This window comes from Kogia breviceps, chromosome 12, assembly GCF_026419965.1.
Source record: "Kogia breviceps isolate mKogBre1 chromosome 12, mKogBre1 haplotype 1, whole genome shotgun sequence".
Classification (NCBI taxonomy): domain Eukaryota; kingdom Metazoa; phylum Chordata; class Mammalia; order Artiodactyla; family Physeteridae; genus Kogia; species Kogia breviceps.
In genome coordinates, this window is record NC_081321.1 from 8,588,392 (window position 1) to 9,151,144 (window position 562,753).

Consider the following 562,753-nt stretch of genomic DNA (forward strand, 5'->3'; position numbering starts at 1 on the left):
TGTTAGTTTCTGCTGTACAGCAAAGTGAATACGTTACACATATATCCACTCTTTTTTAGATTCTTTTCCCATATAGGCCATTACAGAGTATTGAGTAGATTTCCCTGTGCTATACAGTAGGTCCTTATTAGTTATCTAGTTTATATATAGGAGTATGTATATGTCAACCCCAATCTCCCAATTTATCCCTCCCCCTCTTTCCCCTTGGTAACCGTAAGTTTGTTTTCTATACCTGTGACTCTATTTCTTTTTTGTAGATAAGTTCATTTGTACCCTTTCTTTAGATTCCACATATAAGCAATGTCATATGATATGTCTTTCTCTGACTTACTTCACTCAGTATGACAATCTCTAGGTCCATCCATGTTGCTGCAAATGGCATTATTTTGTTCTTTTTGATGGCTGAGTAATATTCCATTGTATATATGTACCACATCTTCTTTATCCATTCCTCTGCTGGTGGACATTTAGGTTGCTTCCATGTCTTGGCTATTGTAAACAGTGCTGCAATGAACATTGGGGTGCATGTATCTTTTCGAATTACGGTTTTCTCTGGATATATGCCCAGGAATGGGATTACAGGATCATATAATAGCTCTATTTTTAGTTTTCTAAGGAACCTCCATACTGTTCTCCATAGTGGCTGCACCAATTTACATTCCCACCAACAGTGTAGGAGGGTTCCCTTTTCTCCACACCCTCCAGGAGACCATTTTGACATAGAAGTTTGGACTCAGGAGAGGAAAGGAAAACACAGTCATCAGTGATGATTGCGGAGCTTCTACACCACACAATCCAGGGGACATACTCTAGAATATTAAATAGTGATTGAATAGTTATTAGCACAATTTTCTGGACGACTATAGTAAGGCATCTTCAGGAAGGGAAATCCTTTTTTCAATTCAGGTGAAGTCACCTTGGGATCACCTCATTGGCAGGCTGAGGGTAGAGATGATAGTTGAAACCATAACCTTGCCTAAGGAGAGAACAAAACATGTAGTGTGACTAGAAAAGTGAGCCATGGCAGAACCATGTGGTATACAAGAATCTAGGCACAAACAGAAGAAGAGAGGCTGGGGAAAGAGACAAAAAGAGGTGAGTGGAAAACTGGTTTCAAGTGCTGCCAGGAGAGAAGGTGCATCAATAATGGCAAATACAGGGACTTCCCTGGTGGTCCAGTGGTTAAGACTTCGCCTTCCAATGAAGGTGGTGCGGGTTGATCCCTTATCCGAGAGCTAAGATCCCACATGCCTCTCGCCCAAAAAACCAAAACATAGAACAGAAGCAATATTGTAACAAATTCAATCGAGACTTTTTAAATGGTCCACATCAAAAATAATATAATAGCAAAATGCAGTCGGCCTTCTGTATCTGCGGTTCCACACCCACAGATTCAAGGAGCCCCGAACAGGATGGAGGCTGCAGAACCCGCGGTCACGGAGGGCTGACAGTACGACACCACTTTATATAAGGGACTTGAGCAACCCCGTATTTTGGTAACCGAGAGATCCTAGAATCCACCCTCGAGGGCCGACTATACAGTGTACTGTGAAGTCTGCTAAGAGAAGCACTGAAAAGAGGCCATTGTGACATATAACTTCCCAAAAGGTCATTGATGGGAACATACATTATGCCAACATTTTAGGAAAGCAATCTGGGAGTAAAATACCCCTTTTAAACTAGAGTCCCACTTCTTGGAATTTATCGGCAGAAAGAAAAGTTTACAGAGGTATGCATATATAGATATTTACTATAACATTGTATGTAATAGAAAACAAACAAAACAAAAAAACAAGCCTACAAAAAATGGCAGTTTTATGTGATTCAACCTAGGCAAAAGAACCTAAATGCACTTCAGTAGGGAATAGTTGAATCAACAACAGTATATCCTTATTGTGGAATACTATACAACTGTCAAAACGGATTCTATAGGTTTATATCTATGGTTTGAAAGTGTAACTGTGATATATGGTTAACTGAAGAGCAGGTTAGAGAATAGAATGTTCAATGTGATGGAATTTTTGTTTAGAAGAAAAGAAGGAATGAAGAGAGGGTGAAAGAGAGAGAAGAGAAACAGAAACAGAAATCCTATGTAGTTGCATATGTGTTTGTTTTAGATTTGGATGGACAAAGCAAAAAGTATGGATGGTAACATGAAATTGTTAAGAGTGAACATTCAGGGACTTCCCTGGTGATCCAGTGGTTAAGGCTCTGCACTCCCAATGCAAGGGGGCCCAGGTTCGATCCCTGGTCAGGGAACTAGATCCCGCATGCCAGAGCTAAGACCCAGTGCAGCCAAATAAATAAATAATTTTTTTTTTTTTTTTTTTTTTTTAAAGAGTGGTGCTTCCCTGGTGGCGCAGTGGTTGAGAATACGCCTGCCGTTGCAGGGGACATGGGTTCGTGCCTCGGTCCGGGAAGATCCTACCTGCCGTGGAGCAGCTAGGCCCGTGAGCCATGGCTGCTGAGCCTGTGCGTCCGGAGCCTGTGCTCTGCAATGGGAGAGGCCACAACAGTGAGAGGCCCGCATACCACAAAAGAAAAATAAATAAAAAATAACAAAAATAAAAAAGAGTGGACATTCAGAGGTGTGTACTTAGCAGAGGTAATGGGAACTTAATTCTACTTTTGACACTTGACTATTTGAGATGCTTGAGGATCATTACTTTTTTAATTCAAATGCCTGTTTTTTAAAAAAATCACTAATAAACCTAAGTGAACAAAATAGTCATTGATGACTTTAGCCAAGGCAATTTCAGTGAGTTATGAGAGCCAAAGCAAGAGTGAAGTGAATTGAGAAATGAATAGGAAACAGGGAGGGAGGCCAGTGGTTTTCCCTGAATTTTGTTGTTAAAGGCAAGAGAGCAATTGGGTGGCTAGAAAGGAATTTGGAGATGGAGGAATTTAGGGGTTGACATGGTTAGGGTTGATTGGTTACTTTGTTTTTCAGTTTGAGAGGAACACAGTCACATTTATAACCTGAAGTGGGTGATCCAATAAAGAAGGAGGAAAAAGGAGTGAATTGGAGGCTTCCCAGAAGATCTGGAACCTGGCAGGGTGCATGAGTCTTGGATGGCGTAGGAGGAGGGAGGGAGAGGGAGACGGGAAGGGAGAGGAGGAGGAGCAGGGCTGCCATTTCTGGGCGAGAGGAGAATGAGAGTGCCTATCTAGGGCTGCTGAAGTTCCAGCTCCCTTTCTCCCACCCCCATTTTCTACAGGCTTCTTCCAGAGGCCCTAGGAGGGACCCTGGCAATGATTTAATGTGGTCATGTGTTTTTACAAAATTTGCAAAAGGAAGGTATTTTTTGTATTCATTTTTTTTTTAAGTTCCCCCTTCTCCAGTTGGATCTGCTCAGGCACCGCAAAACCAAATCTGCCCCTGATAGCGGTTAACAGGTTTGGGGGAGAGTGGATAGGGGAGGCCAAAACTGAAAGAAATTTATGTTTGTTTGCCTTTAATTTATTAGTAAACAAAAAGCAAAGTTAATCTGTTCAGAGTGAAGTAAGAAAGAATATAGTGGGGGCTTCAGGAGAGTGATGAAGATTTGGAAAAGCTGCTGGAGGAATGGTGCTGACAAAGAATTGACTGACAAAGAATTCCCCAACATCAGAGAGGGTCCTGCTGCAGCTGGTTACCACAAATTTGGTGGGTACCATGAATGGTGGCCTTCTTACCTCTATTTTCCCATCACAGAATGGAAATAATATTTGTTCCTAGCTCCAGCATGAGAGTATTGCAGGGGATGCATAAGAAGCATTCATTATAATTTGAAAAGAATTATACTTTGTTTCTAGTAATAGTTTTTCTTATTTCAACATCAGCTATGTAAACCCCCAATAAGACTAATAAAGTTAAAACATGAACACTAAATACTTAGCCCCTGCAGGAGGAGAGGACATCTGCAATAGAGGGTACCCTGCCATAGGGAACCAGAGCCAGAGCAGAGAAGAGGGTGTCCATGCCAGGGAGGGGATGATGGTGGAGTTGGAATATTGGTTACATACAGAGGAATTGATCAAGTAAGTAAACACATTAAGGATAGTGGATGGTGGCGTTCTAACTGTTGGAGGAGGAGTTACAAATACAAGGGAGCTGTAGTGGTGCCCAAGTCGATGAAAATGGTGGATTAGTTCTCTTAGAATCCTGCCTCTTCCCAGACACACTGAAAAAACCCGGCAGAAACCGTCAGAATCAACTTTATCAGAACTCTAGAAGATAGTCAAGGGTTTACAGCAACAAAGCAAATGCTGTATCAGGAGGAGGGCCACTGAAACATAGTAGAGGAGGTTTGTCACGTTTGACCTTACCCTTGCCCAGCCTTGCCTCCCTGGGGCAGAAGCATTCTAGAAAACAGCAGCCAGTGTTCCCAGAGTGGGTTCCTTGATCTGGAGAGAGCAGAGGGGACCTTGTTCCCAGGGAATTGTGTTTGTATGTTTTGGCCTGTTTGGGGGCTCCCTGAAGGACTGAAGCAAGGGATTTGCCTTTGTATCACCCAACTCAGGACCCTCTAAGAGTACAGAAGTGGCTTTCTGGAGGAGATTCTTCAAAAACGTGGAAAGGCAGTTGGGACAAACCACAGACATGTGGAAACCTGGGAGGAAAAGCTGAGGATTGATACACTTAGGAAATAAGGTTTTGAAAAGCTCCTGTGCATTCAGGGGAATTGAGAAAGCTCTGCACATGCTCAGGGCAGGACACATCCTCCGAAAAGACCTGAAAAGACTATACTCTTTCACCTCCGGCTGATCTCCAGGCTTAGCACAAGCAGGAGTGAAGGCTAAAGCCAAGTGATAAATGGCCTGACTAAGCACTGAAGCATTGGCGGCAGCACACAGAGAGACTACAGAGAGTTCAGAGACTACACAAGACAAAGAATATGATCTTCACAGAAGTAGTTTAGGAAAGTCACTAAACAAACAACTACAGCCCACAGCAACCAACAACAACAAATCCTGGGAAAGAGGAGAATTTGATTTCCAAAGTTACCTCATATTTTAAATGTCCGGTTTTCAACAAAAAAAATCATGAGGCATATAAAGAAACAAGAAAGCATGGCCTATTTACAGGGGAAAATAGAGAAATTAACAGAAACTTTCTTTGAGGAAGCATAGACACTGGACTTACTGGACAAAGACTTTAAATCAACTGTCTTAAATATATTCAAGAGCTAAAGGAAGCCATGGACAAAAGGCTAAAGGAAACCAGGAGAACAATGCCTCAACCAATACAGCATGTCAATAAAGAGAGAGAAATTATTTAAAAGGGAACCAAATAAAAATTCTGGAGCTAAAAGTACAACAACTGAAATGAAAATTTCACTAGGAGAATTCAGCAACAGATACGAGCAGGCAGAAGAATCACAGAATTTGAAGACAGGTCAATCGAAATGATCAAGTCTGAGGGGCAGAAAGAAAACAACATGAAGAGAAATGAACAGAGACTATGGGACCTGCGGGACACCATTAAGTGTACCAACATACACATAATATGAGTCCCAGGAGGAGAGGAGAGAGTGAGAAAGGGGCAAAATATTGAAAGAAATAATAATCCAAAGCTTCTTGTGTTTGTTCAAATATATAAATCTACACCTCCTAGAAGCTTAACAATTACCGAGTTACCAACACAGAAGCAGAGAAAACTAGAATGGACCCAGTGATGCTGTATTAGTATTGGATGTACTGTTATGAACTCATGGTTTTCAATATATCTGGATAGAGATAGAAATAAACATGGCTGTAAGTGTGTGTGCGCGTGTGTGTGTATTCCCTAGCTCTGTCCAACAAGCAGATGTATTAGTTCATGTCTACTGAGAAGCAGTCACCAAGACAGGATTAGATGCCTAAGAGATTTGTAGGGGAGATGGGAGAGACACAACTCAATGTCATGTGTGATTCGGAACCATATCTTGTGGCTAGAAAACATTTTATTGAGACAATGGGCAAAACTTGAGTGGAACCTGAGGATTAGACAGTCATGTATCAACGTTAATTTTCTGATTCTAATGGTTGCATTGTGATTAAGTAGGAAAGAGGTCTTAGTCATAGGAAATAACACTGAAAAGTATTTGGGGATGATGGGGCATCAGATCCATACTTTCTCTCAAACGGTTAAGGACAAAACGTTCTTGGCACTGTACTTAACTTTAAAAAAAAAAAAAAACTTTTTGAATGTTTCAAAATAAAAAAGAAATAAAAGTACTTGTGCTATTTGAAAGATAAATGTGTTATAAATATAAGGTTTTATTATTTAAATCCAAAGAGCCCTTTAACATTTTTTAATGTGATGAGTAACTACCTTTTTACTTTTCTCCTCATCCAAGATTACTGCAATTCATTTACAAGACTGAATGGAATCTCAACATTTAAATACCTAATCGCTTTCTTTCATCTTTGGCACAGATGAACTGGATTTCCCCACATGTATGAGTCACCAGATAATCAATTTTCCAGCTTAAATAGGTTTAAAATTGCACTATTAGTAAACCGGCATTATGAATTGTCTCAGATTCAAGGATTTATAGTAACAATATGTCTTTAGCATTCATGTTCTTTCTCAACATACACATTTTTCTTTCATGCTGTAAAAAGTTCTTCTGATGCTGAAAAGTCTTTTTCTCCACCTATTACAGGATGAAGCCCCTCTCCCAATTCTCACTCCCAGAAAATCATACCGCTTGATGTGTTTTTCGCTTTAATCTGAATTGTAAAACACTGCATTCTCTCAGTTTTCCCACCAAATGAAGAGAAAGAAATAGGTACTTGCTCTCTGTGGGGCACACGTCTAGGTAAATAAAACATGGTCCCAGCCTCCGTGCCACTTCTGAGAGTAAGAACGGGGAGGAATTCTGCCATCAGGGAAGAAGAAATTCTCCTTCACCATTGTTAGAATCTATTCAATTTGGAGGCATAGGAGCCAGATTTTTCCGTTGGAGATAAAGAGAAAAACAATCAGTCCTACCCAAATTTGCTGTATCTGAAACTGTTTAAGCAGATTCCTGAATTAGTGGTTCTCAATAGTGGGGAAAGGGGGTAGATTCTGTCCCCTCCCCCGAAGCTTTAGCACTGCCTAGTGACATTGTGGGTTGTCAAAACTAGGGGTGGGGGGCTTCCCTGGTGGCGCAGTGGTTGAGAGTCCGCCTGCAGATGCAGGGGACGCGGGTTCGTGCCCCGGTCCGGGAGGATCCCACGTACCGCGGAGCGGCTGGGCCCGTGAGCCGTGGCCACTGCGCCTGCGCGTCCGGAGCCTGTGCTCCGCAACGGGAGAGGCCACAACAGTGAGAGGCCCGCGTACCACAAAAAAAAAAAAAAAAAAAAAAAAAAAAAAAAAAAAACTAGGGGTGGGAGATGCTACTGGCATTTCGTGGGTGGAGGCCAGGGACATTGCTAAACATCCTACAATCACAGGACAGTCTCCGCAACAAAGAATTTGTTAGTGCCAGGATTGAGAAACCCTGCCCAAGATGAATACAGAAAAGACAAGGGAGGGAAAAAATACCAAGAAACACAAACACAGAACACAATTAAAAACTAATATTCAAACTATGAATTGCACACAGATTTACAAAGACACGGATTTTTTAGGGATTAAGTTCCTATTTTGTGACCTTTCAGGATATAGCTGAGAGGCAGTTAAAGCCCTTTTGAGTTTCCCCATGACTATCTTTTTATCAGTTCATTTGCCAAGCATTTCTTGAGCACCTAGAGTGTGTCAGATGCTGAGAACGCAAAGATGGGAGACTCCCTCTCTTCCCTGGAGGAGCTAAGAGATGTTAGTGGTTGAAATATCTTTAAGTAAAAAAAATTATAACACAAATGGCAAGAGCGAAAAGGGCAAGTAACAGATTTATCGAGTACCTTCTCTAAGCCAAGCACATCTGCTTATCTTGAGTAATTCTCATATCAGCTCTCTCCAGTGAGTATTATTCACATTTCACAAAGACACAAGCATGAAATTAATAACAAGAGCTAACAAGTATGTGTCAGGCGCTGTTCTTGGTGTCTTTGACACATGAGCTCACGTTATCCCCATGACTGCCCTATGATATGGGTATGGATATCATCGTCCCCATTTTACATATGTGGATACTGAGAGGCTGAGAGTTTGGTCCAAGGTCCTGCCACCAGGTCATCTGGCTCCGGAATCTGTGCTCTTTACGACCCACTCCGGGTCATCTCTTGTGCCTTAGCCCAAAGACGCAGGCGGCTGGTCGGGGTGTAAAAGCCAGAGTGCCTGCAAACTCAATGCTCTCATCTGCTCCCCAGCATTACATACCCTCCCCTGTCCTAGGAGATCACCCAAGGCCATAGAGGCTCACTGATTGACTTTGCCTGGGGAAACCAAGGTAGCATCTGAGCCCATATTGGAAGTCCAGGAGGAAAGTCAGGGAAAGGGATGGCACCAGCGAGAAGAGACCAGGACAGATTCCGCCATGGTTAGCAGGCGGCAGCATTTGAAATGCAGTACACGGGGAAAGGACCAAAGAGAACCTGGAGAGGTGAGTGGGGTCAGATCAAGAAGTGTGAGCTTCGGGCTTCCCTGGCGGTGCAGTGGTTGGGAGTCCGCCTGCCGATGCGGGGGACGCGGGTTCGCGCCCCGGTCTGGGAAGATCCCACGTGCCGCGGAGCAGCTGGGCCCGTGAGCCGTGGCCGCTGAGCCTGCGCGTCCGGAGCCTGTGCTCCGCAATGGGAGAGGCCACAGCGGTGAGAGGTCCGCGTACCGCAAAAAAAAAAAAAAAGAAGTGTGAGCTTCGTCCCATTGTCACAATTTTTAAAGGTTGTACTCCATTTATAGTTATTTTAAAATACTGGCTATATCCCCCATGTTGTACAATATATCCTTGTAGCTTATTGTACACCAAATAGTTTGTACGTCTTAATCCTCTACCCCTATGTGGCCCCTCCCACCTTCCCTCTCCCCACTGGTAACCAGTAGTTTGTTCTCTCTATCTGTGAGTCTGCTTTTTTGTTATATTCACTAGTTTGTTGTATTTTTTAGATTTCACATGTAAGCGTATCCTACAGTATTTGTCTTTCTCTGTCTGTCTTATTTCACTTAGCATAATAGCCTCCAAGTCCATCCATGTTGCTGCAAATGGCAAAATTTCATGCTTTTTTATGGCTGAGTAATATTTCATTGTGTATATATTTACCACATCTTCTTTATCCGTTCATCTGTTGATGGACACTTAGGATGCTTCCATGTCTTGGCTATTGTAAATAGCGCTGCTATGAACATTGGGGTACATGTATCTTTTAGAATTCCACTCTTGTTCTTTTATTTTATTTTATTTTTTTATTTATTTATTTTTTGCAGTACGCGGGCCTCTCACTGCTGTGGCCTCTCCCGTTGCGGAGCACAGGCTCCGGACGCGCAGGCTCAGCAGCCATGGCTCACGGGCCCAGCCGCTCCGCGGCACGTGGGATCTTCCCGGACCGGGGCACGAACCCGTGTCCCCTGCATCGGCAGGCAGATTCTCAACCACTGCGCCACCAGGGAAGCCCCACTCTTGTTCTTTTAATCTCACTGAACTGGGCTTGAGTGTTTATGGTTGGAGGAAGAATCTAGACTGCCTCTCCCTTAGCAATTCTCCCCAGCAACTCTCAACCCCCCTCAAACCAGCCGACATACAGGAGGTATGTTGATGGTGACTCAGTGCTGGTGAACAGCAGGAAGCAATGTGATGCAATTACAACCAAAATCACACTCTCAGAGTTGACGTGGTTGGGTACGTTTTGAGTGTGATAACAGTCCAATTACTAATACTCATGTAATGCTTTATAGCTTACCAAGCTTTTCCACACACACTCTCTTGTTTGATCATCAAAACAAACCAAGGAGGTAAGTACCATCCCATTTCACAGATGCGGAAGCTGAAGCTTACAAAGAACGTCTGAGTAAGTGGAAACGATGAACACGTCAACTCCAGACGTCAAGTCTTACGCTCCCTCCTTGCCTTCCTGCCTTTCCTTCCTCCCTCTTTAGCGATGTTGTTTGTATGTGTGTTGATCGTCCCACTTGTGTGGGACAGCAAAAGCCCGGAGACTTGACTCTGCCTTCCCTCCCCTGTGGAGGGTTAGCCCGCTTGGGCCCCTCTCTTGCCCACGCAGCCCAGTAAGATGTTGCCCAATGTCTCCTGCTGCCTCCAGGGCCTCTTCCATTCTGATGGTCAAGTGTGTACTCCTTTCCATGGCACATATGACCTTCTGCATTCTGGCTTCTGTCCTGGTTTGCCTAGAAGTGAGGGACAGGTGACTTTCAGTGCTAAAACTGGGATGGTTCTGGGGAAAGCCTGACAGTTGGTCACCCTTTATCTTCTCCAGCTCTCTGATCCGCTGCTCTCCACTCTGGCTTCAGGGAATCTCTGTGTCCAGCCTCTGCTCCCCTGTTTTTACACCCTATCTTTGATTATGCTGTTCCTTTCATCACAACACATACCTGTGCCTTTTTTTCTTAGCTACTTCCTACTTTTCCTTCAAGACTATATTCTGAAGTGTAGGTACCGATTTCTCCAGGAGACCTTCCTTGACTTAAACGTCCTGTCTTTGTGCTTCCACATCACCCCACGCAGACCTTTATCATAGCACCTAAATTTACTGTATTTAAATCATCTGCTTCTTTGGTCATCTCTTCCAGAATCTTTCATACTCCTTTGCAAAGCATCTTTTTATTCCTATCCCTAGTAGAGTTCCGAGCATTTAGTAGGCAGGTAATAAGTGTCTGTGAGCAGATCAGAGGATACCAAAACTCTGTAAGAATTTTTCTCAATTCCCTTCTACATACTTCTTGCCAAAGAGAAGAGGTCTCCCTCTGGGCAGCGAAGTAGATGGCTCAAGAAGTGGGCAGAGGTTAGACTACAGAAGCCTTGGCCCTCCATGCTCAGGGGTACAGCCTTTCATGGTTTAGCAACAGAGAGTCATTAAGGGAACTGAAACAAACATTAACATGATCAGTGGGCTTTTTTCTGTGAACTCAGGAAGAGCCTGAGCAGGAATAAAGGAAACGTGGGTAACCAGCCCAGCCAGAACAGAAACTGCACGGAAGACCTCCTAGTCTACCCGGAACTCTACACCCCCTCCTCAGGGCCAGAAGCACCACAGAGTGTGTCTACCTGAACCCACAGGTACACCTGGCTGGAGTGAGCAGTGAAGAAAGGAGGGAAACGTTTCCTGACAGGAAAATCTCCAATTTTTTCTCTGCAGAGGCATGCATACAGGCAGGTACTGTATAAACAATTCCCTGGCGTGGAGGTTCTCAAACTTGCGTCAGAATCACCCGCGGAGGAGCTTGTTAACATACAGATGGCTGAGGCCCCTCCCCAGAGATTCTGATTCAGTGGGTCTGAAGTGTGGCCAGAGAATTTGCACTTCTAAGTCCCCAGGAGGTGCTGTCAACCTGGAGACAATGCCATGAAGACCACCATCCGAGCGCCCACCCCACATCTCTCTCCTCAACAGAAGATCTTGCCTGTCCTTTCACCGAGGCCAGCAAGGTCCCCTGTGACCCAAGACTTACCTCTGTCTTTGCTAACAACCTCTCTCATTCTTCTTTTACAGACTCATTCTCCTCTTGGCATTCTCAGATCTGTGCTATGGGGGTTGAGGGAGCAGGGAAAAGACAAGAACCCTTTCCCTTGATAGAGTTACTTCTTCACCACCACTCTATTCCTCTTTCTTTTCCTTGAAAACTTTTCTTTTCTTTCTTTTTTTTTTTTTGGCCATGCTGTGCAAGTTGCAGGATCTCAGTTCCCTGAGCAGGGATTGAACCTGGGCCACAGCAGTGAAAGCCCAGAATCCTAACCACTTGGCCACCAGGGAACTCCCTCTTGCAAACTTTTTTTTTTTTTTTTTTTTTTTTTTTTTTTTTTTGCAAACTTTTAAAATTGTTTACATTGACTATTTTTATTCCCTCACCCTTCATTCTCTCTTTAATGTCCTGTAATCTTTCTCCTACCCCCATCCACCACTTTACTATTCATCAGGGTTGTTTGTAACTTTATGATCACCAGATTCAGTTGTTGTTTGTCAAACTTGTTATGTGACACAGATTTGATATTATTGACCACTTCTCAGTATCTATAAGAAAAAGTTCTATGTTTAGAACTTTTTCCCATAGGCCTCCCATCCCTTCAATAACTCATTTTGCTTCTCCCTACTAATGCTACTTGCTTCCATGTAATATAATTGGTTTGTACCTACCGGACAGAGATTAATGTGTCTTGATGATAGACCCTCAGTTTGGTTCAGGTGTCCAGGTGAGATAGGCTGCTCCTAATTCTGGGGGGGATAAACCATGATTGATTTAAGCCAACTTATTAATCCCTAGGCCTACTACCAGCGATTAGTTCTGTTCTGGCCAATGAAACAAAGGAGAAGTGTGGTGGGGGACTCCTAAGAAATATTTTTCTTCTTTAGAAAAAAAGAAGCACGAGGAGAGATTACTTTTCCTTGTTTGAATATAGTTTGATGAGGATGTGATGGAGCTTCAGCAACCCTTATATTACAATGAAAGGTTACATCCGAGGACGAAAGCCAACACATGGAAGATGTCAAAGCAGAAAGCTGGAAAGCACGTGGATTATCAACAACATCATTTTGCATGTGAATTAACAAACTCCAGGATGATCTATCTCCAGACGTCTGTTATGCGAAATAATAAACCCCTGTTTGGTCTGAGGTAGTGCTTCTCAAACTTTAATGTGCACATGAGTCACCTGGGGTTCTTGTTAAAATGCAGGGGGTATTTTTGTTTGTTTTTAGTTTTTTGCGGTACGCGGGCCTCTCACTGCTATGGCCTCTCCCGTTGCGGAGCACAGGCTCCGGACGCACAGGCTCAGCGGCCATGGCTCACGGGCCCAGCCGCTCCACGGCATGTGGGATCCTCCCGGACTGGGGCAAGAACCCGTGTCCCCTCCATCGGCAGGCGGATTCTCAACCACTGTGCCACCAGGGAAGCCCCAGGTTCTGATTTAGTAGAACTGGGGTGGAGCCTAGCTTCTGAAGTTCTATCAAATGCCCAAGTGACGCTCCAAGGACCCCATTTTGAGTAGCAAGGATCTAAGCTGTTACTTGCAGCGTAATGCATCCTGACCTCTAGGAAATCTAAGTATTTGCTTACAAATGCAATTGAAGTGTTCGTCACAGATTCATTTAAGAAAAAAAAAAAAAGCTTAAAGACCTAAGTCAAAGGAAAGGAAGAGAAAAAAGTATTTTGAAAGTCATAAGATCCAGGACACTTTGGGCCCTGGGTATATGTTAGGTAGAAATGGGTGACTGTTATCATTGTTTTTGGGGCGGCTGTGAATGAGGTTAAGGACTAATGTTTTTTTCTTTGCTTAGGTAGACTTCTGAGAAGCATTTCTCTTCCTGTTTTCACATAGAGAAACCTAATTTCTCCTAGCTTTTTTTTCCCATTGGAGTTAAAAATAGCATGGATCTATTTATTTGTGCCTATTTCCCTTAGGATGTCTGCAGATGTTGAGATACGTCAAAGCTGATAAAGGAACCTCAGATTTTCACCCAGAAGTGGGTGGAGAATGGAAGCCCTTGATCCCTATTAATTTTCTTGGGTATCACCGTCATTTTCACCACTAAGAAATTTTTTCTCTTATGAAAATATGAATATTTTAATTTTAATGGCAGTTTTATATCTACGGTAAACTTATAGGCATTAATTCATTCACTACCAAAATGTATATTTCTCAGAACCAAGGCACACAGGCCATTTAACAGGATACATTTAACGTAAGAATAAATTAGACAAGCAGGAAAAATGAAAATTATATCTATCTAGAACTGCAGAAAGGATTTCAAGTCACCAGATTGCATGTTATTACCAATTTTTTTTTTTTTTTTTTTTTTTTTTTGCGGTACGCGGGCCTCTCATTACTGTGGTCTCTCCTGTTGCAGAGCACAGGCTCCGGACGCGCAGGCTCAGTGGCCATGGCTCACGGGCCCAGCCGCTCCGCGGCATGTGGGATCTTCCCGGACCAGGGCACGAACCCGTGTCCCCTGCGTCGGCAGGCGGACTCTTAACCTAGCAATATTAGTGCAGTCAATTCATTTATTGATTCATTAAAATCCTAACTGAGCACCTCTTTGTACACAGCACTTAGGTAATATGGGTGAATACAAAAAACAGAGCTCAAAGTCTCATTTAAGAGAAATATAGTGTAGTTGAAAACATTTGACATATGCGTAGGAAAAGCTAATTAACAGTTCACAATGGAAAACGACCTTGAGAAGCAGAGAGTGCCGGCTGAGTGATAAGGACAGTAAGTGCTAGGAATTCATAGGCACTAGCTCTCTCACGATTTCATGAAGTAGGTAAGATTCCTTCATAGGAAATAGAAGCAAGAAGAGTATTCTATTCAAGGAAGATCCAAGGGCAAAAGCACATTCAGGGACTAGTGAATGGGCCAATCTGGCTGGAGAGATTTTCAGACGCTGAAAAGTAAGGAAGTCATATTTTAGCAGAATTAGAGAATATCTAAGATTTTATCAACCAGTTCCCGGGAAGAAGTTGAGACTGGAAGGTTAGTTTGATTGATCAGCATCTAGTAAAGTTGAAAATGCACATCTCATAGGTACTGGTCAGCATCTTGGCAAGAAAAATGTGCTCTCAGCCTGGGTCACTGAGGAAAGTTTAATAAAAGGACTATTTACAAAAACATGGGTAGGGTTCATTGAAACTTTAAAACGCAACGAGGGTAGCAATAGTGGGGAGTTTGGGGAACTTCATTGCAACCCTTAGGCCTGAAGAGGTAAAGAGAGGAGTGTCACCAGATCCCAGAACCCAAGGGGCAGCAGCCTTAGGTAGCCTTAGGGAGAGAAATGCAGCCAATCTACAGAGACCCAGCAGGAGGGGAGCCAGGAGGATAAATGCCCAGATCTCACTCTCCTCCTTTCCTGATGGTACCTCCCACTGGCCAACTATCCACCAGGAAGCCAGCAGGGAAAGGGAATTCATTGATGTAGTTCACAGAGGTCAGGTTTCTGTGGAGGAGAGAGTGGATCTGAGGGGCAAATGGAAAACACCCCTCATACCACATGACCAGCATTGCTACTTCCAGGTTTACACCCAACAGAAACTCTTCCAACATGTGTACAAAAGGACATGCACGGATATTGTCGTGCAGAACTGTTCACAGTAGATTGGGGGGGAACCTAATAAAGGGCTAGATAAATTGAGGTATTTTCATTTGTTAGAATACAGAGCATCCGTTAAAATGAATGAACTGTGTATCTATCTAAGTGTGTGTATCTATATCAGTGTGTGTGTGTATTGTAGAGAAATACACAACCGTATAAAAACGTTTAAAACAAACAGAAAAGACAATTGTTGTATTACATATATGCCTACATATATGTAATAGAAGTATAAAACATGAGTAGAAGTATAAAAACATGAGTAGAAGAATATATGAAGTCAGAGAGAACAGAGTTATGATAGTGGTTTCCTTTGGTAAAGGAGGAAAAGGGAATGATATTGGAGGAAGATGGAATAAAGGACCTTCAACTATATTCTTTATTTTAGAAAGATCCAAAGCAAACATGGCAAATACGATAACTGCTAGGAAGGAGGGGGGGAAAGGCAAAGAAGTGAGACAGGGAATGGCGGTGGATAATACTTAAAACATAGGTAGAATGATCACAAAATGCTCCTCTTGGGAGGTGACATTAGAGAGGAGACTGATGTGAAGGGAAGGTAAAGCAGATAAATACCCAGGGCACACATACTGCAGGCTGAGGGCACAGCAAGCGCTAACACCGAGAGGGCAGCAGGTGTGGCCTGTTCAAGCTCAAGGCCAGTGTCAACACAGGACGATAAGTAACGGGGAGGGTGGTAGGAAAGAGCTCAGAGGGTTAGACAGGGGCCAGGTCCCCCTGGGGCACTGTGGGCCCTGGTAGTGACAGTGTAAGAAGGATGGGGAATGGGGAGAAGGAAAAAAAGGTCAGTATCTACGGAAGGAGAGAAGAAGATCAGGTAAGTAGCCAGCCCCCTCCTCAGGGGAATAAAATTGGGGTCATGGTCTAGAGAGCAGCTACAGCGCTTGATGTCAAGAAAGAAGCAGGTATCAGTCATGATATCTGTATCTACACCTATAGATCTATTTATATAGTAAAATAATAATATATAATATATTTATACAGATATATACATACATATATAAATGTATATATATATACAGATTTTTTCATGTATTAAGATGAAATTCACATAACACATAATTCGTTATTTTAAGTGAACAACTGTATTAAGATGAAATTCACATAACACATAATTCGTTATTTTAAGTGAACAATTCAGTGGCATTTAGGACATTCACACGTTATGCAGTCACAACCTCTATCTAGTTCCAAAACATTTCCATCCCTCCAGAATAAAAGTCTGCATTCATTAAGCAATTTCTCCCCATTTCCTCTTCTCCCTCAGACTCTGGCAGCCATCAATCTGCATATGCTGTCTCTACGGATTTACCTATTCTGGACATTTCATAGAAGTGGAACCATACAACATGACCTTTCGCGTCTGGCTTCTTTCACTTAGCAGAACGTTTTCAGGTTCATCCATGTTGCAGCATGTGTCAGCGCTTATTCTTTTTTATGGCCCAATAATAGCCCACTGTGCATGTATTTGCAATCATGATTCAACATGTTTTACATTGTAGGAAAATACACACGACATAAAATTTACCATCCTGACTATTTTTTTAAGTGTGTGATTCAGTGGCATTGAGTACATTTACATTATTTCACAACACTCATCACCATCTGGGAACTTCTCCTCACACTGAAACTTGGTTCCCAGTAAACGGTGATTCCCAATTCTTCCTTCTTCCGGCCCCTAAAAACCTCCATTCCACTTTCTGTTTCTGTGAATTTGACTGCCCTGTGGCTCTCACATAAAGAAGGGAAGCATAGTTTGCCTTTTTGTCACTGGCTTATTTCACTCAGCACAACATCCTCAAGGCTCATTCACGTCGTAGCGTGTGTCAGATTTTCCTTCTTTTCTAAAGGCTGAATAATATTCTATTCCAAATGTATATACCACATTTCGTTTATCCGTTCATCTGTTGATGAGCACTTGGGTTGTTTCTACCTTTTGGTTACAGTGAATAACACTGCTATGAACGTCGGTGTACAAATATCTGTTTGAGCTCCTGCTTTCAGTTATTTTCTGTATTGTATTACGGTTCTCCAGAGAAACAATAGGAGATAGATAGATCCGTAGAGGGAGAGAGAGAGAGAGGGAGAGACTATTACAGGTATTGGCTCATGCAATTATTGAAGCTGAGAAGGCCTGTGACCTGCCGTCTGCAAGCTGAAGACCCAAGAAAGCTGGCAGTTCAGTTCTAGTCCAAGTCGGAAGGCCTGAGAACGGAGCGCCAGACTGTAAGCCCCATCCAGAGAGCAAAAGACAGATATATATCCCTGCTCAGTAGTCAGACAGAGAGAGAGAATTCTCTGTTCCTCCACCTTTTGTTCTGTTCAGGCCCTCAGCAGATTGGATGGTGCCATCCACACCGGGAAGGGTAATGTGCTTTATTCAGTTCACCTGTTCAAATGCTTATCTCTTCCAGAAACAGCCTCACTGATGCACCCAGCAGTAATGTTTAACCAGACATCTGGGCATCTTGTGACCCAGTCAAGTTGACACATAAAATTAACCATCACAGGTATATACTCAGAAGTAGAATCGTTGCATCTTACAGTGATTCTATTTTTAATTTTTTGAGGGACCATCGCACTGTTTTCTACAATGGTTATACCATATTACATTCCCAGCATCAGTGTGCAGTCGTGATATTTTAATGTTCCCCAACTCAGGATGTGTGGGGAGGACTGGAAGACTGGATTGTCGGGAGTAGACAGTCACCTGCATATTGCCTGATGGGCCTCTCATTGTCTCTACAGGACAAGACTTAGGGAGACAGGCTTAAGCCAGGTGCCCATTGTGACAGGAAAATACACAGGTTGGTAGTGCTAGAAGAGGTTTGGAATCCAGAACCAATGGGTCAGTTGAGGGCTTGGTGCCTCTATGGAAAAGAGATGAAAGCAAGAGACATTATGTAACAGAGAAGAATAAACGTGACTCCATATTGGATCTATTCTTTTAGCTCCAACCTTGTGCTCTGTTGCCTGTGCTTAGTCACGCTGGCTCTGCACCTTTTATAAAAGAATGTTGCCTAGAACCTGAAATATACATGATAGCCCAGTCTCAAGGCTCTGACCTTTAAACAGGTAACACTTTCCCTTTCATATAGAGATAAAAAGTTGCAGAACAGAAAATAACAATTGTCTTGTTGCAGGTTTATAGAAACATTGTGTCCAGACCTAAGTGGACAGCTGCAAGAACAAAGGATTCCTGCACCAAAAAGTCTGCAACAACCAGCCACACCCCCTCCCCTTTTAGTATAAAAGAAGCCTGAATTCTAACTTGGGTAAGATGATTCTTTGGGACTGTAGTCCACCATCTTCTCGGTCTGCTGGCTTTCCAAATAAGGTTGCTATTCCTTGCCCCAATAACTCATCTCTTGACCTAGTGGCCTGTCATGTGGCCAGCAGGTCACATATCGTGTTACCAGTTGACTTGGTAACAATTAGAAGATGGCTAAAATAAAAAAGTCAGGTAATAACAAGTGTTGGCAAAGATATGGAGAAATCAGAGCTCTCATACCCTGCTGGTGGGAATGTAAGATGGTGCATCTTCTTTGGAAAACAGTCTGGCAGTTCCTGAAATGTTTAAATGTAGAGTCACCATATGACCCAGCAATTCCACTCCCAAGTATAAACCCAAGAGAAATGAAAATATATGTCCAATTAAAAACTAGCACACAAATGTTTATAGTAACATTATTCATGATAGACAGAAAGTGGAAACAACCCAAATGTCTACCAACTGGCCAATGGATAAACAAAATGTGGTCTGTCCATAAATGAAATATTATTCAACCATAAAAAGGAATGAAGTACTGATACATGTTACATCATGGATGAATCTTGAAACCATTATGCAAAGTGAAAGAAGCCAGTCACAAAAGACTGTATTTCACAGGATTCCATTCATATGAAATGTCCAGAACAGGGAGATCTATAGAGATTGAAAGTAAATTAGTGGTTACTTAAGGCTGAAGGTGATGGGGGTATATGGAGGTGATAGCCAAGGGTATGGGATTTCATCCGGAGATGATGAAAATGTTTTAAAACTGTCTGTGGTAGGGACTTCCTTGGTGATCCAGTGGTTAAGAATCCGCCTTCCAATGCAGGGGACGCATGTTCGATCCCTGGTCGGGGAACTAAGATCCCACATGCTGTAACTAAGCCCCCAGGCTCTAGAGCCCGCGCGCTGCAACAAAGATCCCATGTGCCGCAACTAAGACCTGACGCAGCCAAATAAATAAATTTTTTTAAAAAAACTGACTGTGGTGATGGTTGCACAGATCTGTGAATATATGAAAAACCATAGAATTACCCACTTTAAATGGGTGAATTGTATGGCTTGTGAAATATATGTCAAAGTTGTTTTAAAAAAAGAGGGATGTTAGAGAGCAGAGCTTTGACTTTATGAGTGACTAGTTTGGGGGGCTAGAGAGATAAAGGAGGGAGGGAATGCCTAGTACCAATCCTTCATGACAGGGAGAGTGTGCTAGAAATAGGGCAGTGTGCAAATGGAGAGAAATAAAAATGCAGTTTGGAGGAAGAGATCTAATAAGGTTAAGGAAAAATATCAGGACACTCTAAGTTATTTTTAGGTTGATTTGAATTTTCCTAGCTTCTTTCCCAGAAGCTCCTAGAAAATGTCTGTTTCATATATTTTTATATCTCATGGGCCTATATCAAGTCATGGCCCTGGACCAAATACAAATCAATCTAGGTGTGACAGAGGGACTTCCCTGAAAGTCCAGTGGTTAAGACTTTGCGCTGCCACTTGCATGCCGAGTTGCATGGCCCCCCCCCCGAAAAAATCTGGGTGTGACAGAGACAATAATTATCCCTCAGTGTCCACACTTCCCTTTTTCATCTTAGCAGAACCACCACTTCCCCTAGTTTTAGCTGAGAACGTGGCCACTTCCCAGCTTCTCTTTTCCCTTGACGTGACCATATGACGGAGTTCACGTCAATGGGGTGGGAGGGAAAGTGATGTGTACAAGTTTTAGATCACCTCCTTAAGGACAAAAAAACTGCTGGCAGTGAACTCTCTCTTTGCTCTTCCTGCAGACTGGAATGTGGATGTCAGCTTCCCCCACAGCACGTGGTTTTATAGAGAAAAGGGAACATGAAAAAACAAGTTGCTTTTCCAAAAAAGAACAGGGGATGGACGTTCAGCAACCCAAAGCAGAAACTGTCCGCTACACCCTAGGTCAGGGTCTCTCAGCTTTGGCACTGTTGTCATTTTGGGCTTGATGGTTTTTTGTTTTTTTTTTTCTTGGTGGCACCACACTGCTTGCAGGATCTTAGTTCTCTGACCAGGGATTGAACCCAGGCCCTTGGCAGTGAAAGCTCAGCGTCCTAACCACTGGACCACCAGGGAATTCTCGGGATAATTCTTTACTGGGGTTGCAGGGGGCTGTCCTCTACATTGTAAGATGTTAGCAGCACCCTTGACCTCTACCCACCACTATATACCCCTGGTCGTGAAATAAAACATCTCTCCTGGCTGAGAATCACAGCTCTGGAGTCTTGAAGCTGACTTTTTTGCCTCTCACCCCTAGTCTTTTTCTTACACGCCTGGCAGATTTTCTTTTGTAACAAAAGCGTGCCATGCTTGGAAATAATGACTTTATTTTGTGCATTCATAGGGTAAAGTCTAAACTCTCAAGCTTACAAAATCCTTTTCCCAAAACTACCTTGCTAGTCTCACATACAATTTTATTCCCACATGCCCATTGCTCTAGTGATACTCAATTTCTCGCTATTCTCAAAGTTGCCCTGCTTTTTTTGGTTTTGTTTTGTTTTTTACTCCTATGCCTTTGTACATAGTATTATTTCTGCCCGGAGTACCATACTCCACTCTTCTCTTAGGGAAACTCCCCTATACTCTTCAAGACCCAACTTGAACGTAACTTCCCGTGTTTTGTTTCGTTTTTTTTAAAGGCCTTAAATTTTCTAAGAAAACTGTCTCTCTGTACACTTTGTTCATCCCTCTAGGGTTACGTGGGGCACACTTTGTTGTAATTGCTTTCACATTGTGTTTGAATCACCACAACGCCTGACACAGAGACATTGCTCAATCACTGCTTGATACGTGGATGAATGAGGTGAGGAAAACTGCCACAGAAGTCCCTTCAGATTTCACCAATACAAACTGTAGCTTGGCCAGAGAACCCAGACGGGGTTTATGACGGGTGTCCCTGTCGCTGAAGTAGAAAGCAGGTGGAAGGTGAGCCTCGGGACGTGGAATTAAATACTTTCTACCCCGTGTCTCAGTAGCCCATGGATCAGTGAGCATGAAGTGTGTAAGCAGTCATTTCTAGCTGCTGCTGCCAGGGAGATAGTGAATGATGTACCACAGAAAGCATCATGTTATAGTTTGTTACACAGGAACCTCTGTGAGGGTAAACTGGGCATGGTTTGCATCCCAGAGCATGGGCTCAAACAAATCCATTTGTCCGTTATATTTGTAAAGTCTTGATTTAAAGAATTTAAAATATGTGTTTTGGAGGCAGAGGTATAGCTAATACCGGGACCATAGGAATCCTACATCAGTATCTGAAGTAGAATTCTAGTGTCCAAGTAGCTCCCAAAGTCGAAGATTATGTCCTGTTGCACACTCACAAGGCTCGTTTTAATCTTATTGGGTCTCTTTCTACTTTAGGAGAGAGATTTCCCAGCAGAATGTGCCCACCTAGAAACAGCCTCCAAACTGCGTTTGCTGCTTCTCATCACTAGTCATCTCACAAAACTGGCAGAATAACCTTTCTGTTAACCCAAATATGTCATGCTTGGGAACTGTAGAGTCTGTTTAGGATGACACAAACCCTGCAGTCGGATCTGACAATAAAAATGTCACAAGTGATCCACCAACTCTGGTGATTTTTTTAAAACTAAAAATATTTGGGCTTCCCTGGTGGCGCAGTGGTTGAGAACCCGCCTGCCCATGCAGGGAACACGGGTTCGAGCCCTGGTCTGGGAGGATCCCACGTGCCGCGGAGCGGCTGGGCCCGTGAGCCACAACTGCTGAGCCCGCGCGTCCGGAGCCTGTGCTCCGCAACAAGAGAGGGCGCGATAGTGAGAGGCCCGCGCACCGCGATGAAGAGCGGCCCCCGCTCGCCGCAACTAGAGAAAGCCCTCGCGCAGCAACGAAGACCCAACACAGCAAAAAATAAATAAGTAAATAATTTTTTTAAAAAAACTAAAACTATTAATTCTGCACAACTCTGCACTTTGTAATATGGATAAACCAGATGGAAATTCATGAGGGAGAAGATGGAGAAAGGGCCGGCAGGAGGAGAGTCCCTTGAGTTGGTGAGAGATAGGAGATCTCAGGGCCCCCACCGTCATGGCTTCCTTGCCCTGGTCTAGTGGATCTCCACCTGTCTTCTGCACACTATGACCGCCTGGGAAACTCAAAAACTAATGATTCCCCTGCCCCCGTTGAATCAGAATCTCAGGACATGGTCGGTACAGCCACTGCTTAAACATCCAATCATGCATCTGGAGTCTGAAGAGGCTTCTGTTTCATAAGCAGAGCACGCTAGAGTTCCACCATGGCTACGTGGAGCCAAGGAGGCCTTGACCTCCCCTGCCCCCAGCCCTCCGATCCCCCGTGCCCACCAGAAAAAATAGGATAGTGTTACTAGAAGAAGCAGGAGGGGTGCTGGGCAGGGGGAAAAAAATGAAAAATAATTACTATAGTTTTTATAATTGTGCCAGGGCTTAACGTTCATACACTGGTCCCAAACAGCAATTACTAGCTGCCTGAGTCCTATTTTAGTTCTGGATTTGGATGGAGTTGAGCTTGAAGCTATAAGTAAACAAGGCTGGGAATGCAGGATCCTATATAGGTAACAGCAAAAGGTGTGGGCATATTTTCTTAACTTTGAGTGAAGGGCATAGAAGTCGGGAGCGGAAGCTCCCCTTTTATTCTTTGTTAAGGTTCTATCTTATAATGTTGGAAATTTGGAGGTAAACATTTATAACCCCCCCAAAAAGTTTCAAATGGTTTACACACATAAGGTATAGTCCAGTGGATTAAGGTATGATTCATAATCTATATGTGTAATTCTGTTTCTTAATCAAAAATTGCATAATGTTTGTCAACTTTACAACTTAAGGCTTAAGAGAAGAAAGTGAACACTGCTTTGGCTCCCTCCTATTCCAGAGACACACTAATAAAGGCAGTAAAGCTTCATTTTACAGGCTGTATATACAGGTGTGGTGCAGATAAGGCATTGACGCTCCAGGTGAGAAGATCAAATAATCAGCGTGTCACTATGAATTCCCCTTGACTTAGGCTCCTGCAGGTCTGGAGACCACCTGGGTGGTCTTTTTTTTTTTTTTTTTTTTTTTTTTGCAGTAAGCGGGCCTCTCACTGTTGTGGCCTCTCGCGTTGCGGAGCACGGGCTCCGGACGCGCAGGCTCAGCGGCCATGGCTCACGGGCCCAGCCGCTCCGCGGCATGTGGGATCTTCCCGGACCGGGGCACGAACCCATATCCCCTGCATCGGCAGGCGGACTCTCAACCACTGCGCCACCAGGGAAGCCCCTGGGTGGTCTTTAATGAAGAATGTCTAGGCTTGGTCCATTAGGCAAAGTGTTGCCTGAGGATCCCTGATTCTCACCCACATATGCCCAAACCCCATTTTATGAGAGTCAAGAAAGCAAGAACAACAACAATAATAAAATAAATGGTAAAGTGACTTGGATTTAGTTGTACTATGTAGGTTCTGTGCTGAATATTTCACCTAATCCCTACCATAACTCTGTGAAGTAGAAATTGGCACCATGTCACTTGGCTGCACTGGGTAAGTCTGAGCTAGGTCTTTCAGATGTATCTCTGAAACTGAGGTTTTCCCACTTTTACCCACAGCCCGTCGAACTGTGGAACTGCACCTCTGGCTCCTTAAATGCCTCAGATCACCCGCAAGTTCCAGCCCCTGGGATTGAGGCCCGAGGCCCTGCTGCCATATCTCCCAGTTGCCAATGTTCTCTTTGGCCTTCTTCCAATCACCTGCCACTGCCTGCCCCACCCCAGCTCAGGCTGACTCTCAGATTCTACAGGGACTTGCCTTATAAAAGTGAGAGTCCATCTGTCTTTTCCCCTTAGGCTTATCTTTTCGTCTTGGCATTTTCTCCAAAGCCTATGACCTTAGCCATGCACCTATATTGAGGTCAGTGGCCTCTGCCTGTTCCCACTGGTATGCCTGATTTCTGGCTTATCCGGTGGTAGATTACAAAAGAGGTGTTTTATGAAAGAGATGACTTTTTTAGACTCCAGGCACATGATTGGATATTTAAGCAGTGGTTACACATGTTTTCACGCTTATAAGCACTATTATAGCAAATGCTTCTTCTCCAAAAAATGTAAATTGTGGATCCCTGTCCTTTGGGAGGGTTAGAGGCTTCTCTATTAAAAATATAAATGTGGTGTTATAAGTGTTTTAAAAAATAACTTTTGTGTTTTTCTAATTATAAGCATAATATTTTAGTTTTTTATAGAAATTTGTAAAATACCAATAAATACAATGAAACAAAATCACCCAAAGTCCAATGACCCAAACTGTGAACAGTTTGGTGTATTTGGTAAATTTTCTTTAAGCCTTTTCACACATATAAACCCACATATATACAAAATCAGGATTATACCTAATACAGTTTCATATTTCATTTAATATTACCCTGCTAGCATATATGCACATCATTAAAATGATTTTTTCCTAGATTTATTGAGGGATATAACAAATAAAATTATAATATATTTAAAATACAGGACTTCCCTGGTGGTACAGTGGTTAAGAATCCGCCTGCCAATGCAGGGGACATGAGTTTGAGCCCTGATCCGGGAAGATCCCACATGCCGTGGAGCAACTAATCCATGCGCCACAACTACTGAGCCTGCGCTCTAGAGCCCAAGAGCCACAACTATTGAGCTCGCGTGCCACAACTACTGAAGCCCATGCACCTAGAGCCTGTGCTCTGCAACAAAAGAGGCCACCGCAGTGAGCAGCCTGTGCACCTCAATGAAGAGTAGCCCCCGCTTGCCATAACTAGAGAAAGCCCGCGCGCAGCAACGAAGACCCAATGCAGCCCAAAAATTAATAAATAAATTTTAAAAAATAAAATGTGCAATGTGATGATTTCATATAGATACGCATTGTGAAATTATTACTACAATCAAATTCATTTACACATCCATCACTTCACAGTTACCTTTTTGTATGTGTGTGAGAATGCTTAAGATCTACTGTCTTAGCAAATTTCAAGAGTACAAATATTATTAATTATAGTCACTGTGCTGTGCATTAGATCTTCAGAATGTATCCATCTTACAACTGAAATTTGTACCCCACTCCTTCTTTTTTGGCCACACCACATGGCTTTGTGGGATCTTAGTTCCTGGACCAGAGATCAAACCCATGCCCCCTGCAGTGGAAGCACAGAGTACTAACCACTGGATTGCCAGGGAATTCCTTCAAATTTGTACCCTTTGACCAACATCTCCCTGTTGTCCCAATTCCCCCAACTCCTGGCAACTAGCATTCTACCCTGTTTCTATGAGGTCAACCCCCTTTTTTTTTAAGGTTCCATATATAAATGATACTGTACAGTATTTGTCTTTCTCTATCTGGCTTATTTCACTAAGCCTAATATCCTCCAGTTTCATCCATGTTGTTGCAAATAGCAGGATTTCCTTCTTTTCTACGTCTATATAATACTTTATTGTAGGTAGAGAGATAGATAGAAAACACGTCTTCTTTATCCATCCATATGTTGATGGACATTTAAGTTGTTTCCATATCTTGGCTATTGGAAATAATGCTGTAATGAACGTGGGAGTACAGATATCTCTTCAAGACAGTGATTTCATTTCCTTTGGATAAACACCCAGAAGTAGAATTGCTAGATCATATGGTAGTTTTATTTTTAATTTTTTGAGGAACTTCCACACTGATTTCCATACTGGTTGCACCAGTTTACATTCCTACCAACAGTGTACAAGGCTTACCTTTTCTCTACATCCTCGCCAGCATCTATCTCTTGTCTTTTTGATAATAGACTTCCTAACTGGTGTGAGCTGATATCTCTTTGCAGTTTTTGTTTGTTTGTTTGTTTTGTTTTTTTCCGGTACGCGGGCCTCTCACCGCTGTGGCCTCTCCCATTGCGGAGCTCAGGCTCCGGACGCTCATGCTCAGCGGCCACGGCTCACGGGCCCAGCCGCTCCGCGCACGTGGGATCCTCCCGGACCGGGGCACGAACCCGCGTCCCCTGCATCGGCAGGCGGACTCTCAACCACTGCGCCACCAGGGAAGCCCCTCTTTGCAGTTTTGATTTGCATTTCCCTAGTTAGTGATATTGAGCATCTTTTCATGGGCCTGCTGGTCATCTGTATATCTTCTTGGGAAAAATGTCTGTTCAGGTTCTCTGCCCGATTTTCAGTCTAATCGTTTATTTTTTTAAATTTTGAGTCGTATGAGTTCTTTGAATATTTTGGATATTAACCCCGTATTGGATACATCATTTGCAAATATTATTTTCCCATTCAGTAGGCTGCCTGTGCATTTTGTTGATGGTGTCCTTTGCTGTGCAAAAGCTTTTTAGTTTGATGTAGTCCCACTTGTTTATTTTTGTTTTTGTTGCCCTTGCCTGAGGAGACAGATCTAAAAGGATATTGCTAAGAGTGACGTCAAAGAGTTTACTGCCTGTGTTTTCTTCTAGGAGTTTTATGGTTTCAGGTCTTAAGTTTAAGTCTTCAATCCCTTTTGTGTTGATTTTCATGTACAGTGTAAGATGAGGGTCCAATTTCATTCCTAGCATGTGGATATCCAGTTTTTCCAACACCACTTATTGAAGAGACAGCCCTTTTCCCATTGTATCTTCTTGGCACCTTTGTTGAAAATTAGTTATTTGTATCATTAAAATTCTTTGAAAGTATGTTCACTAGCTATATAATAGTCTACCTTACAAATGTACTATGAACTGTTTAACTAATCATATTCGGTCAATGTGCTGCAATGAACATACTGTGAATTAATTTTTATGTGCAATCTATGTCCTTAGAATGGAATCCTAGATGTAGAATCATTGGATGGAACAAATGGTAAGATTATCTAAAGCATTGGTTAATCAGTTTTTAGTCTCAGGACCCCTTTGTTCTCTTAACTATTGCTGAAGACCTACAGAGATTTTGTTTATATTGGTTACAACAATATTTACTATATTAGAAATTAGAAATGAGAAATTTAAAAAATAATTATTACTTCATTTAAAAATAATAATAAGAGGGCCTCCCTGGTGGCGCAGTGGTTGAGAGTCCGCCTGCCGATGCAGGGGACGTGGGTTCGTGCCCTGGTCCGGGAAGATCCCACGTGCCGTGGAGCGGCTGGGCCCGTGAGCCGTGGCCGCTGCGCCTGCGCGTCCGGAGCCCGTGCTCCGCAACGGGAGAGGCCACGACAATGAGAGGCCCGCGTACCGCAAATAAATAAATAAATAAATAACAATAAGAAACCTATTCTTTTCGGACCAATGGGTGAATCAATGAGAGGTACAAGGCAAGCATTCAACTTTCCTGCAGGGGACTAAAGAAATTCTCCTTTCTAGTGATCCTGTTCACAAAGATGGAAGATAGAGGTGCAGAGGTGTGAGAACGAGGGAGCCTTCCTGGAGGCAGAGGTGGGACAGGAGGGGAGTCCGAGGGAGAGTCAGCCTGTCTCCCCATGGGACACATGGAAAATTTTCAAGACTCCAGCCCACTGGGTGAAACTTCAGAGGCTTACGCCACAATCTTCCCTCTCAAACTTGTAAAATGCCTTATAAAATACCTCCTTCATAGAGTTTTAAATATCTGCTTTATAGGGTTCTTTTTACAAACATGAAGCCACTTACTCTCAAAACCCAACGATGAGACAGACTCCACGGATAGGAATTCTCCGCCTTTTCATGAGGAAACTGAAGCCCTGGGAGGTTGCGTGACTCGTCTCAGGCCCCTGGGGCATTTTGCGGGGAGGACTAGAGTCACCACCCGCCCGTCTGTCTGTCCGTCCGGACTGCTCGCCCAGCGGTGCGCTCATCGATTCCGCAGAGTGAAATTGTTGGTTCATCAGTCTATCTTCTAAATCTGCCGTTTCTAAAAGTGATTAAAAGGTACAAAAAGTCCAAGTTATTCCCTAGGCTACCAGGCAGGGGCCTAGTTTTGTTCTGGGGTGGTCGGACCCCTCTCATTTTTTATTTTCCACTGAGAGATTGAATGTACAAACAGACAACGCCAAACCATATATGACAGTGGATCTCTGACTCGCAGCTCCTGCCGCAACCAGCTGGGGAAGCCAGACCACTCGGCTTCCAACTCAGGAGCCCCTTTCCAGCCAGGACCAACCTGAGAAAGCCAGATATGCCCCCCCAAACCGATCACAGAGGACGCCCCGATTCTTGGTAGCCCGCCTCCGCCTTCCCCATGCGAACGACCCCCCGACCCGGGCGCACCCCAAGCCTTCGCTTTCGTTCATTATGAAGCTTCCTCTCTCCCCTCTCGGGGCCGAGTCTCTGCCCGATGCAAGTGACGGTGGCGGACGCCCTCACTGCAGCTCCGAATAAACAGCCTGTGTGCTCCTTTGACTCCGCGTTTGTTTCCACACCACCGAATGAATAATGAAGGATGTTACAGAGCCCCGTTATGAAAAAAGCATCAGTTATTAAACATTTGTAAAGTGCTTGACAATCATTTCAGTGTGCCTTGGAAACCCCTTGTGAAGTCCTGCTATCCCCATTTTAGAGCTGAGAAAATTGAGAAGGAACCAGGAGATTAAGCCATTTGCCCGTCCTGCCCGGAGCTGGGATGAGAACAGAAACACCCGTGTTGGAGGTCTGTTGTTTATCCACGGAGCTCGGCCTTCACTTTGGAATCATTACCATTTTAAAGCATTTTACTCTGGGTTGAGTGAATATTAAGAAGTAGATCACATTTCAGCCTGGCAGGCGCTAAAGTATTGTTTTTAGTTTGTTTTTCTAAGTTTTAGTAGACGCCATATGGGCTCCATTAACTTTACTATGTCGTGCAATTTTGAAGATCCTTTCTTTTCCAAAATATTTTTCACCGTCATTTAGCATTTTAAAGTTCAGCACACACATCAACCCTTGATACTTGTTTTTCTCAAAACTGTGGCCTTTTTCTCTCCCAGGCAAGGGGGGGAGAGAGGGAGGTCATAAATCCAGCCAGGGGTATGTTGTGTTACTGTGGCTGGGTGGGGTGACATGGTGGGGACAGTGTAACCTGCCCACGCTGGACAAAGTCCTCCTAAGGCAAGGGCTTTCCTTGTTTTTTTAAAGAGAGCAGATCTTGGTTTCCACCCTGCTTCAAGTCTGAAGATTGCTGATGATGCTGACTGAAGGGGATGAGAAGAAAGCCAAGATGAGCAGGACCTGACTTGAGTTACAAGGAGCCTTGTCTGGAAGGCAGAGGCAGGAGGGACTGGATGATTCTCTGTAGCTCCTTGTTGGCTGCAAAAATGCAGCTGCCGCTGTTGCTCTCCGTCCCAGGGCATTCGAAAAAGCAGCCTGTGCGGCAGCAGCGTTTGGCCTGTGCGCCACTGAACCTGGCCCACCCAGCGAGGAACACCCTAGTGATTTGTTAGGGACACTGGCTGAGGGCGCACCTACGTACCCTCACTCCCTCTCCCTCACTTCTAACCTTATATGCTGGCTCCAAACTCTATTTCTTTTACATTATCCTTTCAGACTTCTTCAGTTTGGGGTTTTCTTTTTTTCCAAGTTATTATGTGTAAACATGCATAAAGGGACTTCCTTGGTGGTCCAGTGGTTAGGACTCCACTGCAGGGGGCAGGGGTTCGATCTCTGGTCGGGGAACTGAGATCCCACATGCTGCGAGGTGCGGCCAAAAATAATAAACAAACAAACAAACATGCATAAAAGGTCTGCAAATGTGTGTGATCAGGTATGTGTTGTGATGTCTGGTAAGGGTTTTCTTTTTCCTCTGATGATGGGAGTGAGCTTTCAGTGATGTGAGAACAGGACGAGTCTCTGAGGAGACAGGCAGCTTGTCAGGGGCTGCCCATTCTGTGTTTCTCCCCATTTCTCACTGGAGCCAAGCCTCCGAAGGCATAGGGAAGGCTGGAGGGGAATGCAGGTCTCAGGGCCTGAGGGGCTGAGGGTGGTGTTGGAAAGAGAGGGGAGAGGAAGAGCCGCAGCGATGGCGCAGAGCATGGGCTGTACCCACACGAGGGCCCACCACTCCTAGCTTTTATAATTCTTGCCTGGCTCGTTCGGGCTTCTTTCATCCCGTGAAACAAAGGCAGGTCCCAAACCTTAGAGTTTAGAAGTCTAGAAAATGTTCCAACTAACACGTTTACTGATAACCTATTCAATGCGGGGCCAGCAGGAGTCGTCACAGACACAAAGCAAGGATGAAGAGGCAGAGTTAGAGGCTGGGCCAGACCTTCCATGCTCTGAGCTGTATCTTTCATATCCTTCCTGCACTGTAATTAGGACTAGGTGAGAAAAAAATTAGGCATGAGTGCCAGCCACAGGTGGCAAACAATAAATGATGCTAGCAGATAAAAAGAAGTATAAGATGGAGTACGGATCTTCCAGGCACTTTCAATATTGCTGGGAAGACAAACTGTCCATATGAAAAGGTGAACACAGGTATACTGTTACAGAGTAATGCTGTTGGCCCTTGATAAAGACAGTATTTGCATATAGTCATTGAAACAGAATTTAGCCTTTAACCAGTCCTATGTGTCCTCATTTTCAAATATTTAAATGTAAATGGATGGCTCTCATGGAGAACAGATGAAAAATAAATATTTACTAAAGATTATAAATTACATAATATACAATGAGATTAAACACCTCCCACCCCATGTCTGGGTGTGTATGTTATTAGATGCGTTATTTCCATAGAGACACTGCCCTGCTCACAGTAGGATGGCTTGGTGGAAAGAATATTGAATCAGAAGGTTTCGGTTTTGACTCTTTTGCTAACCAACATCATAATTGTGGGACAGATAACTTAGATTCTGGGCCTTATTTTGGCAATAAAAGTGCTCGAAAAGTTGCCTTAAAATTAACCAAAAATGCAGTCACTATGGAAAACAGTATGGAGGTTGCTTAAAAAGCTAAAAATAGAGCTGCTATACGATCCAGCAATCCCACCCCTGGGCATATATCTGGAGAAAACTATAATTCAAAAATATACATGCACCCTTACGTTCAGAGAAGCATTATTCACAATAGCCAAGACATGGAAGCATCCTAAATGTCCATCAACAGATGAATGGATAAAGAAGATGTGGTACATGTACATATACTACTCCGCCATAAAAAAAGAATGAAACGAGGCCCTCTGCAGCAACATGGATGGACCTGGAGATGACCATACTTAGTGAAGCAAGTCAGAGAGAGAAAGACAAATACCGTATGATATCGCTTATATGTGAAATTTAAAACAGGACACAAATGAACTTATCTATGAGACAGAAACAGACTCACAGACACAGAGAACAGACTCGTGGTTTCCACAACATTGTAAATCAACTATACTTGAATAAAATAATTTTTAAAAATTAACCGAAAATATAAGAGCACCAACAAAAACCCATTCTGTCAGCTCATCTTCCCATAGGCTAAGTAAACTGTACTACTTTAAGAAGAGAAATAAACAAAATCTAATTGCTTATCTACTGATTCCTCGGCACATGGTCTTCATTAAAATAACAGTATACAGGGGCTTCCCCGGGGCTTCCCCGGTGGCGCAGCGGTTGAGAGTCCGCCTGCCGACGCAGGGGACGCAGGGGACGCAGGGGACGCAGGGGACGCAGGGGACGCAGGGGACGCAGGGAACGCGGGTTCGTGCCCCGGTCCTGTAAGATCCCACGTGCCGCGGAGCGGCTGGGCCCGTGAGCCGTGGCCACTGCGCCTGCGCGTCCGGAGCCTGCGCTCCGCAACGGGAGAGGCCACAGCGGTGAGAGGTCCGCGCACCGCAAAAAAAAAAAAAAGAGTATATACTTCATCGTTGTGCACCTGGATTATATTCCATTTTCCTAAAAAAATGTATATAAGTGGGGTCTTGCCTGGATTTTCTCTTCATGATATAGAAGCTGTTACATATCCAGCTGATCACATTACTGCCTGTTGCTGAAAGGCATGAACTTCAACAAACAGGTTTTAAAATTCACTCGTGATCATTTATCGAGTGTGCTATGTGCCAGGCACACACTGAGTATGGGAGAATCAGAGGAGCATTGCTCTCAAACACAGTGGTGTAATATATAAACTGATACATGCAAAGAGACCATGGAAATGTCCCGCTGATGGTGTAAATCAAGAGCCGTGCCAGAAATCCAGGAGAAAGAATACCTCTCCTGGGAGACCCTGGGAAGACTGCAGTGGAGGTGATGTTTGAGCTGAGTCTTGAAAGATGAGTGGAAATTTGCCAGGTGAAGGAGGGCAATTTAGAAGGAGAGGGAACAGGATGGCTCATGAAAGTGCCTGGTACGTTTGAGAAAGAGTGCAAAGGTGTGCATAGCTGCGGCCCAGGTTTTGTGGGAGGGAAGGAAGCTGGGAGGACAGTTAGGTCAGGGCTAGAACACGGGAACCTTGTTAGCCTACACTTGGGGTGATCACCCCTGCAGGTAATGGGGGGCACAGAGGTGTATTGCATGTTGTATTGTGTGTGTTGTGCTTTTAAGGGGAGTGGAGGTCATACGGAGTGAATGTGTAACTTGGGAGTAGAGTAAGGAGAAATGGGTTAGGGAGACCAAAAGGGAGGTGGTAGTGGGAAGGGTTAACTTTGAGAAGCAGGGACTTCCCTGGTGGTCCAGTGGTAAAGAATCCGCCTTCCGATACAGGGGATGCGGGTTCGATCCCTGGTCAGAAACCAAGATCCCACATGCCACAGGCTAACTAAGCCTGCACGCCACAACTACTGAGCTCATGAGCCTCAACTAGACAGCCCTCATGCTGCAAACTACAGAGCCTACAGGCCCTGGAGCCCACGCATCACAACTAGAGAGAGAAAACCTGCACGCCACAACAAGAGAGAAGCCCGTGCACCACAATGAAGAGCCCCCATGCCTCAATGAAGAGCCTGCATGCCACAAGACCTGATGTAGCCAAAAAAATAATAATAAATAAATAAATAAAACTTTGAGAAGCATTATTGAAAGAGAATAGATAACACGTGGTGAACCCTGGCTGTGGAGGTGGAAGGAAAGGGCAAAGCAGAGTATGACTTTGAACTTGCTCAGTATAGGGGAGACTGGGTGGCTGGTGACACTATTAATCCAGATGCAAGAACATCGAACATGATGGGTTCTCTACTCGGGTGTGCCCCCACTAAAGGATGACCATTAACTTTGGCACAGGTGGCCAGTGACCGAACAAGAAGGCAGGATGACAGCGGCTGAGAAGCCTGCCCCAGAATGAGACCTCTGATCTCTTCATTTCCATGCCTCTGGCTCATGGTATCCATCGTGAAAGCTGTTATCTAGAAGATATCTGATCTACTGAAAACCTCTTTTTTGGGTTACTTCTTACCTGTCCTGTTATAAGAGTGTAAGTGTGGGAAGTCTGGAGCCAGATCATTCAGGCAAGTGACCTACAGCAAGTCGGTTAAAACTTTCTGTGCCTCAGTTTCCTCATCTGCAAAATAAGGATAAAAATTCTTCATGAGGTTGTTACAGGAATGAAATGAGTTAGTCTACGTAAAAGGGTGCCTGGCACACGGTGTAAGTACCTTGTGAGTGTCTGCTATCATTATTAATAAGTAATGGAATACTTGACTAAAAGTGGTACAAATATTAGAGATTTGGAACAAGATTGGAAGTGGGCAGTTCCAGGTTGGTGCAAGGACCAGACCCTTCCCATATCCTACTCTGCCATCTTCGGCTTGTTAGTGATTTCTCCCCTCATGGTGGCAGAAAGGCTGCAGTAGTCCCAAATATCAAGTCCTCACGTGACCGGGGTAATAAGCAGGGAGCTGTGTGAGAAGAGCTACTCTTTCTCCTTGAGAAGGACGCCACAAATCATCAGTTCCCCTACAATCTACATTCCCACAGTCATGGGCCCAGAGTTTGGGCGCATAGCATCTCTCATCTGGGCTCCCAATCAAATTTCTCCATCACAAGAAAGATGCAGACAGCAAGGTGGATGGAGAGCTCCAGAAGAACGCCTTCATAAACATCCACAGAAAGCCCTATTTCCAATATCCAATTCCATTAACAAAGAGAGGAGAAATTTTAAAATTCCAAGGTACTTAGTTACTAATCTGATTCTGGCCTACATGTGGATATTCAATAAATACTTGTTAAATTAAACTGAGTCAAGGTTTTATTTATTCAACCTACTTAAAGCTTATGTAAACCCCTTGGAGATTTGTGTCAAGCTGTTAAGTTGGAAAACATATGAAAAGTAGTATTTTCAATAGACCAGCTTTCCTCTTAATGAGCTTTATGAGCTTAGTGTAAACCAGGGGGGAGGGGGAGTGGTTCCAGGCGAGGGGACGAGAAGGAGGAGGGAAGGAGGAAAAAGGAGAAAAGCCTGTTTCTGTCTCCTCTACATTTGCCTTCGTTGCTCTACTTATTAACCAGTTACTGCCCTCTAGCGTTCACTGTATAAATTCTCACCTGAATCCCATTCCTGTCTTTAAAAACCCTGATTTCACCAGGGACCAAACCTCTTGATTTGCAAATAAGCAAATTGAAGTCCCGAGAGATGAGATGTCGAACTGACCCAGGCGGTCTCCCGGATTCCCAGTTACCCCACTGTAACTTGTCCGACAAACCCCCGTTATTCAAAACATTTCTCAGACACTGTAATAACTAATCAATAAAAATCACAGCATGCTATTCATTTAATAATACAGGCAGACCTCGGAGATATTGCGGGTTCGGTTCCAGACCACTGCAGTAAAGTGAATACGACAAGAAAGCTAGTCTCACGAATATTTTTGTTTCCCAGTACATATAAAAGTCATGTTTAGGGCTTCCCTGGTGGCTCAGTGGTTGGGAGTCCGCCTGCCGGTGCAGGAGACACGGGTTCGTGCCCTGGTCCGGGAGGATCCCACATGCCGCGGAGCGACTACGCCTGTGAGCCGTGGCCGCTGGGCCTGCGTGTCCGGAGCCTGTGCTCCGCAGCGGGAGAGGCCACAGCAGTGAGAGGCCCGCGTACCGCAAAAAAAAAAAAAAAAAAAAAAAAAAGTCATGTTTACACTGGACTGTAGTATTAAGTGCAATAGCATTGTCTAAAAAAAGTATATACCTTAATTTTAAAATATTGCTAAAAAATGTTAACCATCATCTGCGCCTTCAGCAATTCGTAGTAGTAATATCAAAGATCATTGATGACAGATCCCCAGAACAATATAATAATGAAAAAGTTTGAAATACTGCAAGAATTACCAAAATGTGACACAGAGACGTGAAGTGAGAAAATGCTATAGAAAAATGGCACCAATAGACCTGCTTGAGGCAGGGCTGCCATAAACCTTAAATCTGTAAAAAATGCTGTATCTGTGAAGCATGATAAAGTGAACCACAATAAAACGAGGTATGCCTGTAATTTTAAGTGCTATCTATTATTTCCAATGTTATTCCAAAAAAGCCAAAATTGACTATTGGTCAAGTTTAGATAAGGACTTATAAATAATATTGTTACATTTTAAATTTACTTAAGTTCGGAAAATGCCTGTTACTTTTTCTTTCTTTCTTTTTTTTTTTTTTTTTTTTTGGAAAAAATAGTTAACTAGAACAGACCCAAAGTAGATCTGGCCATTTATCAGAACTTATCATCATCTCCACGCAGGCTAATATTCTGCTAGAATTCTCCCAAAGGAACCTCTTTTGCTCATTGATGGGATAAGGGGGGTTTGTCATTTTAACTTAGAACACATATTTTCATCATTTAATCATTTTGCTGGTGGGAATAAATTTAAAGTTATCCAGCTGGACGTGTCACTTACAAGAACATTACTGAGTACCAAAAGATTTATTCAGATATTTAATTGGAAGGAAATACATCTGGAATAAGTTTTATTGGAATTCATATAAAAAGGAAAGTAAATCTATTAGAATTAATACCATAAACAGTCGACTTTATCTGGAACCAGAAATATTAATGAATTGGAGCCTAGGAGCCCTAACCCTTTTTCCTTGTAAAAAGCCAGTCGTTTTCCAATTGATGTGGCAATTATTCTTTATTGCTTTAGGTAGAGCTTTGTTTTCAGCTAATATTTTAGAGACAGATCCTTCAAATCACCCAGTTTGTTTCTTTCCCCCACTTCTTTTCAAAGGAGGCATCTTCGCCTGTCTTCAAAATACTTGAAAAATCCTGCAAAGATGAGCAAATCAGCAGAACCTTGCTGCATAGGGGCTATTAGTAACTACATGAATAAAGAGACATCTAGGGACCTCCTGGCAGCCCAGTGGTTAAGGCTCCCCACTTCCACTGCAGGGGGCACGGGTTCGATCCCTAGTCCTGGTCGGGGAACTAAGATCCCACATCCCACAGCCAAAAAAAAAAAAAAAGAGGCATCTAATGTCCTCCTTAGATGTCAACATAGATGCCATTGATCAAATAATCAAGCCTCGAGTAACGTCTCCTGCGGAGGGATTCTAAGAGTGTTCTGCCCAAGAGACCCAGGCCTATGGCAAAGAACAGAACTCCAAAGAGCATGGTCCCGACCAGGAGCCACTGTTCAAATGCGAGGCCCTGCTGTCTCTCTGGAGCACTGCTCAGGGAGGGCCCACCAGAGCTGGCCTTTCCGTCTTCCTGGGAAGCTGTTGTATCTGTAGTGGGAGAATTGACATTTGACAAAGGAAATGTAGCAGGGTCCAGGGCAGCCTCTGTGTTCAAAGTCAAGCTGGCAATGGCTCTAAAGGGCACCGTGTCTGGTGGGCCTTTCGAGTCTGTCGATGCCCCAAAGATGGAAGTCGGAGCCTCAGTTGTGGTCGTGTTAGTGACCGTGGTGGCTACAGGTGGGGCAGAGGTGGCCCCCTGAGGCTGAGAAGTCCCGGAAGGTATCCCTGCAGAGTTGGCGGCAGGGAGAGATGCAGGCTTTGGAGTGGCCAGGATGGCAGGCAGGGCAGCAAATGCCGCTGTACTGGGGAACACTGTCACGTTTTCAGGCAGCAGATGAGCTCCCGTTTGTTCTGAGGAAGATAGTGACTTCTGAGAGTGGCCTTTTTCTTTATAAACGGTCCACCGTGGAGTAGCCAGATCCATCTTGAGTCGTTTCTCCAAGTGATCTGAGGATCCAAACTTCTGAGAAAATGAATCTCTCCAGAAGACCGTGGGCTCTGAGTCACCTGTGGGAGGGGGGGGCGTGGGAGGGGTGGTGTGTGAAGACGTGCTGCGGAACAGAGACTCTTCTTGGGCTACCTCCCGGCTTGGCACATCAGTTCCCGCCAAAGATGGAAAATCTGAAGACGGAAAGAAAATGTAAAAAAGACTTCCATGTTTCCATGCGAAGGGAGGTTAACAAGGACAAACGTTATCAGCTTGTTCGATAAGACCTCAAAGTGTTGACTCTTGACATTTCATGGTGCAAAATGGAAAACTACGAATTGCTAAATCAGATCCCGATGACGCTGCCTCTCCCCCAGATGCTATGGTTTAGTTCTAGAGTGTTGGCCCAGAGGAGAAGAGAAATGTGCGGAGGAGGATCGGGCAAATGAAGGAAGAGGTGAGAGGGGACCATCAGAGATGCTAAGAGGAGCTTAGCAGGGGCAGCAAGAGGTTTAGGAAGATGGGGACCCTTCAGGAGCCAAGGCCAGGGAAGGCAGCTGGGCTGGGCTGACGCGGCAGGAAGAGGACAGGCAGAGAAAATGCTGGTGTGAGGCACAAGCTGTGCCAGCTGCGATTGCACTGACACGTGGGAAACAGGCAATCACTAGGGGAGACATCACGGGGGGGTGGGGGGTAGCCCACAGGACAACGAGGAGAGGAGACAAAATCCCAGGGACTTGCCTTCCACGAGGAGGAGGAGGAGGAAGCCGAAGGGTCCCTGAAGCCAAGGCAGCAGCACGAAGCTGATGACGGTTTTCAATGAAAAAAAAAAAGGGGTTTCAGGGACTTCCCTGGTGGTCCAGCAGTTAAGACTGCGTGCTCCCAATGCAGGGGGCCCGGGTTTGACCCCTGGTCAGGGAATTAGATCCTGCACGCCGCAACTAAGAGCCTGCATTTTTATATTTGTAATATTTATTTATTTATTTGGTTGCATCGGGTCTTGGTTGCGGCACGCGGGCTCTTCCTCGCGGCATGTGGAATCTTTCATTGTGGCACACAGGCTTCTTCCTAGCTGTGGCGCATGGGCTCAGTAGCTGTGGCACACGGGCTCAGTAGTTGTGGCACACGGGCTCAGTAGTTGTGGCATGTGGGCTCTAGAGCACGCGGGCTTAGTTGCCCTGCAGCATGCGGGATTTTAGTTCCCTGACCAAGGATCGAACCCGCATCCCCTGCATTGGAAGGTGGATTCTTAACCACTGGACCACCAGGTAAGTCCCAATAAATAAATATTAAAAAAAAAAAAAAAAACAAGCCACCAGCTTTCAGCACCGTACTCAGGGGAGGAAGGCTATCTGAGAGATTTTTCTTTTGACCCTTGAAGATTAAAATTTTAGAGCCAATATCTCAGGTTCTGAGGACCATGGACCAGTATTTGAAATCATTATGGCCACGGGGCTATAGCATAAAGAGCAGAAAATCACACAGTCCCAACTCCTGCTGAGGAGGAACCAGCCTCAGATCCTCCTCCTCCTGTGGGAGAAAAGTTTAGAGTTTTGCTCTTTGTCACACATGCCGTTTACCACAGCTCGAACTGAAATGGCTGGTTAAAGCAATCTGGGGCAGAGAAAGACCACTTGAATTGCTCTGTATCACTCTGCTACTTGGCTACTCATTTCACTTAAATTAGAACGGCAGAAACACAAGGAAGGAAGCAAAGGTGATTATCCCCTCTTCTCTTTTCCGTCTTCTATTTCGACTCCCCTCAATACCAGTTTCTGAACTAGACCTCACTCTCCTCTCTGCTAACAAATAGATCCAGAGGCAACTTCAGATTTGTGACATCTTTGACTACTCTCTAAGCTTCACACTACTCAGAGGTCCTTTAGAACTATCACTTATTAATCCATCTAGGACAGGGGTCAGCAAATTATGGCCACTTATCTTTATATGGCTTGCGAGCTAAGAATGGTATCTACATTCTTAAGTGATTGAAAAAAATCAAGAAGGATAATATTTTGTAACATGTGAAAATTATATGAAATTCACATTTCAGTGTCCATAAATAAAGTTTTACTGGCATACAAGCATGCCCATTTGTTTACATATTACTATGGCTGCTTCTACTACAAGGACAGAAGTGAGGAGGTCCAACAGATTGCATATGGCCCACTAAGCCTAAAAGACTTGCCTGAAAAGCCTAAAGTACTTATTATTTGGCCCTCGACAGAAAAAGTTTGTGGATACCTGCTCTAGGACACTCTAAAATAGAATTTAGATGCTTGAAATTCCTCCAACAATGCTGAAGAGTTTCTGCTGCAGGTGATATCACATTCATAGGTATAGTGTCACCACGAGATAAACAGCACCTGTATTTTTAGGTCATGTCAGATATTTTTTAAAAAGAGCAGGACTCATCATATTTCATTTTAAAGTTTAAAAAGAAGGCTAAATAAATGCTCTGTGATATGTGTGAACTCAAAACTTAAAATAAGGCCATTGACAAGAATGACCAAAACAGCTGTTTCCTTTCTCAAGAATACAAGGTCATAAATAAAGCAAAGCTAGGGCTAGTCCCATTTCTTGATAAGATTCATCTGTTGGCAAAGATCCTAGAACCACACAGGGATCCTCCACACCTGCTCCATTCACCTCACCCACTGATGTCTGCCTTTGGGGTGTGGTGTTTTCTCTCAAGTCACGTAGCCATGAGCTACAGAAGGAGGTGGGAAATGTGTCCTCAACCGCTCTTTTGAGTTTCATTTTCAAGTGACTTCACTAGATAAAAAATTTAGGGACTGACTATTCACTTGACAAGCAGCTGAGCAAATAGACTTTCGATTTCTTCTATTTCTGAATTCCCCTATTCTAGTCCTTGGAGGAATGACAGACCACCAAGCTCCAAAAACAAACAAGCATTAAATAATGCCAAGCTGCAATGGTTTTACAGAATGAACAGGGCACACTATTATCTTTCAAACTTTCAGTCTGTAACTATTAGTCAATTACAGGAAATAGAGTTCATCTGGAAACAAACCACCAGACATATATCTACTGAATTTCACTCTGACCAGGAGGCAGATATTTATTTTTATGGGGCAATCTCAATCCATTAACACGGGCAGATTCATAAATAGAATTACAAACACAATTTGTAAACATCTGTAGATACAGACAGCGCGCTGCACCCCAAGTCCGGGGTTGGTGCCACTTTGCCCCCAGATAGCCACCGGCTCCGGGCTGATGGTGCCCCCTGGTGGCTGAAACAGGAACTGTTCGATTCTAATTCCACTTCATTCACTACCTTCACACTTGCCCTTAAGAGGTTTAGGCACAAGCCAAGTTCTCTTTTCTCCCTCTTCCACTGGGGAAAATGGAATCTTTCCCACATACTCCCTCTTTTATACATGCATTATAAAATCAGTAACATGACAGAAGTATTATGAAAGTTATAAAGCAAATTCAATGATAATTTCTATCATGTTCCAGCAACGATTAACATTTATGCATACCTTAAAATTAAAATTTTTTTTCATGTAATTTCAAAACTGGGTGTCTTTCACCTGAAATTTAGGTGACATTTTATCTCGACATCTCAAACTTATTTTTTAACATCTGCATTGTATTCCTTCAGGTGGATCCATTATACTTTCTACCCAACCATTCCCTAGCATTTGGACATTTAAGCTGTAGAAACTTTTAAACTAATTTCCTTTAAACTAATTCAAAAAGTGCTGTTTTCACTTTTTAAACTAATTACGCGATAAACAGTTTCACAACAGCTTTTTCTTTGGTATCGATTTGTATGGAAGTCGAATGACTGGATTCAATTACTTATAATTTCTTAATTATAATATTCTGCTTTAATTGTGAAATAGCTGATAGACATAGGGAATACACACTGACAGTGGAAGAAAGGACACGATGAAGAAGAGGCAGTGAGAAGGGACCAGAAAGGCAGATGTGATGGTCCAACTTCCACCTGATGCGAGCTCTTGAAGGAGAAAAATAAACATTCCAATTAGTGTCTTGAGCCCTGACCTCACTGGAAACTCAGACTGCAATGTCCATTTCCTGCTGGATACCATTCCCGGGTGTCCAACAGGCTCTGCCACGTTCCAGGTGATGATAAAAAAAAGAGCACAGGCAAGAAGCCATATCCGCACAACACTGTAGGTTCCGGTGTTTTTAGCCAAGATTATATATAGACGTAAAGGAGGCGAACAGTCAGGGGCAACTGCCCTGGCCAGTGTGAAGCCCAGAAGGGGCAGGGAGACCACAAGATACTTTCCACCCAAGGTAAGATCCTGGGTGCTCTGAGAGGCCTAATTTGTTCTGTGCCGTAGTCTTTTTCAAAAATTATTCCTGGGCTTCCCTGGTGGTGCAGTGGTTGAGAGTCTGCCTGCCGATGCAGGGGACGCGGTTCGTGCCCCGGTCCGGGAAGATCCCACGTGCCGCGGAGCGGGTGGGCCCGTGAGCCATGGCCGCTGAGCCTGCGCGTCCGGAGCCTGTGCTCCGCAACGGGACAGGCCACGACAGTGAGAGGCCCGCATACCGGCAAAAATAAAAAATTATTCTTTTTAACAACTATGGTAAAATATACTACATACAATGTACCACTTTAACCCGTTTTTTTAAGAGTATAGTTCCGTGGCATTGAGTTTGTGCAACCCTCACCATCAACCATCTCCAGAATTTTTCATCAGGCAAAAGTGAAACTTTGTACCTTATCTGCCAATCTTTTTAGACTTGGGCTTCTACCACTGTGTAGGAAGAATTTAACACAAGCAATCTGCGCTTTACACTCCTGTTTAAGGGAACGTTTGACACATCAGGTTTTCCTGCTTCATGAGCGAAACTCAGACACAGCCTCACTCAGGGGACAAAGCAGAGTCAGGGTCCGGATGCCCCGGGCAGCATCATTCCCCAGAGAACCCGGCTTGCACTCTCCCTCCCAACCGCAAAGCCACTTCCCCGGCTCAGCAGACGGCACTGCCACCCATTCAGATGCTCAAGCCCAGGACTAGGACTCAGTTTCACTCTTTTCTTTTCCTCATTCCCCACATCCACACCACCAGCAAGCCCTGGCAATGCTATCACTGAAGTGGCTCGTGTTTACTTCCCTCCATCTCCTCCACCGTCTCCCCGATCCCCAAGGCCACGGCCTTTCACTCGGATCTCGCCCTGGCCTCCTACCCAGTCTTCTCACGCGCCCTCTTGCCGCTGCGTCATTACCCATTCCCAATGGAGCGGTCACAGTGAGCTTTGAGAAATCACCTTTAAAACAGCTCGTTACACATGCCTGGTGAAAACCTTCCAAATGGCTTTCCATCATGCACCGAAAATAAAAACTCCCCACCCCCTACAGAGCTTGACGGGATCGCCCCACTTTCCTTCCTTCTTTCATATCACTCTTTCCACGGTTCACTATGAGTCAGCTGCTGAGATTGGAGTGTTTGAACAAACACCCCCAAACCATTCTGCCTTAGGATATTAGAATAGGCTGATTCCTCGGCCTGGAAGGTCTCTCTACAATCTTCTCACCTCCGGCTCCTCCGTGTTCAGATCTCAGCTTAGGGGTTACATCTTCACAGACGCTTCCCCTGATAACCTACTCCAGCCGGTCCACTCAGTGATTATCTTTTTTTTTGGCTGTGCTGTGTGGCATGCGGGATCTTAGTTCCCCGAGCAGGGATCGAACCTGCGTTCCCTGCAATGGAAGCGAGGAGTCTTAACCACTGGACCGCCAGGGAAGTCTCTCCTTGATTATCTATTAAGTTGTCTTTGCTCAATTAGCTGCATAGCTCTTATGACTTTTTAAATGGGAATTTTATGTTTTAATTTTCTCTGCTTTGAAAATATATTCTTATATAAAGGCCATGTTTCATTTTATTATGATCACTGTTATTTTTTTATTTAAATTTTTTTATTGAAGTATAGTTGATTTACAATGCTGTGTTAATTTCTGCTGTATGGCAAAGTGATTCCGTTTATATATATACTTTTTTTTTTTTTTAAGGGTAACCACCTTTTTTAAAAATAAATAAATAAATTTATTTATTTATTTTTGCGGTACGCGGGCCTCTCACTGTTGTGGCCTCTCCTGTCGCGGAACACAGGCTCCGGACGCACAGGCTCAGCGGCATGTGGGATCCTCCCGGACCGGGGCACGAACCCACGTCCCCTGCATCGACTGTTGGCCTCTCAACCACTGCGCCACCAGGGAAGCCCTATTTATTTATTTATTTATTTATTTTTGGCTGTGTTGGGTCTTTGTTGCTGCCCGCGGGCTTTCTCTAGTTGTGGCGAGAGGGGGCTACTCTTCGCTGTGGTGCGCGGGCTTCTCATCGTAGTGGCTTCTTGTTGCGGAGCATGGGCTCTAGGCGCACAGGCTTCAGTAGCTAAGGCACGGAGGCTCAGTAGTTGTGGTTCACGGGCTCAGTTGCTCTGCGGCATCTGGGATCCCGCCCAACCAGGGCTCGAACCCGTGTCCCCTGCATTGGCAGGCGGATTCTTAACTACTGCACCAACAGGGAAGTCCTACTTTCTTTCTTTTATATTTTTCCATTACGGTTTTTCATAGGACTTTTTTTTTTTTTTGGCTTCAGTGGGTCTTCGTTGCTTCATGCCGACTTCCTCTAGTTGCGGCGAGCGGGGCCTACTCTCCGTTGCGGTGTGCGGGCTCCTCATTGCAGTGGCTTCTCTTGTTGCAGAGCACGGGCTCTAGGCGTGTGGGCTTCAGTAGTTGTGGCATGAGGGCTCAGTAGTTGTGGCTCACGGGCTCTAGAGCGCAGGCTCAGTAGTTGTGGCATGTGGGCTCAGTAGTTGTGGCTCACGGGCTGTAGAGTGCAGGCTCAGTAGTTGTGGCGCATGGGCTTAGTTGCTCCGCGGCAGGTGTGATCTTCCCAGAGCAGGGCTTGAATCCGTGTCCCCTGCATTGGCAGGCAGATTCTTAACCACTGTGCCACCAGGGAAGCCCTTTCATAGGATACTGAATATAGTTCCCTGTGCTTATACACTAGGACCTTGTTTATCCATTCTATATATAAAAGCTTACATCTGCTAACCCCAGCCTCCCACACTCCATTCCTCCTCAACCCCCTACCCCTGGGCAACCCAACCGCAAGTCTGTTCTCTATGTCCATTGTGATTATTTTTCTTGATTTATTTATTAAGGTTATTGTTTCTCTCCCCTAAAATATTAGTTCCATAAATGAGAAAGTTGTTTTTCATGTTTAGTGTCATATCTTTCTATCCTTAAGGCGTAAAAAGTGCTTGGCACATAGAAGATGCTAAATAAAATTTGTTTCTTATTGAATAAATGCAGGGAATATTATTAATACATAAGGGTGTAAGGACAAAAACTTTATAAAACTGAAATAAGAGTAAACTTCATACTTGAAAGCATTTCATCCTGAAAATTTAACAGGCCAAAATATCATCAAGGCATATCCAAATAATTATATTATTTTTACTTGTTTATTTTCTGTATTCTGAGCAAATATGTAATTTCCGAATGTGGAGACCCTATTTCCAATGCCTTGCACAGAATTTGGCATGCAGCTTTCTCTCAAAAACTTCTTAAATGAGCTTCCTTCCAGGTCTGGATAATAAAATCCAGTGAGTTTGATTTCAGAGAGTGATTACAAAATAACTGGAACCTAATGACAAATGTACTGGAATTTCATATACTGTATTTACATCGTCTGAACCCTTTCAAAATAGTCACCCCTGGAGACCTGTAGACTTATTCCAGTGTTGCTGACACAGTTCTAAAGACATATTTCAAAATGTTTACATGAAAGATCTGTGTGCCTTTTATCTTAAGAAGGTAAAAACAAAACAAAATACTATCATTCATAGGTATAAAATACTTAAACTGGAAAAAAGAAAGATGTTCGGTTGAATCAACTGACTTTTTTTTTTTTTTTTTTTTTTGCGGTATGCGGGCCTCTCACTGTTGTGGCCTCTCCCGTTGCGGGGCACAGGCTCCGGACGCACAGGCCTAGCGGCCATGGCTCACGGGCTTAGTTGCTCCGCGGCACGTGGGACCTTCCCGGACCAGGGCACGAACCCGTGTCTCCTGCATCGGCAGGCGGATTCTCAACCACTGCGCCACCAGGGAAGCCCGAATCAACTGACTTTTAAATCATGAGATTTTTTTCTGACGTGCCTCTATATTTGTGATCCTTTTTGGCAGTTTTTCTTAAACTCTTGCAGAAAACCTTTCTACATGAATCATATCCTTAAATAATTCCAATCACAAAAGACAAAGAACAATGTTTTTATTACCTCTAATTATTCTGTAACTCATGAGTCCCTTTGCTGGTTTCAGGGGACAGGCTTCCTCACTGGGACAGAAAAACAGGTAGCAGTTGGGTAGCTTAGTTGTTTTTCGTGTGTCGAAGATCATCAAGTTACATGCTTTGTCCCCTGCAATGAAAGGTTTCATAAGCATTATTCTGAAATAGGATCTTCCAAAGAATACGGTGAGCAGAAAAACATTTATTCTAGTGGCCAACACAAAAACCTTTGTTCATTGCCTGCTGGCCGCTGAGTCATTTCCCTTTCCTTAGTTTAGTCACTGAAAGCAATTTTTAAAGACCTTGGGTTTAAAAATCAGAATGAACGTAATTTTGGCAAAACATGTTTAATAGTACATTTCATTCTATAGAAAGAAGTCTTCCATTTGCTAAAATATTTATCAAAATATACACAGAAATGCTAAGTCTCTAACTCACTACTGAGTCTGACCTTAGGAAATGGATCTAACCCTTATGACTGTATGTACCTCTTGCATCCTGAAGGCATCTTAGATGCCTACGAAGCCATCAGTCTGGTTTTCTTGGTGTGGGGCGAGGGGAGGGTGGTGGTCAGTCAATTCAGCCTTATACATATCATGCCTCCTTCCACAACGGAGCTGCATAGCATATGGAATGCCAAGTCTATTTTTTACTTTTATCAGTACCATTCTTCTTTTGGTTCTTCAAATTTCTGCTCTTCCTTATCATTTTTGTTTGTCTCCCAATCAGGCAGTGGTCAGGGATCAGCCTTGACTCTCCCAGTGGGAAATAAGACTGAGTTCGTTTCTGCAGGGGTTTTATCCTATGACGTCTCCATTAGCCAGGTAACAAGAAAGGTACTCTGGTTACTTTGGCTTTTCCTTTCCCCACGATGTGATAATTCTACAAACCATTTTTGGGGGCACTTAGGTAAAGGGGAGGGTCCATAGGGTCCAAGTTGTACACAAAATTTTGTGTCCTTTGTATTTGTGGGCATTATTCTAGAGTCTGTGGCTATAGGCAAATTATCAAAGTGCTTTTCTTGGAACCCTAAACGGTCAAAAACCAACACTCAGTAAAAGAGGGGAAAGCCTGAGATCCATTAACTGAGACCGACAAGTACCTCTGCTTACAGTAAAGCAGTAACAGTACTTTTGCTTGTAGAATAAAGCCGCAAACCCTCATTTCTTACTAAACACCTATCACGGAACTGAAGAGAAATGCAAGGTTTCCTGTGTTGCCAGGATACGCCCACATGGCATTCAGTCCTATTTGCAGGTGATGTTTCTATTCCACATATATGTTGATATCAACATTTAAAGAAAAACTAGAAATTTAAATGAGATCTCTCTGACTTCCAGAAATTACTTCTCTATGAAGGGTGTCCCAAAGCACATAGCTCAATTTGAGAAGATCATTGGAGTATGTGTTTCCTCCTGACAGCAAATGCCTGGTGTGATTTCTACCCGAATTCTCTAGTTCTCTGATTCTCTAACACCAAATGGGGTGTCTTACGATTCAATTCGATTCTAATACTAACTGCCTGGGGTGAGTGTCAGACCCCACCGGTCTAGGGCTCAGTCCCATAAGACTGTCCCCACTCAGACGCCAGTCACAGTATCAGGTCCTCAGGTCACTCACACATATGGCAAACTTGGCTATCACCCCCCCACCCCAGGTTCAATAACTTGCTAGAACCACTCGCAGAACTCAAGAAAATGCAATACTTACCGTTATAGTTTATGACAAAGGATACAAATGAACAGCCAGATGAAGAGGTACATAGGGTGAGGTCTGGAAGGGTCCCAAGTGCAAGAGCCTCTGTCCCTGTGGAGTTGGGGTGCCTCCTGGCGCACGGATGTGCTCACCAACTTGGAAGCTCCCTGAACCCATCATTTAGGGGTTTTCATGGCAGTTTTATTACGTAGGCATAATTGATTAAGTCATTGGCCATCGGCGACTGAATTCAATCTCCACCCCCTTTCCCCCTACCTGGAGGTGGGTGGAGGAGACTGAAAGTTCCAAGCTTCTAAGCAAAGCGCTTGGTCTTTCTGGCAACTAGCAGCCATCCTAGCGCGATCCAGGGTCCCACCAAGAGTCACCTCGTTAGCATAAGCTCAGGTATGATTGAATGGGGCTCATTATGAATAACAGAAGAAGCTCCTATGCTCATAAAATTCCCAGGGTTTTAGGACCTCTGTGCCAGGAATCAGGGACAAAGACTATAAATAAATATAAATACACAAAAGTCTGTGTCCTTCAATTTCATGTCCATGTGTATTTATCTTATTATACCACAACCATTATAGAATGAAACAGAAATAAAGATCTAAGAGAAAACATACGACTTAGTCAGCTGATAAATCAAGTAAGGAGCACGAGACCAGTGTTCACTAGCTCTTCTCGGGTCCTTGATGACAAGGTCTTTTCCATCTTATTCATTGTTTCATCTCCAGCACCTACCAAGGCATTAGGTGCTCAATAAACTTATGTGGGTTTTTTTGTTGTTGTTTATTAGATATATACTTCTGTTTTCAGGTCATAGGTTTGGAGCCTGAAATATGCAAGGGCATGGTTCAAACCTGTGGGGCTCAGTTTCCTTCTGTGTCATGGAATGGGTCATTCTAAACCCCTTCCCATGCCTCTTAGATTCCTAGGAGCTGCAATTAGTGGCCAGTGGCTTCCTGACTCACCTGTACCAGCAGCTCCAGGGAAGGGAGATAAAATGGAAATTTTGTGCTTCTACTTACAACTCAAATGCTGATTCTCCTATGGGATGACTTTAGAATTTTATTTTTTGTCTCAACTCCCTTTCTGTTTAAACGTTCTTTCTAATATCACACTGTATTTCAATATTCCATGATGATGGAAGCCAAGCATTTAAATAGGACTTTTGTTTTCAATATCTCAGATGCCTGTTAGAACACAACACCAGTGGTTTTCAACCCTTTTACTACCCACACATCTGAGTGATATATATACACTCATCAGTAACTTTGGCTCAGCTTAAGGGAGGGGAGAACACACCATGGAACATTCCCTAGAGATTTTGCCACCCACTTTTCTACCCCATTGAGAATCACTAGTACAAACCATTCAGCATCATCAACCAGCTACTTACATCACAAAACACATGGAATAAAGACTTGCCAAGGCATTATTACTTACCTGATATGTCTTTTGTTGAGCAGCAAGAATTAATGCAGTCTTCTTGAGTTAATGTGTGTATGGGCTCATTGCCTCGGATTCCCTTGGAAAGGGATGACTGGATGTCAATGACCATATCTTCTAGACTCTTAGTGGGGCAATTCTGACTGGTGGACAGCCTTAGTGTCAGGAAACAAATTATTACACGAGTGTAAGTCAAGCTCCATCCCTCTCGGAAGAACATTTTAAATTTCAGTTTAGTCTTGGTCTCCAAAGGTCGGATAACTCTCCTTCTGGCCCGAGTTTGCTTCAAGAAGATTGGGCAGATGATGGAATTTCTCTCTAGCACAAAAACAGAAAATCATCAATGAGTTTTATTTCTTTGAACAAACCTAGAGAAGATACATTTCATTTCCTTCAAGTCAATGTAAACAACTCACAATTCATAGGACAGGAATAAACAAGTATTTTTAATTTGTTTCACTTTTAATAGATTTGAGACAACCTTTCATTAAAAACTTGGCAGAAAGCTAGTAAGCACACACATACACTCTCCCAGTAATGCTTAAAATCTGGCAGTATCTATGAAAGAAGAGGTAGTCTGCTTTTCAGTTCTAGAATCCTTCCTCTTCTTGCCTCTCCTAAGCAGGAGGGGAAAGGACACAAAATCTGTGGTCATTGATGAAGCAGTGATCATCGCTTTGTACATATTTTCTTTCTCAGTAATAACAATTAGCATTTTAAAATCACCTACTGAGTGGTAGGCAATGCGCTAAGAAAATTACATACGTTGTCCTTCTAGGAATTAGCCCATCAACAGGGGGAATATTCTGGCTCAGTTGAAGGAAACTGTAGGGGCAAGTGTTCTTTCTGACATCCCTAAAAACACAAAAGTCATAATACATATAATGCCAACTCCATTGGTGAGCTGGTTCTTCCAGAAAAAAAAAATGTGAAACTGGCAAGGCTACACCAGAAAAATCCTCACTTCCAGAACACAAATTGTTCACTAAATGATAGCCTAGATCAATCAGAATTACCGCTTTTTAAATTTTTTGTTTGTTTGTTTGTTTTGCTTATGAACCCTTTGGTACTCTGGTGATGCTTAGGCTCTCTTCTGACATGTTTTAAAATGTATAAAACACATGTTAAATGTATAAAATGAAATATATAGGATTACAAAGGAAGATAGTTATATTGAAATATAATTACTGAAACGTTTTAAAAATGTGCCTGTAAGTCTCTGATGAAAGATATCAAAGAAGATCTAAATAAATGGAGAGATATTCCATGTTCCTCAATAGGACTACTCAATATTTCTAAGATGTCAGTTCTTCCCAACTTGATCTACAGATTCAATGCAATTCCAATCAAAATCTCAGTAAGTTATTTTATAGACCTCAACAAACCAATTTTAAAGTTTACATGGAAATGCAAAGAGGCCTAGAATAGTCAACACAATACTGAAGAAGAACAAAACTGGAGGACTGACACTACCTGACTTCAATACTTCCCAGAAAGCACTGCTAATCAAGACAATGTAGTACTGGCAAAAGAAGAGACAAATAGATCAACGGAACAGAATAAGGAGCCCAGAAATAGACCCACACAAATACAGCCAACTTATCTTTGACAAAGGAGCAATGGCAATTCAATGGAGAAAGGATATTCTTCTCAAAAATGGTGGACAATGGAGATCCACATGCAAAAAAAATCTAGACACTGACCTTACATCTTTCACAAAAATTAACTCATAATGGATCATAGACCTAAATGTAAAATGCAAAACTATAAAACTCCTATGTAACATAGAATAAAGTCTCTGTGACCTTTACGTGAGTTTCTAGATAACAACACCAAAAGCACAATCCATGAAAGAAAAAATTGATAGGTTGGATTCCATTAAAATTTAAAACTTCTGCTCTGTGCAAGACACTGTTAAGAGAATGAATAACTAAGCCACAGACTGGGAGAAGGTATTTGCAAAACACATATTTGATAAATAACTGGTAGCTAATATATACAAAGAGCACTTAAAACTTACCAAAAAGAAAACAAACAACCCAATTTAAAGTGAGCAAAAGACCTGAACAGACACCTCACCAAAGAAGCATTATGAAAAGGTGCTCAATATCATTGTCATTAGGAAATTTCAAATTAAAACAACGAGATGCCACTACACACCTCTCAGAATGGCTAAAATCCAAAAAACGGACAATACTAAATCCTGACAAAAACCTGCACACAAATATTTATAGCACTTTATTCATAATTGCCAAAAAACTGGAAGCAACTAAGATGTCCCCCAGCAGGTGAAGGAGAAACAAACTGGTGCATCCCCACAACAGAGTATTTTTCAGCAGTGAAAAGAAATGGGCTATCAAGCCACAAAAGGAGTAACCTTAATTGCATATCGCTAAGTGAAAGAAGCCAGTGTGAAAGGTATGATCCCAACTCTATGACATTCTGGAAACAGCAAAACAACATCGACAGTAAAACATCAGTGGTTGTCTGGAGGAAAGGGAAGGGCTGAAGAGGTGGAGCGCAGGGGATTTTTAGGACAGTGAAACTATTCTATATGATACTATAATGATGTATATGTCATTACATTTGTCAAGACCTATAGAGCTGTAGACACAAGAGTGCATCCTAATATAAATAGGTAGACTTTGGTCAGTAAAAAAAAAAAAAAATTCTTAAGTTTTTTAAAAAAACAGTATATGGTAATACAGCACAAGTCTAATACCTTCCTTGCTAACTGTTATGTCCAACTTTCTAAAACAGTAAAATGAAAATAACGTTTATGGTTCTCTATGCTAAGCACTTTACATATATTATGTCATTTAATCCTTATAAGAATCCTATAGGCTAGATCCCATTACCTCCATTTTCAGTTAAAATAAAAACAACTGTGTGATAAATAACAAATGGTAGGTCTAATCATTGCCATAATTTTGAAGTAGTGTTGAATGTAATGATTTTGAGATATATACAGTAAGTAACATGACATGGAAATATCTATGATTTCTACCGGTGGCAAATCAGAGCTACCCTGCCACTAATACTACTGCGGCTTTTGCCTACATGCCTCTTAAAGGAAATACTACAGTACATTTAGATGTTAGCAAAATAAACTTTTCCACCCAAGTTCACAGAGTTTCTGAATACTGTCCATGGACTCCCCAGGTTAAGAATCCTGGCACTGGGGGGTGGGGAGGGGGAGAAAAAAAAAAAAAAAAAGAATCCTGGCACAGGGCTTCCCTGGTGGCGCAGTGGTTGAGAATCCGCCTGCCGATACAGGGGACACGGGTTCGTGCCCCGGTCCGGGAAGATCCCACATGCCGCGGAGCGGCTGGGCCCGTGAGCCACGGCCGCTGAGCCTGCGCGTCCGGAGCCTGTGCTCTGCAACGGGAAAGGCCACAACAGGGAGAGGCCCAAGTACAGCAAAAAAAAAAAAAGAATCCTGGCACAAGTTACTTTTTATGCTGCCACACTTTGCAAGTCACTGGAGAAAACAAAAACAGGAACAAAAAAAGAAAAACCAGGCCAACACTTCACTTTGAATGGATTCTAAGAATCTCTCCTCAAGCTGCTGCAAAGAAACCTGAACTGTGCCAGGGGATGCAGGGGAGGAGCTGTGCTTTCAGTACCAGCATCTTTATTGCTCCTGGATCACAAGCAATACTAAAGAGCTTATCTCATTAATGATACCAAACAATTATTAGGTAAATTAATTCTTCTAATACATTATTATTTAGGCCTTAAAGGTCCAAAGATGAATAGATTTTTAAAACGTGTCAAATACATGAAATGAAATATTATTCAGGTACAAAAAGGAATGAAATTCTCATACATGCTACAATCTTGAAATCATTATGCTAAGTGAAATAAACTGGATACAAGAGAACAAATATCGTAAGATTGCACTTATATAAAGTATCTAGAATAGGCAAATGCACAGAGATAAAAAGTAGAATTGAAGTTACTAGAGGTTGGCGGAGGAGGGAATGGGGAGTTACGGCTTGATGGGTACAGAGTTTTCCTATCGGGGACGCCAAAAATGTCCTGAAAATGGACAGTAGTGCTGGTTACCCAATACTGTGAACCCACTCAATGCCACTAAATTGTACACTTAAAATGATCAAAATAGGGCTTCCCTGGTGGCGCGGTGGTTGAGAATCCGCCTGCCGATGCAGGGGACACGGGTTCGTGCCCCGGTCCGGGAAGATCCCACGTGCCGCAGAGCGGCTGGGCCCGTGAGCCATGGCCGCTGGGCCTGTGCGTCCGGGGCCTGCGCTCCGCAATGGGAGAGGCCACAACAGTGAGAGGCCCACGTACCAAAAAAAAAAAAAAAAAGGTTCTAAGTGAAGTTGAATCCTGTTGAAATAGAGTGGGAAAAGGATACAGGTGGGAAGGAGAAGAAGCACCTGAGCTTTCATGCCTGCTGACTAGAGTTACCGGATCATACCTGCAATCAGTCAAATATTGGAAATCATTTTTCTCACAGCATAATCTAACTTAATTTATCGAGGTGTTTATAACTGTGTATAAACACACTCTACAGAGTATTAGACAATTAGCGGGTTCGATAAATACAGGATACAAATCAGACAAGAAAAAATGGGAAATCTGCCCTTTCTTTGAGGAAAGGTACGTGGCCTTCTTCTGACCCTGCTGCTGGCTTTGCCTGAAGACCCCCTCCGGATACGGGGGCCACCAGCATCCGGCTCAGCCAGCTCTCCGAGCTCCCGGAGGGGCGGAGGACGCTCGCCCCGGGCGAGGGCGGAGGACGCCGCTGCCCCCGCAGGTGGCGATACTGCGCGCGGGGGCTGGAGGGGAGGATGGAGAGCTTTTACCTGAAGACCGGAGGACCGGGCCCTGCTGCCCTCCCGGTGCAGGGCAGCCCCGCGCGCTCGGGGAAGCAGCGGCGGATCCGCGAGGGGCTCGGTGAGGATGCCCGGGAGGCTCCGCAGCTCCCGCCCAGCCCTGGGTTTGTGATTCACGAGTTCCTGCTTCCGTTGCGGCGGCCGAAAGTTTGCCGGAGGTGGGAGGGCACGTTCCAGCCCTGCAACCCGGAGCTGCTTCCCAGCAACCTGGAGCAGGCCCCCTGGGCACCGGGGAGAGCCGGGAGCCCCTCCCCGGCTCCCCACTCACCCACCCCCCCGCCCCGCACAGCCGCTGTGCGGGCTGCCGGAGCGGGGGCGCCACCCTCGTGGGTGCCTGAGGGTCTGCAGCTGCGCCTTCTCGCTTCCTGGAGACCAGAGAACAGGCAAAATACCCACGATGAAAAGTCAAACAGTACACAAATGTACACTGTACAGGCATACCTCCGTTTGCACTTAGCAGAGACTGCTTTTTCTTTTTTTTTTTTTTCCAACAAATTTAAGGTTTGTGGCAATCCTGCCTGGAGCAAGTCTACTGGTACTGATTTTGGAGAGGCAGCAGTGAGTGGTGGCATGAAGCGAGATTTTAATTCCCTGCCCAGGAATTGAACCTGGGCAGCCTGGATGAAAACTAGGAATCCTAGCCACCACACCCCCGGCTCTTGCCCCCAGTGAAAAATGCATTTCTCATGCAGGCAAAAACTGTAAAAACAGGTACAAAGTTTATTGTTGGAGACATAGCACAAGTGGGAGAGCAGACAGAAACATTTGTTTAGTTGAGGTGGAAGCAAGGCAAAGATGCACACCGGGAGAGAAAGGATGTTGGTGCCTGCGCAGTGAGGAGGAACACGATAAAGAGGCGGTTAAGTCATTTATATAGGGCAGTTCTTCCAGGTCTTTGTTTACCTTTGGCCAATTATCTGGTTTCTTTTTCCACCTGCCCTGCCCTAAGACCCTCCCCAACACGCATGCGCAACTTTTTCCAAGCTAGATTACAGCCCAGAGGCCCTATGGGACGGCCTTAGCATCACATATTATGGGGTGGTGCCCCCTCCTTTTTGACCCCCAAGGAGTCTTTCTGCGCATGTGCAATGTTTCCCTTGCCCCAAGGATGGGAAATGTATGTATGACCTCTTGATCTTTTAACAGGGTTTAGTCCCACTCTGTTCCTGCCATAAAAATGTCCAATGTCTGGTTATTTACTCCATTTCTGTTGCTGGTTTTTTACATCGAGGTGCAGATCCCAAAATATAGACAGGAGTCCGGTGATAAATATGCAGTCCTGGAGCCCGTTTGTCTCTTGCTTCAGGAAATGTAAACAGGGTGTTGGTAATGAATGTCCGGCCTGGAGCCCATCTCCTTCTCACCCCAGGAAGTGTGAACAGGATGCCAGTTGTCAATGTGTAGCCTAGAGCCCATCTATCTCCTACCTCCATGCCATGTCTCCAACAGCATTTGCTCGTTTTTTCATTATTATTATATTTATTATGATGGTGATTTGTGATCAATGATCTTTGATGTTACTACTATGACTTGCTAAAGGTTAGGATGATAGCTAGCATTTTTTAACAATATTTTAACATTAAGGTATGTACTTTGGGGGGCTTCCCTGGGGGGCTTCCCTGGTGGTGCAGTGGTTGGGAGTCCGCCTGCCGATGCGGAGGACGCGGGTTCGTGCCCCGGTCCGGGAGGATCCCGCGTGCCGCGGAGCGGCTGGGCCCGTGGGCCATGGCCGCTGAGCCTGCGCGTCCGGAGCCTGTGCTCCGCAACGGGAGAGAGGCCACAACAGTGAGAGGCCCGCGTACTACCAAAAAAAAAAAAAAAAAAAAAAAGAAGGTATGTACTTTGTTTTTTAGACATAATGCTATTGCACACTTAATAGACTACAGAACAGTGTAAACATAACTTTTATATGCACTGGAAAACCAAAAAATTTGTGTGACTTTCTTGCAATATTTGCTTTACCTGGAACTGAACCGTGGTATCTCCCACATATGCCTGTACAATGAAGACCCTGCCTCTCACCCCTGTTTCCCAATCTAGTTCTCCTCCCCAGAGGCAACCACTGATCACAGTTTTTTCACATTCAAGAGTTTAGAGTGCCTGGGCTTCCCTGGTGGCGCAGTGGTTAAGAATCCGCCTGCCAGTGCAGGGGACATGGGTTCGAGCCCTGGTCCGGGAAGATCCCACATGCCTCGAAGCAGCTAAGCCCGTGCGCCACAACTACTGAGCCTGCGCTCTAGAGCCCGCAAGCTACCACTACTGAGCGCGCGGGCAGCTAAGCCCGCGCGCCTAGAACCCGTGCTCCACAACAAGAGAAGCCGCCACAATGAGCAGCCCGCGCACCACAACAGAGTAGCCCCCTCTCGCCGCAACTAGAGAAAGCCCGCGTGCAGCAACAAAGACCCAACATAGCCAAAAATAAATAAATAAAAATTTTAAAAAAAGTTTACAGTGCCTTCTATCAGGGGCATAGTTAAAAGAATCCTATTTCAATCGTTCAAGGCATGGCAGGTCCTTAATTAGGTTGGCAATTCTTGAATTAAATGTGCAAGTCAAGACTCCAGGAAGGCATTGGGATTCTGCGTGATTCATTTTTAATAGGTATGGGTAATAATGATTAAAACAATGGTGTCTATTATTAAAATTTTATCCCTGATATTTAGCATAGTACCTGGTATGTAATAGGTATATAGTAAATATTTAACAAAAATGTATTTGTTGATTGTGTGGGTTTTACAAGCGTGTTTCTAAATTAGTGCCTGCTCCCCCCAGCCTCATTACAGGTGAATAAGTGCAACATTACTAAACCACTGACACAGCTTGCCAAGTGTTCTAACCTTCCACGGTATCTCTACCTTGGTCAGTGTGAAAGAGCTTTCAAAACTAAGGCACCATGCAGCTGTAGATTATTATTCTAGGCCTGAGAACCAACAGCTCTAGTTTTAGCCAGTAGCTACTGGAGGCATACGTTGCCAGAGATGCCTGTGAACAATGGTCCATTGTGTGAAACTAACTCTACTAGTTGTATCCAGAGGGTGACCTGCTCTTGAATTACAATAATGTTGCGAATATTTGTTTTGAAGAGTGACCAAAGTAAACTCCAGTGTGAATTCCCATTGGAGTAATTTTCCTGATGCAACCAGAGACTGAGGTGCTCAGTACATTTTATCTGTAGATGATATACACAAAGGTCCAGGGTATAGCGAGGTCACAATCTTTTTTTTTTGTTTGCGGTACGCGGGCCTCTCACTGTTGTGGCCTCTCCCGTTTTGGAGCACAGGCTCCGGACGCGCAGGCTCAGCGGCCATGGCTCACGGGCCCAGCCGCTCCGTGGCATGTGGGATCCTCCCGGACCGGGGCACGAACCCGCGTCCCCTGCATCGGCAGGCGGATTCTCAACCACTGCGCCACCAGGGAAGCCCGAGGTCACAATCTTTGAATCTCCTTTCACAGGTGGTCCATGCTGGGAGCTAAATAGACCTTTCCCCACTTAGGAACTTCAGATTCAAGGTTTTGGTTTTTTGGGTTGTTTTTTGTTTGTCTCTTTGTTTTTTACATTTCACTGAAAACTTTTTATTGGCCTTCTGGATTGAAACGGGAATTTATTTGCCAGGAAGGATGATCCCATCATACTTCTCCTGAAACCAGCACATGGCCTCCCCTTTGCTGATTAGGTGTTTGGCTCCAATGCAGCCTATCCTGCACTTCTTGTCTGTTATGCTGAAACCTGGCCTGCCCAGCACCACGTAGAAGTTTAGGCCGTAGATGCCAATGCTTGGGTCATATTTGATCCCCAGATTGATGTGTTCTCGGATCCCCAAACCAAAGTTTCCAGTACCTGAGAAGTTATTTTTTCTTAATTGGCACTCTCGCACCTTTAGATCTTCCTTCAGGATTTCTTCTGCGTTGGCCTCACAGACTGTGCAGTGGACGGCAATCTTTTCATTTCTCCTGATGCCAAAGGATCTGACAGTGTATCTAGCTTTGGAGAACACAGGGGTCTGGCCTGTGAGCTGCTCCAGCACCTTGGCTACCCCGTTGGTCTGTCTCCACTCTCCCCCCACACAGATGTTGAGGCAGAGCTTGCAGATGCGAAGTTCCCGCATGGGCTTCTCCTGTTCACCTTGACCCCGAACCATGATGGGAAACAGGAAGGGGGCCAGATGCAACGTTTTGATACAATGAACCTGGTTATGGTTGAAGTAATATATTTTTCAGTTATGACAGTGAAGAGGACATTGATGAAAATAATGATTAAAGAAACATTTTCTATTGATATGAACTAGGAGTTTAAATTAGAAATTATATTCATTGTCACCTTTTTGCCGAAGAGATTCTAAATCCTCTTCTCCTAATACTTAGAAGCACCCTTTACGTGGAGGCAGATTTTTTTAAAGTATTTTATTCAGAAAATATGCATTAAGCATCTGCATGGGAAATTAAAGACCGATAAGACACGAATCTGTTACTGAACACAAGTTCATGTGCCCTACGCACGGTGAAGCCAAACAAACTAAAATGTCAAAGAGTTTGGAGTTTGGAGCAGAGAAAGGTTTATTGCAGGGCCATGCTAGGAGAACCGACGGCTAGTGCCCAAAAAACTCCGGAACTCCCCGAAGCGTTTCAGCAAAGCCTTTTTAAAGGCCAGGTGATGGAGCTTCCGGCGTGTGTGATTAGCTCATGCATAATTCTCTGATTGGTTGATGGTGAGGTAACAGGGCAGTTGTTATCAATCCTTAGGTGCCAGAAGGTCTGGGGGCTACTTGCTCATTATCATCAAATAGTTAATTTCTTCCATGTGGTGGTGGTTTTTAAGCCTCTGAAAAACTCATGAAATATGCATGAGATGCTGAGACCAGCTGGGACCAGGGAACCTTTGCTGCAGTGCTTGCACCTGGACAAACCTCTCCTCAAGCAACAAAGAAACTATATGGGACTAAAATTAACTGCGTGCATGAGTTGGGGCAAATTATGGACAAAAAGATACAAAAGACCAAAACACTCAAAAGCTAGTTCTGAAGAGCCGGGAGCCAAAAGCAGGGTGTTGGGAGAAAAGCAGGGTACTGAGCGTGCACCCTGCACTCAACACCACCTAAGGGGTGGGCAACACCTATGCCACCCCTCCCATCCCATATTAGGAAAAAGCTTGTTCTTGCTCTCTCCTGCTGCAGCGGGCCCCAGTTAAGCCTTGCCTGAATTTCTTGTCTGGCCTCTAGTCAATTTCTATTGATTGGGGAAGGCCAAGAAGCCTGGTCGGTATGCATACTATATCTGGGTACTCCAGAGAAGAGCTACAGCAGAGGATATGGGGAAGGGTGTGTCCTGGGAAGGCCCCATAGGGTCTTGCTTGGTTATAAATCTATCTTCGAGATGCTTATTGTTCAGTGGGAAAGACACACAGGTAAATCAATGATTGTGTAAAGACTACATGTTATAATAGAAGATGCTATAAGTAAGGAAGCTCACAAAGGGGACATCTAATCTGCACTTCTGGGAGGAGGTGCATAAGTTCAAATTTTTTTTTTTTTTAAAGATATAGCCTTTTATTTATTTTTTTTTCGGTACGCGGGCCTCTCACTGTTGTGGCCTCTCCCATTGCGGAGCTCAGGCTCCGGACGCGCAGGCTCAGCGGCCATGGCTCACGGGCCCAGACGCTCCGTGGCACGTGGGATCTTCCCGCACCGGGGCACGAATCCGCGTCCCCTGCATCGGCAGGCGGACTCTCAACCACTGCGCCACCAGGGAAGCCCTCAAATTTTTTTAAAGACTATTTTTTAGAGCACCTTTAGGTTCACAGCAAAATTGAGAAGGAGGTACAGAGATTTCCCATATGTCCCTGCCCCCACTCATGCACAGCCTCCCCTTATCAACGTCCCACATAAGAGAGGGATATTTGTTACAACTGATGAACCTATACTGACCCATCAAAATCACCCAAAGTCCATGGTTGACCTTACACTCATTCTTAGTGCTGTACATTCTGTGGGCTTGGACAAATGCATAATGATATGTATCCACCATTACAGTATCATACAGAGTATTTTCACTGCCCTCCAAATCCTGTGTTCAGCCTATTTATGCCTCTCCCTTACCCCAAACCCTGGGAAGCATGGGTCTTTTTACTATCTTCATAGTTTTGTCTTTTCCAGAATGTCATGTACTTGGAATCATACAGTATGCAGCCTTTTCAGATGGGTTTCTTTCACTTTGTAATATGCATTTGAGGTTCCTCCATGTCTTTTCATTTTCCATTGTCTGGTCCAGAGTTTGTTTATACATCCACCGAAGGATACTTTGGTGGTGGCTTCCAAGTTTTGGCAGTTATGAATAAAGCTGCTATAAACACCTGTGTGCAGGGTTTTGTGTGGACATAAGTTTTCAACCTTAAGATAAACCCTGAAGGATGAAGTTCAGTTAACTAGATGGAGAGAGAAAAGCTGAATATTCCAGATAGAGAAAACAGGACTTTTCAGGGAATTTCATACTGACTGGCATGAACTTTGCCTCTATAAAAAGGGGGCTTCCCTGGTGGCGTAGTGGTTGAGAGTCCGCCTGCTGGTGCAGGGGACACGGGTTCGTGCCCTGGGCCGGGAAGATCCCACATGCCGCGGAGCGGCTGGGCCCCTGAGCCATGGCCGCTGAGCCTGCGCGTCCGGAGCCTGAGCTCCGCAACGGGAGAGGCCACAACAGTGAGAGGCCCGCGTACCAAAAAAAAAAAAAAAGGGGGGGGTATAGGGACTTGCCCGGCAGTCAGTGGTTAAAAATCAGCACTTCCACTGCAGGGGTGCGGGTTTAATCCTTGGTCTGGGAACTAAGATCCCGAATGCCATGCGGTGCAGCCAAAAAAACCAAAAAACAAACAAACAAAAACAAAGGGGGTAAAGAGAGGCTGGGGTCAGAGCAAGCATGTTCTCATATGCTAAATTTTAAACTTTATCTTGAAGCCATGGGGAATTATTGAAGGTTTTTAGCAGGGCAGTGAAAGGTTCAGAGACCTGATTAATATTCTAGAAAATTCTCCGTGCCAGCCACATGAAGGATGCATTGAAGGAGGTGAGGCCAGAGGCTTCTGTTCTCCAAGGAATGAGAGAAGTGAGGAGGCCCTGAACTGTACACGGAGTCAAGAGAGAAATTAAGGAGAGAGGCTCTCCAGACGTGGTGGTGGGGTGGATGTGGTGGTGAGGCTAACCAGGTTTCTGGCTTGGGAGACCAGGTGGATGGGGTGCCCGGTAAAATAAAGACACAGGAGGAGGAGCTAGTCTGGAGTAGACAGAGGCATAATGAGTTTTAGAAAACTTGAATCCCGGTTTTATCACTTACTAGCTGTGTGATCAGGAGTAAACCCCTTAACCTCTATGTAAAATTAGGAAAGTGTTATCTACTTTGTAGGCAGGTCATATAGGGACAGTAGATATGAAAGTGCTTTATAAACATGAAAAGGCTATTTAATTCTTACTTATTGTGTATATAAGCCACATACGTTGCTATTCATGTGGAAGTGATTTTAGGGGTGCTACAGGCATCAATCTCAAATGTATCCTACCTCTAAAGCCCCTCCAGAGGTGCCCTGAAAGGCTGGGGAAGCTGGGTCCTCACCCCACTCCTTTCTAGCAAGGGGAACTCTTTCTTTTTTTTCTTTTAAATTAGCTTTTATTGGAGTCTGGTTGATTTACAATGTTGTGTTAGTTTCTGCTGTACAGCAAAGTGAATCAGTTATACATATTCATATATCCACTCCTTTTAAGATTCTTTTCCCCTATAGGCCATTAAAGAGTATTGACTAGAGTTCCCTGTGCTATACAGTAGGTTCTTATTAGTTATCTATTTTGTGTATAGTAGTGAGTATATGTCAATCCCAATCTCCCAATCTATCCCTCCCGCCCCCCTTTCCCCTTGGTAACCATAAGTTGGTTTTCTACATCTGTAACTCTATTTCTGTTTTGTAAATCAGTTCATTTGTATCATCGTAAGGGGAATTCTTTCTTGCTGGCAAGTTCCCTCTTTGTGCTGAGTAGTGCTGCAACCATGATCACAATACATTTTAGCTTTCTTTTCTTTTCTTTTTTTTTTTTTTCCTTTGGCTGCACCACAGGTCATGCGAGATCTTAGCTCCCCGACCAGGGATCGAACCCGTGCCTCCTGCAGTGGAAGCACGGAGTCCTAACTACTGGACCACGAGGGAATTCCCACCACAGTAAATTTTCGAACATTTTCAACACTCCCAGAAAGAAATCCCCACACCCATTAACAGTCTATCCCCTCCGCACCCACCCTCCTTTTCAGCCTTAGACAACCACTTACTTATTTTTTGTCTCTATAGTGCCCCTTGTGGACATTTCATGTAAATGGAATCTACAATACGTGGTCTTTTGTGATGGGCTTGTTTCACATAACGTAATGTTTTCAAGGTTTATCCATGTTGCAGCATGTATTAGTACTTCATTCCCCCCCTTTTTTCCCCACCAAATAATACCCTCTGATACAGATATACCACGTTTTATTTATCCATTCATTGAAAACAAATGGCAACATAGGAGGCCCCAGCCTCTGTCTCCCAACAAAGATGAACAGTTAGACAACTATCTACAAACAAAAACAGGTCTGGGAGAGCTCTGGAGTCCACTTAAGAAACTATAGCAACGTGGCAGAACAAAAAACTTGAGAATAAGTACGCAAGGAAAGAAGGAATTTAACTTCATTTTGCCCACATCATCCCACCGCCCTAGCCAGCACTGCTCAGCACCAAGAGGGAATTTGCCAGCAAGAAAGAGTTCCCCTCGCTAGAAAGAAGGAGCAGAGTGAGGACCCAGCTTCCCCAGCCTTTCAGGGCACCCCACAATGGTCCACGTTTGGTTTCACCCCACCCAGACCTGCAAAGCTAAGACGTATAGACATGGCTAGGAACGAGGAAGAAAAGCAGGAACTTCTAACAGCAGTTACGCAGCAGAAGAGATCCCGGTTCCAGTGACCTGCTCTGCAAACAAACCCAGCAGCTTTCGCCACTGAAGAAACCAATGACCAGCGCAGCTACCTCAGACCCCGCCCCCCATAGATTTCACCCTACAGGTATTCACACCCACTGATGACAGCCGCCTGTGTCCCTCTCTGCTCCCTCCCCTGCCCCTATCCTCCCCTGGAGTCTGGAACAACACTGGCAGCCAGCCCAGGCCTCTGTGGTTGCATGAATGCAAGATGCCAGTCTGGACCCTCTGGACCCTTCCAGCTGCAACCTTGCACGCCAACCACCTGATGCCCGTCACTGGCCTCCGCCGCAGCGCACGTGCCTGGGGCAAACTGTGCGGCCACAGGCAGGCGTGCCAACAGCCAGGGCCCCCGCAGGGCCCAGATCAGGCCCTTCTGTCACTGGCCAGTACCCCTGTGCTCACCTGCAGCCAGTCCCTCCAGCTGTGCACCTGCAAGCCCCTGGCTGGACCCCTGTCACTGGCCTCCACTGCCGTGCACCCACGGTGAGACCTGGCAGCTAACGGAGTGCTAGCCAACAGCCAGGACCCCTGCAGGTGCCAATGAGCATTTGGTTGGCACTGACCCTTCCTGCCTGCCCAGTCCCCCACTGCTATGTGTGTGTTGGCAACCAGCTCCTGCTTCTCTGTAGTCACCTGCAGCTGCACCCCTGCAGCTCAGTGTATGCATCACTACTGCATCAGCAACCACTACTACCTGTCTGGTCTCTAGCCGCTGGATCTGGAGGGGCTGCTGAGGACCCCAACAGCCCTTAGAGCCTCTATAAACACACTGAAGTGCTTGCCAAGGGCCCCAGTTGTTGACACTGTGGATTCCAGTGGCCTGAGTTAAAAGATGTCATGTAACCCTGAACCCTGTGCCACCACATACCCTTGCACTTGGAGCCCTGCACCACTGGACTTGGAGTCACAGCATGCTCCAGCACGTCCCCACCCGCAAGTGAAAACCTTCCTTTACCAAAGTCAGCTCATAAAGCCTGGAGGAGGTGACTGCTTCTTCAAATGAGCAGACACTTATGCAAGGTTACAGAGATCACGAAGAATCAGGGAACCATGAGTCCACTAAAGGAATATAGTAAGCCTCCAGTAACTGGCCCCAAAGAAATGAAGATCCAAGAATTGCCCGATAAATAATTCAAAATAATTGTTCTAAAGATGCTCAGAGAGCTAGAAAAGAACACAAACAATCTAGCGCTATCAGGAAAACAATACAAGAACAAAATGAGTTCAACGAAGAGAGAACACATAAAAAAAGAACCAAACAATAATTTTGAAGCAGAAGAATATGACTGAACTGAAGAATTCAACAGGGAGCTTCAACAGCAGGTTTGACCAAGCAGAAGGAATCAGTGATCTAGAAGGCCACTAGATCAATTGAAATTACCCGATCAGGAGCAAAAAAGAAAAAGAATTAAAAAGAATGAAGAGGACTTCCTGGTAGTGCAGTGGTTAAGAATCCGCCTGCCAATGCAGGGGGCACGGGTTCGAGCCCTGGTCCGGGAAGATCCCACATGCCAGGGAGCAACGAAGCCTGTGCGCCACAACTACTGAGCCTGCGCTCTAGAGCCTGAAAGCCACAACTACTAAAGCCCGCGCGCCTAGAGCCCGTGCTCCACAACAAGAGAAGCCACTGTGATGAGAAGCCCGCGCACCGCAACGAAGAGTAGCCCCCACTCGCTGTAACTGGAGAAAGCCTGTGCCCAGCAACAAAGACCCAATACAGCCAAAAATAAATAAATTAGTTAATTTTTTAAAAAAGAAAAGGAATGAAGAAAACCTATGGGACTTATAGGACACCACAAGAGAGACGATGTACGTATCACTGGAGTCTCAGAAGGAGAAGAGCAAGAGATGGGGTAAAAAGCTTATTTAAAGAAATTATAGCTGAGAACTTACCAAACCTGGGGAGAGACTTGGACATACAACTTCATGAAGCTACTAGCTCACCCCAAAATCTCAATCCAAAACGTTCTTTTCCAAGACAAATTATAAAATTGTCTAAAATCAGAAACAAAGAGTGAATTTTTAAAGCATCAAGAAAAAAAAATTCTCTCATACATAGAGTTGTCAGCAGATTTCTCAGCAGAGACCTTGCTGGCCAGTAAAGAATGGGATGATATATTTATCTATTCATCAGTTGATGGACAGAATAATCCTTTTAGAATGAAACGTTTATCCTAAGGGAAGCATAAAAACCACCATCACATCAGTACAGATTAGGGTATGGAACACAAGATAAATATACTTTGGTGTGGAAGAGAGGGAACAAGAGTCAAAATATTACTTACTCTCCCTACTTTTACTTCTTCTCTCACCCATCCCCAAAGAGGGAATGTCTTGAGAGAGAGCCCCAAGAGGGAATGGGCACATTGCTTAGTAAGGCCTTCCCAGTCCCATCAGCCTGGTGGTTTATGTAAACTTCAAGACTATAGTCTTTTAGGAGACTCTTTTGATCTCTCAGGCAGTTTTTAGTTCTATCTTCACATTCCCGCACACTACTGAATTTACATTCATTTGCACTTTTCTCAAGGTACAGTTGGCCCTCCATACCCAAGTGTTCCTACCCTTCGAAATCGGAGGGGCCAGCTGTAAGGGATTTGAGGATCCATGGATTGGTGAGCAGAGAAAAGAGCATGAGATTTGTAACCAGAAAGTCCTAAATCCTAGTTTCACCACTTACCTAACCATGAGGAAGTTACCTGTTTATGGGCGTCAGAGTTGTTGTGAAAATCAAATGAGTGAAAACAGGAGAAATGTCTGTGATATGGTAGAGTAGAAGGGACTTGAAAATCATTTCATCAATTTGACACTCCCAGGGCATTTGCTGGAAATTTCATGAAACAAACAATATAAAATGAGTTGCAAAGTTCTGAGAACCCCAGAGCCACCCAATCCTCGGTGGGAATGCATTGCTAGGTGTAAGTCCTTGACCTGCCAAAGTTGGAAGTTTCTGTATTGCGTTACCTGTGGTACTTCTTTCTTGCCTTTGCTCGTTTCAGAATGCTTCGCGGATAATTGTCAAGGTGGCCAGAAAGTGACTAGACTTGGGGCATCCACTTTCCTTTGAAGATGCACAAACGCCCTAACACATGAATCAGCATTTTCTACTCATTTTTCTCTCATTTCCAGCTCCTTCTTTTACCATCTAGTATTTTTTGTACGGTCTTCCACTGCCAAACTTCCAGCTTTGGGAACTGAAACAGGAGCTTGGCATCCAGGCAGTTGTGGATTCCAATCCTAAATCTATCTAGCACCTCTCTTTCCGCATCTGTAGAACAGGGTTAAATTTTTTGCAGTATATTACAAATATCGTATCATTATGTTGCACACCTGAAACTCATACAATATTATGTCAATTATATGTCAATTAAAAAAACCCAAAAATAAATACCAAAAAACCACACACAAAAATAAACTCCCCAAAAGCCTATTAATAAAGTTTTAACGATGGGGATAAAGTGCCTAGTGTGTGGATGATACTTAAAGGTGACGCGCAACATTACAACAGGAAACGGGTAACCCTTTGGGGCGGTTCTGGCGTTGAGGTGATCGGGCCCTTTAAGGCTGCGCCCCGGGAGTCGCCAGCGCGAGTTTCCCCGCCCTCCCTCGGGCCCGGGGCGGTGGCGGGGGCGTGGGCCTTCTAACCCGGAACTGACGGCTGCGCGCTGCCGGCGCCGCCAATCCGCGTCCGAGAAGGAGCAAGCGTGCGGGGCCCGAGCGAGCGAGTGAGTGAAAGCGGTGCCGCCCGCCGGCCGCGGGCGCGGCGGGTGCTCGGCGTTTCCCCGCCTCCTTGTCTTGGGTTTCCTTAAATAAGGCAGGCGAGCGGGGTGTAGCTCCGCCGCACCTCCTTGCACGTCCTTCCCCGAATAAGGCCTCCCTGTTCCCCGCGCCCCCGCCTGGGCTGGGCGCCCCATCCCCACAGCGCAGCCTGTGTGGCCTCCGCATCCCGGTCCCCGGCCCCTTCCCTGTCGCCCCGCCGCTCGAGCGGTCGCCGCCCGTTCCGCCGTTCCTCCGCTGTCACCGCTGCCAGCACCATGGGCAGTGAGCAGAGCTCCGAGGCTGAGAGCCGACCCAACGATCTGAACTCCTCAGGTCGGTGCCCTCATCACCCTTCTCCAGCCAGCCCTGTTTGCTTGCGGGGCGGGCTGCCTTCCAGCCTGCTGGGGACTGGGACCGGCGGACAGGAACGCACAGAAAACCCTCACCATGCTTTTTCCTTAAAAAAGAAAAAGAAAAAAAACATTACCATCTGCCCTAGCCTTGATTCCCCTGATGGAAGCCGGTACCTGTGATTGCAGGCTAAGCCAGCGTGGGCGCCCGAGCCCATTATTTGTTTAGAGAACAGCTGTTCCTCTCAGCTGCAGCCTACTCTTTGAAGGAGGACCTAATTAATATTTGGCTTTAGGATTCATGACTGACAGTGAGATTTGGATCGCGCAGTGGGTGGCTCATAGAGCCTGAAAGAACAGATTCCTTCTTAAAAATGGGTTCTAGAGATTCTTTTTCAGAAGGGATGTGTGGCAGGTGAACAATCGCTGTGAACCCTTGGGTGAGAGCGAGTCCAGAAACTGCATCTTCCCATCGGAAGGTGTCTCGGCTCCCTTTCTGATAGAGAAGTTGGCCAGGAAGGCAAGATCTGGTGTTTTTCCCTAGTCTTCCCCCGCCCACGTTGTTTAGATTTCTCTCCGAGTTTGATGTAGGAATGGGAGGATTATTGTTCCTGTAGTATAGTGAGCACTCAAAACAGCTGATGCTTAATTGAGGATCATTTGCTCCTTTTTGTTGTTGTTACCCACCAAACTCTAGGACCACTGGGACTGTCCCAGATAAGCTCTGGAGTTGCTAATCCAAATTGGCTTATATCTGGGACCTAAAAAGAGCCCTGGTCATGGACTGCTCTGATCTTGGTAGGATATGTAGTTCAGAAATGTAGAAGCTAGCAGATCTATGGGTATTCCACACTGAAATGTAACCTTCAAGGCTAGTTCAGTCTACCATTCTGGGAGCTAGATTGAGACAGCTTTTAACGGTGAGCAGCATCTACTGCTACATTCATTATTTCTTTGAAAGGTCCAGAATGTAGTATCTGTTATAACAAATGCAGTAATAATTGTTACCCCTTACCTTCTTGCCTCTGTGTCGGGCCAGAAGCATATTTTGTGAGAAGCGTGTCATCTTTTTAATAGGCTTGCTCACCTACTAACCAACAGCATGGGCTCTAACCAGTACTAGAGCATCCTAAGCAATACTACCGAATAGCATAGGTTAGAATTTACCTGGTTCCCCGTGCTAAATGCTCCACATGTGTTCATGTTTAATCCTCACAGTAGCCCCATTTTACAGACAAGTAGTAGAGACTAGCTAGAATCTAGTAAACTCTGTTTTCTTCTGGAATCTGGGGAAGGAGGAATCACTGAATTTGTACTAGGAAAGATTTCTGGCTTGGGATTTTTAAAACATTAGGTAAATTACCAAAAGAGGCGAAGAGAGACTTCTTGAAGAGCAATGAAAGTAGCTGAGATTCGAAAAGAGTGAATGCCAAGCCTTAAGAGACGTTATTTAGCCTCCAGGAGGCAGGGAAGTTCTATGGCATACCTGGATCAACCTTTGAGACATGATAATGATGCAAATACTACCTTCTAGAGTGTAAAACAATAAAGATTCACTCTTGCCCCAACCAGAAGATGTTTGGGAGCAGAGGATGTCTTGGTCTGGGGAGTCCTTGATAGTTTGAATCAGTTCCCTCTAAATGAATTACATTCTCCTAGGTACCTGAAATTGACCTGCCTCTTTAGCAGTCCTTCAAGTTTCTTTATTTTGCCTCAGCCTACAGTGGACCTGCCGGTTCTTTCTGCCCTGTGCCTTTAAGGGTGAGGGGGCTGGTGCCATCATCTAGTGTTAAGAACCAGGATTTCTTTCCTGTGACTAGCATCTATTCATCATGCTGGGCTTGCTGTGATAGGGTGGCTACACAGCTTTGCAACCCCAGCATCACTGGGATGGGTCATGTACACCAACAATCCATTTACCTCCAATTCCCTTCTTAACTCTGTTTCTAGCACTGGTGACTTTGGGCAAGTCACAGCTAAATTTTGTATGCTTATTTCCTCATTGGGAAATAGGGACAAACGTCAGGAGGATCAAAGAAGTAAAAATTAAAAACAATCTGGTTATTATTTTGTGTTTTGAATAATAAACTTTTAATTACAAAAGCAGTCTCATAGATGGTCCTATAAAGTTTGAAGGTTTTTTTTAATACCATGGGAAATAGAGGTCCTCTGTAATTCATCTCCCCTACCCAGCCCCCAGTGCAGGATTACTGCGGTTAGCATCTTTTGTGTAAAAAATATCCTTTTTAACGACTGCAGTGAAAACAGCTTTGGTGAGATGGAGGTCGCTAAATAAGATGCAATTTCTGAGCAGTGTAACTTTATTTTCAGTGGCCCCTTCTCCAGCTAAGCATAGAGCCAAGATGGATGATATTGTGGTTGTAGCTCAGGGCTCCCAGGCCTCACGGAATGTCAGCAATGATCCCGATGTCATCAAGTTGCAAGAGATTCCAACCTTCCAGCCACTTTTGAAAGGTAAGGGATTGCATTTCTTAAAAAAAATTATTGAAGTACAGTTGATTTACAATGTTGTGTTAGTTTCAGGTGTATAGCAAAGTGATTTGGTTTTATATATGTGTGTATATATACACACACACACGTATATTCTTTTTCAGACTCTTTTCCATTAGAGGTTATTACAAGACATTGACTATAGTAGCATCCCACTGACATCTATAGGCACATCTTCCAGACAGAAAATCATTAAGGCAACAGAGATCCTAAATGACACAATAGAACAGTTGGACTTAATTGATACATACAGGACACTACATCCAAAAAAAACCAGAATACACATTCTTTTCAAGTGCACACAGAACATTCTTTAGGATAGACCACATACTAGGACCCAAGGCAAGCCTCAGTACAGTTAAGAGGATAGAAATTATTTCCAGGGATTGCATTTTATCTTACCTGGACTTGCTGGAAAAGTGTGCATAGCCCCACCATTCTCCCCTGATATCTCTGTGCCTTATGCATCTCCTTTAGGTCTTTGCTTAAATGGCATTTTCTTGGTGAAGCCTTCCTTGACTGCTGTATTTAGAGTTGCAGCCCTTTTCCCCAATTGTTTTTCTCTGGAGTACATAATCACCCTTGACTTACTGCCTAGTTTACTTATTTGTTTACTGTCTGTATTTCCCTGCTAGAATGTAAAGCTACATGATGGTAGGAACTTTCCATGTTTTGTTCACTGTTGAATCCTCAGCACTTGGAATAGAGTCAGGTGTAAAGTAGGGACTGAGTAAATGAATGAATGAATGATGATGATGAAGTTAGCTTACCTGTCATATTTCCACAAAAAGATTTTCATTCTCACTTGTGATCTGGACTATGGGTTGACTAGTTTACCTCCATAGAGAAAATCTCCATGATCACTGATACACTTATAATTAATCCTGGCAACTGTTTTTTGTTTGACAGGGAGTTTGTGTTTGAAAGGAGAGAATGTGTACAAACCATTATCCCTCTTAATATATGATTAGCATATATTGAGGTAGTTACCTTTTAATAGGAATTTTATTATTCATTTGATTATTTTATATTTTTATTAACTTGTTATTAATACATGCATTATTTTATTTTATTATTTTCATATCTTTATTAAGTAGTGGTAATGATTTTCTATTAACTGAATGGGGTGTCTGCTGTAAGAATCACTCTGTCTCCCCCTCACCACAAAAGATTAGGAAATGTAAATGATGTAGTTGAGCTACCCTGGTTTACTTAACCTGGTACAATATAATATGAAACATCTTACATTTATAGAGCTATTTGTGTTAAAAGGTTCCCTCCCCTACACACACATATACGTTATCCCTTTAGTTCTTATATCATTAAATATGTTTGAATGATTTGTGCCAGATTAGACAGCTAGAGGCTGAACTTGAACCTTTATCACTGATGTCAAATCCTGTACTAGTTAAACTATTCCACACTGTACTTAAAAAACAAAAATAAAACCAAATGGTGCTTTATAGATGATCCATGTACTTCTCATTCTTCTCAGTACTTCATCTGCTTTACAGATGAGGAAATACAAGTTTTCAATCTTCCCCCAGAGGCCTCAGTGTTAGACACTGGTAAACTTCTGATTCTTATGCAAAACAACACATTACATCCTGTTACCCATCTTCTCATTAGTTTCTATTATTTTGAGGAATAATGTGATTCTCCAAAGGAGCCAACATTAATGAAATTTCCATTTTCATATATCCTTGTGCAGTCAGGTTTAAAACACACACCTTCATCTTTAGGGACTTAGAGGCGGACACTTGTGTTCTGTCCTCCATCCCTCTGGAGTTGCATGTATTGCTTGCTCACAGTCACAACGTTCATGCCTCCACTTCCTGTTAACTATGTCCTCTCTCCTCCCAAAGTTGTCTAGTCCTGGGTGAGGCCTGTGAGATCGAGTTTTGTCCCCACTTCTGGGAAATGCTAAAAACAAACAAAAACTAAAAACTAAAAAAACAACCCCAGAGCTTTGAGATGTATTTAATAATTTTCTGGAATTAGTGTTTCTTCTTTAAGCATTTGAAATAATTGATGTTTTATGATAAGTTGACTAGTAGGGGAAACATCTGGGAGAAGGTTTGGTGTTAAGGGAAGCTAACCTCAGATTTAAAATAGTCACTGGGCACCCCAAGAGTGAATTATTAGTGTGGTGCAGTTAATTCGACACAGCTGGACTTGCTTGCATTGCTACCTGGATTTTATTTATTTATTTTTTATTGAAGCATATTTATTTACAATATTGTGTAGTCTCAGGTGTACAGCATAGTGATTCAGTATTTTGCAGATTATATTCCATTGTAGGTTATTCCAAGATAATGGGTTTAATTCCCTATGCTATGCAGCATATTCTTGTTGCTTATCTATTTTATTGATATATTCAGTAGTTTGTATCTGTTACTCCCATACCTCTGATTTGTTCCTACCCCTTTTCTCTCCCCTTTGGTAACCTCAGATTTGTTTTCTATATCTGTGATTCTGTTTCTCTTTTGCATATACCTTCATTTGTACTATTTTTTAGATAATAGTATACATGATATATTATTGCATATACATGATATCATATAGCATTTGTCTTTTTCTCTGTCTGACTTATATCACTAAGCATAATATTCTCCAGGTCCATCCACAATGCTGCAGATGGCAGTATTTCATTCTTTTCTAAGGCTGAGTAATATTCCATTGTATATATATATTACCACATCTTAATCCAGTAATCTGTTGATGGACACTTGGGTTGCATCCACATCTTGGCTATTGTAAATAGTGCTATTATGAACATTGGGGTGCATGTATCTTTTCGAGTTAGTGTTTCTGTTTTTTCTGGATGTATGCACAGGAGTGGAATTGCTGGATCGTATGGTAGTACTATTTTTAGTTTTTTAAGGAACCTTCATACTGTTTTTCACAGTGGCTGCACCAATTTATACTCCCACCAACAGTTTACAAGGGTTCTACTACCTGGATTTTAATTGTGACTTGGCTGCTAACTGGCTGTGTTGCCCTGACTTTGTTTTTCACCTCTTTGAACCTTGGTTGTTGAGTATGTTGAGAATAGGTGCAGGAGAGAGCAAAGCTCGCGAGAAGCAACCTGTAGTTAAGAGGAGTCCTAGGATTTGGCTAAGGAGGGTAGAGAAATCACCTGAGGAGAGTGATGTGAAAACAGAAATAGTAACAAGGGGCAGTGGCCAGACTGCACGGAACAAAATAAGCCAGTGAGCATTTAAGTTGATGCTTGCGTTTCACTTGTGAAGAAGAAGCATCTTGGACAGTGATTAGAAAAGGTAGGCAAAGGGGACAACTGGGTGAAAGTGATAAGTATAATCATGATAGTAATAGTAGCTAATCCTCACCTCCTGTGCTCTGCATACCTATTATTCTTTCCATTTTCTACATTAAAACATTGAGGCTCAGAGAGCTTCAATTCATTGCCTAGAGTCACGTAGCTATAAGTGATAGCCCATCTCAAGATGACATCAGGACATCGAGTTTTAACTATTTTGTACATAGAATAAGACTCAGTTTCAGACTCATAGATACAGAGAACAAACTGGTGGTTGCCAGAAGAGAGGGGAGTTGCAGATGAGGGAAATAGGCGAGGGAGATTAAGAGGTATAAACTTCCAGTTTTAAAATAGGTAAATCATAGGGATGTAAGGTACAGCGTCAGGAGTATAATCGGTAATATTGTAATAACTTTCTGTGGTGACAGCTGGTAACTAGATTTATCATGGAGATCTTTTCGTGATGTATAAAACTATCGAATCACGATGTTGTACACCTGAAACGAATATAGTATTATAAGTCAATTATACTTTGATTTAAAAAAGCAAGACTCAGTTTCCAATTCTAGCGAAGCCCATGGTAAAAATCACGAGGCTGTCATGGGAAATAGGATGATGGGCAGGAGCTGGCTTGGATTTTCAGGTGCCGCGTTTGTTACAGAGCCTCCTGCTTTGACATTGTTCTGCCTGGTAATTTAAAGCCCTGCATCTGCTTGCTGGCCTGGGCAGGGATCACTCATCTCTACTGCCTTTATACTCTAATCTCTTTCCCCCTTTACTGCTTTCAGGATGAGGCTGTTTCTCAAAGAAGTAAAAGGGTCACACAGTGAGGGCTACCCCCCAGGTTTGATTTCAGAAAGCTTTTATTCCAGTTAATGACAGTGTATTCTTTCAAAACAATACATTCAAGTACTACACAGAGTTCACGATTGTTCCATAATGTCATATGATGTAATGCTAATGCTGGTGGGTGATCTGCAGAGGCAGTGGCTGGGCGAGTTTGGGGCTATTCCTATGACTGAGGTAATGTGTGCATTTTTAATAAGCAGATTCTTTCTTTGGTCTCAACCCTTTTGGGTAACTATCCCAGGGTATAATTTATGCTCCATACGAATGCCAAGTAACATTACATTAGTAAAGTTCCTCTTTTATTTTAAGCCAAAAGAATTTCTTTTTTTCATAGCAGTCTCTGAAATACCAACTTACTTTGAAATGTAACACACAAGAGAAAATGAGAAATTAAAAAATTAGAAGGTAGCAATAAATGGCCGCGACAGAGCACAAAAGCAAGATGTAGATTTGATGCAAATTAGATTCCCAGATGTTAAACAAACCCTATAGATTTCTTACTTAAAATTCAACCATCCATATTTTCAAATTAATCACACTCTCTAATGTCTTTCTATAGAAATGAAATACTCACAAGTGAAATGCAATATTGATGTTTTATATAGAAAAGTTATAAAATAATTATTCTATTCACTCCTGGCAATGAATATATGTGCACTCATGAGAGGACATGGTGGTGCGTACATATATGACTTTCTTTGCAACTGACTGATCATTTTTGTTACTGACCCTGGATACAACAAGGCATAAGATTATAAGACTTCCCTGGTGGCACAGGGGTTAAGAATCCACCTGCCAATGCAGGCGACACAGGTTTGAGCCCTGGTCCGGGAAGATCCCACATGGCAAGGAGCAACTAAGCCCATGTGCCACAACTACTGAGCCCGCGAACCACAACTACTGAAGCCCGTGCTCCGAGAGCCCACACTCCGCAACAAGAGAAGCTACCATGATGAGAAGCCCGCACACTGCAGTGAAGAGTAGCCCTGGCTCGCTGCAACTAGAAAAAGCTCGCGTGCAGCAATGAAGACCCAATGCAACCAAAAATAAATAAATTACTTAAATTTTAAAAAAAGATTGTCTTGCTGCCTAAGGAGGGGACTGTCTTTGTTACCAACAAGGGAGATCAGACATATACAGTGTAAAAGCCTCAGTGATACTAAGCAGCTCTGTTGGGAGTTCTGTGCTTGGTTGTTAAGAATGTAAAGCATGTGTCCAAGTATATTCTTTTATTTACCTGTAGTTTGCTGTTGACAGTTCTGACAGTTTCCAGAGGTAACGATTGTGCAGATGCCAGTGGGATGGGTGCAGAGACAGGCAAGCCAGTCCCCATGCACTGCCCCCAGAGAGCAGGAGCCCCTCCTCTCTTCTGGGTCACAGCCACTGCTGCCCTGGCTGCTGCTTCTGCAGATCTGTATCCAGGTCCCGACTGAGTTTTACTCACAGAGTCCCAAGAATCCTGGACTGCCCCACACGTGCTAGTTATTGCCACATACATTTTCCTTGCCTGTAGACCTGCTCCATTGTTCCATAGGACTTCATTTAGAGACACAGGTCCTAAGATAAAATTATTAAGAATTTCAGAGGGCAGCACAAGAGCATTGAACCAAATGTGGAGGACCCCTTTTGAGAACGGGACCCTGTGGGACTGCACAGTTGCACGGCTGTGAAGCAGTTGTAATCCCACAGTTCGTTCAGGTTTAGGTGCTGTTTGATCCAAAGGTTTATAATGTCAGGGTCTGATTTTACTTTTCTGTAGTTTTCTGTCTTTTCACTCTGTCATCCGGCATGTATTGGTTCCATGCTTTGACTAGTTTTCTACATGAAAGCAAAATGGCTACAGGAGTTCCAGGTCTCTTATCCATATAATGCACACTCTATAGCAAAAGAGATTCTCATTAGTTAGTCAGGCGTGGGTCACATGGTCATATGCCTAGGTGACAGGCTACCTGATTGGCTTTGTCTAGCTCACATGCTTCACTACTAAAGTATAGTAAAGTTTTCTGGAACCATATGGCTCCTAGCATGGAAACTGAGGACCATTAGGCAGGAATTGCTACTGTGGGAGAAATCACAAATGTCCACTACAGACTGTTTCTTGAGTTAATGACTGACTGACAGATTGGAGTACTTCATCCTGGGAAAGGATTTGTAAATATGCCTCTTGTTTCCAAAATCTTAACTGAAATTGTAACTAATATTGTATAAACTGATATCTAGATAATTATAATATGGCAGTTGTTAAGAGAATTGTGATAAGAAAAAATCCTATTGCCTATTTAGAGATATTGAAAAAGAAGCACTTAGTACCAAAAATGTTGTCAATGTTTTTCCAGCACTGCTTGAGGAAGATGCCTCAAGGCTTCCAATGACCAATACTGATTATATTCTAGGTATATGTGTCTCTGAAGATATAAAGGCTAAAACACTAACGTCATGGGACTACCTTTCAAGCAATAGCAAAATTTCTTCTTATTCTGTGATTAACGGGCAGCATCTATTATATGCAGTAATTTGTTTTTTTAGATGAACCTACACACCAGGAGGAAATGTTGTATACAAATGTATAGTAGCTATTAATATCAATTTAGCTTAAAAAAACCCATGATGCATGTGAAGGAGATTTTGACAATTAAAAAGAGCCTGGGGCTTTCCTTGATGGAGCAAAATCTCACAAAACGGCAGTGAAGGCTCTCAAATCACGTGGAACGTTGAGAATTAGCGCTGGAGGTTGAAGCAGGGAAAGAACGAATCGATGGAAAAGGTTGATGTGAAGAACATGAGGGAGCTGGATTTCAAATGACCAGTTTATTCACATCTTTCTCACCAACCCACCTGTCAGCCAGACAGTATAAACGAAGAAGGTCCTGGCATTTATCAGACATCTGCCTGTGCCAGCTGTCAGGCCTTACCTCTGCCCTGGAAAGTGGAGTGACAGAGGAGGGGATGAGGGGGTGGGTCTTAATCAGAGCCACAGTCTTCTCTGAACCACTGAGCAATGACCTCCAGACCCAGGGATGATCCTCAGCGTGTATATTCCCCCAGTTGATAATTCATTCCCGATTACCTTGTAGGTTTATTTGTATGTGTAATAGCGCTTCAGTTAACCTTTTAAACGTGGCCGCTAACAGGCAAAGTGTGAGTCTTACTCAGAAGAGGGGGACCCACTAGGAGAATGGTCACTCGAAACCAGTGGAGAACGTTTGCGAGAGCAGCCTCACTTTGTTCCGCACTCCAGCAAATCTCTGTGCGTGCACCCATTCTTGTTTCTTTCTATGAAATCTCAGAGGAGGTGTGTCCGTGTCTTTTATTAAAGAATCATATATCTTCTAAAGAAATTAAGGGAAGAAAAATCTATATGTAGAATGTTTACTCCCATGTTTATCATTTCTGGAATTCTTAATCTCTTCCTATGGATTCACGTTTCCATTTGATGTCATTTATTCTTAGTCTGAAGAACTTCCTGTAGCATTTCTAGTGGTGCAGGTCAGCCAGAAACAAATTTTATTTTTATTTATATAAAAATGGCAGTTTTGCCCAGTTTTGTTATAAAGTTTTTTTCTTTTTTTTTGGGAACTACTGTATTTTTGAGGAGATATTGTGAGCCTTTATGTAATTTTGTTTTTCAGCACACTTTCTTTCACCAGTCATAATATCCATAGATATTTCTTGCTTGAATTAATTATACGGTGATGGTTGCCAAACAGTGATTTTTCTAACTTTATCATTCCTTTTACATTTATTAGTTCGCATTTTACTGTAGGGAAGACCTTTCTCTTATCCCCAGTTTTTATTCATTTATTTGTTTAAGTCAGTGTGGAACAGCGACTTCCTATTTTATTCAATGAGTTGTGATCTGTTAGAGTCATTACATTTGGCCCTCCATATTGGTGGGTTCTGCATCCACAGATTCACCCAAGGGCGGATTGAAAATAGGAAAAAAAAGTCCAGAAAGTTCCAAAAAACAAAACGTGAATTTGCTGAGCACTAGCAACTATTTACATAGCATTTACATCAATGTGCATAGTATTTGCATTGTATTAGATATTATAAGTAATCTAGAGATGATTTAAAGTATACAGGAGGATGTGCGTAGGTTATATGCAAATACATTTTATATAAAGGACTTGAGCATCCAGGGACTTTGGTATCCATGGGGGTCCTGGAATCATTCCCCTCATGGACACCAAGGAGCGACTGTTTATTTTTAATTGCAAAATGCTCCAAATTTGGCTAGTTGGAATACCATCAGTTCAGCTTCCTGTGTCCTTTTGACATATTCTCATTATTCTTTGAACATATTTTTATTTTATGGCACAATATAATGTTCCAGACTTACCTTGTTCTTCCCTGGCCTCAGCCCTAGAATCAAGCATTTCTCCAGGACCCCCAGTTCTTTTAGTGGAGGGTGGTGTTTAGAAACCACTCCCACACCCTCTTGGTGTGTTTAGCAAGGAAATATATATATGTGTATATTTATATATACAAACTCACACATTTATACCTGTATTTATTTTTATATTTAACCTATATATATTGAAAAGGATGAGTTCACACTAATGTGCACCATATGTTCTTTGATCTGTAGGGTTATAGTTATTATCAAGTAGTTTGGCCATTATTTCTTCCAGTATTTTTCTGGCCCCTCCCTTCCCAGTTTCTATGTTTGACCACCTGGTGTTTTCTTACAGGTCATTGATGCACCTTTTGGATTTTTTTTCCTTTCTGTCTTTTTCTTTTCTGTCCTACTCTGGGTAATTTTTAATGCTATGTTTCCAGGTTGAGTGGTCTCTCTTTTTTTTTTCTGTCATGTCTATGCTGCCATTAATCCCATCCAATGCATTTTTTAAAAACATTTTATTTTATATTGGAGCATAGTTGATTAACAATGTTGTGATAGTCTCAGGTGTACAACAAAGTGATTCAGTTATACATATACGTGTATCTATTGTTTTTCAAATTCTTTTCCCATTTAGATTGTTACATAATATTGAGCAGAGTTCCCTGTGTTATACGTTAGGTCCTTGCTGGTTATCCATTTAAAATATAGCAGTGTGTACATGTCAATCCAAAACTCTCTAGCTATCTCTTCCCCCAACCCTTGTATTTTTAATTCCAAATAACTGTGTTTTTCAGCTTTAGATATCCATTCCCCTCTTTAAAAAAAAAAAGTCATTTCTTTGCTTTATCATGCTTATGTTCTCCTCTACTTTTTGAACGTATAGAATATATTTATAATAACTCTTAACTCTTGTCTGCTAGTCCATCATTTCTGGATCTGTTTTTTTTTTTTTTAATTGAATGAGCTTTCTCAAGTCACATTTTCCTGCTATTTTCATGCCTGGAAGATTTTTATTGTATGCCAAACATTGTATATTTTATGTTTTGGGGTGCTGGATTTTGTTTGGTTCCTTTAAAGGAGATTGGACTTGGTTCTGGCAGAAGGTTAAGTTACTTGTAATCAGTTCTAGGCTTGCTTTTGAGTTTGGTTAGGGCTCATCCAGAGCAGCCTTAAGTCTGGTTTAATTAAACCTCCCTACTAAGGCAGTACCCTTCTGAGCACGCTACCCATTGCCCCGTATATTATGAGGTCTTTCCACTCTGGCTGGTGGGCACATGAACTGCTCTTAGCCCTATGTGAGTTTCAGAAATTGTTTGGCTTACTGCTTTCCTGGTTTTTTATCCAGCCTTGTGGAATTTTGGCTCATAAATTCACAAGTTACTGTGCAGGGGTTCAAGAGTGCCCTGTGTGATTTCCAGAGTGTGCTTGTGGAACGCCCTTCCCTCCCATCCTCTGTCATGTAAATTCTAGACACCTTAGTCTCTGCCAACTGCACTCTCTCTTCAACTCCGAGGACACTGTGCCTCCCTGGTCTGCATCCTGAGACCTGCCTTTCAGCAGTAAGCTGGGGAAATGATAGAACTCACTTGCTTTCCTTCTTGTGGGGCTCAAAGTCCTGCACTTCCTCTTATACAATATCTGAAAAGAGTGTTTCATATATTTTATCTGGTTTTCTAGCTGTTTATGACTGTCAGGCATAACAGCAGATAATCTTTCATGGGCAGAAATGGAAATCCTCCCCCAAAGATGCTTTTTAATCCATATTCTTCTCTCAGTTACCACTTCTTCATTTTACTTTTGTGCCTCATGCCAACAGCTTTTGATAACTACACTGGGCATTCATTTCTGCAAAATATTGGTAAACTCCTGCCCAGGTCCTGGTGGTGCTCCAGATAGCAGAGATACAAAGAATATACCACACCATTTCTTCCCTTTGGGAGCTCATAGTTTTGTGAGTGATTTAGACAGGTAAATAACTCGTAGTAATATAGTATGTGTAATACTGGCCAGATGCCCAAAAGACTAGGTAGGCATGGAGGAGAGAATCATTAATTTGACCTGGGAATTGGAGGTAGGCTTCACAGTGGAAGAAGTATTTGAGCTGGGCTTTCAGGGATGAATGGAAGGTGGCCACATTGAGAAGACAGGGTCGGGGGGGGGTGTCCATAGTTTAAAATCTTCCATATAAATAAAAAGATAAAAGTTGCTAAGAGAATTCTTGACCAGAATTACGTCTGGGATGAACTGCTTTAATTTTCTATTCTTAGTCAATGTATGCAGGTTACCCAAATGTATGCACGTTAAATTCTGATTTTAGTTTCAAGCCATATTAAATATCAACTTACTGGAATAATTAATTATCAGATAGTTTATGTACTGATTATTCATTCTTTTCTGTTTCTCTAAACTTTCAATTTGTGTTATATTATGACTTTAAATAAAATATACATGGTTTTCTATAGCTAGAACCCAAGGATATAACTTTCTAAATATCATTTTCTGCATGAGCTAGCCTTTTACGCCTGGAATATAACAGTAAAGATGGATGTACAGTATATATTTCCTTTCAAGGTTCTGGTTTGTCAGCAGTTTCTGCTAAGTGATAGCCTAGAAACAGCCTACAGTTGAATAGTATAAAATTTTGTTAGTCATTTTCAATTTTTCTACTTTTCCAAAATTTGCATATAAAAATTCTTCTATTTTAAAACACACTAGTGACCCACCACCAGTCCCTCCCATCAGGAAACTTGCACAAGCCTCTTAGATAGCCTCATCCACCAGAGGTCAGACAGCAGAAGGAAGAACTACAGTCCTGCAGCCTGTAGAACAAAATCCACACTCACAGAAAGATAGACAAGATGAAAAGGCAGAGGGCTATGTATCAGATAAAGGAACAAGATAAAACCCCAGAAAAACAACTAAATTAAGTGGAGATAGGCAACCTTCCAGAAAAAGAATTCAGAATAATAGTGAAGATGATCCAGGACCTCGGGAAAAGAATGGAGGCAAAGATTGAGAAGATGCAAGAAATGTTTAACAAAGACCTAGAAGAATTAAAGAACAAACAGAGATGAACAATACAATAACTGAAATGAAAACTACACTAGAAGGAATCAATAGCAGAATAACTGAGGCAGAAGAACGGATAAGTGACCTGGAAGACAGAATGGTGGAATTCACTGCTGCGGAACAGAATAAAGAAAAAAGGATGAAAAGAAATGAAGACAGCCTAAGAGACCTCTGTGACAACATTAAACGCAACAACATTTGCATTATAGGGGTCCCAGAAGGAGAAGAGAGAGAGTGGACCTAAGAAAGTATGTGAAGACATTATAGTCGAAAACTTCCCTAACATGGGAAAGGAAATAGTCATCCAAGTCCAGGAAGGGCAGAGAGTCCCATACAGGATAAACCCAAGGAGAAACACACCGAGACACATAGTAATCAAATTGGCAAAAATTAAAGACAAAGAAAAATTATTGAAAGCAGCAAGGGAAAAATGACAAATAACATACAAGGGAACTCCCATAAGGTTAACAGCTGATTTCTCAGCAGAAACTCTATAAGCCAGAAGGGAGTGGCATGATATACTTAAAGTGATGAAAGGGAAGAACCTATAACCAAGATTACTCTACATGGCAAAGATCTCATTCAGATTCGATGGAGAAATCAAAAGCTTTACAGACAAGCAAAAGCTAAGAGAATTCAGCACCACCAAACCAGCTCTACAACAAATGCTAAAGGAACTTCTCTAAGTGGGAAACACAAGGGAAGAAAAGGACCTGCAAAAACAAACCCAAAACAATTAAGAAAATGGTCATAGGCGCATACATATCAATAATTACCTTAAACGTGAATGGATTAAATGCTCCAATCAAAAGACACAGGCTTGCCGAATGGATAAAAAAACAAGACCCATATATATGCTGTCTACAAGAGACCCACTTCAGATCTAGGGACACATACAGACTGAAAGTGAGGGGATGAAAAAAGATATTCCATGCAAATGGAAATCAAAAGAAAGCTGGAGTAGCAATACTCATATCAGATAAACTAGACTTTAAAATAAAGAATGTTACAAGGGACAAGGAAGGACACTACATAATGATCAAGGGATCAGTCCAAGAAGAAGATATAACAATTATATATGCACCCAACATAGGAGCACCTCAATACATAAGGCAACTGCTAACAGCTATAAAAGAGGAAATTGACAGTAACAAAATAATAGTGGGGGACTTTAACACCTCACTTACACAAATGGACAGATTATCCAAAATGAAAATAAATAAGGAAACAGAAGCTTTAAATGACACAATAGACCAGATAGATTTAATTGATATTTATAGGACATTCCATGCAAAAACAGCAGATTAAACTTTCTTCTCAAGTGTGCATGGAACATTCTCCAGGATAGACCACATCTTGGGTCACAAATCAAGCCACAGTAAATTTAAGAAAACTGAAATCATATCAAGCATCTTTTCTGACCACAACGCTATGAGATTAGAAATGAATTACAGGGAAAAATACGTAAAAAACACAAACACATGGAGGCTAAACAATACACTACTTAATAATCAAGAGATCACTGAAGAAATCAAAGAGGAAATCAAAAAATACCAGGAGACAAATTACAACAAAAACACGACGATACAAAACCTATGGGATGCAGCAAAAGCAGTTCTAAGAGGGAAGTTTATAGCAATACAAGCCTACCTCAAGAAACAAGAAAAATTTCAAATAAACAATCTAACCTTACACCTAAAGGAACTAGAGAAAGAAGAACAAACAAAACCCAAAGTTAGCAGAAGGAAATAAATCATAAAGATCAGAGCAGAAATAAATGAAATAGAAAGAAAGAAAACAATGGCAAAGATCAATAAAACTAAAAGCTGGTTCTTTGAGAAGATAAACAAAATTGATAAACCATTAGCCAGACTCATCAATAAAAAGAGGGAGAGTACTCAAATCAATACAATTAGAAATGAAAAAGGAGAAGTTACAACAGACACCGCAGAAATTCAAAGCATCCTAAGAGACTACTACAAGCAACTCTATGCCAATAAAATGGACAACCTAGAAGAAATGGAAAAATTCTTAGAAAGGTATAACCTTCCAAGACTGAACTAGGAAGAAATAGAAAATATGAACAGACCAATCACAAGGAATGAAATTGAAACTGTGATTAAAAATCTTCCAACAAACAAAAGTCCAGGACCAGATGGCATCACAGGTGGATTCTATCAAACATTTAGAGAAGAGCTAACACCCATCCTTCTCAAACTCTTCCAAAAAATTGCAGAGGAAGGAACACTCCCAAACTCATTCTATGAGGCCACCATTACCCTGATACCAAAACCAGACAAAGATACTACAAAAAAAAGAAAATTACAGACCGATATCACTGATGAATATAGATGCAAAAATCCTCAACAAAATACTAGCAAACAGAATCCAACAACACATTAAAAGGATCATACACCAAGATCAAGTGGGATTTATCCCAGGGATGCAAGGATTCTTCAATATACATAAATCAATCAATGTGATAAACCATATTAACAAATTGAAGAATAAAAACCATATGATCATCTCAATAGATGCAGAAAAAGCTTTTGACAAAATTCAACACCCATTTATGTTAAAAGCTCTCCAGAAAGTGGGCACAGAGGGAACCTACCTCAACATAATAAAGGCCATATACGACAGACCCACAGCAAACATCATTCTCAATGGTGGAAAACTGAAAGCATTTCCCATAAGATCAGGAAAAAGACAAGGATGTCCACTGTCACCTTTAGTATTCAACATAGTTTTGGAAGTCCTAGCCACGGCAATCAGCGAAGAAAAAGAAATAAATACAAATTGGAAAAGAAGAAGTAAAACTGTCATTGTTTGCAGATGACATGATACTCTACATAAAGACTCTTAAAGATACCAGCAGAAAACTACTAGAGCTAATCAATGAGTTTGGTAAAGTTGCAGGATACAAAATTAATGCACAGAAATGATGAAAAAATCTGAAAGAGAAATTAAGGAAACACTCCCATTTACCACTACAACAAAAAGAGTGAAATACCTAGGAATAAACTTACCTAGGGAGACAAAAGACCTGTATGCAGAAAACTATAAGACACTGAAGAAAGAAATTAAAGATGATACCAACAGATGGAGAGCTATACCATGTTCTTGGATTGGAAGAATCAATATTGTGAAAATGACTATACTACCCAAAGCAATCTACAGATTCAATGCAATCCCTATCAAATTACCAATGGCATTTTTTGCAGAACTAGAAAAAAAAAATCTTAAAGTTTGTATGGAGACACAAAAGATCCCAAATAGCCAAAGCAGTCTTGAGGGAAAAAAACAGGAGGAATCAGACTCCCAGACTTCAGACTATACTACAAAGCTACAGTAATCAAGACAATATGGTACTGGCACAAAAACAGAAACATAGATCAATGAAACAAGATAGAAAGCCCAGAGATAAACCCACGCACCTATGGTCAAAGGAGGCAAGGATATACAATGGTGAAAAGACAGTCTCTTCAGTAAGTGGTGCTGGGAAAACTGGACAGCTACATGTAAAATAATAAATTAGAACCCTCCCTAACACCATACACAAAAATAAACTCAAAATGGATTAGAGACCTAAATGTAAGACCAGACACTACAAAACTCTTAGAGGAAAACATAGGAAGAACAGTCTTTGACATAAATCACAGCAGGATCTTTTTTGATCCACCTCCTAGAGTACTGAAAATAAAAACAAAAATAAATAAATGGGATCTAATGAAACTTCAAAGCTTTTGCACAGCAAAGGAAATCATAAACAAGACAAAAAGACAACCCTCAGAATGGGCGAAAATATTTGCAAATGAATCAACAGACAAAGGATTAATCTCCAAAATATATAAACAGTTCATACAGCTCAATATTAAGAAAACAAACAACCCAATCTAAAAATGGGCAGAAGACCTAAACAGACATTTCTCCAAAGAAGACATACAGATGGCCAAGAAGCACATGAAAAGCTGCTCAACATCACTAATTATTAGAGAAATGCAAATCAAAACTATAATGAGATATCACCTCACACCAGTTAGAATGGGCATCATCAGAAAATCTACAAACAACAAATGCTGGAGAGGGTGTGGAGAAAAGGGAACCCTCTTGCACTATTGGTGGGAATGTAAATTGATGCAGCCACTTTGAAGAACAGTATGGAGGTTCCTTCAAAAACTAAAAATAGAATTACCATATGACCCAGTAATCCCACTATTGGGCATGTACCCAGAGAAAACCATAATTCAAAAAGACACACACAGGGCTTCCCTGGTGGTGCAGTGGTTGAGAGTCCGCCTGCTGATGCAGGGGACATGGGTTCATGCCCCGGTCTGGGAAGATCCCACATGCTGCAGAGTGGCTAGGCCTGTGAGCCATGGCCGCTGAGCCTGCGCGTCTGGAGCCTGTGCTCCGCAACGGGAGAGGCCACAACAGTGAGAGAGGCCCGCGTACCACAAAAAACAAAAAAACCCACATGTACCCCAATGTTCATTGCAGCACTATTTACAATAGCCATGTCATGGAAGCAACCTAAATGCCCATCGACAGACGAATGAATAAAGATGTCGTACATATATACAATGGAATATTACTCAGCCATAAAAAGGAACGAAATTGGGTCATTTGTTGAGACGTGGATGGATCTAGAGACTGTCATATAGAGTGAAGTAAGTCAGAAAGAGAAAAACAAATATCGTATATTAACGTATATATGTGGAACCTAGAAAAATGGTACAGATGAACCGGTTTGCAGGGCAGAAATTGAGACACAGATGTAGAGAACAAATGTATGGACACCAAGGGGGGAAAACTGCGGTGGGGTGGGGATGGTGGTGTGTTGAATTTGGTGATTGGGATTGACATGTATATACTGATGTGTGTAAAATTGATGACTAATAAGGACCTGCTGTAGAAAAAAATAAAATTCAAAAAAAATTTTTTTTTAAACAAGAAATACCACACTAGCATTTGAGACTGAAATGTTTATTTAGGAAAGCCAGTGTTTTAAAGGTATTCTCAGAACTTAAAAAATTCCATTTTTCCCAGCACCCCAAACTGAACTGATTATTAGACATTAATTTGATGCTAATTTAATCATTTTTGGAACTGGTACCAAATAATATTTCCTCACTGTGAGCACAAGTGGAAGCCACATGCTTTTTTTTAGAACTGCGATATTTCATATATTTATTTATTCATTTAACCAAATTCATTAAGCTCTTGCTATTCATCTGATATTGTTAGGATAAAGACACAAAAGCAAAACACATTACTCCTTCCCATGAAGAGAGCTTACAGTCTAGTGAGGGAAACTATATTGTTAACAGATAAATTGTGACCCAATATGGTAAGTGCTGTAAATAAAGTGTAACCCATCAGAGAACCTAAAGGGTGGAACAACTTATTCTGTCTGAAAGAGGCAGGAAAGATTGACTAGAATTAGAACAACTTAGAAGAATTTATATTTGTGGTCTTGATAGTAATTATTTCCAAAACTTTATTGTGTGTAATAAAGCTGATTATAGGGCCCCAAACTCAGAGAGTCTGATTCAGTAGGTTCATTTGTAAGGTGTCATCTGTATGTTGAACTAGCATTCCAGGTGATTTTGAAATGGGTTCATGGACCACACTTTGGAAAACATGGAGCCAGAAGTTTATGAACTTGAATCTTACCTGAAATTACAGAACTGTTAGATCATTCAACTAAATGATTCTAGAAAATTTTTTTAAAGAGATGTTATCAAAAGTGTATCTTGGAATATGTTATTGGTTTCTACTATTTTGGATGAACTCAGTTATTAAAACTATGATTCACAGTTAATGCCTATACATTAAATTTTAGACTCATTGGGAATTCATTATTTGTAGAAGAATGTTAAAAGTCACAGGTTTTTGATAATGTTTAAGTGTGTTTCCCACCAAAATCCAGTTTCACAAAAAGCCAATGAAATGCAAAGTGATATTTTAAAGAATAAGTTTCGATAGGTAATTATTTGCATTATATGAACAGATGAAAATCATTAACAAAAGTTTACTGACATATGGAAGTGTCAGTAAACAAATATATGGAAACAAAAATGCAGTTTTGATTTGCCAGATTTTTGGATCAGACATACCACCATTGGGGGTTACTTGGTTCTTCTTTTTTTTTTCCGTACGCGGGCCTCTCACTGTTGTGGCCTCTCCCGTTGCGGAGCACAGGCTCCGGACGCGCAGGCTCAGCGGCCGTGGCTCACGGGCCCAGCCGCTCCATGGCATGTGGGATCTTCCCAGACCGGGGCACGAACCCGTGTACCCTGCATCGGCAGGCGGACTCTCAACCACTGTGCCACCAGGGAAGCCCTCAGTAAATCTTATATCAGGATTAATATTTACCAGCTACAAGAGAAGGAAATAATGATAAACCCCAGTGAGAGGGGTTAACAGTTATACAGGCCACAGAGACAGTAAAACATTTTCTAATGCTAGTAAATACCATAGTTCTTTCTCATATTTTGCCACTTGTGTTCATAAGATGGCCTCCCTTTAATGTAGTTTAATTTATAGCAGTGCGGTTTTTAACCCTTTTGCCACTAGATGTCACTAGACTAAAACAGTTGGTAAGCTAGTTGAAACTTGCTACAACTTGTGGCAATATTTGCAAAAGCCTTTGGTTAATTAAGTTTACTTTGTACCATCTGGATTTCTCATAAAACCAGGTCACAGCTTGCTTCAAGCGCAAGCTGGCTGGAAAATATACATGTTCTGTGACACATTAGCAATATATAATTATTTATTTTAGTGTTTATCAGGACAGAAAAAGAAAAAAATTACTACCACAGGAAACTTGCAGTGACCTTAATTTTTTGAAGAGAAACTCTGTTTTCAGTGTATCACTGTACTCAAATGTTTATCACATAAAAGATTGCTGAAGAATTGGGATTGTGTCTTAATTATCTCTAATTTCCCAGGGGCTACCACAGAGTTTGGCACTTGTAGGTATTCAGTAAATGTTATTAAGCATTAGGGTAGTATAGCAGATGTCAGAGGGAAAAAACGCCCCAAGTCCTCCTCTCAAAAAAGTCTCATTTGGGAGACACTTTACAAAAATATATGCCCACAGCTCAGGGTAGTGTGTATGTACCAGATGAGTACTGCAGTTGTTAAATTCTGTGGGATTCCAGAGGGTCAGTAGCTCTTGGGAGCTAGGGGCAGTGATTAAAGGTGTCTTCAAGAAAGGGTATTTAGAGATAAAAAAGGGAGGGCAGGTACAAATGAAGAAAGCAATGGCCAAGGTTCAAGGGTAGGGAAAACGTGGGCAGTAAAGATTCACAAGGATTAACAACTCAAGGGCTCTGAATTTAAGGCTTAATATTGGACTTAGTATTTTTTAGGGGGGACATTAAAGGATATATTGGAGTGGGGGAATAATAATCTGTTTGGCACTGCTTGTAATTTACAAAATACTAGCACGTGAAGAAAGGTGAGTTAGAGATGATTACTCTTTGATTTTAGAGATGATTACTCTTTACTAAAGTCTATTAAAAACATTTCTATTCTTAAAAGAGATAATCTAGATAGAGGGCTCAGCATTGTGCCTGGTACTTAGCAAACCCTCAATAAATGGTCCTTGTTAATAATAATATTATTAAATCAGAAAAAATGTTAGGGTAGTTCTACAGAGTAACTGACTGCTGTTCTTCATAAGAGTCAAAGTCATGAAGGACAAGGAGTGACTGAAGAATTGTCATAGATAGGAGGAGACTAAGGAGACCTGTAATGTGGGGTCCTGAAATAGATCCAGAACAGAAAAGGACAATAGCAAAAAAAAAAAAAAAAAAAAGAATTTGAATAAGGTGTGTAGTTTAGTTGATTGCATTGTACCAACGTTTTCCTGGTTTTGAGCATTGTACTATGGTTATGTACTATGTTAACATTAGGGAAAGCTGGTGAAGGGCATATAGGAATCCTATACTTCATGTAGTTTTTCTTAAAGTTATTTTAAAAATTAAAAGTTAAAAAATACAGTAATGGCTTAGAAAAGGTTGCAATTCCATATTTGAACTGGATGTTCTACTGAGGTCAGATGTTAGAAGAAAAGTTTTACGATCTCCTACCTTGTAGAATCTTTAGGATGGACAACTACTAGGATGGCTTAAGGCAAGAGTGAGTTCCCTTGAAGACAAGGGAGTAGAACTTCTGAAGACCCTCAGTCCATTTTAACACCTCTAGACATATTGTAGCTAATACATAAAATTTTCCAGTGTCTTGGCCTTTAAGGCCACTTGAATTTCGGCTCTTCAAACTGTAATTTAATACCCTCAGCCCCCTTTTCAGGATGTTCACAGTAATCTAATGAGGCTTCCCAGGGCTTTGCCATCAACCCATACACTGTATTTTAATAAGAAAGGATTTCTTACAGCATTTTACCTATGAGCTTTTCTATATATTTCATCATCTTTACTCAGATTACCTGTGGGCCAGAACAACAGTGGAGGAACATCTCATGTTTGTAGAGATGTTGGGTATAATTAAGTTCTAAAATCAGTGCAAGAATTTTATATTTACTTAAAACCCTGGAAAATGTTTAAAATTATCAATAAAGCATATTTTAAAATATTTATGCTCCTGTACTTTAAATGTTTAGGATAAAAGGAAAGTCTGCATGCACATATCTGGACATCAGACCTTTATGACCTATCATAAATAAGGGATTAGTTTGTAGGGTTTTTTTCTTTTTCTTTTTTTCCCTCTTGTGATTTCTTTGGTATGAGGGCATACTGGATTCATGAAATCAGTTGGGAAATATTTTCTCCTTTCTTTTCTGTAAGAGTTTGTGAAGGATTGGTATTGTTTTATCTTTAAATAATTGGTATAATTCACAGTGAAGCCACTGGGCCTGAGATTTTCTTTCCTTGGTATAGGTCTATTCAGATTTCTATTTCTTCTTGAGTAAGTTTTAGTAATTTTTGTCTTTCTAGGAATTTATTTCACTTATCTAATTTATTGGCATAAAGTTTTTTTTAATCCCTTTTAATCCTCTAAATTTCTGTAAGGTCAATAGTGATGTTTCTCTTCCATTCCTGATTTTGACAATTTGAGCCTTTTTTCCTTTTTCCTTGGTCATTCTGGCTACAGATTTGTCAGCTTTGTTGATCTCTTCAGTGAACTAATTCTTGTGTTATTGATTTTCTCTATTGTTTTCCTGTTTTTAATTGCTTTCTGCTCTAATCTTTATTATTTTCTTCTGCTTCGCTTGGTTTGGATTTCATTTTCACTTCTCTTTCTAGTTTGTTGAGGTACAAGTTTAGTTTATTGATTTGCCATCTTTCTTTTTTTCTGAAATAGGCATTTAAAAGCCATAAATTTTCTTCTGAGCACTGCTTTAGTCATCACTAAATGCAACAAAACCTAGAATTTCTCTTGTTATTGTCTAGGAGTTTTATAGTTTTGTGTTTTACATTTAGGTCTTTGATCCATTTTGAGTTAATTTTTGTGAAAGGCGTAAACCATGTGCACTTCTAAAGAGTGTGTCCTGTGCAGTCATTGGCTGAAGTTATGTCAAGTTGGTTGATTGTGTTCAAGTCTTCTATAAACTTATTGATTTTCTGTTTAGTTTTATCCGTTATTGACAGTAAGGTACTAAGTTAAATATCTGTTATTGTTGAATTGTCTATTGCTCCTTTGAATTCTGTCAGTTTCTCCTTCATTTGTTTTGAGGCTACACTGTTAGGTGTGAATACATTTATAATTATCTTACTGATGTAGTCACTTTATCATTATGAAATGTCCTTTTTCTCTAATAATACTTTTTGTCTGAAAGCCTATTTTTTTTTTGGTTGCGTTGGGTCTTGGTTGCTGCACGCGGGCTTTCTCTAGTTGCGGCGAGTGGGGGCTACTCTTCGTTGCGGTGTGGTGGCTTCTCATTGCAGTGGCTTCTCTCATTGTGGAGCACGGGCTGTAGGTGCGCAGGCTTCAATAGTTGTGGTGTCCGGGCTCAGTAGTTGTGACTTGTGGGCTCTAGAGCACAGGCTCAGTAGTTGTGGCATATGGGCTTAGTACAGGATGTGGAATCTTCCCGGACCAGGGCTCGAACCTGTGTCCCCTGCATTAGCAGGTGGATTCTTAACCACTGTGCCACCAGGGAAGCCCTTAAAACCTATTTTATCTAGTATTAATATAGCCACATTCTCTTATAGTATACTCTCTCTGTAGTATGTATCTTTTTTTATCCTTTTACTTTCAACTCATTTGTGTCTTTGAATCTAAGGTGTGTCTCTTATAGAAAGCATGCAGTTGGATCTTGCTGTTTTATCTAGTCTGACACTCTTTGCCTTTTGGACTTTGATTTGCCTTTTTGCCATTTCTTTTCCATACATTCTATTATTGTCTGTTTTGTCCCTTTGTTTCCTCCTTGACTGCCTTCTTTTCTATTAAATAAGTATTTTTAGTGTACTAGTATTTTAACTCTTCTGTTGATGTTTTTGAAACTGTATATTTCTTGGAGTTGTTTTCTTAGTGGTTGCTCTAGGGATTACAGTATGTATCTTAATTAATAAGACTCTACTTCAGATTAATACTAAATTCATTCTGGTAAAATATATAAGCCTTGCTCCAGTATAGCTCCATTCTTTATTTCTCCTTTCTGCTATTATATATAATATCTATCTATGATATAACATATTAAAACATAAATATATCTTTATGTATATCATGAACCCCAAAATATACTGTCATATTCGTTACTTTAAAAATGTTTACATCTTTCAAGGAAGTTAGAATAAATGAGTAAAAACATAGTTATAGAATCTTTTATGTTAACACACACATTTACTATTTTTGGTGTTCCTCATTTCTTGTGGCTTCAAGTCACCAACTGTTGTCATTTTTTTTTTCACCCTGAAGAGAGTTCCTTGGGTATTTCTTGTAATATAGGTCTACTAGCAATGAATTTTCTGTTTTTGTTTATCTGGGAATGTCTTTATTTTATTTTCGTTTTTGAAAGATAAATTTGCTTGTTGACAAAAATTCTACCTCATTAAATTTGGGGGTTTTGTTTTGTTTTTTGTATAATAGCTCCAAATTCATCTGTATTTGCCCCTCGTCCACATTTGTTCTTCAGGTAGCACAGAGGATTCACTGTTGAATAATTTAGCCTGTGTAGGTATGGTTCATTTTTAATGGTTCTTGGCCATTTTAATCCAAGAAGTGATCCAAGTAAGTCAATCACAGTAGCATCTTTTGCAAGCCTTAAATTTAAATTTCTTATAATTATAAAAAAAAAAATTGACAGAAATTTTTTTCCCCAGTACTTTGTGTATGTCATTCAACTCTCTTCTAACCTCCATTGTTTCAGATAAGTCACTTTTCTCTTGCTCTTTGACTCTGGCTTACAACAGTTTGTTATGTAACTATGTGTTGATCTCTTTGTATTTGTCTTACGTTGAGTTTATTAAGCTTCTTGAATGTGTGGATTAATATTTTAATCAAATTTGGTAACCTCCTTTCTCCTCTCCTTCTGGGATTTCCATTGTGTATGTGTTCGTATGCTTGATGTTGTTGCACATATCTCTGAATCTCTGTTCATCTTTCTTCAATCTTCTTTCTCTGTTACTAAGATTGGATAATTTCGAATTTTCAGGTTCACTGATTCTTTCTCCTGCCACCTCAAAACAGTTGTTGAACTGCTCTTGGGAATTTTTTATTTCAGCTATTGTACTTTTCAACTCCAGGATTTCTGTCTCCTTATGGGCATTTTCTGTTTGCATATTCATTGTTGCCATACTTTTTTTCTTTAATTTCCTTTAGTTTTGTAAACTTTTATATAGTAACTTCTTTGAAATATTTGTCTGCTATATCCAGTATCTGGGATACTCAGAGACAGTTTTTATTGGCTGCTGCTTTTCTTGAGTATGAGTCACACTTCCCTGTTTCTTCTATGTCTTGTAATTTTTTGTGAGAACTGGACATTTTCAATAAAATATTACAGTAGCTCTGGATTCTGAGCTCAAGATTTTTGGTTTTTTTTTAAAATTGAGGAGTATTTGACAATTAAATATTGTATATGTTTAAAGTGTACAATTTGGTTTGATATACATATTCATTGTGAAATAATCACCACTTCAAGCTAATTAGCATATCCCATTGTCACTTTTTGTTTGTTCGTTGTTTCTTTGCTTAGTAACATGCTTGCTAAACCTGTAAAATCTCTCTTCCCTGTGATTTGTGGCCATTGATGTCTCTGCTCCTTTTTAAACCACTGCTTTCCCAGTGGTTGTCCTTATGTTTCCATGGCTTGTTAGTCAGCCAGTGGTTGAACAGGGATTATACTCAACCACCCTGATCCAGTAAGGTTTTTGTCATCTCTCAGTGGATCTGCGTGTGGGTAAGTAGCACATTCAAAGTTCAAGCCATTTTCCAGTCTCTCCCATCTTTTTTTGTTTGTTTTGTTTTTGTGGTACGTGGGCCTCTTACTGCTGTGGCCTCTCCCGTTGCGGAGCCCAGGCTCCAGATGCGCAGGCCCAGTGGCCATGGCTCACGGGTCTAGTTGCTCCGTGGCATGTGGAATCTTCCCGGACCGGGGCACGAACCCGCGTCCCCTGCATCGGCAGGCGGGCTCTCAACAACTGTGCCACCAGGGAAGCCCATCTCCCATCTTTTGAATTCCACTGGGTCCTTTCACCTCTCCTCTTGGCATGCACACAGTCTCACTTTCAGCCAGGAGTGTGTGACTAGCTGGACCCTCTCGGGTCTTTGCTGTAAATGCATGCAGCCTCAGCCAGGAATAAACTTTCCCCAGCCATGACCACAGCCTTGTGTTAGTAGAGCTTTTAGCCCTTCCCACCTGCCATCTCTGAGATAGTCATTCCACCGACACTATCGTTGGGCCTGGGTGTTACCCACTGCTCAAAATCATGTGAACCTCTTTCTACTGCAACAGAAAAGTTGCGTATTCTCACAGCCTGCCCCATTCTGGCACAACATCTTCTTCAACTGAGGCAGGAGAGGTAGGAGAAGCCCCAGGTTAGAATGCCACAGATTGCCAGTGTTCTTATCCAAGTTCATCTGTTTTTTAAGCATAAATGCTTTTTAGATTATTGTATGCCTTTGGTTGATTTCTCAAGCTTCAAAATGCTTGTTTTTTTAAATTTGTCCAGCTTTATAGTTGCTTTTTATGGAGAGGATTTGTTGATCCCCTCATTTAGCTATAGTAAGAAGTCATACATGGCTCATTCATTTGCTGTTAATCTAACTCTGTGTTTATATTTAAAGTGGATTTCTTGTAACCAGAATACAGTTGAATCTTGCTTTTTTATTCATGTTGAAAAATCTGTCTTTTAAACAGTATCTTTAGCCTTCTTACATTCGATGTAATGTCAGCATTGTTGGATTAAACTCTTCCACCTTGCCATTTTCTGTTTTTTCCATCTGTTCTTCAGTCTTTTCTCCCTCTTTTTCTGTCTACTTTAGCATTAATCAAATCTTGTTATGATCCAATTTTTATCTCCCCTGTTGGCATATCATTTAAATGTTAAAAACTTTGTGTGGTTGCCCTAGGGTTTATAATGCATGTCTTTAATTAATCACCACTTCACATATAGTATAGAGTTTTTATCGCAGGAAGGTATTTATACTTCAGTTTCCTCTTCATATTTTGTGCTATTGTTGTTATATATTTTTCTTTTACATATGTTATAAACCCACAATACATTGCTATTTTTGTTTTAGATCAGGGTGGCAAACTTTTTCTGTAAAGGGCCTGATAGTAAGTATTTTAAGCGTTGTAGGCCATCTGGTCTTTGTCTCAACTACTCAACTCTGTCATGAAAGCAGCCATAGACAATACATAAAAGAATGGGTGTTACTGTGTTCCAATATAACTTTACTTACAAAAACAGGAAGTGGGTGCAATTTAGCCCCTGCACCATACTTTATTGACCCCCTGCTTTAGACAATCATTATTGAGAGCTATTACAATTAAGAAAAAAGGTAGTTCATATTTACCTTCATTTCAGCCATTTCTGGAGATCTTCATTTCTTCATATTGATCCAGGTTTCTGTTTGATATCATGTTCCTTTTGCCTGAAGAACTTCCTTTAGCCTGAAGAACTTCCTTTAGCATTTCTTGTAGTATGGATCTGTTGGAAATGTATTCTTTCAGTTTTTGTTTGGTTTGAAAAAGTCTTTATGCTTAATTTTTAAAAGATAATTCTTGTCATTCCTCTGTATGTAATGTATTTCTTTTCTCTGGCTGCCTTCCAGATTTTCTCTTTTTTTCTTTTTCTTAAAAATTAAGATGTAATTTAAATTCAGTAAAATTTACCCATCTTAATATACAGTTCTGTGAGTCTTGATATATCTGTACAGTTGTGTAACCACCCTAACAATCAAGAGATAAAATAGCTTTATCATTCTCCCAAACTCCTCCTTTTTCACTTTGCAGTCAGTTTTACCCTTCACCACAACCTTTGGCTACCATTGATCTGTCCCTGTGGTTTTGCCTTTTCCAGAATATTGTTTAAATGGAATCATATGGTATATGTAGCCTTTTGAGTCTGGCTTCTTTCACTTAATAATAATGCTTCTGAGAGTCATGCATCTGGTTGTATCAGTAGCTTGTTCCTTTTTGTTGTTGATCAATATTCCATTTTATGAATCTACCATAGTTTGCCTATAAAGCCACTAAAATAGCAGTTGCGCAGCTGTCACAACGTATGGCAGGATTGTTTTCCAAGAGATTTAATAAACCAATTTATAGTAAAACCAGCAGTATCTGAACGTGTTAGTTTCATAGTATCCTCTTTAACACCGGGCATTATTTACATAATTTTTTATCCAAAATGGAAATGTCTTTTAATCTGATCATAAAAGTCACGTGTGCTCATTTAAAAATTGTGGAACAGGCTCTTCTGTAGACAAAACAATTTCAGTTCCTCGTATAAAATGATTTTGCCCCCCTCAGCCCTCTGAACTGAAACCCAAACATACTCTGTTTTGGCCCTTTTAAAGTGTGACCCCAGCACTAAACAGAGTATTCCACGAGTGAGCTGGGTCTTCTGCCCTGCTCTTCATGCTGTACTTCTTTTAAGACAGCCCAAGTTTGAAGTTGCCTTTTTGGCAGCCACATGCGTTTGAGTCATATTGAATCATCTAAAACCTAAAGTCCTTTTCACATGTGCTGATGTTAATCCACACCTCCCTCATTCTGTATTTCTCCAGAGAGATTTTTGGACCTTCAGTGCAAGACTTTACAATCATCTGTAGTGCGGTGTCATGTGGCCTGTATCTCTTAACTTCTTGAGGCTCTTTTTGGACCTCCATGATTAACATACTTTGAGTGTCCTCATTCCAGTCATTGAAAAGTGCTTGATAGGACCCAGATCAGAGAGCCAGAGAAGAGCTCAGGCCATGTTACAGCCAACAGACACAGAACTCTTGCCATCTGTTTAGGATACTTTTTAAAATTTTCTAATTTCTGTTTAGTGTTCTTTGGGATAAGGAGATTGCCACCTTATATGTAATTAGTGAGGTAATGTTCAATATTGTAATATTTATTGAGATTCATTTTGGTATCTTTTTATTAGCACCATGTTTTATTATATATGTCATTGATGCAGTATTTATTATGATATCCTATGTATAACCCTATGTATATCATTACCATAGTTATTTAAAATGTTGAGGTGTTCTTCAGAGACTTTAAACCACATTGTGGACCACACTTTCCAAACATATAGTGGGAGTCACCAGAGAGGTAAAAATCACACCATTGATGGGAGAAAAAAAATCCTATTTTAAGACCTGCCCCCAACCTAAATAGGCTAGTAGTGTCATGGCTGATGCTAATTTAGTTTGCATGAAATCAACAAAGAGGAACTGCTAGCCAGGGATAGTTAATATTCAAAAGCAAAAGAAATATATCTGTAACTAAAGAAGTTAAAATAAATTTCATCATGACATCCACTGTTTTCTTTGGATGTGGTTATTGAGCAGTAGTAGATAAGCATATTAGTAAAACCACTGTAACAGGCAGTGTTCCATAGTAATGCAATAAGGAAAAATAGGACAAGGCATGAGTAATTATGGAAAGGAAACCAGACTCATAGGGGGCGCATATAAGAAAAGGTAAGAGTCATTTGGAAGTCTGGTCCGAGGACCAGAGGAAGGCTAACATTAACATTGTGGCCAGATGGGCTTTATCTTTCTGCTGTTCTTTCCATTTCCTGCCAATATACTAGAAGAGTTGGGAACATAATATCAAGGCAGCCCCACACATTGAAAGTGTGAGATGGAAATGAAAAAAATGTTCCCAGATATGAGCATAAAATAACTCCCTTTGGTTAGACAATTAAGCCATTCTTTTAGCAAGTGGAAGCCAGCCCTCCTCCGACTTGCAGTAAATCCTGGCAAGAAGCTGCAGTTCTGGGGCCTCTTTATTTTGGCTTTGTTTTATCCCTACTTTTGCTTTGGAGACATTCATTGACTCTTACTCCTTCCAACATGGGGACAGGACACAGGTTGCTGAGACAAATGTTATGGGTTCAAAGAGAAAGTATGCAGAAAGATACTGACTGTCCCTGGCCAGGGTTTTTGCCTCGGGCCATATAAATACATTTTACATGAACATTTTACATTCTTTTTAATTAATTTTGCGCACTTCTGCCAGAATCTTTCTTAAGCCTAACTCAAGTTATGTGATTCCTGCTTAGAGTGTTGGGTTGCTCCATACTGCCTGTCAGATTCAGGTCTGAGCTCCGCAGCTGGACGTGAAGATCTCAAGAAGTCATTATATCCCATCAACTACTGCTTGCATGTGTCTTGAGCTCTAGGCCAAAGTGGACTGCTCCCTTTGCTTTACCACCTCCCAGCCTTTGCTCATGCTGTTCTATCTGAAGGCTGTCTTCTCCATCGTGGCCTGCTCAAATCTGACTACCCTTTGAGATTTTTTTAAAAATTATTTATTTACTTTTGGCTGTGTTGGGTCTTCATTGCTGCGCGCAGGCTTTCTCTAGTTGCTGTGCGCGGGGGCTACTCTTCGTTGTGGTGCACGGGCCTCTCATTGCGTTGGCTTCTCTTGTTGTGGAGCACGGGCTCTAGGTGCATGGGCTTCAGTAGTTGTGGTACATGGGCTCTGTAGTCATGGCTCGCAGGCTCTAGAGCACAGGCTCAGTAGTTGTGGCGCATGGGCTTAGTTGCTCCGTGGCATGTGGGATCTTCCCGGACCAGGGCTCGAACCCATGTCCCCTGCATTGGCAGGTGGATTCTTAACCACTGCGCCACCAGGGAAATCCCATCCTTTGAGATTTTGATTGTTCATTTGCTCAGCAAATATTGGAGAGGCTACTATGAACTCTAGGCCCTGTTCTAGTAGGTGAGCCTCTAGCAAAATATAAATTCTTTGCTCTTGTGGAACTTACTTTCTTATAGACCACCCCACTAGAATGTCAGTTTGCCTTAAACCACCTCCACTTTTTAAAAAATTTTCTCTAAATTAATATGATACACCTTTACACAAATCATGATGACGAGAAAGAAAAAGGTAAGATATTTGAAGTGATCGCTGTGGCTGGGCAGAGAACATTCCAAGATGCTCTAATTTTTAAAGCTTGTGTCCTAAATGTAGAAAGAAGCAAATGTGACCAAAGACGTATAAAGGAGTGATAGGAACTAGGATGAATGGGGTCAGGATATATAAAAGTTAGGATAAACAGAGGCTTCTGAGGTGAGGGACATGAAGGATAAACAGAAATACAGAAAGTTATGTTCAGAGCAAAAGCAGTTATAAATAGATATAGTCAGCTTCTTGTGCCAGCTGAGGTCATGTTAATGTATGACACAGCAGAGCTATTTATTACCTCTTTTGCTTCCATATTTTTTGTTGAGAAGAAAGATAATGAACTGGAAATGATAGAACAAAGGAGTAGCTAAAACCCCGGATGGAAGGAAAACATTGTAGGTACCATTAGCTGATCAGAGTCCATTGTTTTCTGGTGCTTGTCTCCTCACCCCTGCTCTATCCCTCCATGGCCTCCACACCCCACTAGTCCAGGGAACTGAAAGAACTTGTAGATGAAATTACTGAACCCACCACCGTCTTTAATGAATAGTGGAGAACAGAAGTGGTGCCAGAAGCTTAGACATAGAAAAAAGTATTTTCATTAAAATGGGAAGGGATGAGGGAAGTTGGGGCAATTGAAAGAGGGAAGATAATTCCAAAAGGTGCGTCGCTGTAACATTCTGTCCATGGGTGTCAACTCTTTGTACCTGCAGAGCTTGCTGCCTTTTAAAACGTAGACTATTGTGCCTTCATCAGCCTTGCCTTTTGCAAACTAAATATTTTAAAGGTAAGCACAAAAGAAGGTCACAAGTAAGATGCCACAGGGTTATGACCTTGACTTCTTATTCAATATTGTATCAATTACTTAGCTCCAACCAAAGGATCCTGGATATACTTTATAACTCATTAAAGATTTGTTGATTGACTTTAAATAAAGAGGTAGAGGCATATTAATCAAATTTGCAGATGATACAATGTTAGGAGGAGTATCTAACATGATGCATGACAGATCCAGGGTTCAAAATGATCTCAACAGACTTGAAAGATGGGCTGAAACCACAGTGACATTTAAAAGCAATAAATGTCAAGTCCTGCATTTAGATTAAAAACAGTCAGTTACATAAGGACAGTGTGTGGGAAAACTGGCTCAGCAGCAGTTCACTGGGGGTTTTTAGTGACAGCAGGATTGGAACTGGAAGCAGTAGTCTCAGGCACTGGTCCCTCTATTCCTGCAAGAGTGCTCTGGGTGTCATGTTGAAGAAGGTATTTATAAACTAGGGTGTATCCTGAATAAATGACCAGAAGGTCGTTGTTTGGAAACCGTGTCATGTAAAGAAGTCTTGAAGCAGATAAAGAGTTTTTAGGCTGGAGAAGAGATGACTTAGGGGAACACATCTCTCCTAATATTTTTTTAAATTAAATTTAATTTTTTAAATGACTTAAAAATCTTTTCTTGACGTATAGTTGCTGTACTGTCTCTTCTAGTATTAAGCGGCTGCTGAATAGATACAGTATTAGATCTACTTTTGTGACGTCCCAGTGATAAGAACTGAGGTCAATGGGGAGAAGTTATTGGGAGGTAGAGTTTGGTTTGATATAAAGAACTTCCTATAATAATCACTTTAATGGTAATATGTATTGAGCAGTTGCAATATGTCAGGCAGTGAGCTAAGCACTTTTCATGCAGCCTCTCACATTTAATCCTCACAGCAACCTTGTCATATGGGTTGGGTACGTTTTAGTCCCATTTTATAGGTAAGGAAACTGTTGTTCAGAGAAATAGATTTGTTGAATGTCGTGCAGCTAGAAAGTAGCGAAACAGCTGTTCATAACCTAGATTTTGCTGGTCTCAAAAGCCTGTGCTCATAACCACAAAGCTGTCTTGCAAAGTAATGAACTGTTCCATTTCTAGATATGTTTAAGCAGAACTGAAAGGATCCTCTTTCATAACTTAGAATCAGTTCTTGCAATTCACAAGAGTGTGCAGGGGCAGTGTGGCATGATGGGAGAAGAGCGCAGACTTTGGAGTTAGTTCAGAAATGGAAAATGTCACACGTGGGCCATATGATCTTGGGCAAGTCACTTAACCTCTCTGAGCCCCGTTTAATATCTACCTTAGGGGGCTAGTAGGCAGATTAATTTATTATTTATTTATTTATTTATTTATTTACACATAAGCCTGGCTTATGTGTAATATGTATTTGGTACATAGCGGGGATTCAAAAAATAATTGCTTTAATCATGCAAAACGTTTTTCTTACTTTAACAATTATGATAGTTGGATTTAGACCACCATCATTTTAACTTTGTATGTTCCTCTCTGTATTTTTTTACCCTTAGGGCTACTTTATCTCTGAAAGGATACATGCTAAATACCCCAATTAGAACAGAAGCTTTGGTTGCTAGACTTGATTTTGTTTTTGTACAGGTCAGGTGTGTATGTTTACTTTTTGTGTTGTCACCCTTGCTGATAGCAAATAGCAGCCACCTCCTAATTGCTACTGTTGGCTTGAAGACCAAAATAAAAATCAACAGGCCCTTAGGGGCCATCTGAAGGGCTTCCTGTTAATAAAATACATAGGCATTAGTGTATGGAATTTATAATAACTATTTGGGTGACCTGTAAGCCATTTTATTTGTTTTTCCTTGTTTCTTGGCTTTTTAGGGCGTTGAAATTATTAAATAAGTGAGAAGCAACTGGATGTGACATGATTTTTGCTCTTGGGTAGTTTTACAACCTAGAAGACAAAAAAAAAAACCCCATCATGATTGACTTAAAGCCTAGACTCTTAGAAGCACAGTGCTCATATAATATCATATGATGTTATAATACCTACCATTTTTCGAGTGCCTGTTTACCATGTACCCAGCTATCCTAGTAGCTCTCCATGAGGAATCTTTTCTTTTTCATCTGCAAAACAGTCTTATGAAGGAGGTATTAATGTCCTCCTCATTTTGTAGGTAAGAAGGCTGAGCTATGAGAAAGAGAAATTAGACAACTTGTTCAGTTTCCACAGAGATTTGAACTCGGGTGTGTCATATTCCAAAGACCCCCTGGGCGAGGTGGACCATAGTCATAGGAAACAGCCACGCAGCGGAGTTATTAATTGAGCTGCACCTGAAAGAACAGGCAGGATTTTGGTGGGAAGTGTTGGCTTGGGCTGGGAGGGGTGGAGGGAGGAATTCCTGGGTGGGAGGGTAGTATGAGCAAAGTAGGCCTGCGCGTGCCGCTCTCAGGGAGCTGGGGCGGGCGGAGACCCTGAGGGAACTGCTTGACCAAAGAGAAGGGTGCATGCATCTTCAGGAGCAGCAAGAAGTAAGGTCAGAAAGTTAAACAGTGGCCAGATCATGGATGCCCTTGAAAGCCAGGGGAAGGTATTTCGAGCTGATGCTGTAAGAAGCAACTGGAGTTTTATGTTTGTTTGTTTGTTTTAAAGATCTTTTTGATGTGGACCATTTTTAAAGTCTCTATTGAATTTGTTACAATATTGCTTCTGTTTTACATTTTGGTTTTTTGGCCGTGAGCCATGTGGGATCTTAGCTCCCTGACCAGGGATCAAACCTGCACCCCCCTGCGTTGGAAGGCGAAGTCTTAACCACTGGACCTCCACGGAAATCCCAGAGTTTTATGTTTGTTACAATAGGGAGCAGGGTGTTGACAGGTTGAGAGCTGTGTTTTTTGGAAGACTGGTATGACAGTAGCCAGAGATGAACACACCAGTTAGGAGACTGTTGTAGTTTTCTAGTTTTGATGAGCTGATGAAAGTCTGGACTGGGGTGGGGACAGTGGGAGGAAGAACAAATTCGAGAGACATTTTCAAGGAAGGAATGACAGGACTTGACAGATTAGTTGTAGGAAATAAAGGGAAAACAGCTATAGGGTCGCTTGCCTGGGAGAGCAGAGTGACGGCAGAATTGGGGAGGGAAATGAGATGTTTAAATTGGCCCTGCAAAACCACAGCTAGTAGAAGTCATTTTGGTGCTGCACACAGAATGGTGCCTGGCTGAGAACCATTAGCACACCCCCTCTGAACCTGGAGGAGAACACTTAAGAAGGTGGCGATGGGGTGGGGTGGGGTGGGGTGAGGCATGTAGGAGGGGATGAGAGGGGCAGGTGTCTTTCAAAGTTTGCTCTGTTTTCCTGACTTGATTTGCTGTGGGTCCATTGGATGCAGTATTACAGTCATGGCAAATGCCTCCGTGCTGATGTGTGTAAACACAGATGGGATGTCTTATAAAGAGCAAGCTAAAAATCTTGGGTGGGAGTTGGGGGGGATTACGACTCTTTGTGTTATTATTTTACTCTTCATGCCAGGGACCAGTTCACCCTTCTGGGTCTGTATCTTCAAGCAGACTGAACGCTAATATGAATTTACAGTACTCAGGTTGGAAATTGCTACCCTTATTTAGAAGCCATTAACCTTTATGTTGATAAAATAATGTTCTTCACTGAGCATTGAAATCTGTGCTGAACAGCTGCAGCCTTTCCGGAGCACTAACTTTTAAAAAGCACTCGTCATACGTTTTGAAAATCAAAAGCATGTGGGTGGGATGAAGTCACCTGAGCAATTTTCTATAATTACAACTTTCAAGGCCTTTTCCTTTGTTTTTTTTTCAGGCTGACTTCACACACGCACACACACACAGCGCAAACCTATGATTTTCTTTTTCTTTATAGACTTTTTGCACGTATTTTTGTTAAATAGTTGCAGTTCTCCGGGAAGGTAAATGCTTTCCTGTTCCTCTCCTGTTTGATTTTCAACCTGGTATCTCTGAGGGCTTTGGAACCTCCCCAAACAGAGCTAGCTATCTACCTAGACTTCTGAGCTACAAGCGGCTCCTCTGAAAGTATGTGTGAGTGCTTGGAACCAATGCCTTGATATCCTAGACAATGAACCCGGAAAATGTGAGCATCATCACACGTTTTGTGTGTGGATTAGGTCCCTCAGCGCCATCCTAGTCAGCAAGTACTGGAATGCGACAGAATTGGCAGTTGTGCCGGGACCAATCCACAGTGGGAATTCACTTCTACCTTCTGATAATTAAGTGAGGTTAGCTGCTAATATTCTCTAAAAGAAGGAGAAGGAGGGAATCATATTGTTTCCAGTTGTGCCTTTTAATTAACCGAGGGATGGAATGGAAAGGGTTTTAAAGAAGACTTCATGAGGGAGGATTAGTACCTGCCATAGCTCAGTAGTTCCATCATAGTTGGACACATATTAAGAACAGCACCAATTTTTCCAGCAAACTAACTGAAAATAATTCTGAATTGTAGTTTATTTTATGTGTAGAGTAAAATTGTTGGCTTTTCAAAATTATGCGTTAAGTAGTGCTTTGCCAGAGCGATGTGGAGCAGGCAGTAGTGTAATACATACATCTATCTGCCTTACTATTCTAAAGATCACCCATTTTTCTTCTTCTTTTCTTCCCCTCGGTAACAAAAATTCTTTACCTAGAATAGACTTTTGGGGCTTACATTTTCTTTAATATTGATAGTTCTTTCTTGTTACTGAAAGCAGAGGTATCGTTTTCAGGGAGATTAAAATGATCAGGTTACCTTATGTTATCTTTTGCCTTCTTAGTAACAGAGGCGATACTTTGTCTTCCTGAAGCCGTTTGAAAAGATCTCTGTATACAGGTATAGTGCCTCAGGTCACAGAAATGAGGTGTTAAGTCATTTGTTTCAGAAGATACCTAATGCATCAAAAACAAATGACAGGGAAAACAAAATGCAGTTAGTAATCTTGTTGCTTCAAAACGAGCAAACGTTTTGTGAGAGCGAGTTCTTGCTGGACATCACTAAATAAGAATGAGTTGATGTCACACTTGGCAAGAAGCAACTCCGAAATTTTTTTTTTCCATACAAATAGTACAACATGGTGGGGTGGGAGGGGAGATTTCGGGCAAAGGGTAAAGGATTACAGGGAAAAAGTAAGCTGGAGAAGGAATAGGAGAATGAGTTGCTTGTTACAAAAGCATTACTGTGATATACAAGCTATGTTTGTTTCGTCGGGAGGTATCCGAGTTGGAACTTGAACTGATGAAGGAGAGAGATGTTTACCGGCTCCTCCCACGCTCCCTCCGAGCCTTGTGTGCTCGGGTCCCTGTGGAGGGTTGTGTAACTGCCTTGACTCATTTTCAGGGAAGAATGGCCCCCGTAGCTGTTTTGGCTCAATAGAGGGCTGCAGCAAGTATGAGTCAAGAAGTCCCTAAAACCCAGTAATAGCAAACTCAAAACAAAATCATTTTCGTCAGGATTTCCAAGCACCAGTGGGTAATACTGCAGACTGTGTGGGGTATGTGACACCACCTGCCTCCCCCTTCCCAAAATTCTATGCAGCCTTGGGAATGGGGGGCAACCTGATGGCCAACTTCACATATTCCTAAAAGACCCTATCGGGTACTGCTAACCAACCATGGTGCTGCCTTGATTTCACGTGACACATCTTAAAGAAAGCACCAGACCCTCACTGGACCTTGCCTTTCCAGCAAGGTTGAAGAGAGTCTTTCTGGAGGTATCTTTGCCAGTAGACAAAATCTCCGGGTTACAGGGTGTGATGCTTACGGGCTTCATCTCCTGAGAGCATGCTGTGAAAAGATTGCTCCACCAAAGATGGTTATTTTTAATAGAAGCAGTTAAACCTTTGAAATATTGAAGTATATCTCCTTTTATCAGACCCAGATCAAAAGAGGCAGGGGCCAGGTGCCTTGGATGTCCTGTGATTGTATCACACGGTGAGAGCTTATGAGTTCCAAAGGTGTGGACCTGAAATTTGGAAGGACCAGTAGCAGTGCTTTGGGCCAAGGTATTTGGAGCATCTCTACAGATTTTGCCAGTTGAGTCTTTTTTTTTTTTTTGCGGCACGCGGGCCTCTCACTGCCGTGGCCTCTCCCGTTGCGGAGCACAGGCTCCGGACGCGCAGGCGCAGCGGCCACGGCTCACGGGCCCAGCCGCTCCGCGGCACGTGGGATCCTCCCGGACCGGGGCACGAACCCGCATCTCCTGCATCGGCAGGTGGACTCTCAACCACTGCGCCACCAGGGAAGCCCTGCCAGTTGAGTCTTAATAGTGCTATTAGAGCACTCGACTAACCCTGGAACCAAATGTAGTCCTTGTTATGAGGTCCCGTGACTTAAATATTGAAACTGAGTTTGAGCAAACTGTAATTTTTCATTGGAAGCTTTATGTCCCCTCAAGGCCAAAAGTTTTAACAGGTGGATGCTGTCTTCTTGTGAAGAGGTTTGAGAAGGGGAGCAGAGAACCAAATAATCTACATATTGTAACAAAGTTGAGCCTGCAAAAAACTTTATATCATCCAAATCAGCTTTCAAGATTTGTGAAAAGTAAGAGGGATTGTCTTTGAAACCCTGGGGCATAACCAGGTGTATTGCCTTTCTTCCCAAGTGAAAGCAAAAATGGTATTGGCTAGCCTTATCAACTGGAATACTAAAGAATGCACTGTGTAAATCGATTACAGTGAAAAATTTGCTTTCAGTGGGAATGGATGTCAGTAGTGTGTTCAGGATAAGAGCAACAAGGTGTCAGGGGATAACCGTGTTGTTTATTGCTTGTAAGTTCTGGACAAACCTCCATCCTTGGCCATTGGGTTTTCTCGTAGGTAAAATAGGAGTGTTACAGGGACTAGTACTGTTGTGGCCCTGGGCCTTGTCATCCTCTGTTATGGGCTTGACACATTGAAGAGCTTCTTTATTTATAGGATATTGATTACTACTTGGGCAAGGTTTTGAGGGATCTCTTTGAAACTTGATAGGAGGTGAACTGTGAATTCTGCCAATATCAGTTGAAGGTTTTGCCCACAAGGAAGATAGTAGCTGATCCAGTAGGGACAGTTAGTTGGTCAGTGTCCCCAGATTCAGCTATAGTGCCATCAGAAACGGAGCAAATAAAAGATGTCAAAGGGTCACTTAATTCACTTGGTTGCCTGTTTTGACTGCTACTGTCAAATTCTAGAATTATTTCCCCCTTTTGGGAGAAAGTAATTTCAGCCTGATACTTTTCTAAGACGTCTCAGCCTAATAAATGAATAGGTAGGGGTAGAGGAACTGAGGAGAAAAGGGTATGTATCTCTTGAAGGGAATAGGTTCAGCGATAGGAACCTGTTGAGGTTTAGTAGAGACCCCCACTCTTTGAACTGTTTGAGTTTAGCTCCAAGGCAGGGGCTGTTTTACAGCAGTGGGGTTGAGCACCAAAGGTGTAGCTCTGGTGTCATTAAGGACAGAGAGAGATTCATTCCCAATCTAGAGAGTGGTTTCTCTGCGTCGGTTAAGAGGGAGGAGTAGATAGAGCCCATGTAATTCCTTGGAACCCCGTCACTGGGAATTAGGAGAACATTGGAAAGGCTGGCTAGCGGGATGGAAGCCTGGAACACTTAAGTTTGCAACAATCTTTTTTCCAGTGTCCTGGCTCTTTGCAATAATAGCAGAAGCCCGGGCGGGTGTGTGTGTGTGGCGGGCGGGGGGAAGGGTTGGCTTGGTTCAAGGGCCCTCATTTGCCGGAATTGAAAATTAAGATTTTTTTTTTTTCTTTCATACCTCGAGGCTTGTGGGATCTTAGTTCCCTGACCAGGGATTGAACACAGGCCCTTGGCAGTGAGAGCTCAGAGTCCTAACCACTGGACTGCCAGGGAATTCCTGAAAATTAAGAATTTTAGTGATATTTCTTTTGGGTGGTTCACGTAGCACGCGAGCGAGCTGGTTTGCCAGATAAACTAAATCTAGAGTGGACATAGTTTTCCATTCCACCCTGGTGCTTTTAAGTAAATGAGACAGATCCCAGTTCAGCTCATTAATAAACATAGCTTAAAGGCTACCTGAGTGGACTCGACATCAGAAGGAGGACGGGAATTTTCTTTCAAAAGAGTCTGAAGTCGATTATAATAGTCATGAACAGGCTCATCAGATTTTTGTGTGCAGGCCTGAAGTTTGTTCTAGTCAGTAGGCTTAGGCTTAGGCAAAGCTGCTGTTATTGTTTGGTGGAGGTTTTCAGCGTTTTGTCAAGTTAGGGGTTGTTTTTCTTAATTCTGTTCAGAATGTTCCCATCAGGCAAGTTTCATCCGATGTTTGACCCGCGTCAACAAGCATGTGGACTAATACAAATCTGAGAAACCAGGTTGGGGAATTTGAATAACTAGGTGAAATTCTTCAGCAAACCTGTGGGGTCCTTGGTTACCTTAGGAAACTCTTTTAACTATGACTTGCAATTTGGCCTTACTCCGGGAAGCATAAGACATTTGGGGGTTATTTGGATCCTCAGAAGAGTTACCTTTAAAGGGGCAGGTTCTGATAGGTTCAGAGGGGAAGGGACTGGGGAGAGGTTCAGGGAAAGGGGGAAGTACAGTGAGAGCATTAGAATGGGAAACTGAGGGTGTAGAGGAGGTGGCAGTGGTGTGGAAGGGGGTGGATGTTGGCACTGGAGGTGAGGGTCCAAGAAAATGGGGCAGGGGAAAGAGACCTCAGAAACCTTTTCTCCTTTTTTACTTGTTTGTTTGCCTCAGTTAATTTATAAATTGTATTTTGCAAAGAGGCAATTTTAGACTCTTGATAGCATTTGGAAGCCTCAAAATACCAGTCAAAATAGGCATCTCATTCAGTTTTAACAATTTTAGAGCCATGGCTGTCCAATTTTGTTTTAAGAAAAGTAATTTTGGGGACTACGAAAGTTCCCTATAATGGCCATCTTTGTTCTCAATTACTTTTGGGTTAAGTTGTTCCGTTTGGTTAGAAATGGGCATGAGGAGGGACCTCAGTTTTTAAACATAAAACCGGCTGGGGTCCCAGAAGAGGAGGCACCCTCAAAGCATTTTGGTGACTGGGATCCCACTTCTTAAGAGGTTTTTTTTTCCTCTGGAGCAAAAAGAAAAATTCCTAAACACCTGTTTCAGTAGGAACAGTCTGGTTCCCAGAGGAACTGGATCAAAGGCCAGCGCTGTTCTAATAGGAACCACCTGGTTCCAAAAGGAATCAGACCAAAATCCAGCATGGTTCCAATAGGAACAGCCTGCTTCCAAAAGGAATTGAGCCAAAAGCCAAGCAGGTAGTCTCCGAAAGGACAAGGCCTTTAAACAGATCCCTAATAAAGCCCAGAGAACTCAAAATGCAAAGAGAGCAGAGCTCAAAATCCAGGAGAGACGTGCCCTGAAACTCCAGGGTTGGTAAGAAAGCAGTGGGCCCATTTGGCTCAGTGGTAACCAACACCTGTTTGCCCACCAGCCTCAGAGAGTTGTTGGGGTGGGGAGGGTTCATCTCTGGATCCCACTTCTGACACCAAGTAACACTGACCTTAAAAATAAAAATCGGACTTCCCTGGTGGCGCAGTGGTTAAGAATCTGCTTGCCAATGCATGCGACATGGGTTCGAGCCCTGGTCCGGGCAGACCCCACATGCCATGGAGCAACTAAGCCCATGCACCACAACTACTGAGCCTGCACTCTAGAGCCTGCGAGCCACAACTACCGAAGCCCATGCACCTAGAGCCCATGCTTCACAACAAGAGAAGCCACTGCAGTGAGAAGCCTGCACACAGCAACAAAGACTCAACACAGCCAAAAATAAATAAATAAATAAATTCATTAATTAAAAAAGAAAAGTTATTTTACCAGCAAAAATGGGTTTATTCAGGAATAGTAGAGAATTGCAATTCAGGATCAGCAAGCCACTGTAAAAACCATAAGCAAGTCCAATAAATAAAGGTGAGGAATGTTATATTATAGAGAAAAAGGAAGAAGTTGGGAGGGGTTGTTTTGAACAAAGTCCATTGGAGAAAAGTGAAAGTATGGGGTGATGATGATTTCTCACCAGCTGCCTTGCTGGGGTAGTCAATTTCTTGTAGGAGATGCAATGTACATCTTTTCCTGTTGGGTCCCTTAATAGATGATTCTTTTCTGTTGGTGATTCTTCTGTTGGGATCTGAAATTGACAATTCTTCCTGTAATTGACATCAAGTGGTACTGAATGGGAACTCCCTCTTCTGGCATCCCAGCTCCATAAGTGAGACTTCCCTTTATTAGTTTTCACACCCAAAAGAGTTTAAGAGTTATTGCTGTGGATAGAGAACCTTGCCCTCAATAGAGATTGCCAGCTGCTACCTAAAATTTCTTTTTTCATTTGAAATATCTTAGCATGTAGCAGAAATAGCAAACACCCGAGTCTTCATTTACCAACTTTGTCGGACTTTAGTATTTTGCCGTATTTGCTTCTGATCTTTTTATGTTTGCCCCCAGGAGAAAAATATTTCAAATAAAGTTAAGTCCCCCCCCACCACCAACCTTCCCTAATATTCCTTCTCCCTTCCTCTCTGCAGGGAATCATTGATCTGACTGGTGTTCATCGTGCCCATGCATTTTTTTTTACAGCTTTACTTTTTTTTCTTTTTAAATATTTATTTATTTATTTGGCTGCACAGGGTCTTAGTTGTGGTACGCAGGATCTTTGTCGATGAGTGCAGGATCTTTTAGTTGCGGCATGTGGGAACTTTAGTTGTGGCATGTGGAATCTAGTTCCCTGACCAGGGATTGAACCCCGGCCCCCTGCATTGGGAGCGCGGAGCCTCAGCCACTGGACCAACAGGGAAGTCCCTCATGGCTTTACTTTTTCCTACATGTTTATGTGTCTCTAAACAATACCTAATATATTCTTTTATGTGTTTTGTCTTTATATGAATTGCATTCTACTAGATGTTTACTTCATATACTTATATAACTTGCTTTTCTTTTTTTTTTGGTTTATATTTTTGAGATTTATCCATGTTGATATATGCATTTTTTCACTGCTGTGCAGTATTCCATTGTATGAATATTTCACAGTTTGTTTATCCATTGTCCTGTTAATGTTGGAGTTGTTTCATACTTTTTCACTATTAAACAGTTTTGCAGTGGGCACCTTGTACATGTCTCCTTGTGCACATGTGTAAGAGTTTTCTTGAGGGTATGTAGCTAGGAGTAAATTGCTGTCTAGTAGGGCACATGTATTTTTAGCTTTACTAGATATAGTCAAATGACTCTTCAAAGTGATTGTGCTGATTTATATCCTTACTAGCTATGTATGAGAGTTCCTGTTGTTCCACATCCTCAATCACACTAGATATTGTCCCAGCTGTTCCTTGTTTACTGATTAATTTAAAGACAACACTGTGCTTAGCAACCACCTCAAACATAGGGTCAGATGCACACTTATTTTTTCTATCAGGCTTCCTCCTTTTAAAGGAATTTTCACTTTCAGAGTTATAGAACCAAGATAACTATTAGATAGGTTTTTTTGGCTCATATCTATTTTTAGAAATTAATGTTTCTTTTTTATGATCACAAAGTGAATATGTGATTATTTTGGATAATTTGGAAAAGAATTACAAAAAAGAAAATTAAAAATTCCACCACCTATACATAGCCATTGTTAATATTTTACTATGTATTTCCTTCTAGTGTAAATATATATATATGATATACATTTACTCTCCAGTTAGAATCATGCTAAATTTGTCATTTTATATCACAATTTCACTTAAGATTATATTGTAGCATTTCCTGTCATTGACTATTATTTTAAAACTCAAATTTAATAGCTGCATAACATTTCTTCGTATAAACGTTATAATTTAATCATTCTCCCCTTAGAGGACAGCTTTGATATTATTTTAGTACTGCAATAAACAATCTTGGTATATAAATCTTATGAGTTTCAGTTTGTTTCTTTGGGATAGATTTCTAGAAAAAGTCAGTAAATATGTGTGGAATTAGTTTGAAGAGATTGTAAGAAAAGCATCCAGGGAGAAGAAAAAAGCAGTCTAGAGAGGAAAATAGAACATGGTTTGGGGGTCATAAGATCCATTAATTTAGCTTCTCTCATATTTGAGTGGAGTGGCAAATCTGTCCTTTAATTGAATTTGGACACCCTTCTCTTGTTAGAGATGATATTAGAGGTGAACTTCACTCTACCATGGACACCAGAGAGTTGCTTGTATGTTGTAGTGTTCAAGGATTATAGAATTTTAGAATTGGAAGGGACTTTTAAAATTTTATCATCCAGTCTTCTACTTTGTGCAGAGTTCCCGAATTGAGTGTATTTTGTAGACCATCTCACTGAAGTAGACTTACAGGCTTGACTTGCTAAATATCTAATCCCAAACAGGTTATTGTGATAAAAGGCAGTCTGCTCCTTTATTGGACAGCTTTGATTAGTTGAGTGTGGTTCTGTCCCTTAAGCCCAAATTTGATTTTTTATAACTTTCACTTACCATTTCATTTTTTTTAATTGAAAAGCTCCCTAAAAATAATGCTGGAAATACTTCACCTTTAGGTATTTGTCTGTTAGCTTCTACTATAATTAACGTGAAAACAAACATATGTTTGACCTGCTTTTTGTCTTTGTTTCCTTCCAAGGTATAATTTAGTTTTATCTTGTCTTTGTAGTGAAAATTATATATGTGAACATAGGTAGGCTAGAAAAACCTTCCACATGTTTTTATACTTGATAGAAAAGTTCCAAAGTGCCTATAGGCACTACTCATTTTATCATTATTTCTTTCTGTGTGTGTCTCTCTTTTTTTTTTTGCCCCAAAGTGTTATATATATTACCTTCTTTAAATCCTGAATAACCTCTTAGGTTAGGCATTTCCCTCATTTGGCAGGCGAGGAGGCTGAGGCTCAGATACGTTTAAAGACTTTTCCTGTCACACAGCTATTAAAGGTAGAGCCAGGTTTAAACGCAGGTCTAATTCTAAAACCTATATATTTAACCAGTTTGCAAGTCTGTTCTCCTCACTTATTTATATTAATTTCATGATATAAAATCATAAAATCAGATGTACTTCTGTTAAAAAATGTTCATATGTTTGGGTTACTCAGTTAATATATCATATTGGTAATGTGGTAAGATTGTTGGCAGTATATTGCTTCTGCTTGCTTCTCTTTGGTAATCCCAGCCCCCCCTCTGCTTGGTTTGGACACACCAAGGATTTCCTTCCCATCTCTCCCTGGCACCCTATGGGGCTCCTTCCTGTCTCTGGGGAAACTGAAGCACAGGGTGAGAAAAGAGTAACAAATACTTACATATTTTTTTCTTTCTGAATGTTATCAACTGATATGTCCCATAAAGAAGGATGTTTTCTCAGCTGTGTGCCTTAGGGATAGTGGGGAAAGGCTGAATATTTATAACTTGGGTATCTTCTACGACAAAGGCAGTGGCACACATGCTCCATGGGCTTGGAATGTGGAAACCCGTTCTCTCAGTCCTGTAAATCTTGCGTTTATGTCACATTGGGATCCAGATACGTTATCTCAGTGAACTTGAGACCAAGGGTCAGAGGACCAAGGAGGGGACTTGTTGAGTATATGATTTAATTACACTAGATCAATCAAGCTTTGACTTAGTGATGACGGGATATACTGTGTGTGTGTTTAGGTAGTTGATAGGGGAAAAGAACAAAGTTTAATCCTCGGTTTTGTTGACCTTTGGTATCAATTTTAGCAGTAGTTCCATAGCACTGCCTTTGCTGAATTTTCAAAAGACTGCAGTCAAGTGATTTATAGATTAAGGCCTCATTTACTACTTGCACAAGAAGAGCCTATATCTTTCAATACGGGTGACGTAAGTTTACTTTAGAGACAGGAATGAGTTCATTTCTTTGGAGAGATATGAACAGAATGTGTGTCTCTTGCTCTGGTGAGAAATAAATTTAAATTGGAACTTTGCTTGAAGGAAATGGAATGGAGTGGCTGAGCACTCGAGCCTTCAGGATTAGGGAGCTTTAGCCAAGGCCCAAGGGGGCACTAATTGTGTGTTTGCAGAACTCATCCAAATGTGAGCATTCAGTATATGAAACAGCAGACATATATGGAGAACTACTTTGTATACGTCTATGAGGCACTTATGTGCCTCGGGTCTGAATTTCAGAGACAAAAATACATGGTTCCTTCCTCAAAGACCTTACCAGGTAACTGGGAGAAAGCAAGATGGTCAATAATAATACACAAAAGGATGCTATGGCAACTGCCAAAAATGAACCTTCCACCAAGCGTATTCCAGAGATCCAGTCCCCGAAGAGTAAGATTGTCATAGATGAGCTATGTTGCTGCTGAAAACATTTTGATTCCAAAGTAGGATCAAGTCTCAACTAAGCAGAACTGTCTTAAGCATAAATTAAGAGGAAAATGGTATTTTAAATAAGTAAGTTGCCAGATTTTGGACACTAGAATTTCAAGAATTGGCAACTCCAATTCTTGGTTTGGCTACTGTATTATCTCCCTTAAATTACAGTAGCATTTCTGTCACCAAAAATCATTAATTTACAATATTTCTTCGTTAATTCCATGACTCTGATTTGTTGTCATGATTATTATTACTATTTACTTACCTAGTATAGGGGATACTAAAATCTTGCTCCTAAGGTCGTCCTGACAAGTAAGGTAAAACAGATAACATGTTCAGCACAGTGCTTGGCTGAGAGAGTGCCATCATTAATGTGAGCTGCAGTTTTTCTCAAAATTTAATGCTTTATGTAGTACCTGACATATAGTTAAATTTTAGTAAATTATAATAATAAAGGTATTGTTTACAAAGGGCTTCAACATATCTTGTTTAATCCTCTCAGCTACCTTCAAGGTACATAGTTTTACCCCTGATAGAGAAATCGAGATTAAGTGTATCAGTCAGATTTTCTGGCTGCCTTAAGCCAAGAAAGAATTATTGAAAGGACAACGGCTACAGGATCTCCAGAAGAGCTCTAGAATCAGGTTTTGGACAACCTACCCAAGCATAACGGCCAAAATCAGGCCACGGAACTGACCCACTGAGGTCACTACTTGCCGTCACGACCAAGCACTTGACATGCCTTGTGCCACAAACGGTGCTAGCTGGCCGTAAAGACTGAACCTTGCCGTTGGTTCTGCTTCTGTTGCTTCCTCAGAAACACTGGTTCCCTAGAAACTTCTGTCACCAGAGAATGTACCTCTTGGAAGGCCCCTATTTTGCAACATTTGCTCCCTATTTAGAGGCTGGGGCATGAGTACAGATTGCTGGAACTTCTGTTACGACCTTGTGTTCTGGCTGCAGGGCAGGTGGGAAAAAAGAGCCTCTTGGTTCTTCAGCTTTGGTATAATAGGTGACTAGGTTTTCGTATGTGACATTTTGCTTTATTGCCAGCTCCCTGGGTCTTAACTCTCTCTGTTTATAGAAAAAATACTCTTTATTTCCTGTTAATTGTATATAAGCTGAGTAGAAATCAAGATCGTTTTCCTTATTAGTAGACTTCATGTGTAGAAAAATCAGTTTTTTTTCTAAAATCCATCTTGTGCTTAGAAATTAGCTGTTTTAGGGGCTTTCGTGGTGGTGCAGTGGTTGAGAGTCCGCCTGCCGATGCAGGGGACACGGGTTCGTGCCCCGGTCCGGGAAGATCCCACGTGCTGCGGAGCGGCTGGGCCCGTGAGCCATGGCCGCTGCGCCTGCGCGTCCGGAGCCTGTGCTCTGCAACGGGAGAGGCCACAACAGTGAGAGGCCCGCGTACCGCAGGAAAAAAAAAAAAAGAGCAGTTATAAATTAACAGTATTGCCTCAGCATTTTAAGCTACTAATAAATGAGAACTTTCCATATGATCAGGGTGTTTTCTTCAGTGTAAACAATCCTGTGTGTCTCATTATCCACAGGACAGGGTATGTAATCCTTCAAGGAAGCCACGAGTTAGCACCTACAAGAAGGGCAACCCCTCTGAGCAAGGAAGTCCTGGTATTAATATTTCAGATGGCTTTTTTGTTGCATCCTTTTCTTAGTACTTCATTTGTTTTTGTGGAAAATGAATCTGTGATTCATCTTTCTGAAAACCTAAAAAAAAAAAAAATTCAGGTTTCCAATATGCTTGCTGTTGGCTCTAAAAAGATAGCCTCTCCTCTTTTAGAGTCTGTCTGAGTGTGCCTTGCAGAGCCTGTGTTTCTAAGAAGCTGTGTACACAGACTTCAAACTACTGTAAGTAGAATCATATGTTAAATGCCAGTTTTTAAAAGAGTACTTTGTTCCTTCAAGCAAACTCTTTTAGCAAGGGAAGAAGCCTTTGGTGCTCCAAACAGCCATCCTCACTTTGTCTGGAAAGCTGCAGTGTTGGGGTATTGATGTTTCAGCAAGTGGAGAACACCTGGGCGTGGTGAATGTGAGCTGCCAAGTTGCAGGGAGGACCCAGGTGCCTCATTTTTACAGGCTGGCAGTCATTCTTCCAGACAAGTGAGACAGTAGGCTTTCTGCGTTCATTCAGTGAGACGTGCTGAAAGGTTGTGGCATCCAAACTACATATGTTTGTAGTAGACTGCTTTTTTTTCGGGACGCACCACGTGGCATGAGGGATCTTAGTCCCCCAACCAGGGATTGAACCCATGCCCCCTGCAGTGGAAGTACAAATTCTTAACCACTGGACTACCAGGGAAGTCCCTAGACTGCATTTCTTTTATTTGCATACTCAGAGTAAGGGTCTTCTGAATTTAAATATGTTCCTTTCTGCAAATAATTCTAAATCAGTCTTTGAAAAAAAAAAAGAAAGAAAAAGAAGCATGCATGGTATAGCAGTCTAGAATATTACTTTGTCTCTCTCCTCATAGAAACATGGAATTTTCAAAGTGTAGACTTGGAAGAAAACATGGTTCAACTGGCTCAGTTTTCAGAGAAGGAAATGAGACTTATTTTTTCCCCCTTGGTTTATCCTTTTTTATATTGGTATATAAATATTGGTCTATATAAATATAAATATTGGTATAACATATTGGTATATCCTTGGTTTATATTTTTTCTTTTGTTCCCTATTGGCCACAATTTGTTTTTTTGTTTTTTTGTGTTTTTTTTGCGGTACGCGGACCTCTCACTGTTGTGGCCTCTCCCGTTGCAGAGCACAGGCTCTGGACGTGCAGGCTCAGCGGCCATGGCTCACGGGCCCATGTGGGATCCTCCCGGACCGGGGCACGAACCCGTGTCCCCTGCATCAGCAGGCGGACTCTCAACCACTGGGCCACCAGGGAAACCCAGCCACACATTTTTTGACCACTTTATTAGAGGGGTATTGTGAAATATTTTTGTTTAGCAAAAATTAAACTCAGTCTACTTGACTTTTTTTGTTGTGTAAAACATACATAACATAAAATTTACCATCTTAACCCTTTTTGAGCCTGAAATTCAGTGGCATTAAGTCCATTCACATTATTGTGCAACATCACCACTGTCCATCTCCAGAACTTTTCCATCATCCGAGATTGAAATTCCGTACCCACTAAATAGTAACTTCTTATTTTCTCCTCCCCTCAGCCCCTGGCGACCGTTATTCTACTCTCCTTCTCTATGAATTTGACTGTTCTTTGTACCTCATGTACGTGGAATCATACAGTATTTTCCCTTTTGCGTCCGGCTTATTTCACTGAGCATAATGTTCTCAGGGTTCGTGCATGTTGTAGTGTATGTCAGAATTTCCTTCCTTTTTAGACTGAGTAGTGGAACATTGTATGTATATACCACATTCTGCTTATCCATTCATCCATTGGTGGATGCTTGGGTTGCTTCCACTTCTTAACTCTCGTGAACAATGCTGCCATGAACATGAGTGTACAAATATCACTTCGAGACCCTGCTTTCACTTCTTTGGGGTATGTACCTGGAAGTGGAATTGCTGGTAATCGTATGGTAATTCTATGTTTAATTTTTTGAGGAACTACCATGCTGTTTTCCACAGTGACTGCACCATTTTACATTACCATCAGCAGTGCACATGGGTTCCAATTTCTCCGCATTCTCACCAACACTTGTTGTTTTCTGCTTTTTTGTTAGTAGCCATCCTAATGAGTGTGAGGTAGTATCTTACTGCGGTTTTGATTTGCATTTCCCATATGATTAGTGATTTTGAGCATTGTTTCATGTGCTTATTGGCTATATGTATATCTTCTTTGGAGAAATATCTATTCAAGTCTTTTGACCATTTTTGAATCAAGTTGTTTGTTTTTGTTTGTTTGTTTTGTGGTACACAGGCCTCTCACTGTTGTGGCCTCTCTCGCCGCGGAGCACAGGCTCCGGACGCGCAGGCCCAGCGGCCATGGCTCACGGGCCCAGCCGCTCCGCGGCACGTGGGATCCTCCCGCACCGGGGCACGAACCCGCGTCCCCTGCACCGGCAGGCGGACTCTCAACCACTGCGCCACCAGGGAAGCCCCAAGTTGTTTGGTTTTTATGTTGATTTTTAGGAGTTTTAAAAATGTATTCTGAATATTAACCCTTTGGGCTGTCTTTTTACTCTGTTGATAGTGCTTTGGGATGCATAAACTTTTTAAATTATCATGAAGTCCCGTTTGTTTATTTTTTTTCTCTTGTTGCTTGTATCTTTGGTGTCATACACAAGAAATCATTGTCAAATCAAATGTCATGAAGCATCTGCCATTTGTTTTCTTAAAAGAGTTCTGTAGTTTAGGTCTCTGACCCATTTTGAGTTAATTTTTTTATGTGATGTTAGGTAAGAGTTTAACTTCATTGTTTTGCATGTGGATATCCAATTTTCTCAGCACCATTTCTTGAAAAGACTCTTCTTTCCCCCACTGAATGGTCTTGACATCCTTGTAGGAAATCATTTGACCATATACATGAGGGTTTGTTTCTGGGCTCTCTCTTCTGTTCTGTTGATCTATACGTCTGTGTTTATGCCAGTAGCACATTGTTTTGATTACTGTAGCTTTGTAGTAAGTTTTGAAATGACAAAGTATGAGTTTTCAGCTTTGCTGTTCTTTTTCAGGATTGACTACTGAGGTTTCTTTGAGATTCCTTATGAATTTTAGGATGTGGTTTTCTATTTCTGCAAAAAATGTTGGAATTTTGGTAGGCATTTTATTGAATCTGTAGATCACTTTGGGTAGTATTGATATCTTATTAATATTATGTCTTTCAGTTCATGAAAGATGAGTTGTCTTTCCATTTATTTATGTCTTCAGCTTCTTTCATCAGTGTTTTGGAGTGTTCATTGTACAAATCTTTCATCTCCTTGGTTAATTCCTAAGTATTTTATTCTTTTTGATACTTCTGTAAATGTAATTGTTTTCTTAATATCTTTTTTGGATTGTTCATTGTTAGTGTATAGAAATGCAACTGATTTTTGTGTGTTGACTTTTTTTAAACATTTTATGTTTTTAAAATTTATTTTATTTATTTTTGGCTGTGTTGGGTCTTTGTTGCTACGCACTGGCTTTCTCTAGTTGCAGCAAGTGGGGCTGCTCTTTGTTGTGGTGCACACGCTTCTCATTGAGGTGGCTTCTCTTGTTGCGGAGCACAGGCTCTAGATACACGGACCTAAGTAGTTGTGGCATGCAGGCTCAGTAATTGTGGCTCGAGGGCTCTAGAGCAAAGACTCAGTAGCTGTGGCACACAGGCTTAGTTGCTCTGCAGCATGTGGGATTTTCCTGGACCAGGGCTCGAACCTATGTCCCCTGTATTGGTAGGCAGATTCCTAACCACTGCACCACGAGGGAAGCCCTTGTGTGTTGACTTTGTATCCTTCTACCTTACTAAATTCAGATATTAGTTCTAAAACTTTTTTTAATCTTTAAGGTTTTCTATATTAGTTCTTATTATTCTAGTTCCTTAAGTTGTAATGTTAGGTTGTTGACTTGATACCTTTTTCTCCTTTTTTTTTTTTTTTCCTTTTTCTCCTTTTTAATGTAAGCTTTTGTAGCTATAAATGTCCCCCTTAACACTGCTTTGCTGCGTCCCTTAAGTTTTGGTATACTATGTTTTTGGTTTCTTTGTCTCTAAGTATTTTAAAATTTCCCTTGTGATTTCTTCTTTGATCCATTGGTTGTTTAAGAGTGTGTTGTTTAATTTTCACAAGTTTGAATTTTTCAGTTTTCCTTCTGTTATTGATTTCTAACTTCATCCTGCTGTGATTAGAGAAAATACTTGGTATGATATCTGTATTTTGAAATCTATTGAGACTTAACTTGTAAGTCTGTCTTGGGATATGTCCCATGTGCACTTGAAAAGAATGTGGGTTCTATTGTTGGGTAGAGTGTTCTGTATATATTAGATGTAAGTAACTTACTGTGTTGTTCAGGTCCTCTGTTTTCTTATCTTTTGTCTGACTGTTCTATCCATTATTGAGAATGGGGTATTGATATATCCAACTATTATTGCAGAACTATTTCTCACTTTAATTCTGTCAATTTTTGCTTAATGTATTTTGATGGTCTGTTATTAGGTGCATAAATGTTTACAATTGTTATGTATTTTGCTGTATTGAACCTTTTATTAATATATAATGTCCTTCTTTGTCTCTTATAAACTTTTTTGATTTAAAGTATATTTTGTCTGAATTAGTTTGACTACCCTTGCTCTCTTTTTGTTACTATGTGCCTGGAATGTCTTTTATCATCCTTTCTCTTTCAACCTATTTGTGTCTTTGGATGTAAAGTGAGTCTTTTGTAGATAGCATATGGTTGGATTATCCTTTCTTTTTTAAATCCATAGTGCTAATCTCTGTCTCTTGATTTGAGAGTTTATTCCATTTACATTTAAAGTAATTAGTGATGAGGCGGGACTTCTGTCATTTTGCTTTGTTTTCTTTTATGCCTAATAGCTTTTTGTCCCTCATTTCCTGCATTACTGTCTTATTTTGTGTTCAGTTGATTTTTTTGTAGTGAAATTTTAAAATTCCTTTCTTACTTTCTTTTGTATATTCTGTAACTATTATATTTGTTGTTACTATGGGGATTATATTTAACATACTAAAATAATAACACTCTATATTGAATTTATATCAGATTAACTTCAGTACCATAAAAACTCTGCTCCTTTACAACTCCATCTTCACTCCTTTCAGTTGTAGATGTCACAAAATTACATCTTTATACATTTCCCCAAAACATAAACTAATAATTTTTAAAAATATATGTCTCTTAAATCATGTAGAAAACAAAGTGGAGTTTCATACCATTGTTATAATAATGCTAGCTTTTATAATTGTCTGTGTATTTACCTTTACTGAGATATTTATTTATTCATATAGTTCCAAGTTACTGTCAAGTATCCTTTCATTTCAACCTGTAGGACTTCTTTTAGCATTTCTTGCAGGGCAGGTCTAGTGGTAATGAATTCCCTCAGCTTTTGTTTATCTGGGAATATCTTAATTTCTCCCTCACTTTTGAAAGATATCTTTGCTGCAAATAGGATTCTTGGTTGACAGTTTTGAATATAAAAGCACTTTAAATATATCATCCCACTGCCTTCTAGCCTGTGAAGTTTCTGTTCAGAAATCTGCTTATAATCTTATAGAGGATTCCTTGAATGGAATGAGTTGCTTTTCTCTTGCTGCTTTCGAAATTCTCTCTTTGTCTTGGACTTTCGACAGTTTGATTATACAGATCTTACTCAATTTACAATGGGGTTATTTTCCAATAAACCCAGAGTAAGTTGAAAATATCACAAATTCATTTAATACACCCAACCTACCAAATACCATAGCTTAGCCTAGCATACCTTAAACATGCTCAGAACACTTACATTAGCCTACAGTTGGGCAAAGTCATCTAACCCAAAGCCTATTTTATAATAAAGTGTTGAATATTTCATGTAATTTATTGAATACTTTTCTGAAAGTGAAAAACAGAGTGGCTGTACGAGTACAGAATGGATGTAAGTATACCATTTTGATCACATGGCTGACTTGGAGCTGTGGCTCACTGCTGGTGCCTAGCATCTTGAGAGAGTATCATACTGAATATCACTAGCCTGAGAAAAGATCAAAGTTCAAAATATGGTTTCTACTGAATGTGTATTGCTTCTGCACCACTGTAAAATCAAAAAGTCAAGTTGAACCGTCATAAGTTGTGGACCATCTGTAATGTGTCCTGGTATGGATCTCTTTAAGTTCATCCTACTTAGCGTTTGTTGGGCTTCTTAGATATATATATTCATGCTTTTGATCAGATTTGGGAAGTTTTCAGCCAATATTTCTTCAAATATTTTCTCTGCCTTTTTCAAGAGAAAAGTCCTTTGGGGACTCCTGCAGTATGTTCGTTGTTCTGCTTGATGGTGTCTCACAGGTCCCTTAGGCTCTTTTTACTTTTCTTCAATCTTATTTCTTTCTGTTCCTCAGACTTGGCAATTTCCATTGTCCTACTTCTAGTTCACTGATTCTTTTGCCTGCTCAAATCTGCCTTTGAATTCCTCTAGTGAAATTTTCATTTCAGTTATAGTTTTCAGCTCCAAAATTTTTTGTTTCTTTCTTTTTAGGTTTTCTATCTCTTGAGATATCTCCATTTTGTTTATACCTCATTATTCTTGACTTTAATTCTTTGAGCATCTTTAAGACAGTTTAAAAATCTTTGTGTAGTAGATCTGCCTTCAGATCCTTTTCTGTTTCTGTTGTTTGTGACAGTTTCTGTTGTTTGTACCTTGGAATGCTTTTCTGTTTCTTGTGGGTTTTGTGATTTTTTGTTGAAAACTGGACATTGAATTTAACAGTGAGGTAACTCCAGAAATCAGATTCTTCTTCTCCAGGGTTTACTGGCTTTTGTTTTTGTTTTCTGCTTTGTTTGATTGTTGTAGGCTACCTCTCTGCTGAGGATTAGGGCTTCCCAGATCTCTGCTGAGCCTATACCTTTCCTGGGCATGCACAGTGACTTTCTGATTTCCTCCAAATATGTGGTTGCTTTTGAATGTTCTCATGTTCAATGTCTAGCTCTGAGAGGGGAAAAAGAGGAAAATGAAAGGGAAGAAAAAAAAGTACCAGTCCTTTAAGTCCCCTGGAAGTCACTTCAGCTGGAGACTGAGGGGCCTGCAATAATGGAGGATGTGCAACAACAGTGGCCACTGCCTCCTTGTCTGTACCATTGTGATCAGAAGAACCAATCAGTGGTCAGAATACAGACCCCTGATGTTTGAAGGCTAGGGTCCTTTTTGCCCACCCTGGCTCCTGCAGGCTGTGTGTAAGTCGCTCACAGATGCCTGCCACAGGGGTTGGGGGATGGATAGGTGCTGCTGTGCTAAGAGCCGAAAGTGACTGAAATTAACCACAGTTTACCATCCAGGCCTTCCCCTGGAAGTTGAAGTCTTCTATAGACTCCAGAGCTCCAAAGTATAATAGTTACATCAGACAGATTCTGCCTGTGCAATTGTTGTTTAGGTGGGGAGACGGATTCCTGGTGCTTCCCATTCTACCATTTTCCCCAAATGCTCTCTGTGTTTAGTTTTTAAAGGAACTACCTTATTGCCTTCCACAGTGAGTGCGCCATTTTACATTCTCACCAGCAATGCATAAGGGTTTCAATTTCGCCACATCTTCACCAGTACTTATTATTTTCTATTTGGGTAATAGCCACTCTATTGGTTAAAAGTGGTATCTCATTGTGGTGTGTGTTTCTTTTGTTTGTTGTGGTTCTTTTTTGCATTCCCCTAAGGATTAGTGATATTGAGCATCTTTAATGTGTTTATTGACTTCTTTGCATCTTTGGAGAAACGCCTACTTAAGTCCTTTGCCCATTTTTGAGTTGGGCTTTTGTTGTTCTATTTCATTTTGTCCCTGTTTATATCTGCTTTCTTTTTATTTAACTCGTGCTTCTTCTAGTAATCTGCCTGAGGTGTGGAATCACTTCTTTATTATTTTCTACAGTGTATAGAAGGCGTATAGAAGGAGGTGCTAGCAAATATTCATATATGGCAGGGTTGGCCAGTCATACAGCCAGATTTGAAACCCTTCTTATTTGATCGTGGCAAGAGTTGGTAGTTGGGGACCTGGCGACATTGAGAAAATTAACATGAATTGAGTACCTACTCTGTGCCAGATACTCTGCCAGGCATAACTTGATATAATTCTCACAGTACTCCTTTAATGTGCGTAGTATTTAAGTTATTGATGAAGTGTTTGAGTTCAGGGAAGTTAAGTGACTACCCCCACTTGACGCAAGTGGTAAATGGCAATTCCTGGGTTCAAACTCCCAGGTCTGTTTGACTCCAGAGCGTGTACGTTTTTTCATTAGGTCATGCTGCCTCCCTTCCCTGGCCTGAAAGTTCAACAGGAAAGCAAGGCTTTGGACCTGGGAACTGTTGAAGGAGGATGATGAGTTGAACCTTTTGCCTAACTCTTTGGGAGGAGGTTTTTAAAAGCTAAGTTCATAGCGGTGGATAGGATTCCTTGAGGCTAGTGAGGTGTCTCATTTGTGGTTACTGATCATTTTTGTAAAAGCTGTATCTACTTTGGGTTGTTGACATCTGCTGTTCTTGTTTCTTTGGTACCATAACCCAGGGCCATTGACCATGGACAAATGGGTGCCTGAACCTAGAGGGATGAAATGCTTTCTGTAACCTACCACGGATTCCCTCCAAGCCCGGGTGCCCCTTTACCTCCTGAGCCTTAAAAAAGGCAAGATTAAAGGGAACAGATATTAATCAGGATCCTGTATGCTAGGCAAACCCTAAAAGGGAGGTGATTATTATCCCAGTTTTACATGAGAAAACTGAGGCTCAGAGGTATAAGGTAAATTGTCCAAATTCACACAGCTCAAATAATAATGGGGCTCAAATCACATTTTCCCATGTTCCCTGTCTTAGTCCATTTGGGCTTCTATAACAAAATAACACAGACTGGATGTCTTCAAACAACGGAAATTTATTTCTCACAGTTGTGGAGGCTAGGAAGTCCAAGATCAAGGTGCTGGCAGACAGATTCAGTGTCTGGTGAGGGACCACTTCCTGATTCACAGACAGCAGTCTTTTTGCTGTGTCCTACATGGTGGACAGGCCAGTTGAACCCTCTGGGGTTTCTTTTATAAGGACACTAATCCCATTCATGATGGCTCTACCCTCATGACCTAATCACCTCCCAAAGGCCCTGCCTCCTTATACTATCACATTAGGTTTCAGCATATGAATTTTGTGGGCGGGGGACACAGACATTCAGTCTTTAGCACTACCTCAATGAGAAAGTTCTTCTTTCTTGGCCCTCTAGTAGGTATTGGAAAGCATTAGGAGGGAGATCCTGGGAGCATTGTTTCTCTCCACACCAAACATTGTGATAGGTTGGCTTTTATTCTAGGGCTGTCTACACTTGCAGTCTCTTCTGCCACATAGATGAACCCAAACAATGATGTTAGCCATTCTGGGTGGCTGCTTCTCCTGAGTGAGATTGGTGTGCCTCTGAGGTGACTGAATGGAGATAAAAGTTCCTAAGGGAACCAGTCATGGAGGGCACCCTTTTTCTGAATACCCCAAAGGAATTGATCACTAACACACATCATAAGGTCCTGTCCAAGTGGGTCAGGTGTTTTGCTTTTGACTTTGAAATACACTGTGACCAGAAGAGTCAAAAATCCCTTATTGGTTTGGGGGGAGATTTCTTTTAAATTATCTGTTGCTTAGTTGTACCTTCACAATAACTTTTGTCAAAGTTACATACATTCTGCGTTCTGGATTCTGTAGGAGGAAATGGCTCTTGTTATACTGTTATCCAGATGTGAGTCCATTACTCACAATACTCATTTCCAGTCCTGGAAGCAGCTAAGCGTCTAAAAGTTAAGGAATTCAGTTTGATAATAGCAGAGGTTAATACCCATATGGCTCTGTACTATACTTTAGAAAAACTTTTTTTTCCCTACCTGACATTTCAGAAAGAAAAAGATTGCTCAGCAAAATATTTTCCAAATTTCTAACCTGATGATTTTTCCACTCAACACTTTACACAAAGAGCTAGGTACAGATGGCAATTTGCTGGGTCTGTGTAATATTCAGGCTTGGTCCTCACCCATTCCCTAGAGCCCACTCTCCATTCCTGTATAAACAAAGTGGTTTCAACAAGGTCTTAGGAAATGTCTCCAGTATTTACCATTTGCAAATATGGAATCTATTAAGTCATGTTTTTAACTCAATAAACATCTACTTTGTATGCATCACTGTTTTAAGCTAAAGAAGAATTAGAAAACGGAGGGTAATGGCCCTGTTCCCTAGCACAATAAAGAAGACATCATTTAGAAACTGTTATTTAGCATGAAAAACTAACCATAGATATGTAGAAAAACAGAGTATTAGGGATGAAGTGTCATGATCTCTAATTTTTTGCATATTGCTCAGGAAAAGAAAAACACAGAAAGATGAAGTAGATATGATAAAATATCAGTTGCTGATTCTAGATGGTATCTGGGTATATATTTTTTTCTTTTCTGTATGTTTGAAAATTTATGTAATAAAATGTAAAAAAAGAAAAAAAACTTAACCTCTTTATAAAGACCATTTATAAAACTATACAAAAGATAATTTCAAGGGGATATAGGGTTCATTCTCTGTTACCTAAGCTAAGGGTTTAGGTTATTATTAGAGTTGGTAAGTAAGAATTGAAACAGAGGTGTAAGCCTAGAGGCCCTCAGAGGCTGGGCTGGTAATGTGAATGAGTGAAGCTGGCTGTCCATGTTCAGGTAGGGGTTGAGAGAGCAGGAGAGCACACACCTCATTTAAAGCATCTACAATTAAAAAAAAAAAAATTTAATGTGCATTCAGAATAAAAACAGTTCGGAGGCCTGGCAGTATGTGGTCTTCTGAAAATGAAAATATTTACCATCTCTAAATTTACCCAGCTTTCTGTCCTCTCTTTTCCTTTTATCAGAAGATATAAGAGCGGGTCAGTCATCAAAATGGGGGAGGTTGGTTCCTGACACTTGAGAGTGATGGGAAAGCTTTGTACTCGTTGCCTGTGGGATTGGCCTGGCTTGCCATAGCTCTGTAGTTTAGGAGTAGAAAAAGTGGCCCGTCTTTTTCTCTCTGTCTTGCTCCTTCTATGTTCTGGAGCAGGATTTGTGGCAGATTTTCAGAGATTCCTCTGAGTCTAAGGAGCACATTCTGATAATAGACCCACGTACCTGGCCTTTGTTTTTAGGTGATTTGCGGGAGGGTACAATTGTGCTTTAAAAGGGTGATTGGAAGTGTGATTTCTTTGACTTTGGAGTTGGCTGGGCAGCTTGATTTGAACACCCTAGTGTGCCTTGTAGACTTGGCAACTTTCCCCCCACTTCCCCAACTTTATTTTTTAAAGGGGAACAGTCAGGGTTTTGGTTTGAGAGCTAACGCTGGGTTTGGGGCCCTCTGCTTCAGGCCTCTGGTGACCTGGGCTGGCCCTGGAGCTTTCCGCCTCACCACTCTTCAGTGCAGCCTCTGGAAATCTTCCTCACTCACCTCGGAGGAGCAGATGGGGACTGAGACCACCACGCCTCACTTCGAAGTATATGTGGAGAGGACAGAGTAGGGACCCCGAGAAGCCCTTTTTTCCTCCTAAAGTCTCCCGCAGCTCACTCTTTCCTTGGAATTCCAGCAACAGAACTGCGTCCTCTTAGCCTATAGTTGGAGAACCTTTTATGTACCAGGTGCTGTAATGCACGAGATAAAAAGTAAAACATGGTCCCTGTTCTCCACCAGCTCACAGTTTGTTAGGAGGCTTTTTAATCACCTTGGAGAAGATACTGTTTGAAGGTATATCCAGCCATATAGTCCCTGGTGAACATGAAAGATAGGGAACTGGTTTTGACAGACAGAGTTGGGGATACTTGGGGTGGGGAAGGGAAGAGAACGCCCAAGAGGACATCACTGATAGATGAGAAGGACCTTGGCTGCTTTTTGTTAAAATGACTTTATTTATGTAAACATTTTGGAAAGGGAAATACATTCATACGGTTTAAAAAATGTTAAAAGTATACTCTGAAATTCTCCTTCCCTACCCTTGTTCTCCATCTGTCTAGTTCTTGGAGTCATTCCAGAGTTTCTTTATGACAATACAAGTAAATATGAATATATGGTTTGTGTTTTTTTTGCAGTACACGGGCCTCTCACTGCCGTGGCCTCTCCCGTTGCGGAGCGCAGGCTCCGGACGCGTAGGCGCAGCGGCCATGGCTCACGGGCCCAGCCGCTCGGCGGCACCTGGGATCTTCCCGGACCGGGGCGTGAACCCGTGTCCCCTGCACTGGCAGGCAGATTCTTAACCACTGCGCCAGCGGGGAAGCCCGTGAAATGACAAAATTTTAGAAACGGTGAACAGATTAGTGGAGGATTGGGGAGGGCTTCCCAAGGCAAACTTTGACGTGGGTGAGTTCGTCCTGACGGTGCCCAGCGCATGTGCTGTTGTCGTGTTTATTTCGGAGGACCCGTGTTGTGCCGTTGGCTCTGGTGTGAGGGTACTGCTCTCAGTGGGGTGGGGAGTGCCTGAGAGCCCCAGGGCCCTGCTAGGGATTCTCTGAAGTCAAAACTATTTTCACAGTAATACTTAGACATTTGCTAATTACTCTCACTCTTTTACAAGTGTACAGTGGAGTTTTTCAGAGGCTACATGATGTGAAATAGCAACAGATTAAATGCAGAAGCACGTCTGAGAATCCAGCTGTTTTCTATGAAGCCAAGACATTTAAAAGACTTACAAAAATGTAAACGAGTGCCACTCTTCTCACTTTTTTGTTTTGGGGAGTAGAGTTATTTTCTTTAAAATATGTTATTTATGTTAACATGTAATGGGGTTGTTAATTTTTTAATGATTTAATAAATATTCAAGAATTTTCTGTTTTAATTTTTAACAGATGAATATTGATTTAAACTACATACACAAGTGCTCTTTGGGGGTCCTCAGTAATTTCTGAGAATGTAAAGGGGTCCTGACACCAAAAAGTTTGTGAACCTTCAGGGTGCCAATAAGCCCTTGACCAGAAGTCAGGAGGCTTGAGTTCTAGTCAGGACTTTGCTGTGTGACCCTGAGCACGTCATTTAGCCTCTTTCATTGGTATTTCATCTTTTGTAAATGCTAATAATTATCTGGTTCTACACACCTTAAAGAAAGGGAAGATAATTCTGTGTGAAAGCCTTTGAAAATATAACGTCCAGTTCAAATTTAAGGGAATTTAATAGTTACACAACTAAACTGATGTTGAAAGAGAATGTAAAGGTTGAGGCTTATGGTGTGTTAGTGGACATCCTGTTCACCTTTTATTTTTTATTTTTTTTTATTTTTTGGTACGCGGGCCTCTCACTGTTGTGGCCTCTCCCATTGCGGAGCGCAGGCTCCGGACGCGCAAGCTCAGCGGCCATGGCTCACGGGCCCAGCCGCTCCGCGGCATGTGGGATCTTCCCGGACCGGGGCACGAACCCATGTCCCCTGCATGGGCAGGCGGATTCTCAACCACTGCGCCACCAGGGAAGCCCCCTGTTCACCTTTTAAATGTTTTCCTTTTTGCATCTCCTCCTAACAGTTTCCATATATATATATATATATATATATATACACATTCTTTCTGTTTCTCAGACAACCATTTTAATTAGTTAAAGGAATTAAGTAGGTACATCTTCCAGATTCTTCAGTCAGGAGGGGGTTTATACTCCTGATGCTTTAAAGTAGTGCTGTAAGGTCAGGTGCTCTGTCTTGGAGAAATCACTTATTATGTGACTTGAGGACAGTTACTTAACCTCGCGGCGTCTTGGGTTTCCCACCTATAAAATGGGGCTAATAATAGTTTACTTTCCTGAGCGATTATATGAAAAGTAATGCGCAGGAGGCACTCTGCCAAGTGCTTGGCACATAAGATGCTCCATAAATGATAGTTGCTGTGATCGTCACAGGTCTATGACAAAAGATGCAATATTAAATTTAAGCCTCTTACCCTGCCTTCAGTGAACTTGTTATTAAACTACTTTATTCACAAGCTTATTAGTAATTTCCGTTTCATTTCGTTTTATTCTTTTTTTGCTTCCAAGGGCTGTTGAGTGGCCAGACTTCTCCAACAAACACCAGACTGGAGAAGTTGGATTCTCAGCAGGTGCTGCAGCTCTGCCTCCGTTATCAGGATCACCTCCGTCAGTGTGCAGAGGCTGTTGCTTTTGATCAGAACGCTTTGGTCAAACGAATCAAAGAGGTAACTTATTGTGAGAAAATATCATGGCTGACTCAATGTTGTGATTCCCTGTGACTCCTGAGTCCTTTTCTCCTGGGGTGTAGAGCCAATGATCCCAACTTTCTGGGAGGTAGTCATTTTCTATCTAAATGTCTTGACATCTGTCCCCATTGCTTTGAGAAGATTGTCTTTCCCAGCAGTGGAATGTGATAGTGGAAAAGAGTGGTCCATGGAGTAGACTAATCTGGAGTTTGAATCCTGGTTCACCACTTATTTGCTTGGGAAAGTTACTTTACTTCTCTCGGTCTCAGTTTTCCTCATCTGAAAAATGGGTCTAACCGAAGTAATCTACCCGCAGGGTTGAGTGAATATTAAATTGCTTAGTAAGTGTTAACTGTTGTTAGTATGTGTGAAGTCCTTCCATACCGATTTGCTTTGGCTAACATTAACTGATTTCAGCCCTTTCCTGCGTGTAATTCATATTTTGTTTTCCAGTTGGGTATCAGTTCTTTGAGAGCAGGAGCCCTGACGTCTCCCTCAATTATATTTTTCACTGTGTTAGCAGGCAAAGCTCGGTGATTCTTATTGGTTGGATAGAAACAATTATGCCTACTTAACCCACAGGGTTTTTGTGAGGAAAGACACAAGATAATTCATGTGAAAGTACTTAGTAAATGAAAGAGTGTGGTACACATGTTGAGTAACTATGAATAACAGAAAGTAGGTACACTCTTTTAAGCATTTAAATATATCACTGATTGGGCCAGTGCACGGCACAGCTCTGAGAGCACCAAGGTATAAGTAAATACGTTTTGCAAAGTTTTCAATCAAGAAGGGATTTCTGTTCTGTTACCTTGAAGTAATGTCATAAAAAGAAAAGGTCAGGAGCTGGATCGTGGAGAAACCACTTATGTGAATGGCACTGCCTGGAGTTTAGCAAAATAGTCCTGATCGTTGTTGACTCTGGCAAGAGAAGGTGGACATGAGGAAATACACAAGGAAAAGATGGAGAATCACTGCAATTAATGGTCAGTTTGTAATCTCAAGGATGTAGTATGTCTACAACTAAGTAGTCATTAGTTATACTGATAGATTTAAATTTGTCAACACCTCCAGTATTTTACTACTTACCTTTCATAAAATGTTGTATGCATGTAGGCTTCTCTCATGGACTAAATACTTTTATATGGAAAACTATTAAGTATGACCTTTTATTTTGGTTGGCATCTCTGTGGCCTTTCAGATATTATATTTATTTTACTACATTATGATCTAAAGAGCTTAAGTCCCAAACATGACTATGCATTGGATTATATGGATTATTATTATTGGATTTTGTTTCTTTTAATACTGAATTCTCCTCTTCCCCAGTAGGTCTAGGACGTGGTCTGCGAATCATTATTTTAATAAACTTACCAAATGATACTAATGCCATTCTCCATTACCTGGGATTTGGGAACCACTGGTCTAGAGCACTGTTTTCCAAAATAAGTTCCATAAAACTAGTTCCATGTAAAGAAGGTCAGACTTTTTGCATATTTCTTAACCACCCTTGGAAATTCACAATGCGTGTTATCTTATTAAAAAGTTCTTAGGAATCTTACAGTAAGGAAAATCAGCACTTTTCAAACTTATTTGATTTCGGAACCCTTATCTTAGGTAACATCTATTAACATCTTACAGAAGTAGTGTTTTTTAGAGCATTCTTTGGGAAAATACTTTTGTGGATGTAAGACCTTATCATTTTGACTGTGCTAGAAATTAATTATGATATTAACTTTCCTAAGATTTTAGAATAAATCAGCTTTTTAATGCTTCCTGTCTTCTTTTTGAAAGGTCCTCTACTCCATTCCTGTCATTTCATGGTTAGGAAAGTGTGGTACAGAAAGATTAAGTGACTAATTCATTGTCAAGGAGCTGGGTAAAGTATTTTGTAGCTGATAGTCCCAGACAGAGCTCATTATATAACATTTTCAGGACTCCAGAGCAGTGTTTATTGGCCCTGAATGAGTGTTAGAATCACCTGGGAATTTTTTCCTCCAATATATATGACGGAAAATTTTACACACACACTGAAGTAGACAGATACCCTTCCTGTCCTCATTGCCCAGCTACTACAGATATCAGCTTGTGAAGACTCCTGTTTCATCCACACCCCGACTCCCTCCCTGCCACCTTCCTAACTGGTTTGTGTTGCAGGAAATCTCAGGCGTCTGTCATTTCATTCATGAGTATTTAAGTGTGCATCTTTAAAAATAAAGGAGTCCTTTAAAAACCTTTTTTTTTTTTTTTTGCGGTATGCGGGCCTCTCACTGTTGTGGCCTCTCCCGTTGCGGAGCACAGGCTCCGGACGCACAGGCTCAGCGGCCATGGCTCACGGGCTTAGTTGCTCCGCGGCATGTGGGATCTTCCCGGACCAGGGCACGAACCCGTGTCTCCTGCATCGGCAGGCGGATTCTCAACCACTGCGCCACCAGGGAAGCCCAAAACCTTTTTAATTTGAATTACTTTTAGACTTAGAGAAAAGTCACAAACATAATTCCAGAGAGTTCCTGTATGCTTCTCACACGGCTTCCTCTAAAGTGAGCATCTTACAAAACCTTAGCCCAAAGACAAAACCAGGAAATTAACACTGGTACAATACCATTAACTAAACAGAGACCTTATTTGAATTTCACCAGTTTTTCCACTAACGAAAGACTCCTTCTCAAAAACACAGCCAGGGTGCCCTTTTCGTACCTAAAAGATTCCCGTAATTCAGTCAGTATAGCTGAGATGCTTTGAAGAAAATACTGATGTGTAGATCCCACTCCGTAGCAATTCAGTGGAAATCTTGGAAGCCTGGCTCGGTGGGAAGGAAGCTGGGCATTGGTCGGTGTTCATGAACGTGCTCTAGATCGGGGTCCCCGGCCCCCGGGCCCCTGTTGGGACGGGGCCGCACAGCAGGAGGTGAGCGGCAGGAAAGCGAGTGAAGCTTCATCTGCTGCTCCCCATTGCTGCCCATCGCTCGCACTACCGCCTGAAACGTACCCCCCCCGCCCCCCCCAGTCCATGGAAAGATTGTCTTGCACGGAAACCGGTCCCTGGTGCCGAAAATGTTGGGGACCGCTGCTCTCGAGGATTCTCACGTATGACCAGTGCTGTGGAGCATTCACTGAAAACAAAATGTTAACTGAGTTTAAAATTCTGCTTGAGGACGCTTGGGATTCACTTTGAGCCGCCAGTAGTGACCCGGGACTGTTACCAAGCCGAGAACAGCACTCCCGGTGTGAGCGGGACCTCGGTAGTTCTGTTAGGGCCGAGGAGGCGAGCACTGCTTTAGATTCTTCACTGAAGACCTGTCTTCTCTGTTGGTGCAAACTCCTGAAACATTCACATCCATGTGCGCTCAACTTCAAACCTAAGGGTTGAAATTCGTCACTTCCAAACGAATAAAGCAGAGGATGTAGTTTAGATCAAACACCAACTCTCTGATATTATTCCAGATGTTTCCTGGAAGTTGAGTTGCAAGTGTGAGGAAGTAACATAATGCTATATGTGTTGAAAAGTCAGGGAACTTAATAACCGTGGAGAATGTGTGTTAGTGGAAGTAGAACCCGGGTCAAGCAGAGGCCCAGAAAGCTGCAGCACTTGTGGTTGCTTACATTTGGATCAAAGGGAAACATGGCTGTAACAGTTTCTGATTCAGAGAGAAGAAAATCAAGGAGTTAGCTAAGCTTTCCTATTGCTAACTTTGGATGATGCTTTTGAATAAAAAGTTGATGTTTTACAAATTTCTGTGTAAGAGAGGCGTGGAAGCTAGGGGTGGTCTTCCTTCATACCAGAGTCTTGTACACTGACCACTAGTTTCCTCAGTGGCTTCAGGATGACCCTCAGCCAACCAGCCAGCATGGCTGAGCAACTACTGCTGACCAGCTTAGTGTGAGGTCCTTTAAGGGTTACAGAGAAACGTGACTGGTCCCTGCTCGCTGAGAGCTTAGTCTGGGCGAGGGCATGAAGGTACACAGAACAGTAAGGTGAAAGATACAGTGCCATCAATGGAGAGTGCTCAGTTGTGGTTCACAACTGAAGTCCTAGGAGAGTTAAAGATCAGGATATCCTGGGATATAGCGGGTGAGGCTGAAGCCACGTCGTAAAGGAAAACCGGGATTTGGGAAACGAATGGAGAGAAAGCAGAGAGCGCTGCTGGCTGCAGGAACAGCTGGGAGTCTCGGAAGAAAATTAACTTGGGCTTCCGGGGACAGTGGAGAAACTAAGTTTGTTCCAAGAAATCTCTCCATTAAGAGCCACAGATGTCGGAGCTGGAAGGACCTCAGAGACCTTCTGGTCCAGGACCCTCATGACACACAGATGCAGAAATTGAAGGCTGTTAGAGAAAGTAAGCAATTAATCCATGGTCACAGAGGAAGATAGAGGCTGAAACTACAGAATTAAAAGTGGATGAAGATTGGGACTTCCGTGGTGGCACAGTGGTTGAGAATCCGCCTGCCAGTGCAGGGGACATGGGTTTGGGCCCTGGTCCAGGAAGATCCCACATGCCGTGGAGCAACTAAGCCCGTGCGCCACAACTACTGAGCCTGCGAGCCACAACTGCTGAAGTCCATGTGCCAAGGGCCTGTGCTCCGCAACAAGAGAAGCCACCACGATGAGAAGCCTGCACACTGCAACGAAGAGTAGCCCCCACTCTCTGCACCTAGAGAAAGCCTGCGCGCAGCAACAAAGACCCAACGCAGCCCCAAATAAAAATTAATTAATTAATTATTTTAAAAGTGGATGAAGATCAAAGGAGGTTTGGGGTGCGTTTTGCAGGTGGTGTATTTGAACGTGCTTCTGGGTTGAGGGGAAGAGGTGGAGGGTGAAGGATAGAAAGGGGATATTCTGAGGGTGAGAGGTCTCTGAGGCAGCAGGAGCGGGGGGCCTAGAGCCCTGAGGGCATTTGTTCTGAGAGAACAGGGAAGATCTGGGCAGGTTTTTAAGAGGATGCCTGGCACAGACCAGTCATGGCTGAGGAGCCTGTGTATCCTCTCTGAAGGAGAGGGGAGGTCATTTGTTGAGAGTGACTGCAGTTGGGTAGCAGTACAGTTGTGAGTACCAGAGCCCTTGAAGGCTCAGCTGAGGTGGGAAAACTTGGACCTTGATTTTGTGGGCAGGTCTGCATAGCGGTTCTGAGTACGAACACCAGAGCCTCCCTGCCTGAGCTCAAACCCTGGCGCTGCCTCTAGCTGTGTGACCTTGAGCAAGTTACTTGATTCTTCTCAGCGTCAGTTTCCTCTTCCTCTTATCCCCTCTTACGTGGGGATAAGAATACTAGTCTACTGCAGAAAGGTTCTCGCGAGGGTTAAGTGACTACTCTATGTAAAGCATGGGACCGTGCCTGCCATGTAGTTAAACACTGGTGTTGGCTCTCCTTATTGTTTTAAATAAAAATGATGACTAATAGAAAAAAATAACAACAACAAAAAATAATGACTGGTAGGGAAAAGCCTAACCTTATTGCTGTGGATGGGCCTGTGTGAAGTTTCTTGATACCAGTAGCAGCCGAAATATGGGCTCACTTTAAGCTCTACTCTCCACAACCTGAGTATCACAAAGAACTAAATGGAGGCAAGACCGATCATTTATGCCCAGGCTGCAAGCCCTGCGTGATGTCTTTCATGCCACAGATATGTGCTTTCTGGCATTTTTGTAGTTAACTTAACTGTGTATCCTGCTATGTGAAGAGCAAAGCGGCGCCTGGGGAACGTGGATGGTGAGAGACGTGAAACTGGACGGCAGCACGTGACGAGTCCTCGGCTTCTGGGCTGTGGGTGCCTTGCCTCTTATCGTTCCTGTGATTTCTGTGCTATCTCGTCGTGTCTAGTCAAGGGTTCAAGTTGGCAGGCAGACACTTTCAGTTTTAGGTCACATCTGCCACTGAAATCTGCGTTACTGAAAGGTAAAGGAGAAAAGAGCGCGCGTCTTTCCGACGTGCGGGGCTTTTCACCAGCGCGGGGGCAGGAGGCAGGTGGCAAGTACACAGCCCGAGGAAGACGTTGCTGAGGCGTCTGGACTGGCTCTGGTTGCTGACCTGGGTCTTGTTTCTTCCTTACTCTGGTTGCTATCAATGGGTAAGTATATTCATGGTTCAGAATACCTTCCTAACTAAGATGAAGCCCTTAGGTTGGTTTTATTACAGTTGCTATGTGCTTGCTTAAAGGCCTTGAGACTAAATTCATGAGTGATTCTGGTAGCCTCTGTGTGTTTCATCGTTAGGTGTGTTGGTAGCATGCTGTCTCAGCACTAACCAATGTGAAACATTGAATTGGAGGTTCAGGTGGACACGTAAGAGTTGCAGTCCTTAGAAAGGCACATGATTTCCTGGGATTATAAAGACACCCTCAAGTTTCTCTAATTCAGCCCTTTCACGGCACAGATGAAGAAAACGAGGGTTCCTGAGTTTATTTGGAATTTGTCCAAGGTTTTCCTCCTAGTTAATGACTAAGGTGATAGAAGACGAATCTTCCTGATTGCTGTCCTCTTATCTACTTTACCATACTACTAATGTTCTACTTTTGTGGAATCTTATCATCGCGTTTTTCTTCCTTTTTCATGCATTAGGCTCTCAACTAGTGTTGGAAGGAGTGAGCTACCATTCATGGGCCTGCACACAGAGCCGGGCAGGGATTTCTTTCAGTCGACAAAACTGTAATGCTTAAGACCCAGCTGGAGCCATTTTCCAAGTATTTGACCTGACTTCCTGTACCGTGTTTCCTCCCATGGGGCTGGGGGAGAGGCTGACCAAGGTTAAATGAGTTTCTCACAGTTTGCACAGAGAATCAGTGTTTGAACTGGCGGTAGCATTCACTCTGAGCCCCTGCGGTGAAAAGCCAGGTTCGTGAGCCGTTGGCCAGGTGAGGCTGTTACCCTGCCTGCCACCTTGAACCGAATCTCCTTTAAATGACAATGTTGTTTGATTCCTGTTGCTGCTTTTAAACATACCCTGGCATTGGTCACTGCTTGCTTGACTTCAAATTGTAAAATGGGTTGGGAGTGTTTCAGACTACAAAGTTTGAACAAGAACATTGAGATGTTGGGCTTCTTTTTGCCGAAATACTGAGGGCAAGGCATTTCAGGAACATTCGGGTTTCCTTTCTATCTTGCAGATTACTCTGGTGTGAATTTCAGGTTGAGCCCTTAGAAAACAGAGTTGACCCCGCTTCTTGTCCTTTGGGCAGCCTTTCTTTCTGGTAAGAAGTACAGCTGGTCCCTTGAGTGGCAGGAAATCCAGATGGGGAATTGGACTTATTCTGGTTTGTCTGGCCGTAAAGTATGCTGTACAGCACTTCCTCGGGCCTGGGCCCACACTTCCTTTTCACCAGCGCCGTCCTGCCACAAGGCAGAAATCCTGGAGGAGGGCCCAATCGAGTTTATTACTTGCCTGTTGGACATGTAGGCTTGTATTTTTTGGCGAGGCATAAGCAAAACCCAGTTATTCGACTGCCCTGAGATTTACCTCCATTCAGGTTCTGGATACGGACATGAAACATGTGTGAGCAGCAGTGCCTTTTCGCACCTGCCCCAGACATGCCCCTGGACAGCCGGCTCTGCCAGCTTCCCCAGAACTGGCTGCATGTGCCAGGTATTCGAGCCCCTGTCCCACTCCCTCCCCCGGCCCCTTTCCAGCCTGCACAGGTGGGCCACGTTAGAGGCCCCTTCAGCTGAACCGCAGTCTGTAAGCCAGCAGGTGAGTAGTATGAAGGGCACATGGTTATACAACTGGAAGTAGGGCCGGGAAAAGATATCCCCTGTCCTGTGTCTCTTTCAGTGAAGAGCAACAAGGAATTGTAGCACATCTGAATGTGGCTGTAATGCTTAGAACAATGCCGGGCACATAGTAGACATAGAATAAATGCATGTTAAATGAACAACTTCATCTATTCTTCCATTCTGTCAATATCTTTGTCATAGTGACTGATAAGCTTTCTCATTCTATTAGAGAAAATACAGGTTATGAGAGTTCTATGAGGTACAAGTTGGCTAGACTGCAGCTATAAATAGACTCAAAAATGTGTAACAGCTCAAAGGCAAGCAAAGTTCATTTCTTGCTTATGTTCAGATTAGATGTTTCTGGTTAGCAGGTGATTCCTCCATTGAGTTCAGGGATTCAAGGCTTCTCCCATTTGGTGGCTCTGTCATATCCAGAGACCACATCGCTGATAGCATCCAGTTGGCAGAAGGGGAAAGAGAATGGAATAGCACAGATGGGAGGTTCTCCGGGACCAAACCTGTAAACGTCACACACATCACTTTGGCGAGAACTCAGTCACATGGCCACGGCTGACTCCAGAGGAGGCTGGGATATGTAGTCTATATGTGTGCCCAGGGCTGTACTAAATTTTGAGCTACATTTTGAACATATGTGTCATCTTTGAACTTATGTTCCTAAAATGCATCTTTAGCTCAACTTCGAGATTCACAAGGGTTGGTACAAGGTCCCAAGGTCCCATGGTAGACTTCACTTGACTTAGGTCCTTCTTTCAGTAAAAACCAAGTGATATTAAGCAAACACTTAAGCCATTAACACTAAGTGAAAAAGCTAGTACACAACATTATATAGTTAACGTGATTTCAAATATGTTAAGTATCTTTTTTGAAAGATTAGAAGGAAATATGACAATTAGCTGCGGTTGCCCTTGAGTGATGAGATGACCAGTGGTATTTGTTTTTAGACTAGTTCGTTCTGTTTTCCTGTATTTTACAAATCTCTATCTTGAACCTGCATTTTTTTCCAACTTGGAATAATCCTGTTCTCTTTTTCTCACAATATATGAGCCTTATTAGGGTTCTGTCTCCTTGGCTGCAGCTTTTTGACTCACTGAGATAAGAATATGCCTTTCAGAACATTACATGCATGTGCCTCTACATGTGCACTTCACTTATGAACTCATTCAACTCTGGGCCAGGCTCTGCTCTAGGTGCTAAGGATATATCACTGAACAAAACAGACAGAATCCCTTCCTCATAGGCCTTACATTCCACTGGGGAAACAGACAGATAATAAACAAGTACAGAGCAAACCAGGAGACTCTTCCTCAAAACTCTGTCTATACCTAAAATTTATCAAAAATCCTTTGACGAATGACAATCACAGTACCCATATTCTATCCATTATTAACAGTCTGTTCCTTGTCACACTTACCTGGATGTTCTGAACTAGAGGCTCATTTGCTGTCTCCGTTGTTTCTTGGGAGGACACTTAGAGAGTCACCGTACTCCTTTTAAAAACATCTCTCATTCTTTCAGGTCTCAAGGATTCACAAAGGATTTCTCTAGGAAGTGTCCTTAGAGCTTGAGGCAACAGTTAACTTTTTTCCACCCGTGTTGACAGACCGTACTTTGGTATCATGAGATTTTATTTTATTTATTTATTTTTAAAATTATTTATTTATTTATTTAGGCTACTCCGGGTCTTAGTTGTGGCATGCGGGATCTTCGTTGAGGCATGAGGGATCTTTAGTTGCGGCATGAGGACCTCTTAGTTGCAGCATGCATGTAGGATCTAGTTCCCCGACCAGCTCTCAAACCTGGGCCCTCTGCACTGGGAGCGCGGAGTCTTACCCACTGGCCCACCAGGGAATTCCTGGTATCGTGAGATTTTTAGATGCCGTCCTGGCCTCACTCCCCAGGGCTTGTTCTGCACATGAGTAGAGAGCATGTTGTTCGTCTAAGGGCATGTGAAACAATTACTAGAGCTGCTCCTGCAGAAAGTTAAGGCGGCAGCCAACCTGCAGCCCAGAGCAAATGGGACAGTGAATCTGTAAGTCCTCTGCAGGACTCTGAAGAGCTGTGTAAATTAAAGGGTTCTTTTCAGAGGGTAGAAGTCGTCTCTTTCAAATGTAGCAAGACGAACAATGGAGTGATTGCAAGATGTTATTGTAGAAGCATGAGCGTTTGTGGCACAATGACAGTATAGTTTAGAATTGATTTCTTCCTGCATTCTAGCGCACCTCAGCCATTTTCTTTTTATTAAAGTATAGTTGATTTATAATGTTTTGTTAGTTTTAGGAGTACAGCAAAGTGATTCAGATACACACACACACAAACACACACACACACACAGAGTTTTTCAGATTCTTTTCCCTTAAAGGTTATTGCAAAATATTCAGTATAGTTCCCTGTGCTATACAGTAGGTCCTTGTTGCTTATCTATTTTATACACACTAGTGTATGTATGTTAATTGCAAACTCCTAATTTATCCCTCCCCCCTTTCCCCTCTGGTAACCATAAGTTTGTTTTCTGTCTGTGAGTCTGTTTCTGATTTGTAAGTCAGTTCATTTGTACCGTTTTTTTAGATTCCACATATAAGTGATAGCATATGGTATTTGTCTTTCTCTGTCTGACTGACTCCACTTAGTGTGATAATCTCCAGGTCCATTCATGTTGCTGCAAATGGCATTATTCCACTCTCTTTTATCAGCCATTTTCTCTTTCACCCTTGCTGATACCAAGACTCTCTGTCGGCACGTACCTGCCTCGCCATCTTGTAATTGTCATAGTTGTGTTCTGCAGAATCCACTCACTTGAGGCGTCTCTTGGGTCCCCGCGCCCCCCCGTGTTCTCCCTCCTGCTGGACTCCGCCCACGCTCCATCTCCGCCTGGTGCACCTCCATCCCCGTCTGGGTATGCTATGCCGACAGCCTGTCCAAATGCACACCTGCTCCCACCTGGTCAGAGGGGTCTTCTGCCTCATTCCTCTCCTGGTGCCCAGGACGTGTTTGCCGGGTAAACCTGGGTGGGGAAGTGGAGTTGTCACTTCAGCTGCCTGCACGGGTCAGTGACACAGGCCTCTGGACTCCAGGCCAGGTGCACACGTGTCAGGAGAGGTCAGCCGGCGCAGTGTTTAAGACCATGGCCTCTGGCGTACCCTGAGATCTGCCACATGATCCTGTTCGTCTTACCTCCATCATCAGCGTCACTGTCATCTCCTCTGGGTATCTCTGGTTCTTTCCTCACGCATAGGGTACAGGATTTTAGCTGTAAAATACCTACCTCCACGCCACCTCCGAAGTCTGTTCTCTACTCGGAGTCAAAAAAGGGGTTATATTCATGGCTAGTTTGGGTGCATAAAGGAGGGAATTATAGGACACCTCATTAACCCAGTTTTACATTGTTTAGTAGTCACTTTAGCTCAGGCTTTAAAATCTTGAATGTGTCGCTTAGGTCATACAAACTTACATTTATTTCCCTTTAATCCTGGACGTTGGGAAGGGGAATCCAGGTGACTGATGGGGCTCCCAGGTTTTATTCATATCCACCCACTCCGTCTGTTACCATGGCTCCTGCCTCTCCTCTCCTAATGTAGAAGTAAGAGTGGTAACAGTAAGACTGCTGTCATTGTTCTACATGTTTACCATGTGCCAGCTCTAGAATAGGCATTTTATATACATTATCATCTACTTCTTTTTTTTTTTTTTTTTTTTTTTTTTTTTTTTTCCGGTACGCGGGCCTCTCACTGTTGTGGCCTCTCCCTCTGAGGAGCGCAGGCTCCAGACGCGCAGGCTCAGCGGCCATGGCTCACGGGCCCAGCCGCTCCGCGGCATGTGGGATCTTCCCGGACCAGGGCACGAACTCTTGTCCCCTGCATCGGCAGGTGGTCTCTCAACCACTGCGCCACCAGGGAAGCCCTATCATCTACTTCTGACAGATACAGAAACCAAGGTTCAGAGACCTGAAAGGAAAACCATTTAAGGTCACATGGTTATTAAATGGTAGAGCCTGAGACTCAAATCCAGATCTGAAACCCACATGTAAGACTCCAGAGCCCATGCTTTTTCTACTGTCCTTTTCCTTTACTTTTTTTTTTTTTTTTCTGGTACGCGGGCCTCTCACTGCTGTGGCCTCTCCCGCTGCGGAGCACAGGCTCCGGATGCGCAGGCTCAGCGGCCACGGCTCACGGGCCCAGTCGCTCCGCGGCACGTGGGATCTTCCCGGACCGGGGCACGAACCTGTGTCTCCTGCATCGGCAGGCGGGCTCTCCACCACTGCGCCACCAGGGAAGCCCTCCTTTACTTCTTTATCCAAAGACTTTTTACTTCCCAGCTCCTCTCCTTGTTTGTACCTAATGTCCTCTTTCCCTAACCCCATATGCCTTTACAATATTTCCTCCGTGGTTTCACAGCATGCTTTTATATTTCAAATGCAGTCCTTAATGGGAAGCAGCCACACTTAATGAAATAACCCTGATCATCCCACATTTACATCTTGAAGATGCCAGCTCTGCCTATTTGAGGCTAACTTTCCCACATTCCCAGTCTGTCACTTTTTCGAGAAAGGGATTTTTACCAGTACCTTGGAGGACCATGGTAGCCATGAAGACAGACAGAGGGACACCATCAGGGAAGCCGGACAGTGGGGTCTCGTGCTGCCCCCTCGCGCTCAGGAGGGCTGCAGAGAGGGGCCTTTAATGAGAGAGAGAGCAGAACAGGGACTTCTCAGGGAAGCAGATCTTTTAGGGTGTCTGTGGCCCCTGAACTAGCATCCATATCTTTCGTAGAGTGCAGTGGAAGTCTCCCAGGAGAGGGAGGAGTGGAATTTCTGCCCTTGAGTTTTTATTTTTACCCTGGTCTTTTTCTCTTTTTGTTTTGCTGCCTTTCGGTGTCACTCTAGCCCTTTTCCAGGGAGAGGGGGGATGGGCGGGGCGTGTGTGTGTGTGTGTGTGTGTGTGTGTGTGTGTGTGTGTGTGTGTGTGAGAGAGAGAGAGAGAGAGAGAGAGAGAGAGAGAGAGAGAGAGAGAGATCTGCCTGACTTTTATGTTTTGAGCTTTGGGACCCGCTTAAAGGTTTTGAGATTTCTTTCCTCCCTTCCTGCCTGGACATAATGCCTCCGAGGGTAAGAAGGCACATGGGGAAGTTGGACAAGTCATAAAATAATTATTGGGGGACAGTGATGCAATTCAAATTCCTGAGATCCCAGTATCTCTTCATTCTCTTGAAGGCCCAAATAGAAGGTGTTCCTTTACTGAGACATTTAGATACATTGTTTGAACAAAGGAAACAGGGTCACTGCAAAATGTCCATTATGTGGTAATCAGTGCCATTCAGTCTGTGGTGTAATTAATGAAAACACTGGCGACAGTCTGCCCATTGTTTATCCCTTGCGCAACAGGAAATGGCAGACTAATAAGGAGCTGGAGAAGGCTTACATAATTCTAGAAGGACACAGAAACTGTGCACAATTGTGACTGACGTCCTTCTAACTGCAGGTCTAGGCCCACCTGAGAGGTTCCTATTCCGGATGGACATGGGGACATTTGATTTGACCCTGTCATTCGATTTTTAAAAAAAATTTTATTTTTATTATTTTTAAAATTTATTTTTAATTTTATGTATTTTTTTGGTTGCATTGGGTCTTTGTTGCTGCCCATGGGCTTTCTCTAGTTGCAGCGAGCTGGGGCTGCTCTTCATTGCAGTGCACAGGCTTCTCTTGTTGCAGAACACAGGCTCTAGGTGCGCAGGCTTCAGTAGATCTGGCTCACGGGCTCTAGAGCGCAGGCTCAGTAGTTGTGGCACATGGGCTTAGTTGCCCCGTGGCATGTGGGATCTTCCCGGACCAGGGATAGAACCCATGTCCCCTGCATTGGCAGGCGGATTCTTAACCACGGTGCCACCAGGGAAGTTCCTGTCATTTGATTTTGACATCAATTCACAATAGATTTTTGTGTTCCTTGTGGCCAGAAATGGTGTATTGAGAAACTTTGTTTTATTCATTTATTTCTTTTTTAATTGAAGTTTAGTTGGTTTACAGTGTTGTGTTAATTTCTGCTGTACAACAAAGTGATTCATATATATACATTTATATATATATATATATATGTATTTTTTTTTTGGCTGCATTGGGTCTTCATTGCTGCCCACGGGCTTTCTCTAGTTGTGGCGAGCGGGGGCTCCTTTTCATTGAGGTGTGGGGGCTTCTCATCTTGGTGGCTTCTCTTTGTTGCGGAGCATGGGCTCTAGGAGCACAGGCTTCAGTAGTTGTGGCACGTGGGCTCAGTAGTTGTGGCTCATGGCTCTAGAGCGCAGGCTCAGTAGTTGTGGCGCATGGGCTTAGTTACTCTGCGGCATGTGAGATCTTCCCCAACCAGGGCTCGAACCCATCTCTCTGCCTTGGCAGGCGGATTCTTAACCACTGCACCACCAGGGAAGTCCCTACATTCTTTTTCACATTCTTTTCCGTTATGGTTTATCACAGGATATTGAATATAGTTCCCTGTGCTCTACAGTAGGGCATTGTTGTTTATCCATCCTCTGTATACTAGTTCGCATCTGCTAACCCCAGATTCCTCCTAATCCACCCCTCCCCCCACCCCTTTGGCAACAGAAGTCTGTTCTCTACGTCTGCAAGTCTGGAAAAATTTTGTTTTAGATCACAGTTGTGACACACAGTTAGAACTCATTTGACAAGGTAGAGCTAGCTATGGAAAAGTTGGCAGTAGTGTTGCGTGGTGGCCCTTCGGTCAGCAGATCTGGAGTCCAGCCCTGGCTCTGGCAGTACCTGCTGTGTGGACTGATCCACTGTGGGGTGGCCTGCCTCTGTAAAGTGAGGGGAGTGGGATTGAATGATCTCTAAGGACCCCTGCAGCGCTAAAATTCCATGTTCTGAGCCCCCTCTGTGAAGTCAAGGGTTGTGAAATGCTTATACAAGTGAAAAATCAGAGTACAAAGTATACAAACAGACTTCGCCAGTGAAAATGTCATTCAAGTTTATCTGCTAACAAATAGTTTATTCCCTTTGGTTTCCTTTTAGTTTTTATTTTGTGAATGTTCATATTATGTCTGGAAACTTGTTCTTTTTGTTATTAAAAAAAAGAAATGGTGGTTAAATTAGAAACAAAAGTGTTCTTTCATTCTACTGAAAAACTGTAAAACTTGCCATTTAAATTCATCTGTCAAGAATTTCAAAAAGGTCATGAACACGTTGCCCAACATGGTGTATATTTAATTGAAATGCATTGATATTTGAGTTAATGGGCTCTGTAGAAAAGATAGGCGAAGATTAGGCTAAAAAGCATGGCTTTGAATTCTGACTTCACTGCTAGTACAAGCTGTGTTACCCAGGACACATTTTTATGATCTCTGACTCCCTGATTCTGCAGCTCTAGTAGGAGAAGGGAATTTTCCCTGTTGGCCTATTGCGAGGAATAAAGATAATGTATGTGTAGTACATAGTACAATGCTTAACATCTAATTGATACTCAGTGAATAGTAGTTGTAACTGTTATACATTATTTTATTACATTAATTGAAATATCTAGGGAATTACTAAATATTATATACTGTGTTCCACCTTCCTGGTCATCCTAGTATGGTATACATAGATTGCTAAAAGAAACAGTCCCACTAGCATGGATTTCAGTTTTTGTTTTTGGTAGATCAAGGGTGTGATATGAGAATAAATGGCAAGAGTTTACTCTTATAAGCTGTCATCGTAAACTGTTGCCTTCAGAAACAGAGTCAACTTCAAAATGTCCAGTATGTGGTAATTGGTGTCATTTAGCCTATGGCATAATTTTTGAAAACGTCTGCCCATTGTTTGTCCATTGTGCAAGAGAGAGGCGCCCTGGAGAAGGTTCCCACAGAGAGCTCCTAATCGTCTGTGGGGACGGTCATCTGGAGGAAGGTCGGAAAGCCAGAAAACACAGATTTTCCTTGCGGCATGTAGGATCTAGTTCCCTGACCAGGGATCGAACCCTGGCCGCCTGCATTGGGAGCGTGGAGTCCCATCCACTGGACCACCAGGGAAGTCTCTGCTTACAAGTTTTTGTGTGAACATATGTTTCAGTTCTCTTGAGTATATATCTTAAGAGTGAAATTGCTGGGTCATATGGTAACTCTGTGTTTAATTTTTGGCAAAACGAAACTGTTTTCCCAAGTGCTGCACCATTTATGTTCCCAATAGCAGTGCACAAGGCTTCCCGTTTCTCCACATCTTCAGCAACACTTGTTATTGCGTGGCTTTTTATTTCAGCCAGCCTAGTGAGTGTAAAGTAGTAGCTCTTTGTGGTTTAGGTTTTCATTTTCCTATTGACTAAAGATGTTGAATCCCTTTTCATGTGTCCAGTGGCCATTTTTACATCTTCTTTGGAGAATTTCAAGCTGCATTTGCAACACCAGATTTTGCCCTTGGGGCAGTACTAATTTACAGAGTACTAACTGCTAACTGCTCTCTAATTGGGAGAATTGGTAGTTCTGAGATTCAGAACACATGAAAGGGTGAAGCTTTTTATAAAACATTTGAAGCAGTTTCTTTTGCATGTGATCATATAATTGGAGAATTGCTTAGTTTTATTTTAGTACTATGAAAAACAAATCTCCAAGCATATTTGGCTATTCAGTGGAATTTTGTATGATCACATAACATTACATTTTTATACCTCTGATCTGTTTTTAGATCACTCATATATATCATCTCCTTTGTAACCTGTATAACATTACTGTAAAACTAGATGGATGGACAGACGGATGGGTACTAGTGTTCTCATTTTTTAAAAGTAGAAGCTCAGACTCAGTTTGTGATGTGTGCAGGGTCACATAACTAGTAGGATTTGAATTCAAGCCTCTTCTGACTCTTCTCTTTTCATGTCAGTGAATTACTAGCCATTGCCAATGACGGGGGGTGAGCCTACATTGCTAAACATCAGCGATATATTACCCATCTCCGAAAAGACATTAGTAGAGGCATGGCCACATCCCCATAGATTGTTGTTGACCTGAAAATTTATTTTTTGGATAGCTGTAAAACAGAATGAATTCTCAGTTTTCCATTTAGCCCCTCTAGCTAGAAAAAAAATTACAACAAAAGCAGAATTGTGCATCACTGTGTATTCATTACATTTGGGGGCACAGAAGGATATCCATCGAAAGTACAAAGCTGGGGCTGAGTTTGGAGGGTTTTTTGGGGGGTTTTGTGGGTCTTTTGGGGGTTTTTTTGGCTGCCTTGGGTCTTCGTTGCCGTGTTTGGGCTTTGTCTAGTTGTGGCGAGCGGGGGCTACTCTTTGTTGCGGTGTGCAGGCTTCTTATTGTGGTGGCTCCTCTTGTTGCAGAGCATGGGCTCTAAACACACGGGCTTCAGTAGTTGTGGCTCACGGGCTCTAGAGCTCAGGCTCAGTAGTTGTGGCTCACGGGCTTAGCTGCTCCTCGGCATGTGGGATCTTCCAGGACCAGGGCTCGAACCTGTGTCCCCTGCATTGGCAGGCAGATTCTTAACCACTGCACCACCAGGGAAGCCCCGGGTTTGGAGTTTGAGAAGAGAGCAGCCCTTGGTTTGCTGGCCTCAGCCCATCGTGGCCTCCACCTCCCAACCCCCATGTTCCTAAATTGACCTCCTTGGGAAACTGTAATTTAAATGTAGAATGAGTGCAGAGAAAGTGAACTATTTGAGACCAAATAAAAATTGACTTTGAGGCTTAAGTTAACATTAAGAGCTGAACATTTAAAGGGTGAGAAAGATGAGTGACTTTTTAAAATGTAGTGTCAATTAAGTCCTTAAGCAATTTTTTTTTTTGTTTTTAACATTTTTAAAAATCTTAAGTTACTGAGGGAGAGGAAAAGCAATAGTTTAGACTTGAATTTTGTTAACTGTGAAACACAATTTACCTATTCATTTTCTTTTCTTTTTTAAAAATTAATTAATTTCTTTATTATTTTTGGCTGTGTTGGGTCTTCGTTTCTGTGTGAGGGCTTGCTCTAGTTGCGGCGAGTGGGGGCCACTCTTCATTGCGGTGTGCGGGCCTCTCTCGTTGCGGAGCACAGGCTCCAGACGCTCAGGCTCAGTAGTTGTGGCTCACGGGTCTAGTTGCTCCGCGGCATGTGGGATCTTCCCAGACCAGGGCTCAAACCCATGTCCCCTGCGTTGACAGGCAGATTCTCAACCACTGCGCCACCAGGGAAGCCCCATTTTGTTTTGATCTATGAAAAAGTTAAATTTGCTTTTGACCACCTTAAACCTATCTACAACTTAAGGTTTTAGAATTTAGAAGATGTACAGTCTTCTTTCTTAATCTCTTACTGTTTGTTGTTCACGCATCTTTTTTCTAACTTAGAACTATAGGCCCTTGTAGTATGTATCCCTACTTTGACAAGGTTAGCTTTACTTTGAAAAGGAAGTTACATCAAGCATTTAGACATCTTCCATAGGACGACCCACCTGTCTCAAACCAGCATCAAAGCTTATTCTATCAGGAATTCTGTTTTTTAAAATATTTATTTATTTATTTATTTGGTTGCACTGGGTCTTAGTTGCGGCAGGTGGGCTCCTTAGTTGTGGCACGCGAACTCTTAGTTGCAGCGTGCATGTGGGATCTAGTTCCCTGCCCACGGATCGAACCTGGGCCCCCTGCATTGGGAGCATGGAGTCCTATCCCCTGCGCCACCAGGAACGTCCCCAGGAAATTTTTTAAAATAATTTTTGAAGCAGTGCACTCTTGTTGGAGAAGATATCATTTATTAAAGCTCTTCTGCTTGTTTTCAAAGTATTTTTGAAAAAAATATATATATCTGCAAGTACATGGGTATTTTTAACTTTTACTATGTTGGGTAGCAGCAAACAGTGGTAATAGTAACTCATTCTCATGGCTGAACATATAAATCAAAAACACATGGAAGGACTTGTAGGTGAATAATGATTTCAGTTATTAAGTAGTGTGAAATGTTTCTGTAAGGGAACTTCGGGGTGAGTAATGTGACTCTTTTGTAAGATTTTCAGTAGCAGAAGTTCAGAACAAAAATAAAACATGTCAGCAAAAAACACAATGGTAGATTGTCCTCTGAGTGATTGCATAAGCCTTGAAGATAGTTAGTGTAACGGGGATGAGGCATAACAATAGCTCCCCTGCCTTTACAACAGAGATACATGTGCCTATTTGGATATCTTCAAATGTCATTTTTTCTGCCCTTATTTACTTAATCTTGCTTTTCCATTTTTCATGTAAAAGAGGTTTCTAGACATAATTTCTCTTTCAGTTCATAATTTATGGAGCTCTGGGGGTTTTTTTTTTGGTTTTGTTTTTTGGTGGTTTTTTTTTTTTTTTTTTCTTTGCCATGCTGGGCAGCTTGCAGGATCTTAGTTCCTCAACCAGGGATGGAATCTGTGTCTCCTGCAATGGAAGGGCGGAGTCCTAACCACTGGACTTCCCTGGAACTCTGGGGCTGTTCTTTATCTCATTTATTCCTCACATTTAATCTCATGAGATAAGTCTGATCATTATCCCCAGTTTAAGGGTGAAGAAACTGAAGCTCAATAAGGTTAAGTAATTGGTTCAAGGTTGCAAAGATAATCATATGCACAACCAAGACTTTGACCCAGTTCTGTCTGACACTGCTGTCTTCACCTGCAAGCTACATATAGTTGTCCGTAAAGTTTGGTGACTCAAGCCTCACAAGAATTCTTTGTTTATTTCGTTGTTTCTGTCGAAGCCCCCTCCCCTTCTGAGAGAAGCCCACCCCTCTCAGAGCGATTCTGAGTCACTCACCTCCAGCTCAGGATGCCTCCGATGTGTAAACAGATTATTCCCAGGGTCTGGATGGTCATTTCACACCTGAGGTGAAAGCTCTGGTGAAACCTTGGGAGGTGAGCTATCGAGAATTTAAGCCAGTGGGTCTGAAAACCACTGAGTCCTTTTCTGCCACCCCAGCTCGGCCAGGACGGGGGCGTCCGTGAAACGGGTCCCTCCCGAGGTGAAGTGTGCAAGACCTCATGGACGTTGGTGTCATGAATAGCTACTTCTCGTCTGGTAGCAGTGACTATCCAGAGACAGGGATGGCATCCAGGATAATCTTGGTCATGGACCTGAAGCCTCCAGAGTCCTCAAAGTGCTGTGAAAATTGACCAGAATGTTTTCCCTTCCACACCGTGTTGGGCCTTCCCCAGATGAGTTCTGGGGAGACCATTGTCTGGTTAACATCTAGCTACTCCCTTTTTCCTGGTCTGTAGTCCAACTTAACAGTGCCCGTGGGTTCAATCTTCAAGCAAGTTTTACTCTTTGACTTCCTTGGACCTTTTATCCTAAGAGGACCAGATCCCACTTCAAGCTCATCTCTGGCAGGACTGTTCTGTAGGCTCCCAGCCTGTTTCCAGTGGCTCTTCACTGGCCTCATCTCCTTTTCTTTTTAATAAATTTAGTTGATATTCAGCTCATCAGAAGGGATCTAAATTCTCCTTTTAAGGATCTCAGAAGCAGATTTTTTAAAGAAATTCAATAAATGTTTTGAGACAGAGGCCCGGGTCAGTTCTTCTGAAAAGATCCCAAATTTGGATTTTTTTCTTAATATTGAGTTGTAAGAGGTCTTTATATATTCTGGATATGTCTATTATCAGGTGTTGATCAATCGAGCGATAGATAATATTTCTTCTCTTAGTCTGTGGCTTGCCTTATCGTTTTCTTAATGGTATCTTTCAAGGAGAAGTTTTAAATTTTGATGAAGATCAATTTAACCATTTTTTGTTTTATGGTTAATGTTTTTTGGGCCTGTTTAAAAAATCTTTGCCTACCGCAAGGTAGCAAAGGTTTTTCTTCTAACGGTTGTATAGTTTTAGCTTCTATGTTTAGGTCTGTGATCCATTTCATGCTAATTTTTGTGTATGCGGTGAGATGTAGGGGTTCAGGTTTTATTGTGTTCTTCCAAAAATTGTTGAAAAACTTTCTTTTCCCCATTAAATTACCTTGAAAACTATGTTTAAAAAAATCAATTGACCCATGTATGTTTAGATCTATTTCTACACTCTGTTCAGTTTCATTGATCTATATATGTCTCTATGCCAATCCTGATTACTATAGCTTTTTAAAAAAAATCTTTATTGGAGTATAATTGCTTCACAACACTGTTAGTTTCTGTTGCACAACAAAACGAATCAGCCATATGTATACACATGTCCCCATATCCCCTTCTTCTTGAGTCTCCCTCCCATCTTCTCTATCCCACCCCACTAGGTCCGTGCAAAGCACCAAGCCAATCTCCCTGTGCTATGCTGCTGCTTCCCACCAGCCAACTATTTTACATTCGGTAGTGTATATATGTCCATGCTACTCTGATTTCGCCCTCCCACCCCATGTCATCAAGTCCATTCTCTATGTCTACCTCTTTATTTCTGCCCTGCAACTAGGTTCATCAGTACCATTTTTTTTTTTAGATTCCATATATATGCATTAGCATACAGTATTTGTTTTTCTCTTTCTGACTTACTTCACTTTATATGACAGACTCTATGTCCATCCACCTCACTATAAATAACTCAATTTCATTTCTTTTTATGGCTGAGTAATATTCCATTGTATATACGTGCCACATCTTTATCCATTCATCTGTTGATGGACATTTAGGTTGGTTCCACATCTTGGCTATTGTAAATAGCACTGCAGTGAACATTGTGGTACATGACTCTTCTTGAATTATGGTTTTCTCAGGGTGTATGCCCAGTAGTGGGATTGCTGTGTCATATGGTAGTTCTATTTTTAGTTTTTTAAGGAACCTCCATACTGTTTTCCATAGTGGTTGTATCAATTTACATCCCCACCTACAGTGCAGGAGGGTTCCCTTTCACCACACCCTTTCCAGCATTTATTGTTTCTGGCTTTTATTTAAAAAAATAAATTTATTTATTTATTTTTGGCTGTGTTGGGTCTTCTTTTCTGTGCGAGGGTTTTCTCCAGTTGCGGCGAGCGGGGGCCACTCTTCATCGCGGTGTGCGGGCCTCTCACTGTCACAGCCTCTCTTGTTGCGGAGCACAGGCTCCAGATGTGCAGGCTCAGCGGCCATGGCTCATGGGCCCAGCCGCTCCGCGGCACGTGGGATCCTCCCGGACCGGGGCACGAACCCATGTCCCCTGCATTGGCAGGCAGACCCTCAACCACTGCACCACCAGGGAAGCCCCTCTAGCTTTTTTGATAATGGCCATTCTGACCAGTGTGAGGTGATACCTCATTGTAGTTTTGATTTTCATTTCTCTAATAATTAGTGTTGTTGAGCATCTTTCCATGTGCCTCTTGGCCACCTGTATGTCTTCCTTGGTGAAATGTCTATTTAGGTCTTCAGCCCATTTTTTAACTGGATTGTTTGGTTTTTTGATATTGAGTTCCATGAGCTGTTTGTATATTTTGGAGATTAATCCTTTGTCTGTTGTTTCATTTGTAAATATTTTCTCCCATTCTGAGGGTTGTCTTTCTGTCTTGTTTATGGTTTCCTTTGCTATGAAAAAGCTTTTAAGATTAATTAAGTCCCATTTGTTTATTTTTGTTTTTATTTCTGTTACTGTAGGAGGTGGGTCAAAAAAAAGATCTTGCTGTGGTTTATGTCAAAGAACGTTTTTCCTATATTTTCCTCTAAGAGTTTTATAGTGTCTGGTCTTACATTTAAGTCTTTAATACATTTGGAGTTTATTTTTGTGTATGGTGTTAGGTAGTATTCTAATTTCATTCTTTTACATGTAGCTGTCCAGTTTTCCCAGCACCACTTACTGAAGAGGCTTTCTTTTCTCCATTGTATGTTCTTGCCTCCTTTGTCGTAAATTAGGTGCCCATAGTGTGTGAGTTTATCTCTGGGCTTTCTGTCCTGTACCATTGATCTATATTCCTGTTTTTGTGCCAATACCATACTGTTCTTGATTACTGTAGCTTTGTGGTACAATTTGAAGTAGGGGAGCCTGATTCCTCCAATTCCACTTTTCTTTCTCAAGATTGCTTTGGCTGTTTGGAGTCTTTTGTGTTTCCATACGAATTGTAAAATTTATTGTTCTAATTCTGTGAAGAATGCCATTGGTAGTTTATTAGGGATTGCATTGAATCTGTAGATTGCTTTGGGTAGTATAGTCATTTTCACAATATTGATTCTTCCAATCCAGGAACATGGTATATTTCTCCATCTGTTTATGTCATCTTTGATTTCTTTCATCAGTGTTTTATAGTTTTCTGAGTACAAGTCTTTCACCTTTTTAGGCAGGTTTATTCCTAGGTATTTTATTCTTTATGTTGCAGTGGTAAATGGGAGTGTTTCCTTAATTTCTCTTTCTGATTTTTCGTTGTTGGTGTATAGGAATGCCAGAGATTTCTGTGCATTAATTTTGTATCCTGCAACCTTACCAAATTCATTGATTAGTTCTAGTAGTTTTCTGGTGGCATCTTTAGGATTTTCTATGTATAGAATCATGTCATCAGCAAACAGTGACAGTTTTACATCTTCTTTTCCAATTTGTATTCCTTTATTTCTTTTTCTTCTCTGATTGCTGTGGCTGGGACTTCCAAAACTATGTTGAATGAGAGCGGCGAGAGTGGACATCCTTGTCTTGTTCCTGATCTTAGTGGAAATGCTTTCAGTTTTTCACCATTGAGTATGATGCATTCTGTTTGCTAGTATTTTGTTCAGGATTTTTGCATCTATGTTCATCAGTGATATTGGTCTATAATTTTATTTTTTTTGTGATATCTTTTTCTGGTTTTGTTATCAGGGTGATGCTGGCTTCATAGAATGAATTTGGGAATGTTTCTCCTTCTGCAATTCTTTGGAAGCATTGGAGAAGGATTGATGTTAGCTCTTCTCTAAATGTTTGCTAGAATTCGCCTGTGAAGCCATCTGGTCCTGAGCTTTAGTTTGTTGGTAGATTTTAAATTACGGTTTCAATTTCATTACTTGTGGTAGGTCTGTTTATATTTTCTACTTCTTCCTGGTTCAGTCTTGGAAAATTGTACCTTTCCAAGAATTTGTCCATTTCTTCGTGGTTGTCCATTTTATTGGCATATAGTTGTTTGTAGTAGTCTCTTATAATCCTTTGTATTTCTGCAGTGTCAGTTGTGATTTCTCCTTTTTCATTTCTAAATTTATTGATTTGCGTCCTCTCCCGTTTTTTTCACGATGAGTCTGGCTAAGGTTTATCAATTTTGTTTATCTTCTCAAAGAACCAGGTTTTAGTTTTATTGATCTTTGCTATTGTTTTCTTCATTTCTATTTCATTTATTTCTGCTTTGATATTTATGATTTCTTTCCTTCTACTGACTTTGGGTTTTCTTTGTTCTTCATTTTCTAGGGTTTGTTTTTTTTTTTTGCATTACATGGGCCTCTCACTGTTGTGGCCTCTCCCGCTGCGGAGCACAGGCTTTGGACGCGCAGGCTCAGCAGCCATCACTCACAGGCCTAGCTGCTCCACGGCATGTGGGATCTTCCCGGACCAGGGCACGAGCCCGTGTTCCCTGCATCAGCAGGAGACTCTCAACCACTGTGCCACCAGGGAAGCCCTCTCTAGTTGTTTTAAGTGTAGGGTTAGATTGTTTATTTGAGATTTTTCTTGTTTCTTGAGGTGAGATTGTATTGCTCTAAACTTCCCTCTTAGAACTGCTTTTGCTGCATCCCATAGCTTTTGGGTTGTTGTGTTTTCATTGTCATTTGTTTCTCTGTATTTTTTTTTGTGTGTGTGGTACACGGGCCTCTTACTGTTGTGGCCTCTCCCGTTGCGGAGCACAGGCTCTGGACGCATGGGCTCAGTCGCCATGGCTCATGGGCCCAGCCACTCCGCGGCATGTGGGATCTTCCCGGACCGGGGCACAAACCCGTGTCCCCTGCATCGGCAGGCGGATTCTCAACCACTGCACCACCAGTGAAGCCCTCTCTGTATTTTTTAATTTCTTCTTTGATTTCTTCAGTGATCTGTTGGTTATTTAGTAGCACACTGTTTAGCCTCCATGTATTTGTGGTTTTTAGGTTTTTTTTCCTGTAATTGATTTCCAACCTCATAATGTTGTGGTCAGAAAAGATGCTTGATACGATATCAATTTTCTTAAATTTTCCAAGGCTTGATTTTTTGACCCAAGATGTGATCTGTCCTGGAGAATGTTCCATGTGCTCTTGAGAAGAATGTATTCTGCCACTTTTGGGTGTAATGTTCTGTAAATATCACTTAGATCTGTCTGGTCTATTGTGTCATTTAAAGCTTGTGTTTCCTTATTATTTTCTGTTTGGATGATCTGTCCATTGGTGTAAGTGGGGTGTTAAAGTCCCATACTGTTATTGTGTTACTGTCAATTTCCTCTTTTATAGCTGTTAGCATTTGCCTTATGTATTGAGGTGCTCCTATGTTGGGTGCATAAACATTTATAATTGTTATATTTGTGTGTATGTGTCCCTAGGTCTGAAGTGAGTCTTTTGTAGACAGCATATATATGGGTCTTGTTTTTGTATCCATTCAGCCAGTCTGTGTCTTTTGGTTGGGGCATTTTAATCCATTTACATTCAAGGTTATTATTGATATGTATGTTCCTATTACCATTTACTTAATTGTTTTGGGTTTATGTTTGTGGGTCTTTTTCTTTTCTTGTGTTTCCTGCTTAGAGAGGTTTCTGTAGCATTTGTTGTAAAGTTGGTTTGGTGGTGCTGAATTCTCTTAGCTTTTGCTTGTCTGAAAAGCTTTTGACTTCTCCATCAAATCTGAATGAGATCCTTGCTGGGTAGAGTAATCTTGGTTGCAGGTTTTTCTCTTTCATCACTTTAAGTATATCCTACCACTGCTTTCTGGCCTGAAGAGTTTCCACTGAAAAATCAGCTGATAACCTTATGGGGATTCTGTTGTATGTTATTTTTTGTTTTTCCCTTGCTGCTTTTAATATTTTTCCTTTGAATTTAATTTTTGTTTGTTGGATTAATATGTATCTTGGTGTGTTTTTCCTAGGGTTTATCCTATATGGGACTCTGTGCTTCCTGGACTCGGGTGACTATTTCCTTTCCCATGTTAGGGGAGTTTTCAACTATAATATTTTCAAATATTTTCTCAGACCCTTTCTTTTTCTCTTCTTCTTCTGGAACCTCTATAATTTGAATGTTGGTGCCTTTAGTGTTATCCCAGAGGTCTCTGAGATTGTCATCACTTCTTTTCATTCTTTTTTCTTTATTCTGCTCCTTGGCAGTTATTTCCACCATTTTGTCTTCCAGCTCACTTATTCATTCTTCTGCCTCAGTTATTCTGTTATTGATTCCTTCTAGTGTATTTTTCATTTCAATTATCGTGTTGTTCATCTCTGTTTGTTTGTTCTTTAGTTCTTCTAGATCTTTGTTAAACATTCTTGTATTTTCTCAGTCTGTGCCTGCATTCTGTTCCTGAGATTCTGGATCATCTTTACTATCATTACTCTGAATTATTTTTCAGGTAGATTGCCTATTTCCTCTTCATTTATTTGGTCTTGTAGGTTTTTTTTACCTTGCTCCTTCATCTGTGAAAAATGTTTTTGCCGTCTGTGTTTTTTTTTTTTTTAATGAGTGGGATTGTGTTCTTGTCTTACTGGTTGTTTGGCCTGAGGCTTCCAACACTGGAGTTCATCAGCTATTGGGTAGAGCTGGGTCTTTGTGCTGAGATGAGGAACTCTGTGAGACCTCACTCTGATGAATATTCCATGGGGTCTGAGGTTCTCTGTTAGTCCAGTGGTTTGGACTCGGAGCTCCTACTGCAGGAGCTTCGGCTGGACCCTGGGCTTGTGAACTAAGATCCTGCAAGATGCCTGGGGTGGCCAAAAAAAAAAAAAAGAACAATAACAAAGTTAAAAATAAAATTAGACTAGGAAGCTAACAGATATATTAGGAAGAATATAAAAATAAAAATATAGATGAATCAACAACCAGAAGGTACATCAGTACCACAATAGTAAAAAAGAGGAGGAGGGGAAAAAAAGGGGAGGGGGGAAGAACTTGGCTCTGGAGGGTGGGGCCTAAGCAAGGGTGAGGTTTGGGTGGTGGGTGGGGCCAGGGTTCAGGACCCACAGGGCTGGAAAAGGCCCTGGGGGCTGTGGGGGGTGGGGCTTAGGCTCAAGGAACAGAAGGGGCCCAGGCATGCCCCCCACCCCTGGTCTCAGAGGGCAGGACACCTCACCTGGGAGCCCAGCAGACTTCCTGGGCTTGAGTGAGTGGGGCAAATGCCCTCCTCTCTTCTCCTGCTTCTCCAGTCTATGAGGGCCTCTCCTGCCTGCCTCTCCCTATCTCCCCGGCCTCCCTCCTATGCCCCGAGGACCCATGTGGCCTGGATGGTGTTTTGTGGCAGGGGTACTGCCTTGGGAGCTCAGCAGGCTCCCAGGCCTGAGTGGGCCAGGCTACCGCCCTCCGCTCCTCTCCCGCTCCTCTCCCGCTCTTCCTGGAGAGTCCCTCCCACCTGCCTCTCCTGATCTCCCTGGCCTCAGGGGCACTGATCCTGTCTGGCCTCCACTTCTCCTCCTTCCTCAGTCCTTCTATGTCCTACTGGTTCACTTTGAGGTTCCTCCCATCCCCTGGGCCTCAGAGTCCCTCACTAGCAGCTGACAGGCACCCTAGTTGTGGGGAGGCGCTAACGCCACATCTTCCCACACCACCATCTTGACTCTGCCCTGTAGCTTTAAATTAAGTCTTGAAAGAATTACTATAAGTCTTCAGACTTTGTTCTTTTTCAGAATTCTTTTGACCATTTTGTTTACTTAGAATCAGCTTATCAAATCCCTACCAAAAAAAGCCATCTAGAATTTTGATTCAGATTGCAAATGAATCTATAAATTGATTTGGCAAGAACTGACATCTTAATGCTGTTGAATCTTCCAATCCATGAACATGGTATACCTCTCCATTTTCGAGATCTCCTTTAATTTTTCATTGCAGGGTTTTGTAATATCAGTGTGTAGGTTTTATACATATTTTGTGTCATTTTCTCTAAGTTTTTTATGTTGATGCAATTGTAAATTTTGTATTTTTTATTCCATTGTCCAGTTGTTCACTGCAAATATATAGGAATACAATTGATTTTTGTATATTGACCGTGTATCTTGCAACCCTGCTAAATTCATTTGATGGTCTTATTAGTTTTTGGTTCTAAGTTTCCTTAAGATTTTCTAGGTACACCATGTCATCTGCAGATTAAGACTCTTTTATTTATTCCTCTCCAGTTCCTCTGCCTTTTATTTCCTTTGGTTGACTTATTGCAGTGGCTAGGACCTCTAGTACAACTTTGAATAGAAGTGAGAATGGGCATCCTTGCCTTATTCCTGATCTTAGGGAGAAAAGTGTCTTTCACCACTAACTGTGATGTTAGCTGTTGGGTTTTCACAGATGCCCTTTATCAGACTGAAGAAGTTTCCTTCTGTTCCTAATTTGCTGAAGTTTTTCATAATTTGTTGAATGCTCTTTCTGTGTCTGTTGAAATGGTTATATGATTTTTAACCTTTATTATATTGAAATGACAAAGTACTTTGATTTTCAGATGCTGAAAAAGCTTACATCCTTGAGATAAACCCCACTTGGTAATGATATACTATCTTTTTTGTATATTTCTGGATTTGATTTGCTAATATTTTGGATCCATTGCTGGCAGTGGACCGACCAGGTGGGCAAATAGGCTGCCCCATCCACATAAGGTGTTTGGAACGACTCTGAGCCCCTTCTATAGATGTCTAATGTCATAGTAAAGCCTGCACTTACACCCACAAATAATCTCACCTCCTTTTTCACCTGCCCTTTGAAAGGTACTGCCACCAGAGACAGTATATGAATATGTGGGGCAAGGTTTGAAGTATGAGTTTAAGAGTAAACAGTGAGTTCCTTAGGGCAGGGACTTTTATCACATTCATTCTATCAGTGTAAGATTAAATCAAACTGGTGTTACAGAGACCCAGAATTATGGTGGTTTATACAGAATGGAAATTTTTTTTTGACCTTGTTTTTGTTTTTTTTTTAAATATTTATTTATTTATTTATTTATTTATTTATTTATTTATGTGGTTGCACCGGGTCTTATTTGTGGCAGGCAGGCTTCTTAATTGCGGCTCATGGGCTCCTTAGTTGAGGCATGCGAACTCTTAGTTGCGGCATGAGTGTGGGATCTAGTTCCATGACCAGGGATTGAACCCAGGTCCCCTGCATTGGGAGTGCGGAGTCTTAACCACTGCGCCACCAGGGGAAGTCCCGACCTTGTTTGTTTCTTTTAAATTAATTTTTATTGGAGTCTAGTTGATTTACAGTGTTGTGTTTCTGCTGTACTGCAAAGCGAATCCGTCATACATATACATATATTCACTCTTCTTTAGATTCTTTTTCCATATAGGTCATTACGAGTATTGAATAGAGTTTCCTGGGCTATACAGTCAAAATGGAAACTTGTTGTTCTCTCCCACACCTGGTACGACCCTCATGGGGAAAAATCCTCATGGACCCAGACTTCTTCTAGTTCACTGCTCTGCCGACCCACAGATTATGACCCTAGTTATTCTCGTGGTCCATGGGGGCTGCATGTGCATTTCAGCAGCAGCAGAGGGAGGGAAGGGACAAAGGAGGAGAGGAGGAGCATGCCAGCTAACTTTTAGGAAGGCGCCCGGAAGCTCCACGAGAGACTTCCTCATATACATGCCGCTGACTAGTACTTAGTCACGTGGTCACAGCAAGGCCAGGGTTTTGAGGCAAGAGTCGTGGGGAACAAATAGTCATGCTCTGTCTATTGGAAAATCTAATAGTTTTTTCATTTAAATGGCTTCTCTGGAAGTTCCTGAAACAAAGTTATTTGCAACATTCCTCCTTCTGGCCTGAGTTTCCTGGAATAGTAAAGTCATGTTAACAAAGAGAGTGGAAAAGAAAAGTCATGTTAATGTACACAGTAAGCCATGTGGGTGTAAATAGTTTTGGTTCTTAATATCTGTATCACTAGGACTTTGCATGGTGCATGGCACACGGTAGAACTCGATAAATGTCTGTTGACTCTGTATGTTGTATTTATGCTTCCTTGTTAGAATCTACATGCCAAAATAGAAACAGGAAAGGTGAATATGTTCCCGGTTGTCAAAATGGTAAGATTCAGAATTGCATTCGATAGTGACATTGCCTAAAGTCATGTCAGAAATGCTGGAATAAGCCTGTACCTGGGGTTCATGGGTACATCCTTAGGTAGGGGTTAGGGGTCAGGAGGAGTATTGTCTGAGCAAAGGGCGGGGCATGAGAAGTAGGCATTACCCATTTTATTACACTTTTCCAGGTATTAAAGTCTTAGTTGCACCAAATTGAGACTTTACTTGCAGCAATCAGAAAGAATGGGAAAAGATTTAAAAGGCAACAACTTTTCCATCACGTGATTTGATGCTCTTTAATGCCGTGCCGCATACCAACAAAAATCTCATGTGCACCCAATGTTACACTCTCTCAATTAAATACAGTAAAAGGAAGATGCTGGACTGAGGAAATCTGGGTTTTAGTCTTGGTTCTGTCACTGTGAGACCTTGGAGGTCGCTCAGCCCTAAGTGTCCTCTTCTGTGGTTTTTTCCCTCTGGGACCGTCATGGAATTGACTCTTGGAAGACATACTCTAAACATGTTTGAACAGCATGCTTGAATTCAGTGTGCTCACCGAAGCATTCAACATGACAAGGCTTTGAACAGAAGCTCTGGACACATTAAGCGTGGCCTCAGCTGGATGTGGAAGTGTGTAAGGAAGTGTGTGCCATTGAACAAGAACTTTGCTAAGATGGCTGTAAAAGCTGTCTGATCAGGTGTCAGTCAGGCCGTAGGAGAGGGGACGGGTTGATTGCCAAGGGCCTTAGGCACGATAAGGTAGAGCCTTGGAGGCCATTTCAGATAAACTCTGACTCAGGAGTCTGTCTAGTCTGGTGGAGTTGGGGGCTGGGGGCTGGGAATGCCCCCGCCAAGTGAAAGTGATGACCCGAGCAGGTTCTGAATTCTGGTGCAGGCTGTTCCATAAGCTGTGCTGGCCCACGGGTGGGTCCCAGCTGGCTCTCACAGTCTCGCAGGAGGCGGAGTGTTCTAGGTGCTGAATTGAATTGCCATCCTGAAAAGGCCGGTGCCCGCTGTCAGCAAGACGATAATTCCCTGCCTCGCCACCTCCGAAGTGCTGAGTGCTTGAACAGGCTTGCAGAGCACGCTCTGAAGGTATAAACTGTTGCCACCTTGTCGGGAGTTTCCCATTCAGATGGATTTTTTGCCCTCGCTGCACATCCCAGCCCTTCACCAGCTGGCTTTCGTTGTCCCCTCGGCATTTCAAAACAAGTGACGGGAGAACAGACAGACAAAATAAGCCCTGAGTTCTTGTAACAAACCCCCTGCTCCTCACCAACGTCCCTCTCTCCCCACACGTACAACGTCAAAATAGAATTGGTTATTTTGTTTTCGGGGGGGCGCCCTGGCTTGGGTCTCTTATATGTTAGAGTGTGTGTTTTGTTTTTGTCTTTATCACACCGTTTTGGGAGGCTCTGCAGTAACTCGCATTGAGGGCCAGCGCTTGGCTGGGTGCCGGGGTTGGGAAGGACCGTGCTCCTGGGAGAGATGGGAAGGAAGGGTTGAGGTGCCATTTGAGCTTTGGGACAGAAACATGAGTCTCGGGGGTGTGACTGTTGCCTCCCTGGTTGGGGAAGGAAACAAGTGGGGAGGGAGTAGATGCGGGTCCATGCAGAGGAGGGGTACGGGCATCCGACACACTGGCGGTTCCCTCCTCCTCCTGTTTTTATCCAGATGATAGGTACCAAAGAACCTCGCCAGGGAGGAAAAGAGGTCACAAAGGGGGAGCCCAGAGCCTCAAGTTTGCTTGACTGGGGGGAGGGTGCCCAAAGCAGTCCTCCATTTGCCCCGAATGGTATATAGACTTGACCTGGTTGGCATCTGTGGTCCTGGCGGGGAGTGCCACCCCCTCCAGGCAGCTCTCCAGGAGTGACTGCGGTCTGCAGCCTCCAGGGAGGAGGGAGGACAAAGCTGAGTCCTGAGCACGTCGTCATCTCATTTCGTCCTCACAGCAACCCTGCAAGTCTGCCATCAGGCCCCTGATTTTTGCAGATGAAAAACCTGAGACAGAAAGCATACATTATTAGCAACTCAAGTGGCAGAGCCGGAGTCAAACCTTGGTCTGCCTGATTTCTGAGCCCAGAATTCTTTCCTGTAGAGAGAAAGAGCTAGAAATCCCAGGGTCTCAACAAGGACTAGATGGCTCACGCTCCCAGAAGGCAGAGCTGGAGGCCGCCATCCCAGTCTCCCTCTGCAGAGGGTTCTGGGGCAGCAGCCAGTCAGGCCGTGTCCTGGAAGGTTTTTATGCCCAGCGATTCCGCTTCCTGCAAAGCTGGTCGCCCCCCACGTGGCCTGTGGGCTCCGCACCTCGTGCTCATCCCCCAGCCTCGTGACGGGACTTGTTTCCTCTGGATTGAACGTGTCTCACTTCTCTCCCTCCTGCAGATGGATCTGTCTGTAGAAACCCTCTTTAGCTTCATGCAGGAGCGCCAGAAAAGATACGCCAAATACGCCGAGCAGATCCAGAAGGTCAACGAGATGTCGGCCATCCTGCGCCGTATCCAGATGGGCATCGACCAGACAGTGCCGCTGCTGGAGCGGCTCAACAGCCTGCTGCCCGAGGCCGAGCGCCTGGAGCCCTTCACCATGAAGCCCGACCGCGAGCTCAGGCTGTAACCGCCTCCCCCCGCCGGCTGTGGTCGGGGGACTGCCAGGGCCCCAGGACGCTTGGAACCAAAGGCGTCGGAGGTGACCGCTGGGGGTGTTGACGCTCCCCGAGGGCACGGGAAGCAGTCCAGCCACCCTGGAGGCTGCGATGCCCCAGCCCTTCCTTTGACGCACTCTCCCTCTGCAAAGCCAGCAAACCTACTCTCACTGGTCACCGAAGTTGGAATGTTTGAGCTATTAGGGATTCTTTACAGAACTCTGCCTTGGGACTTATTTTTATTTTGCGTAGTTTTCTTTTTTTTTTTTTTAATTGACAGTGTATATTATCTAGTCTAGCTTGCAGACTGAAAATATGAAGAGAAGGGGAGAAATATTTTAAGAAGCTCTGTGTCCTTGACGCCTTCGTGAAATTTTTCTCAGTGGGCTGTCTTGTGGGTTGTGAACATAAAGAACTAATTTAATCCAGGTGTGTGTGTTGTGTTTCCATCGCGGTAAGTATCTGGCCTGGCGTTGCTCCTGTGTCAGCCTAGGGTGCTCCTCCCGTGTCGTCATCGGAAACCGAAGACTCCCTTTCCACAGCCTGGTCGGGTTCATCTCCCACTGATAACTGGTTTCCTTGGTGCAGATACAGTTTAGGGTTCCTCTTATTACATCAGCGCTGGCAGGACTCCAATTTTTGAGGCAGGTTTTAGCGCGCATTTGCTTTACTAGCTTTGCAGACTTGTGGAGCCGAGCGGAGAGCACTCACCCAGCAGGCGTCCGCGGACCCACTGGATGGGCCGGGCACTGTGCCGGGGGTACGAAAAAGGCTGAAGAGGAAAAACTCCAAGCGCCTCTGAATTTCTATGGGAGATTAGGAAATGAAGCAATTTGAGTAACCACAGAAGTACTCAGTGCAGTACTTTGCATATCATAAACGTTCTCATGGAAGAAAAGATTGCAGAAGCAAAGAAGTGGAATGTACGAACAGATCCAGGCAGGCACCCGGAGACCAGGAGCCGGGGGTGTGGGGAGGTCACTGGGGCCCACGGGGCTCCCTAGATTCCTCCAAACCTCGAGGGTGTTTTTTATGTCCAAACAGCCTTAGGTATATTTATAAGGTTAAAATTGATCCCACTTAGTTTAGCATCTCTCAGTTAAACTTTATCTGATTCTAACCTTGAATTCTGATTGAACACTATCTTGTAAGGTTCTTAGAACCTGGGATAACATGTAGGGCATAAAACAACTGGATGACAGCAGAAATATGAACATTCCAAGCTAAATGGAAAAAATAATTTAAAAAAAATTTAGACACAGGAAAAAAATCAATAGCTTCTAGCATTTTCTAAGGACCAGCAAATATGAGGATTGCTCATTCCCTCTGAACCGGAAAGACAAGTTGGAAACCACAGCCAAGGGAAGAGGCCAAGGCAGCATCTGCCTTCTTCGGAGGGCAGCCTTCTGGGAACTGCTTCTTTACCCATCAGGAAGGAAGGCGGGCAGAGACATCCCGCCAGGGGAGATCAAGGGGTCTGAGGGAGCCAGGGAGGGATTGGAAGCAGAGCTGGGAGCGGGGAGCTGGACGTTTAGAGCGTGTTGGGCCGCTCTGGCGAAAGAAGTTCATCTTCATAATGCCTTCGGTGGTCAGGGTTTTAGTGGGGCTTTAAACCATTCCTAGAGCAATTTGTTAGAGTACAGTCAAGAAAGGTGTTCTGTAATTTTAGAAACCTGTTAAATAAATAGCTAAGGTTATTCTAGGAAATGTCACGGAGGGGAAGGCAGCCACATTTATTGAATAATGCGTTCCCCTCCCCTACCCCCCTGTGTCAGTGCTCCTTTCGTGCGTTACATTTCTGTGTAATTGAGGATCTGGTTCTGGACTGTATTCAGATCCATTGATCTTTCTCTCCATACTGTTTCATGCTGGTTTTTGTTCGTTTTTTCACAGTTTTAATATTATAATTTCACAATACACTTTAATATCTGATGTGGCTACACTATGGTACCCACCTACTCTAATTCTATTTTTTCCTAACTTCACTTTTTTTTTTTTTAACTGCAAACTGGCAGAAAAGTTGAAAAACTAATAAAAGGCATTCTCATAGTCCCTTCCCCTAGACTGACAGAAAGTGGCACTTCTCAGCCCTCAACCATCATTGTCTTTCTTTGAGTTCCTGGAGCGTACAGAACCTGGCTCTGAACACAGAGACATGCTTGTAGCTTTCAAAGAAGGAAGGGCCGGTTGTCTGCAGAGCTGTCAAAATAGCTCAGGGATCAGACGTTCCATTAGCCTCACTGCACTTAATACAATTTACAAATAAAAGCACATAGCAAAGTGACATGCAGCCTGAGCCTGCGAGGCCAGAGCTTTCTCAGCGGTGTTGCAGCAGCTGATGGTCTGGACGTGGCGGAAAGGTGACCTCGCACAGCGTGCAGAACTTCTCTGCCAGCCCGCGCTCCATCCAGTTCTCTTCCTTCTTATGAAGACACTAGACAAAACATGGTATTTTAACTTAGATTTGGGCCCAAAGTCGATAGACTGCTTATTCCTGGGTAGAAGCAGAGAAGATCAATAGGCAGATCTGATGTGCTTTGAAATAATGCTAGTTAATTTAATATTTATGGTATGTGGTGGGTTTGCAACATTATCAACTTTGGCTAAGTCGAGTTGTGTTTCCTGGAACTCCCTTCCCTGTTCCTTTTCGGTTAGGGTTGCGGCCACAGGAGAAATTTGCGTGAGATTTGTCAGTGGAAGTGAAGCAACACGCATGTGTATTTGATGAAAGTCGCTGGCAGTCAGGCCCCGTTGCACTTTTGGTGGGGGCAGCAGCTCCTCCGGCTCCACAGAACTCTGCCTCCAGCTTTTCCAAATCCTGGGCCAGGTATGAGTACTAACTTCTCCTTAGGTCTTCTGCAGCAGGGAGGATGAGGGCTTAGAGAAGGGAAGAGCCAGCGTGGGTTCTGGTGGGAGCCAGATGTGGTTCCAGCTTGTTGCTTGCAGGCTGCAGGTGTCTTGGCTCTCCGCCACTGCACATCCATCCCCCACCGCACATCCAGCTGTTTTCTGGACCACCTGCCCAGCGACTCCTGGTGAAGAAGAAACAGCGCAACTGGGACTCTTATCAGCTCCTTGAATTAATGGCTTAAGGTGAGTCTCTTGAACAACCTCCTTATTCTACATCATTCCTGCTGGTTCTTCTCTGATTGAACCCTGACTGGTAACATTTTACTTTTCCCCCCTCAATATTTTACTTTTTCCAATGGATTCTGGGAATCTGAGGGGTTTACTGTTTCAAGAGACAGTAATGCTGGATCTCTGTTGGTTAACGACCAGTGACCTAGCTGGACGCTCTCGGATGTTTCAGGGATGGGGAGGCTGCCTGGGGTTGTCAAAGAGCCCTGGCTGGAAGTTTCCACCCCCGCTAGAGCGCAAGGTGGTCTGGGTGGGGTCTCACGCCCCTTCCAGCCCTTAGATCCCACGTCTGCAGTTCTGATAACATCACCTTCGAGAAACGGTGAGGAGCATCTTTGCCTGTTGTGTCTGAGCGGTGGCCCTAGGTCTTGGTCGTGACTTTAAATTCTGAGTTGCCGAGGGAGAGCTTCTTTCCTTCTTTTTGTTAACTATGAATTAGACAGGTGTCAAGTGGCTCGCTTGCTTTAAGGACCCGTTTTGCCTGTCAGTCTATTCACCTCTAGATATGAACCCCATCCAACAGGCCGCTATACTGCAGCCTCCTTGTTTCACTAGCTGAAGTGGAAGATGGGTAGAAAGGACTTCACCCCTTGTATTATGTGCATATAAGTTTACAGTAAATGAACTGCGGGGTTAAGAGCAAGTGATAGATTTCATAGGCAGCTTTATAATGATTTTATAGATTTCACATCTTTATTTCCCTCAAAGTTTTATCATTCGTAGTAACTTAGGTTCTCCGCCAGAGTGAATATTTGATGAAATGAGTCTTTAAGGACTCCATATCCTAAGTGCACTCAAGAAATTGGTCTGGTTTGTTTGTCTTTGGTAAAGTATTCTCTAGCTTGTTTCTTTGCTTTCTCCTGCGGCGTGTGAAAAAGGTACATTATAGGTATTATAAACATGCTGTTTCCAAGGCTACGTAAACTAATGGCCCTGGGGAACTACATGTGCCACTTACTCTTTGGGGTTGATTTGTAGAACTTGTTTAGCTTTGGCATTTCCCCTAGCAGATCCCAGGGAAAACAAGGAATCTTCAGTAATGAGGGCTGTGAACAAACGCGTATTAAAATCCCAGAGCAATTGAAAATTTTGTCCTCCTGTTTTGTTTACACCTCGGCTAAACCCAGATATGTAGAATTCAGTTGGAAATGACTTAACATGTTGATACTAAAGATTGAAGGGCAGTGCAGAGAGAAGGGAAATGTTTTCTTCTTGTGGAATTTTTCGGTGTATGTTTTTTCTTAACTGTGAGAGAAGTAATTTTGCTTTTCTTCCCCCTACCCTGACTTTCACTCCTTTGTTAAGAGCTACATAGTGCCTCAGAGGTGTCATTGTTGTTTATTGGTTTATAATAAGTGACACTGAATTTCTTGCACACTCACAAGGCACGACGTACCTTCCATTCAAATGTTGTGACTACAGAGGGAAAGGTAACCAGATAATTATTCACGTGCTGCAAACCATGACATTAAAACGTCTTTGGCAACTAAATCTAGTTGCTTATTAGTATGAGCAGGTATCTCATGTGGTGAGAGCTGCGTGTGTGCGTGTCCGCTGCTCTTAGGAATTTGTTCAGGGTCATCTGTGTCAACATAGGACATGATACAATTTACTGACGATTTGATTAATTTTCTTCACCAATCAAGGCATATTCCTACCGCTTCCTTTTCTACAGAGTGAAGCACGATTTATGCTAAAAGCTTCTGTGAACCAAGTATTTTTAATTCAGTCTTTGAAGCTGTCATACTTCCCCTGACCAGAGAAGCCAGGCCACAGCTGAGCTAACCCTCTCCCAGTTATCCTGTTTGCCTGTGATACTCTCCTACAAGGTAACATTCTGCATGTCCTATGGGAAAGCGTTTCCAACTGTCTCTGGTTAGGCAGAACCAAAGGAATGAAATTTGTTTTTACATAAACCCAGTTTGATATCTATATGCACATAAACTGCAACAATGTGATTGACTTGTAAACATCTTCCAAGACGGTGGTGTAATTCTCCAGTTGATTTTGCAACACTGTAAAGATATAAATAACCAAGTATAATTTTGCTGTACAAGGATGAATGGGCCCCACAGAATGCAAGAAATACCTTGCTTCCCTCTTTCATTGATAAGAGGCAGAAGAGCAACAGTCAGAGAAAAGCACCTAGACCTAACTTCTGTTTACTAGACCTGAAACATATCTGCTTAGCGTCAGAAAGCGGAAACCACCAGACAGGAGCATCTAAGACAAAATGACGGTGAAGGTCCTGAGGCTAACAAGGTCTTGTTCACTTGTCCCGGTATCTACACCTTCCCCGTTTCCCCAGAGCCTGAGCCCTGGTCTGATGATGTCAGACCCAAACTAGTCCTTGGACACCAGCCTGCTGCGGCTGCCGGTCCCCAAGAGGCCCTCAGATCTGTCTGCGTTTAACTAGTAACTGGCTTGACTTTCGGGCCTTCCAACATCTACAGCTTCCCATCCAACGCCTCTCCCCTGAGACACCCGCTCCCTCCTGCCACCTCCCATCTCGAGGCAGATTTATTCCATACGCCCTCTCTTCCTCTATCTCACGCCCACCTCCATTTTTTGGTCAAGGTCCTAGTCAAGACAGCTCTCTGGTCTTCACCCACCCGGTCCGATCCTGCTTGTTTTAAAATTTCCTCACATCTAACTTCAACTCAGAAGCCTTTCACAACCAACTTAAGTGACGTCACCTGTGATTCTTCTTATCGCCACTATCCCATCTGCTTGCCCTGAAGGTACGTAAATGCTTTATTCCTTTAATGCCTGATTCTTTACCAAGAAGCTGATGAGGCTGAGCTTCTAGCCTCGGAAGTCACCATGCCCGGCGTCACTTAGGAGCATGACGTGGCGATGGGCGTGATGGGCGCGGCAAGGATGGAGAACAGGTCATGAAATAACTACTCTCCCTCAGTTCTTCCTATAAGGGTTATAAACCCGCCCACACGTTACATTAAAATGCACCACAAATGTCTACCTGGTCTTTTTTCTTCCCACCTTGTACCTATTCTGGTTTCAGTCAGTCACCAAACCTGAGGTCACCAGACCACAGTGCGCGTCTGGCGTACACGTTAAAGAACGAGGACGGTGGCCGTAGACTGTCGGCGCCTGAGCGCGTTCCCTGTGCAGGATGGACCCCGTGACACAGCTGATGCCGCTGGCGGGAGGACAGCAGGCCAGGCCCCACCAAGGCCTCCTCCTCCACTCGGACGTGCTGTAGAGAGAGGTCCTTTCTCATATCTATGTATAAACAGGTACCAGTTTTGATTTTATTTCATCATATTAACATTCATGACACATCAGAATGAGAAATGCACAATTCAACCATTCAACAGCTTGCTTTACTACAAAAGAACACTATATTCATATTAAACATTTATACAGTCTTCCCACCTAACTTTACAGATGTCCTAAACCATTTTCCAGCATTTCTCACGTAGAGGTCTAGTTCTGTCGTAGAAAATCACCATCCTGTATCATCTGGGAGGCTCCAGGGCTCCCCCTGGGTTTCCACGCGGCAAAGAGTCAGCCACCGCCCTGCCTGGCCCTCGGCCACCCACGTGGCTCTGGGGCTGGCCCGAGAGGCTGCCCCTTCAGCAGGGCAGCCTCCATTCCAAGGGCTGATTACTCGACGTTAGTGATCGAGGACCAAAGGTTGTAGCACAGGACCCCGTGACGGGTCACAGGAAGGACGGGGACCACGGCCAAGAGAAATCCCAAACGATGGAAGAGGCCGATTCTGCCCAAAGGTCGCATTAGAACCAAGTCCCACGACCCTCCTGAAACAGACAGTATTGGAGCCATTAGTTGCATTTCTCAAAAATGTTCCACAGTTGTGACCAGACTCTAGGAGCAGGGAGCTGTTACACGTTTGGTGCGTGTGTACAGAACACATCAAAAATTACTGTGTGAAACATTGATAATATCTGATTACATCCAAAATTTACATGTATATAGAAAAGGTACATCACTCTTAACAGAACTTTTCCAGTATGGTAACAACGCACTCCCTACGCAGTTTTCTCTCTCCATTTTATACCCATATCATAGCCCATTATCTGTGCATAACCAGTTATGTTCTGTGAAGCTCATAATCGTCACGATCAAGTCAGTTTTGAATCGTGTCATTCTTTGCTGGTTTTAGCAGTCACCACGGGAAACGTGAAGTCACATCCAACTCAAAGGACTGTCCATTTCTCACACGTAGAAAAACCTGAGATATGAGTCAGCAACTAGCTACACTTACAGTAAAGAACAATGCTACCACCCACCCACCACCCTAAAAAAAAAGCTGCTGACGTGAATTAAGGCTTCAAAACAGGACCAGACTGTAGCTGACGAAACTCAAGCCAGGAAGTTTAAAAGCAGGTAAGTACTGGCGCGGGTGGACTTGTTCTAAAATCACCTCCTATTTTCAGCTGCCAGGATGGATTCCATTCAGTGAGTGTAGGTCACGGACGGAGACCGCTTGGTGGTCCCGCTCCACTTTGATATGTCGGTTCTACTAAAAAATGCCGGGGTTAGTTTCCGAGAACAGCTTGGCTGTGTCTTTCTGCTCTGCTTGCAACGAAACAAAAATCCAACCGCCTTCTCCTCACCTTCCTACAGTTTATCTCTGAACATTCGCTGCTCACCAAAGCCTCTCTCAGCCCTATCAGTACGAAAGGCTAATTGCAGAGACACCACCTTGGTCGCAGGCTAAGGGAAAAACCACTGAGAAAATAAGAGCCTCCCGCGTCTCCTCGGCAATGCCAGCTGCTCTAACCCTTCCGCGGTTTTCTGCCTCTTAGTAGATCCTATAAAATTCTGCCTCACCGTGTTCCATTTTTCATCAAGTGCATCTGCACGATGAACCCCAAATGGAAGCTGTCGAGCGCGGCTGAGGACGCGACGGCGCTGCCGAGTAAATTCGCGTCTGGCTCGAAATTAACCTTCACTGGAGAGGGCTGACAACCCCACCTCGCGCAGCTCCGATTTCTACAGAGGGAGGCAGCCTTGCTTAGCCTCCCAGCCTTAGCTTAAGTCATGCTGCTGCCAGATTCCTGGCTGTTAAGTTGATCCTAGATCGCCTCCTTCCTGTCTTTCTCCACAGAGCCGAGAAGAAAGAACAAACGAACGCCCTCCACCCAGGCCCAACTGGAAATGTGTGCAGAGACCGTCTGAATTGGTCTGAAAGGGGTGACTAGCTACCTGTCTGTTCACAATGCCTAGAAAACGGGCCACCAAACCTGGTAGTGGTGAAGGCCCCGACTTTCCGTCTGAGGTACTGGGGTTGCTCTATAGTAGATCTTGGCAAGGCCCCTAACGGTCAGCAGAACGATGGCCTCATCGCTCGGCTGTCAGGTGCGCTTGGGTTCGTGAATCAGCTTTGGATGTGGTCATTTCTCTTGGATTTACCATTAGGTTCTGTTCCTAATGGGTTCTCCCCGCCCGACCCACAGGCTGGCTCAGTGTCAGCGCTAAGGTGCACTGTGGAAGGGACCGGACAGGACTAGTCTTTGAGATCTCTTTGTAGCATGACAAGAAAGTGGTGGGCGCTCCTGTCCTCTGACACCAAATAGAACTCGATTCAGTAAGAACGCGAGGAAGTGCAGTCCACTGCATAGAAGTGTCTCACGTGCCTGGGGGGAAAGCTAGCCTCCGCCCTTCCACTTGTGTTGAGAGAAATACTAGCTGCTCTCTCAAATGCAGATATTCAAAGAGAACAACGGTGTGGATCCATGTTTTGCTTTTACACCATGGCTCCATTTTCCAAAAATATATATGTATGTACATATATATATTTCAGATTTACAGGGAATATCTTTTTGTGAACAAGAAGAAAAGCTGTCCATAGAAGTCACAAGTGTCCTTCTTCTCAGGAGACCTCGATGATTTCCATGCTGCCTGAAAAGCTCGACTGGCTGCCCACCTTCCCCAGTTCCTCCCGCGACCGGTTTTCGGACATGATGCTCTCGCCAAACTCCATCTGGCAGCTCCTGCGTTTGAACTGCTTCTCGAAGGGGCTCTCCTCGTGCCAGCTGCGCCGGGAGTCGGCCCTGTCGCTGGGCTTCCGCCGCCGGCGCACGGAGTGGCCTGGGTCGCCGCCGCAGGCGGGCAGCTGGCCGCAGCTGAAGGCGGGGGGCCCGGCGTGGCCTCCGTACACGGCCGAGGCCGAGTAGAAGTGGGGGGGCTCGGGGGCGAAATACCAGCTCTTGGCCAAGGAGGGGGCGGAGGTCTGGGGGGCCAGGAGGTCCGAGTGCCAGCCCTCGAGGCCCAGCCCGGCGGCGGCCGGGGCCAGGTGCTGCTGGCTGGCCGAGAGGCCGAAGAGGAAGCGGGGCTGGCCGTGGTCCTCCACGCTGCCGCTGCGGGGCAGGGGAGACAGGAGCGGCCTCCCCGCGCGGGGCCGCGCGCCCGGGCCCTCGGGGGCCCTAGGCGGCTGGGGGGCCCGCGGGGGGCCGGCCTCCTCCCGCTCGGGGCTGGCCTCGGGCGTCTGCTCCGACACCTCCCGCACCGGGGAGAACTGGCACGGCTTGCCGGCGCCCTCCAGGCCGGAGGAGGGCTTGTAGGGCTCCGGGGCCGCCTCCGGGGAGCAGAGACCGCGCAGGGGCGCGGCCGCGCCGGCCGACGGCGACACCGCCTTGATGTCCAGGGAGAAGGAGCGCTTGAGGCGGCCGCTGTCCTCCCGCCGGTCCGCGGGCAGGTGGAGCCCGTTGAGCGCCTGGACCAGGGGGCCGTCGTCGGGCGGCGAGGGCTGGGCGCCGGGCGCGCCAGCGGGGGGCACCGGCCGGGGCCCCGCCGCCTCCGGGGGAGCGGCGGCGGGGCGGGCGCGGGGCGGCCCGAGGGGCGGCTGGCCTCCCTGCCCGCCCTCCGCGGCGGCGGCGGCGGCGACGACGGGGACGGGCTCGCTCGGCTTCTCCAGGTGCAGCAGCTTCAGTTTGCTCTTGGGCCCCGCCGCTCCCGTCTGGCTCTTAATCCTCTTCTCGTAGTCCAGCAGCTGGCCCAGAAAATTGAAGTTCGGAGATATCGTAGGTCTTTTTTCTTTCACAAATCTATGAAAAGAGGAAAAGACCAAGAAGGCTTGAATTCGACGACAAGCTACAGCAAGTGAAGAGCTGAGACGGAATCATCAGAGAGACCCTCCCAAGACCTTTGTCGGGCGGCTGGTTTAAAACTTCGGGCAGAGGGTCAGGGAGGAGATAAGGGCCTCCGCCTCGGGGAGCTTTACAGCCTGAGCCCGGAGGTGCTAGGAAGCAGGCGGCCAGGCCCCTAAAGTTCTAGGTTGAGCCTCCTCATCTTCGAGGACCCAAGGCTTCCAGTGCAACTGGTAAGAGGTGATTCTTCCCTCACCAGCTGGGATGACACCGCCCCACTGCCCACCGGTGCCGCCGTCAGAAGTACAGCTAGACAGCCGTGCGTGGCCACCTTCAGCTTCCCAACGTCAAAGGCCCCACCGCCACTTCAAGACGTGGCACATTTTTAACTAACGACCGAAAGAGAGCGTATCAGATGGCCAGGGTATCAGAGCACACACTTCCGAGGTCCTTCCCTCTGGGTTCAGTGTGACAGAGTAGCCAGCCACACGGTGGTCTCTGTCTGCTAAGCGTTATGCTGATGCGCTGAGGGGAGTGTATTCTCTCATTCAGCTCTCAAAACTACCCTCTGCCAGGAGGGTGTAATTGCCCCCATCACAGAGGTGCACGGAGTCCTTAGGAGACTTGCCCGAATCACACGGCTACTGAAGGATGGGTGCCGGGATCCAAAACCAGGTCTAGGAACTTCCCTGGTGGCGCGGTGGTTAAGACTCTGCGCTCCCAACGCAGGGGACCCGGGTTCAGTCCCCGGTCAGGGAACTACGTCCCGCACGCACGCCGCAACTACGGAGCCGGCAAGCCGCAACTAAGGAGGCCACCTGTGCAGCTAAGACCCAGCGCAACCAATTAAATAAATATTAAAAAAGAAAACAAGCAGGTCTGATGTCTGGCTTCATTTCTGTAACCACCTTGTTTAAAAAAAAGTCATCAAGGGATCAAAAGTAGTTATAAACAGCTTTTATGTTTCACTGTACAAAGAGACTCTTTGGAAATAGTAGATATATTCTTCAGGGGCCCCTGACCCTTAAGGCCACTTCTCAGAAGATGCAGGAGTGAAAACTACACTGAAAATTTATATTTGAATAAGGAAGGAAAGAGAAAAATCAAAAATAAACTCCTTGGAAATCAGTAACCTGAAGCAAATTAATGAAGCCAGAAATAATTGCCTCAACTGTGACAAGTGTAAATACAGGATCCCCGTGATGAGACCTCGTAACAGGATGTAAGGGTGCCTGTCCTGCTGGTCTCCGCTGGGCGCAGCCAGAGCGGAGGACGCGGAGCGATGCGGACACGGGGAGGACCCGCCGCCTCAGTTCCCAGCAAAAGTGAGAAGCTGTTCCGGTGGCTCCTTTCTGTTCTCCAGATTTTCCAATGTGAGAAGGAAGCCCAGCTGTCACAGCGGGGCTGGCTCCACGTGCCTATATTCACCGTTCCTTTATCACACGCAAACTAACCGCCTCTATCCAACAAGATACACGGGGGACTCCGATTCACGCGTCCCCGAACACAACCCCAGTCCTTGGTGCTGCCTTCTGTCTGGAGAAAGGGGGGTGGAGGCAACCCACTCAAAATGATATACACTTCAAAAGCTGGGCAACTCTGTGCACAGCCACATGCAAATCAGGTTAGAGCACACCCTCACACCACACACAAACTCAAAATGGCTTAGAGACTCAAGGATAAGACATGACACCACAAAACTCCTAGAAGAGAACACAGGCAAAGCATTCTCTACCATAAACTGTACCAATGTTTTCTTAGGTCAGTCTCCCAAGGCAATAGAAATAAAAGCAAAAATGAACAAATGGGACCTAATCAAACTTACAAGCTTTTGCACAGCAAAGGAAACCATAAATAAAACAAAAAGACCACCTATGGACTGGGAGAAAATATTTGCAAATGATGATGGGACTAAAAAGGGCTTAATTTCCAAAATACACAAATAGCTCGTACAATTCAGTAACCAAAAAAAACCCAATCAAAAAATGGGCAGAAGACCTAAATAGACATTTCACCAAAGGAGACATACAGATGGCCAAGAGGCACATGAAAAAGATGCTCATCATCACTAATTATTAGAGAAATGCAAATCAGAACTACAATGAGGTATCACCTCATGCCGGTCAGAATGGCCATTGTCAAAAAAGCTAAAAACGATGAATGCTGGAAAGGGTGTGGTGAAAAGGGAACCCTCCTGCGCTGTTGGTGGGAATGTAAATTGGTGCAGCCACTATGGAGAACGGTATGGAGGTTCCTCAAGAAAACTAAAACTAGAGTTGCCATATGATCCAGCAATCCCACTCCTGGGCGTATCCCCAGACAAAACCATAATTTGAAAAGATACACGCACCCCTATGTTCACAGCAGCACTACTCACAATAGCCAAGACATGGAAGCAACCTAAATGTCCATCAACAGATGAATGGATCAAGAAGATGTGGCACATATATGCAATGGAATGTTAACCATAAAAAAAGAATGAAACAATGCCATTTGCAGCAACGTGGATGGATGGACCTGGAGATGATCATACTAACTGAAGTCAAGTCGGAATGAGAAAGACAAATACCATATGATATCACTTACATGTGGAATCTAAAATACGACACAAGTGAACATATCTATGAAACAGAAGTAGACTCACAGACATACAGAACTGACTTGTGGTTGCTGAGGGGGTTGGGGAGGGAAGAACCGGGAGTTTGGGGTTAGCAGATGCGAACTATTATACAGAGAATGGATAAACAACAAGGTCCTACTGTATAGCCCAGGGAACTATATTCAGTATCCTGTGATAAACCACATGGAAAAGAATATGAAAAAGAATATATGTATGTATAAATGAGTCACTTTGCTGTATAGCAGAACTTAACACTGTAAATCAACTATATACTTCAATAAAATTTTTTTAAAAATCTAAGCAACTCTAAATTGCAGGAAATTCTACTCAACGAATGGAGTTTGACGATTATTTGGTTTTATACTTGCATATATTGGGATTTTTCCTCAGTGAAAGAGACACAAAATCTGAAGCACGGTAGGAATTCTATAATGAGTATTCTCCTGGAGCGTCTCTTTCTCATGTGTAAATTAGAACAAATGATATTTCCCCAACTAGGCAAAGATACAAACTCAAGTAACAGGATGAAGATCTCTGTATTTGCTCTTCCTTAAACTTAAAAAGTAGCTGAGGATGAACTTGACACATGTGAGGGCAGAATTAGTGCTAAATTATAAAGATGCATTTTTCTCCAATCTTTGAAAAACCATTTAAAAATCCAGTCCCCTGTAAAGAGTGTAACTAAAATAATCCTGATCTGCTTTGACGTGCTCAGCACCGCCCTCTCCCCGCCGCCCTCCACGTCTTCTCATGATTCGGGTCAAAGGAGAAGCCGGGGGCTTCCCTGGTGGCGCAGTGGTTGGGAGTCCGCCTGCCGATGCAGGGGGCGTGGGTTCGTGCCCTGACCCGGGAGGATCCCACGTGCCGCGGAGCGGCTGGGCCCGTGAGCCATGGCTGCTGGGCCTGCGCGTCCGGAGCCTGTGCTCTGCAGCGGGAGAGGCCACAACGGAGAGGCCCGTGTACCGCAAAAAAAAAAAAAAAAAAAAAAAAAAAAAGGAGAAGCCGGTCTCACAGGGCATGTTCCTGTCCTCACCTGTAAGCTTCATCCAAGGACATGTCCATCCTCTTCATGATGTAGGCGATGGCGATGGTGGCGGAGCGCGAGATCCCTGCCAAGCAGTGCACCAGGACACACCCGTTGGAGGCTTTCGCTTTCTCTGTATGAGTCCAATTCAGAAAGGGTCATTAATGACAGCTTTGTTCAGCAGTGAAATCTTCTTTCCATTTACTCACACGGTGTCTTTCACCTGGCAACTCGAAGTAAAGCCCACCTATCTACCTGTTTTTCCTTTCAACATTCTTGCAGGGAGGAAGGGGAAGATGATTTTCCCCACGATTTACACACAGAACAGTGAAGGTCCACATGTGTTAATAAGCAATGTGTCCCTAACTCGGGTTGCCTCTTATTCAGTACTTTTCACCATGTATTTTTTACATTATTATTTTAATAACTTTCCCTGAGTATAAATCACACATTGTGATCACGTGATTCTACTTGTTTAGTGTAGAAAACTTCAGAAATACAGAATAGTATAAAAAAAAAAACATCCAAAATCCTAAGATTTAGTTAATATTTTGATTACCTATGCTGTCTGATACTTAAGTTTTTTTCGAATTACGTAAGAGATACATTTTTTTCCAGTTTTGAGATATAATTGACATATAACATTGTACTTTAGGTGTATGACATAATGATTTGATATATATGAGCGATTAAATTAAAAAATTCTTATTTCATTTTAAACATATGCAACACACATTAACTGTGTAAAAAGCAGGGAGGTGGGGACGGGGAGAGACTTAATCACAGTGATACCACATCACAACGCAGAGAGACGCCAAGTCAAGCAATTTGTAAAACGCCGACTCATAGAATCCACCTTCCTATAATTTCCCTATTTTTCTCTGGGAGATTTTTCTGTGTGTCATAAAGTGGCTCACTTAACTTTACTTGCTGAATTTAAGAAGCCGCCATGTGTGTGCCATGAATCAGGTTCAGTAGGTCACCTTAGGACCAAGGGAACTCTGACCTCTTCCTTGATATCCAGGAGACACTGTCTGACTGCGTCATGCTAACTCCCCATAACATGGTAGAAGGACTCGTGGACACTGTTAGAACCAAGGAAATTCGATCGCACGGTACTGCCATCTCTCACTGTAGATGAGCTTTAAAAGCTTTCTCGTGGACATGGATGATGTTATCCCACAGCCTGGAAGCAACTACCATTTTAGCCAGTACAGTGACTACCTTAGATCTGAACAATTACATATGTGCTTACCCTTTACCTGCACGCTGCTGCCATGAGCTAATTTCTTCCCTTTTCATCCTTGTTTTCATTGATAACTGCCAAAAGTTTACCAAACCTCATGTTAAAGTTCTTGTAATTAACAGGTATCCAGGGGATCTGCTCTAGCAGCTGAGTAATACAATACACAATAATACTTCAATCTCACCACCTCTGTTATACGTATAACAAATTCCCAACGTATAGGACTTATTGTTTGTGACGTACAAAACACCATAGAGCTTTAAGGTACTACATGAACAATCAAGCAGCTTCCCTTTAGACAGGGAAATCAAACACAATAAAACAATAACAAACGAACACAAAACAACATTGAAACAAAGAAAAAAGGACACGCTATACAACCTAACAGTATATAAACACATGTACGTAAAGTCCAAGCCTTCCTGGGCCACACAGCTCTCTTCCTCCTCTCTACTATTCAGTATTTAGCCTAGACTGCTCTTAGTATTTCCTCTTTCACCTTGGCCGCTAAGAAGCTCAAAGCTAAGGTGTTCACTCAATTTCAAGAGGTAACTGTAATTCAGATTTTACTGTGCCTTTCCTAGTGCCGTACTACCTGGTTCTTGCCCTTCTGTCCCACTTTAATGGGTACGTGTGTGAATGTGTGTCATCTTTTGATCCCAGCCTCCTACTGTCAGCTGCTTCAAATTCTTATTGGAAGTGGGCTGGCTTTAAATATTTTTTTAATGTTGACAGTACTCGATCATCATTTTTAATAATTATTGCGAAACTAGACTAGGAGGACCGAGAAGGGTCTTGCTTCTAACACTCCCCCAAAGGGTTTAACACTGAGCACATAGTGTGAACCCAGTACATACTGGCTGGCTGACCGATACATATTTTAAAAGGTAATCTTTATAAAAATTTGAAAAAGGCTAGAAGGAAATAAAGCAATGATGATAACAGATGTGTTAGGATGTTGAGGTTACAGGTTTCTTTTTCAAATGTTCTGCGTGGTACTTATACCGTTCCTAACAATTACAACTGCTTTGATGATATATTTTAAAAATCTAACTAAAAAGTGATTATACTGAAGTGGGGTTCATTAGAACACATTTCTTGGCAGAATGGAGTGCTAAACTGAGTCTCTTAAGGCAAAGGAAGTACTACCTGTCGACGTGGCAGAGAGGAGAAGGGAAACATTTGAGAAAGACCCATGATGGGGCTGGACAACCTCTCAGAAAACAGCCTTGGCCGGTGCGCGCTGGGCGGGAAGCAGCCGGAGACGAGGGTTCAGAGGTGGGAAGCGGGTGTTGGAGGGTCTGGGAACGTTGGGCTAAGGACTCGAGGCAACTAAGGAGCCTCTGCAGCTTCCTGAATAGGGGGCAACAGGAAGGCGCTGACGGGGAAAACTGGAAATTAAAAAAAAGCAGGTTGCCGCTACAACAATCCAGGACTTAATCAAGATGTATCTATTTTTTCAATTTTATCTCCTTTTCAGTTTTTTCTATTTTATCAATTCTAGGTTTAAAAAGAGAGAGAGGCTAACAAATGAAATGGGTTACGGGGGGAGTCAGTGATGGGGAGAAGTTAAAGAGGCTGAAAAGAAGGAAGAAATAACTGAGGTCACAGAGTACAGCTCCATGAAAAAATAGAAAAGGACTTAGATAACTTTTAAAACAGCTACTATTTATTAGAGCCAATTATGAGTCAGGCACCTTGCAAGGTGTTTTACGTGCATTATCTATTTTAATCCGAACGATATCCCTGAAAGGTAGAAACATTACCTTTAGTCTCCAGATCAGGAAACTGAGGCACAGAAGTTTTAGTAACTCACCTGGAATCATTTAACTGATCACCAAATACAGTTTGGCTCCAAAGTACATACTCTTAACTACCTCCCGGGGTTGCCTACAGAAGCCCTGAGTTTGCGGTGGGCGAGGTGGGGAAGGAGCCCGTGCGAGCGGCCGGCCGGCCCGGGGGCGCTGGTCAGTGACTCGGGGCACAGACGGGCAAACGCGCCCGCCGCCGCCTGCGTGCACTAGCAGTAAAGGCAACACCCCGTGAAAACTGCGTCCTTCCAACAAACCCTACTGAACAGACGAACGTACTGAAATTTAACCTGAATAAGAAAAAGTATGAGCCTGTAAGTTATGAAGTCCTGGTATGAGGGTATGTCTTCAAAGTATATTCTCTGCCATGACTAACCAGAGCTTAAAACAGCCTGGACGAGACTAGCAACTGTCGTGAACATGGGCTGCATTCCACAGTGGGCTGGACGTGTTGCCCTGGATTGTCAGGGTGGGAGAAGGATGGCAGCCCGAACAGTAAACAGGGCCAAGCAAGTGGACTACCGGTAAGTAAGAATATCTTCAGATATACAATAAAACCACGATACGTATTTGGGTGGCTATTTCACCAACCAGCAGCATGGTCAAGTTCCTTCTGTAGGAATTAAAAGTGGCCAAGAGCTCCAACGAAAGAAGAAGTAAGCTGGGGGCAAAGTTATTCATATTCTCTCTTTTCTACCAACCTCCTGAAGCTTAGACATTGTCGTGACTTAACAGAATCAGGTTCTATTCTAAATAGATTCTGAAATCGCACTTTTAGCTGAAATGAGAGCCAGTCGTCTCTGCATCAATGGGACATGCAATGGGAACATTAACTATAACTGTCATCTTTTAAAGAGGAAACATTGACCGATATGCTGACTATTCCCAGAAGCAGAATGGTGGGAAGGATTCCTCTGGGGAGTTTTGTTTGTGATTATTTTAACGTGAATTATCAAGCCATTTATCTTCAGGTGCTTCGCAGAATGCATGCCAATTAAAGAGGAGACGACCTGGCAATCTGAAATCTTGGAAGAAAAGAGATCTGTTTCAGAATCACCCGAAGTTCCCAAAGCACTGTCTAGAAAATTCCTCTCGCAGATGAAAGGATATAGTGAGGGGCTTAATTTACACAGTTTCGCTGTTTAAAAGGAACTAGTTCTTTTTTTAAAAAAAACTTTCAGTAACCAATTCAGAGCATTTAATTATGGATGAGGGCGCTCAAACGTGTGTGACCAGGGGGCAAACTAATGAAAACTCTTCACGCAGACCTCAAGAGTCACACCTTGTTACGTTGCTCAAGAGCAAAGAGCGCATCTCCTCGGTTTAGCCACTTTCCACCAAAACCACATTTCAAATACACATCATCGATTTCCTACCAGCAGACCTGAGCTCGAGGCACCAAAGTGTCACAACAGGCCAGAAGCTGGGAGTCAGGGAGGCTGGGAGTGAGTGAGTGAGTGAGTGAGTGAGTGAGAGAGAGAGAGAGAGAGAGAGAGAGAGAGAGAGAGAGAAGAGGAGAGAGGAGAGAGAGAGGAGAGGAGAGAGGAGAGAGGAGAGAGAGAGAGAGAGAGGAGAGAGAGAGAGAGAGAGGAGAGAGAGAGAGAGAGAGAGAGGAGAGGAGAGAGAGAGAGAGAGAGAGAGAGGAGAGAGAGAGAGAGAGGAGAGAGAGAGAGAGAGGAGAGAGAGGAGAGAGAGAGAGAGAGAGGAGAGAGAGAGAGAGAGAGGAGAGAGAGAGAGAGGAGAGAGAGAGAGAGGAGAGAGAGAGAGAGAGGAGAGAGAGAGAGAGAGAGAGAGGAGAGAGAGAGGAGAGAGAGAGAGGAGAGAGAGAGGAGAGAGAGAGGAGAGAGAGAGAGAGAGAGAGAGAGAGAGAGAGAGAGAGAGAGAGAGAGAGAGAGAGTGTGTGTTGGAATTTCATTAGATCCAATACTACTTGAAATTACTGGCACACGGACTGAGGCTTAGGAATCTTGTGACATAAAGACTTTAAATGTAATGGGATTTGTTTTCACAGGATTTGACTTTTCTCTGGGGAAAACATAGCAGCAAGGCAGAAACAGTTTAAGGAATGCCACCACAGTTTCCAAAAGTCTTTTACAGGATTTGAGGAAGTGGGTAAAAACTTTAATCCCAGAAGTTTAACCAATTTTCAAACACTTGCCAATACATAATCACAGATCCCATTAGGCTTAGTCCTGGTAGCGTTGAAGTTAGCTAGGACGTCACAAGGCTAGTCCCTTAGGGATGGCATGGCGCACACACGTCACCTTGGCCACTAAATGAGATGAGTAGCCTCATGTGTTTTCAGACTTTTGAACTGTATGAAATAGGTTCCTTTTCTCTAATGAAAAAAACAGAGGAGGAAGGGAGGGAGGGATATACCTCTACATGAGACTATAACCCAAAGGGCCTGTAGTATTACTTGAGCTACTTACCAATGAAATCTACTGATTTGTCCAACCACGGCAAAATTTTCTCACAAAAGCTATCATTCACAGGCACCCGCAGGAAATGAGATTCAGGGATAAAGTCCGGCTTGGGACAGGTGTTGCTGGCATTTAACACATAACCGATCCCATTCTGCTGCATCAGCTCCTAGGGAGGGAAAGAGCAATGAAAGTAGCTAATAACATACCAGCGTGATCATTTTTAAAGAGAAAAGTTTAGCGTAATGATTAAAGTGACTAGTTTCCTTGAAACAATCAGACTACATTCTATCAGTGAAATCCAATAAAACTAGCACAGTGACGGGGAAAGACAAGTTTAAAGCAGAATCTAAAACTGAAGTATAGTTAATTTACAATGTGTTAGTTTCAATTGTATGTCAAAGTGATTCAGTTATACATATATATATTTTTAGATTCTTTTCTATTATAGGTTATTATAAGATACTGAGTGTAGTTCCCTGTGCTATATAGTATGTCCTTGTTGTTTATCTATTTTACATATAGTAGTGTGTACATGTTAATCCCAAATTCCTAATTTATCCCTTCCTACCACCTTTCCCCTTTGGTAACCATAAGTTTGTTTTCTATGCCTGTGAGTCTATTTCCGTTTTGTAAGTAAGTTCATTAGTATCCTTTTTTCTTTTTAGATTCCACATATAAGTGATATCATATTTGTCTTTCTCTCTCTGACTCACTTCACTTAATATGATAATCTCTAGGTCCAACTGAGTTGCTGCAAATGGCATTATTTCATTCCTTTTCATGGCTAAATAGTATTCCATTCCGTTATATTATATTATACTGTACTATATACACCACATCTTCTTTAACCATTCATCTGTCAATGGGCATTTAGGTTGCTTCCATGTCTTGGCTATTGTGAATAGTGCTGCAATGAACAGTGGGTTGCGTGTATTTTTTCAAATTATGGTTTCCTCCAGATATATGCCCAGGAGTGGGATTGCAGGATCATAAGGTAGCTCTATTTTCAGTTCTTCAAGGAACAACCATACTTTTCTCCATAGCTGCTGTAACAATTTACCTTCCCGCCGACAGTGTAGTAGGGTTCCCTTTTCTTCACACCCTCTGCAGCATTTATTATTTGTAGACTTTATAATGATGACCATTCTGACTAGTGTGAGGTGATACCTCATTGTAGTTTTGATCTGCATCTCTCTAATGATTAGCAATACTGAACATCTTTCCATATGCCTGTTGGCCATCTTTGTGTCTTCTTTGGAGAAACGTCTGTTTAGGTCTTCTGCCAACTTTGTGATTGGGTTTCTTTTTTTTTATATTAAGCTGTATGAGCTGTTTGTATATTTTGGAAATTAATCCCTTGTCAGTAGCATCATTTGCAAATATTTTCTCCCATTCTGTAGATTGTCTTTTGTTTTGTTTATGGTTTCCTTTGATGTGCAAAAGCTTTTAACTTTAATTTTGATCCCATTTATTTATTTTTGTTTTTATTTCCATTACTCTAGGAGACAGCCCAAAAACCATATTGCTGCGATTTATGTCAGAGTGTTCTGCCTATGTTTTCCTCTAGGAGTTTTATGGTTTCCAGTCCTACATTTAGGTCTTTAATCCATTTTGAGTTTATTTTTGTATATGGTGTTAGAGAATGTTCTAATTTCATATTTTTACATGCAGCTGTCCAGTATTCCCAGCACCATTTATTGAAGAGAGATTTTCTCCATTGTATATTCTTGCCTCCTTTGTCATAGATTGACCATAAATGTACGGGTTTATTTCTGCGCTTTCTATCCCCTTCTGTTGATCCGTGTGTCTGTTTTCGTGCCCAGTACCTTACTGTTTTGATCACTGTAGACTTGTAGTATAGTCTGAAGTCAGGGATCCTGATTCCTCCAGCTCCGTTCTTCCTTCTCAAGATTGTCTTGGCTATTCGGGGTCTTTGTGTTTCCATACATACAAATTAAAAAATTTTTTTGTTCTAGTTCTGTGGAAAATGCCATTGATAATTTGATAGGAATTGCACTGAATGTGTAGATTGCCTTGGGTAGTATGGTCTTTTAACAGTACTGATTCTTCCAATCCAGGAACATGGTATATCTTTCCATCGTGTTGTGTTCAATTTCTTTCATCAGCATCTTACAGTTTTCAGAGTACAGGTCTTTTGCCTTCTTAGGTAGGTTTATTCCTAGGTATTTTATTCTTTTTGATGTGATGGTAAATGGGACTGTTTCCTTAATTTCTCTGATATTTTGTTGTTAGTGTATAGAAATGCAACATATTTCTGTATATTAATTTCATATCCAGCAACTTTACTAAATTCATGGATGAGCTCTAGTAGTTTTCTGGTAGTGTCTCTAGAATTTTCTATGTATAGTAGCATGTCATCTGCAAACAGTGACAGTTTTACTTCTTCTCCAATTTGGATTTTTATTTCTTTTTCTTCTCTCTGATTTCTGTGGCTAGGACTTCCAAAACTATGTTGAATAAAAATGGCAACAGTGGGCATCCTTGCCTTGTTCCTGATCTTAGAGGAAACGCTTTTAGCTTTTCATCATTGAATATGATCTTAGCTGTGGGTTTACTGTATATGGCCTTAATTATGTTGAGGTACGTTCCCTCTATGCCCACTTTCAGAAGGTTTTTAAAAATTATTATAAATGGATGAATCTTATCAAAAGCTTTTTCTACATCTACTAAGATAATCATATGATTTTTACTCTTCAATTTGTTAATGTGATATATATCACACTGACAGATTTGTGGATATTGAAAAGTCCTTGCATCCCTGGGATAAATCCCACTTGATCGTGATGCTTTTAATGTATTGCTGGAGTCGGTTTGCTAGTATTTTGTTGAGGATTTTTGCATCCCTGTTCATCAGTGATATTGGCCTGTAATTTTTTCTTTTTTTGTGATATCTTTGTCTGGTTCTGGTATCAGGGTGATGGTAGCCTCATAGAATGAGTTCAGAAGTGTTCCTCTGCAATTTTTTGGAATAGTTTCAGAAGGATGGGTGTTAAGTCTTCTCTAAATGTTTGGTAGAATTCACCTGTGAAGCTATCTGGTCCCGGACTTTTGCTTTTTGGGAGTTTTAAAATTACTGATCCAATTTCAGTACTGGTAATTGGTCTGTTCATATTTTCTGTTTCTTCCTAGTTCAGTCTTGGGAGATTGTACTTGTATCTTTCTAAGAATTTGTCCATTTCTTCTAGGTTGTCTACTTTATTGGCATATAGTTGCTCACAGTAGCCTCCTATGATCCTTTGTATTTCTGTGGTGTAGGCTGTAACTTCCTTGTCACTTCTGATTTTACTGATTTGGGCCCTCTCCCTTTTTTCCTTGATGAGTCTGGCTAAACGTTTATCAATTTTGCTTATCTTTTCAAAGAACCAGCTTTTAGTTTCATTGATCTTTTCTATTGTTTTTTTTAGTCTCTATTTCATTTATTTCTGCTCTGATTTCTTTCCTTCTACTAACTTTGGCTTTTGTTTGTTCTTCTTTCTCTAGTTGCTTTAGGCATAAGGTTTAGGTTGTTTATTTGAGATTTTTCTTGTTTCCTGAGGTGAATTTGTATCACCATAAACTTCCGTCTTAGAACTGCTTTTGTTGCATCCTGTACGTTTTGGATCGTCGTGTTTTCATTTTCATTTGTCTCAAGGTATTTTCTGATTTCCTCTTTGGTTTCTTCAGTGATCCACTGGTTGTTCAGTAGCATATTGTTTAGCCTCCATGTGTTTGTGTATTTGCAGTTTTCTTCCTGTAGTTGATTTCTAGCCTCATAGCGTTGTGGTTGGAAAAGATGCCTGATATGATTTCAGTTTTCTTAAACTTGTTGAGGCTTTAAAGCAGAATTTTTTAAGGGCAAAATAGGCTGTTTAAAAGATCACACATCACTAATGTAGTCAACTCTCTATTATCTTCATTACTAGAGAGAGAAGTGGAACAAAGAACAGAAAATAAAACCACGACAGTTTACTATGACTTTCCCCTCCTTGGCAACTATATAAATTTATTATGACCATGTTAGATGTAATCCCCAAAATGCATGAATAAGTGCATTGATTTACAAGATTGGGGAGTATGCTAGAATCCTTTTGTTTGTTTGTTTTGTTTATTTTATGCTATGACTTCAGAATATATGCACACACAATGAGAACATTTTCTTCCCAAACTGAACATGCTGGTTGTTCTCTAAGATACAGTCCTAGGCCATCTTCTGGCTGTAAATACTCTCTCTGAAGGCTGACTCTTGTTTCCGTAGTTTTAATTATCACCTCTACATGCTGATGACTCTTAAATAAATAAACACACACACACACACACACACACACACACGAACACCCTCTTTAATTTTTGACACGTTATTTCCAGCTGCTTCCTGGATATATCTATTTGGATGTTCCTCAGGACCTTCAAACTCAAAATGTCAGAAACACAGTACATTCTCTTTCTCCCTTCTCTGCCTCAAATTCTTGTTTCCTCTCTGTAATCCAAAACCGGTTTTTGGTAATAACATCTACCCAGACACTTGAGCTAGAAAATGGGATCATTTCATCCCGTTTTTCTTCCTCACTACCCCCATCCTAATGTTGCCAAACCCTCCTGGTATCACCCCTCCCGTCCACCCTTTCTCTCTATTCCCAGTCGCTGCTCAGTGGTAAACCCTCACCATGGTAGCAAAAAAGCCAACAGGGAGCTCTTGAAGTTTGCGGTGTTTTCCTCTCCAGACAACAACTAGAGTAATCTTTCTTGTAATTAAACAGGAGCTACGTGCTTTAGCCACACTTAGTTTCATCACGTCTCACTGCCTGCTCCTGTCCCGTACAACCTCAAATGCCCATCCCACGTGCATCCCCCCTTCCCCGATGTTGTTCACACCGTTTCTGAGCTCAGCAGGCCCTGTTCCTCTTCCTGATGACTCTTCCACTTTTCTACTTTGTTTAAGGTAACCTTACGATGAACCCCTCCTACTGGTGCATAATTAACCATTCTGTTCTCTGCCCGTCCAAAGGACTTTGGACATGCTATTAGTAAAGCGCCGAGCACACCGTGTTATCATTAGCAGATACACTCTTGTCTCTCCTAGTAAGCAGTGAAGGAGTGAGATCTTGGCCTCATGCTTGCTTGTTTTTCTCCCTTCAGCACCAGGTACATAGCTGCACTCAGTACGTGTTTGTTCAGCTAACATCCCGTCCACCATTTTCCAGGCAAGCCTATACGACCCACTTCATTCAGTCATCCACTGCTGCCTCTCAGGAAATGTTCTTGGCCTGAAATCATTCTCTTCTAAGCAACTCTGGTCACGTCTTCCTTTTCTCGGAATGCTACCTCTTGTACAAATCTGTTCCAACTCCAACTCCCCGAAGGACACCTGGTCATCTTCTCCCTATTCTAGCCTCCCGCCGACTCGCTCATCCCCTCGTGTACCACATTCAGCGCGACAAATATACGCTTTTACAGAAAAGGTAGACTGAGTAAATCCGGATCAGGTGTGCAGCCCTCTCAGCTATCAGATGACAGTCAAGAGACAGCTTTTGGAGCTAGGCGAGCTTCTCAGAGTGACTGACCCCCGCCTTCCGAAGGTCTCGGAGGCTCCCGTTAGATCTCAGTGGTGTTCACAACTTTCAAACGTCTGTACACGAGCGAAGGTCACACTGTTTTCCACCACTGTCTGACCACCACAGTGTTTGCCACGCAAGAACGGCGGCGTTGCTGGAGATAAAAGTCTTTCAGGCCTTTCTCATGAACTCTCCTTAAAGAAAGGAACCTTTTTACACGTCCTTCTCCTTTCCATCAACAGTGTGACCAAGATTTATTAAATTAAAAGCAGTCCGATAATAAAGACACAGGAGTTTGAGGAGACAGGCTGGCGCGGGCAGCGCTACCTAGTCTGCGCAGAAGACCACAGGCAACGCTCGCAAAGGACAACGCTGACGCGCGACAAGTCGGCAGCGAGAGCGTCAAGTGTGATTTCCCCGCACAGTCCAGAACAGTGTACGCTTCTGACAACTAGCCTAATAGTCTACATTCTGTAGAAATGACCGCTTAAACCTAAGTGCAATAAAAAATTTGTTGGGCACCTTTGCTACAGGTGCTATGCTATATTAACAATACACTACTATGGCACATGGCACACGTTCATAAACAACGTCTAACGTTTACCGAATGCCTCCCGTGGACCTGGTACTGTGCTGAGCATTTAAATGAACTGTCTCATTTAATCCTCACAACCACCCTTTGAGAGGGATACTATTCTTCTTCTCATTTTTAAAATGAAGAAACTGAGGCTTAGAGAGTTTATGTAATGTTTCCATAGTTACACAGCTAACAAGTGGTCCAGAGTAGAAATCCACATCCAAGCGCATCCATCTCCAGAGTCTGTCCTCTTAACTGCCATTCTCTACTGAAGTTCTTTTTGAAGCAAATTGGATGCAGCAATAAAGTAGCCTACACACAGACTTCCTTTTTAACCACATGAAGTAACAGAATATTAAGTTTTAACTGCATCCTTTCTCACCCTTTTTAACTGTAACCAGTTAGGAAATAAAGAAGCACCCCTCTGGGCATGGACTTCTCTGAGAGACTCGGGGAGCAACTCAGGACACTTGATGGCTACTGGAGGAGACTCATCGGTCCTATTTTACCTCTTTCTTCCCTGACTGTCACCCCAGCTGCAGCCACACGCATCGCAGCGTGGCCCTGCCGCCCTGTTCACACTGGCATCTGCTGCTCCCGGCTGAGGCCTGGCTGCCCACGTGCACGTCCCCCAGCCTCACGCCGCTGCTGCCGCGTGCCCGGTGGTCATGGCCCGACGGGAAGGAAACACGCAAAAGGGGCAGTTCCGACCTCACGCAAGAAGCATCAGTCATCCAAGCCTAGAACGCTGTTTATGTCTCAACAATATTCTCCACATATAAAACAGTGTGCCACGAAAAGATGCATATAAGTAGTAGCTTTACTTTAGATAACTGATGTAAGTGGGGAGGGGACGTTAATGTGTTGAAATGGCGTGATAATAATTTAACCACAAAATGAAATGAGAAGAAAATGGTAGCTATACATCAGTGGAAAAAATGAGTTAAAAGAGGAAACCGTTAAAAATGTTACATGTATACGTAAAACATTTTAACTCAAAACAAATAAATGTACGTTAATTCACTAATTTCTGATGCGGGACCTTGGTGTTTTTTTTAAATAGGTTAGGTGATTGCAGTTCTTAAGAAAATCACAACCAAATGCATCTACCACTTATACTTTCCATTCTTTAAAGAGCAAGAACTAGTAAAGCAATAAATCATACAGAATCTTCTAGATTATGACTGTCCCCTAAATATTCTACAGCTGCCTTCCCCCACCTAGTAGGACAGAAAAAAACGTAGAGCCATCTGTCTTTCCTGAATCTTTTTTAAAAAATATTTATTTATTTATTTGGTTGCACTGGGTCTTAGTTGCGGCAGGCGGGCTCGTTAGTTGCAGCTTGTGGGCTCCTTAGTCATGGCTCGCCGGCTCCACAGTTGAGGCACATGGGCTCCTTAGTTGTGGCGGCATGCATGCGGGATCTAGTTCCCTGACCAGGGATCAAACCCCGGGCCCCTGCACTGGGAGTGCGGAGTCCCAACCACTGCGCCACCAGGCAAGTCCCTTTCCTGAATCTTTTGAAAACATTTAGCTTAGGTCGTAGAAAAACAACTCTCTTTCCTCATTCATATTTCATCCGTGTATGCAATATTTTAACTAACGTACATCGTTATAATAACAAGTACATTGGCCTAAACGGGTCTGAGAAGAAACGCAATTGCGTCCTGGTGAGCAAACTGTTCAAATGCGGTTAGTAGCCCTGTGACGGCCCAGAGCCCACTGCTGCCAGGAGACAGGCGTCCACCTGCCGAGGGCGGCAGGGCAGAGCAGAGGGGTGGGCGGGGGCTGCAGTCAGCCGAGGCGTCACGTGACTGTCACGTGACTGTTCTGTTCCCTTCTCTCCTGATGATGTTTATGGCCGGGCATATAAGTGGCCGAGTGGGCATCTTACATCAGTGTTTCTGACAGCAAGAACTGGGATGGAGCTACGAGTATGAGGAACGGGTTTGTTTTATAGAATCGTGACTGCTTTTACTCAGAGATGGAGGTCTGTGACTTCCTACCACATTTTAAGGAATTTACGTAATTCATGCAGCGTTGTTTCAGTGGGTTGTGTAAAGCGTACACAACTCAATATCACTCTGTCCCCTCATTAAACATCGTAATCCTTAAGCTTCCAGAGAGCATTCAGGCTGTTTAATATTTAGCTCAACTCTGTGCTCAGTCGGCTAACACGTGCTTCCTACTGATAACACAATCTTTCTTCTCTGGCCTTCAAATATCCTTCCCACACCACGGCCTCTGGGTTCTCCGAGCGCCTCACCTTGAGCTCTCCCTCCCGAGGCCCGGTCTGGTCACTGCCATTACCAGTAACCATAACCTCACACGACGCACTGCAGGACGCCACCTCCCTCCTTCCAGCTTTACTGTCTTCCACCACCACTCCCGGCGTCCCTCAGTCCCCCCAGGCCCTCATTCAGCCTTCCCTCTGTCCTTCATCCTCGGGACGTCTGTCCTTCCTTCCTGGCCCAACCTAAATTCCGTGGCCAGTCATTACACAGTTGACCCTTGAACGACTCAGGTTTCAACTGTGCGGGTCCACTTATACGTGGACGCTTTTCAACAGTAAACGCTACAGTGCTGCAGGATCCGCAGCTGGCCGAATCTGAGGCTGCAGAGGCCCTGCCAGGGGACGGGGAGGGCCGACCACAAACGACACGCGGATTAACCCCCTCACTGTTCGAGCGTCACCTGGAGTCCCTCCCTCGCTTTCACTCTCAATTACTGTGTCCCTCCGTCACCTCTTCCCACTCACTTGGCGAGATCGCAGCCCTGGATAAACTTGGCTCGCCACCGAGGCTGCAGCTGCACGCAGGCAGCTGCACGTGGCCCGAGAAGAACGCACAGCAGCGCCGCCGCCGGGCCCCCTTCCAGTCACGCTCCTCTGCGGGCACCGGGTGACCCTGGCGCTCACCGGGCCTCCAGCCTGGCAGCCAGCTGCCATTCCAGCCCTTCCCCGTTCTTCTCAAACTCTCCCTCTGTCCTCCCTCACCCTCTCTCTCTGCTCAGGGATGACCTACGCTGAGAAAACAGAAACGACCAGAAGGAAGTTTTGATAAACTTCTACCACCACTTCCCCTTCCGCCAGCACACGCGCCTCTAAACCCTCCTCCCTCCCGTTACTGTGGGTGAACTCAGTGTGCAGGACAAGCACACGGGCACCAGTCCCAGAAAACTGGGAGCCCGGCTCAGCACGTGACCGCTCACCACCTGAATGACCTTGGAGGGGCTACCTGACCTCCCTCAGCTTTAGTTTCCTTACCTGTAAAACAGGGCTCATGAGCTCTATTTTGCAAAGCTGTTATGAGGATAAAGTGGCGCATAATATACCAGTTTCAATAAATGTTAGTTCCCTCCCTTACTTTACCTTATTTTTAAAATAATAGTTTGTGGGAATGTAAACTGGTGCAGCCACTATGGAAAACAGTGTGGCGGTTCCTCAAAAAATCAAAAATAGAGCTGCCATCTGATCCATCAATCCCACTGCTGGGTATTTATCCGAAGGAAACAAAAACACTTATCTCCAAAAGACACACGCACCCCCTTGTTCAGTGCAGTACTGTCTACAAAAGTCGAGACATGGAAACAACCTAAGTGCCCACTGATAGATGAATGGATGGAGACGACATGGTATCATGTACACAGTGGAATATTATTTATTCAGCCTTAGAAAAGAAGGAAATCTTGCCATCTGCGGCGGCATGGATGAACCTTGAAGGCATTGGGCTAAGCGAACTAAGTCGGACAGAGAAAGACAAATACTGTATGATCTCACTTACATGTGGAATCTAAAAAACAAACAGAAACTGAGTGCACAGCTACAGAGAACAGACTGGTGGCTGCCAGAGGCGGTGGAGGGGAGGGGTAAAGGTGGTCAAAAGGTACAAACTTCCAGTCATAAAACAAGTCAGTCGTGGAGGTGTAACGTACAGCAGGCTGACTACAGATAATAATAGTGTCTTGTATACTTGAAAGTGGCTGAGAGAGAAGTCTTAAAAGTTCTCATCATAAGAAACAAAAGGAGTAGCTATGTATGGTGGTAGATGTTAACTAGATTTATTGTGATCATTTAGCAATACATACAAATATTGAACCTTGGATATAATGTTACTTGAAACTAATATACTTGAAACTGATATAATGTTATACATCAATTATATCTAAATTAAAATTATCTTATAAATCATATGGTATATAAATTATGTCTCAGTAAAGCTGCTGCCCACCCCCCAGCCTGTAATGTATATCTTTCACTAATTCAAACTGTCCTTTCTCCTAACTGGCCTCAAGTAGGGAAATTACACTGAATGTAGCAGGCTGGGTATACAAAAGGGTTCAGCTGTAAAGTAGAAAAGATTGCCCCCTAAGGAATTTAAAAATAGATTCTAGTTTCAAAACACAATCAAGAAAGTGTTCAAAAATAATTTCTGTGAGTCACAAAATAAATCTTAATTTTACTGCTATGATTTGCATTCACTTTTTTTTTCCCTTTAAGTTTCCTTCTCCTAAACCATGAAATAAACTTTGCCCTGTAGTTGGACTAATTTCTAAATATGGGCTCTATGCTCTGTTGACACAGGCTGTGGGGTAATACATGGAATACAGCTTAATATACAGCCTTAATACCGGTGCTCTGTTTGCCCATATGTTCGTTTAGGTGTGTTTAGGCTGAGGACAGAGGTCCCATGAAATCACACAGGCACTGCAAATCTAGACAAAGGAGTTGCCATTTTTCTTTCTGGAGTCAATTTAATGAGTGAGTTGCATTTGCCACTCCATCTGCCTTCAGAATGGACCTACTTCCTCCACCAGCCACGCCCAGTGCACCCACTGCTCACCCTCAACCCTTGTACGCCCTACCCGGTGGTGACAGTAACAGTGTCCCTACAAACCAGGAACTGCTCTTGGTGCCTGGCATCAGGCCACGTCACTGGAGCCTCGCAAGAACACTAGGAGGCAGGAATCAGTTCAGTTTGCAGGGGAAGAAGCAGATTCGGTCATGTGGCTCGACTGCTCTGGCTGGTGAGGCGAAGACCTGGGATGCGAACCCCCGCCCCGTCCAGAGCCGGCTCTCGCTCCCCACCGAGCCACCTTGTTTGCGAATTTCCGCCTCAGGAACAGCTCTTGTCTAACCAACCTGCACTCTGTATGGCGTTCTACACACAGTGGACCCTGAAGAAATACTTTTGCTGATCATTTGGACGACATGAGCCTTTGTCTTCCTAGATCACAGAGAAACCTGAACGCAGTGTTTGGCTATACGGTGTCCGGGCTACAGCCTAAGTCTCGTCCGAAAGCACCAGAGAACGCGGCGGTAGTCCTGGTGGCGGGCGGAACAACAAGCCACCCGTGCACGTGAAGAGACTGAAATGAGACGCTACCCCCCAAGAGCTGACTGCACCCTGTTTAAAATGGGGAAAGAGGGGGCACAGCAGCTTTAGGGAAGAAGCCGAGGAGGTCCTGGCTCAGGAACTACTCGCAGGAGGGAATTCCGTCATGCATCCCGTGTGTAAGTGGGAAACAAAAGCCCATTTGAAATGTTAACTGCTAAAGGAGAAAAAACCATCAGGAACTTTTGTCTCTCCCATTATAACCAGAGATTCTGGTTCAAGTCCCACTCAGTCAGATGTGAACTGGGCACCAGCAAACTGCTTTAGTGTAACAGCTGTACAACTCCAGTACAAAGACCAGAGGAGGACAGACTGTGGGAAACGAAGTACAGATGTGAGGGGAAAGGAAGAGGGTTCTCTTTGCTACCAGTGCCTTCTTACAGTCTTTTCCAGAAGAGCTATGTCCTTGAGACCTAAGTAAGAGCAATCACATGCTGAGACTACTGACCTGCACCATGTGATTTGTGGAAGCCCAGGCACATGTGGCACGTCCACAGTGAGAGGTGCAGAGACCTTAAGACACAACACCAGAGTTCAAAGACCTAGTACCAAAAACTGTAAAGTGCCAATAATTTTTTATATTGATTGCATGTTGAAATGATAATATTCTAGACATATGGTGATGAATGTTATTAAAATTAATTTCCCTTGGGTTTTCTTTTAACTTTTTAAATAAGGCTGTCAGAACATTCTAGATCATATATGTGGCTTGCATTATACTTCTGTGCGATGGTGCTGGTATAGAACATGCTGTAGAAAAAGCAGGAGGAAACAAATCTCAGCTGTGATTCAACAGACCGTTAAGATTTGTCAGTCCTTCATAACAGTCTGTAATAGAGATTGCAATTTCCAGAGGATGAGGATTCCTGGTGTTCTACAAACACAGGACTTAGAGCCAGAGTAGTTTGGGTTTGAGGATATCTCTGTCACTCACTAGTTTTGAGGTCAATGACTTTCTAGCCACAGAATCTTGGGTAAGTAAGTGACATAACTCAGAGCCAACCTACCTCCAAATCCTATTAGGAGGGTTAAATGCAATAACATAAAGAGCCTAGCATTTTACTTTTTTGTTTGTTTGTTTGTTTGTTTGCGGTACGCGGGCCTCTCACTGTTGTGGCCTCTCCCGTTGCGGAGCACAGGCTCTGGACACGCAGGCTCAGCGGCCACGGCTCACGGGCCCAGCCGCTCCGCGGCACGTGGGATCTTCCCGGACCGGGGCATGAACCCGCGTCCCCTGCATCGGCAGGCGGACTCTCAACCACTGCGCCACCGGGGAAGCCCAAGCCTAGCATTTTAAATGATAAACACTATTATCCTCCTCAGAAAATTTCCGTGACATGCTTTTAACGTATTTGAGTGGCACTTTATTATAAATAAATAAATAGGAAGATGACTAATAAAATTAGTGGTCTTGTGGTGGTTGTTCTTAGAAACTTCTAAGTTTGACTAAAAAGGAACGTACTATTAGGGGAGATTATAAAATCTTCATCTCTGGAGATCTTCCAGAAGAAGAGAGCACACTATTTCTCCTGCAAAGTTTAAACCAGAGAGTGGAGAAGAAGATGAGTTTATGCTGTTTTCGAAAGAGAGGCACATCCAGTTCTAAAACCCATCAGCGGGGTGGTGTTGTGGAATTTATTTAACATTTCTGGGATTACGATTTCTTCATTATTGAATGAGGGAGGCTGACTGAATGATCTGTAAGGTCCCCTCCAGCACTAGGACTCTTCTCAACAGTGAATCTAGCGGTTACACACATAGAAGTTTCTACTCACCACTTTGAAAGCACTCTTCTCACCCCTCCCTAGTCTGCATGTCGGGAGCTTCTACAGCAGCTTTCTCACAGTCCTCCCGAATGACTCCTCGCTCAAGCTGTTTCCCCATGAGCTCGCATAAACCCATTCTCCCCCTACAACCATTTCCTTTCAAGGCATCTATGTGCCTATCCTGTTTAGCATACGGACATGTAGAAGCCAATTAAAAACAGAAAACTATCAGCCCCGGGCACACCTCAACCTCAGGTTCCAGTTTAACTGCTCTCACGCTGCAGGTCTCACTTAGCTGTTAACTGACACATTCGTTAAACCTGGAAAAGGTATGCAGCAAAATCAAGGTACCACTGCACTGAATGTCAGAAGTAACAAAAAGGACCTGTAACACGACTACTTGTAAAATCACCTGCCAGCTGACTGGTTAAGTTTTACTGGGGTAATTCTGAACAGGATCCTTAACTAGGAATTTTATTTCGTTTTGTTTTATTTGCTGATCTAAGGATTAAATAAAGCATCTCCAGGTTTGCCCCAGGGATGCATGTGACTTTAGGATATTAATTTTGCTTTCTGTGACATAGTTTGCTTATCTCTCAAAGAGAACTAATAAAAATCACGTGCTCAAAGACACCGTGACCCCACCAGGAAGGCTCAGTGCAAGCATAAGCTATCAAATTTCAAATACCTCACGGAACGAGCAGACATGTTAGCAAAAATGTCCAGGCAAAATTCTGAAGAGGCAGGAGTTTTGAGAACAAACAAGAAAAAAAGAGCAAAAAGAATGCCTCCTTGCTGCCCAATGAGAGGGTGTTTTTGATTTCCACGTGCTAAAATAAAGCAAGCCCACCTGGAAGCTTATTTTACGATCAGCCCAATTCTTTCAGCTACTCAAGCAGAAATACCCAAAAAGCAGCACTTGTAAATCACCAGCAGTTGAATTAAGATCTTTGATTGCTTTTTCAATTAGAGGTGATGTAAACAAGAGGTTTTAGAGGCAAATCACTTTCCAGGCAGTTAGAGCACTGTTTTCTAGCACCACTGGTTAAGAGCACATAAGCAGTGGAGACAGACGGATCTTAGTTCTACTGCTGTTATGTATGTACCGTTATATATAATGGTCCCAATCAATCAATACGGCTCCTCTGTTGGGTACACCTTGTTCAGAATGACTCACATCCTTTTCATCCAGGATTTCTGGTCCTCCCTCTTCTTTCTCAACCAAACTGCTCCAAGGGGCCTCAGGTGGGGCGCCTGCAGCACAACTTCTTTTTTTTTTTTTTTTTGCGGTACGTGGGCCTCTCACCGTTGTGGCCTCTCCCGTCGTGGAGCACAGGCTCCGGACGCACAGGCTCAGCGGCCACAGCTCACGGGCCCAGCCGCTCCGCGGCATGTGGGATCTTCCCGGACCGGGGCACGAACCCGCGTCCCCTGCATCGGCAGGCGGACTCTCCACCACTGCGCCACCAGGGAAGCCCTGCAGCGCATCTTCTTAGCTCTGGTCCTCACCATCCTTTTAACCCCCTCCCCGCCCCTCTAGCCAGGAGTCATCATGAGATCTTCCTCAATCCAAGCCAACCTGAGTCCCTTTCTAGTTGCTGCAGTAAATAAATACATTTCTATATGTGAAATAATCTAGGCGGCATTAGCCTTCCTGGGCGTGCCCAACCGGAGGTCTCTTGGACCTGTAAGGACAGCACACTTGACAACAGCTCAGCCTTCCTACGGCGATCAGAACATCACAGCAGGCGGCACTGGGGAGGACGGTACGGCCGCCGGGCTGCTCACGGGGGAGCTGCCCTAAGAACATGGGGTGCGTGTGTCGGAAAGGACAGCCCACCGGCAACCCAGTGCTTCTCCAGCTGCTGTCAGGAAACCCTGCAATGAAGGATATTTTCAAAGCACCCACCTTGTTGAGGACATCGCGCTGGCAGCCAAGATAGAGATTGGGCAGAATTCGGGTTGGCCCGATGTTGGCAACAGGTAAGCAAGGCTGAGAAATGCAGGTGGGGACTAGGGTGGACTTTCCTTCACAGAGGCCAGGGAAACAGCGGGAGAACTCGGCAAACCCACCTAAGGACAGACAGGGTACAGTTACGCCGTGTGCACAGAACCAGCTTCTCCTCGCTACTCGAGCACAGCCGCCTTAAAGAACAATCAGCTCCCACAGAGGCGAGAGGATCCCCGTCCACAGCTGCTCGGTCTGGCACACAATCCAGCACCGGCCCTGGCTCTGCAAGCCCACGAAAGGGACCCCAGGCCCTGAAGGCACTTACGGTGACCCCCCCACCCCTTGCCCTCACGCCCTTCACCGTGGCGCATCCTACGTCTTCTCCCTGCTCCCCGTCCTAGCTCGTGTGACTTACAGAGGTCTGAAAGTAGCAGATAACCAAGCCAAGACAGATGCAAAATGGGGAGACAAAAACCCATGAACTGAGGCCAGATGTGACTTCTTCAAAATAAGATTGACAGAGTCAAAAGTTCCCTCTAGAATGAACTTTTAATCTTTCTACTGTATAAGTTTTATATTTCAAAGATACCACATACTCCCCTTACTCTTACAAGTATTCTCTGTATCGAGGGTCGCATAATTACCCCCAATTCCGGGGTCTCCCGTTCACTGGCTGAGCGCCGTGAACAAGGGCCGACAGACCCTAACTGCTCAGGTTACATGGACGCCTTGCGGCAAGATTTCTGGACTCAGAGGAGTGCAGTGTTTCCTAGTCCCGTCCTTATAATGACCTACTCTATGATCTTCATTAGGTCACAATCTCACTACCTGTTAATGAAGAGAAATCTACTGGCTAAGGAGACACTCTCACCTCCTTTCAGAAAAGAAAAGATGAACGAGGTCTTCACTGGGTTTTCCAATCTAAATACTCCTTGCTGTCCAAATCCAAACCCAAGAACTGAATACATTCTGATACATTTTCAGAGAAGCCTCTCACTATCCAGACCCTCGCTAGTCACTGCATCTAAACTCGGAACCAAAGACATTTGGATGATAGGGAATATGTGTATATTTTTAATACTACGAAATTAAAAAACAATTACCTTGTTAAGAAGACAGAGCAGCCTCATTTTTACCTCTTTAATCAAGCCTTAGAAAGGACCCTGGTTGGTACTGACATATACACACTACTATGTATAAAACAGGTAACTAATGAGAAGCTACTGGAGAGCACAGGGAACCCTACTCAGTGCTCTGTGGTGACCTCAGTGGGAAGGAAATCTAAAACAGAGTGGACATATGTGTACATATGACTGATTCACTTTGCCATACGGCAAGAAACTAACACAACACTGTAAAGCAACTCTACTCCAATAAAAAATAAAATCTTAAAAAAGGACCCTAGAATCTCATTAAATATTCATCTCCATCTCCTTGAGCTACATTCCATTAGCCTTTCCTGCGCTTCCAGAAACATAAAAAATGTGCCCTCAAAAACTGCAGAGGAGCGGGGAGTTGACGGGGGAGGTGTCACCCTTTCTCATCCCCTGTACTACGCTCAGCGCCAAGCATGATCCTCTGGACTCCCGCGCCCACTGTCTGTGCTCGGCGTGGGGTGCGCGGCGTCGCAGGCCGGGACAGCAGCAAGTCGGTGACAGCGACCTCGCCAGCTGCGAAATGCGGGCGTGCACCCCTCGCCTGCAACCCAAGTGTCTGCACTGTTTTTACTCTTAAGCAGTTTGCTTATCGAAGTTCTTAAGGTTACCTGATAGGAAGGGCAGGGGGTTCCATCACAGAAAGCCCGCCTTCCTCTGCGGGACCGACGAGGCCCCGGGGACCTGTACCTGTTCGGCGCTAAGGCTGCATTTCTTGCCCTTTCCAAACGCGCTCTCCAGCCACACACAACTCCCTGTCGCCTCACACGTTCCGGCTGTTCTCTCCCCACCGCCAGCCCGCCCCGTGCGCGCACAGCACACAGCACACAGACCACACCCGCGTGAGCCCCGCGACCGTACAGCAGAGGGGGGACGGGCACAGGCCCCGTACCTGAGTCTGTGTCCTGGCTGCACCTTGTCCTATAGCTGTCCGGTTTGGACAAGGGACTTCCGCCCTCTGCCTAGCAGTTTCCGGTCCGGAAAATGGGACTGATGACCACACCCCCCTCACGGAGCTGTCAGGGGACTGAGCTGGCTAATGTGCCTGAGTGCTTTGCGCCCGCACACAGTGAGCCCTCCACGGTACAGTGACGCCACATCGAGTCCCCGGCTTCATCTGGGGGCCCTCCTCCTCCACCCCTGATCTGCAGCTACGCCCGAGACACAGCGAAAACAGTCATGCTTCTAAGGCTGCATTTCCCAGAGTCTGCTCCAGGGCGCCAGCATTCTGCAGGAAGCTGACAGCCGGGGTATCGGTCCAAAACGTGAGAGAAACACTGCATATCACGTCTCCCTGGGAGACTCACAGCACACATATTAAAAGCATAGTAAAAGCTCTGAAAAAAAATCTCTAAGGAAACTAGTTTACTTTAATCTAAGGGTCCCAAACTTATTTGGCCATGGAATTTCCCCTCCCATTTTCCCCCCTAAAATCTCTTAAAATCTTAGCTGGTGGAACTCACACTCAAGGAAATGCTGTGCTAGGGCTGATGCATCTACAGAAATGAAGTAAATTAGAATCCCTACACCTAAAGTATAAGCCACGGCAATCTCAGAAAAGGGGCCAGTTGATATTGGCATACGTATATGCCTGTCACTGTTTATTTAGGATTTATCATTTTATTTCATTAGTGTTTTGTCCTTTTCAGTCTCTTAACTGCATAATGCAGTTATTTAAGGTAAGTTTTTCCCTCAAAGCAGTTCTTGTAATAATAGATGTTAAAGAGTCTATACATGATTTGCCTGTCTTACACCTACCCAACGCGGTAACTGACGGCCACTATTCTGATTATAATTTAAATGTTAACTTCCATTAACTTTTGTTGTTCTGGTGTTTCTCTAAAGAACCGTTTTCGTAGTTTTTCCCATTCTGGCTCCAAAACAGTTCGTGGGATGATCTCTCATTTAAATCCAACGAAACAAGAGTCCCGTAAATGTTCTCAGAGAACAGAGAAACCAGACAATCCTAGGAAGCTCCACTTGAATTCCATTTGAAACTTATAAGTCACCATATTTATAAATAATATAAGGACTCCCAGAGTTACTGAACATTTACTGTGTGACAAGCATTGCTCTAAGCACTTTACAAGGATTTGTTCGATCTTTCCAACTGCCCCGTGAGGTAGGTGCTTCGTTTGCTCCCATTTTACAGATAAGGAAAGAGAGGTTCAGAAAGACACAGCGTGATAACCAAAAGAGCTAGACGTGAGCCCGGCTCGAGACTGTACTCTCACTTGCTCTGCTAAACCGTGTCTCTAACTACCACGGAATTAACTGCAACGCTCTCTAGGATGTGGGGACAGCCTGCTGACATCTCTGGGGTCCTGCCCTCATTTTGGCCTCATTTCACCAGGCTGAAAATGGCCACGGGCCTCTCCCAAACTGACGGAAGAGCCTTGCTTCCCCCAAAGCCACATGGTTCAAAAACTTGGATGAGGGAGAGAAAAGGGAAGGAGATCTGACCTGACCAGAGAAACAAGAACTCTGTAAGTGTGCGTCACGTGAGACCAGTAACAAAGCTGAGGAAGAACTAGCGGGGGATACAAAAAACACGGTCATGGCCGGCCTACGATCACAGTTTGTGAATCGGTGGTGAGACTGTTGCTGCGTCTCGGTGACTTTCAGCCCGTCCTCCGCTGAACTACGTTCAGAGGCGACAGATTCTCCAACAGTCATAAACTCAAGGCCGGCCAGCCTGGGCTGTTTGAAGTGCAGCTCTATCATTCATTTTATCCTAAATCACTTCTAACTTTGGTGGCCCTAACAAGTAAAATGTGAGTGTGGCTCTAGAAAATTCTATGAAAACAGAAAAAAAAAAACAACAAAAAAAACCGAGAGAGAGCAGTCACTGTTCAGCCTCAAAACAAAACCCCAAAGCCAAACAAAACAGCAATAACACATTATAAAACAAACAAACTTTTTTTTTCTTACAAATTTTTTCAACTAATCTCTAGCAGCACAAATCCAAACAGCCTTAAAATATTTAACAGATTTTGCGAAATCAGAGCATTCATCTAGTGCTCAGTCTGGCTTGAAATGTCCCAAACCAGGACTCCTGGTAACTTCCACAAAACACTACCTCAGCCAAAGAGTACATTTTCCCTGATCTTTATCTCTGACAATGTTCCACTCTGCTGACATCCTCCTTTATTGACAGTTTTTTCCATTCTCTGACCTTTCATTCATCGTTGGACTCCAGTGACCCCAGTTTCATTTCATTAATTAACAACAGATGAGACACTGCCCGACTAACCCGAACCCTCGCGAAACTATCTGTAGCCTCATCAGCAACTCAGTTTTGAAATATGTCTGAAATGTCCCTCTTCCTCTTACAAGGAGAAAAGTACAATCCATCTATGTAAACTTTGTTACAAACGGCTGACAGACACACAACCGAGAGTCATCTCTGCCCTCCCCGCAACTCTGCTGTCCCCAGACCCTAAGTTAGATTCTATTATGACAAGAAGACACAACATCAGTTCATGATCTCCACTTGTTTACTGTGAAAGCAGCACTGAGAAACTGACACACTTTTTGAAAAAGTTTAAAAATATTTTTTAAAGTTGTTCAAGTATCTGACTCACCGTCCAATTTTGCCAGGTTTCTCCCGTCCCTAGATTTTTTATGCTGCTTATCGTCTAGGAATGGAGAAAACAGAACGTCGAACAATGCACGTGTGCTTCCCTAAGACAGACCTGAATCTCAGTACGCTGTACCTGCTTTGGCCCCTTGTGCTAGGAGTGTTTGTTTTAAGAGGAAGGAAGACACATATGCAGACACCCTGGCCTGTAGAGAAATCGGGGTGGGGAGACCAGCGGATAGACATACGGACACCACTGGCCTCTACAGACTTGGATGAACAGGCAGACAAACTGCAGTGTTAAAAATCCATATTTCTGTTAGTCTTTACCTGTAGAATGCATGTTTATAAATAAAAACATACATACTACTTTGCACGGAGAAAACACTTGGTACAGCTTAAAGGCATTCATAATTTGTATATCACTTTCTTCTCATTCAGCCAAGAAATACTTCTTCCCTTAAGAGTACCTCCTTCACAGTTCAAACCATAAATGTAATTTTCTATAAAAGCCAATGTCAACCACCATTCCATTTTTCAGAGGAAAAAAAAGTCTGCCACGTAAAAAACAATACATAAAACGATGCCACTAAACAATTCTAACTGGTCGGTTTTCTCTTCCCCCTGACCCTTGCAGTTACGAATCACAGAGTTGTTTCTTAAAATAAAAGAATATTCACAAAAGTAGCACTTTACTACACAGATTAGCAATGTTAATTTTAAGACGCAAATTCTCAAAATGTATCCGTATTCTTCTAGTCAAACCAGAGGTAAATGTCAATTCCATGACTTTGGAGACAGTTCCTTGCAGGGAGAAACAGAGGGCTGCTCACTTATGCTTCAGTCCAAAGGGGGAGCAAGTCATAAGAGCTTTATCAGCTGACAGAGCTGCCTAAGCTGGAATGGGGGATTAAATGCAGCCCCTTCCCACACCGGGGATGAGTTCCATGGCTATGCACAGAAATCTATTTACACAAAGCTCTACTTTATGAAAGATATTTTTCTAAGGTCATATGCAAATTTAATTTCTGTACATTAAATCACTTTCACAGTTTATATAATTTCAGCTTTTAAATACAGTTCTCATGCAGTTTAACCCTTTTGTAAAACAAAGACCCCCTTTTTGTGACATAAATACGACCCGTTCATTTACTTATTCTAGAATGTATGTGAAGGATTTAAGTGGAGTATTCCTGCACCTGTAGAGAACAGTTCTCTCCATACTGAAAATAAAATCTGGGCTTTGCTATTACACAGAGGAGACAGCCCTAATATTAAACAATGAAATGCTGAAATGTGTATTTTGGAAGTATTTTAATTGCTCTCATGAATAACTATTTTGCACTTTCCTCTGAAGTGACTGATTCAGGCAACTTTATCCTCTAACCACTTATAAAAACACACAAGCGTGGTCACAGTTCTCCCAGGGTCAGTGCACTGTATATATGGAAAGCTGAAACTACTGACATAAACTGCAAAGGAAAGGCAACATAATTTTGTACCTCCAAAGAAAGCAAACAAAAATATGTAACTGTACTTTTCCAATGTACATAGGTTGGTCTGGGTAAGCCCAAGCACACAGGCTCGATCAGTCATTTCCAGGCGGGTAGAGAGCACGGCACGCTTTCCTCACCAACATCAGCAGCAATTACGTCCCATCTAGCCACCTCTCCGCTGAGCAGCACAGAAGAGAAAACTCCCAAAGGACGTGGAACGTTCATTTTAAACTCTTATTCCATCTCCTCTATCCACTTGAGAGGATGGTGGACAGACATGCATTTCTGTGGAGATCCTCCAGGAAGCCTGAGAAGCAGCCTCCATCTCATAAAACTTGCCCCATAAATAACACCCCCCAAAAAGCTCACTCCGTAGGAAAACCACCTATCACCTGGCACAGCTGGGCAATGGGACATTCTAGCTAATTTTTTTTTAAAACAAAACAATCCCATCTCTCTCTCTTTTTAAAATTAATTAATTAATTTGGGCTGCGTTGGGTCTTCACTGCTGCGTGCGGGCCTTTCTCTGGTTGCGGCGAGCAGCAGCTGTTCTTTGTTGCGGCACACGGGCTTAGCCGCTCCGCGGCACATGGGATCCTCCCGGACCGGGGCACGAACCCGCGTCCCCTGCATCGGCAGGCGGACCCTCAACCACTGCGCCACCAGGGAAGCCCTCCAGCTAATGTTTGGATTAACACAGTTATCAAACACACAATAAACGAATTAAAAATTTTCAAAATACTAGTGTAAAAAAAAGCACTAAATACTAAAATAATGCAACTTCTAAGAGTTCTCGTGACTCATAATGTCTAAATCTTACATTCCTCAAGATAATGTTATCTAGATGAATTCGCCTGGCAAAAGCCAGAAGCGCTGTTTAGTAAGGAGTTCTCAGAAGATGTCGAGTGATATTTTTTACTCTTTTACTGATCTTTCAAACTGGCAAATACATAACTCTGCCCAGAGGCTGTTCTTCAACACGCAGGCACACGTGCTCACACGCACAGCCAGGCAGGACTCTCAATGCACGCCTTCAAACAAAGATTGTTCTGAACAGCACAACCAGAACGGCCAAGCAAAAGGAATCACGGCCAGAATCCACCCTTGGCTGAGCAAAGGCCACCAGCGCTATAAGCAGGAGAGGGGTTCACAGAGGCCACCCGGCTGCTCCTCCAGTGACTTTAAGACGTGAAGCCACAGCCAAGCGGACAGCAGCCTGGGGCTTCCTGAGGAGGAAGGACCTAGAAGGCCTCTGCTTCCATCAGCACGGAAGGAGGAGGTTACTAAGGAGATCACCGCTGCTCATGTTCAGCTGAAAATCACAGATTTCCAAGGTTGCATTTGGGGGCCTGAAGTCTCAAACTCCAACCTAACATTTTCAATCCTCTTTTGGTCATTTTCACTTGAAAGACTTATCGATACTTTTAAAATAAACTCCAAGCCACCAGTATCTCGCTCTCTTTGGTTCTGTATCCCTGTTCGCGTCTGCCCCGTTCTCCCAGTCACCTCAGCAGCAGCCACCTGGTATGCCAACGCTCGGACTTGCCTTTGCGACGTCCCTCTGTCTGTCCCTGCCTCCACCCCCCCCAGCCCTCGAGCTCCACGCCACACTGTCAGATAAACTCAGGAACAGCTCTCTCTGATCCGTCTGTCCTTTTCCCAACTTGTCTCCACTCTGCTGCCAGGTTAAGCTCCTGAGATAAAGTGCTGATGTATCCTCTGCTCCCAAATACCCACAGAATACAATCCAAACTTCCTGATCAGACGCTCAAGCCTTCATCACCTGATCCCGCTCTACCGTCCACCCTCTCTGTCCCCGTCTACCCACCACCATGTCCCAGGCCCATTCTTACTGTTTCCCCACCACACCTGGGCTTTCTCATCGCCAGCCTCTGGCAACAACCAGGGAAGTCCCTCTAGTTTCAATGCTATTCTGTTGCATTTTAAAAAATTCTGCTGTATTAAAAAAAACCAAAATTCTTCCCTGACCAGTGTATTTAAATATGATCTTGCCAACTTAGAACTTCTATAAAAGGTATAGTCATGGGAATTCCCTGGCAGTGCAGTGGTCAGGGCTCCGTGCTTCCACTTCAGGGAGCGCGGGTTCGATCGCTGGTCAGGAAACTAAGATCCCACAAACCACGCAGCCAAAAAATACACACACACACACACAGAGCCATCACATGGCAGTAAGAATCTACCATTAACCTGCTAATTGTGAATTCTGTGTGTGTGTGTGTGTGTGTGTGTGTGTGTGTGGTGACCTCTTATCTCTCCAGCTATAATACCCTGTGAACTGTCTGCGTAAGAATTGTGTCTCACACTCTTTTGCAATCACCTCTGCATTTTGCACAGTGCTTGCCACATAATTGTTTATTGAATCCTCCCTTGATACAATGAATAGCTGTTGATGGACACAAGTCTTGTGGATTTGGGGTGTTCAAAAGGACTTCCTGATTCCATTCAGAGCTGAAAGCTCTGTGGGCCTGGGTGTGAGCCCAGAACCTGCTTCCTACTCCTTGACCACAAGGCCCCAGAGGACCCTCAGGGTGAGCGAAGCAGCACAGGGCAAGGAAAACATTTCTCTGCTACGACAGGTTAAAAAGGGAGACTTGGTAAATGCTGCTTTCATCATCCAGAAGCCCCAGTGAGTCCTCAGGGTGCTTCTATCACGTCCAGGGAACTTCCCACGAGAGGTGGGTTCCCTCGGCAGCACAGGACCACAGAGTCCGGTGCGACATCCAGGGCTCAGGGAACGAACTGGACCGACTATCATCAGAGCCCGGCTAAGGATGAAGCGGCGGCCGGATGTGCCCCTGGTGGCCGTCAGGGGGCGAGGCCTCGTGAGACTGTCCACCGGGAGACGATGCTCTGAGTCCCGAGGAAGAGGGAGTAGGAGTCTGGTCTCCGCAGTCCCATCGGCCTGACGCGTGAACTGTGCGTGGGTCACCGCTCAGCTCACTTCTAGGGCCTTTTCCCGTGAAGCTCAGGCTTCCTAATCCACCCCGAGCAGGCCCTCCCGCGATCCCCGGGTGTGTCCGCTCCGGCGGCCGTCCTCCCAGCAGGTGTGGCGGGCCGGCGGGAAGGAAGGGGGCCCTGTTCGTCGGCCAAACAACCCTGGAGACCACTGGCAGCCACAGGAGGGTGCCGAGCCGTGCCGTGGGCACCGCCGTGGGCCAGACACGGCGCTGGGTGACGGGACAGCGGTGACCACGACAGAGGCCCTCTCTGGAACTGACAGTTCAGCGGGGCAAACTTCAACCGAATTAGTAGGTGAGTAATTGGCTAATCACGGTGGGCGGTCAAAGGAGTGTGTGTGACAGGGGACACCCAACTCTGCCTGGGAGCCGGGGGGGCTTGACGGCCACCGTGAATCCAGCAGGAGACACCTGGGTACATGGGGAGAGGGGGACACTTCGAGGAGGAGGAGGGTGCCTCTGGGCTGCAGGTCTCGGGCAACCGAGGCTGAAGTGCTAAAATACACACACACGCACGCACACACACACGCACACACACACACACCCCAACAACCTGAGGACGGAGAGGGGCACGAGATGAGGGCACAGAGGCAGGCAGGAGCCGACACTGCAGGGCTTCGGAGTCAGGGAAGGATTCTGGAATTTACCCTAAGAGCACTCATGCAGGCTAAGCCGGGGGGTGATAGAATCACACTTACACCGAAAACATCAAGGAGAGACGTAACGTTGGCGAGAGTGTGAGCAAAGGGCAGAGAGGCAGCCGGGCAGGGTGAGAGAGCAATGGGGAGGGTCCCGGGGCAGGTCTGAGGGGCTGATGTGGGCCTGAGTTGGAAGCACAGCGCAGGGAGGCCAGAAGGGAGGTCTGGTGGCCAAGAGGTGACAGGTGTCACCGAGGCTCCGAGGGCCCCCCAGGCCAGCCCAGCAAAGCACAGACTCGTCCTTCCAGGCTGAAGGGCCCACACAGCCTGACTGCACTTCCTCGCAATTCCCCTTCCTCCCGGCACAAGAAGTCCACTCAGTCTCCGGGCTGCCTCCTAAACTCTGTGTTCACTGCTGACATTTTTAATTATGTCAGTCCACAGAGGACCCTCCCCGCCCAAATCTTACTCATTTTTCAACGTTCAAGTAAAATTCCACCGCCGTCCTCAGACCTTCCCCAACTACTGCAGGCAACGCCAAGTCGCCCCCTCGTCACTGGGACACGCAGCTCGGCGCGCTGTCATCTGCTTCTATTTCATCCGCTCCGGACGTGCTGCCCCAAATTACCCGACGGGGCTCAAGGGCAGGGGCAAGATGTGCACTCCTCCGGCACCCTATCCCCCAGGCCCACCCAAGGGAGCCCTCGAACACCGAGGCCAGCGGAACGGACAGGACACAAATGACACGACCAGGGCAGGGGAGCACCGATGTCACCGCCGTCACCCAGGGTGCTTCCGCGCAGCTTGTGCAAAATGTCAGGGTGAGGAACTGTCTCGAGCCGGGTCTGCAGTCCGTGTGTTAAACGGACGCAGCCTCACGCATGACGTCCTGGCCCCCGGTAGCTGGCGAGTGACAGAGCTGGCTTGTTACCGCACAGGCAGGTAAGAAGCGGAGAAAAGACGGGCCGGTTTAGATAACCTCATGCAAACTGAGAAGCAGAGCCAGCAACTACACGGCCACCAGTGGGCGAAACGGCACCTATTTTTAGTCTGTTTTCAGTGGCTCCCACCGCGGCTCTTTAAACACAAGAAGAGCCAATTCCTGAATAACTGCTGTACTTTGACTGGAATCCATTAATGTCAATCTCTTTTACCAGCAACTACGGGATCTGAACTGGGATGACGGAAGGTTTCCCTTCTCTAGACACAAGCACAGAAGAAACGCCACACTGGATAAGAGAACGGATGAGGACAACGGCACGCACAGCAAATCTGTAAGCAGCAGGATCGGGTTCTGCCCTACTTCCATTAGGAAGGTAACTGGTTCCACGGAACCAAAGCTGCACATTTATTACACAGAACTGCGGACTCAATCTCGATTCCTGTTAAGCTGAAAATGTGTCAAGAGTCAAATACATTTTTATTCACTCCTAGCTCTAACTACAGTAGCAACTCTGACTCAAAACAAAGAAATACGTATTTGGCCTTTAGCCACAGCAGACATTAATCTAAGACCTTGGCTGTGCTCAGAGACGAAATGTTTCTAAGAGCCCTCAGCACTGTGCCTGACGCTGACCCCAATGGTATCTTCTATCATTATCCGGAATGGCATTTCAGCTCAGGACACAGTAGACTTTTATTTGATGATTCCGCCCCAGCTGAAAACATTTAATGCTTAAAAATTTTATATACAGTCTATTTTTATACATTGCTTCTTCCATAAAACGTGAAGTAAGAATATGACTCTGAAGTCCACCAAGAGGCTGAGAGAGAGCTACCACAAAAAGCACAGCCTGACCTGAAGTGGGCACCCCTGATTCTCAGTCTAGCCTCCTGAGGGAATTCAAGAAGACTCAGGAATTACTGCAGACAGGGGCCTGGGCACACAGTGAGAATAGTGAGAGCTGGGGAGAGTCACGCAAGGGCTGTAAATGAAAGGGCTGAGGTCTGTGATTCAATTAGGGTTTTTTTGCTGCAGGGCAAAAATGTGCCTCATCATGAGATAGAAATGAGTGCTGGAGAATTAGCAAGCTTTCGTGGGTCCCTTTTGCCTTTACTCAGAGTTACAACAGCGAGGAAAGAGAAGAAAATAATAGAACAGCAACCTTTATTTCTACGAAGTGAACCCACCTATTCTCTTTTCTCTCTGTTAGCACATGCAAAAAAAGTCCAAATTCGGTGGGTTTTCTTTTTTTCTAATATATTTATTTTCAATCTGGCACCCTTAGAGATATATTGATAATAGACAAAGGCTAGTAAAATAAAGTAATATAATGAATAAAGGCCAAGAACCAAGATTATTTTTTTAGAGAGAACTAGTTTTCTGAAGGTTAACAAGACCAAAAACATTGATCAATAAGTCAAGGTTAGCAACTGTTTATACCCGTCAGCGATGAGGGACAACGTTCCAAAGGGATCCAAGTTCATTCTGTTCGGCTAAGATGAGGCCACATCTCATAGTAAAACCCTTTAATCCCCTGGGGGTGAAACAGTGCTACGGTCTAATCTGGCTTGGTTATTGGGAGACTGCTGGGAGACTTATTAATGGCAGGATAATCAATTTACTTTTTAAAAATAAATTTATTTATTTATCTTTGGCTGCGTTGGGTCTTGGTTTCTGCGCACGGGCGTTCCCTAGTTGCGGCGAGCGGGGGCTGCTCTTCATTGCGGTGCGCGGGCTTCTCATTGCGGTGGCTTCTCTTGTTGCAGAGCACAGGCTCTAGGCGCGCAAGCTTCAGTAGTTGTGGCACGCTCAGTAGTTGTGGCGCACAGGGTTAGTTGCTCCGCGTGTGGGATCTTCCCGGAGCAGGGCTTTAACCCGTGTCCTCTGCACTGGCAGGTGGATTCCTATCCACTGCGCCACCAGGGAAGTCCCTCAATTTACTTTTAAAGTACAAAAAAAGTTATTTCAACTGTTCTCAATTCATATGGATTCAAGGGCTTGTATCCTCCTATGAATGGCACTAGGTTTTCTAGAGCTCATAGCTCCTCATCAAAGTTCAGGATCTAAGCCCTGTTTAATTGTACTAGTGTTTTGTTTTGTTTTTTGGCCACACCATGTGGCTTGTGGGATCTTAGTTCCCCGACCAGGGATTGAACCCAGGCCCTCAGCAGTGAGAACTCAGAGTCCTAACCACTGGGCCGCTGGGGGATTCCCTGTACTAGTGTATTTATTAGATCTTAAATCATGTTGAAATCTGCTTAAATAGATGGAAACATTTTCGTATTAGATACTTTTCCCATAACAGCTTTATTTTTGCTCTACCTGAATGAAGACAACTTGTAAATCATTTATGTCAAAATATCCTCAGGGCTTCCCTGCTGGCGCAGTGGTTGAGAGTCCGCCTGCCGATGCATGGTACGCGGGTTCGTGCCCCGGTCCGGGAGGATCCCACGTGCCGCGGAGCGGCTGGGCCTGTGAGCCGTGGCCGCCGAGCCTGCGCGTCTGGAGCCTGCGCTCCGCAACGGGAGAGGCCACGACAGTGAGAGGCCCGCGTACCGCAAAAAAAAAAATAATATAATCACTTACAAACTAAACTAAGTGAATAAAATAAGTCATATGAAATACAAATGGTATAAACCTACATGTAAGCTAATTTATATTTCAGATATTTATTGAAAACCGTAGAAGTGCTGGGCCTTGTGGGGAACACAGACACGGTGCTAGGCTTGAAAAAGAGAATCCAGGAGGGGGGTTAAGCTAACAAATGAAAAAGGTACACGACAACCTAAGTTTAAATAAGATTTTAAGATAATAATCAAAGATTCGCATGTGGCATATGGCTATCGAATATTAATCACTTGGTTTAGAATACTGGCTGGGCTTAAAAGAGGGAAAGTTGGTCAGTCAGGGGTCAGGATCGCTGGCTGAGCCCACAGATGTGGCCAATACAGGCCGAGTTCACTGCAGAACCAGGTTCGAAGTTTCAGGACCGGAAGGCTTGGGACCCCGGTCTCACTGATAATCAGCTGTCAAAGTGGCTTCACAGGACCCCTTTCCCTGGCAGAAGCTGAAGTTTCCCAGGCTAGCCTGTCCCAGAGCAGAACCTGCTGCTCCATGTGGAAGAGTTAAGCCCCCTGCGCTCCAGTGCAGCTTCCCCGAATCCAACCCTCTCCCGAAAGGGGGTCTTCATTGTTAATGTCCATGTAACTAGGTCCCACAGGTAAGTCGGGGTCTCCTCTTGCTTGAGGAACAGGGCTTACTAAGATGCTTCCTCTATCAGTTCCTTGGGGAGGTCCTCTTCTTCCCCTTCCCCAGAGTCACTGCTCTGTAGGTAAGGTGGCCCTGAGAAGGTGAATGGAATTCGGGCCACAATTCTTCACTCCATATACTGATATAATGACCATAAGAAAACCATCTGGCGTAGCTAAATACTTTCTTCCTGAATAATCTCCAAGTAACTGAAAGCTCTAAAGTGATGGAGAAATGACTCCAAGAAACCACTTTGTCTTTCCATTATCACATGCCCCCAGGGCCAACAAGCATCTGCAACTGCTGAAAGCATCAGGGGCAGCTTGTAGTAGAACTTGTCTCCGGCGACCCTGTCATTTCCCGTAGCACCTGTGGGACGCCAGCATGCTTTCCCAAGGTCAGTTATTTTCCCCGAAGCAAAATATTTAAGAAACACGTGTTGATATGTCCTTCTACCCTATATCCCTGGGACGTCCTCTGAGCAGTTGCTGGGCCTTGGCAAAAACACAAAAAAACGAAAGCAAAAAACAAAAAACACACTGCCGAGAGCTGACGGTCACGCCTTCCCCGGCCCTCTCTCCCACTCAGTTCACTTTTCTGTCCGCTCTGAGGACCAGGCTCACTAACCGAGGGAATTTCCAGCTGGTCAGGAGCTTGCGGACGGCTGGGGGGCGTTTAATCAGCCAGAACCCTCTCGGAGGTGTCCTAAGAAATCTCGCTGCTCAGAAACTCCCAAACCAGGTCATTCAGTCCTTGAAGCCACCTTCTAAGCTAAAAGAAATACAGGATTCTGGGGTGTGGGTGACAAGATGGAGCTGTGAATACACGTACGTGGTTCTCGGAGCTGCCTCGATGGGCTGTCGCTTAGGCCTAGGACCCATTTCCGGCACACAGTGGGGACGCAGGGCTTCTGACCAGCACCGTCCCGCGTATCCCTAGGGCCGATCTCGATGGTCAGCATGAGTCCTTTCCCTTCCTTACTGCCCAGTGAGCACCCCTCCCAAAGCCGCACACGGCTGGAAAGAACCTTCCACGTAACCAGGGAGAGCTCCTCGGGAAAGAGGAGCAACTACCTGAGAAACCAGAACTCGACACGAGCTCATCCCTCCAGGAGCGTCCGCCCGGCCACGCCGTCGGGTCAGAGCCCCCGTAGAGAAAAGCGTCTCAAACAAGAGCAAGGAGGGATGGTCACTTTCCGTCTGGGTGTGCCCTCTGTAAGAAAAAGCCTGGTTCCGTCGATAGGAGTCCAAGGTAAAGGCCCTCACGGTGGCTCCAAGAAGCATGGCTGTGTCCCTCAACTCAGCAACCGAGGTGAGAGCAGCTCTATTAACCGTCGTCAGATTTCACGCGGTTACACTCCCAGTAGAAGACCATGCCTACCGACGGACACGGAACCGAACGCTGTAACTCTCCATTACAGGGTTCTGAGGGCTACGTTCGGAGACCAGCTGGCTCCGCTGCAGGACAGAACTGCAGCGTAGATGAAACGTGTGCCAACAGACCACGTGAAAGTGACAGGTAACTACGCTTATTCTTTGAAACCAGGAGCAAAAGCTGATGAGAGAACAATGAAGACACAGAAGTCTTACTTAAACCTTCAGAGAGTTTAAATGTGGTACCAAACCAACAACGGATTCATCCTGTCCTCTTACAACTGAAACGTCCATAGTCTAAACAATCAATTGCCAGTGACGCCAAGCTCCCTGGACTCTCCTCGCAACGAAAGACGAAAGGTGCGAAAGCGACAATATCTGTCAATATTTTGTTTTTCTTCGATCAGGTTTTTAAACGTGATCTTGCCGATCACCGTGGCAGAATCTGCCGGACACAGCGGCTTTGTGGTAAAGGTCACCGCGCATTGTCAAACTGTATTCCCTGCTCTGGGAGCCAGAGTGAGTGAAAGGGCTTCGGGACTGTCTGCCAAACCGGGAAAGCAAAGGATGAACAGTCTGCTTTGGAACTTGATGAGATGGAGCTCCCACACCACCCTCCTTTAGGGCAGATATAAAATAGTCAGTCCTTTCCACACACTTCATAAAGTCACCTGGTTGCTTAGCATTTGCAAGTTGAGACTTTTTTTAGTTGTGAAAACAAAACAAGAATGCGTTAAGTTAGTTTTAAAATGTTCCCTCTGATTACTGGAAGAAATATTCTGCACACATTCTCTTTCTATCTCATTGTACGTAACGTCCAGGATGGGTGATCTTATCGCTGGAGTCCACTTCCACCAAAAATGTTTAACAGGGGTCCACACTGAATACTGGACGGGTCCTCTCCTTGGGGGTGGGAATGCAGAGCAGGAGCTGAAGTGCAGAGCATCCGGTGTCTGTAGATCTGTACAGGCACACAGATCTACACGGCACTTCTGGCTAATAAGTACCAGATGAAGAGGCATTTGAGCTAAATCGAAAATACTCTGACCAATGGGGGAGAACAACAGTACTCAGGTTAACTAGAATAGTTACGTCAATCCAAAGCTATCAATAAGGCATTTTACACAATGACCTCGACGTTGCGTCCACCTAGTGGACTCTGAGCTCGCTGCGGAATCCTGCTCACTCACAGGCTCAAGGAGGTTCCGAGTCCTCACAGTTCCACCACAAGCCTTACCTGCAAGCAGGTGAACAGAGCTGAAGCTCTTCTCCAGTTTACCCAGGAGTACAGTGAGAAAACAGTCTGAGGCCAGAGAGGCCACATCTTGGGAGCTCTGATCGTAAACTACAACCTTCTGACTGCAGTCAATGTCGACCTAAAATGCAAACGTGAGGCTGTCAGGGAGGAAAGCGAGGAAAATAATCCCATACCCCTCTGCTGCTGAAGCAAGTAACTGCTTCCTGTTTTCCTTAATAATCTGAATAAAAATGAGAGGTGGTCAATTTCCTGGGTCAACCAAGCATACACATGGTTTAAATGTTTGTAAAAATCAACATTTACAAGGCAAACTTGATGCTATTTCTGTGTAAATGTGCTCAAAACTCCTTAGTTTTAAATCCTTAACACGATAACAGGGTAAAAACATGTACAACAAAATAATACGCAAAATAAACATAACGACCCCGATCCCCGAACTAAGGAAACATTTTAAATGGTTTCTACTCGGTAACAAATCAGCTTTTCGTAAAACTAAAGCATGAACTCATTTTTATCCCTGAACAAAAGAAATAGCCTGACCTACCACAAAGCTGACATTCTGGTATCCTAAGAAAAACTCTTCCTTGAAGATCCTTAAATTCTGGCCATTACCTTACCTTCCCTCAAATAAAAGACACTTGTAATATAATTAGTTTCTACTTTCTTCTCAAGGCACTTGAAAAGAATGATTTCCTTTCAGTACATTTGTAAACAACATAAAACCACGTATTAATGCATTAGTTATTAATGATATACATACAATATTATATACTATAAGTTCTAATAATTGAGTATTATAATATACTGTATTAAACATAACTTTTTATCTGTGTTAAATTAATAAAACAATTTTTAGCATTAATAGGGAAACATAGCACTTGATCAAATAAAGACAAGTTAAGCTTTCTGTGTAGTTTAGAAATACTCTGAGGTGTGACAGTGTCTGCAATTCGTGAATTATTCTGAGGTGTCATAAGGTATCAAAGTTTTAAAAAAGCAACCAAAACTTCCTCAAATTACTTTCTCCCCTTAAAAATGAGGCTTCATTTAAAATGATTGCCCATTCAGCATGTCCATTTATTTTAAAAAGGAAAAAAAAAAAAAAAGCAAGCATGTACCTTATGTTTGGCTGAGTGCTGGATGAGCTCTGTAATTAACACTTTGTCCTGCTGCAACCTTCGCTTCATAAGCTTGGAGCAGTTGATATTAATGGCTTCCAAAATGTGGGACGTATTGTATTCCACAAATGGCCGGCTATCAATTAGCAGCACTTTTTCCGTTCCACTTTCCAGCAGAGCCACCAACCTCTCAGTAACAATTTGAGTTCCAATCATCTCATGGGCCATGACAACAATAAGTCCTCTTTTCCCACCTCCTCCGTTAACTTGCCACGATGATGTAACGGCGGTGAGCTCAGAGGCTCAGCCACTCCATTGTACTGAAATGTATGAGGTCAGGCCGGTGGCAACTGGCAAGAGGAGAGTTAAACCCATTTCCAGCAAGAGCCCTCCAAGTGAACGTCTCTTTCTCCTTCCCGTTGACGTGCTCTCGCGGAGGCCTCCCGCCACAAAGCAGCCCCTCACATTTGATTCATAAAGAGATGACTGGAATAACCATTCCAACAAAAGATGCTTTGGGGCAGCCAGTGCATTACATCATTCTTTACCTCGGTTCCCTCGCTCCAACGGCTTTACACGGGGCTGAGAAGCCTACATGGAGAGAGAATGACAGACGGAAAACAAAACATGCGGGTCAGAAAAAGAAAGAGCATCGGATTAGAGGGAGTGTATGATTCATAATATTTACCCCATTAATCTAATTCCATACTTGATGCACTGTTTCATTTGAACAAACAAACAGAAAGGACAAGTAGGGATGGCTGCAGAAAACGTACTAATGATAATTCGCTTTCACCGTAACATATAAAAACTCAAAGATGGCAAAAACAAGACGTAGTCATGAATTATATATAATCACCTGGGGGCCCAGAACTACTTGACTTACAGCATGAAATTAAAAGAGCTGTAAAAAGCCAGTCCAAGTATTTTTATTCCAGATGGGTTTCCTCCATTTTATTTGCTTATTTCTTGAAAATAGCACAAAACACAACCACCTCAGACCAGGTTAGCAATCTGACGTTATCAGGACATAAAAATCTTTCCTGATGGCTTGAGAATTACTATGATAAACGGAGTGTGTGTGATGTGAGCATTCCTTGAAACTACCCTCAGGAAGGAGAGGCAGGAAAAGGGGAGGTTCCGTAAACTTCGGCTGCCTTGTAAGGAAGAGGAGGGGCGATGACTGACGTGCTCGTCACGCCGAGTGCTGCACTAGCTGCTGCGGGCCTGTGAGGCATCCACTCCACCCCAGGCAGACTCGCAGCTAAGATCCTGGCCGGCCCTCCGCTTCCGGTTCTCTTTTTCTTGTACCTCATTTTCAAGAGACTCACCGATTCCCAGCCTCAGAAAATCTCACACCTTAACCTTGCACTCGAGGTGAGCAACCCAGGCATACGAGAGCCCTTAATACCGGAACTGATGCTTCCTTATGCTTGCCAAACTCCTAAGAGAGACCATTTCCTAGTTAACACTACTTGGAGTTCTGTGCCCATAGCTTAAGCCCGCACCCGGACCTGCAATATTCTCATGTTCCTATCTCCCCGGTCCATCTCCGCTTATAGGAAATGCCCTACTACATAAAACTAGATGTCCGCTGTTGGCATTTGACTTCTAGAGGTTAAACTGCTTGGTGGCAGACGTTTTGTATTGTTATTTCTTACTTCCACAGTGTTTTGCGTATAAGATATTCAAGTTACGCTGTTACAAGTTAGTAAAACCCTCCTTGTTCAAAAAATGACTTAAGATACTGAATAATTCACATCTGATTAACTGATTTTGGATTAGGATGACAGACCCCCTCGAACATCCTCGGGTCCTGTTTCCTAATCTCAGACTCACAAATTAGAAACTGAAGCATGGAGAAGTAGGAGAAGGCAGGATAGAGAGAGGAGGGGCCTTGCCCTCTACTTGTTATGTGACTTGGGACAAATCATATTAACCTCTCTGAACCACACTTCCCTCATCTCTAAAAGGTACATGTAATATTGGCCTTGTCTCCTCACAAAGTTTGTTTTGAGGATGAAATTATGCCAGTTATCTAAAGAGAGTAAGTCAGAAAGCAACTAGTCATCACACAGAGAAAGGAGGAGCAAAGCTGTAAAGATGCCATTTGCTAACAGAGCTGCCTTGCATCTGGAATCTGAAAGGCATGCCTCGGCAGATAAGGACGGGGCAACTCCATCCTGCTGCGGTGCCGCTTCTCACGGAGCCAGACGTGCACGGCGTTAGAAGGCACCTGAGAAGCCACATCTCGTCTGGCCTCACATCTCACAAAGCAGCTCCACATAATCCGTCATCTGTCCATTTCGTATCTTCATTATACGAATGTATTAGTTTTAGTACAGCTTAAGGGCACTGAAGCACAGAAGTCATCTCTACCTTCGACTGAAGAAACCAGAGCCGAGAATCTGTCCTACTCCATCAACCAACGCACATTCGCACAGCACCCGCCCAGGGCACTCCTGACTCAAGTCCTGACTACCCGGCGACACAGTTCACAGCCACGCAAGGTCCTGGGCTCAGACGGCCTGACTCGCTCCCCGGAGCTCCCGCTCCTGGGTTACCCTGTTTTCCTAAGGAACCTGTCCCCACAACGAAGCTGCACCGAGACACAGTGACGTGACGTGTCCACGCGGGAGCCCGGGCAGCGCAGAAAGTGGAAACCCGAGAACGGGGGCAAATGGAAGCAACAATGGCCTGAGTCTCTGGGCCCCAGTGGCTCCTCTCAGCGGTGCAAGCCGGGCAGGACAAAGCAGTTATCTGGGTTAGCAGATCGAGGGACAAAGGGAGGGAGAAGACGGCAGACATGCAAAAGCTGAGTGAGAAAGTGCGCATCTCTGCTTCCCTCCAGCCAACTCTCAGAAGCCCAGATCACTGAAAGCCAAGGCAGGCTGCGGCCAACAGGTCCAGCGGGAAGAAAACGGTCATTCCTCCCCCGAGAACCAGAGTCAGTCGTTCTGGGGAGAAAAAGACCCTTTCCCCGACCAAGAAGATGTCTGGTCAAAGTGACCCTGACAGGAGGACGCAGCTGAAACAAAACAGTGAAGGTGAACTGAGGATACAGTTACGCCTTTCACACTGTCCTGCGGCCAGCTGGAGCCCTCTGACAGCGCCTTCATGTGCGACGTCTGATGTTCTGAGGTCCCAGGTGACTATGGAGGAGGCCGAGGCTGCCAAGGGGCTGTGGAAGGTGAGGTAACAACAGCCTTGAACCTTGTTCACTTGCAGCTCCAGAATTCTGGGCAAGACCTCATCCTAGGCTACAACTCTAATTTAGAAATTTCTCTCCATTCATTGTTCTTTCCGAAGAAGGTCAACACGCTGAGATCAGGGACGCATCTGTGATAGTTTTGTTCTCGGAATCTTTTGCATCAAGTAGGATTTAAGAGATGACAGGAGAATATTTGATAGTTGGCAGCCCCAACAAGCTCACCTTACCCCAAAATCTCTTCAAGAAGTCAGAAGGCATACGAATTTTTAGCTGGAACACGGGGGCCCAAGTGCATATAGCAAAGCCATAGAGCAAAGCCAGTTTTGCTATTTACCTATTTTCTTAGACAATTTAAAAAGTTTTAATTAATTTCTTTCTATTTTTAATACGGACTATAGTCACATGGCCCAAAAAAAATAAAAAACAGAAAACTGTATACACACTATGAATACGTATACTTTATCCATCCAGTGTTTGTCCACTACATTTCAATAAAGCTGTTAAAATTGCCATTACATTGAAAGTCCAACAAATACATTTAAGTGAAAAAAATTAGCACGTTGAAAATCCTTCTCCCGCCCTTGTCCTCCATCTGCCCAGGTCCTCCCTGGCCCTCTAACTGGTAAACACTCTTAATAGTTTCCTCTGATTTCTTCCAAAGGTTTTTTTTTTAATGAAAATAGAAAAAAACACTATATCTTCTTTTCCTTTTCCTTCTCTGTTCAACTGGATACACAGTACTGTTACACATCCTGCTTTTTCTTTCACTTAAAGTACTCTAATTTGATTTTTTCCAAATTTAATTAGAATGTAATACAACCTATATATCCATGGGTCTCCCATACATGCACTTTTGGAAATCTAAATAAAACATGTAGAAATACTTAACCTTAAAAGACAACTCCCAACCATAATTCAAGAAGAGTCATGTACCACAATGTTCACTGCGGCTCTATTTACAATAGCCAGGACATGGAAGCAACCTAAGTGTCCAATGACAGATGAATGGATAAAGAAGATATGGCACATATATACAATGGAATGTTACTCAGCCATTAAGAGAAACGAAATTGAGTTACCTGTAGTGAGGTGGATGGACCTAGAGTCTGTCATACAGAGTGAAGTAAGTCAGAAAGAGAAAAACAAATACCATATGCTAACACATATATACGGAATCTAAAAAAAAAGAAAAGAAAAGGTTATGAAGAACCTAGGGGCGGGACAGGAATAAAGATGCAGATGTAGAGAATGGACTTGAGGACACGGGGAGGGGGAAGGATAAGCTGAGACGAAGTGAGAGAGTAATGTTGACATATATACACTACCAAACGTAAAATAGACAGCTAGTGGGAAGCAGCCACAGAGCACAGGGAGATCAGCTCGGTGCTTTGTGACCACCTAGAGGGGTGGGATAGGGAGGGTGGGAGAGAGGGAGACGCAAGAGGGAAGAGATATGGGGATATATGTATATGTATAGCTGATTCACTTTGTCATAAAGCAGAAACTAACACACCACTGTAAAGCAATTATACTCCAATAAAGATGTTAAAAAAAAAAAAAAAAAAAAAAAAGACAGCTCCTCCTTTCCTCTAGCATTACACCCAATCGGCTGTTTACCCGAGGCCCAAAAGGCTGAGGAGTAATTCACGGCCATGTGCTTGAAGGGTCAGCAAGATGCTTTAGGGCATCCTAACGGGAGAGTATCCTCTGGAGCTACTCTGACTCAAGAGAAATTTAAAATGTGACACTCGTGTTCAAGGAAGCACAAAATTTATCTCTTAAAGGACAACCTGCTGCAACCTGGGATGTTCCCCCCCAAAGAGAGGGCGGGACCACAAGTTCCCCGTATGGAGGCCATGGGGCCACTCAAGGTCAAGGCCTTCAGCCGCGTCACTCCGTCCCTGCAGACCCCCAGGGCGCTGTTCAAGGTCCCCCACGTGGGCCGCCCTCCGGGCTGCCTGGGGATCGTGCTGAGAGCGCCCTGGACCACGATGCTACCCGGGAGATGGGGCCGGGGCAGCAGAGACTCTCTTCTCAAGAGAAGGGTGATGGGACGTCCCAGTCCACCACCGAGGAAACCTAGGAGGCAGCCGGCCTTCAGAAGACAGCGACATAACCCTTCTATACACATACAAGAGAGTTTTCCATTTTTTTAAAAAAAAGGGATGAGATACGGGGACACATGTATAACTGATTCACTTTGTTATAAAGCAGAAACTAACACACCACTGTAAAGCAATTATACGCTAATAAAGATGTTTAAAAAAATAAAAAATTAAATTAAATTCTTAAAAAGGTCAGTATTTATTGTACCGAAGACTAGTAACCTTAACCAGGTCCACTAAACAAATATTTACAAAGTATCCTAGTTTCAGAAATAAAGGATTTAAAAGACTTCATTTATGAAGAGATGGAGAGAGCAGAGGCAGTATATTAGTAAACAAAATACACACGTCAGGGAACCACGCCGCAGAGCCCCTGAAGAAGGGCCAACCGTGGCATATTTTACATTTCAGCAAACAATTTACGTTTCCTATTTTATAACAGTTAATACTGACATGAACTGTGTAAGAACCTTCTACCCTAACATATGATATTTGAAGTTTTTCTGTGTAACTTACGTTGGAGATTCCATTCGGATACCTATGGAAATGCATCTGTGACTTTATAATGGAAATTAGGAGAGTGTTATTTGTCCAAACTCACTCTATCTCCAACTTCGCAAGAGTTATCAACGGACTAAAGAATACCACTGAATTAGTTATGTCGGAGAACTGTTACATCTAAGACTATTTTGATGACCAATTTAATTAAAAGAACGAAATAAAGCTCAACTGGCTAAGAACCAGTATTTGCCGTTAGAGGAAAAGCGTTTTGTTTTGATTGCAGCCTTTACTTGACTTGTAGCCTTTAAAGCTAGTGTCCAACCAGCAAATTTTTTAAAGATTGAGGTCGTTTTTAAATGACTGGTAAGCGTCTCCCTTCCTCTTCTCAGATGAGGCGTTATTCTTTTCGACTTCCCAGATACGATCCTGGCTTCTCGGCGGGTCACACTGCACTGGGTCTGCTCCACCAGGAGAGAGGTGAGGCCCTTTCTTTCTCGCACACGATTCTCCCTCTGGGGCTGCTGCCGGCACAGCCACCCCAGATGCCCACATCGGGGCCCACGGGCTGACCCCCATCCCATCCCCCAGTTCCATTTTAAAACCTTCCTTCTTCAAAGGAATTCTCAGGAGAGGGGAAAGGACCCCAAAGCTGTGCCTTGTCTGCTTTGTTAAGTGAGGACAGTGACCGAGCCTTGTTTGGTTGGGCTTCAGCTCAAGTTCAGATTCTCAGAGAATTTATGGAAAGCATATAATCAGGTGAGAAGTTTAAGACTGGCTTGTAGTTTACCTATTAAACTACAAGCCAGTCTTAAATTTTTTTTCCTCCAGTAAAACTGAAGAAATGGGCAACAGGATACACCAAACAGGCTTTCAGCAGAGCCTTGCACACAGGCTGTTAGTAAGAGAAAAACTGAACAAATCAAAAGGGAAAAAAGAAGGCCATGAGGTCCGGAAGCAAGAGCATCTTGGACTCTGACCGTTTTAATTCTGCATCGATTAAAGCTTCTCTGCCTCATATGCTGCGGGCTGACCCTGACGGAAACCCTGAGGCCTGGTATTTGGTAAAATATATGACACAAAGAAACAAAAACAGGGCTTCCCTGGTGGTGCAGTGGTTGAGAATCCACCTGCCAATGCAGGGGACGCTGGTTTGATCCCTGGTCCGGGAAGATCCCACATGCCGCGGAGCAGCTAAGCCCATGCGCCACAACTAGTGAGCCTGCAGGTCACAACTACCAAAGCCCGCACGCCTAGGGCCGGTGCTCCACGACAAGCGCAACGAGAGAATCCACCGCAATGAGAAGCCCGCGCACCGCAACAAGGAGTAGCCCCCACTTGCCGCAACTAGAGAAAGCCCGCACGGAGCAACGAAGACCCAAAGCAGACAAAAATAAATAAATAAATAAATTAATTAACTTTTTTTTAAAAAAAAAGAAACAAAAACAAACCCAAAAACCATCCTCACCAAAGCCAAGAAGGCAATACGAGCTTAATGCATTTTTCAGTCACCTATTCCTGCCTTGGCCATATGTTCTTACCCCAGCATAGAGGACGCAACCTGACTAGTGGTGGCGATAATGGGATAGAGGTTGCTTGAATCACTGTCTAGACAGAGCTAGGCATGGAGACAGCATTTGTCAGCACTGGAAAAATCCACCAACCGCCTCTGAGCAACTCACTGCAGTGTAGGAAGAACCCGCTCTTGTCAGAGGCGCAGGTTGTTTACGCGCATCTCAAGGATCCACAGACAAAGGCTGGAAGAGTAGCCATCCTTCAGAGACTCGACACAAGGCCTCTGCTTCAGACACAGACCAGCCCAGGCAGAGCCCAGGTCTGTGAGCAGCCCTGCCCAAGTTCCTGCTGAGGAACAGCACTGCGCTCTTGGAACGGGCTCACCGGAAGCCTCCCGTTTCTGGTCACCCGTTCTACCAGCTTCCCCCTCCCTGACCCACCTGAGCTCCCCGCCCCGCTGCACCCCTCTCCCCTCCTCCCCTCCTCTTTCCTGCCTCCACACCAGTCATCCATCCCTGACACACTCCTGCCCCAGGGCTCCCTCACTTACCCTTCTGCATTTAAAGCTTCCTCCTGGCACCCTGCCTGAAAACATCAGGACTCTACCCCCCCAGAAGCAGCAGTCTTGAGGGGGTGGGAGTGAAGGACTCCTGGATCGAGTGGCTGGCAAGAGCTATGTGGCCAGAGGCTGGTTTAATCTGAGAGCTGAGGAGAACCCACTGTGGAAGGACCTTTGCAACACAGCTGGGCTGGAGGCAGGCGAGGAGAGGTTCAGAAGGTTACGTGGGGAATAATGAGTACATCCTGGTTTTCCTGAGCATCTGTCAAGCCTACCGCAACTCATTCGGTCAACTAACAAATGGTTACTGGGCGCCTGATAAGTGCCAGGCACTGCTGTGGAAATGCAGCAAAAATTAATGAGGCAAAAGCTCTTGTCCTCCTGGAGTTTCTAGCTGAATGACCAGAGATGCATAATAAACAGCAACAACAACAAAACATGTCGTATGGGAGACGGCGATCGGTGCCATGGAGAAAAAGTTAAGCAGGGAAAGAAGGAGGAGAGTGGAGGGGGAGGGGTTAAAGTTTTAAACAGAGCAGTCAGAGAAGCCCTTGCTCTGATGGTTAAGTGAAGACCAGGAGGGAGGCGAAGATGGCTATGTGGACGCCTGGGAGACTAGTTCTCTATGTCAGGGCTCGAGGCCAGTGAACATGTTGACCAAGGTAACGCTGAACTGGGCAAATGCCAGGAAAAGATGTGGCGGGTGTTCAGTCTTCCTTCAGAACTATGGTTATATCTTTTGGAAATGAAGCATTTTTAGTCACTTGAACTTTTAACTTAAGCGTAAAACACACACACACACACACACACACACACACAAGAATGTTTAGTATAGTTTCTTCCTTAAAACTACAAAGGAAGAAGCTGTGGTTCCTATGTTAGTGCATTACTTGGCAAAGAAATAAAAAGAAACACTGTAACAGGAAAGATTACTATTAATGCTAATTTAATACAATTCTTCCAACTCCACAAATGTGTAGTACCTAATAACAGAATCTTGGCTTTATAACAGAGAATGGAGGAAAACATCAAAGACATGTTGAACAAGATGCATGCTTGAATAGAGCTATACAACAAGGAAATCATTTAAAGGAGGTTTACATTAAAATAAAGAAAAATGCTTTCAAGGAGCTCTCCTTGTCAGAAGGTGTATCGAATCTCTTACCACAAGAGATTACTGTATTCAGGGGGTAGGTAGTACTAATATAAACTTATCATCTTTATCCATGCACCTCAGTTAGCCCACCTACCCCCAAACAGCAAAATTCCACTATATAACAGGTGTACTTTCCTGACAAAGAGCTAAATTACTAAAGATATTACGACCAAAGTAATCATGACCAATAATGAAAGATAATCATGATATATAAAGAGAGTAAAATCAAAGTACAGAACAGTAGGTAAAGCGGAACCTCAAACACCCACATAGATACAAACACATGAGCATATATATTCAAAAATGTCATAATGGTTTTGCTTGAGTAAAGGTAATATTTATTATATTCCTTTCTTTCCCATAATCTTGGAAAGTGCAGAAAAAAATTAGAGAAAGGGCATGACATCCACGCAGACCCGGGTCCTGGTGGCTCTAGTCCTCCTGCACAGCGCTGTCAAGAAAAGTGTGGGTTGGGAATTCCCTGGCAGTTCAGGGGTTAGGACTCTGTGCTTTCACTGCCTTGGGCCCAGGTTCGATTCCTGGTCAGGGAACTAAGATCCCACAAGCCGCATGGCACGGCCAAAAAAAAAAAATGTATACACACACACACACACACACACACAACAACGACAAAAAGTGTGGGTTTGGACAAAGCAAGAATATCAACAAACACAATATAGGGAAGCTGATGTTTACCCTCAAGGTAAAAAGCTGAATCTCTACTTCACAAAAGGACTACAAAGGATTATTTTAATAACAATAACGTTTGGGGGGGGGTGAGAAAAACTAAATTTTAAATTACACACTTGTGACTATAAACCTGGACTTTTAAAAAGGGTCAGCTGAGGTGTAACTCTTTTAAAACAGAAGGGTTTTTTTTTCCGTATACAAAGGACTCGTAGCTAGCTTTCTAATATATTCCTTAACACTCTTAAAATGTATTTTCAATTTATAAAGTTTCCAAAACAAACCTACCTAAAGCATCCCAAATGAAACAGTGTGACTTTCAGTCCTCTCACTGGAAAAGCACAAATTCGTTTAACAAAGTCACTAAGCGGCCCCGTCACTGTCCTCAGCTCCTAAATAGACGCGCACAAGACTTGAACAGATTCCAGGCGTGGCCTTCAAGCCTGGACCACACCTGCTTCCAAGGCCCTGAGGCTAAAAATAACCCTGGGGCCTCAAAAATGGGACACCAGCCAGGCCAGGGGTAGCAGCCGGCCCCCTGCTCAGCTCCGACAGTGAAAGCGGGAGCTACGGAGCTCGACAATCACAAAATCCTTCACCACAGGCTCCTGTCTGTCTCTCTGTCCAACCTCCTCCATCCTAGGCCGGCTCAGTTTCTTTTCCCCTTGATGCCAAAACCAACCCTAGGAACTTAGAAACAAGTGAGGTTTTATGGTGTATTCTTTAAAACAAACGAATAAAAAAACTGTGGACCAAGACTCAGGAGACCTTGTTCCTAAATTCAGCTCCTCTACGGAGATGCAAAAATGTCACAGCAAGAGTCACATCCTCACCTGTGATCACGTAACTTCTACTAAGGATTATCTAAGGATATGATGAGACCGCCGTCAGCGCATCTCAGGTCTTAGCAAGTTGCCCTGACAAGGACAGAGTAGCAGGGCTGATGTGATCATCAGGCAGTCACGCTGAGGAGCTCGTTTGCATCCTACAACGGACAAGTTAAAACGGGTAACTCCTGGACAATGGCTCTGCAAAAAGCGTGGTGAGCAGACAATTTCCTTTGTGGTGGAGGATTTCCACTGCTCCAAGACAATGACTCCCGCTTCTCTGCCAGCCCCAGAATTTGCAGGATTCCCCTCTGGGACTGTTCCGCTTCCAGGTAAGGAAGAAAGACAGGGAGGGAGGTCGGAAGAGGGGCAGAGGAAGGGGCAGTGTCACCGCTGTTCCCTCCAGGCTCCCGGGCTAATTTAAGTCACTGCATCTGTCTTCACGCTTCCCCTTCTGAGGCCCGGGGAGCCACTGGTGTCAGGAGGCTGCACCACAGGGCAAAGCGGGTGACACAGGGCCAGGACCTGGGCCAAAGAACCATAGCGCCACAAGACAGAAGGAGACCGCAGAGCAGCCCAAGATGCTCCCGAGATGGGAGTTCGACTGTGCCCTGTCCTCACCTGTAGTCACTTTTTCCGCTTTGTCCTTCCCACCTTCTATCTTTGTCCTGTAATTTGGCTCTAACACACACCACCAAATGGCAACTTCTGTGCCGTTATTTGGGCTCAGATGCTTTGATGTTTCTTTCTCACTCCCTCTGTCCCTTCATAGTCACCGTAATTTCTCTCCTTGGTATTAAAACCGAGCCTCTTCCTTTCTAAGGTTTACCCCTTATCATTAATCATTAATTTCCTTTTTCGGGGGGAACTGCCAAGGCCTTACATGTGTTGCTATTACAGCGAATAGTCATAACTGCTCCAGACTGCTTTGACCCAGACTTCCGTGGATTCAGGTGTTTTGTCAACCTTTAAAATCTTTTGATTATTTCTTACCTTAGAATAAAAAGTTTTATTTCGGAGGAGAGAGGTAATAAAATGTTCCAGTGAGGTATTTCATACGTGGTCATACTGAGTGGAGATGATTACTTCGGGATCTTACATTTTCACTAGCCCTCAAATGCCCCGACGATCTAGACACTAAAAGTTAAATCCCGATCCAAACCTCAGAGGAAGACAATACAAACGCTCAGTGTCTTCCCACTAGATTATTTAGAAACTAACAAGATCGGGATTATTTTGTAAAGGAGAGCTTGGGTCTGAAGCAGGAAGCAAGCGCTGCACGTGCGCACAGAGCTGTCTTCATCGGGAGTCTGTCCGGCACCTGTGTCAGCTGCATCCCCGCCCACCCTGCCTGTTTCCTCCAGCCCCGAGGACCTTCCAAGAGAAAGAAGAAAAGGCAGAGAGGAGAGCTAAACAATGGCCTACTAGAGCATGGACTTGAGGATATGGGGAGGGGGAAGGGTAAGCTGTGACGATGTGAGAGAGTGGCAGGGACATATACACACTACCAAATGTAAATGAGATAGCTAGCGGGAAGCTGTCGCATAGCACAGGGAGATCAGCTCTGTGCTTTGTGACCACCTAGAGGGGTGGGAGGGAGGGTGACACAAGAGGGAAGACATACAGGAACATATGTATATGTATAACTGATTCACTTTGTTGTAAAGGAGAAACTAACACACTATTGTAAAACAGTTATACTCAAATAAAGATGTTTTAAAAAGTAAAAAAAAAAAAAAATAGAAAAATTAAAAAAATAAAATTAAAAAAAAAAAAAAAAAGGCCGGCCACTTATCTCAGCTCCCAGCGACTCTATTGGCTAATTTTTAAAAAAGGATTTCCCCACACAATTTCAATAGCAAAATAAATAGTAATGGATTATAACCCACAGAATAAAATAAATAACCATGAGTGCCAAAAAAAAGAAAAAAAAAGGAATTTCTCACAAAACACTTGCTCTATGACGAAAGTTTGAGAGGATGGTGTTTCTATTTTTTTTCTTTTTTAATAGGTTGTTCTGTCAACTCCCTCCATCAATTCTGGCGTGACGCCGGTTGGGTTCCGGCACGCCGCATGCAGCAGGAAACACCTTCCTACCAAAGCCTCACTTTACCTCTCTGAAAAATACCAGTCTGTATTGGTTTAAGTTAAATTAACTTAGATGTCTAAACCAATGCAGGGCACTGTGGGAAAAACAGAAGAGATGGCAGGTCCCTGATGTTAATTGGTTGAGTAAATAGTTTTTTTAAAAAATGACATTTGGACAAACACAAAATGATAATGTGCTGGCAGATGTACAGCGGGTCAAAGAGGAAGGCTTCCTAGGGTTTTGAAGGAAAGCATGAACTGGCAGAGAGAAGAGGGAAGAAAATTGCAGGTGGAGGAAATGCAGGAGCAAAGGTAGAGGGGTGGGCTGTGTGCAGCTTTTCCCGGCCAGAGCACAGACTGCATCAGCGAGTGACAAATAAGCTGGTGAAACAGGAAGGGCCACTGCTGACACACCTGGACGTCTATAGCCATCTAAGCCACCATGAGCTTCAGCAACAGAACAGGAGAACATCACAGGGGAATGTCTCTCTGGGAGCCTTGTATGAATTGAAAGGAGAAAACAGGAGAAAGGAGACTAACCAGTTATTACCTTTACCGTTCTAGTTATCTGAGGATGGGCTCTGCCTAGGAGGGTGACTGTAAAATCTGACACGAAAAGAAAGATCCAAGAAGCTGGGATGGTCAAAATCCAAGGCAGCACGCCAGGCACAAAACACCTTTATTAAATAGCGTACTTCCTGACTGAAAGCGCCCATGAAAAGGGCTGTTTAGACTTCATTATTAAATTATTCCACCATGAGATCATCTGAAAATATCTCAATACACATTCTGTCCTTGCTTCAGATGAACCAATATCAAGCAGAATGAGCAAAATGTACAAGTTCAAGTTTTACTAGTCAGGGCCTGTTGAGAAACCAAAAGCATTAGACAGAGTAGAAGGTCAAAATTAGGTAAAGCAGAATGTAAGCAGAGGTGAAGTCTGATGTTGGCATTACGGGTGACTTGCTCCTGTATACTGAATATTTTTCAGTAATTTCCCAATTTTCCATTATATATGAGTGTATATGGATATAAAACTTTTGCAACAGAAAATCAAAGTATATAGTTTTAATCAGTCATAACTCATGTCATTCTCATGCTGTTCGGAGAAGGAAAGAAGATCTGGAAGTCGAGGCACTGGGGCCTATTCTCTGCATTAGCTAAGTAAAAATTGTTCTGTAGGAATCATTAACCAAAATAAGTTTTAATACAGAATCCTGGGATTTATCCAACAGTGACTCAGTAGTCTGAAAAAAGTTAAAGAGATTTTTAAAATGTAATTACACATCCCTGTGTCCATCACGCTCCAAGGCACATGGCATTCGAGCGCCTTCCAGACAAAGCAGTGTAAGTATATACGGTTTAGTACAGGGCAATGTTCCTTTTCCAAATGTAACCTTCAGTATCAAAGACCAAAAATTCAAAATTAAAATTAAAAGCAAAATGATTACAAATACAGTATGCCTGCCACAAGCGATTTCGGTATAAAGCAGACCACAGGATTGTCTATTACGTAACTCACGGACTTAAAAACCAAAGTATCCAATTTCATCATCTCATCTAAAATGTAGTCCATGGCACAGAGCCTAAGAATAATGTTCATACAGCTCTACTGTTTTATCCCTCTGCCTAGATTCCCAAATAGGTTTAAAAGAAACCTATCACATTTGCTATCAACACATGTAAGCATCACAGAGCACTAAGTGCAGTGCAGCCAATGTTTAGTTTTTTCTCCTGCAAATAGTGTTTGTTTTTCTGAATTCTAGGACTGTGGACTTTATCTGTAAAACTACAGGAAGAGAAATGAAATGGGTTAGTAGAAGAGACATGTGTTCCTTTACTGAGTGCCTACTATATTCAATTCCCTAGAGAGCAACTTCCCACTTTTGTTTAATCACAAGAATTACTTAGGAACTTGATAAAAATAATCACCTAGGCCCCACCCCTGAAGATCCATCCTTAGGGTTTGGAGTGGAGACTGTGAATTTGTATTTTTGACAAATGCTCCAGAAGCTTCTTAGGATCGTTTTTAAGTACATCCTTGAGTTTGAAAAACAATGTCCTCAAGACACATTTGGGGGACTTCCCTGGTGGTACAGTGGTTAAGAATCCGACTGCCAATGCAGGGGACACGGGTTTGAGCCCTGGGCTAGGAAGATCCCACATGCCGCGGAGCAACTAAGCACGCGAGCTACAACTACTGAAGCCCAACTGCCACAACTACTGAAGCCCGCGCACCTAGAGCCCGTGCTCTGCAATAAAGAGAGGCCACCGCGATGTGAAGCCCGCGCACCGTAACAAAGAGTAGCCCCCGCTCGCTGCAACTAGAGAAAGCCCGCGCGCAGCAACGAGGACCCAACGCTAAAAATAAAGAAATAAATTTATTTATTTTTTTTTTTAAAAAAAAGACACGATGGGGGTCTCTCAATGTTCACATTCAATGAGTTGTCAAAACCTACCGATCTTCAGTCTCTCTCACCTGGAGGACAGAAAGGTGAAAGCTGCGTTTGAACTGAACATAATGGCGACAGGAACTGCCAGTAATGGAGGAGTGGGCAGTCAGCCAGAGACCACCCGACTCTCACAGCTGACGCAGGACATCCATTTAGTCCAGTGCATGCCTTCTGGTAGGTTAATAATATCCATTTACAAAATGCGAAGTATTTGTCCAAAGTCACACAATTCGTCAGTGGTGCAACAGAAGCTAGAGTTTCTATGAATAGTGCTTTCCATAACCCTACAGAGCTTAACCAAACATTTTGCAAATTGTAATAGGCTCCTGAAAGGCACAGAAAGCAATAGATTTCAAAAGATGAAAAACGACACACCCTTTTAAACGCCTGATGCGTGTGGCTGTGAAGAGAAGGGGCCTCATCAAAAGGCCAGCCCACCACGCGGTTACAAACAGCCACGTACAAAGCAGAGGACCAAGCGAGGAGGCGACAAGCCTTCACAGATCACTCCCGGAGCCTGAGGAACCCTGGGAGCAGAAGCTGGTCTACTTCCCTGAGTCACTGAGAACACAGGAGGCATGCGGAAAAGCGCTACTTCGTAAACTGGAACATTGACTAAAAAGCTAATGACTTAGCACAGGGTGAATGGGGGAGTATTTTGGCTAATACAGTATTTCTGAACCTTGGCTGCATATGAAGTCAGCCGGGGAGCTCTTAAATATCCTGAAGTACCCCAGACCAACAAATCCGAATCCCTGGGGAGTGGGCCCCGGGCATCAGTATTGTTTACACAAACAGGTAAAGGTGGGTTCTTTACCTCCTCCCAAGGGTCACAGAAGACAGGCCACTCGCAAGGCAGAGTTTAAAAGGCAGCAAAGGAGAAACCCGGTGGTGCACACAGTGCTGTAACTCGTCTGCCCTATTTCTTGAGGTATGTGTTGTATAACGTCCGCTGGAAGCCTGGGGTTCTGGATATATTGTCAGGTAACGGGTCAAGTTCTCAGTGTCGCAGTTTCTCTAATTCCAATAATAATAAAGGAGCACAGTTCACTTATGACACCCAACAGAAGGCCACAAGGGTGTGCTGGGGCACAGAACCCCGCTGGGGCTTAATCACACAGCTTACGCTTGAAGCAACCCAGTTTCCAATCTGTTTTCACTGTTTTTTAGAGGTAGACGTATCCAAAAAAAAAAGGCTTTTAAAGGCTGGGAGGAGACAAGGTAGAGCTCAGTTTTCACCTCTGTACAAACCAATGCAAGTTAAATATCTCCGCCCAGGAATTTCCCATTACTAAGGGCAAATCACCACGACAAGGGCGGACAGTCTTTTGTAATTCCTCTCTCTAGTCCAATCCTGTAAAACTTCATTTAATAAGCTGATGACGGAAACCAAGATTTGGGCCTCCAGCCAAACAATCTATATTATATGAAATAAAGGATATCCCCACCCTTCTCAAGGTTGTGCCAGCAATTTCTTTAAAAAAAAAAGGCGGCATTCAACCAAAGTCAGGAGTTTTTATTCATAATACACCTTATTGACATACAGTAGAAGAAACTAGACTAGGAGACGTTCACAGGCTGTCTCCTTCCAACAGTGGGTCTCCCCGTGGCTCATTCACTGAACAACAGTTTTTGAACATCCAGTCCGTGCAAGCCTCTTTGCTCGGGAACCTCGGGAGGACACAATTTAAGACAGTACCATAGAAATAAAACTTGTCCCCAGGCCATCCGCCAGGCCCCGCGGGATGGGAGGTCTCCAAGAGTAAGAGAAGGGAGGACTTCCAGGGCTGGCGTCTGGAGGTCAGTGAGGGGGCGGCGATGAACTGCACCGGCACATATGTCCCTCTGGATGTTCTCCTACCCCAGCTCTGGGGGTGCTACACAACCCGTATTCACGAACAACCTCTGGCCAAGGGAAGTCTGGAGGAAGTGGGGACATCACCAGCCGGCAAAACCTTCTACAAATTCTGGAAGCAACCTCTTTTCATCTGGCCCGTGAAGGTTGGCTGTTTCCTGCCAGGCAACACTTAACACAGACTCATCTTCAGGAGGCAGACAGGTTGCTGGGTGCCACTGTGGCACTGACCTAGCAGAGGGGAAGGGGGGGAGGGGGAAGGAGGTTCATCCTCCTTCAGACCCCAGGTACACACAGTACCCTCCCCCCCAACACAAATACAAACACAGAAAAGAGAAGAATGAAAGGGAGGTACCTGCTTTCCAACTCTGAGTTATCTGAAAAGATTACACTGACTTCACTTCCGCCCAGCAGCATCTCTTGCAAAGTGTAAGCAGGAAGAATACAAAAGAGGAACTCATTCAAATTAGTCCATTTTATTGGAAGGCCCAGTAAGGCAGGCAAAAGGCCTACGTTCTCGGGAGCCAGGCAATCTGAATAGTTGTAGATAGAAGTTAGCTGCCTACACCCATGGTCCTCAGGCTTTTCAGTCTACACACCACTTGAGAACGACAAAACTGCCTGGTCCACGTCTCCCTAACAATTGTTTCTCTGACTACAGTCCCCTCAGTAACCACAGGGATAGGTTACAGGAGCCCGCAGGGACACCAAAATCCTAGGATGCTCAAGTCCCTCAAATAAAATGACGTAGTACAGTGAATACAATCAGCCCTCCATGTCTGTGGGTTTTGCACGTGGACACTGTACTCGCGAACCATTACAGACCCTAGAGGAAACAATGGCCAAGAAAGCTCTGCAGAGCACTATAGTGAGATATGAAGCCTAGATCAGAATTTAGAGATGAGAGTACTAAAAACATGTACACAAAAACCTGTACAAGAATGTTCATAGCATTATTTATAATGGCCCCAAAGTGCCTCTACTGATGAATGGATATGCAAAATGTGGTCTATATCTAGACAACAGAATATTACTCAGCCATTAAAGGGAACGGATCTGATACCAGCGACAACATGGATGAACTCTGAAAACATTAAGCTAAGTGAAAGAAACCAGACACAAAAGCGGGGAGGAGGGAGATGGCAAGTGACTGCTAATGTGTAAAAGGATTGTTTGGGGTGATGGTTCAACAGCAGTGAGGTTGCACAGTTCTGTAGATACACTAAAACCACTGATTTGTATACTTTAAAAGGATACATTTTATACTTGAGTTTTATCTCGATTTCTTTAAAAGTATAAATTTTATGGTATGTGAATTATATCTCAGTAATTTTTTTAAAAAAGACAGAGAAAGACCAAGGAACTACACCAAAGAAAAGGAAACTAAAAAGATACATGACAAGTAAATGCAATATCTGATCCTCAACTGGATCCTGTACTAGAGGGAAACAACGCTATGAAGACTGTTGTTGGATTGACTGACAAGATGAGGATACAAATGGTGGACTGAACAGAGGTATTAAATCCAGGCTAGGTTTACCGGGTTTGACAGCTCTACTGTGGGTAGGAGAATGTCCTTGTTCTTTGGAGACCCGCTGACGTGCTTGGGGACAGAGGGCCATGATGTGTGCAAGCTATTCTCAAATGGGAAAATAAATCATGTATATATATGAAGAGAGAGGGCAAGTGATAAAGCAAAGAGAGCAAACTATTAATAGTAGATGCTGATCTTTTTTCTCTAAGTGTAAAATTACTTCCAAAGAGTTTAAAATAATTTACACATACTGTAAGATCCAAAACTTCTACTTCCAATAAATTATCCTATATAAATATACTTGCTCAAATACATTTTATGTGAAATATTGTTCACTGAAACATACTGTAATTATAAAAAATCAGAAACAATGTCAATGAATGACAAATGGTCTAAATATGTTATATTCCATATGGCTCTAAAAAGAAAGATGTCTGTCTATATGTACTGATATAGAATGGTTTCCAACAATATATTCTTTCATGAAGGAAAAAAAAAAAAACACAAAACAGGGATACAGGAAGAATGGGTTTATCCCTAGCCACAAAAGCAATAAAATAAAAACTCAAGAAGCCTAGGAATGTCTTGATTTAGTCAGGAAAGAATTTAAACCTGTTCTCTATATTTATTTATGGAGCTAGTTATTTGCATCTGTAGATACAATAATTTTTTCTCTTACAACACTGATAATATGAACTTCACTAATGAAAAAAAAAACCAGTCTTGGATGCCGTTCACTCCTATGGGTTAACTCAAAATATTTCTTTTAACAAAGTTTTTTTAGTCAAATATAACATATATTCCAAAAAGCATACAAATCATGAATGTACTAAGAACTTTTACAAAATTAACATACTCATATAACTACCATCCTGATCAAGTACTAGAAGATTCCAGAAGTTGGCCTCATATACCATCCCATCAACTAATCTCCCTCCCTAAAGGTAACCACTCTCCTGACTCCTCACCCATATATTAGTTTTGCTTGTAGTTTTTAAAATTAATTAATTAATTTATTTATTTTTTGGCTGCGTTGGGTCTTCGTGGCTGAGCACGGGTTCTCTCCAGCTGCAGCGAGCTGGGGCCACTCTTCGTTGCAATGTGTGGGCCTCTCATTGCGGTGGCTTCTCTTGTTGCAGAGCATGTGCTCTAGGTGCATGAGCTTCAGTAGTTGTGGCATGCAGACTCAGTAGTTGTGGCTCGCAGGCTCCAGAGCGCAGGCACACAGGCTTAGTTGCTCTGTGGCATGTGGGAACTTTCCGGACCAGGGCTCGAAACCGTGTCCCCTGCACTGGCAGGCGGATTCCTAACCACTGCGCCACCAGGGAAGTCCTAGTTTTCTTGTTTTTGAACTCTTTTGTGTCTGAACTCTTTTACTCAACATTCTATTCGAGCCCATGTTGTTGTCAATAGCAGTAGTCTTTCCTGTTTGCTGTTCTATGGTTATTTCACTGAATATACAACAATGTATTATATTTCTCCATTCTTCTATTGATGGACTTTTTGGGTTGTTTCCAGTTTGGAGTTATTATGAATTATGCTATGAACATTCTTGTACACGTCTTTTGGTGAACATAAGCACCCGTTTCTGTTGGGTATACAACTAGGACTGGACTTGCTGGGTCAGAGGCACAATGAGTGTAGAGCTTTAATACTACCAATTTTCCAAAGCAATTGCGCTAATTTGCAGTTTCACCATCAGTGTTTGAGAGTTCTGGGTGTTCTGCATCCTTGCTGACACTTGATATTGTCAAGTTTTTCGTTGCTGTATTTGTTTTTAAATTTTAGCTATTCTGGTCAGTGTGCAGGGATAATTCACTCCAGTTTTATTGAGCATTATTTGATGACTACTGTGTTGAGCACCTCTAGAAGCTTCTTTTAACCTCCTGTGTTTAGATCTACAATTGACCTGGAATTCTTTTGTGTGTATGATGCGAGGTAGGGGGCAAAATTAGTTTTTTTCAATGTGGATAAGCAATTGATCCAGGATTATTTATTGAACAGATTTTTCTTTCCACATTGCTGTATGATGCCATCTTAATCATAAATTAAGTGTGTGTGTATATATGTGTGTATATAAAATATATGTATTACTTATAAATACACACATACTTTTATATATTAATTGTGGGTCTGTTTCTGGTTTCTGTTCTATTCCATTGATCTATTTGTTTATTCTACACTGCATATACAATAGTGTAAATTCTGCAATTTGTTTTTCTTCAATATTATTACCTTGACTAATTGGCCATTTGTGTTTCCATATGACTTTTAGAATCAGCTTGTATAACGATTTTAGACATCTTTCATTAGATTTAGTCCTAGGTATCTGATATTTTTTGATGCTATTATACATATCATCTTTCTTAAAACTTCATTTTCTGGTTACTACTGCTCTACAGAAATACAGATTTCACATACTGACTGGTATCTAAACTTACTTTTTAAAAAATATTACTTTTAATTTATAAAAAGTAAAATTCATGTTTTTTGATATGCAGTTCTATGAGTTTTGACCAGATGTATAATGTAACCATCACCACAACCAAGACAGAACACTTCCATCACTCCAGAAAATTTCTTCAGGCCACTCTTTTGTAATCAGCACCTTCTCCCCACCCTGAAACCTGGCAACCACTGACCTGTTCTCCATACCTACAGCTTTGCCTTTCTAGAATATGACTTAAATTGAATCATATAGTGCATCACTTTTTGACAGTGCCTTCTTTTACTCAACATACTGCCTTTAAGAGTCATACCTGTTGTTGCATTTATCAATAGTCTGTAGGAATGTACCACCATTTGTATATTCATTCACCGGTTGTAGGATATTTGGGTTCTTTCTAGTTTGGGGTGATTATTCATAAAACTGCATAAATATTTGAGGACAGGTTTTTGTGTGAACATAATTTCTCATTTTTCTTAAGTAAATACCCAGGAACATGACTGACGAGTCATATGGTTAAGTGTACGTTTATCTTTATAAGAAACTGTTCAACTGTTTTCTGCAATAGCCGCACCATTTTGCACTCCCACCAGCAACATATGAAAGTTCCATTTTATCTGCATCCTCACCAGAACTTGGTTCACATTTAGGAAGTTCCTATTTTTGTTTGCTAAGAGTTTCTTTTATCATGAACAGATACCAGATTTTAACAAATAGTTTGCCTGAATTACTGAGATCGTCATATGATTTTTCTACCTTTTACAGTTAATGTGGTGAACTACATTAACTGATTTTTTTATACTATCAAAACATTTTTATATGTACATTCCCAATTTAATTAGAAAAGCTCAATGATCAAATCTTGTTACTCTAATAATAGGCTAGACGGTACATGGATAAATGAAGTCTAACGATATTCTAAAATCCTACCACCTAGCCAAAACTGTATGATCCCTTCAGTCACATTTCCTAGCAAATACTTCCCCCCAAATACAGAGCAGATCAGAGGCATGATGACCAAATCACAGTCTGACAGCCTTATGTACCATATGCTGATGTTGAATATTTGGATTCTGAATCCCCCAAAAGGAAAAACAACTCCCAGTACAAATGATATTGATGTTGTAATAATAGTAACATCACATACTTTTAGAAACCAGAAACCAAAATGTATAGAAGTTACATTTCCCATGCAACATAAATAAATGGATGAATAATGGAAACGTGATAGTTTTATATATTGTAAAATTTATGAAATGCTACCATGTGGAGGGGAAACCTTACACCCTTTTGACATTGATGAATTCTGGGCTACTAATTACCAACCAGAAGTTAGTTTTGCCTTTTCACTTTACCTGTGCTCTGGTGGTTATGTTTTTTCATAATTAAATGACTAACCTATGATCAGAGGGACGGTGATGAGGAGCCCCACAGGGCCTAGATAAATCTTTTGCTATGAAATCATGTTACCAAATGCAGTTTCAATCCTTGAGTGGACTGTATCATCTAGATGAAGGATGACATCAGGTGGCTCTGAACATTTTAGCAGCTTTTCACAACGTAGCTCTCTGACGTTGCCTCAGCCCCTGCATTACCCCTCCCCTGCTCACACACTGGCTATATCTAGCATTTTGGCAAAAGAAGGGACTGGCAATGTTCCATCAAGACCTGACAACAGGCCAGAAGGCAACGGAGATGCCTCAGATGGCCAAGGTCAAAGACACCGCTGGACTGGACAGCCTGGGTTCCACTGCAAGCACGACCAGAAACTCACTCTTTCTGAGTCATCATGCATATTCCTCACTTATTCCTATGGGGTTTACTGGATTCTGCTTGTTTACCTTATTACCTCATAGAATACCGTTAGCATTACAGCATTTTAAGTCACAGCGCCATATTGTGATAACGTAACTCCATGTAACTAAGATGAGCTCCCTAAAGACTGGTTATCTGTCAGATGGTATCTGTGAGATGCAAAAAATTAAAACTACCAAGTGCTTGAAATCTAAAAGTAATTCCAAACATATCCTATCAGAGTCCACGGCAACCTTCAACATCAACCACCACAATCACATTACTTTTTAAAAATTATTACCAAAATATCACTATAAAAGCCATGGGCAGGGAATAAACAAATCATTTGGGTAAGATTTCTTTAGATCTAGCATTTAACATAAAAATATAGCTAGTTTTTGGGCTTTCCTGGTGGCGCAGTGGTTGAGGGTCCGCCTGCCGATACAGGGGACGCGGGCTTGTGCCCCAGTCCAGGAAGATCCCACGTGCCGCGGAGCGGCTGGGCCCGAGAGCCATGGCCGCTGAGCCTGCGCGTCCGGAGCCTGTGCTCCGCAACGGGAGAGGCCACAGCAGTGAGAGGCCCGTGTACCGCAAAAAAAAAAAAAAAATAATTATATATATATATATATATATAGCTAGTTTTACAGAAATGAGAATTCACTGAATTTAGTTCTGTTTGCTCTATGTGTTCCAAACAACAAATACACTGTCCAATGAACTTTGGCTTCTATTTCCTCATGACTGTGAATAGGTTTAAAAAATAACAACTGCTCTTAATTCTCCAGGGCAAAGTCCAAGCCCGAGCACTCTACCACACGTGAGGACTTGTGTGAGGCGGCAGTTAAAGAACTGACCTGTAGGCCCAGGATCTGGAGGCGACACCATACTATAAAGAGCCAAAGGAGTTAAAAGGTAGCAAACCAGGGGCTTCCCTGGTGGCGTGATGGTTAAGAATCCACCTGCCAATGCAGGGGACAAGGGTTCCATCCCTGGTCCGGGAAGATCCCACATGCCGCAGAGCGCCACAACTACTGAGCCTGTGCTCTAGAGCTGCGAGCCACAAATACTGAGCCTGCGTGCCACAACTACCGAAGCCCACGCTCCTAGAGCCCATGCTCCACAAGAGAGGCCACCGCAACGAGAAGCCCACGCGCCGCAACAAAGAGTAGCCCCCGCTCTCTGCAACTAGAGAAAGCCCGCTCGCAGCAACGAAGACCCAATGCAGCCAAAAATAAATAACTGCAATAAAAAATTTTTTAAATAAAATAAAATAAAAAGTTAGCAAACCAAAGATTCAATAAGACTTTGGTGGAGCACTTCTTATTAGCCATCAACAAAGACTTCTTAGTCTAGGAGTCACATATTACTGAGGCTCCAAGGAAACTTCAGATGTTAGAGGTAGGTCAGTTGGTAAAAGGCAATACTCTCAAAACTCAGTATTTCAGATCTGGAAGACACCTCAGTTATCATCTTGTCCGCCCCCCTGGTTTTATAGGTAATAAGGAGGAGGAAGGATAGTTAGAGGAGGATGAATGAGGCCTCAAGTCCTCTTTGGGAGTAAAAGCCCTCAACTAAACAAGCTGCACTGATAGTGGCTAAAGATGGCGGAGCTCCTCCACAGTTACTACAGTTCCTCTGCTCCGCTCACTGTATTTCTGTATCCTGCACTATAGCCCACCTGATCTGTGAGAAGTTCTACTCTGCTAATTCATATTTTCACGAGAAAATGGCATCTTACAAGTCAACAACAAAAAATTAAATAACCGATCAAAAAATGGGCAAAGGACTTAGATACTTCCCCAGAGATGATACACAAATGGCCAACAAGGAGATGAAAAGATGCCCACCATTACTAATCATCAGAGAAATGAAAAGCAAAACCACAATGAGGTATCACCTCACACCTTTAGAATGGCCATTACTTAAAAAACAAAAAAGCCCCACAAAAATCACAAGTGTTGACAAGGATGTGGAGAAATTAGAACCTTTGTCCACTGTTGGTGGGATTTTGAATTGGTACAGCTGCTGTATAAAACAGTATGGCAGTTCCTCAAAAAATTAAAAATAGAATTACCATATGACCCAGGTACTCTGCTTCTGGGTATTTATCCAATAGAATTGAAAGCAGGGTCTCCAGGAGATATTTGTATATCCATCATTCACAATAGCCACCCCAATAACAACAGATGAACAAAATGCGATTAAACACATAATAATAATACAATATTATTCAGCTTTAAAAAGGAAGGAAATCCTGCTACGTGTTACAACGTGGATGAGCCTTGAGGACATTATGCTAAGTGAAGTAAGTCACAAAAAGATGAACACTGTACGATTCCACTTACATGAGGTATCTAAAATAGTCAAATTCATAGAAACAGAACATAGAACGGTGTGGGTACCAGAGGTGGGGGAGGGAGAAAAGGGGATTTGCTGTTGAACGGGTATAGAGTTTCAGATCTGCAGGATGTAAGAAGTTCTAAAGATCTGTTTCACAACACTGTGGACATTCTTAAGAGTACTGAACTGTAGCTTGAAAATGGTTACAATGATAAATTTTACATTGTTTTTAACCACAATTTTTTTTTAAAAAGAAAAGAAAAAAAAATGGTAATAGATCTCCTCCCTCTTTTTTGCTGTGTCCCTCCCAATCTTTCATACCTAAAGGGCCGAGAACTGCTCCAGGACGCTGTCTTCCTTCCCCTAAACTAGCCTACGGTAGCAGCCAACAAGCACTCGGCTCCTACATGCAGCGAGCAGGGCTGCTCCGCAGTCACAGGTGAGAAGGCGAAATGGCCAGGAGAGGACTTCAGGCGGACTGACCTCCACTGCTGATTGTGAATTCATCCCTCAGCCTCGGAGAGTGGAGACTGATGTGCTGGACCCCTGGCTAAAGAAGCCCTAGGGCAAAGAATAATGTGTTTCACAGTGATCTGCTTCAACCAGGAAGAGCAGATAATCAGTCAAGGGGTGCTAACAACAAGTATCAACTCCTGGATGACCAAGGTCACGGGCTACACTTCTTTGCATCCCTTCTAATACCTCACTCTTAGACGTCACTCGGTAATACCTGCTCCTGCTGATAACAGGGACATGCCGATGACCCCTGGCAAAAAGAATGGATCTTTGGTCCAGAAAAAAAGCCAACCAGACTCAGAAGTCAAAGTGCTCTTTGTAATAAATGAACTAAGGTCGTTTGTACAATAAAAATCTCCACTGATTTCACAATAACTTTTATTAAGAACTTGTATAAAACTACTTTTTCCTGGCAAGTGGATACCATACTACCTAACACTTGGTACTTGGAAATCCAACCCCTCCACCACCAAATACTGTGTCGCCTTAAATTAACATCACGTTAATTACATTCTATAATGAGACAGCCACTGGCAGCTTCTAAGATCCTGCCACAAGGTCATTCGTTTGCCAGAAAAAAATTCCTTGAGTTCGTCTATCGGCTAGGACTGTATTCAAGAGAAGAAGGGGTTTTCCACTGTACATGATTTTTATTGTTGGTTATAAAACCAAGAAGCTATAAAATCAAGCTTCCTGAATATTTACATTAACAAGGCTCTTAGTCACTCACATAACGAAAAATGAAAACAACTGCTTTAATTATATAGTTAAAAGGGTTTCAGTAGAAGGAAAAGTTTCTGTTATTTGGATATTCTACAGTAATGAAATTAGATGCTGCCCCTAAGCTGTTTAAAACAGCTGTTAAATACATATACATACACCCATTTTATTCTTAAAATTACACTCCAAACTGCAGATGTCTTTGGGCCCCTCTGAATGCCAGAGTTAATAATGTTTATCTCCAGGATCTCCCAATACTGATAGAACACAATAAACTGCGTTGGGATCCTTCTATAAGATTTCTGTTGGCTAGAAGACGAATCCTTTTTAGGTTAACATTTCAGCAGCCTCCTTTATAAGCAGTGTAATTGCTTGGTAATTTGTTAAGAGTTGGGAATATGATTTTCAACTCGGTGTATATCCGAATTCATGTAACCTTGACGGGATCCTGCGGGAGGGGCCAGATCCCTTCTCTCTCTGAAACACAAGTAGAGCCCATTTCAAGACATTTGAAACAGCAAAGGTTCTGCCTCATTCAAGTCAAGTTCAGTTGCTACGACGCAGGGTGCAGGGTATCACTCTCCTTTAGCTGTCCTCTAATTTTATCTAAGGCAAATACGCAATGCAAACACTATTAACAAATAAGAACCAATGCCCCATAAACAAAAGGCAGTGTTCTACCAGGTTTTAACCTACAGTGCTTCAAATGCTTCCTCTGCCGGGTCAAATGGCGTTTTCTTAGAACACAGTACTGAGGCTATTTTGATTACAGACTGTAGACGTCTATGTATATGTTCCCCTATTAAAATAAAAATGCTATTAGTTTTCCACTTTCAATGGAAATTTGGGGCATAAATAATATATTACCTAACTGCCAAAAAGCCAAAACCTAATTTTAAGCTTCAACCTTCTATACCATCAAGATCTTTATTAGAGACACTGCCCAGCTATCAAGAGGACTATAAAACACCAAACACTTCTATATTCTCCTTCTAATCTTGTCCACTTTTTTTTTTGGCCGCACCGTGTGCCTTGTGGGCTCTTAGCTCCCCAACAAGGGATCAATCCTGGGCCCCCTGCAGTGGAAGTGCGGAGTCCTAACCCCTGGACCGCCAGAGAATTTCCCCTGTCCACTTTTTTTGATTAAAACGATAGAAATGTGAAATGATCAGAAGACAGGAACAAAGGAAGAGATAAGAATTTTTGAACCAGAAGGTACCTCAGAGATTATCTAATACAATATTCTTATTTCACAGTTGAGGAAGTTGAGACCTAATTGTCTCTAAATTAGCTCTACGACTAACTGGGATTCAGGTCTGTGCAACCGTCCACTAAAATAAGAAAGAAGGAAACACGTAAAATAGTCTCCGAGCTAAAGGAAAGTTGATGCAGCAAGCTACTGAGTACTCTGTGTTTTCCTGTCTGCATATTTGTGACAGACACACAGCCAGCCACCCAAGAGACATCGCCTCCCCTGTAATGGCTGAGTCCCAGTTTTTCCTGGGCAGCAAGCAACGTGTCTAAGCCTAAGAGGTGATACACGATGTGCGTTACACCAAACCTGGTACCCATTACCCTTGTACCTGCAATCATTTGCCCGGTATCTCCTGTGAAGGGAGGCGGTCTTGTGTGAAACAGTTCAAGCAAAAGAGACTTCAGCAGAAACTGGATGGAAGCTTCTGGGAAAGATTTTGTTCTCTGTCAGGCAAGCACGGGAATAGGGACTGCTTGCTCTACTTCCTCCTTCTTGCCTTGAAAAGGGATGTGATGCCTAGAGCTGAGGCAGCCATTTTGTGACCTGGTGGCAGTAAGGGAACATGCAAAAGAGGGCAGAGGACCTGGGGCCCTGAGGACACTGCTGAGCGGCTGGGCCTCCTGAGACCACCTACCTCTGAACTTCTGTGAACTGCATGATAATAAGTAACTCATGGCTTAAGCTTCTGCTCATGGCTTTCTGTTAACTACAGGTGAAAGCAGTACTGAATTTAAAAAGACTCTTTCTGTGCCCTGCTATGATTCTCCTGCCCAAGCACTCCCATTACACATGTATACTGTACTTAAACATATGCAACTAAAAAGTGACAAGATTATACGTCTCCTGCATAGTTAACAGAGACCAGTTTAATTACTTCATAGCTACAGTACCTCAACTATATGACCCTATTAAAATAGACATCATCAGTAGATAAAACATAAGGGAAAAAAATATGACTCAGAATCGTGTTTGCTCTTGATTACTGACTTTGATCCTTCCTTCTGCCATCTCAAATCTCTTCTGGAAATGAGTACCACATAAATAACAAACTGATGAACGATATCTATCTGAACTACATTCTTCTGTCTCCTTTACTCATAATTACCTGTTAGTAAAAAAATTACATATTAAAATTTCGTTCTTGAATTTGCAGCCCCAAACCTGGCCCAGTCAATATGTTCACATACTGATGCCTGTAACCGAAGCTTAGAGGCTTCCCAGCACTACACCAAATTCATGGCATTGCTGTTTTCTCCTGCACAGGTTATAATAATAGGATTTGAATACTGGTAAGACATTCGAACTCAGACGACCCAGTAGTTATTTCAAGTTATTTGAACTGTATTTTGATGGAAATCTTTCAAATATACGTTCATCTCCATGACTGCAGTTGTGCCCACCTCCGTATGTCCCTGGGCCCCGTTCTCCCTGTGTTCACCCCACAGTTTTCCTCTGCCCCCAATCACTCATCTCCATCTCTGCCTACAGCCCAGTTATGCCTGCAGCGCCTCCCGTGATAACCAATGTCTACTCCATTCACAGCCTCCCTGGTTGGAAGAAACGGACAATGGCCGTGAACACCTGTTCTCCTCTCAGGTGTGCTGGCATCTCTCCCCTGCTATCACTCAAGGAAAAAATGGCTGAGTACCCTGATTTTGAGCATAGATACAAATGAGTATGAACATATATATGTAGACCCAGTGCTTTTTTAGCTTAAAACAAAAATCCAGAGAGAACAAGTGTTCATTTTTTGTTAAGTCGTAAAGCGCTTTTACCAACTCCACCCTCTGTCTACCCTTTACCCACCACTCTCTGAGGTTACACCACCTTCCACCGCTATGATCTCCAGACCACACGGCTCGTCCCACACACTAGCGTATTTCCCTCTTCCTGACAAATTAATCAACTAAGATGGAAACATTACTTTATTGATACAGATGTCTGCGTTAGCCTCCTCTAAAAATATGTTAGGGGCTTCCCTGGTGGCGCAGTGGTTGAGAATCCGCCTGCCGATTCAGGGGACGCGGGTTCGTGCCCCGGTCCGGGAAGATCCCACGTGCCGCGGAGCGGCTGGGCCCGTGAGCCGTGGCCGCTGAGCCTGCGCGTCCGGAGCCTGTGCTCCGCAACGGGAGAGGCCACAACAGTGAGGCCCGCATACCACAAAAAAAATAAAAAATAAAAATAAAAATATGTTAGGACAGGGCACCAGTTTACATCAGCATTTTCAAAGTGTGATCCAGAGATGCCCCGGTGCGAGGTCCCCGAGACCTTTTCGGGGCATCGACAACGTCAAAACTCTTTTTAGTAATACAAAGATGTTACCTGCCTTTTTCACAACAGTGAATCCAGAGAATACATAGTGTGTGATGATAATGTATCATTCTGACAGCTAAGGAAACATATGCTTGTATATTCTTGTGTTTAGAATGTTCTAAGGTAGCAAGTTTAAGGTATAAATATGCATGTTTTCAGAAATTTTCCGTGTGTTCTCAGTACTTCTATGTTCCTAGCAAGAGCAATCTTTGGTTATATCGGCTGTAATCTCCACTACCTCATCATCATCCAGTGAATTCATCGAGGGTTTAAAGAAAAAGAAACGAGGGTTTAAAGAAAAAGAAACAGGGGCTTCCCCGGTGGCGCAGTGGTTGGGGGTCCGCCTGCCGAGGCGGGGGACGCGGGTTCGTGCCCCGGTCTGGGAAGATCCCATTAAAAAGAAAAAAAAAAAAAAAAAAAACCGGAATGTTATAAATTTTGACACGATGAGCTCTTCAGAAGCAAAAGATTGTTTTCAAATTAGAAATGAAAAAGCATCATAAAAGTAAATTATCAGAATGCACGGGTTGGAGCGGTGCACAAGATAGCTGAGAAACTAAAAGCTTTGCACGGCTGACATTGCTGAATGTCTGCTGGATGAAGGGTCAGTAAAAGAAATCACAGCAATGGCACTTCCAACGATGCAGCAGCTCATCAAATTAAATGTTAATATCTACAAGTTAACACCTCTCCTTAAGCACTGTACTTTTGCTTTATAAGCGGACAAATCTGCAGACATGGGTGGACTTAACTGTTTTGTTTTTATTATTCCAGTATCCATGCCAACTAATCATCGAAGGGCTTCTTTTATGTCAATGCTTGGCAACAAATACAAGTGCTGCTGAACTACTCAAAGTATTAAATAACTTTTTGAATCTCATGATTTACCCTGAAACGACCATGTTGATATCTCCTCTCATGGTACAAAAGCAATGGAGGGCAAAACTGCTGGTACTTTAGCATGAACCACGGCAAGGGTACAAAACTTTACTAGTAATAATTATATTCTTCACTATCAATCATTTTTTAAAAGCCAGTTTCACATATGCCTTTGATAAAACAGTAAAAGTTATTAATTTTATTAAATCTCACTCTTGAAAACGTGGTCTTTTTAATAATCTGTGTGATGAAATGTGAGCATTTCATCATACCAAATATGTAGAAAAAGCATTTTTACATGCCTAATACATAGGCCGTCTTGAGGAAAAGCATTTATGCAATTGAGTTGTGAGCTAAACTATACACTTTTTCCATAGAATACCATTTTTGCTAAAAGAATGCCTGGCAGACAACTTACTGTTATATATATTATTTAGACTTAGGTACCTGGTATTTTCTCTAAAGTAAATAAAGTGAGCCTGATGCTTCAAGGAGAAAAACTAACAGTATCTGTTACTGATGGTAAAATTTGCGCTTTCAAGAAAAACTCAGAATTTTGGAAAACTTAAACTGCATACCAAAATCTTGACAAGTTGCTTCCCAATCTTGCTTCCCACTTCCTAAAGACTTTTTGGATGAGATTCACGGTGATATTAATGAATGTGATTTGCTAAATATTGTGTAATCAAATGCATCAACATTTGAAAGATCTGCAGAACTCAGTCCACTGTTATTTTTCAAATGACCAATGTATGATGTTATAAAATCACACACAGGTCAAAGATCCATCCCAAGTGCAAGGTGGACCAATAGATTTTTACATTACAGAGTACAAAAAAATTCATTGATAAGGTTTCAGATTCAACACTGCAACTAACCCTTAAGAATCTACCACTTGCTGAGTTTTGATATATCAAAGAATGTTCACAATTATATGAAAAAGACACTAAAATACCCCACCCTTTTGCTACTCTGTGTATAGCCAGGGGTTTCTTCATGTACTTCAAACAAAGCAACATGTCACAACAGACAATATAAAAGCAGTTATGAAAATCAAGCTATCTTCTATGTAGCAATGCATTACAGAGAGTCTCACTACATTTTTTGTTTTGGAATACCTTTTTCATGAAAATGTTATCTATGTTAACCTTTCATGTGTTTCTTACTTTTAAGTGAATAAGTATTTTAAACATTTCTCAGTTTTACTTTCTAATATGCTAAATATTGACAGATATAGTCCACATAAATAAAAGATCTTTGGGGTTCTAGTAATTTTTAAGAATGCAAAAGTGTCCTGACACTAAAATGTAAGAAAACCTCTGGTTTTTAACACCGCAAAAAAGAGTGCTTTTAAGTATGTATACATAAGAGAATGGGCACCTGAGAATGAGTCAGAAGGTCTCGGCTCCAGGTCCGCTGCCACTTCTTACTTGCTTTGGGATTTGGATAAATTAGTCTCTCTAAGGTCTTAGTTTCCTCATCTGTGAAATGGGTAATTCATGTCCTGTTCAGAGGATAAAAGACAAAATATGTGAAAACAACTGATAAATTACAGGTGTATTATAAGATCTCAGAGTTAAGAGTTTTAATCTTGTGACCATATTTCTACAAAATTATCCCTATTTAAAATTTTTTTTTTTTTTTTTTACTAAATGCAGAACTTATAGAAAATGCACAGGGGAGAGTTTTTGATTGGTCAATTAGCTCAAACGTCCAACCACATAATTTTACTGTATCAAATTTCGTCCTCTACAGTTACGATTGGTAATGTGTATATTTTAAAGAAGTATTATGTATATTTCCAAATACACACAGAAGCACAGATGATAGTAACAAACCCCAGTGTACCCTCGACAATTATCAAAAATCTGTCAATACTGTTTCATTTCCCATTTGTGTGTGTTTGTGCCTATCCTGACGTTTTTAAAAACAAATAATAGGCATCATTTCATTTTGCCTGGAAATACTTCCATATGTATCTTTTAACAGATGAGAATTTTTTTAACATAACCACAATACCATTAAAATAGATAAAAACTTCAGAGTTATAATTCTTAAGTATCATCTAATACACACTCCATGTTCTAATTTCCTGTCTCCAAAAAAAAGAGTCTTTGTTAGCTTTTAGTTGTCTTGTAGCATCAAAATATCATTCTTACCAGTTAATTTACAAGTGAATACAAGATTATCAGCTAAAGCTGAGAAGGAAGAAGAAATAATACCATGCTTTATATACCGTGTACAGTTTATAAAACAAAGTCAAGAACTATTTTTCCTGAGAAATGTGCTTCTCCTCCAAGAAAACAATAAATGAAAATAACAAGAGAAACCCACTACAAAATAGGCCAGACTGGGGACACTTGAGTATTCTGAGAAGTGACCAGAAGAGGACATAGCTCAGATGCTCAGGAAGGGAAGAAATTGTAAGAAACCACCACCTGCCATTTCAGAAAAGATGAGGTCAGGTCAGCCCCGGGGTCAGGCAGGCTGGAGGTGAGGTCAGGGTCCAGGTCCCAGAGTGAGCATAAAGCTTAAACAAGGCGGGTGCCCAAGGCTGGAAGGCCACCCCCTGCAGGCTTCAACTCAACGCTCAAAAAACAGTGCTCTAAGCTACAGAGAGAATGCAACCACCATCAAAAATAACTATTTGTGAGAATTCAATTTGCTCAGCAAACATTTGTCAAAAGTGAACTCCACTAGGCACTATCCTAAGATATGAGTTCTATTTTTTGGTCATTTATACAGTTAAACAATAAGCAGTATATATGTCTCTATATATGACTTTCCCTATTAATTTTGAGGGGAAGAATGGAGATATTTAATATTAATTACCTTGCCATATACCATTACAATTTATATTTATATTTTTCTGTGAACTGCAGTTTAGCCCACCTGTCGACCCAGACATTAAAACAAATTTGATTTCTACCGTCCTTCTCACATATGTTTGAAGAGTAGATGTCACGTTAGCTTTGATCACACACATCACAGACCCCTAGCATTTATCACTACAATTAATTCTTTTCTAAATGGAATATCTAGTTTAGAAGGAAATCAAGGAAATGCTAAAGGATCTCCCACTTCCTATGAAAATTGCTTTATCTTCCACAGGCTTATTCCAAGCGTGTCAGAATGTATTGTAGATGAAAACTGGTTAGGTGCATATAGAAAAATTTTCAAGATGTGGTTCTATAGGCACATACACAGTATAAATCCTTTTTGAAAATCCTTTACCTCAGTTCCACCTATAATTTTTTTTAAGTTTAAAACTACAGAAAGAATGGAGTATGAGAGAACACATTTCTTAAAAAATGCTTGAGAAGTACTTCATAAATGTGATCAAAAACATGAAAGAGTCACTAAGAAATTTTTAGCTGACACTACAAAGGACATCTTGTCAACAACAACAGTAAAACCTGGCAGTCAGACAGCTACAGAGTCCAGACTTCCCCATTTCAGAACTGACACTTTTGTATCAGGTCTACTACTTGTAGAAAAACAGTAAAAATCCTAAGTTTAAGATAATATTTCCAGTGAGGCCACTAACCCCCCTACCAATCTGTAAGGAGAATGATTAACCACACAGAGCACCACACAGCCCACATTTACCATTAGATTCCTGCACCGTGGATGAGGCCTGGAGGGGGCGTCACCCTTGACCCCGTTTTCTGGTAACTGAGCTGAAGAGCTTTCTTGTAGTTTCTGTACATCTTTTGTTTTGTGCGCTCTCCTACAAGGTACCATCAAAACAAACTGTCCTTGGAGTTTAACTTCACTTTATAGCACTATTGTGATTATGGGTGTTAATGGAGAATCTTACCTAAGTACACAGCCCAATACATACAACTCTAAGTAAACTGTAAAGGATGACATTAACCTCACTGTAAAAATATGAGGTTCTCAGCAAATAATAGCAGCAGAATTGCATACAAATTGTTAACAAGGAGTTAAAAACTCAAAGCATGCATGCTTCAATCTACAAAATATTACGCAGGTTTCTTTTTAAAAATTGGTTAAAGATGAAGCCAATTAATGTGTAGATGTCTATCCAAATTGGTTTGGACTGCAAATAAATAATAAAAAGTTAAATCATTAACATTATTCACCAGGATATCACAGGCAAAATAGGTTATTCACAGAATAAGTGGGGCTATAAAGAGCACTGTATAATTTCCTCTACTCTGTTCATTACTATCTACACAAGACATCACTCTCTGACATCAGATTTTCCATGTAGTGTTTACTTGTTTACTGCCCTTCTGTCTTCTCCCACTAGAATGTAAATTCCATAAGGGCAGAAACCTTATCTTATTTTCCACTCTATTCCAGGTTCGGAGAACAGTGTCTAGCACACAGCAGAGGTTCCAAACAAATCTGCTGAGTGAAGGGATGGATGGATGAATGGCCTCTCCCTTTCACCTCCCCTACTTCCTTTCCTCCATACTCATGTTAACCATCCTTTGAGGCCAGGGTCAGACTCCACTATCCCTATGAAGATTATTAGGTCCCAATCCTCCAGTCTCTTCCTCCTTCACACCATGAATTTGGCACTTCCCAGCTGTCTGATCAGTTTATCTTTGCGTATGTATGTAGCTCCTTTAAAATTCTCATAATCCTCATCCTGGGCAGGGACCCGTGCCCCTAACTTTTGGTATCCACCTCCGTATGTGTAAAGAGTACACCACCGATAAAGGTTCTGTTTGACTCATTCATATCTGCAGTCAATCCAGAAATCAATTTAGTTAAAGAGTTTCAACTTTTTATAACATAGCCCTCCCTCCCTTCCCAATAACTCAACTGAAATTGCAGGGGGTCCCCCTCTATTTTTTAAATTTATCTTTGTCAACTTCAAGCTTTACATTCGCATATACACAACTATAGCTGCCCATAATGCACTTTATCCATCCCCCTCCCCCAAGATTAATTTTTGTATGTAATAAAAAAATCTTGGGACTTTTTGGTGATACCTACAATGAGGTATCTAACCCCAATCAAGACGGAGGTAAAGTTTCATCACTCTCTTCCTGTTGCTGAGGTATTGGAGGGTATTTTTTCTTTTTATGCCTTTTTCCTTTCATGTCAAGATGTATCCCATTTCCTTCTTCCCTGACCATAGCCCTGGCAAGCTTTTATTATTTCTTTGTACCTGTTCTTGGTAATCTGCCTCAGATCCTTCTTTTTGAGCCACTCCTGTTTCCTTCAGTCATTTATTTGATTACATTTCAAACTTCTCAGTCAGTTTGTGTATGAGACTGGCGTCTTCTTAAAGCCTGAGCCTGCTTCTTTAAGTCTGGCCAAACTTTATGAACCCTATATCCCTTCACAAAGGTAACCAACCCCTGGTCATCTGGGCTAAATGAAATGTACAAAAATATCAGATTATCCACAACACAAGATAATCAGAAAAAAATTGATATCTGGCTTTGGAATATATAATATGTGGCTTTGGGCAAGATTCATTTTCTTAATTATATTTTTGCTTAAGCCACCGTTAGAAACATTTTCTTTTATGATGGTGGATATCTGTTTTGGTTTTAAATTTTGATACAGTTAATTTTTTTTAAAAAGCCTATCAAACATCAACTGTGGTTTTTCCTATGAAGCCTTTTTAACTAGTTTTTTCAACCTGTTGAAAACTGTCATAAAAGCTGGTTTCTGTTTCCCCTGATTTATTTCTTCCCTGTTCTTGGGCTTCTGATACAAATCAGCTTACCCTATATTAATTTACTTCTTTAATTTAAAGTACCATTTGCTTGAGAATGCAGAGCATTATAAAAACATTACACGTCTAGTGAAATTTTCAGTCCAAATAACACTGGATAGAACACTCCGTTTTTTGGGGTTTTTTTTTTGATACTCCAGGAAAAGTTGGGTTTCTGGGATATATTACACTGGTAATGCTAGCAAATTATATTTAGTGGGCTATTACGATTGGCTGAAAAATAGAAAAACATTAATTTTGAACAGCTATGTAAGTCAGCTTCATCAATATGTAATCCCATAGGCCAAAAACTCTATAGAATTAAATTCGCAATACAGGCATTTATAGAAAAGAGAAACAAAACAAAACTCACACATCAACCCTGGCCCTTCTCCTGACCCCAGCCTAAACTCTGCACCAATCTCAGACTTGCTCTCAGCTTCACTGCCACAAATGAGTTTCTAACGTTTAAGAAAAAGGAGAAGAACTAGGTTAACAAGATCTTCTCTTTTGCCCCCCTTTTCAGTTACTGCCATTAAGCTTTTGGTCAAAGAGATCCTTAATCCTCAATTTTACATGACCGTTTTCACTTTACAGCTATTCAATTATTTTACATTCAAACACGCATTTATAGCGCTTGAACCTATTTTTTTTCATGTTATTCCCCATATTACCAGCAGAATTAATTATAAACTCATTTGTACCTCCCCCCCCCCCATGTAGAACTTTGATAAGTACAAATTATTTTACCTAAAAGCCAACTTTTGGGCTGGTGTCTTCTAGGCGAAGTTTTTACATAAGATGTTAAATGTTAACCCCCCAAAAAACCTTTTTAACAATAAGCTTCCACACAGTCATCAAACTCAGTTAAACTCCAGAACTTTACTTAAAAAACAAAAACAAAAAACTTTCACAGTGCCTAGTCACATTTTGACTAAAATCCCCATCCAAAGCCCCCAATTTTTAGTTAATTTACCTCCTCCAGGCTGCTGCCTTCACCAAACACAGAATTCCACAAGTCTCAATTAACTACGGCCTCCCCAGCTGTTTATCCAATACACGATTCTCAAGGAAAGGTAAATAATTCACAAGTGACTAATTCAATTGGTAAGAATTCTTCTTTTAAAAATTTACTTCGACTTCAAAAAGTATAAATCCTCTGAGGAAACGGTTGTCACCTACATGCACTCATAAGATGAGTGGCTTAAAGAGGCATTTTTCTGACAGTCTAAGTTCCCCAAATACTAGTCATAAAGTCTTTCATGGATGGTAAATTTCACACACACACACACACACCAACACAAACACACACACCAACACACACACACACACACACACACACGCCCCGGAAAGAAAGGAAAGAAACATACCTGGTCATTTTCTAAACAGGTTTGATAGGTTTGGTTCCCTCGTAAGAGCAGAGTATTTACTTACAATCTTTTAAAGCAGAAGTGGCAGCCAGAGCACTGGGTAAATAAAAACTTCAGAGAGGTTTAAAAACCCTGCATCTTAACTCACTTCCCCCTGATTCAAGGGGACGGCACTGCAAGCCCCAGGGCAAATGAGATTATGTAACAGGTTTTTCCTCTCCACTTTATTCATCACAGGCTGGTTGGAGGTGTGCTTTCTCCAAACGATTTCAGGCACCCAGGACTTGATTTAGGATCTCTGCAGCTGACGTTTGATACACTTCCTTAGGATTTTGCAGGATCCATTCATTTTAAGATCTACTTGTATTTTCTCGAGTTAATTACCGGGTTGCTGCTGTTGTCGTTTTAAGGAACTAAACCCAGCAGCACCTGAAAACTTCAGTTTTGCACCAATATCTTCCTCCCCTGTGTTTCATTCCGTGAAGCTACACATGGTAACACAGACCTTCGGTCGTCTCCCTGGGCTTTTTCCTTTCTCACGTTTTACGACTGGTGTAAATAAAGAAGTCACTGGCGCACCGGGCCGGGCCCCCAACACCGGGCCTCAGGGGTCCCAGGAGGAAGAGCGAGTTGACTGAAGAAAGCAACCCCGTCACCACCCCGGTGGCCGCGCGGCTTACGCCAAAGGCGAGCTGGGGATAATGGGAACCGTCAGGCCGGGGCCCCACTTGGCAGGCGTGTTGTGTAACAGTCGCGCCTGGAAGTGAGCAGCTTCGCCCGCGAAGGGACCGCGTCGGCGGCGGCTCCTGGCGGCGGGACCCGGCCGCCCGGCCCGAGGCCCCCGCCCCCCGCGCCGGCCCCCCCGCCGGGCCCCCCGGCCCCGCTTCCCACGCGCGCGCCGCTCCGGCCCGCGGTCGCCCCCGACCCCGCCCTGGACCCCGGGCCCGGCCGCCGGGAGGGCAGCGCCGGCGGGGCGCGCGGACGAGCGTCCACGCTACCGGCGCGGCGGGAGCCCGGCCCCGAGCCCTCCCACCCCGCAGTCCGCGCGGCCACTTACTTTCGGGGCCGCCGACCTCCCGGCTCCCTGGGGGGGGGAACGAAAGTCGTCACGGCGTCTCCCCGCGGGGCCCCCTCGCCTCCCGGACCCGCGAGGCGCCGCGACGGAGCCGGGAGGGCGGCTGCGCTCCCGCTCGCGTCCGTCCCGTCGCGCTCTCCTTCTCCTCTTCTTTTCGCTATATTATCTTCTCCTGCTCGGAGGGGCGGGGGGGGGGCGGGAGGCTCGGGACGCGCGGAGCCGTTTGCAACTTTTCTTCGCTCTTTCTCTCTAACCCCCCACCCCCGATCAGCCTTGAAAAAACACTGTCGAAAGGGGCGAGGAACCTGGGAGGTGGAGGTGGCGGCGGGGATGCGGAGGGGGTTGGGAGAGGTGATGGTGGTCGTTTGAAAACTGCTCAGAGCCCCCCAAACAGGGATACCCAGAAAGAGGGGGAAAGGCGGGGGGCTGGGGGGGTGGGGGTTGGGGGGAAAGAGAAAGAGTCGCTGGTCAGGAAACTTCAAGCGCGGATGAGGTCATTGGTTTAAAAATAAAGAGATGGCGTCACTTGAAACCAATCCCAGTGAATGAACTCAGCGGAGCCCCGGGGAAAGGAGGAGACAGGCGAGGGCAGGGCGGTGGGCGCCGGGCGGGGCCGTGCGCCCGCCCGAGCCCGAAGCGCGGCTCGGCGCCGGGTCGCGGTCGCTCGGGGAGGGGTCGGGTCCCGTTCCGTTCCGGGGCCCGGCGGCTCCGGGACAGGTTCCGCGGGCGCCGTTGGGAGGAGCCGGGCGGCCCGGGGAGGCGGCCCCGCGGCCTCCTCCTTCTGCGCCCGCGCGCCCGCCTGCCGCCCCCGGGGCCCCTGATCCCCGACACCCGGCCCCCGGGACCGGGGCTCGGCCGCGCGCCTTCAGCGCTGCGCCCCAACAGGTATTTCAGGGTGTACCCCCCCCGCCCCTCGGCGCCCCAGCGAGGCGCAGAGCCTTTTCCGCCTCCTTGGGCTGTTTCCAGCTGCCTCCCCAGCGTGAAGAAACGCCAACAATGATTTGAGAGCATTACAATCGCTCTTTAAAAAGTGACGAATCTAAAACGCAGGGCGCTGCCGCCTCTTAGGAAAGAGAAGCTGCAGGTACTTTAAGAAAAAGATCACACTCAGGTGGTCAAGCGCTAAGCTCCCTCTGTGTGTTTGTCGTTGAAAGCCCTCACCTGAATGCTCCTAGCATTCGTGACTTTACTGTGCTTATATTTACTTATTATTTCTGTTTACATTTGTAAATGATACGAGCACGAACAGGCTAAAATGCTCTTCACGGTATGTTCTGTATCGGGCAGCACAGAACAGAGGTTCACCGCCTCTTGCGAAGTGCAAGAGCAAGACCCCGTTGATGGAACTTCACACACTTCGTGCATTTTTTATTTGGATTAATTAAAATAGCTTTGTTTTGAAACTACGTTACACACTTTGGGAAACTAGAGACCCGAGGTGGTGACAAACCAGGACTTGGAATCACTGAACAGGACAATCGGAGCTTTATTCTAGTGTGCTTTGAGCATTTGAGCATGAAGCTGCTTCTACTGAGAAGTACTCACGTGGATATCACATAACAAAGATGTGATTAATGACGGAAAAGCACACTGCGAGCGGACTGCCCCATGAGCCAGAATTTGTGTGTAGGAATAGTAGCTCCTAAAATATTCCATTTAGAATGTACTGGATTGGGGACACTGGTCCCTAAAGGCCAATCTTTGTTGGGGAATGTCCGTTTGGACACTGCCTGGGGCTTTCTGTTGTTGTTCTGTTTTTGTTTTTGATTGGTAAAAGAACTGACAAGCAGGTTTGGGGTTCATCTAACCAAAGGTGAAACACCTCCATACTCCTTTTCTGCCTTTAAATCCTGCAGCTTAAGTGCATTCGTTACTATAATCATTTAAGGTTAGTATTAGGGTAAGCCTCTAGGAACTTCCGGCCCATCTTTTACAGGAGGAAAAAGAGCCCATCTGGAGAGGGGGAGAGCGCTGAGCACTCGAGGCAGTAAAGGAAGCCTGAAGGCCATGGATGCGGAGCCGACTTTCTGTCTCTGCCTTTGACCTCTTTAAGACTTCTGCAGAGTGGAAGCAATCTCTCCCGCGACGCCCTGCCCTCTGGTGGCCGGGGGATGTTACTGCAGCTCCAGTGGGATTACTGCCTATGCTCTTAAAGAAAACTTCTAGAAATCGACTGCCCCTATAGACCCGCTGTTTGTAGAACGGTTTCAAAGGGGTCGTTGGAGAGGATCTGCATCTCCAGTCTGACTAGCTGGAGGAGTTGGGATTTAGGGGAAGGAAGGAAAAGAGAGAGAATCCTTGTCCTGGAGGTGGAGAGCATGGATCTTGAAGACTTCTTCTTTAGATGCTGCAGCTCCAGGTGCCTTATTCTGACACGTTTTGAAACCTCTCTCGACTTTCTTCATTTATACAGCAATTAAATTGGAGCGCCTTCCATGTATGTGGTGCTATGATAGCTATTATGGGAGTCTCCCGGTGCATATCATCTAACTAGGGAACGAGACATGGATTAAAACTAATGAAAAACTAAATTAATGATTGAACGGCGTACGATATTGGTTAAAAGGGTCCAGCGGAGAAAAGGAACGATGTCAGCTGGGGTCTGATAGTTAAGATCTAGTTTGGGGTAAGAGGGTTCAGCTGAGGGACGATTCTAGAGGGGAAATGGCAGGAGTGAAGACATGGAGATGGAATGCGTAAGGGGTATTCAGGTGAGGGATGAGTAGACCCTTTTAACAGTATTAGAGATTGGGGTGTAGCAATCAAGAATTAGGCCGAATTTGAGATTTAGAGGCACACTGCAGAGGTACATGAATGGTAGGATACACAGCTTGCTAGTGGTCCAGCAAATAAATATTGAACAAGTTTACTTCACTAAAGAGTACATTCCCTCCTTGTTCTACTAAAAGAGCTTCTGTATATGCCAACAACAAACAGGTAGGGACAAATGTAAAACAGTGTCATTTACTGATACAGTTGCTCCAAAGAATATGAAATAGTTAGGTATAAATCTAACAAATCATGTACAGGTTCTGTATGCTGAAAATGATAAAATGCTGATTTAAAAAAAATTAAAGAAGACCTAAATAATTGGCTTGGAAGCCCCAATAAAGTAAATACGTCAGTTCTTCCCAAATAGATTTATAGATTGCACACAATTCCTATCAGTAATCCCAGCAAGGTTTTTGTGGTAGGCATAGGCCAGCTTAACCTAAAACTGCTTCCAGTATGTTTAAAGGATTGAGTGAGTGCTAGTTTCCCCAAAAGCAGACAAACAGCTCATGTATTTAGGGTGCCAGCAAAGCAGGGGCTCCAAGGTCTTACAATCAGATCATCTGGAAAGAAGCGATTTTTGTTTGAGTGCACGTAGGTGTGCGGTTTAGCACTGTTTCTAGTTAGTGTTTAATATGAGGGAGGTACACCAAATTTTCTGGCCAGAATTAAAGAGGGAAGAGGAGCACCATCATCTTTAGTGCTGAGACCCCCTTAAGGCTTTTGTTTGTTTGTTTCTTAATTTATTTATTTATTTTGGGCTGCACTGTGTCTGTTGCTGCACGTTGGCTTTCGCTAGTTGCGGCCAGTGGCGGCTGCTCGTCATTGTGGCGCACGGGCTTCTCATTGCGGTGGCTTCTCTTGTTGCGGAGCACGGGTTCTAGGCACAAGGGCTTCGGTAGTTGTGGCTCGCGGGCTCTAGAACGCAGGCTCAGTACTTGTGGTGCACAGGCTTAGTTCCTCTGCGGCATGTGGGATCTTCCCGGACCAGGGCTTGAACCCTTGTCCCCTGTGTTGACAGGCGGATTCCCAACCACTGCGCCACCAGGGAAGTCCCCCTTAAGGTTTTTAACTGTACCTGGCTCTGGGACTGCGGTTGTAACAGAGGCAAGGCCCCTTCCCTCATGGAACTAACATTCTCGCGGGGAGAGAAGACCAAAACAGCCAGCGCTGTAGTGAGATCAGTTTTACTGGAGAAAACTGGGTGTTGTGATAGCGCATGGTTGAGGGTGGGGTGAAGGTGGTTGGCGGAGACATTCCTGAGGAGGGGGCGCTTGAACTGAAGCCTGAATGCGAGCTGGGATGTGGTCTGGGCAGGGGCAGCAGGTCACTCCCAGGCTGTTCAGCAGAAACAGAGTAACTTGTAGGGAGGGAGTCGGTATGTTCCCAGGGCAAAAGGGAGGCCAGTGGAGCTCAAAAGTGTAAAGCGGTGGTAAGCAGGACCAGACCATACAGGACCTTATAATGCACGGTAAGGAATTTGCATTCTACTCTGCAAGATTTAAGCAGGTGAGCACATGACCTGGTTTATGAAGAAGATATTTACAAGTAAGCATGAGAGTTTCGTTTTGAAAAGCAAGTTTTGATAATATTCTATAAATATTTAATTTAGCAGCTCCCTCTTTCAATGGGAAGTAAGCATTTCTGATAATTTCGTTTTATCTCCAGGGATCCCGTTAATGTTCCCAAATCACATATTCTCAGCCTAGGGTTCATGACTTCCAGGGAGTACGTGGACGGGCTTCAGACAGTCTAGGAGCCCCCTAAAATTTCGTACGTATGTGTTTATGTGTGTTTTCCTGTGAGTGGGTCCCTAGCTTTCAACAGGCTTTCAAAACATTTTCAATACACACGCAAAATGAATAAGACCTACTTTACCTTTAAGTCTTGGCTGTGTTTTTTGGATGGTCGTTGCTGCTACTGTCCTAGGGCTCGCGCGTGGTCACATACAAACGAATCACAGCTCTGGAAGGAAGCAAGTTCTGCCTCAAAGAGGTGACTCTATGTTGGAGGAGAGCACTCTTCCAGCAGAGTAGGAGGCAATTTTCTAAGAGTTTGCCTCTGAAGGAAGTTCCTGGAAGAAAATCTTAACCTCTGTAACGTGAAAACAAGAAGACACCTAAGACATTACCTGATGCCATCCCACTCACTTTACATAAAAGGGAGCGAAGGTCCAGAGAGGTTAAGTGACTTGCCCAAGAATGCACAGCTAGTTAGGGACTGAACTGGGATTAGAAACAGTTCCCCCATCTTTCAGTACAGTGCTCCGTGCTCCTCATTGGAAGGTTTATGAAGAACCTGGACCAAGTATAGTGCTTAAAAGTCTAATGGGAATGAAGTGTTCGATTCCATTCAATTCAATTAAACAAATACATGCTCATTTGTAAGGAAATGGAAGGAAGGAGGGAGGTGAAGGTGTTCGAAAACATACAGTCCCCTCTCTGAAAGAGATGAAAAGCCTCAACACCAAATTAAGATGTACAACCAAGAAAGAATAAATGGCAACAACGCTGTTATCAGTGTATGTCGGATCCTTGTGTGGCAAGTATGTAAACAGACACAGTAAGTTACAAAAACTAGATGCCTTTTCATTTATCAATTAGGCAAAGATTTTTAAAACGGGTATGGGACTTCCCTGGTGGCGCAGTGGTCAAGAATCCTCCTGCTAACGCAGGGGACACGGGTTCGAGCCCTGGTTCAGGAAGATCCCACGTGCCGAGGAGCAACTAAGCCCGTGCGCCACAACTACTGAGCCTGCGCTCTAGAGCCCGCGAGCCACAACTACTGAACCTGCGTGCCTAGAGCCCGTGCTCCGCAACGAGAAGCCACCGCAATGAGAAGCCCGCGCTCTCTGAAACTAGAGAAAGCCTGCGCGAAGCAACGAAGACCCAACACAGCCACAAGTAAATAGATAAATAAATAAATGATTCTTTAAACAAACAAAAAACCAGGTAATCCCAGGATTGAGTCAAGAGAGTGGAGACACAGGTAAGCAGAAAGAAAGGCAGTGGACGTGGCCGTTACAGAATGCTACGGAAAAAGCGTTTCAAGCAGGGAAAGAGTGTTTCCAGTGAACTAATACTCAGAGAAGATAAGGTCTAAAAAGCCTTCCTTGATTTGGCAATTAAGTGACCGTGAAGGGGGTGGTCTCACCAAAGACAGTCTTGCAAGATTGCAGGGAGTTCACCAGGGAATGAGAAACAGTGGAATAGAAACTATTTTTTCAAGGAGATTGCGTGTTAAGGGGAGAAAAAAAGATCCTGCCCAGCTTCCGGCAAATGTAGGACATTTCAATCCTACAAAGATCCTAATGACCTGATAACCAGACTCTTCGGTTGTTTTATTTTAATCAAACAATTCATAACAAACAGGTATTCGGGAAGCGCCCTGAGAAATGAGAATCTCTTAGTCGCAATCTCAGGGGAGTTGCGGATGGACTTTTGCTATCTACAGCCCAAACTTGATTTTCAATGTTATGTAGAAACACACATTTGAGGGTTTTGTCAAGGTTGCTTTGACAAGTCTTTTAATAACTGTGAAATAAAATATTAAGAATAAAAGAATTCTCATTTCTAACATCAGATGTATTTCTCTTTCAAAAGGCTGAAAAGTTCTTTTATAAATGATGGTGGTCATAGGGGGGGAAAGTAAATGAAGGCTAAAAACTATTTGTGAATTTCGCTTCTTTTCATCTGACTCTAAAGGAAAATAATTGGAGTGAATGCAGTGATGTCCTTTTTTTCCTCTGATATAAAGAATATGAAAAAGTGGCGTCTGTTTTTGAAGACTAGTGATCTTTAAATGGTTCTTCCATTTTCTGAGTAAGTGTAGCTCTCGAAGTGCTCGGTGGTTTTCTGGACTAAAAATGACAATGTTCAATAATAATTCGTGTTTATAAATGTAAACATTACCTTTAGTAACAGTCTTAAACTAGTAACAGAACCTCTTATTCAACGTTGGTTAAACAGCAAGATAGTATATTCTGACCAAACAGCAAAATACTATTTTGATTAAAAAGTACTTTGAAAAATTTGTGTAAAGTCAAATGTTTTAATGTATTGAAGAAAAACATCTAGTTCTCTTTAGATCACTGAGTTTTTAGGACTATCTCAAGCCACTACTATATGGGAAGCAGCCGCATAGCACAGGGAGATCAGCTCGGTGCTTTGTGACCACCTAGAGGGGTGGGATAGGGAGGGTGGGAGGGAGACGCAAGGGGGAGGGGATATGGGGATATATGTATGCATATGGCTGATTCACTTTGTTATACAGCGGAAACTAGCACAACATTGTGAAGCAATTATACTCCAATAAAGATGTTTAAAAAAAACCCCACTACTATAAAGAAACTAGAAATTAAATGGAATTTGAAAATAAACTAATATCACCATGTTAAATCGAACACAGAAATAGTCAGCTCTTTTGTACAAGGTATATACTGGGTTTTTAACTCTCATAACAACCAGAAGAGTTAGGTATTATTATTTTCTTTTCTATTTTATAGTGGAGGAAATTGAGGCTGAGAAAGTTTAAGGAGTTGGCTCAGAGACACAGAACTAGGAAATCGCAAGTTAGAACTCAAGTTTTCTTACAGGAGGTTTCGTGGAGAAGATCAAGAAAATACAAAATATAAATAGTTCAAAGTAGTACTACAAGCAATGCCACTCTCTTAGAATGCACTTTTATGATTATGGGTCAAACTTAGATAAATAATGAAGTTGGAAAGAAGCTACAGAAGTTGGAAAAAATGAGGGCTGTCTGAGCTGGGACAGAACAGCCAGCTCCAGATTCCGGCTCTGCTGCACACTGGCTATGCAACTCGTGGGAAACTTAGTTTCCTCATCTTCAGTATGAAGGTTGTTAACACCAACCGTCCAGAGCTGTTGTGGGTTTCAAATGACTACCAAGGAAAGCATCAAATATGATGCATAAGTCCACACGGTAAATACCCACTACATACTGATTCCTTCTTTTTTAGGAAGGGTTGTATGTAGAACAGACTTAGATAGTGAACAATAGATTGAATTGGGATATTAAAAGAGAAGGGGAAGCTCATTCCAGGAAGAGAAAACACACAGTTGGAGACACAGCAGGGAAAAGGTGTTTAAAATAGTTTAACTGAAGCAGAACATTTGTATTCAACAGTTTATAATAAGCCTGGAAAGTGTTTGGGGGCCAGATTACACAGGGCCTCAGCCAAAAAAACTAGCTTTTCTATTAAAAGTAGCAGGGAATGATCAATAATTTGGTTCCTTTTTAAAAATTATGCTTTATTGATCTTATTTTCTATCATAAAGCAATACATGTCCATTGCTAAAAGTCTGTGAATTACAGAAACATGTAAAGTGTAAAGAAGAAAATTCAAATCACCTTATTCAATGGTTACCCTTGGGAGAGAGATAAAAGTTTTTTATTGCTATATCCTTTGGTAGTATTTTGACTCAGTTTTTCTTTTACCATGTACATTTGTTGTCTTACCACTAGTAATGAAGTTTATAAATATATGGAAACAGTAAGCAGATTTACATAACCTTTTAAATGCAAAGATTTGCCTCTAAAAAGTGCAATTGCATATTTGGAATGGTCAGATGACCAATGAGAGCGCCTCAATGCTGGAACAAATGAAGTTTGACCTACAAACGTATAGGGTATAATGGTTGCTTATCTTTATTATGTATCTGGCCCTATAATTTCAACCTATAGTTGTAAGAGTTTTTCCTTTTAATTTTAATACAATGAAGTTATTTAATTTTTCAAAAAAGTATTGCCACCATCACACTGTCCAAGGATAACCTTTGGGGACATTTGGACGTATCTTCTCTAGTTTAAAGGTTTGAACTCAGAAAAAGATGGGATAAAAAGTGGGATTTTAGGTGGCTTAGTCTGACCAAAGCGTATTAGAAAGAGCTGAGGAAGGGGACTCATAGAACAAGAGAGACTGTATTGGGCTGTAGCAACAATTGAGGCATAAGCCAAAAAGAGCCAAGGTTGATACAGGGGCAATGGACACGGAAACAACTGCAAGAAATAGTACAGAGGGAGGACTGAGAGAACTTGGTGATTCATGTGCTCTGGAGGGCGGAGGAGATGAGTAATTAGAGATGATGCTAAGGTGTCACCTTTGGCAACTTACATAAGCTTCAATTCCTCAGCTATAAAATAGGGTTAATGATCGTACCTTCCTCATAGGGTTGTTGGCAGGATTCAACAGATGATGTCTAAAACACTTAGCACAATAACTGGAATGTATTCCCAATAAGGGTTAGCTGTTACTGTTCTTATAGCTGCTGAATCTAGATGACAGGGTCACTGATGAAATTCTTAAAAGAAATAGGAAAGTCAGGGTGGAGGTCAGATTGAGGTGAGGGAGGTGGGGTTGAGCTATAATTTAGACATGTGAAATTTAGGTTTATGGTGGACAGGGAATTAAAAATATTCAGCAAGTAGCCTCCACTGGCCAGTGAGGTTTTTCACAACAGGTACATTCTAGGAAGACTCCACATTTGTAAGCAGCAGACATATGGAGAGTGGACACCCACTGCAAAGTACTATCTGCACGTCTCCCCACAACCTCCAGTTATTAGAGAAATTACCTTAACGAATGAGCAATCTCTGTAAGTATTGACTTCCTAGTTGAATGGCTCTCCGGGCAAGACAGATACCAAAATAGTGATGCACCTAGAGTTTGGAACCACGTCTGTGAATCTCAACTCTACTACTTACTATTATCTGATTTTAGAAAAATTAACTCTAGGGAATTCCCTGGCGGTCCAGGGGTTAGGACTCTGTGCTTTCACTGCTGAGGGCCCAGGTTTGATCCCTGGTCAGGGAACTAAGATCCCACAAGCCATGTGTCGTGGCCAAGAAAACAAAAAAAGAAAGAAAGAAAGAAAAATTAACTCGCTAAGCTTCAGCTTTCTTGTTTACAAAATGGAATAATAAAAATTTCCACCTCATATAACTGATGGGAGGATTAAATGGAAATATTAAGTGAAACTCCTTATAAATTATGTGACATAAATAACAAGTAAGGCTCTCAGTCTCCCCCAGTGTCTCAGTCCCGTTGGGAATTTTGTTCCCATGATTACGTGACATCCCAGAATGCCAGGCAGCACCTTTGGGGCAAGACGGTCTGTTAGCTTTTGTTTGGAGAGACTGTGTTAGTTTTCTATTGCTGCCATAAACAAACTACCACAAACAGTATCTGAAAACAACATCAATTTATTATCTTATGGTTCCAGAATTCTAAAATGGGGGTCACTGGGCTAGAGTCAAGGTGTCAGCCGGGCTGCGTTCTCCTCTGGAGGCTCTAGGGGAAAATGCATCTCCTTGTCCTTTCCAGCTTCTTGAGGTGCCTGCACTCTTTGACTCGTGGTCCCTTCTTCCATCTTCAAACCCAGCAACAGTGGGTTGAGTTCTTCTCACATCACCAACCCCGTCCCTGGTTCTTCTCTGCCCAGCCTTCCCCTATTAAGGATCTTTGTGATTACACGGAGCCTACCAGGATAACACAGAATACTGCCCTTTTGTTAAATCTGCTCCTTTGCAACTGTAATCCTCCCTTGCAGTGTAGCCTAACGTTCACAGGTTCTGAGCATTAGGACAAGGCCGTGGAAGGACTATAATTTTGCCTACCACGCCTTCCACAAAGGAAACTTCAGGGAGGTTTGCCCCCGCTTCCTCCCTCTGCCTTGCAGGACCTAAATGATTCACCAAACTGATGAGCTGTCAACCACAGCTGGAGACGGATGAATAGTCACAATTCGGAGGTATTTCACACGAAGATTTTTCTTCTGGACTAATCCTGGTTCTGCTCCATACTGAAAGATATATTTGCAGCCAAACACAATGAATATTCGCTAACGACAAATTTTCAAAGAAATGATGATCGCAGTGGATCTTCTCCAGCATGGAAAGAAAGGTTTATCATTAATCCTTAAATTTTACAAAAGATACAAATGTCCGTTTCGTTTCTGAGACTAAGCCACCCCACAAGTCCCCCATGATCATTACCAATACATTTTTTAATTTTTTTAAAAGAACTTTAACAGCAGTGTTTTCATTTTAGCTCCAATTGATGATGAATGGACAGCAGAGTACGTCTTAAGAAAGACAGGTGATGGGCTTCCCTGGTGACGCAGTGGTTGGGAGTCCGCCTGCCGATGCAGGGGACGCGGGTTCGTGCCCCGGTTCGGGAAGATCCCACGTGCCGCGGAGCGCATGGGCCCGTGAGCCATGGCCGCTGAGCCTGCACGTCCGGAGCCTGTGCTCTGCAAGGGGAGAGGCCACGACGGTGAGAGGCCCGCGTACCACAAAAAAAAAAGACAGGTGAAAAATATCAGGTTGCAAAGCAAAGCATATACATATATCAGAGACTGGAATTTTTTGTTTAAAGGGGTAAAAGGCCATCAGTACTATTTTAGGAGGACCAGGAGTTCAAACACTGTAGTTGGAAATGACTAAAACCTCAACACCTTTGAATTTCACTCTGAAATTCAGTATTCCTGTCTTTTAAGTTATCTCTGAGGCATGTAAATCAGCTCAAAATAAATTGATCCAAATCCCCAGTGAAAGTAATTTTTATTTATTTATTTGTAAATATATGATTTTTTGCCTTAAACTGTCAATTTTTAAAAATTAATGAATTTATTTTTGGCTGTGTCAGGTCTTCGTTGCTGCGCGCAGGTTTTCTCTCGTTCAGTGACCAGGGGCAGCTCTTCGTTGAGGTGTGCTGCCTTCTCATTGTGGTGGCTTCTCTTGCTGTGGAGCCCAGGCTCTGGGTGAGCAGGCTTCAGTAGTTACAGTGCACCGGCTCAGTGGTTGTGGCTCGTGGGCTCTAGAGCACAGGCTCAGTAGTTGTGGTGCACAGGATTAGTTGCTCCGCAGCATGTGGGATCTTCCCGGACCAGGGCTCGAACCCGTGTCCCCTGCATTGGCAGGCGGATTCTTAACCACTGCACCACTTGGGAAGTCCTCCCCAGTGAAAGTAGTTTTTAAAAATTTTAATGGTTGATCTTAATTTTCTAGTAAGAGGCTAGCCTTAGTATGGAATTGAAAGAATATTTAGCTTGAATAACAGGAGAGGCCAGCACTAAATTGTTTGATGACTTCGGGCAGGACACTCTAGAGAAGCAAGGGAGAGAGAGCCCACAAGTACTGAGCATCTCCATTGCCAAGCACTGTATTTACACACATTGTTTCACTTAATTCTCACACCGACCCCCATAGGTAGGCACTATTATCCCCACTTTAAAGATCAGGAAATTGAGCCTCCAAGACGGGGAGAGACTCTCCCACAATCACACAGCAGAAGAGGGACAGCACTGGGATTCAGGTCCAGTTCCACCTGACTCCAAAGCTTATACATCCTCTCTCCACCACCCTCAACTGCTCTTCTCTGAGCCCCAAGTTTCCTCCTCTACAAAATCAGGGAACTGAGTCAGCCAATCTCTGAGGCCCCTCATAGCTCTCACTGTATGGCCTTCATGGTTGGGAGGAGAAAGCGGAATCGGGAAGGGGTCTCGGGCACTGGGTAAAACATCTTTCTCTCCTAGGTGGGAAAGCACAGGACATGTGTGTCCTGCCTGTACTGTCATGACTCCCTGACCTGAGAAAGAAGGCTGCTGGTACTGACACGGACACCAGCGACGATGGGGCTCCAGCACCCCCCACTTTAAGAAGAAACAGGCCTTCTAATTCTCCTCTGCGTTTGAATTTCCGAAAGCAAGTTCATCAACACTTATTGTTGAGAATCTTGTCGTGCCCAGAACTGAGTTAAATCGTATTGAGAGGCTCCACATGGGCCGGCAAAGAAGTATTAGAGTCTGTATTCTCAGGGAACTCACAACTAACACACAAAGCAGGTTCTAGAAGACAATATACAACCAGGACTGAACTGTGTAGTCTAGATGGTATGGACTACAGGATCCAGAGGTGGGGAGATCAACGTGGCTGCCGTACTCTGAGAAGGCTTCGTGAAAACTGATGTAAAGACAATGTTCTTAACCTTGCCTTCTAGACTTAGTCTTTCCTAGCCTTCTCTGTCCTTGTGAAATCCTGGTAGGAACCTTTCACATAGTTCAAAGAGTCTCAGTTGTGGAGGCCACAGGGATGTCCTTCACATCACGTCATCTGAATGCCACTTCACCCTTATTGGCACATAGGGGAGGAGTAAAACCCCAACGGTATGCAAACACCGTCATGGATGTTTGCTTCAAGCCATGGGAGGTTTCATGCAAAACCGGTTTCTCAATAGGGCAAGTGTTGTGCAAAGATGTAAGAGGCTTGAGAAACTGGGTAAAGGCAAAACCTGTCATAGCAAGAACCGGATTCGAATAGGGACACTTTGCTGTCTGTGTCAGCCATGGTCTGCCTCACCTGGGCTTAAGCATTTCTCCAGACCTTTGGCCCAGAGGCCATAGGTCCTTGGCCCACCTACTAGGAGACCCTTACCCTCCCATCTCCTCACCCTCATGCGCCACTCTGTTGATAAGAGACTCTAGGTCTGAAAAGCTGTTTCAGAATTCCAGACCCTTCCTCACCCTCAGACACCCTCTGTCCCTTTCTCCAAATTTCACCCTCAATACAATCTGGGAATGCAAACTATCCCAAGAGATAGTCTGAATTGATAAGGTCATCTAGTAGTTTAAATATTCACTACATTTACTGTGTATTCTGAAACAATGCTCGACTGAGGAATATTTTCCAAACGAGTTGAAGACATACAACAAATACACAAGAGACAGCATCTAAGTGTACCAGATGCTAAATTGAAGGTAACTGGCTCAGAGAAGTGAGAAATCAATACGTACCGAAGTGATAAGGGAAGGTTTCATGAAGGCAGGGTGCAGGATGGACCTTAGAGAGTGGGAAAACTTCAGGGCTTCCCTGGTGGCACAGGTGTTAAGAATCCACCTGCCAATGCAGGGGACACGGGTTTGAGCCCTGGCCTGGGAAGATCCCACATCCCGCAGAGCAGCGAAGCCTGTGAACCACAGGTACTGAGCCTGTGTGCTAGAGCCCGTGTGCCACAACTACTGAGCCCATGTGCCACAACTACTGAGCCCTCGAGCCACAACTACTGAGCCAGTGCACCATAACTACTGAGCCCGTGCACCGTAACCACTGAAGCTCGCACGCCTAGAGCCCGTGCTCCGCAACAAGAGAAGCCACCGCAATGAGAAGCCCCCGCGCACCGCAATGAAGAGTAGCCCCCGCTCACCGCAACTAGAGAAAGCCCACGTGCAGCAACGAAGACCCAACACGGCCAAAAATAAATAAATTTTTTAAGAAAAAGGAGTGGGAAGACTTTGGATAGGCAGGGAAAATAAATTATGACAATCTAGAAAAGAGGCATGCCGTAACCAAGGCAAGAAAAGAGGGAAATGTGTTCATGAAAAGCCAAGGTAGTCAGCCTGTCTGGAGGAAGAGTGGCACAAGAATGTGCATAGCAAGAATTAGTGGGAGGGGCTTCCCTGGTGGCGCAGTGGTTGAGAGTCCGCCTGCCGATGCAGGGGACGCGGGTTCGTGCCCCGGTCCGGGAAGATCCCACGTGCCGCGGAGCGGCTGGGCCCGTGAGCCATGGCCGCTGAGCCTGCGCGTCCGGAGCCTGTGCTCCGCGACGGGAGAGGCCACAACAGTGAGAGGCCCGCGTACCGCAAAAAAAAAAAAAAAAAATTAGTGAGAAATGAGATCACATGGATAAAATGAATTCATCAACAAACCTAGCAAACATTTATTAAGTGCTGATCAGGTATCAAGCACTGTGCTAGGTCTCTTGCACATAATAATAGCTTATGCCCAGTAGAGCTTACATTGTGCCAGGCTCTGTGTTAAGCACTTTACATGCATTACCTCATTGAATCGTCACTACAGACCTATGAGGTATGCACTGGTTGTATCTCCACTTTACAGATGCAAGAGATGAGGCCCAGGGAGGTGAAGGAACTTGCTCCAGGTCACACAGTTGCCAGGTGAGAAAGCCTGGATTTGAGCCAAGGCAGTCAGCTCAGATGTGGTTTCTGAGCACAAGGATAAGTTGCCTCCACACACCTCATTAAATCCTGGCGAAATTCCCTACAACACTTTGCAAATGGGGATCCAAGGCTCCAAGAGTCAGTGAGTTCCTCCAGGGGGTTCTGCTGAGGCCAGAGCTGGGATTTGAAAGCAGGTCAACTAATCGCAGATCCATTAAACTTTCCATTACAATATAACTGCCTGGCAGAGGAATTGTCTAGACTGAGATCAAATGAGGGGAAATTTAACATCCGGATAAGGGCAAGAAGCCTATAGATAGGGATAGGGAAGAGCTTCAAGTTTCGAACAGGCATGACTTAATGAATGAAAATAGGTCTGGCATCAGCCGGGCACAGGTACTCGAATCAGAAAAGAGTGGACATGAGCGGTAGATGACATTAGAGGTGGTAATGACCTAGAAGTGGGCACGGGCCGTGGGGGGCAGGGGAGGAAAGGAAGAATAGAAACGATCATTATTTGGAAGAAAATCTGATTGCTCTTTAGGGACTGAATGGCTTGAGAGCAAAGAAAGGAGATTAGATCAAAGAGGACTTTGCTTCTTGTCTACATGACTTAGCCTACTGACAAGGGCTGAGAGGTTACAGGAACAGCTGGTTTGTGGCAAAAAAAAAAAAGAAGGTTGTTTTTGGACCTGTCACAATCTGCTTGAAAGAACCATGAGTGGCCCATTCCGGAGGAAATGAGTAGGCAGTCGGGGACGTGGGATTGGAGCTCAGGTAGAGAACAGAAGCTGAGCTTCACATCTGACACAGAAGCAATGCAGGACCCTTGAAGGGACAGACAAGTCAGATCCCAGCGAGAGTAGGTTTTTCATAGCCAGAATAAGCCAGGAGTCTGCAGAGAACAAGAATGTAGCATAACAAAAGAAAACAGGCCCAAAGGCAAGCCATGGGTCTGGACAAGTTCTTAGGGCCAAGACAGAGATAAAAATAAAAGGGACACGGTAGCAAATGAGATCTCACCCATATCAAGGAGAAATGACCACTGAATAATTTCCCATCGTGTATGTGGTATTTTGGGGTGTTTCCTTATTGCAGAAGCCAGACCCACCTTAACTGTTAGGACCCCTGCGGTCTGACCCCACAGGCCAACCAAGAACTTTGCCAGCAGAGAGTACACAATCTACCCCAGCACAGGGAGAGAGCTGAAGTCATCAAAATGGGCCTCTCCGCTGCATTATACATTTAAAAGTGGTTACGATGGTAAACGTTAGGTTTTGTATATTGTACCAGAATAAAATAGGAAGGACTCACTCTCCCCTGAAAATATAAATGCCTACAGAGCCCACAAAAATCTCCAAAAGCCCACCTAATTTAGCATTTCGTAGACTTACCCTTTTTGTCCAAGGTTTTGATTTCCTTGCCCCAGTGAGTAGCTGTGCTGCCTAGGAGAGGAAAGTACCCAGGCAGCCAGGGATGCCGCTGGCTCCGGGGCCCCTTGCCATCTGGGAAGAGAATGGAATAGTCAGCTGTGGTCCATTTGTGGGATTACTCTTCTTCCAGAACATGGTCTAGTGGCCATAGCCCCCCTCTCTGTGGCCTCTTCTGCCCGACATAATGAAGAAAGTGAGACTTGGACAAACTCAACTACCACCTGGGAGGAACTTACCTGAGGCAGGAAGCCGGCCGTCCTGGGATTTCAGCTCTTTCTTATTGCCCTTCAAACACGTCTGTTCTAGGGTCCTTCTAATGGGCTACACGAAGTTCACCTGCAAGCCTATACACAACTCGTTCCCTGCTCAGTAAATGACCTGGTCCTCGGTCAGGGGTCCTCTGTGAACCAGGGCTGGCTAAAAGGATTCCTCCACTCTCGAAAGGAGCCAGGTGGGGTTTCTCCTCATTTTGCAAGTGAGGAAACAAGGGCCCAGGATTATTGAGTGGCTCGCCCGAAGGCATACACCTGGGTAACTGCAGCACGAGAAGGAGATGCAGGTCTTTTGATCCACTCTCTAAATCTCTTTTAGCCAGACAAAGAGATCCCAGCTGAAATATTTGAAATTCTATTTTTATTAAAGCTTGGCTTTCCCCATGATTGTTCTCTTTTGCTGTCCTTGTCTCAAAAGATGTTTAAAACGCTGTTAAATGCCAGATGAGGGGGTCCAGAAGACAGTGGTAGCCACAGTGATGGAGGGGGCAAGCTCACTGGTTGCCCACAAAACCATCACAGGCCGCCCATTACACTGGGATCTATGCCCTCCCTCAGCCCAAAGGCAGGAGAGCCTAGTAAGGGGCCCACGTCCTAGGGCTCTCTAGTCCTTTCCGCCATGGTCCCCTGTTGACCTTGATCTCTGCACCCCAAATCCTTGATTACCAAGGTCACTAAACAGCCAGTCAGCTTGGGGAGGGCCCTCCAAGGCTATGGCAAGATAGAAGAATGACAGTACAGCTCATCATAAACATATTTATCAGGCAAACTTCAGGAAAAACTGGTTGCTCAAGCTCACCACCTCAAGAGAAGTAGTTTTGTGCAAAGCCTGACCTGGTGCAAAACAGACAGACCCAATTTTTTTTTTTTTTTTCCGGTATGCGGGCCTCTCACTGTTGTGGCCTCTCCCGTTGCGGAGCACAGGCTCCGGACGCGCAGGCTCAGTGGCCATGGCTCACGGGCCCAGCCGCTCCGCGGCATGTGGGATCCTCCCGGACCGGGGCACGAACCCATGTCCCCTGCATCGGCAGGCGGACTCTCAACCACTGCGCCACCAGGGAAGACCTAGACAGACCCAATTTTGCTCCGATGTCACGTGCACTTCAGGAGGTCTCCATGGGGCACATCAGCACACAAAAAGATTTTCCCGCACTGGAGAGAATTCAGGCTATAGAGTTAAGCAGAGAAATGAATTATCTGCTTTCATCAAGCCTATATATCTTGTCTGTGGTCATTTCCTGAAAATGCAGAAATTCAAGTTTAGAACTTTGAAGTCATAGAGTCATAGACTCATAAAATCATAGAGCTGTATGGGACTCGGAAATCATCTCATGCGGGCCCTAAATGTGCAGATGAGGAAACTGAAGTTTCCCATTACTTGGATATTGTACTTCTACTATGCAGCCTGAGATCACACCTGTTTCTCTGCAAGCCAAAAATTGCACTACTGACTCCAGGGAGCTGGCAGTTCGCCTAAAACCCATGGTATTTTTCATATAAAGCGCTGTTCAGCTAGATTTTCCTCATCCCAGGTTTACTGTACAAATTTCCTAAAATTTTGTTCAGACATTTACATTTTCCCTTTCTATTCCATTTTGCTAGTTTTATACCTCCATATTCCATTCTATGATTTGGATTTTGGTTCTGCCTTAAGCTCTATTAAGTGTGTTTGTGAGCGGGGAAGATCACACGTTAGGACACACTTTGCAGTGCGCTTGCTAACTCATATTTAGCAGCTAAATTGTTCTAAATAAAACTCTACAAAAAGCATTTAATTTGGAATACCTCCACCCAGTTTTTCAGATCCTCGGGGAAGGTAGCTAACTTTTCTCCCTTGTTACAAGAAGGAGCTCTAGCTTGGGCCTATCCTCCACAGGACAGAAGAATATTCTCAGAGCTTGTCTCCTGCTGGAAGCTGGTGAGCCTGCAGTAATGTGGTAAAAGGCCACGCTCTAAACCACAGAATCGGGGAGTCTTCTGTATGTCTATTTTGATGGGTCATCTTATAGTTTATCCTCCATTAGCCATGAAAGCTAGAGGGGTCAAGAAATGTAGGAGAGGGGAGGAAAGAAAGGAAGGCTTTCCTAATCTCTTTTGTACTCAAAAGGCTATCTGCTGTACACAAACGGAGAATTAACTTGAGTGAAATACTTATGATTACTTTATATATTGTAAATAGAAACCTAAGAATCGCCCCTGATTTCTTTCTCTCCTTCATCTCCCATATCTAATAATAAGAATTGCTAACATTTATCAGGCACTTTTTATGTGCCACATACTGTGCTTAGTACTTTATAAGCCTGACTGATTTAATCCTCACAACAAGTATCATGATTTTACAGATGAGAGGACTGACACTTCCAAGAGATTAAATTACTTGCTTGAACTTACATATCTAGGAGTGGTGGGGCCAGATTAACAGAGGTTATTGTGAGTCCAGAGCCACAAAGCTTACTCAGTCCAGGTTCTTTGCAAGAGCCGTCAGACCATGTGGCGGGTCTGACCCTTAGGAATCATGGGAGGGAGAGAGGAAGGGAAGGAAGGGAGGGAGGAAAAAAGGAAGGAAGGGAGGGAGAGAGGGAGGGAGGAAAAAAGGAAGGAAGGGAGGGAGAGAGGGAGGGAGGAAAAAAGGAAGGAAGGGAGGGAGAGAGGGAGGGAGGAAAGGAAGGAAGGGAGGGAGGATAAAAGGAAGGAAGGAAGGGAGGGAGAGAGGGAGGGAGGAAAGGAAGGGAGGGAGGGAGGGAGGGAGGAAGGAAAGGAAGGAAGGGAGGAAAGGAGGGAGGGAGGGAGCAAGGAAGGAAGGAAGGAAGGAAGGAAGGGGAGAAGGTTGATGGAGTGGAAGAATCTTAGACTGCAGTGCAGTTCTAAGAAAGTCCAGCAAAGCTGATGGAACATCTTGGAGCTAAAGTTGTCCATCAGAGAAGTGCCACATTTCCCAGGAGTGGGCCTTTCTTAGCAACCAACACCCCCCCACCAACCCTGCCACACACAGTCAGTCATGAAGCAGCCTTTGGGAAGCATGACCTCAGTAAGAATCAGGGATGGATTTCAGAGCAGAGAAGCTGGGGTTATCACTCAATTGTGACCCATTCTGAGAGGTACCTTTCATTGCTGCCACATTATATAACCAGCTCTTTTAGCAAATCTGACGATTTTGTCTTCAACAGCTGTCTCTACCTACAGCCCTAGTTCAAGCCTCTGTCATCGTTCACCTAGACAATTCCAAAAGTACTTTAACTTATTTCTCTTCTTTCAGTCTCAATACCCTTAAAATGATTTCCTGCAGCACTACCAGGATGATCTTTCCAATATGTAAGTCCAACTATGCCATAATCCAGTTTAAGAAGCTAGATGGAGACGACCTTTGTCAAACTTAGAATATAGGTACGATGATCCCATAGCATATAAATAACAAGATTCTCACCAGCTTTCACCAGTTAGGTTAAATTCAAAATTGTCTTGTATTCTTTTTGGTAAGGTCATCGCTATGATATTTATCTATGGGGCTATCCCAGTTACCATATGTCATTCATCTACTTCAAAGACCGTCAAACACTTATAAGACCCAAGCTTCTCATCATGGGACACCAGGACCCCCAGGACCTGGCTACTCCCTACTTCCCAACATCACCCCTGCCACCTGTCACCTGGCATTTAATACTGTGAAAACACTGGACTAAATTATTTGTATGTATCTCCTGCTATGCTGTATCATCGAATCTCCGTGCCTTTGTTTCCACTCTTCCCTCTACGTGGAATGCTGCTTTCTCTTCTTCTCCTCCCCCTTTTGTGTCTCTTTAATCTCATTTTAGATTTGGCTCAGCTACTACCTCCTTGGGGAAACTTTCCATGACTCATACACAGCCCAACTCAAAGATCATTTAGTCCAATCTCCAACCCAATGCAGGAAGCCTATCTAAGGCCTCCTGGTAGAAGGTCATCAAAGGAAGAGCCCATGTCTTCACAAGGTAACTGGCTCTGAACTTTTCTATGGTCACATAAACCAGTCAAAGCCCCTTATTATTCTGTTTCATGAGGGAGTCCGTCAGTTCCTGTTTCCCCACGTTCTCTGTGAATGGTGGTTAAAATAATACACCTGCAGCTTCAAGATGGAGAGTTAGAAGTTGCGAGCCTAACTGAGAAATTCTCTTGGCAGGTCCTGTAGAGGTGATGTCTAGCTTTGAACTTTCAGATCTTGTCAGGGAGAGGGGGTGGTAATGAAAATGATGATGGGGAAGGACAGAGCTTACCAACAAGCCAGTGGTCATTTCTTTCCTTATGGATTTAATTTCCAAACTTTCTGACTTTTCATTTTTAAACCCTCTACCTGTGACTCACAGAGGTTTTGAGAGACCTTCAGAATGCCTGTGGACTTCAAGGGGGAGGAGGCACAGATAGAGGGAAGATGTACCCTCTGGTAAACCACATATGGGTTAGAATTCAGCCACCGTGACTACAGTTACTAAGATTCCAAATGTATCCTTAATGTTTTGGCAAATCTCTCTTTTTCCAAGACTGAAAAGTTACATCTCTAAATACATAGATGGGGGACACCTGGTATGGAGGAAAAGATAGTAAAGGCTGATTCTGGGATCCTGCTCTTACTGGGATTGTGGGAGAAGAGGTAGGATGAACATGAACTTTCTTTACCTACACTCTAGCACAGGCCTAGTGTTTTCGGCTTTCAATAAGCATTCCCTGTTTCTGTGCATTTTAAAGGGTTTAGTATAGTGACTGAGTAAACACTGGGAGATTGTCAAATAGTCCTTAGTCAAAAGTTTATTTGCGGGAAGCACAAGAAGGAATTATAATACATGTGAACAAATCAGTAAAATAGATATGAATCAATGCTGTTCACACTGCAATGCTGGAAATGAAAACAATAAAATTATAGTGGCTATTGAGCCATTAAATCATCTTACCAGCCATTGTCACTGTATGCAAACAGAGCATACAATTACATTTTCTATTGGTATTTGAGTATAGATCATCTGGAAATATAAGAATGAGAATAGAGGCAAAACATTCTCTGACATAAATCGTACCAATGTTTTCTTAGGTCAGTCTCCCAAGGCAATAGAAATAAAAACAAAAATAAACAAATGGGACCTAATCAAACTTACAAGTATTTGCACAGCAAAGGAAACCATAAACAAAACAAAAAGACAACCTACAGAATGGGAGAAAGTATTTGCCAATGATGTGACTGATAAGGGCTTAATTTCCAAAATACACAAACAGCACATACAACTCAACAACAAAAAAACAAAAAGCCCAAGTGAAAAATGGGCAGAAAACCTAAATGGACATTTCTCCAAAGAAGACAGATGGCCAAAAAGCACGTGAAAGGATGCTCGATGTTGCTAATTATTAGAGAAATGCAAATCAAAACTACAATGAGGTACCACCTTACACCTGTCAGAATGACCTTCATTAAGAAGTCTTCAAACAACAAATGCTGGAGAGGGTGTGGAGAATAAGAAACCCTCTTACACTGTCAGTGGAAATGTCAATAGGTGCAGCAGCTGTGGAAAACAGTATGGAGGTTCCTGAAAAAACTAAAAGTAGAGTTGCCGTATGATCCAGCAATCCCACTCCTGGGCATATCCCCAGACAAAACTATAATTCGAAAAGATACATGCACCTCTATGTTCATACCAGCACTATTTACAATAGCCAGGACATGGAAACAAACTAAATGTCCATCAACGGATGAATGGATAAAGAAGATGTGGTATATATATATAAATGGAATATTAGCCATCAAAAAGAATGAAATAATGCCATTTGCAGCAACATGGATGGACCTAGAGATTATCATACTAAGCGAAGTAAGTCAGAAAGAGAAAGACAAATACAATATGATATCACTTATATGTGGAATCCAAAATACTATACAGGGGCTTCTCTGGTGGTGCAGTGGTTGGGACTTTGCCTTCCAATGCAGGGGGTGCAGGTTGAATCCCTGGTTGGGGAGATGGGATCCCACATGCCTCGTGGCCAAGGAACCAAAAAACATAGAACAGAAGCAATGTTATAACAAGTTCAATAAAGACTTTAAAATGGTCCGTATCAAAAAAAAAAATCTTTAAAAATAAATAAATAAATATGATACAAATCAACATATCTACAAAACAAAAACAGACTCACAGGTAATAGAGGACAGACTTGTGTTTGCCAAGGGGGAGGTGGGGAGGGGAGAGAAGGATTGGGAGTTTGGGATTAGCAGAGGCAAACTATTATATATAGGATGGATAAACCACAAGGTCCTACTGTACAGGGAACTATATTCAATGTCTTGCGACAAACCGTAACGGAAAAGAATTTGAAAAAGATTGTATATGTATGTTTGTGTATAACTGAGTTCCTTTGCTGTACAGAAGAAATCAACACAACACTGTAAATCAACTATACTTCAATAAAATTGTTTAAAAAAGAATGAGAGTAGAGTGGGAAATTAGAAGGGAAATTAGTGCTGTTAGTTTTTAAATTCTTTTATTTTTAAAAAGATTTTGTTTTTCTAGAGCAGCTTTAGGTTTATAACTTGAAAGGGAGGTACAGAGATTTCCTGTAGATCCCTGCGTCCACCCATGCATAGCCTCCCCCATTATCAACATTGTTCATTGGAACGGTTCTTTTTTTAACCAGGGATGAACCTACATTGACACATCATAATCACTCAATATCCACACTTTACCTTAGGGTTCACCTTTACACAAGTTTGGAAAATGTATAATGACATATATCCATCATTATAATATCATGTAGAGTATTTCCACTGCCTTAAAGCCAATAGATTTTTAAAATTTTTTAAATTTATTTTTTATATATTTATTTTTGGCTGTGTTGGGTCTTTGTTGCTGCGCGTGGGCTTTCTCTAGTTGCGGAGAGCGGGGGCTACTCTTCATTGCCCTGCGCGGGCTTCTCATTACGGTGGTTTCTCTTGTGGCAGAGCACGGGGTCTAGGTGCACAGGCTTCAGTAGTTGTGGCTCACGGGCTTAGTTGCTCTGCGGCATGTGGGATCTTTCCGGACCAGGGCTCAAACCCACGTCCCCTACATTGGCAGGCGGATTCTTAACTACTGCACCACCAGGGAAGCCCAAAGACAATAGGTTTTTAAAATGCATTCTAAAGCCACACTAATTAATAGTATAGTGATGAAATAGGCAGGTCAATGGGGAAAGGTAGACAGTGCAGATATGGACCCAAGTGCAAACAAAGTTAAGTTTATGATAAAAAAGGAGCATTCCAAATCAGTAGGAAAAATATTCAGTAAACAGTGCTGGGATAAATGTTTAGTCTTTTAGAAAAAAAATAAAATAAAAGCAGAGCTCTATTTTTCTCTGCACATCAAAAATAAATCCAAGGTGGACAAAATACTTAAATACAAAAATGAAATTATAAAAGTACTAGGGGAAAACAATGAATCTTTGTATAATCTTGTCATGGAGAAAGCTTTTCCTAAGTATGACGTAAAATCCAGAAGTCATAAAGAAAAGATTAATATATATGACTACTGAAAAATGGAATTTTCTGAATAAAAAATACAATCAAACAAAGTCAAAGATAACAATCTGGGCAAAAAATGGTTAACATATATGATAAGAGCACTAATTCCTTTAATATATATGGAGCTTTTAGAAATCTATAAGATAAAAACCAACCACCTATAAAAGAATGAGCAAAGAATATGAACTGGTAGTTCAGAAAAAAAAAAAATGAAATCCCCACCACATATGCAAAGAATACCCCATCTCACTGCTAATTCAATAAGTGCAAATTGAAGTATCAACCAGATACCATTTTTAACATACCAAGCTTTAAAAGTTTGGTAACAAACCATGCTGTCTGGCAACTGGGGAAACATACACTACTGGTGGAAATATATATTTTGTAACTCTTTTGGAGGAAAGCTTGGCAATGTCTGCCAAAATTCAAGGGTGTATGTACTTCACCCAGAGGTTCTCCTTCTAGGAATCTGTCCTATAGATAAAGTTACACAAGAACCGAAAGATGTATAACCAAAGTTGTGTGAATATTTTTGCATTGTTTAGCTAGTCAAAATAAAAAGTAAAACAAATAGTAGATTCTGAAAGAAAGGAAAGAAAAACAACAGTGAAGGAGAGTGTTACATATACAATGATATGGAATAATATCCAGTACATATTCTTTAATTGAAAAAAATGTACAACAGTGTGTGTAATTTATTAATTATTTTTTTAATATTAAAAAAAATTATTTTATTTATTTATTTTTGGCCGAGTTGGGTCTTCGTTGCTGCACGCGGGCTTTCTCTAGTTGTGGCAAGTGGGGGCTACTCTTTGTTGCCGTGCGCGGGGATCTCATTGCGGTGGCTTCTCTTGTTGCAGAGCACGGGCTCTAGGTGTGCGGGCTTAAGTAGTTGTGGCTCGCGGGCTCTAGAGCGCAGGCTCAGTAGTTGCAGAGCAGGGGCTTAGTTGCTCCTCCACGGCATGTGGGATCTTCCTGGACCAGGGCTCGAACCCGTGTCCCCTGCATTGGCAGGTGGATTCTTAACCACTGCGCCACCAGGGAAGCCCCAGTGTGTGTAATTTAATACCATCTGTGTAAAAATGAGAGGGAGATACCCATACTCCTTGTAGTGCGTCCAACATTTCTGGAAGGTTATACAGTGGTTAGCTCTGGAGAGTGAGTCCGGAGGTTTTACTTTTTACCTTATGAAGCTCTTTGCTGTTGGAATGTTTTACAGTGGGCACACATTCCTTCTGAAGTAAAAAGCACTGTTTTTTTTTTTTTGTTGTTGTTGTTACTTTTACAAATCAAAAAGAGAAATTCTGTCTGTTTAAGGAAAGTTTCTGTAGACAACATTGAGGGTTTTTTCACTTCTCTTAAATAACATATTTTCAATTTTATTGAATAAATGGAAGATTCTAAGTTCAGTCTCTTCATCTAACATTCACTGCGTCTGTCCATCCATCTCTTCGTGGCGATATTTGTTACAGGCGTGGTGTGGGGAAAATGGAGGGCACTGAGAAAGTTTAGTCTGTCACCTGGCAAAAGGGACACAGTTCAAGAAAGTTGAAAATAAAAGCTCACTCCAGAGTGAGTTCCACGTCTCACTAACATTTTGAAACTTAATGTCCTCTCCCAGAGATGTCACAATTGGTTGAATGCAAACTCTGGGCGACGGAGGGATTGAGATGATTTCTGGAATATGTACTGGGCACCGTCATGCAGCGGCAATGCACCCCCACGGAGGCAGCCCAACCATTCTGTCACTGTTGCTTGTGGGTGATAGAAAGAGCCTGGAGGGAAAGGCAGCCCAGAGGTGTGGCCGGTACCACCGACATCTAAGCAAGGGTCAGAGACTGTGTCAGAAACTATCTAAGTCATCAGGTATTAGTAAGAGCGTACTGGACACCAGGCCCTTAGACTACAACGGTAAATCCCATATACCATACCATTGTATAGCACACATATATTACAAGCATGACATAATATAATAAAACATTACAAAATAAAGGAAACGTTATTGAGGAGCTGCCAACTGCATGTGAAAGGACCAAGTTCCCCCAGGTTTAATTGTTACTCTCCTGCTTAAACTCTCAGTGGCTCCCAAGCAGCTTCAAATTAAGTCCCTGCTTGAATTCAATGCACTTCGTCATCTAGCTCCTGTGTATGTCTTTGGCCTTAGCTCTTGACGCTGCTCTTCCCGTCTCCTGAGATGCCTGTGTTACACCCAAACCAAATTATTTGTGGTTTCCCATTGTAATTTCACACCAGGCTGCCTTTGAAAACATTTCTTTTCTTGCCTGCTTGAAAAACTTGTACTCATCTCTTGAGACGTGGCACAGAAATCAGCCCTTCGGGAAAGACTTCCCCTAGATCCCCTCTGTATTTTATGTGTAGCTTTATTATCACACTTGACACACTATCCTGCACACACTTAGAGAGGTACGCCCGTGAATCCCCCATCAGTGTGTAAGCTCCTTGAGAGCAGAGACCCTGCCTCGTGAATCTTGGTGGGTCTAGCATACAGCACAATGCCTGGGGAGAAGGAGGAGCTCGAGGTGTTTTATGAATGAATGGATGGATCAAAAAATGAATCAGTCATCCTCCAGCCGAAGGATTTCTTTGTAGTACAACATTTTTTAATATTGAGACGAATCTGGTAAAACTTGCATCTCTCTTGGGTGCTGTCTCCCCGCTACTTCAGTCCCAGGGCAACAGGCTCTCCCCGAGGCACTCTAGTGAGTTTCCTGTAACAATTAGGAGAGAATCAGCTGTACAGCCCGTGCAGTTTTGCGTAGGGAAAGATTCACTTCACAGCGCACCGAGTCACCGATTAGGTATCATTTAAATCTTGACCGCGTACTTGTAAGCCTGATGCCTGAGTTCTTCTTCCTTCCCGTAGCTAGCCTCTCTCCGGACAAGCTGACATAACAACCTGCTTTCTTTGGCAAACTGATTAATGGGGACATTACTCAATAGGCCTGGTCGTATGACATGTCCAATAACATTGCCATTTTGTTTATGGGGTGTTGGGTAAAAATACCCAGGAATTTACTACCAGTAGAGTGGCCACCTGTTTGCTGGAAACATTAAAGAGGGGAATCTGGGGAGGCAGCCCCCCCCCCCCGAGGGATTCCATCACCAGCCTCCACTCCCACAAGAAACTGCCTCTTCTAAGCTTGGCAATAGCACCTGTGGAAACAAGAGAACAGCAGTGTGGGTACCTTAGCACTTCGCTTGGCTGGAAGGAGGGCAGAGCTGGAGAGGGTGTCAAGTGCTGCTTCAGAGGCGACGAGAGAAGTGCATCTCGATTTAGGAGCAGAAACAAGGGAGAAAAGGAGCACGCATGAGAGAAGGGATGGGAAGTGAGGAGGAAACACAACTGTAGGGCAGGAAACTGGGCAAGTGCAGCCAGGACCACTCCCCCCTTACCTCTGGGACCCGGCGGGGGACATGGGAGGCTAGGGGAAGGGGAGGTGTGCTCCTGTCTGGAAGCTGTGACGGAGCAGGAAGGGAACTGGCCTCTATTTGAGTCTCACCTGCAGCAGCCAGAACAGAGCTGATCAACAGACACATTCCGTGCTGAGTGGGAAAGGAGGCTATCAAAGCGAAACATGGCAGAAGGCCTGAAGTTTTCTAAGACAAAACAAACTGGAGAAAATCCTCCAGGTTTAGGGAAAGGATAACTGCCTCCCGGGACTTGCTGTCTGAAAACACAAAACAACAAGAACAGAGCAGAAGGCAAGAACCGTGTGAAAAAAGGGAAAGGGTGAGGCACAGAGGAGAGGGTCAGAGAGTCCACGGTGATGTCGGAGGTGCCAGACGCTGCAGCAAAAGTGACATTTCTTGCACAACCTCTAATGACGTACGCATCAGCCAGTGCAAGGCCATCCTGAACTGGCCGTGGTGCCATGCGAGGCTTGTCTGAGGCAGGCAGCGTCACTTAAGACAAAATGACTTTCTTTTCTGGTTTAGAAAAACATCTAGAGACGAGAGCTGAAATGTAAAGTGAGTCTGTAAAATTCGAAATGACATGTATGTACTCCTGGTAGAAAGCAGGAAGGAGAGGGTTGCTACTTGCGTTTTGAATCTCATAGTCGTGAGAGCAGCAGGTGTGTCGGGAGAGGTGCAGCAACAAACTAGACTCGTACATGCCTACGCTGCACTCTAAAATGAGCCCTGTAACAAAATTAGCTAGTCGTGTAAACTCTCAGTTCTGATGATACGGTTTATCTTGTTAGGGAGACAAAGTGGCTGTTTAAAGACCTGACTTAAAGGGAAAAAATGAAAGGCACAAAGAACTTAGTAACTGCATATGGAAAATATGTATATGCTTATACAAAGTTCCTATAGAGTGCTGTGGTTAATCCATCCCCTGAAATTTCTAGTAGAAGGCCCCAGCAAATGTTGGGCAGCAAAAAGTCCAGAAGAGAAATGAAAAGAGAATAATTCTTTCACTCATATTAAAACACAGACAAGCAGAACCGTGGTTGCTCCACACACATCCACACCCATGGGAGATGGTACTGAGGCAGTTCTGTGACTGTCCCTGGAAAGAGAGGTGATGGTGTCAGAAACCGCTCAGAAAAGTCCACTGCAAAACTTGACAGGGCTCAGGCGTGGGGAAAGACTTTTTAAAACAGTACCTTTCATTTGGATATGTGACAGCTGAGAAATAGCACGGTGTGACCCTCTGAAGACCAGAAACAGTGAGGGTACAATCACCATGGCTTGTTTACAAGGATCAAAGGATGTCCTGTGGGGCTTCCCTGGTGGCGCAGTGGTTGAGAGTCCGCCTGCTGATGCAGGGGGCGCGGGTTCGTGCCCCGGTCCGGGAAGATCCCACGTGCCGCGGAGCGGCTGGGCCCGTGAGCCGTGGCCGCTGAGCCTGTGCGTCCGGAGCCTGCGCTCCGCAACGGGAGAGGCCACAACAGTGAGAGGCCCGCGTACCACAAAAAACAAACAAACAAAAGGATGTCTGGTGAAACTTGTTTGAGATACGTTTATAATACATATTTTTAAAGAACTATTTCACATAGCAAGCAGAAAAAAAGTCTTTAATGACTTGGACACATTTATGAACGACAGAGACAGAAATGGCTATTCAGCAGAGCGATGCTACCTGACTTTTAAGCACAACCATGCTGGTCGGCCAAAGGACCGCTGCTGGGGACAAAAATACCCTTAGCACACTCGGTCAAATTCCATGTGGCAATCCTTTAACTCCTATGTGATAAATTTCATGCAAACATTTTTGGAAACTGAGTGGTATTACTACTACTAATACTATATTTTCTCTCACAAAATAGGAGGTGCTGTGCCAATCAAGTGCCATTGTATTGACCAAAGAAGACTGACATCAACCATATTCAGGCTTAAATGTTTTTGGAAACAATTCTAATGTATAAGCAAAATGGTTTAAAGATATATCTGGAATGGAAGGCTTCTTAGGCAGACGAGGAAGCCTTTAAGGGAATTGAAAATATGCTCTAAAAATTCTTGACTATGTAAACGAGCCAAAAAGTAAATGAAGATATGTGATACCAGATAGAAAAATCAGAATATCCATAATATTAAAAGTAATGCCAGAAAGAGTCAAAGGTATTTACATCTAGCAGTAGATAACACCTAGAGACAGGAAATGTTAACACTTAAATTCTCATAAACATTGTTTGGAGCTTTTTGAAAACATCTGGACGGTCATAAGTAAGTCTGATAGAGTCCCAATAGTAAATTTTAGGTTGCATTTTTTTTCTTAGAAATGGAGAATATTGAAGCAAAATTTGGAGGAGTTAAGCCTATTCCTAAAATAAGAAATAGGTCCCCTGCTGCTCTCCTGAAGTCACAGGTACCAACCATGCTTTCTCCTGCATAAACCAGGATTCCAGTCTTCTGTTCCTTAACAATGTAAGATCTGGAAAATGAACCCTGTCAGATTTCCATTCAGCAAACAACTCTGGGTTTACCAAAACTTACACGGGAAAAAACCTCAGAAGTGAACTTTGATGAAAGGAAGCTGGTTTTTGAAAAAAATGTTCCTAAGCAAACATGCAGGCTGAGTTTTTTTTACTTCCTCCATCACAAGTGCCATGGTAAGTTTAAGCTTCTTCAGGTCTGAGTCAGTAGAATAAATGTGCCTGTCTTACGTGTGTCTGTTGGGTAAACCCTCAGGAGAATTGTGAAAGACGGTACCTGGTCACTTGTTGGTTCTTCATCTGTCGCCTATCTCCCCTGCCCTAACCTTCATGGGCATCCGCTGCTTACTGGGCTGCTCTTTAAATGCTCAAAGCTCCAGCACAGCAATCAGATCTACACAGCTCTCTCCCCTTCTTAGAACACCTGTCCTTCAAACCCATATGTGTATTCCTCTTTTCTCCCAAACCTAGACCTAATCATCAGGTAGCAAATACAAGGAGAAAAAAAAAAAAAAGCACATTCATACTAAAGTGTAAATGACTAATAGTGACGCTTAGCAAGCCATCTCTTATAAAGGGTGGTTTAGTTTTAAACAGTTGCTTATTGGCCAAAAAATCTGCCATTTTTTTCCTTAAACAAGGGCATACTTCATTCTTTCCTACAGTGTGAGGTACATAAGGCTTAGTATTTTCAGTAGAAACGGTGGTTGGGAGGATACTGAGAAAAGCTGTTGCTGAGTTGGAGGTGACACTTTCAGTACGTAGGGGAAGAGGTAAGGGAAAGTTTGAACGTGGAAGGTTTTGGTTCCTTGGGCTTCATTTTCTCTTCCTTATTTTTATGCTGATCAGATCTTTTTTCCTTCCTCGGCAACAGACTGTTTCAGTCCTTTGTGGCATCATTTATTTCTTTTGCTCCTGCTGACGAGCTGGAGGCTGAATTATGTGCTCAATCTGAAAATGTTCCTTTAGGCTCTTGCTTCTGAACTTTCTAGCCAATGCAGAGTAAATAGGTACTGTGCTGTATGCAAATGTAGGCATATTTGTCCGTGTAGGCAAAGGGGGGGGGAGCATTTTGCAAAATGCCTTTAGAACAGAACCAAACTTTTGAGATGGAATATTTTATAGCCTCATGACAATAAGCTAAACTTTTCGGAAAGAAAAAGGACAGAGGAATACTTATCTATAAAGTACGTTGGAAAACACACACACACAAAACAGGACTAATACTTCAACAGTGAGTTCACCTCAAGCATTTCATGAATTTCACATGACCCACCCACTTTTTCTCTGTACCTCTGAAGATTACCATATCAGCGGCAATAATACTCTGTTGTTCTAGTGCCAGATTTACATATCAATGTTGCCATGGCATTCCTGAATGTAGAATATTGTACTGTTCCCCTTGTTTGTGGTTTCTAAATAAGGTTAATTTTTGTTCCCTTACCCTCCTCTCTTAATCTTATGCCACCCCCTACCTCTCTTCAATCAGTGGTTTGTTTTTTTTCTTTGAATAGCTTTCCTCCTCTTCTTTCCCCGTCTGTGTGTCATAATTGGGACTATCCACAAATTCGCTGCACAACCATGCTGCGTTTTAAAAATCTTTATCACTCAGCCACAGATGATCAACTCTTTGAGAAGACAGGCCAGGGACAGAGAAGTAACAACGGGTCACTTCTGGGGTGACTCGGGGATACCTTCTTCCCCAAATGTATGGTGTGTGTTAAGGTGGGTCAGAAGTTACCATGGTCGATTTCACGGCCACCTTTGTTTCTTTCTTGGAAGGCTTTGTTGTTCATTATTGCTATTTCTAGATTGGAGATGAGTCTAGCACAAATTTGCATGGCAGAATTGAATCAACCAATTTTCATTTCCATTGAACGTTTGGAAAGGGCTGGATAATTTTAAAATTCTTATAGACTCTTATGTGTCAAACTTAATGGAAAGCCAGCTGGAGCCTAACAAGCTATTTTAATGAGCTTCCTTTCTGTCTGATGTTCCCCAGGGGCTAGTGCCAAGCAGACCCATGTGGCCCAGGGAGTAACATGATCATCTTGGCTCTGTTTAGACACCTGTGCTCTTTTAGCCAAGCAGTAAGGGGAGCAGGAGAAAGAGAGAGATGAGGGCATGGAAGGCATGCAGATCAAGTAGGAGTGGGCGTGTGCCATGCTGCTTAGGAATTCACTACAAGAAACTCCACAGCAACAGCAGAGACTTGACGCATCACAGGCCAACAGTGCCTCTATGTGGGGTGTCTGAGAGCACATGAAATGTGTTTGTGTGTGCTGGGGAGGAAAGGTGGGGAGGGGAGGGAGGAGAAAATTATATGCATTTTTTAAAGGAACTGAATGCTTTGGAGGTTCCCTTCGAGAAGGCAATATAGGAAGAAAAGATTGAAAACTATGGATACAAAATGTGTCCGGAACCCTGAGATTATATTCATCTAAGCCTCCTCCCACTCCTTCAAAAAAAAAAAAAATGCTGTGTTCACTTTTCCTTTCCCATGAATCAGCCTGATGCTTGGCTCTCCCTACCCGCTGTGAACAACTTAGCACAGAGATATTAAACTTGGTCTGTATCGTTTAGTGATTGTTCTTAGTCTCCTGTATGTGTGAATTTCTCCTTCCTGGAAATTCTCCAGAAATCCTCCTTGAGGATTTAAATTTACAGAAGCAAATACTTTTCTTCTGTTCTTCCTCACCCCTTTGTTACCAATCCTGGGTACTTCTCAGCAAATGTTTAACATATGCTATACAATACTTCTTCATAAGATTTTCTTCCCTTTACCAAGTCTTATTTTATGATGTGATTGTTTGTTTTTATAAATTAAATTTTTAGAAAATAATTTAAAGTATTTCCACACTTTCTAAAGTGAGCATGTTTATAGTTTCTCAATGTACAGAAGTACGAAGAAAACAATACACCGTACTCTCCACCACGAGATTTCACATATTTGCTTCATCTCTTTAAAAGTTAAATCTACAGCTAACCACTGCAAGACCCTCTCCATCCCACTTCTCTCTCTCCCTCCCTAGAGAAAAGCACTCTACTGAAGTTGGTGTACATACTACTTCCCTAGCACGTGTTTAAATTTCCATCACCTGGTTCAAAAGGTCTTAGTCCTCCTTCCTGAGGGCCCTGTGCACTTCTGTCAGCAGGGATGCAGACAGAGTGACAGAGGACTAACCCCAGGGTAAAGGCAGTACCGCACTGAAGAAGAGGGCTTAGCAGTGGCAAGGGTGTACCTGGGGGAGAGGACTGAGGCCTTACTGGGCGCAGAAAAGGGGTATTAGGTGAGGAAAGAGGAGGAGAACCTGCAAGGAGCACAGGCTTTGCTCCCCTGATCATCAGAGAGGATGCTGGACGTCTCTGAGACTGCCTGGAACGCGGTTTGGAGGTTACAGATGCCCCCCCTACCCTGGCTGGGCCGAAAATTGCAACCCCACGTGATGACCTGGTTAGGTGGCATTTACTTCTGAGGCACTGACCTGCTTTAGTTCCTCTGAAGCGTTGTACAGATTGGACAGAGCCAATTCTGCTTTTCTATTATTACTCTTCCTCAATATGGAGTTGTCAGATAAAATAGAAGACACATAGTTAAATCTGACTTTCAGATAAGAAATGAATGCTTTTTTTAGTAAAAGTGTGTCTCAAGTATTGTATGGAACATACTTATACTAAAACGGTACTTGTTTATTGAAATTCAAATGTGAGTGTTCTGTATGTTTATTGCTAAATCTGGGAACTCTACCTCATTTGAACTTTGGAAGGGTTTAGCAAAGCACTGTAGGAGTCTGAAAAGGAGTGAGTCAAAGGGCTCTCCAGAATAGCATTAATGAAGACAATCTTTGTCAAATTCTCAATGGCCTAACACAGGCCAAAACAACAAGCTCACTGACTTTACTAAATCAGGAGGATGCCAAGAAATTCTTTGTTATTTACTACTGAGATGTAATTCACATACCATGATATTCACTCATTTAAAGTATACAATTCAGTGGTTTTTAGTATATTCAGAGTTGTGCAGCCATCCCTAAATCAATTTTAGAACAGCTTCATCACCTCAAAAGAAACCCAGTACCTATTAAAAATCACTCCCCATTCCTGGCCCCCCTCCCTCCCTGCTGTTCCCCAACCCTAGCCCCCTGCAGCCACTCACCAGCTTTTTGTTTCTTTAAATGTACCTATTCTGGACATTTCATTATAAATGGAATCTGCCATACGTGGCCTTCTGGGTCTGGCTTCTCACACTGTGTTTTCAAGGCTCATCTGCCCGCATCCACATTGCAGCATGTATCAGTACCTCACACCTCTTCATTGAGGAATAATACTCCTTTGAATATCAATACCGCAATTGGCTAGCCATTCATCCACTGTTGAACACTTGGGTTGTTTCCACTTTTTGACTACTAAGAATAACGCTTTTAGGACAGCGCGTTACTGCACAAGTTTTCGTGGGGACACACGGTGTCATTTCCGGTGGGATTGCTGGCCATATGGTAACTCTATGTCTAATATAGGGAGGAACTGTCAAATGGTTTCCAGAAGCAGCTGCACCATAGTGCATTCTTAGGTTTTTTGTTTGTTTTTGTTTTGGGGAGCGTTGGATTTTTTGTGTGTGTGTGTGTGCTAGGCGGGCCTCTCACTGTTGTGGCCTCTCCCGTTGCGGAGCACAGGCTCCGGACGCGCAGGCCCAGCGGCCATGGCTCACGGGCTCCGCTCCGCGGCATGTGGGATCTTCCCGGACCGGGGCACGAACCCGCTTCCCCCGCATCGGCAGGCGGACTCTCAACCACTGCACCACCAGGGAAGCCCTGGATTTTTAAAATAAACAACCTTCAGGGTTTCCGCGTGTCTATGAGGAGGGCCTGCTCCCAGGGCCCCTCCTCAGGTCCGCCTCTGCAGGACTCCTAGGGTCCTCTCCCCACGCCCAGACCACTGGAACCCAGGGTCCAAAACATTGTGGGAAACGTAGTTTCGGCCCCTCCTGCGTACCGCTCTCCGGCAGGAAAACGGACGCCTTTCTGAGGCTCTGTGGACATTGTAGTTTCCTTTTTGGTTCGCCGCGCAGAGACTGCGGTAACGAAAACTACAATCCCCAGAATGCCGCGGTGCTACGGCAGCTGAAGCGGCCAATCCGCGCGCCGCGCTGCCGCCCACTCTCAGATCCGGGCCTCTCTCCAGGGCTTCTGTAAACACAGCCGGAGCCTGTCATGGAGGGGGAGGAGGAGGCAGCCGCGGCGAAGGGAGGCGTTCTGCGCCGCCTCCAGGGTCCGCTCTGCCATCCCTGAACTGGTCCCTCGTCCCCGTGACTGTGGCATCAGGGAAGCGAACTGTTAGGTTAGAGGAGGAGGCAGTCAGAACCTTATCCCGTTTTTTCCCCGGGGCTGGGGCCGGGCCGGGCAGGCCGGCTGAGCCGGGGGAGGGAGCGCCCGGCCGGGCCGGCCTGTCTGCCGAGATGGATGACAGTAAGGTAAGTCCCGGGGTTTGCACGCGTAGCTGCTGCCGCCGCCGCCTGCTTGTCGCTAAGTGCCCGTCCCGCCGCTGAGCCTCAGCCCCGTAACCCATGCAGCACCCAAGAGACACCAGCCTTAGACATCTCTGCGCCTCCAGCTATGACCCCAGCTACCCAGACAGGAATTGAGGGAACAGCGGGCTGCGTTCTTCCAGCAAGGGCCCACTCCTCTGGAAAATCACACCCAGGGCAAGCCTGTTTCAGCTTTTCCCGGTAGTGTAAACCCTAGTCCTCCCGAGATAAGTGAAGAAACTACTGTGCTTTTTCTTTTTGCCTTCCTTTGCCCCCACCTAGCCTTTCTCCACGTTGGAGACCTTAACTAGGGGCACCCTGAACCGGCCCTGTTCCCCTTGACGCGCCCCCCTTCTTCTCCCAGGCTCCCTTATTCAATGCCCCATTCATATAATCGGTTCACTCCCCCTCTGAGCTGTTCTGGTAAGCTCCTGTCGCTATTCGTCCAGAGTCTGGAATCTAAGCTCCTCTAGAAAGCCTTCTCCAAGAAAAGGAATGAATTCCTTCTTGTTAATCTATCTTAATATTCCATCCCCATCGCCCTTTCCCTATCCAGATCACTTATCCCTATGATGATAAGATGACCGACAGTATTCATTATTGGTTAATTCATATAGTTTATGTATGACCTTTGTCTATCCACATTAGTGTTGTCTAGTTATATGTCATGAAGATAGTGATGGTCAGTTTATTCATCATCAGCTTATCGATGTTTTAGAGTGTTTAGGAAGTTGGACTTTTTTTTTAAGGAATCAGACTCTAGAGTTTGCCAGTTTTCAAAATAGACACTCTTCGCTATGCTTTCCAGAGGTCTTACTTTCCACACTCTGTAGCATGCTGCTTGTGATAGCTTTTTCCTTCGTTTGAGTACCCTTTCCCCCTCCACCTAACCAGTAACATTTTGCTGCTATCAAGTTTTTGTTGCACCCATCCTCAGAGAGATTGAAAAAATTTTCATCTTCTCTGTGCTGCTTGTGTTTTTCTACCTTATCTCCTCTTCCTGTTCCTGCAGAAGGCTCCGAGAGAAATGAAAGCAGGAAAAGCCCAAGGCAGTACTCTGGAATCAGGACTCACCTAGAGGAAGCTTATTTGTGAAGTAGCAAACCCCTCCTAATAGGAAGTGGTATTTCCCAGACAGAAAGGAGGAGTTCTGAAAGTTTTCCAGAAAAATCAGAAGATAATTTTCCATAACAACCTTTGCTAGCTTGATCTTTCAGTGTTAATTTTGAAATTAAGTCCAAATACTGTATCCACTATCTTTCCTAGATATGGCTGGGAAAGGATGCTAAAGCGACATATTCTTTAATGTCCTCGGTTTGAGACTCTCACAGTATATTCTACATAATTTTCAGTTGTTTCTTTTTTGAACCTTTGAAACATGTAATAACTTTCTCAGAGTCTTCAATAATCTCAAATAAATTCAAGAAAAATACATAGGATTTTGAGTGATCTTATCTACCTATAAAATAACATAGGACTTATTTCTAGAAACAGGCAAGCTCTAGTGGAAGGTATAAAGTGTTATGGTTTTGCCTAAAGAGTGAAGTTAATTTTGGGGGGTAAGCTTTTCATAACTTCTTAGAAGGTTCATAGCTAAGCAAAACGAATTCAGTACTCATTCTTTATTAATTCATTGTATTGTGACGGTATTTAAAAAACAGCCGTTTCTTCAATCTTTAATGATTACTGAAAAGAAAAACCACTTCAGATGTCTCTGGATGGATAGTGCCTCTGTGAATACACTACTTTCACTTTGAATACATGTCGTAGCTGTGGTTGAGTAATATTTAGATGCCACGTACAGCAAGACTGGACTGCCCTTTCAGCAGTCAGGCGGTGTGAGACAGTCTTTTAAAAAGGCTCCTAGTCCTGCCTTTCCCTGTGCTCTAGTTGTTACAGTCCCGCAAAATTGTGTTCTCCTCCGAGTAGATACATACCTACTCACACACAAAACACACTTTTCCCTCCCATTATGTATGGGTGATGGAGTCCCCTGTATAAGGGGAACGTTGAGGCTTGGAAGTATTTGGTGGTTGTGCTGGTGGGAGCATAAAAGAGGACAGACTGGCTGACAGCAGGGCCAGGGCAACAGGAGGATGACAGCAGGAGCAGCAGTTACAGAGAGGCAGTGTTTGAATGAGCGGGTCAGGAAACAGGATGATGCTGTGATGACCTCCCTTTGTAAAGATTCTGTATTCTGAGTTGTTTTCATCAGTGGTGGTGAATGAGTTTGCCGAGGGCTTTCCACCTTCTGCCGTCTAGTTTCCTGGAGTCAGGGCAGGACAGTTTTGAATGGGAGTGCAGCTTTGCCTTCCAGGTAGGTAGCAATGTGCCTGGTATGTTGCATCATAAAGTACTGATTAATAGTGATTGAGTTGAATTGGAACAGAGTGGCATTAAGGAGACTGCCCTAGATGTCCCTGGGCTTTATTAAGCAGTTTGCTCTATTGAGCCAGCCAGTCAGAGTATACAGACTACAGCTAATGGGAAAAATAAAGCAAGAGACAGACTGGGCATCTGAAAGGGGGGCTTGGGGAAGTGCTAAGTAGCAGATCTCAAATTCTGATTGACTAGATTTCTACTTAGGCTAGTTGGGAAGGAAAAAGTCTTGGCTAAGTTATTTAACCTTTTTGAGCTTCCATTCTATCTGTTAGATGGTCAATACCCTCTTTCCAGGCTTTGTTGAGGGTTAGAGAGAATGCATATGAAGCATCGAATACAGAGTCTAACACACGATAGGCACTCAGAGAATATTGTCCTTATCATGTTACCTCTCAGTGACTTCCTCGGTCTTTAACACAGTGCAGTAGGCACCTGAGATGCTCATTTTAGTAATTTTTAAGTGTGCATTGTTGCATGACATTTGCAGCTGTGTTTCCCCCACGCTACCCTCTGCTCCTAACTGTGCCCCCCAGTGGGACAGGGACAACGGGATGGGGCATGAAATGACCTTAAGCTGTGCCCTTAACTGTCAGATTGTGTGAGGAAGGTAGTCTCCTGAGCCTACCTGCTTGTCCACCACTAAGAAAAAAAGCACTTGTTTTTATGAAAGCCTCTTCTCCCTAACGTGCTGCATTCAATTACAAAGAAAATTGAAATGTGTTATTTTCAGAGGCTTTGATCGTAGACAGAGGGTTTCTTATTTTCTATTTGACTTTCATGTTTATCGAATGAACGAATGAGTAACTTGAAATATCCTAGACCAGCTGTGTTCCTGCCGCAGACTAAGCTGGTAAAAGACCACCATTCTGTATTGCCCAGCCTGACAGTTGAGGGCACCAAGTTCCAGCTGAGGGGCTGGTGAGAGAGCGGGTCAGCCCCTGGCCACAGGATGCTAATATGGGCAGCCCTTCTCCTCCATACTTCCTTTCCACCTGTGCTCCACGTGATTATTTGAAAATGAGGTTTCTTATACCTTCCTTACCCCTTAGGTCATGTGTTCCATTCGGTTGTTCTGCGTACTGATGGTTCTCACAAAAATTTTAACCTGGCCAAAAATCTCTCTGACATTCCCAGAGCTGTCCTTTGGCCCCTGAAGTCCCTCCTGTTGGCCCCTTAGCCATCCTTTGCGATAGCTGGAACTACCCTCCCTGGGCAGTGCCACGAAGCCCGGAGACTTTCTGCCTTTTCTGTCCTCCTGCTCTGTCCATGCTTTCCATGACAGCAAGACAGAGAGCCAGCTCGTTTACCAGACTAGACAGCAGGTGTTCATGTTTTAAATGAGCTTTCCTTACCTGCACAGGCTACGGGTACATTTTAACGATGGTACCTCTACAGATATCAGTTGAAATCTCAGTTTAAATAACCTTATTCAGAATGTTTTGCTCTTTAAGATTTTCCTAAAAGTTTGTTCATTTATTCATTCATCGTCAAACATTTGTTGGACACCTAATATGTATGTAATACGAGGCATTGTGCTAGAGATACAAAGACAAGAGGAGCTTATGTTTCAGTGGGCGAGACAGACATACAGAAAAATAATTACAACGTGGTGAGGTAAGAAATGAGGGCGGTCGTGGCAAAGTGCTTTGGGGGCACTAAGAATGGATGCTTAACTGGTATGCCAGGCATGGGTTCACACAGGAGGAATGAATCTGTAAGGAAGAATAGGAGTCCCTCAGAAAGTGGGAAAGAGGGAATATCCTGTACTAAAGCATATTGCACTGGGAAATAAGTATTTTGGTACAGGCTAGAGCAGGAATTGGGGAATTTTCTTTAAAGGGGCAGATAGTAAAATTTACTATCACGGGCCATGGCCATTTGTGGGCCATGTGATCGATCTCTGTTGCAATTAACTCTACCACTGCAGCGTGAAGGCAGCTCTAGGCAGAATGTAATGAATGGATGTGGCTGTGTTCTGATAAAACTTTATTTCCCCAAACAGGCAACAGGCTGGCTTTGGCTTGCCAGCTGGGCTGGAGTTTACTGATCCCTGAGCTAGAGCATAAGGCACAAGTAGAGGTGTGGGCAGAGATAAGGACGGAAGGATAATCAGGGGCCAGATCATGATTCGCTTGGCAAGTTAAGCTCAGAAATTTGGGCCAGTATTTTTCAAAGTGTGAAATAAAGAAGACTGAGTCAGAATTTGGGGGAACAGGGCCTGGGAATTTGAATTTTGTTTGAAAACCATGGCACCATAGTTGTTGAGGAGCTATTAAAGGATTTTAAAGCAAAGGTGATAATATCAGATTTGTGTTTTCAAAAAAAATGTTCATGGCTATATGGAGACTGGATTAGGGTAAAAATGTAGGAACTGGAACAAGACTAGAGGCAGATGGTCCAATTAGGAAGGAACATAGATTTTGGCATATAACCAGGGTTCAAATCTAATTTCCACCACTTTAAGCTATTATGATTTTGGACAGATTGTTATTTTTTTATTGAAGTATAGTTGATTTACAGTACTGTGTTAGTTTCAGGTGTACAGCAAAGTGATTTAGTTATATATATATTTTTCGGATTATTTTACATTATAGGTTATTACAAGATACTGAATATACAGTAAATCCCTGTTGCTTATCTATTTTGTGTATAGTAGCATGTATCTGATAATCCCATAATCCTATTTATTCCTACCGCCCTCCCTGTCCCATTTGGTAATCATAAATTTGTTTTCTATGTCTGTGAGTCTGTTTCTATTTTGTATATAGGTTCATTTGTATTATTTTTTGATTCCACATTAAGTGATATCATATAATATTTGTCTTTGTCTGACATACTTCACTAAGTATAATATTCTCTAGGTCCATCCATGTTGCTGCAAATGGCAACATTTCATTCTTTTTTATGGCTGAGTAATAGCCCATTGTATATATATATATATATATATATATATATATATATATATATATATATACCACATCTTCTTAAGCCAGTAGTCTGTTAATGGGCATGTGGGTTGTTTCCATGTCTTGGCTGTGGACTGCTGGAGTGCTGCTGTGAACATTGGGGTGCACATATCTTTTTGAATTAGAGTTTTCCTCTTTTCCAAATATATACCCAGGAGGGGGGTTGCTGGATCATATGGTAGTTCTATTTTTGTTTTTTTAAGGAACCTCCATACTGTTCTCCGTGGTGGTTGTATCAATGTACATTGCCAGCAACAGTGTAGGAGGATTTCCTCTTCTCCACACCCTCTTCAGTATTTATTATTTGTAGACTTTTTGATGGTAGCCATTCTGACAGATGTGGGGTGATACCTCATTGTGGTTTTGATTTGCATTTCTCTAATAATAAGCGATGTTGAACATCTTTTCATGTGCTTGTTGGCCGTCTGTATTTCTTCTTTGGAGCAATGTCTATTTAGGTCTTCTGCCCATTTGTTGATTGGGTTTTTGTTTTTTCGGTATTGAGTTATATGAGCTGTTTAATATTTTGGATATTAATCCCTTGTCATTCGCATTGTTTGCAAATATTTTCTCCCATTCTGTAGGTTGTCTTTTTTGTTGATGGTTTCCTTTGCAGTGCAAAAGCTTTAATGTTTGATTAGGTGCCATTTGTTTATTTTTGCTTTTATTTCTTTTGCCTTGGGAGACTTACCTAAGAAAATATTGCTATGGTTTATGTTGGCCAATTATTTTAATCTTTTCAGAACTGTATTTCTTTACCTATAAATTGGATGTGTTAATAAAGCCTTATTGAGTCAGCGTGAGAATTAAATGTTATATATGTATTAAAAAAAAAACTTAGTACATAATGGGTTCACAATAAATGCTGGTCCTCTGTGCGTCCTCACCAGCTTGGTTAGATCGCTCAGAAGAAAGGCCTGAGCTGAAGACCATGCTAGAGACCATTACGATGTAGGTTGTGGTTGATGCAGCATAAAATCCTTGAAGGATAAAGAAGGTGGACAGAAGAAAGAGCTAAAGAGACAGAACCCTGGAAAACTTTAAATGATCAGAAGAGGCCAAGGAATATGACTCAGCAAAATAAACTGAAAAGGAGAGGTTAGTGATACAGGAGAACCAGAAAAAAAAGGTTGTTATTCCATCTAAAGTAAGTAGTGAAAAAGTATCCATTGGACTTCAAAAACAGGAGATCGTTTATGAACCTAGCATGAGAAGTTTCAACAGAGTGAAGGGGCAGAAGCCAAAATGTAGCGATTGAGGAAGAGTGGGTGGCAAAGAAGCAAAGACAGTTAAGTATACAGGCCGACCTCTCAGAGATACTGTGGGTTCATTTCCAGACTACTGCAGTAAAGCAAATATATAATAAAGCAGGTCACATGAATTTTTTGGTTTCCTACTACATATAAAAGTTATGTCTACATTACACTGTAGTCGATTAAGTATACAATAGCATTATGTCTAAAAAACTAGTACATACCCTACTTAAATCATACTTTACTGCAAAAAAATGCTAGCCATCATCTGACAGTGCTGGGTTGCCATAAACCTTCAGTTTGTTAAAAAATGCAATAAAGGGAAGCACGATAAAATGAGATATGCCTGTAGGCCACTCTTACTGAGTCAGTTTGTAACAGTTTGGGACGTTGCTAAAATACATGTAGTATTATATTTAGCTTCAAACTGTAATAGCTGGGGAAGGGGAGGATTAGGGGTTGGGAGAGGAGAGTCAGGAGTTAACAGTCAGAAATCCCTGCTTTATCTTGTTTCTCCTCTGTTGATGAGAAAAACTGGCAGAGGGTTAGCAGCAGGAAGATGTGATTAGACTTTCTCTCCTTCTGAAGATCTGGTAAATAAGAAAAGAGAAGAAGCCTAACCAACAGCTGTGAAGGAAGTTATGGGAGCCTTAACACCAAATGAAAGTATAGCTGCGTGTTTTTTTTCTTTAAAGTGGTAAAGAGCAGTGGCTGGCCACATTCATATCTATCTTATTTTTCTTTAGTCGATGGCAGATAATGTTTCACTTTAGGTTTTCAAAAGAAAAGTGAAACAAGCTTTCCTGCTATTTTCCTTCTTAGCTGGGGCTGACGCTGCCACTTCATGTAAATGCAGTAATTCTCTTAGACTTAACAACTTGAAACTTTTATGAGTCGCCTTAAGAATAAGAGCATTAGGGGACTTCCCTGGTGGCACAGTGGTTAAGAATCTGCCTGCCAATGCAGGGGACATGGGTTCGAGCCCTGGTCCGGGAAGATCCCACATGCCGCGGAGCAACTAAGCCCATGCGCCACAACTACTGAGCCCACGTGCCACAACTACCCAGCCCGTGTGCCTAGAGCCCGTGCTCCTAAACAAGAGAAGCCACCACGATGAGAAGCCCACTCACTGCAACGAAAAGTAGCCCCCACTCGCTGCGACTAGAGAAGGCCCGCGCGCAGCAATGAATACCCAACACAGCCATAAATAAATAAATAATTTTTTAAAAACAGAATTAGAGCATTAGGATGTAAATAAGTTCTAAAAGAGTGGTAAAATAGTAAGAGTTATTGATTGGTTTTTGAGATTTTATATCCCTTATGAGAGAGGTTTGGTTTTCTTTTTTTTCTTTTTTTTATCAGCTTCTGTAAGCTGGTGGTAGTGGTGGTCATAGTTAATACCAATTTAAATTAAATTGCAAAATATTGCTAATTTTTCTTTGCATTTATTCATCCAATTACCCATCTTTTAATAAATGCCTTTTCAATGCGTGGCTCTGGGCCAGATACAGTGGGGATTGGAATAGAAAACACAGCTTCTGTGCTTGCGGTGTGCACATTACTTGGAGAAGATAGAACTTAAAACTGTGAGGCCACTAAAAATAACCAGTATACCATGTAAATTCAGCGTGATGGTGACTATATGTTCCAGAAATTCGGAGACGAAAAATAATATGTGGACAGAAGGTGATTGTCAGCAAGAGCTTCACAGAAAGAGGGCCAGGGCTGACCCTCAGCAAAGGGAGCGTGATATTTGCAGGTTTGGGTCGGGCGGCGGGGGTGGGGGTGTGGAGAGGGAGCGTTTAGAGGGGTGGTGAGTATAGGTAGGGGTGCAGGGCGCGCGGTGAGCTCCCCGAGGACAAAGGCAAGACTTGTCGGGAGAAACGAAAGGGAAAATTGGCTCGTGAGCAGGAGCCTGGATGCAGTGGGCTGAATGGTGGCCTCTAAAAAGATACATCCATGTGCTAGTGGAACCTGTAAATATCCCCTTATATGGTAAAAGAGTGAATATTATATGGCCCCAAATGTGATTTGGTTAAGTATCTGAGAGGAGGAATGTATCCTGGGTCCTCTGGGTGAGCCCTAAATCCAAAGGCAAGTGTCCTCCTAAGAGAGGCAGAGGGGGCTTTGACAGACAGATGTGGAGGCAGTGTGACTACAGAGGCAGAGGCCACAAAGGAAGGAATGCGCACAGCTGCCAGCAGCCGGAAGAGGCGGCCGATGGCTTCTCCCCTAGGGCCTCTGGAGGGACTGCAGCAGCCCTGCCAGCTTTCTGGCCTCCAGAACAGAGAGAGTACATTTCTGTTGTTCGAAGCCACCAACTTCGTGGTGGTTGTTACAGCAGCTACAGGAAGTCAGTATTCTGGATTTGGTGACCTGGTAAGCAGTGCGGAGCCAGAGGCCTTCCCTTGAGCTGGAGCGTGACATGGCCAAAGGGCCGTTAAAGTTTGTTCTTTCTATAACGATCAGGTATTACTTTTTTACAATGAAAAAAAAAATACACTAAAGTTATTTTAATAAGCTGAAAAGAAAGGCTAATTTGGCAGTTCTTTGCAAGATGGATTAACCAGGGAAGTAAGGATGGAAAAGGAGGGATGGGAGGGAGACCCACTGGGAAACCCACGGCAGTACTCTGTAAGTAGGGTAGGAATGTAGGTAGTAGGAATAGAGAAGAAGAGCGAAATCAGACATGTTGTAAAGGAATAAACGGGCATGACTTCAGTGGGTGGGCACAGAGAGTCGCAATAGCAGAGGGAAATTTCAGAGACGCATCAAATGAAAAAACTTCATTAGTTAACCACCTCACCGCTGTCCTCCATCAGGTGACTCCTGTCACAGTGAGCTGGATTAAATGAATCCAGCCATTAAATGAATGACTATATAGCATTAATACAGCACTGCATTTAAAGCACCTGTCAGTTTTAGAGCCTTTTCAGGGAGTTGTATGTTCAGGTTAACGAGTCCTACCTAGGAATCTAGAAGGGAAATAGCCGTGCTTGATGATAGTGAAGTCATCTTGTGACCACTGAGCATCTTGAGTCAGTTGCTGTGATGCTAATCAGGGGAACTTGGGTTCTATCTAGATTTATATCCATGAAATAAAGAGATCACTGTGCTTCTCTGTGTGTGTGTGTGCGTGTGTGCGTGTGTGTGCGTGTGTGTGTGTGTGTGCGTGCCCACGCGTCCTTCTACCAGCATCACTCCTGTACGTACTGATATCCTGCCCTTTATAATGGTGTTTATTTCATGTCTGCTGCATTTCAGAAGTCTAATAAATATATTAAAGGTAAGGACCCTATCTTCTTACATTAATATTCCTAGAGTTTGACAGTGTTTGAGGCACAGTGAGTGTTCAATAAATGGTTGTGAAATAAAGAAATTAATTTTCCCCCCTTTACCTGAAAAAGATGAGGATAACAGTGTTTACCTCCCCTGGTGTGAAATAATGTGAGCCTGACATGTGGAGGCCAAGCTCAAGGCCAAGCTCAAGGCCTTGCCCACCGTGACTGCTTGCTCCCTGCATGCCCAGATGTAGCTCTGAATTTATTTTTGTTGTTTGTTCCTAAAAAGCCGAAGTAAAATGATCCAAGAATCTTTGGAATAGGATTTAATCTGGACACTGGAGTCCTCCTCATTTGAAGAAGCCCGTAAAGAGCGTGCATCTACAATCACGCCTCTTCTTTCCACAGACGTTAAACCCATTGACTGGGGAGCCTGTGGCATCAGGAACTCCCTCTTGGCTAAATGCAGTAGTTTTATCTTAATTCTCAGCCTTTTAAAACTCATAAATTAGGAGCTTTATGCTTGACCCCTCCCCTCCCTCGTGTTCTTTCTCATCTGCTTGTGTCTCTGTGCCTCCGTCGCTGCTATTCTTTCTGCTCTCTAAGGTTCATGTCATTTTAAAAAATAGCCCATACCATAAAATTCATCCTTTTCGAGTATATAATTCTGTAATTTTTTTAGTGTATTCACAGTTGTACAATGATCACCACTATCTCATTCCAGAACATTTTCATCACCCCAAAAGAAACTTATAAACAAACTGTTATACTCATATAATGGAATGTTATTCATATTATTTAGCAATAGAAAGAAACGAGCTATTAAGCTACAAAAAGGTGTGAGGGAACTTAAGTGCATATTGCTAAGTGAAAGAAGCCAGTTTGAAAAGGCTACCTACTATATGACTGCAACTGTATGACATTCTGGGAAAGGCAAAACTGTAGAGTAATAAAGGTCAGTGGTTTCCAAGGTTTCACGGGAGAGGGAGGGAGGAATAGGTAGAGTGCAGGGGCTTTTTAGGGCAGTGAAAATATTCTGTATGATACTCTACTGGCAGATATATGACACGATGCATTTGTCAAAACCCATAGAATTGTACAACACAAAGAGTGAACCCTTAAGTAAACTATGGACTTTACTTATTAATAATATATCACGGGCTTCCCTGGTGGCGCAGTAGTTGAGAGTCCGCCTGCCGATGCAGGGGACACGGGTTCGTGCCCCGGTCCGGGAAGATCCCACATGCCGCGGAGCGGCTGGGCCAGTGAGCCATGGCCGCTGAGCCTGCGCGTCCGGAGCCTGTGCTCCGCAACGGGAGAGGCCACAACAGTGAGAGGCCCGCGTACCGCAAAATAAAAAAATAAATAAATAAATAATATATCAACATGGGGTTCATCAATTGTAACAAATGTACCACACTAATGCAAGATGTTAATAGGTGAAACTGCAGGCAGAGAGAGGTGATATATGGGAACTCTGTACTTTCTGCTGAATTTTCCTGTGAACTGAAAACAGCTCTAAAAAACAAAGTCTTTAAATTAAAAACAAAACAAAAAAACCTTTAGTAGTCACTCCCTATGATCTCCTTCTCCTTCCAGCCTTAAGCAACCACTAATCTACTTTCTGTTGCTATAGATTGCCTATTCTAGACATTCCATGTACGTGGAATCATATAGTATGTGGCGTTTTGTATTTGGCTTCTTTCATTTGGCATAATGTTTTCAAGGTTCATCCATGTTGTACCATGTATCAGTACTCCGTTCCCTTTTTTGGCTGAATAATATTCCATTGTATGGATATACCACATTTTGTTATCCATTCATCGGTTGATAGATATTTGGGTTGTTTCCATTTTGTAGCTGTCATGAACAATGGTGCTCTGAACATCTGTGTACAAGTTTTTATGTGACATATGTTTTCATTTCTTTTTGGGATACATGTAGAAGTAGAATTGCTGAGTCATATGATAATTCTGTGTTTAATATTTTGGAGGAACTGCCAAACTGTTTTCCAAAGTGGCCACCATTTTACATTCCCAACAGCAATGCATGAGGGTTCCATTTCTCCACATCTATACCAGTTCTTGTTCTTGGCTGTCTTTTTGATTATATAGCCATCCTAGTGGGTTTAAAGTGGTATCTCATGATTCTGATTCACATTTCCCTAATGACTAATGATGTTAAGCATTTTTTCATATGCTTATTAGCCATTTGTATATCTTCTTTGGAGAAATGTCTATTCCAGATACTTTGCCCACATTCTAATTGGATTATTTATCTTTTTATTGTTGAGTTGTGAGTATTCTTTATATATTCTGGATGTAAGTCCCTTATCATATCTATGATTTACAAATATTTTCTCCCATTCAGTGCATTGTCTTTTCACCTTTATGGTGTCCTTTGAAGCAGAAAATTTTTAATTTTGTGAAGTCCAATTTAATTTTTCTTTTGTTGCTTGTGAGGTCATACCTAAGAAACCATTGCCTAATCCAAGGTCACAAAGATTTATTTGTGTGTTTTCCTCTAAGAGTTTTATAGTTGTCTCTCTTACATTCAGACCTTTGTTCTGTTTTGAGTTGATCTTTGTGTATGGCATGTTGTAGGAGTGCAACTTAATTCTTCTTTGTAGATATCCAGTTGTTCCAGCACTGTTTATTGAAATGACTATTCTCTCCTTATTTCTCTATTGTTTTGGCACCTTGTTGAGAATCAATTGACCATAAACATAAAGGTTTATTTCTGGATTCTCAATTCTTTTCCATTGATCTGTATGTCTGTCCTTGTGCCAGTACCACACTATCTTGATTAGTGTAGCTAATAAGTTTTGAAATCAGAAAGTGTGGGTCCTTCATCTTTGTTCTTTTTCAAGATTGCTTTGGCTTTTTTGGGTCCATTGTATTTCCATATGAATTTTAGGATTATCTTGTCAATTTCTGCAAAACGTCAGCTGGAATTTTGATAGGAATTGTGTTGAATCTGTAGCTCAATTTGGGGAATATTGTCATCTTAACAATATTAAGTCTACCAGTCCATTAACATGCAATGTCATTCTTTTTATTAGGTCTTCTTTAATTTCTTACAGTGATTTTTGTGGCTTTCAGTATATGTCTTGCACTTTTTTTTTTTTTTTTTTAAATTTTAGGCTGAGTTGGGTCTTAGTTGCGGCATGTGGGATCTTTGTTGTGGCATGCAGTATCTTTCGTTGCAGTGCATGGGCTTTTCTCTAGTTGCGGCACGTGGGCTCTCTAGTTGTGGCGTGCAGGCTCCAGAGTGCATGGGTTATGTAGTTGTGGCGCACAGGCTTAGTTGCCCCGTAGCATTTGGGATCTTACTTCCCTGACCAGGAATCAAACTCATGGCCACTGCATTGGAAGGCAGATTCTTAACCACCGGACCACCAGGAAAGTCCCTGAACTTCCTTTTTTTTTTTTTTTTTTTTTTTGCGGTATGCGGGCCTCTCACTGCTGTGGCCTCTCCCATTGCAGAGCACAGGCTCCGGACGCGCAGGCCCAGCGGCCATGGCTCACGGGCTCAGTCGCTCCGCGGCATGTGGGATCCTCCCGGACCAGGGCACGAACCCGTGTCTCCTGCATCGGCAGGCGGACTCTCAACCACTGCGCCACCAGGGAAGCCCCGCCTGAACTTCTTTTATTAAGTTTATTCCTAAGTATTTTATTCTTTATTCTAAATGGAATGTTTTCATAATTTCATTTTCAGCTTGTTCGTTGTATATAGAAACACAACTGATTTTTGTATATTGACCTTGTGTCTTGCAACTTTGTTCAACTCATTTATGAGCACTAATCGTTTTTTTGTGGATTCCTTAGGATTTTTTATATATAAGATCATATCCTCTTCAAATAGAAATAGTTTTATTTTTTCCTTTGTAATCTGAATGCCTTCTCTTTCTTTTTTTTCTTTTTTTTTTTTTTTTTTGTGGTATGCGGGCCTCTCACTGCTGTGGCCTCTCCCGTTGCGGAGCACAGGCTCCGGACGCGCAGGCCTAGCGGCCATGGCTCACGGGCTTAGTTGCTCCGCGACATGTGGGATCTTCCCGGACCAGGGCACGAACCCGTGACCCCTGCATCGGCAGGCGGATTCTCAACCACTGCGCCACCAGGGAAGCCCCTTCTCTTTCTTTTTCTTGCCTAATTGCTGTGGCTAGAACCTCCAGTACAGTGTTGAATAGAAGTGACAAGAGATGACAAAAATCCTTGTTTTGTTTCTGATCTTTGAGGGGAAGTATTCAATCTTTCACCTTTAAATGATGTTAGCTGTGGTTTTTTCATAGATGCCCTTTACCAGGTTGAAGAAGTTCCCTTCTATTCCTAGTTTTTCGAGTGTTTTGGTTTTTTTTAAATCGTATAAGGGTGTTGGATTTTTTTTTTTTAATTGGCATTGGGTCTTCGTTGCTGTGCACAGGCTTTCTCTAGTTGCGGCGAGTGGCGGCTACTCTTCGTTGTGGTGCGTGGGCTTCTCATTGCGGTGTCTTCTGTTGCAGAGCACAGACTCTAGGCGTGCGGCTTCAGTAGTTGTGGCACACGGGCTTAGTTGCTCTGTGGCATGTGGGATCTTCCCGGACCCCAGGGCTCGAACCTGTGTCCCCTGCATTGACAGGCGGATTCTTTTGTTTTTGTTTGTTTGTTTGTTTGTTTTCTGTACGTGGGCCTCTCACTGTTGTGGCCTCTCCTGTTGTGGAGCACAGGCTCTGGATGCGCAGGCTCAGTGGCCATGGCTCACGGGCCCAGCTGCTCCACGGCATGTGGGATCTTCACGGACCGGGGCACGAACCCGTATCCCCTGCATCAGCAGGCGGACTCTCAACCACTGCGCCACCAGGGAAGCCCGGCAGGCGGATTCTTAACCACTGTGCCACCAGGGAAGCCCCAGGGTGTTGGATTTTTGTCAAGTGCTTTTTCTGAGTCTATTGAGATGAACATGTAATTTTTGTCCTTTTTCCTATTGATATGGTGTATTACAGTAATTGATTTTCAGTTGTTAGACCAACCTTTATTCCTGGGATAAATCACATAGTTATGGTAGGTAGTCCTCTTTATATGCTGTTAGATTTAGTCTGCTAGTATTTTATTGAAGATTTTTCCATCTATATTCGTGAGACATACTGGTCTGTAGTTTTCTTATATCTTTGGTTTTGGTATTAGGCTAATATTGGCTCATAGGATGAATTGGGAAATATTCTTTCCTCTTCCGCTTTTTGGAAGAGTTTTTAAAGAATTAGTGTTAATTCATTAAATGTTTGGTAATTTTCCAGTGAAGTCACCTGGACTTGTCTTTATGGGAAATTTTTTGATTACTCTTTCAGTCTCTTTATTTGTCATAGGTCTTTTTAGATTTTCTATTTCTTCTTGAGTCAGTCTTGCTATTTTGTGTCTTTCTAGAAATTTGTCCATTTCATTTGTCCATTTCAACTAGGTTATCTAATTTTTTGGCAATTTTTCATAATATTCCCGTGAAACCATTTTTACTTTGGTAAAGGTAATAGTGATGTCTTCTCTTTCAGTCTTGAGTTTAGGATTTTGAATGTTTTCTTTTGGTCAGTCTAGCTAATGGTGTGTCAATTTTGTCAGTATTTTTGAAGCAACAACTTTTGGTTTTATTGATATTTTTTTCCCTGTTGTTTTTCCATTCTCTGTTTTATTTATCTCTAGTCTGATATTTATTATTTCTTTCCGTCTGCTTGTTTTAGGTTTAATTTGCTCTTCTTTTTCTAGTTTCTTAGGGTAGAAAGTTAGGTTATTGATTTTAAAATCTTTCTTCATTTAGGTATTTATGGCTACTTCTGAGCACTGCTTAAGCTGTATCTCATAAAGTTTTGGTATATTGTGTTTTCCTTTTCATTCATCTCAAAGTATTTTTCTTATTTCCCTTGTGATGTCTTCTATGACTCATTGGCTACTTAGGAATGTCTTTTGTGTTTTATCTGTCTTATTTATTAAATACTTATTGTGTACTAAGGTAAAATATGACAGAGTCCTTGGTGCTTACTTTCTAAAAATCATGACCTTTAGTTTTAGCTTATCTCAAAGGAGAAAGTGTTAAAAACAGATAGTTAACAGAAAAGTAGGGCCTTCATTCTTTAACGTTTTTAACATATAATGAAGACAGACATAGAATTGCAGAGGCCCTGCTGAAATCTAACATCTCTAATATCCTACCTTTGAGAAATAAGTTCCCTGTGCAGGGCAAGACAAAATCAATGGCTGGCAGGTTGCTTTTCTTGGTGTGGGTTAGGGAGACAGCCTTGTGAGTGTTTCCCTTAGGACCTTTTCTCTGCAGTTCACAAATGTGTTTTGGGGAGGAAGAGGAGGTAAAATAGATAGCCAATAAAGAGGTACCTTGTTACAAAAACAGCTATTTAAATTTTCATGTGGCCCTATGTCGGTAGAAATAAAACTACAACAGAAAACAAGTTAAATTGGGGGGTTATTTTCATAGTTTTCCTTTTGGCATGTGTGTTGGTGTGTAAAAATCAGTACTTTTATTTAGCCACATTACTGTGCTTCCTCACAGAATGAGAGAGCAAGGGGACAATGTGGTTATCACTGAGTTTGTGAAAATTAGAAGAAACATTGGTAAGACTAATTTTTGGCTCAGACATATTTAAGGAATTTGTGGGGTTGATTTCAGTTTTAGTTTCTGGTTCCTCGTTTCTTTTCTTTTTTAAAAAATACAGCATGTATTTCTTTTTTTAAAATTAATTAATTTATTTTGGCTGCACTGAGTCTTAGTTGCGGCACACAGGATCTTTATTTGTGGCATGCGAACTCTTAGTTGTGGCATGCATGTGGGATCTAATCCCCAGACCAGGGATCGAACCTGGGCCCCCTGCATTGGGAGTGTGGAGTCTTAGCCACTGGACTACCAGGGAAGTCCCCTGGTTCCTCATTTCTTATTAACTTACCTTATCCATTCTCCAATCTTTATGGCTTATGAAATATGTAAAGTTCAGTTGTTAAGGCAACTAGTATACTAACCTATATTTGTATAATACCTTTTTTTTCTAACAAAGTGCTCTCATACATTATTTTACTTAAGATTTATAATAATCCTGTGATGTGTTTCACTCTCTTGAAAACTGGCACACTAATCAGATTTTATCTGACACCAAAAGCCAGTAATTCTATTACTGAGGAAAAATTAAGCTAGAGAAGTGGTGGTTATATGGTCTTAAATATAATTTTACAGATGACATAAAATGCAGGAACTCTAGATTCATTTACTGTGCCTTTCTAATTTTAAAAAAAGGAATAAAATAGTTCCAGTTTAAATATTTTGCTACCATGAAAACTAAACAAAGGGTTATACCTTTTGTTTGATTTTTTATGACTATGCTAGGTTTGTGTAAAAAATCAGTGAAGTCTGTGCAGTACACTGTGTCCTTTTACTGGCTTCTCAAATGCAGCCGTTCCTGAATTCCATTCCTGAATTAATTAAAAACAGCAATATATAAGGTATTGGATTATAGTGAGTGGTATGTGACTGATGACTCATTTTACTACATAAAGAATAGATGTGATTACCATTTATTTCACTATAGACATGAGTTTAGGCTATAATATACTGCTTTTTAAAGACTATCAATAGCAAATACACTGTTTTAATCTAGGGTGATTTCAAAGTACTTCATTGAAATTGTGCAGTTGATATAATATAGGCATAATTTAAAATTTAGCCTATAGTAATATTTGGACCAACTAGTTATGCTTCAAGTGCTAATCATATATTTGATTTTGAAAAAAAGTTCCCTGAGGTATATATTATTATATTGGAATCAAAACGTGATGATATAGAATAGGAAAGCTTTGAAAGACCAGTTTTTGAAAAGTTAGAACTAATTTGGGAGTAGTACTAAAGCAGCTGGTTTTAAGATGGTGGTGGAAAGGATTTTTTTCCAGAGCCTGAGTATTCAGTCTCATTTCAGAGCCACCCTACAAAATGCTACATGCACTGGTTAGCCATCTTGTTATGACACAGTTTCTGGTAAATGTAGCTGGTTAACATTTGATGTTTGGTTTTCCTGACCTAACCATGATACCGAGTAAAGATCTGATCTTTATAGGGTACTGGGCATTGTTGGTTTATGGTATTAGTAGTGATTCCAAACACACAAACAAATTAGAGTTTTTATATCCAAATGGAGATTGATCCTTTTAGTTTTGTTACCTGGTAAGACTTCTACATTTATTCCAATGATTTGCCAGTGTTTGAGTTTTGCATCTTGTCTTTTAGAATTGCCTTTAAAGCCTCAACAATATTCCTTTCAGTAGACTAAAGTAGTGACATTTTATTCTCTGAGGGTCATTTTCAGAAAGACCTAGACATCATTTGGAACCTCGTCAGATAAACAAAGCAGACCATCAGATTGGGAATTTAAAGAATAACGTATCATTCGAAAGTAATACGGTGAAAGTAATATTGTGTTGTGGCTTGTAAGAAACTGGCTCCAAAAGCAGCTTCCAAGAAAGCTTATTCATTGGAATAAATTTATCCCTTTCAAAGTGACTCCTTTAAAGGAAATTCATTTGATGTATTAGTTCAGTTTCATGTATTTTAAAATTCATCATTTTTATCTCATAGTTACATCTTATATAAGAACTTGGGGAGGTTCCAAAGCTAAACAGTGAAGAAGATTAAATTACTCTGGCAGTCACCAAAAAACTGTGCCTATGCAGGTAAATGAATAACAGGGATATTGAGAGGATGTCTATGACACCAGTGGGAGCAGGTAGAAATCTCCGGAAACAGTCTAGGGTTATAATTATAGACTTCTAAAGGCAGGAGACAATTATCCTGAAGATTTCAGGGACTTCTGTGTGTTCCCTTGGGCTCAACAAATTTGAAGAGGGAATTGATAGCCAAATTGTTTAGGATTCTTATTTATTTATTTATACACATTTTATATACAAATTTTATGTTTTTCTAATTGTAAATATTTAAAAATCATTAAAAAATACAGATGAGAAAAAAGCTTTTTATAATCACACCTATCAGGGAAATCCTCACTGACCTTTTTTTTTTTAATAGATCTTTATTGGAGTATAATTGCTTCCCAATACCGTGTTAGTTTCTGTTGCACAACAAAGCGAATCAGCCATATGCATACACATGTCTCCATAGCCCCTCCCTCTTGAGCCTCCCTCCTATCCTTCCTATCCCACCCCTCTAGTTCATTGCAAAGCACCTAGCCGATCTCCCTGTGCTATGCTGCTGCTTCCCACCAGCCAACTATTTTACATTCGGTAGTGTATATATCGATGCTGCTCTCACTTCGCCCTCCCACCCCATGTCATCAAGTCCATTCTCTATGTCTACCTCTTTATTCCTGCCCTGCAACTAGGTTCACCAGTACCACTCTTTTTTTTTAGATTCCATATATATGTGTTAGAGTAAGGTATTTTTCTCTTTCTGACTTACTTCACTCTGTATGACAGACTCTAGGTCCATCCAGCTCACTACGAATAACTCAGCTTCATTTCTTTTTCTGGCTGAGTAATATTCCATTGTATATATATGCCACATCTTCATCCATTCATCTGCTGATGGACATCTAGGTTGGTTCCATGTCCTGGCTATTGTAAATAGTGCTGCAGTGAACATTGTGGTGCATGTCTCTTTTTGAATTATGGTTTTCTCAGAGTATATGCCCAGGGGTGGAATTGCTGGGACGTATGGGAGTTCTGTTTTTAGTTTTGTAAGGAACCTCCATACTGTTCTCCATAGTGGCTGTATCAATTTATATTCCCACCAACAGTGTAGGAGGGTTCCCTTTTCACCACACCCTTTCCAGCATTCATCGTTTTTAGCTTTTTTGACAATGGCCATTCTGACCAGCATGAGGTGATACCTCATTGTAGTTCTGATTTGCATTTCTCTAATAATTAGTGATGTTGAGCATCTTTTCATGTGCCTCTTGGCCATCTGTCTGTCTTCCTTGGTGAAATGTCTATTTAGATCTTCCTCCATTTTTAACTGGATTGTTTGTTTTTTTTTGATATTGAGTTCCATGAGCTATTTGTATATTTTGAAGATTAATCCTTTGTCTGTTTCATTTGCAAATATTTTCTCCCATTCTGAGGGTTGTCTTTCTGTCTTCTTTATGGTTTCCTTTGCTGTGCAAAAGCTTTTAAGTTTAATTAAGTCCCAGTTGTTTATTTTTGTTTTTATTTCTGTAACTCTGGGAGGTGGGTCAAAAAAGATAAGATCTTGCTGTGGTTTATGACAAAGAGTGTTTTTCCTATGTTTTCCTCTGAAAGTATTATAGTGTCTGGTCTTACATTTAAGTCTTTAATCCATTTGGAGTTTATTTTTGTGTATGGTGTTAGGGAGTGTTCTAATTTCATTCTTTTACATGTAGCTGTCCAGTTTTCCCAGCACCACTTATTGAAGAGGCTGTCTTTTTTTCCATTGTATGTTCTTGCCTCCTTTGTTGTAAATTAGGTGCCCATATGTGCGTGGGTTTATCTCTGGGTATTCTATCCCGTACCATTGATCTATATTTGTTTTTGTGCCAGTACCATACTGTCTTGATTACTGTAGCTTTGTGGTATGGTTTGAAGTCAGGGAATCCTCCAACTCCATTTTTATTTCTCGAGATTGCTTTGGCTATTCGGGGTCCTTTGTGTTTCCATACAAATTGTGAGATTTTTTTGTTCTAATTCTGTGAAGAATGCCATTGCTAGTTTGATAGGGATTGCATTTTATCTGTAGATTGCTTTGGGTAGTGTAGTCATTTTCATAATATTGATTCTTCCAACCCAAGGACATGGTATATTTCTCCATCTGTTTATGTTATCTTTGATTTCTTTCATCAGTGTTTTATAGTTTTCTGAGTACAAATCTTTTGCCTCCTTAAGCAGATTTATTCCTAGATATATTATTCTTTTTGCTGCAGTGGTAAATGGGAGTGTTTTCTTAATTTCTCTTTCTGATTTTTTGTTTCTGGTGTATAGGAATGCCAGAGATTTCTGTGCATTAATTCTGTATCCTGCAACCTTAACCAAATTCATTGATGAGTTCTAGTAGTTTTCTGGTGGCATCTTTAGGATTTTCTATGTATAGTATCATCTCATCGGCAAATAGTAACAGTTTTACGTCTTATTTTCCTATTTTTATTTCTTTTTCTTCTCTGATTGCTGTGGCTAGGACTTCCAAAACTATGTTGAATAAGAGTGGCGAGAGTGGACATCCTTGTCTTGTTCCTGATCCTAGTGGAAATGCTTTCAGTTTTTCGCCATTGAGTATGATGCTTGCTGTGGATTTGTCATATATGGCCTTTATTATGTTGAGGTAGGTTCCCTCTATGCCCATTTTCTGGAGAGTTTTTATCATAAATGGGTGTTGAATTTTGTCAAAAGCTTTTTCTGCATCTATTGAGATGATCATATGGTTTTTATTCCTTGATTTGTTAATGTGGTGCATCACATTGATTGACTTCCATATATGGAAGAATCCTTGCATCCCTGGGATAAATCCCACTTGATCATGGTGTATGATCCTTTTAATGTGCTGTTGGTTTCTGTTTGCTAGTATCTTGTTCAGGATTTTTGCATCTATGTTCATCAGTGATATTGGTCTCTAATTTTCTTCTTTTTGTGGTATCTTTTTCTGGTTTGGGCATCAGGGTGATGGTGGGTGGCTTCATAGAATGAATTTGGGAGTGTTTCTCCCTCTGCAATTTTTTGGAAGAGTTTGAGAAGGATCGGTGTTAGCTCTTCTCTAAATGTTTGATAGAATTCGCCTGTGAAGCCGTCTGGTCCTGGACTTTTGTTTGTTGGAAGATTTTTAATTACAGTTTCAGTTTCATTATTTGTGATAGGTCTGTTTATATTTTCTAATTCTTCCTGGTTCACTCTTGGAAAATTGTACCTTTCCAAGAATTTGTCCGTTTCTTCGTGGTTGTCCATTTTATTGGCATATAGTTGTTTGTAGTAGTCTCTTATAATCCTTTGTATTTCTGCAGTGTTAGTTGTGATTTTTCCTTTTTCATTTCTAATTTTATTGATTTGCATCCTCTCCCTTTTTTTCTTGATGAGTCTGGCTAAGGGTCTGTCAGTTTTGTTTATGTTCTCAAAGAACCAGCTTTTAGTTTTATTGATCTTTGCTATTGTTTTCTTCATTTCTGTTTCATTTACTTCTGCTCTGATCTTTATGATTTCTTTCCTTCTACTGACTTTGGGTTTTCTTTGTTCTTCTTTCTCTAGTTGTTTTAAGTGTAGGGTTAGATTGTTTGAGATTTTTCTTGTTTCTTGAGGTGAGATTGAATTGCTGTCAGCTTCCCTCTTAGAACTGCTTTTGCTGCATCCCATAGGTTTTGGGTCGTCATGTTTTCATTGTCATTTGTTTCTATGTATTTTTAAATTTCTTCTTTGATTTCTTCAGTGATCTCTTGGTTATTTAGTATTAACTAGATCTGTCTGGTCTGTTGTGTCATTTAAAGCTTGTGTTTCCATATTTATTTTCTGTTTGGATGATCTGTCCATTGGTGTAAGTGGGGTTTTAAAGTCCCCTACTATTATTGTGTTACTGTCAATTTCTCCTTTAATGGTTGTTAGCATTTGCCTTATGTATTGGGGTGCTCCTGTGTTGGGTGCATAAACATTTATAATTGTTATATCTTCTTCTTGGATTGATCCTTTGATCATTATGTAGTGTCCCTCCTTATCTCTTGTAACAGTCTTTTTTAAAGTCTATTTTATCTGATACGAGTATTGCTACTCCAGCTTTCTTTTGATTTCCATTTGCATGGAATATCTTTTTCCAGCCGTTCACTTTCAATCTGTATGTGTCCCTGGGTCTGAAGTGAATCTCTTGTAGACAGCATATATATAGTTCTTGTTTTTGTATCCATTCAGCCAGTCTGTGTCTTTTGGTTGGGGCATTTAATCCATTTACATTCAAGGTTATTATTGATATGTATGTTCCTATTACCATTTACTTAATTGGGGTTTGTTTTTGTGGGTCTTTTTCCTCTCTTGTGTTTCCTGCTTAGAGAAGTTTCTTTAGCATTTGTTGTAAAGCTGGTTTGGTGGTGCTGAATTCTCTTAGCTTTTGCTTGTCTGAAAAGCTTTTGACTTCTCCATCGAATCTGAATGAGATCCTTGTTGGGGAGAGTAATCTTGGTTGTAGATTTTTCTCTTTCATCACTTTAAGTATATCCTGCCACTCCCTTCTGGCCTGCAGAGTTTCCGCTATAAAATCAGTTGATAACCTTATGGGGATTCCTTTGTATGTTATTTTTTGTTTTTCCCTTGCTGCTTTTAATATTTTTTCTTTGAATTTAATTTTTGTTATTGCGATTTTGTGTCTTGGTGTATTTTTCCTAGGGTTTATCCTGTATGGGACTCTCTGTACTTCCTGGACTTGGGTGACCATTTCCTTTCCCATGTTAGGGATGTTTTCAACTATAATCTCTTCAAATACTCTCTCAGACCCTTTCTTTTTCTCTTCTTCTTTTGGGACCCCTATAATTCGAATGTTGGTGTGTTTAATATTATCCCAGAGTTCTCTGAGATTGTCTTCAATTATTTTCATTCTTTTTTCTTTATTCTGCTCCTCAGCAGTTATTTCTACCATTTTGTCTTCCTGCTCATTTATTCGTTCTTCTGCTTCAGTTATTGATTCCTTCTAGTGCATTTTTCATTTCAGTTATTTTGTTGTTCATCTTTGTTTTTTCTTTAGTTCTTCTAGATCTTTGTTAAACATTTCTTCTATTTTCTCAACCTGTGCTTCCATTCTATTTCCGAGATTCTGGATTATCTTTACTATCGTTACTCTGAATTTTGTTTCAGGTAGATTGCCTGTTTCCTCTTCATTTATTTGGTCTTGTAGGTTTTTACCTTGCTCCTTCATCTGTGACATATTTTTGTGCCATCTCTCTCTTTTTTTTTTAATGTGTGGGATTGTGTTCTTGTCTTACTGGTTGTTTGGCCTAAGGCTTCCAACACTGGAGCTTGTAGGCTGTTGGGTCGTGGTGCTGAGATGAGGAACCATGTGAGACCTCACTCCAGTGAGTATTCCCTGGGGTCTGAGGTTCTCTGTTAGTTCAGTGGTTCACTTGGAGCTCCTACCGCAAGAGCTTCCCCCCAACCCCGGGCTCACGAATCAAGATCCCGCAAGCCACGTGGGGTGGCAAGAAAAAAAAAGGAGAAAAATAATAAAGTAAAAAATAAAATTAGACTAAGAAACTAACAGATATGTTAGAAAGAATGTAAAAATAAAAATATAGGTATGTCGACAACCGGAAGGTTTATCAGCACCACAATAGTAAAAGAGAGGAGGAGGGAAAGGAAAAAAAGGGGGTGGTGAAGGCCTTGGCTGTGGAGGGTGGGGCCTAAACAAGGGTGAGTTTTGGGTGGTGGGCAGGGCCAATGCTCAGGACCCATGGGGCTGGAAAAGGCCCTGGGCACTGTTGGGGGTGGGGCTTAGGCTCAAGGAACTGAAGGGGCCCAAGCGTGCCCCCCACCCCAGTCTCAGAGGACAGGGGACCTCACCTGGGAGCCAGTAGGCTCCCTGGGCCTCGGGCCCAGGCTCCCTCCACTCCTCTCCTGCTCTTTTTGGAAGAGTCCCTGCCACCTGCCTCTCCTGATCTCCCTGGCTTCAGGGGCGCTGATCCTGTCTGGCCTCCACTTCTCCTACATCCTCGGTCCCCCTACATCCTACCGGTTCACTTTGGGGTTCTTCCCGTCCCCTCGGGGGTCAGAGTCTGCCCCCACCAGCAGCCATCAGGCGCCCTAGTTGTGGGGAGACACTAACCCTGCGTCTTCCCACACTGCCGTCTTGATTCCTCCCTGCCACTCACCTTTTACGATCCTTTCTTCTATGTGTTGTTTTATAAGATTGAGATCATACCGAACTTATAATTTTCAATATTTTTTTTACTTATTAAGTCAATAAAATTCTATGTGAACAAGATATTTAATGGCAATCTTTTAGTTTTTTACTATCTAGCTACATATGGTTCATAAAGTTTACTGTTAAGCTCTGTAAAGTTTATTATTAAAAAAGTTTATTATTGAAGAAATGATGAAAACTTATACTATTTCTTCTCTCACATTCATTGTATAAAAAGTATCAGAAAAAGAAATTATGAAGCAAAGAATCATAAGGCATTTGATGGGATTATGCTTTCCTAGTTCCACAGCCTCCATTTATTTGTTATTTGTAAAGTTTTCCTTGCTAACATGCAGCCGCAGTCACTTTGCTAGACCCAGAACTAGGAAAAAAATTAACTGCTTCTCTCTCTTGCTGAAGGTGGTTGGAGGTAAAGTGAAGAAGCCCGGCAAACGTGGTCGAAAGCCAGCCAAAATTGACTTGAAGGCAAAACTCGAGAGGAGCCGGCAGAGTGCAAGAGAATGCCGGGCCAGAAAAAAACTGAGATATCAGTATTTGGAAGAGTTGGTATCCAGTCGGGAAAGAGCCATTTGTGCCCTCAGAGAGGAACTGGAAATGGTAAGAAAGTCTGTCAATAAATGCATGAAACAGTCAACCTAAGCTATATTAAAACATGAAGATACCAGTTTTTAGCTATCCAGTTGACAAACGTGGGAAAACATACTAATCTGTTAGCCAGCACATAGGCAAATAAGCATTTTCATACATTGCTGGTGGGAGTGGAAAGTGACTTTCTTTAAGGGATTGTTTATGACAGAAAAAAAACCCCCAAATAACCAAAATGTTCAACAGTAGGGGATTGGTTAAATTATACTACATTCATGTATTGGACTACTTTGCGGCCCATGAAAATCACAGTGCACATATATATTTACTGACGTAGAAAGACACAAGATATTGCTAAGTGGAAAAAGCAGTATAACAGTATGTAGCAATATGCATAGTATGATACTGTTTGGCCTGGTTTTATTCATTCATTCATTCAGATTTTAGGTAGTAGCTGTAGACATATAAAAGAGAAGAGGTAAAAGGGAACAGAAACCCCATTGGTACTGTGAGCTCATGGGAGGAGGTGACAGACTGGAAAAGAGAGATAATACTAACATGGTCATTACCAAACTGGGACAGGCTACCCCCAGCCTTTTAGAAGGTAAGAAAATTAAGTTGGGTCATGAAGAGAGTCCAAATGTACACTATTCAGTAGACTTTTTTTAATATGTTGAATTAGACTTGTAAATTATTTTTCACCTTCTGCACTGTAAGCCACTGGAGGACATAATCTTTGGACTGATTAATCTTTTATACCCCCAAAGTCCATAGTACACACTCTGGTAGAAAGTAGATGTTTAGTGAATATTTATGAAATAGAGAAAGGAAGTTACAAAATTATTTCTTTTACGAGTAGAAATAATAATGTGACAGCAAAAAGAGATGAATTCTAATGAGTGGCCCTCCATGGGGAGATATTCTTTTAGCCAGAGGGCCCTCTTTAATCTGAGCACTACTCCAGCACATCACAAGAAGATTCAGCAGTAGTTTTTCACCCTCTTCTGAAGATAGCAGGCCTTGTCCATGTCCTAGGTTATAAACAGGAATACAACAGACGGTGGGATTCCCAGCAGCCAATCTGACCTCTAGTTATGGGAGTTCTTATGTCTAGGATTTCCACCTGTGGTTGCTGAACTCTGAGTAGTAAAACTTTATTTAAATATATGTTACATATTTCAGTACAAGCAGTGGTGCATGGCAATGGACCAAGGGAAAATCCCTTCTGAAATAAAGGCCCTACTCACTGGAGAAGAGCAGAACAAATCTCAGCAGAACTCAAGCAGGCACATGAAAGCTGGGAAGACAGATGCTAACAGCAATTCCTGTGAGTACAGTACATGGGAGAGTTTATCTTTAGAAGAGTGACTTAAAGTAGGCTTTCTGTTGACCACTTTCCGTGCTGTGTCTTCAAATAAAATGTTGTTGTCATTTGTAATACACTAATAAGCAAGTGAACTGGCATTAGATTCTAAATATTGAAATGCGTTATACCTGGGGTCTATAAAGAGCAACTGATAAATTCATGGAAAAATTTTAAAGTAGACTCAGTCAATAAGTGAGAGTGTACCATTCTAGTTATTTTTGTGGCTGCACTGCACGGCTTGCGGGATCTTAGTTCTCCGACCAGGGATTGAACCTGAACCCTCGGCAGTGAAAGCGCCAAGTCCTAACCCCCGGACCGCCAGGGAATTCCTAGTTACTGTTAATAATAACAGTACCTTTCATTTTGATTTTGATTTACAAAGTACTTTCACTTATGTTTATCGTAATTATTTCCTCCAGTAATTGTGTTAAGTATAATTGTACTTTTTATTTTATAGATGAAGAAATAGCACAGGTGCTGCTTGGTAAGGTGCCCAAGGTCATACAGCTATAATGGTAGAACCTGTCCTCACCCAGTTCAGGCTCTATCTAGTACAGTAGCCCATCACCTGTGAGGATTTTTCTTTTTTTTTTTTTTGTGGTACGCGCGGGCCTCTCACTGTTGTGGCCTCTCCCGCTGCGGGGCACAGGCTCCGGACGCGCAGGCTCAGCGGCCACGGCTCACGGGCCCAGCCGCTCCGCGGCATGTGGGATCTTCCCGGAGCGGGGCACGAACCCCTGTCCCCAGCATCGGCAGGCGGACTCTCAACCACTGCACCACCAGGGAAGCCCAGGATTTTTTTTAATTAAGGAGAAATTCACATAACATAAAATTAATCATTTTAAAGTCACAATTCAGGGGCATTTAGTACATTCACAGTGTTGTACAACTACCACCTCCGTCTGGTTAGAAAACATTTTAATCACCCCCAAAGAAAACTCCAAATGCATTAGCAGGTTGCTCGCTATTACCCCCTCCCTCCAGCCCCTGTTAACTATGAATCTGCATTCTGTCTCTATGGATTTACCTCCTCTGGATATTTCGTATAAATGGAATCACACAGTGTGTGACTTTTTGTGTCTGGCTTCTTTGACCTAGCGTAATGTTTTCAAGGTTCATCCACCTTGTAGCATGTATCAGCACTTCATTCCAATTTATGACTGTATAATATTCCATTGTATATGTATACCACAATTTGTTATCCATTTATCCATTGATGGATATTTGTTTCTACCTTTCACTGTTGTGAACAGTGCTACGATAAACATGCATGTACAAGTATGTATTTGAGTACCTGTTTTCAGTTGTTTTGGGTATATACCTAGAAGTGGAATTGCCGGGTCACATGGTAATTCTATATTTAACTTTTATTTATTTTTAAAAATATTTATTTATTTATTTACTTGTATTTCGGCTGTGCCGGCTCTTAGTTGCAGCATGCTGACTTCTTAGTTGCATCATGCTGACTTCTTAGTTGCATCATGTGTGTGGGATCTAGTTCCCCGACCAGGGATCAAACCCAGGCCCCCTGCATTGGGAGCGTGGAGTCTTACCCACTGGACCACTAGGGAAGTCCCTATATTTAACTTTTAGAGGAACCACAAATTGTTTTCCACAGTGGCTGAAATATTTTACATCACCACCATAGTATATGAAGTTTCCCATTTCTCTGTGTCTTGCCAACACTTTTTATGTTCCATTTTTGAAAACTGTAGCCTTCCTAGTGAAGTGGCGTCTGATTGTGGTTTTGACTTACATTTCCCTAATGACTAATGACATTGAGCAACTTTTCATGTGCTTGTCGGCCATTTGTATGTCTTCTTTGAAAAAATGTCTCTTTATGTCCCTTGCCCATGTTTTAATTGAGTTGTCTTTCATTATGTTGTTGAATTGTAAGACTTCTTTATATATTCTGGATTCTAGACCTTTATCAGATATATGATTACACATATTTCTCCCATTCCGTAGGTTTTTTCGCTTTCTTGATAGTGTCCTTTGGTGTACAAAAGACTTTAATTTTGAGGAAGACCATTTTATCTATTTTTAATTTTGTTGTTCATGCTTTGGGTACCATATCTAACAATCCATTGCCAAATTGAAGGTTATGAAGATTTGCCCTGTGTTGTCTCCTAAGAGTTTTGTGGTTTTAGGCCTTATATTTAGATCATTGATCTGTTGAGTTAATTTTTCTATATGGTGTGAGATAGAAGTCCAGCTTAGTTCTTTTGCATGTGAATATACAGTTGTCTCAGCACCATTTGTTGGAGAGACTGTTAAGGTTTTAGAATGAAGATGCCATATGTTGATTTCTTCATCATTGTGATTGCTTTGGGAGCACTTGAAATCAGTTTAAGGAAATGTTACAAACTTTTTATCTTTTAAAAATTTTTTAATAAAACTGAAGGATTGGCTTTTTATAGCTTTTATTAGATGAGGTAACATTTGCCTTAATCTAAATTCAATTAATGAAAAAACGCCAAATCAGTTCAGTTTTCTTTCAGTCTGTATTTGAAAATAGCCTTCCCGTAGATACTAAATTAAAAAAAAAAAAAGCATGCATTTTAAAACAGATTAACCAAACTTCATTGACTTTAAAAGCATTCTTGAGACTTCCCTGTGCCTGGTGGTGCAGTGGTTAAGAATCCACCTGCCAGTGCAGGGGACACAGGTTCGAGCCCTGGTCCGGGAAGATCCCACATGCCACGGAGCAACTAAGCCCGTGCGCCACAACTACTGAGCCTGCGCTCTAGAGCCCACAAGCCACAACTACTGAGCCCCCATGCCACTACTGAAGCCCGTGCACGTGGAGCCCGTACTCCGCAACAAGAGAAGCCACTGCGATAAGAAGCCTGTGTACCGCAAGGAAGAGTAGGCCGTGCTCACCGCAACTAGAGAAAGCCCGCACGTAGCAACGAAGACCCAATGCAGCCCAAAATAAATAAATAAATTTATTTTTAAAAATTAAAAAAAAAAATAAAAGCATTCTTACATTGGTCACTTTATTTTTCAGGGTGAAGAGCATATAAAATGATGAGTCAGTGATTGAAGCCAATATTCTGATTCTTATGGAGGATGAATAGGCAAGATTGTACTTCTTGGCTCCATTTACTACCTACTGCTCAGTCATCTCTGTAAATTTGCGATTTCTACCAAAATGTGTGATCATAGATCTCAAAGGATTTTGCTTTAGTTTTCAACACTTAGAAAAGTTACAAACATTCAGACCTGTTTGGGGTGGTATTGCCACCCATGGCATTTAACATGTTGCAATGCTTGAAAGCACAGTAGAGAGAATGAGTGAAGAATATAGTTTTTGCACCTCAACTCCACATTGCTTTATTGGTTAATTTATATTCTTTCCATGTAATTCATGTAATTGTGTGTGTATGTGTGTTTAGGTGTCACTTCCTTGCATGTTGCCCTACAAAGAGAAACCAAATGGGCTGATTATTGACTGTAAGTTCTCAGCCTTTATGGACCTAATCTTCTTTCTTCATATTTACTTGAGTAATGTTTATTTTCTGCGTGAACCATTTCTCCTGTGAGCCATTCCAGCATAAGCTGTGAATATGTATTAACAAATATGTACATTTCTATTTTTATAATTCATAATGATAATGCCCGTTTTAAATAATGTACACATTAACAAAATCCATCAAGAAAGCCCTTAAGATAGCCTCTATTTAAAACTTTCGTTGCTGTCTTTTCAAGCTGTATTTATGCAGGTTTGCTAATCTGTACTTGGAGAATAATTAGTCAAACTTTATTTTTAAATAAGAAGTAACCTGTTAGGCATTTCAGTAACATACATCATCTTGACAACCCATAGAGTGTGTTTCTATTGTATGTCTATATATGTATATGGGGAGGGCAGCAGTGAACGTTCACACACATTTCGTTGTGTAATCACCTAGTTTGGAGAATTTTTCTAAAGAAAATAGGATGAAATTAGCTGCTGAGATGGAGTTTCTGCCTCAAGAGATCTGGACCGAAATGAGGGGCACATTGCTGGCGGATCTCACGGAGGTAGCCAGAACCAGAACACTTAGCTTCTTCCCTGATTTGAGTTTCCTTATGAATGTACTCTGAGCCAGCGAGAAACACAGCGGGGGCGTGGCCGTGCGTCCACTCCGGAGTGAAGCACTGAAGCCAGAGCGCCAGGGGGCCTGGCAGGAGGGGTAGGAGGCGGAGGGGTTCCCTCCAGTTCCCATCACAGCTACCTTTGCTCTCTTCCTGGCTACCAAGTGGAGTGATGGTCGAGGAATCACGCTCATAATACGACGCACTCAGCTCTGGGGGTCTTTTGATGTCCCCATTGGGACACTAACACCCTCTCTTTTCTTTCCCATCATTAAATCAGGAGTTGCGTTCTCTGTTGCTGCTAAACTGTAATTGTTCTTTGCTCTAACGAAGCAAACATTTGGCTTCCAAACAATATGTGTTTTGTTACGAAGTAGTTTAAGAGGAGGCATCACAGTCTAGCTTGCCTGTGAGGGGGCTCATGAGATGGACCACATAGTTTCGGGTGATGAGGTACTTCCCTCCTTCTCTGAGGCCACGCATTGGAATTAAGTGCTTCCCCTTGGCCTGAGTTCCTGAAGCTCTCTTGTGCTTAGGTCACAGACTCAGCTCTCTAGTCTAGTACTGTGTGACGACTGACATACCACTAGCCCAGTCGGTTGGGCCTCTTTGTGTTTTGGAGGACTGGGGGTTTAAGAGTATTTAATGTCTTTTAAGGATCACAAATCTAGATAGATTAAAGATTGTTAATATTCAGGCCTTCAGAATTTAAGTTTTTTTAAATATAGTGTTCAGATTGTAATGGGTATGTTTTTGCCATCTGGTCTACTCAAATGTCTATTTTTATTTTGCAAAACAGCCCGAGACTTACTCTGCGTTGCTTTGTCTAGTACCTTTGAGTTCCCCAGAAGAGCTGTTTTCAAAGCAAACATTCCAAATGAACGTGGCTCTTCAGTGGAATGTCCCCATTGTGCTCGAAGTGTTTCTTCTCTGGTTGTGATTTGAAATTACAGGCTCATTTGAGCTACTCCCCTTCCCTTCAGTATCTTTACAAGAGCAGTGACTTTGTCCTCAGGTAGCCGATGTGTAATTTGGGGTGAAAGTAAATTACAGTTTATTTCAGTTTATTCCTAAACCTATCTATTGGGTATTTTGGAGTAGATCAAACCGAGAGGAAAACTCCTTGGTCTTAAAAAGGAACGTTCTGATTGCTTTGGGTATTGTGCTGGTTGCACGCCTTGGCCATTTGAAGCACGTTAAGAAACGGCACTGATTAAAACAGCTGGAGCGTTTGTTGCCCCACCCCAGTTAAGGAGCAGCCTGCCGAAATCCTAGCATCTCTCACTCACCTACAAGGACGACGCACAGGCCGAGAGACAGCAGAAGCGGGCGGAAGAGCCAGTGAGCTCTGCCCCCTTCGTCTGTCCTGCCGCGCTCCTCGCTCTCCGGGTAGACAGAGCAATATTCCCTTTCCCCTTTTCCCGAAGAAAGGAAGGTAAGGGGGAAAATAAATTTATGTATTTAGACCAGTCATATTCTGTTAATTTAGCATAGATCTGTTGCGTATTAGAGCAACTGAGTATAATATGGAATAAGTTGGACTAGATCAAATTTTAGGATATAGTTGAAGTTCTTAAATTTTTTTCTATTTTATCTAAAATCTTCCTAATATATCTGAATCAGAATCTTTCATGCTGCAGCAAATTCATATCACTTTTTACCAGCTAACTGACAGTATTTATCAGCATCACCATTTAGCATTTTATCATCTTTGAATTGATAGGCTTGATTTGGGTTGTTCCAAAAAGTATAGGTTTAAACTGGACTTAGTTAAAATAAAGGCAAATAAAATTTAAAAACATAAATGCGATGTTTCACAAGAAATCAGTTGCATATTATCAATTACCTTTTTAGTTTTAAAAGAGAGGAGAATTACTACTAAATCACATGGTATTTTGGGGGCATTGAAGGAATTTTTCTTTCTCTGAAGAGCATTGTACAATTTTATATTTTTATGAAAAATAAAATATCTTCACTGGAGCCATTTCAAGTTGTCTATTTCACAATACTGATGTCTGTATAAGCATAGTAAAAAGAGCATGAGATTTAGGCAGAACTGGTCTTGAATCCATTTTTTGCATCACCTTGAATTATGTACTCTCTCGGCTTATTTCCTCATCTGTAAACAAGCGGGAGGATAACTTTCCAGAGTAATTGGTAGGCTAAATAGAGTTATGAGAAACTGCTTCTTACGTAGTAAAGAATTACATTAAATTTTAAATATTCACGTGTGCCTGGGTTTGACTATTAAGATTTAAATCACTAACGATAAATATATTTAATGGGCTGGAATCTAAATATGTAGTGTTGCAGGCCTCATGTTTCCGAAGTCTTTTTAGCTGTATCATTATGTCTGTCCCTGGATTGGTGTATAGTTGGGGGCTCTTCTTAGCAATAATAGCCTTCTGTTAACTAGACTGGTTTTAAGAACGGTTAATGTTCCACCTGGCGGTAATGCTGTCGCCTGTACCAAGCAGGTTTTCACGCGGCTGGGTAACCTGGTTCACTTTTCCCTTGTCCCATCCGTTTGACTCAGTCGCACGGTACCGTGAACCGAAGCGGGACTGCCCTGTGCGGTGGTGCTGAGCGTGCACTGCACGAAGGCACGCGGCTGGGGGGCCTAAAATCGACCTCGCGTCCCTTTCAGCGAGCCACGCGAGGAGGAGAGGGCGCCTGCCGTTGCTCACCAGGGCACACGTGTGCTGCAGGTCTGCCCGGAGAGGAGCCTTTCTGAATCCCTCTACCTGGAGGGCGCCTTTCATAAAACGTGCAGAACAGCAGTGTGCTGCAGCTGGGGTCTTGCTGGCCCCAGAGGAAAGCCAGTCGTGTGCATCTGTCCCAACTCCACGCTGAGGGACGTCAGACTGGCAGCTTTTAATCGGCAGTGATGGGAGTCCTGACACCACAGAAATCAGTAAATGCTACAAATCAGGGATCTCCCTCCCCCGCCAGAGAGTTGGTTTCCAGCCGACCACTGTAAAGGCCTAGGGTAGGCCAGCGTGGCCCTGACCCGAGCAGCCACGTTTGAGGCCCCACGTATCTGACTGGAGGACACATGGAGCTGGAAGGACCCTTCGTAAGTCTCTAGGAAGTTTGGAGGCATCCATGTCAAATTCAGATTACTTCACAAGACAGATGGCGGTCGTGACTCAGAAACGGTTATGGGTCGCAGAGAACTACCCAGGTGAACTCTAGAAACGACCGGGAGGCAGATCGGCTGAATCCCTAAAGCAAGCCTCGGGGTCAGAGTGGGTACAGCTAACTTACCTACTGCTTTGTGACACAGTGCTCCCAGCACTCCTGGGCTGGGGGTTGGGCTGCAGTTGGACCCTCCGCTTTGGCTTACAGGCCATTTTGACTCTGCAGTTAGATAAGTATTTGAGCTGGAAAAATCTCCTGAGATCCAACAGAACCCAATTCAATCCCGCCATGCCTCAGTGCCCCTTTCCTGAGAAGAAAACCGTGCCTGACAAGCACATTACAGCCCCGAACCTGGTCAAGTCAGCAGGCTAGAAATGACGGCTCCTGTGCCTCCTCCACTAGGTATCCTTGGATAACCCAGAACCAGCAAGCCAAAAGCCCACACTGAGTTCTGGATTTTACCACTTCAGTGGAACGAACACCGATACCACAGGAAAAGGAAGTGTAGGGTTAATGACAAAAAGTAAATAATAATGCCCCTCAAACCTCAGGCCCTTTAGGAAATGAATTCCAACAACCACCACATGATCCTGGAAGCAGATGCTACCTCCACTGAACCTTCAGATGAGACCCTGACCCTAACCCTCTGATTGCAGCCTTGTGAATCAGAGGACACAGTTAAGCTGTATCCAGATTCCTGCTCCCAGAAGTTATGAGATTAAAAAAATGTGGGTTATTTAAATCTATCAAATTTGGGGGTAATATGCAATAATAAATAAGTAACACAATTGTTCCATTTTTTTCCATGTGAAATATAGATTTCATATTCAACTTATAACCTAGTTTAAAATATCTTCCAAATAATAACAAACAAAAAAATAACCATACTCCTTTTTGTCAGATCCCATATTCACCAAGCAACTTCCAGATTATACTTCCAGATTCCCAATTATTCCAAAATCAGTAAGAATGTGCCCTGAATAAGTCATCTAAGCATTCTGGTCATTGGAAAGGAATATGCCCCCGTGAAAATCAGTACAATCGCCTCTGGTTAATATATTTCAGTCTCCTGTGAGGGTGAGGGAGTGGAGAGTCAACCTTAGTCTGTGGGGTCAGTTCTGGGACAGGTGGAGCCAGGTTGCGATAATACCACCAAGATCACTAGCAGTTTCCTGAGGCCAGGTGATGAGGGCCGCTCCACCCAGCCTGCATGCGTCCAGCCTGCGGGCGATCTTAGCTGCCAAAGGGCAAGGTCTCACTTTCACCTTCCACAAGGTGTCACAGCTCATATAAACCAAAAAACGGAAACAGATGCTATTGGAGATCTCTACCTAGTCTATGAAATTACACTGAGTTTTAATATGTGGCCTGTTTTAGTTGAGGGTTTCTTTAAACCACAAAACCAATAAATATAGGCAGTGTTTCTCCTCTTTGTCTTCCAAACGGTATACTCACATATCTTTTCTTAAAAAACCAAAAACGCCATAAACCATTTAGCTGGTTTAAATTTTTCTTCAAAATAAACTTAAAAGTTCCTTACAATATTTGTAAGTTTGAGTCTGGATTTTCATTGTATTTCTTTGCCCTTTCACTCCAATTAGCAAATAGCTTTAAAACAACAAAAAACAAAAAAAATCTATCTTGACTTCAATTTCACTTGATTTCACTTAAATCTGTTTCTAGTTACAGTACAATTCACTTATGGTTCAACTGAAAATATATAATGGTTACATGTTTTTAGCTACAGAGTTGCCTACAATTAACTATGGCCAAGAGTGACTTAAGTCCCGTTTCACTGGGTTTTTTTAATATTCGACTAGAATGGTTAAATTAACAGTTGAAACTGATTTCCCTCCATCAGTTCTTTCTATTTTGTATATGTGGAAATCGCGACACAAGAATGATGGTAAAAGTCTACATTCTCAAGTGTTTTCATATCCTGAATTTAGACCATGCCTTCTTAATAGTTCAAAAAAAAACCCCTTTGGAGTGAGTGAACAGAAGTAGCTCTGTCACCTACCTCGCATTCAAGTTCCTGCTCCCAGGTGTTCCTTCCCGCTTGAGTCTGCAAAATATTAGCAGAACTAAAAAAGAAAGAAAAGAAAAAGAAAAAAAGCTAAAGAAGGAAAACAATGCCACAATTTGAGAATGGTATTAAAAACCTGTTTCTACTAGTTAGCACATAGCAATAGGTGCTGAATAACTTGAAAATGGAAAAATCCATTGGGTTAGCAACAACTAAATTTAAATAACAGTAGAAAACCTTTTTTGAGGGCTTCCCATGTGTTTGGGAATGCACTGAATGAATGATTTACATGGGTCTGGGCTCATTTTTATTACAATCCTATAAGGTGGTATGATAGTCTTACATGTCAGCTACGGTAGAATAGCAAGTTATTTAATCAACACTAACCTAGGTGTTGCAGTGAAGGTACTTTGTAGACGTGCTCAACAGCTACAACCAACTGACTTTAAGTAAAGCAGATTATCCTTGATAATATGGTTATCTAACTGGTTAAAAGCCTTAAGAGAAAAAAAAAAAATATGAGGTTTCCCTAAGAAGAAATTCTGCCTCAAGACTGTAGCATCAATTCCTGCCTGCTGGCCTGCCCTAGATTTCAAACTGAAGACTACAGCAACTACCTGAGTTTCCAGCCTGCCACCCACCCTACAAACTTCAAGCTGGCTGACCCCCTTAATCGCAAGAACCAGTTTCTTAAACTATTGTCCTCTATCCATCTACCTATCTGTCATCTATGTCCTATGGGTTCTGCTCTTCCTGGAGGACCCTAATACAGGTAGGCATGTTATTTTCCCCATTTTAAAAAACAGAGAAGCTGGGGTTTGAGAATTTGCTGGTTAAGTAGCTGGTAAGCGGAACCTGAGCTTTCAACACAGAAGTTGATGTCAGAGCCCTTGAAAACAACCATAATACTTGTGATTAAGGAAAACTTTGCTGGTTGGAGGTGTCAGTGGAGTCGTGTGCCCAATTTTTACTAATTTTTAAAGGGTCATTCAAGTATATAGAGTCTGTCTACCTGGAGAATCAGCCCAGAATTTTAATGAATCTGGACTGATGAATAGAGTATAAATCGGTTCTTCTCAGACACTGTGCCACCCACCCTCTGCACCATGAAACTCTTCACAACTCTTTTGCTGCCCAGGTATGCATGCCATGGTCCGTCTAGCACATTCAGGGGCCTACTAGCAGAATATAGTCTCCTAAAACAGAGCACCCTTTGGAAGGTATCGCAGGGAAGCAGAATAGAGAGGATTCATTCAGAATTCCCTTATAGTTTTCATTTCCCATATCTAGCTGTTGTGGGCAAACAGCTGAAACTGCTGCTATATTGACTGTCTGCCACTGAAAACCAGACAATGTTCTCAAGCTTCCAGACCTGCATCATAACCGTGAAACCAGATACACACACCCAGCATTTCTGGGGGTCATTTTCATGAAGAATTAAAATCACACATTTTTCAAATTATAGGTGAATCCTAATTGTAAAACTCAATTAGGGTTGATGAGTTTTTAAAAAGCAATACTTTTAAAGAGGCTTCTTCTAGTAAGTCAGAAAAAGACAAATACCATATGATATCACTTACATGTGGAATCTAAAAAAATGATACAAGTGAACTCATTTACAAAACAGAAACAGACTCACAGACATAGAAAACAAATTTATGCTTACCAAAGGGGAAATGTGGGGAGGGATAAATTAGTAGCAGTTTGGGATTAGCAGATGCAAACTACTATTTACAAAATAGATAAACAACAAGGTCCTACTGTATAGCACAGGGAAGTCTACTCAATATTCTGTAATAACCTATATGGGAAAAGAATCTGAAAAGGAATAGATATTTGTATATGTATAACTGAATCACTCTGCTGTATAGCAGAAACTAACACAACATTATATATCAGCTATACTCCAATATAAAATAAAAAATTAAAAAAAAAACAGAAACAGATTCACAGACATAGAAAACAAACTCATGGTTACCAAAGGGGAAAGGAGGAGAAGGGATAAATCAGGACTTTGGAACTAACAGATACACACCACTACATATAAAATATACAAAAAGGACCTACTGTACAGCACACGGAACTATATTCAATATCTTGTAATAACCTATCCGATAATGGAAAAGAATCTAAAAAAGAATATACACTTTTACCTTCAGGTGTGCAGTTTACACCTGAAACTAACACAACATTATAAACCAACTATACTTCAATTAAAAAAAAATAATGAGGCTTCTCCTGAGAAAGAAGACAGAGCTTTTGAACAGAAGTGTTCAGTTGAGGAAACAATTCAGAATGGCCCAGATTGTAGGTAGGGGCTCAAAAACATTAAAGAGGGTCCGAGGGAAAGGAGACGGGCCAACAATACATTTAACCTAAGATAAATTTAACTGCCTACTTACCAGGAACGCAGGAACATTTACTTTTAAGGAAAGTCTAGATTACACTGCTATGGAATCCATAAATTCTCAGAGTCAAATAATAAAAGGAGAAAAGAGAGAGGCCCTGGTAAGTGTGGGTGGCACAACTGCGTGTTTGGTGAGATGATGGGGTTTTTCGAAAACGCTACCATTTGTAAAATGGGTTTAAAATAATATTTTGACTAGTGATTTCATGTCTGTGAAGGGTATTAATTATTTTGGAACTTCCTCCTATGTTTAGATGCTTTGTGTTTTGAACGCACTGATTAGTTAATCTGCAGCTGCTGCTGCGGGTGCTCAGCAAGTTTCACTGTCTTGTCGCTATGCAACGAGGACTTTCCCCCCAATCGCCAGTGTGCCAGGCCCTGTGAAGAACTGGTGGGGTCTGCCTACTGGCCACAGTGCCACCAAGCGGTCGTTCTGCAAAACAGTGGCACCAAGCTGGTTCGTTTCCACGGCTGTCTAATCACGGCCCCCTCAGGTCGTCTCTGCTCCAGATGAATTAGCAGGTTCGCTAAGCAACGGGGAATAGTTGATTCTCTTCATATTCTTCGCAACACAGTGAGGATTTTCTTCACCCCAGTGACTGCCTCACGCCAGCAGCACGGCAAATTTAAAGAACGCTGGGCTGGCTGGCAGAAGGCATTTTTGTTCACCCCGACTTTGACCTCTCTTGGGCATGATTTGCTCTTCTAAACAGCGAGGGGCTTGGGTTAGGTCTCCCAACGTCCCATTCCTTCTACTCTCAAAGTCTGATGCTTTGCTTCTGTTACATGTGGTTTTTATAAGGAGCATAAACTTGAAGCTGATCCTGGTCCAGCAGCTGCAACAGATCTTGCTTCTGTTGCTTCAAAGCAAGTTTGGCAGGTGGCAGCAAGGCTGGAGGGTGAAGGGGGGAAGCACTGTGCCCACCAGGAGAGGCAAGAGTGCCAACCTTATCTGGCAAATGACTCTGCCCCCCACACGCTTGGTGGAGGTCCCCCTGGATGAAATTGCCCTTGCTGAGAACTCTGGCCCAGGGCACTCGTTGGTTCCAGGCACCCTGCGGAAACCTGCGACGGAAGGTCCACAGGGAAGTGTATCTGGGCAGGGTGTGCTGACGGACTTCGGGCGGCAGGCTGGGGGCACTAATGATTTCACTGACGATTAGGAGGAGAAATTCAAGTTCCACCTCAAAGGATGCGACCCTGCCCCTTCCTCTGATGGTCTGTGGGCACCTGGAGCCGGGTAGCGGAATCGCTCTCCTCAGAACCCTGCTCCCTGTTAGCTTTCCTGGACTCCTGTTTGGAGGCTACATGAACCCACATCTGTGATGCACCTCGTCACGTGCCTGGTGAGGAGACTGGAGTCGTTTTCTTATTCCCCCCAACGGCCTGCCTCCCCGTGCTTGGCAGGTAAACATGAGGTATGGTGAATGTTGTTCCTGTACTGCTGGGACTTATGCAAATCTTCATCAATCTGTGCGTTACATCCAGTTTCTTCCAAATTCAGGATCAAGTGAGACAACGGGAATCCTAAATATTTAAACTAAACTAAAAAAAAAAAAAAAATACAATGAATTATCCACATGCTGAGAAAATGTGGCTGAATTGTCATAGGTCATGAGACTTTAGAGCTCTCTCCATTGTGATTTGATGAACACTCTTAATTTGTCATTATTTGGAGGGATTTAAAAAAAAAAACTAATCTCGATAACAAGAGTTTGTAAGAGGTTGTCTCACTGAATTTCCACTCACAGAACATTAGAGACAGAATGGAGCTTTGTAATCATCTAGCCTTTTTTGGTTTAAACTGAGACCTAAAATACATATATAAATAAAATTAAAGTAAATTAAATTTTACTTGTTACAATCTAACTTTAAAAAATAAATTAAAAATAAAAAGTACTGCAGGGCTTCCCTGGTGGCGCAGTGGTTGAGAGTCCGCCCGCCGATGCAGGGGACACAGGTTCGTGCCCCGGTCCGGGAGGATCCCACGTGCCGCGGAGCGGCTGGGCTCGTGAACCATGGACGCTGGGCCTGCGCGTCCGGAGCCTGTGCTCCGCAACGGGAGAGGCCACAACGGTGAGAGGCCCGCGTAACGCAAAAAAAAAAAAAAAAAGTACTGCAGGGTCTCTATTTTTTAACAACTCTGAACCACAAAATACAAGGGCCGTGTGACATAAACATCTAGCTCATTTTGTCTGGTCAGCCATTGGCTGATAGGATAAGGAAGACTATGTGGAGGAGAAAGACAAGGAAGAAAATACAAGACACTTTGGTACACGGGCCTCTCCCTGTCGTGGCCTCTCCCGTTGCGGAGCGCAGGCTCCAGACGCGCAGGCTCAGCGGCCACGGCTCACGGGCCCAGCCGCTCCGCGGCACGTGGGATCCTCCCGGACCAGGGCACGAACCTGTGTCCCCTGCATCGGCAGGCAGATTCTCAACCACTGCGCCACCAGGGAAGCCCTACAAGACACTTTTTATCTTTTGACTTTGATTGAAGAAAGCACCTACACTTAAATGCATCAGCTCTGTAGATGTTTTGTGGATGGAATACTTTATTGTTCTCATTCTTTGCCCCAAATACCAAGCCTAATCTTGTCTTGTTTCCCTGTGTCTGCGAGGTGGGATGTACAGCTTCTCCCCTATTTCAGACGTTTAGCACCACCAGCCCAGGAACCTAGCCACAGCCACGGAAAAGGTGAGGGCCAGCTCACTGAATTTCTAGACTCTCCTGTTAAGAATGCCACGTTCTCCCAGACCTCAAGATTTCCACGCAGGCAGCAGCCATTAGGCCCACAGAGGTCTGGATGGGTTTGGCTACTCATGTATTCCCTAGAGAGAAACCTGTCATGTCAAGGAAGGAGCAACAGTCTTGCAGTTAGGGGACCTGAGTGTGAAAAACAGTTCGGTCACACTCCGACCTGGGCAAGTCACGTAGAGATGATCATATGAACATCACAGCATACTTGAGAGGATAAAGTGAGATAATACAGGTAAAAAAAAAAAGTCACTGAACAACTGATATTATTATTTGCAATTCTTGTTAACTAGGGTGTGAAAATGCACACCAGTCTTGTCTGTAAACCCGTTATTGTTTGAATAAGTACATCTTTAAAATGTGCTAGTCCTAGATTTGAAATAGTGGAGACCTGGCAACCAGAGAAGAAAATCTCGAGTTACCACAGCCAAAGAAGAGTCTGAGCTTGGTTGAGGGTATGATGATACATCCTGGAGAGAGATGAGGGGTAGGAAGTGCTGGCTGGAGAAACGGCCTCATGTCTGAGTGTCCAGGAGAAAGAAGAAAGTGCTCCTTGCCCTTGCTGTCCTAGGGTGTAGGGGCAGCGCCGGGCAGCCAAAGGTGTCTGCCTGAACCGCAGAGCGCAGGGAGACCCCATCTGCACTTCTCCCTTGGGCATTTTCTGGGCTTGCCCAGCCAGGGTCCCTGCTCATTTTCTTGAGTTTAACTCAGAAGAGACATAAACATCCTGGACACAGCCTAGATGGGACACAGATGTGAGAAAAACGGCACGGCCAGGCCACTTCAAATGTTTCAAGGCATCATCAGCTGCTTAGGTTAAGGGAGAATGAAAGAGAGGGAGAAAAAGAGACAGAGACCAAAATTAGGCAACTCTATAAGCTTTCTTTCCCTAAGAATCCTGATTATAATTCGATCACAGAAGACTACCCAGCAAGTTCCAATATATTCCAGTATACGGAGTGCTCTCCAGAACAGATCCAGACAGAAGGTAATGTAAAAACATATACAATATTAAGACTTTCTAAATGTTGCTTAGTAGAGAAATTCAAGTCTCTGAAATGTGTCACACAGGAGATTTCATTTGGAACAGAAGCCCATAGTTAACAAAATTTCAGTAGGGAGGAGAAAAAGGAAACAGAATAAAACCAGGTTGAATCATTAATCAAAGACTGTGTATATGGCTTATGCTTTTTGGACCTAATGGTAAATAAAAAGTAGGAAAGCATTCTTTTTTTTAATGCATGTAACTAATATAGTCAAGGGGCTGTTGACCATAAGCTCAAGGTGAAAGCTTCCTCGAAAACAAAAAGCGACTAAAATAAAAAACACAAAAACTAATATCAACAGTGAGTGCATTTTACAAAATCAAACATTTCCCTCAGAAAGTTGATTGAAAAAAATATATAAGTAGCTTCTGTTTTTACAGTTAAACTTTTTAATCTCTGGTGCATAACAGTAATTGAAAGAATTCTGAGAAATCAGACAAAAGTATTCGGTGGATTTGAATTAATGGGCCAAGCAAGCTTTTTTTCCTTGGCTTCCCTGTCAAATGAACCATAGCTTGAGTCTTTGGCTACAGCCTTGGCCGTGGGGAGGATTTCTGAGACGCCGACATAGTTTTTTTTGGCCATCCTTGAACTGGTTGTGATAGTGTAGGCATTGCTTCGGTAACACTTCATCGAGGACATGCAGAAAGTCTCTTTCATTCCTCTCCTAAAATTGGCATTATAAATGGAATACAGAGTAGGCTTAGAGGCTGAGGAACTAAAGGATATCCATGTGATGGCTGTAAAAACAAGGGAACTTTTCTTATAGTCTCGTTCATGGGGGTGCCACAGCTGAGCAACATGAAAAGGCAGCCAGGAGAGCAAAAACAGAAGATTTAAAATGAGGAACATCTTGACAGTTTTCACTTTTGTCCTTGGGACGATGTTCATTGTCCTCCTCACTGTTCGACCATCAGTGCCGATTCTCCAAATGTATTTTATGACCTTCTGGTAAAATAAGATTATGAGGATGGATGGAATCACAAAGCTCACCAAGCAATGGATGACGGTATAGGCAGTTCCTTCCCAAGAGGAGGGGAGGAAATAGTTACAATGACTGTCCCAGTTGGAGCCATAGAAAAAGAACACGGGGGTCACAAAGGCTGCCTCAAAGATCCAGGACGCTGCAATCATTTTCTTGGCTTTTTCTCTGGACACCTTGAAGCTCAGAGGGTAGACGATGGTGTAGAACCGGTCTATGCAGATGGAGAGGAGAACGTAGACCTGGACGCCCGGGGTGAGATACTGAAAGTAGCGCACGGCCTTGCACGTGGCGCTGCCCAGGGCCCACCGGCCGGTGGCGAACTGCAACAGGACGAAAGGCATGCCGGCCACGCTGATGAGCAGGTCGGCACACGCCAGGGACACCACGAAGTAGTTGGTGGTGGACTGAGTCCTCCTGCTCCGGTGGATGACCAAACACACCAGGGAATTGCCAAAGATGGAAAACAACCACAGGGCCCCAAAGAAAATGCTGGCTGTGGCCACTTCCCCGGGGTTTGGTCGGTAGTGCAGGTCTGTCCCATTGCTCCTCCAGCCACGCTCCTCGTAGAGCTCCGTCAGGTCTCGGCTCAGCAGAGGGGGGGCCATTTCCGTGCAGCTGTGGTTTTGGAGGGGCACCAGAAGTGTGGGAGCAACCAAAGGCGGCTTGCTGTTATCCATTCTGTGAGCAAAAACCATATTCATTTTTTCCCTCTTAGTTCTGGATAAGAAAAGAAGAATGAGGCCTCCTGTTAAAATGGTGTTACACGGATTGATTCCTAAGACTAACAATCTCATTTGACGCTTAGATCGGTTGTCATCTGTCAATGAGTAGGACTTGTGTGTTGGCAGGAAAACATGACTACTACCCAGAAGAAGCTCTGGCCCCGTTTCTCTTTCATTTTAGGATGGTTTCGGCTGATCCCAGCTCAGGCTTTCCCTGGCCTCCCCGTCTCCTGACCCTTAGTCAAATGTGGTGGAACTCACAGCAAGCCCCACTCCTACACTGAACCTTGTTCCCTTCATACACTGGGGATCACGGAGGGTTAGAGAGCTCAAATCTGGCTCACGGTTAGGGCGTTACCCCCAAATGAAGTGCTCCTGGAATCCTGGGAGGTACGTGAGAAGTTCCTGAATGTCCCAACACTAAAGTGACGAGGCTGCAAGGGAGGAAAACTTGGGCAGATGGACACACACAGGCGTCAGCTATGGAAAAAGCTAACAGAAATCTGTGAATACAGACTGACTGGCTACTGGGAACGACCCTGTCCTTACTTATTGTAGAATTTCCATTACAAAAGCATTATGGGAGCAACGTGGAGCAAACATAACACTTTCACATGAGCCAGAAGTAGCTCATTTGATGACACATAAACATAGCCTGTTTTTTTCCAAAAGATGATAGGCCACCTATCAGTGACATATTTTGATGCTATTCTGTTGTTAGTGTTTCACAAAATGACCCTCACTGAGGAATATACAAGATGTCCCCTAATGAATGTGTAACCAGGTTACTAGAAACCTTATGGCATTCAGATGATTATAAGCAAACAACTCTAACTTTACCCAGCCTTTATTTTCACATTTTTTTTTCCTACTATTCAGTGAGGGGGGGGGGGGAAGGTATACTTTTTAATAGGGAAAAAGCCTGTATCATTGTGGGCCATTCAATTAAAGTTGAGGTGACTGGTTGCAGTCTGATCATTAGGGTTTAATTTGGTCTGAATCTATTAAGCAGAAAAAGAAAGCACAGCGACTGCATCCATAATAACCAGAGCGACTCCACCTGGCCGGTGGTGCCCGTCGGGGCAGGGTGGGGGCGGGCACACCAGCAGCAGGCTCAGCAGGGCCTCCTGTCCCTCTCCGGGGCTCCTGTCGCTACACCTCACAGAGAAACGTTTCTGGGGTTTAGAGGTGAGATGAAAGAACAGTTCTTAATGACCCATTTTTCCTTGAAGGGTTTTCCCAATGACTTGGGGTAGGGAGAGGGTGTTAATAGACATTGTCCTCACCAAGAAGCCACATTCAACAAAAGTCTGGGGCTCAGGGCAATGCACTAAAGGCCAGGTCCAGGTTCCCTTCAAGGCTTTTTTTTGGTCCATGAAACAGCCCTACTTAATTTCTCAAAGAGAAATGTAAGGTAATTAGCCATTTTAATAACTAAAAGACCTTTAAGCATGGCTGACTGGTTGATAGTAAATTTGTGTAAGACTAGCTACCATACTTTCCATATAAAAAATTAGGATACACGGTCTGAAGACAGGACATAAGATCTAAAATTAGCACTGTCTTAGAAAATCTGGAATGCATGACTGTTATTCTTACAAAGTTGAAATAATCTTTTCACCTTTATATGTGTAAAACCTACAAAATTCCAAAGAAAACCCACCCCCCCCCAAAAACCCTACAATTTTAAAAAAAGATTTAAAGTTTAAAAATAAAACAGATGAGCTATTTTCCCAGACAGAAAGAGCTGTTCTAAACTCTTGGGGGATGCCTGTGGCCTAAATACAACCGGAGCTGGTAGCACAGGCACTTTCCCATAGCTCCACACACACTTTGAAACCTGTGAACTTCCTTCTGTTTCTTTCTTCCTCTCGCAGCAAAACTCTGCTGATAAAACTCAAGGTCACCACCACCACCAAAGCGCTGCGAGGCCTTCGTCCATCCTTTCCTCCAGCTGCTTCACGTCAACTAGCATGTCCACCAATGTCTCTGACGCCCCGCCCCCGCCCCGCCCTCCACATTCCTGCCCGGAAGCACAGGCTCCCGCTGCGCAGAAATGGGACGGGGGAGGCTGAGGAGCTCTCGAGTCTAGGTCTCCCCTGGCTGATGGCATGACTTTTCCGACTGGACCTAAAAGTGCTGCGGCTCTGTTTACTCATTCGATACACCAAGAAACTATGCTAGGTACTAGGAGAACAACGAAAAGTTAAGGCTCAAAAAAGGGTAAATGTATAAATGAGCTGTCTGCCATAGTATAACTAAATTCTATAAGAATTATAATTAGTAGATAAGGAGCTAAGTGACAGAGAAAAACAGGGACCCGATTTCTCTTGGGATAGGGGGAAGGAAAGGAAAGGCTCCACAAAGGAGGTGAGGTGTAAGCTGGGGGCCTGGAGGATGAAGGTCCCTTCTTCAGGAACACAGGGTTTTTTTTAAAAAAGCCCCAAACATTCCAAGGGAGGGAGAAAGCATGTGCAATGTTTTGGGGGTCATCCTTCTAGGGCTGATCTTTTTTGGGCCCTTCTCCCCTTAGAGGTATAGTCTGCTGCAGACCATACCTCCCAGACTACACAGTCTCTAAATGCCCTACAATCAAACTGACCTACATTTTCCCCATGGTTATAATGAGAGGTTACATTTTCCACATTCATGGGCTGAAATGTGGTCACACAGTGGCTAAGAATATACCGAATGGCTGTGGATTCCTTGTTCGTAGAGCATGGTGTTACTCCTTTTCCCAGTTTGTTTTGCTTTAGAGACATGGTTCTCTAGCGTAGCAACACATTGAACTCTCCCAGGGAGCTTTAAAAAAAAATACTGATGCCTGGGTCCTACCCTCAGGGATTCTGATTTAATTGCTCTGGAGTGCAGCCTGGGCACCGGGACGTTTCAGAGTTCCCCAGGTGATCCCAACGTGCAGCCCAGACTAACAATCACTGCTTGAGAATGGCTTCCATGTTTCTGTCTTCTCTCATTAACTATGGGGTCCTGGGAAAAGGGCATTATTCTTTGTCCGTGCTCTCCAGCTTCCACTGAAGTTCTCTACATTAATAATCGCTTGTTAGCTATTTACTGAATTGACTCCATAAGTACACAGAACTGAAATACAGGCCTCCTACTCTAGGTGGCTCTGCTAGGAGAATTAAACGCAGAGAGTGTGTTCTCAGAGAGCCGAAACGCTGGTGACCATGGAGACAGGGGAAAACATGGCTCCAGAGCAGGGCAGGTGAAACTGAAGTCACCCAGGTCAACTCTCATTTAAGGGACAGTCAAGGTAGTTTAGGTGACCTCAGACAGCCTCCTGCACCCCCTCCCAGAAAACATGGTCTGCCATATTATAACTAAATTCTAGGGTCCCAAAGTAAAAGTTCAGAAAGGTCTCCCCTGCTCCATTAATTTGGAAATAAATACATCTTCAAGGGAGTGTTTCTGAAATACAAGGGCTGTGGAATTCATAATTATGTCTGGGTCATCCATATTCAGTCATTATAGCAGCACCAAGAAAGACTTCTTCACCTCTTTCCTGCTCAACCTGTCTGTTCCCAACCAACCTGGAGACTGCCGCATGACCCACTCCGTTGGGTTGATATTGAGGGCCCCTATTTTTAAATATATCTCTATCTATATATTATCTAAGAGAGGAATTATTCATCTATTGGGCTCTAAGAGATGGGTTTTAATATATAGGTGGGGAAAATGGTGGATGGGTTGACATGGTGTAGAGCTAGGGACTGGGGGACCTCTGAAATAATGGGACCCTGGAGAGTCCCATCATGACAGAGGTCTGGGTCTATATATAAAATGATATGTCTATCATTCTATACTGTAATTTTTATTTTGAACGTTGTCTCCCCTGTTGCGTTATGAGTTCCTTAAGGACAGTGACTGTGTCCTTATATCCCTGGGGCATACAGATATTAATAAAGGTTTACTGAATAAATAAATGGATAGAGGTGTTAAGAAAAATCATCTAATACTTGAAAATAAGGCACAGAGAGCATAGCATAAGTTTTTTTTTTTTTCTGGCTGCTGCACCCTGTCCAGGGATCAAACCCAAGCCCCTGCACTGGAAGCATGGAGTCTTAACCACTGGACCGCCAGGGAGGTCCCCATAGCATAATGTTTTAATGTCATGCTACGACATTGTAAAATGGGCTTCCCCAAGGATTATTTAATTCTCTGGAAGAATGTATCTGTGCTTGATTTTGCTATTACTATATGACTCGCGCCCAGACATTACATGCTAACATGCAAATTTCTGTCTAGTAGAAAAAATAACCCCAAAGGTTATAGCCTTATTGCCCTGTAGGACAGTAACCAGCTCTGTGCCTCCTAGCAATCTTATGCTCACATTATTTAAGGAAACAAACAACAGCAACGACAAAAAACCCTATAAATATCCATTTATTCAAATGCTCTTGGAAGCAACCTGATTATCTGATCAGTTCCTTCAGTAATAAGTTAATAAATCTTTGACATGGTGTTCATTCTATATTTGAATGAGAGTCATAATGAATGACTGTCATGATTTTAACTTTTTGAAAATCGTGACAGTCATGATTTTAACTTTTTGAAGATCGTATTTTGATGGATGGCTGAATGTATGAATGATTAGAAACTAGTGAGAGGACCACAAAGAGTAATAGAGGGGGCACAGATGAGAAACTGTGTTTACTTCACAGATTGCCAGTGGCTATTCCTGGATAAGCATATCCTTGCTGGTTAGGTTTCTTCTAGACTGAAAAAACCCTAACAACGGATTTCTTTTTCCCTCCTGAAATTATAAAGATCCACAGATATTCTCATAATATAGGAAGACCATTTTTTTTCCTGACATTTGTTTAAAAATTTAATGGCAAATTAGAATTTTACAGTGTTGAATATTTATATGATTTGGTTGGGGAAAAAAAAAAAATGAACGGGGGCTTCCCTGGTGGCGCAGTGGTTGAGAGTCCGCCTGCCAATGCAGGGGACACGGGTTCGTGCCCCGGTCCGGGAAGATCCCACATGCCGCGGAGCTGCTGGGCCCGTGAGCCATGGCCGCTGAGCCTGCGTGTCCGGAGCCTGTGCTCCGCAATGGGAGAGACCACAGCAGTGAGAGGCCCGCGTACCGCAAAAAAAAAAAAAAAAAAGAACGGAAACATTTTCTGTGGAATGGAAAGTATCTGCTGCACCTAAGCAGATACATTGTCTGTTTACTGATGAGCGGTGAGATTAATCACAACGATGACAGTGTTTATAACATTACTACTACCGAGAGTTGGTATTAATTTTGTGCTCGCTATGTGTCTGGTGCTTCACATGCATAGCCCTTCGAGGTGGGCAACGTGACGAGCCCTGTTTTACGATTGAGAAAAACTGACGTTCTCCCCCAAGGTCACACTGTTGGAAAGCCACAGTGGGCTGGGTGTGAATTCAGACAGTCAAAGTGGCTGTGCATGGACTTCTCAATCAAACACAGGGATACAAAGTTATTCCCCCACAGCCTCTTGCTACCCACAGATGCATCTGTTCAATATGCTAGCTGAGAAATATGTGACACAGTGAACATTTGGGGGAAAAAAAAAATCACTCCCACTATATACCGCACAGAGGCTTAGCATCGAAAGTGCAGTAGAAATGTTGGTCTAGAAATACAGCCTTTCTTCAGAATAAAGAATGAGAATATTGGAAATTCATTATCGCAGATGATTAACTTGTTGCCCTTTAAATGCGGAATGAAAGCAGAACTCTGGACTTCAGTTTGATTAAAGGGCAGAAAAAGTTTGATCAATAGTATTTCCCTGAGTAGGAAATTCTCTTTTAAATTTTAATTGTTGTAATTTAGGAAATATAATGGTGGTGGATATTTTCCTTAAATCTTTCACTGTTATGTAGGCTTGATTGACATATATATGAAATAAGAGTGGAACAGAGGCGGACTGGGACTGGCTTGCATGGGGCTCCTCAGAGGCAGCTGTGCACATTCCTTCCCAACTCCAAGTTCAGTGACATCATGTTGGTATCATGAATCAGCCATGGTAGGAATATTCACACAATGAAACTGACAAACGTCACAAATAGGTTTTTTTCCCCGAAGAGCCACTTGTTAAACGTTGACCAGCCTACCGCTTCTAGTAGGGCAGAGTTTACAGGGCAACCTATCCCGAAGTCCTGAACTAACATACATCCCTGAGTTTACCGATGGTTAAGGAGGTCCCACAGGCTCTTCAGAAGCTTCCTGAGTTCCTATATTGCTTTCTGGCTCTGAGCTATGGCTCTGGTGTGCACACTGAGCTATGTGCTTTACAGAACTACGTTAGGGCCCAGGTAGCCACCAGCATGACTGTGGTGGGGGAACAGGAAAGCAAGAGAGACAGAGACACGTTCTCATAATGTGCCACCCAGATAGGGTTGCCAGATGAAATACAGGATGCCCAGTTAAATGTCAATTTCAGATAAATAAAACATAATTTTTAGCATAAGTATGTCCCATGCAATATCCCCTACAATATTTAACTGGTGTCCTGTATTTTTACTAGCTAAATCTGACAAACCTACACACCCAGAACATAATCCTCTGCTGAAAAACATTTCTTTTCCATCTCACAATACAGGAATATTGCAAAGTGGTCACGTGTGCAGGCTTTGAAGGAGACAGCTGAAGTAGGCGTCCTTCCTCTGTCACTCACTAACTAGTAGTGTGACCCAAAACAAGTTATCTAACCCTCTTGATTCCAGTGTTCTCATCTGTAAAACGGGGACAGTTAGTCCCTATCTCATTTGGTTATTATGAGGATTAAATGAGATAACAGATGCACAGGAGTCAAATGAGTCATTACAAGTCAATCTGTCTGGTATGAGAAAAACACTCAGTAAGTGTTATCCTACTGTAGTTCTAAAACACACCTAGCTTGGTGTCTGGCACATAGCGAGTGCTGAAAAAATTAGCACTCTTATTACTGTCGGCTCATAAAAGTCTTCTAAGCCACATGACAAGCAAATTTTAGTAACCACATCACATACTATAGTGATAATACTAACATTAGTCACATAATTTAGCACTGTTAAGGATGAATGGCTTTTGTGAAGGGGCCTGGGTACCTAATCATCATTCACAACATTGTTTTTAAGGGGAAAGTCATTGGGGTCCAAATAAATAAACATAACCTTTCTCCAAGTTGGGGATGATTTTTTAGTGACATGTTAGCCAGATAAAACCTTTTTCTAGACCCTAAACCAAAAGATGTAATATAACTGAACTGACTATGTCTTTCTCAAAAGCACATAGAGTCTATCCTGCTTAAATTATTTCCTTTAGATAATTCTGAATAATTGCAAAACAACCTCATACTTTCAGTGAAAACCAAGTTTCTTCTCCATCATCTGAGACCACTAGCATCACGACTTGTAAGCCTGGAATTTTCCCTAATGCCCGTTTCCCTTTCCTCCTGTTATATAAGATATATAAATACTCCTCCGTAATATTTCCAGGTCTATGCCTTTCAATCTGTTTCCCAACTGGGATCAAGCAGTTTCCTGAGATCAGACTTGGCACATTTTCTTTTTGTTTGAATATTGGTTATGCTTTCAAGGAGAACATGATTTTTTGAATGGCGAAGGATTTTCAGAACAGCCTCTTCTAACATCACAAAATAACCCATAACGACATTTCTGGGTGAGAAATTCTAGATATCTAGATTTAAGGAGCTATTCCTCTTCTATCACCTTTACCTTTCTTTGTTCTTTACACGAATTCTAAAATACTAGAAATAAACAAAGTCAGCATCCTTGGCGTGATTTCCCAGGAAGGCTTCTATCACCATCAGAGCATCTTTCTTTTGAAGTCAAAGTCCCATTTTAGTACATGTGCTGCCCAAGTGAGCACCAAAGTTCCATTTAAACTGTAACTACTACTTAAAGAGTAAAGTTTTTTACATATTATCAGTAGAGCAGTGACCTCTGAGACCCCGTCTATCTCTGAGATCTATGATCTCGGAAAGGAGCCCAAGTTTCACCCCATGTGGACGTTTATGTTGACCACGAGCTGCAATCCTCCCCAGATTCTCTGCGAACCAACTTGGAGGAGAAACTGTTAGGTCCTACTGGCTCCTCTTTGGGGGAGTGTATAAAGGACACTATCCAGTATTTCCCACCCTACCTGCCACTTCGCAGGGTTCCGTGTGGAATGCTTTAGTAACACAGAACTTCCCTCCCTACTGTTCTCACAAAGTCAGTGGTCAGACAAAATGGGAAAGAAAAAGAAAAAGAAACACCAAGAAACCTCACGGTAAGCAATGACTAATTTGTTATGATGGTATATGCAAAGTAGTCCACAATCACACAAAATATCCAAATTTTTATCACTTAGTATGAGCCAGGATTGGGCTAAATGCTGGAGATACAGAAGTTAACTAGACAGACAAGGTCTCTGCTTTTATGGAGCTTTCCTCTAGTGGGAGAAACAATATTACACAGCTAAAGGAGAAAAATTACACAATTAATAGAGAAATGGTTAGTGCTATGGAGAAAAATAAAGCAGAATGGGGAACCAAAATGGATGGGAAATGGAGGGCAGATGGCTGGCTGGTTACCCAATGGCCTTTCCCAACTCCTTCCTTGCCTTCCTCTCTCCAGAGGCTGAAAAGGAAAGATAATCACTTCCCACCATTCCTTGCAGCTAGGGGTGGTCACATCAACATCACCTGCTTCTGGCTACTGAGACAAGAGAAGGTCTCCTGGCAGGGTGCCGGAAGGCTCTTGGGAAAATCTTTCTTAATGAAAGGAAAAGTGCGTGTGGGGAGTGTTCTCTCTTATGGACCTGGCTGCCCCTCACCTCCTGCCTTTGTAAACTGTCACGTGACGATGTCAGGGCACTGGGTGGTATGTCATGAGGTCAAGGGAGGTCGTAAGACTCACAAAGATATCATCCAGTGCCCCGACACTGTGGTACTGCTAGGACACCTGCCTCCAGACTACTTGTTAAATAAGCAGTAGGTTCCTTTATGGCTTAAGCCCTTTTTGAGTTTTCAGTTATTTGTCTCTAAGTGCATCCTGACAGATACAGGGCCTTATTTCAGACAGAGTCACCAGAGAAGGATTCTCTGAAGAAGTGATACTAGAGCTGAAACCCCAAAGACAGGAAGCCAGCCATGTGGAAATCAGAACAGCGTTCTAAGCAGACGGAACAACGAGTGCAAAGGTCCTGGGGCAGGAACGAGCTTGTTATGTGGCTGGAGCATACGAATGTGGAAGAAAATGAGATAATCAGAAATGCAGGCAGGGGTCAGATCACATACGGCACTGTAGGGCACCGGTGTTATTCTTATTGCAGTGAAATCCACTGCAGGTTTTAAGCAACAGAGGGATATGAGTATGACCTGATTTGTGCTTTCAAAATACAATTTTAGTTGCTGTGTAGGTGGCTGAGAGTAGAAGAAGGGAGACCAGCTAAGAGGCTCTTCCAATAACCTAGGTACATGATGATGGTGGCTCAGACCAGGGCAGTAGCAGTGTTAGGTGGAAAAAAAGTAGATGGACATTGAAAATATTTAGGAGACAACAGAGCCACCAAGATTTGCTGATGTTAGGGGATGGGGATGACTCCTAGCTTTGAGGGTCTGAGACGGGGCAAGAAAAAGTCTGGGGAGCTGGAAACCAACAATTCTATTTTGGCTGAGTTAAATTCCTATTAGATATCCAAGCAGAGCTATCCAGTTAGCCCCTGAATATATAAGTTTGGAGAAATGTCCCTTCAGATTCTTTGCCCATTTTTATTAATTCATTCATCATTCCATAAACATATTTTAAGATCATACTACGTGCCAGAACGTACTGTGCTAAGAACTGGATATACAATGGCAAATAAAACTGTCCTTACCCTTATGAAGGTCATAGTCTAATTAGTTGTGGAGGAGTGGAGAGAAGAGTAAGAAATAAGCACAAATAAAGATGGTAAGTTGTAATAAGTTCTACAAAAGAGGTGTTTTAAGAGAGCTTGGCAGGAGGCCCCTCTCTTGGGCTGGGAGGTTCTGGAAGCCATGGAGGCAGGAGAAGCAGGGACAGAGAACAGGGTCATCTACGGTAGACTCGCCAGGACTCCTGCTGCAGACAGACGACAGGACAAGGAAGTCTGGTCACCACGCTGCCCTGGATCCCTAGCCTCCTTCCAGATCCTGAACAATGTTTCAGGCTCCTTGAGGCCTGGCCTTAGGACTGCTCTTGTGACAGGCTGTTGTTCTTAAGTTGGCTCAGAATTCTTTGCAGTGAAAAGAACCTATCACATGGGGGTAGGGGAGAGAGAAAGTGGGATAAGTGGGGCCTGGAGGGACAAAGTGCCTCTGGGAAATTCCTTTCACTCTCGTGCCACAGATTGGCTCCCCTATTCTCCCTTCCCACTCCGCACTAGGTGCCCATCAGGTCATTTCAGCTGTGAGCAAAGAACACCTTCTTTCTGCTTAGAGAGGGAGAAAGTGGGGAGGAGAGGAGGTCTGACTCACTCCCCGGCAGGTCACTGCTCCACGGGGTCAGCGGCTGCCCACTGATAACTGCAACTGGGAGACTCCACCGCCTGGTACAGAGGCAGGATAAGCTGTTGAGACACTGATGTGCATGCGCCGTGCTCCCCGCTAGGACTGTTTTCCTATATCCCCTTCTGAGGGTGAACCCAGGCCCAAAGCACTGCCTTGTCTTAGAGGAGGGTTGCCTCACCGGGCCTCAGACAAACCCGTTTCCTTGGCTCTTGTCTTCTGGAAGCTGGGTTCTCTGGGGGGGGGGGGGTTTCTGTAGAGGGGAGGAGGGAGAAAGAAGGACCTCTGAACCAGGAATGTGGCTGTGCCCCCCTGGAGCCCTGCAAAGGGGAGTCCGGGATGAGCACAAGGGAGCTTTTGAGGATGATGAAAATGTTCTGACATTGGATTATGAGATGGTTGTACAACTCTGTAAATGGAACGAAAGTCACTGAATTGTACCCTTAAAGTGAGTGAATTTAATGGTATGTAAACAAAGCAGTTAAAAAGAAAAGGTAGGCCTGGGACCCGTGCCTCACTTTCACGCTGTGCTCCAGGTAAGGGACCGGTGGTGATGGAGGCGTGTCCAAGGAAGTGTCCAGTTCCCCAGCCGGAGAAGAGGTCACTGGTCCAGGGTGGGGATGGAGGTGTCCCGAAGCAGCAGGTCCATCAGCTTTCAAGGACACACACCAGCTCAGGCCATAATTGCATCTCTGCTATAATCAGAGGAGATCCAAGCCTAGAGGGACCGCCCTCTCCGCTCTGTTGTGTGTAAGAGCCCAGGACCTAGAAAGAGGAAGACGGTCCCAGTAGTGTTTGTCACCGACTTTCCCATGATCCTGGTAGGATGGAGCCTTGCTATTATTTAAAGGAAATAATGTGTGAAGTAGGCAGAACGGCCCCCCAAAGATGCCCATGCCCCAATCCTGGAACCTGTGAATATGTTACACTCTATAGTAAAAGGGACTCGGCATACACATTCAAGGTTATGGAACTTAAAATGGGAAGATTATCCTGGACTATCCATGGGCACCCAAATGAATGAGCCCCTGCAAAGAGAGAACTTTCTCAGCTAGTAGCAGAGACATGCGGCAGAAGCCAGAGAGAGGTTCCAAGCGCGAGAAGGAATCAACGTGCTGTTCTGGCTCTGAGGTGCCGGGGCCCACGTGTAAGAACCGGGGAGAGGCCTCTGGGAGTTACCGGCGGCCCCCAACTGAGAGCCGTCAAAGAAACGTGACCTTGGTCCTAAAGCACGAGGCACTGGATTCTGCCAACCTCCGGAATGAGCTTGGAAGGGGAATCGTCCCTGGAGCCTCTAAGGAGGAGCATGGTCCTGCCAACACCTCGAAGCCTTGAGAGACTCTAAGCAGAGAAACTGGCCACGCCCACGCAGACTCCTGACCTGCACAACTGTGATGTAATAAATGGCCGTTACTGTAAGCCACTAAGTTCGTGTTAATCTGTGACAGCAGCAATAGAAACTAATTCAATATAGCATTTGTTATATAACTGAGTGTGAAAACTGAAACTCATACCAGCCATTCTATCACTTTCCACGACCCCACCATCATCTAGAATATTAGAAACCCCCCAAAGCTTAAAGAATGTAGTACTTTCTACTTCACCTTAAATGTCAGACTGGAGACTAAGAAACCTAAGTTATAATTCTGATTATAAGCACTGAACAGCAAGTCAAGAGGCCCAGGTCTTATTCTTACATCAGTGTAAGGAAATTAATCTTAAGTAAATTAATCTCCCTGAATCTCTATTTCCATGTCTACAACGTGAATGAATTGGTCTGGATGATTTCATTATTGCTCTATGAACTACAACTGATAGGTAGACATTGCGACGAGCAACACACTTTCATTCAACTTATAATCCACCACTTTCACCTGGCGGAGAGTGCATCCTGAAAGTGCATTGTGATGGGAGGACAGGGAAGCTGTTTAGGGCTGCTGGGGCCCAGTTCTTGAGCCTCTGCTGTCCAAGACTGGTAGTCTGGGTCTCCAAAGGAGAGACGCATTGTACAGAGGGGCCAGCCAAGCCCTCCTCACTAATTATCCTGGATGTGCCAATAATCTCTGACTGAAGATTCCTTGCAAGAAGTGGTCTGGTCTAAGAAGACCTGCCACCTGTGTTTGCTTCTCATCCCATGTAACACCAAACTTCTCAGCAGGGAGAAACACTTGCCAGAACCCCTGACTGTCCTCGACCAACTTTCCACAATTCTCCTCCTAGTAAGGGATCTTTCAAGTTTTGAAGAAAACAATTTGGCCCCAGAATTTGCACCTCGCCATATTCAATTTACTTTATTAAAACAAACATTTTTCGAATAGCTGCCGTGTGCTCATGGAGTCCAAGTTTGGGAGGGAAATGTTCAGTTTTATGTCCAATCTCTGATTTCAGTATCAACATCTTTAGTTGTACGACTGAAATAGGAAAGGGCAGAGGGGGAGGCAAAGACCAGACTCATTACACTCAAAGCAAAGAGCCGTACGGTAGATATGATTTAGAGCTATTTGAAAAGAAGGTGAAGGATTCGTTAAGAACCGAGTGTAAGCACCGAGCAGGGAGTTACTGAGAACTTCCGTTTTTCAGAAGCATTTTCATTCTGCCTCACATCAAGTTCACGTCAACACTCTGGGGAAATTTTGATCTGCACCACTGCCTTCAATCAGGGTTTTCCAAGAAAGCAACCTTCAAGTTCATGGAGCAGAAGTTAGATTTGAATTTGCAGTAACATGTATTTTTCATGGACAAATTATGCAACTATATATGTGGTCAGATGTGACTGAAAATATGGCTGAACATGTATTTGCATATGTTTCACATGGTTAATATATTTTTTAGTGCCATATATTTTTAGACATTTTATAAGTTAAAATGCTACTGCTATCACTTCTCAGTGCTTATTTTAATCCTCTCTGCATATCAGCAATGACTGACCAAAATCACCAACATCAGCAATTTTCAACCTCTTCTTCAGAGGCAGATGTGACAAATGTGTCCATACATGTGATACACTCCTACGGACACATCCAGAATTACGTGTAACACCAGAAGCTCAGCCTACAATCTTCAACCTAAGAAGTCATGTTGAAAAGAAAATAATTATGTAGCTATCCTTACACTTATTCTAATTAGTTTTTTAAAAAATGAATCACTGGCAAACTTTGGTATTTTATTAGCTAGAAATTATTCGCAACAGACATTTTTTGTTTGGGACATATTTTGACACTTTGGTTGGTAAGCACTGCCCTGCTATAGCATAAGTGTACACCTGAAATCTGAATTCTTGAAGGCTAAGGGTGCCTGACACATAGAACAAGGGAAAAGGTAATAAGAGAGAGAAACATGGCTATTCTCCACACTGGGCAACGGTGGGATATGACAAACCTGTTACAAAAGTCTAGCATTTCCCTGGAAATAATTAATTTCCTACCTATGCTCTTTAAAGCCACTGACATCCCAGGGAGTCTTCACAGCCTGCCTCCAAATTCAAAGGTGTATTCCCTTCTTTAGATGTAGAAGAAAATAACTCTGAACACATTTAAAATGTGAAGAGGCTACATTATCTCAACCATAATGCATGGTTGACAGCACAGGCTCTTAGACTAGCGGTTCAGAGGTCATTTTGCCTCCCAGGGGACATGTGGCAATATCAGGAGACATTCTTGGTTGTCACAACTTGGGGAGGAAAGTGTTGACGTCTGGTAGGCAGAGGCCAGGGATGCTGCTAAACATTCCACAGTGAAGAGGACAGCTTCCCCCCGAACCCACAACAGAGAATTATACGATCCAAGAGGCCAATAGTGCTGAGATTGAGAAACCCTGCTCTCAAGCCAACCTGCCTGGGTTTCAAATCACCTGTTACCTATATAAGGTACTAAACATCTATGTGCTTATTGAGTGTCTTTACCAGTAAAATTAGGATAAAAACAGTGTCCACCTTCTTGATTTGTTGTGAGAATAAAATAAATGACACAGACAGGAGCTAAGAACAATGTCTGGAAAAAAGCTAGTGTTTAACAAATGTTTACTTTCATAACCATTATATGAATCGAAAAAGACTGACAAGAAAAACACCAAAATTTTAAAATAAGTTGTTTCTAGGTGGCCAGACCATGACTGATTTTTATTTTCATTACACTTTTATATTTCTTTATATTTTTCAAATTTTCTAGAACTATATTTGTATTACCCTAATATCCAAAAACATATACTTTTTAAAGAATGTAGAGGAAAGAACTTTACTTTGTGACACAGTGGAAAGCGCACAGAATCAGAAAGACCTGGATTCAGATCCTGGCTTTATTCGCTGTGTGTGACATCGGGCAGACTAGTTACTCTGAGCTTCAGTTTCCTGATCAGAAACTGGGGCTAAAAATGCGTATCAGAGAGTTTCCATCAGGATTAAACATGACAGACGTCCAGTGCCTTGGAAATATGCTGAATGACAGGCTCCAAGAGATGGGTGCTTTCAAAGTTTGGCCCAGGAAAAATGACTCTATAAACAGGGAAATACAGTCATGATGGTAACTCCCCTCTTGCTTTTTAAACTGTCCTCTTGGAGAAGCCGCCTCCCATCTCAACCCACCGTTTGCCCGGGTTCAGAGGAGAAATTGCATCCACACTTTGGTCCTTCTCTCTATTCTTTCCACCTCCCCACATACACAGGTCCTAGGAAAGGACCTGATAATTCAGCAGGCAGGGCTTACTAGCAGCGGGAGGTTACTAAGAGTGAAAAGCAGGACCCAGGCATCACTTTCACATGCCCAATGAGGGACATGTTCATTGTCCTTCTTCTTGTTTCTTCTTTCATCCCTAGCCTCCAAGCTGAAAGCATTCTTGGCAAGGCCTCTCCTCCAGAGGAACCGCTCCACCTTCCTTCTGTTCTATCTTCTCCTGTTCAGCTGGTAGAGAGGACTCTGCCCCCGTTCAGTTTTGAGAGGGATGAGCAGGAAGCCCAGAGACGCTTCCAGATCTAAGCCTCCTGTGTGCACTAGCCTGGCACACCTGAGAAGGCCGGCAAGCGTGCGGTGGGCAGGCAGCGCTGGCCTGGCTGTACTGTGCTTCCAGCAGGGCTGTTTCTTTTCCACCCCTCATTCACTCCAGGTCACACTAAAGACCAGGATGATGAGTAGACAGGATTCGAGGACCCAAACCTTAACCACAAACCCCACTCTTAATGCTCCTTAGTGAATTAATCAGATGGAAAAAAGAATAGGTTATATTTGTGTATATTATCAGGAGGGGTGACCATTTTAAGCCAGGTGAGGCCGCTAACTTACATTAAAATCCTAAGCAACCTTTCCAGACGCGCCGAGACAACCTTTGGCGCTCAGGTCCTAACTGCCACGGTGTGGAGAAGGCAGTAAGGCTCAACCCACTCTGACTCTGAAGACCCCACGGTTCTCCAGGGAGGAGTCTTGTAGTCCTACCGGCTGGGCTCTTGGTGCAGTGTTCTAGGGACTTGGAGGCACAGCTGATTAGGGCAGGATTGCCTGGGGCAGGAACTGACCTTCTCATGACATTCACTCTCAACCCTAGGTGAACTATTTCAACACGGGGAGATGGTGCCGGGCAAAACATCAGCGGAAAATGAGACTATTTGGGGTGCCCCCATCTAGATGTAAATAAAAATATCAGGAGAACTTCATTCTACATATAAATAAAATGTCAGGGGGATTGGTAATACCCAGGAAATAATTTATGGATCCTTCTGGAACTCTAGTCTGCTATTGCTCCAGGGTCTGTCTGACTAGCATATGTAAATTTCAGACATAATACTGACTGTTGCCAAGTTCTCTCCTACTACACTTCTACCTCCTCACTATCCTCCCCGTAAAAGCGTGCAAAACAAAATAGGCTCGGGGCCCCCAGAATGCTGTCAGTCTTGAGTCTTCCCATTCTTCATTCACAAGGGTACACTGAGATGATATCATAAACGGGTTGGGTGCTAAGTGCGAGAAATCCAGAGACGAAAGGAGATGGTCCCTTCTGTCCAGAAGCTGACTTCGGATGACTTCAGTAGCTAGCGTTAAGTGTACTTGTTCCAGGGAAATGCTGATTTCAGCAAGGATCAAATCTAAGAACTAAAGTTCAATAAAGTTTAAGGTGTCAAGGGGACTCCTTCCTCTCAAAGTATTCTTCAACTGAAACCGTGAAGGAAACACTTCATATAGTGAGGAATTTCACAAATTTTGGATTCCTACCCCGTTTTCTTCCTCTTTGTACCTCTGACCTAGCAACTTTCCCACAGCATATAAGAATGAGATCAGTCATCTTTTCTTGTCAAGGGCCAAAAGAGAAACTACACAGACCAAAAGGAGGTAACCCTTATATTTCAGATATTTCCAGAAGTTAAAACAAATTCCTCTTTTCCCCTTAAAAACCTAAATTAATTTGCAAAAAGAGAGAAATCTATTCCCTATTTTAAAGTATGATATTATTTTAAAGCAATAAATCTAGTCAGTTTGATAACATAGTTTGTGTTTATAATTTCAGAAGTTTTTAATCTATTTATTTTATTTTGAAAACCAGGTAAGTACCGTTAATATGCTTAGGCTGGTCTTATTACTAGGTCCTGAGGATGGAAGAATGTTTCTACGTTTGATTAAAAAAAAAAAAAAATGAACCATGATGTAATTTTAGATTTCTTTTTTTCCTTTAGACATCATTTGGTCACCACTGAAATACAGTGTTTTACTACTAGATATCTATACAGCACAAGGGGAAGAGAAGAACAGGTAATTACTTACTGGGTTATTTGGGAATACAGAATGTGACTACTGGGGTAATTCAAGATTACTATAGATTTCACTGGGGGTCTGTTTTAGCCAGGAAAGCTGATTCAATGTTCTAGTAGCATCGGCTGAACAAAATTTGTAGCCAAACCAACTGTTGACATCATTTGAAATAATAGGAGCAGGGAAGCAGCGTAGTTCAGTGGTTAAGATCATGGACTCTAGGGTCAAGTTTCTTGGATCCAAACCCTGTTTCTCCTATTTGCTCGCTGTGTGACCTTGGGAAAATTCCCTAACTTCTCTGTGCCTTAGTTTCTTCATCTCCAAAATGTGGGTACTAATAACAACCCCCCCCCCAGAGGGTTATTTTAAGGATTAAATAACTGATTGTGCTTAGAATGATGCTTTACACATAACAAGAACTTTACGAGTATTCATTAAATAAAGACAAAATAAAATGTAAATCTGCTAGCTCGTCTCTTTGTGCTGGATAGAAATAGTCAAAGATATCAAGATTTGAGTGCATGGCCTGTAACTTTGGAAGATTCCTTTGAGAACTTCCTGGAAGCCTTCTTGGTAGCTATTCTGAAAGAGATGGAATTTGGTGACAGTGTACTGTCCCTAAGAGAGCTGGAAACAATCACAAGCACTCCTGGTGTCAGGAACATGAGAAGGAAGACGATCACACAGCACAAAGAAACAGCACGCCAGCCCACTCAGGCTCCCTAAGCCACTGCCAATAACCTCGGGGAACACGGGCACAGAATAAGCAGCTGAAAAGGGATGAAACAGGATTTTATTGCAGTGACAATGAAATCTGGCTGGTGTCAGTAATATTACCTTTTTCCCTCTTTCCAGGATTCAATGAAAAAAATCCTTTTCAGCAATGAGTGCTTTGTTTTATTAATTATCACTATATACCATTTCCATCTCGTTTTTCTTCAACAGGCAGTGACTGTGGTGAATTGTTCATTTTACAGAACTACCTAGGCATCTTTTCTGGACCTGTGACAAATCTAAAGCCCCTAACCAGCGTCTAAGCCGGGACAAAATCTCCAAATTGTCTGGAAGACAGAAGGTATTATGTCCTCTGAGCCAAATTTCAGCCACGAAACCGAAACCGTGGGATCTCTAGCACATACCTTCATCCGGACTTTATTTCAGAGACGGTCTCCTTGGGTCTTCTTGGTCAGGAACAGCCCTTGCAGAGGAGTTTGGAGAATGCCATAAACCACCAGGGAAGCTTGGGAACACATCCATATCTGTCTTCTGCCTTCCCCTTGGCTCAGAGCCTGCTTCCTGGTAGGAAGAAGACAAGATGACGCTGTGCAGGGCTGACTGTTAAACCATCTTCCCGCCCCCAGTCCCACTCTCTTGGTGCCCCTCCCTTCTCCTTTCCAGGGCTCTGGAATGTGTCACATGGGAAATGGATCATGTGGCTCCAGGGGAGAATGTGGCCGGCTTCTCTCTCCCTTCCCCCACTTTTCCTTGCAGGAGCCTAGCAGCAGAAATCTCCGACCTGATTGGCTCGGACCAAAAATCTCCACATGAAAAGGGGAAGATTCAACCATCCAAACCTCCAGCCTTCTCCACTTTCTTTTTTGTTTTATTTTTCACCTGAACATTTTTCCTGGGCATTCAGAATTGCGTGGAAGGGAAGGAAAGACTGCTTTCTCCCCAGGCTATCTCTTTCTTTCTTACCATCAGTACCCTAACATGGCAAGGTGTTCCCTAACCACCCTCCGGAGCCCCCTTGGCACATCTGAGACAATCAAGTGTTCAGCACCACGGACAGCATTACACCCCCTTCTGAGCTCCTTAAAGCCATTTGCTTATTTCACTCTCAGGTAAATAAAAATATTTTAAAAATATTTCCCCTGAGGTCTTGTGTCTAAATATACATCAGGCTATATATATGTAAGGCTCCAATCTCCCCTGCTATCAACTTCCTGTAACCTTATAAGCACAAACATAATTGTTGAATCTCATTAACCTAAAAGGACTATATCCCATGTCTACCTCCCGGCCCATCCCCACCCTTTAAACATGCGCCATGTTTTGTGGGGGAGGGGAAATTCTCATTACACAGTTTACCATATGCCCATATAGCTACGCTCACAGGCACAACGACAGACAAACGTAAGATTTCTTGAGCATGCACGTCCAGATGTCTTTAGTCCCATCCCTAGGCCTCAGGCAGGGCTGAGTTCTCCAACTCAGAGAGGGAGCCCGGTAGGCGCAGCTTTGTGCAGGGTCTTTCCTGCTTCACGGACGTCCCGGTTGCCATGGTAACTGTTGAAGGGGATGATTCCGTTCAGAACCAGTCACCATGGGACCCTGCGGACTAAAGAAAGGAAGAGGGAACAGGCCTGGATTACAGAGGAGGACTTTCAATTAGCATTTGCAGAGCCAAATTTACCTAATGGGCCCTTTGTTTACTGAATTGTTGTTGACCCTAAGTCTTGAAAGGACTCTAGGAATTAGTATGGACACTGCAATGGTAACTCCCTCCATCCTCCACCGCTTCTTTCCTTAAAAATCTATTTAGGTGCAACTAAATGAAAATGCCAGCTTCACAGAACGACTGTGGCATGCCATCACAGAGCACAGGGAAGAACACGGGAAACGTTATTTCTTCTCAGGCTGAGGCTTCTGACTTTTATGAGGCCATTTATCTAAGTCTAACAGTCTCAATTTTAGGGAGACACTTTAGAACCACACACCTGAACCAGGAACAATTTGTGAATGCTTTACAATTTTATAGCAGAAAAGATAAATATGGTTTAAGGTGCCTCGCTGGATTATTCTGAATAAAAATAAATTTGAATAATAAGGTCAATCCCTTGGATAGCATTTGGACTATCCCAAGTCAGGAACTTAAGCTAGCTATATATACACTTGTCTCATTAGGCAAGCATATAGCTGATTGTTTCTAACTCAGAACCCTAAGCATGGCAATTCTGAATATTTATCTTGAGGGACAGAAACGCTGACTTTCAATGTGCAATAATGCAAACTCTATAAGAAAAGAGGTAGCATACAGGAGCTGGAGTATAATTTCAGGAAGCTGAAGCGCCTTCCTGGTCCAACATCCACAGCTTAAGACATGTTTACATCTTTTATTTTAGGATAAGAATCAAGTTAATTCTAGTTTTTCTGTGTAAGACTCACAGAGAAATTCAACTCCGTTAATTCTAATGCTTGCCACTTTCAGAAAATTCATTTATCAGGAAAACTGGATACGTGTTTGAGGAAATTTTTCGAGAGCCAGCCAGATGGTTACTTAGATATCACCTCTCTTCTTTTAGTGAATCATAACAGCAACAACAACAACAAAACCCGCAAATATGTATCATGCACTAGGTATGTAGTACATGATGTCATTTAATCCTCCTATCAAACCATGAAACAGGTACTATTATTAACATTCCTGTTTTACAGACGAGGAAACTTACAGAAGATAAGTAATGTGCCCCAAACCACACCACTAGTGAGTGTGGGAGCTAGGATTGGGGAGTATTTAATATGACTCCAGAGCAGGCATATTATATGATACAAATCTGTATCATGGATAATGGACTTGATCAAAATAACTTGTCAATTTAATGTGACTGATGTGATTCATTACTACGGGCCTCTGACAGAAGAAATAAAAAAGATTTCTTTAAATCATTTGAGATGCAAAAAAAGAAAAGACCAAATTACTCATTCTTTTTAGGATGACTGCATGTGTACATCACAGTTTAGTGATAAAATAATAAAAATGATTTTATAAGGAATCATAATCTGAAATATTATTAAGGATGTCTATAAAACATGTTATGTAATATACTAATTCTGTTAAAAATATTAAACTTATAATCACCAAACTTATTCCCGGCCATTTGGAAGAAAACAGACAGCTGTCTTCTATCCAAACCCATAAAAATCCCATAACACTGTGTAGCCAGGGTGATATTTTGAAAATAATTTATGTGATTCTTTTCCCCTCTGCCTGCCTGGGGAATCAATTTGCCTTGGGGATAGGGAGTGTGGCACTGTTCAGAAATTATAAAAGTAATGGAAAGAAAGAAGGAAATAATATTTAGCTTCTGAAATTCAAAATAGGAGTGTACAGCAAGACAATAGGCTTGAAAGCCAAGCTACCGTTTTGAAAGCGATTCTCAGAATTCCTTTATTTGTCATCAACCAAATATGGAAGACTTTGCTCTCACTGTTTGGCACCATAGAGCAGAGGCCTTCACACCGGCGCAGGCAAAAACTTTCCAAGGGGTCCCAGAGCCTGCAGGCAGTTCTGCTGGAATTTCTAGATTCTCAACTTCCACAAGCTGACTTTCCTGAGAACTGCTGCAGTCAAGATGCCATGCTGGTTCTTGGTTCCCATCTAGTAGCTTTTCTTCCCTTTTACCATAGATTGGTGAACCTCTCACCCACCTCTACCTCAAATCCTACAATGGTGAACTGCCTGGATTTTTAAAAGCCCTGGGAAACAAGCAAAGAAACAACTGGAAATATTGAGGATGCTATTGAGATATTAGTGAACTCAGTAACTGAGTTAACGCATCCTTTTAAGAAACAAGAGCTTTCCAATTGCTTTAAACAAAACTAAAAGCAAACCACTATCCAACTGTCCACTGAGAGAGTCACTACAACAGTTCTCTTAAAAGAAAGCTCTTTTTACAAAAGAATGACAGCTAATAAAGGCAGAATACAATAGTCAGAACACCATTTTTACAGGCCCCAGTGAAATAACTGATTCAGGCAAGGACCACAGCAGGTATTCAAACTATGAGATGAAAAGTTGTTGGGAACAGGTTGTTTGTACATTATTTACAAACTGCAAAGGGAAATGTGTACTTTTTCAATGGGGAGACTGGCAGGGGCTCACCATCTTAACCAAGTGACCAAATTTAGTATCACTAACCTAACAGTGGGACAGCCTGAAATTAGTGCCTAACATAAAGTCAGGTGACCTACCCAACATTACTAATGAAGTATTCTTTCTAAAAGCATTTAACCTGAATCTAATCAAACCTCTAGACAGAGTGCCCAGTTGAGGGGTGGGGGTGGGGGGAGGCAGGGGTTGGAGGAACAGATTAAAGACATCATGAGAAAATAATCGACCAAACTGAGAAAACAGAATATTCTACCACAGAACTAGTCTGGACTTATCAGAAAGTCAATGTTGTGAAATAAGAAGGGTGAGCTATTATTAAAGAGAGTAAAGAAAACCAATTGCAAAACATGTAATTTGATGAGATGCTGACTGGGGAGGGAGGGAGAGTTGGTATAAAAAAGCTCTAAAATATTTTGCGGAAATTGGGGAAATTTGTCTTGTGAACTGGATATTAGACGGTGTCATGGAATTATTATTTCTATTAGGTGTGAGAAATGAATTCTGGTTAATAGGTGGATTTCCTTATTCTTAGGAGATGCTGAAGTATTAAGGATAAAGGGTCAAGACGAATCCAAGTTACCCACAAATGGTTCAACAACAACAAAAAATATGTATGCACATAATCAGAAAGGGAAAGTAAATACGGCAAAACATTAAGTGGCGAATCTGGGTGAAGAGTGTATGGGGGTGTTTACTGTACTTACTTTGAAATTTGTTGTCTGAATGAAAATAAAAAAGTAATAAATTCTGCTCTGTGGTGGACAAGGACATGCCACATGGAAAGTAAGAGTCTCTCCCTCTAGGTCTCAGGTTCAGAGAGAAATAGAGGAGAATAAAGCCAACAGTCACTGGGCCTGACCTCTTTCTAGACCGAAGGCGGATATAAGTGTATTCATTTTCTCTTGTAGCTGTTTCAAATTACCACCAACAGTAGCTTAAAACAACACAAATCTATAATCTTACAGTACAATAGGTCAGAAATCTAACATGGGTCTCACTGGGCTAAGATTATGGTGACAGCAGGGCTGTGTTCTTTTCTGAAGCCTACAGAGGGAGAATCTGTTTCCTTGCCACCCACATTCCTTGGCTCACAGCCCCCTAACTCCATCTGCAAAACCAACAACCTTGTATCTAACCATGATTCCACAGTCACATCTGCCTTTGTCTGACCTCAGACTGGAAAGTCACTTGATTGGGCTCGCCCAGAGAATCCAGGATAATCTCCCATCTCAAGGCCCTTAACTTAGTCACATCTGCAAAGTCCCATTTGCCCCGTAAGGTAACACAGTCACGGGTTCCGGGTGTTAGGGTGAATGTCTTCAGGGGTCCTTACTCTGCGTACCACAGTAAGTTACCTCCATGCTGAGGGCGGCGCTCAGGGCAAGAGCTCTCTGCCTTTGCTCCCCTCTGGGGATCACTGCCTAGGCCCCTCATACCTCATCCTCTGCACTCTGCATGGCCGTTCGGGCCAATGGCAGGTTTCTCCCAGTGCGCGTAGGCGTACAGAGCAGTCAACTATCCCGAGCGTTTCCTGTTCCCTCGAAGCGCGGGCGCTCAACTAACAGCCAGGGGGCCTGTCGTGGTCCGGTGACGTGACTCCACAGCCAGGGCCAAGGGGAAACCGAGTCCCCAAGGCGAGGACACGCCGACTCTCTCTGTGGAGATTCTCCCTGTGGAGATTAGCCTGAAGCCAAACATGGGCCGTGGACCCCCCAGCTGCAGGCTTCAGCGTCGCAGGCCAGCAGGCCCCCCGGTGCTCAGGCCAGCGTGGGGCATCATGCTGGAACACACTCTAGGTCCAGAATGAAGCCGGGGATACCCCCCTCTCAGCAATTCCACAAGGATGCTGTATGTTACCCCTCCCCACCCTCCATTCAAATGCATGTTTATCTGCAGAGAGGATGACAGGACCTCCTTGGGAGGCACTGTGACAGAGAAAACATTTTTACCCAAAGGAGACTTATACTATTTAAAGAAACCACTTAAGAAATGAAATTGAACTATAGTTGAGACTGAATTGGACACTTTGCCTGTTTTTTTCTCTGTAACCTAACAGTTGTGATGGTTTTAAAATATGTCCACAAATTTTTGATATGCCTCCCTTCAAATGGTGACGCCTAATACTACTTCCCTTGAACATGGGCCAGACTCAGAAGCTGCTTCCAGTGAAGAGAATGCGGCAGCAGTGATTCTCTGCAGCGTCCAAGGCGAGATTATCACAAGGCCAGCTTCTGCCTGGCTCTCTGCCTCTCGGATGGCTCAGCCCCCACGTTGTAGGGACACTAAAGCCGTCTTGTGAAGAGGCCCACGCGGGGAAAACCGAGGCCTCTCACCAACCAGCACCAACTAGCAACAGGGCAGTGAGCCACCTGGCAACAGATCCTCCGGCCCTATCAAGCGACTGCAGTCCAGACAATATCTTGACTTCTACTTTGTGAGGCCCCAGGCCAGAACTGCCCAGCTAAGCTGCTCCCGAATTCCTGACCCACAGAAATTAGGAGATAATGTTTATTATTAAGTTCCTAAGTTTGGGGGGATTTTGTTATGCAGGTAACTTATACACAGGTGAAAACTCTAGAAAACAATGACGAGAACTACCTTCTCTTGGCATATTCGAGCTGCAGTGAGTTACTTAAGTGTCCATGCTGCGTATGTGTGTCCCTGTGGTGGAAAGCATGTGGTTTCATTAGGCCAAGAACAGGAGGAAGGGGAGAACACAACTAGCCACAGTAGAGTGCTGTCTAAGGGGGAAAAAGAACGCCACTGAGGTGGAGGTGGATCTGTTATAAAGACTCAGACGAAGTGCAGGGAACTAAAGAACAGGAAGTGGCAGTTAGACCACAGATGGGACTGAAGGAAGGGACAGAAAGCTGTCAGAGCCAAGAGACACCGACTCCATCTCTTTCTCTCTCAGGCTACGGGACCAACTGTCCCCTATTTTCTCTCTCTTAATTAGCTGCATTCACTTGCTTCTCTTTTGCGATCAGCTGGTTCTGATTACTGGCCCCCAAGTGGTGGCCTCGGCTCTGGAAGTTACATGACCTTACAAGTTCAATGCTCCTATTTAAATGACCCAGTCTCAATTAAAAACAGAACTACCATATGATCTAGCAATCCAGCCTCTGGGTATACACCTAAAGGAACTAAAATCACTGTCTTGAAGAGATATCTGCATTCCCATGTTCATCGAAGCATCATTCACAACGGCCAAGATACGGAAACAATCTAAGTGTCTGTCGACAGATGAACGAATAAAGAAAATGTGATAGACAAATACACTTCACACGCTTGCACACACATAATGGAGCATTAGTCGGCCTTAAAAAGGAAGGAAACCCTGCCATTTGTGACAGGGTGGATGAACCTGGAGGACATTATATTAAGTGAAATAAGCCAGGCACAGAGAGATTGATACTGCATGGTCTCACTTATATGTGGAATCTAAAAAAGTTGAATTCACACTAACAGTGAGTAGAATGGTGGTTACCAGGGCTGGGGGATTGTGGGAAATGGGGAGATACTGGTCAAAGGGTACAAACTTTCAATGATAAGATAAATAAGTTTTGGAGACCTAATATACATACAGCATGGTGACTATAGTTAATAATAGTTGTATACTCAAAATTTACTGAGAGATTTCAAGTGTTCTCACCACACATACATAAATGGTAACTATGTGAGATGGGGTGTTAGCTTGATTGTGGTCGTTTCACAATGTATATGTATATCAAAACATCATATACTTTAAATATACACAATTTTTATTTGTCAATCATATTTCAGTAAAGCTGGGGGAAAAACATATGACCCAGGCTTTCAATGTTCTGATGTAAATTCTTAGGAGGCAGAGTCTGTTTGACTCAGCTTAAGTCGGATATAGAGCGGATGCCACCGGCTGTAGGCACGGAGATGGAGCAGAGGTCCTGTGCTACCCCTCAACACCCTCTAACAAATTTGGCAAATTTTATAAAGGCGAAGGACAAGGAGAGGGAGGAAGTGATTGACAGAGGAAATGACTGGCATCTTAGTGTGTATGTGTTTTTAAAATTCCATGACCTCTGCCCTGGTGAGCCTGCCCACAGGCACAACACCTTTGGCCTCCATGTCACCTCCGTTTGCATCACCCACCTGAATACGCATACCCTTCACACTGCCTGAGTTTTCCCACATGGACACCATGCTATGTCACGCTCCTACAGTTAGACCTGAGGCAGTTTCCTCTGCCTTGTCCACCTGGGGAACACCTATGCCCATCTCAAACCCTGCTGCCTTTCATCTTCTCTGAGGTTCTAGGTCCCTCTTAGCCCCACCCTCTCCAAAATAAGTTACTCACACCTTCTTTCTTACTATAGTACTTCTTTAATTTTCACATATATTACTTTTTTTTTTTTTTTTTTTTTTCTGGTACGCGGGCCTCTCACTGTTGTGGCCTCTCCCGTTGCGGAGCACAGGCTCCGGAGGCGCAGGCTCAGCGGCCATGGCTCACGGGCCCAGCTGCTCCGCGGCACGTGGGATCTTCCCAGACCGGGGCACGAACCCGCGTCCCCTGCATCGGCAGGCAGACTCTCAACCACTGCGCCACCAGGGAAGTCCACATATATTACTTATTTTATTGCATACATTATATTGCACTGTGTTCATAGATTCCCATAGGAAGCAATGTCATTTAATTCATCTTTAGGCCTCTAGGATCTCAAAAACAAAGTAGGTTCTCAACAACAGTGTTCCAGCACACTGAACAAGCATGATTTCAGGGACTAACTTAAAGCAACTTAATTTTTATTTCCCACTGTCCCAGTGAAAACACTCTGTAGTGCCTAGTACTCCTATCCCTGAATGAAAACCTGAGCCGCCCCCATTCCTTTTTAAGGTCACTTTTAGGTATGAAGAGTTAGTAATTAAAATTTCCAGTCCAGTATCATAGTTGAAATTTGCCCCCTGACTTACAGTTAAGGCTTTCCCCTTCCCACCAGTTTGCAGCTGCTGTACCCAGGAAAGCTGACATTCAGGCAAAGAGTGGAGCCACGTCTCTCTCTCCCTGGTTTGTCTGTCTACCTGCACTCCAACAACTCCACTCAAATATCCTCTGCAGAAGCCTTTCCCAGTCTTCCTCGTGACTCCTTTATGCCCCTGATACGGGTGAGAGTTTAAGAGCAGTCTAATCAGTTCTCAGCCTCCTACAGTTTGCAGAGTCCTACAGAGCAGTCTGTCTCTGGTATTTCTTGTCACAGGGTCTCAGGAAGCACTCCTGTTCTGACATACTTTTATAACCGTTTAACTAAACTGTCAGCACTTGGGATTTTTCTACTTCGAACTTTCAATAGGTCTCCCTCCTCACCCCAAGTCTCCTATCCTTCTACCCCATTCCACTCCTCACTTCTGCATCCACCCACTTCCATAACCTCTAGTTATGGACCCCTGCAGAGTCTCTGAACCCTGTCTTCTTACCTGGGCAACAATGTTTGGCCCTCCCCAACCAATGGAGCAACTGTAAAAGGCCCCCACACCCCACTACTGCAGTCCGCCATGCTCATGGCCCACGATCCACAACGCGGTAAAGCAATAAAGACATCACCATCTGTGTCACCGCTGTTAAATTAGCACCACGCTCTAACCAACTGAGCTAACTAGCCAGAATTGTGTCACCTGTGCTAATCAAAGGCCTAACTTAGGAGGCTCAAAGTCCTCCATGTCTACAGTAAATCCTGTGTATTCCTGGGGCCTGTATTAATGACCTCATCACTGACCCTTCCCAAATCATGACGCTTACCGCCTTATCACAGTGCCCTCTCTCCTGAACGGAGCTCACTACGCCCTACTCATGTGCCCATCTCAAGCTCCAGCCCTCATACCTCTGGACATTTTTCAAATATACAGCTATCCAGACAAGTGGTCTTAAATCACAGGCCTAACTTCTTGTCTCCTCCTGCTTAAAGCACTGGTTCTCAACTTTAGCAGCAAAATGAAGAGCTTTAAAAAATACTGATGCCCAGTTTCCACTCCCAGAGATTCTGATTGAATTGGCCTAGGGTGAAGCCTCGGCATTAGGACTTTCTAAAGCTCCCCAGCTGAGTCTACTGTGGAGGCAAGGTGAAGAATCTGTCTTAAGGCTCTCTGAATACGGATGCATCCGTGTTACACAGAACATCCACATTCTGGTGAGGAGATGGCACGCGTAAATGCGGTGGGAGGCTCAAGGCAGAAACTCTTATTTGTTGACCATACACTACATATCAAGTTCTACGCTAGTAACTCAGGCAGTCTTTTGAACTGTACCTCATTTCCTCTTTACAGTCATCCTATGAGGTAGGCACTATTGTCCTTATTTGACATACAGGGAAACCGAGGCCCAGAGAGGGCACACAGAGTGACTGGTATGCTCAAGGGTCAAACCCCTTCTGTGACACCATCCTGAAGAGGTCACGCCTCTTACAGCTGGATGACCCTGTAACGGAGCGCCGCAGGGTGCAGCCCTTAGCCCTCCACCGTTGCTGCCCGCCCTAACCCCCCCCCCCCACCGCACCCCGTTACCAGGCAACGGTTACCGGGAGATCATTAATGCCGGGGGTTGGAGCCTCAGCGAGAGGTCTTGCTCAGCCACTGGTCAGCACCACAGAGGGCCCCATTCAGCCATTGGCCGGCGCTGCTGTGGGCCCCGCCCCCAAGCGAGCAAATGTCAAGGGGCCACCGTTTGAGGGGCGTTTTTGAGCCCACGGTCGGCGGAGCGGTGGTCGTCCACTTGGAGAGTGAGGTAAGAGGCCGATCCCAGCCTTCTCCCTGGGGCCCTCCAGTTCACCCGGCCTCGGGCTGGCAGACGAGCTGGGGGGCCCAGGGAACAGGCTGGAGATGTGCCCTGCAGGGACCCAGAGCCTCGCCAGGACCGCCCACGGGCCGGGCCCTGGCCCTGAGGCTGCGGTGACCCTCTCCCCCATCTCCGCCTCTGCGACCGAATGGCAGCAGCAGCCTGCATGGGACACAGTCTGGGGGACCTGGCCCCACTGTTGACGCGGCCTGAGGAGCCTGGCCCTGGGCGCCTGGCTCCCTCCGCGATGACAGCTGGGCAGGGTCTGGGGCCCTGGCCCGGAGGGAGCCACCGTCTGAGACCTGCCTCTTCAGCCTGGGCACTGGTGGGAGGAGCCAGACTGGGTGCTGGACGGACACTCCGGGGTTAGGGTCACCGCCCCCCTTCTCTCCGTCAGGCCTGGACCTCAGAGGATGAAAGTTGTGCCTTAGGACCTTCCCCTTTTCTTGTCAGAACAGAGAGTAACATTTGTTTTGGTGGAGATTTACAGGAACGTCGTGACCTAATCATGACCTGACCTCAAGGACAAAGGCTGTGACACCAAGAAGTGTGCACCAACTAACCATGCCCCTCCCTCGCCCTTCCTATAAAAGGGCTTTGCTGATTGCTTTCAGGGAGTTTGGGGTTTTTTAAGGCGTGAGCCACCCATCTCCTTGCAGGGCCCTGCAATAAGCCTTTCTGTGTTCCAGGCTCCAGGATTTTGGTATTGTGTGGCCTCACTGTGCGTCGGGCACACAGGACTTGCGTTTCGGTAACAATCCCACTCTCCCCCAAAACGGGCTCCAACGCAGAAACCCTAGTCTATTGCATCCATGGATTTTTTTCCCCCCCCTGGAACATTTTCCCATGAACTCCACACATACAGCCCAGTTACTAGGCTGTACTTTAAGCTGCCAAAATGAGGTGAAGTGTTCCAGGCAGAACTTCTTGATAGGGGACTACTAGGTCTGGGCCTTTATTAAAGTACTTCCACTCTACTGACCGATACCTGGATCCTTCTCCCTCCCTGCTAACTTAAACCCTGCGGCTTTCTATACTGAGTTTTTCTTACAGATGAAGCTGTACTGCTTACCTACAAGCCATTCCTTTGCTGGTCTACTAAAACCATGTATTCCACCGTTCCTCTGCCTTGTACTCCAGACAGTACATAGAGAAGCAAAATATACTGGCTGAGCTGCATAGAACTGCTGCTAGCATCGAGATGGGGCTCTCATACCTAGTGACCGGGGAGGCTAGCGGCGACAAGTCGGTACTTTTGTAACGCGCCAGTGTCTTGGTAGCTCAATTCCACCACTTCACTCCATGCAATCCACATTGCATTCTGCCTGAGGGATGCTTCGAGGGACCAGGGGACCCACTGGGAGAGGTCACTGCGGGTGGTACCTTTCAGACGCTGCAGGGCAAACTCCAGTGCTGGCGCAGGTGTCCCACATACCCTGAGAGAGAAAGAGGTCAGATGGGTCAGTTCTCTCAAGACACTTGCAGAATTCCTGACTCCCGTTACCTTAACTGTTCTTCCTCATTCCAACCTCAGCCCTTGCTCAGGACTCTGGCTTTTAGAATCCTCCTTGTCCCACTCAGGGACTCCCCGATTTCCACCTTACCCACGAGGGACTAAATGTGGAGCATTTCTGCCTTTCTGTTTACAAACACGCACAGGGTCACACTATTTGAAGGAAGACGTGCTCTACTGCCAAGAGTTCTGTTTTCCTAGTTTCCCCTCTCCACTGTGCTGCATAGCTACTGCCTTCATGCACCGCTTCAATTTTCCCACCTTCTCCCTCCCACTGCACTACCTTATTTACATTCACATCCTCTCTTGGTCTCCAGAAAAAAAATACAAACAAAGAAAACACAAGGTTTTCTTTCTTGGCCCCTCAGACTTATTCCTCTGTGTCGCTCCCAGGGTTATCTTTCCAAACACAGAAAGCTCACCACTCTGGTTTAAAGCCTGGACGGCTCGCCCACGCCCACGCCTTTACTACTCGATTCGCTGAAACTTCCTCACAGAGTTCACGGCCGAAACAGAGCAACGGAAAAGAGTGACGACCGTATAAGCATGTGGAGTCGTGACTGCAAAATCTCGAAGAATGTAGTGTTGTGTGCTCGAATCCATCGCGTCCACGTGAATTATCCTCTGACCTTTCTCGAGGGTCAAATCTGGTTGACTATTACCAGCCAAAACGTTTCTAAACGTCTTCGCGCTAAAAAATGATCAGTCAAGCGCATGAGCAAACGCCCGGAGGGTGAGGGGGGCGTCCGCTGTTCGCGCAGGCAGATCTCGCGATGTTTGGGCCAGCCCGGGGAGTAGTAATGTTTTTGGGGGTGTTTTGAGGCCTTTTAACGCCCCCCCCGTCTCCTCCAGCCCCAATGGATTAATGCTGTCGTCAAATAAAAAAGATCAAGACTCCGCGGCGAGAACAAACGAGGCTAGAAGTAGGCGACATGCCAGCGGCAGGTCTGCGGGGCCGAGGAAGGGCTTCTCTACGAGGCCCCGAAGGCCGCACAAGTTCTTCAGAAACAAAAGCCAGAAGTCTGTAAAAAAAAAATGGAGAAAAGCCAACAAGTTTATCACCTTAGAATGCGGTGTGGGGATTTTTGTTGTTGTTTTTCCACTTTTCACTGTACGAAAAACCCCATTGGCTGACAGCACACCAAGTTTGCCCCCTTCTGCTGCTATTGCGCCTGCGCGGGGCTTTGTTTACTACCTCGGGCGGCCGCTGGGTACCCGGTTTAGAGCCCGGAGCCTAAGGTCTTGGCGTGTAGTTTATGATGAAAGTGGCGTTATCAGCCGGGAACACGGGTGGGAGGTTAATCACAGGACAGGATAAGTGTAAACCTGAAACCAGTGAAAATACGAGCCGTAATGAAAACCAATCTTGATCACTCAGAAATCGTTGCCTTTTCAGATCTGTCGTGGAAGAGCTTCATTATGAACGTAATGAAGGTGATAACCGTAACTAAGAAGTGGTAAGCAGCAACGGTAGTAAACCCAAAAGCGTAGGTCGCATTTAGGTATCTGTTAAAAATATGGACTCCTGTAATGGAAAAGATGCAAATAACCCTAACCCTAAGCCCATCTTGCTCAAGTTTCGAGCAATACCTGCATCGTTAAGAATGACTATTAAAAAAAAAAAAAAGAAAAAGAATGACTCTCGAAGCAGAGTCAAAAGGGAGCCATGCAAATTTTGAAACTAAAAACAGAGATGACTCTAGAAGCAATAGCCAGAAAAAGCACAAACCAACAAGCAAATTTTTGAAAATGGTTTTAAGTTCCCTTCAGAATCAGTTTCAGATTGCTTAGAAGGCTATGACAAAATGAGAAGATCTGGTGAAACTTTGTGTTATAGATATGACTGGATCTGTTTGAAAACAAAGAAAAAGCAGGCAAGCTGATTTTTTTAAAACTCTGGAAGAATTTCCAATGATGCGTTTTAATGTGCTCAAAACAGCCTTAAGTAATTGGTAGATTCAGCTAAACCTGGATGTTTATCTTAGAGTTGGATGATAGCATAGATGTTAACAATTTGGAAATTTTGTTGGACTCTGTTAGGTTTTAAATGATGGATTTGAAGACTTTAATTTGTAATAGAAACTTGCTACAAAAGGAAGGTGAAATTTTTAGGTAGCATGAAATTAAGTAGAGGAAAAATATGGACGTGTGCAAATGGGGCCAGATTTTGAAGGCTCTGGACACTTCCAGCATGGTTCACAGAGCCTTCACCTTAAAAAATCAGCCTCTGGGTTTTTCTTATTATGTTCAATATGATAGTAAAATTTAGTAGATGTAGCAATTTGGATACCTACCCTTTAAGGCAACAATTTGTACCAAAGTCACAAGGAACTTAAAAATCCTGCTCCGTTATCTAGAGGTACACTCATTTGGTTGAAGTAAGGTGATAGCCAGTTTTCTAAGCCAGGACTGAATTGACATTTTCTTCCTGAAGGAAAAGAAATGTAGATAAGCTGAATTGATTCTTTGTTCGCCTATTAAGGTGATTAAGACTGACTCATAAACACTGCTTACTTTGTCAAGGCAATCAACAACTGTAAAAGAAACTGAATGCTTTTATTGCACATGATGAGATGGTTCTAATGGAAATAGAGAATGGGAATTGGATGAAGAGTTGATATAGAACTATGAATCCTTTGAGACTACTGGTTCATTTACATGTGATGAAAATGTTAGTGTAAGACTGGTAAGTGGTCAAATAAAACTTTGTCTTTGTTCACTGAAAAAAAAAATCCTTTGATGCGTAAAAGAAACTCACTACTGAATTGGTTATCCATTCAGTCTGTCATACGACTCAGGAAATAGACTTCCAGAATTTCCACAATCAGTAGCTAAAACAGTTATCCATACCATTTCTTTAGCAGCATTCTGAGCATGCTCTCCTGTAATTACCCTGACATTGTAGAGCAGTGAAAAAACTGCTGCCATTCTTGTCCACATATTTATGTAAACCTGGGTTCTTGAATTACTGTGACCCCAAGATGAGAAATTGCTGATCAGTGAATCTTGTATGCATTCCCCATTACCCCAAATTGGTTGAATCAACACAATATAATCTTACTTATTAACTGAGTGATAGAACTTCTTTCAAGATAGATCATTTTAAACAGTTTTAAAAGTATTAAACATGTTATAGCCAAATTGCAGTGTCTGTGCATGAATCCTTAATGATAAACAAGGGACTTCAAGAAAACTGTGCTCCTGCTTCTAGCTCTCTCTTGCAAGTGTTGGGAGTAATTCCAGCACTCTTGTCACACCTGACGAAAGAATGTTCCAGCCAGATGGAAGGGAATCATTAGCAAGGGGGTGGGGGCATATGGGAGAAGAAAGGGTGAACTTTGATTGTGAATATTAAGCAATGCCCGTTAAGGACATATCTGCTGAAGCACTCTTCCTGCTGCTAGGGAACTCCTCTCCCGCCTCCCTCCTACCCCCATCTTTGCCTGGCTGGCTTCTTCATTGCATTTACATCTCTGTAAGGAAAGATGCCATCTTCTGCCATCTTCAACGTACCAGAGTCTTCTGTCATAGTCACAGAATGGCTGCCACAGCACCAAAAATCATGTTCTCATGTGAAATGTTCAAACAGAAAGGAAGGGATAGAGGGAGAAGAAAAAGAAAAATGCTTTCTCTTTGTGGCCTCCCTTCTTATCAGGGTGAAAAACCTTTCCCATATGATTTAACAGACTTCCCTTCACATTTCATTGCTCAGAACCTTGTCTCATGACTACCTCTAGCTGGGAGGAAGAGTAGGAAAATATGTACAGAAGAAACAAGTATTTTTTTTAAAGTGGTGCACTAAAAATAATAGGACTTATAGAAAATACAAGCTTAGGAGCAGATCACTGAAAGCCTATGCAGTTTTGTTACCCTAGGACCATAAGAGTTACTAGGCTAATAAGAAATACTAACACAATTAAACCTCCACTGGCATTTGTACTCAACGTCACAGTCATCATTTAGAGCTATGCTGTCCAATATGGTAGCCACTAGCCAAGTGTGGCTCTTGAGCATTTCAATGTACCAATCCAAATTGAGATGTGATGTAAATGTAAAATACACACCAGATTTCAAAGACTTAGTATGAAAAAATAATGTAAATATCTCATTAATAGTTTTTATATTGATTATATGTTGAAATATTTCACCTGTATCTTTTTACTTTTTAAAAATATAGCTATTAGAAAGCTTAAAATTGCATGTGTTTCTCGTATTTCTATCAGACAATGCTGCTTTAGAACCTTTAAACCTGGGACATGTGCTTTCTCCTTGGACATATAGGTCCTTGAGGGTATTTGATTCCAGTTGAAAGCAGTTTTGTCAAAATTAAAAATCTGATCTAGTATCTCGTGCTCTTGGATTGGAAGAATTAATATTGTTAGAATGGCCATACTACCTAAAGCCATCTACAGATTTAATGTGATCCCTATCGAGTTACCCATGACGTTTTTCACAGAACTAGAACAAATAATCCTAAAACTTACATGGAACCATAAAAGATGCAGAACTGCTAAAGCAATCCTGAGGAAAAAGAACAAAGCTTAAGGCATAACCCTCCCAGATTTCAGGCACTACTACAAAGCTACAGTAATCAAAACAGTATAGTATTGGCACAAAAACAGACATACAGATCAATGAAACAGAATACAGAGGCCAGAAATAAACCCACACGCCTATGGTCAACTAATCTTTGACAAGGAGGCAAGAATATACAAAGGAGAAAAGACAGTCTCTTCAGCAAGTGGTGCTGGGAAAGCTGGACAGCCACATGTAAATCAGTGAAGTTAGAACACACCCTCACATCATACACAAAAATAAACTCAAAATGACTTAAAGACTTAAATATATGACATGATACCATAAAACTCCTAGAAGAGAACATAGGCAAAACATTCTCTGACATAAATCGTACTAATGTTTTCTTAGGTCAGTCTCCCAAGGCAATAGAAATAAAAGCAAAAATAAACAAATGGAACCTAATCAAACTTACAAGCTTCTGCACAGCAAAGGAAACCATAACAAAACGAAAAGACAACCTATGGACTGGGAGAAAATATTTGCAAATGATGCTACCGACAAGGGCTTAATTTCCAAAATATACAAACAGTTCATACAACTCAATAACAACAAAAAAACAAACAGCCCAATCAAGAAATGGGCAGAAGACCTAAATAGACATTTCACCAAAGAAGACATAAAGATGGGCAATAGGCACATGAAAAGATGCTCATCATTGCTCACTATTAGAGAAATGCAAATCAAAACTACAATGAGATACCACCTCACAGCGGTCAGAATGACCATCATTAAAAAGTCTACAAATAACACATGTTGGAGAGGGTGTGGAGAAAAGGGAACTATCTTACACTGTTGCTAGAAATGTAAATTGGTGCAGCCACTGCGGAAAACAGTATGGAGGGTCCTTAAGAAACTAAAAATAGAGTTGCTATATGATCCAGCAATCCCACTCCTGGGCATATACCCAGACAAAGCTATAATTCAAAAAGATACATGCACCTCTATGTTCATAGCAGCACTACTAACAATAGCCAAGACATGGAAACAACCTAAATGTCCATCAACAGATGAATGGATAAAGAAGATGTGGTATGTGTGTATATATATATATATATATATATAGAGAGAGAGAGAGTATATATTTATATGTATATAAAATGGAATATTACTCAGCCATAAAAAAGAATGAAATAATGACATTTTCAGCAACATGGATGGACCTAGAGATTATCACACTAAGTGAAGTAAATCAGAAAGAGAAAGACAAGTACCATATGATGTCACTTATATGTGGACTCTAAAATATGACAAAAATTAACTTATTTACAAAACAGAAACAGACAGACATAGAAAATAAACTTATGATTACCAAAGGGGAAAGGGGGTGGGGGAAGGATAAAGTAGGAGTTTGGGATTAACAGATACAAGCTACTGTATATAAAATAGATAAACAAGGTCCTACTGTATAGCACAGGGAACTATATTCAATATCCTGTAATAAACCATAATGGAAAAGAATATGTATATCTATCTACAACTGAATCACTTTGCTGTACACCAGAAACTAACACATCATTGTAAATCAACTATACTTCAATTTTTTAAAAATCCACTAGGATTACCATAATTACAGCCTCTCTTAAAAAAAAAAAAAAAAAAAAAAAAAAAAAAAAAAAAAAAAAAAACTAAGCTAATGAAAAAGAAGAGTCTGATCCAGTATTTAGCCTTCTTGATCAATCAGTCCCCCAACCCCACACACAGGACAAAACAGTTTCACACCTTCATTTACACTGTGTAGCTTTACCACATAACAATGTCATAAAAATCTTAAAGGTTTTTGAAGCCACAAACAAGCGTCTATTTGTACTAAAGGAAGGCATTCCTGAAGAATTTCCTGCTTTTTTTCTTAAAGTGTTTATATTGCTAAGGTTTTGTATTTCATGTAAGAAGACTTGCCCCTGATCACTTCAAAATGTAAGTGTGCTGGGAAAAATAATGAAAGAACCCATGTGATTTCTGAATTATATTGACATTATTTCCCCTTGTATCAATTGCATATGAGCTAAAAATGACTATATAGCATACAGAGCTCGTATTGTGGGCGATAGGACTGCCGGTAGGCAAAAGGGAGAGAGAATTCCAATCCTATATTTTCAAAGGTGTGGTATACATTTATGAGCTATCTCGGACAGTGTCAGTGAACAATAACAGGGAAACAAGATGATTCTTCTCGTTACCAAGTTTACATTTAGTAAATTTTCCCATTTAATTAATGCAGTTCTCTGCCTCTCCCAACTTAACTCCATTGAATTCTCAAGACCCTTTCAAAAGCAACCTCTAAAGCCTTCCCTAATCTCACCTCTAGAAACTTCACAGCACTTTGCTTGTACCATCTTTTTAAAGCACATATATTTGGCCGTACGTTAATGTTATTGTCTCTTTGTTTAACTTTTATATATAGAATAAAGCTCCTGCCATGGAAGATGGTAATTGTATCTTACTTTTCAAATTTTCTCTAGCGATTGGCCTTATGGTTCATACAAATGAGACACACTTAAGTATTTGTCAAATTTAATTGTGCTGTATCTATCCTAAAATGACTTATTTAATAGATCTACTATTTAATAGAATATTTCTAAAAGTTAAAGTATGAGTTGGTATTTGACTTACATCTCTAGCGCTTTAAAAAACTACAAGAGGGGGCTTCCCTGGTGGCGCAGTGGTTGAGAGTCTGCCTGCCAATGCAGGAAACACGGGTTCGTGCCCTGGTCCAGGAAGATCCCACGTGCCGCGGAGCGGCTAAGCCCGTGAGCCATGGCCGCTGAGCCTGCGCGTCCGGAGCCTGTGCTCCGCAGCGGGAGAGGCCACAGCAGTGAGAGGCCCGCATACCGCAAAAAAAAAAAAAAAAACACTACAAGAGGGTTTCCCTGGTGGCGCAGTGGTTGAGAGTCCGCCTGCCGATGCAGGAAACACGGGTTCGTGCCCTGGTCCGGGAAGATCCCACGTGCCGCGGAGCGGCTAAGCCCGTGAGCCATGGCCGCTGGGCCTGCGCGTCCGGAGCCTGTGCTCCGCAGCGGGAGAGGCCACAGCAGTGAGAGGCCCGCATACCGCAAAAAAAAAAACAAAAAAAAAACACTACAAGAAGGTTTCCCTGGTGGCGCAGTGGTTGAGAATCCGCCTGCCGATGCAGGAAACACGGGTTCGTGCCCTGGTCCGGGAAGATCCCACGTGCCGCGGAGCGGCTAAGCCCGTGAGCCATGGCCGCTGGGCCTGCGCGTCCGGAGCCTGTGCTCCGCAGCGGGAGAGGCCACAGCAGTGAGAGGCCCGCATACCGCAAAAAAAAAAAAAAAAACACTACAAGAGGGTTTCCCTGGTGGCGCAGTGGTTGAGAGTCCGCCTGCCGATGCAGGGGACGCGGGTTCGTGCCCCGGTCCGGGAGGATCCCACGTGCCGCGGAGCGGCTGGGCCCGTGAGCCATGGCCGCTGAGCCTGCGCGTCCGGAGCCTGTGCTCCGCAACGGGAGAGGCCACAGCAGTGAGAGGCCCGCGTAGCGCAAAAACAAACAAACAAACAAAAAACTACAAGAGAACCCTCTGCATATTAGAAAATCAAACCAAACATATTAGAGTATGTACTGGTGGAGTTTTTTAAAATATTTTAAGTGATTAAGACTGAATCCACAGTTAACATAGACCTATGATAAATCTGGATGCACATATTGACGACATGTTTTAAAAGATTGGTATTTTAGATCTCACTCCTTCTCCTTTTTCTCAGGGCCTTTCCCCTTTTCTCCTCTACTTTCAACTCCTTATGTTTCCTTTAATTATCTGTCTTGATAATCGCTCAAATCAAGAAATCAGTAAGTAATGTCTAACTTTTAAGTCTAAAACATCATAACCACATTTAAAGTCCTGAGAAGCCAGCATGAAGCACTGGTCATGATGAATGTGGTCATTATTAACCCTGTCCATCTAATTACACCATTGTACATCCCAGTCATCAGGGCACTCAAGAATGATGATATGATTCTGTTCTCATCTTTTCGCTTGGGTCTACAGCATACTGGCACAAATGTCATGTTGACTGATAAACTGGACTTGACTAGAAGAGCTCTTTAGAATGACTTACAAGCAAAAAAGGATCTACCATTTACACAATCAGAATACAGTTTCCCTACATTTTCTCAATTTGTTTCCATTCTTGTATGATGCCTCTCTCACTGAGGTGGGAACCTCTCAAATACAGAGACCTTGTCTTATTTGTCTCTCGCTTATTTGTCTCTATAACTCCAGCTCTCACCTAATGCCTGACACATAGGTAATCAATAGGATACATAATGAGTGAATGAAGTACAGCTTTGATCAAACAATCATATGTTCCATGTGAGCTTGGTTGTGATTGAATGTTGCTTATTTTGGTTATGGAGCATCATCTGTGGGTGGTGGTCGGCTGAGTTCTTTTGGTTGTAAGGGACAGTCTCATATGTTCCCTTGAGTAGTGTGTGAAGGTGTGTTCACACGTGTGACGGGAATCTTAGCCATACTGCCAAGTCCTTAGAACATGGATACCCAAACTACGGGGCCTTGAAAGGGTCACATGTAAACAGGAATTATAAGTTCATTTGGAATGTTGGGAGCTCTAGACATCTTTGCCATGGAAGTCCATGGCCTGTGAGTCCAGCACATAGTGACTCTATGTCCCTACATGTCTTCTCTCTGCATCAGTCTATGCTCTTTTCACTGTGACCTTCTGGTTTTTACTATACTTCCCAGTTCTAATTCTTTTTTTTTTTTTTTTTTTTTTTTTTGCGTTACGTGGGCCTCTCACTGTTGTGGCCTTTCCCGTAGCGGAGCACAGGCTCCGGACGCGCAGGCTCAACGGCCATGGATCACGGGCCCAGCCGCTCCGCGACATGTGGGATCTTCCCGGACCGGGGCACGAACCCACGTCCTCTGCATCGGCAGGCGGACTCTCAACCACTGCGCCACCAGGGAAGCCCCCCAGTTCTAATTCTTGAGTGAGAGTATAAGACTGGATTAGCTAATAACCATCTTCCTTTTGGGCAGAGGTGTCCGTGCCAGGCCCCATCATAAACAACAGTTCTTGGTCAGGAGCCCATGCCGTGGCCCATGCCAGGGGTGGGGCATTTGCTCTTGGAAGGAGCTGTAGATTTGATGGATTCCATGACTGCCATATCAAGGACCTAACAGAATTCACTAGGGGATATCTCTTTGAGTTTCACTGCAACTGTGTATATTTGCCAGTAATGTCTATTAGGTTCTACCTACTCTGTATTTATTTTGTTTAGAGGATGGAAATTGGCCTTATTGGAGGATACAGAAAAGGTTAAAGACTGTAGATTTATATCTGAAGTCAAAGTGGATATGTCACGAAGGCAGTGGAATGTATCCGTGTGTGTTTGGGGGATGGAGGAGTATCTTTCTGCAGAGCTATGTTTAGTGGAAAAGGATCAGGCTTAGGCTGTTATCTTTGCACCTAATTTTGTATGACCGTAGGCAAGTCAACTTTTATCTTTATTTCTACTTCCTCACTTGTTAAGGGTTATAACACTTACCTTGACTGCACAGACAATTATTAAAACACTCTGCTACGGTAAAATGCATAAATGTTAAATTCAGATTATTATGTGAATAATGTATGAAAATGATCTGAAAATGTTTAATAGGTAGAGTCTCTTCAGATTTAGAGTTCAGTTAGATTTGCTGGGGATTAAAACTCTTGTGTACGCATTCAGAAAAGCAGACCATAAGTATGGTTGTGCTTTGGAATATTTGCCGGATTGGGGCCAACAGTGCTGGCCTTGTGCTGCCCTCCTGTGCTGTTCAAACAGCTCAGCAGGTCGATTACATTCCTGCTTCATGAATGCTCCGCAGGGGAATTATATCTTATTACTTACCCTCTTCTGTCCTCATGTGGCCACAGAGGGCCTAACTATTCTGGATGTTTCTGTTTCTGCGGTAAAGGAAGAGATGGAAAACTACTCTGAAACATTCTAGGTCAGAAAATCAAATCCCAAGTTAAGGAAAAAGGCAACAAATTTCAAATTGCATTAGACACTTGTTGTATAATTGGTCCACTGATACAGGAAGGTCTTAAGCAGATTATTGAGGTTCAGAGAAGAATACCATTATGACAACGTCAGGAGAGGCTTTTGTCAAGAATAAATAGAAATGCAACTCAATGTCCTTTTATTATGCTAAGAATTTACAATAAAGCCTTACACTCTTAATTTGGTAAATAAGACAGTCTATTATTGTGGGAAGAGAAGATGCTGTTCTGCGATGATGTTCTTTTCTATTTCTTAGCTGGGTGCAAGATGACACTCACAGGCAAAGCTCATTCTGTGCTAATTCTCTCTCTTTTTTTTTTTTTTTTTTTTTTTGGTACTCGGGTCTCTCACTGTGTGGCCTCTCCCGTTGCGGGGCACAGGCTCCGGACGCGCAGGCTCAGCGGCCATGGCTCATGGGCCCAGCCGCTCCGCGGCAGGTGGGATCTTCCCAGACCGGGGCACGAACCCACGTCCCCTGCATCGGCAGGAGGACTCTCAACCACTGCGCCACCAGGGAAGCCCTGTGCTAATTCTCTTAGCATCCTCTCCAAAAGGGATTCCTTTCAAAGAGTAAGGTAATTTGTCAACATGACAATTCTTAGGAAAGTTAAGAAGAGATATTGAAGGAAACATAGAATGTGAAAGCATACAATGAAACAAGTTAAGGTAGTCAATGGGTGGCACCTTCTTCAGGTGCTTACTTCCTCATCTGCCAGTGCACAGACCCCACCCCAGGCCTGCTTCCAGACTGGCTCCCTGATATTAGAACCTAGCCACCCTCCGCTTAGACAAGGTATATTTGTGCATATTTTGTTCATGTGCGTTTAACAGCATGTATGTACATGACTTTCCTTTTAGTCCACTCCAGTCAGGCTTTCATATCCTCTACTTGGCCAATACTACTCTTATCAAGATCACCAATGACCTTCATGGCCAAATCCAATGGTCGGTTTTCAGTCCTCATCTTACTTGACTTATTAGCAGCATGTGAACCATCTGATCTCTCTCTTGTCCTTGAAATACTTTCTTTTACTTGGCCTCTGAGTCACTTCTCCTTGGCTCTCCTTCACTCCATCAGCGGCGCCTTTATATTCTCCTTTGTCTAGAGCCTTTCCGTCTTTTTGATTTCTAAAAGTTGTAATGCTCAGGCCTCTTCCCTGTCTAAACTCATTCCCTTTGTGATCTTATCTAGTCCCATGGCTTTAATATCATCTAAATGCTGAAATTTACAAATTTGTGTCTCCAGCACAAACCTCTCTCCCCTAAGAGAGACTCATGTATACAACTGCTCACTCAGCATCTCCACTCGGATGTCCATGGATATCTCAAACTGAACACATTCAAAGCAAAATTTGTTCCTCCCTCAGTCAACCCCATTTCAGTAAATAGCCAAACCTTCTTCAGTTGCTTAGGTGAAAAAGCCTTGGAATCACTACGGACTCCTCTCTCCCATACACACATTCCATTTCCAATCCTTCAGCAAATCCTGTTGGCTATATCTTTAAAAACACATCTATTAATAACTCTACCCCTTTTTCTACGTACATTGCTACCACCCTGGTCTGAACCAGTATGACCTCTTTTTGGATTACTGCAATGGTCTGCTAACTGGTCTCCCTACTTCTCTCTTGCTTTTTTGACGTACCTCCACTCAGGAAAGTGACCAAAGTTAGCTGATCAAAACTCTCAGCTCAAGGGTGGCTTACCTCATTTGGAATCAAATCAAATGTCTTTATCATGTCTTATATAATATACATGATCCAGGCCTCTACTTTCTCTCTGATCTCATCTCCTACCTCCCAGCCACTACACACTGTGTCTGGCTTACTAGTTCCCTTATTACTCTTTAGCCATCCCCAGGCACCTTCCTCAGGGCTCTTGGATTTGCTATTTCCTCTGCCTGGAACACAGAAAACGACATAGTCCGTGCCCTCATTTCATTCAGGTCTCTATTCAAATGTCAGTTAATCAAAGAGTCCTTCCTTGTTAATACAGCATCTGCCTTCATTACCCTCTGCATCCTCAACTACACTAGTTTTTTTTTTTTTAAGCACCTATAACAACATGACATACTGTGCTTATTTATTTGTATCTTTTCTGCCTTCCACACTTGAGTGTAAACTCCATTCCATAAAGCGGGACTTTGCCTATCTTTTTTTTTTTTTTTTTTTTTTCCTGCTGTGTCCCCAGAGTGTCTGGCATCTGCTAAGAGCTCATTAAAAATTTAGTGAATGGCCTCCCTGGTGGCGCAGTGGTTGAGAGTCCGCCTGCCGATGCAGGGGACGCGGGTTCGTGCCCCGGTCCGGGAGGATCCCACATGCCGCCGAGCGGCTGGGCCCGTGAGCCATGGCCGCTGAGCCTGCGCGTCCGGAGCCTGCGCTCCGCAGTGGGAGAGGCCACAGCAGTGAGAGGCCCGCGTACCGCAAAAAAAAAAAAAAAAAAAAAAAAAAAAAAATTTAGTGACTGAAGGGATGAACAAATATTCATGTGAACAGTTATTCAGAGAGTATTCAGGAGCAAAAAATGAGCACTTTCCAGGGTTATTTTTAGATATAAGTTTGCGTAAACTGAAGACTGAGATCATAATTGAGGGTGGTTTTCTCCTTTGTATCTTCTCAATGACTGAAGCTGAACATGGTGAGTTGGTGGTGAATATGCTTTTTTTGTTCCAAATTCCATATTCTACTCACAGAGGTTGTCCACTTATGTTTCAGTCATGGAAATTAAGGTCGTGGATCCAGGGTTTGCCATTTATTTCCCATTCTTATGAAAACAGCAATATTGCATTTGCTTACTATATTTTACTTGAAAATGAAGATTTTTCTCTAATTAAAATTGCCTGATGCATTTTTTCTTTAAAGTCTGACCCCACTGGATCAGTTTCAAACCCTTTCTGAGTCCAGTTTCTTTCAAAGATGCTATTTTTCTTTTTAGGAATTTGAATCTCATTTTCCCCAGAACCTTCTTTTTATGAAGAGTGTACTGTAGGTAATTTAAGCCCATGAGCCTCAGTGATAAAATTTACGAACCCACCAAGTCATTACATCTTCAAGAGTCATCACAGTGGACTCTGGACTCAGCTTCCGAAGAGCAGGCATACTGGCCCTAGCGCCTTGTCTGCTCTTTTTTATGGATTTGGAGCACTCAGCCTTCTCTTTCTCAGGACCTCATCTGCAAGAGAGGATAATAGCATTTGTCTCGCAGCCGTGGTCTTATGAGGGTCAAATGTGATGACACCAGAGAAGCTGCTTTCAAGTATGTAAAGTATTTTGTTAATCAGGGATGTCTTGGGTTCTAATAGAAAGCAGTAACAAACTAGCTTGGAGCAAAATGAGAGGAATTGTTTTACAAACACAGGCTGTCCCACAGAACTGAAATCCAGGGAGTGGGACCCTGGATCTGCAGGATCCAGAAACTGGGGAGTTTGGGGGTGCTAAGTGTTATCTGTCTTTCTAAAACCCGTGGTCTCTCTTCTCTGCCCCTCTTTGAATGTCCGTTTCTTTCTTCTGACACTGCAGGCAATCTTAATCTGCATCTCCATCACACATGTGCCAAAGATAGCTTTCCTAAAACTGCTCTTTGAATTCCAAATCTACATTACCTTATTAATCTCTAATTTACAGTTTACTAATTGAAGTTTCTGAGACCTGGTTTCAAATTTTCAGGAGAGAGAATTTGGTTGGCCAAATTCGGGTCAGATAGATACAGCCTCTCCCCTCCTCTGGTCACCTTCCGAAAGAGAATGAGGGGAGTTCTCTGGTGGCCTAGTGGTTAGGATTCTGGGCTTTCACTGCCGTGGCCCGGGTTCAATCCCTGGTCTGGGAACTGAGATTCTGCAAGCCACGTGGCTTGGCCAAAAAAAAAAAAAAAAAAAGAAAAAAAAATCTAGAGAATGGGAACAATGGGATATAATCTCTCAGCAGAAGAGCCTAAAGGAGCAGACTTTCTGAGAAGGGAGGGTGGGACAATGAAGAAACAATGAGTGTTACACAGCTCAAGTGTGATGAAAAATATTGAGAACACCACACACATCCTTATTCCCACACTTTTGAAAGCTTTAATCTACTCAGGATCTGATCTGGCCATATGATTACTGGCACATTTGTAAATACGGACAGGTCTCAGAGAGACCCGCCAACCATAGCATCCTTTCACATTATGTGTCAGATTCATGTCTCCAATATTGTCTCAGTTGCCCTCTTAAGGAACATAACCTCTTATTCTTTTTTCCCTCAGGGATCCAGTTAATTTCAATGCACATACTGTCTGCATCAAATCAAATTCTTCTTCTTCTTTTTTTTTTTTTTTTTTTTTGTGGTACGCGGGCCTCTTGCTGTTGTGGCCTCTCCCGTTGCAGAGCACAGTCTCCGGACACGGAGGCTCAGTGGCCATGGCTCATGGGCCCAGCCGCTCCGCGGCACGTGGGATCTTCCCAGACCGGGTCACGAACCCGCGTCCCCTGCATCGGCAGGCGGACTCTCAACCACTGCGCCAGCAGGGAAGCCCCACATCAAATTCTTAATCTTCCCTATTCCCTGTCTCCCAAACTTTTCCCTCTGTATTAGTTCAGATTGACTATAAAATGTTATAACAAATGGACCTCCAAAATATCACAGTTCAACAAAATAGAAATTCATTTTTTCTCCTGGGTCAGGTCAGGGACTCAGGTTGATGGTGGCCCTATCATCTTTAACATGTGGCTTCCAAGGTTACAGTAATATTCACCTTTACAGCCCATGGAAGGGAGAAGAGAGACGCAGAAGGGAAGGAGTCATGTGATAGGTTCTATGCACTAGGCCTGAAAGACACGTATCACTTTAGCTTACATTCTGTTGGAAGACACCTAGCACCAGGGCACATCCAACTGTAAAGGAGGCTGGGAAATGTAGAGTAGCTGGGCAGCTACTGTATGCCCAGTTACAATTCCGATACTGAGGAAGAAGGTGAGGATGGGATTTGGTGGACAACTAGCATTCTCTTTTACATCATCTCTCTGTGTTACTTCTCTTAATTAATGGCATTATTCTCTCAAATACCCAAGTGTGAGTCCTTAAAGCCATCCTCCATTTCTCCATCTTTCTCCAGCCCCCGTATCTGTTGTGACTACCTAAGCGAGCACACGTTCATTCCTAGTTTTCCATTCCCTCCTCTGCAGTACAGCTTAAGGCCATTGTATCTCTTGCTTGAGCAACTGCAATCAGCCTGCAAAGTCACCTCCCTGTGTCAGCCCCTCCAGGCTCATCACACCCATCCTCTACTCTGCGGTCAGATGCCACTACCGAACACAAACATCTGATTGTCCAAGACGGCGTGGGCTTCTTAACAGTCGCCTCTGCTTCCCGTCAAGGCTGTGCGCACCACATACCAAGCATCTGCAGCTGTGCCTTCGTAGCTCAGTAGCTCACACAAGACAGCCTCCTATTCTCTGTTCCAAACCCTCTTATTGTGGTCTCATGGCTGGTGCTTCTACCCTCTTGCCTCACACCAGTACTCTGTCCAATAACCAGCTCCCTTTGGATTAAGACCATAATGGGACGGTCCACCCAGCTTTCGTTTAGCTCTGTCCCTAGACACTGTCTCTCAGGGCCCAGGCTTGCCCCGGGTCAGGAGACAAGTTTGGACAGTGATCGATATTCTTTTCACCAAACGCTCAGTTGCTTTACTGAATAAAACATTTTTTTTTAGCATGTCATCCATACATCTGCCACTGTCTGATCCCATCCGCCAATTACCACCCCTGCCAATACATCTTTATAATCTTCTTGACATTTTCCTCATTCTTCAAGACCTGACTCAAATCACCTCCTTGAAGGCTTCCTCTTTCTCCCTCCTTTGTACTCTATCTCAGGACCACAGCATTAAAACATTTTTTTTTTAGCATGTCATCCATACATCTGCCACTGTCTGATCCCATCCGCCAATTACCACCCCTGCCAATACATCTTTATAATCTTCTTGACATTTTCCTCATTCTTCAAGACCTGACTCAAATCACCTCCTGGAAGGCTTCCTCTTTCTCCCTCCTTTGTACTCTATCTTTGGACCACAGCATTCTTCCAGGTTTTGCTTTCTCTGGAGTTTTTGTGCACGTGGTGGTCTCCCCATCTAGGAGGTATACTCCCTAAAGGCAGGGGCTGTGACTTCGTCATCCTTAGGCTGCTGAGAATACCGCCTAGGGGAATACCTTACACATGGTAAGAGCGCACCATTCCACTGCTTAGAACCTCCTAATGCTTCAGTGGTTTCCCCTATCACTCAGTCATTGATTAAAAACCCTCCAGAGGCCTGCACGGTCTTGTATGAGCAGATGTTCTGGCTGCTACTCTCCCCTCGCTCCTCGATGTTCCTTGAACACATCACACAAGACCACACTTCAGAGCTTTTGTGTTTGCTGTTCCCTTTATCGGGACACTCTCCCCAGATATCTGCATGGCTGCTCTCTCTTGAGTCCTCGGGACATATCTCCAAGGCCACTTCCTCAAGGAAGCCTTCCCCGACCACTCGAGTCCCACCGGGACCTCACGACACTCTCTTTCTCCCTCCCCTGCTTGCTGTTTCTCCAGAGCATGTATCACCTCCTTACACAGTGTATCTATTTCACTCATGTATTACTGTGTATCATCTGTCTCCTCTCCCCCTACTAGAGTGTAAACTTCATCCTAGTTTAAATCTGTTTGTTTACTTCTGTATCCCCAGGGCCTCGGATATCAAAGGCACTCAACAAGTATTTGTTGAAAGAAAGAATAAGCAAATTAATAGACGATGCTCAATAAATATTTATTAAATTGAATGAAAAGTGTCAGAAACAGACGAATGTGAAATTTCCAAGCTCTAAAAATATGTCGGTTTAGAAGAACAGTGAAATTGAGTCAACGTTGCCTCACCATAAACATCCTGGAGGAAGGATTAAAATTGTGTGCTTGTGGTGGGAGGGGCAACAGAGCAAGGAAACCTGCGCCTTCGCAGAAATTTGGGGCTGCCTGACTTCCCCGCTGCGACGACCACACCTGGGAGGCAAGCTTGCCCTGCCGCCCCGCCGGGACACTTGGCTACCACACAGGTGTTTTCTTTTAAGTTATTTTGGTCTTCCTCTCTCTCCTCAGCTGGTGAAGGACACGCAATCTTGGGTGGCTTATGGGACACTTCTCAGCTCTAAGGAGAAAACTACCAGGAGTGAAAATGACAGCAAAAACATCACCCAGGACTAGATTCTGGGTCTTGGGCCAGCAGAGCCCTTTTTAGAGCAGTGCCAGTGGAACTTTCTGTCTTCCCCCCAGGCTCCGCCTTTACGCTGTTTATTGGAAATTCTCAACACCCCCCCCACCCCCCCGCTCAGTCTTGCAAAGCCGCCGCCTACTTTCCGCAGGAGGATGGCGCTCTGAGCTCTCAGTTCCCCGTTCCCCCGGGGACTCCATAGTATTTTTTCACGCTTCGTCGCTACTACAGCAGACGCCTGCCTTCTCATTATTTGCTGTGCAGATCTCCGGTGCCTTGACTGTAAACAAAACACTTTAGATCATAGCAAGGTCGGAGTAAGCACAGCCTTTCTGCTGGCAGCCAGACGTCTTAAGGTGGCGTGACTGTGACTCGTTTACTTTTCAAGATTAAGAAAGCGACAAAATGGTGGTCCTACATACTAGTTGAAGAAATATTCAGGGTGTGGAGGGGATAGAAGTATTCACGTCTAACTTTTCTGTAAGATTCTAATTCCACGAATAAAATCAAACATCTGTGGCAAGGTGCAATACTCTAGAATATCTCCATTTACATATATGTGGTAGTTTGTGTACTCATGCATCTGAATTGATGCTTATATATAATATAGAATTCCGGTGTAGTCTAGCAATTGTGTAAAAATTTCAACAACAATGATCTAATTTCAGGAATAGGGTATAAGTTATGGTATTGAGACCTACCCTAATTTTCCTGTCCCTCTCCCCCTCTTCTCCAACTCAGCAAACTAAGTGGGGCATTCAATGTAAAAAAATAAAGATGAGACCTTTTACTTTTGATCCCAGGTGAACTATTTTCTGTCAGTCAGGTAGGAAGTCCCGACCTTGAAACAACGTTTGGGCACTGCCTCCCTCACTGCTCTCTGGGTCTCACCCTGCCCTTTTGGCATCTGCCTTTTAGTCAAATTAGTGCCAAGGTCATACCAAGGGCCAGTGACAGCTGTATTAAAATATCAGGGACCACAGGCCGTGACAAGGAAACATCTGCAGGCAGCCCAGGTCATGAGAAGGAGCCATTCTGAATCATTTGTAGGAGAGGGACATAGGCGAATCCAGACAAAACCCAAACCAGTTGGGGTCATCAGGAGGGAAAGGAACAGAAAATGAACCAGCTTTAGAGTCAGGAGACCTGCCTCTAGTCTGCTACCAACTGCTTATGTGTCCCTGGACAGGAATCCTCTAGGTCTCTATTTCCTCAGTGGTAAAAAAGAGAGGGTTGAACCACCGGGTTCCCAAGGTCCCTCCCAGCTCTTACATTCTGGAGTGTATGAAGCAAGGCAGGGACACAAACTGGACGAATAATACGTGGTTAAGAAAACAAGTTGAAAGTCAAACTCACTTGTAGCAGAGACGCCCAAGAAAACTGTTGTGTACAATTGCCGTTGTGTACTGTTAGAACTGGAGATTAGTTTCCAGTAAAAGGTGTAACTTTGACCCAGACCAAGATCATATATGGGGGCTGGGGGGAGGCAGTTAAAGACTCTGAGCTCTGTTTCAGATATGACAGCCCTGTCCATCCTGTTTTAACGTCCATCACCTTGCTCAAGATCATATTGCTTAGGTAAATTTCAAGTTGCAAAGGGGAGCAGAGAAATGCCCGAGTAATCATATCAGACGTGAGAACACGGTGGTGGTGGTTTTATACATCACTTCACAATCCGGACTTTCCGGTTACTTTCACTCTTCGACGACCTGCAGCCCTCTAAAGGCGTCACTTGCATCTGAATGGTGTTCTGGGTGGGTTCCGAGCAGTGAGTCTGGTGGGAGAGAAAGGTGGAGGAAGGAAGGAACTGTTGTATTTGGCGGCGGGACTCGGGTTGAGGAAACTGCTACAACCCGGCAAAGAATTGAAAAATACAAAGAGGAGACGAGTTCCCACACGCAGCCCTTGTCAGTGGCCTTAACTGTGACTGGGAAGCAAGAACCTGGGCCAGGGATGTAATCTCGCTTTTTTAAAACTAAATGTGTCTGAGACAGTTACAAAGTTTATTGGGGACTTGGGAGACCAGTCGACTTTTTGATCTGGAAATTCTTTCTTATTTTTTACTGAGGGAGAGCTTGGGTTCAGAATACATTATAAGTGCTGCGTCTCTTCCAGGCTAATTTATAGAAAGCCGTTCGCCGTGGCTTCTCCCCTAAGCCCCCTGCCCCCCTCCCAGACTAGCACAGACTTCTAGGTTAAGGGTGAGCTAACCACTGCTCACCCCCACCTAAGTAAGGCACCCAGGCCGAGGGGCTCCCCGCCTCCCCCGCCGTGCGAGCGGCTGGGGCCCCGGGGGAGAGCTCAGCTGGGGGCCGAGCTCCCACCATCCGCCTCCGCCCCCCAGCTGCCCGCCCCCGCCCCCATCCCCCGCTGGGCGAGTGCGGAGAAAACAAGATCGCCAGCGAGGCGCACAACCAGCTGCCGGCAACCTTCGAGCTCCCCAGCATTCCCGGGCGAGGAGCGGGAGGTCGGGGGCTCCGGAGCAGCCGCGCGCCCGCCTGCGCAGCGCCGGGACCAGAACCCGCCGTCCCGCCGGCTCCGCTGCAGGCCCCTCCCCGGCTCCCCAGCCGTTTGGCGAGCTTGTTTGTCTTATTTTTAATTTCTCCGAGGCCAGCCGGAGCAGGTTTGCTGGCAGTCGTGCGCCTCCAGCAGTCACGCGACCAGCCCATCTCCCGGGCGCGCGCTCGGCGGCGGCGCGCTCGGGAGGCGGGGAGGCGCCGCGGCCGCCCCGGGGCCACCTTAAGGCCGCGCTCGCCAGCCTCGGCGGGGCGGCTCCCGGCGCCGCGACCAATGATCTCCTCCTCTGTTTAAATAGACTTGCGGTGTCAATCATCTTCTTCTTCGTCAGCCTCCCTTCCACCGCCATATTGGGCAACTAAAAAAAGGGGGCTCGCGTTTTCGGGGTGTTTTTCTCCCCCTCCCCTGTCCCCACTCTCTCGCTGCTCCGCGACTCCGACACCGGCAAGGTTTGGAGAGCCGCTCGGTCGGCGGGACCCGCGGGCTCGCAGCTGCCCGGACTCGGACTGGCTCTGCCCCCTCCTCTCTCCGCTGCGCTCCTCTCCCCTCCCCTCCCCGCCTCCCGCTCGCCAGTCCACTTGATCGGCGGGGACTCGGGGCTGCCTGGCCGGGGCTGCCCCTCGCCCCCTCCCCCAGCCCCGCGCGCTCCTGACGCTCGGGCACTTACTCGTCCGTGTTTGTTTCTCTTGGCTCGGAGGGCAGTCGCAGGGCTTATAAGAGGGGCTCGGGCTGGGTCGGGGCGTTTTGTTTTGTTCGTTTTGTTTTGCGAGAGCCGCAAGAGAGGCGGTCGCCGAGCCCGGGGAGGAAGATGTCAAACGTGCGAGTGTCTAACGGGAGCCCGAGCCTGGAGCGGATGGACGCCAGACAGGCGGAGTACCCCAAGCCCTCGGCCTGCAGAAACCTCTTCGGCCCGGTCAATCACGAAGAGTTAACCCGGGATTTGGAGAAGCACTGCAGAGACATGGAAGAGGCCAGCCAGCGCAAGTGGAATTTTGATTTTCAGAATCACAAGCCCCTGGAGGGCAAATACGAGTGGCAAGAGGTGGAAAAGGGCAACTTGCCCGAGTTCTACTACAGACCCCCGCGGCCACCCAAAGGCGCCTGCAAGGTGCCGGCTCAGGAGGGCCAGGATGTCAGCGGGACCCGCCAGGCGGTGCCTTTAATTGGGTCTCAGGCAAACTCAGAGGACACGCATTTGGTAGACCAGAAGACTGATGCACCGGACAGCCAGACGGGGTTAGCGGAGCAGTGCACTGGGATAAGGAAGCGACCTGCCACAGACGGTAATGACCCTTTCAAATGAGTGAAATGTCTTTCCGTGTGTCTGTGTTAGCGGCACTGCTTTGCCTGCCTGAGGGTCTTTAACCTCAGCTTTGTTTTCAGCGCATTGTGATTCAGCTTTGGGGGAGCGCACTTTCTGAATCTTAGGTTTTAAATGCTATTTATTTAGCTGACTGCTTGTCTGTTTATGACTTTTAAGTCAGAAGCCTGAGACCGTGTTATCTGGTAATTTTTCTAACTGAAAACATCGCGGCTCCTCCCCGCTCGCCAGCGGTAGGTATGTGACAAAGTTGGGATGTTTATCAACGGCCTTCCTCTTCGCTTTGGGGGCGTAGAATGTACTTTCTGTTATGTGAAAACAGCTTCGTTTTGTGCCCTTAAAGGCCACTGGGAATGACGGATCCAGGATTGTGGGTGTAGGTGGTGGGTTTTTCGTCCCCTGATTCTTGGGTCCACTTCTGTCAGCCTTTGTTTTTTCTAATAAAGATTGTTTGTGTGTGTCCTTTTTCAAATTCCTTCCTGCCTTTAGATTCCTCTCCTCAAAACAAAAGAGCAAACAGAACAGAAGAAAATGTTTCAGACGGTTCCCCGAACGCGGGTTCAGTGGAGCAGACGCCCAAGAAGCCCGGCCTCAGAAGGCGTCAGACGTAAAGTACTCGGTGGGTTGATTACTAGGAGCAAAGAAGTGACACCCGAATTGGGCTGCAGGAACTCGTGGGCTTTCAAGCCCCAAGATAACCCGATCTCAGTGGTGGTTGGCAGATTAGAGCTTGTGGGTTTTTGTTTGGTGTATATCTTGGAGGTCAAAAAAAGTAGGAATGGGGAAGACTGAGAATTAGTGTGGAGGTACTATAATTCTTCCCAGTTTCTACGTTCTGAGATCATTTTCCTTTGAAGTACCAAATGATTGGAGCAAGTGTCCCAGGCAAGTACTTGTAACCAAGGCCCTGTGGGGAGGAAGGTCAGTTCTCTGAGAGTCCCATCAAAACACGTTGGGAACAATAGGTTCTTTTTCCATCTGAACAAGAGCGGGGGTCTGCCTCCATCCCACTTCATGAGAATTCGTCTCCAGAAGACCAGGTTGACTCAGATTTTGAGCCGTACATGGAAAAATGATTTAATTCAAATAAATGATTTAATTCAAACTTTGAGGGAAAAGTGAGGCACAAATGGCTCATAGCTGGTTTGTTCAAATGGTTAGAAACATGACAAGAGAGGTATGTGACTTCCTTTGGTTTTTATCATTTTCACAAACTCTCACTTTCCCTGTCTTCTGATAAGTTTAGGGGATGGAGAAGGAACGTGTGTATTTAAAAAAACAAAAATTGAAGGCTCAAAAATCCTAAGGTTCCGACGGAATTTCTGATAACACTGAAGTTGAAAAGCAAAAGTTAAAGTAACTGCCAGAGTAAGCAGTCCAGGAACACGTCAGCGTGTATATGCCAATCGTGCTATAACAGGGGAATTTAGATATATGTAGGGGAAATGGATAGTAGATATCAGGGCTGGCAGGGGTAGGTGTACCCCAAACAAGGGAAGTGGAGATTTTTGCCATCTACAAAAATATGATCAACATGAAAAGCTAATTTGAATAATTCAGCCCCCAGCTTTACGTGGATTGGTCTCCATAATGATCAAACTACATATATTAATAGTTTGTAAACTTCTTACAGACAACGACCGTGTCGTCTTTTTTTTTCCCAAAACACCCTCATAGCCTAGCATATAAAGAGATCCTAAGAGATGTTGATATTAACTTTTAAAATCTTCATCTATAAAAATTAAAAATTTAAAAAAACGGGATGCAGGTGGGGTTCAAGTTTGTTGTATTTTTAAATCAGTGTCTTATGTAGGATTTCATTACATACATATTTTTCAGAGCTTATACAAAACGGCGCTATTGAACCTCTCCATCACAGCTTATATATGAAGTGGGTAAATTGGTTGAAAAAATTTTCTGAAGCAACCTTACCACCTGCAGCTCTTGTTGGTTTGTGACTTGTGGCCTAGCTCCTCAGATGAGCCACAACAAATCAGACCTACTGGATTTTGATCTGGCCCCATTCTGACATACAGAGAAGCATTTGTTAGTAAATATTGCCAGTTCAGAGAATACAGGAAATAGTAGTAAGGACCTATTCATAAGCATTAGTGTGTATATTCTACATATGACTAAGACTAAAATATTTTGAGAGGGAAAAAAAAAAGTGAATAGAATTTTCTTTGGATAGTCTTTTTAAGTGTGATTTCCAATTATTTTTCAAACTTAGAAAATTTTGCTACTCTTAAGTGTTATACTTTCTGAATTTTCCTGTGTCTGTCCTTTCTCACTATCTTTGACCCCCGATTCTCTAGACCAGGGTTTCTCAACCTCTGTACTGTTGACATTTGGGGCCGAATAATTCTTTGTCGTGGGAGGCGGTCCTGCACATTGTAGAATGTTTTGGCAGCATCCCTGACCTCTCCCAGCAGATGCCAGTAGCACCCCCTCCCCACCCAGTGTGACAACCAAAAATGTCTCCAAACATTGCCACATGTCCCCCGGGGGTGGAGGGGGAGGCAGAATTACCCACTGTTGAGAACCACTGCTCGAGACAAAAGTCCACAGCACAGGGGACAGTAAAAATCCAGTGAAGGAAATGTTGGATGGAGGTGACTCTGAGCACCAACTTTTAGTACGTTCTTTCTTTCCCATTGTTCAGGTATTTCCTAACAAAGACAGTAACAAAATAATCCCCATAATATATTGGCAATGTTATTCTAGTGCTTTTCTCCTAATTCTTTCTTCTTGTTTCTTTTGCAGAATTGAGAGTATGTTTCCTTGTTTATCCGATACATCACTGCTTGATGAAGCAAGGAAGATATAAATTAAAAATTTTGAATACATATCGCTGATTCCACGGAGTGGACATCCCTTATAAGCACTGAACAGCAACAACCCAATAACACTAAAGTTTTAGGCACTCTTAAATCATCTGCCTCTAAAAGCATTGGATGTAGCATTGTGCAATTAGGTTTTTCCTTATTTGCTTCATTGTACTACCTGTGTATATAGTTTTTACCTTTTATGTAGCACATAAACTTTGGGGAAGGGAGGGCAGGGTGGGGCTGAGGAATTGGCATTGAGGGGGGTATGAAGAGATTGCTTTGATTTAGAGCAAGGAGAAAAATATTTGACTTGCACTAAGAGAAGCAGTTTGGGGGAAGGTTTTGTTTTCTTTAAAGATGTAATGTCCCTTTCAGTGAGAACTGATACTTCACTTAAAAAATCATCCAAATTTGAACACTGGCTGCAGATAATTGATACTTATTTTTACATGAAGCTTTTTCTCATTTAGGAGCTCTGATGATTCCGTTATATAGCAGCAAATGGCTTTTTTTAAAAAAAAAAAAAAATAAAACTTCTACTCAGTGCTTCCCCACTTCCTCAGTCTCCCTTAAAATCGGAATTTACCAGTTAAAGTATTCGGCTGTTTGGTAATCACTCCAGGTACCTCTGGGCAAAAATCTGGCATGTATGGGGGGAGTTCTGAAAGCTCAGAATTGACCATTTAATTTTTATCAGATTTGTTGAGAAAATTTCTTAATTTTCTTTTCACTTCAGGGTGTGTAGACACAGTCAAAATAATTCTAAATCCTTGGATATTTTTAAAGATCTGTAAGTAACTTGACATAAAAAATAATGAAATAATGTGTAATTTACGGCTTCTCATTCTATTTGTTAATTTGCCCAAAGGAAAGTGGTGTTTTTAAAGGAAAGTGTGTATAGAGAAAAGTACCCGTGGATAGGTGAAATGGATACTACATCTTTAAACAGTATTTTTACATTGCCTGTGTATTTGTATGAAACAAAACCATTTGAAGTGTACCTGTGTACATAACTCTGTAAAGACACTGAAAATTATACTAACTTATTTATGTTAAAAAGAGATTTTTTTTTTTTTAATCTAGACAATATACAAGCCAAAGCGGCATGTTTTGTGCATTTGTAAATGCTGTATTGGGTAGACTAGGTTTTCCCCCTTCTTCTTTTAAATAATATGGCTGTGCTTAAAAGGTTGCATACTGAGCCAGGTATAATTTTTTGTAATGTATGAAAAAGATGCCAATTATTGTAAAACATCAAGTAGTCAATAAAGAAAACTTCCATAGCTATTTGTTGACTTGCACTGTATGTAACATACCTTACTAGTAAGCTTGAGGTATCTGACCTAGCTTTGTAGTCATATCTGCACAAATATAATAGGAAGTGGCAAACACCTAGATAATGCAGGCCCACCGCCCAGAGGAGGGTTATGTAGGTCCAAACGTAGGAGTCACTCCTTTCCACTTAGTTCTGTATGGGTGGACGAAGCTTTAGAAGTGGAAAGTAGGCAAGCCACATTTTCATATTAATAAGATGGTCAACGTCTCCATTAGTTCAAATATTTATGTCTCTAGGATATGAATGTGTCAGAACCAAAAATTGTTACATAAGTGTAGGCCGATCACACATTTGCAGGATTGAAAATGAAACTAACATGGTGATTTCTCTAAATTCTGTATTTACACATGCAGTGTTGTGAGGAATTAGAGCGATTGTTCAGACCATCTAATCTACACCTCTCATCCAAAATATTCAGATATATAGGTCCTTTAGAGATGGGTGTGCATTCCACACTAATTTAGGTAGAACAGGTATTCTTCAAATTGGTCATCACACACGAAATCCTCAATTTCTAAATTTCCTGGTTACAATCTACACAACCTAAAACTGGTTAATCTGAATACCGGATCTGAGAATTTGAGGATCCCATATCCACAGAGCAAAGATTTTTTTTATTTAAATAAGAAAAAAAAATTAAACACGGCATTTAAAAGTCAGATTTATTAAGATAATCCCTGCAATTTGAAATTCTCATAAAATGTGGCTAAGGTGTAAGAGTAAATTATTTTTTCTAGGAATCTGCAAATGGTTAAATGCAAAAATCTGGATTTGGGTTAAACTGTTCCTCTCAAATACTTGCATTTAATTTATTGTACCCCAAAAAGGGCTCTAAACAAGATAATTTCAGCTTATTTTGACCCGAAATTGCTTATCAAAAAAAAAAAAAAAAAAAAACAGGGTTGAGTCTCTTCGACTGCCAGGAAGGGAAAAGTAGGTCCTTTGGTGGCTGGGCCACATCTTCGAAGTTGGTATTATTTTAATTAAAGACTAAAGGTGTTTTTGTGATTCTATTCAAAACACGAAGGCAGGGTGTTTTTCAGGAAGAGACTGAGAAAGCAAGAAAAACAATTCAAAATGGGGAGGAAGGAGTAGAGAGTCAGGAAATAATGAAATAAATTCTCACTGAGCCAAAAGGGATACTTTAAAAAGTGTCTCTAACAGATAGGGGGAAAAGTCCTCTTCTAATTGCTGCTTATAACCCCTGTTTCTTTCCCAAAGAGCCATCTTTAATGTGAATTTTTAGAGATTGCGTTTTAGGAGTGCTGGGCCAGGAAGAAGTGGATGCTCGCCGCGCCAGGCACGTTCACAGGAACGCAGCCCCTAAAGTCATCGTGTCGGTCCTTCACGCGTTCTATGTCAAGTCTCCAAACGTGTCCCCGGGATTCGGAGCGTCCTCTCCCCGACCCCGGACTGCAGGGTCCGCCGCGGGCGTCCCTCCGAGGGGATACGGCCGCCGGCGCCAGCCACCCCCTACCCCGGCTACTGCGCCGTCGTCTCTCCACCCTGCCCCGCAGCCCCGCGCCGGCCCGCCGCGGCAGTTGCGGGGTCAGGCTGGCTGGAGCCTCGGGACGAAAAGGCTATCAAGTCTAGCTCTTCGTCTACAACTGGCGGCTCCCGCACCGCCCGGATCGCTGCGCGCAGTTCCCGCGCCCCGGGCGCCCGCAGGCCATGGAGGGCGGCTGCGCCTCGGCCCCCGCAGCTGGGCTGGGCGGTTTCTCCGAAACTTGCCTCCCTCATCATCTCTCCTCTGGGCTAAGAAAGAAGCGAAAACCCCCATTTCTCTCCACAATCAGACCCTGCACATCAGTACCCCGCCAACTCTAGGGCGCCGGGGAGATTTGAGCGGAGGGGAGAACCTTTCCGAATTCGTGGACCCTCCAGGGCAGCAGCCCGCTCCCACCCCCACCCCAGGCTCCAATGATCCGCAGCCCCGCGCATTTCGAAAGGCTTCTCGGCTCGCCGGCGGCCCAGGAGGGCCGCAGCCGTGCGCAGGAGGGGCCGCGCGCCACTGCCGCTCGCGGGGGTCGCTTCCTCCCTTACACCCGCTCTGCCAAGTCCCCCGGTTGCATCCCCGCTGCCCAGTGCGGGGGACCAGGGCAGGGAAGAACTACGAAACCGTGGGTCCAGAGGCATAACTGGGGACGGAGGGGACCGTGGAAATCAACCGGAGGGGAGCGGGGTGGGCGGCCTTTCAGGCCACGGTGTGCCCACCGGCCGCGCGCCGGGACCTTTCCGGGCCGCCGAGGAACGCTGCCTTCGCCATTTCATCTTCACCCTCGTTAGCGTAGACACTTGCTCTTCGGAAGCTTTTTTGAATTGAAAGAAAGGTGTTTTAGAAGCTCGTCTAGGATCTGCGATCTGTTTTTCAGAGTACTAATTTCTTTTCTTTTTTTTCCTTAAGTTTGCCATCTCTTTCACCTGGGCCACACCCTACGTTCGCTCCCCTCCCTCCCGGCCAAAATTAAGGTAAAAATCCTGCGAGCAGAGCTGGGCGGGGGGACTGGGTCAGAGGGTCCACGGTCACGCTAGACCCTCTCCTCCCACGGGGAGCGGGGGGTTGGTGGCACCCCCCTGGATCTCGGCTCGCGGGGGGGTAGGGAGGGGTGGGTCAGCGCCAGCCAGACCCCGCAGAACCGAAAGTGTAGCATTTACACGTACACTCAAGTCCCCCGTGCGGCCATCCGCGTCCCGGGCCTGTCTCGCGTGGGGACACACACAGAGGAGGCAGGAATCCCCAAGTGAAAAAATACAAAAAGGAATCGAGGCGTGCTGGGAGCCAAACGTCGACGCGCCTCAAAACGAACGTGAAGAAAAGGCAGGGAGAAGGGCGCGCAGCCGGGACGCGGGGCCGGGGGATTGCATCATTGCAGCTCCCCCTCCAGAAAATGGGCTCCGAACCGCGGCCACCATCATGGCGCTCGGGCCGGGCCGCGCTTCCCGTGCGCCTTCCCCGAGCGCTCTGGCCACGGGCACTGAGCCTCGAGCGAGAGTTTTGCAAACATGTCCCCCTTCTCTCTCGAGCGCCTGTCCCCCACCCCCTCCTTCCTTTTGTGTGCTTGTGGACGTGTGTGTGTGTGCGTGCGTCCGTGTGAGTGTGTGCGCGGACCAGAGAACTTGAAGGTTTTTTTTTTTTTTTCCTCTCTTTTTTCCCTCCCGTGCTGGTGGTTGTAAACTTGATTGGCATTGGCTGCACCCACTGACCCCTGCGCCGAGTCCACTGAAGATTTAAGGTGGATCCGAGAAGCTGCGGCTTCAGGCGGAGTCTCGAGCTTTAGCTAGTTTTGGAGGAAAAAAAAAAAAAACACAAACCCCCAAACCGTGCGCCCGCCGCGTTTTTACGAATCCCCTGCGGTACCAGCCCCCGCGCCCGCCCCGCCCGTCGCGCGCTGGCTCCGCCCCCTCCCGCTTCTTCCCCATTGGCCCGCGAGAGCAGTTTGAATTTTTTTTTTTTTTTTGGATGCTTGTTTTCTCGTAAAAAAAAGACGGTGCCCCAACTCGTGTGGCGAAACCTACTTCGGCGGCCCGAGGTGCGGTGTTGTAGCTAGTTTTGTGAAGGCAGGAGGGAGGAGGGTGGGCGGGGCTTCCGTTCCCAAATTTTATCCCGAAGAGCGGTAGACAGTGTGCGCGCGTTGGGGGGGGGGGGGGGGGGGCGCTGGGGCCTCGGTGTACAATCTGGAGAAGCTCCGGCGGGGGCAGAGTGTAGTATAAAACGTTACTGGATGTCCAGGGTGCGTCGCTTCACCGGCTGCTGGCCAGAGGTACTAGGAGGCGCTGGCAGGAGCCCTGGCGAGGATGCACCTTTCCCCTGCCTTGGAAAGGTAGAACTGGGCAGGGCGGGAGGGTGAAGGTAGTCCGGAAAAGAACACTTTGTCATTTCCAAGGGAAAAAAGAAACAGAAGAAATACAATTATAGCAAAAATGTATTATTTCAAAGGTCACCCAGTCAGAATCCTTCAAAATTCAGGCAGTCAGTATCATTTTTACTGAATTTTTAAAAAAAGTTTTCTGTCTCTGATTTCCAGGGTGTTTTTGAGTAAGGAGCATGTTAAAATCGAGATAGGGATTGACTTTGAAAGTGCCTCTGATTTCTGGGTCTGAAATTAATTCTTTTGATAAAGTACTTTACCATTTAGGATAATGTTATTTGTAATACAGGTCTAATACAAGTGAGAGCCTGCCTTAATTTATAACCCAGTTATGTTTTACTTTACTGTGAAATTTTTTAAAGTGTATGATAATTCGAATTATTCTCCAAATCATTGAATCTCCAGATTAGTGAAGTTAGCATATGTACCGTTTTTGGGGGTCAGTTACTCTTGTTGCAGTGTGGCTGACGATTTTAACCGGATGTCCAGACCCAGCCTTGAGTCTAACGGTTCCTGTCCTGTCCAGCCTACAGTCCGTTTTTAGTACTAAACTCCCCCAGTACTTCCTAACCCAACTAACTCCTTAAGGTTAGCCCAAACCAACCAGGCTCCTCAGACCACCATAAACCAACCTGTTTGTGCCCTTAGCAAGGACTTTTGGAAGTTAAGATTGTCCCCCAATGGACTGGCTAGCTTCAGGAAGCAGTGATCTCCTCATTCCTGGAAATACCAGTCAAGCACTTGTCTGGATGACCCCTTACTAGGGACATTGTAGAAAAGATTCAAATATCAAGTGAATATTAGGACTAGTGATTTTGAAAGTCTGTTCCAGACCCTTGAGATACTTTATTTCCAAACTTGGAGTTTCTGGATATCTACTAAATCAAGCCATTTGCCTTGCTCATTACCATTTTCTAGAGTTGTGCTCTCCAATATGGTAGCCAGAAGCCATATGTGGCTGTCGAGCACTTGAATGTGCCTAGTCCAAATTGAGATGTGCAATGTGTGAAATATACTCAGGGTTTCCAAGAATTAGTATGAAAAAGAGTGTTAAATATCTCATGAATAACTTTTATATTGATTACATGTTGAAATAATCATGTTATTGGGTTAAAAATATTAAATTTAATTTCATGTGTCTTTTTAACTTTTTTTTAGTGTGGTTACTAGACAATTTTAAAAAAACCAACTCAAACATGATTTTATTTTGAAAATTTTTTGAATCTGCCTTCTGGCATGTGTGATCTTAGTTCCCCAACCAGGGATTGAACCCATGCCCCCTGCAGTGGAAGCTCAGAGTCTTAACCACTGAACCTCCAGGGAAGTCCCTAGACAGTTTTAATTTATAGATGTGACTCGCATTATATATTTCTATTTGGACGTTGCTGTTCTTGACCAACACCCATGGTAACTCGAAGCTCCATCTTTGAGATTGGTGGCTGATAATACTGAGGAGTTGCTGATAACTTCTAGTTGCTATCCTAAGTTCTCAAGTTAAATCAAGGCCCAAACTCAGTCTCAGGAACCCTTAAAGAATTCTACCAACACCTAACACCTACGGTTTCATCTATAACACATAGTACTTGTTTTGAGCCCAGCCCATGGAAATATGGTACAGCTCTGTCTGACTAAATCAGACTTGATCACAGCTTTCCACATTTATGTAGAGAACCTGGGAGAGCCAGTATGTTAGGAATGACTCGGGAAAAAAAATTTAGATCCCAAACAAAGTCTCCTTGAGTAACTTTTCACTAGCACTTGTCAGCAGAGAGGAAGGCAGTGGGGAGATGGAGCAGTGATCTCATTCTGTGATTGCACCGCTATCAGAAGATTGGGACAAATGAAAAGGGGTGCCATGTTTTTGGATAGGTATACGCAAAATGATAAAGATGGCAATAAACTTATACCTTTTGAGTTAAATTTGTACCTTTGCACTAAATTCTAAGTCTGATCATCCTATTTCATTCCATTGTTCAATCCGTTTAAACACTGAGGACCATTTATTTTAATTACTGTAAATTTAGTATAGTTATAATTACTCATAGGACTAATCCTCCACACCCCAACCAGTACCTTTACTCTTCTCTTTTTCAGAATTTTCCTGGCTTCTTTGCTTGCCTCCCCTCACCCCTCCACCCCCCACCCCGATGGATTTAAAATGAATTTTGTCTAGTTGCAAATTCCTGTTGTGTTAAAATAAATAAAGGGGATCCTTATCTCCCACTTCATACCAGATAAATTCCTCAAGAATTAAAGAGTGAAATTAAATTAAAAAAAAAAAAAGGCATAGACATACCAGAAGAGATCTCAGAGAATTTTTAAAGATATAATCTCAGAGTGAGGAAGGTCTTTCTAAGTATGACACAACACATAAAATCCATAATCTGAGTCTCTCCAAAATCATTACGTTATTCTGGCTTTCCCTTCATATTCATAAATTCAATGACATAAAAATATTCTGCATGGAAAACCCACCATAGAAAGTCAAAAGACAGTGACATGGTGGTGAGAGTTGCAAAACAATGTGAATGTACTTAATGCCACTGAACTGTACGTTTAAAAACGGTTAAAGTGGGAAATTTTATGTTATGTTGTAATTAACTATAATAGTAAATAAATAAATATGCAGTTACAGTGGTTCCCCCCTTACAGTGGATGTCTGAATCCGCGGGGAGTACCGAAACCTATATATACCATGTTTTTCCTCAACTGAGGAGCAGGTAGCATATACAGGATGGATACGCTGGACAAAGGGATGATTTTTGTCCTGGGTGGGTGGGAAGGAGCCAGACTATTGAGAGATTTCATCATGCTACTCAGAAGGTCCTGCAATTTAAAACCTATGAATTGTTTATTTCTGGAATTTTCCTTGTAATATATCTGGATGCCTGTTAATCACGGGTAACTGAAACTGAGAAAATTGAAAACTCGGATAAGGAGAAACTACTGTACTGGAAGAATTTTAAAGTTCATCCATCCATGTTCCATCTAAAAGAATCTCACAGGATTCTGGATCCCATCCTTTTTGAGGCTCTGGAATGAGACTGCTTGGGGTAGAGTCCTATTTACCTCACTTATTGCCTGTGAGACCCTTTTGTAAGTTACTTCACCTTTTATAGTTTCTGTTTCTTTAGCTATATAATGAGGATGCTTATAGCTCTCTCAGAGGGTTATTAATACTATTTGGTGGGATAATGTGTGTGCAGTACTTAGCACAGTACCTGGTATATAATAAATAATAACCATCAAATACATAATTAATAGGGACATCCAGGGGTTTTTTTTGGCCATGCCACGCAGCGTGCGGGATCTTAGTTCCCTGCCCAAGGATCGACCCTGTGCCCCCTGCAGTGGAAGCTTGGAGTCCTAAGCACTGGACCTCCAGGGAATTCCCTGAGACATCCAGTTCTTGTTTTGGATTCTCAGGTAACCACAAGCAGCACTGTACTAACCTTGTAAACATATATTCTCATTTTTAATCACTGCTGTTGTTACCCTTAAGAACAAATAATTTTGGAGGGGGGTGGTAATTTAATAAATAGAAAGAATATACTGCAAAAACTGGTTGAAATGGTAAGTTTAATGTATGTTTTACCACAATTTTTTTTTCAAGTTTAATAAATAAGGCATTTGTGGGAGTTCCCTGGTGGCCTAGTGGTTAGAATTCCAGGCTTTCACTGCTGTGGCCTGGGTTCAATCCCTGGTCGAGTAACTGAGATTCCACAAGCCACATGGTGTTGTTAAAAAAAAAAAAAAAGCATTTGTTGACTCTAGGGCCATCTCTAATTATCTTAGAAAGGATCTGGTATAGATTTATTTGTGGTACTAAATCAGTAACACTCACACCCATACACAAAGACAATGGCAAACTGGAAAAAATGTTGGCAACCCATATATCAAAGGGCTAATTTCCCTGATAAATAAAGAGTTTCTACAAATCAATGAGTAAAAGCAAACAAAACAGTAGAAAAGTAAGCAAAGGCTGTGACCACAATTTTCAGAAAAGGAAACACAAAAGGCTCTTAAAATGTGAAAACATGCTCAGTTGTAATGTGAGACTATGGGATAAAAGTTACATACAGAATATATAAGTTGAGGTAGAGTTACAGTTAGCATCACTCAGATACAAAATTGGCCATTATCGTTGCTTGATAGTGTAACATTTGCTTCCCTCCCTTCTATGCAAAGCTGAGTGATTTTTTTTATAGCTTCATTGATAACCGGGGAAGCAAAGAGTTTGCATACGTGGAAGCCATGACCACCTTTCAAGTTCAGTGTGAAATCCCTCTCATCCAAACTGTCTGATTTTTGGCTTACTGGTATCACCTTACTTTGCCCATAGAAACCCCCAGAATCAGCCTCTTAAAACAAGTACAATGACCTTTCTCGATACATCTCATCCATTCCTGCTTTTAATGCCTGTATATCTTTGGATAACCTGAGTTTCTACCAAAATCATTGCCTTATTCTGGCTTTCCCTTCAGATTCTCTATTCTTTTAAAAGGCTTCAAGCAGAATTTATTATATGATAAACATGAAATGTCAAATCAGTAGAGAGAGACAGTATTATGGAATAATTGGTGTTAGGTTATAGTTTATCATGTGGGAAAAATGTTAAATCCCTCCTACACACACATATACACACATATTGTATTTTATGTTATGTACTGTGGGTTTAGTCTTTCATTTAGCAGTTCTACAAATTTAGGAAAATAATCACATGTATGACTAAATATATATTTACCAGAATGATCGCTCTGTTTAAAAGGAAACAAACAAGTAAATGACCAAACAACCTCCCCTTTGCTATAGGATTTGCTACAGGATTATTTGATTGAACCAACTATAGAATATACAAGAATGACACAGATTGCAGCTATTAAAACACCCCAGGTAGCTTTATATGTATGAATAGGAAAAGTCCACAACATTAAGCCAGGCACAGAACAATATTTATGGTATGATCGCATTTTTGTAAAAAAAAATTTTTAATTCATATATATGCATGGACACAGCCTGAAAGGTTACCTCTCCAATACTGAGAGGGAGAGTATGAAGAGACTTTCCCTTTATACATTTCATTATTGGTTGTATATTTTTTTTAATATTTATTTTTTTAATTTATTTTTTTCTTTAATTTTTTTGGCTGCATCGGGTCTTAGTTGTGGCTCGCGGGCTCTCATTGCGGTGCGTGGGCTTCTCTCTAGTTGTGGTGTGTGGGGTTTTTTTCTCTCTCTAGTTGTGGTGCGTGGGCTCCAGGGCGCATGGGCTCTGTAGTTTGCGGCTCACAGACTCTCTAGTTGAGGCACATGAGCTCAGTAGTTGTGGCGCACAGGCTTAATTGCCCCGCAGCATGTGGAGTCTTAGTTCGGTGACCAGGGATGGAACCCGCATCCTCTGCATTGGAAGGCAGATTCTTTACCACTGGACCACCAGGGAAGTCCCTGTTGTATTTTCTTTTTTCCTTTTTTTTTTTTTTTTTTTGCAGTACGCGGGCCTCTCACTGCTGTGGCCTCTCCCGTTGCGGAGCACAGGCTCCATTACGCGCAGGCTCAGTGGCCATGGCTCACGGGCCCAGCCGCTCCGCGGCACGTGGGATCTTCCTGGACCGGGGCACGAACCCGCGTCTCCTGCATCCGCAGGCGGACTCTCAACCACTGCGCCACCAGGGAAGCCCCTCTGTTGTATTTTTTATAATGGATTTTAACAAGAAAAATAACAAAGATATTTCAAATTTGAAAAATAATTATCCTGGTAACTCTTGAACACAGAATAAATTTCTCTTTGTGTCTCATACAGTCTCTTTGCAGACATTAGCAAAGAACAAGGCATTTCTAGGATTCATTTCCTCTCCATTTTTCTATTTAGTTTCAGATACCGTTAAATGCATATATGAGTTCTGAGGAGTGTGTGTGTTTGGGTATATGGTTTTGCTTCCAGGGCACATAAGAGAGGTGTAAATATCATCCCCACTAACTCAGAGATATCTTAACAAACCATGGAAAACTGAGCCTGTTCCATCTTTTTTGCCACATGGGATCCCATTGGTAATATTATCCCGAACCTCACATTCCTTGATCTTTGGCATTTGGCATCAACTCCCTGCCATAGTTTAGTTACTTAGGACCTAGTGCTGGGGAGATCGTTTTAAATTTCAAGTGAGTAGGCCAGTCTTGAGCTGTCACGCTCCATGGGACTGACCTGGGGCAAAACTTAGAAACCTCACAGTACCCGGAATGGGAGATCACTGCATCCAGTCTTCATTTGACAGGTGAGAAAATTCGAATCCATGATTTCCTGTAGCGTGGATAAGTTAAATAAGATGATTTATAGGTTCCTTCTGGCTCACAATTCTGGGATTCCTGTTTCCTAGTCCAGATCACATATTCCATCCCTGTGGATCAGGTTGTTTTCCAGGGAAGCTAGATTCCTGATTTTTGGCCACAAAGCACATATTCACAGGAGTTGAAGGAAGACGACAGTACAGGAGTATAGGCTGAACCGTTACCATGTGTTATGTTACCAGGAAAGGGCACGTGAAGGTATAACTTCGTGGTTGCTCAGCAGTGCTGAACACGGCTTCACTGTTGCCTGGATATCATGGAGCCCCTTCTAAGGGCCAAGCCCTGTGTCATCAACGTGGCAGACAGGAGCACTGCCCTCGTGAAGCCACAGGCCACTGGAGGAGACGGACAAGGAATCGTAGCCACGATTGCTAATGAGTGTTCTGAACGATGAGTGCTATGAAGGAACCTCAGAGCTCGTGCTTTGTGCTCCAACAGTTTGGGCCCTACACAAAGGTGTCCAGCCGAGGTATCAGGCAGGGGCTGAAGTCCAAACGCCAACCCCAGGCCAGCCTGTGTTCACTAAAAAGAAACAAGCCTTTAAAAATCCATCCCTCTCTTGGGCTTCCCTGGTGGCGCAGTGGTTGAGAGTCCGCCTGCCGATGCAGGGGACGCGGGTTCGTGCCCCGGTCCGGGAAGATCCCACGTGCAGCGGTAGCGGCTGGGCCCGTGAGCCGTGGCCGCTGGGTCTGCGCGTCCGGAGCCTGTGCTCCGCAACGGGAGAGGCCACAGCAGTGAGAGGCCCGCGTACCGCAAAAAAAAAAAAAAAATCCATCCCTCTCTGTGGTGCCCTCTGCAGCCTCCCGTGTTGTAGTGGTCGTCCTGCAGGATGCTGTAAGAATTTGGGACACAGGGTCTCACCTAGTGGTGGGGACCATTTGGAAGAAGAGTGATCTAGGCAGAGCCCTGCCCCAGGCCCCAAGTCTGGGAAGGCCTTTGAGGAAGTGAAAGAGGGTTCTTGTGGCTGGGTTGCCGCAGACGGGGCTAAGCAGGGCTGATCAGCGCTCCGACTGGAGTGTCAAGTCCGTACAACGACGGGCTTTTAAAACCACGTTAGGAATGTTGGACTTTACATCCAGGTGCAATGGGAAACCATTGGATAACTGAAGAGAGTGACTTCACTTAAGCTTGAATTAAACTCTCTCATTTCCTCCTTTTGTCCAATTCTTTTCAAAACCCTTAGTCTCATATTGGGATCATTCCAATAGGGTGTGGGAAAGAAAGCCCAGGCTCAAACCTTTGAGGTGCTGCTCAACATATAGAATATAAAAAACATTTTAAAACCCTGGCCTCAGTGAGTGAAGGAGACGTGAGGTCCTCGGACCGTCAGAGCAGATGCCAATCACAGCTGATTTATTTCAGGTTTTGACGGAGGACCCAAGCAAGTCCCGTGGCCTGGCGTCGGTCTGCCGAATCGGCCACCTGATTGACTTCCCCTCCTCCTGGTACGGATTCCGCTTGCATTCTCTTCATTGTCACAGTGAGCTGGCTGCCTGTGTCACTTTACGGACCAGTCCACATTTTGTCCTTTGCCGGTACAGTTGGTGTGAAGCTTCTAAGCTAGTGAACAGCTTAGGGGTGAGTATGGAACCATTTTCTGCAAAAAAAAGCTCAGCATTTTAGTCTTTCATCTTGACTGAACAAGTAGATTCAGTGTTCACGAATACTTTGGCCAAATGATTCATTATTTGCGTGTTTGGTTTTGGAAAGTGACTTCAAAAGAGGAATAAGAAAAATGGACAACCCGCGGGGATTTTTGTTGCGGTTTGGTTTGTTTTCAATTGAAGATTAGTAAAAGAGCGACCTCTGCTGGCCAAACTGTTATAGTGCCCTAGCATTGGTCCATGTCCGGTTAAGCTTTTACAGGTGGTGCTGGCACATTGATAGCTCAGTTTGTTCATTATCTCTGCTATCAACTCAGCTTCTTTTGGAGCTGGTCTAAGTGACCTGTAATTCCCAGCTGCACTCACAGTTGTTTCTGCTTCAGTCTTTGGTGTTAGGCTTTCAAATTTCTCAAAAATAATAGCCCTACCTGTCAGCCGCAGTCAAAACCCAGGCCTTGAAATACCTCCTGTATCTTATCTTCTCTGTTTCCTTTCACTCTTCTGCCCTCCATCTCCCTTCCTCCTCTCTTGCCAGTAAAATAAAATAAAACAAGTCTTCACTCAAAAGAGAGAACTGCTGATGGAAAGTGAGAAGGAGGGAACAAAACCCTTATCTCTAGCATATCCTCACCTGGCTCTGGAGGCCTGGGGCCCAGGGTTGGAGTTATATACCTGAGAAGAGCTGTGAATCCCATTAGTATCTTCTGATGGATTTGTGTGACCGTGGGAATGTGAGATTTGGTGAATGGGAGACCGAGGACGCTGCAGAATGTAGAGGGTGGTTACATGCGAGGAGAAAGGGGAACGTCTTCATGAGACCTTTTGTTCGTCAACAATAAAAACAATGATCTGGGGCTTCCCTGGTGGTGCAGTGGTTAAGAATCCGCCTGCCAATGCAGGGAACACGGGTTCGAGCCCTGGTCTGGGAAGATCCCTCATGCCAAGGAGCAACTAAGCCCGTGCGCCACAACTACTGAGCCTGCGCTCTAGAGCCCGCGAGCCACAACTACTGGGCCTGCGCTCTAGAGACCGTGCTCCGCAACAAGAGAAGCCACTGCAATGAGAAGCCCGCCCACTGCAATGAAGAGTAGCCCCCGCTCACCGCAACTAGAGAAAAGCCCACGGGCAGCAACAAAGACCCAGTGCAGCCAAAATAAATGAATAAATTTATATTTTAAAAAAGATACTATTAAAAAACCAAAGATCTGTGCCTACTGTGTTCCAGGCCCCGAGCCAAGCCTGTGACGTACGTACCTTAATTCTGTTTCTTGCTTTTCCTCTCTATTGACAATCTTAAGAACGCTTTTCTATGGGAAAAAAAAAAAGTATATGGGAAGAACTTAGAACAAGGCCTGCATAGAAATAATAATTATGTGTGTTTGCTATTTTATCATTATATTTTTACTCTGGACTATGCCACCACCCCTGCACACGAGAAGTGGCCTTTCTGTGCTGCTAGAGTAGGTCCTAAGCTCACGGCTGGAATAGCATCTCCGGCCCTCTGGAGCAGAGCAGCAGAGATGCTTCTGGTTTGGCACGTTGCTTCCACACAGTGGCCTGCATTTCCTGTCTTCCCAGACCTAACCCACTCTCAGTCCTGTATTTATTCTCATACGTTTTTTTGGCCACGCAGCCTGGCATGCATGCGGGATCTTAGTTCCCTGACCAGGGATCTAACCCGCGCCCCCTGCAGTGCAAGCACCGGAGTCTATAACCACTGGACAGCCAGGGAAGTCCCCTCATTCTCATACTTTCAACAACCTCTTCCGGATTGACTGACGCATGAGGGTCAGTATCAAGTTATATTATTATCATGTTATATAATAATGTATCAAGTGATAATCTTTTTTTTTTTTTTTTTGCGGTATGCGGGCCTCTCACTGTTGTGGCCTCTCCCGTTGCGGAGCACAGGCTCCGGACGCGCAGGCCTAGCGGCCATGGCTCACGGGCTTAGTTGCTCCGCGGCATGTGGGATCTTCCCGGACCAGGGCACGAACCCGTGTTTCCTGCATCGGCAGGCGGATTCTCAACCACTGCGCCACCAGGGAAGCCCCAAGTGATAATCATTTTAATGCTCATTGATGCTAAGCTCATCTCGCCCAAACCACTCCTCTGAGAAAACTGAGGTCCAGAGAGGTTGTCAGCGGCTCAAGGTGACCCTGTGTGCTGTAGCAGGGCTGGAACCCAGATCTCCCGGATTCGGCCTTCCCTGTATGGCACCTGCACTCTCCTTGTTCTGCATTGGGCAAGAGGCGCTTTTTACTTGTACCTTTTGATCCTCTTCTCAGGTTGCCTATCATCTCATTTTCTAAGGCCCTCACTCCTCCCTGCTGCACACAGGGACCCCAGGTCTGTCCGCACAGCCACTAGGCAGCTTCTCTGACCAGCCTGGGACAGCCCTTCCTCCTTCTCAACTTTTTCTGTTCGGGCCTTGTCAGGACACTGACAAATCACTTGACTCACACGTTTACCAAAAGATGTTTGTAGACGTTTATCCTTCTCTGAAATGCCTCCTGGTCTTGGCATTTCTATGCTGCTTGATATTTTTTTTTTTTTTTTGGTGGATGCTATAAATTTCCATATGTTAGAAGTTGCCTTATACATATTTGAACTCTCCCTGCTCCCTCAGCATATTTCCTTTTACTGCAAATATAGTCTCTTAGCAGACTAAATCTCTATAAATTAGGCATTTGGGATTAACATATACACACTACTATATACAAAGATAGGTAAACAACAAGGACCTACTGTTTAGCCGAAGGCACTGTATTCAATACCTTGTAATAACCTATAAGAGAAAAGAATCTGAAAAAGTACATCTATATATATTTATATATATCTGAATCATTTTGCTGTACCTTTGAAACTAATACAACATTGTACATTAACTATACTTCAATTAAAAAAAATAAAGAAAACAACCCAGAATAAATCTCTAACTCTGGGAATTTCAGGTACTGTGGCAAGCGAATTATAGAGATATTTTAAAGCAGGGTGTCAGTTTAAGAGTCTCAATTTACACCTTATAGTTTCTAATATGATGCCCCGGGTGTACTGTTAAAATCTGCTAAAGTTTTGTAAATGATAAATCTCCCTGCTTCAGTACTGCTGCCAAATTAATTCATTTGTGGATCTAGCAGTTACTTAAAGAGGGTTCATGAAGTATGCTGGACTGTGTTAGGCCCCAAAGGCGTTTGAAGCGAAGTTTGACATCTGCCTGTCTGTCTCCTTCTGGCTGCCTAGAAGGTGGATACGATGGATGCAACTTGAGGAGGCATCCTTTGTTCCTGAGCATAGAAGGTGCATTGTGGAGCAGAAAGATACAGGAACTCTAGGCGATGCCGTAGCAGCTCTGCATTGCTTATCTCCAGAATTCCTTTAAAAGAAAAGAAAAATAAACTTTTATCTTGTTTAAGCCACTATTATTTCTGGGCTCTGTTACTAGCTGCCAAATGCGAATCTTAACTGATACAGAAGTCCTTGAGGATTTTTGAGCAAGGGATTATTCTGATTGGTAGCTATGCAAGAGACTGATTCGGGGAGGGGGGGTGTTCCAGGGCATACAATGAGATAAAGTAGGCTTGGCAGGTGGGACAGATAGTGGGGGGAGACTTTGAATGAGGAGAATACACATCTTGCACAGGGTCATTGATTTTGTTTTTCTTTTCCCCAGAACACCTCTGCTCAACTCCAATTATACGGTGGTTACTTAAATATGTAGTTATTGAGTAATTTGCATTCTGTTCCTGTCCAGTGGCCTGAAAGCTCTGGAGACTGAGAAGATGGGTACTCTTTGTATCTTAAAAAGAAGCAGGCAAAAGCTGGAACAGGAAAAGAGTATCAGTGTTACAGTAAAGTGAAGTTATTATGTTTTCAGAACTCCTGCAGGCATTTTCAAGGAAAGGAACTTTTGTTACATGTGATTGTCTAATCAAGATACATTTGAAATGTATCCACTAGTGGATAGCAACTGTAAATAATATTTAAAAGATATATCTTGGAGTACCTTTCAGAGTAAAGATAATTTTATGTGTTAAAACTTTCTAAAAGGGGAAAATTTTATTTTATTAACTTACTCTAGGACTTCCCTCGCGGTCCAGTGGTTAAGATGCTGCGCTTCCAGTGCAGGGGGTGCGGGTTCGAACCCTGGTGGGGGAACTAAGATCCCACGTGCCGCGTAGCCAAAAAAAAAAAAAAAAAAAAAAAAACTTACTCTCAGCTTCATGTAATCACACTGAGTAGCAGCTGTCTCTTCATAGTAAACTTTTCATCTTGAGGTTGGGTAGGTAATTTCATACCTCTTAGATTAGAAGACATTTCACTATTATTTAAATGGCTTATAAAAACGTGATAATGTAGCTATGATATAACATAACTTCCCTCTGAACTAGATGTACTAACAATATCGCAATCTCTGTTTCCTTAAAAATGGGTTGGCAGTTCCAGAGTTCCTTCTAAATCTGGCTTGAACAGGGAATTAGAAGTCTTAATGCAACTACAAATGTCAAGGTCCCTTAAGGCAGTGGCCTTCAGCCTTCCTCCCCACTCCTCACATGGAATGGCAGATGTGCCCAGTATTACCTGGAAATTCTTGCTCGCTAATTATGCCCTACCACCCTTTCCCCTCATTTGGACAAAATACAACTCAAATGCAAGTAACTGAATAGATATTAGGTTGTAGCCTGGACCATCTGTTGCAAACTTCTATACTTTTTCTACCAACTCAGTTTTAATAGTCACATAGGATTATTTCCAGTTTATAGTGAGAAGAAATACAAAAAATGATTCCAAATGTTAGGTTTTGAGTTACACCTCCCTGAAGTGCCTGGGTTGCATTTTGCTACAGTCTGCACACAGGAAAAAACCCCGCTAGTCTGATAAGCAGATGTTTTCTCTCTGCAGTTAAATAAATTATAACAGTGGCCAACATTTATGGAACACACAGTGTGTGCTGAGGCATTTATCTACATTATTTCTTTTAATCCTGATGAAATTCTGAGAAGTAGCTGTATCGATGAGGAAACGGAGCCTGGGAGCTATTGCTCGAGGTCACGTTAAGCTGCTGAAAGAGCTCAAATTTAGGTCCTGCTGACTCTCAGGCCGCCTTTAGAGACTGTCCTGTTATTCTTGTAAATAATCTCAGTGAGAACACACAGCCAACTGGCTCAGGGCGACACGCGATCCCCAATCATTCTCTTTCACTTTCTGCCAGATTGGAAGACGGTCTTGTGATTAAATATTTCTGGCCAGCAATGTCTTGCCGTCTGCGGAAAACTGATATTCCCAAATCTTTAATAATTGTTTCATTAGACACAAAAACAAAGCTCCTCGGAAAGACTACAGGAATACCTCTGTATTTCTCTGTTACCTGTCTTTCCTCAGGCAAGATGGAAAGAACAGTATCAGTTTCCAACGTTGCTCTGGGAAGAGGACAAACGGGATGCTACTTAGTTGTGATTCGTAGACCGTGTTGGGGGGCAGGCTACACCCACCACTGGACATTTTAAGGTTTGGAAGCCCCTTCTTAAGGGATGAAGGCCATTTTATGGCAGGAGAACCGGAGAAGGCCCAAGGAAGGTGATTGGTTGACTGCTTGATTGATTGATTGACTGACTTGAGATAGGAGGGACTTTTACTATGAGCCGGCCTCTGAACCTCTTTTGCTTTTTCGCTCCAAATAGATTCAGGTGTTTCTCAAAGGCCACCTTCTTCTAAAGTAGGTAAGGAGCTGATCAAAAGCTTTATCTTTGCTGAACTTGTTTGGGTAGGTTTCTTCCCTCCTGCATCATTTGCCTGGGAGGGGGTGTCCCAGCTGCCTTTGGGGGAGGTGTCGGTAGATAACAGTAGCCAAGTGATGTTGGCTACTTTGTTTATTAGTGAGGGGTCCCATTAAACAGTCATTTCCTTTGGGTGATTAAAGAGCTCCTAGGGAAGTCTTCTTATCATCTGCTTTTCAGTTCCTGTTTTGGAGGGGATTCTGTAAAGAACAATTAAGTCCTAGGTCTTCATTTCAGCCTGTCCTTTGGGCCCCCAGGGTTTAAGCCCTGGAAAGGCCAATTGCTTTTCAGATGGGATCTACCCAGAGCCGGGCCGGTTGGAGGTGGATCTTATTAGTTGGCAGGCTTCCTCAGCGGCATGACCAGCTCTAAGTTGGGTCATTATTTTCGTGTCGAATGCCTAGCCTAACGCCTCTAAGCTTATGAGGGAAACTAATAACTTCTCTTCATGGGGTTATTGTCATGATCAACCGAAATAATGTGTCTGAAAGTGCTTTTAAAATCTCTTATTATAATGTGTGAAAATGGTGGCTAGTGGACGTGCCACGTGAAATGTCAGCCAAAGTTACCAGGAATGCAAGTTCATATTACGCCTACAAGGTTCTGGGACCAACTTGGATGTGTTGTGCGGGGCAGTGGTTCCCACACCTCCCAGTGGTCTGTGACACCAGTTGGGTGTTCTAGAGTTCTACTCAATTCTGACTCTGTCTGCCCCGAGACAGCATCCGATTCCACGGCTTAAGGGCTCCGTCCCACAAGACTGCTCCCCACCCCCCATCCTAACTTCAGACACCAGTCACACTGTTATTACCTGTGCTTCTAACCGACTGGCTACAGATTGGAGGTTCCAGTGACCCTATCTTGGGTTCCACTGATTTGCTAGAGTGGCTCACAGAACTCAGGGAAACATTTTACTTCCTAGATTGCCTGTTTATTAGAAAAAGATATAACTCAGGTACAGCCGGACGGAAGAGAGGCAGAGGGCAAGGTCTGGGGAAAGGGGCCAGAGCTCCCATGCCCTCTCCCGCTATGCCACTCTCCCCAAATCTCCAGAGGTTCGCCAACCTGGAAGCTCTTTGAACGCCATCCTTTTGGCTTGTAATGGAGACTTCATTACCTGGGCATGATTGATTAAATCATTGGCCACTGGCGATTGATTCAGCCTGGGGTGGCGGGGGTGAAGAGAGGGGAGCCTCTCCTCTCCCCACAGGGCAGGGGGTGGGACTGAAAGTTCCAACTGTCTAATCACAGGGTTGGTTCCCCTGGCAACCAACCCCACCCCTTAGATGCTTTCCAAGAGTCGCCTCATTAACATAAAATAAGACACCTTGATCACTCACCGTCTAGGAAATTTGAAGGGTTTTAACAGTTCTGTGCCAGAAAAGGAGATGAAGACCAAATATATATTTCTTATGATACATCACAATATCACACACCTAATGGGAGGAAGCTGATTTATTCACACGTGTGGCATCTTTTCAAAATACATCCTTCCCTTAACCTGTTCACTGATATTCCTCGGCATCTATTCGCATCACTCCTTGCTCTCTCAGTTTGCATACTATATTCATGGAAGTCCATTCTTCCATTCAGTGTTAGCATCTGGAGCACTGTATTTGTTTTCCTTGGTGGTTCTGTTCTGAGTGGAGACTACACGTTATTCTTTACTTGGGGAACACTGAGAACAATTCAAAACTAAGGGCATGTTGTAACGCTACTTAATAATCTGATGTAACATTGCCCATGCTTGGGATAATAAGCATGTTTTCTTCATGGCTGGTGTGCTAGACCTGCTTCCTAGGGCCAGTGCCTCATTCCTCAGGACAGTATATCTTAATTAACCAAATGAGAACCAGTCCATGCTGGTATGATGTAACTGCATTAGTGCTTGGCATAATCTATTCTGTGGTCATCTGTCCGAGTCATTAAGAGAGCTAAAATAACGTATGCCCGTGGCGCTCATACGCGCTGCGAGGAGGCCCATTTGCACAAAGTTCAGGCAGATATCTATCAGGGGAGGAATTTGTATCAATCAGTTTTCTTTTTTCCTTTCCTTTTTTCTCCCAATAAAAATATATTGAGCACCTACTGTATGCTAAGCATTAGGTATAAAAAACATTATTCAAGCCCTCAAGGAGCTCAGAGGGGTGTGTGTTTGTGTGAAATCATAGTATAGTGAGTTAGAAACAATAAAATAGACTTGAACAAACTGCTGGGAAGGGTACACATGGACAAAGGCAACTCTGGGAAAGTTTTGCTGAGGAAATGTGATTTTAAGGATTGGTAGGAATTTGCCTACCGATCAAAAATCAACAAACAAAAAAGTAGAACTGTCCACGAGGCTGAACATAATCTGTGAAATCATGCAGGAACATAATTGGGAAATATGACGTGTAGGCTGGTGTTACTATGCTTGGGGTATATATTCTAAAGTGAGTAAGAAGAGTTGTTCCGTAAAAGAAGGAGATGCTGACCGTGGAAGAAAGGAGGAGAGTTAGACAAACAAAACAGGCAACATCCACCACAATCCCCGCCGCCCCCATGCCTTGTCTAGTCAGTTCCTATAATGGCTCTTTCACAGAGGTCCTATGAATATCCTCTTCAGTTGAGAAAACTGAAGTTAAGAGAAGTTATGTAACTTGCTCAAGGTGACATATTTTGAGTGATGGAGATTTTTGGATTAAAAAAATAGATTTACCTATTCACCAAAGCTATAGTAATCAAGACAATGGTGTTTGTGGAAAGGATAGATACAAAGATCAATGGGACAGTATACAGAGTCCAGAAATAGATCCACCCATGTATTGTCAGTCTGTTTTTGACAAAAAAGCAAAACCAATTTAATGTAGGAAGGATAGTCTTTGCAATAAATGGTGTTGAACAAATAACAACCATATGCAAAAAAAAAAAAGAAAGAAAAGAAAACAAAGCAGAGGAAGGGGAAGGAGGAAGAGGAAAAGAATCTCTACCCATACCTTTTATCTTTTGCAAAAATCACCTCAAAATGGATCATATATCGAAATGCAAAATATAAAACTATAAAGGTTCTAGAAGAAAACATAGGAGAAAATCGTGACTTTGGATGAGGGAAAGGATTCTTAAATACGACACTGAAAGCATGATCCATGAAAGAAAAAAAATTCATAAATTGGACTTCACCAAAATTAAAAACTTTTGATGTGTGAAATACACCTTTAAGAGAAAGAAGAGACAAGTCACAGACTAGGAGAAATATTTTAAAATCACATACCTGACAAACGACTTACATGCAGAATATATGAGAACTTTCAAAACTTACCAGTAAGAGAACAAACAACCCAATTAACATTGGCAAAAGATTTTGAACAGATACTTCATGAATGGTGAATAAGCACATGAAAATATGCTCAACATCATTAGTAATTAGGGAAATTAAAACCACAGTGAGATAATAATACCACACATATTAGAATGGATAAAAACCCAACCCTAACCAAACCAAACTGAAACAAAACAAAAAACTGACACTACTAAATGCTGACAAGGATGTAGAGCAACTGGAACTCTCATACATTCCTGGTAGGAGTGCAAAATGGTACAGCCACTTTGGGAAAGAGCTTCACAGTTTCTTATAAAGATAAACATACATTTACCATGTGACCCAGTAATCGTAGGTGTTTACCTAAGAGAAATGAACACTTACGTTCACACAAAAAAACTGTACATGGGGGCTTCCCTGGTGGCGCAGTGGTTGAGAATCTGCCTGCCGATGCAGGGGACACAGGTTCGTGCCCCAGTCCGGGAAGGTCCCACGTGCCGTGGAGCGGCTGGGCCCGTGAGCCATGGCCGCTGAACCTGCGCGTCCGGAGCCTGTGCTCCGCAATGGGAGAGGCCACAGCAGTGAGAGGCCCGCGAACCACAAAAAAAAAAAAAAAAAAAAACTGTACATGAATGTTTATTGCAGCTTTATTCATAATCACCAAAACTGGAACCTGCATGTCCATCTACAGTTGGATGGGTAAACAAAACTGTGGCACATCCATACAATGGAATGCTACTCAGCAATAAAAATGGAAGAACTATTGGTACCTACAACAACATGGGTGAATATCAAATGCATTTTGCTCAGTGAAAAGGAGCCAGACCCAAAAGACTGCAGATCATATGATTCCATTTATGTAGCATTCTCAGAAAGGCAAAAGCAAAGAGATGCAGACTGGATCAGTGATTGCTGCGGGCTTGGAGTGAGAAGATGTGCTGGTTACACAGAGGCAGCACCAGGGGGTTATTTGGGCTGATGTAACTGTTTTGTACCTTGGTGGTGATGGAGGCATCACACTGCTGCTTCACTTCTGAGTCAAGAGAAAATATGCACACATTTTTCCAGTCTAGGGGGCTAATAGTGAGAAATCTTAATTTCTGCTTTTTGACTAAATTGAAATATCATACCTACCAGTTGAATTCTCTCCAAGGGCTTTTGACCTTTTTGAGTACAAGTTGGAAATTCAGAGTCATCAACAAGCCTAGACGCCTAGAAAATTCCATCATAGGTACGACGTGGCATGTAGAATAATGGTTCCCCAAATATGTCTCCATCCTAGTCCCTGGAACCCGTGAATATGTTACCTTAAGTGACAAAAGGGTCTTAACATTTAATGATTAATGTTAAGGACCTTGAGATGGGGAGAAGATCTTGGATTATCCAGGTCGGCTCAATCTAATCAAATGAATCCTTAAAAACAAAAACAGAGAATCTTTCCAGCTGTGGTCAGTGGGCAGCACGATTATGGAGGAGTGGTCCCTCCCTCTTTCCTACCCTTGCTCTGTTTTTCTCCACGGTACTTACCGCCATGTCATAGGTAGAATAATGGCTTCCCAAAGATGCACACATCCGAATCCCCAGATTCTGTGCTTATGTTTTATCACACGGCAAAGGGGAGTTCAGGTTGCAGATGGAATTAAGCTTGCTAATTTGCTGACCTTCGAGTAGGAAGATTATTTTGTGTAATCCAGGTGGACCCGATATAGTCACATGGACCCTGAAAAGTGGAAGAGGAAGGCAGAAGAGGTCAGAGTGAAGCGATGGGAGGACTCCGTTTGCCCTCGTTGGCCGTGAAAATGATGGAAGGGGCCACGAGCCAAGGAATGCGGCAGCCTCTGGAAGCTGGAAAAGGCAAAGAAGAGGATTCTCCCCTGTCAACACCTGGATGTCAGCCCACTGAGACACGTGTCAGACCTCTAGCCCACAGCACTGCAAGAGACTGTTTGTGTTGTTTCAAGCCACCAAGTTTGTGGTACTTTTTTTTTTTTTAAGATTTCTTTTTTAAAAAATGTGGACCATTTTTAAAGTCTTTATTGAATTTGTTACATTATCGCTTCTGTTTTATGTTTTGGCCTTTCAGCCGCGAGGCGTGTGGTATCTTAGCTCCCCAACCAGGGATCGAACCCACACCCCCTGCACTGGAAGGCGATGTCCTAGCCATTGGACCGCCAGGAAGTCCCTGTGATCATTTGTTAACAGCATCAATAGAAAATGTGTTATTCTTAAGCATGAGGGGAAAACATTAAGAGTAGGGAACGACTTGGTTTCCTGGTCCCTCAACCCTTGACTCTAGGCACGAGATTTATTTGTCCACTTTCAGAATCAGTCTCATTGCCACGGGAATCAGTTCTGATCCTGGTGGCAAACTTACGGGATGTTTATTGAGTATAAGATTTACTGAGTATTAAACTGAACTGTGCCTGTCCCCAGTATGACTGAAAATCCTTTCCCAGCTCCTGGCCTCCCCTTCACAGGTGATGTGGCCTCATTTGAACCCAGTTTTAGGTCATGTCTGCCCCTGCCTCAAGATGCACGTTCCTGATCTGGAACTTTCCCTCCACCAGACATCACTACAAACTTGCACCTACCTAGACCCACGCTTGCTTCACCCTGACATTATATTTTCTTCCCTCCACTTCTTGCCGGCTTGGAATTTTGCTTTATGCCTGTGTGACACGGGGAACACATATTAAAAGCATGTCCTGGCAATACCTCCCTTCTTGTCTACAAGGAAGAATGAATGCTTTGTGCATTCAGCTCACTAGAAGGCCTTTGTTGAAATAAGCAGGGTGATTGGCAGTGAGGAAAATTAAAATGCTGAGAGGATACAGAATTATTCTACCCACCACAGGATGAGGAAGAGAATTTTATTAGAATCTTGAAGAGAAGAGGAAGTAGAGTTGGGTGAGCTCTAAGCTGTGGAACTTTTGAGGAAAGGAACTCAAAGATATTTCAAAGGAAGATTTCCTATGTAATATGTAAAGCAATCTTCTCTTTGCTTCCCTAAGAAACACTCAGTAAGCGCTGGATTTGTGGCAGACAGGATGCATGAAGCCCTGAGTTTGGCTTTTGGGCAAGGACAAGATGACCCTAAATAGCCCGAGCGAGTGGTTTCAGGTGGTAAGAGTGAGGAAAAAGGGAAGGGAGGATGCAAAGTAGTCTTTGAATAGCAGGTCTTTCATTAGGTGTATTTGCTCAGGACTCAGGAATTCTTCAGAAAGGTTTCAGGAAGAAGCTACAGCTCAGGGGAGTCCAAGAAAAAGAGCAAGAAGAGGGCATCTATCTGCCTGCTTCCTCCTGCTTCCCTTTCCCTTGGCCACAGTTCACCCTGCACAGAGCTAAGTCCCCTGAACTCCCAGGTGGTATCATCTGGCCACTCTGTGACCATTTGGGAAATTAATTTCACACCTTGTGGTGTGGCAATTTCACTCAAGTCTGGAAGTGGGGAGTGGCTCGCATGGTGGGCATGAAAAGAAAGAACAGAAGGGGTAATGGAAGGAAGCTGAGAAGGCTAAAAACATTTGTCTCTGTAATTGAGAAAAACTTGTATTTAAATCTTGCTGCAAACTGCAAATGTTTTAAAGTACATGGCTAATCAATGTATGAACTAAAGTGTTTTCATAAAGACATATGGAAAACTATTTGAAAGAGTGGGAAATCATTTCCTAATGCTAATTGATAATGCCAGAGAAATCTAAGCTTCAGACTTTCGGATTATAACCTTGCCACCTCAGTCCCACCAGGTAGCGGCTTCTACCAGCAGCTTTTTTTTTTTTAAATCAAGTTATTCCGTTATATACGGAGTGAAGTAAGTCAGAAAAAGAAAAACAAATATCGTATATTAACGCATATATGTGGAATCTAGAAAAACGGTATAGGTGAACCTATTTGCAAAGCAGAAATAGAGACATAGATGTAGAGAATAACGTATGGACACCAAGGGGGGGGGATGAACTGGGAGATTGGGAGTGACATATATACACTATGTCATTGATACTATGTATAAAATAGATAACTACTGAGAACCTACCGTAGAGCACAGGGAACTCTACTCAATGCTCTGTGGTGACCTAAATGGGAAGGATATTCAAAAATGAGGGGAGGGCTTCCCTGGTGGCGCAGTGGTTGAGAATCCGCCTGCCGATGCAGGAGACACGGGTTCGTGCCCTGGTCCGGGAAGATCCCACGTGCCGCGGAGCGGCTGGGCCCGTGAGCCATGGCCGCTGAGCCTGCGCGTCCGGAGCCTGTGCTCCGCTACGGGAGAGGCCACAACAGTGAGAGGCCCGGGTACCAGAAAAAAAAAAAAAAAAAAAAAAAAAAAAAATGAGGGGATACGTGTATATGTATAGCTGATTCACTTTGCTGTACAACTGAAACTAACACAACATTGTAAAGCAACTCTACTCCAATAAAATTTTTTTAAAAATCAGGCTATTTAATTACCCAAGTCATACGTACATATATTTTACTAGTAAAAGAAATTCAGGGACTTTCCTGGTGGCGCAGTGGTTGAGAGTCCGCCTGCCAATGCAGGGAATACGGGTTCGTGCCCCGGTCCGGGAAGATCCCACATGCCACTGAGCAGCTAAGCTCGTGAGCCACAACTACTGAGCCTGCGCTCTAGAGCCCGTGAGCCACAACTACTGAAGCCCGTGCGCCTAGAGCAACAAGAGAAGCCACCACAACGAGAAGCCCTCACACTGCAATGAAGAGTGGCCCCCGCTTGCCGCAACTAGAGAGAGCCTGCGCGCGGCAATGAAAACACAATGCGGCCAAAAAGAAAGAAATTAATTAATTTTTTAAAAAAAGAAATTCAAACACTGCCTTTCAGGTGAAGGGAGTTGCGTTAGTGTGACACCTGGCTTTTTGGGGCCCTTTCTTAACTCTGCCCTTTAATTTAATTGGCAAATTTGGGGGAAGTAAAGTGGGCTTGCTTAGCTCATTCCTGCCCACTTTCCTCTTTGGCACCCAGCTAGCATGAGGTCCACTCTAGGAGCAGCTGACGCTCCCACCCTCAGTGAGGCAAGTCTACTTTGGATCAGAGTTGCTGGATCTTATTCTGGGGCCTCGTGTCAGGAAGCTCTTCTCTCATCGTAAACCGAATCCTGCAGCCCAGGTTTATTAGGAATTAAGTAATCATTTGGTTTTCTTTTTCCATTCCGTTATCTTATTTCTTTTCTTTTCTTTTTTTTTTTTTTTTTTTTTTTTTTTTGCGCTACGCGGGCCTCTCACTGTTGTGGCCTCTCTCGTTGCGGAGCACAGGCTCCGGACGCGCAGGCGCAGCGGCCACGGCTCACGGGCCCAGCCGCTCCGCGGCATGTGGGATCTTCCCGGACCGGGGCACGAACCCGTGTCCCCTGCATCAGCAGGCGGACTCTCAACCACTGCGGCGCCAGGGAAGCCCTATCTTATTTCTTAATTTGTTTTGAACTCAGAAAAGGAGGAAGGGTGCTTTCGATTGGATACCCCTTCAGTGTTCCCACTTTTGATGCATTGGCCAGAAAATTGGTATGTGAGAAATAAGGCAAACAGTCAGGGAGAAGCAAACGAGTGCATGTAGAGTGATGGAGGCTTCTAGAGTGGCAAAGGATTGGCATTGGCCCTGGGGTCTTGTTCTTGAGTGTGTGTGCAGGACATTTTGATCTTTTTTTAATTGAAGTGTAGTTGATTTACAATGTTGTGTTAATTACTGCTGTACAGTGAAGTGATTCCGTTATACATACATATACATTCTTTTGTGAAATATTCATTATGGTTTATTACAGGATGTTGAATATAGTTCCCTGTGCTCTACACTAGGACCTTGTTGTTTATCCATCCTATATATAAAAGCCTACATCTACTAACCTCAGCCTCCCACTCCATCCCTTCCCCAGCCCTCTCCCTCTTGGCAACCGCTAGTCTGTTCTCCAAGGACATTTTGATCTTGGCAGTTTGTATAGGCTTATATTGGACCAGGTAGTTTTCTATGATGGTGCAGTTGGCTCTTAAGAGATGTGGCTGGGGAAAAAGACCTTGGAAAAGCCACTCAGAGGTTGTAAGAGGGCTTTGGCATGAACACAGGGACCAGGAGAGGAACGTAGCAGGGGCCAGCGGGCTGAAGAGGCCTTAATAAGCAGTTACAGCTGGGGCAAGGATTCAGTTATAAGGAGAAAGAAACAGTCTTTTCATATACCGTCCTTTTAGATATTAAAGGAGCGAGAAAATATTGGCTGTTTTTAAACCATGGGGCAGCTGGGTTCTCTCTGGACGACAGAGCATTAGTGAGAGATTAGTTTTCAATGTGCTAGTGCTAAGCCTAGGTAGGTAAGATAAACAGCCTGACTTTAAATTGAGCTTTTATGTTGTTTTGAACCATCTTCAAGGGCAAAAGAGGGCGGGGTAGATGGGCTAAGTTTGAATTCATGTGGCTCAAGAATTACTCCCTCTATTTTTGTCCTCAAGGCTGCTAGAAACCGGTTATTCAGATATGAGGGAGAAATCGTCCCCAGGTGATGGTTTTCTTGGGCCTAAGGAATTCCACAGAAGGAGGCAGCAGAAAGAGCCATTGCAGCACAGGAAGAAAAATGTTTACTGGTTATTGTGGGAGTTCTGTTAGACAGAACTCACCTTCACGGCAACACTGCAGTACCAGCACCTCAAGTTCAAAAAGGATGCGAAAATGAAAAGGTTTTCAGTATCTGGGTGGGAAAGAACAGTTCCTCCAATGAAATCTGATGACTGAGGTGTTGCTACTGCACGCTTCTAAACTTTTCAAGAAGCCAGCATACCCTCAAATGCCGGGCCAGAGAGAGGAGACAGTACCCAGAGGTAGAGCTTCTGGATACGGTAAATGCAAGGTACTGAGGGCAGAAATTAACCTGTAACTAGGAGATTTCTCCTAAATAGGTTTGAATTCACAGACCACAGAATCTGGACTCTTGGAATCAATCACGCAGCATCTTGGTGAAGCTGTACTCTCTCCAACAGTCTTTGGCAACCCAAAGTACTGATTCTGGGTATGTATTGTGTTTGAGATACCTGCAAGGAATTGGCTTGTTTTCTGAATATGTTGCGTGTAGAGCCAGCTCTGTGGCCCTTGTGTATGTTCTACTAAATCTGTAGACTCTTTAGGAAAAAAAAGCTACATCACAGACTTGGATCTTCATATTATTATTTTCTAATTGGGAGACCCTGTACGAACTGCCCCCGTTCCAGTGAGGTGCAGCTTAGGTTGCTAAAAGATCCCTGACTCCCCTCAGGCATTGAAATCCCCTCCAGGGTTTCCCTGGTGGCGCCGTGGTTAAGAATCCGCCTGCCGATGCAGGGGATACCGGTTCGAGCCCTGGTCCGGGAGGATCCCACATGCTGCGTAGCAACTAAGCCCATGAGTCACAACTACTGAGCCTGTGTTCTAGAGCCCGAGAACCACGACTACTGAGCCCATGAGCCACAACTACTGAAGCCCACACGCCTAGAGCCCTTTGCTCCGCACCAAGAGAAGTCACCAAAATGAGAAGCCTGCGCACCGCAACGACGAGTAGCCCCCGCTCGCTGCAACTAGAGAAGGCCCGTGCACAGCAACAAAGACCCAACACAGCCAAAAATAAATAAAAATAAAATTTTAAAACCGAAGAAATCCCCTCCAGCTGCGAGCAGAACAACAAGTTGGGGAGATGAATTTTGGCTTTAATTTCTTTGAATTTTAACACACAAAAACAAGATAATTTTATTCTGAACTTTCTTTGAACTTTAATATCTCATGATTTTGATTTCATTTCTTGGACATTAATTTCTCCCTAGAAATTTGGTAAAGGGAAGAGGTTTATGTTAAAACTTTTTTTCCCTCAACATTATTGGCATTTTGTTACTGAAGTTTCTTTTTCTTTTTTTAGGTCTTCTTGGTTTATTAAAATCATGACTCTGAGAAGAAATATTATACTTTGATTTTCTTATTTTATTGAGGTATAATTGACATATAATATATTAGTTTCAGGTGTACAACATAATGATTTGGTATTTGTATATATTGTGAAATGATCACCACAATAAGTCTAGTTAACATCCATTACCACATGTAGTTACAAAATTTTTTCTTGGAATGAGAACTTTTTTTTTTTTTTTTTTTTTTTTTTTGTGGTACGCGGGCGTCTCACGGCTGTGGGCTCTCCTGTTGCGGAGCACAGGCTCCGGACGCACAGGCCCAGGGGCCACGGCTCACGGGCCCAGCCGCTCCGCGGCACGCGGGATCCTCCCGGACCGGGGCACGAACCCGTGTGCCCTGCACTGGCAGGTGGACTCCCAACCACTGCGCCACCAGGGAAGCCCGGAATGAGAACTTTTAAGATCTATTCTCTTAGCAACTTTCAAATATGCAATACAGGGCTTCCCTGGTGGCACAGTGGTTGAGAGTCCACCTGCCAGTGCAGGGCACACGGCTTCGTGCCCCGGTCCGGGAGGATCCCACATGCCGCAGAGCGGCTGGGCCCGTGAGCCATGGCCGCTGAGCCTGTGCATCTGAAGCCTGTGCTCCGCAACAGGAGAGGCCACGGCAGTGAGAGACCCGCGTACCGCAAAAAAAAAAAAAAAAAAGCAATACAGTATTATTAACTATAGTCACCATATTGTACATACGTCCCTGAGACTTATTTATTTTATAAGTGGAATTTTGTACCTTTGCCCGCCTTCACCCATTTCACCACACCACCACCCCTGCCTTTGGCAACTACCAATCTGTTCTCTTGTGTCTACAAATTCATTTTTAAAAAATTCCACATGTAAGTGAGATCAGATGGTATTTAATTTATTTCACTTAGCATAGTATATAATCTATCTATCTCACATTTTCTTTATTCATTCATTCATTGATAGGCATTTAGGTTGCTTCCATGTCTTGGCTATTGGAAATAATGTTGCAGTGGACATGAAGTGCATATATCTTTTCAGGGTAGTGTTTCGTTTCCTTCAGATAAATACCCAGGAATGAAATTACTGTATCATATGGTAGTTCTATTTTTAATTTTTGGGGGAACCTCCATACTGGTTCCCATAGTGGTCGCATCAGTTTACATTCCCACCAACAGTGCACAAGGGTTCCCTTTCTTCTGCATCCTCACCAATGCTTGTTATTTCTTGTCTTCTTGATAATAGCTATTCTAACAGGTGTGAAGTGGTATTTCATTGTGGTTTTGATTTGCATTTCCCTGATGATTATTTCCAGGTTTCTTTGTGCATATTATTACTAGACTAGTGTAATTTTGTCATTTAATCTCATTGCTGATCCTCTGATATGCTACATGGGCTATATGGATAGGCATAATAAAAAAAGTAATAGAAAAATGAATGAAATTTTAGCCTTGGTTAGAGAATGGCATTGAACTATTTAATTAATGCATACTAGGGAACTGTTTTGGAACTTTTCATGAGCAAAATCTCTCTTTCCTACCAGTGTCCCTGGGAGGGTACATAGCTGGTTGACACAAGAGGGAAAGGTAGCCTCAAGAAAATGGGGCAGGACTGTTTCTGATAGGCTGCCGAGATTCTCTCTTGAAGATGTGAGACACACTTCTGGTTGACATAGGCTTAATGGCTAAACCAATGGTTTAAGGGAACAAGAATCAAGGGAAGATCAGTGGGGAATCATTCTTAACCAGCTATTGATACTACCTCTGTCCTAGGCTGAATAATGTTTCCCCAAACATGTCCACATCCTAATCCCCAGAGCCTGTGAATACGTTACCTTGTACAGCAAAAAGGACTTTGCAGATGTGCTTAAGTTAAGGATCCTGAGGTTGTCCCAGTGTAATGGAACAGACTTGGTTGGTATTATTATTATTTTCTAATTGGGAGGCCCTGTAGGAACTGCCCGCTTTCTAGTCAGATGTAGGTTAAGTTGCTAAAAGGTCCTGGGTAACCTGGTTGTCCCAATGTAATCACAGGGGTCCTTATAAGAGGGACACAGGAGGAGGAAGAGCCAGAGAAGAGGGTGATGTGATGACAGAAGCAGAGATGGGGGTGATGAACTTTGGAGATGGAAGAAGGGGCCACGAGTCAAGGAATACAGGAGGGCATAGAACCTAAAAAAGGCAAGAAAACAGATTTTCCCCTTAGGGTCTCCAGAAGGAACCAGCCCCACCAAAATCTTGACTTTAGCTCAGTGAAATGGATTTTGGACTTCTGACCTCCAGAACTATAAGAGAATAAATTTGTGTAGTTTCAAGCAACTGTGTTTGTGGTAATTTGTTACAGTGGCAATAGGACATGAATACGTCTTCCATGGGACAGTTTAGTACATCTCCTGTGTTTTTGGAGAGGGTGACTTAATCTGATTGGTGAATTCCGGAATAATAAACAGCACAATTAGCTTTATTCTCCTTCCTCTTTGAGAGCCAGTCAGCCAGAGAAAGCACAGTTCTATTTCTTACAGGACAGAATGCCATCCATATGATGAGACCTGCCACAGTCGGTGCTGCTGGGCCAGGCTGGTTAAGTTTATATAATTCTGTGGTTCAGTATTAGTAAGCTCATCTGGCTTTCATGCTAAGCTACGTTCCCCAGTAGCTGTATCAGAATAAGGTGATATTTTGGCCTCCACAGACCACTTCTTTGTCTTATTTCTCTCATTATACATAACTTAAGTGTGGTGAAAAAGTCGATTTGAAGATAATGGATTGAAAAAAATGATACAATCTTCTCTTCAGCTCCAAATTTCTATAAATAATGGAAAAGATAAATGAAGAAAATCACAACTGCATGGGAAATGAGAGGAAATTTCTAGGGACCAGACACTGTGACATATCCCTGCATGACACAGAATCCGGTGGAGATAAACCAGAGCTAAAACTAGAACAGTGGGACTTCCCTGGTGGCGCAGTGGTTAAGAATCCGCTTGCCAATACAGGGGACACAGGTTCGAGCCCTGGTCCAGGAAGATCCCACATGCCGTGGAGTAGCTAAGCCCATGCACCACAGCTACTGGGCCTGTGCACCACAACTACTGAAGCCTGCGCTCCTAGAGCCCATGCTCTGCAACAAGAGAAGCTGCCGCAGTGAGAAGCCTGCACACCACAGTGAAAAGTAGCCCCCACTCGCCACAACTAGGGAAAGCCCATGTACAGTAATGAAGATGCAGTACAGCCAAACAAAAACAAAAACAAAAAAGCTAGAACAGTGGCTGTGCTGCAAAATGTAGTAGGGACACCGAGAATGTTCCTTGCTCTAAAGTGATGGATGCTAGCAGCAGGAAGAAGTTCAAAGATAACCAATAAATCGATCAATTCAGGTGCCACAGCAGGAATATCTAGATAGTTTGATTGCTGCTCACCACTACTTTTCTACCCCTTCAGTCAAACAACAGTGATGGTGGTTTCTATCTTCAGTGAAGAAAAATGGGTAGGAGGGCGGCAGCAAGAAAGACAAGGCATTGCCCCACCCCCAGTGTCTGGCAATACCTGGAGGAGTGGGGAACACCCATATCAGAACATTAGCCTCCAAGGTATACCCAGTGGTAAATTCCATGCTTCTTTAGAAAAGGCTAAGAAAACAGATGCAACATAGATCTAACAGGAAATGTCCACTAAAGAGATGAGTGAAAAATCAAGAATGGCCAAACTTTAAAGAATGCCACCATGAAAGAAAGATGAGAAACCTAACAGATGATAAAACTTCTATCTGACAAAATAGAGTTAATAGGGCAAGAAGATTAAGCCTTTGAAATAGTGTGATTTGTGTCATCAAATGGGAAAACTTAATACACATATAAATAAGAATAAACAAGGATTGTGGAAGTTGATTGTTGAGATAATTTAATAGAAAGACTAAATTAATTTGCTGAGGAACAAATTAATGAACTGGAAGACAGAGCTATAAAATTCTCCCAGAACATAGACCAAATAGGAAAAAGATAAAATGTATGAAAGAAAAATCAAGAGATGTGGTAGATAGATCCAGAATTCTAACTTTCATTTAATAAGAGTTCTAGAAAGAAAGAATATAGAGTAGGGAAGGGAAGCAGAACATTTAAACAAATCAGAGAATTCTGTCCTCAGATCGACAGGTCCCTACAAAATCCCTACAAATAGTGTGAGATTTGTGATAGAAAAGATAAAAAGATAAATCTTAAAATCTTCCAGAAAAAAACAAAAACAAAAACAGATAGACTGCCTACAAAGGAAGGAGCATCAAATTGACATCAGACTTCTCATCAGAAACACTGAATTAAAAAATAAAAGTGCAATATTATCTTCACAGTATTAAGAGACAGTAACTTTTAATTTAGGATTCTATTAGGCCCAATCAAACAGAAGAAAGAGATGGAGAGACTTTTCCTACCAGACTTCCACCTTTAATATGAAGTTATGGTTATTAAAATAGTGTGATATTAGTGCATGAATGGACAATTGGACAATTAGGAACAGAGCAGACCCATCTATCTATGAAAACATGACTTATATAAAATTGACACTCTGGATTTATAGGGAAAAGATGAACTATTATATCTGAGATGCTGGGATAACCCATTATACAAAATTATATCCCTAGCTCAGACCATACACCCAAAATGAATTTCAGATAAGAACCCAAAGTGAAAAGCAATTTTTAGAAGAAAAAACTAGAGAATATTTTTATGATCTTGCCTTTTAAGGTGAAAGAAAGCCCAAAACCCAAATCACAAAGGAAGAGGTTGATAATTTCAACTACATTAAAATGAAAAAAAAATTGTTTATTAAAAGACATCATAAAAATTGATTTTTACAAAAACTTACAATCTGAAAGAAGATATTTGTAACATATATAATGTTACACAAGGATTAGTATCCAGATTACATAAAGAACTCCTCCAAATCAATAAAATACAAGTAACCCATTGGAAAAAAAGAGACAAAAATTTTAAAATTCACAGAAAATAAAAACCAAATGACAAATCATAGGATGACAAACCTTACTAGGAATTATAAAAATGAAAATAAAAACCAAGTTCAATTTTTAGCCAGTTTGGCAAAAATAAATATACATGTGAAGATACCGATTGCTGGTGAGAGTATGGAGCCATAGGACCTATTATGCACCCCTGGAAGGAATATAAATTGGTATGTCCACTTTGGAGAACAATTTGGTAATGTCTAGAAGAGTTATTAACGCACATAATCTAGGGCCTAGGATTCCACTCTGAGGAATGTACTCTAGAGAAACTCTTGCCATAGTAAGTCAGTAAGACTTGGACAAGAATGTTCAGAGCAGCATAGTAAAAGTAAAAAAAAAAATAGAAACATATATTAGAAATATACATCAATAGGAAAATGAGTAGTTAAATTGGATTCATTAATAAAGATTATCACAAAAGAATCTGATTAGATTATGATTAAACTTGAGCTACACATTCAGTATAGGGATGGCTTTTGCAAATACATTGAATGAAAAAAGCAAATTGCTAAAAAAGATATTCAGTAAGATACTGTTTATATAAAATTCAAAACAGGCGATTGAATACTATATACTGATTCACGTTAAATACGTAGTACTTAAAGCATAATAAAATGCATGGAATGATGAGCACCAAATGCAGGATAGTGTTTACCACTAGCAGTAAAAGAGGTGGGTGTGATCACCAAGAAAACAGATCAAAAGAAGTAACTACAGAGGATTTGAGTCAGACCATTGAAATCTTAAACATATATGCAAACATATACATATATACGCACATATCAGCAAGAAGAGAAACAGCGTTCTTTTCAAATACACATAAAACATTCACAAAAACTGAGCACGTTTTTCAAGTTGTATACCATGTGTGACTGAATGGGATCCAAGATGGGCCAGAGGATTTTGGGGACTGTGGCCTGACTCCCATTGGCATTTTTTGTGTGTGTGGTCACACCATGGGACATGCGAGATCTTAGTTCCCTGACCAGGGATTGAACCCCTGCCCCCTGCAGTGGAAGCGTGGATTCTTAACCACTGGACTGTCAGGGAAGTCCCGCACTAGCATTCTTATCTGGGACTCTCAATTCCTTTTGGTTTACCTCAATTAGATGCACAAATATGTTTTTCCACATGTGTCACAATACCAAAAAATTTGGGAAGCAGGTACTTGACCATAAAGAAAATCTTGACAGATTTCAGGCCACATGCAATGATTACAATGTAATAAAATCAGAAACTGAGGATAAAAAGAACCATCCCCAAAGCTATATACACACTTAACAAAAGTAAAAAGAGACATCTAAATAAATCTTGGATTAAAGAGAAAGTAATGATTAAAAAAAAAAAGAAAGTAATGATAGAAGTTACAAATTATTTAGAATTGAACAAAAACCCATGGAATGGGATGAAAGAAGAAAATCTCTGTAGGTTTAAACAGATTTTTAGAAAATGAGAAAGACTGAAAATAAATGCCTAGGCTTTTAACCCAAGAAGCTAGGAAAAACAAAACAAAACAAAACAAAAAACAAAGAAAGGAAAAGAAAAAAAAAAAGATAAAATGGGAAACTAATGAGGGCACATACTTATATTCTATATTTTTATTAGCTAAATCTGGCAACCCTAAATGAATAAAAATGAAGAACAGGTTCTTTGAGAAAAAAAAGCAATTAGATAAATTTTGTGAAGTTTAATCAAGAGAAAGGAAAAGATAAAATTTACGCTGGGATTTTAAAAAAGACATAGTGCTGATATAGAGGAGATTTTAAACAATGTTATATATAATGTATAACAATATATTTTTAAAAGCAAACAATTATTGAAGACTACCTAAATTTTAAAAACTGAATGCACAAGAAGTGGAAACCTGACCAGGCCAATAACCACAGAAGAAATAGAATGGTTGTCTAAGAAATACCCACCAAAAAGGCATATGGACCAAGTGTTTTACAATGAGTTTTCCCAAGTAGTCAAGGAACAGATAATTCCCATCCTCTCCAAGTCTTTCCAGAGTACAAAATGAAATGGAAAGCTATGTGATTCATTTTATAAGCCCGACTTAACTCTGATACCAGCAAGGACAAAGACAGCATAAGAAAAGAAACAGGCCCAATCACGTATGGAACACAGAAGAATCAATCACTCAAGAACTAGATTTAATTTAGATGTATTCTGAATGAATAATGCATCGTGACTGATTAGAATTTATCTTAGAATGCAAGAAGAGTCTAAATGAGAATGTGACGAATTCACTATGTTAACAGATTCATTCAACAAATGCTTATTGAGCTCCTATTACATGCAAGGCACAGTTCTGGGAGCTGGGAAAACAGCAGTACCAACAACCTTTTTTTTTTTTTTAAATTTAAATTAAAAAAAAATTTAAATCAACTTTGTTTACAAAAACACTACTGTAAGAATCACAGTTCTATAACTTTTCCATTTGGGTAAATATATAATCACTTAAGTAACAGCAATTTCCTAAATTAAAAATGAGCCACAGTTCAAAATTAATTTTGAAAAGAGATTTTTTTTTAAAAGTCTCTAGTTCAGTAGGAGGTTTGATTTAAAGCTGCCTCAGCCCGGAAGAGCACCCACTGTGTCAGGATAAAGAGCTAGTGCAGTGATACAGTACCTGGGGGAGAAAAAGGAGGCAAACGTTTGGTGGATGGGCATGTCTCATCGCTGCTAAAAGATATGGTAGGCCAGGGAAAAAGCCTTTGGTGGGAAGGATTCTGGAGTGGTCCATACATGACTTCTGGAGAAGCAGGAGGAAGAAGAGGTCCCCTTGGACCTGCTGGCAACAAGGGACCACGAATTAGAGAATGAGGCATGTGATGGTTAATTTTACGGGTCAACCTGACTTGGCTCTGGTGCCCAGTTGTTTGGTCAAATACCAGTCTAGATGTTGCTATGAAGGTACGTTTAAGATGTGATTTACATTTAAATTGATAGACTTTGAGTAGAGCAGATTACTCTCCATAATGTGGGTGGGCCTCATCCAATCAGTTGAAGGCCTAAAAAGCAAAGAATGAAGTTTTCCAAAGAAGAGGCAAATCTGCCTGAAGATTGAATTTCTAGCCCGCCAGCCTCTTCTACAAATTTCAGACTTGCCAGCACCTGGAATCCTGTGAGCCAATTCCTTAAAATTCCTTAACTCTTTCTCTCTATATATATCCTATTGGTTCTGTTTCTCTGGAGAATTGAAACACAAGGCAGAAGAACGAATTCTGAGAGCAAAGGGGAGACTCTGAATGGAAAGGCATGGAAATATCTGCTCTCAGATGAAGCTGACCTAGTGGTGAAGACCTATATTGAAGGACACTCTCTGGGAGACTGAAACAGCACAAGCTTTATTCAATGACCAGAGAATGAAGAACTGGGAACTTAGTTTGCAAATCAACTTCTCATCAGGGGTCATCAAGGCAAGATCTTTAAAGGTAGGGTTAGTGAGGGGGAAGCATAAGCATTGGTTTTCTGGGAATAGGTGGGGTTCTTCCTGGAGCTGAGGTGCCACCTCTTTTGCTACCTTCTGTGGTCCACTACTTCCTGTCATGGCGGCAGGTGGGTATGTCATTTAGCATGCTAATGTATGCTAATGGCGCTCAAGGCCTATTGGAGATCAGGTCTTCCACCATCTTGGGTTTAGCGTGTTCTAACCAGTTCTGGTGGCCTCCTGTTTTTCTCTGCTGGTGGTTTCCTGTGAGACAAAGATAACACTTCCCCACAGCTTACATTCTCTCAGGGAAGTGGGGGTTAGAGTCTGAGGCTAACATGCATGGTAATATTTCTACTAGGAACAGTTTCCCCAAATTTATTTTGACTATCATTCCTCACTCACTGAGCCTTACTGAAGTGTGTTGAGATGGACTGACCTCATCTTCAGCTCCGTTGCTGCCTTGATTAACTTAAGCCAATCAGCATATCCAGTCACCCAGCCCACAGTGACTAGTTTAGAGATCAGCATGACCAGAGTCCATAAAAGGCAAGAAGACATTCATTCACTGCGGCTTCTGGGAGAGACGTCTGGATAATTAACCTTCCTTTGGGAAGGAGATATTAAATTTCTACTTATTACTATTCACAAATATTAATTACGGTCATATTAAGAACCTAGAAGAGTCTATTATTATTAGAAGACACAGAAAGGCAAAAGCTATACTGATAGGTTGATAATTTGATTACATGATGTCAGGACTACAAAACATCATGAGTAAAATTAAAAGACAAGCAACTTAGGGACTTCCCTGGTGGCGCAGTGGTTAAGAATCCACCTGCCAACGCAGGGGACACAGGTTGGATTCCTGGTCTGGAAAGATCCCACATGCCGCAGAGCAACTAAGCCCATGAGCCACAACTACTGAGCCTGCACTCTAGAGCCCGCGAGCCACAACTATGGAAGCCTGTGTGCCTAGAGACCATGCTCTGCAACAAGAGAAGCCACTGCAATGAGCGGCCTGTGCACCGCAACGGAGAGTAGCCCCCGCTCGCCACAACTAGAGAAAGCGTGCGCGCAGCGACAAAGACCCAACGCAGCCAAAACTAAATAAATAAAAAATAAATAAATTAAAAGAAAAAGACAAGCAACTTAATGGGAGTAAATATTTGCTACATACATAACAAGAATTAGTATCCATGTCATAATAAACCTTCTATATATAGATAAGAAAAAAAGGCAACCCAATAGAAGTATAGGCAAAGGAGATAATGAACAGATAATCCATATAGAAGGATATGGGGGGGGGGAAGACAAAACAAAAACTACCCTAAGGGATATAACCCTTGATCTGTGATTTCCATTAGTGCTCTTTCACACTGTCATTTGTGTTTTGACTTCATTTCTGGTGTCTTTGACATGTCATGTTAACTTATATTTATTTTTCTATGATGAATTACATTTGTCTTTTCCTTTAGGCTCTCAAGTTTTCTATCTTGTTTTCTGCCATGTTTCCTGTTTTCTTTAATATTTCTTTTTAAAATTTTGGTCCATCTGGAATTTGATACACGTTGTGAGGAAGGGATCTAATTTTGTTTTCTTCTACACAGATTGCCAATTAGGACAGCAACTTTATTAAATAAACTTGGACTGGGTATTTATTTATTTATTTATTTGCGGTACGCGGGCCTCTCACTGTTGTGGCCTCTCCTGTTGCGGAGCACAGGCTTCGGACACGCAGGCTCAGTGGCCATGGCTCACGGGCCCAGCCGCTCCACGGCATGTGGGATCTTCCCGGACCAGGGCACGAACCCACGTCCCCTGCATCGACAGGTGGACTCTCAACCACTGCGCCACCAGGGAAGCCCTGGGTTTTTATTTTAAATGTAAAAAGGGACATACACTACTGGAAATTTTTAAATTTTGATGCAATTGCTGTTTTTCTCCATAGGAGAATTACTGGCTGATAGATCTAGGTGCTTCTTGAAACTTATTCTACTCACAAAATAAAATTATGTCACAGGCTTAAATGATGATAATTATCTTTAAGCTTATTATAATCTAAGATACTTAAAGACAGAAATCATACTTTTTTCATTCTATATCCTACTACAATTCATGGATTACTTCTCTTATATTAGGTATTCAATAATACTTATTTAAGTTAACAGTATGGAAGTAGAGCATGTATCTAACTTATCCAAGAGAATTGAAACTATTTTGAAAAGAAGCTCAAACACAACTGTATATGTTCCCATAGAAGACTCATTTTGCATGTGTGATAACATGCCTTACAGTTACTTACAGTTGAACACATTGTAACTGCTATACACCATGCAGTGAATAAGAGCACAGATTTTGAATCAAATCCTAGCTTTACCACGTATTACATTTTATATTGTGATTGAAATAAACTTCTATCTAGTTTCTTCTAACTGGTTTTGTTCTACATAACTAAAACTAATCCCAACTGAGCCCGTTAGTCAATGAAACAGATAATTACAAGCAAAAAGAAGGATACATAGATATATTAAACGTTGTATACTTGTTTAGAAAAAGAATTGTACAATTTTTCACCAATATGTGAAATGAGGACCAAAGGACTTTTCTTTGATTATGGAATCACTTACTGGAGTTCACACCAATATTGTGTGTGACCATATAATTCATCATCCAAACTAGGACTCTTGAGAGTGAAAGAGGTCACTAAAGTAATTAAAGTTGTATAATTTTTGGAATATTTACTTATTGACAAATAGCTTTTTAAAAAATTTTATTTCTTTCTAAAAAATAACGTATGTGTACAAATATTAAAACAAAAGTTTAAAATCCTCATTAATTATCTGAATATTTAAAAATACAATAAGCAGAATAATTCAGTGGTCTTGATATGCATTCGCACGCTTTAGTCAGTTTCTTAGCTGTATCTTCTAATATTGGGTCACTGGTATTTTTCTAATTGATGTAATTTTTCTAATATGCTTTTACTGATTTGTTTGTTTTCTTGCTTTTTTCCCCACAAAATTGCCTACAATCATCTTCAAAATTGCATTTTATAGTCAATAAACTTTAAAATATTCACTTTCAATGAAAAAAAAACCCACCCTAAGTATAAGAAAGGTGCTCAAATTTGCTCATAATCAAGGGAGTGCATTTTAAAAGTGCAGCATAAAATTCCATAGTATGGATGTACCGAAATTTAACCATTTCCAGACTGGTGGAAATGTAGATTATTTTTAATTTATTACATACAATGCTCAATGAACGTCTCTTTCTTGGCTTTTTTTTTTCTTAATTTAATTAATTAATTTTTGGTTGCGTTGGGTCTGTTGCTGCGTGTGGGTTTCTCTAGTTGCAGCGAGCGGAGGCTACTTTTCGTTTCCGTGCATGGGCGGAATTTAATATCTCCTTCCCAAAGGAAGGTTAATTATCCTGACATCTTTCCCAGAAGCCACATTGAGGTGGCTTCTCTTGTTGTGGAGCACGAGCTCTAGGCACACAGGCTTCAGTAGTTGTGGCACTCAGGCTCAGTAGTTGTGGCTCGCGGGCTCTAGAGCGCAGCTCAATAGTTGTGGCTCACGGGCTTAGTTGCTCCGCGGCATGTGAGATCTTCCCGGGCCAGGGATGGAACCCGTGTCCCCTGCATTGGCAGGCTGATTCTTAACCACTGCGCCGTCCCCTGCATTGGCAGGCTGATTCTTAACCACTGCTCCACCAGGGAAGCCCCGGTTTTGGATTCTTGAATCTATCTCTGCTTTTGAGATATTAAATCTTGTAAACTTAAACCTAGAATGTAGCAGCAAACATCTCGGTATCTGGGCCCCAAATGGAAGCTGCATATTATGTGAATGTACTCTGAAACTTACCATCAGAATGTTCTTTGGATTTTATTCTTAATCACGGGCTTAATCTAATACACTTAGGGACTACAGGAACTTTTTCTGGTCAGATTAGTTCAAACAGTCAGAAATTGTTCTCTTTCCTTGAAATAAAGCTGATTGAAGGATTACATTGTCTGAATAGCTGTAGGATTCAGAAACTCCTTTACAAAGACTTACTTTATTTTTAGGTTTTAAAATATCCATGATTTCTTTTGGATTAATGGTCTAAACATGCATGTTTTACCAGAGCCTTACTTTTTCATTCATCATAGCTATAGCTTGTTTGTTGCTCATTAAATGTAAGTATGTTTCAGGGAGAGGAGACTGTTGACTCTGTGCCCAGGAGGGAGTGAAAGTATTTATCAAATTTAAAATTAGTATGTTTTTGTTTCAGCAATTCCAGTTTTAGGAATCTCTCCTACAAAAATACTCACCAGGAGTTTGCACACAAATACACATACCCACACACAAAGATGGTGGCTGAACCATTGTTTGTAATAAACAATGCAACTGAAAATATGATAAATGTCCATCAATAAAAGAATGGTTAGGGCTTCCCTGGTGGCGCAGTGGTTGAGAATCCGCCTGCCGATGCAGGGGATGCGGGTTCGTGCCCCGGCGCAGAGTGGCTGGGCCCATGAGCCATGGCCGCTGAGCCTGCGCGTCCGGAGCCTGTGCTCCGCAACGGGAGAGGCCACGACAGTGAGAGGCTCGCGTACCGCAAAAAATAATAATAATAATAAAAGAATGGTTAAATAAATCATGACCTGACCCTAGGATGAGCGACAGCTACGTGTATCACCTTAGAAAAATGTTTGTATAAGAGAGGGTCCCAGGAGGAAACAGAACTCACCCCCAGATGGGTCAAAGGAAGAAATTTTAAGGAACGGTTTACTTACAAAGGTTGAGCAGTGTTAAGCAGACAAAGAAGGGATGAGACGTACCTACAGACTAGCAGTAGTGGAAAGCTATGACCATTCTAGGGCTTAAGAGAGGCCTTAAGGTACATAAAAAAGGACATAAATACCAGAAACAGATTCACAGACATAGAGAACAGACTTGTGGTTGCCAAGGGGGAGGGGGGAGAGGGAGGGAAGGACTGGGAGTTTGGGATGAGCAGATGTAAACTATTATATATAGGATAGATAAACAACAAGGTCCTACTGTAGAGCACAGGGAACTATATTCAATATCCTGTGATAAACCATAATGGAAAAGAATATAAGAAAAAGAATGTCTAGGGCTTCCCTGGTGGTGCAGTAGTTAAGAATCCGCCTGCCAATGCAGGGGACACGGGTTCGAGCCCTGGTCCAGGAAGATCCCACATGCCATAGAGGAGCAACTAAGCCCCTGCGCCACAACTACTGAGCCTGCACTCTAGAGCCCTCGAGCTACAACTACTGAGCCCACGGGCCACAACTACTGAAGACTGTGCTCCTAGAGCCCGTGTTCTGCAACAAAAGAAGCCACCGCAATGAGAAGCCCGTGCACCGCAACGAAGAGTAGCCCCCGTTCACCACAGCTAGAGGAAGGCCGTGCTCAGCCACGAAGACCCAACGCAGCCTAAATAAATAAATAAATAAAAATTAAAAGTAAATAAGTAAAAGGCTACAAGGTCATCAGAAATCACAAATAGTCACTGGTTTGGGAAAAGGTACGAATAACTTATATTTGCACCCAAATTTCTAGATCTCAAAAGGATTCCACATTCAATTTCTAATTTAATCACGAAAACTCTGTGAAGGCAATTGAGGCTCAGGGAGGTTAAGTGAGTTGCCTAAAGTCACACAGGAACCACAGACTCAGTATTCAAGCCCCATATTTTCACTGTATACATAGAGGTCTACCTTATAGGAATCTGCTTTCCCTCTTTTTCAAAGGTGGTTTCAACTTTTTTTTTAGCATAGAAAGTAAAGGCAGAAATAATTTTTAAAGTGCTAAATTTTTAGGGGAAAAGTAGATTATGAAAAGTTATTTTCTCATCTAACTCAAAAGCAAATAGAGTCGAAAACCCACTATAATAACAATTTACTTTTAAAAAAGCAAAAACTAGAACATGAACAATCAACTTTCAGGGTGTTGGAATATATACCCTTGCTTCACTATAATGTTTAATGTGGAATGATTGAATTCTTATTAAAACTAGGCTTTAAACAAAGTTGAAAAAGAAACCCAACATCTAACATTCTCTTGTCTATAAGAGACATGCTAAAAATGAAACTATTCAAATATCTGAGATTTGAGGGAACACTTAAGATTTATTATGCTTCTCTATATACAGAACAAGCAGGTGTTATAATCCAGGTTGCAATGATTGTTGCATATGTCTAACTTGGGAGAAAATGAGTAAGCCTGGGAAAGGAAGAGACAAAGGTAATTGTTTCCCGGTGTCCTGGGAGATGAGAATCTTTATGGCTATCAAAGGGATGTGGACTCAGCTGCAGTCTTTCTGGCACCAGAGAAAAAGGCATGTGGTAAGGATGTTACTATAATAGGGCCCATGGGGCCAACACTTCTGTATTAATGATGTAATGTATGTTTCACCCACATGATCCCAGGTATTCTGTGCAGGTGTGCACACCTGTGGAAGAGAAAGTGGAACAGACTTAAACTGGCTCTAGTTGATCACATTAGGGAGGCTGGGACAATTGAAGAGCTCCCAATGTCAGGTCTGTGCCGAAGAACAAGCAAGATTTTCCAGGAAGAGGCAATTATGATAGATTCTCTCTTTAAAAAGAAAAATCCTATTATCAAGCAGTGATTTTCAAAATTATATTATATTGAATTAAAAACAGGTAAACTGGTCAGTAAAATAGAATAGAGTTTCTAGAAGTAGACGTAAACAACAGAAACAAATCAATAAAAGACAAAGACAGCAATAACACATCTATAGAAAAGCATATTAGGGCTTCCCTGGTGGCGCAGTGGTTGAGAATCCGCCTGCCGATGCAGGAGACATGGGTTCGTGCCCTGGTCCGGGAAGATCCCACATGCCGCGGAGCAACTAAGCCCGTGAGCCATGGCTGCTAGGCCTGCGCGTCCGGAGCCTGTGCTCCGCAACGGGAGAGGCCACAACAGTGAGAGGCCCGCATACCGCAAAAAAAAAAAAAAAAAAAAAAAAAAAAGCATATTACTGTTTTATAAAAGTGAATCATTCTGGGCAGGAATAGCTTAACTCCCATCATGTACTACAATAAACTCCAGGTGGGTCAAATAAGATAAAAAACAAAGCTGTTTTCTTTTTCTTTTTTTCCTCCAAGCATCAGTTTCCCTCTCCCTAATACACCACCCCAACCGTAATTTCCTAGTGTGAATGTTTTTCTGTCTGACTATATGTAGTGTTGGTGGGAGGGTAAAGTTCTGTTACTGTTTTCCATTTGGAAGCTGAAGGTGATTTACCCTTTCTCTAACCACCCAGGACAGCCAGGGAATGGGCCCTTGACCTAAGCTCAACCAATCCAGCGGTCACTCTTAGAACTCTGATTCTGATGCAAGGACAAGAAAGAACAGTGGTTGGTCAATGACACCCGAACAGGTCATTCCAACTACAGAACAGCTGCTGTTCTTCAAGCTCTGGTACTACAGAGCTCCTTGGTCGTTTCCCAATCTCAAGCACGTTCCCTCGGACTCACAGCAATAGTTTGTTTATACTGGCCAGGGTGAGATTCTTTCCATACCCATGTGGAGACTGCAATTCCAAAGAAATAACTGATGAAGGAAAAGACAACATGAAATGGTTGGTGGTGTCACAGTTCATCTCGGCATATCTCCTTTACGAGGAAAGCACTCTGGTAGACGGTCTGACGGTTTGCATTTCTTCCTCTTGCCTCCTCCTATGGGAGAGGTCTACTTCTCTAACCCATTGACCTTGTCTTGGCCATGTGACTTGACTGACCAATAGAATGTAAGTGGATATGATGGGTATCATGTCTGAGCAGAAGCTTTAAGAATGATTTGCCAAATTTTGCTTCCAAAATATATATTTTACATTATCCATTCCATTCTTCTACCAACACTGTCCAAACCCATGCTGATCTTGTTCATCTACTTCAACCGCCTTCTAACTATCTCCTGGCTTTTAGCTGTGTGCCTCTGAAATCCACCCCTCTCACATCTGTCAGTGATGTCAAATCTAACCTTAGCCACAGATTAAAAGCCTTCAATAGTTTCCTCTCCCCGACATGGCGTTTGAGAGCCATCATGACTCGCCTCCTACCTATCCCTTCAGTCTCATCCCTGGACATCCCCGGCTTCCCACTTTACGCTGAGCAATAATAGGAAACTGCCCAAAGCATCCCGAACACTGCACCATGCCTTTGTCCATTCTGTTCTCTTAGCTTGCCCTCTTCTTCCTCCTAATTTTTGTCCAAGTAGTCACTTCTGTTCAACTCTCAAGGTTCAGCTCAATCTCAGTGCTTCTAGAAGGTTGTACCCAGTGCTTTGTAGGCATGCACTTTCCCTGTGCTTCCTCGGTGCACACACCCCTGGCACTTTCCACATGGTATTGAAATTATTTGTTCTGTATCTTTCTTTCCAATGGATTGCCTCCATTCTGGACGGCAGACATGATATCTTATTCAGCTCTTTATCCTCAGAATCTAGCATGATGTCTGGCACGTGTAGGTATTCAATACATGTTTGTGGAGCTGAAATAAACCAAAAAAATGAACCATGGGTATCAGAAAACTGGGAGTAGTGTCATAGCAGCTGGATTCTTACAAAGCTGAAAACATTATAAATTGGTTCTTCTGGAAAGCAGTATGACAGCATACAACAAAAACCATGAAAATGTTCATTCTCCTTCACTTGGTATTTTCTGTTTGTGAATACTCCCCAAAGAAATAATCCAAACAGGGAAAAGTTATGCAGATGTTCCCAGCAACTCTAGTTAAAATAGTGGAAAAAAAACTGGAAGCAATCCAAGTGTCTAATAGGGAAATGACTAAGCGAACAATGGGATTATAACATAGCTATTAAAAATGACAGGGGTGAGGACTATGTCATCATGGAGAAGTGTGTCTCTGCAGGAACGTTAAACGGAAAAAAGAACACAGACCAGTGTTTAAACACTAGTGGTTGAGGATGTGTGGGTACATTAACGAAGATCAGAGGCCAATTTGGAGAAATGAAAATGGATGGCGTTCGATATTCACTGAGTCTTTTCTTTCCTGTGCAGCTCCATGAGTTTATGACAATAATAGTTGAGAGCTCATGCAACACAGATATCTTGCAGAATAAGGGCTCTAGGGACTTCCCTGGTGGCACAGTGGTTAAGAATCTGCCTGCCAGTGCAGGGGACATGGGTTCAAGCCCTGGTCCGGGAAGATCCCACATGCAGCAGAGCAACTAAGCCCGTGCGCCACAACTACTGAGCCTGCGCTCTAGAGCCCATGGGCCACAACTACTGAGCCCACGTGCCATAACTACTGAAGCCCATGTGCCCAGAGCCGGTGCTCCGCAACAAGAGAAGCCACCGCAATAAGCCCGTGCACCGCAACGAAGAGCAGCCCCCGCTCCAGCGAAGACCCAACACAGCCAAAAATAAATAAATAAAGTTTAAAAAAAAGAATAAGAGCTCTAAATTTCCTACCAGGTTCATCAAATTATTATGAAAGTAATGACGTTTCTTCAAGAGAACGAAACACTTTAATTCAACAAGCAAATTTGAGTTTATGTGCTAGAGCACTTACATGCTCATGAAATTTACAAAAAACGTGGGCAAAGATCCTCAGGTGGATGTGTGTTATTATTTTAACTTATTTTTGTTTATTTGGGACTGTACACATTAGGACCTAGTACAAAAGAAAGTCTGAAAGATCTTTGGCCTAAATCTCACATTCACAAATTGTCTCAATTTTACACTTTTGATATTGTCTCCAAAAAGGGTTCTATGTACAGTCACTGAGATAGACTGAGAAAGGTCAAAAGGCAGAAGCCATCATCACATCACTTTAAACCTGTGTCACACTGCCAATGTAGTGCACTGTTTTATAAATCTGTGATTATCTTGTGAAGAGCAAAATGTTGACATTGTCAGATATATTACATTGCAATTAAATGAAATAAACCACAAATTTTTATATCTTGTTTTAAAATTTCTTCTTTTTTATTTTTTTATTGAAGTATAGTTGATTTACAATGTTGTGTTAATTTCTGCTGTAGCGACCAGGATGGATGGTCATACTAAGTAAGTCAGACAGAGAAACACAAATACCGTGTGATCTCGCTTATATGTGGAATCTTAAAAAATGGTACAAATGAACTTATTTACAAAACAGAAATAGAGGCTTAAGAGGGAAGGGATATGGGGATATACGTATACATATAGCTGATTCACTTTGTTGTACAGCAGAAACTAACACACCATTGTAAAGCAAGTATACTCCAATAAAGATGTGAAAAAAAAACCCACAGGGGTAGAAAACAAATTTATGGTTACCAAGGGGGAAGCGGGGGAGGGATAAATTGGGAGATTGGGATCGACATATACACACGACTACATATAAAATAGATAACTAATAAGAACCTACTGTATTGCACAGGGAACTGTACTCAATACTCTGTAATGACCTATATGGGAAAAGAATCTAAAAAAGAGTGGATAGATGTATATGTATAACTGATTCACTTTGCTGTACACCTGAAACTAACACAACATTGTATATCAACTATACTCCAATAAAAGTTAATTTTAAAAATTTCTGCTGTACAGCAAAGTGATTCACTTATACATATATACATTCTTTTCTTTAATATTCTTTTCCATTATGGTTTATCGTAGGATACTGAATATAGTTCTCTGTCCTATACAGTAGGACCTTGTTGTTTATGAAATTTCTTCTTTTTTAAAAAAATTCACTGAGACCCTTAAAAAATGGAGGTGGCCCAGGCCTCTCTAGATCTCTGGGAGGCCCAGAATGTAATGATCACTTTATCTTTAAAATGCGATAGTTTTAACTAGGGGCCCCAAACTAATGGGTTGTTAATAACTTAGCTGTATAAACACCCAACTTACAAACTGCTATCTAGTAGCTGTACGTACTGTTGCTGCTGCCATGTAACCAGTGGTCAGAAAAGTCACAGCTTTTACAGAGGTGGTTCACAGCCCTGGTAGCAGGTCAGAATCACCTATGTGTTTCAGACCCCACTCCAGGACCTAGGTTCTCCAGGGCTGAAGTCTAGAGATCCCTATGCTTAAAAAGCTTTCTTCCTTTTTTCTTTCCTGCACTGGATTTCCTTACAGTTCCAGGACTCAGAATTCAAGCTCGTACTGTTAATCGTATGGTTTAGCTGCATCATAGGTTTAACAGATCTGAAGGCTAATCTGAAGGTCCATCACCCTTTTCAATGGAACCTCTCCGGGGTGACGTGTTATAAGGGCCCAAGAAACAATTTAGAAAAGAAGTTTGAGGGTGCGGGCCACAGATTTTGGGAGGAACTGCCTATATAACACTTTTAATCAAAATACCTTCAATTATTCCTCAAATTTCTTATTGTGCTTAAATATATGAAAGTAAATAAATACTGAATCTAAGTGTTATGGTCAAGTGTCCATTCTTAGAAATGACGTGAAGCAGCAGGTTTTTACAAGCAGTAAAACCGCAACAAGCCCAAACTGTCAAATGACTGAATTCTTTTTGCTTCATAAAAACGCAAACCTGGAAAATATGGGTTTATAACACAGAGAAAAACAAATTCCAGGATGTGGGCTGAGGTCAGTACACGTGCTGTCCGTTCTCCTGTACCTTCTCCTTTTCTTCCTAGTTGTGTACTATGATTACTGATGCCCTGGAGATGATGACCCTCTCTGTGTCCCAGCACCGTTTGCCATCCATGAAATAAAGATTTATTTGTGCTCATCTAAACCCAAAACAAACAAGAAAATGTCCAGGGCAGTTAGAGGAGCATATGGGAACTGAGAATCAGGGTTACATTGTCTCACCAACTGCCTACCCTACTCCCCACTCACCCTACCTTACATCCCCTTTGGAGTGATTATGTCTATATGGGGTTAGAGGAAGACATTTTCCTACTTCTTACCTCAAAAGCACAGACAGACACAGAAGGCATCTGACTAAAGGTTATGTTTATCCTTTGAGGAGCTGTTACCAGAATATTTGGACTTGGATCAAATTCAGAAAAATCAAGTTCAAAAGGACCATGATTGGGAGTAGCAGTGAAAGCATGGTGTTGATCAATCCAATGTCTAGTTATAATGGTGGCGGATTTAATTGTGTTCCAGAAAGATATGGCTGTTAAGGTTTTCCAGATGAACCAGAGAGCTGAGACAATAATTGTTTACGTTTAAATCCACTTTGGCCTTCCTTATTGGAAGGTAACAGCGTTGTTAGAAGAAGGATGATATATCTGAGAGCCTGTGGTAGGAAGCTTCCGGGCTGAACTGCCACCACCTATGTGATTGCCCCAGAAAGCATCCACAGATGCTATACACGTTTTCCTCTCCCGAATGATCCAGAAAATTGCCCTTCAGCCCGTGCTTCGTTACGTGGGGTAGAATGCATTCATGTAACTATTGCCTGGGCTACAATTGCTGCTTCAGATGAAAACCCAGGAAGCCGAATCCCTGCTGCTGTTGAAAGTGTATAATTAGCTCCTTGTGCAGCCTGACCCCACTGATTTTTTTCTGACGCATTTGGCTTGAGGTGTGACCTTTCTGGGCCCTCCAATATCTTCTCCACAGCTGGAGATGCCCCGAACTGCACGCAGCACTTCCCGCGGGCTGAGGAAGTGCATTCCGAGGGCTGCGCGTAGACTGAATCACGTGTTCCAAACGCTCACGGATTCACGGTGCTTCTTTTAAAATACAGGAGTGAGTTGTGAGTGGCTCTGTTAAGACATAAGAGAATCCCCTCCTTCCTTTTCCTTTTTTAAAAGTGATTTTTGTCATGGTAGCCTCTCAAGAAACACTGTAATTGGTCAGCCTGGGGTGCGTTAGATGTCCTACCAGATAACGTCATTAGCTATTCTCAGGAGAGGAAAGGCAGGGTATGGCCCCCTGGGACAATGACAACACTTGTTTCAAGTTGGGGAAGAGCCTGTGGTTCTTTTCCTGCGCTTGGGGGAAAGCGAACACACAATGTTCATTTCCTAAATACGGGATGTGCTGCGAGGCTGGTGTGTCATTTTCCACCATGTCACATCCTTCTGGATGGAGGCAGCAGGGGCCAGGACAGGAAAAGGCAAATTCTCAGAATGAGACAAGGCTTTCCCAGGGCAGTCATTGGCTCTCTGGAACTATAAAGCATGCTCATCCAGAAACAGCCTCAGATTTTTCCTTCCCGGAGATAGCCCCAAGTGAATGGTAAGTGGGACACCCGAGTGATGCTGTCTGAAAAATAGCCATTGGACTCGTAATACTGGGGTTCTATCCGCGGTCTGTTATATACTTTGAGTAACTTTGTCTCGTTTTGCTCGGAGGTGTCTTTCTCTGTAAATTTGTCAGTGGTGGGTGGAATTACGGAGGCATGCAAGTAAAGTTAAGACGTAGGAGTCAGGAGACCAAGATTCTAGACTGGGCTCTGAAGAATCAGCTGCATCTAGAATGTGTCTGTGTTTCGATTTCCTCATCTTCCAGTTGAGAGTGATGATTTCTGCCCTGATATCTCACAGTAGTGAAATCTTCCATTTCTGTGGCTTCTGTGCCTCTTCCAAGAAGTTCCTGATAATAAGGAGTACAGTGGATATAAAGGGAGGGATTTTTGGCAACTGGGAAGGATGTACATTTACCCAGGATGTACAGTTCTCTCTGTCAGTCATCTGCAGTTGGCTTCATTTCAACTTGGTACAGGTAGCCCTCAGTGAGTTGTTAAAAAAAATTTTGGCCACTTTTAAAATCGTTCCTCACTTTTAAAGGAAGCTTTCATAATAAAGGGACATAGTGGTGTTAATTTAATGTAATTTATTTTTAATTAAGCACACATCAAAGAATGAAATTTCTGAAGACCCGACGAGCTCTAGTTAGAAGTGGTGCAAACCACATCTTAGGCTTGATTCTAAGAGCCGGGAAGAAAAACAAGCAGAAGAGTTGCTTCACGCAAGCATCTAACTTAGAAAGATGTCGTTTCATTACACTTGATAGACAGTGTGATTTTTGAGTTTTTGGTGGCTTGTGTTTTTCACTCATCAGAGAGAAAAAAAAAAAAAAACCAACCCTTTTGCAATAAGAGTATTGCAAAACTCTTAGGATCCCAGTCTTCATGTAAGGAAAGGGCCTTGTAAAGGGGTACCACATACGGCTTGCAAAGTGTCACCTTCCAGAGAAGAGGCCTTAATATTGCAGTAGACTTCTAATACCACCACTCCCTTATTTAACAGATAATGAAATCCATCCTTGGCGTATCCTGGGAGAAAAAGCGGACAAGAGCATTATTCCTATTGGCTTACTCGGATTTAAGGTCCTGAGAACTGGAGGACTTGACCCAGATTATAGAACGGGTCTTTGAGAACTTGACACATGACTCACTGGAAAATGACCCGTTTCCCCTTGGGTGGAAGCAGCTGTTGTGCTTGACTCCGGGCTAATCGCGTGTCGTGTCCCCGCAGGGTATGGAGGGGCCAGAGGCCCGGGAGCTGCAGGGCGCGGATGCGCTGCGCCGCTTCCAGGGCCTGTTGCTGGACCGCCGCGGCATGCTGCACGGGCAGCTGCTGCGCCTGCGCGAGGTGGCCCGGCGCCTCGAGCGCCTCCGCCGGCGTTCCCTGGGGGCCTACGTGGCGGGCAGCTCGCTGAGCGCGGCGGGCGCGGTCGCAGCCATCGTGGGACTCTCGCTCAGCCCCGTCACCCTGGGGGTCTCTCTGCTGGCGTCGGCCGTGGGGCTGGGGGTGGCCACCGCCGGAGGGGCCGTCACCATCACGTCCGACCTCTCCCTGATCTTCTGCAACTCCCGGGAGCTGCGGCGGGTGCAGGAGATCGCGGCCACCTGCCAGGACCAGATGCGCGAGATCCTGAGCTGCCTCGACTTCTTCCTTCGCGGGCAGGGCCGCGGGGACCGCCAGCTGCTGCAGAGCGGGACGAACGCCTCCATCGCGCTGTACAACTCGGTCTGCTTCATCGTCTTCTTTGGCTCCCGCGGTTTCCTCATCCCCAGGCGGGCCGAGGGTGCGACCAGGATTAGCCAGGCCGTGCTGAAGGCCAAGATCCAGAAACTGGCCGAGAGCCTGGAGTCTTGCACCGGGGCTCTGGACAAGCTCAGCGAGCAACTGGAGTCCAGAGTCCAGCTCTACACGAAGAGCAGCCGTGGCCACGACCTCAAGATCTCTGCTAACCAGTCCGCTGGGCTGTTTTTCTGAGAATATCTTTTCCCCCTAATGACCGAGGCCAGAAACCATCCCCATGGGATGCTCCAGATTTGTAGCTCCCTCAGGAAAACACCAAGTTGGGTTAGGAGCTGAGTGCAAAGGATGAGAAAAACTGTTCTTCAAGTGAGGGATGGGCATGTGTCCTCCCAAACCTTCTTTTCCCATCACCGTGACATCCTGTCTGGGGCTGAGGGCTAGGGACTTTTTACCTGCCTGCTCCTGGTGGGCTATGTGACGTGAAAACCATTTTTCCTTTATCATAACCGTTCAGTCTTCACACCGCTGGGCACTCCTGATTTAAGGGTGTTGCAGCATCCCTGCCCCAGCCCCGGTGGGTGGTTTGAGCCGAGGCTGGAGAGGGTTGCAGACATCACCACCCTTTGGGTCTTCTCCAAGCCCCACTAGGCTTTGAAGTCCTCAAAATACCTCTAAGAGGAGACACTAGCTTTAAAACCTCTCTGCCAGAGTTTCTGAGTACAAAGAAATCCAGAATCCAGAGCAAATCAGACCCTCTCGGAACTGTGTAGGAGGGTTCAGAAGCCAAGAGAGGCACCTCCTGCTAACATGTGTCCCCTCCCCTCTCAGCGTGCCCACTCATAGATCCAGCCTGGGGGTGGAGTGGACCTTCTTGGGTGTCTTCATAACCAGACCTCCAAGGTACTCTGAGAGGGGAAACCAACCAAACGGTCACCTAAGTCCCGCCCCCTTGCAGAAGAAACTGAGGCCAAGGAAGAGGAAATGACTAACAGCTTCATTTACTGACATCATAGCCTAGAATAGGGAGCAATGGCTTTTGAGTTAGTCCTGGGTTTACTGTCTGAGACTGGTCTGTAAAATGGATGCTAAAACCTCACCCCGTTGGGAGGTATTAAGTGAGATAAAGTGCCAAGCACAGTGTCTGGGTCACAAAGTGTGGCCCCTGGGCTGGCAGCATCACCTGGGGACTTGTTAGAAAGGCAAATTCTTGGCCTCAACTCTAAGGAGTCAGAAATTCTGGAGGTGGGGCGCAGCAACCTGTGTTTCAACAAGCTCTTGGGGGTGATTTGATGCCTGATAAGGTTTGAAAACCGCTGCAAGGGATGTTGGTTTCTGATCCTCTGATGAGCTTTCACGGAGTCTGTAGCCTCTCTGGGCTCCGTGGTCTTCAGAGCCATTCACAAAAGGTCAAGGACAGTGTCCCAGAAGTAAAAGAAAGAAGGTGCGTGGGGACGATTGTGTCAATGCTTCCTGGGGCAATTTCCTACCTGGTGAACTAAGGGATGTAACAGAATCAGCCCTTTAGAGGGCAGTGTTGCCCACTCGTTGTAAAAACTGGTACAGAAAGGAATGTGAATTTAATGGAAATTGACCTTTATTACCTTCTCTGAAAACCTCCAGACCATTTTTTAATTATTTATTTTAAGTTTCTTATTTAATGACTGTTTTTTATTAACATTTAATTTTATTTGACCACAACATTAGAAAATAATAGGAATAGCAAGTTGCTGAATGGGAGACTACTGGGGTTCTTTTTGGGAGATGAAGTTGAGTTTGCCTTTCTCAGGTGGGCCAGGAGCTGGAAATAGCATTGCTTTCCTTGAATAAGTCTCTCTCCTTCAGAGGGGAATTTTTTCCCCCAGTGTTTTAAATGATCCTTTTAAGTAAATGTGGGAAGTTCTGAAATAGAGAGACCAGGAGCTGAATTTAAGCTTACAAATGGAGGCTTGACTTGTCAATATAGAGGTGATGCAAGCATATCTATCCTGAAGGTACAAGACTTTGCCCGCAGATAACGCTTGACCTGAAAAGCCTTCCCTATTTAGTTCAGGGGGGGAGAAAAACCAATTAGAGGCATATGAAGGAAGCACTTGGAAGCCTGATGTCTTGTGAAGTTGGGTTTTATGGGAGATAGACAAATTAGCTTGTGTTAGGATGGTGACGTGTTATATCTTCACTTTGGGAGCTGTAAGAAATCTGTAAACTGTCTATTAGAAAATACTTCCAATTTCTTCAATTTCCATTCCTACAAATGTATTGTTGAAAAGTCTTTGGGACCACACACACAAAAAGGCTTGGCTGTATTATTGAAATATCTAAGATGCTTTAAATTTACCCAGTGGACCGCCGTGCTTCCCAATGATGGCAGGGTGTCTGAGGAAGTGTAATTGCAGTGCTGGGGAGAGGGGTTGATGTTTCTGTATTTTTATTTTTCCTATAAATGGCAATGGCTCTGTATCCTGGTTTATTTTGAAGCTGGTACCAGTTGTTTTTCTTTAAACTGCTGTCACTCCCTAGATTGCCTTGCACAGATGCTAGCATTTTAGATGTGACCAGAATGTACTTCACAGGGTTGTGTTATGTTATAAAGGTACAATCACTGCCTAACCTCATCTTTTATTAATGCTTAAGTTTCAATTATATTCTTCCAGTGCCTGAGCTGTTCCCTAGAAATAAACTGGGCACTTTTGGAAGCCCCAGCCTCAGCAGCAGCAACAGCAACCATTTCATGTTATTAGGGTATTTTGCGTGTATCAAAGTCTTAAACTCTTGAAGTTATAATTTCAGTGACCCACTGCACGTCTAAGGCAGGGTGTCTACTTTGGAACAATACTTTGCACGTTATAGGAGCTCAGTCAATGCATTTGAATAATTTAATGAACTGCTTAACCATATTAAGAGGAATTTGTTGATAATGAAAGAGCATCTATCCTCTTATGTGTCTGTTATAAAGATGGAAGCCTCTACTAGGATTTAAGTCAAGTTCAGTTAAATGGATCCTAGAGACAAGCATTTCCTTTATTTCTTTTGTGGGAATGTGAATAAGGCTTTTCCTTAAGGCCTTCGTTCTATAAAACAGATTGAAATGGTATGTTGTAAAGGGAAGAAAAGAAAGGGGTATTTAGATTACAAGTGTACTTCAGAAAAATATCCGAGTTCGAAAAATAAATATGTTCATACTGAAGGTTTAAGTGCTTCTGTTGATTTCTGGGGTTTACAATCATTGGGATTGTTTTCTTTCACAATAAAGGAGATTCATTTGGTTCTGCATTTCAAGGATTCAGTAAAGCTACATTCTACTCTATTAAAAAGATAATCCCTAGCAGACATTTCTGATTCTAATCACTTTGATGCATTTGTCCTCAGGCACCTGTCATTTACAATGTGGTAAATGTCAAAGTCAAAAGTATTTACTGGGAGAAAAAAGAGAAGGAAGAGTGGTGTAGAAGGCGCTCTAGATCAGATATGTCAAACAATTTGTCAACTTGATATATTTCTCACTCAAAGCCTTGGCGTGAAAAGAAAGTAGAAGGAATGGAGATGTTGAGAGAAAGACATTGTGCAGAGATAAATGGGGATGCCGTTAAATGCAGCAAAGTTTGAATTCCACATTTTTTTCCCAATGTAGCAAAATCAGTCCTTCCCTTTATTGAAATAAATTGCCCAGTCCTCAAACATCTTCTTCTTTTTTTCGGCCGTGCTATGCTGGCTTGTGAGATCTTATTTCCCCGACCAGGGATCAAACCTGGGCCCGGCAGTGAAAGCACCGAGTCCTAACCGGACCACCAGGGAATTCCCAACTTCTTCTTCTTCTTCTTTTTTAAAAATATTTTCTGATTCTTTAAAATTAAAAAAAAAATTTTTATTGAAGTATTGATTTACTCAAACTTCTCGATCTTCTTGGAATTAATTACCTAACCTCATGTTTGCCTGTGTATAAATTAGTAACTTTGAAAAACGGCAGAGGTTTAATTATTTTTACTTAGAATATTCAGCATCAAACTGTATAGATCAATTTTTAAAGAGTTATCAACTCATGTATAAGAATTCTCTTATTATCTAGAAATCAGACTTCCAGCAGTTTCAAACCTTTGAACATAATTACAACCTGAGAAGTAACTGATTTCAGAATCCCAGAATCAGCCAAATTAGGCTTCACAAAACCCAAACACTAGAGAGAGGCAGAGAGGGAAGGCAAGGGGCAGCACCTGTATTAGGAAGGCAAAACTCTCCCAGGAGTCTCCAAGGGACTTCACCTGGCAAGTCACTGATGCGGTTCCGTACGCGGGCCTCTCACTGTTGTGGCCTCTCCCGTTGCGGAGCACAGGCTCCGGACGCGCAGGTTCAGCGGCCACGGCTCACGGGCCCAGCCGCTCTGCGGCAGGTGGGATCTTCCCGGACCGGGGCACGGACCCGCGTCCCCTGCATGGGCAGGCGGACTCTCAACCACTGAGCAAGTCACTGATCTTAACCGTACAAAGCAAGCTGGGAAATGTAGTACTTTTAGCTAAGAACTAGCTGTTCCCAAAATACCTAGGATTCTGTTTGTAACGGAGGATGGACATTGGGTCGAGGGGCCAGCAGTCCAAACAAAGAGCCGACAGTGGTTGCTGCAGTGAGTTGAGAACTTCTGCTGAAGGTAATCTGGAGGTAATCTCGTTATGAGTGCCAGCCTGAGTCCACATCTTGGAAACATCCCTGGATGTTGCACTGTTAATGACTGTGCAACCAAAAAAAGAAAAAAAAAAAGGCTGTGCTGGCAGGATCCTAGATGTTTGCAAAGGCCAGCCACAAGCTGGGGCCGTATCTTTGCTAAAGCATATGGTATTCCTGTCATAAGGAGTAACCTTTTACTTAATTGCAATAAATCTCTCCTTGTTGAGTTGACAGGAGGTTGGAAAATTGTTACTTTTTGCTCCTGGCAAATTCATAAGAGGACCGTGAACCCTGCTGTGGCCTGGACTAGGACAAAGAGTGAGCCCTAAGATCTGGAAATAATCCCTTAGCAACCAGAGAGTTGTTAGAAGAGGGGAAATTGTGCTGTTGAAGCGAGACCCCTAAGGGGCAGGAATGAAACTTAGGGACCCTCAGAATCCCCCAGTTACGTCTGGCATTAGCACTGGGTTGTGGAGAGAAGCCCTTCCAACGTGGTCTTGCCTGTACAGGTAAAGCTTGTCCACACGAAGCTACGCCTGCAGAGAATGATGTTTAATCCCATTCTGTATTTCCAGCGTAACCCCAGGGATGGGAGTGCAGGCAGGTCTGCAACCTGATTTGCCCCAGAACTTTAGCGATGAGTCATGGCCAAGGTCTCTGACCCTCAAGAGCACAGGGCAGCCACAGCAGGACTTGTTCCAGCATTTGTGCACATCCAGTTGCTAAATTAATAAAACAGTTGTAACTGGGAGAAGCATTTTGTGTAAAGGGAGTTGGGGAAGGGCAGTGATATCTAAAATCTTTCTTTTAGGCTCCAAATTTCTTGTGCCAGTTTCCCTGGTTGACATGGGGACACTTATTAAAACTGATCTTGTTATTCAAACTGCACTGAACTTATTTACAAAACAGAAACAGACTTACAGATATCAAAAAACAAACTTATGGTTACCAAAGGGGACACGTGGGTGGTGGGGGAGGGATGAACCGGGAGATTGTCATGAACACACACACACACACACACACACACACACACACACACACACACTATGTATAAGATAGATAACCAACGAGGACCTACTGTATAGCACAGGGAACTCTACTCAATATTCTGAGATAACCTATATGAGAAAAGAATCTAAAAGAGAATGAATATATGTATATGTATAACTGAATCACTATGCTGTACACTTGAAACTAACACAACATTGTAAATCAACTCTCCTCCAATAAAATTAAAATTTAAAAAACCCACACTGTCCAAATTTCATTACAGAACAATACTTTTCTAAATGCTTAAATAAAATGACATCTAGATAATAAAGTTAGAAAATAAATGTGGATATTTAAAGATGATAATCATAGTTAACATTTATGGAAAACTTACTGGGTATTGTTCTAAGTACAATTTGACATGTGTTATCACACTTACAAACATCTTATGAGGCAGACACTATAATTACCGCATATTATTAGATCAAGAAAGTAAAGAACTGAAAGGTTGTACGGCTAGCAAGAGCTGCCCCAGGATTTGAATCCTGGTAGCCTGACTCCAGAGTTATGCCCTTAGTTCTTCTGAGGCCAAGTATATTCCTAATATAAAATAATGCCCCACAAGAGTGACAACATTAATAACAAGGCTGACAGATTCATTCATCCAGAAAACATTTATTGAGTACTCACCTTGCATCACCTACTGTCATTTGCGAGCAATGCAGGCAGGGTTCTAGATCTCATGGCCCCAACAATCTGGCCATTCAGGTAGGGTATACTCTGATACCGGTAGGTTAATCGATAAGAAATTAGAATGCAGTTTTGCAAATGGCTGGTATGTGCAAACGGCAATATAGGTGCAATTTGAAAATGATGAAACTTCAGTTTGGATTGTAAAAACTGGTGCATAGGTATTTTGTAATGCTGCCCCAGACGTCCCAAATGTGGCAACATTCTTGTGAACAAAACACATGAAACGGAAGGATGTGATTAATGAGAGAGTTTTGCTAAGTGTTGATGTGTTGGGACGAAGGTATGGAAAAAGCCCACGCAGGCATGAATAAAGGAATTACTGGTTCAACAGGCTTTTCCAGATCTTGCATAAAAACCTCTGAAAATGAAACTTCTTGGGGTCATTCCATCGAAACTACCACTGAACCTGCTTGTCAGTTTTCTTCCTGTTAGGGGTGTGTATTCAATTTCAGTGTGGCAGCTAGGAACTAAATCTGCTGGACACTTGTGGGTGAGTAGACAGGTGTGGATAGGAATAAGACTCTAATAATCATAAAATTATTCAAAATAATAATGCTTTGTCTCTGGATGATTTGTTTTTAACATTGCTCCCTGAGCTTTTGCATGGCAAACACTATTAATTGTTGGACTTTCATTCTTTTTTTTTTTTACCATCAACAAGTTATTGATTTTCAAGACCTCAAGGAAAGCATTTCTGTTGATTTCTCTGTTACTCAAAGGAGCTTTCTTTGATGTTTGAACACCTCTGGCAATTCACACTCTACCATCATCTAATTCACTGGAGGGAATTCTCTGGCAGTCCAGTGGTTAGGACTCCGTGCTTCCACTGCCAGGGGCCCGGGTTCGATCCCTGATCAGGGAACTAAGATCTTATAAGCCGTGTGGCATGGCCAGAAAAAAAAAAAAAAAATCACTGGAGCAGGATTGGGTATGAAGTCTTGGAAAATCTGAAGCAGATATGTTAAGATTGATGTAGCTATATGAAAAAAAAAAATTACTAACCTTTTAAACTACAATTTAATTTATGTTTAAGACTTTCTTCCCCTAAGTAGAATTTTAGAGTATATTGAATATTTTAGGTGACATTGTAAAAAGGTGAAATAGTATAAAAAATGATTTTATCTTTCATTTGTTCCACATTTATTTATATATTATGAAAGGATTCAGTCTTCTCTAAAATTGTGTACCCCAAAAGAATAACAAGCAAAGACATTAGCAGACAATATAAAAAAAAGAAAACCATGTACAGATGGTCAATAAATAGGACTGTCATTCTTTCTAACTTCTCTGCAGTTTTGACACTGTTGGCTACCCAGTTCTTAGAAGACTCTTCTGTCTTGAATTCTGTAACACCTTTCTGATTTTTCTCTCTGTTTAGCTTCTTTGATTGTTTTCTTTCTCTTCTATTCCTACACTTCATACCAGTCTGCTACTTTCCCACTTCCATCATGCAGTCTGAGTCTTTCACATCCAGTGTTTCACTAGTCCTAGGTTGGATGTTGATATGAAGGAGAGCAGTGCTAAAGGATTCTCTTGTGTCACTTTGAATTTGTTGAGTATTAGATGAGATAAAAACGAAGATGAAGATCCCTGACTGAGTAAAGCAGGTGCAGGGAGCCTGTATGAAAAAGACAGTCCAAGCTGTTTCCTCCTACCCTGTTCTCCTCATTGGAGTGCGACACTTTGATTTCAGCCAGATGTGGTCTTGTACTTATCTGGATAGCTAAGAGCAATCTGTTTCTATCTCAAACAGACTTGTCACATGGTACCTTTTATTAGAGATATGTGTGCCTACTCGAAGGCTCTTCAGGACAGAAACAATATCTCGGATATCATTAAGCCTTCCCACAGTGTCTCTCCAGCTTGTGCACCAGGAGATGCTCCAGAAGCATTTGGCGACTGAATGAACCAATGAACAAGCACTCTTCATCCACACGGGTATATGGGCATTGCTTCTCAGCGCATCTAAAGCTAAACACATCCTCCTTCTCCTCTGCAAAACTGGCCCAGTTTCACAACCCTTCTACTTCTGTCAAAGGCAACATCAGTATCCCAGCTGCCTACCTTGAAATCTCATTCTTATCTCCCAGCCTTCCCCTCCCTTATTTCTCTGATATACCTTTGCCAAGGTGCATCCTTCCCCTTCAATGTCTCTCCGGTGCATTCTGGTCCATTCCACTGCTACCCTAACCCACATAGGCTTTTACCTCCTAACACTCCCAACTACCTTCAAACTGGTTTTCCCGATTCCAGGTTCTTTCCGCTCAAATTCATGCTATACTCCAATCCTTGATTCATTAACATAAATCATGGATTTCCTCATATTACAATCTAATGGAACGTCACCTTACCTAAAACTTGACGCTGAATTTTTTTTTTTTTTTTTTGCGGTATGCGGGCCTCTCACTGTTGTGGCCTCTCCCGTTGCGGAGCACAGGCTCCGGACACGCAGGCTCAGCGGCCACGGCTCACGGGCCCAGCCGCTCCGCGGCACGTGGGATCTTCCCGGACCAGGGCACGAACCCGTGTCTCCTGCATCGGCAGGCGGATTCTCAACCACTGCGCCACCAGGGAAGCCCTTGACGCTGAATTTGAACACACACCCCAGAGAGGGTTCCTGTGATGTTTGTTATATTTTAACAGTGGATTATGATGGGTGATGTTGAGAAGGGCTAAGATGAACTTAATCCTGTGGGGTTTTTTTCATTTCATTTATTTGTTTATTTATTTTGGCTGCTCCGGGTCTTAGCTGTGGCACGCGGACTTCTTAGTTGCGGCATGTGAACTCTTAGTCGGGGCATGCACGTGGGCCCTAGTTCCCCGACCAGGGATCGAACCCGGGCCCCCTGCATTGGGAGTGCAGAGTCTTACCCCCGGACCACCAGGGAAGTCCCAATCCTGTGGTTTTAATGGAAAAAACAATAAAGTACTTTAGGGACTTTGCAAAAAGGGCCGAATCTGGAAGAACAGGTCCTAGGAGGGAGGAGCCTTAGGAGAGGGGTGAAGGTGGAAAGCAGAGGGCAAGCAGCTGGGATAGGCAGGGTTGGGCCATCCCTAGGGGAATATCCTCCATGAAGCTGCAGGTATCCTGGTTTTGAGTGACCTGGAGGGAAGAATCAGACCACCACATACCAACAAAACCAACTGTTTGCAGGACCTTCGATGGTGAGAAACAGGAGAGAGGAAAGGTAGTTGAAACTGATGTCTTACCTCCAGAGGCTCTTAAACCTGGGCGGTTGGCATAGAAAGGATATGCACGCCCAGCTCTAGGTCAGCACTGTTTTGTAGCTGAATCATAAATCTATAGGGCTGACGATGAACTTCCTGACCTCTGAAAGATTTCCTCCCCAGAGAGGCCTCCTTTGAAACGCATGTTATCCAAAGAAGAGAAGACTTCAGAGTGACCTGGGGTTCCACGTCCCTCCTCTCCAATGTGACCAATTCTGTAAGCTCTGTCTTGAAGTTGCTAATCCACATTCACCTCTCAGAACAGGAAGAGGGGGACACCGGTGTGCAGGAGCTGCTAAGTGAGATTTTTCCTTTGTGTACCTTTCCTTTCCTTTGTGTACCTTTCCTTTCCTTTCCTTTCCTTTGTGTACCTTTCCTTTCCTTTGTGTACCACCATCAGATTGGACCTTGTCCCCATACCACTGCCTTACACATGGAAAGCTGTTGGGCTTCTGTCCTCACCAGGGGTGAGCAGTCTTGGCTCAGGGTAATAACCTGTCTCCAGAAGCTCAATTTAGTTCACGACACCTTTTACACACAAGGATATGGCCTTTCCACATCACAATGGCTGCTTCATCTCTGCTTCCTCATCCCCTCCCATATACACTACACACCTGCAGACACTTGGATATTCATTCATTCAACAAAATAGTTATTGAGTGCCTACTATTTGCTTGGTATATTTCTAGGCACCGAGCATAGAGTAGTGAACAAAAACAGTCACATGTCTTGACTATCATGGACTTTGATTCTAGTGATGATAGGGAGCACAGACATAAAGAAATAAATGTCTGGTTTGCAAGATGGTGTGTATTTGTTTGTGATTGCTGCTGTAACAAGTTATTGCAAACTTAGTGGCTTAAACTAACACAAACTAATTTTCTTACAGGCAGAAGTCTGATGTGGCTCTCACTGAGCTATAACATGAAGTAGTTGACAGGGCTATGATCCTATCTGGAGGATCTCAGGGAGGATCTGTCTTCTTGCCTTTTCCACCTTCTAGAGGCTGCTGCTTTCCTCAGCTCGTGACCCTCTTCCACCCTCTTCAAAGCCTGCAATGATGGATTGAGTCCTTCTCCACTGTGCTACTCTGAACTTCTGCCTTTTCTTCCACTTTCAGGGCCCTTTGATTACATTGGGGCCACCTGGACAAGCCAAGATTATCTCCCTATTTTAAGGTCAGCTGATTAGTAACCTTTATTCCATCTGTAACCTAATTCCCCTTTGCCATGTAACATAACATGTTCACAGATTCTAGGGATTGGGATGTGTTCACCTTTGGGGTCATTATTCTGCTTACCATTGGAGATAAGTGCCATGAAGATAAACAAAGCAGGGAGGGAGAGAGAGTATGGGGGGGGGGGTTGCAAGACCTCGATGACAAGGTGACACTTGAGTGAAGACCTGAAGTTGGTGGGGGAGAGAGCCAAGAGGGTATCTGAGGACAGAGCATGCCAGGTGAAGGGAACAGAAAGGACAAAGACGCTGAGGCCGATGCAGGCCTGATGTGCTTAAGGAAAAGTGGGAGTGGAACAGGGGAGGGGAAGTGCAGTGAGAGAATGAGTTCAGAGCGATGTCAGCTGGAACATGTAGGGCTTTACAGACAGTTGAAAGGACTTTGACTTTTACTCTGAGATGGGAAATCTTTGGACAGTTTTGATCGGAGTAGTGATCTGATCAGACTTATGTGTTAAAAGGATGCCTTTGCTGCTATGTTGAGAATTCACAGTTGAGGGAGTGTGAGTCGTGGCACGTGAACTAGTTAGGAGGTTGGTTAGCAGACTAGATAGGAGGCAAGTGGACTAGTTAGGAGGCAAGTGGACTAGTTAGGAGGCTATTACAGTAATCCAGGTGAGAGCTGTTGGTGGCTGGGAGTGGAGAAGAGTAGTCAGATTCCACATCTATGATGAAGGTGGGCCAAGAGGACTTGTTGATGCGTTGGATGTGGGAGGGGGGAGAGAGAGACAGGAGTTTGGGCCTGAGTCATTTAGAAGAGTGACACTGCTATTACCTCCCGTGGAGAGGACTGGGAGATGCGAGTCATGGAGAAGTGGAATCAGGAGTTCAGTTTTAGAGACGTCAAGTTTGAGCTACCTGCTGTATCCGGGAGGAAAGATGATGAGACCGTCGAATATATGAGTCTGCAGTTCAAGGAAGGAGGTAGGGGGAGCTATAAACTTGAGGATTCTTAGCAAATGGGAGGCATTGGATGTGACCACTATGGGAATAAGTGGAACTAGAGAATTGAGAGCCTAGGTTCGAGCCCCAGCTGGTCCTCTACCGTTGGGACTGAGAAGGAGTAGCCGGCAAGGCAGGAGACAAATCAGGTGTCCCTGGTATCTTGGAAGCCAAGTGAAAAGGATTTTTCACGGAGGACAGAGCCTGTCAGAGCTGCTGAAGGTCAAGTCAAATGAAGGATGAGAGTTGGCCATTGGGCTTAGCAGCACGGAGGTCACTCCCGACCTTCCAAGTGGGAAAACAGAGGCAAAAGTGGTTTTGAGAGACAAGAATTGGAGGCAGCACAGGTGGACCTCTCTCTTGAAGAGTTTTGCTGTCAAGGGGAACAGAGAAGTGGGCCTTAGTTGGAGGGGGATGTGGGGTCATGAGAAATATTTTTCAAGATGAGGAGAAATAATAGCACGTGTGTGTGCTGTGGGGCTGATCCAGTGGAGAGGGAAGAATTGATAGTGCGGGAGGGAAAAGGGAGACTTGAGAGGAGCGTCCTGGAAGGAGTAAGCGGGGGTGGGATTTAGCCCCAGAGCACAGGTGGAGGCGTGGCCTTCCTTTGGTAGGAACGTTGAAAGCACACCCGGGACTTCCCTGGCGGTCCAGCGGTTGAGACTCTGAGCTTCCGTGCAGGGTGCCCGGGTTCTGATGCCTGGTCGAGGAACCAAGATACTAAGATCTCGCATGCCAAAAAATAAAAAATAAAAAAAGCGCATCCTCCGAACGAGAGGGAAGGCGGGCAGGTGATTTGATTAGATGGGTGTGGGAACTTGTAGTGGAAAACTTGAGGTTTTCTTCATTTTCCCTTGAAATAGGAAGTGAGGTCATGGGACGAGAGTGACAATGGGACAGGAACACGGGATGATTGACAGGTCGTTTAGGAGAGGATGGGCTGAGGAAATGCACGAAGCTTGCCAGGAAGCATGCAGGGCCACTTACAGAGGGACAGTGTGGTGAATGTGTTTCAATGATGTATCATCGGGGAAGCATAGTTCTTTTCCCTCAGAAGGTTGGCTAGTTAGGGTTCTTAGATTCAAAGAACAGAAGCTCTTCCAACTAGTTAAACAGAAAAGGAATTTATTAATTTAGGTTTAGACGTTACATATTACTTGTTAATGCATTCAAGCATAACGAGGAAGAATCTCCAAGAAGGTGAAAGTCAGGTTTGGGGGCAATGCAGCCAGAAACAATGCCCCAAGCTGGAGATCACTGCTCCAGCAGAAACTCCACTGCCACTGTCACTAAGCTAGGATACCTCAGACTGCATGTCTCACAAGCGCTCTGGACACCAGAAGCTTTGCCACTGCTGCCCCCTTAAGCTGGACACCTGTGCCAATGCCAGTGTCCACTTCCTTGCATTGCTCTTTTCTGAACTAAGCTCTGGAGGGGTGTGTCTGCTTGGCAGAGAGCAAGTCATGTGTCTGTGACCTGGGAGAGTGGATTTCTGGTTTCTACTTAAGGAGAAGGACTTGTACGGGGAGAACTTTGCACGTCATTGGAAAATTGTTCAAAAGATTTTGGGCTATCACCAAGCATGAGAAATTGTCCAGGATAGCAGTTAATGTTTTATTTTATCTGTTTATTTCAAACACTTAGACATTAAACTTCTACTTAAATTCATATGCTTCCATTTGAAAGTGTGGCTGGAAGCTGCTGTGTATTATACTTACTATTTCAGTGTGGCAATGGTATCTGGATTGCCAAGGAATTTCTTAAATACCTCCATTTCTAGCAAGTTGTTTTCTAAAAAATTGTGTCTTCATTTAAAATAATACTCATATGAAAGGAATACGAAACAACCAGGAAATCAGGAAATGAGTCAAAGCTGCCTTTCCTTTATTAGCTACCACACAGTATCAAGTGACCTTGAAACTCTAGCTTTTGTGGTTGGTAAGGATTATAAAATAACATTTGAGTTTCCTGCTTGTGTTGATTTCAGGTTAAACCCGTTCTTACATATTTTATTTACATCTCAGAGTATCTTTGATCTGTTCACTGCAATTCTCAGTCTGAGACATCAGGTTTTTTCAGGTACTGGGCATAAAAATCCTTCATCCTAAAAATCCTAGGATGGTAGTAGACGAGGGTTTCTGACCACTGTTCCAGGGCCCAAGTGGCAAGTTTGGTAGAGAAGTGGCTTTACTGCCATGCTGAGCTGCTTCTGGCCACTGCCTAGGGGGTGATGTCTGTCACGGGAGTGGCTTCAGCCTGCCTTGTTAAATGACCCCGCTCCAAGGTCAGTGTCTCCATTTTTTGCCCGAGATTCAGAAATTCCCTGTTCATATAGTTAGCAAATAAATAGGCTCACAGGAGACTAATTTACAAACCATTCTCATATTCATGGAACAAACATTTGCTGAATGCCTGCTTCGTGCAAGGCACTGGGAACGGAGAGCTTATAGTGTGCTAGGAAATCAGACAATAGTGAAGTTCATTTTGGACTAGGTAGTAGTGATGGAAAGGGAGGAGGACTCAAGATAAATTTAGGCAGCTGAGTCTACAGGACTTGCTGATGTGGAGGCTGGAGGAAAGGAAGAGGTGAGACGAAGAGAGGCAGAGAGAAACAAGTGCGGAGGAGAAATCCAGATGCTCATGTCTTTTTTTTTTGCGGTACACGGGTCTCTCACTGCTGTGGCCTCTCCCGTTGCACAGCACGGGCTCTGGACGCGCAGGCTCAGCGGCCATGGCTCACGGGCCCAGCCGCTCCGCGGCATGTGGGATCTTCCCGGACCGGGGCACGAACCCGCGTCCCCTGCATCGGCAGGCGGACTCTCAACCGCTGCGCCACCAGGGAAGGGAAGCCCCCAATCCATTCTTCACCGCAGCCGAGTGTCCTTTTCAAATGCATCTCTGATGCAATCTCTTCAAAAGTTTCCCACTGACCTTGGAATAAAGTCCCAAATCCCCAGGTCATTTACATGACGTATAAGGTCCTATATATTCAGGTCCCTAACTATATGTCCAGCTTCATCATAAATCACCATTTTATAATCTTTAAAAGCTTCATTTGATTTTTCCCACTGCAAGGCTTACCTGGGAATGTTCTTTCCGTGTGTAAATCGCTCCCTACTCCCTCTACACAGCCAGTAAGTGGCGGTCATCTTCCAGGTCTCAGTTTAAAAGTCCCTTCCACAGGGAAAATGTCCCCGATGTGCAGAGAAAAGCCAGGTCATCCCATCATACGTGGCTCTAGCATCTTGCTTTTTTCCTTTTTACCATGCGTCTCACTTGTGATTACTTTTTTGTGTCCCACTTGATTGTGAGGATTTATTTATTGTTATTTAAAACAGAGGCTGCCCCCCACCCCCTGCAACTGGAGCATAAATTCCACGCTTCCTTCTGGTTTCTAATGTGTGGTCCGTGGCCCGCCATAGTGTTTGAGAATGTTTGTTGAATAAAAAAAGAAACATACAGATTTTCTGTATTTTAAAAAACGTTCCAAACTAAAGACAAAAAAAAAAAAAAAAAAGGAAAGAAATCAACAAGTAACCAGAGCTAGTTATCTTTTTTTCCCTAGTCACAAATTGGTTCGATGATGAAGTATTTTGTACATCATCTCTCTTTTTCTAGATTCCTTGGAGAATGTCCTCTTCTCTCTCTGCCCTCATTATTACATCATCTACATCCTTTCTCCCCTTGGACATACCTACTCATAACAGATTAGAATTCATAAATTATGGGGAATTCCCTGGCGGTCCAGTGGTTAGGACTCTGCGTTTCCACTGCAGGGGGCACAGGTTCGATCCCTGGTCAGGGAACTAAGAGGCTGTGCAGGGCAGCCAAAGGAAATAAAAAAGAATTCATCAGTTAAAGAGAATTTTTTGATGGATTAAAGTTTGCATTGCTTCCTTCATGATGAGTATAGAGCACTTTGTTAGAGGCAGCTCTCTCCAAAACAGACTTCATTCAGGGTATGCAGCTTCTGGGAGGATCTTGAGCAGAAACTGATTAAGAATTGATTCTTGTCTGAATCAGCTCCACAGAACTCTTGTCTGTAATTTTGGGCTCATGTTACTTCTGGTCCAGGAGCCACCTCTATCCTCACATGCCCTCGCGCACAGCACTGGCTTGTTGAAGGCTTCTCTGTGGTCCTCACGCCCTTCCTTCAGCCCCTAGGGGTGGAAGCCACAGTGCCTGGGAGACCGCCACGCTTTCAGAGGCCCACATTAAGGTTTAATTTCTTTTAAAACATCAAAAGAAAAAGATAAACTTTTAAGTCCAAGAAAATATTTTAATATATATTAATATATTTACTTTGTATTAAGGCAGTCATAAACTATAATTTTGACTAGATATTTTTGTGTATTTGGAGGAAGGGGCACATGAAGGCCTGTGAAAACCTTTCGGAGGGAGAGGGATAAACCAAGACTTTGGGATGAACAGATACACACGACTATATACAAAATAGATAAACAGGGCTTCCCTGGTGGCGCAGTGGTTGAGAGTCCGCCTGCCGATGCAGGGGACACGGGTTCGAGCCCCGGTCCGGGAAGATCGCACGTGCCGCAGAGCGGCTGGGCCCGTGAGCCGTGGCCGCTGAGCCTGCGCGTCCGGAGCCTGTGCTCCGCAGTGGGAGAGGCCACAACAGTGAGAGGCCCGCGTACCGCAAAAAAAAAAAAAAAAAAATAATAATAATAATAAAATAGATAAACAAGGACCTACTGTCTAGCACAGAGAACTATATTCAGTATCTTGTAATAACCTATAATGGAAAAGAATCTGAAAAGGAATATGATATGTATAAATGAATCACTTTGTAGTACACCTGAAACTAATACAACATTGTAAATCAACTGTACTTCAATAAAAAATTTGAAATTAAAAAAATAAAGCCTTTTAGAGGGAGATGGGGTCAGTCACTTTGACCTCTCCTTCTGGGGCCAGTGTATTGTTTCAGGCCTGCTTTGCCCCTTATTTTGAGTGTTTATTTGGACTTCCTCTTTAACCTTTCTCATTGTTCTGCAAGTACAGGATATGACATGGTTCAGTTACTAGAATGGACCTCTATTATTTCCACGACCAGAACGTAAATATCCAAACTACTCCAGACTTGGTAGGAAGAGTCCAAAGCAGACAGTCCTGTGTCCGCTGGAGTCCGCCTGTGCTTACCCTGCTTGTCTGACGTGAATCCTGTCACCGAGATAGGCACTGGCACTATAGGAAGTTTGAAAAAGAGCCCATGTCGGATCATCCAAGAACACACAGAAGAACTTTTTCCTGGCTAAAATGAGCAGAGTTTGCTATTATAATAGCAGCTTGGTGGCTTGCATCAGTTTCCCTTTAGAGCAGCCCCAGAGCCCCAGAAATCTTAGGCGTAATATTTTTTTCGTTCCTGTAACACATTTTACCAAAACTTGGGTAACTTTAGACCCGGTATTATACACCGTTTTATAGTCCTCCCAATTGTTTCCATCTGGGTCCCCCTTTCCAGGCCTCTTCCCTCTGCTTCCCTGAATTTTACGATTGAGTCTTTCACCTTTTCCCAGCACTTTTCATTCCCATTCCACTCTCCTACATGAAATCAGAGTGTGAGCCTAAGGGAAGCAAAGTAAGTCCTCTCTTTGTTTTTACAGAAAAATCTGTGTGGCAGAGGAATTCCGAGTGTGACTGTGCAGGGGAAATTGCTTGTTGGCGTGTAAAGCGATGTTTCCGTCAGTAAAAGCACTGGTCTGGGTCTCAAGAGGCCTGGGTTCTATTCCTGTCTCTTGTTACCTTGCCATGTGACATGTCTTTTCACCTTCTGGGACTCCAGTTCCTCATTTGTCAAACAAGGAGCACAGATTCCCCAGCAGGTCTACAAAGCAGAGGACAGTGCTAAGAAAAGAAACTACAGGGGCTTCCCTGGTGGCACAGTGGTTGAGAGTCCGCCTGCCGATGCAGGGGACATGGGTTCGAGCCCTGGTCCGGGAAGATCCCACATGCCGCGGAGCAACTAAGCCCGTGCGCCACAACTGCTGAGCCTGCTTGCCACAACTACAGGAGCCCGTGTGCCTAGAGCCCGTGCTCTGCAATGAGAGAAGCCACCGCAATGAGAAGCCCGCACACTGCAACGAAGAGTAGCCACCGCTCACCGCAACTAGTGAAAGCCTGCGCACAGCAGCGAAGACCCAACGCAGCCAAAAATAAATAAATAAATAAATATATTTAAAAAAAAAAAAAAAAAAAAGAACCAACAGGCTCAAGATGGAGTCACTTATGCTAAGGCCACGTCACCAAACCCAGACTTAGTACCTAACCTAATTGCAATTTCAGATGCTTTCAGGAAAGTAATCTTAACCAGTCACTTTAGAATTACCTGGTCAGAACTAGGGCGGTAACTGGCCTCATAGACCCATGCTGTGCCCCAAAGGAAGATGACCTGGCCTGAAACACTCAGCTCTTTGAGAGAACAACTTCCTTGTCCCACCTCCTCCTGCCTATAAAAGCCTGCCCTTTTGTACAACTCTTTAGAGCTCCTTTCTGCCCGCTAGATGGGATGCTGCCCAATTCATGAATCATTGAATAAAGCCAGTAAGATCCTTAAAATGGACTTGTTACCGACCAGGGTTCTTGGACTCCTTAATCAATAGAAATTGATAAGAGGCTGGGACTTCCCTGCTGGTGCAGTGGTTAAGACTCCATGCTTCCACTGCAGGGGGTGTGGGTTCAATTCCTGGTCCGGGATTGGGGGGTGGGGAAGAAATTGATAAGAGGCTAGATGCGAAATTCAGGGAAGGCTTTACTGGGACTCGAGGAACGAGGGAGTGAAAATAAGTAACAGGTTCCCTTGCTCACTCCCCGGAGTGGGGAGCTGGTCCCTTAAATGGGGTGAGGGTAGAGGTGGATACAAGGGCACAGGGTCAGAGGGGCGGCTTAGGTGGCCTGCCCACCCCCTTGGTGGTGCTGTGTGCAGGGGCCATGGGCAGTGCCCTGCTTTTGCTCCTGACACCTCAGAGGTGGCAATTGGGTTTTTGGTCTTTTTGTATCTCATCGTTCATAATTTGCCCCGATGGCCCATGGGTGCAGTTAGTTTTAGTCTCTTATAGTTTCTTTGTATTCTGAGGCTCAGGAGACATTTGTCCAGGTGTAAGCACTGCAGCAAAGGGTCCCAGGTCCCAGCCTGTCTCATACTCAGTTGAATTTTGTTTTTATCACAAAGGGAAGAGGAAGAGACAGAGCTTTTGGGGTGGGTTTTCTGTGGGATAAATCAACTTCCCCTCATCCCAAAGCATGTTATCTGCTTTGGACATCCTCTAAAGTGGCCTAATCCCGGTCCTAGGAAAATGGAGAGGTGGCCATGAGGGAGAGCTGAACAGCGGGCCTGAGCATCTCAGGCTGCCATGGCATGAGCACCTGTTTCCAACTGCTTGATGGAGCCGATTTCAAGGTGACCTCTTGTTGCATACAATGTGTGTCTTCTCTCCTGACCTTTAACTTGGAGTAAATCAACACAAAAAGACAAAAGGCCTATTCTGCAGCGGTGTAATCTCAAAGATGGAAACAACTGCATTCCCTAAAGAAACAACCAGCGATGTCCCTCCTGACCTGCCACCCTACCTGACCCCAATGCTACGCTGAGCTGTAATTCATCCAGGTGGGGTTCCTGGGTGTCTATTTCGTGTCAGGCTGGGGGTATGCAGATCATCTCTTGCCTCTTGGATGGCCTCTCTTTTTCATTATTTCCTCTCTACATATAAAGTTAGAGCGATAGTTTAAATATGTAGATCATGTCACTCACCTGCTCAAAACCTTCCAGTGGCTTCTTTCGTATTTAGGATAACATCCAAACCCCATACCTCCGACTCTAGGGCCCTGCAGGGTCTGACCTGAGCCTCAGGGCCTTTGTACTTGCTGTTCCCTCAGCCTGAAATCATTGTCCCCTGCGTTCTCGAAGGAACTTTCTTCTGCCTCCCAGTGAGGTCTCAGCTCAAACTTCACTACTTCAGAGAGGCCTTCCCCGATCTTGCTTTCATTCCCACAATCCACCCCACCAAGTTGCTCTCCATCATTTGAAAAAATTTTATTTTATTGAAGAATAGCTGTTTTACGATGTTCTGTTAATTTCTGCTGTACACCAAAGTGATTCACTTATACACATATATATTCTTTTTCATATTATTTTCCATTATTGTTTATCACAGGATATTGAATACAGTTCCCTGTGCTCTACAGTAGGACCTTGTTGTTTATCCATTCTGTATATAGTAGTTTGCATCTGCTAACCCCAAACTCCCAGTCCATCTCTCCCCCAACCCCCTCCCCTCTGGCAACCATAAGTCTGTTCTCTATGTCTGTGAGCCTGTTTCTGTTTTGCAGCTCAGTTCATTTGTGTCACATTTTAAAAATATGTATTTATTTTATTTATTTATTATTTTTGGCTGCATCAGTCTTAGTTGCAGCGCGCGGGATCTTCATTGCGGCACCACAGGCTTCTCTCTAGTTGTGGCGTGCGGGTTTTCTCTCTGTAATTGTGGGCTCCAGAGCGCGTGGGTTCTGTAGTCTGTGGCACGTGGGCTCTCTAGTTGAGGTGCTCGGGCTCGGTAGTTGTGGAGTGAGGGCTTAGTTGCCCTGTGGCACGTGGGATCTTAGTCCCCAGACCAGGGATCGAACCCACGTCTCCTGTGTCGGAAGGCGGATTCTTTACGACTGGTTCATCAGGGAAGTCCCCATTTGTGTCATATTTTAGATCCACATATAAATTATCCAAAATTTACAAACAGCTCATACAACTCAACAACAAAAAACCCAAAAAACCCAATTGAGAAATGGGCAAAAGACCTAAATAGACATTTCCCCAAAGACGACATACAGATGGGCGACAGGCATGTGTAAAATGCTCAACATCGCTAATTATTAGAGAAATGCAAATCAAATCTCTATCTTTTTTTTTTTTTTTTTTCGGTACGCAGGCCTCCCACTGCTATGGACTCTCCCGCTGCGGAGCACAGGCTCCAGACGCGCAGGCTCAGCGGCCATGGCTCACGGGCCCAGCCGCCCCGCAGCATGTGGGATCCTCCCAGACCGGGGCACGAACCCGTGTCCCCTGCATCGGCAGGGCGGAGTCTCAACCACTGCGCCACCAGGGAAGCCCCTCTATCATTTTTATATCTGTTGCATCATCACACTTTCCACGAATTGCAATGATCTGTGATCACTTATTTATCATCTGTCTTCTCCATGACGGTAGAGATCGCTGTCCTGTTCAGCAGGCATTTAGCATAGCCCTAGCATATGGTAGGAGCTCAAGATATTATTGAATAAATGAATGAAATAATATTTATAATAAATAAATAGTACTGTAATATGAACACATTCAAAACTCTATGGTTAGAAGAGGGAGGAACACAGCGGTTGTGAAAGGTGGGGAAAACTTTCTAAAGGGACCTAAAGGGCAGATTAGAGGTCCTGGTCATCAGGCCCTTCTGCACTTGGCTCAGCTCTACAACTCCAAAAGCTTATACCCATACCTAATTTTTTTTTTTTTACTGCTTTTCCACGAAACCCCGCCAAGCCCGCAGGGGGCGCCCACAACACACCACCCGGGAGAACGAGAACTACATTTCCCAGCATCCCGCGCGCCGCCGACCCACTTCCGCAGCCCGCGGATAACATGGCGGCGTCCGAAGAGTGCGAGTCATCGGCTGAGGTTCCCCAGATGGCGGTGGACGAGGCGGAAACGAAAACGTTTAAAGACCTGGTAAGAGTGGATGACGCCGGTTTCTCTTTTTCCTGCTGGCGCCAGGCGCGGGCAGAGGCCGGTTGCCTTCGATACCGGCCGCTGGTGGGCAAAAAACAGCCGGGGCCTAGCTCAGGTTTCGGACGAGCTCCCTTGGTTCTGTGTTTGGGTGGTGGGAGGGCGGCCGGGAGCGTTCATTTGCCCTTTTGAACTCCACCTCGATGTGGCAGCGTTGTGTCTGTGCGCGTTGTGTCTGTGCAGGATGTTGTTCATGCGGCGAATCCGATTTTTGTGCATCTTGGGCTTTGGATTCAGATGAACCGGTATTGAATTCTGACCCAGTCACTGACTAGAGGCAGGTTATTTCGGTGCCTCACTTTCCACATCTGTAAATTGGGGATTATGATAAGTACCGCCTAGAGTTGTGAAGATTAAATGAAGTAACACAGGCAAAGACCTTGGCTTTGTCCCCGGCGAGTGGAGAGTGATTGGCAAGTCTTTAAGTTCCTGTCCCAGTTCTCAGAGTTAAGGAGAAGACTGAGTAGACTCACAATAAAAACCTTTTGAATCAAAGCGTAGGGGATGCACATGTCACCAGCAAGGCGGCCCTAACAGTCATTTAATTTTGTGGGAGGTGAGTGTGTGTTTTTCTTTGCCAGACTGTGTTTTTCTGAATTCTAAGGGTGTGACAGATGTGTTGTGTGAAGCTTGTGACCAGTTGGGATGGACAAAACCAACAAAGATCCAGATTGAAGCTATTCCTTTGGCCTTACAAGGTAGGTTGAAATTAAGTATGTGGCCTGTTTCAGTTTCAGCATGAAGTTACACATATTCAATTAAATACCACTTTTGAGAGCTATTGCTTTGCATACATCAAATGAAATAAAATATGGTCCCTAAAGAAAAAATGTTTGTGGCTTATTGGTTTTTGAAACAGTAATTCTCCAGTTTTACAGAGCTTACTTTCTATGAGGGGGTTTGTTGTCTTCTGTTTTTCTAGCTTTTTCTTTCTCAGGTTCTTTTGGCTCTTTTCCCTTTGCCTTTCGGTGTTAATTCTGTCTTTATCCTTTTTTCTCACTCTAAAATGTTACTAAGATTTCTCATCCAGTCCTGAAGCTGTAATACTGTCTGCATCAGTGAGTTTCAGCCAGTGCTCATTAGAATCATCTGTGGAACTTTTAAAACACTAGCGATTTCTGGGCTCTAACCTATACCTTCTGAATTAGAATTCCCAGGCATGGGACCTAGGCATATATAGATACAAAACTTAATAGTTCTGGGACTTCCCTGGTGGTCCAGTGGTTAAGAATCCGCCTGCCAATGCAGGGGACGCGGGTTCGAGCCCTGGTCCAGGAAGATCCCACATGCCGTGGAGCAACTAAGCCCGTGTGCCACAACTACTGAGCCTGCACTCTAGAGCCCGCATGCCGCAACTACTGAAGCCTGCTTGCCTAGAGCCTGTGCTCCACAGCAAGAGAAGCCACCACAATGAGAAGCCTGTGCACCGCAACAAAGAGTAGCCCCTGCTTGCCGCAGCTAGAGAAAGCCTGTGCAGAGCAATGAAGACCCAGTGCAGCCAAAAGTAAAAAAAAATAATAATAATAAATTTATAAAAAACTTAGTTTATTCTAATGTGTCTGCTCCTGGGGGAGCACACATGAGCACTGGTCAGATGCTCATGGCTCCCATGTTTATATTTCTAGCCTACACTTCTTTGCTGAGCTCCAAACAAGTATGTCCAACTGGTTTTTAGATACTTTTCTCTAAGCTTACTGCAGGAATCTCAAGTTCCCTATGTCCAAAACAGAGTACTTATTTTTCTCACCAGAACTAATTTCCCTGTAGCCCTCATCTCAGTTTATGGCTTTTGAGTTTCCCAAGCTAGAAACCTCTGTGTCAATCACATTTTCTTTTGTTAATTTCTTTTATTTTTTTATTTTCTTGAAGTATAGTTGATTTACAATGTTGTGTTCATTTCTCTCTCTTTTTTTTTTGGAAGTTGCATGAAGAAAGAAAATGTATTCAATATATTTTAAACAATTTTGAGACTACATAAACTTTACATTTATATTTGCAAAAATGTACATGGAAAATATGAGAATAAGTAACAGGTCAACAGTACTAACACCAGTACAAACAATAAATTGTGTACATCACACCTATGAACTTTCTACATAAGAATGATTCCAAAAGTCTGTAGGATGTTTATAGAAACAAAATAACACTCATGAGAGAGGTTATTTTGTGAATAATCATATATGTGTTGATTCAAATAAATTAGAATTTCATGTTGTAATGCTTTGTCTGTAATGTTCCAATTCTCATACAACTTGAGTTTATTATCCAACACTGCTTAGTCATCTGGAGTCTCAGCAACAACATAGACTTTTACAGCTTGATGATTTTTCAGTCTCTAACCAGCCACGTAACGTTTAACGTCAGGCCTAGTGTTACGGAAGCAGCTCTTGGAAAACTACCTAAAGAGGGCTTGAGAGCCCCAGGCAGAGCCTGGTGTTTAAGGTTGAAAGGCAGTCTGTGATAAAGTAGCAAAGTTGAGCCTTTGATTTATTTCTTTATTTTAAATTAATTAATTAGCTAATCTCTTTATTCATTTATTTTGGTTGGGCATTAGGTTGTCTGCCTGACAGAGAGCATCCTTCCTCAGGAAATTCTACTCTTGCCCACTAAGGGAGAACAGAATAGTCAGGAAAGGCATGGATGACCTTTTTAATTTTTCTAATATGATACCGTATAATATATCTCCTCAGAACTCTTTATTACAAAGGAAAATTCCCCACTGCAGTCTGGTGTGCCATCCCATTATTCAGTTTTAGAAGCATAAAATGAGCCTCAAGGCAAGACATCAGAGAGCTCACTTAACACATATTCTCCAACATAAAGACAAAAAAATAAATGGAAGAATGGAGGGAAGGAAGGAAGGGAGGGAGGGAGGAAGGAAGGTCTTATTGTTCCACATTGTTTTGGCTATTATCAACTTTTGTTAGATGTTTCCTTCTTTCTCTCCAAGGTGTATGAAACCTAGGAAGCTGTATGTGCCAGACATTTGTCGGGCAATGTGGTCCTAATTATATAGCTATTATTTAAACAAAATTCCAATCACTAATGTTAACAGCAGGTTATCTGCCTATGGCCTAGAGATTTGGATCTATACTGTACTATTAACTTTTATTGCATATAAATGAGAATTTGAAATTCATAATTATTCTGTTATTTGAAATCCCATCACAGTTTACATATCTGTATCTATACATGTGATCTCATATAATCTCTATCATATCAGTTTTACAGTAAACAATGTGATCTTTCTCCCTCAAGCTTTATTGCCAACTTAATGGGAAATGCACTTATTTTGATGACCAAAAATTGCTCCTCAAAATTGGATGCAAATTTGTCCAGTGGAGTATCCTATTCTGACTCTGTAGTTGATTTAACTTAAGGATTTTGATATATTTTATTCCTGCTTACTTCAACTTGATGTGCTTGATAGCCCATTTTTATGCCAGCTATCTGCAAGAAAACAAAAAGAATAGTAAAAATCATTAATCACGGCATTTTGTTGTTCATGTTCCAAACTGAGAGCAAAAGTTATGCAAATAGAGTATCTGTCCTATTTCTCTGAATATAATCAACAGTAACAATTTTAAATGCCTGTTTAAAGAACTGTCAGAAATAATTTCAATAAGTTTTATCTGTGACTTTTTTTTAACATCTTTATTGGAGTATAATTGCTTTACATTGTTGTGTTAGTCGCTGCTCTGTAACAAAGTGAATCAGCTGTACGTATACATATATCCCCATATCTCCTCCCTCTTGTGTCTCCCTCCCACCCTCCCTATCCTACCCCTCAAGGTGGTAACAAAACATGAGCTGATCTCCCTGTGCTATGCAGCTGCTTCCCATTAGCTATCTGTTTTACATTTGGTAGTGTATATATGTCAATGCCACTCTCTCACTTCATCTCAGCTTACCTTTCCCCTCCCCGTGTCCTCAAGTCCATTCTCTACATCTGAGTCTTTATTCCTGCCCTGCCCCTAGGTTCTTCATAACAACTTTTTTTTTTTTTTTTTTTTTTTTAGCTTCCATATATATGTGTTAGCATATGGTATTTGTTTTTCTCTTTCTGACTTACTTCACTCTGTAGGACAGATTCTAGGTCCATCCACCTCACTACAAATAACTCAATTTTGTTTCTTTTTATGGCTGAGTAATATTCCATTGTATATATGTGCCACATCTTCTTTAGCCATTCATCTGTCAGTGAACACTTAGGTTGCTTCCATGTCCTGGCTATTGTAAATAGAGCTGCAGTGAACATTGTGGTACATGACTCTTTGAATTATGGTTTTCTCAGGGTATATGCGCAGTAGTGGGATTGCTGGGTCATATGGTAGTTCTATATTTAGTTTTTTTTTTTTTTTTTTTTTTTTTTTTTTCTTTTTGCGGTATGCGGGCCTCTCACTGTTGTGGCCTCTCCCGTTGCGGAGCACAGGCTCCGGACGCACAGGCTCAGCGGCCATGGCTCACGGGCTTAGTTGCTCCGCGGCATGTGGGATCTTCCCGGACCGGGGCACGAACCCGTGTCTCCTGCATCGGCAGGCGGATTCTCAACCACTGCGCCACCAGGGAAGCCCCTATATTTAGTTTTTTAAGGAACCTCCATACTGTCCTCCATAGTGGCTGTATCAATTTACATTCCCACCAACAGTGCAAGAGGGTTCCCTTTTCTCCACACCCTCTCCAGCATTTATTTTTTGTAGATGTTTTGATGATGGCCATTCTGACTGGTGTGAGGTGATACCTCATTGTAGTTCTGATTTGCATTTCTCTAATGATTAGTGATGTTGAGCATCTTTTCATGTGTTTGTTGGCAATCTGAATATCTTCTTTGGAGAAATGTCTGTTTAGGTCATCTGCCCATTTTTAGATTGGGTTTTTTGTTTTTTTGATATTGAGCTGCATGAGCTGCTGCTTGTATATTTTGGAGATTAATCCTTTGTCAGTTGCTTCATTTGCAAATATTTTCTCCCATTCTGAGGGGTGTCTTTTCGTCTTGTTTATGGTTTCCTTTGCTGTACAAAAGCTTTGAAGTTTCATTAGGTCCCATTTGTTTATTTTTGTTTTTATTTCCATTTCTCTAGGAGGTGGGTCAGAAAGGATCTTGCTGTCATAGAGTGTTCTGCCTATGTTTTTCTGTAAGAGTTTTGTAGTGTCTGGGCTTACATTTAGGTCTTTAATCCATTTTGTGTTTATTTTTGTATGTGGTGTTAGGGAGTGTTCTAATTTCGTTTTTTACATGTAGCTGTCCAGTTTTCCCAGCACCACTTATTAAAGAGGCTGTCTTTTCTCCATTGTGCATTCTTGCCTCCTTTATCAAAGATAAGGTAACCATATGTACATGGGTTTATCTCTGGGCTTTCTACCCTTTTCCATTGATCTATGCTTGTTTTTGTGCCAGTACCATACTGTCTTGATTACTGTAGCTTTGTAGTATAAAGTCCAGGAGCCTGATTCCTCCAGCTCCGTTTTTCTTTCTCAAAATTGCTTTGGCTGTTCGGGGTCTTCTGTGTTTCCATACAAATTGTGAATTTTTTGTTCTAGTTCTGTGAAAAATGCCATTGGTAGTTGGATAGGGATTGCACTGAATCTTTAGATTGCTTTGGGTAATATAGTCATTTTCACAGTGTTGATTCTTCCAATCCAAGAACATGGTATATCTCTCCATCTGTTTGTATCACCTTTAATTTATTTCATCAGTGTCTTATAGTTTTCTGCATACAGGTCTTTTGTCTCCTTAGGTAGGTTATTCCTAGGTATTTTATTCTTTTTGTTGCAGTGGTGAATGGGAGTGTTTCCTTAATTTCTCTTTCACATTTTTCATCATTAGTCTGTAGGAATGCAAGAGATTTCTGTGCATTAATTTAGTATCCTGCTACTTTACCAAATTCATTGATTAGCTCTAGTAGTTTTCTGTTAGCATCTTTAGGAATCTCTATGTATAGTATCGTGTCATCTGCAAACAGTGACAGTTTTACTTCTTCTTTTCTGACTTGGATTCCTTTTATTTCTTTTTCTTCTCTGATTGATGTGGCTAAAACTTCCAAAACTATGTTGAATAATAGTGGTGAGAGTGGGCAACCTTGTCTTGTTCCTGATCTTAGTGGAAATGGTTTCAGTTTTTCACCATTGAGAATGATGTTTGCTGTGGGTTTGTCATATATGGCCTTTATTAAAGGGTAAGGTCCCTCTATGCCTACTTTCTGGAGAGTTTTTATCATAAATGTGTGTTGAATTTTGTCAAAAGCTTTTTCTGTATCTATTGAGATTATCATATGGTTTTTATACTTCAGTTTGTTAATATGGTATATCACATTGATTGATTTGCGTATATTGAAGAATCTTTGCATTCCTGGGATAAACCCCACTTCATCATGGTGTATGATCCTTTTAATGTGTTGCTGGATTCTGTTTGCTAGTATTTTGTTGATGATTTTTCATCTATGTTTATCAGCGACGTTGGCCTGTAGTTTTCTTTTTTTGTAACATCTTTGTCTGGTTTTAGTATCAGTGATGGTGGCCTCTTAGAATGAGTTTGGGAGTGTTCCTCCCTCTGCTATATTTTGGAAGAGTTTGAGAAGGATAGGTGTTAGCTCTTCTCTAAATGTTTGATAGAATTCGCCTGTGAAGCCATCTGGTTCTGGGCTTTTGTTTGTTGGAAGATTTTAAATCACAGTTTCAAGTTCAGTGCTTGTGTTTGGTCTGTTCATAGTTTCTCTTTCTTCCTGGTTCAGTCTCAGAAAGTTGTGCTTTTCTAAGAATTTGTCCATTTCTTCCAGGTTGTCCATTTTATTGGCATATAGTTGCTTGCAGTAATCTGTCCTGATCCTTTGCATTTCTGCAGTGTCACTTGTTAGTCCTCCTTTTTCATTTCTAATTCTGTGGATTTGAGTCTTCTCCCTTTTTTTCTTGATGAGTCTGGCTAATGGTTTATCAATTTTGTTTATCTTCTCAAAGAACCAGCTTTTAGTTTTATTGATCTTTGCTATCATTTACTTCACTTCTGTTTCATTTATTTCTGGTCTGATCTTTATGATTTCTTTCCTTCTGCTACCTTTGGGGGTGTTTTTGTTCTTCTTTCTCTAAATGCTCTAGGTGTAAGGTTAGGTTGTTTATTTGAGATTTTTCTTGTTTCTTGAGGTTGGATTGTATTGCTATAAACTTTACTCTTAGAACTGCTTTTGCTGCATCCCATCGGTTTTGGTCTGTCGTGTTTTCATTGTCATTTGTTTCTAGGTATTTTTTGATTTCCTCTTTGATTTCTTCAGTGATCTCTTGGTTATTTAATAGCCTATTTTTTAGCCTCCATGTGTTCTTATTTTTTATAGTTATTTTTCTGTAATTGATATCTAGTCTCATAGCATTGTGGTCAGAAAAGATACGATTTCAATTTTCTTAAATTTACCAAGGCTTGATTTGTGACTTAAGATATGATCTCTCCTGGAGAATGTTCCATGAGCACTTGAGAAGAAAGTGTATTCTGTTGATTTTGGATGGAATGTTATATAAATATCAATTAAGTCCCTCTTGTTTAGTGTATCATTTAAAGCTTGTGTTTCCTTATTTATTTTCATTTTGGTTGATCTGTCCATTGGTGAAAGTGGGGTGTTAAAGTCCCCTACTATTACTGTGTTACTGTCGATTTCCCCTTTTATCGCTGTTAGCATTAGCCTTATGTATTGAGGTGCTCCTGTGTTGTGTGCATAAATACTTACACAGTTGTTATATCTTCTTGGATTGATGCCTTGATCATTATGTAGTGTCCTTGTTTGTCTCTTGTGTTTATTTTAAAGTCTATTTTGTCTGATATGAGAATTGCTACTCCAGCTTTCTTTTGATTTCCATTTGCATGGAATATCTTTTTCCATCCCCTCACTTTCAGTCTGTATGTGTCTCTAGGTCTGAAGTAGGTCTCTTGTAGACAGCATATATATGGGACTTGTTTTTGTATCCATTCAGCCAGTCTATGTCTTTTAGTTGGAGCATTTAATCTGTTTACATTTAAGGTAATTATCAGTATGTGTGTTCCTGTTACCATTTTCTTAATTGTTTTGGGTTTGTTATTGTAGGTCTTTTCCTTCTCTTGTGTTTCCTGGCTAGAGAAGTTCCTTTAGCATTTGCTGTAAAGCTGGTTTCTTGGTGCTCAGTTCTCTTAACTTTTGCTTGAATATAAAGCTTTTGATTTCTCCATCAAATCTGAATGAGTTCCTTGCTGGGTAGAGTAGCATTGGTTGTAGGTTTTTCCCTTTCATCACTTTAATATGTCCTGCCACTCCCTTCTGGCTTGCAGAGTTTCTGCTGAAAGATCAGCTGTTAACCCTATGGGGATTCCCTTGTATGTTATTTGTGGCTTTTCCCTTACTGCTTTTAATATTTTTTCTTTGTATTTAATTTTTGATAGTTTGATTAATATGTGTCTTGGTGAATTTTTTTTCTCCTTGGATTTATCATGTATGGGACTCTCTGCTTCCTGGACTTGATTGACTATTTCCTCTCCCATATTTGGGAAGTTTTCAAGTATAATCTCTTCAAATATTTTCACAGTCCCTTCCTTTTTCTCTTCCTCTACTGGGACCCCTATTATTTGAATGTTGGTGCATTTAATGTTGTCCCAGAGGTCTCTGAGACTGTCCTCAATTGTTTTCTTTCTTTATTCTGCTCTGCGGTAGTTATTTCCACTATTTTATCTTCCAGATCACTTATCTGTTCTTCTGCCTCAGTTATTCTGCTATTGATTCCTTCTAGAGAATTTTTAATTTCATTTATTGTGTTGTTCATCGTTTGTTTTCTCTTTAGTTCTTCTACATCTTTGTTAAATATTTCGTATATTTTCTCCATTCTATTTCCAAGATTTTGGATCATCTTTACTATCATTATTCTGAATTGTTTTTCAGGTAGACTGCCTATTTCCTCTTCGTGCGCTAGGTCTGGTGGGTTTTTACCTTGCTCCTTCATCTGCTGTGTGTTTCTCTGTCTTCTCATTTTGCTTAACTTACTTTTTCTGGGGTCTCCTTTTCACGGGCTGTAGGCACGTAGTTCCCGTTGTTTTTGGTGTCTAACCCCAGTGAGTGAGGTTGGTTCACTGGGTTGTGTAGGCTTCCTGGTGGAGGGGACTGGTGCCTGTGTTCTGGTGGATGAGGCTGGATCTTGTCTTTCTGGTGGGCAGGTCTGCATCCGGTGGTGTGTTTTGGGGTGTCTGTGAACTTACTATGATTTTAGTCAGCCTGTCTGCTAATGGGTGGGGTTGTGTTCCTGTCTTGCTAGTTGTTTGGCATAGGGTGTCCAGCACTGGAGCTTGCTGGTCATTGAGTGGAGCTGTGTCTTAGCGTTGAGATGGAGATCTCTAGGAGAGGTCTCACTGATACTACGTGGAGCTGGGAGGTCTCTGGTGTTCCAGTGTCCTGAACTCGGCTCTCCCAGCTCAGAGGCTCAGGCCTTACATCTGGCTGGAGCACCAAGACCCTTTTAGCCACATGGCTCAACTTGGTACGAGGGATGCTTGCCAGTGAATTAAGGTGTGAAAAAGACACAAGGCACAAATACCACAGGTGTTGCCTGTGGTGCCAACTCTGGTTCCAAGGACTCTTTCCTTACTTTGTAATTCTCACTTCGGCTGGACTCCATTCAGGCCACCATCATAGCTCCCCTGGTACCCTAACTGAGCTCTGATTTTCCTGTGTGTACCCCATTCTGCCCTTTAGTTCATTTTAAGTTGTAGGGAAGAGAGTCATATTCAGGTTACCTCAGGGAAAGGGGGTCATTGCAGGGTTATTCTCTAGGTGAGGAAGCCTCAGCAGTCAACTGTGGAAGTCATTACTCGACAGGAAGGCTTCCCACTGGGTGCTGTCCCAGTGCTCAGCTACTTAGGGGGCTGCAGCCAGCATAGAGGCGGTGGTCTTGGCTTGGAAATTGATTGCCAAATCTTCTCCGTTATGGCTTGATTGGTGGTAACAAACCATGGGGACCCATTCTTAGGGTATTACTTTGGCATTCTTCCTTCAGAAGGAGCAGTGTAAATGGCTGTACTGTTAAGCTCCTTGGGTCCTTCTTATGCCATCAGGCCTGGGGTTTATCTTCTTAACAAATAACATTGGTCATGATATTCCCTGCTTAAAATCCTTCAGTTCCTCTCTCTTACAGGAAGATGTCAAAACTCGTTAGCATGGCTGTGGGTTTCCTTATTCTTCTCCCTTTCCCCCTTGACTTTTCTGTTCTGGCCACGTTGTACTTCTCCCTCTCTGAACTCATGCTGTGATTGATTGATTGATTGATTGCTGCGTTGGGTCTTCGTTGCTGTGCGCGGGCTTTCTCTAGTTGTGGAGAGCGGGGGCTACTCTTCGTTGCAGTGTACAGGCTTCACGTTGCAGTGGCTTCTCTTGTTGTGGAGCATGGGCTCTAGAGCGCAGGCTCAGTAGTTGTGGCTCATGGGCTCTAGAGCACAAGCTCAGTAGTTGTAGTGCACGGGCTTAGTTGCTCTATGGCATTTGGGATCTTCCCGGACCAGGGCTCGAACCCGTGTCCTCTGCATTGGCAGGCGGATTCTTAACCACTGCACCACCAGGGAAGCCCCATGCTGTGTTCTTTAAAGCGTCTTTCCTCCTACGGGACTGCCCTTCCTTTCCTTCTTTGCTTACTTCCAGATTTAATTTACTCATCACCTCTGTTAACCTTTCCTGACTCCTCCTGGCAGTAGGTTGCTCATTCCTTTTTGTTCTCACTGTATCGTGTAGGGACCTATCATATTAGAATATGTTTGTGTATTTCACCCCTGGATTTTGAGCTAATTTAAGACAGAGACGGTGTCTTCTGTCTCATCAACCTCCCCCTCCCCTGAATTCATCAAATATTTATTCACGGTCTACTTTGTGCCAGCATTGGGCCCTTGTGGAATAATGTGGAGATGGTGCAGAGAGCATTTCTTTGCTATTAGGTGTTTTCTTTGTCTTCTAGGTCGTGATATTATTGGGCTAGCGGAAACCGGCTCTGGGAAGACAGGGGCCTTTGCTCTGCCCATTCTGAATGTGCTGCTGGAGACGCCCCAGCGTTTGTTTGCTTTAGTTCTCACCCCCACTCGGGAGCTAGCCTTTCAGATCTCAGAGCAGTTTGAAGCCCTGGGGTCTTCTATTGGGGTGCAATGTGGTAAGTGTCCAGAGGAAAGGAATCTTCAGAATTTCTTCACAGGTTGAAAATGAGTGTGAATGGAAGGAAGTGTTGTTAACATAAGTTCATTGACCTAAAGAGCTGATTTGGTATTTTAGCTTCGGGGAAAGTTGTAAGGGAAGAAAAATGAAAGTAGAAATGTGTCATTGGCTTTATAGTGAACTATGGAAAAAAATTAAGGAACTCTTTTCAATATTCTTTTTCTTTCTGTAGCTGTGATTGTAGGTGGAATTGATTCAATGTCTCAATCTCTGGCCCTGGCCAAAAAGCCACATATAGTAATAGGTGAGTAATGACAACGGTAAAAGACACTGGTGATGATGAATTGGAGAAAATCTACTGATATTGGGTGTAACTTCTTTGTGCGGAAAGAGTTCAAAGAATAGATTTAATTTTTTGGTTAATTTTTTTTTAATTTCTGAAATTCTGGTTGGGAGGCGGTGGTCACTTTCTTTCTGTCCTTTTTCTTAAACATTGCCCTCTCTCCTCAACTTTTCTTGTTAGCAACTCCTGGTCGACTGATTGACCACTTGGAAAATACAAAAGGTTTCAACTTAAGGGCTCTCAAGTACTTGGTCATGGATGAAGCAGACCGAATATTGAATATGGATTTTGAGACAGAGGTGAGCTCTCAACATCTTTCCTCTTCCTAGAGCATCTCAAAATCTGTTCAGAATCTGGTTCATTACATACCTGCTTTGGTGGAGCACTTACCATTGTTGGTTAATTTAACATCTCTGCTGCTTTTTTCACTCTTGACGCTCTTTACACTGTCAGTGCCTCAGCATCCTCTTTACTTTTATTTTTTCTTTCTTTTTTATTGAAGGGTAGTTGATTTATAATATTATATTATTTTTAGGTGTACAACATAGTGATTCAGTATTTCTATAGATTATACTCCATTTAAAATTATTACAAAATAATGGTTATATTTCCCTGTGCTGTACAATATATCCTTGTTGCTTTTAAAGTAAATTAGATTTAATTAAGTTTTTACTGAAGTATAGTTAATTTACAATGTTGTGTTTCTGGTATACAGCGAAGTGATTCAGTTATACATACATATATAAATATGTGTGTATACATATACATATATATATGTGTGTGTGTGTGTGTGTGTATACATATACCTACACAAACTCCTAATTTATCCTTCCCTCCTTTCGCCTTTGGTAACCATAAGTTTGTTATCTATGTCTGTGAATGTGTTTCTGTTTTGTAACTAAGTTCATTTGTATCATATTTTAGATTCCACATATAAGTGATATTATATGATATTTGTCTCTGTCTGACTTCACTTATTAGTATGACAGTCTCTAGGTCCATGCATGTTGCTGCAAAATGGCATGATTTCATTCTTTTTTATGGCTGAGTAGTATTCCATTCCTGTATATAAGTGCCACATCTTGATCCATCCTCTGTTGATGGACACTTAGGTGGCTTCCCTCTCTTGGCTATTGTGAGTAGTCTCAGCACCCTCTTTCAAATGTAGTCTAACTTTGGGGGGCGAGGGATAAATTAGGACTATGGGATTAACATACACACACGACTATATATAAAATAGGTAAACAACAAGGACCTGCTGTAGAGCACAGGGAACTGTATTCAATATCTTGTAATAACCTATAATGGAAAAGAATCTGAAAAAGTGTAAATATGTGTGTATGTGTAACTGAATCACTTTGCTATACACCTGAAACATTGTAAATCAACTATACTTCAATTAAAAAAGACAGTTGGGCAAAAAACATGTATATATATATATACACCACACACATATACATATACCTATAGACTGACTTTGATTTCAGAGATGAGAAATACCAAAACCAGATTTTCTTTTTCATTTGATTTCAGCCTCTTCCGTCTCTTCTCTGATGACCCATTCATCATAGCTTATTTAGTTGATTAATGCTTATTCTTTACTCTTCTCTTAGATTAGCTCTACTCTGCTGATTTCAACTGTTCTTTTCTCTGACTGGCATTATTTTTTGATAGCATCTGGTATGGTATCTAACAGTAAATATTCAGTCAGTTTTAGCTGAACTGAATCAAAGTTTTGAGTCCCCAAATCCCCACAGTGCTGTATTTAGTTTGTTACCCCTTCTCTCCTTCACAAGCGGCATTTGCAGGCGTCCAGTCTAAATGTTATGTTGGTATCCTTTGCTCTTTCTGCCTTAGGTTGACAAGATCCTGAAAGTGATTCCCCGAGATCGGAAAACATTTCTCTTCTCTGCTACAATGACCAAGAAGGTGAACTTTTCTAGGACTTCTCTTTTCTTCTTTATAAGAATTGATAAATAGAAACAGTCACAGTGACAATAATAAAAATAGAGTGTCTGGGAATCGGCGTACTATTCTAGGTTTCCTTTCTTCAGGTGCAAAAACTTCAGCGAGCAGCGCTGAAGAATCCTGTGAAATGTGCCGTTTCCTCTAAATACCAGACGGTTGAGAAGTTACAGCAATATTATCTTTTTATTCCTTCTAAGTTCAAGGTAAAGTGTTTGCTTTGATCATTCCTGCCTCTCCCTCTCCTTCTTCACCAAGGCATCTGAAAATGTGTCAACTCTTGATTAGCTAAAGAGTTGTGCTACAGATTGGAGTCCTTTCTGTTTGTTTTAGAGCTCATGCTGTGCTTACATTTATTACTGATAAAGTCAAACATTCTGGGAATTCACAACATATTAAACCACAGTAATGAAGTCATGATACAATCCCTTCCTAACCCCATCCTTGAGGTAGTTTTTCTTTTGCCTGCTTATTATGTGGCTTTTGTATGGGCAGGGGACCCTAGTTTTGTGCTTTGATGTCAGGGCTTTGCGTGCTTGCTGAGTACAGATCTCCTTGTGCTTGGCTTCAGGCTGTGTGTGAAACTCATGGTTCACAGAGATGATAATGATAATGCCAGTTAAGGAGTGCAGAGCTGGCCGCTGGGGGTCTGGGTAACTGAGAAGCAGCTATGGGCTTAGTCTTTTACATAATTTATATGCCCAGGATGGCAACCTTCTTCCAGGTTCAGTTATATATATTGTTTTGGCTTTGTGACTTAGGATACCTACCTGGTTTATATTCTAAATGAATTGGCTGGAAACTCCTTTATGATATTCTGCAGCACCTGTAACAATACTCAGAGGACAGCTTTGCTCCTCCGAAATCTTGGATTCACTGCCATTCCGCTCCATGGACAGATGAGTCAGGTAACTATTCTTTGGAATCATTAGTGGTGAACTGGGGGCATGAGAAAGCTAAACCTTGCAGCAGGAGATTTCTACGGTAGCAACACATGACATTAATGCATCTTCCCATAGTTGTCCTGATTTTATGGGCATTGAAGTGTTGCTTTGGATGCTACCTCCTCCTTTCAGGATAGCAAGAGGCTCAAATTAGAATATTCCACAGGTAGTTGTCTGGGATGGAAGCTGTTGAGTTGATTTATTCAGCCCTCAGGGTAATAGTGACTCTCTCGTCTCCAAAGACTTTCAATAAGTTATTTCCCAATTATCTTTCTGTCATGTTTAACAAACTCTGTTTCATGATAGTGTTTTCTAGCTTTAGTCTTAAATATCTTTTTATTGCTTCCATGTTTCCTTTTGACCTGTGAAGCCTAGTTCAGACTAAGGGGGGAACATCCTTTTAAAAATTTCTGTCTTGGTTCTTGTATTTATTCAGTGTGTCTAGTTTGTGTGTCTTGGATTCCAAGTTTTTCAAGATTAAAATTCTTTCCATTTCTTCTTTTCATCGTCTCAGAGCAAGCGACTAGGATCCCTTAATAAATTTAAGGCAAAGGCTCGTTCCATTCTTTTAGCAACTGATGTTGCAAGCCGTGGTTTGGACATACCTCATGTGGATGTAGTTGTTAACTTTGACATTCCTACCCATTCCAAGGTGAGTCCTGTTGCTGACCTGACTTTCTAGCCCCAAAGTGTTTTTCTTTTCTTTTCTTTTCCCCTTCCCTTCCCTTCCCTTCCCTTCCCGTCCTTTCTTTCCCTTCCTCCTTTTCTCCCTCCTTTCCTCTTTCTCTCCCTCTCCCCCACCTCCTTCTCCCTCCTTTTCTTCTTTTTTTTTTTTTTAAATTGAGATGTAATTGACATATAACATTATATTAGTTTCAGGTGTAAAATGTAATGATTTAATATTTGTATATATTGCAGATTGGTCATAGTAAGTCTAGTTAACATCTGTCACCATTCATAATTATGCATTTCTTTTCTCATGATGAGAATTTTCCCTTAGCTTTTTCCCTTAGCAACTTTCAAATATGCAGTACAGTATTATTAACTCTAGTCAGCATGTTGTACATTACATCCCCATGACTTATTTATTTTATAACTGAAATTTGTACCTTTTACCCCCTTCACCCATTTCACACACACTCATCCCTGCCTCTGGAAACCACCAAATCTGTTCTCTGTATCTGTGAGCTCAATTTTTTTTGTTTTTGTTTTTGTTTTAGATTCCACATATAAGTGAGATCTCAGTATTTGTCTCTGTGTAACTTATTTCACTTAGCTGAATACCCTCAAGGTCTATCCATGTTGTCACAAATAGAAAGGTGTCATTCTTTTTTATGGCTGAATAATATTCCATTGTATCCAAAGTGTATTTCTTAATGGAATGTTTTCTGTCTTTCCTTAGTTACAGTATTGGAGTTTTTTTGGTGTGTGTGCGTCCTTGATTAGTTAAGTGTCAAAAATAGGGAAAGCCCTAGATCTTTTCATTCTCCTCATCTTGCACATGCCTGTGGATGTGATATTAATGAATGTGAATGAAGGAGCCCAGGAGAGGGGTTAGAGGCTCACCGTCGGAGGTGCAGACACACCACGCGCTCACCTGTTGGTCTAGCTGATGAGAAATGGCAGCATGTGGTCCTCAGTGTATCCCAGGGTTTCTCAGCCTCGGTACTGTTAACATCCTGGTCTGGGAATTCTTCGTTGTGGGGCTGTCCTTTGCATTGTAGGATGGTGAGCAGAATTCCTGGCTTCTACTCACAGGTGACATTATGACAACCAGATGTTTCCAGACATCTCCAAATGTCCCCTGGGGAGGATGAAACTGACCCCAGTTGAGAACAACTAGTGTGTTTCGACTTCGTATTAAACTGCTGTAGACAGGGTTCTGTCTCATGATTTTCACCGTAACTCTGTGTGAGTTTGGCCATGTATTTGTGTCCCTGTTTTATAGATACAAACCAGGCTTCAGAGAAGTTCTGGACTTGCAGACAGTTGTGTCACTGGTCGGTGGGAAAAGCAGATCTGTGACCCAGGTCTGCCTCTAGATCTAGTGCCATTTTCCTCTGCCTGTGCTATGTCCATGGAGATTTGCTTTGTAGATTTGCCTTTCTATAAAAGAAAGGAAAAAGGGGGTCCGTTTTGTGCTGTAAGGAGAATAAGAAAAGTGAAGTAGATTTATCTCTATAACAGATTGCCAGTTCATCTCTCCACGTTCCAACACAAATCTGTTTTCTTTCAAAGGTTTGCAGGAAGAATTTACATACAGTTTTTAATTTATATTCCAGCTAACTCAAAGTTACTTACCGTTTTCATTTCAGGATTACATCCATCGAGTAGGTCGAACAGCTCGAGCAGGGCGCTCTGGAAAGGCTATTACCTTTGTCACACAGTAAGTGACCCGACTTTGGGGCAGAGCAGTGTAGAGAAAAGAGCAGAACTGTGGGGCAGACAGACCTGCAACCTGACTTCACCACTGACGGAAACAGTCACTTAACCTCCCTCATCCCGCCTTCATTGTTTGTAAAATAGAAATAATGATACCGATCTAGCAGGGTTTTAATGAAGACTGGCGATGTATATGTAAAGAGCATATACTGTACTACGTATGTGCAGTATAGTACTTGGCATATAGAAGCACACACAAAAAAACCCCTGTTATTTCTTTTAAATGCTGGAGCCAGAGAACAGTGACCATTCCCTCAGCTCACAGTATTACAATAACTATTTCTGATTTTGTTTTCAAAGGAACAAATTGTTATGTACCCAGGGCTTTTCTGGGAGTAAGGAATATGTCGGGTGGTTTTCGGCTGGGCTGTGCACAGAAGATTGCATTTAGTTAGTATTCTGAAAAGGAATAATAGGTTCGATATTGTTGAAAACTGTGGCCCCTGTTGCATCATAGTTTTGGAAGAGACAGACATGTGCATTGTCAGCCAGCCAGAGCCATGGCAATTTTCATTTTTCAGATATGACGTGGAACTCTTCCAGCGCATAGAACACTTAATTGGGAAGAAATTGCCTGTCTTTCCAACCCAGGATGACGAGGTTATGATGCTGACAGAACGTGTGACTGAGGCCCAGAGATTTGCCCGAATGGTATGCAACGCATTTTCTCACCAGCAAATGAAATTAACTTACATGCAAGACACTTTATTGTGTTAATCTTCAACTTGGAATATTTTATTCCAGATCTAAGATGAGCATACTGAAGTGCAGATGTAGGTGATTTGCTTTCGACTGTACAACTAAATGGTTGAGTCAGGGTTTGGACTCAGTCTGACCACAGTGACCACATTCCCAGCCACTGTTCGTGTTTCACATGAGGCAAAAGAAAACCTTTAGACTTGACATCAGGAGGTGCAGCTGTGACCTCTGAGCCTGGACAAGGTGTCTAACCTCTCAGAATCAGTTCCTCATTTGTAGCTTGGGGATAATAGTCACCTTGAATACAGGGTTTTATGAGCATCAATCAAGCTGATGTAAACAGCGTAGTTACTGATAGTAGCGGTAGCGGTAGGAGTGGCGATGAGGAGGTTCTAAAGGGGCGCCTTTCCAAGTGCCGTCTGCTCCCTGGAGGGCTGGTCTGAGGGCTGAAGACACTTCGCCCATGGGGTGCTTTCGGAGTAGCTGAGGTGTGGACTCGTTTTTGTTTTTCTGCACACATGGAATTCTTTGTTGGGTATTTTTGTTTATAAAAATACTACATGTGCATTGGGAAACATTTTTAGAAAATACACAAAGGATTAAAATAGTAAGTGAAACACATAAGCCACCCCCCACAGAAAACCATTGAGAACAGTTGGCTATTTTTCTTTCTTTAGCCGTAATTAGACTTTATCTAATTGTATATGACTTTAAGTGTATATCATTTTTCTGTTTGAACTAGCAGAGATTCATGTGATCACTTCTTTTTTTTCACATTTTAAACTTTATTCAAAAAGTGTCATCTAGGCTGTGTCTTAGCCCTGAATCGATTCAGTTACCAAACTTTCCTAAACACCAGTGGCAGGAGTAAGCTCTTGGAGTTGTTGTAAGGTCCTTAACTGCCTTCTGCCTCGTCAAGGGAAACCAAATCGGGTCTTCTAGACTTTGCATTAGGTATATTTTATTACTTTCCAATGTTTTGAAAATTGGTAATCTGAGGAGAGAGAATTCAGTTTTTTAAAAATAGCACTGCTTGCAAGTTTAGAAACTGATATCTTAGACTCTAGCATCTTAGAATTCTCATGTGTTCATTTCTTGATGGCTACAGAGAATTCTGTCATGAATATATAATGTGATTTACGTTGATGTGATTATGCTTTTCCCAATTTTTTGTATTTTAACTAGAACTCTGTTGAACATCCTGATATGTACAGCTTTGCACACTTGTCTTGTTTCCTTAGAATAAATTCCTAGAAGTAGAATCAATTGTTGGGTGGAGGAGAATACACAGTTAAAATTCGAATTCTTACATAATGTCAAACTGCCCCCCCTAGAAACGCTAAAGCACTTTTACACGATGAGCGACAGCATATGTGACTGTCCCCACACCCTGACCAGGTCTAGGTATTACCATTCTCTTAAATCTTTGCCAGGATACTAATAATAGCTTATTGTTTTAATCTTCCTGTCTTTGATTACTAATAAGATTAACACTTTTGTATCTTGGGATTTTGGTCTTATTCCTTTGCTAATGTGAGGTGTTAGGGAGTTACTTAGTGTTTGATTTTAGGGAGCAGAGACCAGGATGTGTCACTCTCAGTGACGGTCATTCATTTTCAATCCCATCCTTTCTGTTTGTGGCAGGAGTTAAGGGAGCATGGAGAGAAGAAGAAGCGCTCGTGGGAGGTTGCTGGGGACAACGATGATACAGAGGGTGCAATCGGTGTCAGGAACAAGGTGGCTGGAGGAAAAATGAAGAAACGGAAAGGCCATTAATCTCTTTTATAGAGACTTGATTTCTGCTCTCTGCTCTGTGAAGAGGATTGAAGGAGAGAATGGGGCCTCTCCCTCCCGAGTTCTGCAGAGGCCGAAATCCGTCAGACTTGCGTCCAGAATCTGCCCAGCTCACTCAGTGCTCATCCCCCTTTCCGTGTGTTAGAACATCGTTGCCCGCAGAATATGTTCGAAGTGCTGGTGTCGAGACTCGGACTGTTCTTCAGCTTTGGTTCCTTGCTCCTGGCACTAGTAAGACGTGCTCTCCTATCCGTTCACACAGACCTGTGCTTTTCTCAGCTGCGAGTCGAGGATTGGGCTAATGAAGCCCTTGACCTGTAATTGTAAAGGAAAGGAGCTTCTAGAGCTAAAAACAGTGATACTTCCGCAGTCTCAGCTTGTGTTTCATGAGACCAAATGAGAAATAATAAATTTAAATATTATTTTTTAAAAACTCAAACTCCTTGAGGACCTTTTTGGGTTACAGACTTTATAGATTTAGTAAGATGTTCCTAATAAGTAAGAAACTGACAGTGGTGACTGACTCCATGGCAAATTCATTGGTTGTCCTTAATTTGAGGTAAACATTATTTATGACTTTAGCAGTCTCTTAGATCCCTAAATAGATTCACATCCCTGGCTTCTTGGATTAAAATCCTCTGTGGGGGGCTTCCCTGGTGGCACAGTGGTTAAGAGTCCGCCTGCCAATGCAGGGGATACGGGTTCGAGCCCTGGTCTGCAAAGATCCCACATGCCGCGGAGCAACTAAGCCCGTGCGCCACAACTACTGAGCCTGTGCTCTAGAGCCTGCAAGCCACAACTACTGAGCCCATGTGCCACAACTACTGAAGCCTGTGCGCCTAGAGCCCGTGCTCTGCAACAAGAGAAGCCACTGCAATGAGAAGCCCCTGCTCACCGCAACTAGAGAAAGCCTGCATGCAGCAATGAAGACCCAACGCAGCCAAAAATAAATGAATTTAAAAAAAAAATCTCTTTGGGAGTCAAGTGTGGATGTTGATTGCAGGAAGATATTTATAAAAATAGGGGGTGGGGTGCCTACCTCTGGGGACTAATTCTCCATTTATCTTGTTTCCTGATGGGACTTCTCCAGAGTGGCTTAGCTAATAGCAACTCTCCCTCTGGGCCGGTGGGTAAAAGCCAGTGGATGGTTGCTGTCTCAGCTCAGTGGAAGACTTCAGAAGCAAGCTGAATTTGAATTGGGTTATGGGTAAGAATGGATTGGAGTTATCCTGAAGGAGTCGGAACTTTCTAAGTAGGCAGGGTCTCTAACTTAGGGTCTGTGGACCCCTGAGGTAGATGCATATTTCTGGGGAGACTAAAAAGGTTAAAAACCTCTTCTAAAGCTTATCTGTTGTTTCTGAAGTATATACGTATTATGCTTTGCTAGGATGGGAAGATAGGACTCTTAAGGGAAGAAAGGTGGATGTTGTGTCTTCGGGCGTATTAATAGGCCCAGACCATAAACTGGAGTCCCAAGCAGAACAGGTAGAGATGTCACTGTGAAGGGCAGGAGGCAGAGAAATAAACGAACGCCATGCAGTAGTACATGAGGGCAGCGCTGTCGGTTTGTATCACTGATCTGAGCTGTTCATGCTCCCTGTCCGCAAAGGCAAGATTGCAGAAGTCTTGAGGCTGAAACCCTAATCGAGGTGTGTGTGTTTCCTGGGGCTGCTGTAACAAAGTACCAGAAACCGGGGGTGCTTAAAACAGCAATTTGTTGCATCACAGTTCTGGAGTCTAGATGTCCAAGACCAAGTTATCAGCAGGGTTCCATCTGAAACGTCTCGGGAAGGGTCTGTCCTTGCGTCTGTCTAGTGGTGGCCAGCAGTCCTAGGCTTGTGGCAACGTAGCTCCAGTCTCTGCCTCCATATCTTCACGTAACCTTCTTCCCCGTGTGTGTCTGCCTTCACATGGCCTTCTTAAAAGGATGCGATAATTGGATTTAGGGCACATCCTAATCTGGTATGGATTAGGGTATGCCCTAAATCCAATGATCCATCCTGGGTTAGGGCACACCCTAATCCAGTATGACCTCATCTTGACTCCTTATCTCCACAAAGACCCTATTTCCAAATAAAGTCACATTCTGGGGTTCCACATAGACATGAAACCCCAAAAGCTGGGGGGACACCATTTAGCCCAGTACAAACCATCTTTCTGGACTGTTGTGTTTTGGGGGTTTAAGATTGTGTTGTGGAATATAGAGTTAATTACAAAGAAAGTGGAGAAAAGATAGGAGATAGATAGAAACAGGATGGGTAAAAGAGAAATTTACAGTGACATCCTCTTAAATGTAAATTGTTTTGTAGTCAGGGTCCCAAAGGGTCTCGTTTTAGAAGTGGAGAAGGAAGTCTCTGGTCTTTCTTCTAGTCCCATCTTAGTGTAATTCCTTAGTTCTGCTTTCCTGATTTAAGAAACTGAGGGCTTCAAAACAACCAACCAACCTCTCCCCCTCCCCCAATTGCAAACAATTCCCACACCTAACTTTTCTGACTTAAAGGGAGTATCTTGCAATAGTCGTTAGTAATGCTGGCCCAGAGAATATTCTCCCTTCTCATCTGAATCATAAAACCACTTTATACAGTATTCACTGTATCATGGCTTCATGATACTAGCTAGCGTGGTTTTACTTCCTCTGTACAGAGCTAAAGTGAGATGAAGAAAATACCTTATGAAGGGGGGTCTTAGGATCCCAGTGATGGAGTTTCAGCTGAGCAGGCTATTCTAGGCTTAAAAGCAGGCCCAGAATTACAGGCTGTCTGGAATTTAAGGGCACTCGGGATTCTAGTAGTTGCTCAGAGGGATCTAGACTCAACTAGATCTTGATTATTCTTAGTTCCTCAAAAATGTGAATATCCTAGAACTTGGCAGACTCTATAAAGACATCTGGCTTACAGCCAGAGTGGTTTCCAGGTAGCTTCCTACCTGCAGATATATCCAAAAATCCAAATCAAAGACTGTCTACCCCAGGTCCCTCAAAGCCCTGGGAAATGAGACCAGAAAGAACCACAGGCTGTGGTATTGGTTACAGAAAATGAAGGCGTCCAAGTTATCAAAAGCAGGTAACAAAATAACATCAAGCAAGTCTGCTCCAAAGACTTGAATGCAGAATTAGAGAGTATACAAGAAGTTTTAATCCATCTAGTTCTCAAGGTGAAATCTAGCCTCAGGGCTGATAATAAATCTGCGTGAGTCACTCCTCTTTAGCACGAATGACGAGCGACCCAGACCATGGCATTAGAGACTCAAGGGCTACCCACACCCACATTCTTTTTCATGCCTCACCTGTCCCAGGTATGCACTAAAAATAACTGCAGAAACTTGAACTCCGGGAAATCACACTGAACAGTCTCACCTAGAAGAAAGAGTTGATTTGTGCTCAGTGGAAGAGAGACGGGGAGAAATGGGATCATGTAGAGACTCCGTAATCTCTAGTTGGTGGGCCCTGATGTCCTCATATTCTTGAAGTTTTTATCTGTAGTCCACCCAATACCTTCCAAAACTGTAATTCTTCATTAACCTGTGGATGCCATCTAGGGACCAGAAGAAACTGGAGGGATGCGGAACACCGGGAAGTGCGGGGAAAGTGTTAGTCAAGAGACTTGTTCACACTGTAGCTCTGTGACCTCGTGAGAGTTACTGAACCTCGATTTATCTCACTCGTTCATACGGAAGTAAGAGCATCTCGCCAATCTGCCTCAGAGTCTTGAAGCTGGTTTTATTTATTTTTAAATTCTGTTCCCTCCCTCTCTCCCTTCCAGTGTCTGCTCTATCCCAGCCACTGTGCCAGGTACCAGGAAGACCATACTGAAGAGAAAAGTCAGACGCTGTCTTGGATGAACTCAGTCTTAGCGTGCTATTGTGGTCGTGCTTGCCCGGGGGGCAGGGCCCATGGCCTATTCGTGGGTGTGACTCTGACATCTTGCAGGGCCCAGCACACAGTGAAGGTTCAATATCTGTCCTTTTCTGAAACATGCTGTGTATTGGCATCTTCACACGTGTCTTTAGTTCCTTTCAGTCCTGAAAGGTGGATGTTATGGTTCCCATTGTAAGCTAAGGAGCCGGACCATCCAATCTGCTTCTCACCAGCTGTGAGGCCTTGGGCAGAGTATTCAACCTTTTCTTGTTTCAATCTCCTTATCTGAAGAAACACAGATAGACATAAACCTTGTGAGGTTTAAATGAACTGTACTGTGGCTGCTCTCATAATGATCAATAAGTGTCAGCCATGGTGATTGTCATTATTATTACTATTATTACAGAGGAAGAGTGGCTAAGTAGCTTGTCATACAGCGTGTAAGGGACCAAATTTGATTTCAAGCCTCTACTCTTTATGCTGAATACACTGTGTGTGTTAAGTGTGTGTGTATAATTTCATATTATTCATTCAGCAAGTGCTTATTGCATGAAGATTGAGCCATCATTCGTAATTTTTTTCCTTTGGAAAAATGTATTCCACATAACAAACAGGTATGACACAAATGAGCTTTCAGACTCTAGCCTATTCGATATTTGCAGATTGGAACGGCCAGTTGGGAGAATATGACATTTTCACTTCCACCAGTAGATGGCAGAAGGGAGAAAAGATACCCCTAAAGGGGCGGAGTTTTCACAGTGGCTGATTAGAAGGGCTCTTTGTCTACTGTTTGGCGCACAGTGACTAAGGGCCCGGGGGTCAGGGTGGGTATGAGAACTACCTCCAGGTACTTGAAGGTGTCAGCCTTCGAGAAGGTCGACCAGGTTGATCTAGAAGATGGGGACTGGGGATAGAAGTAAACTGAGGTGCCGATGTAGTGAGGAGGAGGAGTTGCATTCCACTATTATCTCTTTCTCACATTCCCTACTGTTCAGCCTGCAAGCAGCTTGGCCCTTCCCTCCTGGGATTTTAAGTCCCTTGTCCTCCGTTTATGCCCCCTCCAACTCCCACCGCAGTCTGTAACCTCAGAGTACTGTTATTCTCCCCACAACATCACTGCCTACTCCCACTACACGTTCGTGTTTCTGAGTGTAAATTTGCCGAGCCGTGAACCCCCCTTCTGCTGCACCTTCTCTTTTAGTGCATATCCACCTAGTAAGCTTTGTCCATAGCCCTCACTCCTGTCAGATAAGCCTGGTGCTGGTTAGCTGGAGAGCCACGTGTTCCTTCATTCTGTCCTAAAGGCATATCTTTCAGCTCCAAGTGATGGGGCATTGTCCCTCTGCTTCCAAAAGAGTGGTGGCAGCCTTCAGGTGTGGTGGTCAGAAATCACAGCGCTAATTCCACCGTCACTGATTTCTGTGCGGGCTCTTTCTTCACACATTCCTTTAGGGGGAGGAGTCCATGGTGACTCCTGCCCAATACCTGACCTCTTAGAAACTCTCCAACCCAAGCTGTTCCATCCCGTGCCGACTTCAAACCAACATCCTTATTGTGTTTTCTGGGTGGGTCAAAACAGTAGGGACCAGGAGAAGGTTTCTTATTTGACATATTTCTACTTGTATATCTGTAAAGGCTTGTTTGTTGCTCTTTACATAAGGATGTGGAGAGCCTCCTGTGCGCTAGGCATTTGCTAGGTGCTTGGCATATACTGTTTCATTTACTGGAGATAATGAGTCATTTCCTGAGGAAACAGAAAAGCTTGTTTGTGATATTTTAAAATCGCAACCTGGTCACTCCTTATTCTTTATCCTCCATGATTTCTTAAATTCATCCAAAGCTGTTCAGGAAATTAGCATGGTGAGCGGATGCTGACAAAATGAAATAGAGATTTGATCACATCATAGATCACCTGTGACTTCTGTGTCCATTTCGTTGATCTGGGTAGAATCCAAAGGGCTGAGGGTGAGTGGGGGAGTGGAAGAGATGCCTCTCTTCACCATAGTTTTTATATTTTCACAAAGTCTCTATAAAATTAATAACTTTGATGTTTGGACTCTGTCATAATATTCATGTGAAACCTCACCCCAAACCAGAATTTTAGGGTTGAGAGGACCTTGGTGATCGACCAGGTTGTTCATTTTTCCTTTGAGGATACTTAAAGGCAGTATGTGTATCTTTGTAAGTTTGTATATGTTTTACAGTGTGTAAGTTTGTGTTTGATTTATAATATGCTTACAAGGGTATAGCAATTTAAAGAGACACTATTCTTCAAAAAAGTTCTACTCACTGCTGAGGGCCTGGGTTTGACCCCCGTTTCGGGAACTAAGATCCCACCAGCCATGCAGCACAGCCAAGAAAAATAAAAATAAAAGCTCTGGGCTTCCCTGGTGGCGCAGTGGTTGAGAGTCCGCCTGCCGATGCAGGGGACGCGGGTTCGTGCCCCGGTCCAGGAAGATCCCACATACAGCAGAGTGGCTGGGCCCGTGAGCCGTGGCCGCTGCGCCTGCGCGTCCGGAGCCTGTGCTCCGCAACGGGAGAGGCCACGGCACTGAGAGGCCCGCGTACCGCAAAAAACAAAACAAAACAAAACAAAAAACACGTATGGAATTTTGTTCATAATACCTGCCTAAAGGGGAAAAAACGCTTGCTTTTCAGGATAATAGCTTAAGACTGAAGTCTGCTTTTTGAGAAACGTGGTGGAAGATGTTGAGGCACAAATATGTGTTTTCGACGGCCCTGGTTAGCCTCATTTTCCTAACAAATGCCAGTGCTGTCCCCAACCAGGTTCCAGGTGCTTTCTTGGGAGGAGTACGGGAAAGTCATATTTCATAGCTCACCTCTTTAACATCTTTGCCCAGGTGAACTCCAGTTAATGTGATCACCAAGGGCGGCCTGCAAGGAGGCCAGAAGCCCCAAAAGGACAAGGTTCAGGCCAGCAGTTTACATGGGAGAGAAGAGCCAACTCTGGGCTGATCACCTGGGTAGGCTGTGGGGAGGGAGAGGAAAGGAGAGAGTGTACCTCCTGAGACTGATAGCCTGACGTAGGCTGCGGAGTTTACGGTACCGGGCAGGAGTACCGTCATTTCCTGCCTCTTCTCCTCCACTCTGCAGACTCCCTGAGTGCACTTGAGAAGAATGTGTATGTTGATGTTGTTGGCTAGGGTGTTCTGTGTTTGTCTGCTAGAGCTAGTTGGATTATTTTGGTGCTGAAGTCCTCTATTTCCTTACTTCTGTCTCATTGTTCTATCCATTATTGTGAGTGGGGTATTGAAGTCTCCAACTATTATTGTAGAAGTTTTTCTCCCTTCAATTCTGCCAGTTTTTGCTTCATATATTTTGATGGTCTATCATTAGGTATGTGAATGTTTATAGTTGTTACATCATCTTGCTGTATTGAACATTGTATAATATATAACGCTTTTCTTTGTCTCTTGTAAACTTATTTGATTTAAAGTTGGAACTTCCCAAGTGGTCCAGTGGGTAAGACTCCACACTCCCAATGCAGTGGGACCGGGTTCAATCCCTGGTCGGGGAACTAGATCCCACATGCATGCTGCAACTAAGAGTTCACATGTCACAACTAAGAAGCCCACATGCCACAACTAAAGATCCCACATGCCGCAACGAAGATCCTGCGTGCCGCAACAAAGACCCAGCTCAGCCTAAATAAATAAATAAAGTCTATTTTGTCTGATATTAGTATAGCATCTCTGCTCTCTTTTGGTTACTATTTGCATAGAATATCTTTTCCATCCTTTTACTTTCAATCTGTTTGTGTCTCTGGAGCTGAAGTGTGTCTCTTGTAGACAGTGTATGATTGGATCATGTGTTTTTATCCATCCTGCCAATCTCTGTCATGTGATTGGAGGGTTTAACTCATTTACATTTAAAGTAATTACTGATAAGGAGGGACTTCTGTCATTTTGCTATTTGTTTTCTATATGCCTTATGGCTTTTTTTGGTCCCTCATTTCTGCATTGCTGTCTTCTTTTGTGTTTAGTTGATTTTTTGTAATGAAGTGTTTCCCTTTCCTTTTTCATTTCCTTTTAGCTGTCCTCTTTGTGGTTACCATGGGGATTACATTTAAAATCCTAAAGTTATAACACTCTGATTTGAATTTACGCCAGCTTAATTTCAATAACATACAAAAACTCTGCTTCTTTACGGTTCTGTCCCCAGTCATTTCTGCTGTTGGTGCCACAAAACTGGACTTTTATATATTGTGTGCCCCCAAACATGAGCTAATAATTCTTTTAAATGCATTTGTTTCTTAAGTTATGTAGAAAGCAAGATTTGGAGTTGCAAACCAAAGTTATAGTAATAATAGCTTTTACACAAATAATTCTTTTCTTTAAATGTATTAGTCTCTTAAATCATGTAGAAAACAAAAAGTACAGTTACAAAACATTGTTATAATAATACTAGCTTTTATAATTGCCCGTGTATTTACCTTTATTGAGGTCCTTATTTCTTCATATGGCTTCTAGCTACTATCTAGTGTCCTTTCATTTCACCTTGCAGGAATCTGTTGAGCATTTCTTGCAGGGCAGGTCTAGTGGCCACAATGTCCCTTAGCTTTTGTTTATCTGGGAATGTCTTAATTTCTCCCTCACTTTTGAAGGACAGTTGCCACTTAGGATTCATAGTTGACAGGTTTTCTGTTGTTTTCATTTTAGCATTTTGAGTATATCTATCAGCCCACTGGCTTCTGACCTCCAAGTTCCTGATGAGAACTATGCTGATAATCTTATTTTATTGAGGATCAATAATATTAATACTCTTATTGTATGTGATGATTCACTTCTCTCTTGCTGCTTTCAATATTCTCTCTTTGTCTATGCCTTTTGAAAGTTTGGTTATAATGTGTCTCAGTGAGGATCTCTTTGAGTTTATCTTACTTGGAGTTCATGAAGCTTCTTAGATGTTTATACTCATGTATTTCATCAAATTTGGGAAGTCTTTCAGCTGTTATTTCTTCAACTATTCTCTCTGCCCTCTTTTCTCTCTCTTCTCCTTCTGGGATTCCTCCTATGTGTTTGCAGGTCTTCTTGATGGTGACTCACAGGTACCTTAGGCTCTGTTTACTTTTCATCGATCTTTTTTCCTTCTTTTCCTCAGATTTGATAATTTCCATTGTCCTTTCTTCAAATTCACTCTTTCTTCTGCCTGCTCAAATCTGCCTTTGAATTCCTCTAGTGAATTTTTTCATTTCAGTTATTGAACTTTTCAGTTCTAGAATTTGTTTTTGGTTTCTTTTTAGGTTTTCTCTCTTTATTAATATTTTCCTGAGCCTGCACGTCTGGAGCCTATGCTCTGCAACAGGAGAGGCCACAGCAGTGAGAGGCCCGTGTACCGCAAAAAAAAAAATTCATCTCTGCCTTCAGCTCTCTGTCAATTCAACTTGGAGTGGCTTGGCTCATTTTCCCCTTCATCACCTGATTTTGGAAAAATAAAATGAGGATCTCTTCTGCAAGTTAGAAGCCAAAATAGGGTTTCTTTGGTGGCGCAGTGGTTAAGAATCCACCTGCCAGGGCTTCCTTGGTGGTGCAGTGGTTGAGAGTCCGCCTGCCGATGCAGGGGACGCAGGTTCGTGCCCCGGTCCGGGAAGATCCCACGTGCCGCGGAGCGGCTGGGCCCGTGAGCCATGGCCGCTGAGCCTGCGCGTCCGGAGCCTGTGCTCCACAACGGGAGAGGCCACAGCAGTGAGAGGCCCGCGTACCGCCAAAAAAAGAAAAAAAAAAAAAAAAAAAAAAAGAATCCACCTGCCAATGAAGGGGACACAGTTTCGGGCCCTGGTCCAGGAAGATCCCACATGCTGCGGAGCAATGAAGCCATTGCACTACAACTACTGAGCCTGCACTCTAGAGCCCACAAGCCACAACTTCTGAGCCTACACACCACAACTACTGAAGCCCACAAGCTCTAGAACCTGCGTGTTGCAACTACTGAGCCTGCGTGCTGCAACTACTGAAGCCCGCTCGCCTAGAGCCTATGCTCTGCAACAAGAGAAGGCAGTGCAGTGAGAAGCCTGTGCACCACAACGAAGACTAGCCCCTGCTCGCCATAACTAGAGAAAGCCAGCGTGCAGCAACGAAGACCAAATGCAGCCAAAAATAAATAAATTAAACTTTTAAAAATAAATAATTTTTTAAAAGGCAAAATAAATGCAGTGATGCCACATAGGTTTTCTAATTTAACTTTTATCAGATACTAAAATGCACAAAGTACTGTACAAAGCACAGCATTAAACCAAGTCACTAGCTACAGGGGGTGCAGTGGGATTACAGAGGCCAGGAAAACTCAGGAAAATGTATGGCACAGAAGTGTGTCTGACCTTATCCCAACGGTTGAGAGGTAAATGTGGAGAATAGCTACAGCTCCCTTCTACACTGTGGAAGTGTGGATTTCTTCTCTTTTTTTTTTTTTTTTTTTTTTGCCGTACGCGGACGCGCAGGCTCAGCGACCATGGCTCACGGGCCCAGCCGCTCCGCGGCACGTGGGATCTTCCCGGACTGGGGCACGAACCCACGTCCCCTGCACCGGCAGGAGGACTCTCAACCACTGCACCACCAGGGAAGCCTGGAGGTGTGGATTTCTGATGAGAGTCCCTTCTTTTCACCTCTTGCTTTTCAAATTAGGAAACAGCAAATGGAGAATTCAGGTGATTTGCCTTAAACCTCTAACTAGGTGGAGCAGAACACAACCAGGATTGACCTGGGCAGCACCCTGCTGCCTGTGGTGCAAGCCCGATGCAGGAGAGACTGTGAAGGAATAGGCAAGGCTAACGGAGTCCTGCACAGACCCAAGGTGGTGGCAGAAACCTCGAGTCCTCTATACTTCCATGACATGGCTGTGCTACGTGTGGGCTATAACACACCGGGTGTTTAAGCTCTCTGCACTGCTGTACCTTCCTTCTTGTATAATGGGGGTAGCAATAATGAGACCACCCTCGCAGAGTTATTGTGAGGATTAAAAGAATTAATTCATGTACTAATAGTAGACACTTAGTAAATATTAATGATGATGGTAATCATCATGATGATGATTTCTGTTTCTGGGTCCTGAGCAGTTTCTAAGTGCACCCTGGCATGGCACTTTGGACCACTCAGTGTTCATAATCAGAACCAAATTCCCTTCTCTGACCTCTTTTCACCTGCCCATATCATTCTTCCACTTTCCTATGCTGCCTCCATCATTCAAAATAAATGGGAGTGGCTATTCGGGGTCTGTTGTGTTTCCATACAAATTGTGAAATTTTTTGTTCTAGTTCTGTGAAAAATGCCATTGGTAGTTTGATAGGGATTGCATTGAATCTGTAGATGGCTTTGGGTAGTATAGTCATTTTCACAATGTTGATTCTTCCAAACCAAGAACATTGCAGTGAGGTGGATGGACCTAGAGTCTGTCATACAGAGTGAAGTAAGTCAGAAAGAGAAAAACAAATACCATATGCTAACACATATATACATGGTATCTAAAAAAAAAAAATGGTTCTGAAGAACCTAGGGACAGGACAGGAATATAGACGCAAACGTAGAGAATGGACTTGAGGACACGGGAGGGGGAAGGGTAAGCTGGGACAAAGTGAGAGAGTGGCATGGACATATATACACTACCAAATGTAAAATAGATAGCTAGTGGGAAGCAGCTGCATAGCACAGGGAGATCAACTCGGTGCTTTGTGACCACCTAGAGGGGTGGGATAGGGAGGGTGGGAGGGAGACGCAAGAGGGAGGAGAAATGGGGATAAATGTATATGTATAGTTGATTCACTTTATTATACAGCAGAAACTAACACACCATTGTAAGGCAATTATACTCCAATAAAGATGTTAAAAGAATAAAAAAATAAATGGGAGTAGATGCAGATCAGACTCTGAAAAACTAATCAATCAACAAATATTTAGGTCAGTAGCATGTCAGATGATGAGAGAGCTAATAGTTTTTACCTCTAAGGAGCTTTCAGTCTTAATTGGAGGGTTAAAATTAAGTATAGAATTAAAGGTTGATTCAAGAAAATTAAAATGGAGTGCTGGTTATATGGTATATAATTAAAGAATGGATCAATAAATAATATAATGCTTACAATGTAATAGTAAAATAACAACAGCTAATATTTCTGAGCCAGTGCTTTTATCAGATGCTTTTCTAAGTGCTTTATATGCATGATTTAATTTAATCTAATTTACACAAAAATTCTCAAAGGTAGCTACTATCAGTATCTTTCTTTTCAGAAGAGGAAGCTAAAGCTCGAACAAACACCTTGCTCAAGGTTGCACAGGGAAGGGGGCACAAAAACAACACAGAGTAGATGAGTCCAGAGGAGGCAGACAATGTCAGCCCAAGTAGATGTTTGTCACTAATTCTGATCTTTTCCCAGAGTTCTTTGCTAGGTGAAGCAATACTTGTCAACCCTCAAAAAAGACAAACAACCCACCCACCCATCTACCCTTCATTGTCTTTCCATTGCTCTTTGGAGAAAGAATAAATACAAAGCCACTTAGCATTGCCTACAAGGCTCTACATGGCCCCACTGACCTCTCCAGCAACTCTTTCACTTGTCCTTCCTCCCCCATGGGCCTTTTTTCAGTCCCAAAGCTCTTGCCTGCCACAGGGCCTTTGCACATGCTATTTTCTCTACCTGCTCTCTTCACCTATGCAACTTCTACTCATCCTTCAGATCCCAGCTCAGGCATACCTTTCTTCAGGAAAGTCTTGCTTGACAACACTGACTAGGTTAAATCCTCCTAGTATCGTTGCATGCTGCATCTCTTGGTAACTTGGTAACTAACACTTGTCACTTATTATATTTGCCTGGTATGTTTGATTGGTATCTATTTCTCTCACTACTTTATAAGCACAATGAGAGGTAAGACTGAATATGTTTTTGCCCATCATCATATTTTCAGCACCAAGTAACATGCCTAGCACATAATGGGCACTCAATGAATATTTGTGGAATGAGTTGAAGGATAAGTTAAGGAAGACTCCACAGTGGAGCTAGAACGTGGAGGGGCCTAATGATAGAAAAGAGTTGGAGAGGTGAGGGGAAGCATTCAAGGCAGAGGACAAGCAGCTCCCAAGAATACATACACTGAGAAAGCTCTGTGTCAAAATATAGCTAATATTTACTAAGTGCTTATTGTATGCCAAATCTTTTGCATGTATTATCTAATCAAATCCTTTTTTTGATAATCCTTGTGACAGAGACAGTTAATTGTACTCCAATATTTGTTCCATCCTTTCTTTCTTGGTAATAAATCCTCTAATTTTTAGCTGGACAAATAAAAACTACGTTTCCTTTTTTTCTGGCCACACCATACGGCATGCGGGATCTTAGTTCCCTGACCAGGAATCGAACCCGGACCCTTGGCAGTAAGAGCACTGAGTCCTAACCGCTGGTCTGCCAGGGAATTCCCTAAAGTACCCTTTAGAGTTCTCTTTACATCTTATGGTTATGCTCCTAGCTTAGCCTCATAATTCTTTATGTTACACTTTCCCTGTTAAATTACTGTGTAGTTTTTGCCTCCTGATTAGACCCAGACTGATATAGGTACATCCCTCTCTGACAGGAAGCTAAAATGCAGAGCCTTCTGTTTTACTAGAGAGGTTCTTTGTCTCCTGATATCTTGTTTGATCTCCCAGACTGGGATTCCTTTCATCCATGAATTGCAAATATTCAGTTATGATTTTGAGGGTATCTACATGCCTGGACCTCATTCACCTCCAGTTACTGGACAGTTATCTCAGCTAAATTGCCTTCACCAACTTATCTTACCTTTCAAAGGTTATTTACATATTTATGTAATGATTTGAAGATAAACTCTGTGTGGCAGTGAAAGTCCTCTCTAGCTAGTTAAGTCAAGCCACACTCTTCCTTCCTGAAAAAGATCATCCCTGGGGACTTTCCTGGCGGTCCAGTGGTTGACTCTGTGCTTCCAATGTAGGGGTTGAGGGTTTGACCCCTGGTTGGGGAACTAAGATCCCACATGCCATGTGGTGCAGCCCAAAAAAATAGATGAAGATGATCATCCCTGAGTCCATGGTACAAGTAATATGAAACAAGGTGTTGAATGCTGGAGAGTGGGTTCAATCAGAAGCAGCTATATAACCTATATCATAGGGTGGTTATGAGAAGTAGGTGAGAGAGTCTAGGTAAAATTCTCAGCCCAGATCTTGCACTTCATATTGTGAGTTCTCCTCCTTTATTCATTCATTCATTCACTCATTCATTCATTCACTCATTCATTCATTCAACTTATCCTTAGTAAGCAGCTACCATGTACTAGATGCTGTTATCAGCATGGAGAAACGAGGATGAACAAGATTCAGTTCTCGCCCTGAAACAGTGACCAGTCCGGTCTCCTGTTTAGTACGCACCAAAGTCTAAGGAATAATCCCCCTCTCCATGCTCTCCCAAAGATATGGGTTTTCCAGTAAATGGAATAGAATGCATGATTTAGTCATAAAATGTACAGCCTGGAGATAAGGTCGCATGTCTAGAGGGAATTTTCCACTGTGTTAGTTTGATGTGGACTTTGACAAGCCTGGATTATTGTTGGACCATATTCTTTTTCTGTAATTAACTTCAACTATGTTTAATCACATGTGCTATATATGTAATATAGTCACTCCAAAAGCAAGTACAGGGCCAGGATTCACAGACCTCCTGTTGACTCCAAAGCCCATGCTTTTATCACCCACACCGTTCTGCCTTCTTTTGTTGGTTTTCAGCCTGGTGGTGCTCAGGACTGGACAGCCATCCCCTTGTTCTTACCGCACCACTCAAACTCATCACATCCATCGTGTTGTACTTGCCTGTTTGCTTGACTTTGCCATTAGACTAAGACTTCCTTGAGGGTAGACACGATCTATTGTTCACCACTGTATCCCATCATTCCGGTTATCTATTACTGCTTAACAAAACCACCCCAAAGATTAGTGGCTTAACATAACAAATCACCCTTCAGTGGTTTGACTGGACTTGCTATGTGGCTCCCTCTTGAGGTCTTTCATACAGTTGTAGTCAGTTGGTGGCTGAGGACAGTGTCATCTGAAGGCTCAACCAAGCTGGACCTCCAAGACACTTGCTTTATCACCCTCTGGTGCATGGCCTTGGGTGGCTGGAACAGCTGAGGATTGGCTGGCTATCTCTCTATCTCCATGTGGCTACCTTGGCTTCCCCACAGCATGAGGTACTTCTTACATAGTGTCTGATTGATCTCAGAGTGAGTGATCCAGAAGATTTGGGTGGAAGCTGCCAGGCTTCTTACGACCTAGGCCCAGAAGTTAGCATCCCGTCTACCATATTCTGTTGTGAGTCACAGGGCCAGCTGAGATTAAATACGTGAGGGAACCACGTCAGGGCACGAGTGTCAGAAGACATCATTCGTGGGGGGGCCGTCTTTGGGGAGAGGGCAGTCCGGGGAGGGAAAGCTCAGAGGAGGAGATACATACATGGGGAATCTCAGACGAAGAGTAGGAGTTCGCCAAGTGGCGAAAGGCCGGGAAAGAAAAAGTTTGGGAAGAGAAGTCTGCCAGGTGGAAGGGACCCCGTGTACAAAGACTTGGAGATAAGAAGAGGGGACGAGGGCCCGGTAAGCATGGTGCACTCACGTTCTACCACTTACTTGCCGAGTGACTTTGGATAATTATTTAACCTTTCTGTATCCCAGTTTTCTCATCTGTGAAATGCAGATGATCACAGCATTATCCAATAGTGTTATAAAGATTAAATTAGTTCATGCATGAAGAGTTGTTTAGAACAATATCTGGTACATAGAAAACACTCAATACGTTGGTTATTGTTAGTATCATACAGGGGAATGTGGGAGGTTAAACACGGCTGGAACATAGGACTTCCCCTTCCAAAAGGGGAAGGGGGAGATAGGAGTCTGGAGTGATAAGCAGGGGCCAGCGCGTGGCTTTGTAAGTTGTGCAGAGGTGTGTGACTTTTATCCAAGAGTAAATGAAGAGATTTTAAGGAGGGGGGAGTTGATGAGATTTGGGATTTAGGAAGATCTCTATACTAAAGATCTCCAGAGTGGGAAAGACTAGGGGAGGAGAAAAACTAGAGGAAGAGATCAGTAGGAAACTGTGTGGTCCAGGAGAGGGACAAAGTGGCCTGGCCTAAGGTGATGGTTACAGGGCTGGAGAGAGGTGGCGCTGCTAGAGGTCACAGTGCTGGTTAGTGATACAGCAGGACCTGGAGCTGCTGACTAATTACACAGGAATTTCCTGCTAGGAAATTCACATTTTTCCCTTGTTTATTTAGGCACCAGTTTAATGTGTATCATTTGATGGAGACAGATAAGTAGCTACAAGTAAATGGGCAGAGATGGTTTAGCTGGGAGGTATGGGTCCCATTTCCATTGCTTACACCTGCAATTGCTAATAATAAATAGATTGCCTCAGGTGCCCCTGCCCTCAAGAGAGACTGAGCAAGGTGAGTGAATCTCTTTGAAGGAGAGGTTTTTTCCCAGCTGTATTGAAAGGGTCACACCCCATCTTTTTTTTTTTATTGCGGTACGCGGGCCTCTCACTGTTGTGGTCTCTCCCATTGCGGAGCACAGGCTCCAGACGTGCAGGCTCAGCGGCCACGGCTCACGGGCCCAGCCGCTCCGCGGCACGTGGGATCCTTCCCGGACCGGGGCACGAACCCGTGTCCACTGCATCGGCAGGCGGACTGTCAACCACTGCGCCACCAGGGAAGCCCCACACCCCCATCTTTCATAACTGCCTCATCTATTCTCCTTTGGGTCAGACTGGCAGTGTTTATTTGCTTTTTCTGGTTTATTTGGTGTGTAAAACACTAGGAAAGTCTGACTGGCTACTCTGGTGGGGCATCCTTGGCCTTTCAAGCTGTGATTCTCAAATATTCTTTGTAGACACAAGTTGGTTGTAGAGCCCACAGTTCTTAGAAGGTCTGAGAACAGCTGTAAACAGAGGATCCCGGTGGCAGCAAAGGGGACCTTGGGCAAAGAATGAGCCTCATGGGGTCTCATCCACTGAACTAGGGGACCCTGAAGGTCTAAGATTATGTTTTAAATAACCTCTGACAGGGACTTCCCTGGCGGTCCAGTGGTTAAGACTCCGCGCTTCCGCTGCAGGGGGCACGTGTTCAATCTCTGGCTGGGAAACTAAGATCCCTCATGCTGCGTGGTGTGGCAAAATAAAATAAAATAAAATGGCTAAGTGTCTATTTAAAAAATAAATAAGTAAAATGAATAAATAGCCTCTGACAGGAGCCACTCTAACCCCTTGCCCAAGAACACCCCGTGCTTGCTGCTGATTCCACATGGGACCTTGATCGATAGGGTCCTACACATCTTTTAAGGCACAGCTGAGGTCCCACGTCCGTGGGAGCCTCTCTTCGCTCTTTTAGCCCCTGTGGGTCACTGCCCCACACCTGTGTCCCCCCCAACATTTAAAGAACCCCAGAGGAAGTGTAGGCGCCATATAACTGCGCCCTTACTCACATGCTGTGTATGTTCTTCCCCTAACAGGATGCGACTCCGAGCATCTCCCAGCTTTACTGGAAGCCCTCCGAGGGTTGATGGTCTTCCCTCCACTGTGGCCACAACACGTCTCAGAGTTTTCAGGCAACCTCTGCTGAGGGACAGACCTAGAAGTTTGGAGGGTGTGTTAGCCCTAACTGACAGACTGGGAAGCTGAGGAGGAAAGGGTTAAGTCACCCGCCCAAGGTTGTGAAGGCTGGCATTTGTTCAGGAGCCAAGTGGGAACGGTCCCCGGTTAAACAGTTCCCTTACATTTGTTTTTCATCTTTCCGACAGCCCTAAGAGGGAGGTCCTATCAGCCACATTTTACCGCTGAGGAAACAGAAACGCACAGGTTTTCAAAAAGGCCCACGGCAGGGCTTCCCTGGGGGCGCAGTGGTTGAGAGTCCGCCTGCCGATGCAGGGGACGCGGGTTCGTGCCCCGGTCCGGGAAGATCCCACGTGCCGCGGAGAGGCTGGGCCCGTGAGCCATGGCCGCTGGGCCTGCGCGTCCGGAGCCTGTGCCCCGCAGCGGGAGAGGCCCCGGCAGTGAGAGGCCCGCGTAGCACAAAAAAAAAAAAAAAAGGGCCCACGGCACTCGTGTGCCAAACACACCAGAACTCAAACCCAGCTGGTCTGGCTCCCAGCTGCTTCCTGTGCCATCACTTCCTGCCTCGGAGCCCCTGTGTACCCACCTGTCCCCTCTACAGGTGAGACTGTGACCTTTCCTGAGGACAGCAGGACCTATGCCTTTGTTTTCATTTAAATCTTGGTGACGCCAGGGCGTAGCACAGAACGTGAGACCTAGTTGATGTTCAGCAAGAGACTGTTGAGTAAATGCTGAGCGAGAGCCAATGCGAAAGCGCACTCTGTCCGCCCGCTTCCGAGTCGGATCTCACGGGAGCCTCCACTCCCCTCCAGGTGGTGCCCTCGGACACCTCTTATTTCCTGGCTTCCTCTGAAGGCCCCGTGGGGGGAGGCTGGGACTGAGGTGCACAGGAAGCTCCCCTGGGGACGGCAGGAGCCTTCAGAGCTGCTGGGCTGGGCCTCCCTTCCGGGGTTAGAGGTCTAGTTTCAACCCACAGAAATGCTTGGAGAGTGACCACTCACCTCAGCGGTGGAGATGAAAAGCCCCGTCTCTGGTCAGGGCGACTTGGGGTTGGCCCTGGTTCTCCTCCTGGCCGGGTCTGTGGTCTCTGAGCCTTAGGAAGCCGCCATTTTGTCCCTGTAGGGTGGGGAGACACGTAACGCCTGCCTCTTGCGGTTGTGGTGAGGATTAAATGAGAAAAACGTGTGCGTGGGGGCTTGCCCGGCCGTGCAGCGTTTAGGACTCCACGTTCTCCCTGCCGAGGGCGTGGCTTCAGTGAAAACGTGTGCGTGGGCCTCCTCCCGGCATGCAGTGGGTGGCAGCCATGGTCGCGGGCTGTTTAAAGGCCGGAAACAGGAAGGAGAATGAGGACCGGTAACAACGATGTTGTTACTGGACTTCCCCGGTGGCCTAGTGATTAGGATTCGGAGCTTTCACTGCCACTGCCCGGGTTCAATCCCTGGTCAGGGAAGATCCCACAAGCTGTGTGGAGTGGCAAAAAAAATATATTTAAATTAATATCAAATAAATAAATAAAACAACGGACCTTAAAAAGCTGAAAAAAAAGGTGAATTAAAATATACAGGGCAAACCAAAAGAAAAGTTTAAAAAAACAAAACAACATGGGTCCCTGGGATACTTTGCCCATCACTTTTTTTTTTTTTTTTCTTAGCTGCACAGAGTGGCTGGTGGGATCTTAGTTCCTCCACTGGGGATTGAACCTGCGCCCTCAGCAGTGAAAGTGAGGAGCCCTAACCACTGGACAGCCAGGGAAGTCCCTGCCCATGACTCTCCACAGACTGCGTCTCAGTCCCCTGTGTTCCCTCTCAGAGGGCCCCCCCAGGAAACACTGTCAACAACGGGAATGTATTGTCCAGGCCTTTCCTTCTTCCCCCTTCAGCTCCTTGGTGCAGCTACCTGAGGTCAGGATGTCTGAGGAAGTGCTCTCAGGGGGGATGGGGGACAGCCGCACGGGGCAAAGGAAGGCTCCAGGCAAGGTGGGGCCCTGCCAGTCTGCCTGGGAGTGAGGGCTGAGGAGACTGGATAAACACACCAAGACTGTCAAACTGTCAAAAATTAAATACAACGAAAACATATTAAAAGCAGCAAGGGAAAAACAAAAAATAACATACAAAGGAATCCCCATAAGGTTATCAGCTGATTTTTTAGCGGAAACTCTGCAAGCCAGAAGGGAGTGGCAGGACATATTTAAAGTGATGAAAGGGAAAAACCTACAACCAAGATTACTCTACCCAGCAAGAATCTCATTCAGATTTGATGGAGAAATGGAAACCTTCACAGATAAGCAAAAGTTAAGAGAATTCAGCACCACCAAAACACCTTTACAACAAATGCTAAAGGAACTTCTCTAGGCAGGAAACACTAGAGAAGGAAAAGACCTACAAAAGTAAACCCAAAACAATTAAGAAAATGGTAATAGGAACATACATATCGATAATTACCTTAAATGTAAATGGATTAAATGCTTCATCCAAAAGACATAGACTGACTGAATGGATACAAAAACAGGACCCATACATATGCTATCTACAAGAGACCAACTTCAGACCTAGAGACACATACAGACTGAAAGGGAGGGGATGGAAAAAGATATTCCATGCAAATGGAAATCAAAAGAAATCTGGAGTAGCAATTCTCATATCAGACAAAATAGACTTTAAAATAAAGACTATTGCAAGAGACAAAGAAAGCCATTACATAATGGTCAAGGGATCAATCCAGGAAGAAGATATAACAATTGTAAATCTTTATGCACCCAATGTAGGAGCACCTCTATACATAAGGCAAATGCTAAATAACAGCCATAAAAGGGGAAATTGACAGTAACACAATCATAGTAGGGGACTTTAATACCCCACTTTCACCAATGGACAGATCATCCAAATTGAAAATAAATAAGGAAACACAGCTTTAAATGACACACTAAACAAGATGGACTTAATTGATATTTATAGGACATTCCATCCAAAAACAACAGAATACACTTTCTTCTCAAGTGCTCATGGAACATTCACCAGGATAGACCATATCTGGGTCACAAATCAAGCCTTGGTAAATATAAGAAAATTGAAATCTCAACAAGTATCTTTTCTGACCACAATGCTATGAGACTAGATATCAATTACAGGAAAAAAACTGTAAAAAATACAAACACATGGAGGCTAAACAATACGCTACTAAATAACCAAGAGATCACTGAAGAAATCAAAGAGGAAATCAAAAAATACCTAGAAACAAATGACAATGAAAACATGACGACCCAAAACCTATGGGATGCAGCAAAAGCAGTTGTAAGAGGGAAGTTTATAGCAATACAATCTCACCTCAAGAAACAAGAAAAATCTCAAATAAACAACCTAACCTTACACCTAAAGCAATTAGAGAAAGAAGAACAAAAAAAAACCCCCGAAGTTAGTGGAAGGAAAGAAATCATAAAGATCAGATCAGAAATAAATGAAGGAAACAGTACCAAAGATCAATAAAACTAAAAGCTGGTTCTTTGAGAAGATAAACAAAATTGATAAACCATTAGCCAGACTCGTCAAGAAAAAAAGGAAGAAGACTCAAATCAACAGAATTAGAAGTGAAAAAGGAGAACTAACAACTGACACTGCAGAAATACCAAGGACCATGAGAGATTACTGCAAGCAACTCTATGACAATAAAATGGACAACCTTGAAGAAATGGACGAATTCTTAGAAAAGCACCACCTTCCAAGACTGAACAAGGAAGAAATAGAAAATATAAACAGACCAATCACAACCACTGAAATTGAGACTGTGATTAAAAATCTTCCAACAAACAAAAGCCCAGGACCAGATGGCTTCACAGGCAAATTCTATCAAACATTTAGATAGCTAACACCTATCCTTCTCAAACTCTTCCAAAATATAGCAGAGGGAGAAACACTCCCAAACTCATTATAAGAGGCCACCATCACCCTGATACCAAAACCAGACAAAAATGTCACAAAAAAGAAAACTATAGGCCAATATCACTGATGAACACAGATGCAAAAATCCTCAACAAAATACTAGCAAACAGAATCCAAGGATCATACACCATGATGAAGTGGGGTTTATCCCAGGAATGCAAGGATTCTTCAATATACGCAAATCAATCAATGTGATACACCATATTAACAAACTGAAGAAGAAAAACCATATGATAATCTCAATAGATGCAGAAAAAGCTTTTGACAAAATTCAACCTTCATTTATGTTAAAAACCCTCCAGAAAGTAGGCATAGAGGGAACTTACCTCAACTTAATAAAGGCCATATATGACAAACCCACAGCCAACATCATTCTCAATGGTGAAAAACTGAAACCATTTCCACTAAGATCAGGAACAAGACAAGGTTGCCCACTCTCACCACTATTATTCAACATAGTTTTGGAAGTTTTAGCCACAGCAATCAGAGAAGAAAAAGAAATAAAAGGAATCCAAACTGGAAGAGAAAAGTAAAGCTGTCACTGTTTGCAGATGACATGATACTATACATAGAGAATCCTAAAGATGTTACTAGAAAACTAGTAGAGATAATCAATGAATTTGGTAGAGTAGCAGGATACTAAATTAATGCACAGAAATCTCTTGCATTCCTATACACTAATGATGAAAAATATGAAAGAGACATTAAGGAAACACTCCCATTCACCACTGCAACCAAAAGAATAAAATACCTAGGAATAAACCTACCTAAGGAGACAAAAGACCGGTATGCAGAAAACCATAAGACACTGATGAAAGAAATTAAAGATGATTTAACAAACAGATGGAGAGATATACTATGTTCTTGGACTGGAATAATCAACCTTGTGAAAATGACTATACTACCCAAAGCAATCTATAGATTCAATGCAATCCCTATCAAAACTACTAATGGCATTTTTCACAGAACTGGAATAAAAAATTTCACAATTTGTATGGAAACACAAAAGACCCCAAATAGCCAAAGCAATCTTCAGAAAGAAAAACGGAGTTGGAGGAATCAGGCTCCTGGACTTCAGTCTATACTACAAAGCTACAGTAATCAAGACAGTATGGTACTGGCACAAAACCAGAAATATAGATCAATGGAACAGGATAGAAAGCCCAGAGATAAACCCACACACATATGGTCACCTTATCTTTGATAAAGGAGACCAGAATATACAATGGAGAAAAGACAGCCTCTTCAGTAAGTGGTGCTGGGAAAACTGGACAGCTACATGTAAAAGAATGAAATTAGAACACTTCCTAACACCATACACAAAGATAAGCTCAAGATGGATTAAAGACCTAAATGTAAGACCAGACACTATCAAACTCTTAGAGGAAAATATAGGCAGAACACTCTGTAACATAAATCACAGCAAGATCCTTTTTGACCCACCTCCTAGAGAAATGGAAATAAAAACAAAAATAAACAAATGGGACCTAATGAAACTTCAAAGCTTTGGCACAGCAAAGGAAACCATAAACAAGATGAAAAGACACCTCTCAGAATGGGAGAAAATATTTTCAAATGAAGCAACTGACAAAGGATTAATCTCCAAAATATACAAGCAGCAGCTCATGCAACTCAATATCAAAAAAACAAAAAACTCAATCCAAAAATGGGCAGAAGACCTAGACATTTCTCCAAAGAAGATATACAGATTGCCAACAAACACATGAAAAAATGCTCAACATCACTAATCATTAGAGAAATGCAAATCAGAACTACAATGAGGTATCACCTCCCGCCAGTCAGAATGGCCATCCATCAAAAATATACAAACAATAAATGCTGGAGAGAGTGTGGAGAAAAGGGAACCCTCTTGCACTGTTGGTGGGAATGTAAATTGATACAGCCACTATGGAGAACAGTATGGAGGTTCCTTAAATAACTACAAATAGAACTACCATATGACCCAGCATTCCCACTACTGGTCATATACCCTGACAAAACCATAATTCAAAAATTGTCATGTACGACAATGTTTCATGGCAACACTATTTACAATAGCCAGGACATGGAAGCAACCTAAGTGTCCAATGACAGATGAATGGCTAAAGAAGATGTGGCACATATATACAATGGAATATTACTCAGCCATAAAAAGAAACAAAACTGAGTTTTTTTGTAGTGAGGTGGATGGACATAGACTCTGTCATAGAGAGTGAAATAAGTCAGAAAGAGAAAAACAAATACTGTATGCTAACACATGTATATGGAATCTAAAAAAAAAAATTGGTTCTGATGAACCTAGGAGCAGGACAGGAATAAAGATGCAGATGTAGAGAATAGACTTGCAGACACAGGGAGGGGGAAGGGTAAGCTGGGACGAAGTGAGAGAGTAGCACTGACATATATACACTACCAAATGTAAAATAGATAGCTAGTGGGAAGCAGGTGCATAGCACAGGGAGATCAGCTTGGTGCTTTGCGACCACCTAGAAGGATGGGATAAGGAGGGTGGAAGGGAGACGCAAGAGGGAGGGGATATGGGGATATACGTATGCATATAGCTGATTCACTTTGTTTTACAGTAGAAACTAACACAACACTGTAAAGCAATTATACTCCAATAAAGATGTTAAAAAAAATAAAAGAGAAATAAGAAAAAAACCCACAAAACATTCGGTTGTCTGTGTTGTTCCATTTCTTATTTTGAAAAGATGGTCCTTTAAACAAGAATTTAGTAATAAGGGTCCTAGTTGTTTCTTGATAACATATAGAACAAAAGGAATTTCTTTTCAATTATATCTGAAGCCTCAAACCTTGGAATCATCCTTGATTCCTTTTCTTTCTTTCACATCCCACTTTCAATTCACTAGCAAGTCCTGTTGGCTTTATCCTCAGAATGTATCCAGGATCTGGCCACTTCTTACTACTTCCACAGCTATGCCTGCCCCAAGCAGTCTCCTTGCCTAGCAGTAGCCTCGCACTGTCCAGCCCTGCCCCCAGCGCCCCCCCACCACACACATTCTCAGCCCAGAGAGGGTGACCCTCGTAAAATGTCCCTTCTCACCACCACCTGCTTCTCATCTCATTCAGAGTGAAAGCCAAAGACCTCACAGTGATTCCAAGGCTGGACTTCATCTGCACCTTCTTCCTGCCCCACTCTCTCCCTTGCACCTTTCTCCAGCCTCCTGACTGTTCCATGAACGTGCCAAGCTCAGGGCCCTGCCCAGCTGTTCCCTCTGCCTGGGATGCTTTCCTAGAGATCAGCAAGGCTCACTCCCTGACTGCATTCAGGTCTCTGCCTAAATGTTGCCTTCTCCCAGAGGGCTGTCCTGGCCCCCCTGTGTATAACAGCATCTATTCCCTCCAACCCTACCTCCCAACTCTGCTGAGCATAACATATTTGCTTGCTTATTGTTTACTTCCCTCTGCTAAAATGTCAGCTCCATGAGCACAGAGACTTTGTCTTGTTCAGGATGGAATCCCCACCTTCTGGAACGGTTCCTGGCACGTAGAGATATTCAATACGTATTTTTTGAATGATTCAACATCCTAGCCTCAAGCCAGGGAGTGAAGAACGAACAGGTAGGAGTGTGGGCGATCATTGCATCCTAAATATTCAGTGCCTTAACCACATTCCCAAAATAGCCTCTTTTGCCTGGAAGGGACACCAAATAATTTTATTCCACCAAAACGTTCTCCTGCAATGCCCTCTTCGGCCTGGCTCTGTCATCCTTCACTTTCCTTAAAATTCTATTCTGAGGGATTCATTTTTTTAGTGTTAAAATCAACCTCTCAACTAAGGAGCCCGCCTGCAGCAGCTAAGACCTAATACAACCAAATAAATAAAGAAAGAAATATTTAAAAAAAAAAAAAAAGGATCAACCTCTTTAACAGACTCCTTTTTTTCTTCTAAAATCATTTTCATAGCTGTATAATTTACATCTATGCATCCATGTTTAAGGTGTGGTTTGTTGAGTTTTGACAAATGCATACAGCTGTGTAACAACCATGACAATGAAGATCTAGAACATTTCCATCACCCCAAAAAAGTGGGCAGGAAATCCTCAGCCCTCACCCCTGGCCCTGTACAATCACTGATCTGCTTTCTGTCATCATAGATAAATTCTGCCTGTTCTAGAATTCTATAGAACTGGAAGCATACAGTCTGTACTCTTTCCTCCTCTTCCTTGGTATGTTGTTCTTGAGATTCATCTGTGTTGTGCTATGTACCAGTGGTTCGTTTCTCTTTACTGCTGAATGGAATTGGTAAGCCTTTCTTTTAATAGAAAATACTCCCAGGAGGGGCAAAAGGCAATCCTTTCAGTCCTTGGGCCTGTGGTTCGAATGACTTTTTTTGATTGAGCAGCCGATGCAAAATATAAGGGCATTCGGGTAACTGGACACGAGGGAGAGGACTGACAAGGGCAAGATACTGAAGGACAATTTTGCCAGCTTCACCGTTTTACTTGTCTTTCGTGCACAGACTCAGGAAGCTGCCTTCCTGCCTTCAGTGCCGGAAATCCATGAGTGAGTGGATGCGTATTACTGAATATCTCATCTCCTACGCACCTCACGTAACTCTACCTGATGTTTGTGAACAGTGTGAATTCAATGTAATGAACTTCCTTCTTTCGGATGAAGAAATAGACCTCGGAGCTGTTTGTAGGATTCAGAGCAGATCTTCCTGAACCCAAGGTCGCCATTCAGATTCATTGCAACGTGAACCCCCCAGGTCACTGCCTCCCTGCCCTGGGCTGAGTACAACCAGAGAGGGGGGGGGGCGGGGGAGAGAGGTCAGGGCAGATCCACTGGGCAGGTGCGAGGGAGTTGAAAGAGGAGACTGCCAGCTGCATTGGGTTTCTCAGTCACCAAACCCGTCTGGGCACTGAATGGGATTCTCTCCTCCAGCCTTGGGGTCACTGGTGGCACCTCTCTGGTGCGCACGGCAGCTTCAGCTCTTAACTGTCCTTAGAATCAAGACCCTGAGTATGAGCACGGCCTAAAGTCAGCCCCGGAACAGGTGGGCAAGTGTGAGCTGTAACCCCGGCATTTTTAATGGCCCGACCACACGAGCCAGAGGACAGGCCGGGACAGGCAGGGCTGGTGTTCGGCCAGAGTGCTGACTGCAAGCTCAGGTTCCCCACAGGCTGCGCGCCAGGGCCTCAAGTGTTGTGTCTCCCGTGCTACACGTGTTTACCCTCTGTGTGTTCCACTTCTTCGCTTCCATCTCCTGGAGGTGGGAGGATGGCACCAAGGCCACGTCAAGATGAAGGCCTGGGACTCCTGCTGTACTAGGCGGGCTCTTCTTAGCAGCTCGCAGGACCTGCCGGCTGATGCAAAATCATCTCCATTTCAGAGTGTTTTAATTTCCCAGGGCTGTGTCATGAAGTATGTCAGACCAGAACAACAGCAGTTTACTCCCTCAGTGTTCTGGAAGCTGCAAGTCTGAAGCCCAGATGTGGGCAGGGCTGCTTTCTTCTGGAGCTCTGAGGGAGAAGCTTCTGGTGGCTGCTGTCCATCCTTGGTGTTCCTTGGCTGGTGGCAGCATAACTCCAATCTCTGCCTCTGCCTTCCTGTGGCCTCCTCCTCTGTGTCTCTGCCTCATCTGTGTCTGTGCATCTCTCCGTGGCCTCTTCTTATAAGGACACCGGTCGCTGGGACTTCCCTGGCGGGTCCGTTGGATAAGAATCTGCGCTTCCGTTGCAGAGGGTGCAGGTTCGATCCCTGGTCGGGGAACTAAGCTCCCACATGCCGCATGCCATGCAGAGCAGCCAAGAAATAAAAACCGACACCGGTCGCCGGAGGGGCTGCCCATCTCACACATTCTCAAAGGTCAGGTGGGCCACCTGCTTTCTGCTGCAGTGCCCTTCTGCTTCCAGGATGCATCTGGGACTCCGCACCCTAGCTGGTCACCGTCTACTTGTCCAGTTTCGGCCCTCGCTGCCCACCCTCGGTGTCCACGCTGTATTGACGGGCAGGGCTGTCACAACCTCTGTGCCTTTGCAAAGTCTGTCCTCTCAGCCTGGAATGCCCCCCCAGGCTGTCACTCGCCCTCCTCCTGCTCCACCTGAAAAACTTACTCTTCCTTGAAGCCTCACCCCCCTGCGGGAGAGCTACCCTGAACGCTGCGGCCTTTCCGGCCCGGCCGTGGTCCCGTGTGTTCCTTCCTCCAGCATAACATGTAGCACAAGGCATACGTTTGTTTTGTTACGTCCATCTCTCCTCCAGACTGAGCTCCTTCAAGGCAGTTTTCTTATGAGTCCCTAGCATGTTATATAGAAGTTCATCCCAGCTGCTACATGGCTGAAAAACCACTGAGATTCCTTTCAGGCGTAGAGACGGAGTAGCACCTTTCTCATCCGTGTGTTACATTCCCTGCAATGCTTGGTGTGTAGTTGCCTCTCAGCTGCTTCCTGTTCGGTTTAGTGATTGGATGGAGCAGCCATGATAAGCAGGAAGCTGGCGGGAGCTGAGGTTCAGTGATCCCCTCCATTCCATGAGTGTAATGGCCCGAGGACATAAAATTACCCTGTGTTTTTCTCCTCCAACTCAGATGCTTCTCTTTTTTTGGCTGTACCTCGCGGCACGGCATGTGGAATTCCCTGACCAGGGATCAGCCCGTGCCCTCTGCAGTGGAAAATCGGAGTCCTAGCTGCTGGACTGCCAGGGAATTCCTCAGATGCTTTTTTTTTTTTTTTTTAAAAAAGGCCACTTCAACCTCACCTGGTGTTTCCACAAGGGTCCACTCGCTTACAGGTTTCCCAAGGGAGAAGGCTTATTTGTTTTTCTTTAAAATATTTATTTATTTATTTGGTTGCACTGGGTCTTAGTTGTGGCTTGCCGGTTCCTTAGTTGTGGCACGTGGGCTCGTTAGTTGTGGCATGAGAACTCTAAGTTGCAGCATGCATGTGGGATCTAGTTCCCTGACCAGGGATAGAACCTGGGCCCCCTGTATTGGGAGCACAGAGTCTTATCCACTGAGCCACCACGGAAGTCCACTGGGCTTCTTAAATGGGTTTTCATGGAGGTCGGGGGGCGGGGGGCGGGGGGCGGGCAGGTGGCACCTTCCATCTTGCTGGTGGAAGGAAGTATGGGGAGAGAAAGGGGCAGCCCCTGCCCTGAGGTTCTACAGCCCCAGATGCTGAGGTGGCCTTGGTGAAGGGGTCAGAGCGCCAGGGCACTGGGAGAGCCACTGCATTCCCGGTTCAGTCCTGCAATTAAGGATGGGGTCCTGGCAGCGATGGTTGGGTGGGAGAGGGAAGGGTCAGTGAGGACTGGGTTCTGGGGCTCCCAGAGGGAGGCAGACCCAGGCCCCTCCTCATGGAAAGTGACCTCTGCCGGCCTTGCAGCTGAATGAAGGTGCTCTCCAGCCTCTGGAACAAGCGCCCTTATTGTGAGCCTCTCTCTTCTCGTTTCCAGTCACTTGAGCTTCCCTTCTGTGTCCCTCAACAATGCCACCTGTCACTCGAAGCCAGGTGACACTCAGAGGAGGAGAACTTGAGTTCGATTGGACCTGGGTCTCCAGACTCCCCTTGTGGTCTTTCTCCCACTGATTTCCAAGGGCCTCAACCTTGTGCTCTGGACCATCAGCAACTGAATTATTTCAGCTACTGGGTCCCTCCCGGTCTCCCTTGGGGGCCCTTCTGCGTCTCACAATTGCTCAGCTACCCCGCCCTCCTCAGTCTCCCTCCCAGCCCTACCCCACGTCTCAGACAGCTGGACCCGCAAGGATTCTGGGGCAGCGCAAGGCACCCAGGGCTCAGATTTTAAGAGGGCACCCACTCTCAGGGCTGTGTTAGTGTCACCTTAAATTTTGTGCCCTGAGTGCCTCACCCCAGTCCTGGCTTGGCGCTGGGCTGGCTATTGATAAAGGGATGGGAGGAGGAAAGGAAGTTAAAAGGAGGGTAGAGGGCTAAGGGAGAGGGCTAAGAGGGCAAGGTTGGAAATCTGAAGTCAACAGAAAGGCAGAGACTAATGGGCACAGGCGACCAAGGGCAGGGCTTCAAGACAGGCATCCATCCCCACAAAGTTCTCCTGCACGCAGCGCTGGACCCGCCAGCCAGCCAGCCGGCCGGCACTAGAGAAGGAGGAGCCGTAGGAAAAACAAAACACATGCACCCCTGGGCTTCCCTGGTGGCGCAGTGGTTGAGAGTCCGCCTGCCGATACAGGGGACGCGGCTTCGTGCCCCGGTCCGGGAGGATCCCACATACCGCGGAGCCGTCCGGAGCCTGTGCTCCGCGACGGGAGAGGCCACAGCAGTGAGAGGCCCGCGTACCGCAAAACAAACAAACACTTGCGCCCCTTTCTCATTAGGGTTCGCCGAGGTTCTTGTGGACGTCGGAGGTAGGGGACATGGGGCAAATCCCCAAAGTGACGAGCCCTCTGCTTTCACCCCCTCCTCCGATTTGACATCTTTTTCTTGATGTCATGAACCTCACCCTAGCCTTGGTGATCCAGACCCTAAAATGCCAGTGTCCGAAGAGCCCTCAGAAACGGCTGGTCCAGGGCTTTTGGGCACTTGAACTGTGGCTGGTCCAATCTGGTCACAGGGCTGGAAGCATAAAACACATACTGGGCATTTGAGGATGTAGTTTGAAAAAAAAAAGAATGTTAAGTAGCTCATTAATATTTTTTAAAATATTGATTACATGTTGAAATGATAATGTCTGGGGTCTTGGGTTACATAAAATACATCATTACAATTAATTCCTCCTGTTTCTTTTTATTTCTTTTACTGTGGCTGCTAGAAAGTTTACTTTACACATGTAGCTGACCTTCGTGGCTTGAATGACATATCTATGGGACAAGGCTGAACTAGTTCATCTTCCTCCTTCAACAGATGAGAAAACGGTGGTCAAGAGAGGAGACCTGATTTAGCAGATGGTACACACTAAAAAGCACTGTCATTTCCAGTCCCTGACAATCGCACACACGTACACACGCACACGCACACGCACGCCTGGGAGAGGAGGCCTTGGACTTGAGCTGCAGGCCTCAAGGGAAGTGTTCCAGGACTCAAGACATTGGCTGTGGTTTCTTGAGAGAGAGAAATAAAAACCTAACAAAGGTGGAGGCACTGTCTCCAAAAAGTCACCTTTAAAAAGACTGGAAACTTGGGGTGTGAGGAGACGTGAGGAGAAAGCCGGGGAGCCCTAGGCCTTCCCCGTTCATCATGTGCATAGCATCCCAGGTTAGCTGACCATTGTGCTAGCTAAACAGAACCTTAAAAGCACACAGTGCCCTCCTGCCAGGCAGCGTGGGGTAGAGCCTTGCCTGAGGCCAGCACCCAGGAGGCAGCGACTCAGGGATTGTTTGACAAGTCAATAAAGACAGGTTTCAGCGGGACTGGCTTGATCACATCACGGCCAAGGAGTGGGCAGCCGAGGGCGGGGGAACCAGACACCAAAGGCAAATTCCTTTATTTCATAATTTTATCTGACATCCACATTCTCCTCCATCTGCATCGTCAAGGCTTTTAAGAGAGGTAGGAAAGTAGAGAGGGAAACATCTCCCCATCTCTCCGCACCGGGGCAGCCTTCACGGTGCCGTCTGGGGTCTGGGGACAGCTCTGACCGGCGGCGGCATTGCAGAGCTGACTCTGGGCCCAAGAAGGAGGCTTTCCTTGGCTTCAACGGCCTTGGCTGAGGAGGTCCGAGAGGGTGGCCAGCTCCCCCTGTCCCGGGCCTAGCTTCCCAGGGGCCCCAGGACCCAGGAATCACTCAGGCACTGCTAGCTGTCTAGCCCTTGTCCTGGGCGCACAGCAGTGCCCGGAGCAAGGGCAGGTGTGGCTCCCTCCTGGAGGTGACGGCTGGCAGAACGGATACCGAGCAGTTCCTCCCCCCCCCCCCCCCCCCCCGCCCTGGGACGTCCTGAGCTGCTGATGCGCCGGGTGGGGCGGGTTGGGTGCCTTGGGTGGCCCCTCCCATCACCACCACCACCTATTTCAAGGGTGGCTGTGCCGCTGACGTCAGGCGGCTTTTGGCTCATTCCCTGGCACGGGGACTTTATTTTCATAACAGCGCGCGGTGCCGTGGAACTGGAATAGGCGTGTCCTCTGCCCCACCCCACCCGGACCCTCCCCCGCCCCTCGTGCCTCCGCTCACTCCTTCTCTCCCTCCTTCCTCCGGCGACAGCCGCCTTTATAACTGCTCCGCGCTGGGAGCGCGGGACTGCTGCCCGCGGGCTCCGCTAGCACCGAGGGGCTCCGGAGCTGCCTCTGTGCGCGCGAAGCGGCGCCAAGTTCCCTCGCCAAAGCCAAGGCACCACGGTAAGTGAGGCGCGCTGAGCACAGGGCGCGCCCCGCCTCGGGATTGAAATCCTCCGCGGGGGACGCGCGGGGATGGGGGGAGAGCGGAGCTAGGAGCGGGGGGGATACAAGAGGAAAGAAACCCTGGTAATGGACTGCAGCTGGCTCGGAGCAAAAAACAATCCCAAGAAAGGAATTCCTGTAGTTCAATTCAATTCAGACCCCACACCCCCATCCCGGGCTTCCCAGGCTAAGCGGCCGAGAGAAAAAGATAATCTGCATAAATAGTTTCTGCTCAGACACATTGAAGAAACTGAGCAGGTGGAATCCTGGCCAGGCAGGTGAGCAGTTCGAGGGTCAGTCCAGGGGAAGAGAAAAGAAGGAGAAAGATCTTAGAGAAATGGCAGGGCATTGCGTGGGTGGGCAGGAAGGAGAGGGCGCCCACGGCTACTTTCCCCAGGTGCTGTGAAGTGTCCATTTATTTTGTCCTTCCACGACAAGTGTGCCCTTCGGAATTTTGGGAAGTAGATTCTAGAAGCCGTCCCTTCTCTTGACGTGAGTGTGGCCCTCAGCTCTGCAGCATTCCCTCCTCTGCTGTCCCTTGAGTTGCTCTGGATCCCTGGGCTGAATGTCCATTTGAACGTCCAGTAATAGCCCACTTTCGGGCACCAACCAGATGGGACTCGGGAATGGGCCCAAACTGTACAAGATGGTCCCTTACACATCCATGGAGGGAGGAAGGGGAAGCAGCTCAGGTTCAAGGAATTTGAAGGACTTTCCATTCCTGACTTCCTTCCAGACTGATTTTTGCCTCTGAGGGTTTTGTAAACGCCACACCTGTTGAAGGGTTTGGTTGAATCAGCCAGGCCTGTGGGCTCATTCCTGAAGGGGAATACTTGAGCCACTTCAGATACAAGGGGCCTGGGGAGGGGTGAGGATGGGGGCGTCAGAACTCCGCCCTCCGGTCTGTATGCTGGCTTCTCCTAGGAGAGGGAAGAAATGCGGGCGGGGGGGTGGGGTGGGGAAGGAGGTTCCGCAGAGGTGTCACCCAGGAAAGAGGCTCCTCTGGGGTGTGGAGAGGTAGGCGGGTGCTCCAAGGGCAGATGGGAGTGATCAGAACTCAGGACGAGCTAACATTCCTGGGAAGTGCTCTTAGCCTTGAGTCAGGAAGCCTGATCTCTCATCCCAGCTCTGCAGGCCATGTAGCTGTGAGGAGGCCTGGGCTGGGCCTTGAGTTCCTCCTAAGGGGTCTTGGAAAGGCCCCCAGCTCCTTCCCAGGGCTGAGATTCTAGCCCTTCTCTATTTGTGTGGGTCTCTTTGGGCGTCCTCATTGGAGTCTGCTTCTTTGTATTCCGCTCCTTAGTGGGAATTGAAGGTAAGAGGGCGTGAAGAAGAGTTCTGACTGTGATTTTATTCTCGTTCTGGGGGTTGGTCTTCAGGTGCACTGCTATTTAAAAATCCACAGACTGAGCTGAGGAAATGGGCAGGAAATGATGTGTTGGTATGATAGGGCCTTTAAAAACAGTGAATCGAATAATAATTTTGCTTGAGGAGTCTCAAATTTTCTGAGTAGTTTGGTGTTTTTGCTCCTACTTATATTCCTGTTTTTATTGCCTGTGGTCAGATTATATACATTTCTGTGCATTATGTACATTCCTGTACATTTCTTATTTCAGACTATTTTTTTGGGTGTGGTCTAGAGTATGCTGTTTTTGTAAACATTCCATGACCACTTCAATAAAAGAAATCATATGGAGAGGGCTGGTAAACTACATTCCTGACTAAACACTTCCCACAGTCTGTTTTTGTAAATAAAGTTTTATTGGAACTCAGTTATGCTCATTGTCTATGTATCATCTATGACTGCTCTCAGCTGCAAACGAATGGCCTGCAAAGCCATTTTCTAAGTTCCTTATTATCTGGTCCTTTACAAAAAATGTTTGCTGATCACAGATATAGAGGATCTGAATTACATGATTAATAGTAGAGATCTAATAAAATATGAAGATAGGGCATATCAAAGGATCCATAGAACATTTATAAAAATGTACCATATTACTATTTGCTTTTTCTATTTCATCTGCTGAAGACTGATAAAGAAGTATTAAAGTCTCTGTAACTATAGTATTTCTTTTGATTTCTCCTTGTATTTCTGGTAGCTTTTGTTTTAGGTATTTTGGTGCTATATTATTCAGTGCATAAAAAGTTTATGATGGTTGTATCTTCAATATGGAGTATTCTTAATTATTATTAAAAAAAGCTTTTAGGTCAATATAATAGCTTTTTGTCTTGACTAAACTTTGTGTGATACTAACAACTCAACTCTTACTTAATTTTCTTACCTTGAGCAAGCTATTATTTAACTTTGTACCTGATACATAATACTTGCTAAATAAACATATCTGCTATTGCTGCTTTTTTCTGCACTTATTTTCATTTTTTCCTTTCTTTTGCTTTCAGCGTTTCTGAATCTCGTTGTTTTAGGTGAGGTTCTTATAGGTATAATATGGTTTAATTTAGTCTTTTCAAAATAAAAAATTACCATTTACATTTATTGTAATAATAGTTGCTTGCTATTGTCATCTAATTTTTGGCCATGTGGTCTGCTCTCTCAATCTTCCCCCACATTAGATAGTCTATATTGTATTTTTTAGGTACACTGAGTGTATGGTAGTACCATTCTCAGGGGTTAGAAATAAAGGCTTGTAAGGAGAGATAAGTTTAGCTTGGGAACATAAATATGTTACCTTCATATGTTGAAATAAAATACTTGAAAGAAGGTGTCTTTGAGAGCTTTGAAGTGGTATACCAGTAGAGGCCTTCACTTTATCCACCTATTTCCTGGAAATTTCATATCTTACAATTCTGGGCCTAAGAGATTTAGTAGTTTCACTCAAAATCTTAATTTAAAAGAGGGGATTTCCAGTATTTTATTTCATATTTCAGTAATTTATCTAAAGTTCACATGCATTGTTTAGAACAGAGGAAGATGGTAATACCTCCAAAAATGAATAAATTGGGATGAACACTGTTGTTATACTTGTTTAGATCTGCCTGTGGTGGAATGATGATTTATTTTCTCCCAGTTACTACATAGAAATTCAATTCAGTGATGTTATTCAGATGTTATTCATAAGTTGTTGCCACGATGCATCACTTTTATGTCATCAGAATCCAGATGGCTTACCCAGAAGAGGGGATCCTGGAGATTTCCCTGTAGACACTTCCCATTTACAGCTAATCCTTCACCTAGGGCAGAGAAATTTCTGTGGGACTCCACCCTCGTCTTAGAGCTCAGCCTAGATAAAAATATAAGGATTAGCATCAGCACATGTTCAGCTCCAAATTCTTCCTCCCCATTACTCACACTTGCTAATGAATAACTTGCTTTGAGTTATATTCACGCTCAGTTTTAGTCCAAAACATTTGCTCAACAACCACTGTGCAGAGCACATAGGGAGATACCAACAAACAGAAGACTTGCTCTATTTCCTTAAGAAGCTTGTTATCTGGTAGGCGAGTTAGCACTGCTATTAATGTATAATATATGACATATATATGGAAAAACTTGAGCCCCGAGAAATACTTAATTGTAAAAACTATGAAGAGATCTACAAATGTAGAATGAGATGGGACTAATAATTAAAAATCCCTCAAGGTAGAGGTAAGTTTTGGGTCAAGTTTCTAAGAAACATGGTACATGAATTGTGACTAGGAGAAGGGTCTTTCTGGCAAGGAGAATAATGCATGTGATGAGGCAAAGAGGGACTTTGTAAGAGAGGGTCTTAGATGAGCTCCAGTTTCCTTCCAGAGAGAAAATGCTCTTGGAAGTTTTGCTTACCTTGCACAGATGTGGGGAGGGGAGTTAGGAAACCAGGAAAAAGTGGGTGGGAGGACCAGATGGAGAAAAGCCTTGAAGCTCACATTGAGGCTGAATCTGTTATAACAGACAAAAAGGAGCTGATATGCTTTTAATTATTTAGTTATTTTTCTTTTGATATGCTTTTAAATTGCTAAGCCCGAAGATTCATTCCCACGCCTTCTCTTCTTTGCTGCCCTTGTAGCATTTAACATCGTCAATCACTCTTTGGGAAACTGCTCCTTGACTTCTAGGAAACCAGCCTGGCTTATTTCTTGTACTAACCATGGCAATTTCTTTTGAACAACCTTTGCTGACTCCTGCTTCCATGAGACGGTGTCCCGGGGTTCTGTCCTTGGCTCTCTAGCTGCCGTGCATGCTCCCTGTGTGATCTGGTCACCTCCAAAGCCTTCCAATACCTGCTATGAGCCCGTGACCCCCAGATCTGTGCTCATAGCCCAAACCTCTCCTGAGCCTCAGACTCACATGTTCAAGCATGCAAGGTCAGCACAATCTGGTGTCGTGGAGCCTGGCTTTTATTTATTTTTTATTTAAAATTTTTTTTGGCTGTGCCACTGGGCTTGCGGGATCTCAGTTCCCTGACCAGGGCCATGGCGGTGAAAGTGCCGAGTCCTAACCCCTGGGCCACCAGGGAACTCCCAGGAGCCTGGCTTCTAAGAGCCTGGTGATCTTGGGCAAGTTATTTAATGTCTCTGTTCCTCTGTTTCCTCCACTGTAAAAAGAGGGCATAATCTGGCATGAGCACACACCCCCCCACTATATATGAGATAGATAACCATCAAGGACCTACTGTATAGCACAGGGAACTCTACTCAATACTCTGTGATAACCTGTATGAGAAGAGAATCTAGAAAAGAATGAATATATGTATCTGTATAACTGAATCACTTAGCTGTACACCTGAAACGAACCCAACATTGTAAATCAACTAGACTCCAATTAAAAAAAAGATCTTAGTTCCCCAACCAGGGATCGAACCCGTGCCCGCTGTGGGGGAAGCGTGGAGTCTTAACCACTGAACTGCCAGGGAAGTCCCTCCAATTCATCTTAGATTTAACAGAGTTAAACTGGGTATCTCTCCCCACGAGCCTGTATTTCTAAGCTCCAATTGGTTCTACCTTCTTAAAAATCTCCCACCACTCCCTGCCCATCTTTCAGGCCTCATCTCCCCCTGGTCTCCTCCCTAAAGCCGTTTTTTTTTTTTTTTTTTTTTTATTACCACTTTAGGTAGAGTGGGTCACTGTTTTCCGTGTGCGCTCAGCCTTCCCTGCACCCTCTGCAGCCCTTATTTGTATGTCAGTGTGACCCTGTTGGTGCTCCTAGGGGCAGCGGCCACACTTTCTGTCTGCGGGTCTGCATGATTTGTACACTTAACACAGCAAATGAAGGGAGATTGACCAAATGCAGGATTGCTTATTTTGGAGACTTCTTGGATGTGGTTTAAATAGAGAGAGGCTTGAACAGACTTGTGGTTGCCAAGGGGAGGGGTGTGAGGGAGGGATGGATTGGGAGTTTGGGGTGAGCAGATGCAAACTATTATACAGAGAATGGATAAACAACAAGGTCCTACTGTAGAGCACAGGGAACTATATTCAATATCCTGTGATAAACCATAATGGAAAAGAATATGAAAAAGAATATCTACACATGTATAACTGAATCACTTTGCTGTACACCAGGACCTAACACAGCATTGTAAATCAGCTATATTTCAATTTCAAAAAAAAAAAAAAAATAGAGTGAAGCTGGAGTCAGGGAGAAAAGCTTCAGAGAGCATAATAGTGATTTAGAGATGAAACAAAAGATTAAATTCTAATTAAGACTATTCATAAAGGGATATCCTTCCTAACTAATCACACTGGATGTGTAACGTCATCTCTCTAAGAGTCAGTCTTATCACCTATACAATGGGTTGTAGGAATATTAAATAAGAAAATAGATGTAAAAGCATGTAAATGAGTGAACACACATAGAAAAACATATAAACACTCAACATCGAGCCTGGCTCATAAGAGGACTCAGTATGTGACAGTAGTTGTCATTAGTTTTAATCATACTTATATTGTGACTATTGTTATTACTACTGATTGAATGTGGCAATTCCAAGAATAGAGAGAAAATTAAAATGCTAGAAAATTGCCAATTTGCCTGGCTTGGGATGGTGTGAAGGCCCAGCTTTAACAAACACTTGAGTTATTTGATATCATTCCCCAGGCAGTTGTCCTAAGAGGTCAGTATCATCCTCTTCTTTTCATTTATTTTTATTAAAAATATTTTTTTATTGGATATAGTTGATTTCCAATGTTGTGTTAGTTTCAGGTGTACAGCAAAGTGACTCAGTTATACATGTATCGTCTTCTTCTTTTTAGATGACAGAAGGAGATAGATCTCATAAGGAGGGACAGAAGATCAACTCCGGGCAAGATTCAGGGTCGCGGGTAATTCCTGCTCAGATAATCCGGGGTGGGCCGCATGCAGTCAGCTAGGCAACCTCCCAGGTCTGGATGTAAGTAACTCCAGACGCCTCCCCACCTCTCTGGGGAAAGAGGAGTCTCAGAGGCTGCAAAGGAGAAGCTGAGAGACCCTTCACATGGTGGCATTTGTCCCTGCATCGCTGTCAATGCTGTGTGTCAAGGCCAGTCTAGGGCCGGTCCTGCTCTAGCACCCCTGTGGCTCAGTCTGGCAGGTGAGCGTTCACCCTGCGTCTTGAGCCCAGCCCGTACTCAGACCCTTCAACCTCACCTCCAGCCCTGGTCTGGGGTTTGGTGAGGAGTTTGCGGCACATACTCTTTTCATGACAGGAAATGGGGCAGGAAGGAGGATGAGGGGGAGGGAGAAAGTGATTTGGAAATTGTCTACAAGGAGGTCCCCAGAGGGATGAAAAGAGGAACGGGACATGGGCTCAGACCCCCTGGTTCAGCACCCAGCCCCGCTTCGGAGAGGATGGAGGTTCCAGGAGACGGTGTCCGCACACAGAGGCCGCTGAAACCCCCTCTTTCCTAAAGGGGCGGAGTCACAGGGCTGGGAATTGAGCGCAGCGACTCCCTCCTTCCCTGTCCTCCCCTCCCCCTCAGCCCCGGCTGCTGGTTCTTCTTTCTCCTTTCCCTCTCCCTTTCCTCCATCCTTCGTTTTTGTTCTTTTAACCTTTCTTGTCATGCCTTGGCTCACCTGAAAAGGGCTTAAGGCGGCGCCGAGGGATATCAGGGTCTTGGTTGTGGGTGTTGGTGGATTCTTGGACGGCGGTAGTTGGCTCAGTAGTTGCTGTAGTAAGTGAAGAGGGTCTCACCCTCGTGACTCCGAGTCCTTTCTCGTGTCTCAGGCCAGAGGCTGCACACGCTGAAACCTCACCATCTCCCTCCAGAGTGCAGGCTTTAGCCAATCAGGGAGCTGAGTGGGAGTGAACGGCTGGATCCCAGTCAACCCCTCAGCTTAGGGGCTCTGCTTGTTCAGGGTCCGCGCTACCAGGAGACACCTGGGGTCACTTAGACAGGAGCCCAGCCGCGGCCAGGGCTGCCCCCGTCTGGTCTTTGTGGGAGCAAGTCCCTTCTTGGTTGGACCCTAGGTCTCTCTGCCCTTTTTTGTCTTTGCTGTGCCTCGCAGCTCGTGGGATCTTGGCTCCTCGACCAGGTATTGAACCCGGGCCACGGCAGGGATGGCGCAGAGTCCTAAGCACTGGACCGCCAGGGAATTCCCACACGTCTGTCTGCCCTTGACTCTGGTTATGACTCTGGTCATACGATGTCCATATGACCACCAGTTTCATTTCATCTCCTCCTGCTCCAGCCCTTAGGTTCTTCTCTGAGGCTGTTGCTTTAGCTCCTGGCAGTTTCTAATCCTAAATGCTGATTGCTTCCCTTTTCTTCCTCAAACCCTGCTTGCTAGAAGACCTCAGCTTCTCAGAACCCTGTCCTTCGTCCCCAGCCACCTTCCTGGGGGCTCATCTGGGCCATTCCCTATGGGACCCAGCGCCTTCCTAGTGCAGACCTGCTTGTTAGTGTGTTTGGTGAGTTTGATTTCTCTCTGACAAAATTCAAAGTGCTTCGGACACTTCAGACCCGTTGCGAAATCGCTGTCATGCTGGGGAAAGGATGGAGGAGGGCTGAGAGGTGAATTAGGAAGGATAATTCCAAAAAAAATAGTCACTCAGATAAAAAATTACTTACTCAGAAGTCTTTAAAAAAAGACGTTTGAGAGAATTGAGAACTATGAACCCTAACTGGATATTTGATATTAAAGGGGTCATCGTTAATTTTTACAGTGGGGTTAAGTTAAAAAGGGTTTTATCTGTTAGAGGTACATACTGAAGCATTTATGCATAGAATGATGTCTGGGATTTCTCACTAGATTAAAAATGATCTAGTGAGTGGGATGGGGTAGATGAAGGAAAATTGGGCAAATAGTGGTAAGTTTTGAAACCAAATGATGGACCTTCATTATACTATTCTCTTTATTTTTGAGTATGCTTGAAATTTTCTATAATAAAAACAAACGTTTAAAAAAGTGGTTTTTTTAACATCTTTTTTTTCATGTTTTATTTTTTTAATCTTTATCTTGGTAAAATTTATTCTTTTTTAAACATCTTTATTGGAGTATAATTGCTTTACAATGGTGTGTTAGTTTCTGCTTTATAACAAGGTGAATCAGCTATATAGTTTCTGCTTTATAACAAAGTGAATCAGCTATACATATACATATGTTCCCATATCTCCTCCCTCTTGCGTCTCCCTCCCTCCCACCCTCCCTATCCCACATCTCTAGGTGGTCACAAAGAACTGAGCTGATCTCCCTGTGCTATGCGGCTGCTACCCACTAGCTATCTATTCTACATGTGGTAGTGTATATATGTCCATGCCACTCTCTCACTTCGTCCCAGCTTACCCTTCCCCCTCCCTGTGTCCTCAAGTCCATTCTCTACATCTCCGTCTTTATTCCTGTCCTGCCCCTAGGATATAACCTTTTTTTTTTTTTTTGATTCCGTATATATGTGTTAGCATATGGTATTTGTTTTTCTCTTTCTGACTTACTTCACTCTCTATGACAGACTCTAGGTCCATCCACCTCACTACAAATAACTCAATTTTGTTTCTTTTTATGGCTGAGTAATATTCCATTGTATATATGTGCCACATCTTCTTTATCCATTCATCTGTCGATGGGCACTTAGGTTGCTTCCATGTCCTGGCTATTGTAAGTAGAGCTGCAATGAACATTGTGGTACATGACTCTTTTTGAATGATGGTTTTCTGAGGGTATATGCCCAGGAGTGGGATTGCTGGGTCATATGGTAGTTCTATTTTTAGTTTAAAAAAAGCATTTTAAAGGTAATTCAGGGACTGTTTCTCCACCTCCCTTGCGTGATTGGGGGTGGGAGGTGGAGGGGAAATTGGGGGAAGTGGAGTTCTTCTCCTTTACATACCCACTGTCAATTGCTTGTGGTGTTACTTGGAAAACTGGATTCACTTCTTGGTGAGTGTTGAGTCAAAAGACACAACACTGCCAAAGATCAGGAGAAGGAAGGATTTATTATTACTTGTAGCAAGTAAGGAGAACACCGGGATCTTTCCCAAATGGCAAAATTGGGGAAGTTTTAAGCTAAGGGTCCATATGCATATTCATGAAGGGGCTTGGGCGTCGACAGAGTCCACGCTTTTGTTGACTGAAGTCATGAGGGTCAAACCCCATCACCCCTTAGACTCCAGCTGATCTGCTGGTTGAGCGCTTCAGGCTAATCTTTGAGCAGAACTAGGAGACTTTACAACTGATCTATGATCTTTGCTGTTGGTACTTCTCTTGCCCCATCACGGTCGCTTATTTCTGCATTCTTTTGTTCCCTTAAGATCATTAATTGCTGGGACTTCCCTGGCGGTCCAGTGGTTAAGACTTCATCTTCCCATGCAGTGGGTGCGGGTTTGATACCTGGTCGGGGAGCTAAGATCCCACATGCCTCCTGGCCATAAAACAAGCCATATTGTAACAAATTCAATAAAGACTTTTAAAAAATGGTCCACATCAAAAATCTTTAAAAAAAAACCCATTAATTTCTGAGACCTGTTCATGGGCAAGCACTGTGACCAGGCTTAGATCACAAAACAACTTAGGCCAAAAATGGCTTCTCTTATGTCAAGAAAGCCATGCCTGGTTCTCTTTCTCCAGGGACCCCTTACCTTCTGTGCTTACAGTGTCGGACCCTGGTCTGTGTGCACCAGGAGGCCCCAAGACACAAACCCTTCCTGCACAGCTGCACAGATGGGAGGGGCCTAGAGGTCCAAGTTGGGAGCAGGAAGTCTCTGCCCTAGCATCCCTCTGTGCAGCCCCAGAAACTTCCTTTAGGTGAAAACCTCATCAGTCTCTCAAGACTGACAGTCATCACGTTCAGAGCCCTTTATAATTATCAGGTAATTATGCTAACAGCTACCTGTCAACAAACAGCTCTGCCCTGAGGGCTGAGGAAGCAGCAGTTTCCTGGGCAGGGCAGGGCAGGGAGGCGAGAGAAATACCTTTCTGGCTGGACACTGCCCTTATGATTAATCTGAGAGGGAGTGAGGTGGGGAGGTGGGGAATGCAGAGAATGCTGGAGCCTGGTCCCTTGCCCTGTGCCGCTGCCCTTGGATTAGACCCAGCTCTTCCTCTTCCGCATCCTCAGCAGAGACAAGGGGGTGTGTCCCCCCCTCCCTGCCTGGTTCCACCCAGGGCAAAGTGTATCGGACTCTGGGGGGCCTTGTATTTTCAGGGGTTGCCTGTATCTGAAGTGCATTTGCCTTTCTTTTTCCTTCCTGGCTCTCATTCTGCCCTCGGGAGGTGGAACGTAACCCACTCTTTGCTCTGTTCTCTGCATGCGGTCGGGATGACCAGGGTGTCATTTTCCTGGAGTGGACGGCAGGTGACAGACCCCTGGCCAGGGAAGGCCACAGGAAGGTCGTGACAGTGGTGGCAGATTACATCTATCTGTCTATTTCTTCTACTACAGCAAGGATCATGTCTGATGTCTGCTTTCCCCTTTACCGTTGAGCGTCTAGAAGAGTGATTGACATGATTGACACATAGTGGTGCTGGTTGAATGAATGGCTCTATCGCAAAGTGAAGCTTGCAGGGACTTCCTTGGAGGTCCAGTGGTTAAGACTTCACGTTTCCCCTCCAGGGTACACGGGTTCGATCCCTGGTCGGGGAACTAAGATCCTGCGTGCCACCCAGCGTGGCCAAAAAAAAAAAAAAGTTAAGCTTGGAGAGGCAAACTTCATTACAAAGTATGGAAGATGGATTTAAGCCATCAATTATTTAAGTTATTTATTTTATTCGAACACACCACACATATAAAATTCTTGTATCTACATAACAGTCATTCATATATGTATGTATGTGTTATATGGCATATATAAAATTATATACATATAATTTTTTCTTAATGGCTATATGAATAAAACAATGCTGGGACACAACTATCTCACTGAACTGAAGAGATGATTTTGCAACTTTATTTATTTATTATTATTATTTTTAAATTTATTTATTTATTTTGGCTGAGCTGGGTCTTAGTTGCAGCACGTGGGATCTTTGTTGGCGGCATGGGAACTCTTAGTTGCTGCATGTGGGCTCTTAGTTGTGGCATGTGGGATCTAGTTCCTTGACCAGGGATTGAACCCGGGACCCCTGCATTGGGAGAGTGGAGTCTTACCCACTGGACCACCAGGGAAGTCCATATTTTGCATCTTTAAGGGAAGCAGGTGTTTGAATTCTGTCTACCTGGAGGAGGATGCTTGTTTGCTCTGCAAGGTCAGCCAGCAATTGCTCATTATGTGTCCCACCTCGCTGTGCTCCGTCTTGTGATTTGATCTTTTTTGTTGTTGGTGGTGGGTTTTTTTTTTTTTTTTTTTTGGCAATACGCGGGCCTCTCACTGCTGTGGCCACTCCCGTTGCGGAGCACTAGCTCCGGACGCGCAGTCTCAGCGGCCATGGCTCACGGGCCCAGCCGCTCCTCGGCGTGTGGAATCCTCTCGGACGGGGGCACGAGCCCATGTCCCCTGCATCGGCAGGCAGACTCTCAACCACTGCGCCACCAGGGAAGCCCTGATCTTTTTTTAAAAAAAAATAAATTTATTTATTTTTGACTGCGTTGGGTCTTCGTTGCAGTGCATAGGCTTCTCTTGTTGTGGACCACGGGCTCTAGGCGCACAGGTTTCAGTAGTTGTGGCTTGTGGGCTCTAGAGCGCAGGCTCAGTAGTTGTGATGCACAGGCTTAGTCGCTCCGCGGCATGTGGGATCTTCCCGGACCAGGGATCGAACCCATGTCCCCTGCATTGGCAGGCAGATTCTTAACCATGGTGCCACCAGGGAAGTCCTTGATCTTTAAAAAAAAAAATTCTTTTCCATTGTGATTTATTACAGGATATTGACTATAGTTCCCTGTGTTATGCAGTAGGGCCTTGTTTATCCATTTTACATATAATAGTTTACATCAGCTAACCCAAACTCCCAATCCATCCCTCCCCCACCCCCTCCCCCTTGGCACCCACAAATCTGTTCTTTATGTCTGTGAGTCTGTTTCTGTTTCATGGATAAGTTCATTTGTGTCATATTTTGTGATTTGGTTTTGAAGAGACAGGATGGAAGGGGAGGGGAGGGTGTTCGTTTTCATCTTGGGTTTGATCACAGCACCGCTACAGTGCTGTGAAGGGCCCGAGAAACCTTGTTTATAAGCATTTATGGGTATGTGGTGCAGAAATTCTGAGCTGTTTTTTCTGCTATAAGGAAAGAGGCAGGACTCTGGATATTTTTTGCTTTTTCCTGCTTCTCAATCCTAGCTGTCTTCTTCTTGCTGATTTCTTTATGCACATTTTCTCCCAATTTGGCACTAGGAGAGGCCAAGAGCTTTCACTTTTGCTTTTCTAAGGAGGGGGTCTCAATGAGCCTTCCCTTCTTTTAACTCTGCCCCCGCTCCCTGCCCTCCCAATATTTGTCTTCCTGTCAATTCAAAAGATTTCTCTGTTGAGTGAGAGCAATCCTATCAGAAAAAGAAAAACTAGAGCAAAAAAAAAAAAAAAAAAAGATTGCATGAATAAATAGTATACAACAAATCAAAAAGAATCGTGCCATAGAAACTTATAAACAGTAATATAATTCAGAAAAAAATTATAGTTTTGTTGACAAGCTGTTAAAACCACAGAGGTCCTGAATTTCAACATCTTATCTGACACTGACTTTGGAATTTGAGAATCATCCATTTTGAGGAAATATACAAACTCCTTTCCCTTCCCATTTCCCAACTCATCTTCCCACGTGGGCCCTGAATCCCTAGGAATTCGATTTCATGAGGTTTGGGAAATCAGCCGGGTCTAAAATTGACATGGAGGTTGTGGAAGGAAAAAAGGCAGCAGATCTGGGAGATTAAGGACAGATGTATAGGAAGTAAGCTGCTCTACCTCAAGTCGATTTCTGATTATCCCTGAGTGGGTGAGTAGATTACCTGCTTTGTGGATCATCTATCACCTGAGAGCGCCTATCCTTCCTGGGGCTGAACTAAGAGAATAGAATTAGGATTACAAGTAGCTGGTTTACGGGGCATCTGATGAGGGAAAGAAGGGGGAGGGAATATCTCAGATAGCATTCTAAGGCCAATTAGAACTCCCTGGAGAGGTAGCACCTATAGTAGTTAAAGACCAGGGATCCTCACCTAGAGCCAGGTAACCTGGATTCAGATCCTGCGTCTGTCATTTCCTGGCTGTGTGATGTTGGGCAAGTAGCTTGATCTCTCCCGGCCTCAGTTTCCTCATCTGTCAAATAGGGATAATCATTTTGACCTTATAGGATTGCTATCAAATTAAACTAAGAAATATACATATGAGAAGTGATTAGAAGGGTTTCTGGTTCGTAGTAAAAATGAGCATTAGTTATTGGTAATATTTTTTGTTGGGTCACCCACTGTTTTTGTGTCATCCAGGCCATCCCTCCTTACAGGTAGCTAATTAAGAGCTCACTGTGGGGAATTCCCTGGCGGTCCAGTGGTTAGGACTCCACACTTTCATTGCCGAGGGCATGGGTTCGATCCCTAGCTGGGAGACTAAGATCCAACAAGCCGCAACGCGTAGCCAACGCTATGACAGGGAAGACCCCTTCCGCTGCTTTTCTGGATTAGCAGAGCCATCCTTATCAACCTTAAGTAAGAAGGGAAAATAATATGTGACGGCAGAGCTGAAGAAGAGGACCCAGTGGCTGGGAGGGGAAGGCTGGCCTTCCGCAGAGAAATCTACAGTTCAGATAACTCCTCTTGTCCGTGAGAGAATGGGGTGCTTACAAAGAATATCTGAGGCTGGGCCCAAGGTGGAAAAAAACTGGAGACTGACAAATTATGTTTCAAGTGTCTACTTTTTAAATTTTGGGGCCACACTGCCCTGCTTATGGGATCTTAGTCGTCTGACCAGGGAGCCATCCTGGACCCTACCAGTGAGAGCACTGAGTGCTAACCACTGGACTGCCAGGCAAGTCCCAAAGTGTTAACTTTATGGTTACATATTTCCATGTTCTCACCAATTCCTAAGGAAACACTAGCCAAACATATCAGGAACCCTGGCAAGTTATTTGTGACGTATTTTTTGAGATGTGACTCTGAAACACCTCATCAGCCCTCTGGCTTCAGGGTAAATATTTTTCTTTTTTTGTTTGTTTTTTGTTTGTTTGTTTGTTTTTTTGCGGTACGCGGGCCTCTCACCGTTGTGGCCTCTCCGGTCGCGGAGCACAGGCTCCAGACGCTCAGGCGCAGCGGCCATGGCTCACGGGCCCAGCCGCTCCGCGGCACGTGGGATCCTCCCGGACAGGGGCACGAACCCGCGTCCCCTGCGTCGGCAGGCGGACTCTCAACCACTGCGCCGCCAGGGAAGCCCCAGGGTAAATATTAATATAGTTAAATTGCAGGGAGGAAGGTATGATATTGTTTCTTCCCTTCATCCGCCTTTAGAATTTGCCACGAGAGGTGGAGAACAGCTAGTAGCTTGATCTAGCCTTGTAAGCTCAGGGGCAAAACCCTGGCTAAATATACAAAATAGTTTCTGAATCGTTTTTGGTCCTCTGTGCCTGAGTCTGTGGGGAGATTCACCCCCACCTGCAACTTTGCTTTCTTGCAGGATAAGAATGTCCACAGTTGTCCCTGATGGTTGCCGTTCGGGCCTGGACCCCAGGTACCACAGGCTCTGTGATAAGCAGGCAGCCTGGGGCATCGTCTTAGAGGCCTTGGCTGCGGTGGGCGCTGTGACCTCGGTGGCCTTCATGATCGCCCTCCTGGTCTTCATCTGCAAGGCGCAGGACTCCAACAGGCGCAAAGTGCTTCCCACCCAGTTCCTCTTTCTCCTGGGTGTGCTGGGGATCTTCGGCCTCCCCTTTGCCTTCATCATCCGCCTTGACGGCAGCACGGGGCCCACACGCTTCTTCCTCTTCGGCATCCTCTTTGCCCTCTGCTTCTCCTGCCTCCTGGTTCACGCCTTCAACCTGACGAAGCTGGTCCAAGGGAGGCAGCCCCTCTCCATGCTGGCGATGCTGGGCCTGGCCCTGGGCTTCAGCCTGGTGCAGGATGTCATTGCCATCGAGTATGTGGTCCTCACCATGAACAGGACCAACGTCAACATCTTCTCTGAGCTTTCTCCTCCTCGGCGCAACGAGGACTTCGTCATGCTGCTCATCTACGTCTTCTTCCTGATGACGCTGACCTTCTTCACGGCCTCTTTCACCTTTCGGGGATCCTTCACTGGCTGGAAGAGACACGGGGCCCACATCTACCTCACTGTGCTCCTCTCCATTGCCATCTGGGTGGCGTGGGTCACGCTGCTCTTTGTTCCTACTCCTGGCCCCCAGTGGGATGACACCATCCTCAGTTCAGCGTTGGTGGCCAATGGCTGGGTCTTCCTGCTGGCTTATATTGCACCTGAGCTTCAGCTGCTCACAAAGCAACGGAACCCCATGGATTACCCTGTGGAGGATGCTTTCTGTAAACCTCAGCTCATGAAGCAGAGCTATGGCGTGGAGAACATAGCTTATTCTCAAGAGGGAATCACTCAAGGTACGGAGCCTGGCTGGGTAGAGAATCCCTTGTGGGAAAATGGGGGAGAATCCTAAGATATTATTACTGTAAGGAACATGCAAGATTATCAGGTCATACTCCCAATAGAGCTGATAGGAACCCAAGGCTCAGATCTTACTTAAAATCACCCAGCTAGAGGGACCTCCCTGGTGGCACAGTGGTTAAGAATCCGCCTGCAGATGCAGGGGACATGGGTTTGAGCCCTGGTCCAGGAAGATCCCACGTGCCGCGGAGCAACTAAGCCCGTGTGTCACAACCACTGAGCCTGCGCTCTAGAGCCCGTGTGCCATAATACCTGAAGCCCGTGCACCTAGAGCCCGTGCTCCGCAACGAGAGAAGCCACCGCAATAAGTCCGCACACCGCAGTGAAGAGGAGCCCCCACTCGCTGCAACTAGAGAAAGCCTGCGCGCAGCAACGAAGCCAAAAAATAAACAAATAAATGAATAAAAATTAAAAAAAGGAAAAATCGTCCAGCTAGTTAGAGACAAGTAGAACTAGAAGCTGGCCTTGGTGGTCTTTATCTTAGTATGTTCTACCCAATACCATGTAGATTTCTCTGAATCAAAACAAGATGGAGCAAAGGAATGGAAAAAGAATGATTAGATAAATTCCCAGAGACAAGTGGGTGAGATAGTGTTCTTTATAAATGTCAACTAGGCAATCCTTCCAGAAATGTGGAGCCGTTGTAGATTTGAGTGCACAAAACCCAGCCATGCAGTGACCGCAGAGCACAGAGTGGGGAGAAAGTTCTTTTATCATGAACCAGTGGGAATCTCCATAAATTTACTGAGGATTTCGATGTAGCCTGAAGAGATACATTTTATTGCCCATCTGTGGCCCACAGGAGGGAATTTTGCTCTTGTCTGGAGTCCTGAGCAGCCAGGCTGCACTGATAGCCAGAAACAGCTTTTGCTCATACGCCGCTATGCGTTGATCTCTTGGGTTTACATCGGCCTCTGGGCCTAATCAGGGGAGGGGAGTGGGTATGGGACAGGAGTGAGGGACCTCCAAGGCCAGGTTCGTAGCTCCAGCTAGTACATTTCTTTACTCTTGAAGCCTTCAGTGCAAAGCTTGCCAGTGTTTCTCTCTGCAGCCCTGGTCCATCTCCTGTGCACTGGGAAGAGTGAAGGGAGGGGGAGGGCCGGAGGGGATATGTTACCCCCCCACCCCCTCCTGTGCATTCCCAATGGACACTCTCATTCTGTCACCTCACGCTTGGACTCTGTGTTATTGGTCCCTAACTAGTCTTCCTTCCCTTATTATTAATTAATTAATTTATTTAGGCTGTGCAGGGTCTTAGTTGCGGCACGTGGGATCTTTAGTTGCGGCATGTGGGATCTAGTTCCCTGACCAGGGATGGAACCCGGGCCCCCTGCATTGGGAGCTTAGAGTCTTACCCACTGGACCACCAGGGAAGTCCCTGGTCTTCCTTCCTTTAAAACTTCTTTCCCTTCACTCCATTGGCCATTGCCAGCTTCCCCTCCCTAAAATACTTCTCTGGCCACCACCCCTTCCTGCCCACATGCCTCACTGGCGCCCCAGCATCCACTGCATTTCCCGAATCCTCGGTGAGGCTTTCCACAGCCCGAACCCACCACCCCTGAAGCTGTGCTCTCAGTTCAAACAAACCAAGTCCCTGCAGTTTCCTGCCTGCGGGTCTGGGCTCAAAGAGCCTGTGTCCTCTGCCTGACGTGTCCCTCCTTATGCTTGCCCTTTTGCAGAGTCCCTATTTCCCAGTCTCCCTCAGTCTTTGCTCCACCCGCCTAACTCTAGACCTTTGAGATGATCTTATCAGAGTCTGTCTCACTGCATAGTCGTTTGTATAGCTGTCATATATTCCGGACTCTCCAGCGACACCCTCAGGGCAGGGATCATTCTGATTAATCCTTCTATTCCTCACAATATCTTACAGACCGAAGGTGTCTGGGTATTTATTGAGTAAACTGAACAGGTAAATTTGGTGGGAAATAAATGGATTGCTTTACATTGTGTTTATTTATTTATTTAGCCATGCCCTGCGGCATGTGGGATCTTAGTTCCCCAGGGATCGAACCCAGGCCCTGACAGTGAAAGCGCCCAGTGCTAACCACTGGACGGCCAGGGAATTCCCTAAATCGTATTCATGATGAGCGTATGTGTTTACTTGTCTGTTCCTGAGTTTAAATCCCTCTGAATTTGGACTTCCCTGGTGGTCCAGTGGTTACGACTCGGTACTTCCACTGCAGGGAGTATGGCTTCCATCCCTGATCGGGGAACTAACATCCTGCATGCTGCGTGGTGTGGCGAAAAAAAAAAAAAAAAATCCCTCTGATTTCCCCTAAATACATAGAAAACGATCACTCACAGGTTCTATCCCTTCACGAAGAAAATCATGACATTTTCCACCCCCTGGTTGGGCAGGTAAGGAAGTGGGTAAATCCTCAGTGAGATTCTCTCTAGGTACACCTCCAGCCAGATGGATGTCTGAAAAGCCTGGTGTCAAAGGTGCTTTTGGAGTGGTCCTAGGATGAGGAGGGCTCCGGAGAAGTTTTGGAAAGCATTTCCCTGGTGATTATGCGCGGCTAGTTATCCATTTGTTCAACCAGTTTGGGGCTGACTGTGCCTGGGCTTGAGGACGCGGTCTCCTCCCACATGAAACTGACCACCTACCAGCGAGACAGAGAATTAAAGGGATAAAGCATCATGCTTTATAAATGACTCAGCTGGGGTGAGCACAGGGGGGTCTGTCAAGGAGGGAGCCCTGACATTTACCTAACCCGCGCTGTCTGTTTCAGGTACTGAAGAGACAGGTGACTCGTTCTATGCCCCGTACTCCACCCATTTCCAGCTGCAGGTAAATGAGCTCTTCCTCCTTTTGCATCAGCAGTGTTAGCGCCCCAGGAGCATTTGTCCTTTGGGAATAGATGATGTTGCCGTTCTGATGGCCCCTAGATGCCACCTAGAGAGGATCGCGGGTCTGCTTTCCTGTAATCTGCCTCATGGGACTAGGACAGGGGGCTGGAGTGCAGGGCAGGGGAGGGCTTAGAGGAAGGGAAGGGAAGTTAGACTCCTGCCCAGGCTGGAGTGCAGAGTCCTGTGGAAGTGGCAGGGAAGTGGAGTGGTTGATCAACATGAGTGTTTTCTTTCCAGAATCGGAGCTCCCCAAAGGATTTCTCCATCCCGCGGGCCCAGACTCGGGGTAGCCCTTACAGTGACTATGAAGGAAGGAAAGATGTCAGTTAACACGTCTCGAAGGGTGGGATGAACACAGCAAGTCAGCAGAGCCAGCGGGGAGTTCATGGGATGTGGGCTGAGTCCTGAGCCTCCCCAGGAAGCCGTAGAGAACATCGCAGGAAGACCTCGCCGCCCTGCAGCCTTCCGCCATGCTGCTTCTGTGCTGGGGTGAATGAGGGCCTACGGGACCCCAGTTCTCAGGAGCACTGTACTTGTTCCCTTTGTCCCATAGTCAGGCTGCTTCTCTCGAGTGGGAGTCTCGGGCAACTCAGGGCGGCCCCTAACCATCCGTGCCATTTTACCCATGACTCAGGCGCTGGTCATCTGACCACACACTGGCGCATTCAGCCTCAGAAGCCACCTTTTCCAGCTGTGGGCTGATCCCGTGAGAATCGCTTGGCTCAGAGCAGAGCTGCAAATCTGAGCAAACCAGCAAAGGCCCGTCTCTCAGATCACCCCGCCCACATCGACACTGGAATCCAACTTACCCACACCTCCCTTCCTGCCCGGATGGCAGAGGCTAAAAGCCACCCGAAATTTGCTATAACCTCTGTGATGCTGCCTAACCAGGGTCCCCGGCGCCAATTCACCCCCAGACTCAACCCCCTGCCCTGTGTACTTCACCGGGAGATCGCCCTCCGGCCCTCACCAGCGTGGACAAGCCCAGTTTCTCGGTGCCAGGAGTGCGCTGGGTTCTAAGTTCTGCTCAGTGCTCTAAGCACCAATTCTTCTCCCATCCCCTCACCCCTCAGACCCTGTAAACAGATGTACTCTGTGTTCACCCCCTGCGTTCTGGAAGTGGGTATTGTCCGCTCACGGGGGAGTGTTCCTTGTAAAATAAGTCGCTCACCGTTCTTCCCTGGAGATGCAATAAAGGTGTTGTGGCAGCGCTTGGACTGTTGCTGTGGCCGTGTGAGCGGTGGACGCCGGACACGGGGAGAGTCACAGGCTTGCTCTCGTCTTCACGTGGGAGCCGAAGTTCAAGGTTCAGTCCCACTGGGTGTGGACTTGACCTTTCTCTCCTCCTCCTTACGTCTACGACGAGTGTGTGTTCCCCAGCTTTGGGGGTGAGCAGCAAAGGTGAGGGGGAAGCTGGGAAGGGTCACGGAGCTGGGGTTTTGCTCCAGGAAACAGAGGAGAGGCAACTTCCGAATGGGGCTTGGCAGCCCGGGTCAGACAGAGAGGAGACCTCAAAGGCAGTGTCTCGTTTCATCCGAGGTTTCATTGTAGGAGGGGATAAATCCAGATCCCTAATTTGACAGAATTGGTTCATAATACCTCTCGGAAAAGACAAGGGTACCTAACAAAGATCATTTGCTTAATCCCAGAAGCGGCTTTGTGGGGCAGGGCAACTGAAACTCGCTTTTGGGTGAAGAAGAGAAAAAGAAATCCCCATGCACAGAAAGTGAATGACCTTTACAAGAGTTTAGCTGAGTTCGGGAGTTAACGCCTAAGAGCCTTGGCTTCTCATCACAGAGAAAACCCAGTTTTCTGGGGAGAGGTTGGAGAGGAATTAATGACTTGCCGAATTAGGGATATTGACATTCCACAGAGATTTAGTTGATTGTTTCCCATATGACTTCACACTCACATTAGCCCAGCTTTGTATTGAAAAGGGGAAATACAGATGATGATTTGGATCCTTCTAGACTATTCAGGTCTTCCCAAAGAGGCCATAACCCAGTGAGGTTTGTTGTGAAGAGGAAACAGTATCATTTCATGAATATTATCTATCTCAGTGTGGATACTCAAGAAACATGTATTTCCTTCCCTCTTTTCTTTCCTTCCCTGCCTCTGGCCTGTCAACCAAGCAAAGGGGACTGAGTGAGAGGTAAAGCCGCAAAATACTCTGGATTTGATTTTCTTATTAAGGAAAGAAGGTGCCAGGCCTTTGTAGCCCCATGATGGCCATCCTCAAGCCTCTTCAAAAACAGGACGGTGGGGGGGCTTCCCCGGTGGCGCAGTGGTTGGGAGTCCGCCTGCCGATGCAGGGGACACAGGTTCGTGCTCCGGTCCGGGAGGCTCCCATGTGACACGGAGCGGCTGGGCCCGTGAGCCATGGCCGCTGAGCCTGTGCGTCTGGAGCCTGTGCTCCGCAACGGGGGAGGCCACGACAGTGAGAGGCCCGCGTACTGCAAAACAAACAAACAAACAAAAAAAACAACCAAAAAAAACCAGGAGGGGGGGCTTCCCTGGTGGCACAGTGGTTAAGAATCTGCCCGCCAATGCAAGGGACACAGGTTTGAGCCCTGGCCCGGGAAGATCCCACATGCTGTGGAGCAACTAAGCCCGTGTGCCACAACTACTGAGCCTGCGCTCTAGAGCCCACAAGCCACAGCTACTGAGCCCACGTGCCACAACTACTAAAGCCTGTGCTCCACAACAAGAGAGTTCACTGCAGTGAGAAGCCCGTGCACCGCAAGGAAGAGTAACCCCCGCTCACCGCAACTAGAGAAAGCCCGCGCACAGCAACAACGACCCAACACAACCAAAAAATAAATAAATAAATAAAATAAATAAATTAATTAAAAAAAACAAAAACAAACAAACAAACAGGAGAGGGCATGGAAATGGCACCCATCACTGGAGATTGGATTCTCCTCCAAGAAATACAGCTTGGGGACTTCCCTGGCAGTCCCGTGGTTAAGCCTCCACGCTTCCACTGCAGGGAGCGTGGGTTCGATCCCTGGTTGGGTAATTAAGATCCCATGTGCCATGGAGCATGGCCAGAAACATTAAAAAATTTAAAAAATAAAGAAGTACAGTTTGGACAAGTAAATCATCACCTCACTGAGTTCTTTTTCTTTCCAAGTGGCAGAAGAATGCTGCCTATTCAAATAGTACTTGTCACCCCGTCCCCTCACCTATGCTAACCTGACTTCAGGTCTCTGTCTTCTGGACATAAATGAAACGCTTTTGTTAAAATAGGGACATCTCAGGGACTGGAGGTTTGGGAAATCTGAGGATCGCTGTGCTACTGGAGAAGACTGTTTCAAAGCCCTCCTGTAAGTCTCCACCTCCACCTGGGCTGAAATAGAATGTGCAGATTTAGCCCAGCCTGGTCCTTGATCGATGGCTGGAAACCAGAACGGCATCTCCTTGTAAGTAAATGGGTGATAATGAGATGAAGCTCAACAACCTTCCCCTCATCTTTCACTGTCAGTTGAGAAATAGACCGAGTGTCGTCTCTGCCTCTCACTTTAGGCTGAGGCCGTCCACAGCGGCCATCCCCCCTGGTTCCACTGGATGGCGGTGACACCTCAGGTATCGGCCCTCAGGGACTCAGCGTAGGTCCACAGCTGCTCTTGTGTGAAGCGTATGAGGCAGGGCTGCAGCTACTCAGCTGGCTTGAGGCACACCTGTCCCATTTTAAAAGGCTTGAGCGTGTGAGCTGTTTGCACCCTCCCTCCCACCTTTTTTAAAGAATGCACGCTCCATCTCCTTTCCCAGAGCTTCATTGCCCTGTGTCTCGTTTCTGTGAACCTCTCCAAGGTATTTCCAGCTCACCTGCATATGCAACCTGGCATCTTTACAGATATTGGTCTCATAGGCTGTTGTTATTAATGTCGAAGAGTATTTATGTGGTGAGAACGTTGGCTTTTGTCAGGCAAAGTTTGCCAAAACCAAGAGTACAGTCTGGCCCCGGAAATGCAGCGGTGAAACCCCCTCCCCATGCATTCTGGGTTTTCGCCCGTGATTTCTAGACGTGTCATCATCTCTGAGAACCGAACTGCACCCCGCCAACCTTTCCCTCCTTGTCCACTTCCTCCTGTCGCCACCGGGTTTGCAGGTTTGCCATTGTTCCAGCCCCAACCTGAAACATGGGATTACTTTAGAACCGGAGGCGGCAGCTTCAGAAAAAATCCTTCTCAGGTGTCGATTGCTGAGATCCCGGATCTGGGAACTCGGCCTCCAGGGTAGAGCCAGCTGCCTTTGGAAATTCTGTGGTCATTTTCTGGCATCCCTTCCATCGGGGCAGATAATGCTTTGCCTCCTTGGCTTCAGGTTTTCCAGGTATGCAGAGGAGTCTGTGTGGCAGAGGATGGGTGCCTGACCCCGATTTCTGCAACCTCCTCATTACCACCACTCCCCTGGCTCTTCAGAGAGGAACACTCCGCTGCCTAAAACGTTAGCCTTTGAGAAGGTCACAGAGCTTCCGTAGTTGGTGACCACAGCCCTCATGTGACAGAGGAGGGAATTCGGGCCTGAAGGACTTAATACAACTGGGCTCAGATTTCTGGTACTGTGCTCCTTCTACTGTCAACACTTGTGTGGTCCATTTTAGATGCTTCTTTTCCCAAAGGGGGTGTTTGAGGAAAGAATCAGACAAAATGACTGTGGTCAGCATATATTTTAAGCTCTCCTCTCATCTTGCTTTGCCTCCGCAGATGCCTTTCCTGCCCCCCACCCCCGCCGATTTCTCCTCCAGGCATCCCTCCCACGGGCATGGAAGCTGTGGGGAGAGGGACCCGGTGAGGACTGACATTTTCTGGGTCACCCCAGGTCACCCCTCCGCAACCTCCAAGCCACACGAGCCTCCTTCTGTGAAAGGAGGGGCTGCAAGGGAAGGCAAGAGTTCATCTTCCCAGTTGCTGTAATAATTCTTCCACTTCCTTGAGTCCCAGCCTGTGTCAAAAACCCATACCCAGCCCCTGTTCCTCTCCTTTGCCTGGAGCTATAGATCCCCTTGGCAATCTCTCACTCCCTATGCGATTTCTTTTTCTTTTTTTCAGATGGAAGTATAATTGACTTACAATATATTCGTTTCAGGCATGCGACATAGTGATTCCATTTGTGTGTGTGTGTGTGTGTGTGGTACGCGGGCCTCTCACTGCTGTGGCCTCTCCCGTTGCGGAGCACAGGCTCCGGACGCGCAGGCGCAGCGGCCACGGCTCACGGGCCCAGCCGCTCCGCGGCACGTGGGATCCTCCCAGACCGGGGCACAAACCCTTGTCCCCTGAATCGGCAGGCGGACTCTCAACCACTGCGCCACCAGGGAAGCCCAGTGATTCCATATTTATATTCATTACAAAATGATCACCACCCTATATGCGGTTTCTGATGGCAGATTTCAGAGGCAGTCCTTAGGAGAACTTTGCAAGGAGCTCTTGTGTGTGTAGTGGATCTCAAGCACCAGATCCAACCACGATTTCAACAGAAAAGAAGATGAAACTTTAATGAAATTTGGTTACCAGCTGCTTTGAGTCAGATCCCTTTCCATAATATGATCTACCAAACCTGTTGGATTTTTATCAACTCAATTTTAAAAGCTCTGAGAAACCCATGTAGCTCTGCCCTGAGCTCTGGGATGTAGTGGTAGAAGTTAGCACCATACCCTGTGATTATGTAAAGCTACTTACTTTCTCTTAAGAAGGAATAATTCCAGGGCTTCCCTGGTGGTGCAGTGGTTGAGAGTCTGCCTGTCGATACTTGAACTTTATAAAAACCAGTGTGCCCCTACCCCTTGCCTCGGGTACATGCACTCCATGCCCGAAATATTGCCTGATTTAGTTCTTTACTCAAAAGCTACTATGTCTTAAGTCCCAAAACTACTAGTCCATGTTGTTCTTCCAGGGTGATTCATGGCATAAGAACGCAATGGTCTGTATTGCTCAGCAAAATCAAAAAGGCGTGTGGGTTGTGCTTGTACAGCATGAGCTCAGTCCTCTGAGCCATGAGCCCATGAAGTCTGTGAACACTTGAGAACCAGGATGAGGGTCAGAGGGAGCATCTGATTGTACTTATAGCTGGTCAGCTGGTCGGGAGGGAGGGGGAGGGGGGGGAGGAGAGGGGAGGGGGAGGAGAGGGGAGGGGAGGAGAGGGGAGGGGAGGAGAGGGGAGGGGAGGAGAAGGGAGGGGAGGAGAGGGGAGGGGAGGAGAAGGGAGGGGAGGAGAGGGGAGGGGGAGGAGAGGGGAGAGGGAGGAGAGGGGAGGGGAGGAGAGGGGAGGAGAGGGGGAGGAGAGGGGAGGGGAGGAGAGGGGAGGGGGAGGACCAGGGCTGTGTTGGAGAGAAAGTGTGGGAGTGGGGGTGAGGAGACAGGGAGAGAGCCTTGAAAGGCAGGAGGAAGGGTTGTAACATCAACCAAATAATGGCAAAATAATGAAGAAAAAAGCATTGTCAGGTGAAATAAAAGTTAAGGACTTAAGAATCAGAAATTCAGGAAAACATCAAGTTCCAGTTCCCAGAGTATCATGAACTGTCTGTGATATTGGGCACATGGGTTTGACCTCATCACAGAACCTCCTATGAAGAATGGCTGTTTTTCCCTCTAAGTTCCCACAAGTTCCCTGCACCATGAAAGAGGGGGACGGTGTGGGGAGAGGCAGCTCTGAAGGCGCAGACGCTGGCATTTAGTTCTTCTGATTGCATTGACCCTCCCTAACCCCCCTCCCCTCCCCACCCCCTCCAAGGCACTGGCTGGGGCCTCTGTCCCCTCCTTTTCCTGACACACCACACCTGGAGGCAGTGACACACCAAACCAGAACCCGTATATTTTCCCCAGGTCACTGGGGCATGTGCATGCGTGTGTGTGTGTGCATGTGCGTGTGTGTTGCATTTAATTTTTGGAGAAAACAAGAGGATGGGGGAAAAAGTGTTCTTGGGAATACCCTGGCCGTCCAGTGATTAGGATAGTTAGGACTTTCACCAAGGCCTGGGTTTGATCCCTGGTCGGGGAACTAAGATCCTGCAAGCCACATGGCATGGCCAAAAAAAAAGAAAAGAAAAATTGGCCTTGGTTTAAAAAGAAAAAAAAATTGTTCCTTATCGAGTCCACATAAGGGATAAATGGAAGAGTTTTCATGCTCTCCAAATATATTTTCCAGCAGCCTATGGGAGTCTCTGAAATCCCAGTACATGTGTGAGGTGTCTGCCTGTGTAAGCACACGTGCACTCCACCCCCAGCCCTCCCCCCAGCAATACACGTATCTACCCTTGCTTATAGCCACAGATCAGATGGAACTGTAAGGTACGGAGAGCCATGTCCACAAGCGTGAAGAAAGGATTAACCTCGATCCCAGTCGCTGCCTGTATGCATACATATTATCACGCCAAAGAAAACATATTTCCATTCTAATCAGTAGCAGATCAGAAGGTTGCTGAGTGCGTAGCTGAGAAGGGATACATGCCAACCACTGTCCCTTACTCAGAGTGCATGACCCATCCCTGTGACCTTGGTCTCCACAATCTCACGTACCCTAAGGGTTGGGTCACAGCCAGACGGCATTACCCCACTTTCTCCAGCTTCCCAGACCCCTGCTTTTCTCAGAATGTCCCATCAGCCAGAAATGCATTCCAGTCTGAAAAAACCTTTCCATATACAATGAAGAAATTTGAGCATATAACCTAACTACCTAGTGAAGGTTAATCCCAAGTAGGTTTTCACGAGATGGTTCGGTTTGGGCCTAAAGCCTTAAGTAGGGCCTTCTAATTAGTTCACCTATTGGGACACTTAGAAGTGGTACAAATAATTTAAGGCACACAGGGGTAAACGTAGCCAGTCTGTGTCTCTGGTCTCCCCAAACCCTGCCTGCTGCCCCAGTGCCTAGGGAATCAACTCTGCCACCCTTGTCATCCATTCCACTCAGTGCCTCTCTCCTATCTGGTTCTGGTCCTTCCGGGTAAAGTTCTTAATGTTTTCTTTTCCCCGGCCGTGCCGCACAGCATGCGGGATCTTAGTTCCCCAACCAGGGATCGAACCCGTGTCCCCTGCAGTGGAAGGGTGGAGTCCTAACCACTGGACCGCCAGAGAAGTCCCCGAGTTCTTAATGTTTCAATCACTCATTTCTTTTTTCCGGACGCGCAGGCTCAGCGGCCATGGCTCACGGGCCCAGTCGCTCCGCGGCACGCGGGATCTTCCCGGACCGGGGCACGAACCCGCGTCCCCTGCATCGGCAGGCGGATTCTCAACCACTGCGCCACCAGGGAAAGGGAAGCCCTCAACCACTCATTTCTGAGACAAGTTTCTCCATCAGTTCTTCCCTCCAGGGGGCCCAGCTCTACACGACTCTCACTGGAGTCTCCCTGCCCCCCACCCCACTGCAGCTCTTCCCCTTCACAACATTCGCATCTCAGCTCAAATGTCGCTTTCTTAGTGAGGCCTTCCACCTCCAGTCTATTTAATGCTGGTCTCCCCTAGCAGCTGGTCTTCTGAGTCATCAGTGTGCTTCAGAGCGCTTATAATTTGCAATTACATTTCTGTGTTGTTTTACTTGTTTCTCCCACTATTCTGAATGTTTTAGAAGGACAGAAAATTGTTTTGTTTCCTCCTGTAGCCCCAGGGCCTAGCACAGTGCCTGCACACATAGGAGAATTTGTTGTAGGAGCCAATAAATTTGGGGGGAGAAAGGTAATTTTTTTGTTTGTCACAGGCTAATTAGGATTATGGCACCTCCCTCAGAGAGCACCACTGTCAGATTCCCTCTAGTTTGCTCTGGTGTCTTCGGTGTCATTTATCTTTAAATAATTGTGAATTTCAGCTGATCAACCATCTGAGTTTTTTGTTTGTTTCGGTACAAGAACACTTAACTCCAATGTGATAAAAGCTATTCACAAGCCTGAGGTTTGGAGGAAAGAAAGGAAATTCTTTACTTTTTGGGCTGAGTGCATTTCATCACGTCCAAGTTTTATTTCCCTGAGGCTTTTCTTTGTCAAGCTTGGGAAAGTGCTGTTTCCTAGGAGAACTACATAAGAACAAACTTCAAATATGAGAAAAGAGAAAAGCAGCCCCCAAGGCAAAAATCAAAGAAGCATTTTAGATTGATTCCCCCCTCCACAGCCCTGCCAAGATGGATGGCAATCTTTTTTTTTTCAAGTGCATTCCTTTTCTAAACTGACTTGAACCAAACGGATGAACAAGGACCTTTCAGACTGTATAAACCAAACTGGAAATAGAGAGAGTGTCAGCAAAGAGGCTCAGAAAGGATTTATCTTCTCAAATTTCAAGGCAGTAAGCGGCTTCTGGTAACATTTTCTCTTAGGAAAACTGGGTGAGTGTGTCCTGGGTTGGGACTGGATGGGAGTGGGCCAGGGTCAGCAGGGATGCGGCAGGCGTGGGGTCGGAGTGAGCTGAACATTACACGGGACGAGGGGAGAGAAGAAGATGTGAACTGGAAGCTGAATGTTCCTCGGGATAGGACGGACTCATAAAATCTTTCCATTGATTATGCCATATCAAGCCAATCACTTTCTGCCTTCTCGGGCCAAACTGGAAAAGCCCAGGCAGTCTTTGCTCCAGAGCAAAGAGGAAGCCTTCTCTTGTCAACAGAGCAGCACTTCCCAAACTCATACTATCTTAAGAGTCACACGGGAACTTGTTCAAAAGGCAGAGTCCCAGGGCCCTCTCTGGAGGTTCTGATTTAGTAGGTCCGGATCCAGGTGTGAGAAGTTGTATTTGTAACAAGTATCCCAGATGATTCTTCTGATTGGGCAGGTTTGGGGAAAGGCATTGGAGAGTTACCCACATGTGTCCTCATTTTCTAATTCACCAATCTTCCAGGCAAACCCCAGCAGCTGCCTTCCCCACCTTGGAACTCAAACCCAGAGGAAGACTCTCTGCTCTCTTGTTTTGGAGCTATAGAGTGATTCTACAAACAGGACCCCGGGTCCGTCCCTGGAGAGATCTTGGTGGAGACCTCCCAGTGTTAAAGTGGAAGTGGCCATGGAAGCAACGGCATCAGGAGAGAATCCCCTTAGGGATGGAGCAAGCCTCTCCACCACTAGGCATTCTGGGGCCCTTTCCTCGCGCTCCCAGTAAAAGCACATCTCCTCTCACGACACCCAGCTCCACCTCTAAGCTCATTCCCGAAACTCTCTCTCTGTTTCTGGTGGACCGCTACAGCCTTGTATTCATGGCTGTAGTGGAAGCGCACTTCCACTTCCAACTCAACTGGTTCAAAACGACTCATCTGCTGTCCTCTCCATTCCCAGATCTGTTTCTCCTCCTGGACCCTCCACCTGGGGTCACCTCTTTTACAAAGTGCAAGCATCATCCTCTGAACTACCCGGGTCAGGATCCTGGCACCTTCCTCTTCCTCATTCTGTACATCGAAGCCTAACTATCTGTTTAACTGCAGTGGTTTGCAAGCCTGGCTGCAAAACAGAATCATCTGGAAAGATTCAAACACATACCCATGCCTGGGCTCCGCTCCCAGAAATTCTGATTTAAATTGGTCTGTGGTGAGGTCAGGCCATGGAGAGCTCTTAAAACTCCCTAAGTAATTCTAATATCAGCCAGGGTTCCCTCTTCAGCCTCCTTCTCACCCTTTCCCACCTGGCAAATCTGATCCTTCCGCAGGGCTGGCGCCTGGGTGGGGAGAGTGGAGCTCTTGCCTCTGGCACAAAATTCAAGCAAAGCGGCAAAACCCTCAGTCATCAAGATAAATTACAATATTTAAAAAAACCAAAATTAGTGCAAACAGTCCATGATCAACAGCACAGAGGCATCTTATAAAAAACAGGCTGTCGCCGTTTGTTTGTTTTACGACCCTGCGTTATTTCGCAACAGAAACCTTTTTTTTTTTTTTTTTTTTTTTTTTTTTTTTTTCCAATCAGGCTGCGGTTCTCGGGCTGGTGTGCCTGTCAGGTCCCTTCCAGGGGTTTATGAGGGTTGACAAAGGCGTGTAAACAGATTGTGCAATGAAGGGCTCTAGATTTTTTTTGACTGGAGAACCTTTGTTAACTTTTTCCGTTAGGTTCAAAATGTGGGGGGATTTATTGATAAGCTTGCTTAGGGGTACACATGCCTCTACCCCAGCTTCCAGGCTGAACAGCCGCTCCTTTCGGTGTACTTCACACCCACATCCAGATTCCTGCTTTGGGGATATAAGCCTGGTGTGAGCCGAGGAAGCCCAGTTCTCCAGCCTCATCTCTTACTGCTTTCCGCTTTGTGTGTTTCTGCTCTGGCGATAATGAATGCCCTGCGGTTCTCCAATGCGCCTTGGTTTTCTTTGCAGCTACGCCTTTGCACTGGCATGTTTTCTGCCCTGCAAATCTGGGTCATTGCAGTCAGTTGCATAGTTGTTGTTGATTTCTGCACTGCGCCGAGACACCTGGCTGAGATGGTGAGAGGGGTTGGAATTCAGCCTTGCTCGCCTACCAAGCTCGGTGCCCTTAGCATAGGCTGCATCCCTGGCGGCTGCGGGCATGTTTTCTGATTCATCCACCCAGAGGGGGCACGTTTTTCTAACTTAAACAAAGACGCCCTGTTAGCGGCTGCTCAAAGTATCATTCCCAACGCCATCTGCCCCATGAATTCCTCCCTCCCTCCCACGTAAGACAGAGCTCAAGCTTCGACCTCTACTGGGAAGTCTTTCTTGCCCTCGGTCTCTGAGACACAGTGACTCTAAGTTACCACCTCGCCCTCTGCATGCTTTTATGACGGCAGCTGTCCCAGTGAAGTGTAATTATGTGAACAGCTGTAAAGCCACATGCCTGGCAGAGAGGTCTGGCCTATATCGGTTAAATTCAGGATGGGTTTTCTTTAATCTAAGGATGCCTTTGTAGAACACTGAAAGAACAAGTGGTAAAGTAAAATATTCAGACAAGTAGCTCCTTGTTTTACGTTAAGGTACCAGACAATTTGTTCAGTGGCTACGACAGTCAGGCTGGGCTGGGCAGGGCAGGCGGAGGTAGCAACCCCAAATCTGGGCAGCTTACGATAAGAAAGTTCTATTTCTTGCTCACACCGTATGTTCATCATGGAACCCAGATGGATGCAGCAGCCACTGGTTGAAGCTCTGCTTGCCACATGGTGGAGGAAAAGAGTTCTTGACCTTGTTGGACCAACAATTAATTGCTTCTGCCTGGAATCAGCTTTGGAAATGACATCATTTCTGCTCCCACTTATTGGCCAGAATTAATGTCGTGGTCCCACCCAACCTCAAAAGGGACAAAAAGTGCCATCCTACCATGCGCCTGGACAGCAGGAGAGTTTGGAAACATCTGGCAAACAGCACTGCTGACTCCCAGAGTTGACATTTTCCATAAAACGGACTGACTTTTCTTATTTCCTAAATAGCCATTTCTACCAGTTGTTTTGGCCTTCAGAAAAATGCATTATGAACAGCAGGACATGGCAATAACAGCTATAGCTAAAGCACAGTGTTTTTTGGAAACCTTTCAGTGACATCTCTGTCCATAAATAAGGATTCTTTGGAGGTATGTGTCTATTTTATTTTATAGTTCAGATTGTATTGTACAAAACAGCCGAGTGACCGTGGCCCAAGGGCAGTTTTAGATTCTTAGTAGCTTAAGAATGAATAAATAAATAAATAAATAAATAGTCTAATCCATCCAATAGATCAAATGAGATAGACAGTGGATGTGAAAACCATTTTTAAATTGTAAGATGCTAAAAAATAAGTTCTATTTAAAAACGCATGATTATTAGCCTAATGCACCAGTCAACCCAAATCTTTGTGTCCTAAGATGTCCTCCTGCTATAGGTATCTTCTCATTTCTTTCCATAGATTTTCATTTGCTTTTAAAGCAAACCCCTAATAAGAACAGAACCACAGAAAACATTCTTTCAGTCTGAATCAGCTATATATTCAAAACAAAAATTGGAAAGCTCAGTTTTTCCAGAAACAAACTGCCCTGTGAATGATGCCACTGGATTAGATATTAAGGAATTTAAAAATGAGTTAAGATGAAGTCTATGCAAGTTTCTTCTGCATGCAAATAAAGTCCAGGTGGAAACTACATCCAAACGTTCCCTTTGTAGCATATATTTTAAAAAGCCCAGCCCCCCTCCTTCTATGCAGGTGGAAGATGTACAAAGCCTTCAACTCTTAATAACAATAATTAAGGGGTGAATTTCAAAAAGGAATTTTAAAAGCACAATGTGCTCCCTTAGTTCGTTTACATCATATAAAGAACATGTTACAGTTAAGAAGTGTCAGTTCTACAAACTGAAATATATATGCAATGCCATAATTTGTATCTTTTCTTTGTCTGTGGTTTACACCTTTTAAAATGGATAGCTTCTTCTGCATCTGCTTCACAGACTCCATTATCCTACAGTTAGTGGACAGTCATGGATGGTAACTGAAATTCCTACCAGTTTAGTTTACCTTGAATCCTGTGTTGACACAGAACTTGTGACTCCACAATTTGTGACTGTAATCATGTGAAAATCCTGTTGAAATGAAAAATTACATTAACCTCCAATTAAAGAATTTATGTGTAAAAATGTGAATAAATCTCAGATCAAATATCAAACGTTTAGATGGGAGTGGGTTTCTCTAAGAACATAGAAAAGTCAATATAATCCTCTAAATTTTCACATTAAAAGAAAGTCTGCCCAGAGGATTCTTTTCCAAACCCAGACTTGATTTAACCACGTCCTAGATATGGTGCAAGTTCTAATAGTTCCACTATCTTTAGAAAAATCCAGGGACTTCCCTGGCAGTCCAGTGATTAAGACTCCACGCTCCCAGTGCAGGGGGCCTGGGTTTGATCCCTGGTTGGGGAACTAGATCCCACGTGCTGCATGGCGTGGCCAGAATTGGGTTCTTACTAATCTAAAACCTTGGTCAAGTGGCTTAATCTCCCTGATCCTCAATTTCTTCATCTGCAAAATAACAACATGCCTTGCAAGTGTATACCTCGCCTACACATAAAGAGTAAACAAAAAAATCCAGAAAGATAGCAGATGGTATTTCCAAAAGGTACGTGGTAGTTCTTTGAATGATGGATGAGATCAGCAGTAGAAATTCAGTCCTGAACTCACCTCTCTGATCTGACAGTTTGGCCATCCTAGCAACCCAATCGCTCTGATTTTCCTGAGACATTCTTTTTTTAAAAAAGAATAAATTTATTTATTTATTACTTATTTATTGGCTGCGTTGGGTCTTTGTCGGTGCACGCCGGCTTTCTGTAGTTGCGGCAAGCGGGGGCCACTCTTCGTTGCGGTGCTCGGGTTTCTCATTGTGGTGGCTTCTCTTGTTGCGGAGCACGGGCTCTAGGCGCATGGGCTTCTGTAGTTGTGGCACATGGGCTCAGTACTTGTGGCTCGCAGGCTCTAGAGCACGGGCTCGGTAGTTGTGGCACACGGGCTTAGTTGCTTCGCGGCATGTGGGATCTTCCCGGACCAGAGCTCGAATCCGTGTCCCCTGCATTGGCAGGCGGATTCTTAACCACTGCGCCAGCAGGGAAACCCCCTGAGACATTCTTGAAGGCAGTCCAGGAAAGGCATTCTAATAATGCTTTAAGTAATGGTGATCTTTATGCCTCCTGAGGTAGTCACTTTGAAGTCCTTTGAATAAATAAGTTCTGATATATGTTAAAATGCAAACATAATTCTAACTAATCTATCTTTGAAGAGTAGCAAACATGATCTCTCACTGGAGACCAGCAGCTTAAAACTGGTCTGAGCCATTAAGACATTTTAAACAACTCCCGGGGACTTCCCTGGTGGTCCAGTGGTTGAGAATCTGTCTTGCAATGCAGGGGACAATGGTTTGATCCCTGTTTGGGAAACTAGGATCCCGCATGCCACGGGGCAACTAAGCCCGCGTGCCACAAGTAGAAGCTCGTGTATCGCAACGAAGTGAAGAGCCCTCGCGCCACAGCGAAAGATCCCGCGTGCCGCAACTAAGACCCAACGCAGCCAAAATAAGTAAATAAATAAATATCTGTTTAAAAAGACATTTTAAACAACTCCAAGAAAAAGTCTTTCTCTACTCAGATGTCAAGCTTGACTTCTCAGAAGTTAAGATGTTCACTCCCATTTAAAGTTAACTGAGAAGCCCTTCTTTCAGATGCAAAATACAGAGGCTTTTGTACCAAGGAAGAAAAAAAACAAGATTTTCTAGTTTATTTCTCATGAATTGTGTACTTTTGAAATAGATGATTAGGCTTATTCAGAGAAAGATGCTACAGAAGTATCTTGTTTACCATCTGAGTTTGAAGAAAAAAAGAGACTTTTATTCTGCCATAAGTTAAGTAAGACTTGGTGTGTGACAGCCCTGTGTCTCCAGGTCATCAGAGAAAGTTTCTGGGAAAAGGTAGATTCGGAACTGATTGTGGAAGGAGGAAAAGAATGATAAGAAGACATGAATCTGGCCAGTATGAAGTGGATATAATCCTAGGAAAAGGGAGTATTTGTTTAAAAGAAGAAAGAAGAAGGAATAATGGGTAGAGAGAATGAGGAAACTTTAACCTGACCAGACCACAGGTTGAAGTAAGGCATAAATAAAAGACCCTTTAAGCTTATGGAGAGATCATGAAATTTAATGTAGAGAGAAACAAATCTTTGATGCTCTGGATCAGGAAAAAATTCATCAGCATGAAGGATATATTAATTCTACCTGGGCAGGTATTTCATTAGCACCATGCTCTACTGAGCAAAGCAGTCATGCTCTACCAGGAAGGTGTTTTCTTTTATTTTATCTTATTTTATTTATTTATTTAATTCATTTTTTTGGCCACACCGCATGGCATGCAGGATCTCAGTTCCCCGACCAGAGATTGAACCCGGGCCCCCTGCAGTGGAAGCGCAGAGTCCTAACTGCTGGACCACCAGGGAATTCCCTCCAGCAGGAAGGTATTTTGTAATGAATTTTTTCATTGATACCCTTTCTTTTGGTAAATGAATAAAATCAGAAAAATAAAATCAGAAGAGGATGATCTAAAATAAGTGAATAAACAGATTTTGCATTCAGTAAATGAGTTTAGATCTTCAGATACTCCATGTTGAATTGAGTAATTGAGTATAATATGCATATCATAAATAGTTTTTAAAATTTTATTTATTTTATTTACTTATTTTTGGCTGCGTTTCGTCTTCACCGCTGTGCGCGGGCTCTCTCCAGTTGCGGCGAGTGGGGGCTACTCTCTGTTGCAGTGTGCAGGCTTCTCATTGCGGTGGCTTCTCTTGTTGCAGAGCATGGGCCCCAGGTGCATGGGCTTCAGTAGTTGTGCCTCGCAGGCTCAGTAGTCGTGGCTTACGGGCTCCAGAGCGCAGGCTCAGCAGCTGTGGCACACGGGCTTAGTTGCTCCGTTGCATGTGGGATCTTCCCAGACCAGGGCTCGAACCAGTGCCCCCCGCATTGGCAGGTGGATTCGCAACCACTGTGCCACCAGGGAAGCCCCATAAATAGTTTTATCTATTCTTTTAAGTGGTTCCTCATGACTCCCAACTTAGAAGACTATTGAGGTTTTTAGCTTTACATGAATTGCTGCATAAACTCAAAAGAAATGAAATGGTATTTTCACTAAAATATTCTATAATTTCATAAAATTATATTTTCCTGGATTAATCTCTCCGGAGTAGGTCACTCATCGTGCATGCTATACCTTCCCTAGCTGCCCAGAGTTTAATTCCCTGCCCACAGCATCTCACTGAGGGAGCAGACATGTACAATCAAGTCTGCACCACAAGACCAAGCCACACATAGCTGAATGGACCAATGGTGGGTACTGGATCCAAGGGCATCCAATCCACAGGTTGAATGTAAATGAAGAGGCTGGCCAAGGCAAAGGAGTACCCAATCAGAGACAATGATGATCAGCAGGACCAAGAGGACTCCCTCTCAGGAATCTGAATTATGACATGTGGGGAGAGAATAAGTCAGCGGCTAGTGGGTGGACGGACATGTGAAGATACCACAAAAGGAAATAGTGAGGAAAGTATCAAAGTGGCTGAGGGGGATTGTGGGGCTGGGGCAGGAGACAACAGGGTCCACCCAACACCTGACAGTATTCCATCTCCATGAAGCCGGCGGCTGTAGTGGGTTCCCGGAGAGAGTTCTTGTTCCCTCCACCCACGTGTAACCTTACAACTCCATTCCTGAAACAGCCTGAAGGAGATACTTTGCAACTTACAAATCCCCAAGTCTAACTAATATTAATGCATGGTCCAAAATTTGATAAAATTGTGCTATAAACCTCGGAGGCAATTTGGTGCAAAGAGGTTCAATTTTTACCTTTGCTGATTTTAGGGAAAATATTTTGGGAAACAATATTAGCCATCCTATATGACTTTAAGAGGTTTATTGACATTTGTCAGCTGACTTAAACACCTCTCACCTACAAAACTAAACAAAACAAAATTATGTTGAAGGTGTCATTGTCATCATTTTGGGGATAAAATCTAGGAGGATCAGGGATGATGGTTTTCCTCCAGAGCAGATGTCAGCTTGCATGGCCTGCTGTTCTCTCTCAAATTAGGTTTCTTATGTGGTTTATTGGATAGTATGCCACCTAGTCAGTAGGTCAGTGTCTTAATGTTGAAACATTTTCTATTTTTTTATTACCAATAAGGGCAGAAGGTCAAACTCTTTGGTCATTCACCTAGGTGCTTGCTTGTGCTGAGAACATTGTTCAGGGCACAGATTTTAAAAAGGAGCAGGTAATCTAAGTGCAGCAGAAAAATATATGAAATCACTGGAACACTGTGTAGAGGGTGAGCCCTTGAACAGCAGCTGGGGACCTGGATTCTAGTCGGTTCTGCCCCTAACAAGCCATATTATCCTGGGCAAGTCCCTCTCCTTGTCTGTAAAAGGAGGTGTAACAGAGGAAGAACAGGACTAACACCACGTTGAAACTGCCTCTCTCATTCTTTAGCCTGTGGATTCCATTACTTTAGCCTTGCACATCAAGAGTTAACCATTAGAGAAATGTTGCTTGTACCCAAATAGTTCATTAAGCTCCTGAAGAAAGTTTCTATACCACGGACTGGATCTGGATTAGTTATGGCTATTACTTATAGATAAGTTCTCTTTCAGCCTAGAAACCTTGCAACCAATCAGAGATAAGAATGGTAAAGTAAAAATAACGGCTAGCAACTTGAAGTTTTGCAGAAGCCTTGTGATCCAGCCTACGTGAGCAAGCAGAAGAACAAAGTTATGCTTCCCTTGAAGGCCGGGTGGCTCCAAGAAGCCTGCAATCCACCTTTATCCTTTAATCTTGAACGCTCCTGCTTCCCCTTTTCCCTTAGCATAAAAGAAGCCTGAATTCTATTCAGAGTTAAGATGGTCTTTAGGACATTAGTCCTCCATCTTCTCAGTTTTTTGACTTTCCGAATAAAGTTGCCGTTCTTTGCCCCAACACTTTGTCTCTGGACTGATTGGCCTGTTGTGCTGTGAGCAGTACGTGTCTGGACTTGATAACAGAGGAAGTGGTGTTCCTGAAATTCTCTGCATTGTGTTATCTTCCCCCATGAAAAACGTAAGCCCTATCAGAGCAGCGTTGCCTGCCTACGACTGAGTCTGAGAACAATTCCTTGTACCTTGCAGGTGCTCGGGAAATACTCATCCATGCTGTGCACTGGTCATTAAAGGGGCTTTTTTTCAATATTTGGAGTCTTAGTTTCTTTTCAAAGTGTTTTCACATAGCAGGCGCTCAACAGTCACTGGTCTGAAATATCACATTTGATTCTCAAGGGTGCACGCCTTCCTTGTTAATACAGAAACACAGGCATGGAGAAGCCTGGTAGAGTGAGAGAGGGGTGGCCTGAGAGTCAGAAGACCTGGCCCAACACAAACTACAGGGTGACTTTGGACAAGTCATTCCATTTCTCCGAGGCTCTGTTTTCTCATCTGCGAGGTGGGAGGCTGAATTAGACTCTAAAAACCCTTAGGGCAACACGCCTCTGACTCTGGTCCTGTTATACCTGTTATATCTAACAAATGGGTCTTAAGGATGTATATATCCACTGGGAAGGATGTGAAGCTGCATGAGGGATGAAGGAAAAGTAATTATGGCAGAGGCATCAGTGCATTAGAAACATCAAGACAGGTGGACTCTCCTTGTCACGTACACCTGAAATCCTTCATGAGCATCAACTCGGGTGGCTCTTCCTTTGCTGTTTCTAGTTCGTCAAAGCAGGTCATTGACCTCAGTCACATCTGCTGCCGTACTCACTGTCATGAGGTGCTAACATCATGGGAGAAACCTGCCAGATTGCAAGCCCATGAGATGTACAATTGTGGGGATCCTGAGGGTTCTGCTATAATTTTATTGCAAATTCCGGGTCAATCATATTTAGGGGCTCTTTATAAAAATGACTAGAGGGGTAATCCAGTACTAAGTTGCTACTGACATCTATAATTTGTCATATTAGAATGACCCTAATTTCATCAAACTGAGGTCTTTCGGTCCCATTAGTAAGAGGTGCCAATTTGTCCTAGCATTACTGGGGAAGGGAATCTTTCAGTTACACGAATGAAGAAAGAGGGATTCCCCTGGCAGTCCAGTGGTTAAGAATCCGTCTTCCAATGCAGGGGAGGTGGGTTCGACCCCTGGTCGGAGAACTAAGATCCCACATGCCGTGGGGCAACTAAGCCTGTGTGCCACAACTACTGAGCTCCAGCGCCGGAACAAAGATCCCGCGTGCAACTAGGACACAACGCAGCCCCACCCCCCAAAAAAGAAAAAGAATGAAGAAAGAGACACATAGTCACGGTGGGGTGGCCAGCAGGATCGTAATTATGCTTGAAAGGGCAGTCTCCTGATGGATGGAGAGGACTGGGTGGCAGGGAAGGAAGGATGAGCTGACGTTTTGTTGGCAGATGGGCTTCCCAGTGACCCATCAGGCCTCCATTAGGATGATCTTCTGGGTTTTCACTACTCATGTTTCCTGTGGACTTTATAATTCTGCATCTTGCTGAGGGCTTACTTTAGCCCAAGGGATGAAATCCTCCTGTGTGGGATCAACAGTCTGCAAAGGAAGAAATGCCATCATCAGCTTTCTGAGGCAACATAGGGGATAATACTCTCCAAAACTATGCTGGAAATATGATCATTCCACCATCATTTAATCTTTTGATAATAAAAAAAAAAGAAGAAAATGTTGAGCCTCTATCCATGTCACAACCACTTTACCATCTTCCCTCTCAGCCATTAACAAGAATCTTTTTGCAGGATTACTGGAACCTGAAAGTAATCTGAGAAGTTCTTGGTGGGGATAGTAAAGATTTTCTCATCGTGTAAAGGCCCTCTGGAGGATTAATTACAGCAAATGATATAGCTATGTCCTGGTCTGTGTGCCATTCCAGGAAAAGGCAAATTCTCAGATAACAGACCAGAGGGGTTAAGCTAGTTAGAGTTGCCCAGTACAGTCCATTGGACAAACGGTCTGATCATGGCTTTCCCTCTTGGACCTTAGTGACTTCGGATCCTCCGAATAAAACAATTGTGTCCCAAAGTGGTATTTTTAGCTGTTTGGATTTGTGTGTCTTCAAGCCATCACGGCACAAACGCAAGTTACTTCCGGTCCTACTCAGCAGTGTCCGTCTGTTTTTGCAGGCAAGGATTAAAATCGGTACACCCATCTGGGCGCCCAGATGATGCTGACAGGCCCAGCCCAGTTCTTGGGGCAGCCTGGGCTGCTGGAGCTAGACAGTGACTCAGAGAGGCAGCCAGCGTGGCCCAGAGGATACCTTTAGACAACTGATAATAAGAACAGATCTGACACTCATACATATTTATAATCCCCTGTGGTCCCCAAGCCAAAAAGCAGTGAGCTTGCACCTCTTCACCCTCACACAAACCCTTCAAGCTGCCTTTTCTTTCAGGGCCATTCACCTGCATCAGAATATACCATCATGGCAGTGGCGGTGGGGTCTGGGAGGGGCTCCTGCAGAGGCGAAGGCATGATTTAGCTTTATTGCACTGCCCTGGCTCTCCTCTCTCAGGTCAGGACAGCCACTGGAGATGAAGACTGACTGCTCTCCTGAGGAAGGAGTGAGTTGCTCTGTCTTTCCCTGGAGAATGCAGACGAGCACATTTACCTGCTGCTGCGTTGGGGGCACCATATTCAGTTAAGCTACCTCCTCCTCAGCTCCATCACTGTCTCAGGCTGAAAGTCAAAGGAGGGAGGGGCTGGCTTAGTGTCACGGATTCACCTGGAAACAGCACATGAGGACTATGAAACTCAATGGCTTGCAAAGAGGCTCATCACTTTCTATAGAAAGAGCGCTCGCACGGGGTCAGGGTCTCTGTACCTTCGTGACCTTGGGCATCTCACTGTCTTCAGCAGTAAAATAAAAGGCCTTCACTACATCATCTCTAAAGTCCCTTTAGGCTTGATACTCTGCAAGCTTTGGTTCAATTTTAAAAACTGGACATAGGGGATTCCCTGACGGTGCAGTTGTTCGGGCTCTGCACTTCCACTGCAGGGGGCGTGGGTTCGACCCCAGATCTGGGAATTAAGATCCCGCAGGCAAAAAAAAAAAAGCAAAGAAAAATACTGGACATAATTTTAAAAATCCCTAAAGACCATTTTATACTGTCGTAGAATAATCACACATGGTTGTTTAATGTCTGTCTCCTCAACAAGCCTGTAAGCTCTGTGAAGACAGGAGCCGTGTCTGTCTCTTAGACCAGGTCCTTGCACGATACATAGCTGTCCTTTGATGGTGTGGGACGTAGCCGTGTCATTTTGTTCCTGCTTGGGGGCTGCAGTGCTGAGCGCATGGACTGTTCGCCCTCTCACTTGTTAGCTGTGTTACCTGCAGTCAAGTTCCTTAATGTTTTGTTGCCTCTGTTTCCTGATGGGAGTAAAAGAAGGATAATGATGATTGTAATAGTCAATCTATCTCACACGGTTGCTTTGAAGATTAAATCTATCAATATCTATAAAGCCCTTGGAATAGGACATGAAATATAGAAAGCACCATAGTGCTTCCCTTTCCATATTATTATTGGCGGTGGTGTTGGTGGTATAGTTATAATTGATGTTCTGACACCCTCCTCCTACTGGTGTTTTTTAGAGGGATTGAATCCTGTGAAAATAAAACATTCTTCTTTCAGCAGAAATGAACTGAATCCTTGGTTTAACTTTGTTCCTTGCAGTATAACAAGACTCCTTCCCACTCAGCCCCTTGCTAACCTGTGTTCCTCCAATAGTCTCATCAGACCAGATCATAAATTACAGAAGCCTAATTCTCCAGCTTGAGTTATTGTTCATGAGTTTACCAAGAAGTCGAGTGTTTCTCTCTATTAATCCTGCAACCACCTCCTGCTACGGATCCGAGTTGAGTAAGTAAGACCTTACGTTGATACCTGGAGGGGGCAGGGACACTATATGACCATCATTTCACTACGAGGAGCGTGAGCTCCCACAGGTTGGGGAGCCTGGTTGGGTCTCAACGTTGGTAAGAAGCAGAGCTGAGCCTCGAAGACAGGGCATGTGAGGACAGGGTCTGCACCCTTTCTGTTGCCCCGTTATCCTTGTCGCCCAAGCATAGTGACAAGGAGAATGTCATTATCTTTGCCTGCTCTGTCCTCACACCAAGCAAGTCCTGCCCAGACTCACGTCTTCTGTACTTTACTCCAGTTCACTCTTTGTGACCTGTAGCTCTACAGGGTGACAAAGAGAGGTTTTCAAGCTTGTCCCCCTGAAAGAACAAGCAAAAATGACACTGCCTGGGACCATCCAAATTTGGTTTCTCCTAGTAAGGTGGGCACCTTGAAGCCAAAAATGTGGAGAATTGTCCAAAAAAAGGCTACGTTTGCCAAAAGTTGATATGCCTGGTACTTGCTGTAAGGAAAACAATCTGAAAGACCTCTGTTTGCAAGAACATTTTTGTCTCGTTTCACATCATTCGATATTCACTGACCCATTTTTACATTTCATAGCCTCATTATTTGTGTCTTAATACCTTCAAAAAAATGATACTAGATTTGTCTGTAGATATTTAAACACAGGATAGAAAAAAATGCCCACAATTATGTGATCCTTTAAAATATACAGGGGTCTTGCTTTTAGCAAACTTGATATAACAATATTCTAATTCATCTAAAACAGATAAAGCAGGCAATAATTAGGAGCTTTCCCTTCATAAACAAAGATTCATGGCTGATATTCTATATTTAAGGTCTTTGCAAATTATATCACATTTAAAACTCTCAGTTAAAAGAGCAATTGATTTTAAAAGTTCAATCAGTCTACAGTTTTTAAGGAACACGTTTATAACATAGGGAAAAGAATATTTATACCCATTTGTTTGGTGTCTTGTAGTAATATGCCTGATTGCATTTTCATTCTCCATCAAGATGTTTTTATATCTTCGGACTAAGTCCCTAAGCCACTTCCGAGAGATAAAGACTAATCTTTTGAAAGACTTCCAAGGAAATGAAGTCCTTAATCCGCTTTGCTCATCTATTTCAGTGTGTACCAACTCTTAGTTTTGTATTTAATCTAAATGCTTTGTGCTTCGATTTGAGTCTATTTCTACTTCGTCTTTAGTTGGAGACAGAAAGCAGGCCAACAACCTCTTGGAGAGAGGTATTCATACGTGTGAAATTCCCTGCTCATCCCCTCTTGTCTAACTCTTCTTTCAGCTGAATAATTCTGGTCTCACAACCCAGTGGTGAATCAAATAATTATGTGACTGGAGTCATAGCTATAAATCAGAAGAGTCACATGACCAATGCATGCCTCGTGGACTGGAACAAAATATTGTGTTTCAGTACAGAATTGAGAGACAACCTGAACGTCCGTGAGAAAGGCACATAAAGCTTCAGAACTACCATCTCAGTTTCATTGTCCTAACCTTTCCATGTAGTTCTGACGTTATAACCCCTTCATCATCTCTGTGGTTTTCCACCCAGCCTCTCCTACACTTCTCATGAGCGGATCTCAGCACTGGAACGGGTATTCTTGTCAGAGACTGACAGCCGCCGAGAACAACGGCCTGATTGTTGCAGCTGACCACTTGTCTGTTTACACGGCGCTACGATTGTTTCCGGAGCAAACAGGAACAGACAGCCTGTGAGCTGCACTCGCACTGTCAGCTCATGCCCTACAGCGACACTTAGGAGTTTGTGAGTTATTGTTATTATACTCTACTGGTCTGGCTCTTATTTATTTTGCATCTCTTTGTATGTTTTTCCTAGCTAGGTGTCACCCTGTACTTTTTCTTGCGTTTTAATCATTCTTCTAATTTTTGATATTTGTACTTTTTCTAGGTGACCTAAATTCTGATTTCCTCCTCTAAGCTTAAGTTTCTGGTTATTCTGCCTAGTTTTGGAGAGCACTCTGTATGTTCTTTTCTACACTATCGATTTTTTTTCTGCCACAAAATACTGAGCTACGTTGACAGTGGCGCAGAAATGGATTTCCTAACCATGGATTTCCTAACCATGCTCCAGTAATAAGGGGAGCTATAAGGAAACATTGTGCTTTTGAAAGCTCTTGCTTTTCCACTAAGACACTTCTTAGAACACTTTAAACACCTGCCTAGTCTTTTGGGCATAGGGAAAATTGATCATTACAAGTCCCAGTGGGTTTTGGGTATTATGAAACTCTAAGAACTTTCTCTCTCTCTGTCTGACTTTTGTTTCCTGGAAACATAGCAGCAACAAAGCAAACAAGAAGTTTTATCCTGTTTTTCGGTGAGAACTATGAGAAGTAGTTTCAAGGAAGATCAAATCCGTAATTCTGCCCCAAACCTCACATCATCAAAAGCAATGAGAAACCCTTTTTTTTTTTTCGCGGTACGCGGGCAAACCCTTTTTTTTTTTCGCGGTACGCGGGCCTCTCACTGTTGTGGCCTCTGGCTCTGGACGCGCAGGCTCAGCGGCCATGGCTCACGGGCCCAGCCGCTCCACGGCATGTGGGATCTTCCCGGACCGGGGCACGAACCCGTGTCCCCTGCATCGGCAGGCGGACTCGCAACCACTGCGCCACCAGGGAAGCCCCTGAAAAACTCTTAAAAGAAGGATGTATAGTGTCAATTTCCAACTCGCGGTCAACTGAACTGAAAAGAATTAATGGATGCTTACATCTGAACAAGATTGAGTTTGAGTATGTAATTAGCCACAGATTACAGCTCAGAAAAGTGTATGACTTAAAAGGAAAGCTTCTATTAATTTTTTTGAGCCTGGTGAGCATAATGTGCTCTATACAATATATAAAATAACATCATCTTTGCACATTAGAAATAAACTGTGAGAAATCAGAGGCCTATTAAGACACAAAATTTGATGTAAAACTGTGATACTGGGTTATGAATAATGGGCCAGATATTTCAGAAAGGGATTAATGAGTTTTGACATATTTCCAGATAACTGAAATTAGCCACTAATTCCCCCAGGTTACTGGGGTCCAAGCCTCCTTGTTATCATGGATAATATATTTTATTCTTTAACAGTATATAGTCAGGTGGCTTGGTCTTATATAAGGATACAAATTGGACCCAGAAATTATTATGAAAATGTCACATAAGCAAGTTCTTTACTTCTATTAATGATTACACATCTGAGACTCTGCTCAGAATCCTGACTTAATGGCTCATCCTGGGCTTCCCTGGTGGCGCAGTGGTTGAGAGTCCGCCTGCCGATGCAGGGGACGCGGGTTCGTGCCCCGGTCCGGGAGGATCCCACGTGATGCGGAGCGGCTGGGCCCGTGAGCCGTGGCCGCTGAGCCTGCACGACCGGAGCCTGTGCTCCGCGATTGGAGAGGCCACAATAGTGAGAGGCCCGGGTACCCCCCCCCCAAAAAAAAGAGAGTAAACCTGAAGTTTTCTCATCACAAGGAAAATATATATTTTTTTATCTCTTCAACGTTGGTTCTTTTTTTTTTTTTTTTTTTGGAATGTGCCACATGGCTTGTGGGATGTTCCCTGACCAGGGATTGAACCTGGGCCCCGGAGGTGAAAGCCCAGAGTCCTAACCACTAGGCCACCAGGGAGCTCCCATTTAATGTTGTTTCTATATAAGATGATGGATGTTCACTAACCTTATTGTAATAATCATTTCATGATGTATAGAAGTCATTATGCTGTACATTTTAAAGTTCTACAGTGCTGTATATTAATTATATCTCACTGAAACTTGAAGAAAAAAAAGTCCATATTTTGTAGACATTATTTAAGGTGGGACAATGGTCCTGTGTTAGTACACGAGAACTTCTTTTAGCTCACTTTTAATCTATAGAGGGAGAGAAGACAGACAGGGCTGCTGCTGTGACAGGGGGCAGATAGGTTGCTGCTGGGTCTCCGTGCTGTTTCTGGAGTTATAAGTTCATGGAGTTTGTTTATCTACATTCCAGGCAGCGGCATATGCCCTAGGGACATAGGGAATCTATCACTGCCACTGTGGCTGAGCCTCAGAATAAATGATACAGGGAAGAGGGGGCCATCCACCCAGTACACTCCCTTGTAGAGTCACATTCTGCCTCATTTCCTATCTTGCCAGACAAGGAATACAGACATCGAACTGCGTGTTTAGTAGTATCTGGTCTTGGAGTTAAACTGCCTGCGTTCCAATTCTGGCTCAGCTGGGTACCATCTCTGTAGCCTGGAGCGTGTTAATGAACCTCTCTGAGCTGCTCCAGTTCATCTGTAAATGGGGAGAGATGACAGTGCCCGTGACTGCCTCATAGGACTGTGGTGCCTAAGAAATAAGGTAATTCGTGTAATGAGTTTGCACAGTGAATGCCTAATAAATGTTAGCTCTCAATAACTCTTATTTTTAAAAATTCAAATGGATCTACATTAAGAAGGCTGAGCGTCTACTGTACACATACCCTTATGCTAGGGGGTGATGTGGGGACTAGGAGGAGGGGTGTACTGGAGGCATCAGGGAAGAATTCAAAGACTCTTGAGCTGGGAGTTGAGGGATGGGTAGAGGATGGATAGGGAGACGTGGGGGGTGATTCTAGGTGTGGGAACAGAGGGAGTAAAGGCGCGTAAAGTGGAGGACAGTGCAGGGGAACCAGCATGTATTCTCGTTCTGCTGGAGGGTAAGGAACCCAAGAGAGAGGAAGAGGCATGGTATGAGAAGCGGCTGTGTTTGGGACAGCTCATACACTGACTTTTTGATGAGGGTCTAATTAATTCATTGCCAAGGAAAAGGTAATTCAAGTTGTACCTGATGTTTGATTATGTGATAGCTCTACACAGCCCACACCAACTCCTGCCACACCTTCAGTCGACTCTGGCCATTTTCACCTTACATGGATTCGTTCTTTTTTTTTTTTTTAAGATTTTTTTTATGTGGACCATTTTTAAAGTCTTTACTGAATTTGTTACAATACTGCTTCTGTTTTATGTTTTGGTTTTTTGGCCACGAGACAGGTGGGATCTTAGCTTCCTGATCAGGGATCCAACCCGCACCCCCTACATTGGAAGGTGAAGTCTTAACCACTGGACCACCAGGAAAGTCTCCATGGATTGGTTCTTGATTCTGCATTTGTAGAGACTGCTTGAGACTCTCCCCTAATTCCTAGAGAATGCTGGTTGTTATAGAAACCAAATACTTTAAAGGAAAAACCTAGAGTTTGTCAAGGATATAAATTCAAAGGCAAAACCCATGGCACTCGACCAAATAAATACCCATCCATGTGGCATGCTGTGAAGCTTTAATTACTGTGCTCAAGATCAATGTCACATTACTCAAGAGTGGAGAAGCCAAATGTAAATGAAGGAGGTCTTCCTTAAACAGGTGATGACCAACTCCCCAGCTCAGCCAAGGGTCCCACGGTATTTATACACAATCACCTGAAGGCCTGTCACCACTCACGTAAGCAGGAAAGTGTAGAATTGTGTTGTGGTACATGCAGGACAAAATTTATGAGGTGGTGCTCACAGAACATACAAGGGACATTAAAAATTTTTTTAAATTTTATCAATATTTTAAAAATTGAAGTATAGTTGATTTACAGTGTTGTGTTAATTTCTGCTGTACAGCAGAGTGATTCAGTTATACATATATGTATTCTTTTTTTAGTATTCTTTTCCATTGTAGTTTATCATAGGATACTGAATATAGTTCCCTGTGCTGTACAGTAGGACCTTGTTGTTTATCCATTCTCTATATAATCGCTTACATCTGCTAACTACAGCCTCCCCCTCCATACCTCCCCCAACCCCTCCCCCCTTGGCAACCACCAGTCTGTTCTCCAGGTCAGTGATTCTGTTTCCGTTTTGTAGAAAGGTTCATTTGTGTCATATTTTAGATTCCACGTATAAGTGATATCATACGGCATTTGCCTTTCTCTTTCTGACTTACTTCACTTAGTATGAGAATCTCTAGTTGCATCCATGTTGCTGCAAATGGCATTACCTCATTCTTTTTTATGGCTGAGTGGTATTCCATTGTGTACATGTGCACAGTGAGTTGCATACAAGAATACTAATGGTACAGGAAGATGGTCTGTGGTGGAAGGCAGAGCATCCTTATACATGCAGCTCCAGGGAGGCTGCGGCCTTAAGGCTGTGATTCCGAGCATTACACCTAGAGCACAGTTTTCACATTTGCTAATATCTCTACTGTTTACCCTTTTCAAACTTAATTATACAACAATCTAAAATACTGGCCATATGTTCTACTCCTCTACGGAGAGGAGGAGAGGGACAGGGTCTTTTCATTGACCTCTATTTTGGGAAAGATATGGACAAGAAAGTGGGTTGGAGTTGGGAAAAAAGATTGCTTTAGGGACTTCCCTGGCAGTCCAGCGGTTGAGACTTTGCCTTCCAACTCAGGGGGTGTGGGTTCAATCCCTTGTCAGGGAGCTAAGATCCCACATAACTTGGGGCCAAAACACCAAAGCATAAAACAGAAGCAGTATTGTAACAAATTCATAAAGACTTTGAAAATGGTCCATATCAAAAAACAAATCTTAAAAAAAAAAAAAAGATTGCTTTATTAGTCCATAGATTGGCAACTAGCAGCCCTGGTCTCTGTTGTTCTATTTTTCATTATTTAATCCAGAATGAGGATAAACAACTTATTTCCTTGGCTCCTGTCCCTCTCTTTTCTTAATTCACTGTTTGAGGCCCTCCCGTCAGTCACCTGTGTCCTCACTGTGGGGCAGGAGACTGAAAGCCCTCCCTTCTCCACCCGATCATGCTCCACTGTTTGGGGTTTATAGGGATAGATGAGAGTGGAGGAGCAGGAGACACTGGAAGAGAGGTAGCAAAGTGCTCCCGAGCCATTTGCATTGGCTCGGAAGTGAAAATGCAGAATTAAGACCTTTAAGATCCTCTGCAATCTGGCTTCAACCCATCTCTCCAATTGTCTCTCATTTCTCACCTTCCCTAACTCTTGATTCCAGATGTACACACCTAGTCATCGTTCCTTTGCAGAAAACCCTGGAGATTAGCTACCCCAAAGCCATTCTGAAAATCATTGTCCTCTGCTGCTCCCCACCATAGAGGCTGGAAAGCCAAACACACACACTTTCCCCATCTCCGTGGCAGGTATGGGTGACTCCAAGTATCAGTTCTGGTCCATTAGATGTAGGTGGAAATCTGCTAGGGCAACTTCTGGGAAAGCTTTTGTTTCCTCATAAATGGGACAGATGCAACTAATACAGCCTTTCCTTCTCTCCCCTTTTCCAGCCCTGAACATGGATGAGATGGCAGGAGCTTGCAGCCATCTTGTAATCATGAGGGAAAGAGCAAGGCATGTACAGAGAGGTAAGCAATGAGCCACTGACCTATCTCTAGACGTCCTGCTCCATGAGAAAATAGAATTTTATTAGCTTAAGCTACTGCTGGTTTAGTTTTCTGTTACTTACAGCTTAATTCATTCTTAAATGATGGATGACCCTGAAGTGAGTGCTGGGGATATAATGGAGAACAAAGCACGTGCGGACCTCTTTCCTATCAAACATATTATCAATATCAAGTGTGAGAGATGGAAAAAAAGGAAACGAGTAAGTCCAAACATTACAAATGTTGGGACTCTCAGCTCCTCACGGGCATGGGGGTCATGACAGCACCTCCCTCATAAAGTGTTCATGGAAGGCACCCAGCATGGCCTCTGACAGCAGTCAAGGCCGGTAGCCACTGTGACTTCCCAATGATCTTCAGAAAAGGGAATCCCATCTCCTAGAAGAGACCAGGCGGCCAGGAAAGGTGAAGACATAGCTCTCATTCCTCTTTAGCAAACCCCACAGAGCGCTGTTGACAGGGCTGGCCCTGTGCACCCTGGGAGGGTGGTGCGTCCTCCCAGTGCTGTGACCCACTGGCTCTCATCCTTACTGGCTCAACCAGGCACTTGGTTCCCGCTTAGCTACTTTCCCCACCGCCCCTCACAGCCTCGAGTCCCCTTTCCTTCTCTGCTGGCCAAGATACACATTGATTCTTTCACTTCTATCCTCTTCAGTTGATGAAACTGGACCCCAGCTTTTCTAACCTCATCTCATCATCCTGCATAAACCCTCTGGGCAGGTCTTCCCATCTCCACGGTTATGCATCTGGGGTAGTGATTTTTTTTTTTTTTTTTTTTTTTTTTTTTGTGGTACGCGGGCCTATCACTGCCGTGGCCTCGCCCATTGCGGAGCGCAGGCTCTGGACGCGCAGGCGCAGCGGCCACGGCTCACGGGCCCAGCCGCTCCGCGGCACGTGGGATCCTCCCGGACCGGGGCACGAACCCGCGTCCCCTGCATTGGCAGGCGGACTCTCAACCACTGCGCCACCAGGGAAGCCCCGGCGTAGTGAT

General features: G+C 43.5%; 9 protein-coding genes, 1 long non-coding RNA gene and 1 pseudogene across 25 annotated transcripts; 6 read left to right on the forward strand and 5 right to left on the reverse strand.

Annotated features, from left to right (window-relative positions):
• Positions 1–36,344: 36,344 nt before the first annotated feature.
• MANSC1 (MANSC domain containing 1) lies at positions 36,345–54,029 on the reverse strand. Its single transcript, XM_059082653.2, has 4 exons — positions 53,677–54,029; positions 48,842–49,162; positions 45,684–45,824; positions 36,345–37,588 (listed from the first exon to the last, which is right to left on the reverse strand). The coding sequence occupies exons 2-4, from the start codon at positions 49,062–49,064 to the stop codon at positions 36,714–36,716; spliced, it is 1,239 nt and encodes a 412-aa protein (XP_058938636.1). The 5' UTR covers positions 49,065–49,162; positions 53,677–54,029; the 3' UTR covers positions 36,345–36,713.
• A 3,227-nt stretch (positions 54,030–57,256) lies between these two features.
• Positions 57,257–57,845, reverse strand: LOC131767402 (large ribosomal subunit protein uL5 pseudogene; annotated as a pseudogene).
• Positions 57,846–66,329: 8,484 nt separating this feature from the next.
• On the forward strand, positions 66,330–162,121 carry BORCS5 (BLOC-1 related complex subunit 5). 2 transcript variants are annotated; one of them, XM_059082679.2, is made up of 4 exons: positions 66,330–66,412; positions 69,128–69,271; positions 129,115–129,272; positions 161,435–162,121. In XM_059082679.2, coding segments are annotated over exons 1-4 (534 nt in total). In that variant the 5' UTR covers positions 66,330–66,411; the 3' UTR covers positions 161,666–162,121. The 2 variants fall into 2 exon arrangements, with proteins under 2 accessions (XP_058938662.1, XP_058938661.1); XM_059082678.2 differs by having other exon boundaries at positions 66,365–66,779.
• Positions 162,122–168,075: 5,954 nt separating this feature from the next.
• On the reverse strand, positions 168,076–350,667 carry DUSP16 (dual specificity phosphatase 16). Of its 12 annotated transcripts, none has more exons than XM_067008736.1 (10): positions 350,585–350,667; positions 324,286–324,349; positions 269,099–269,209; positions 246,192–246,315; positions 214,061–214,651; positions 212,922–213,060; positions 196,232–196,395; positions 181,041–181,200; positions 175,561–175,684; positions 168,076–171,865 (listed from the first exon to the last, which is right to left on the reverse strand). In XM_067008736.1, exons 5-10 carry the CDS (start codon positions 214,286–214,288, stop codon positions 170,692–170,694), a joined length of 1,989 nt encoding a protein of 662 aa, XP_066864837.1. In that variant the 5' UTR covers positions 214,289–214,651; positions 246,192–246,315; positions 269,099–269,209; positions 324,286–324,349; positions 350,585–350,667; the 3' UTR covers positions 168,076–170,691. The 12 variants fall into 12 exon arrangements, with proteins under 12 accessions (XP_066864837.1, XP_066864844.1, XP_066864839.1 ...); XM_067008743.1 differs by lacking the exon at positions 350,585–350,667 and adding an exon at positions 326,694–328,243; XM_067008738.1 differs by lacking the exons at positions 269,099–269,209; positions 324,286–324,349; positions 350,585–350,667 and adding exons at positions 248,421–248,541; positions 250,886–250,973; positions 251,883–252,372.
• Positions 287,979–321,351, forward strand: CREBL2 (cAMP responsive element binding protein like 2). Of its 2 annotated transcripts, none has more exons than XM_059082689.2 (4): positions 287,979–288,286; positions 313,493–313,690; positions 314,861–315,005; positions 318,055–321,351. In XM_059082689.2, the coding sequence occupies exons 1-4, from the start codon at positions 288,272–288,274 to the stop codon at positions 318,057–318,059; spliced, it is 363 nt and encodes a 120-aa protein (XP_058938672.1). In that variant the 5' UTR covers positions 287,979–288,271; the 3' UTR covers positions 318,060–321,351. The 2 variants fall into 2 exon arrangements, with proteins under 2 accessions (XP_058938672.1, XP_066864847.1); XM_067008746.1 differs by lacking the exon at positions 287,979–288,286 and adding an exon at positions 306,821–306,915.
• Positions 329,233–350,727, reverse strand: GPR19 (G protein-coupled receptor 19). The gene is made up of 2 exons (XM_059082652.2): positions 350,585–350,727; positions 329,233–332,201 (listed from the first exon to the last, which is right to left on the reverse strand). Exon 2 carries the CDS (start codon positions 332,183–332,185, stop codon positions 330,932–330,934), a length of 1,254 nt encoding a protein of 417 aa, XP_058938635.1. The 5' UTR covers positions 332,186–332,201; positions 350,585–350,727; the 3' UTR covers positions 329,233–330,931.
• A 32,454-nt stretch (positions 350,728–383,181) lies between these two features.
• CDKN1B (cyclin dependent kinase inhibitor 1B) lies at positions 383,182–388,409 on the forward strand. Its single transcript, XM_059082677.2, has 3 exons — positions 383,182–384,260; positions 384,788–384,917; positions 387,062–388,409. The coding sequence occupies exons 1-2, from the start codon at positions 383,786–383,788 to the stop codon at positions 384,907–384,909; spliced, it is 597 nt and encodes a 198-aa protein (XP_058938660.1). The 5' UTR covers positions 383,182–383,785; the 3' UTR covers positions 384,910–384,917; positions 387,062–388,409.
• A 3,639-nt stretch (positions 388,410–392,048) lies between these two features.
• DDX47 (DEAD-box helicase 47) lies at positions 392,049–481,988 on the forward strand. The gene is made up of 14 exons (XM_059082643.2): positions 392,049–392,283; positions 400,038–400,253; positions 461,988–462,173; positions 462,835–462,928; positions 473,178–473,366; positions 473,601–473,672; positions 473,892–474,010; positions 475,569–475,640; positions 475,766–475,882; positions 476,438–476,584; positions 477,135–477,272; positions 478,936–479,006; positions 479,584–479,713; positions 481,406–481,988. Exons 1-14 carry the CDS (start codon positions 392,185–392,187, stop codon positions 481,535–481,537), a joined length of 1,782 nt encoding a protein of 593 aa, XP_058938626.2. The 5' UTR covers positions 392,049–392,184; the 3' UTR covers positions 481,538–481,988.
• APOLD1 (apolipoprotein L domain containing 1) lies at positions 438,655–443,828 on the forward strand. 3 transcript variants are annotated; one of them, XM_059082671.2, is made up of 2 exons: positions 438,655–438,893; positions 440,135–443,828. In XM_059082671.2, the coding sequence occupies exons 1-2, from the start codon at positions 438,891–438,893 to the stop codon at positions 440,876–440,878; spliced, it is 747 nt and encodes a 248-aa protein (XP_058938654.2). In that variant the 5' UTR covers positions 438,655–438,890; the 3' UTR covers positions 440,879–443,828. The 3 variants fall into 3 exon arrangements, with proteins under 3 accessions (XP_058938654.2, XP_066864848.1, XP_066864849.1); XM_067008747.1 differs by having other exon boundaries at positions 438,774–438,893; positions 439,907–443,828; XM_067008748.1 differs by having other exon boundaries at positions 438,858–438,893; positions 439,506–443,828.
• A 3,266-nt stretch (positions 481,989–485,254) lies between the features above and the next one.
• Positions 485,255–500,333, reverse strand: LOC136792253 (uncharacterized). The gene is made up of 3 exons (XR_010835764.1): positions 500,021–500,333; positions 498,893–499,038; positions 485,255–485,696 (listed from the first exon to the last, which is right to left on the reverse strand). It is a non-coding gene; the product is annotated as an uncharacterized lncRNA (long non-coding RNA).
• A 12,591-nt stretch (positions 500,334–512,924) lies between these two features.
• Positions 512,925–533,249, forward strand: GPRC5A (G protein-coupled receptor class C group 5 member A). Its single transcript, XM_059082662.2, has 4 exons — positions 512,925–513,222; positions 528,196–529,124; positions 531,921–531,979; positions 532,276–533,249. Exons 2-4 carry the CDS (start codon positions 528,203–528,205, stop codon positions 532,366–532,368), a joined length of 1,074 nt encoding a protein of 357 aa, XP_058938645.1. The 5' UTR covers positions 512,925–513,222; positions 528,196–528,202; the 3' UTR covers positions 532,369–533,249.
• The last annotated feature ends 29,504 nt before the right edge of the window (positions 533,250–562,753 follow it).

Bases quoted from the DNA above. Each gene is read 5' to 3' on its own strand.
- MANSC1 (XM_059082653.2), bottom strand. From the start codon at position 49,064: ATGTTCTTCCGAGAGGGATGGAGCTTGACTTACACTCGTGTAATAATT. The intron at 45,825-48,841 runs GTAAGTAATAAT...CTTTCATTGCAG, and splicing joins CTCAACAAAAGACATATCAG to GGGACAAAGCATGTAACTTG. The intron at 37,589-45,683 runs GTAATAAAAACA...TTCCGTCTTCAG, and splicing joins GAGTTACAGAATAATTAGAG to ATTTTCCATCTTTGGCGGGA.
- BORCS5 (XM_059082678.2), top strand. From the start codon at position 66,722: ATGGGCAGTGAGCAGAGCTCCGAGGCTGAGAGCCGACCCAACGATCTG. The intron at 66,780-69,127 runs GTCGGTGCCCTC...CTTTATTTTCAG, and splicing joins CAACGATCTGAACTCCTCAG to TGGCCCCTTCTCCAGCTAAG. The intron at 69,272-129,114 runs GTAAGGGATTGC...TTTGCTTCCAAG, and splicing joins CTTCCAGCCACTTTTGAAAG to GGCTGTTGAGTGGCCAGACT.
- DUSP16 (XM_067008736.1), bottom strand. From the start codon at position 214,288: ATGGCCCATGAGATGATTGGAACTCAAATTGTTACTGAGAGGTTGGTG. The intron at 181,201-196,231 runs GTGGGTGCTTTG...TTCCCTCCCTAG, and splicing joins AGCGCGATGTCCTCAACAAG to GAGCTGATGCAGCAGAATGG. The intron at 171,866-175,560 runs GTGAGGACAGGA...CTCTTTTCATAG, and splicing joins TCCTTGGATGAAGCTTACAG to ATTTGTGAAAGAAAAAAGAC.
- CREBL2 (XM_059082689.2), top strand. The intron at 313,691-314,860 runs GTAAGAAAGTCT...TACATATTTCAG, and splicing joins TCAGAGAGGAACTGGAAATG to TACAAGCAGTGGTGCATGGC.
- GPR19 (XM_059082652.2), bottom strand. From the start codon at position 332,185: ATGAATATGGTTTTTGCTCACAGAATGGATAACAGCAAGCCGCCTTTG.
- CDKN1B (XM_059082677.2), top strand. From the start codon at position 383,786: ATGTCAAACGTGCGAGTGTCTAACGGGAGCCCGAGCCTGGAGCGGATG. The intron at 384,261-384,787 runs GTAATGACCCTT...TCCTGCCTTTAG, and splicing joins GAAGCGACCTGCCACAGACG to ATTCCTCTCCTCAAAACAAA.
- DDX47 (XM_059082643.2), top strand. From the start codon at position 392,185: ATGTCCAGGGTGCGTCGCTTCACCGGCTGCTGGCCAGAGGTACTAGGA. The intron at 392,284-400,037 runs GTAGAACTGGGC...GATTTATTTCAG, and splicing joins CTTTCCCCTGCCTTGGAAAG to GTTTTGACGGAGGACCCAAG. The intron at 476,585-477,134 runs GTAACTATTCTT...TCATCGTCTCAG, and splicing joins TCCATGGACAGATGAGTCAG to AGCAAGCGACTAGGATCCCT.
- GPRC5A (XM_059082662.2), top strand. From the start codon at position 528,203: ATGTCCACAGTTGTCCCTGATGGTTGCCGTTCGGGCCTGGACCCCAGG. The intron at 529,125-531,920 runs GTACGGAGCCTG...TGTCTGTTTCAG, and splicing joins TCAAGAGGGAATCACTCAAG to GTACTGAAGAGACAGGTGAC. The intron at 531,980-532,275 runs GTAAATGAGCTC...TTTTCTTTCCAG, and splicing joins CCACCCATTTCCAGCTGCAG to AATCGGAGCTCCCCAAAGGA.